Source organism: Bos javanicus, chromosome 15 (genome assembly GCF_032452875.1).
Source record: "Bos javanicus breed banteng chromosome 15, ARS-OSU_banteng_1.0, whole genome shotgun sequence".
NCBI lineage: Eukaryota > Metazoa > Chordata > Mammalia > Artiodactyla > Bovidae > Bos > Bos javanicus.
Genome location: NC_083882.1, coordinates 56,633,139 through 57,074,040, shown reverse-complemented (window position 1 = coordinate 57,074,040; position 440,902 = coordinate 56,633,139). Strand labels below are relative to the sequence as shown.

The 440,902-nt window shown below is 44.4% G+C and overlaps 5 protein-coding genes and 2 pseudogenes across 19 annotated transcripts; 3 read left to right on the top strand and 4 right to left on the bottom strand.

Annotated features, from left to right (window-relative positions):
- Positions 1–81,470: 81,470 nt before the first annotated feature.
- On the top strand, positions 81,471–217,853 carry LOC133226897 (glycerophosphodiester phosphodiesterase domain-containing protein 4-like). 7 transcript variants are annotated; one of them, XM_061380956.1, is made up of 19 exons: positions 81,475–81,578; positions 89,158–89,257; positions 93,683–93,826; positions 114,177–114,373; positions 116,869–116,972; positions 125,180–125,273; positions 128,108–128,167; positions 132,648–132,746; positions 132,817–132,910; positions 133,670–133,744; positions 134,541–134,686; positions 135,083–135,165; positions 155,540–155,696; positions 182,796–183,017; positions 185,431–185,585; positions 204,535–204,682; positions 209,349–209,431; positions 210,200–210,252; positions 217,129–217,853. In XM_061380956.1, the coding sequence occupies exons 4-19, from the start codon at positions 114,191–114,193 to the stop codon at positions 217,185–217,187; spliced, it is 1,815 nt and encodes a 604-aa protein (XP_061236940.1). In that variant the 5' UTR covers positions 81,475–81,578; positions 89,158–89,257; positions 93,683–93,826; positions 114,177–114,190; the 3' UTR covers positions 217,188–217,853. The 7 variants fall into 7 exon arrangements, with proteins under 7 accessions (XP_061236939.1, XP_061236943.1, XP_061236941.1 ...); XM_061380955.1 differs by lacking the exon at positions 89,158–89,257 and having other exon boundaries at positions 81,471–81,578; XM_061380959.1 differs by lacking the exons at positions 89,158–89,257; positions 114,177–114,373 and having other exon boundaries at positions 81,471–81,578.
- LOC133261393 (large ribosomal subunit protein uL15-like) lies at positions 163,055–163,844 on the top strand (annotated as a pseudogene).
- Positions 212,394–325,093, bottom strand: MYO7A (myosin VIIA). 3 transcript variants are annotated; one of them, XM_061380948.1, is made up of 49 exons: positions 322,955–325,093; positions 321,001–321,064; positions 306,783–306,896; positions 302,553–302,705; positions 292,278–292,462; positions 291,478–291,599; positions 291,250–291,392; positions 290,884–290,997; positions 289,351–289,504; positions 288,557–288,633; positions 287,884–288,003; positions 287,000–287,142; positions 285,825–286,035; positions 285,296–285,431; positions 281,229–281,335; positions 275,164–275,301; positions 272,677–272,835; positions 272,144–272,236; positions 270,010–270,104; positions 268,355–268,439; positions 267,588–267,806; positions 267,032–267,139; positions 261,431–261,640; positions 260,837–261,040; positions 260,411–260,587; positions 259,872–259,961; positions 258,386–258,513; positions 255,409–255,535; positions 254,095–254,214; positions 253,375–253,548; positions 251,999–252,226; positions 242,114–242,284; positions 239,602–239,719; positions 238,739–238,865; positions 237,416–237,678; positions 236,307–236,497; positions 235,496–235,620; positions 234,653–234,810; positions 233,545–233,698; positions 232,015–232,170; positions 231,399–231,504; positions 229,348–229,461; positions 228,200–228,287; positions 227,914–228,020; positions 227,058–227,243; positions 226,590–226,706; positions 225,469–225,552; positions 224,464–224,583; positions 212,394–219,756 (listed from the first exon to the last, which is right to left on the bottom strand). In XM_061380948.1, exons 2-49 carry the CDS (start codon positions 321,016–321,018, stop codon positions 219,667–219,669), a joined length of 6,627 nt encoding a protein of 2,208 aa, XP_061236932.1. In that variant the 5' UTR covers positions 321,019–321,064; positions 322,955–325,093; the 3' UTR covers positions 212,394–219,666. The 3 variants fall into 3 exon arrangements, with proteins under 3 accessions (XP_061236932.1, XP_061236933.1, XP_061236934.1); XM_061380949.1 differs by having other exon boundaries at positions 237,416–237,585; XM_061380950.1 differs by lacking the exons at positions 212,394–219,756; positions 224,464–224,583; positions 225,469–225,552; positions 226,590–226,706; positions 227,058–227,243 and having other exon boundaries at positions 227,920–228,020; positions 228,195–228,287; positions 237,416–237,585.
- An 80-nt stretch (positions 325,094–325,173) lies between these two features.
- On the bottom strand, positions 325,174–382,274 carry CAPN5 (calpain 5). 3 transcript variants are annotated; one of them, XM_061380953.1, is made up of 14 exons: positions 382,089–382,265; positions 379,977–380,152; positions 365,744–365,969; positions 357,863–357,994; positions 339,580–339,788; positions 336,306–336,498; positions 335,301–335,494; positions 334,550–334,627; positions 332,937–333,132; positions 332,156–332,278; positions 330,819–331,015; positions 329,595–329,710; positions 328,982–329,118; positions 325,174–327,718 (listed from the first exon to the last, which is right to left on the bottom strand). In XM_061380953.1, the coding sequence occupies exons 3-14, from the start codon at positions 365,906–365,908 to the stop codon at positions 327,536–327,538; spliced, it is 1,923 nt and encodes a 640-aa protein (XP_061236937.1). In that variant the 5' UTR covers positions 365,909–365,969; positions 379,977–380,152; positions 382,089–382,265; the 3' UTR covers positions 325,174–327,535. The 3 variants fall into 3 exon arrangements, with proteins under 3 accessions (XP_061236937.1, XP_061236935.1, XP_061236938.1); XM_061380951.1 differs by lacking the exon at positions 379,977–380,152 and having other exon boundaries at positions 382,089–382,274; XM_061380954.1 differs by lacking the exons at positions 357,863–357,994; positions 379,977–380,152 and having other exon boundaries at positions 382,089–382,257.
- Positions 348,385–354,079, bottom strand: OMP (olfactory marker protein). Its single transcript, XM_061380962.1, has one exon. The coding sequence runs from the start codon at positions 350,760–350,762 to the stop codon at positions 350,271–350,273; it is 492 nt and encodes a 163-aa protein (XP_061236946.1). The 5' UTR covers positions 350,763–354,079; the 3' UTR covers positions 348,385–350,270.
- Positions 382,275–395,883: 13,609 nt separating the features above from the next.
- On the bottom strand, positions 395,884–420,767 carry B3GNT6 (UDP-GlcNAc:betaGal beta-1,3-N-acetylglucosaminyltransferase 6). 5 transcript variants are annotated; one of them, XM_061380936.1, is made up of 2 exons: positions 420,684–420,767; positions 395,884–403,296 (listed from the first exon to the last, which is right to left on the bottom strand). In XM_061380936.1, exon 2 carries the CDS (start codon positions 402,841–402,843, stop codon positions 401,539–401,541), a length of 1,305 nt encoding a protein of 434 aa, XP_061236920.1. In that variant the 5' UTR covers positions 402,844–403,296; positions 420,684–420,767; the 3' UTR covers positions 395,884–401,538. The 5 variants fall into 5 exon arrangements, with proteins under 5 accessions (XP_061236920.1, XP_061236919.1, XP_061236922.1 ...); XM_061380935.1 differs by lacking the exon at positions 420,684–420,767 and adding an exon at positions 406,085–406,659 and having other exon boundaries at positions 395,884–402,678; XM_061380938.1 differs by lacking the exon at positions 420,684–420,767 and adding an exon at positions 406,085–406,134 and having other exon boundaries at positions 395,884–403,319.
- A 20-nt stretch (positions 420,768–420,787) lies between these two features.
- Positions 420,788–423,426, top strand: LOC133226892 (bcl-2-like protein 1; annotated as a pseudogene).
- The last annotated feature ends 17,476 nt before the right edge of the window (positions 423,427–440,902 follow it).

The following is a 440,902-nucleotide window of genomic DNA, read 5'->3' as shown; positions in this document are numbered from 1 at the left end:
GGTCTTGATTTGCATTTCTCTGATAACGAGTGATGTTGAGCATCTTTTCATGTGTTTGTTAGCCATCTGTATGTCTTCTTTGGAGAAATGTCTATTTAGTTCTTTGGCCTATTTTTTGATTGGGTCATTTATTTTTCTGGAGTTGAGCTGTAGGAGTTGCTTGTATATTTTTGAGATTAGTTGTTTGTCAGTTGCTTCATTTGCTATTATTTTCTCCCATTCTGAAGGCTGTCTTTTCACCTTGATGATAGTTTCCTTTGATGTGCAGAAGCTTTTAAGGTTAATTAGGTCCCATTTGTTTATTTTTGCTTTTATTTCCAATATTCTGGGAGGTGGGTCATAGAGGATCCTGCTGTGATGTATGTCAGAGAGTGTTTTGCCTATGTTCTCCTCTAGGAGTTTTATAGTTTCTGGTCTTACATTTAGATCTTTAATCCATTTTGAGTTTATTTTTGTGTATGGTGTTAGAAAGTGTTCTAGTTTCATTCTTTTACAAGTGGTTGACCAGTTTTCCCAGCACCACGTGTTAAAGAGATTGTCTTTAATCCATTGTATATTCTTGCCTCCTTTGTCAAAGATAAGGTGTCCATATGTGCGTGGATTTATCTCTGGGCTTTCTATTTTGTTCCATTGATCTATATTTCTGTCTTTGTGCCAGTACCATACTGTCTTGATAACTGTGGCTTTGTAGTAGAGCCTGAAGTCAGGTAGGTTGATTCCTCCAGTTCCATTCTTCTTTCTCAAGATCGCTTTGGCTATTCGAGGTTTTTTGTATTTCCATACAAATTGTGAAATTATTTGTTCTAGCTCTGTGAAGAATACTGTTGGTAGCTTGATAGGGATTGCATTGAATCTATAAATTGCTTTGGGTAGTATACTCATTTTCACTATATTGATTCTTCCAATCCATGAACATGGTATATTTCTCCATCTATTAGTGTCCTCTTTGATTTCTTTCATCAGTGTTTTATAGTTTTCTATATATAGGTCTTTAGTTTCTTTAGGTAGATATATTCCTAAGTATTTTATTCTTTCTGTTGCAATGGTGAATGGAATTGTTTCCTTAATTTCTCTTTCTGTTTTCTCATTATTAGTGTATAGGAATGCAAGGGATTTCTGTGTGTTGATTTTATATCCTGCAACATTACTATAGTCATTGATTAGTTCTAGTAATTTTCTGGTGGAGTCTTTAGGGTTTTCTATGTAGAGGATCATGTCATCTGCAAATAGTGAGAGTTTTACTTCTTCTTTTCCAATTTGGATTCCTTTTATTTCTTTTTCTGCTCTGATTGCTGTGGCCAAAACTTCCAAAACTATGTTGAATAGTAATGGTGAAAGTGGGCACCCTTGTCTTGTTCCTGACTTTAGAGGAAATGCTTTCAATTTTTCACCATTGAGGATAATGTTTGCTGTGGGTTTGTCATATATAGCTTTTATTATGTTGAGGTATGTTCCTTCTATTCCTGCTTTCTGGAGGGTTTTTATCATAAATGAGTGTTGAATTTTGTCAAAGGCTTTCTCTGCATCTATTGAGATAATCATATGGTTTTTATTTTTCAATTTGTTAATGTGTTGTATTACATTGATTGATTTGCGGATATTGAAGAATCCTTGCATCCCTGGGATAAAGCCCACTTGGTCATGGTGTATGATCTTTTTAATGTGTTGTTGGATTCTGATTGCTAGAATTTTGTTAAGGATTTTTGCATCTATGTTCATCAGTGATATTGGCCTGTAGTTTTCTTTTTTTGTGGGATCTTTGTCAGGTTTTGGTATTAGGGTGATGGTGGCCTCATAGAATGAGTTTGGAAGTTTACCTTCCTCTGCAATTTTCTGGAAGAGTTTGAGCCGGATAGGTGTTAGCTCTTCCTTAAATTTTTGGTAGAATTCAGCTGTGAAGCCATCTGGACCTGGGCTTTTGTTTGCTGGAAGATTTTTGATTACAGTTTCAATTTCCGTGCTTGTGATGGGTCTGTTAAGATTTTCTATTTCTTCCTGGTCCAGTTTTGGAAAGTTGTACTTTTCTAAGAATTTGTCCATTTCTTCCACGTTGTCCATTTTATTGGCATATAATTGTTGATAATAGTCTCTTATGATCCTTTGTATTTCTGTGTTGTCTGTTGTGATCTCTCCATTTTCATTTCTAATTTTATTGATTTGATTTTTCTCCCTTTGTTTCTTGATGAGTCTGGCTAATGGTTTGTCAATTTTATTTATCCTTTCAAAGAACCAGCTTTTGGTTTTGTTGATTTTTGCTATGGTCTCTTTTGTTTCTTTTGCATTTATTTCTGCTCTAATTTTTAAGATTTCTTTCCTTCTACTAACCCTGGGGTTCTTCATTTCTTCCTTTTCTAGTTGCTTTAGGTGTAGAGTTAGGTTATTTATTTGACTTTTTTCTTGTTTCTTGAGGTGTGCCTGTATTGCTACGAACTTTCCCCTTAGGACTGCTTTTACCGTGTCCCACAGGTTTTGGGTTGTTGTGTTTTCATTTTCATTTGTTTCTATGCAAATTTTGATTTCTTTTTTGATTTCTTCTGTGATCTGTTGGTTATTCAGCAGCGTGTTGTTCAGCCTCCATATGTTGGAATTTTTAATCATTTTTCTCCTGTAATTGAGATCTAATCTTACTGCATTATGGTCAGAAAAGATGCTTGGAATGATTTCTATTTTTTTTGAATTTACCAAGGCTAGCTTTATGGCCCAGGATGTGATCTATCCTGGAGAAAGTTCCATGTGTGCTTGAGAAAAAGGTGAAATTCATTGTTTTGGGATGAAATGTCCTATAGATATCAGTTAGGTCTAACTGGTCTATTGTATCATTTAAAGTTTGTGTTTCCTTGTTAATTTTGTTTAGTTGATCTATCCATAGGTGTGAGTGGGGTATTAAAGTCTCCCACTATTATTGTGTTATTGTTAATTTCTCCTTTCATACTTGTTAGCATTTGTCTTACATACTGCAGTGCTCCCGTGTTGGGTGCATATATATTTATAATTGTTATATCTTCTTCTTGGATTGATCCTTTGATCATTAGGTAGTGACCTTCTTGGTCTCTTTTCACAACCTTTGTTTTAAAGTCTATTTTATCTGATATGAGTATTGCTACTCCTGCTTTCTTTTGGTCCCTATTTGCATGGAAAATCTTTTTCCAGCCCTTCACTTTCAGTCTGTATGTGTCCCCTGTTTTGAGGTGGGTCTCTTGTAGACAACATATGTAGGGGTCTTGTTTTTGTATCCATTCAGCCAGTCTTTGTCTTTTGGTTGGGGCATTCAACCCATTTATGTTTAAGGTAATTACTGATAAGTATGATCCCGTTGCCATTTACTTTATTGTTTTGGGTTTGAACTTATACACCGTTTTTGTGTTTCCTGTCTAGAGAATATCCTTTAGTATTTGTTGGAGAGCTGGTTTGGTGGTGCAGAATTCTCTCAGCTTTTGCTTGTCTGAGAAGCTTTTGATTTCTCCTTCATACTTGAATGAAATCCTTGCTGGGTACAATAATCTGGGCTGTAGGTTATTTTCTTTCATCATTTTAAGTATGTCTTGCCATTCCCTCCTTGCTTGGAGAGTTTCTATTGAAAGATCAGCTGTTATCCTTATGGGAATTCCCTTGTGTGTTATTTGTTGTTTTTCCCTTGCTGCTTTTAATATTTGTTCTTTGTGTTTGATCTTTGTTAATTTGATTAATATGTGTCTTGGGGTGTTTCACCTTGGGTTTATCCTGTTTGGGACTCTCTGGGTTTCTTGGACTTGGGTGATTATTTCCTTCCCCATTTTAGGGAAGTTTTCAACTATTATCTCCTCAAGTATTTTCTCATGGTCTTTCTTTTTGTCTTCTTCTTCTGGAACCCCTATGATTCGAATGTTGTAGCGTTTAATATTGTCCTGGAGGTCTCTGAGATTGTTCTCATTTCTTTTAATTCATTTTTCTTTTATCCTCTCTGATTCATTTATTTCTACCATTCTATCTTCTAATTCACTAATCCTATCTTCTGCCTCTGTTATTCTACTATTTGTTGCCTCCAGAGTGTTTTTAATTTATTGCATTATTCATTATGTATTGACTCTTTTATTTCTTCTAGGTCCTTGTTAAACCTTTCTTGCATCTTCTCAATCCTTGTCTCCAGGCTATTTATCTGTGATTCCATTTTAATTTCAAGATTTTGGATCAATTTCACTATCATTATTCGGAATTCTTTATCAGGTAGATTCCCTATCTCTTCCTCTTTTGTTTGGTTTGGTGGGCATTTATCCTGTTCCTTTATCTGCTGGGTATTCCTCTGTCTCTTCATCTTGTTTAAATTGCTGATTTGGGGGTGTCCTTTCTATATTCTGGCAGTTTGTGGAGTTCTCTTTATTGTGGCTTTTCCTCGCTGTGTGTGGGTTTGTACAGGTGGCTTGTCAAGGTTTCCTGGTTAGGGAAGCTTATGTCAGTGTTCTGGTGGGTGGAGCTGTATTTCTTCTCTCTGGAGTGCAATGAAATGTCCAGTAATGAGTTATGAGATGTCTATGGTTTTGGGGTGACTTTGGGCAGCCTGTATCTTGAAGCTCAGGGCTGTGTTCCTTTGTTGCTGGAGAATTTGCTTGGTATGTCTTTCCCTGGAACTTGTTGGCCCTTGTGTGGTGCTTGGTTTCAGTGTTGGTATGGAGGCGTTTGATGAGCTCCTGTCAATTAATGTTCCTTGGAGTCAGAAGTTCCCTGGAGTCAGGGTTTGGACTTAAGTCTCCTGCTTCCAGTTATCGGTCTTATTTTTACAGTAGTTTCAAAACTTCTCCTTCTATACAGCACCATTGATAAAACATCTACGTGAAAGATGAAAAGTTTCTCTACTGTGAGGGTCACTCAGAGAGGTTCACAGCGTTTATATGGAGAAGAGAAGAGGGAGGAGGGAGTTAGAGGTGACCCAAATGAGATGAGGTGGAATCAATAGTGGAGAGAGTGGGGTAGCCAGTAGTCACTTCCTTATGTGCACTCCACAACTGGACCACTCAGAGATGTTCACGGAGTTATACAGAGAAGAGAAGAAGGAGGAAGAAGACAGAGGTGGCCAGAGGGATAAAAGGGGGGAATGAAAAGGAGGGAGACAGATCCAGCCAGTAGTCAGTTCCCTAAGTGTTCTCCACCATCTGGAACACACATAAACTCACAGAGTTGGGTAGAGTAGAGAGGGGTTAGGGAGGAGACACAGGCGACCTGGTGGAGAAAAAGGAGAGTCCAAAGGGAGAGAGAGCAGTCAAGCCAGTAATCTCGCTCCCTAGTGAAAAATGGGTCCTGAAGATTGGGTTCTTAAAGGTACAAAATTGGTAACAAATACATAAAAGCAAAAATTAAAAATCTAGAGTAGAGTTTGGAATTTCAAAAATACGATGTTAAAGAAAAGAAGAAGGAAAAGAAAGAGAGAAAAAATGAACAAAGAAAAACAAACAAGGTCGCGAAAATTATAAAGAAAATACAGGTACAAAATTGATAACTAATACCAAAAAGCAAAAATTAAAAATCTAGAGTAGAGTTTGGAATTTCAAAAATGCAATGTTAAAAAAAAGGAAGAAGAAACATAAAGAGAGAAAACAAACAAACAAAAACAATGTCGCAAAAATTATAAAGAGAATACAGGTACAAATTTGATGTCAAATACAAAAAAGCATAAATTAAAAATCTAGAGTAGAGTTTGGAATTTCAGATATACAATGTTATATAAAAGAAGAAGAGAATGAAACAGAAAAAAAAAAAAGTCACAGAAATTATAAAAAAAAAACTGTAGGTACAAAATTGATAACATATACCAAAAAGCTAAAATTAAAAAACTAGAGTAGAGTTTGGAATTTCAAAAATACAATGTTAAAGAAAAGAAGAAGAAAAAAAAAACAAGGTCAAAAATTATAAAATATATATATATGAAGTTTGCTGAAGAAGAAAAAAATAGGGTCTTTTTTTTTTTTTGCAAAGTAATAGGTTATAAAAGTGAAAATTAAAGGAACAATAGAGGACTTAAAAAAATTTTTTTTAATTGAAAGAAAGAAAGAATGATCGTAAAAATAGTAAAAATATATCTAGGACTTTCTCTGGTTTTGTTGTATTGTGGGTTCAGTTCATTTTTGGCTAGTTCCTTGGTCCGACTTATATTTCTCAAGATCTATAGGCCCCTTCCTATGTAGTCCGTAGTAACCACAGGGTTTTAATCTATTGCCCATAGCTTCCAAGGCGTTTCCCTCTGTTATAACTTCTTCTGTTTGCTGGTCTCTTCAGTGTCTGGCTTCCGCCCTGACACAAAGGGGACGGTGGGGGAAACTTTTTTTTTTTTTTTTTTTTTAGGCTCACTTGTTCAGTCGCGCTGTGGGGAGGGAGGGAGGGATGCTGCAAACAAATATCACTGGCGTGCGCTCGCAGTGCCTCAGCCACACTGGGTCTGCCCCCCCCCCCGCTCACGGCGCGTGTAGCCTCCCTGCCCACACTGCTCGGGCTCTAGGTTGTTCCACCGAGAACAATCCGAGGCCGGCCCTGGGCTGCATGCACCTCCCAGGTCCAAGCCGCTCAGGTTCAGGCACTCGGGTAGTCCTCAGAGGCGCAGACTCAGTTGGGCCTGCATTTTGTGCTCTTCCCAGGTCCGAGCAGCTCAGGTGATGAGGTGTTTGGCGAATGCCAATGCTGTGACTTATCGCCTCCCCGCCGCTCGGTTATCTGGGCGTAAAACCGGCGCACCTTCTCAGGCAGATGTTGACCGTCCAGACCCCCAAGAAGTTTTAGTTAGCAAAGAAGCCTGCATACAGTTTTACAGATAATGTCTCTCTGGGGCTGCGATTGCCCCCTTCCGGCTCTGGCTGCCTGTCACCGGAGGGGGAAGGTCTGCAGCCGGCTATCTGTGTTCAGTCCTTCCTTCCGTGAGCGGGCCTGGCGGTGTCTTAGGTTGGGGCTGGCTTTTCGCGTGGTAGATATCCCACAGTCTGGTTTGCTAGCCCAAATTATTTCGCTCAGATAGCGCTCAGGGTATTCAGGCCAGATTCTTACTCTAAGCGATGCAGCCGGCGCCGCGCCTCCCTGCCCAGCCCCCGCTTGCTAATGGCGTGTGTAGGCGTCTGCGCTGCTTCTCCGCTGGAGGAGTTACTGTAGGGCTCGCAATCTGCGAGTTTTACTTATTTTTTCTCCCTGTTATGTTGCCCTCTGTGCTTCCAAAGCTCGGCACAGATTCAGCAGTGAGAAGGTTTCCTGGTGTTTGGAAACTTCTCACTTTTTAAGACTCCCTTCCCAGGACGGAACTCCGTCCCTCCCTCTTTTGTCTCTATTTTTGTCTTTTATATTTTTTCCTACCTCCTTTCGAAGAATTGGGTTGCTTTTCTGGGTGCCTGATGTCCTCTGCTGGCATTCAGAAGTTGTTTTGTGGAATTTACTCGATGTTTAAATGCTCTTTTGATGAATTTGTGGGGGAGAAAGTGTTCTCCCCGTCCTACTCCTCCGCCATCTTGGCTCCTCCTCTCTAGCTGATGCTTTTAAATCAGTTAGATCAAATGGTGAGCAACAAGGATGAATGGATTTCAAAGCAATAATAATGGAGAATTTGAGCAAGGAATAAATATATAACTGTATGGATATGGTGACTGATTATCTTTGGATTCATGAAGACCACTTCACCAAAAGTAAATTTGCCTTGCAGGATATAAACTGACCAATCGTCTATGTCTTAAATCTCAATCAAGCCAGTAGTTGCTTTGCAAAGTTGCTGAGACTACTGTAACTTCCTGGGCCTACAGCAAATAAAATGACAAGAGGACTCCTATTAATTCTTAATTAGCCCTGTGAGCTCTTTCTGATAAAGTTTTTCCACATTTTTAAAATTAATTCCAATTTTGCCTATTGTAATATTAGTGGTTACAGACTGAATATAAGGTACCAGCAGAAAGATCCAATCTAAATAGGAAACTTAGATAAAATGTGCCTCAGAAATGGAATTATTCAGTGGCTTTAAGGTAAGAGAATTATTCAAACAGAGTATCTATTAAAGTGAGAAAGGGAAAGCAACAGATTTTATTAACCAGATTTGTTGTGTATCAAACAACTGCAAAATCCTAATGTTGATTCATTGCTCATGTGCCTGATTATGTAATACAGAAACACAGATTAATCTTGAGAAATAAGTGGATTCTTTTGAAGTAGTTGCAATTTAAAAAATCATCTAATGTTCATGAAGATTTCACTAAAGTGACTTATATTAAAGATGTCACAAGGAGAAATCTCCAAAAACAGAAAAGAATACTTTATATCCCAGATGAAATTCTTCATCTTTGTTTCCCATGTAACTAAGAATTAGTACATGACTGAAAACACATTAAGTCAAATGGTAGGGAAAAAAATATATGTTTTCTGTATTACATTGAGCATATTTTCTAATTAATTATTCAAATATCATAACAAAGAAATATACTTCAAAAGTCTTCACATGCTTTAATCATTTTAGATCTTTTTTTCTTTGAAATCAGTCAGAAGTCCCCCAGAACTAGCACTACAGGATTTTGTATGTAGATATTTACACTGTTAGGTGGAGTCTGATAATTCTCCAAATTGCAAGACTTACTGCACTAATTGGTCTTCCTAACAGGATTTTAAAAGCCTGTCCACTAAAATTTAGCAGCATCTATTTCACATATGAACTAATTATTAATAAACTGAGGAATGATGGCAAGTGCTAACATTTGAGTGCTTAAATGTAACGTTTTGTGATAAACAATTCAAATAAATTATCTTCCATAATCTCACAGCTATCACAAAAGGAGTGAGTATTTTTAATGATTATAGAAAGAAAAGAAAGGTTTACAGCTAGGCTAAAAAACATTGCCAATTTACTCAGGTAGTAATGAAGGTGCAGATATTGAACTAGGTCTCTGTGACCTGAACCTTGAACACTTAACACTACTAATGTTCAGTCTATATTTACTGCTCTAGATATTTTGTTGTTGTTGTTCAGTTGCTAAGTCATGTCTGACTTTGCAACCCCAAGGACTGTAGCATGCCAGGCTTCCCTGTCCACCATCTCCCACAGTTTGCTCAAATTCATATCCATCGAGTTAGTGATGCTATCTAACCATCTCATCCTCTGCTGCCCTCTTCTCCTTTTGCCTTCAATCTTTCCCAGCATCAGGGTTTTCTAATGAGCCGGCTCTTCAGATCAGGTGGCCAAAGTATTGGAGTTTTAGCTTCAGCATCAATTCCTTCCAATGAATATTCAGGGTTGATTTCCTTTGGAATTGACTGGTTTGATCTCCTTGCAGTCCAAGGGACTCTCAGGAGTCTTTTCCAACATGACAATTTCAAAGCATCAATTCTTTGGCTCTCAGCCTTCTTTCTCACATCCATACATGACTACTGGAAAAACTATAGCTTTGAGTATATGGACCTTTGTAGGCAAAGTGATGGCTCTGCTTTTTAATATGTTGTCTAGGTTTGTCATAGCTTTCCTCCCAGGGAGCAAACATCTTTTAATTTCATGGCTGCAGTCACTGTCCTCAGTAATTTTGGAGTCCAAGGAAAGAAAATATGTCACTGCTTCCACCTTTTCTCTCCTTTCATTTGTCACAGAGTGATGGGACTGGATGCTATGATCTTAGTTTCCTAAATGTTGCGAACTTTAAGCCAGTTTTTCACTCTCCTCTTTTACCCTTATGAAGAGGTTCTTTAGTTCCTTTTCGCTTTCTGCCATTACAGTGGTATCATCTGCATGTTGGAGATTGTTGATATTTCTCCTAGCAATCTTGATTTCAGCTTGTGATTCAAGCTAACCTGGCATTTTGCATGATGTATTCTGCATATAAGTTAAATAAATAGGGTGATAATATACAGCCTTGTCATACTCCTTTCCCTATTTTACTTTACATGTATAAGCCTAAAACCAACATTGTGAAGTTGATGCTTAAATCACCATCTCACAGGTGAGGAAACTGAAGCTAAATAATTTGCACAAGGTAACGTTTTTATTTAGAAACAGGATTTGTATTAACGTCTTTTATGATTTCTATGCACAATTCAGCAACAATTTGATTTGGTACTTAGTCCTCATAGCTTCAAAAAAGATCTTGTAAAGAACAAGAAAAAGAAATAAAATCAAGTTCTGATAGGAATGCTCAGGAACACGCAAGACAAAACATGGCTATTTCTAAGATGTTAAGTGAATCTACTGAACTTGGACTGTTTCTGAACTGGCCCATCAATGACCATATTTCAGAGGTACTCACGAGCAAAAGTGAACAAAATAATTTTCCTTTGGTTTATTTACTCTTTACTTCAGTTCTCAAAATTTCAAAGGTATTGAGTGAAAATGAAACAACATAACAGCACTGTTAACAGAAAACAAGCAAACCAAAAGAAAACCACAACAAACAAACAAAACCCACACAAACATATCAGAGTAATAAAAACCCATACTTCAGTAGAATTGAATATCTGAAGAGTAATGTAGTTGGCAGACAAACTTGAGTTTGAATCCTGGCTCTAGGACCAATTAACTACACAATTTATGGTATAGTCCTTTCACTTCAAATAACTACACTGTCTACTAAATGCAGAAAATTTTAACTCACAGCATTTTTATAAAAATCAAATGGGTTCAACCTATGCAAATCACTTAAGATACTGTCAGGCATATAGCAATTATTAAATTGCCAGCTTCTTTCTCTTTCATTCTGTGTATACACAGACATATTGCTTTGTTTAAATGAGGATTAACATTATTTTTCCTCCGATATCTCTTTGTGTTCTATTTGGCATGATTAATCCAACTCTGTTTTCAAATATCACATAAAATGAAAAGATACATTGAATATACTAAATATATATTGCACATACAGCAAGGATAAAATACTATTTCTTAAAAGATTTTTTCCATTATATATAAGAAAAAAATGTACATGTGAATATTGGATTGTGATATAAAGTAAATTCTTACTGTGGGTCACCATCAAAATCTTTGAAAAGCATAGCTTAGTACAGTTCTGAGGGCAAAGTGAGCTCCAGGTAAACATGTAGTAAAACATTTTCATCAGATAAACATTGTATTTGGTTAGTAAAAAAGGCCTCCTTTAAATATTCAAGACTTTTTTTCTCTTGTGTAAAACAAGTCAAAAGGCAGGCAATTCTGGGTTTAATCTAATGCTTCCTAATATCAACAGGAACCTCATCCATTGGTTGTTTTCATCCTTAAGGTTCCCTGCCTGTCCAAGATGAACATTGTAGCTTTAGCCACAACATCAATACCACACTTAACAGTAAAGAAAAGAGTAACAGAAACATTCTCTCTCCCTTCCAAAGAAAGAACGTTAAGTACCTCTGAGCGATTTGATTCCTATGTCATTCACCAGAACTTAACTGTATGGCTACAGAAGCTGAAAGGCAATGATTAGCTGACATAAATTATTCAGTTGAGTTCAGCTACTAAGGAAGATGGTAAAAGTGTATTTTAGAAGCCTCTTTCCCAGAAGAGGGGTCTGTGTTTCTTTTTCCCATTTTGTTTTGCCTCATAGCAAGAAGTCTTTTAACATTTGCATATGTCAGAATTAAGTATGAGAGGAAATCAATTTTAAGAAGAGAGATTTCAATTTTCCTTAAAGATGTTCAACTCCTAGTGGTCAATGTCGGCAAAAATCTAAGAAGGCCCCACACATTCACAAGGGCAATGTCCTTGTGTGTCCTAGGATGTCCAAGGATGTCCTACGGTGCCATAATAAATACATCAAATGCACAATCACAGAAAGTTGTCGTGAAAAATGGATTTCAAATGTAATTTAAGAAACGGAGAGACAGGAAGGAAGTAGGAGGGAGGGAGACAGACAGACAGAGGCAGATAGAAAGTGTCTTCAACCTCCCAGGGTGAACTGGTTTAAAAAATTGATTAAATTCCCTAGAATGGTTCATCTGTTCCCTGATGTTAAAATACATATATAAAGAAATTCCAAACTGTGTTTCTTAGAACACTAACTTCTTTAGATGTTAATACTGTTCTCATATGGTAGCTCTGCTGCTGCTGCTGCTGCTGCTGTCGCTTCAGTTGTGTCCGACTCTGTGCGACCCCATAGACAGCAGCCCTCCACGCTGCCCCGTCCCTGGGATTCTCCAGGCAAGAACACTGGAGTGGGTTGCCATTTCCTTCTCCAATGCATGAAAGTGAAAATTGAAAGTGAAGTCGCTCAGTCGTGTCCGACTCTAGTGACCCCATGGACTACAGCCTACCAGGCTTCTCCATCCATGGGATTTTCCAGGCAAAAGTACTGGAGTGGGGTGCCATTGCCTTCTCCGATGGTAGCTCTACCTTTAATTTTTTTAAGGAACCACCATATTGTTCTCCATAGTGGCTGTAACAATTTACATTCCCACCAACAGTGAAGGGATTCCCTTTTCTCCAGCATTTAATGCTTGTAGATTTTTTAATGATGGCCATTCTGACCAAGCTGAGGTGATACTTCATTGTAGTTTTGATCTGAATTTCTCTAACAATTAGTTATGTTGAGTATCTTTTATGTGACTCTTGGCCATGTCTTCTCTGAAGAAATGTCTATTTAGATCTTCTACCCATTTTTTATATGGAGCTTCAAGAGCTGTTGGTATATTTTGGAGATTAATCTCTTGTTGGCTGGTATAGTCACTATGTGGAACAGTATGGGGGTTCCTTAAAAAAAAAAAAAAAACTACCATAAAATCCAGCAATCCCACTCCTGGGCATATATCTGAAGGAAACCATAATTCAAAAAAAGATGTACACCCCAATGTTCACTGCAGCACTGTTTACAATAGCCAGGACCTGGAAGCAACCTACATGTCCATCAACAGAGGAATGGTTAAACAAGATGTGGTATTTATATATACAGTGGAATATTAGCCATAAAAAAGAACAAAATAATGCCATTTGTAGCAACACTGTAAAGTAACTATACTCCAATTTAAAAAAAATTTTACAAAGTTGTTCTTACCAATTTGAAAATAAGCACTTCAAGGATATATGAAAGACTGTTAAAATATTAAAATCTCTGATTTTTTTTCAGAAATAATCAGATTAACATTAATTCAGCATTTCTCTAATATATGTATATATGTATTTGAAAAGAGAGTCAGTCTTTTTCTTTTTGATTAACAGTTATTCCATACTGGAAAACAGTGTACCATAGAACACTGTGTAAGAAAAATTAAACTGAGCTGTCACCAATATCACCAATACTACAACTAATAGCTAATAGGAGAAAATCACACAACAAAATGTCATTTCACTATAATTGTTTTCAAAGTTCAGACTGGCTAACATTAATACAAATTACCATGGTAGCACCCAACTTTCATGGAAGGATCAAAACATAATTATTCCCTGGACCAGTCCATGAACTTTTCTTGTGGAAGAATTCAATGGGATAAAGATATCTGCATCTTTCCTATACACTTGTCAAGTACAAATATATAATGCCATCATCAATTCTTGTATTACATAGTCTTAAAGGGGATTTTATTCTCTCTCTCCTACCACATATTATTCGCCTTAATATTTTATGCTTCATGTTATTTTAAATTAGGTCATTTTTCCCAGGAGAATAAATCTTCCTTTCCTCTTTTTCCTCTAAAATTACACAAAAACTTGTTTGAACTTCAGAAAGAATTCAAGTCAAGGAGGAAGCTGATTTGGCATTTACTTCCCATGACCATCCCTTGTTATGCTTATGCTTTTTTTTTAATTCATTTATTTTTATTGAAGGATAATTGCTTTACAAAATTTTGCTGTTTTCTGTCAAACCTCTACATGAATCAGCCATAGGTATACATATATTCCCACCCTTTTGGAAAACCCTCCCATCTTCCTCTCCATCCCACCCCTCTAGATTGATACAAAGCCCCTGTTTGAGTTTCCTGAGCCATACAACAAATTCCCGTTGGCTATCTATTTTACATATGGTAAGGTAAGTTTTGTTCATAGTGATGCTTCCTAAGGCCCACTTGACTTCACATTCTAGGATGTCTGGCTCTAGGTAAGTGATCACACCATGGTGATTATCTTGGTCGTGAAGATCTTTTTTTACAGTTCTTCTGTGTATTCTTGCCATCTCTTCTTAATATCTTCTGCTTCTGTTAGGTCCATACCATTTCTGTCGTTTATCGAGCCCATCTTTGCATGAAATGTTCTCTTGGTATCTCTAATTTTCTTGAAGAGATCTCTAGTTTTTCGCATTCTGTTGTTTGCCTCTATTTCTTTGCATTGATCTCTGAGGAAGGCTTTCTTATCTCTTCTTGCTATTCTTTGGAACTCTGCATTCAGATGCTTATAGCTTTCCTTTTCTCCTTTGCTTTTCACTTCTCTTCTTTTCACAGCTATTTGTAAAGCCTCCTCAGACAGCCATTTTGCCTTCTTGCATTTCTTTTCCATGGGGATGGTCTTGATCCCTATCTCCTGTACAAAGCTAGTGGAGGTGACGGAATTCCGGTTGAGCTATTTCAAATCCTGAAAGATGATGCTGTGAAAGTGCTGCACTCAATATGCCAGCAAATTTGGAAAACTCAGCAGTGGCCACAGGACTGGAAAAGGTCAGTTTTCATTCCAATCCCAAAGAAAGGCAATGCCAAAGAATGCTCAAACTACTGCACAATTGCACTCATCTCACACACTGGTAAAGTAATGCTCAAAATTCTCCAAGCCAGGCTTCAGCAATACATGAACCGTGAACTTCCAGATGTTCAAGCTGCTTTTAGAAAAGGCAAGAGGAACAAGAGATCAAATTGCCAACATCCGCTGGATCATGGAAAAAGCAAGAGAGTTCCAGAAAAACATCTATTTCTGCTTTATTGACTATGCCAAAGCCTTTGACTGTGTGGATCACAATAAACTGTGGAAAATTCTGAAAGAGATGGGAATACCAGAGCACCTGACCTGCCTCTTGAGAAATTTGTATGCAGATCAGGAAGCAACAATTAGAACTGGACATGGAACAACAGACTGGTTCCAAATAGGAAAAGGAGTACGTCAAGGCTGTATCTTGTCACTCTGCTTATTTAACTTATATACAGGGTACATCATGAGAAACGCTGGGCTGAAAGAAACACAAGCTGGAATCAAGATTGCCAGAAATATCAGTAACCTCAGATATGCAGATGACACCACCCTTATGGGAGAAAGTAAAGAGGAACTAAAAAGCTTCTTTTTTTCTTAATTTTATTTTATTTTTAAACTTTACAATATTGTATTCGTTTTGCCAAATATCGAAATGAATCTGCCACAGGTATACATGTGTTCCCCATCCTGAACCTTCCTCCCTCCCCCCTCCCCATACCATCCCTCTGGGTCATCCCAGTGCACCAGCCCCAAGCATCCAGTATCGTGCATCAAACCTGGACTGGCGACTCATTTCATGCATGATAGTATATATGTTTCAATGCCATTCTCCCAAACCTTCCCACCCTCTCCCTCTCCCACATAGTCCATAAGACTCTTCTATACATCAGTGTCTCTTTTGCTGTCTCGTACACAGGGTTATTGTTACCATCTTTCTAAATTCCATATATATGCGTTAGTATACTGTATTGGTGTTTTTCTTTCTGGCTTGCTTCACTCTGTATAATAGGCTCCAGTTTCATCCATCTCATTAGAACTGATTCAAATGAATTCTTTTTAATGGCTGAGTAATTCTCCATTGTGTATATGTACCACAGCTTTCTTATCCATTCATCTGCAGATGGACATCTAGGTTGTTTCCATGTCCTGGCTATTATAAACAGTGCTGCGATGAGCATTGGGGTACACGTGTCTCTTTCCCTTCTGGTTTCCTCAGTGTGTATGCCCAGCAGTGGGATTGCTGGATCATAAGGCAGTTCTATTTCCAGTTTTTTAAGGAATCTCCACACTGTTCTCCATAGTGGCTGTACTAGTTTGCATTCCCACCAACAGTGTGAGAGGGTTCCCTTTTCTCCACACCCTCTCCAGCATTTATTGCTTGTAGACTTTTGGATCACAGCCATTCTGACTGGCATGAAATGGTACCTCATAGTGGTTTTGATTTGCATTTCTCTGATAATGAGTGATGTTGAGCATCTTTTCATGTGTTTGTTAGCCATCTATATGTCTTCTTTGGAGAAATGTCTATTTAGTTCTTTGGCCTATTTTTTGATTGGGTCATTTATTTTTCTGGAGTTGAGCTGTAGGAGTTGCTTGTATATTTTTGAGATTAGTTGTTTGTCGGTTGCTTCATTTGCTATTATTTTCTCCCATTCTGAAGGCTGTCTTTTCACCTTGCTAATAGTTTTCTTTGTTGTGCAGAAGCTTTTAAGTTTAATTAGGTCCCATTTGTTTATTTTTGCTTTTATTTCCAATATTCTGGGAGGTGGGTCATAGAGGATCCTGCTGTGATGTATGTCAGAGAGTGTTTTGCCTATGTTCTCCTCTAGGAGTTTTACAGTTTCTGGTCTTACATTTAGATCTTTAATCCATTTTGAGTTTATTTTTGTGTATGGTGTTAGAAAGTGTTCTAGTTTCATTCTTTTACAAGTGGTTGACCAGATTTCCCAGCACCACTTGTTAAAGAGATTGTCTTTTCTCCATTGTATATTCTTGCCTCCTTTGTCAAAGATAAGGTGTCCATATGTGCATGGATTTATCTCTGGGCTTTCTATTTTGTTCCATTGATCTATATTTCTGTCTTTGTGCCAGTACCATACTGTCTTGATGACTGTGGCTTTGTAGTAGAGCCTGAAGTCAGGTAGGTTGATTCCTCCAGTCCCATTCTTCTTTCTCAAGATCGCTTTGGCTATTCGAGGTTTTTTGTATTTCCATACAAATTGTGAAATTATTTGTTCTAGCTCTGTGAAGAATACCGTTGGTAGCTTGATAGGGATTGCATTGAATCTATAAATTGCTTTGGGTAGTATACTCATTTTCACTATATTGATTCTTCCAATCCATGAACATGGTATATTTCTCCATCTATTAGTGTCCTCTTTGATTTCTTTCATCAGTGTTTTATAGTTTTCTATATATAGGTCTTTAGTTTCTTTAAGTAGATACATTCCTAAGTATTTTATTCTTTCCGTTGCAATGGTGAATGGAATTGTTTCCTTAATTTCTCTTTCTGTTTTCTCATTATTAGTGTATAGGAATGCAAGGGATTTCTGTGTGTTGATTTTATATCCTGCAACATTACTATAGTCATTGATTAGTTCTAGTAATTTTCTGGTGGAGTCTTTAGGGTTTTCTATGTAGAGGATCATGTCATCTGCAAATAGTGAGAGTTTTACTTCTTCTTTTCCAATTTGGATTCCTTTTATTTCTTTTTCTGCTCTGATTGCTGTGGCCAAAACTTCCAAAACTATGTTGAATAGTAATGGTGAAAGTGGGCACCCTTGTCTTGTCCCTGACTTTAGAGGAAATGCTTTCAATTTTTCACCATTGAGGATAATGTTTGCTGTGGGTTTGTCATATATAGCTTTTATTATGTTGAGGTATGTTCCTTCTATTCCTGCTTTCTGGAGAGTTTTTATCATAAATGGATGTTGAATTTTGTCAAAGGCTTTCTCTGCATCTATTGAGATAATCATATGGTTTTTATTTTTCAATTTGTTAATGTGTTGTATTACATTGATTGATTTGCAGATATTGAAGAATCCTTGCATCCCTGGGATAAAGCCCACTTGGTCATGGTGTATGATCTCTTTAATGTGTTGTTGGATTCTGATTGCTAGAATTTTGTTAAGGATTTTTGCATCTATGTTCATCAGTGATATTGGCCTGTAGTTTTCAATAAATGCAAAAGAAACAAAAGAGACCAAAGCAAAAATCAACAAAGCCAAAAGCTGGTTCTTTGAAAGGATAAATAAAATTGACAAACCATTAGCCAGACTCATCAAGAAACAAAGGGAGAAAAATCAAATCAATAAAATTAGAAATGAAAATGGAGAGATCACAACAGACAACACAGAAATACAAAGGATCATAAGAGACTACTATCAACAATTATATGCCAATAAAATGGACAACGTGGAAGAAATGGACAAATTCTTAGAAAAGTACAACTTTCCAAAACTGGACCAGGAAGAAATAGAAAATCTTAACAGACCCATCACAAGCACGGAAATTGAAACTGTAATCAAAAATCTTCCAGCAAACAAAAGCCCAGGTCCAGGCGGCTTCACAGCTGAATTCTACCAAAAATTTAAGGAAGAGCTAACACACCTATCCTACTCAAACTCTTCCAGAAAATTGCAGAGGAAGGTAAACTTCCAAACTCATTCTATGAGGCCACCATCACCCTAATACCAAAACCTGACAAAGATGCCATAAAAAGCTTCTTGATGAAAGTAAAAGAGGAGAGCAAAAAAGTTGGCTTAAAGCTCAACATTCAGAAAACGAAGATCATGGCATCTGGTCCCATCACTTCATGGGAAATAGATTCGGAAACAGTGTCAGACTTTATTTTTTGGGGCTCCCAAATCACTGCAGATGGTGATTACAGCCAGGAAATTAAAAGATGCTTACTCCTTGGAAGGAAAGTTATGACCAACCTAGATAGCATATTCAAAAGCAGAGACATTACTTTGCCAACAAAGATTCGTCTAGTCAAGGCTATGTTTTTTCCAGTGGTCATGTATGGATGTGAGAGTTGGACTGTGAAGAAGGCTGAGTGCCGAAGAATTGATGCTTTTGAACTGTGGTGTTGGAGAAGACTCTTAAGAGTCCCTTGGACTGCAAGGAGATCCAACCAGTCCATTCTGAAGGAGATCAGCCCTGGGATTTCTTTGGAAGGAATGATGCTAAAGCTGAAACTCCAGTACTTTGGCCACCTCATGCGAAGAGTTGACTCATTGGAAAAGACTCTGATGCTGGGAGGGATCGGGGGCAGGAGGAGAAGGGGACAACAGAGGATGAGATGGCTGGATGGCATCACTGACTCGATGGATGTGAGTCTGAGTGAACTCTGGGAGTTGGTGATGAACAGGGAGGCCTGGCGTGCTGCAATTCATGGGGTCGCAAAGAGTCAGATACGACTGAGTGACTGAACTGAACTGAACTGATGCCATGGAAAAGAAGAAAAAAAAATCTTCATGTGCTGGGAATTTGACCATTCTCGGCACAGATAATTTTCATTTGGCAAGAGGCCTGAATGTTTACTGGCTTTTGCTTTCTATTCTCTGAAAAAAATAATTTTTCCCAGGAAAATATGAAGTTCCCATAGCTATCTGTGAAGAAGAATTTAGAAGACAAACCTTGTTTTAATTTAACTAGGCATTCTGTGTCCTTCAGCTATTATTGAATAAAATCACTATCCCCATGACTGTTTCTAAAGTTGTATATTTTATGCAAATTTATGTATGATGATATATGCTTATTTGAAAAAATAAAATGATTGCTTCTTATTTTTATGATGGCAGACTATTCTAAGCTTAACTCCTGCAATGTGTCTTGATGTCTATTAGTTATGTCCTTGTATCTATGAGCTGCAGTGTAGTGTTTTAACACACAAAAAAAGTCAAAGAGACTCTCAAAATTCTTATCTGGTGGCTAGAAACACAAGCACAGTTTAATTCTGATAGAACATCTATGAAGAAGTGGAAGTTCATAGGAACATGGGTGTTGTCTATTTCACTCTAGTAACTTCAGTGCTTACTTTTTCAATCAAGTACCTACTTCACTGATCCTTTTCTTGTGAAAACCATCCCAAAGCCTACTGTATCCACACTCTTCCCATACTCTCTTTTGCTATTGCTCTTGATTCATCTCGCTCAGACTTGGACTCACTTGCAGATCTGTCTCTTCAGCAGTCCACTTCCTTCTCCCTCTCATCACTATCTCTCACTCTGGACAAAACTCCCTGATTCATAGATCTGATTAATTTCAGATATCTGCTCAGGAACTCTGTGGGGTTGCTTATTTCCCACCAAATACTTGAAGGAGAGCAGAATTTGCTGGCCTAAAATATATCTCTTTGGCATAAAGATTTAGGCTGACTACTTTTAAGAAAGAGTGGACACAAGAGCAGCTCAGAAAATCTAGTAGAAGTTTGTAACCTTTTGTAATGTAAATAGACATTACTTTGATAAAAGCAATCACCTTACAAGAGTGTCTCCATTGGTATACCAGGAAAAAGACAACTAAATCTCCAGAGCCTGTCATCAATGGAGAAGAATTGGTCTGCATAACAAATGTACCTTTGTTTACTGGGCTTTGCCTGGAAACCTCCCTGCTGGTTCATCACCCACCCAAAACCTTTTGTCTTTACTTGGAAATGTATTTAAGGTAATGGTTTAGGGCATTTGGGGCAGTTACTCCATTTTCCTGAGTCTGTTCCATGCATACAGGAGGTACACGTTACTAAGCTTCTGCTTGCTTTCCTTCTGTAATCTGTCTTTTCTTATGGGAGTCGGTGGTTTTCAGCCAAGAATTTAGCAGCACAGAGAGAAAAATATATTTTTCTTTCACTACATAGTCATTTTTTATACTTCTGTTTAAAATCTTGAGGATGTAGCTCTAGTATTTCTTTCCACTGTTGTCTTCCACTCACCTACAGGGTCCTGCACTTACAGCCGTAGTTCCGATTCATCAAATTCTGATTCCAGCAAGTAAGTGGATTCTCTCTTCTTTGAACTCCACTACTATTTTCAGTTCCCTTTGGGCACCTATCTTGTTGCATCTTCTATCAATGATAAGTATTTTGCAACTAGTACCTACTTCATTGTTGTCCAGTCGCTCAGTCATATCCAACTCTTTGTGACCCCATGGACCGCAGCACGCCAGGCGTCCCTGTCCTTCACCATCTCCCAGAGCTTGCTCAAACACATGACCATTGAGTCGGTGATGCCAACCAACCATCTCGTCCTCTGTCGTCCCCTTCTCCTCCCACCTTCAATCTTTCCCAGTATCAGGGTCTTTTCTAATGAGTTGGCTCTTCATATCAGGTGGCCAAAGAATTGGAGCTTCAGCTTCAGCATCAGTACTTCCAATGAACATTCGGGTTGATTCCCTTTAGGATTGACTTTTTTGATCTTGCAGTCCAAGGAACTGCTACTACTACCTACTACTTCTGACATTTCTAAGGCTCTTAGCTTATCTCCCATCTATCCCTTTCCCATTGGAGAAGGAAATGGCAACCCACTCCAGTGTTCTTGCCTGGAGAATCCCAGGGACGGCAGAGCCTGGTGGGCTGCCATCTGTGGGGTCGCACAGAGTCAGACACAACTGCAGCGACTTAGCAGCAGCAGCAGCATCCCTTCCCCAGAAGAAAGTGGCAGTAGACAGACTGCTTTTTTGTGTGTGTGATGATTAAGGGAAATACTTTTAAAGGGTCTATTTTTTTTTCCTATTCAAAATGAACTACCATCCTGCTTCAGAATGAGGACTCTCTCAACGTGAGAATAAAAACAATTTTATCTAACTAGCTGAATTGTGAACCTGGAGATGGTGAAGATGCAGGAAACAGTCATGATGATGACTGTGAGGCTTAGATACCTCCAGGATATCGGGGCCTACATCCTAAGCCTGGACATGTAGTCTGGAATATTCATAGTGGGGAAAAATTTTCCCTGAAGTTTGTTAAAAGGTTGTAGGGAGCAGGAGGTACCCTGACCTTTAGAGGAATGTGACATGGATTCTGGCAGCAGTCATTCTGATACTTAATATTACATTGCTTTTTTCTGCATTTTAACATGTTAACCCATGTATGATGGCCAATTTTTATAAACTTACTTTACACCATAAGAGTGCTGGGGTTGTAGTCAGAGGCTGATTTACCAGAAAGCTAATGGAATAAAAGGTTTAAGGCCTCTTACTTACATGAGGCCTCTTCTGTGCTATACTGTGCTTAGTCACTCAGTCGTGTCTAACTCTTTGCAACCCCACAAAATGTAGCCCACCAGGTACCTCTTCCCATGGGATTTCCCAAGCAAGAACACTGGAGTGGGTTGCCATGCCCTCTTCCAAGGTATCTTCCTAACCCAGAGACTGAACCCACATCTCCTTTGGCCTCTTCATTGGCAAGCAGAGTCTTTACCACTGAGCCACCTGGGAAGCCCCCCACTTTATAATAATTCCCATCTCATCAGTGGCTTTAGGGTGACAATTAACATTTTTAGAATCTTATTCAAGGAAAGTTGAGTTGAGAAGGTACATTTAGTTTGGGATTAATAGAATATATATTCCAGTTAATCCTTTCCATGTAGATTAAGTTATAGTAGCAATCTGGGAATAGGAGTGGTGTCCAGTAATTCTCTGAATATTGACATTAGCTAATGAGTTTCTACTAAGATGATGCAGTTATTAATAGAGCTAAGTAATCACCAATCAGAGCAGGAGAAGGGCTGGGGTAAAAGTGAGACTGCAGGAGCTGTTTGTAGGCAAAGACACTGTGGCAAAAGGAAGCAGGAATTGGGAAGCAGATTCTCCTGAGAGTGTCTGTAATTTGGAGTGGCTGAAAAAGAGATACATTAATAAGAGGGCACAGAAAACTGGTTGGGCAATAATTTGTTACAGTGACAGGTAATTTCATACACTACAGGTCAAAATGGTCTCATGTTATGACACAAGAGTCATTCATTTTGGCAACATGTACTTTTCTTTGATGTCAGTTTCTGGCAGGTTGTGCATGCATGGCATATAGCTACAATAGATTTTTCAGCCTTTATAAGCTCTTTGGTGTGATAAATATTGCTAACTTTAGTGCCTTACTTTTTACTTTTACATTAATGTTTTCTCTGACTCTTCCATATTCTATAACCATAGATTTGGTTGTCAAATATCCAAAAGCATCTCTTGACTAGACAGAGATCTCATTCATATGTGCCCTCTTTTTCTCCAAGTTAACATTCAGAGCTGAACATAAACCTATACTTATAGACATTTCCTTTTTCAGTTCATATTCAAGTAGGGTAAATTGAAAATGACAAAGAAATGCACTTACAATAAACTATCTTTTATAGAGCTTGCTGTGGGATTAGAAGGCAACCTTCTCAAATATGTGACAAATTTTTAGGAATAACTATGGTATCAGAAACTGAGACTACTTATTCCAAAGTATTCACTCCCTTGTGCTATTTTATTTAAAGGAAAATATTTCTTCTTGACACAGACTGCCAAATCTCAGCCCAGTTCCATCCTGCCCTGTTTAGTTAAAGCAAATTCAATGCTTACTGGGCTAGGAGAGGGACATTAACTTCTATAATCTTTCTGCCCCAATACTCTACAACTTTACTGTAAGTGGCAGTAAAATTCAGCTGATTTTTTTTTTCTATTTTTGGTTTTCTGTGTTCTCTTGTTTGGAAATTTTTAATTCTACCCCTAAACATTTATAGCTGAGTTTTCCTTGCTCGTAACATCTCTTTCCCATGAAATTTAAGAAATTTCCTCTTTGTGGCAATCTTTTAAAAAAAAAAATCCAGTTGATGTTCAGCACTATCCTCTGTGATGATCATACAAACAATGGTTGATTGTATCAATCTTCAGAAGACTTCTCAAACCTAACTATAGATATATTTTAACTCATAAAACAGGGCATCAACTTCCTTTAATACTGAAGAAACAAACAGAAAAAGAACTCAGTTTTCTCAGATTCATAAAAATTTCAGGGATGAAAGTCACGTGAACATAATTTATGGAGGAGATTAGACTTAAATGTAATCACCTCCTAGGTATTAAACGGGAGCAACAAGTATCATTTTCTGGAACTCACTGATAATTTTTAGATTTTGGTATCAAGTTCATCAAGCTAAGCATTCTCATTATAAGAAATATCAGTCCAAATCATTAAAGTTAGCAAACATCAAGAGCACATCACAAAGGTAAAATTTAAGGAAATGTGTTGCTGATAATGAATTTCATAGCAAAAAAACACACAAAACCTTTCTGTTTATAGATGTTCTTCATCAGGTTACCAGGACCAAATCTGCATTTCTATACTTTGAGGTTTAATATTGGAAATTCTTCTGAAGGCCAATAAAAAATTTCTCTGATCATTCAACTCTCTTTTCTGGACCTTACTTTTATCATTGTATAAGGTTTAATTCCTAGAGTCCATCCCCTATTTGACATGTTCTCATTGGTCCTGCTTTTCTGACTGATAGACTTGCCCATACACTCCCTCTGGATGAGATCATGACCTATCTTTTCAAAACAACTGGTTGAACAAGGAGAAGAAAAAAATTTAAAGAAGGAGCCCATCCACAGATGGACTCATTGAGAAAAAGATCATCTGAGCAAACTAGATAACTCTTTTGCATTTTAGATTCAGGGCACAGAGACTGTGTCCATTGATCAAAAGATTTAAAACAAGTGACTTTAGTTATAAAGGAGCCAAGACCAGTCATGGTGAAACATTTTCAAGCTGCAGGATCAGATGAGAGTTCTCTAGAGAGAAAAAAAAAAAAAAAACTAAGAGAAGAAAACAGTTTCTGAGCCTGAAAGATGCATAACTGCTTTGCATTGCTGATGGCTTCTCAGTTCTCAAGTCTAACCCTATGTGACTTTCCGTATTTGAGTTCTGGAAAACTTATCTAGGTTCTTGAAATAAACACCTCTCTCTTTTATGAAAGTATTATTGTTCCCATAAGACAAAAGAAAAATTGCAGTTAAATAAAACCAAAAGTTTAAATTATATAGATGGAGATTAAAGCAGAAATGTGAAAATTCAGCACCTTCAGCGAAGATACTACTTTTAACATCCTATCTCATTCAGAGTTCAAAGACCAGAAAGTAATTATACTTATGCCAGTAATTATTAAGACAATGACACTTTTAAGTCTACAGTGATAATATTTTATTTTCTCACAAGATGGTGATTTTGTTCCAAAAAATAAAATAGCAGGATTTCCTAAAAGACTGATAGTTTACTAAGTATCAGGGTCTGCACAAGACATTTAAAGCAAACAGCCTCTCATCTTTCAGAATCTCTCAGTGCTGTTGGGAAAATAGACACATAAATGATAGACACATTAAGGATAATCATGAACAAATGGTATGGCACTAGTGATTGAGATATATACACACTAAATATGGGGAGAATATGGTATTCCATGCTTTACAATACATAAAGTTATGTTTTTCTCCAATTAGGAATAGCAGGATTTCAGGAGCACTTGCATTAATATGCTGAGTCAGGGAAAAAGCATGTTCTTCAACAATGTGTATCATGTTTAAAACCTACCGCAGTTCATATTTACACAATCAATCATCATAACTCCTCTGCAAACATGCTCAACTATCTTTTCTCCCTTTTAATTTTTTCATATTTCCCAGGAAAAACACAATCCAAGCCAAAATCTGCACCTTTGCAGATAAATGTAACTAAAAATTCTGATCTCACTCTAAATTTACGACTTCTGCTTTCAAGTGGGCCCATAACATTGTCCACGACATACTGTAACTCCCAGCCTTTCCTAATTCCAGTTCCTCCAGATGAGTATTTATATTTTTCCTCTTCTTTTCAAACTTAAAAATATTTTGCCAATCCTCTCTCAGTTTATGACCTTGGTTCTTACTTAGCTAAGAAAACCAAAGCAACTACAAAAGAACTATAATTGGAAAGACAATATTTGAAAACCATTTGTCTACTAGACTACAGATTTTAAAATAGAGATACTTTTATTCTCATGAGCTTTTTGTTGTTTTTATTTGAAAACTTTCTAAAATGTATAGAAAACTTGCAAGAACAGTAAAAATATTTTTTTTATATTTTTATTTCTTATATTTTCATGAACTATTTGCCCATAAGCTGAGAACATGATGCACCAACCAAATAATTTAGTATTTTAGAATTCTTGCATAAAGACAAACCACAGGAATCATGAAATTAACAGTAAGTTATTACCAATCTAATTCTCATACCCTCACATGTAAACTTTGTTCCCCAAATGTCCTTTAAAGCCCAGAAATAGCTTTCAGAATCATGCAATGCACTCAGTTATCATGTCTCGTTAGTGATTTTCAGAATGTAGCTGTTCCAGTCTTTCCTTAACTTTCGTGAACTTGATACTTTTCAAAGTAATGAGGTTCAAGGCAGCACACTTCAAAATATGCTCTTTGGCATATTGATTATTTTGAATTAAAGTTACTTAAGGAGAGATCTCCTGGAGGAGGGCATAGCAACCCACTCCAGTATTCTTGCCTGGAGAATCCTATGGACAGGGGAGCCTGCCAGGCTACAGTCCACAGGGTCGCAAACAGTTGGACACAACTGAAGCAACTCAGCATGTACCCATGCAAGAAAACACTGATGCAAGAATACTCTGACCCTCTTTTGTCCCCCTTGAAGCAGGAAATTAATCTCTCATGTGAAAGGAACCCTCTCTGTACCAGGAGGTAGCAAGACATCCTTACAACCACAGATACAGAATTTAGAGCCTACATAAACTTTGTTACTTCTTTACTAATTTATTACCTTTCAAATTCTATTTCTTGTCAATTCTTCAAAAATCTATTGCTTCTTTGTCTAAAAGGTATATCAGGTTCCTGCTTCAGTCACTTCTTTGATTTCCATATCTATGGGACATCTGTATGTATGATTTTTTTTTCTTCTCTTAATCTGTCTTGTATCAATTTAATTAATAGTCCAGACAAAAGAACACAAAAGGGGTGGGGAAAAATTCCCCTGCCTAACAAATGTTAGAGGCCAGTTGTCTTGTAGAACGGTCTTCAGTGGGGTTTATCTAACGTTTTCTTAAGAGCAGATTCAGGTTATACATCTTTGGATAGATACTGCAGAAGTTATACTATGCTTTTTTTCTTTTCTTTTTTGCAGCCTATCAGGGGCACAAGATTTCAATTTGTCCTATTACCAATAATGTTTGACCTCTTGACAAGGGTGATAACTGTTAGGCATCTCTTCTCCAAAATAATATATTCTGTGTATATATATATATGCAATCTTTATAATAGATTGGTATTTGTGGGGAGTTGCCTTGAAATTTTATAAACATACTGTTCTTTGCAAATCTTTCAATTTATTCTCATGTCTATTTTTATTATTTTAGAGCTTCTGGTTTCCCATTTTATTCAATGCATCATAATCCATTAGTCATGTTTATTTTTGTGCTTAAATTATCTGAGAACAAGCTGGCTACTGTGTTCTTTGAAATATTCTTTGAACATTTCCTTATTTTTTGAAATCAGCAGTGTCAGGCTCATATTCGGGTGGGGTTGCCCTATGCTTGCATTCAGTCACTTCTCCATCGATCCCAGATTTCTTGGAGATGAGAACAGCATATAGAAGTCAAAAGTTGTGAGGTAGATGCATATATATTCTGAGTTTCCATTAATGACTTCAAAATTAATTAATCATCATTCTTCTTTATTCCCTTTATCTCATACCTGTAACTCTATTCTCTGATACTAGCATCTAATACCTTTAATATATTTGTTTAACTAATATCCCCATATCCAACACACACCCTCTTTTCACCCTACTCTAGACTGGACACGCTATGTCTAGCATCAGCTACCATCCACCTGTGGAGAACTCTCCATCTTCTGCCCATGCTCCAACACCCATTGCCAAAACATTCCATAGCACAGAAGACTCTGTACCCACTCTGGGCTCCAGGCCCCTGCAAGGGCCTATCTGTTCCACCCCCATTTGGATCCCAGGCTCACCTCACATAGGTTCTATATCATAGATTGCAATGTCCCCCTCTTCTGCTGGGACTTCCCTTCCTCACTTCCCTTCCTCTTCAGTGTGAAGGCCTTCTTCATACCCCCACGGCACTGAACCCTGCTTTGTGGAGCCATGACTCTTTTCCATTTAGTAAAGAATACTTCCCTGCTAGGCCCTACCTAATGGCCTTAAGACTGGATTGCTGAGGAAGGGAAAGGCAGAGATAGAAATGGTTTTAAAAAGAGAGAAGAGAATGTGTAGAATAGAAGAGAAGGTAATTCTCATGATTTTAACACACTGAAATTGGTTTTCTGGATCATTTGTTTCATTGGCCCTTCTCTTTTTACCTTAGCTCAGATTGTCCTCCTTAAATGACTGTTATATAAAACTTAAGGACAAAAGTGAGGATGATATTTCTTAAGCAGAATTTTCAATTAAAATATTATTATAAAATTTAATGACTGGGCTATTGCCTAGAAAATCATTCTCAACTATGCACTTCCTTGATTCCTTGATTAATATTGCATGGGGTGAAAAGGAGCTACTTAGAAAAATTCTTAAGGAATAGTTAGCAAAACCTGATACTGTGATTTCTGTTTATTTCATTGTTAAAATGTGAAGCAGGTTATCCCATTCTTGTAGTTTTAATGTTCTTGCTTGCAATTCCCATGTTGCCTTTCAGTTCCTCTTTTTGTTATCCCTTATCTTCTAGACTTTTCTGAAACCATGTTTATTTTACTAATGGTTAGGGTGGCCCTGCTCACACTAAATGCTATCTGCTTCTTTATTCTAGAACAGTGCTCTCCAACTGAGATATAAGAATAGTCATATATACAATTTAATTTTTTTCTGGTAGCCACAATAAAAACATAAAAAGAAACAGGTAAAGTTGAATTAAAACTATATTTTACTTAACTCAATATACAAAGGTTATTATTTTAGCATGTTAACAATATTAAACTACTGAGATATTTTGCACTCCTTTTTTCATACTAAATCTTTGAGATCCACTACGTATTTTAACATACACAACATCTCAATTTGGATGCTGGATTTCCATGTGGAACATCTGGCTTATATTTAGAGTTCATAAAATTATCATTTGAAAAACCAGATTCATACTTCCAAATTGGTTAAAACACACTTAAAAGTCTCCCAATATATGAAGTAAGTATCCATTTATAAAATTATAACCAAACTAATTTAAAGAAAATTATAACCACTTTCTTGATTTTATAAGTGATCAACAGATACATGTGGACAGTCTCTACTATCTAAAATAGTGCAGACTTCATCATTTAGAAATAAGGAAGGACCCTGGGGGATGGGATGGGGAGGGACGTGGCAGGGGGGTTCAGGATGGGGAACACATGTACACCCATGGCTGATTCATGTCAATGTATGGCAAACCACTACAATATTGTAAAGTAATTAGCTTCCAAATAAAATAAATAATTTTTTTTAATTTTTTAAAGAAATAAGGAATGTCTGAGTTTCAACATGGTGTGGTGTTGATAAGAAAGCAAATATGAGTAACTTTGAAGAGATGCAATCCATCTGATTTGGAGGCAGAATAGATCTGGGGCTATGAGAATTTAAGAGGAAAGTCAAGAATACCTGGCATTACTCATATAATATAGTTTTGAACAGTGTTTCTCAAGCCATTGAGTGTGAAGAAATTTTCTTGGGGAGATACTTAAAAACATATATCAATTTTCCTGTTCTTTACTCCACTCTTTCAGAGATTCTAGCTTAGAAGTTCTACAGTGGGGCTTAGGAAACTGCATTTTGATTCTGTTTCAGATACTTCCACATGAAACTCTGAGAAATACTGCCCTCCAGAGTTTGACTGCATTAAAACCAGTTTTCAAACCAGTATTAAAAATATTTTCTATATACATGTGTTCCAGTGCACCAGCCCCAAGCATCCAGTATCGTGCATCAAACCTGGACTGGCGACTCATTTCATATACAATATTATACATATTTCAATGCCATTCTCCCAAATCATCCCACCCTCTCCCTCTCCCACAGAGTCCAAAAGACTGTTCTATACATCAGTGTCTCTTTTGCTGTCTCGTATACAGGGTTATTGTTACCATCTTTCTAAATTCCATATATAAGCGTTAGTATACTGTATTGGTGTTTTTCTTTCTGGCTTACTTCACTCTGTATAATAGGCTCCAGTTTCATCCACCTCATTAGAACTGATACAAAACCAATACAATATTGTAAAGTTAAATAAAATAAAATTTTAAAATATATATATTTTTTCCAGCATTGATTTGGTGATGCTGAGCCAGCATCAGCATTGCTTTATCATTTGCCTGTTTTATTAATGACGTATGTCTATGGGGTCGCACAGAGTCAGACACGACCGAAGCGACGTAGCAGCAGCGGCAGCGGCATACCTGCAATCATAATGCATAGTGTTTACAATCTTGCCAACAAGTGTATTTAAACAGAGAGTGTTATTAGATCATTAAAAACACAGCAAATGATGAACTGTCCAAGTGACTAGCTCAAAACAACGAAGTCTACTGCTATCCCTCCCTCAGGTTGTCAATGTTCAAATTGTGGCTATGCCTCTATATAAAAACATTTTTCTGTCCTACCATCATAGAAGATCAAGAAAAGCAGTGCTTTTAACACACTATTGAAAGATATTCATCTGTTAAGAAAAACACTGTTAGTGCTTTGGTCATCTATATGTGACGTTACTTTCTGCTTTATATTGTTTTGTTTTCTTTCCAAAGTTTATAAACATATATCTTGCAAAATTAGACTTAAACGTGTAAGATTTTTAAGTATTTACATTTGGTAATCTTGTATCACAGCTTTAAAATGCAATCCCAATTATTTAGAAAAATAGCAAGGCACTAAAGAAGGAAAAAAATACATAAAACTTTGTTTAGGTATTTCTGCATATAGTATCATTTTATTACAGTTCTGCCAATGTTTCTAGATTATAATTTAAAGGGAAGAAATTGAGTATATGAGAACAAAATAAGTAAAAAGTGTCATCTGTGTCATGACAGTCAATAATAGTAACTGAGAAATTCTCTGAGACCTTGAAGGTGTTAACAGGTAACTTAGTATCAGACAAATATTTGAGAGCATCAACAAAACATCTGATAACTATAATGTTCTGTCATGGGCTTCCTAGATAACCAACCCTTACCTGTCATTAAAATAAAGTGGTAGTATTAAGAATAAAGTGGTCCACTTTGAAAAAAGTCGAATAAGATGTGACAATGAACTTCTGTAGACTACAGTGTAATTGGACTAAAGATTCCATGATATCCTAATACATGAAAGCACTGCTCTAAGAGATGTGACACAGATTTACCAGGATCAAGAGATACACCTTTGCTCAACAGCTAGGCAGGAGAGACTGGTCCCAAATAGAACAAAATCACAAGCCCAGATGGGATGTTATGGCTAGGAATGTAAGCAAGTTCTTATGAAACTTTTCTAAAGGAAGTAGTAACTTTGTTTTCTGCATGTCAGAAAACTCACTTCTCCAACCTGACAATACCCATCAAAGACATACTTCAGGCCCCTTTCACCCTTTTATTTGTCAGTTTTGTCTAGGCAACTATTAGAGTTCACCTGTTGTCTGACACCCTGAAACAAAAGCAGAGACTTCTCAGTTTTCATTCCTTTTCATATACCTACAAGTTGATCTTCCCTGGTGGCTCAGCTGATAAAGAATCCACCTGCAATGCAGGAGACCTGGGTTCAATCCCTGGGTTGGAAAAATCCCCTGGAGAAGGGAACAGGCTACCCACTCCAGTATTCTGGTCTGGAGAATTCCATGGACTGTATAGTCTATGGGGTTGCAAAGAGTCAGACACGACTGAGTGACTTTCACTTTCACATGTTGATCTAGTCCTAGAAAGTCATTTTATCTAGATTAACATCAGACTACTGTTGATTTAAGAATAGAGAATATATTTTCTTCAGAGAGCTATCACAGAGTAAGTAGGAAATGGTGAAATCAACTTATTTTTGATGCCTAGGAATATTGAAGAATACATCCTCTAGGTATGAAAAAGGATTGATTAAATTTTTCTTGAAATTCATATAGCTGAAAATATGTATATAGGTGAATTCAAACTAGGTCCATTTAGAAATTAGTTATTGCACCCCTTTAGGTCACTGGAAAGGAAGAGATGGAACTTGTTTCAGAATCCTTGTGTAAATAATTTTGTTAATTAACTCTATCTTTAACAATGTGTCACCAAACTTATTATATTCTTGTTCCAAAATTAATAATTACGCATTAATACTGTTTGTTTACTATACCCACAAATCCCAGAGTTAAGAACCCATTTGGGTATTTTTATATATAAATACCAGGATAAGTCAACCCAGATTGACTTTTTCAGTCAAGATACTTTAGCCCAGCCTTGGCCAATCCATGTAAACTGCTTTCTGTAAAAATTCATCATAAACTACTAATGTGTGTCACTTGTTACACACAAATAAGTTTAACCTTACTTTGGCCACCTTATGCAAAGAGCTGACTCATTGGAAAAGACCCTGATGCTGAGAAAGATTGAAGGCAGGAGAAGGGGACAACAGAGGATGAAATGATTGGATGGCATTATTGACTCAATGGACATAAGTTTGAGCAAACTCTAGGAGATGGTGAAGAACAGAGAAGCCTGGCATGCTGCAGTCCATGGAGGTCACAAAGAGTTGGACACAACTGAGTGACTGAACAACAACAAAGTTTAGCCTTCAGGATACAAATATAGCACCCAGAGAGTCCATGCCTTTAAGAAATTCATAGTCCAGTGTGTACGTGTGTGGGGAAGAGGGGGAGAGAGGAGAGGATGGTCAAGCAACAGAAGAAATAGTAACTGTACATTGTGTTATGACACAAATGTTTATAATGAGGTATCACAGATTTGAGACTGGCTCATAGTGGTGGTTCAAATTGTGTGCAAATTATTTCCCAGAACTGAAAAGAGATTCCAGACAAAAGAAATAACAGTTACAAAACAGAAGTGCCAACTATTGCATGTTTTAGGAAATACACACTGTTCACCCTTTAAGAGTACAGAAGGTCATGCAGGATAATAGGGATGATTAAGAACAGGAAGCCAAAAGCAGAGAGTGTACTATTGAGAGCCATGAGCACCATGCTAAGTGAGCTGAATTTTATCCTTTGACGGTAAGACATGATTGAACGCTTTAAATATGGGAATATTAGCTTAAATCATATAGTTCAGCCAAATTATTTGTAATAACAGCTTAGAAAGTATGGTAACTGCTACCACAAAGGAACGGGCTTCAGTTCCACAATCTCTACCTCACTTTTTTTCTGTTTTTCATCTCTTAGTTCCATTTCCAGGGATAATAAAAATTCTCACCAAATTAGAAACAGAAGAAAACTTTCTCCACCTGCAAAAAAGCATCCAAGGAAAACTTGCAGCTAACAGTGTGTCTAATTGTGAAAGATCAAGTATTTTTCATCTAAGAGCTAGACTAAGGCAAGAATATCTTACCAGTTCTATTCAACATTGTACTAGATGCTACAGGAAAAGCAACAAAGTACGAAAAATAAAAGTTATACATATTAAAAAGGAAGGAATAAAAGTCCTTCTGTTCTCAGATGGCATGGTGTTTTATATAAAAAATCATATGGAATAAAAAATAAATAGCTTTTAGAACTAGCGAGTTTACCATGTTTAGTATATTTATAAAACAGTAAAACAAATAAAATAGACATAACATACCAGGAATTTAAAGATTCAATATTATCAAGATGAAAAGTTTTCTCAAGTTAATTCTAGATTTCACTCAACCTCATTCAAAATTCTCATAGTTTTTTTTTTAAATAGAAACTGATAATCAAATCATAAAATTTATTTGGAAATTCAAATGGTCTAGAATAGATTAAAGTGTTTTGAAAAAGAAAATAGATGGGCATCTTATACTACATAATTTCTGTGCCTAGTACATAGAAGGTGCACCATACATATTTTTAACTAAATAACAGGTTCCCCTACATGTAACGAAGTCTTACCATAATCAAATGTCACATTAACCTTTGGCAGGAAAAAATGAATTATGAAGATAGCAAATGATAATATCAGGTGAAGTAAAAAATAAAATAACTAACAGATCTTAAGTTCTATTGAGTTTGATGTGGACATACCATCAGGTGTCAGATGTCTTTGCCATTTGCAGATTAAAAGCAAATTTTCCCATAGTTGAAAATTTCAACTCATCACTATACCTTTTCACAGCTACTATCATGTTATTTCTCTTGTGAAGTGTTTAAAATGGCAGAAAATATAAGCACTTGAGCTATACAGTCATTAAAGATATTAAGACAAAAATAAATCATTCCATACTGAAACCTCTAAGCCTGAAAAATCTGTGACAGATAAAACAGTGAGTAACCTTAGGAGAAATTTATTGCTTTACATACTGAAAACTAAACCTAACTGCCTCATAAATAACTAAGAAAAATATGTAAGTGATAATCTGAGGCCTAAATTAAAGTTGTTAAACTGATGATTATGAAATATACAGGTGTCCATATGAGCTTAATTTTGAGAAACACAATTTCTCCACTTTTATTTTATTTAGCAAGATTTTCACTGTGCCTATCTGCTACAAGTCTGATAATTTCAGCCAGCAGATTATTGCATATAATTTTACTAATGATTTAGAAATTCTCCATGTAGCTAAAAAGATATACTTATTGCTGATCTCAGCCTACCAATGGTTCCCATGAGGCAAAGTGCTATGACTTCTAGAAGGGGTCAACAATAGGCTAAAAAGTACGTGTTCTTAAATTACCCAAGCGTGTGACCGCCATTCCAAATACTATATAAAACGTTTTCCTCATTCCATAAAATTCAACTTTACCCTTTAAATCGTTATTCCTACCCTTCCCCAAGCACTCACTATCATCATAGACTGCTTTTGCTAGTTCACATATACCTTATGAAAATTCCATTTCCCACTACTTTATGTGTATATGTGTGTGTGTCTCCATCTTCTTTCACTGTCTGTGATACTGCATATATCTCAAGTGTATTTCCTTTTTTACTGCTGGGTACTATTTCATTGTTTGAATACATCACAACTGTGTTTATCCATTTTTCTACAGTTGGAACTTGGGTTGTTCTCTGTTTTATTTTATTTGATATTATATATAATTCTTTTATGAAATCTTTATACAAGTGTTTTTGTGGACATAACTCAAATTTATTTCCTTGGGAAATATCCAGGAATAGAAATGTTAGACCATGGAGTTGATTCATGCTTAAATCTGTAAGAAATCACTATATAATTTTGAAACTTTAATAAACTAGATGTAGTATTTGCCCTCTCACTACCAAATTGTAAGAATGTGTATTGTTCCACATTCTTATAAACTTTTTGCATTTTTTATCTCTTTTATTTTGATTATTCTATTAGATGTAGTGTCTTATTTTGTGTGCATGTGTACATTGTGTTGGGAATGGAAATTTTTCTTTCCCAAGAGAAATTAAATCAACAACTTTTAGTATTTCATGTACTTGCACAATATGGAGAGCAGACGATACAATCACTTCAGGCAATATCTTGTCTTACCTAGAATTCTTATAGATTATGACTCAGATTAATCTCAAGTAGTTTTGACTAACTGAAACTTTTTTTAAAGTATTAAAAAAATACTGCAAATCCCTAATGTTTTATGTGCTTTATAATTTAGCATACTCAACTAGAACATATTCTAAAAGTGTGAAAATGTCTTTACCTTGTGCTTTTATAAAACTCAGATAGAACAACACATGCATATAAGATGTCAGCTCATACAATTTATTCATCTTCTATAACTGCTAATTAATTCGTATTCACTGATATCTGTCACAATCCTAAACAGTTCAAAGTGTTTGCTAAAAAAAAGTGAAGTGCTTCTTCTGAAAAATATCCTCACCACCTGGAAAGGATTTTTCCCCTATTTCAAGAAGCCTAAGAAAAGAGTTCTAACAATTCAATGTGTCCCTTTTAGCACAAAATAGATACCAAATAGATGCAGTTAAATATTATCTATCTTTTCCCTCTCCCTTTGCCTAATATCTGATAGAAATTTAATTTTCTGAAACAAACCAGTTATAAGCAAAATAAGAGAAGCTTGGCAAACAGATAAATGACAATAACAGCACAACAGCATCAACAAAAGCTAATGCAATCACCATATTAAGGAGCAAGTTAAAGCTACTTCCCTTAGAAAATATACAGACTAAAGAAAGAAGAGAGCACCTGAAAATTACATGTTTACAAGAGATCATCGGATGGTTGTGTGTATATTTATACACACAGTTAGTATATATTAAAATAATTTTACAGTAGAAGAAGAAAGAAGGTCAAGAATAAGAATGAGGGATAAAGTAACTCAATTTTAGAAACCTTTATAAGAAAAAAAGTTGATTTTAAAAAGGCATAAAGTACAAAACAAATACAATTTTGAGGGGAGGGAACAAAGAAACTGTACCAGACTATACTTAGTTTTACCATGGTTACCTTGGATTCGGCATATTTAATATCATACGTTTGATTCTCTAAATTCTCATCCTAATGCACAACTGACCATACCACTACATGTCTCAATCCCAGAAACATCATTGAGATATCATCCAACCTGGAGAACTCACTTATATTCGGACTCTCCTTGTCTAAGTAGCAGAATCACATCACCTTCTGTATGTCTTCTGCCATGTGATTACCAACGTCATTGCTTTAGGCCCTCTTCATCTTCCTCTTGTAACTATGTTTCTCACCTAGTTTCCCCATATTTCATTTTAACTTTCATATTGCAATCAGAATTTATTTATAAATAAAATCTAATTAAATCAGTCTTCTGTCCAATTCATTTGATTATACACCATCACATATAAGATAGTTAATAAGATAGTTTAAAATCACAGTTTATAATTCAAGGATCTTTATGAACTAGCTTCTACCAATTTCTTTCTATATAACCATATACATAATTATTTATACACAATAATTGGCAGTATTATTTCCTGCTGAACCTTCATTCATTCCCTAAGCTCTTGTTACACTGAGCCACTTTCACTTTACTTTCTTGTACCTCATTTGCTTTCATATATTGATGAATTTACTGAAACTCTTTTCAAATTACTTATGCACCTTCTTTCCCCATCTACTTCTTTATGTAGCTAGGCAGCTCATAGTCATCCTCAATACCTAGTTCAAGCGTAATCTCTGGGAAGTCTTTCTTTACTGGCTTTGGCCTCCTCTGTCTTCCTATATTCTCATACTACCTTTGAGCTATCTTATGCTGCCTACTTTGAAAGTCTAAATAAGACATTATTTACATTCATTAAAAAAAAAAAAAAACCTGTTTTAGCTGTATAGTTTAATAAGTTTGATATATTCTGCATTCTGGCTCAGTTCAGTTCAGTCGCTCAGTCATGTCCAACTCTTTGCAACTCCATGGACTGCAGCACACCAGGCCTCCCTGTCCATCACCAACTCTCAGAGTTTATCCACACTCATGTCCATTGAGTCAGTGATGACAGCCAATCATCTCATCCTGTGTCATCCCCTTCTCCTCCCGCCTTCAATCTTTCCCAGCATCAGGGTCTTTTCATATGAGTCAGTTCTTTGCATCAGGTGGCCAAAGTATTGGAGTTTCAGCTCCAACATCAGTCCTTTCAGTGACTATTCAGGACTAATTTCCTTTAGCATGGACTGGTTGGATCTCCTTGCAGTCCAAGGGACTCTAAAGAGTCTTCTCTAACACCATAGCTTTCTGCCATAATGGTGGTGAAATCTGCATATCTGAGGTTATTGATGTTTCTCCCGGCAATCTTGATTTTAGCTTGTGCTTCATCCAGGCCAGCGTTTCTCATGATGTACTCTGCATATAATTTAAATAAGCAAGGTGACAATATACAGCCTTGGCATACTCCTTTTCCTATTTGGAACCAGTCTGTTGTCCCATGTCCAGTAGACTTTATTCTTTAAAGTGGTTTTGGGTACACCCAAAAATTGAACAGAAAGTTCCCTGCTGCTGCTGCTGCTAAGTCGCTTCAGTCGTGTCCAACTCTGTGCGACCCCAGAGACAGCAGCCCACCAGGCTCCCCCGTCCCTGGGATTCTCCAGGGAAGAACACTGGAGTTGGTTGCCATTTTCTTTTCCAATGCATAAAAGTGAAAAGTGAAAGTGAAGTGGCTTAGTTGTGTCCGACTCCTAGCGACCCCATGGACTGCAGCCTACCAGGCTCCTCCATCCATGGGATTTTCCAGGCAAGAATACTGGAGTGGGTTGCCATTGCCCTCTCGGAGAAAGTTCCCAGATGGCCTTTAATTTCCCACACCCACATGCTGTTATTCACATCTTGCATTAGTGTGACACATTTGTTACAATTGATGTGCATTGTGTTTCCTACAGTTTTAATGAATATCATGTTATGTATCCACCATTAGAATACAGAATAGTTCTGCTCTCCTAAAAACCCATGTTCCACCTATTCATCCCTCTTTCCCTCCAAACCCTTGGCACTTAATTTTCCCCACTGGCTGTCACTTTCCATACAGTGTTGAATAGAGCTGATGAATGGACCTATTGTTTTATTTCTGATCTTAGGGCTAAAGCGTTCACCATTAAGCATGAAATTATATGTGATTTTGATGCTTGCCCTGAACAGATTTAGAAATTTCTCTCTGGTTCTAGTTTTATGAGAATTTTTTTGTTATGAATGGATATTGGAGTTCATTAAATGCTTTCAACATGTATTAAGATGATGTTTATTGATATGATCATATTTCTCTCCTTTATTATTTTAATGTGATCAGTTACACTGATGCATTTTTAAATTGGCAAACTGCTATTTTAGTTCTGCTAAGACTACAGCAGTCCTAATGTATTATTCTTTTTTATATTGCTGTGTTTTATTTTCTAAGTCTTTTGTTAAGCCTGTTTTTGTGTAAGTTAGTGGTGGATATCAGTATTTAGGTTTTTTTCCCCACCCTTGAAATATCTTAGTCTGGTTTGGGTACCATAATGCTTGCCCCATAAAATGAGTTTGGATATGTTCCCTCCTTGTTGTTTTTCTAAAAGATTTAATGAAGGATTGTTATTTTTTCTTCCTTAAATGTCTGATGGATTTGACTAATGATGCTTTCTAAAACCAGAATGTTCTTTGTGGAAAGGTTTTAAATTGCAAATATATTAAAGTGATATAGGGCTGTTAAGATTTATTATGTCCTCTAGGATGGAGGAGCCTGGTGGGCTGCTGTCTATGGGGTCGCACAGAGTCAGACACTACTGAAGCGACTTAGCAGCAGCAGCAGCAGCAGCAGCAAGTTTTAAATGTGTGCTTTCAAGGAATTTTTGTAATTCACATAAGATATCAAATTTATTTGCATATATTTATCTGATGTTATTAAGTTATGTAGCACTTGTGCTGATGACTCTTCTTTAATTCCTGTTATTTGGTAATTTTGTCTTCTCTCTTTTTACTTCTCTCTTTACTTTAATTTTACTTCTCTCTTTACTTTAATTAGTACAACCTGAGTGTTTTCTTTTTAATTTTGTAGATCATTTTAGAAAAAAATGCTTTCAGTTTTAATGATTTTTCTCTGTATTCATTTCTTATTTTAATGATCTTTCTCTCTTATTTATTTTTTTCTGTTTACCTTAGTCTTACTGTTTGTTTTCCTAACTTTTTCAGAGGTAGAAGTCTCAATCATTGATTTTAGACTTTTCCTTGTATTTGATATAAACATTTAAACCTATAAATATCTGTGTAAGAACTGTATTTATTATGAATGCAAATTTTGGTTCTTTTTTTCATTTTCATTTAGTTTATAATATTTTATAATTTTTCTTATGCTATCCTCCTTGACATGTGGGTTATTGAGAAGTGTATTATTTAATGCTTGTAGGGATTATTTCACACATAGGATCTGTTTTTTGTTTTTCCATACTGGAAAGTCAGTATAGCTCAAGGTATTTCATCATGCAGAAGACGTTTTTAAATGACTTTCCAATGTTTGGAGTATTTGCCATAATTCTTTTGTGTACTACCCCTACCCTTTAGAAAGGAGCCCTTTAGACAGGAGTCATCAGTTTCTCAGCCTTTCTTACATCTAGAACAAAAACCTAGGTTTACTAATCAGAGGCACCAGTGTATGACCTTGATTCAGAAGAAAGCTATATGAAGAAGCAGATGCATGAAGAAATTAGTTTTTTCTAGTGATGTTGGTGACATAAAGCATTAACATAAAGTGTTCGAGGTGGAGTGGCTAGGGTTTTGATGTTCATGATTCAGTTCCAGCAGTGTGGTTTTAGTGTTTTTTTAGATGGATGATCTCTGAATCTTTTAGTTTGCTCTTCCCTGCTCACTGAGATTTTGTAAGATTGTTTTTAGGTAAATTGCTTTTCCATTTGAACTAATTAAGGTGGCTTCTGTTACTTTGAAAAAGAATTATGACAGACAGAGAAGTGATTATTTTTCTAAATAATTTGCAGGTAAATCAGCTTTTAATCAGAAATATGTAACACTTTCCTGCACTTCAGGACAGACAAGAACAGTGTTTGAACACAGAGTGATTATTGAGTAAATATAAATGATTGATGTACATTCATGTTATTAAAATATATAGTTGTTCTTGAGCTTGTCTTTGAGTATGATAAATTGTCCTACTAAGAAATCACAATTTGTATTACATAAAATATTTTTGCTACAAGGTATTTTATCCTCCAGACCTCTTATATTTTATCTTTATTATGTTATATTACAAATATTTATGAAAATAGGCTGGAATGATATGAAAGTTTGTAGACTGTCTGTGACAATACATTTCAAATTGCTACCATAAAAATTTCTGTGAATAAATTCAATTTAGTGCCTAATTTGCCTATTACTAGTATTACTATAGGAAAGAAAGAACAAAAAACTTTCCCTGACTAATGATTCCAAAGTGTGTTCACCCTTTAGATCAACTCCGTGATGATGCATGTGAACTTGTCGGTGAGTCAAATAGTTTCCAGTTACAGACTCTTAAACTTTGATTTTCAGAATGGATATATTGAGGATTGGTTGACTTGACTATCTAAATCTGAAATTTCGGTACACTTATTCCATAGAATTGCTTTTTGGGGGGACTGCTAGTTGAGTAGGGCACTGCTGGGTATACAGCAGTAGGCACATGAGTGAAAACTGACTTGCACTGTATCTTCTGTTTGCTCCCTTACTTCTGTTTTACAACCCACTTGATATTGTTCTGTGCCCTAGAAGTGTGATCCTCATGAGCTCTGCAGTTTGGAATACTTTGGTTGGTAAATGCAAGGCACCGGGAGGAGATCAGTCCATGAAGGGAAGAGAGGTAGAGACAATTATCCACCAACTTCCTCCTTCCTGGTGTGTGGTTGACGGAGGATGAAGGCTGTTGAAGGCTGCAACTTCTGTCTGGTGGTTCCACAACTAGATTTTTCTCTTTGAAAACGGCTCCCTGTCTTTGTCCCTTCAGACTTAAAATCAGTACTGTTTTACACCCCGGTTAACTCCAGGGTGCTTACCAAGGTATCCTTGTTATTTTTCTTTAACTCTGCCCCCAAATTTTGTAAATGGTCTTGTCTTTGAATTTATTTAATCACCACTTTTGAGTGGAGGATCTGTTTTTATGCTGATACAGTAGTTAGACCAGGAATGATCCCAGGAATCAGGGCTTCCAAATGAGAATCTGGGAGTCGGTTTCTCATTTGCTTAATAACTACATGGATATCTTACTTCTGAGGAAAAAATAAGAAAATGGTAATCTATGCTTTTCAGTGAAAGCATAGTTGCTCAAATTATCATTGGTCATGGTATTGAAAGATGGAATATAGTCAGTATCAACTCCATCAGCATACAACCAATGCAGATCAAATCAGCCGCTCAGTCGTGTCCGACTCTTTGCGACCCCATGAATCACAGCACACCAGGCCTCCCTGTCCGTCACCAACTCCCAGAGTTCACTCAAACTCACATTCATCGAGTCAGTGATGCCATCCAGCCATCTCATCCTCTGTCGTCCCCTTTTCCTCCTGCCCCCGATCCCTCCCAGCATCAGAGTCTTTTCCAATGAGTCAGCTCTTCACATGAGGTGGCCAAAGTACTGGAGTTTCAGCTTTAGCATCATTCCTTCCAAAGAAATCCCAGGGCTGATCTCCTTCAGAATGGACTGGTTGGATCTCCTTGCAGTCCAAGGGACTCTCAAGAGTCTTCTCCAACACCATAGTTCAAAAGCATCAATTCTTTGGCGCTCAGCCTTCACAGTGCAACTCTCACATCCATACATGACCACAGGAAAAACCATAGACTTGACTAGACGAACCTTTGTTGGCAAAGTAATGTCTCTGCTTTTGAATATGCTATCTAGGTTGGTCATAACTTTCCTTCCAAGGAGTAAACATCTTAATAAATCATATTACTTAATGCTAGGTAGTCACTGTGTTGAAATTCTTTATAAATTTTATCAGTGTTTGTAAATGAAGTTCCATGGATAATGTAGCACATGTCAAAAACTTGGAGTTTCAGCTCACACCCAGTCCTGCCTCCTTCTGCCTCTCTCTACCATCATGTGACTGGTCTTACCCTGAGCTCCTCTACCTCTGCCCAGTGACTGCTGCCCCATGAGGGACCCCAGGTACTGGCACAGGAAGGGCTGAGGTTTGTGTACCACTGTGTCATGAAACAGGACCCTGGACACTACGAGAGTCTGCAAATGTACCACAAGTTTCCCCATGCCTGAGCAAATGTAATACTTAATAACAAATAAAAATTCCATGACAGTTGAGAGAGAGAGACATGGAAAAATGAAAAACTTTTTTCCAGATTTTTCATCAGAGGGTGCATTTTTATCTTGTTCTGCTCCCTACCAATTCTTGGGCTTCACAGATGGTGCTAGTGGTAAAGAACCCACCCACCAATGCAGGATATATAAGAGACGTGAGTTTGATCCCTGGGTCAGGAAGATCCCTTGGAGAAGGGATGACAACCCACTCCAGTATTCTTGCCTGGAAAATCTCATGGACAGAGTAGCCTGGCAGCCTACAGTCCATAGGGTTGCAAAGAGTCAGACATAACTGAAGCAATTTAGCATGAACAGCACATGAATACATGGGATGGTGGGGAAGATAGATTTTAAAACAGAAGAATAATTAGTTTGCCAATAAATGCAAATATTTCCTTTGGGAGGGAAAGACAAGAGAGGAATGTATGTGCAACATTCCAGCTCTTTGGAAGTCTGCTGGAAGGACTGTTTTCTGTGTCACAGTGTAGAGTATGGGAAAATATGGATGTATAAAATAGATCCATTGCCTTTAAGGCAGTGCCATTTCTCTTCTAAACTACAACAGCACCTTTTAACTCATACACTTACATCCATATTGTTGTCAAGATATAGTTCCAAATCTTAGACACTGGTCTGCAAAGTCATAGTTGCTTGGCACCTGTCCACCATCCCAACACCATCAAATTGCATAAGACACTGAACGTGTTCATGAAAATAATGAGATTTCTATCTGCATCTTATCTGAGCTAGAATTTTTCTTCTTTATGTCTTTCAGTGTTGTATAAAATTCTCCATCAAAGCCATTTATTTTTAATCAATCGAAAAAAAGTAAGAGAAGGAAAAAATGCATATACCAAAAGGAATGAGGTGAATTTTAGACATCATTTTCTATTCTTAACTTGTATTCTGAAATTTGGGGACTTAGCACTTTAATGTTTTAGTCGTGTCTTTTTACTTATTTTTAAATGAATATATTTTGACTGTCACATGTTAGTAGAAATTGTTATGATTCTAAAATAAATATTCCCTTTCTGGTAAATGGTTTAGAAGTTAAGAGCAGGAAAGTTTACCCAAACTGTTACTTAAAGTGTATATTAACCACATAAACCAAGCTTTCCACATTTAAACAGTTAAGAGATTCTTGGAAAATGTTTATCTTCCTTTATAGAAGCACCCCTTGTGTACGTATTGTAGAAAAAGTTGTGTGCATGAGGATATACAAAGAGACTTTCAGAGTTTATTCTACATTTAGTCAAATTAAACATGCTTTTTGAAGACTGAACCACGTAAGCATGGTCTCGCCGCAAAGAGAAAACATGGTAATAAAAATATAAAACTTACTCATCTGACTGTTCAATCTTTATAGATTCTAGGAATGTAAAAGCATCTGTTTAATGCAAGAGTTATTACCAACATATTTACTTAGTATGGCATTTTTACAATGTTCAAAGGCAAATTATAGATGAGTACGGCTGAAAATAACTTGAGATGAACTGGTCCAACCTAGACTACGTCCAACAACACAGGAAATGACTCTACAGGTGGACATCACCAGATGGTCAATACCATCATCAGATTAACTGTATTCCTTGCAGCTGAAGATGGAGCAGCTCTATACAGTCAGCAAATATAAGACCAGGAGCTGACTATGGTTCAGATCATAAACTCTTCATTGCAACATTCAGCCTTAAATTGAAGAAAGTAGGGAAAACCACTAGACCATTCAGGTATGATCTAAATCAAATCCCTTACATTATACAGTGGAAGTGAGAAATAGATTCATGGGATTAGATGAGATAGACAGAGTGCCTGAAGAACTATGAACAGAGGTTTGTGACATTGTACAGAAGGCAGTGAACAAAAACATCCCCAAGAAAAAGAACTGCAAAAAGGCAAAATGGGTGTCTGAGGAGGCCTTACAAACAGCTGACAAAAGAGAAGCAAAAGGCAAAAGAGAAAAGGAAAGATAAACGCATTTGAATGCAGAGTTCCAAAGAATAGGATAGAGAGATAAGAAAGCCTTCCTGAGTGAGCAATGCAAAAACATAGGGGAAAACAATAGAATGGGAAAGACTGGAGATCTCTTCAAGAAAATTAATGATACCAAGGAAACAGTGTATGCAAAGACAAGCAAAATAAAGGACAGAAACAGTATAGACCTAACAGAAGCAGAAGATATTAAGAAGAGGTGGCAAGAATATGCAGAAGAACTATACAAAAAATCCTCATAACTCAGATAACAATGATGGTGTGCTCTCTCACCTAGAGCCAGACATTCTTGAATGAGAAGTCAAGTGGGCCTTAGGAAGCATTACTGCGAACAAAGCTAGTGGAGGTTATGGAATTCCAGTTGAGCTATTTCAGATCCTAAAAGAGGATGCTGTTAAAGTGCGGCATTCAATATGCCAGCAAATTTGGCAGACTCACCGTGACCACAGGACTGGAAAAGGTCAGTTTTCATTCCAATCCTAAAGAAGGGCAATGCCAAAGACTGTTCAAACTACTGCACAATTGTACTCATCTTACATGCTACCAAAGTAATGCTTAAAGTTATGCAAGCAAGGCTTCAACAGTACATGAACCAAGAACTTCCAGATATTCAATCTGGATTAGAAAAGGCAGAGGAACCAGAGATCAAATTGCCAACATCCACTGGATCATAGAAAAAGCAAGAGAGTTCCAGAAAGACATCTACTTCTGCTTTATTGACTACCCCAAAGCCTTTGACTGTGTGGATCACAACAAACTGTGAAAGATTCTTCAAGAGATGGGAATACCAGACCACCTTATCTGCCTCCCGAGAAATTTGTATGCAGGTCAAGAAGCAATAGTTAGAACCGGACATGGGGAAAATGCACTGGTTCCAAATTGGGAAAGGAGTCCATCACGGCTGTATATTGTCACCCTGCTTATTTAACTTATATGCAGAGTACATCATGCGAAATGCCAGGCTGGATGAAACTCAAGGGGAATCAAGATTGCCGGGAGAAATATCAGTAACCTCAGAAATGCAGATGACACCACCCTTATGGCAGAAAGCGAAGAAGAACTAAAGAGCCTCTTCATGAAAGTGAAAGAGTGAAAAAGTTGGCTTAAAGCTCAACATTCAAAAAATGAAGATCATAGCATCTGGTCCCATCATTTCATGGTAAATAGATGGGAAACATCTATTTTCTTGGGCTCCAAAATCACTGCAGATGGTGACTTCAGCCAGAAGTTAAAAGGCGCTTGCTCCTTGGAAGAAAAGCTATGACCAACCTGAACAGCATATTAAAAGCAGAGACATTACTTTGCCAACAAAGGTCCATCTAGTCAAAGCTATGGTTTTCCAGTAGTCATGTATGGATGTGAGAGATGGACTATAAAGAAAGCTGAGCTTCGAAGAATTGACGCTTTTGAACTGTGGTATTGGAGAAGACTCTTGAGAGTCCCTTGAACTGCAAGGAGATCCAGCCAGTCAATTCTTAAGGAAATCAGTCCTAAATATTCATTGGAAAGCCTGATGATGAAGCTCCAATACTTTGGCCACCTGATGCAAAGAACTGATTCATTGGAAAGGACCTTAATGCTGGGAAAGATTGAGGAGGAGAAGGGGACAACATGGTTGGATGGCATCACCAACTCAATAGACCTGAGTTTGAGCAAGTTCCGAGAATTGGTGATGGACAGGGAAGCCTGGTGTGCTGCTGTCCTTGGGGTGGCAAAGATTCGGACACAACTGAGTAACTGAACTGAACTGAACCTAGACAATTTTGGAAAAATATCACAACTCTGATGGCCAAACACAATATATTTTCTTTTAATTTCCTGTCATTGGACATAGTTACGTATTCATTCATTTATTTGCCTAATTATTCCCTGCTTTCTATAGGCTAAATATTGTTAAGAGTCTATATCAATAAGGACAGCAGACACACTGTACTTGTGAAGTGTACATTCTACTATGAGTCAATCCATTAAAGATAAATATAATAACAAGTAAATTCCTTGGTATATTACAAGGTAATAGGAAAAATAAAAAGTAGAAGAGTAAGGATGATAATGGATGCCAATATTAATTTTTAATATTTTCTTATTTTCACATTCAGAAATGCATATAAATATTGTTTAACTGTTTACTTGATAAGGAGTTGCTTTAGTAGATAGAAAAATGTATTGCAACTTTTAAAGATCTTTCATTTATAGTTTAGAAATTATTCTTAACTGGTTTTTCAAGGAGAGGTTGGCTTGGCTAAATGATCTCAGATTTTCTTACAAGTCTTAAATTCCAGTTCATACAAGACCATAAGGTGGTAACCTCTCATTTATGCTGCTTCATGATTTGGGAACAAAAAGCAGGGCTGACTTTGTGTCACAATAAATATGCAATTTGTGAAAATGGTTCTGTGATCTGAGTTCAGTACTGAGTTTCCTTGTCTGTGTTGTTACCAAACATTTTCCATTGTTTGTTGCTCTGTATGTGTAGTTCTCTCTGCCTAGAGTGCTTTCCTTAGGTTACCCTAGTCTGGCTCCTTTTTACAAACAAGATTTCAAATCTAATGCAAATTTTTCAAAAAAGACCTTTCAACACACTGTTTAAATCATCTACTCCACTCCAGCAGTCTCCATCATATTAACTATTTTATTTTCTTTATGACACTAAAGTTAAATAATAATTTTTTTATTATTTATTGCCCTCCTTTTCCATAATTTGATCTCCCTGAGAGCCCATCTCCTGTCTTTCTCTTTCAGGGCTATAACAACAATCCCAGCAATGGGACAGTGGATACTAAGTGAAATATTTGTTGAATGAATTATGACCTTCCGTACTTGTCCATAGTTAAATCCAGAATGTGTAAAGAACATTTCTCTTTAGTATTTTTACTGTATTTAAATTATTAGTCCTACAGTAAATGTAGTAAACAAGTTTAACTCTTGGTTCATAATATAATACATTTTAGAAAGTCTAGTTTATTCTGGTAGTTAAAACAATGGATTCTGGGGCTCAAATTTTAAATCTGATCTTGGCAAATTTATCCAATCTTTCTATGATCTTCAGTTCAGTCGCTCAGTCATGTCAGACTCTGCAATCCCATGGACTGCAGCACACCAGGCTTCCCTGTCCATCACCAACTCCTGGAGTTTGCTCAAACTCACATCCATCAAGTCGGTGATGCCATCCAACCATCTCATCCTCTGTCTTCCCCTTCTCTTTCCACCTTCAATCTTTCCCAGCATCAGGGTCTTTTCCAATGAATCAGTTCTTTACATCAGGTGGCCAAAGTACTGGAGCTTCAGCATCAGGCTTTCCAATGAATATTCAGGACTGATTTCCTTTAGGAGGGACTACTTGGATCTCCTTGCAGTTCAAGGGACTCTCAAGAGTATTCTCCAACACCACAGTTCAAAAGCATCAATTCTTCGAAGCTCAGCTTTCTTTATAGTCCAACTCTCACATCCATACATGACTACTGGAAAAACCATAGCTTTGACTAGATGGACCTTTGTTGGCGAAGTAATGTCTCTGCTTTTTAATATGCTGTCTATGTTGGTCATAGCTTTTCTTCCAAGAAGCAAGCATCTTTAATTTCATGGCTGCAGTCACCACCTACAGTGATTTTGGAACCCCCCAAAATAAAGTCTGTCACTGATTCCATTTTTTCCCCATCTATTTGTCATGAAGTGATGGGACAGGATGCCATGATCTTAGGCCCATTAAATTTGTCTTTCTATGCCTCAGTATCCTCATCTATAAAATCAGGATAATAATAGTCATGAAAGAGTGACTTTGTAAGGACACAATTCCTAGAATAATACACATAATATAAAATATGCATTTGACAATTATTATTGTTTTTTTTCCAATGTGTTCAGTTCACTTCAGTCGCTCAGTTTTGTCTGATTCTTTACAACCCCATGAACCGCAGCACACCAGGCCTCCCTGTCCATCACCAACTCCCGCAGTCCACCCAAACCCATGTCCATTGAGTTGGTGATGCCATCCAATCATCTCATACTCTGTCGTCCCCTTCTCCTCCTGCCCTCAATCTTTCCCAGTGTCAGGGGCTTTTCAAATGAGTCAGCTCTTCGCATCAGGTGGCCAAAGTATTGGAGTTTCAGCTTCAACTTCAGTCCTTCCAATGAACACCCAGGACTGATCTCCTTTAGGATGGACTGGTTGGATCTCCTTGCAGTCCAAGGGACTCTCAAGAGTCTTCTCCAACACCGCAGTTCAAAAGCATCAATTCTTCAGTGCTCAGCTTTCTTTATAGTCCAACTGGGTGACTATATCAGAGAAGGCAATGGCACCCCACTCCAGTACTCTTGCCTGGAAAATCCCATGGATGGAGGAGCCTGGTAGGCTGCAGTCCATGGGGTCACTAAGAGTCAGACACGACTGAGTGACTTCACTTTCACTTTTCACTTTCATGCATTGGAGAAGGAAATGGCAACCCACTCCAGTGTTCTTGCCTGGAGAATCCCAGGGATGGTGGAGCCTGATGGGCTGCCATCTATGGGGTCGCACAGAGTTGGACATGACTGAAGCGACTTAGCAGCATCAGGAGCAGCAGGTGACTATATTGTCCAGCATTCTGGCTTTGCCTGTGCATATGAATAAAAAAGCACAAGAATACAGCAGATACTATGAGTCTGTTGCCAGAAACATAGGTGATAGCATTTTCAGCCAAGCCAGTTCTTCTCTTGATGAGGTATCTGTTTTCAGAAATCCATATAGGTTGTTGAATTGCAGAAGGCAATGTGTACAAAGATGGGCCATCTCAAAGTTGATGAGTATGTGACTTCTGAAATCTGTATTTGTTGCAGACTGTCCATAGCCTATGTCATGCCTTGTCTTCTGATATCCTCAGTCCTGTAATGTGTCTGTGGGAATATTTTCTCATTGAAATGATTCCTCAGAGATTCATTGCCAAGCATGAGACTAAGATACATTCTGTAAGTATACTTTTTCAGCTTTATTCTAGAGTTAACAAAAATGTTTTAGCCACTTGAGTAAATAGTTTGAGTCAAATCTGAGCACCCTTAAAGTATGATAATAACATCATAATTCTCCTGGCTTAGGCATTCTCTAAAGCTTATGTTAAACTGGTACTGCTTTGTGAAACAGATATTCTTCATCGCTTCTCAATGCCTGTGAAAGATTCTTCTGGCTTCAGATGTCTCCATCAAATCTTCTCATAAAACTGGAGGTCAGACTCAATGGCATCACCCAAAGAGAGAAGCCAGAAATAAACTGCCTCAAAAGACCAATATTTTTCTTTAGAACTGAGAAAACAAAATATTTCATGAGGGAGGAAATGGCCTTGGGAATCGTTATTTAAGATTTTCAAATTGCAACAATATGTGTAGAAACAATCACTTCCCATATCCTGTGTTAAATTTTCTAGTCTCTAAATTTAGGAGAAGACTCTTGAGAGTCCCTTGGACTGCAAGGAGATCCAACCAGCCCATCCTAAAGGAGATCAGTCCTGGGTGTTCATTGGAAGGACTAATGCTGAAGCTGAAACTCATATACTTTGGCCACCTCATGCGAGTTGACTCATTGGAACAGACCCTGATGCTGGGAGGGATTGAGGGCAGGAGGAGAAGGGGACAACAGAGGATGAGATGGCTGGATGGCATCACCGACTCGATGGACATGAGTTTGAGTGAACTCCGGGAGTTGGTGATGGACAGGGAGGCCTGGCATGCTGCGATTCACGGGATCACAAAGAGTCGGACACGACTGAGCGACTGAACTGAACTGAACTGAAATTTAGTGTGATGATCATTTCATGATGAGTGTAAGTCAAATCATTATGCTGTATACCTTAAACTTAAAAAACTGGAAAAAAAAAAAAAGAGAAAATGGACTTTGGTTAATATTAAGGTATCGGTATTGGCTTACTAATTGTGAAAATGTGCCACAGTAATATAAAATCTTAACATGAGAGGAAACTGGGTGAGGGAAATATTGGAACTTGTATTATCTTTGCAACTTTTTCATAAATCTAAAGCTATTCTAAAAAGTTTGTTTAAATACAAATAAATTTTAAAAAATAAAACATTTCTCTGAAATCTACAAACTGACAAGAGCTCTAGTTTCAACAGTGAGACAGTTTGTGTAGTGTAGGACTCAGAAAGAAAATATCCCCACCCCTTATGCCTGTATTCTGATACTGGTGATTTATTCTGGAATCTTAATCATTGCTATATGGAGAAGGAAATGGCAACCCACTCCAGTGTTATTGCCTGGAGAATCCCAGGGACGGGGGAGCCTGGTGGGCCGCCGTCTATGGGGTCGCACAGAGTGGGACACGACTGAAACGACTTAGCAGTAGCAGCAGCAATCATTGCTATGGACTTTTTTTGTCTGATTCTCTTTCCAAAAATAAACCTAACCAACCTAAACCATGTTTTCATTAACTACAGTTAACTTCTCTAGGTGATTTATCCATTTGTTATTAGACACATTTCTTACCTTGAAATAAAATGCTATTTTTGTAGATTAGATACCTCATAAGGCTCTTGAATCCAGAATGTATAAAGAACTCTTAAAACTTAATACTACAAAGATAAGCCAGTTAAAAATGGACAAAGAATCTAAATAGATATTTCTCCAAGAAGATATACAGATAGTTCATAAACAAATGAAAAGATGCTCAACATCATTGCTCGCTAGGGACATATGCATCAGTACCATGAGATAACACTTATACCACTAGGATGACTGAATTTCAAGTTTTTCAAATCTCAGTATTGCCACCTAAATAACACCTGAATTCATTCAGGTGACCTTTAACATCCTGTGTCATGTGTGCACAATTTAAATTCTCATTCCTGTGTTGTATATCCCCAGTCTTGGGTTTATCACCCTGTACCCCCCTGAAGTACTTGCTGTTTTTCCTACCAGCCCTGCTACTTGTAGTGCTGCAACACCTCCATTTTTAACAAGCCCCCAGGCAGTGGTATTGTAGATCATCTACGAAGAACTGTCACCTAGCTGAATTCTTACCTGTGAAATAGCTGTGAAAATGTTACCAAGTCCAAACTCATACTGCTCGCACAGAACAGGCCAATAAATCGAGAGACAAATATTTGTTGGGACAGAGAATCGTGACATTATTAAGAAAGCCCACAAGCCTAGAAGATGGTGGACTGCTATCCCAGAGAATCATCCTACGTGAGTTAGAATTCCAGCTTATTTTATATTAAAAGAGAATGGTTGGTTGTAAAGTTCTTGGTGTCAGAGTCCTTTGTTCCGGCAGAAGTCCATGTAGGTCAGGTCATGATGTTACTATAACCTCCAAGACAGATGTTATTCTCTCTTCTGCAACTTTTTCTCTCTGTATGAATGGGCAAGTAGTAAACCTTTAGGGTCATAACCTTTAATATGGGCTATTCTGTATATTTCAGACTATAGGAAACATTCTTAACTTGTAACAAAAGCAATAACATACAAAGGTTAAAGTAAAAGAAGGAGATCTAATAGGGAGATGTGTTCTTCCCTGTTATAAAGCTCCAGCTTCCCAGGTGGCCCAGTGGTAAAGAATCTGCCTACCAGTGCAGGAGATGCAAGAGAGGTGGGTTTGATCCCTGGGTCAGGAAGATTCCCTGGAGTAGAATATGGCAACCTCCCCCAGTATTCTTGCCTGGAAAATTCCATGGACAGAGGAGAACTGGTGGGCTACAGTCCATAGGGTCACAGGATCAGACACTACCGAGCAACTAACACTTTCACTTCTTTCACATACATATGTTCTTTTTTTTTTTTTTCCAACTGAGCATACATACTCACACACATTACAGAAACTCTTACTTGGAAAAATAGAATGCTTGTCTCTCCAGATGCTTCCAACCTGTAAGTTATTCTTTTGTTCCTGTCTCAGTGTTTCATTCTGCTTATAAAGAGAAGAAAAGGCACTGTTTTTCTTCATACAGTATCTACTCAAATTGTATATATCTTGCAAGTGTAGCATCCTTTATGCTTATCTGTTTGGTTTATAAAGAACAAGGGAATTGCAATAGTACTACCACTAATAAAAAAAATCTATATGGTAGCAGTGGAGCTGAAGTTGGAGTTAGTGGTTAAAACAACAGCTTACCTGTCTTTTGTTTTTGAAAATACAATATAGGGTGACTTCTTGGGATATGTAAGTTTACTCGAATAAACCATACCACACTTTTTTTGACAGGAAACTACAAAGAAGTTTAATGAGCATATAATGTCACATATTATTGATTCTGCAATCAGACTCTCATTGGGATTAAGAGATTGTTTGCTGTTACTTTGCTTTTTTGGAGTTTTAAAAACAGAAATCCTGGGTATCACTCTGCAGAGTTCTACACGGTACAGTTGATTGCAGTTTACTAATCTGGGCACTTAATAAACAACAAACATAAAACACCTCCTCAGGTTATCTATCAGCCAGTTTTGGGGAACTGTCTACAGTGTGGATCTCAGATCACTAGCTTCAAAATATCCCTGAAGTGTTTTCCTAAAGCTCTGTATCCTGTACTTGCTATATGAGAATCTCAAATGTGAAACCTAGGAATCTGTACAATAAACAGATTCTACTGTAGATGCATATGTATGTATAGGAGAACCAAATGTCTCTTTGACACATAGATTATTTTGAGCTGAAAACAATTAAAATCCAAAAGACCCATAAAAAAGTGTTGACCTTTCCTGTTAGCTTCCCAAAGAATTTAGATGGAGGGACTCTTACAGGAAAGGAATGATCACCATGCATAGCTATATTTTGAACTAGGTGTGGTTGACTAAGACCTGTGAAAGTGAAAGTCACTAAGTCGTGTCTGACTCTTTGTGACCCCATGGACTATTACAGTCCATGGGATTGTCACTGTTATAAAGCCCGTTTTGTGAACGGTTAGGAAATATGTTTGTTTGTTTTAATTATGAGTTCATAGTGACACTTGGAATTCTGATCCTAAACCACAAAGTCGTCTCCCTTTCCCGTTTCATACTTGCATTTCCCCTTTTTCCCATAAGGAAATCTGGTTCTCGAAAACTTTTAATACATTTGTACCATTTGCTTAATGTTACAGTATACAGTAGTTCAAGAGTCACTTTACCAGTACTATTACTACCAAAAAAAAAAAAAACCCTGCTATTAAAATTCAAAATTTCTTTTAGTTTCCCTTAAAATATGTCTCATTGATCCATATATAGTCAGTACTACATTCAAAAGTTACCTAACTTGTTTTCCTTCTTTCCTCTGTATGCATGCCAACATTTGTTATCTCTTCTTTTTTTGATGGTCATTCTAACATGCGTGTGGTGATAATATCTCATTGTGGTTTTAATTTGTATTTCTCTAATGGATTGGGGGCAGAAGGAGAAGGGGACGAGAGAGGATGAGATGGCTGGATGGCATCACTGATTTGATGGACATGAGTTTGAGTGAACTCCGGGAGTTGGTGATGGACAGGGAGGCCTGGCATGCTGCAGTTCACAGGGTTGCAGAGTCGGACACGACTGAGCGACTGAACTGAACTGAACTGAATGACTAGTGATGTTGAACATCTTCTCATGTACCTCTTGGTCATTAGTGTATCTTCTTTGAAAAAATGTTTATTCAGGTCTTTTGCCTATTTTTAAAAAATCATTTAATTTGAGGGTTCGATATTGAGTTGTGAGAGTTCTCCATGTATTTCCGGCAGTAATCCCTTATCAGACATACAGTGTTGGGGCTCAGGGAGAACTGCCCACAAATATAACCCAATAGCATATTGATTACTTGGAATTAAAGTTACTTAAAAAATGGCCAGTGCAAGAGGAATACTGTAAACCTCCTTTCTGGCTCCATGAAAGCAGGAAATAAATCTCTCAGGTGAAAGATGCACTCCCTGCATCTGGAGGTGAAAGGATGCCCTGATTGCCAGAGACAGGAAATTCAGGTGAGAGGCCTATTTATGCAAATCTTGTCACTTCTTTAACATACTGCCCCAAATCCAAACTCTTCAGATTCTTTACTAAGTGAGCCCTGCAAACCTAAGTTTTTAATGTCCTGTCAATTCCTCACAACTTATTGCTTGTCTAAAATAAAACTATAAAAGCTGCCTGCTTTGGCCATTTTTTTGGTCCTATTTCTACGAGACCTGCATGCACATAAATAAAATTTATTTCTTTTTCTCCTGATAATCTGTCTTGTGTCAGTTTTATTATTAGTGCAGCTGCAAGAACTCAAGAAAGGTAGAAGGGGGAATTTTCTCCTCCCTGGCAATGATTTGTAAATACTTTTTTTCCTCCTGTTCTATGGATTGTCTTTTCACTTTATTGATAGTTTCTTTCTCTGTGCAGAAGCTTTTTTAGTTTGATGTAGCCTCACTTTTAAAAAAATTTGTTGCTTGTGCTTTAGGTGTGATTTCCAAAAAAATTATTACCAAGACCCATGTAAGGAGATTTTTAATATTTTCTTGTAGGAGTTTCATGGTTTCAGGTCTTAGGTCTAAGTCTTTAATCCATTTTGAGTTAGTTTTTGTGAGTAATGTAAATTAGGGGTCAAGTTGTATTCTTTTACATGTGAATATCCAATTTTCCCAGCACAATTTATTGAAGAGACTATCTTTTCTCCATTGTGTATTCTCAGCTCCTTCAATGATTCTTGTTTCCTTTCTTTCTCACACAAAAGTTAGCATACCGTATAAACTATTTTGCAGTTTGCTTTTTCTATTCAGTAGTATATATTAGAAATCACCCCAAATCAGTTTCAGAGATTATCTTCATTCATTATGGTATCTGCATACAGAAACTGTCATTGTTTATGGATGTATCATAATTTATTTATTCAAATAGCATCCTATGTTTGTCAGGATCTCATTCCCAATATTTTGTTATCAAAAATAATGCTACAGTGAGAAAATCGATGCATGTATTTTTCATATTCCTAACAATGAAACTTCAGAGTAAATTCATAGAAGTAGGATTGCTGTGTGTGTATGTGTTCATGTGCTCCATTGCTCAGTCATTGTCTCTTTGCCACCCTGTGGACTGTAGCCCTCCAAGGTCCTCTGTCCATGGAATTTTCCAGGCAAGAACTAGTGAGTTGCCATTTCCGTTCTCCAGGGGATCTTCCTAACCTAGGGACTGTACTTGTGTCTCCTGCATTGGCAGATAGATTCTTTACCTCTGAGCCACTAGGGAAGTCCATTGGCATTACAATAATTATGTAAGAAACTGGACATCTTTTTATAAGGTTTACAGCCATTTTGCATATCTGTTTTATGGACTGTCAGTTATACTATACTCATTTTTAAAATCATGTTTCTGATATTTTTTCCTTAAGTGGTATTAGTTCATTTTGTACTAGGAAGATAATCTTGTCCTCACTGGTAGTTTTTGGAAATGTTTCCTGTTTTCATTTATCTTTTTACTTTACAATGTCTTTTCACTTTATAAATGTATTTTAATATAGTTGAATTTATTATGCACTTTTTTTTTTACTGATTTTGAATTTTCAAGCCATAATTGGAAAAGTTTGTTTTTCTCATCCTCAGATTATGATTAATCTATGTTTTTTTTCTATTATATACATGAATTCTTTTGGGGTTTTGTTTTGTTGTTTTTTGACCTCTAATCCCTTTTGACTTTACTCTTGCGTATTGTTTGAACTGTAAGTTCAGTTTTATTTTTTTTCCAAATTTGTATCTAGTTGCCCACAAGTTATTAATATGTCATTTTTCCTCAGTGATTTGAGATATTTTTATACCCTAGATTTTGCTCTGTACTTAAATATATTTCTGAACTTTCTCTTTTGTCCTACTGATTTATCTATTCATGCGTCAATAGCAAGAGGAGGTAGTATTTATCCATTAGTGACTATTGGTCTTGCAAGTAGTTTTGTTTATTTTTATCACTCAATTATTAAGATAGAGGCTGTTGGAAATTCTAGGAAATGACATTTATAGAAACAGTTTTTTCAGCTGAAATTAGTTAGTCTCAATCTTTTTAAATTACCATTTCTGTCTGTGCTATGTCAATTTTGAAGTTAGGAAAGACTTTTTGAAAGTCCGTTGTTTAATTTAGTTAACCTGAGTAACATGTAAGAAGGCGCATTTATTAATAAAAGCTTAAACGCCTACAGGCTAGTCTCTTTGAAGTTACTTTTATTTTCTTCTCCAGTAAGAATGCTATTATTTGTGTCTCCAGTGTTATTGACTTTGATTTATTCTTTGATACATGTAGCTCAAATGAATAATGAAAAACTTAGAGAATCTGCGTAAGAATGGTGTCAAATGGTGTTTCAAGAGTGAAAGAAATACAGTTTCATTCAAATGATCTTTTCACATACATCTTTATTAATCATCAGACCCAAACATTCTGTCAGAATAGATTGTTTTTGTTAAGTTTACATTAATTTACATTGCCCTAATAATTTTAAGAAAGTAGAACATCTAACATACTATATTATTATTTCTTATTGTCTTTAAATTTCTGTTATGGTATTCAAAATAGCAGTAATATTACTTTAGGGAAAACGTGATTCTGAAAACAGTTTACATTTGCTGAGTTCTCTGATATATTCTGTAATAGCAACTGTTTATCTGGCTTTTCCATACTGCACAGTGGTATGCTGACTGCAATGATTGGTCTTGATATTTTTTATGACAATGTCTGTATGGCTTCTTTCAATATAGAATTTTCTGAAGACAATGAAAAGGCTAATTACCAATCATTGAATTCATACTATTAAAATGAAAATTACATATTCTCCTAGGCTGTTGACTTAAAACAGAGGTTGTCAAAGCATGACCAATAAACCAAATCTGCCCATATGCCTTGTTTTCTAAATAAAGTTTTATTGAAACACAGCCATGTCATTTGTTTACTTACTGTCTGCACTGTGGTGGCAGAGGTGAATAGGTATGACAGAGGTCATATGACCCTCAAAACCTGAAATATTTACTATCAGGCCCTTCAGAAATAGTATTTGCTGATCCCTGATTTAGAAGATACCACATAAAACAAGTTGTAAAAAATACAAAGCAATATTTTATCATTTATCTATGCCACATATTATAGATTGAATATTTGTGCCCTCCCAAAATCTGTATGTTGAAATCCTACATCCCAAGGGTGATGATATTAGGAGGTGATTGTTGTTGTTTAGTTGCTAAGTCATGTCCAACTTTTGCGACCTCATGGACTATAGCCTGCCAGTCTCCTCTGTTCATAGGATTTCCCTGGCAAGAACACTGGAGTGGGTTTCCATTTCCATCTCCAGGGGATCTTCCTGACTCAGGTATTAAACCCAAATCTCCTGCTTTGGGAAGAGGTTCTTTACCACTGAGCCACCAGGGAAGCTTTAGTCCCCTTATAAAAGAGATCTGCAGAGCACCCTGCACTTTCCGCCATGAGAAGATACAAAAAGTGATCAGTTTGCATATCGGGAGAGGGCTTTCTCACCTTTGCTGGTTTCTCTCGGGGTCACAATGGATTGAATTTTGTTGGACAGTAGCTTGAGCTAATAAGTCCAAAGTAGTCTTACATCTGCTAACAGACAGGTCCTGACTTTTATCCGGGAGGCCTCAATCCTTCCCCATACCTGGCTCAGTGTTCCAAGGGAATAAAGGCAGAAACCATATGAAAGAGTACACTGAGTATCTGTCAGTTCCATTAGGGAGAAGTCAAGCTTCATTCATCATTATATTACTAGTTGGCATGGTTTTGTAGAACAGAACAAATAGGTAAATTTATGAACAACAAAGCAGAATTGAGAGGGAATAAGCTTAACCATGACCACTGTGATCTTTGAGGGCAAATCTCTGAGATGAGTTCACAACATTCCCTGCTATGTCCTGAGCTGCGTGGAGAAGATCTGTGCTAAGAACTGCTTATTTGCTTGTTCTGTCTTGTTAGATGTTGATTACCATTGACCATGACAGTGGATTAGACCAAATATGAAGAAAGGTGAAAATATAAGCCTCGTATAAGTGTGTATGCAATATCTTTATAAACATTCATTTAATTGCCTTTATAAACAATGAAATTTAAGGTTAACACTGGAGGCTGGCAATACTGAGAGTTCTTTTCTCGATGATGCATGTTCATGTTATGTTCATTTAAATGATTCTTCCTATACTCTCCAAATATCCACTTAACACTGGATAGATTTTAGCACAGAAAGATTGTTTACAAGGGACTTTTATGTAATCACTGAGCAAAACTAAGATTTAACAAAAGTCCCTCAATCTAAACTTCATATTTCCTATGTCACATTTAAAACTCATGCTTAAAATGTGACCTTTCTCACAAAGGTGAGAAAGTATTATTTAATTTTTAATCATGATACTATTTTTGCTTAATAAGGACATATTTAGTACTAAGCATTCATAGTATAGAAACTCCATAATTCCTTTACTTATTTTGTTCTCACAATAGCAATTATAGGTCAGTCTTAATATTCCATTGTTCAGACAAAGAAGCAAGTTAAACAAAGCGATGCACTTGCCCAGGGTAAGTGATAGAGCCAGAATTCAAATCCAGACCTGCCCTACCACAAAACCCATGCTGTGTACACTCCACTGTGCAGTTCTCTGTAATCATGTGTACTACCATTGTAATCATGTTTACTAAGCATTGTGTGTTATCCTAAATGAGGTGTTGATCTGGTAGGTGTTTTCACCTCTTTCTAAATACCATAGAATGACCAAGTGGCTAGTCAGAGGCCTGCGGGGGCCTTTGTGGTACCACTAGAAAAAGCAGACTTCTTCAGGCTGCTGAAACCTTTTGTCATTCTAATTCCACGGGTATTCTTTTGTCTGGCATTGTTCCCTGATCAACTTTATGTTATTGTAGAATGTAGCCCCACTAAAAGAGAAATGAGCTTTAGGTACAGATAAGCTTAGATCCCAGCACCAGCCTTTCTCAGTCGTGTTATTTAGGTAGACTGTTCTCTGAGCTTTGGAGTCTTCATTTGTAAAATAAAGATAATAATTGCACCTAACTTAACTTACTGAGTTCTGGTGAGAAATAAAGGAGCATTATGTGTGGAATTTTGTCACCGAAGGTTATTAATCATAGCCATTTTATTGCTTTACCCTAGACATCTTAGATAGTTATTTTATAATTTCTATTCTTTGCTAAATAACACTACTTTTTGTTCCCCTTGAGTCTTAACGGAATGGTTTGTACATGCCAGGAACTAAGCTGGTATCTGGATAGAGCAGTGGACAAGGGAGGAGGAAAAGAAAGGTGTAACAGGTAACTGGATATAGGAGAGGTTAAAAATATCTGAGGTTTCCCGTCTCAGTAACTGGGGGGAAATGAAAATCGTTAAAAGGAAAAAGGAAACCAGAAAAAGTAATGAATATACACAATGGAGTATTACTCAGCCATTAAAAAGAATACATTTGAATCAGTTCTAATGAGGTGGATGAAACTGGAGCCTATTATACAGAGTGAAGTAAGCCAGAAAGAAAAACACCAATACAGTATACTAACACATATATATGGAATTTAGAAAGATGGTAATAATAACCCTGTATACGAGACAGCAAAAGAGACACTGATGTATAGAACAGTCTTTTGGACTCTGTGGGAGAGGGAGAGGGTGGGATGATTTGGGAGAATGGCATTGAAACATGTATAATATCATATATGAAACAAGTCGCCAATCCAGGTTCGATGCACGATACTGGATGCTTGGGGCTGGTGCACTGGGACGACCCAGAGGGATGGTATGGGGAGGGAGGAGGGAGGAGGGTTCAGGATGGGGAACACGTGTATACCTGTGGCGGATTCATTTTGATATATGGCAAAACCAATACAATATTGTAAAGTTAAAAAAGAAAAATAAAAGAAAAAAAAACTATGTATCAGAAAATTTAAAAAAAAAAAAGAAAAAGTAATGAAATCAGAAATGGCATCCTGCTCCAGTATTCTTGCCTGAAAAATTCCATGGACAGGGAAGCCTCACGGTCTACTATCCATGGGATCACAAAGAGTTGGACATGACTGAGAGACTGAGCATGTGCGCACACGCGTGTACACACACACACACACTCTATCTAAGGCAGAGGATGTTAGTCATGTTTAGGCTGAAAGCATGATTCTGGATGGGAATTGTCCTCACTGCATTTGGAGCAATAAGAATATAAATTGTACAAGATATTTTAACTAAAACTTCAATTTTTGAATTTGTTAGATTGAGTGACAATTAAAATGCAGAGGTCACTCTATTAAAAAAAAAATTGAAAGGTCAGGCACAGACCCATGGGGCATGCTCTCATTTACAAGAATAAAAACAAAGACTAGGAGAAGTGGTGAGGTGATGTGTTAATAAACTAGATAGGAGGAGTCTTCTCACAATGTATATGTATTTTATTTATATTTTATTTGTCAATATTACCTCTCTGGATAGGCATAGACCCCTGGGGCATGCTCTCATTTACAGGTAGGAATCACAGGAATCTCTGCATACATTTGAGAGATATAAAACATGAGAGTAAGAAAGAATTTGCAAGAGCAGAATCTAAGAGAAGCCAGTCAGATGCTGCAGTGTGCTTCTTACTTGCTATATAACTTAGATCTCTGAACTCATTTATGCTTCTATAAAATGGGAATAGTATCACATCCTTTGAATGTGTGTGTTATGAGCCAGAGGGATGATATGAGGAGGGAGGTGGGAGGGGGGTTCAGGATTGGGAACACGTGTACACCCGTGGTGGATTCATGTTGATGTATGGCAAAACCAACACAATATTGTAAAGTAATTAGCCTCCAATTAAAATAAATTTTAAAAATAAATTAATTAATTAAAAGAATTAAAACACATAAAGAAATGGGCAGGCAGGTGTGGTAGGGAGAGTAAGAATACCGGCGCTGGAGGGTGCAATCAATGATTCTCAACTCTAAAAGCTGACAACCTCATCAACTCAGTTTCTGCTCTTTTTTTCTTTCAGTTCTATTGACATATAATTCACAAATAAAATGTAAGACATTTAAAGTGTGTTAATACATTGTGGTGCTTTGATATACTGAACACATACTTTGTCATCAAAGTTCCGTCTAGTCAAGGCTGTGGTTTTTCCAGTGGTCACATATGGATGTGAGAGTTGGACTATAAAGAAAGCTGAGCACCGAAGAATTGATGCTTTTGAACTGTGGTGTTGGAGAAGACTCTTGAGAGTCCCTTGGGCTGCAAGGAGATCCAACCAGTCCATCCTAAAGGAGATCAGTCCTGGTGTTCCTTGGAAGGACTGATGTTGAAGCTGAAACTCCAATATTTTGGCCACCTGATGCGAAGAGCTGACTTATTTGAAAAGACCCTGATGCTGGGAAAGATTGAGGGCAGGAGGAGAAGGGAACGACAGAGGATGAGATGGCTGGATGGCATCACCGACTCAATGGACATGAGTTTGAGTAAACTCCAGGAGCTGGTGATGGACAGGAAGGCCTGGCGTGCTGTGGTTCATGGGGTCGTAAAGAGTCGGACATGACTGAGCAACTGAACTGAACTGAACTGAATTGAACATTATGAGAAGACTCCTCCCATCTAGTTAATTAACTCATCTATCACCTCACCACTTCTTCTCGTTGTTCCTATTCGTCTTATTAATTTGATGATAACATTTAAGTTCTGGTTTATTAGCATATTTCATTCATACAGTACAATGCTATCAAATATAATACCATTTTATACATTATAGACTCAATCTTATTTATCTTACGATTTGTACCCTGAGAATTTGTACTGTTTCACCAGCCTCTCTCTATTTCCCATACCACCTGGGCCCTGAAAACCACTTTTCTACCCTCTATTTCTGTGACTTTGACTTTTTTAAAGATTCTACATGTAAGTGATTCAATGAAGCATTTTTCTTTCTCTAACTTATTTCATTTAGCATAATGCCCTCAAAGTCTATCCATGTTGTCACAAATGTCAGGATTTTCTTCTTTCTCATGGCTTATTAGTGTTTCATCATATATATATATATATATATTTTTTAACAACATGGAGGTTAGGAACACTGACCTTCCACATACCAAAAATCTGTGTATAACTTACAGTCAGCCCTGTGTGTCTGTGGTTCCTCTGGATCCAAGGTTCCACATTCATGGTTTAAACCAACCTATGATCCATAGTACTGCAGCATTTATTATTGAAAGCAATCTGTGTATAAGTGGGCCCTCTAAGTTGAAATGTTATTCAAGAGTCAGCTGCATATTTATATGTTCATCATCCCCTCCTCTTTAGCCACTCATTCATTAATGGACACTTAGTCTGTTTCCATATCTTGATTATCATGAATAATGGCCACAATGAACATGGGAGTATATCTCTTTTATACACTTTTAAAATTTCTTTTAAATATGCATATACCCAGAAGTAGGACTGCTGGATCATATGGTAGTTCTATTTTGAATATTTTTCACTTTTTGAATAACCTCTATAGTGTTTTGTATCGTTGCTCCACCAGTTTATATTCTCATGAAAAGTGCACAGAGTATTCCCTCTTCTCCGTATCTTTGCCAACACTTATCTCTCTATATATATATTTTTTCTTTTTGGTGACACCATTCTAACACATGTAAGGTGACATTCCATTATGGTTTTGATTTGCATATCCTGATAATTAGTAATGGTGTAGACTTTTCCATGTACCTATTAGCCATTTGCATGTCTTCTTGAAAAGATGTCTATTCAGTTCATTTTTTAACCAGATTTTTTTTTCCTTTTTGCCAGTGAGTCCTGTGAGTTCTTTAAATATTTTGGACATTAATCCCTTATATTTATGATTGCAAATATTTTCCTCATTCTTTAGGTTGTCTTTTCATTTTGTTGAAGGTTTTCTTTGCTATGATGAAGCTTTTTAGTTTAATGTAATCTCATTTACTTATTTGTGCTTTTTTGCCTTTGCTTTGGTATCAGATCTGAAACAGCATCACTAAGACTGATGTAAAGAAGCGTATTGTCTTTGTTTTCTTTTAGGAGTTTTATGATCTTAAGTCTAATGTTCAAACCTAATCCATTTTGAATTGATTTTTTTTTTATAGAGTAAGATTGGGATACACTTGCATTCTGTTGCATGTGGCTTTCCACTTTTCCCAACACCATTTATTGAAGGTAATATCCTTTACCAAAGTATAGTCTTGACCTTTTTTGTCATAAATTAGTCGACTATATATGCATGGGTTTATTGCTAGGCTATCTGATTTTAGAATTCTGATCATTTTGAAATTTTCCATGCATTTTTGCATGATTCTTCTTCCAGATAATTTGTGTCATTATTACTATTGAAAATTTTAATCATGATTCTCATATGGATATAAAATATACGTGTGTTAAAGTTTCATTTAATTCACTAGTTAAATTGTTTAAATTAATTGTTTCATTGATCTATGTGTCTGTTTTTATGCCAGTATTATACTGTTTGGGGCTTCCCTGATAGCTCAGTTTTTAAAGAATTCACCTGCAATGCAGGAGACCCCAGTTTGATTACTGGGTCAGGAAGATCCACTGGAGAAGGGATAGGCTACCCACTCCAGTATTCTTGGGCTTCCCTTATGGCTCAGCTGGTAAAGAATCTGCCTGCAATGCAGGACACCTGGATTCCATCCCTGGGTTTGGAAGATCCCCTGTAGAAGGGAAAGGCTATCCAATCCAGTATTCTGGCCTGGAGAATTCTATGGACTGTATAGCGGGGTCACGAAGAGTCAGACACAACTGAGCAACTTTCACTTTCACTATTATACTGTTTTGATTACTGTAGCTTTGTAATATAGTTTGAAAAAAGTAGTGTGATTCATTCAGTTTTATTTTTTTTCAGATTGGTTTGGCCATTTTCTTTTCTGGTTCTGTGCAACTTTTAGGATTGCTTTTACTATTTCTATGGAAAATGTAATTTTAATTTTGATATGTTTTAATTTTGCAATGAACCTATAGATTGCTTTGAGAAGTATGAACATCACTTCACTCACTCAGTCATGTCCGACTCTTTATGACCCCATGAATCACAGCACGCCAGGCCTCCCTGTCCATCACCAACTCCCAGAGTTCACTCAAACTCATATCCATTGAGTCGGTGATGCCATCCAGCCATCTCATCCTCTGTCATCCCCTTTTCCTCCTGCTCCCAATCCCTCCCAGCATCAGAGTCTTTTCCAATGAGTCAACTCTTCGCATCAGGTGGCCAAAGTACTGGAGTTTCAGCTTTAGCATCATTCCTTCCAAAGAACACCCAGAGCCAATCTCCCTTAGAATGGACTGGTTGGATCTCCTTGCAGTCCAAGGGTCTCTCAAGAGTCTTCTCCAACACCACAGTTCAAAAGCATCAATTCTTCGGTGCTCAGCTTTCTTCATAGTCCAACTCTCACATCCATATGTGACCACTGGAAAACCAAGTTTGGAAATGTTCCCTCCTCTTATATTTTTTAGAAGAGTTTGAGAATGGCTGGTATTAATTCTTTAAATATTTGGTAGAATTCACTGGTGAAGCCATATGGTACTGAATTTTTGTTTTTTGAGAAACTTCTGATTACTTACCAGTCTTTTTACTAATAATTGGTTTGTTCAGATTTTCAATTTCATCATGATTAAGTTTTGATGTTTATGTTTCTAAGAATCTATGTGTTTCTTCTAGGTTTTTCAATTAGTTACTGTACAATTGTCCATAGTAGATTTGTGTCTGGAAATGGAAATGCTGGAAAACAACTGGACAGCTTTTCTTAATATAATATTTTTCATTAATTCATTAATATATTTAAAGTTATTACTTGAGCAGTATATGATTGCAATAACTAAATGTTTTGTTTTATTAACACTTTTGAATTGTTTTGCTATCTTAATATTCAATATTATTCAATACTAGTGATAATAGTAGTAATAATAATTATTTTGGAATTCTGATTATTTTGAAATTTTCCATACATTTTTGAATGATTCTTCTTCTGGATAATTTTTGTCATTATTATCATTGAAAATTGTAATCATGACTCTCATATAGATATAAAATATACAAGTGTTAAAGATTATTCATTTATAATCAAATATGAAATCTTGAAATAAATTTAAAAGTAGATAAGAAACAGATGAAACTTTCTAGTATCTACAGGTTGATAATTAATTGCATTCCACAAGACACAGTTTGATTTCTAGCATTAAGAATTACTTACATTCTAGCTCATTATAAAACATATTTTGCCAACTTATTTTGATACTACAAATAGCATCAAGCACTTGTAAACTTGTCAAACCAGTCGATTCTAAAGGAAATCAACCCTGAATATAAACTAGAAGGACTGATGCTGAAGCTGAAACTCCAATATTTTGGCCACTTGATGCAAAGAACTGACTCATTGGAAAAGACCCTGATTCTGAGAAAGATTGAAGGCAAAAGGGAAAGGGGGTGGCAGAGGATGGAATGGTTAGATAGTATCACTGACTCAATGGACATGAGTCTGAGCAAACTGCAGGAGATAGTGAAGGACAGGGAAGTTGGCATGCTGCAGTCCATGGGGTCGCAAAGAGTCGGACATGACTTAGCGACTGAACCACAACAGCACCACCTGTAAACTTATGGTATAAGAGATGTATTGGATCTCCAGTGGGACAAACCACTAATTTAAGTAGAAACTGAGAAATCTGAAAGCTGGAAAACAAATCCATCTATCCTTTCTTTAACTGAAATGTGATGAACTGCTTAAAGCTTTTCACAAGGCAAGAGTAACCTGGAAATATCAGAAAAGAGCTCTATTTTCTCTCTACTCTCCGCTCTTGTTTATTTGTCCCCACTGAACTGGGAAGTGTTTATTACTGAGGTAAATTTAAATTGTTCACTAAGACTAAATGTTGAGGTACTAGGAAATCCAATTCAGTATTCTCCAAATGCCTAAAGCTATACTTATGGTCATCTCCAGAGAGGCATTTTTTAATATTAATTCAAACATGCACCAGAATCATGCTTTCAGAAAAAAAAATTCACAGATACATATACATATATATGTGTGTGTGTGTTTCTGTATCATGTGTGTGTGTGTGTAAACGCATGCATGCACACACTGTGCTAAGTAGCTTCAGTTGTCTGACTCTGTGTGACCCCATGGACTGTAGCCCACCAGGCTCCTCTGTCCATGGAATTCTCCAGGCAAGAATACTTAAATGGATTGCCATGCCTTTCTTCAGGGGATCTTGCCCATCCAGGGATTGAACCCATGACTCTTAAGTCTCCTGCACTGGCAGGCCAGTTCTTTACCACTAGCACCACTAGGGAAGACAAATATATTAATATTAACAAGACGCTTTGAAGACTAGCAAATTTTTCAACATACAATGGTAAAATGTGCTCCTGTAGGAGCAAAACACTTAAAGAAACTTACAGAATATTACACTCCATTTTCTTATCATACAAGTACTTAAAATATGCTTGTGTATCTTATGCATATCATATCATATGATATATTTTAAAAATATGATCAGCTACTGCTGCTGCTAAGTCGTTTCAGTCATGTCCAACTCTGTGTGACCCCATAGATGGCAGCCCATCAGTCTCCCCTGTCCCTGCGATTCTCCAGGCAAGAATACTGGAGTGGATTGCCATTTCTTTCTCCAGGGGATCTTCCTGACCCAGGGATTGAACATGGGTCTCCTGCATTTGCATTGCAGGAAGATTCTTCACTGTCTGAGCCATCAGGGAAGCCCTTTCATTAAGATTTCTTTATTCATCCAGCAATATATATCAAAGGCAGACATGGTACTATGAACTAAGGTTACACTATCAGGCAGAACAATCAATATCTTTACCCTCATCAGATTTATAATCTAATAGGTTACACATAAATAAGTAAAATATGGTATATTATTTTAATCAGTATTAAGCGCAAAGAACAAAAATATATAACAGGGATGGAAGATATTTCGTGAGGGAGTAGGGATTGTAAATTTAAAGTTGTTGCTCTACAAGGTTTCAAGAAAAATGTCTGGAAGGAAATGAAGGACAAAATCATGTTATTGTCTGTATCAAAGCATTTCCAGGCAGAGGGAAAAGCAAGCATGAACATGCTGAGGCAGGGGAATGCCTAGTGAGAGAAGAACTTCCGTTTGGGTAGATATGATAAGCCAAAGGGGAAAATCATAAATAAGATGGAAGAAAATAATGTTGACAAAGATACAATAGGAATTTTTGTTTTTACTCTGAGATGAGAAGCCTTAGGAGGTTCTGAACATAGAAGTAATATCATCTTATTTGTTCTAACTACCTTACTCTGATGGGTTGGGAATAGACTTAGGAGCAGGAATAGGTGCTGGAAGACAAAGAAAGAGACTTATATAATCATCACAGTGAGACCTGATTTACTTGGGAGAGGATGGGATACCATGTTCAGATTTTTTCCCATTGTATTAATTAGATTGATTGTTTTCTTCTTGCCGAGCTTTAAGAGTTCTTGGTACATTTGGATAATAGTCCTTTATCATATACAGTCCTCCCTCAGTATCCATGGGGAATTGGTTCCAGGAACACCTCAGGTACCAAAATCCATGCTGGCCATTCAAGTCTCACGTAAAGTGGCATCAGTTCAGTTCAGTTCGGTCACTTAGTCATGTCTGACTCTTTTTGACCCCATGAATCGCAGCACGCCAGGCTTTCCTGTACATCACCAACTCCTAGAGCTTACTCAAACTCATGTCCACTGAGTCAATGATGCCATCCAGCCATCTCAACCTCTGTCATCCCCCTCTTCTCCCACTTCAATCCTTCCCAGCATCAGGTCTTTTCAAATAAGTCAGTTCTTCGCAACAGGTAGCCAAAGTATTGGAGTTTCAGCTTCAGCATTAGTCCTTCCAATGAATATTCAGGACTGATTTCGTTTAGGATGGACTCGTTGGATCTCCCTGCAGCCCAAGGGACTCTCAAGAGTCTTCTCCAACACCACAGTTTGAAAGCATCAATTCTTTGGCACTCAGCTTTCTTTTCAGTCCAACTCTCACATCCATACATGACCACTGGAAAAACCATAGCCTTGACTAGATGGACCTTTGTTGGCAAATTAATGTCTCTACTTTTTAACATGCCATCTAGGTTGGTAATAACTTTTTTTCCAAGGAACAAGCGTCTTTTAATTTCATGGCTGCAGTCACCATCTGCAGTGATTTTGGAGCCCAGAAATATAAAGTCTATCACTGTTTCCACTGTTTCCCCATCTATTTGCCATGAAGTGATGGGACCAGATGCCATGATCTTCGTTTTCTGAATGTTGAGCTTTAAGCCAACTTTTTCACTCTCCACTTTCACTTTCATCAAGAGGCTCTTTAGTTCCTCTTCACTTTCTGCCATAAGGGTGGTGTCATCTGCATATCTGAGGTTATTGATATTTCTCCCGGCAATCTTGATTCCAGCTTGTGTTTCTTCCAGCCCAGCGTTTTTCATGATGTACTCTGCATATAAGTTAAATAAGCAGGGTGACAATATATAGCCTTGGCATACTCCTTTTCCTACTTGGAACCAGTCTGTTGTTCCATGTCCAGTTCTAACTGTTGCTTCCTGACCTGCATACAGATTTCTCAGAAGGCGGGACAGGTGGTCTGGTATTCCCATCTCTTGAAGAATTTTTCATAGTTTGTTGTGATCCACACAGTCAAAGGCTTTGGCATAGTCAATAAAGCAGAAGTAGATGTTTTTCTGGAACTGTCTTGCCTTTTCAATGATCTAGCAGATGTTGGCAATTTGATCTCTGGTTCCTCTGCCTTTTCTAAAACCAGCTTGAACATCTGAAAGTTCACAGTTCACATACTGTTGAAGCCTGGCTTGGAGAATTTTGAGCATTACTTTGCTAGCATGTGAGATGAGTGCAATTGTGTATAGTTTGAGCATTATTTGGCTTTGTCTTTCTTTGGGATTGGAATGAAAACTGACCTTTTCCAGTCCTGTGGCCACTGCTGAGTTTTCCAAATTTTCTGGCATATTGAGTGCAGCACTTTCACAGTGTCATCTTTTAAGACTTGAAGTAGCTCAACTGGAATTCCATCACCTCCACTAGCTTTTTTGGCAGTGATGTTTCCTAAGGCTCACTTGACTTCACATTCCAGGATGTTGGCTCTAGGTGAGTGATCACACTATCATGATTATCTGGGTTGTGAAGATATTTTTTGTACAGTTCTTCCATGTATTCTTGCCACCTCTTCTTAATATCTTCTGCTTCTTCTAGGTCAACAGCATTTCTGTCCTTTATTGTACCCATGAAAGTGAAAGGGGAGAGTGAAAAAGATGGCTTAAAACTCAACATTCAAAAAACAAAGATCATGGCATCTGGTCCCATCACTTCATGGCAAATAGATGGAGAAAAAATGGAAATGTGTGACAGACTTTATTTTCTTGGGTTCAAAAAAAAAAAAAAGGCAGAGATATCACTTTGCCAACAAAGGTCCAACTAGTCAAAGCTATGGTTTTTCCAGTAGTCATTTATGGATATGAGAGTTGGACTATAAAGAAAGCTGAGCCTGAAAGAATTGATGCTTTTGAACTGTGATGCTGGAGAAGACTATGAGAGTCCCTTGGACAGCAAGGACATCAAACCAGTCAATCCTAAAGGAAGTCAGCTCTGAATATTCATTTGAAGGACTGAAGCTGAAGCTCCAACACTTTGGCCACCTGATACAAAGAAATGACTCACTGGAAAAGACCCTGATGCTTTGAAAGATTGAAGGCAGGAGGAGAAGGGGATGCCCAAGGAGGAGAAGGTTGGATGGTATCACCTACTCAATGAACATGATTTTGAACAAGCTCCAGGAGATGGTGAAGGACAAGAAAGCCTGGCATGCTGCAGTCCATGGCATGCAAAAAGTCGGACACAACTGAGCAAATGAACAACAGTTCTTTGATGCTCTGTTACTTTTTTCTTCCATCCTTTTTCCCTCTGTGCTTCTTATATTTGGGAATATCTACGGGTCTTTCTTCAAATTTACTAATTCTTTCTTCTCCCAGGTTGAATCTTTCATTTAGCATCACAAGTGAGATTTTCATTTACCATGTTATGCTTCAACTCCAGTATATTCCTTGTTTTTTTTTAATAATAGAATCTATATTTGTTGATTCACTATTCACTCATGTGAGATGAGTGCAATTGTGTGCACTCACACCATTGTTATGCTTTAATTCTTTGAACATATATATATAATACCTGATTTGAAGCCTTTTAAATTAATTTTTATTGCAGTGTAGTTGCTTTACAATGTTGTATTATTTTCTACTGTACGGCATAATGAATCAACCATACATATTCATACGACCCCTTCTTTTGGACTTCCTTCCCATTCAGATCAACACAGTGCCTTAAGAAGAGTTCCCTGTATTGTATAATATATTCTTGATAGTTATCTATTTTATACATAATATCAATAGTGTATATGTGTCAATCCCAATCTCCCAACTTCTCCCACCACCCCCTTCACCCTTGGTATCCATATATTTGTTCTCTACATCTGTGTATCTATTTCTGCTTTGCAAATAAGTTCATCCATATCATTTTTCTAGATTCCACATATATTCATTAATATACAATATTTGTTTTTCAATTTCTGACCTTCGCTCTGTATGACACTCTAGGTCCATCCACTTCTCTACAAATGACCCATTTTCATTACTTTTTGTGGGTGAGTAATATTCCATTATGTGTGTGTATGTACCACATCGTCCATATCCATTCCTTTGTTGGGTTCCTTTGTTGATGGACATTTAGATTGCTTGCGTGTCCTGGAAGCAGCACTATCTAGAATATTTAGAGTAGTGCTGCTATGAATTTGGGGGTACATATCTTTTTGAATTATGCTTTTTTGGCGGTTTATGCCCTGTAGTGTGGTTGCTGGGTCACATGGTAGTTGTAGTTTTAGTTTTTTAAGGAACCTCGATACTGTTTTCCATAGTGACTGTATCAGTTTAAACTCATACCAGCAGTGCATGGGAGTCCCCTTGTCTCCACACCCTCTTCAGCATTTATTGTTTGTAGATTTTTTATGATGATGATTCTGACCAGTATGAGGTGATACCTCACTGTAGTTTTGATTTGCATTTCTCTAATGATTAGTGATGTTGAGCATCTTTTAATATGCTTGTTGGCTATCTGTATGTCTTCTTTGGAGAAATGTCTATTTAGGTCTTTCACCCATTTTTTTATTGGGTTGTTTATTTTCTTGATATTGAGCTGCTTGGGCTATTTTTTATATTTTGGACATTGATCCTTTGTCAGTCCTTTTGTGTGAAATTATTTTCTCCCATTCTGAGGGTTATCTTTCATCTTGTTTATGGTTTCCTTTGATATGCAAATGCACTTAATTAGGTACTTTATTTTTTTATATTTATTTCCATAACTCTACAAGGTGGGTCAAAAAATACGTTGCTGTTATTTATGTCAAAGCATTTTCTGCCTGTGTTTTCCTCTAACAATTTAGATGTCTGGAGTTATATTCAGGTCTTTAATTCATTTTGAGTTTATTGCTGTGAATGGGGTTAGAGAATGTTGTCATTTCATTATTCTACATGTGTGTGCATGTGTACCCAGTCATCTCTGACTGTTTGTAACGCTTTGGACTGTAGCCTGCCTACAGTCCATGGGATTTCCCAGGCAAGAATACTGGAGTGGGTTGCCATTTCTTTCTCTAGGGTATCTTCCCGACCCAGAGAATAAACCTGCGTCTCTTGTATCTCTTGCATTGCAGGAGGATTCTTTACCCACTGAACCATTGGGGAAGCCCTCCTTTTTTACATGTAACTGTCCAATTTCCCCAGCACCACTTATTGAAGAATCTATCTTTTATCCATAGCATATTCTTGTCTCCTTTTTCATACATTAGTTGACCATAGGTGTGTAAGTTTATCTCTGGACATCCTATCCATTCTAAATGTAATAGTTTGCATCTGCCAACACCAAATATCTTGAGGGATGCCACAGTGTTTTTCAGTCTGCCAAGGATATTAAATAGCTCTCTTTCCTGTACCATTATGCCTGTACCACTATTTTGGCACAGCTGATGCTAATATGGGAGGGAAAACTACCACATTTTACTTTGTATCTGCATCTAGCAACTCTTTCAGAGGCTCTTGACTCAGTGATGTTTTCCATGCTATTTTGTGTGAAATGGTTTTATCTGTGTAGCAACTTTTGACTCCCTAAGTTCCCTAGGCTGCTGTCCGCATCTTGTCCTTGTGTACAACATTGAGAGGTTTTCTAGGATGAGAGCCATATACTAGGTGAGAGCAGTCTGAGAAGTCAGGGAATGAACTGTGACAACTTTTAGAATAAGGCTATTCTTCAAGAAGCTGGCCTCTTTTTCCATCTTGAATAAGGAGCTAAAAAAATTAACATCTTCTGATGGCCTGAATCCTTAGATCAAAGAGAAGGATCTCCAAATCCGAGACTGTGTTAATTTTGGATGGGTTTGTTGGCCTGAGATGATAGTCTGTCAGTTGTGAGAGTACCCTGTTTTTACAGTGTATGGCCAAACTCTCTGCAAATGGAAATGTTTGCAGAGTGTTGGAAATGTTAGCTCTGTCCTGCTGTCTTTGTGGTTTTTGTCCTCCCACTATGGTCCAGGTCCCTAACCAGCACTCTGTCTTGTCATGTCAGCCCCATTAGCTATCTTGTCATACTCTGAGGTACCACTGCCTCTGCTGGATGAGTTTTATTTCCTTCAAAAAAGGAGATAAAAATATTAGAATTGGAGTATGCCTTTCTTTCTCCCTTTCCTTTCTTTTCTAATTTTAAATTTTGAAATAATTTCAAACTTAAGAAAACCTAATAAAAAATATATTATGACATATGTTTATTCTTCCAGATTCATTTGAGATTAAGTTGAAGATGAGGTGTCCTTTTACCACTATGTACTTCGATGTGTATTTATTCTTCTTTTCACTTTTACTTTAAATATTAAGAGAAATGGATGGGTCTCATGTTTGTATATTTGTTTGTATATTTTAAGGCATTGACTTAAGCAGTTATGGAGGCTGAGAAGTCCCATGATCTGCATCTACAAGTTGGAGACTTGAATGAATCCCAGTGGTGTAGTTTGAAGGCTAGACAGCCAAAGAGCTGGATTCTAGTTGAAGTCTGATGCCTGAGAACCAGGAGCAATGAGACCAGGAGAAGATCAATGTCCCAGGTGAATAGTCAAACAGCGAGCAGTCTTCCTCTACCTTTTTGGTTTTTTTAGGCTCTCCGTTAATTGGATGATGCCCACCCACGCCAAGGAGAACCATCTGCTTTATCCAGTCCATCAATTCAAATGCTGATCTCTTCTCGAAACACCCTCACAGATCTACACAGAAATAACATTTAACCAGATACTGAGCTTCCCAACTTGACTGAGGCCCAGTCAAGTTGACACAGTGTTAACCATCACACTCTCCATCCCCACCTCCAGGTGAGGAGCTAACTGTAGGAGAGCTAAGTGAGCTGCTATCTCCTATAATCTATTTGATTTTGGCTTTTAGATCAAGGGGTCAAGATTGATAAAGAACTGATGACTCTTAATGTTGGTTTATGAGAGGAAAGAAACAATTAAAAATGAACAGTAAAATCACAGAAGATCCTCCATGTTGTTCCTGAGAGGACAAGTACAGATTTCTTATGTGTAAGATAGAAGGAATGTTAGATCATGGTTTGGCCCACTGGTAGGTAGGCTTGATATTGACCCAAAGATTGTGTTTCCTCAGTTTGAGTGTGTGGTGGTAAATGGTTAGTCTGATGAGTGCCTAACTCCTAACTGATATACGATGAAATGGTGGAAGAGGCTATAAGCCACAATTCTGCCATGTCATGCAGGCTTTGGATCACAACCCTTGTCAAGCTAGCCATTCTGTGTTTTTCCAGCCTCTTCCTTTGTGAAGCAATATCCTCCCTTGTTGGCAGTCATATTAATACAAGAATCAGGGCCCCTCTCATTCCTGTATGTTGACTACAAATGGAATAAGCAACAGGGGACTTCCAAACCTGCTACTGATGTCTTCCAATAAATCCTATGCTAAAGGTCTGGTCATCTGGCTTTGTTTGCTCCATGTTATTCAGTTGTCTGAATGTGCTGACATTATTTATTAATTCTTCTCAATGAGCATTTGGGAGTTTTTGGCTGTTTGAGGCTATGACAAGGAATGCTGCTAAGAACAGTGCTTTATATTTAGTGCCCAAAAGCACATGTTTACCTAGGAGACATTCTAGTTGTGAATTATTGGATATTAGGGCAAATATATCTTCAGATTTCTAAAATAATTCCTAAGAGTTTTCCAAAGAAGTTGTACCAATTTAATCTGCCACCAATCTGGAAGTTCATATCCATTACTCAACCTTTCTCAAATTGCTCGGACCTTGCTAACATTCAGTACCATCAGACTATTTCATCATAACCAATCTGGTGTGTGTATTGTATTGTATTGTGCTTTTTCTCTTTTGTGAAGTGAGTTTTCAATCTTTTCTTCATTTTATCTATTGAATATTTTTGTTGGAATTCGTTGTAATCTAGATGGTTTTTTTCTTATTTTGTCCTGTAAAATCTATTTTGTGGCTTGTCTCTTTTAAGTGTTTTGAGAAAATTGTAGCTTTTTATATCATGTAGTGAAGAGTTGACTCATTGGAAAAGACTCTGATGCTGGGAGGGATTGGGGGCAGGAGGAGAAGGGGACGGCAGAGGATGACATGGCTGGATGGCATCACTGACTCGATGGACATGAGTCTGAGTGAACTCCGGGAGTTGGTGATGGACAGGGAGGCCTGGCGTGCTGCAATTCATGGGGTCATGAAGAGTTGGACACGACTGAGTGACTGAACTGAACTGAACTGAAGAGATATTTAAGAATACAAAGGAATACACCACATACTCTTTACATATGTGGTAAAGAGGAACAACTTACAAAACTAGAGTAACAGTATCATAACCAGAACATTGACATTGATATAGTGAAGATGCAGGACAATTCCATAACTACAAGGATTTCTCATATTGCCCTTTGCTAGTCATAACCACTTCTCTCGTGTCTCATCCCTCTTTATTTTACTTTCCTTCTTCCTGCTGCTCTTGGGTCTATTTTGCTCTTCTTTTCTAGATTCTTGGGAGCTATGTTATTGTTTTGAGACTTCCTCTTTACTAATTTATATATTTACTGCCATAAATTTCCCTCTCATCACAGCCTTAGGTATGTCCCATAAATTGTATGTGTTGTATTTTCACTTTCGTTGAGTTCAGTGTATTTTTATGATTTTCCTTGAGACTTGCTCTTTGACCCATAGATTGTTTTGAAGTGTGTGGTTTAGTTTTCAAAATTTTGAAGATTTTCATGTTATCTTTCTGTTATGATTACTATTTTGATTCCAGTGTATCATAGAACACATTATGTGTGATTTAACTCCTTTTATATTGTCAAGGTCTGTTTTAAGACTCAGAATATGGTCATACTTGCTTATGTTCTATAAGGATTTGAAATGAATGTATATACTGATGTTGTTTGGTGGAATGTTCTATACATATCAATTAGACCTATTGGTTGCTGTTGTTGAATTCCTATAAATATTTGCTGATTTTCAATCTAATTGTCCTATCAATTTTTGAGAGTTTAGTGTTGAAGACTTAAACTATTATGGATCCATCTATTTCACCTTTTAGTTCTATCAAGTTTTCATTCACATATTTTGTAATTCTGTTGTCTGTTGCACACAAATTTAGAATAGCTATGTCTTCTTTGTGGACTGGCCCTTTATCATTATATAATGTCCTTCTGTGTTTCTAGTAATTATCTTTGGTCTGAAGTATAATTTATCTGGTATGAATGTAGCCTCTTCTGCATTCCTTTGATTCATGTATAACCTTTCCATCCACTTACTTTCATCCTGACTATTAATAACTGTTGTTATTTTTAAAGTGTGTTTCTTTTAGACAGCCTATAGTTGGCTATTCCATACTTTATACCAGGGAGGTCATACAAAATCAGGTAAAGTGTCCTGATTTTTATTTATATTTATCTACTGGCCTTTTCCACAAATGATTTAAGAAAACCTCCAACAAGAACGTTTTCAAAATTAGGCCCAAGGAAAAGATGACACAGATATGTTGATCACAAGAGTTAAAATATTGTTATAATTTAGCTTTTAAACTTTGGAACTGAACTTCCTGGGAGTCAATATTGCTATAGTTGAGCTTAAATTTTGGAACTGAACTTCCTAGAAGTCAAAGTAACAACGTATTTCATGTATTTCTCATTGTCAGAAAAGAGACAGAGCATTTCAGTTACCAGTGATTCTGCTGCTGCTGCCAAGTCGCTTCAGTCATGTCTGACTCTGTGCGACCCCATGGACTGCAGCCTACCAGGCTTTTCTGTCCATGGGATTCTCCAGGCAAGAACACGGGAGTGGGTTGCCATTTCCTTCTCCAACCAGTGATTCTAGACCAGCACTGTCCAATAAACTTTCAGTACTAACTTTCTCTGCCTTCATTGTCAAGTATAATAACTGCTAGAGACACATGGCTGTTAAGCACTTCAAATGTGATTAGTAGCAGAGAAACTTGACTTTTATTTTTGTTAAATTTTTATTAATTAAAATTTAGTTAGCCATGGGTGGCTCACTGCTACTTAACTGAAGAATCCAGGTCTAGGGAAAAAAAGTTTCATAATGTAACTGAAGTCAAATGGACTGGGTTAATTTATATGAGTCACTTCAGGGGTATCCAACTCTTTGTGACCCCATGGACTGTATCCTTCCAGGCTCCGCTGTCTATGGGATTCTCCAGGCAACAATACTGGAGCAGGTTGCCATGCCCTCCTCCAGGAGATCTTCCTGACCCAGGGATTGAACCCATGCCTCTTATGTGTCCTGCATTGGCAAGCGGGTTCTTTACCGCTAGTGCCACCTGGGAAGCTACAGTTAATGAGTCAGAGGTATATGTGACTGTGAAGAAGCTACTTAATCTTTCTGAGTGTCAGTTTCTAGACCTGTGACATAAATACAATGATATCTAACTCTAAGACTCTGAGGAAATAAATAGCATGTGCGTTGTATTTAATCAAACCCTGACACACAGCAAACGCAGTCCAGTTTTATAATGCTTGGAATTACTTGGTTTATCAGATTTTATGCCACAAAACCTTTTACTCACACTAATATGGAAGTTATATAGAAGAATCAATAACTAGGAGTCAGAGTTATGCTTGAGCATCTTAGCCAATAACTGGTTTCTGTCCACAGAACCAAAGGCCGATCAACACTGAAAACAACCTAAAACCACTTCAGGCTGCTTGCGGATATTCTGTTCAAAAGCATGGGATTCTTTTTTTCTTGTCAAGTTGTTAAGAGTTTCAGCCCCAATATTACCAATGAGTAGCTCTTTCAAACTTGCTGTTCAGTATTTCTTCATTATGAGTGTATTAAGAGCAAAAATATTAATTTCAATGAGCTTTCATGAAGAGAATCATTACTTTTAATAAAAAAGGACAGTTGTTAAAATAGGAATACCATATGTTTTAGTGAAGATAATGTCCAGACTTTGGGCTTGATACACTGTTGTACAGTTGACTAGAGTCTGGCATCAAGCCCCAGCATACTGCCAAGAAAGGAAAATCAGAGGCTGTCACTCAGCTGGTGAGTCACTCACCAGCTATAGGTCTTGAATTTATCCCTTTTTTGTGTCAGTTTTATTATTTTGCAGATTTAGATAACTGGTACTTAAAACAGCTCCTGACTCAGCCTTCAGTCCAAGCAGTAACAAACAGAATTGCTCTAACAGTAATTAGAATGATACAAATAAAGTTTGGGATTGCTATTGCCTAGACTATAGGCTGCAGGTTAGAAATCTGAGTGTTTGTTTTAATATTACTTGCTTCTTACACTTTTCTGAGAAGCCTCTCCTGTCACACAAAGACTTAAGTGACAGTAGGCCGGCCTAGATGTTTAAGTAGCAAATGACTGGTGTGTGTGTATGTGTGTGTACATATGTTTGCAAAGTATATGAAACAGGCTTTATGGACTATGCTGCTGCTGCTGCTGCTGCTAAGTCACTTCAGTCGTGTCCGACTCTGTGCGACCCCATAGACGGCAGCCCACCAGGCTCCCCCGTTCCTGGGATTCTCTAGGCAAGAACACTGGAGTGGGTTGCCATTTCCTTCTCCAGTGCATAAAAGTGAAAAGTGAAAGTGAAGTCGCTCAGTCGTGTCTGACTCTTCACGACCCCATGGACTGCAGCCCACCAGGCTCCTCCATCCATGGGATTTTCCAGGCACTATAACAAACTGCAAACTCTCTTACGTTGTTTTCAGTAGAATTCTCCCCAAGATGATAGTGTAACAATGATCACTAGAAAGAAAAGTTTGTCTTGGGTCAGCTTGCTCCTTATGGAAACTATTTGACTAAGAGTTCCTACTCTACAGGAGGGTAGAGTTGTGAAAAAAAATGGCTGACATTCTTTGTTTGCAGGTTTGAAAGTGTCCTTAAAAAAATAACTCAGTTCTTCTAGCACAATCTTATATCAGTTCATCATACTTTTTATCTAAAATCATATGTGGCTTACTAGACTTTGAACAGTATTCATTACAAAACAGCCATTTAATTAGATGAATAACAAGTCTGAAACTGAGTCAGTTCTTTTGGGACAATAAAGCTGGGAGAAAATATTTCCCGGATATCAGTGGGAACTCGTGGTCTCTTATGCTATATCATGTCCCTGAGTCAAATTCTTTAACTATATTTTGTGGTCAGGTTTGAAGCCTTACACAGAGATTGAGTACTTATGTTCTTTGAAATAAAAATGTGATCATTAGACTTATTTGATAAACTCTTTGGTACCCTTTTTATATTCTGCTTTGCATGCTTTAATTTTGTCTTGCTTCTGCTTTAAAACTAAGAATGATAGTATCAGACCTATGTCTGCCCTAACATGGGACCAACCTCCAGAACTTGTTTCATTCTCTCTTGATAAGAGAAGAGGAAAAGGTGTCTAAAGAATAAGCCAGAATGAAGTTTTAGAAAATCTTCATATCAGAAAAGATTTCTTAATCCCTTGATTGCTACCTAATCTCAGTGGATACAATGATTTCAAGGGACATATAGGACAAGAGGAGGAAATAGTTAACTGAGTATGGTTCTGAGGAATAGGTGGTGATGATCAAAAATGATCAGCTTCCTGTGAGTCTTCACCAACAAGAGAGATTAACCAGGTGAAAGTTGGAGGTGGAAAGTGGGTCAGCCTGGCAGTAGGGACAGCATGAAGAAAGACACATAATGGTCTAGGAGAGCAGTACAAGGGGTTTACTTTTACTGGAGTTACCCAACTTTTGCTGAGTTGGGATGAAGGAGGGTAGAGGGAAGATGAAGCTGGGAAGAAAGGCAGGATCCAACTTAAGGAGCTAAAAATTTAACATTAGGGATGAATTTTCAGAGAAGGCAATGGCAACCCACTCCAGTATTCTTGCCTGGAAAATCCCATGGACGGAGGAGCCTGGTAGGCTGCAATCCATGGGGTCATAAAGAGTCGGACACTTACTGAGTGACTTCACTTTCACTTTTAACTTTCATGCATTGGAGAAGGAAATGGCAACCCACTCCAGTGTTCTTGCCTGGAGAATCCCAGGGAGGGGGGAGCCTGGTGGGCTGCCATCTATGGGGTCACACAGAGTCAGACACGAATGAAGCTACTTAGCAGCAGCAGCAGCAGCAGGGATGAATTTTAACTATGGTCAGGTATGCATTTTTTTTTTTTTGAATTTTTTTTTAAATTTTATTTTATTTTTAAACTTTACATAATTGTATTAGTTTTGCCAAACATCAAAATGAATCCACCACAGGTATACATGTAAATATCACTAGACAACTCTTGAAAGGCACATTTTGGAAAGGTATACTGGAAGTAGTGAGATCTTAACACTTAGCATAGTAGTACTAAGAAGTTGTTACCAGGGTGATGATTATGAGCCTGTTGTAGTTCAGTTGCTAAGTCATGTCCAACTCTTTGCAACCCCATAAACTGCAGCATGCCAGGCTTCCATGTTCTTCACTATCTCCTGAAGTTTACTCAAACTCATGTCCACTGAGTCAGAGACGCCATCCAACCACCTCATCCTCTGTTGCCCTCTTCTCCTGTTGTCCTCAATCTTTCCCAGCATCAGGGGTCTTTTCCAATGAGTCCACGTTTCACATAAGGTGGCCAAAGTTTTGGAGCTTCAGCATCAGTCCTTCCAATGAATATTCAGGACTCATATCCTTTAGGACTGACTGGTTTGATCTCCTTGCTGTCCAAGGGACTCTCAAGAATCTTCTCCAACACCACAGTTCAAAAGCATCAATTCTTCAGCACTTGGCCTTCTTTATAGTCCAGCTCTCACATCCATACATGACTACTGGAAAAACCATAGCTTTGACTAGACGGACCTTTGTTAGAAAAAATGATGTCTCTGCTTTTTAATATGCTGTCTAAGTTTGTCATACCTTTTCTTCCAAAGAGCAAGTGTCTTTTAATTTCATGGCTGCAATCACTGTCTGCAGTGATTTTTGGAGCCCAAATAATGGGCAATGCAATCAATAAGAGAATGTCTAGGAGAAATGAGTAGGAAGTATAATAATCAGAATTTGGTAGGTAACCATGGGAATGGAGTTGGAAAGGAAAAAGGAGGCATTAAAAATGAAATATTGGTTTCAAATCTTGTCATTTAGGGATTTGAAGACAGAGGCAATGGGTTGTATTTGACGGAAAGATCCTTCAGGTTATGGTTTATGGACTCTGAGGTGTCTACAGCAGGACATTCAGATGGATATGACCAGTAAACAGTTGGATATAAGTCTAAAAGTCAGAAATAAGGTGAGAGCTAGAGAAATGCCTGGAGGAATCAGAGATTAAACAAAGGTGTAAATTTTTGAAGCAGGTTAGTTGAGAAAAAAGAGTAAAACAGAAAGAGAATTAATAACAAACTGGGGTACAAAGTTAGTTAATGCCTGAACTAAATGACTGACAAGAACTGAGTTTATGTGTAAGTTATTTTTAGGAAGAGCAAGACAAAACAGTCCATACCTTAAAAGACATTTAAAGTATGGTGCTCTGAGCTAAGGTCAGGTGTTAGCCTTGTATTTCATCTCAGTCCCTGACTTGGTATCCGAGGCCACGCCCCTGGCCACGCCCACCCATACCTGCAGTCTTGGGCGCTTCATTCTGCCTGGCCGCCATCTTGAGAAACGTTGGCCTTCTCTAGTCTGTATTCCTGATTTAGGTTTCGAATTGCAGTCACTGTAAGTACAACTCTGTGCTTACCCCTTAGGCATCTCTAGAAAGATGAAGCTACATTAATACTCTCAATTTGGTAGGCACAACTTAGGCATTCTACCCTGTCAGCTCACTATGTCTAGTGAAGCTGGCGCTGCCATCATCCTTCCCTGCTCAAGGGACAGCGCTAAGAACAGAGGGCTTCCACTTAAGCCGGTCCCCAGGCGGGGTGGGGCAGGAAGGGCGGGATGGGGTGGGGTGGGTGTGGGGATGGGGGGGCACCAAGCCCCGCAGCCCCTGGGCAGGGCCACTGTTTCGGCTTATCTGTACGTCATGCAGGTGTGAATGGCATTTTTATTTCTCTTCTCGAGTCACTGTTCATCTTTGCCTTGTCAGATGTCTGAAAGTTGTTTCATGCATTTTGTCCAGTTTTCTTGTTTTTTTTTTTTTATGTCTGTAGGGTAAATTTTGTTTTACTTTCTCAGTCCTAATGGACACAGCCTGGATTTTGCTCGGACAACTGGGTGAACCGGGGTGCCCTTTACTAACATGGAACTGACCTCAAGAGAAATAGATTTTGAAGGGAAAGTCAAGGGTTCAGTTTTGGACATACTAAATTTTGAGATGCCTGTGAAAAATCCAGGTTGAGTTTGCAGTAGAGTTTTGGATGTATGGGTTTGGAAATAGGAGAGATCTAGAAGAGAAATCATATTTATTAGTGTTTCTCTAAATAGTACTGAATTTTCATGTGAATTTGGTTACCCTGGCTGATAGATGCAAGGTAAAGAATTGGTGGATATGTGGGAAATTATGATAGTAATGATTCTGGCTAGAATGTTTCATTCAGTATTCAAGTAGTTTACCTTCCTCTCAGTCACAGAACTTTTGTTCAGAATGTCTTTCTTTGGCCAGTATTTGAAATATTCATATTGCAATTCGTATTGCAGTTTCAATACCAACCAATTAAAACTTTTTCTCATATAATTGTAATTTGCCTTTGACCCATGGTTTTTTTTATGAGTATAGTGTATAGTTCAAATGTCAGATTTTTTAGTTATCTTTTTATGATTGATTTCTGGTTTGATCGAACTGTAGCCAGAGAATATACCCTCCAGATTTTGTTACTGAACCACAACTGTTTTTTCAAGGGGCTTTATGGTTCCATAAAGTCCACTTTAGTTCTTTAACGCTGTCTAGTCATATTTGAGTTTACGTATTTTCCAAATAGGATATTCCACTTAAAGCCATGGTCATATAGTCATTATTACTGTGTCCCATTATAAGGAGAACAGATTCTTAGTGAACTCATGCAAGTAGCTATATTTCCATGAAAATAAAAATACTGAGTTTCCAAATTGTGAAGGGATTGGGTAGAGAAGACATAAATGTTTCAATTTTACTTACAAAGTTATAACTTACCAGGTTACTATATGTTATAATTAGCTTAAGGGGAAAGCTTTCCCCATATATGGAAAACACAGATTAAAAGCCAGTAATATTTCAGATAAAAACTATAAAACGTATAACTATATTCATCAGTTCACTCTATCCAATGTACCTAATCTTTGATCTTATATTTTGTTAACAGTTTGAAGGAACCATCAGGGTTACATCAGTGTTTCCATTAGATTTCTGTAGTTATTCAGCTGAGCAGTGTGATCTGAATGTTTACAGAAACCTGTGGAAATGGCAACCCACTCCAGTGTTCTTGCCTGGAGAATCCCAGGGAGGGTGGAGCCTGGTGGGCTGCCTTCTATGGGGTCGCACAGAGTCGGACACGACTGAAGCACCTTAGCAGCAGCAGCAGCAGTACTAGTCAAAAGTCCTTTCTATGAATCTTAAAATGAAATTTTTTTTGCTTATGCATTAGAATGCAACAATAACTCTCTTTGAATAAATAACTCTCTTTTTCTCTTTGAAAAAGCTTAAAAAGCTTGGTTAAAGATCTGATGGGAATGCAGTTGACAAACTTGACAGACAGTGTGTCATACAGTGTTTAAAGATAATAGCTAGAATTATGACTGATAATACTATACTCAGACATATCCAAGTTTTAGAAATTTCACATGATTTCTAGGAAATTTATATTAATGACATTTATCCATACTGTACAACTTAAGATTTATCACCACTCATTTTATAATGCTTCCCATGTAGTCTGAAATATCAAATAATCCTAATTAGTTTAATATTTCTCTCTTTGATGCTTCAGCGGCCCTCTGAAGCATCCCAAAGTTAGCTCGAGACCCAAAAAACTTCAATTAGAATTTGACCCTTGGGATTTTGTCGGAAATCTTTGTCAAAAAGGCTTTAAAATGCCTGGTCAAATAGGGTACAAGATGACTGTAAAGCACCACTTATTCACTTAACCAAAGTACCATTAAAAGATTTCAAAGGCAAATAAAGTTATGACAGATCACTTAAAGGAGGTGAGGAATGTAAAATCTGTAATCAACAGTAGCTCAGTATTCCAAGAAAACTTGGTTCTCTTAACAGAGAGCACCAAAACTTCAGTCTTTCATCATCTTACTTTTAATAACAAAGTCCCTAGTTAGATCATTTACCTAATTAAAATCCAATCTAATCCTAACCATTTCTGACCACTTACAAAACTCTCCTCAGGGTTCCTTTCCCATAAACAACCTTCCACAATTTTCTGTGTACATATTGTTTAGTCGCTGAGTCATGTCCAACTCTTTTGTGACCCCATGGACTATATGCTGCCAGACTCCTCTGTCCAGGAGGTTTTCCAGGCAAGAACACTGGAGTGGGTTACCATTCCTGCTCCAGTGTATCCATATTAGGTTAACCTTCATTTTCTCTCCCATTTTAAAATAACCAGGATCAGGAAAAAATCACTTTGTTTTCCCTTAACAAAATGCATTTCCATTTTTTCATACTTTCTTGCACTGAAAACGCATATCTTTCCTGTATGCTAAAATATTTCCCTTATTATTTCTAGTAGTTTGAATTATGTGTATTTTATTATTTTTCCTTAGTTTTTTTTAAAGGCTGAGTAATATTCCATTAGAATCTGCCTGACAATACAAAAGATAAGGGTTTGACCCCTGAGTTTGGAAGATCCCCTGGAATAGGAAATGGCAACCCTCTCCAGTATTCTTGCATGGGAAATCCCAGAAAAGAGAAGCCTGGCAGGCTACAGTCCATGGGGTTACAAAAGAGTCATACACAACCTAGTGACTAAACAACAAATATTCCATTGTGTGTGTGCATCTTATATATCACATCTTCTTTTTCCACTCATTCAGTGATGGACATTTAGCCTGCTTACATGTCCTGGCTATTGTAAATAGTGCTGTAGTGAACACTGGGGGTCATGTATCTTCTCAAATTACAGTTTTCTCCAGATACATGCCCAGAAGTGGGATTGCTGAATCATATAATAATTCTATTTGTAGTTTTTTAAGGAACCTCAGTGCTGTTCTCCATTGTGGCTGTACCAATTTACATTTCCACTAACAACAGTGTGGGAGGGTTTCCTTTTCTCCACACCCACCACAACACTGATTGTAGATTTTTTGATTATGGCCATTCTGACCAGTATGAAACAGTATGAAAAGGCAAAAAGATAGGACACTGAAAGATGAACTCCCCAGGTCGGTAGGTGCCCAATATGCTACTGGAGATCAGAGGAGAAATAACTTCAGGAAGAATGAAGAGATGGAGCCAAAGCAAAACAACACCCAGGTGTGGATGTGACCAGTGATGGAAGTAAAGTCTGATGCTGTAAAGAGCAATATTGCATAGGAACCTGGAATCTTATGTCCTTAAATCAAGGCAAATTGAAAGTGGTCAAATGGGATGGCAAGGGTGAACACCGATATTTTAGGAATCAGCAAACTAAAATGGACTGGAATGGATGAATTTAACTCAGATAACCATTATATCTACTACGGTGGGCAAGAATCCATTAGAAGAAATGGAGTAGCCATAATAGTCAACAGAAGAGTCCGAAATGCAGTACTTAGCTGCAATCAAAATGACAGAAAGATCGCTGTTTGTTTCCAAGGCATACCATTCAGCATCACAGTAATTCAAATCTATGCCCTGACCAGTAATGCTGAAGAAGTTAATGTTGAATGGTTCTATGAAGACCTACAAGACCTTTGACTGGGTGGATCACAACAAACTTTGGAAAATTCTTAAAGAGATAGGAATACCAGACCACCTGACCTGCCTCCTGAGAAATCTGTATGCAGGTCAGGAAGCAACAGTTAGAACGGGACATGGAACAAAGACTGATTCCGTATTGGGAAAGGAGTACGTCAAGGCTTTATATTGTCACCCTGCTTATTTAACTTATATGCAGAGACATCATGCAAAACGCTGGGCTGGAGAAAGCACAAGCTGGAATCAAGGTTGCCGGGAGAAATATCAATAACCTCAGATATGCAGATGACACCACCTTTAGGGCAAAAAGTGAAGAACTAAAGAGCTTCTTGATGAAAGTTAAAAAGGAGAGTTTAAAAATTGGCTTAAAGCTCAACATTCAGAAAACTAAGATCATGGCATCTGGTTCCATCATTTGATGGCAAATAGATGGGAAAACAGTGGAAACAGTGACAGACTTTATTTTGCGGGGCTCCAAAATCACTGCAGATGGTGACTGCAGCCATGAAATTAAAAGACTCTTGCCCCTTGGAAGAAAAGCTATGACCAACCTAAATGGCATATTAAAAAACAGAGACATTACTTTGCCAACAAAGGTCAAAGCTATGGTTTTTCCAGTGGTCATGTATGGATGTGAGAGTTGGACTATAAAGGAAGCTGAGCACTGAAAGATTGATGCTTTTGAACTGTGGTGTTGGAGAAGACTCTTGAGAGTCCCTTGGACTGCAAGGAGATCCAACCAGTCCATCCTAAAGGAAATCAGTCCTGAATATTCATTGGAAGGACTGATGCTGAAGCTGAAGCTCCAATACTTTGACCACCTAATGCGAAAAACTGACTCATTGGAAAAGACCCTGATGCTGGGAAAGATTGAAGGCGGGAAGAGAAGGGGACGACAGAGGATGAGATGGTTGGATGGGATCACCGACTCAATGGACATGAGCTTGAATAAACTCCAGGAATTGGTGATGGTAAGGGAGGCTTGGCATGCTGCAGTCCAACGGGTTGGACACAATTTAGTGACTAAAACTAACAACCAGCTGAGATTTAGAAACACCATTTCACGTTTTCTTTTATTTTCATTTGAATATAAAGTAGTTCCAAATTCTCAGCCTCCAAATAGCCAATGTTTAACAAAGAAGACAATCAGATATTAGACAGACAAGACAACTAAGGCCAAAACATAAAACAATCTAAAACCAAAACCTCAGGACATTAACCCAGGTTTAGAAGAACTCTGCAAGTGTGACATTTTTATTGTCCCTGTTAATGTAGGCCTCTAGCCCATGATCCTACCAAGTTCCCACCATCTGGGCCTCTAACCCACCATCTGGAAAATTTAAGTACAGGTACTTTTTAATCAGGTTGTTGTTGTTCATTTGCTCAGTCATGCCCAACTCTTTGTGACCCCATGGACTGCAGCACACCAGGCTTCCCTGTCCTTCACTATCTCCCAGAATTTGCTCAAACTCATGTCCATTGAGTCAGTGATGCCATCCAACCATCTCATCCTCTGTTTCCCCCTTCTCCTCCTGCCCTCAATCTTTCCCAGGTTCAGGGTCTTTTCAAATGAGTCAGTTCTTTGCATGAGGTGGTCAAAGTATTGGAGCTTCAGCTTTAGCATCAAGTATCTTCCAGACCCAGAAATTGTTTCTTATCTGCCATGAAAAATAATATACCAAAGGTCAGCAGCATCATGCCAGGGGAAATCCAGGGAATGGTCCCTGGAACGAATGGACCAGACAGCTGCTTGGACTCATCCACAGGCTCATAATGCCTGCAAAGAATCAACAAACCATGGATAAAAAGTATGTCTGGCTCCCCAAATTTATTACCAAATCAGTTTCATTTGCTTGACATGCAATAAACCAAGCACAAATACACCAGGGTTTGTAGAGGAGAACAAATCTCAGCGCCAGAAATAAAACTCAGTTCCAGGTCCCTGAAGGTGAGGGATTTGAGATATTTATGGGATAAATAAGCAGGGTGGTCTTTATGCTCCAAATAAAAAAAGTTGTATAAATAGGGTGAGAAAAGGTAATTTGAGGTAGAGAAAAGGTGAGGCAATTGGTATTTTGTGCAGGTGTATCTGAGTGACATTCTTCTTCATAGATGCATGTTCAAAAAATGGAGATGCTTAGCATGATATGAGGGTGAAGTTTGTGGCCCTCTGTCATCAAAAAAATCATACATCAGATACTTGAGCAGGCTCAGGTTTTGGGTTAGTATCCCAACTAGTGTATGTTGGCTTCAACTGGACAAGAGCTGACCCCAGGTTCCTAAGCTATGTGAAGTTTGGAGGGTATCTATTTTGCAACAAATAAGGCAGACTCGCTCAGTGAAGCAGAGGGTGTTTTGAACAAGCTGTACGCTTATCTACTGATCTGTTTGTTGGTTTGGTCACTAAATTGTGTCCGACTCTTGTGACCCCATGGACTGTAGCCTGCCAGGATCCTCTGCCCATAGGATTCTCCAGGCAAGAATACTGGAGTGGGTTGCCATTTCCTTCTCCAGGGGATCATCCTGACCCAGGAATCGAACCTGAGTCTCCTTCATGGCAGGCAGATTCTTTACCGACTGAGCTATTAGGGAAGCCCATTCATAGCTTCCCTGGTAGTTCATCTGGTAGAGAATCGACCTGCAATGCAAAAGACCCCAGTTTGATTCCTGTTTTGGGAAGATCTGCTGGAGAAGGCTATCCACTCCAATGTTCTTGGGCTTCCCTGGTGGCTCAGCTGGTAAAGAATCCGCCTACAATACAGGAGACCTGGGTTCGATCCCTGGGTTGGGAAGATCCCTGGAGAAGGGAACAGCTACCCACCCCACTATTCCGGCCCTGAGAATTCCATGGACTGTATAGTCTATGAGGTCGCAAAGAGTCAGACACGACTGAGCGACTGATATGTTAGATGAGCTCAAAATTTTCTTATTCACCTGTTTCTGGTCATCCTATTGTGTATGGTTTCAGGATGGATTTTTTTTAACTTTATGGGGTACAGTTTCAGTTTCAATTCTTAGATATTTACTAAAACCAGTTGTGTGGCTCAATATATGATCAGTTTTGAAAACATGTTCCATTTCCATTAGAAGACAATGTTCATTCTGTGATTATTGAAGACAGTGTTCTATGTATGTTAATTTAGATTAGTTTGTTAATCAAGTTGTTAAAATCTTCTATCTACTTAGAGAACTTTTGTCTGCTTATTATATCCTTTATTGAGATAAATGTGCTAAATCTCCTGTCATGATTGTGAATTTGTCTGCTTCTCTTCTAAAGGCTGTGTGATTGGATGCCTATAAATGAAAATTTCTTTTCTAAAAAACCATTTTTCATGATTATGAGATATCCCTCTTTGTCTCTGCTAATGCTTTTTGCCTCAAGATTCTTTGATCTGCTGATAATATAGTGAAGTAGATTATGTCACATGGGCCCAATTCTCATTTTTCCTTTAATTCCATTCTTTGTGTTCATAGCTGTTGCCATGCAACTTTACAGTGGCCTCCTACTATGAGTTGACACACTCTGCTTTGACTCTGACATGAAGACATCCCTTGGAGCAGAGGGTTGAAATGGGTTTGTACCTTGGTCCTGCTCTCTTAGATAATTTCCATCACCATAAGAACATACTCACGCCAACCTAGTTGAGTGTCACATGGAGCAGAATTATCTGGTCATATTAACTGAGGCTGGTCTAGGTGAGCAGACTGAATAATTGATTAGCTCAGATGTTTGAGCAATAAATTATAATTGTATATGATTAAAGCTTTTGCCTTTGGTTGGACATGGCATTATCCTAGTAATGAAATACTGATACATATAAAATTTTGTGTTTTCCTATTCTTTTACTTACTATTTCAACAAACCAAGCTCTTCTAAAGCATATGTGGTTGAGTATTGTTCTTTTAATCTAGTTAGACAATTGTTTTATTTGGAGCATTTAGTTCATTTACATTAAAATGAATCAGTGATATATTTATATTTAAATCTGGCATTTACTATTTGCTTTGTTCTCCTGTTCCATGTTTATTTTCCTTCTTTTGATGTTAATATTTTTTAAATTCTATTTAGCTCCTTTGGTTTATTATATACTCCTTATTGAGGTTAATAGTATACACATTTAACTTATCCTAGTCTACCTTCAACTAATATTATACTACTTAACATGTAGTAAAGAACTGTGCAACAAACTGTACACTTTCATTTCTCTACTTCTGGCCTTTGAATTATCATTGTCATACATTTTGTTTTACTTCTATGATTGTGATGAGCTGCAGTATTCATGGTTATAATTTTTCCTTCAAATATTCAATTATCATCTAAAGTGATTTTATGAATAACATTCTTTCATACCTACACAAGGTATACTACAAGGCTGTTTATTGTCACCCTGTTTATTTAACTTATACACAGAGTACATCATGTGAAATGCTAGGCTGGATGAGTTACAAGCTGGAATCCAGATTGCCAGGAGATATAGCAACAACCTCAGATATGCAGATGATAACACTCTAATGGCAGAAAGTGAAGAGGAACTAAAGAACCTCTTGATGAGGGTGAAGGAACAGAGTGGAAAAGCCAGCATAAAACTCCATATTAAAAAAACTAAGACTATAGGATCCTGTCCCATCACTTCATGGCAAATAGAAGGGGAAAAGGTGGAAGTAGTGACAGATTTCCTCTTCTTGGGCTCTGAAATCACTGTGGATGGTGACTGCAGGCATGAAATTAGAAGATGATTGTTTCCTGGCAGGAAAGCTATGACAAACCTAGACAGTGTGTTAAAAAGCAAAGACATCGCTTTGCTGACAAAGGTCTTTATAGTCAAGGCTATGATCTTTCCAGTAGTCATGTACAGATGTGAGAGCTGCACAATAAAGAAGGCAGAGCACTGAAGAATTGATGCTTTCAAACAATGGTGCTGGAGAAGACTCTTAGAGTCCTTTGAAAGCAAGGAGATCAAAACAGTCAATCTTAAAGGAAATCAACCCTGAATACTCTTTGGAAGGACTGATGCTGAATCTCTAATACATTGGCCACTTGATGCGAACTGCTGACTCATTGGGAAAGATCCTGATGCTGGGGAAGATTGAAGGCAGAAGAAGAGGGGCAACAGAGGATGAGATATCTGGATGGCATCACCGATGCAATGGACATGAACTTGGGTAAACTCCAGGAGATGGTGAGGGACAGGGAAGCCTGTGTCCTGTGGTCCATAGGGTCACAAAGAGTCAGACACGACTTGGTGACTAAACAACAACACATATGTTTAATATTTCCAACGTGCCTCATTCCTTTTTTTTTGGTGTACATTCCCCTCTGGTACTTTTTTTCCTTCTTATTGACAGACCTTCTTTAGCATTTCTTATAGTAGATGTCACCTGTTGATTAATTCTCCAGTTTTTAATATCTGAAAAGATCTTGTATTTCACTTTTTGTAACTCTTTTGTAATTCTAATACTGAATTCTAGGGTAACACAGTTGTTTCTTTATTTCTTCAGTTCTTTGAAGAGGTTGCTCCACTATTTTTTTTGGCTTTTCATTATTTTTTCACCAGAAGTCATTCTTGTTCCATGAAGATCCAAAAATCATTCTTATCTTTATTCCTTTATGTGTAATTTGTCATTCTTCTCTGGCTGATTTTGTGATTTTCTCTTGATTATGATGTGTTTTGTAGTTTTATGTCTGTCTTTTCCTTGGGATTTTGTAATGCATTTGCCTATGGATTTATAGTTTTCATCAAATTTGGAGATCTTTCAACCACTAACTCTTCATATATTGTTTTTGTCTCTAAGTTTCTCCCTTCTCACTTTCAGTAACTCCAGTCACATTTATCTTAGAATGCTTCTAGTTGTTCTGCAGCTCATAGTTTCTCTATTCTTTTTTCTCAAATTTTCTAATTTTTTTTCTACAGTGTCTAATCTTTTAATCTTAGCAGTGTATTTGTCATCTCAGACATTATGTTTCATCTCTAGAAGTTCACTTTACATATTTTTAAAATATCTGCCATGTCTTCCCTTAAAATATTTGCTTTCCTCTATTGTCATGAACAAGTGGAATATAGTTGTAATGAAGCTTTAATATCCTTGCCTACTAAACCTGTCATCTGAAACTTTTCTGAGTAGTTGTTGACTTATTTATTTCCTATTTATGGATTGCATCTGCCTGGTAATTTTTGATTCGGGCTTCCCTGGTGGCCTAGTGGTAAAGAATCTGCCTGATGATGCAGGAGACACGGGTTCAATCCCTGGGTCAAGAAGATCCCCTGGAGGAGGGAATGGCAGCCCACTCCAGTATTCTTGCCTGGGAAATCCTGCGACAGTGAAGCCTGGCAGGCTATAATCCATGGGGTTGCAAAGAGAGAGAGATGATATAGCGACTAAACAGTAACAACAACAGAATTTTTGATTGGATGCTAAGCATTGTGAATTTTGCTTTGTTGCCTACTTTTCTTTTTTTTTAAATTTTATTTTATTTTTAAACTTTACAAATTGTATTAGTTTTGCCAAATATCAAAATGAATCCGCTACAGGTATGCATGTGTTCCCCATCCTGAACCCTCCTCCCTCCTCCCTCCCCATACCATCCCTAATAATATGTATTCTTGGTCTTTGTTCCATACCCCAGTAAAGTAACTTGAAAATATTAGGTTGGGGCAAAAGTAATTGAGGTTTTACATTGTTGAACTTTGCCATTTGATAATGAAATACATTCTTAATAAATGTAGTTATCTAAAACATTTTAGTGCACATTTCTTGCTCTGTTTTTTGCAAATGACTTATTACTTGCTATTTATTTTATGTTTATTTTAGACTATAGAAATAATGTAGACAAAAACCAATTTTGAGCAATTTTTTTATTCGAGTTCAAAATGGGTTGTAAAGCAGTGGAGACAACTCATAATATCAACCACACATTTGGCCCAGGAACTGCTAACGAATGTACTGTGCAGTGGTGGTTCAAGAAGTTTTGCAAAGGAGACAAGAGCCTTAAAGATGAGGAGTGTATTGGCTGGCTATTGAAAGTTGACAGTGACCAATTGAGAGCAATCACCAAAGCTGATCCTCTTAGAACTACACCAGAAATTGCTGAAGAAGTCAATGTTGACCATTCTACAGTCATTTGACATTTGAAACAAATTGGAAACGTGAAAAAGCTCTGTACGTGGGTGCCTCATGTGCTGACTGAAAATTTTTTTAAATCATGTTTTGAAGTGTCATCTTTCTCTTATTCTATACAACAATAGTGAATCACTTCTCAAATTGTGACATGTGATGAAAAGTGGGTTTTATGCAACGACCAGCTCAGTGGTTGGACAAAGAAACTCCAAAGCATTTGCCAAAGCCAAACTTGCACCCAAAGAAAGATCATGGTCATTGTTTGATGGTCTGCTGTCTGTCTGATCCACTACAGCTTTCTGAATCCCTGCAAACCATTACATCTGAGACATATGCTCAGCAAATCGATGAGATACACCAAAAACTGCAGTGCCTGCAGTCAGCAGTGGTCAACAGAATGGGCGCAATTCTCCACCACAACACCCAGCCACATGTCACACAACCAACACTTCAAAAGTTGAATGAATTAGGCTACAAAGTTTTGCCTCTTCCACCATATTCACCTGACCTTTTGCCAATTGACTACCACTTCTTCAAGCATCTTGACTACTTTTTGCAGGGAAAACACTTCCACAACCACCAGAGTGCAGAAAATGCTTTCCTAGCATTCATCAAATCCTGAAGCATGGATTTTTTACACTAAAGCAATAAACTTATTTCTCATTGGCAAAAATGTGTTGATTGTAATGGTTCCGATTTTGATTAATAAAGGTGTGTTTGAGCCTAGTTATAATGATTTAAAACTCACAGTCTGAAACTGCAATTACTTTTGTACCAACCTAATATTTCTGTTCTTTTGAGGCTCACCTTTAAGTTTGTTTGGCCAGACCATAGCAGCCTTTAATGTAGGCCTAACTTTTTTTTTTTTTTTTTTTTTTTGCAGTGCTGAGGAAATACCCTTCTAAGTCTGCTACTTAGTGCCACATGCAACAGTTTTTCTGCTTTGGTGGAAACTATTCCCAGCCTTTTATGAGCCCTGGGGATTGACTCACCACTTTATTTTGTGTGGTTCTCTCCCTACTCTCAGGTAAGTTCTTCTAAAGCAATTATTGATTCAGTTGGAGACATGAGAGACACAGGGGAACACTAATCTCCCTAAACTGCCATTTCATTCTGCTCAGTCTGGGATACTGCCAGGCTCTACTGTGTTTTCACACCCAGTGCTTTACCCTGAAAAAGTATATCCAGGTTTTAAATGAGAGATTCATAACATTCACTTCCTTTGTTTTCCTTCAGTCGAGGATTGCTACACTTCACTGCTTATTGTTATTTCACATCTTGCAGTTTTTTTAATCATTTAATCTGGGCGAATTACTGTAGGCCTTGTTGCTCATTTTGGCCAGACATGAAAATTTCAGACTTTGTGTTCTTTTTTTTTTTTTTTTTGGCTGCACTGGGTCTTCGTTGCTGCACATGGGCTTCTCTAGTTGCAGCGAGCAGGGGCTTCTCATTGCTGTGACTTTTCTTGTTGTGGAGCATAGGCTCTAGGGCATATAGGCTGAATCGTTGTGGTATACAGGCTCAGTTGCTCTGCAGCATGTGGAATTTTCCGGGACCAGGGATTGAGCCTGTGCCCCCTGCATTGGCAGTCAGATTCTTTTTCTTTATATATATATATATTAAGAAATACATATAAATAGGAAGTCAGTAAACACCTGGAATAACAGGCAAATTTGGCCTTGGAGTACAGAATGAAGCAGGGCAAAGGCTAATAGAGTTCTGCCAAGAGAACGCACTGGTCATAGCAAACAGCCTCTTCCAACAACACCAGATAAGACTCTATACAGGGACATCACCAGATGGTCGACACCGAAATCAGATTGATTATATTCTTTGCAGCCAAAGATGGAGAAGCTCTATACAGTCAGCAAAAACAAAACTGGGAGCTGACTGTGGCTCAGATCATGAACTCCTTATTGTCAAATTCAGACTGAAATTGAATAAAGTGGAGAAAACCACTATTCAGTTCAGTTCAGTTCAGTTGCTCAGTCGTCTCCGACTCTGTGACCCCATGAATCGCAGCACGCCAGGCCTCCGTATCCATCACCAACTCCCAGAGTCTACACAAACCCATGTCCATTGACTTGGTGATGCCATCCAGAAATCTTAACTTCTCCCAACCCCTTCTCCTCCTGCCCCCAATCCTTCCCAGCATCAGGGTCTTTTCCAATGACTCAGCTCTTCGCATGAGGTAGCCAAAGTATTGGAGTTTCAGCTTTAACATCAGACCTTCCAATGAACACCCAGGACTGATCTCCTTTAGGATGGACTAGTTGGATCTCCTTGCAGTCCAAGGGACTCTCAAGAGTCTTCTCCAACACCACAGTCCAAAAGCTTCAATTCTTTGGTGCTCAGCTTTCTTCACTGTCCAACTCTTACATCCATACATGACTACTGGACAAACCATAGCCTTGACAGGACGGACCTTTGTTGGCAAAGTAATGTCTCTGCTTTTCAATATTCTAGGTTAGTCTAGGTTAGTCATAACTTTCCTTCCAAGGAGTAAATGTCTTTTAATTTCATGGCAGTAATCACCATATACAGTGATTTTGGAGCCCCCAAAAATAAAGTCTGACACTGTTTCCACTGTTTCCCCATCTATTTGCCATGAAGTGATGGGACCAGATGCCATGATCTTAGTTTTCTGAATGTTGAGCTTTAAGCCAACTTTTTCACTCTCCTCTTTCACTTTCATAAAGAAGCTTTTTAGTTCCTCTTCACATTCTGCCATAAGGGTGGTGTCATCTGCATATCTGAGGTTATTGATATTTTTCCTGCATTCCAGCTTGTGCTTCTTCCAGCCCAGCGTTTTGCATGATGTACTCTGCATATAAGTTAAATAAGCAGGGTGACAATATACAGCCTTGATGTACTCCTTTTCCTATTTGGAACCAGTCAGTTGTTCCATGTCCAGTTCGAACTGTTGCTTCCTGACCTGCATACAGGTTTCTCAAGAGACAGGTCAGATGGTCTGGCAATCTCATCTCTTTCAGAATTTTCCACAGTTTATTGTGATCCACACAGTCAAAGGCTTTGGCATAGTCAATAAAGCAGAAATAGATGTTTTTCTGGAACTTTCTTGCTTTTATGATGATCCAGCAGATGTTGGCAATTCAGGTATGACCTAAATCAAATCCCTATGACTATACAGTGGAAGTGAGAAATAGATTTAAGGGACTAGATCTGATAGACAGAGTCCCTGATGAACTATGGATGGAGGTTCATGACATTGTACAGCAGACAGGGATCAAGACCATCCGCATGGAAAAGAAATGCAAAAAAGCAAAATGACTGTCTGAGGACTTACAAATAGCTGTGAAAAGAAGGGAAGCGAAAAGCAAAGGAGAAAAGGAAAGATATATCCATTTGAATGCAGAGTTCCAAAGAATAGCAAGGAGAGATAAGAAAACCTTCCTCAGCAATCAATGCAAAGAAATAGAGGAAAACAATAAAATGGGAAAGACTAGAGCTCTCTTCAAGAAAATTAGGTTCAGGATGAGGAACACGTGTACACCCGTGGCAGATGCATGTTGATGTATGGCAAAACCAATACAATATTGTAAAGTAAAAAAAATAATAATAATAAATAGGAAAATTAGAGCTACCAAAGGAACATTTCATGCAAAGATGGGCACAATAAAGGACAGAAATAGTATGGACCTAACAGAAGCAGAAGATATTAAGAAGAGGTGGCAAGAATACACAGAAGAACTGAACAAAAAAGATCTTCATGACCCAAATGATCACGATGGTGTGATCACTCACCTAGAGCCAGACATCCTGGAATGTGACGTCTAGTGGGCTTTAGGAAGCATCGGTTCAAACAAAGCTACTGAAGGTGATGGAATTCCACTTGAGCTATTTCAAATCCTGGAAAATGATGCTGTGAAAGTGCTGCACTCAATATGCCAGAAAATTTGGAAAACTCAGAAGTGGCCACAGAACTGGAAAAGGTCAGTTTTCATTCCATTCCCAAAGAAAGGCAATGCCAAAGAATGCTCAAACTACCACACAATTGCACTCACCTCACACGCTAGTAAAGTACTGCTTAAAATTCTCCAAGCCAGGCTTCAGCAACACATGAACTGTGAACTTCCAGATGTTCAAGCTGGTTTTAGAAAAGGCAGAGGAACTTTGCCAACTTCCGCTGGATCATCAAAAAAGCGAGAGTTCCAGAAAAACATCTATTTCTGCTTTATTGACTATGCCAAAGCCTTTGACTGTGTGGATCACAATAAACTGTGGAAAATTCTGGAAGAGATGGGAATACCAAACCACCTGACCTGCCTCTTGAGAAATCTGTATGCAGGTCAGGAAGCAACAGTTCGAACTGGACATGGAACAACCGACTGGTTCCAAATAGGAAAAGGAGTACGTCAAGGCTGTATATTGTCACCCTGCTTATTTAACTTATATGCAGAGTACATCATGAGAAACGCTGGGCTGGAGAAAGCACAAGCTGGAATCAAGATTGCCTGGGAAGATATCAATAACCTCAGATATGCAGATGACACCACCCTTATGGCAGAAAGTGAAGACGAACTGAAGAGCCTCTTGATGAAAGTGAAAGTGGAGAGTGAAAAAGTTGGCTTAAAGCTCAACATTCAGAAAACTAAGATCATGGCATCTGGTCCCATCACTTCATGGCAAATAGATGGGGAAACAGGGGAAACAGTGGAAACAGTGGCTGACTTCATTTTTCTGGTCTCCAAAATCATTGCATATGGTGATTGCAGCCATGAAATTAAAAGGTATTTACTCCTTGGAAGGACAGTTATGACCAACCTAGAAAGAATATTTAAAAGCAGAGACGTTACTTTGTCAACAAAGGTCCATCTAGTCAAGGGTATGGTTTTTCCAGTGGTCATGTATGGATGTGAGAGCTGGACTGTGAAGAAAGCTGAGTGCCGAAGAAATGAAGCTTTTGAACTGTGGTGTTGGAGAAGACTCTTTTTTTGTTTGTTTGTTTTACATTTAAATTTATTTATTTTAATTGGAGGCTAATTAGTTTACAATATTGTATTGGTTTTGCCATACATCTACATGAATCCACCACGGGTGTACACGTGCTCCCCATCCTCTCCCACCTCCCTCCCCATACCATCCCTGTGCCCCAGCCCCAAGCATCCTGTATCCTGCATCGAACCTGGACTGGTGATTTGTTTCTTATATGATATTATACATGTTTCAATGACATTCTCCCAAATCATCCCCCCCTACCCCCGCCCCCACAGAGTCCAAAAGACTGTTGTACACATCTGTGTCTCTTTTGGTGTCTCGCATACAGGGTTATCGTTACCATCTTTCTAAATTCCATATGTATGCGTTAATATACTGTATTGGTGTTTTTATTTCTAGCTTACTTCACTCTGTATAATAGGCTCCAGTTTCATCCACCTCATTAGAACTGATTCAATTGTATTCTTTTTAATGGCTGAGTAATACTCCATTGTGTATATGTACCACAGCTTTCTTATCCATTCATCTGCTGATGGACATCTAGGTTGCTTCCATGTCCTGGCTATTATAAACAGTGCTGTGATGAACATTGGGGTACACATGTCTCTTTCAATTCTTGTTTCCTCAGTGTGTATGCCCAGCAGTGGGATTGCTGGGTCATAAGGCAGTTCTATTTCCAGTTTTTTAAGGCATCTCCACACTGCTCTCCATAGTGGCTGTACTAGTTTGCATTCCCACCAACAGTGTAAGAGGGTTCCCTTTTCTCCACACCCTCTCCAGCATTTATTGCTTGTAGACTTTTGGATCGCAGCCATTCTGACTGGCATGAAATAGTACCTCACTGTGGTTTTGATTTGCATTTGGAGAAGACTCTTGAGAGTCCCTTGGACTGCAAGAAGATCCAACCAGTCCATCCTAAAGGAGATCAGGCCTGGGTGTTCATTGATAGGACTGATGCTGAAGCTGAAACTCCAATACTTTGGCCATCTGATACGAAGAGCTGACTCATTAGAAAAGACCCTGATGCTGGGAAAGATTGAGGACACGAGGAGAAGGAGATGACAGAGAATGAGATGGTTGGATGGCATCATCCACTCAATGGACATGGGTTTGGATGAACTCGTGGAGTTGATGATAGACAGGGAAGCCTGGGTGCTGCAGTTCATGGGTTACAAAGAGTTGGACATGACTGAGCAAGTAAAGTGAACTGACTGAATATGAAATAACAGTTTCTTAATATATATACATATATATATTATAGATGTATAGTTGACTTACAGTGTTTCAGGGTCACAGCAAGGTGATTCAGTTATGCACATATATTATTTTTGAAATTATTTTCCATTAAAAGTTATTAGAAGACATTTATAGTTCCTGTGATATACAGTAAACCTTTGGTATTTGTTGCCTATATTTTTTTAAAAATTAGAAATCTAGCATTCTATTCATACTATGTCCTACAAGTGGAATCAAAATGTCATAAATGGGGAGAACAGGATGGTGGAGGAGTAGGTTGGCATGGAGTACATCTCTCTCCATGGATACATCAGGAATACACCTTCAGACACAGAAGTGCATGCAGAACACCAGCTGAGAGTGGACAAGAGTACCTGACCAGTGAAAAAGGATATATAGAACCACGCAAAACTCAATAGGATGAAGGAACTAGTGGGGAAAACAGGAGTGTTAGTAGGACTGGACCTGCCCTTAGCAGGTGGGTGAACTGAAGCAGGAGTCTGATCCTCACATCAGGGCAATTGTCTAAGTCAGAGGAGAAACATTTAAGACTGAGAGTTAAACAGTTGATCTGTGGCAGCATAAATAGAATGAGAATCAGACAGTCCTTGCCGCAGCCATACATACCCCAGATGGGACCGCTGGTCCACTGGAAGGCACAGCGGCTGGGAGCTGGAGTTCAGGAATTGTGGAGCAATTGCAGGGCGAAGACTGCTGTTGACTGCTGAGCGACAGATTGAGGGGATGTGAGGGAGGAGATCCTGGTGGGAAATGCCAGTGGAGGAAATCCAGGCAGCCATGGAAGCAAGATGATACTGCTGAGTCACGCGTAAGGGGTTGGAACCATCACTATAGACTCTGTCTCCCCACATGCTAGCATCTGCAGCTGAAGAATAGAGAGGCTGGCCCATCAAACGCCTGAGGCACTGAACTGCAGAGTAGGACCCCAGCCAAGGGGGCCCCCTCTATGTGCCTGACGTGCCAAACATCAGAGAAGGGCCCCAGGCAAGGGAGCCTTCTAAGTGCCTGAATGGGAGGAGCTATGGAGAAAGACTGGCTGAGGAGGCCTTCTGATGGCCAGCCACAAGAGGCTCAGAAAAAGACTCCAATAAGGCTATTACTCCTGCGATGGAGGCAACCCGTATCCTGCACACTAGTCACCACCAGAGTACCCGCAAGCCAAGCAGCTGTGCCACCTTCATGCTCAACTTTCACTAGGGCAGAGCTGTCACAGGCAAAAAAAGTCTTACATCTATGCGTGCAGGGTTGCCTTCGTCATGTCCAACTCTGTGACCCTGTAGACCGTGGCCTGCCGGGCTTCTCTGTCAAGGAGGGGTTTCTCTAGGCAAGCAAACTGGAGCATAGTGGCTATTGGAAGGAATGGTTATCATTCCTTCTAGAGCACTATATTTCCTGCTGGCCTAGCCGCCACCTCCCCTGAGTACCTGGTGCTGCCAAAACCCCTGCAACCCAAGCAGCTGCTCCACCTCCACACCTGACCCTCATAGGGACAAACTCAAGCCTTCTAGGGCAGCTTCAGGAGCAAACCCCAGTGGATGACCCACATGCAGAGGTGGAAATAAAACCACAGTTGAAACCCAGGGGCAGTGTGGCTAAGGAAGAAGACCCAAACTTTCCCACCAGCTGTACAAGCTGCAGATTAAACCCACACGATCAACTAGGCAGACTTTGTGTCTATGGAATATATAAAAGGTCATTGAGAGCTCCCACAAAAGAAAATGCACTAGTTCTGATAACTGTGGACACTGGAGGCAAGAACACAGAGGAGCAGGACCAGATTAGAATCTGAGTTGCCCCCACAGCAGGTCCAAAGATCAGCACAGTATTAGAGGGCATCCTAGGGAGGTGAGGTGGACTATGACTCCCAACTAGGGAAAGGACTCTGACAGCTGCCGGGGTCCAGCCCCAGCTGATCCAGGGTATTCGAAGGAGAGACGGCATCAGCGACTATTTACATATTCATCAAAGATATAAAAAGTAATAGAATGAGGATAGCTCAATAGGAAAATTCAGTGGAGAAAAGAGGCTGAGTAGCTTGGTTTACGCGGAAAATCAATATAACCTGTGACACCAGGTTAGCTCTGACCACGGAGGCCGCAGGCGCCCTCTCAAATAGCGGAAGGTGCCCCACCTTAGACACCTTCTCTAGTGGGTCTTAGAAGCCCAGGCAAATAAATGGTCTCAGAGGACCTCTGCGCTCCAGATGGAGACTCAGCTGGAAATTGAGGAGAAGGATGACATGGGGAGACCAAGCTTTGGTGAGCAAGGCCCGTAGCTTTATTTTCAACAGGGGTTTTTATACCCTAAGTTACACATAGAGGATAATAGGGGATGCAAAGTCAGCAGTCTTTGATCCTTATCAAAAACCAAGGTTTCTTTCCTGCAAATTTATCGTATACAAATGGTTTAGGTGATTTACATCATCTTCTGGCCAGAAGGCCTATTAACATTTTATGACTCTTGACAAAGACTTATTTTCTCTAAGAGTAATTATTTTAAGGTTTGGCGCCATCTTCCGAAGGTGTTAGATAAAGTTGTATTCCTATAGGGCAGATGTGTAATGGGTTTACAACAAAGGAAAGAATTTATTACCTTAAGGGTCTAAAGTTGCTAACACCAAGGCCACTACTTATTTTTTCTACATACCAACTATATTAATTAATACACATTCAAGGATACAATACAGAAGATGTGGAAACTTGGCAGCAAGCATTGGCTCATCAATGAAATCTTTTACTAGTTTTATTCTGACAGTTTCTAACTCTGAGAGGCTCTAAGCTATTTGAATATCTTAAGCTTCCCATGCCTCTCGAGGCTGGGAGACTGTAAACAATCGTATGCATAGCTGTAGGAGTCTGGGTAAACTTGTCAGGCGAGTTAGAGAGCTATCTGAGGGGTTTGGATTTAAACACTCCTAATTGCCCAGGAACTTAATTAATTGGAGCTGTAAGTTAACTCTTTGACAGAAAAAGCGAGATGGTGGTGGGGGACAGCCCCCAGTAAAGTCAGAGGTGAGAGCACAAAGCAATAAAGTAGGCAGACTCTGGTTTTTGGGGGGGTAGATGCTCGAGAATATCCAGAGGGACTCCTGAGGCTTGATCCCACCTTTGCGTGTGCCGAGCCTCCTTCCTCATGACCTTTATCATGAGTGGAATGCCTCACCGGCTCCCGGCAGACAGCAGTGACTCAAGAAAAGCATTTATTATTATTATGGTTTGACATGTCCTGTAGATTCTTTTGGATATTTTTCTTTTTTTCCCACCTCTGTTGTAGTTGCAGAGAAGGGAATGGAAACCCACTCCAGTACTCTTGCCTGAAAAATCCCATGGACGGAGGAGTCTGGTGGGCTGCAGTCCATGGGGTCGAGAAGAGTCGGACACGACTGAGCGACTTCACTTTCACTTTTCACTTTCATGCATTGGAGAAGGAAATGGTAACCCACTCCAGTGTTCTTGCCTGGAGAATCCCAGGGACGGCTGAGCCTGGTGGGCTGCTGTCTATGAGGTCGCACAGAGTTGGACACGACTGAAGCAGCAGCAACAGCAGCAGCTGTTGTAGTTGTCGATTTCACTGGCACTATGAAATCCACCTAAGCTTTTGAGCTTTTTTTTTTTCCCTTTCTTTCTCAGTCACATTCTTTATTGTTGTTATAAACCTCTGCCTTTATGTTGGGCTTTTGCAGTTCTGTGGAATTTTTCTTTTTTCTTTTTTTTTAGTTTTAATTTTTTAAACCTATCATTATTTTTTCTACATTTATTCCTTTGTATGCTTTTCCTGCTGTTCTTTTCCCCTTGCAGTTAACCTTTAACATAGATAAATCTTCTTCATCTACCTCTATTTAACTTTTCATATCTATTCTTTCTTTCTTGCCTTTCCTCTCAATATATTTGTTAGTGTTTTTCATTGCCTTATCCCCCAATTGGCACCTTGCCTTAGTTTTGTTTTGCAGGTTGTGCTTAAGTTAGTTTTGTTCTGGCAGATATAATTTTTGGTTTCCTTTTTTAGCTGAGTCAATCTATTGTACTTTATTTTTGTTGGACTGTTTTGATTTTGCTTATGGGTGTATATGTATATGTGTATATTCAGTCACACTTTTTATTGTTCTTATAAACTTCTGCCTCTCTATTGGGCTTTTGCAGTTCTATGGAGTTTTTTCTTTCTTTTCCCTTTTTTCTTTCTTCTTCCGTGTTTTTGTTTTTGTTGTTTTTTCTTTTTTTTATCATTTTAATTTTCAATTTTTGAAAATCTATTATATTTTTTCTACATTTATTCCTTTGTTTGCCTTTCCTACTGTTCTTTTCCCCTTGCAGTTAATATTTAATGTATATAAATCTTCTTCAACTACCTCTGTTTAACTTTACATATCTATTCTTTCTTTCTTTCCTTTCCTCTCAACATATTTGTTAGTTTTCTTTTCATTGCTTTATTCCCAACTTGGCACCTTCCTTTAGTTTTGTTTTCCAGTTTGTGCTTTAGTTAGTTTTGTTAACTGGTAAATATAATTTTTATTTCCTTTGTTTGCTGGGACAATCTACTGTGCTTCATTTTTGTTGGACTGTTTTGACTTTGCTCATGGGTGTATATGTATCTGTGTATATTCCATTATTTTAATTATCATTTTCCTGAATTTGTAACTGCCATTTGTCTGGGGTTCATCCTTGGTCTCATTTGTATATTTCTTTTAATCTCACTTAATGCCATAACAAATCACTTGTCAAATCTTCATTCCTGACCGGAGATCAAGCCCTGAGCCTTTGAAGTGGGAGCACTGACTCCAAGACCCTAGACTACCAGAGAACTAACGCTAGGAAGAATCAAATAGTGAGAACTCACACAAAGGAAACCACTTGAATACAAGACCCAGCATCACCCAACCACCAGTCACATCCTGTGCAGGTCGCCACATCTAAACAACAAACAAAACAAAAATATAAACCCAATCATCAGCAGGCAGGAGTACCACCTCACTCAGCCTTGCCCATCAGAGGAAAGATAAATAAACAAACAAATAAACAAAGCTCAGCACAAATCTCAGCCTATACAAAGCTTGCAGAAACCACTGGACCAAACTTAGGAGGGCAGAAACCAAAAGAAAGAAAGAATTTAACCTTCAAAGAAAGAATTAAACTTTCCTTGAAGCCTGGGAAAAAGAGACCTCAAACACAATAAGTTAATAATAATGAAAAGGCAGAGAAATACTTCACAAATGAAGAAACAAACTAGAAACACAAGTCCAAATAAATGAAGAGGAAATAGGCAAGCTCTCTGAAAAAGAATTCAGATAATGATAGTAAAGAAGATCAAAAACCTTGAAAAAAAATGGAGAAAATGCAAAATCAGTCAAGAAAGACCTAGAAGAATTAAAGAATAAACATACAGAGACAAAAAACACGATTACTGAAATAAATACTCTAGAAGGAATAAATAGCAGAATATCTGAAGCAGAAGAACAAATCAGTGTGCTGGAAGATAAAATGGTGGAAATAACTTCTGCAGAGAATAATAAAGTAAAAAGAATGAAAAGAACTGACGATAGTCTCAGAGACCTCTGGGACAATATCAAACACACCAACATTCGAATTATAGGGGTCCAGAAGAAGAGAAAAAGAAAGGGTGTGATAAAATTTTTAAAGAGATTATAGTTGAAAATTTCTCCAACACAGAAAAGGAAATAGTCAATCAAGTCCAAGAGGCACAAAGAGTCCCATACAGGAGAAACCCAAGGAGAAACACGCCAAGACACATACTGATCAAACTGACAAAAGAAAGTGAAAGTGAAGTCACTCAGCCATGTCTGACTCTTTGCGACCCCATGGACTGTAGCCTACCAGGCTCCTCCATCCATGGGATTTTCCAGGCAAGAATACTGGAGTAGGTTGCCATTTCCTTCTCCAGGAGATCTTCCCAACCCAGGGATTGAACCCCGGTCTCCTGCATTGTAGGCAGATGCTTTACTGTCTGAGCCACCAGGGAAGCCAGTTAAACTGACAAAGATTAAACACAAAGGAAGAATATTAAAAGCAGCAAGGGAGAAGCAACAAGTAACATACAAGGAAAACTCCATATGCTTAACAGCTGATCTTTCAACAGAAACTCTGCAGGCCAGAACGAAGTAGCAGGATATATTTAAAGTACTGAAAGGGAAAAATCTACAACCAAGATTACAGTACCTGGCAAGGATCTCATTCAAAACTGATGGAGAAATAAAAGCTTTTCAGACAAGCAAAAGTTAAGAGAATTCAATACCACCAAACCACCTTTACAACAAATGTTAAAGAGACTTATATAATCAAGAAATACAAGAACAGGAAACAGATTTACAAAATCAACCCCCAAATAATTAAGAAAATAGCAGTAGGAACATATATATCAATAATTACTTTAAATGTAAATGGATTAAATGCTCCAACCAAAAGACACAGACTGGCTGAATGGATACAAAAACAAGACCCATATATATGCTGTCTAAAAGAAACCCATTTCAGACCTAAAGACACATGTAGACTCAGTGTTGGAGGATGGAAAAATTATTTCCACACAAATGGGAAGCAAAAGAAAGCTGGAATAGCAATCCTCATATCAGACAAAATAGACTTTTTTAAAAAATAAAGAAGATTACAAAAGATAAGGAAGGGCACTACATAATGATCAAGGGATCAATCCAAGAGGAATACATAATAATTGTAAATACCTATGCACATGGCACCCCACTCCAGTACTCTTGCCTGGAAAATTCCATGGATGGAGGAGCCTGGTAAGGCTGCAGTCCATGGGGTCGCTGAGGGTCAGACACGACTGAGCGACTTCACTTTCACTTTCCACTTTCATGCACTGGAGAAGGAAATGGCAACCCACTCCAGTGTTCTTGCCTGGAGAATCCCATGAACAGAGAAGCCTGGTAGGCTGCAGTCCATGGGGTCGCACAGAGTCGGACACGACTGAAGCGACTTAGCAGCAGCAGCAGCATGCACACAACATAGGAGCACCTCAATACATAAGGCAAACACTAACAGATATAAAAGGAGAAATTGACAGTAACACAATAGTAGGAGACTTTAACACCCCACTCACACCAATGGACAGATGATCAAAACAAAAAATTAATAAGGAAACACAAGTCTTAAATGATACATTAGATGAGGTGGATCTTAATGATATCTTCAAGATATTCCATCCAAATGCAGAAGAATACACCTTGTTCTCAAGTGCACGTGGAACATTCTCCAGGATAAACCACATTTTGGGTCACAAATCAACCTCAGTAAATTTAAGAAAATTAAAATCATATCAAGCATCTTCTCCAACCACTATGCTATGAAACTATATATCAATCACAAGAAAAAAATTGTAAGAAACACAAAAACATGGAGATTAAACAACACATTTCTAAATAACCAATGGGTTATTGAAGAAATCAAAAGGAAATCAAAAAATTTCTAGAAACAAATGACAATGAAAACACAACAACTCAAAACCTATGGGATGCAGCAAAAGCAGTTCTAATAAGGACATTTATAGCAATACAACCCTACCTCAAAAAAAAAAAAAAAAAAACAAGAAAAGCATTGACTAGACAACCTAACTTTACACCTAAAACAACTGGGAAAAAAAGAAGGAAAAAAAACAAAATTAGTAAAAGTAAAGAAATCATAAAGATCCAAGCAGAAATAAGTGAAAAAGAAATGAAAGAAACAATAGTAAATATTAATAAAACTAAAAGCTGTTTCTTTGAGAAGATAAAAAAAATTGACAAACCCTTAACCAGACTCATTAAGAAAAAAAGAATAATCAAATCAACAAAATTAGAAATGAAAAAGGAGAGGTTACAACAGACAATGCAGAAATACAAAGGAATATAAGAGACTATTATGAACAACTATATGGCAATAAAATGGATAACCTGGAAGAACTGGACAGATTCTTAGAAAAGTTCAGTCTTCCAAAACTGAACCAGGAAGAAATGGAAATTATGAAGAACCCAATCACAAGAACTGAAATTGAAGCTGTGATCAAAAATCTCCCAAAAAACAAAAGACCAGGACCAGATGGCTTCACAGGAGAATTCTATCAAACGTTTAGAAAAGAGTTAATGCCTATCCTTCTAAAACTCTTTGAAAAAGCTTCAGAGGAAGGAACACTTCTGAACTCATTCTACAAGGCCACCATCACCCTGATACCAAAACCAGACAAAGGCAACACACACACAAAAAAAGAAAACTACAGACCAATATCACTGATGAACACAGATGCAAAAATCCTCAACAAAATTTTAGCAAACAGAATTCAGCAACACATCAAAAAGCAAATACACCATGATCAAGTTGGGTTTATTCCAGGGATGCCAGGATTCTTCAATATATGCAAGTCAATCAATGTGATACACCATATTAACAAATTGAAACATAAAAACCACATGATAATCTCAATAGATGCAGAAAAGGCCTTTGACAAAATTCAGCACCCATTTATGATTAAAACTTTTCAAAAAATGGGCATGGAAAGAACCTACCTCAACATAGTAAAAGCCTCAACATATTATAAGCCTACAGCAAACATTATTCTCAATGGTGAAAAACTGAACGCATTCCCCTGAAGATCAGGAATAAGACAAGGGTTCACCTTGTCTTTCACCACTATTATTCAACATAGTTATGGAAGTCCTAGCTACAGCAGAGAAGAAAAAGAAATAAAAGGAATCCAGATGAAAAAGAAAAGAAAAGCTCTCACTCTTTGCAGATGACATGATACTTTACATAGAAAACCCTAAAGATAGTATCAGAAAATTAACTAGAGCTAATCAGTGAATTTGGCAAAGTTGCAGGATACAAAATCAATACACAGAAATCACTTGCATTTCTATATACTAACAGGAAAATTCAGAAAGAGAAATTAAGGAATCAATCCCATTCATCGTTGCAACAAAAAGAATTAAATATCTTGGAATAAACTTACCTAAGGAGACAAAAGTACTATACACAGAAAATTATAAGACACTGGTGAAAGAAATCAAAGACAACATAAACAGATGGAGAGATATTCCATGTTCCTGGGTAGGAATAATCAATATTGTGAAAATTACTATACTACCAAATGCAATCTACAGATTCAGTGCTATCCCTATCAAACTACCAATGGCATTTTTCACAGAACTAGAACAAAAAATTTCACAATTCATATGGAAACACAAAAGACCCCGAATAGCCAAAGTAGTCTTAAGAAAGAAGAGTGGAGCTGGAAGAATCATGCTTCCTGACTTCAGATTATACTACAAAGCTACAGTCACCAAGACAGTATGGTACTGGCACAAAAACAGAAACATAGACCAATGGAACAAGATAGAAAGCCCAGAAATAAACCCATGTACCTATGGGTATCTTATTTTTGACAAAAGAGGCAAGAATATACAATGGGGCAAAGACAGCCTCTTCAATAAATTGTGTGGGGAAACCGGACAACTACATGTAAAAGAATGAAATTAGAAACTTCCTAACACTGTACACAAAGAGAAACTCAAAATGGATTAAAGACCTAAATGTAAAACCAGAAACTATAAAACTCTTAGAGGAAAACATAGGCCGAACACTCGATTACATGAACCAAAGCAATATCCTCAATGACCCACCGCCTAGAGTAGCGGAAATAAAAACAAAAGTAAATAAGTGGGACCTGGTTAAACCAAAAGCTTTTGCACAGCAAAGGAAACTGTAAGCAAGGTGAAAAGACAGCCCTCATAATGGGAGAAAATAATAGCAAATGAACCAACTGACAAAGGATTAATTTCCAAAATATACAAGCAGCTCATACATCTCAATACCAGAGAAACAAACAACCCAATCAAAAAGTGGGAAAAATACCTAAACAGAAATTTCTCCAAATAAGACACAGATGGCTAACAAACACATGAAAAGATGCTCAACATCACTCATTATTAGAGAAATGCAATTCAAAACTACAATGAGATATCACCTCACACCAGTCAGAATGGCCATCATCAAAAAGTCTACAAACAATAAACGCTGGGGAAGGTGTGGAGAAAAGGGAACACTCTTGTACTGTTGGTGGGAATGTATATTGATACAGCCACCATGGAAGATGGTATGGAGATTCCTTTAAAAATCTATGATTAAAACCACCATATTACCCAGCAATCCCACTTCTAGGCATATACCCTGAGGAAACCAAAACAGAAAAAGACACATGTATCCCATTGTTCATTGCAACACTATTTGCAAAGCTAGAACATGGAAGTAACCTAGATGTCTATCGACAGATGAATGGATAAAGAAATTGTGGTACATATACACAATGTGTATGAGTAATATACATACTACTCAGCCATAAAAAGGAATGCATTTGAGTCAGTTCTAATGAGGTGGATGAACCTAGAACCTATTATACAGAGTGAATGTGTGGAGTAAGTCAGAAGAGAAAGATAAATATTGTATTCTAACATGTATATATGGAATATATAAAAATGATACTGATGAATTTATTTACAGGGCAGCAATATAGAAACAGACAGAGAATAGACTTATGGACATGGGGAGAGGGGAGGAGAGGGTAAGATGTATGAAAAGAGTAACATGAAAACTTACATTACCATATGTAAAAAGATAGTGAAAAGGAATTTGCTGCATGGCTCAGGAAACTCAAACGCAGGTTCTGTGTCAACCTAGAGGGGTAGAATGGGAAGGGAGATGGGAGAGAAGTTGGAAAGGGAGGGGACATATGTATACCTATGGCTGATTCATACTGAGGTTTGACAGAAAACAATGAAATTCTGTAAAGCAATTGTCCTTCAATAAAAAATAAAATTTAAAAAAAACTTTAAAAAGTCATAAATTCTTCAGCTAGACAAAAATTCGTAGATTTTCGAAAATACATAAGACATATTTAAATGCATATATACAAAAGGTTTTCCACTATGCTTGATAAAGGCTTGAGAAAGAACATTAAAAAAGACGAGATGGAGAAATTGGTAAACATAAACTAAATGAAATGGGAGCACTGGATATGAAATAGAAAAAGGCAAAACAAACTAGATAAAAGTAAAAGGTCATCATGTAATCCAGTTGTTTTTAAACATAACTGCTTATTAGAAAAATATCTGGAGCTCTGAAGGAAACAAAAAAAGCAGTCATGGGTATTTTTGTTTTTCAAAACTTAAGATAATTCTGATATGCATCTGGATTTTAAAAAGTGATTGCAGGTTTTTCTATTAAATCCTGCAATAGAGGATTTAGAGTTCTATTATTTAGAGATATAGAGTTCTATTATTTTTCTGTTGACCAATCATGATACAGTGTTATTGTTACTAAAAGTTACATAATCACAATAGTAAAAGATGTTTATCATTTTCCACAATCAATAGCCAGATGAAAAATAAAAGATAATTACAATTGCAATCCATAATAGGAGCACGACTAACTTAACAGTATAAAATAATTACATACAATTTAGGGGGTCAAGCAGAGTGATGTGGTTAGTGGAAGCGCATATATGCATGTGTTTTCATCCATCCAGCCAGTCTATATCTTTTGGTTGATGACTTTAATCCATTTACATTTCAGGCAATTATTGATACGTGGCAACCCACTCCAGTATTCTTGCCTGGAAAATCCCATGGACAGAGGAGACTGGGGGGCTACAGTCCATGGGATCACAAAGAGTTGGACACGATTGAGAAACTTCACTTTCACTTTCATGATCCTACTACCATTTTATTAATTGTTTTGAGTTTATTTTCCGTACGTCTTTTCCTGCTCTTGTGTTTCCTGCCTTGAGAAGTTCCTTTAGCATTTGTTGTAAAGCCAGTTTGATGGTGCTGAATTCTCTTAGCTTTTGCTTGTCTGGAAAGCTTTTGATTTCTCCATCAAATCTGAATGAGAGTCTTGCTGGGTAGAATATCCTTGGTTGTAGGTTCTTCCCTTTCATCACTTTAAATATATTGTCATTCCCTTCTGGCTTGTAGAGTTTCTGTTGAGAAATCAACTGATAGTCTGATGGGAGTTCCCTTGTATTTGTTATTTTTCCCTTGTTGCTTTTAATATTTTATCTCTGTCTTTAATTTTTGTCAGATTACTGTGTGTCTTGATGTATTGCTACTTGGGTTTATCCTGCCTAGGACTCTCTGTGCTTCCTGAACTTGGTTGACTATTTCTTTTCCCATGTTAGGGAAGTTTTTAGCTATTACCTCTTCGGATATTTTCTCAGGTCCTTTCTATCTCTCTCTCTCTCCTCCTTCTGGGACCCCTAGAATATGAATGTTTATGCATTTAATGTTATCCCAGAGGTCTCTTAGGCTGTCTTCATTTCTTTTCATTATTTTTTCTATATTCTGCTCTATGGCAATGATTTCCACCATTCTGTCATCCAGGTCATTTATCCATTTTTCTGCCTCAGTTATTCTACTATTGATTCCTATTCTAGTCTATTATTCATCTCTGTTTGTTTGTTCTTTAGTTTTTGTAGGTCTTTGGTAAACACATTTCTTGCATCTTCTCCATTATTTTTCCAAGATCCTGGATTATCTTCACTATCATAATTCTGGATTCTTTTTCTGGAAGCTTGCCTATTTCCACTTAATTTAGGGGTTTTGTCTTGCCCCTTCATCTGGAACATAACTTTCTGCTTTTTCATCATGATTAACTTTCTGTAATATGGTTTTTGTTTTAGCTGCTACAGGACTGCCCTTCTTGTTTCTTCTATCTACTCTCTGATGGATGAGACTAAGTCACTTGTGTAAGACTGATGGGAGGGACTGGCAATGGGAAAAACTGGGTCTTGCTCTGGTGGGCAGAGCCTTGCTCAGAAAAGCCGTAATCCAATTATCTGCTGAGGCTGGGGTTACACTCCCTCCCTGGTAGTTGTTTGTCCTGAGGAGACCTAGCCCTAGGATCTATGGGCTGTATGGTAGGGTTAATAGTGAACTCCAAGAGGGTTTACACTGAGGCGGACCTTCCCATCCTGCTGCTACTAGTGCCCCCATCCCTCTGGTGAGCTCTTGCCAACCCATGCCCCCACAGGAGGCTCTCCAACACTATTAGGTAGTTTTGGTTCAGTCTCCTATGGAAGATTTTGTTGTGCAATCCATGATTGGAGTCTCTGTTTCCCACAGTCCTGTGGTAGTCCTATAATTAAATCCCACTGACTTCAAGGCCAGATTCCCTAGGTATTCCCAGTCCCTTTGTTGGATCCCCAGGCTAGGAAGCCTGACATGGGGTTTGGAACCTTCACAACAATGAAGCTCTTTGGTATTATTGTTCTCCAGTTTATGGGTCACCCACCTGGCAGATATAGGATTTTATTTTATCATGATTGCACCCCTCCTACCACTTCACTGAAGCTTCTTCTTTGTCTTTGGACATGGGGTATCTTTTTTTTTTTGGTGGGTTCCAGCATCCTCCTGTCCATGGTTGTTCAACAGCTAGTTGCAATTTTGGAGCTTTCACAAGAGGATATGATTGCACATCTTTCTACTCAGCCATCTTAAATTGGAAGTCCAGACTTCGTGTTCTTAACTACAACATTAGATTGTCTTTCACAAAAAAAAAAAAAAAAAAAGCACAACAGAAAATTTCCAGTGGCAAAGACTATTGTCTGGGATCAAGTCTTTAAGAATTTTTGTCGTTTGATTTAATTTTTTCTTTTACTCCCCTAATTCCACACATTCTCTAGAAGTTCCTTTGTCTGAGAACTTTATTCTGTCACAGAGGTATGAGGAAATGCAGGAGTGACAGCTAGATATCTTTCAATATCTATTTTCCCTTTTTTACTAGTAAGAAAACCCCTGTTAGTAAAATGTCTCATACAGTTTCTTTAAATGTCCTTAAAATAAGGGGGAGCACCCTTCTTTGTTCCTTCTTCCTTCCTGATAGTTGGAATTTGGAGTGATAGATATAGCTTGAACATCCATTTTGTACCCTGAGAAGGAGCCATGCACTATAATGGAAGAACAAACTGGAAGATGTCTGGGTTCTAACAACATTGGGAAGTAGCATGCCACATAATTTATTTATACATTTTTAGGGGCAAATTTTTGTTGGTAAAAGCGAAAATAAACTTGTCTAATTTTAGCAACTGCTGTTCTGAATATTCCATCATTTTTGATTGAGGCTAACTCTTAAAAATGCCATATGTGAGGTGAGAATGGCAAGGGGAAGCCATTTGTATGTCTAACTCATTAGTCAAGAATTGTATTTTTTCATATACTTAACCCATGCCTCTAAATTCTCAAGCTACTTCACGAGCATACCACAGTTTTAAAAACACATTCATATCTATCATCTAATTTGATATTTTCAGCATCTATTAGTTGGCTAGGGCAGAGAATATGGTACCATTTTAGAGATAAGAAAATTAAACATTGAATAATGTAACATTTTCAATAAATACTAAGCTAATTCATGAGAAAGAGAGGGTGAAGCTCTACTCTTCTACACCAAATCCAGTGCATCTCCCTAGATTATAAACTTTTGAAAGATCTATCCATTGTTGGGGCTTCCCTGATAGCTCAGTTGGTAAAGAATCCTCCTGCAATGCAGGAGATCCTGGTTCTATTCCTGGGTCAGGAAGATCCCCTGGAGAAGGGATAGGCTCAGTTCAGTTCAGTTCAGTTCAGTCGCTCAGTCGTGTTCGACTCTTTGTGACCCCATGAATCGCAGCACGCCAGGCCTCCCTGTCCATCACCAACTCCCGGTGTTCACTCAAAATCACATCCATCAAATCAGTGATGCCATCCAGCCATCTCATCCTCTGTCGTCCCCTTCTCCTCCTGCCCCCAATCCCTCCCAGCATCAGAGTCTTTTCCAATGAGTCAGTTCTTCACATGAAGTGCCCAAAGTACTGGAGTTTCAGCTTTAGCATCATTCCTTCCAAAGAAATCCCACGGCTGATCTCCTTCAGAATGGACTGGTTGGATCTCCTTGCAGTCCAAGGGACTCTCAAGAGTCTTCTCCAACACCACAGTTCAAAAGCATGAATTCTTCGGTGCTCAGCTTTCTTCACAGTCCAACTCTCACCACTCCAGTATTCTTGGGCTTCCCTTGTGGCTCAGCTGTTAAAGAATCTGCCTGCAATGTGGGAGACTTTTCTGTAGAATTGTGGGGTAGGAGACATTTGAGGGAGCTTCTGGATCCTGACTATTTTATTTACCATTCCAGCAAAAGGGTGAAGCATGGATGACATTAACAGGACTGAGGTTGGGAATGAGGAGACAGGAAGAAGAGAAAATAATTCATGGATTAAACGCCACTTCAACTATGAATGCTATATGACTTTCCTTAATGGCTGCTACAGCTGCAAGTGGGAAGCCCAACAGAAGAAAAAACCCAGACGTCCACTCTGCTGCTGTTCTTTGGTACAGAGCGATGGGAAGGAGATGGGCCATATTTTCTTAGATTTGGGGGACGTGGGCCTTGAAATAAGTGCTATAATTGTGTGTGTGTCTGTGTGTGTCTGCCTATGCAGACAGTCATGCATCATGTGTAATGCGTCAAAAATAGCTATTTATAAGGTGAAAGGTGATCAGAATTGGATAGGTAAAGAAAAGAAGGTGGCAAAAGAAGTGATATCAGAGGAGGAGTCAAAGCGCTTAGAATAAAGTGTATTTTTGGTAGAGAAGAGGATATGGATGGAGAAGTGACGGGAAATGAAGTTAGAGACAGAGGCGGGACAGACTGTGGTTTTAAGAATTTTATTTCTGCCACGTAGGGAGATAAGAGTCCCTAAAGATTTTAAGACACCAAGGAGAACAGTAGTGTGTTCAGTAAAAAATGAACTTCCATTGTTGAATTTACACATATTAGGTGATAAATGGTAAGTGATCTGGTTGGAGAATATTTTAACCAGATTGTGTAGTAACTTTATGTCAAACTAAACTGAACTTTTTCCTGGAACAGTGTGGAGGCTTTTAACATTTTCAAATGAATGGCAACAGTGAAAATCAAAATAAGGAAATGGATTTATCCATCATTTATTGAATGTGTGCCATAGTGAATAAGACCACTAAGGCCTCTGGCTCTCCTGCGTGTCACAGGGATGAGTTAGGTAGTAAACAGTAATGAAGAAAGGTGGTTTCAGCTGGAGATAAGAGCTTTGAAGACAATGCATAGGAAAATGTGTTAGGTAGATGGAAACACGGTTAGAGAAGACTACTTTGAAACAATGTCACATAAGCAGTCTCAAGTGAAGACCTTGGGACCAGCCATGTATATGTCTGGGGGCAAAAATATCTCAGCCTGAGGAACCAGGAAATGCAAATCTCTTGAAATGGGAACAGATTTGGTCATGTTTTAGAAACAAACAAAAAAAAAACATCATGAATGGAGTTCAGTAATGACATTAGTTTGTAGAGTGGGACGAGGTCAGGAGTGGGCAAGGCTTAATCATGTAGGACCTTAGGGCCATGGCAGGCAGTTTGAATGATTATTCTGATATAGTAGGAAGTTCTGGGAGAGTTGTAAGCAGGGGAGTCTTTATCTGATACATGTTTTTAAAAGGTCACACAGGTTTTATGTAGAGAGTGCATATAAACCTGAAATCAAAACATGCTCTCTTCATCTTCCTACATGCTGGAAGCAGTGGTTAAGTGCCTTAATGCTCGTAGTGTCTCTCACCTTTTTGGGGTATTCTTTCTGTTTCCCATTTTATTTCTTACCCTTAGTCTTCACAATAGCCACATAATTTATATAAGGCAGAGACTCTATACATTTTTAATAGTTTGGATGCAGTATCCCAAGGAGGCAAAATTTCTCTTTCATATGGTACAGTAATGTTCCCAGGGCTTGACAACTCTGGCTTGGCTGAATTTGATACGGTTTCAGTTATTGGGGTAGTCTTCAAGAATCAGTTTGTTCACCTTCTCCATAAAAATACTCTCCATCTTGACTTTGAGCTCACATATCTGGATAGTGCCCCTGCCACCGCTTAGCTATGTGACCTTGAGTCAATTACCTTACCTCTCTGAGCTTTAGTTCTGCAAAATGAGGTTAACAATACCTAACTTATATGACTATATTGAGTAATAAAGCAAATGAAAATTGTGAAGTCCCTAACATTGTATTCATATAAAATGGATACTGAAAAAAAAAAAGGAGCTTGTTTATTCCCTAAATTCCTCCCTTCCCAAAAATGTGGGTAGATAAATGACTAAGTGAATTTGTGAATGAATATGTTACTCAACTAATGAACAAACATTTGATACTTGAAGAGATGGATAAATTCAACAGATGGTTGTTGAGACACTGTGATAAGATCAGATCAGATCAGTCGCTCAGTCGTGTCTGACTCTTTGCGACCCCATGAATCGCAGCACGCCAGGCCTCCCTGTCCATCACCAACTCCCGGAGTTCACCCAGACTCACGTCCATCGAGTCAGTGATGCCATCCAGCCATCTCATCCTCTGTCGTCCCCTTCTCCTCCTGCCCCCAATCCCTTCCAGCATCAGAGTCTTTTCCAATGAGTCAACTCTTCGCATGAGGTGGCCAAAGTACTGGAGTTTCAGCTTTAGCATCATTCCTTCCAAAGAAATCCCAGGGCTGATCTCCTTCAGAATGGACTGGTTGGATCTCCACATTGGTGATATATAGAAGGGTAACAGAAGTTCCTTTTACTCAAAAAAGAAACAGATAACATCAGATACAAATCTATACAAAAATGATTCCAGTTCAGGGTAATGTTATAAATAGGCTTTTACAAAATTCCATAGGGGTAAAAGAATACAGTGTTCTCTCCAGCCTGGGGAGTGTAATGCTGCAGTGTAACTATGTAGACCTCTGGGGAGTATAAGCAGATGTTGCTGAGATACAATGGATAAATGGAGCTAAATGAGACTTCCTTCTTTCTCTTCCCAGAGAGAGCGAATATTTTACCCCTGGCTGATTATGTCATTTTTCTTGTCTACAATTTTGCTGTTTACATGGGTGGAGACTTCAAATGAATACAATGGCTTTGACTGGTGAGTTTCACTTTTTTTAATTTTTCATTTGAGTAAGGCAATGGCAACCCACTCCAGTACTCTTGCCTGGAAAATCCCATGGACGGAAGAACCTGGTAGGCTGTAGTCCGTGGGGTCGCAAAGAGTCTGACACGACTGAGTGACTTCACTTTCACTTTTCACTTTCATGCATTGGAGAAGGAAATGGCAACCCACTCCAGTGTTCTTGCCTGAAAAATCCCAGGGATGGCAGAGCCTGGTGGGCTGCTGTCTATGGGGTCGCGCAGAGTCGGACACGACTGAAGCGGCTTAGCAGCAGCAAGGGTTCTTTGGTCTAATAGCCACATGGATGCTACTTCAGGCTGAAAAGATCTGGTGACATAAGAGGAAAAGTGGGGAAAAAATGGGTGTTCTACAGCTAGTGGATGGGAGGCACAACTCTGGGGAGGGGTATGGTTGCTCAGCACCCTCAGCTACTATACTTCCCTTCCACCTATGCTCCCTCTCACACTTAGACCAAATCTGCTCAGTGAGACACTTTCTCTGTGCTTCCCGTGCCCCCAGTCCTTCTATTCAGATGATTCCCTGATACCTTGGTCCTCAGCTTCTCTGTCTGGGTTACTGATACCTACACTGGTTGGTCTTCATGATCTCTGTCCATGAACCCTGATGTCTCTGCCTCACCTCCAGCCTCTGTTTCTTCCTTCTTTCTTTACTGGGCTTTCTAAGACTCTGGAGACAGAAACAGTGTCCCATCTCATCATCTTTTCTAGCCAGATTCCTGCTCTGAACTATTCCTAGCTCTTCCAGTTTCTCTGGCCTGACTGATATATGGTACCATTACTTGGTATTTGAGGGCAAAAGTGGTATCTTTTAGTATGAGGCTTTAAAAATGTAATACAGTTTACTTTTTTCTTTATATAAGTAAAATATGTTGTTTTAAATATTAAGAAATGCAGAAAAGTAGAAAATATTATCTTATTCTTCAGTGGCAATCACTTGGTGTACTTCTCAGTCTTTTTTCCTATGCTTATTTTTATATTATGCTTGTACCATATATGTAATTTTTCTTTTTTCCCCCATTTAAAATAGTTGTACACATTTTGACAAATTATTAAAACTCAATGAAAATCACTTTAAATGGTTTTAGAGTCTTTCATGACATGAAGATACTGTAGTGCACTTCCGTGCTCACTCGCTTCAGTTGTGTCCAACTCTAGGCGACCCCATGGACTATGGCCCACCAGGCTCCTCTGTCCATGGGATTCTCCAGGCAAGAATACTGAAGTCCCCTGGAGGAAGAAATTCTCCAGGGGAACTTCCCAACCCATGTCTCTTGCATCTCCTGCATTGCAGGCAGATTCTTTACCCACTGAGCCAACTGGTAAGGAGGTAGTGCACTTACTTATTTTTTATTGTTAAGCATTATTAGTTTTTCTAGAATATGAGTGTAGAGAAATCTTTGTGTTCTGACTTAGAGTCTTACAGGAGATTCCCACAAGTGGCATTATTCAGTCAAGAAGAATAAAACACTAGTAAAATTCATTATTCCTATTACTAAAGTATTTCTCAAAAGGTAGTAGTTTCCATTCAAAATAAAGGTTTTGGCTTTCTATTTTAAACTTCCATTGACAGCATTGACTATTCTAATTTTGAATCATTTTTATTAATTTATAGAAGAAATTTATTTTTATTTAATTTAATTATTTACCAGGTATTGAAACTGATTTCTTTAGTAATTTATTTTCTTTTTGGTTTTCTTCCTTTATCTTGTGGGATTTAGTTTTCTCATTTATATGCATTCTTTATTTATTCATCAATTCTAAAGTTCTCCACAATATTGGAAATAAGAAATGTTTCACTTCTTTATAAAATTTTACCTAGTTTTAGAGAACTTTATATTGAGATGTAGTTGAAACACAATATTACATTTCTTTTAGGTATATATTATAGCATAATGATTTGCTATTTCTATATATTGTGGAATGATCACTGCAGTAAGTCTGGTTAAAATTCTACATCACACATAGTTTCAATTTTTGTGTGTGATGAGAATTTTTAAGAAATATTCTCTTAACAACTTCCAAATATACAATACTGTATTATTAACTATAATCGCCATGCTATATGCATTTCATCCCCAGGACATGTTTATTCTATAACTAGAAGTTTACACCTTTTTATCCATTTTCACCCATTTGTCCACCTCTCACCTCTCTCTGATAATCACCAATTTGTTCTCTGTGTCTATGAGTTTGGTTGGTTGGTTTTCATTTTTCATGTATGAATGAAGTCATATGGTATTTATTTCTTTCTCTGACTGATTTTACTTAGCATAATGCTGTCAGGGTCCATCCTTATTGTCATAAATGGCATTTTTCATTTTTTATATAGTTGAATAATACTCTCCTGTATGTATATACCACATTTTTATTAAGTCATCAGTGGACACTAAGATTGTTTTCTTGTCTTGGCTATTGTAAATAGTAGACTTTTTTATAAGGGCCATTCTGGTTGGCATGAGGTGATACCTCATTGTAATTTTAACTTTCATTTCTCTAATAAATAGCAGTGTTGAACATCTTTTCATGTGCTTCTTGGCCATCTCTGTGTTTTCTTTGGAGAAATGTCTATTTAGGTCTTCTGCCCAATTTTTTATATTCCATTGCTTGTTTGCAGTTGAGATACATGAGTTGTTTGTATATTTTGGAGATTAATCCCTTGTCAATCACATAATTTACAAATATTTTCTCCCTTTCCGTGTGTTGTCTTTTCATTTTGTTAATAGTTTCCTTTGTTATGCAGATGCTTTTGAGTTTAAGTAGGTCCCATTTATTTATTTTTTCCCGTTACTCTAGGAGATGTATCAAAAAGGTATTGCTGCAATTTACGTGAAAGAGTGCGCTTCCTATGTTTTCCTCTAAGAATTTTATAATATCTATTCTTATGTTTGGGGCTTCCCTGGTGGCTCAGACGGTAAAGCGTCTGCCTGCAGTGCGGGAAACCTGGGTTCGATCCCTGGGTTGGGAAGATCCCCTGGAGAAGGAAATGGCAACCCACTCCAGTACTCTTGCCTGGAAAATTCCATGGACTGAGGAGCCTGGTGGGCTACAGTCCATGGGGTCACAAAGAGTCGGACACAACTGAGTGACTTAACTTTCACTTTCACTATTCTTACATTTAGAGTTTTAACCCATTGTTATTTTATTTTTGTGTATGATGTTAAAGAATGTTCTAATTTAATCCTTTTACAAGTAGCTGTCCAGTTTTCCCAGAACCATTTATCAAGGAGACTGTATTTTCTGCTTTGTGTATTCTTGCCTATTTCTTCATACATCAGTTGGTCATACGTGTTTTGAGTTTTGGGTTTCCCAGGTGGTAATAGTGGTAAAGAACTTGTCCGTCAATGCAGGAGACCTAAGAGACGTAGGTTCAGTCCCTGGATTGGGAAGATCCTGTGGAGAAGGACACAGCAACCCAATCCAGTATTCTTGCCTGGAGGATCCCATGGACAGAGGTACCTGGCTGTCTACAGTCTATAGGGTCACAAAAAGAGTCAGACATGACTTAGCACATGTGAGTTTACTTCTGTTTTTTCCATCCTGTTCTATTGATCTATATTTCTGTCTATGTGACAGTACCATACTTTGTGCCAGTACTATTTTGATTACTGTAACTTTGTGATACAGTATGAAGTCAGGGAGCCTGATTCCTCCAGCTCCATTTTTCTTTCCAATGTTTGGTTTGGTTACTCAGGGTCTTTTGTGTTTCCATACATGTTTTAATTTTTTGTTGTTGTTGTTCTAGTTCTGTGAAAAATGGCATTCGTGTTTTCATATGGACTGTATTGAATCTATAGATTGCCTTGGATGGTATACTCATTTTGACAATATTGATTCTGCCCATCCAAGAACATGGTACATCTTTCCATCTTCAATTTCTTTCATCAGTGACTTATGGTTTTCAGAGTTCAGGTCTTTTGCCTCCTTAGGTAGATTTATTTATTCTTACATATTTTATTCTTCTTGATGTGATGGTAAATGGATTTGTTTCTTAAATTTCTCTTTCTGATTTTTTGTTGTTAATGCATAGGAATGTAATAGAGTTAATTTTGTATCCTGAAACTGTACCAAATTCATTAATGATCTCTAGTAGCTTTGTGGTAGCATCTTTAGGATATTCTACTTATAGTATCTTGTCATATGCAGTAACAGTTTTACTTCTTCTTCAGGTTGAATTATTTCTTTATCTTCTCTGAATGCCATGGCTAAACTTTCAAAATTATGTTGACTAAAACTGGTGAGAGTGGACATTCTTGTCTTGTTCCTGATCTTAGAGGAAATGCTTTCACCTTTTCATTGTTGAATATGATGTTAACTGTGGGTTTGTCATACATAGCCTTTATTATATTGAGGTATATTCCACCTATGCCCACTTCCTGGAGAGTTTTTATCATATATAGCTACTGAATTTTTTTCAAAAGCTTTTCTGCATCTATTGAGATGATCTTATGGTTTTTTTTCTTTAACTTGTTGATGTGGTGTATCACACTGATTGATTTGTATATATTGAAGAATCCTTGCATCCCTGGGATAAATGCCACTTGATAATGATGTATGATCCTTTTAATCTGTTGTTGGTTTCAGTTTGATAGAATATTGTTGAGGATTTTTGCATCTATATTCATCACAGTTATTGACCTATAATTTTCTTTTCTGTGGTATCTTTGTCTGGTTTTTTTTTACCAGGGTGTTGGTGGCCTCATAGAATAAGTTTGGGAGTATTCTTGCTTCTGAAATTTCTTTGGAATAGTTTCATGAGGATAGATGTTAACTCTTCTCTAAACCTTTGATGGAATTTGCCCATGAAGCCATTTGGTCCTAGACTTTTTTTCTTGAAAGACCTTTGATCATACTTTCCATGTCAGTACATATGACTGGTCTGTTCATATTTTCTATCTCTTCCTGTTTCAGTCTTGGAAGGTTGTACCTTTCTAAGAATTTGTCCATTTCTTCCAAGTTGTCCATTTGGGGGACTTATAATTGCTCATAGTAGTCTCTTATGATCCTGTGTATTCCTGTGGTGTCTGTTGTAACCTCTTATTTTTCATTTCTAATGTGAATGATTTGAGTCCTCTCCCATTTTTCTTGATGAGTCTAGCCAAATGTTTATAATTTCGTTTATCTTTTCAAGGAACCAGCTTCTAGTTTCATTGATCTTTGCTATTGTTTTTTGTTGTTGTTGTTGTTTCTATTTCATTTATTTCTATTCTGTTCTTTATGATTTCTTTACTTTTACTAATTTCAGGTTTTCTTGCTCTTTAGTTATTTTTTGTACAAGGTTAGGTTGTTTATTTGTGATTTCTCTTGTTTCCTGAGGTAAGATTGTATTGATATACACTTTCCTGGTAGAATAGGTTTTGCTGCATCTCATAGGTTCCGGGTCATTATGTTTTCATTGTCATTTGTCTCTAGATTTTCTTTTTTTTTTTACTTCTTTAATTTCTTCAGTGCTCCATTGGTTGTTTAGTAGTATACTGTTTAGCCTCTAAGTGTTTTTGTTTTTTATACTTTTTTCATGTAGTTTACTTTTCATCTCATGGAGTTGTGCTTGGAAAGGATGCTTTATATGATTTCAGTTTTCTTAAGTTTACCAAGTCTTGCTTTGTGGCCCAGCATGTGGTCAGTCATGGAGAATGTTCCATGTGTATTTGAGAAGAATTTGTGTTCTGCTGCTTCTGGATGGAATGCTTTATAAATATCAGCTTCTCAGGTGGCACAGTGGTAAAGAATCTGCCTGCCAAAGCAAGAGACATAGGTTCAATCCCTGGGTAGGAAGATCCCCTGGAGTAGGAAATGGCAACTCACTCCAGTATTCTTGCCTGGAAAATTCCATGGACAGAGGAGCCTAGTGGATTGCAGTCCATGGGCTCACAAAGACTTGAATACAACAGCACACACTTTATAAATATCAACTAAGTGTATCTGGTCTAATATGTTACATAAGGCTTGTGTTTGCTTATTGATCATCTGTCTGGATGATCTGTCCATTGATATAACTGAGGTGTTAACATCCTCCACAATTATTGTGTTACCATCGATTTGCCCGTTTGTGGCCATTAATATTTGTCTTATATATTGGCATGCTCCTATGTTGGGTGCATATATAATTACAGTTGTTATAAGAGCTTCATCTTGGATTGATCCCTTGATCACTATGTAGTGTTCTTCTTTGTCCGTTGTAACAGTCTTTATGTTAAAATCTATTTTGCCTAATGTGAGTATTGCTACTCCAATTTTCTTTAGATTTCCATTTTCATGGAATATTTTTTCTATCCCCTCACTTTCAGTCTGAATGTGTTCCTAGATATGAAGCGGGTTTCTCATAGACAGCATGTATATGGGTCTTTTATGTATCCATTCAGCTAGTGTATGTCTTTTGATTGGAGCATTTAATACATTTATATTTAATTATTGATATGTATGCTTCTACTGCCATTTTCTTAATTGTTTTGGATTTGTTTTTCTAGGTCTTTTTTCTTTCCTTCCTCTTTTGTTCTATTTTCTTATGGTTTGATGACTAAGTTTATAGTGTTGTGTTTGGATTCCTTTTGTGTGTGTGTGTGTGTACACATGCACACATCTAGTTAGTTTTTGGTTGTGCTGTTTCCATGAGGTTTTGATACAGTTGTCTGTATATGTATAAGGTTGTCTAGTGGTGCTGAATTCTCTTAGCTTTTGCTTGACTATAAAACTTTTGATTTCTCCATCGATTCTGAATGAGAGCCTTGCTGTGTAGAGTATTCTTGTTTGTAGGTTCTTCCTTTTCATCACTTTGAATTTATTGTGCCATTCCCTTCTGGCCTGCAGAGTTTCTGCTGAGCAGTCAACTAGTAACATTCTGGGGATTCCCTTGTATGTAATTGGTTGCTTTTGCCTTGTTGTTTTTGATATTTTTTCTTTGTCTTTAATTTTTGTGAATTTGATTACTATGTGTCTTGTCATGCTTATCCTTGGGTTTATCCTGCCTGGGTTTCTGCATTTCCTGGACTTTAGTGACTGTTTCCTTTCCCATGTTAGGGAAGTTTTCAACTATTATCTCTTCAAATAATTTTTCAAGTCCTTTCTGTCTCCTCCTTCTGGGACCCCTATCATGTGAATGTTGATGCATTTAATGTTGTCTCAGAGGTCTCTTAGACTGTCTTCATTTCTTTTCATTCTTTTCTCTTCTGTTCCACAACAGTGATTTCCACCACTGTGTCTTCCAGATCACTTATCCATTCTTTTGCCTCACTTATTTTGCTATTGATTCTTTCTACTGTATTTTTCATTTCAGCTATTGTTCATCTATGTGTGTGTGTTCTTTTCTTCTTGGTCTTTATTAAACAGTTCTTACATCTTTTCAATCCTTGCCTCCATTCTTTTTCTGTATCCTGGATCACCTGCACTGTCAGTATTCTTAACTCTTTTAATCCTTGCCTCTCTCCACTTCACTTAGTTGTTTTTCTGGAGTTTTATCTTGTTCTTCATCTGGGACATAATCCTCTGCTGTCTCAATTTTTTCTTGTTGTTTTGTGATTGTGGTTTCTATTCCAAAGGCTGCAGAATTGTAGTTCTTCTTGTTTCTTCTGTCTGCCCCTCTGATGGGTGATGCTATCTAAGAGGCTTGTGCAATTATAACTTTGTTTAAGAAATCAATTTATTAGCAGTTTTGTCTCATAAACTACTTTAGACACAAAAGAGACCAGAGATGTTTTTAAAGGATCCAGAGCTCTTACACAGAATATAGACATTAATATAGTGGCTTGCTGTTATGTAAGAAAACATATATTTATATGGATAAAAAATCTGCCGAAATGGAAAGTATTAGCTATGTGAAAGCAGTGAACTTACAGATGACTTTTCCTCTTTTGACATTCCAGAATTTCCATATTTTTTTTACTGAGTACAAAGTTTTTGAGTATTCTAAATAGTATTCTAATTCTAATAGTATCTTAAATAGCTTTTAAAAGCCATGCAACTCATACAGAACCCTGTTAAAGTACATAATTGTCTGTAGAACAAAGTTAAAACTTCTCAAATAAATATCCCCAAAGGGTATCTATTCCCAAATTGCTTTTCTTTTCAGCCCCTGTTTTCTTATACCTCATCTAGTCCAGTCCTATCCCTTATCCTTGACACAGATGCTACTAATTTATGTATTTTAGGAATTGAAACATATTTTTGCAGGGTTGTTTTCCTAGGTGCAAGAATTTGGTTCTTTTGGTCCCTTGTCTTGCTGAGTGTCATTGGGATCCTGGCTGCCTACACAACAATGCTGGTGGTGAGTAATGTTTCCTATTTCTCCCACCCGCTTCTTGAGTAGCCTCATGAGGTGCTCTTATCTGTGGTATGGTTCCCAGTTGGTGCTGGGAGCCCTCAGATCACTCTTAGCATAGTTTGGGTTTACATCAGCCCCTTGAATATTAGGGAGGAGGGATAGATTGCAGGGGGAAAGGCTTGTGCTGTTAGAAGGTATGTCTTTCTTCTTTGACCCTTTGAAAAGGAGGCAGGACATCCTTTTTCTCTTCCTCTGTTTCATGGCTTACTTTCTGGTTCACTCAGTATTGTCATTTTAGATGCTCACACCTTCACATGGCAGTACTTTTACACATTTAACTATTCATTTCATAGCGCATCTCCTGAGAATCAGTCTTTCTGGGCCTTACAAATTATCTAGTGTGTTACACCTGGTATACTGTGCAAGTGCTAGTCCCCTAGTCCAGGTGCAAAGTACATTTATTTTAGCAAGTATCTTTACACAGTAGAGACCCTGCCTGTTTCCTGACATAGTAATATCTGTAGTGTGAGAAATTCACACCAGACATAGCAGCGTCATGTAGTATGAGAAACTGAGGGCAAGCAGTAGCGGAATCTGTAGAAGTGGAACATTTATGGGAGACTAACGTTTAGGTTACTGGAGTTTTTCGGTACCCACTTACACATTGGACATATATATATCTTTCTCTGATTTCATAATTTCTTGTCCCCACTGATTTCTTATCTGATACTAAAAAACCCAACTCCCAAATCAGTTGACATTTGCATTAACTTTTCTTTCAGCAAAATATATTGATTATTGTATGATCCATAAGTACTGAGGTTACAGAGATCAAAGACATGCAGTTTCTGTTTTTATTCAGGGCACTTCAAAGACAGAGGTATGAGAAATAAAGTTACAATAGTCCTTAATTCAATGAGTTTAGAATCTAGTAGGGAAGTAAGTCCTAGACAAAAATAACCAACACAGACAGAGCATTATAATTGTCATTAGAAGGCCTAAATAAAGTTCATCCTGGGTTCTGAGAAGGAAGAGGCAACTTTCAGTCAAGAGGATTAAGTGAAACTCCTTGGAGGAGGTGGCAGAGGAGTGGGATCTTGAAAGGATGTTGGATTTAGACACATGTTTATGGGAGTGCAGAAGAAAGTCCAGACCATGGCAACATCATGACAAAGTCAGTAAGACAGAGATATATGGAGTGTGACTAGATAAGAGAGAAGAATCAGTACTGTTAGCATGTAGGGGATAGTGAATAAAAATGGGGAATATGGTTAAAACAATAGACTTGTGCTAGATTTTGTAAGGCCTGAAAAGTAGACTAAGATACTTGATATAAATCAGATTCTAATTAAGATTATCATTTTGAAAGTCATTGTGTGAAGGGTGTCTGTAGATAGAAATTAGTTAGAAATTTTTCTATTTAATGAGAAAAATGCAGATGAATGATGTATTTTGGGCAAGCATCTGGCCATTGAATTATACTACTCTCATACATGATCAAAATAAAACCAAGATGGACTTCCACTGTCCAATAAGCCATGTGTTTTTCAGTAGGCTTCTCCTCTACCCTACCTGTTTTTGGATACAGTGGCAACAACAGAGGAGACCTAGATTCTATTTCTGCTTTAAGTTATTTTGTAACCTTGACCAAGTCACATAACTCTTCTAAGCCTCAATGTCTTGGTTCTAATGAGAATTATCATAATATTTAATGATATTTTATAGAGCTTGGTAATGTACAAATAAATGGCCTGGTGACTCAGTCAGTAAAGAATCAGCCTGCAATGCAGGAGGCCCAAATTTGATCCCTGGGTTAGAAACATCCCCTGGAGAAGTAAATGGCAACCCACTTCAGTATTCTTGCTTGGAACATCCCATGGATAGAGGATACTGGTGGCTATAGTCCATGGGGTCACAAGAGTTGTGTGCAACTTAACAACTAAACCACCACCAAAGTACAAATAAAATCATATCCATAAAATTATTTTGATAAAAAGGTGAGTGCCTTATGCATTCAAACTCTCCTTAATAACCTAAGAATTGGACGACTCCAGTTTTCAGTCTGTGTCTTCACACTGACTTGGTGATTACATAGATTCAAACCTAATTAAGGCTTGAATTAATTAGATCCAAACCTAATTAAGGTTTACTGACTAATACCAATGTTAACAGCAGTGGGTAACAGTTGTGACAATGGCACTAGTTCCTCAAAGAAGAGCTTAAAAAAAAAAAAACTATTTATTTATTTGGCTGTCTTTGGTTCTTGGTTGCATAGTTCAAGGTCTTTCACTGATGTGTATGAACTCTGTAGTTGTGGCTTATGGGCTAAGTTGCTCCTCTGCATGTGAGATCTTAGTTCCCCAGCCAGAGATCAAACCCTTGCATCACAAGGCAGATTCTTAACCACTGAGCCACAAATAAAGTCCCAAAAAAGAACTTTTAAATGACCCTTGGAAGGGCTGGCCCATGACCTCTGTTCTCTTACTAGTGTCTCTACCTAACACCAGGAATAAGCTCCATCACACGGAAAAGAATATTGGTAGAAACTCAGGAAGGATATAAATGTACTGATTGTTATAAAATCCCAGAGAAGATAATAAATTCTCTCTGGATTGCTGGTGAAAGTTACAGCTAGGAAGTAACATGTGAACTGTGTCTGATGGGTCCATGCATGGGAAGGGAGAGCTTTTTAGGCAGAGGAACAGCATGGCAAACTCTTAGATGATGAAAAGGGAAGGTGTAGCAAAGAGTGAATGTAATGCCAGACTGTGAAAGGAATTTTGAGTTCAATTTTGTGTAGCATCTTGGTTTTTTTCTCTTTCTTTGTTTCTTTTCAGGTACTTGGATTTTTGCTGTGTTGGGAAAAAAATGAACTATACCTGCACTGGTATCATAAGGTAGGACATCTGAATCTTCATAGGAGACCTGAGACAAGGACTGAATGTGCCTCTTGGCACTAAGTGTTAAATACAGAGCTTCCCTTTCTTTGTCTCCCTTAGAAACAAGAGACCTGCTTACACTGTTTCAACTGAAATCATTCAGTGTCTAACAGGTGGAACTGGCTTACTGACCAAGCTGAACCCAAATTTTATTTTTTCTCACTGCTGCTACTGCTACTACTAATTTGCTTCAGTCGTGTCCAACTCTGTGTGACCCCATAGACGGCAGCCCACCAGGCTCCCCCGTCCCTGGGATTCTCCAGGCAAGAAAACTGGAGTGGGTTGCCATTTCCTTCTCCATTTTTTTTTTCCTCACTACTCCATGTTAAACTCATTCTGTGATTCTGTTCTTCCCATTCCCATAAAATCCTGGGCAAACTCCATTATTTTCTCAGTCCTTCATAGTCACAGAACTTTCTTATTTCAGTCATTAAGAATTTTAGTTTATTGTAGTAGACTGAGCTTTCCTGATGGCTCAGTGGAAAAGAATTCTGCAATGCAGGAGACACAGGAGATGCAGGTTCAATTTCTAGGTCAAGAAGAGCCCCTGGAGGAGGGCATGGAAACCCACTCCAATATTCTTGCCTGAAGAATCCCCATGGACAGAAGAGCTTGCCAGACTACAGTCCATGGGGTCACAAAGAGTCAGACCCTGTTGTAACCTAAATGGGAAGGAAATCCCAAAAAGTGGGAATATGTGTATATATACAGCTGATTCCCTTTGCTGTACAATAGAAACTAACACAACATTGTAAAGCAACTATATTCTAATAAAATTTTTTAATAAATAAATTTAAAAATAAAATTTTACTAGTAGTAACAGAGGATCCATATCTGGTCAGAGGAAGCAGGTATCACTGACCCAACATATGAAGACATGCAGCTCATTTCCAACACTGCCTCCCTCATTTTGTTCTGCCATGGGCTTGAGCATCTCTAGCACAGCCCCTTGCTATTTATAGGCTTTCAGGTATGGCTTTGATACCATTCCTTGTATTTCCTCAAATCCAGAAACATGTCAAACTCTGAGTGGTCTCCTTAAATTTCCTTTTACTCAAAAGGAAAGGATGAACTGAAAATACAAATTTAAGAGTTAGAATGAATGGAAATCGAAATCACAAGATCATACAAAGAAACAGGAAATTGAAGAGTGAACATAATAGGCTTTACTGAGATCCTGTGAGTTTTGGAGTTGGGACACCATGAGCAGTTAGTCACTACCAAGAGAACCTATGGGTTAAACCATTCTAATTACTATTCCAGGCTTGTGTCTGTTACGGAAACCATGCTTACGTTGCCTCTGGCAGTGAGTGCTGCTACTTGGCCCCTTCCTAGCAGACTCTCATCATTGCCTTTGAACTCAGGGAGCCAGTTTCAATGGCAGCACTTCTCACCTTTATCCAGGCATAAAGGATGGCCACTACAGTGCTTTTCAAGGATGCTGACACTTTCCTCACCAATGAGCTTTTCAGTGTCCTCTGAGACCTCCCATAGAGCATGATATAGAGTGGCTTAGCTCATCATAGGTGATATTAACAGCATTCCAGTAACCTTTTCTCAATAAATCATTGGATTCTTTCTTCCATATTACACTAAGAAATTGCTGATGTCCCAATTTTATAAAGCATGGGCTACTATTGAGCTGAAATTCCAATACTCTAGCCACCTGATGTGAAAAGCTGACTCATTTGAAAAGACCCTGATGCTGGGAAAGATTGAGGGCAGGAGGAGAAGGGGACGATAGGGGATGAGATGGTTGAATGGCATCACCAACTCAACGGACATGAGTTTGGGTAAACTCTGGAAGTTGGTGATGGACAGGGAGGCCTGGTGTGCTGCAGTTCATTGGGTCACAAAGAGTTGGACACGACTGAGTGACTGAACTGAACTGAACTATTAAGCCAAGGTTTCAGATACACAAACAGAACCACTGAGATGCATAATACCTGGATGCTGATACATTGACTTTAGAATCTCTGGTAAGTGCACATATATCAATAAATTCAGCCTGGTTTAATATTACTTTATTTTCTCCTTGTCTAGCATCCTTAATATTACATTGTTTTTTCTTTGGCAAGCATCCTCAGAATCAATTCTGACACATATTCTACAGGATATATGTATATATATATATATATATATATATATATATATATATATATATATATATTTAACAAAGGATACATATATACAGGATATATACAGGATATATATTTAACAAAGCCATCATCTCTTCAGGTATTCTGTGATCTAATTCCAGTTACAAATGCATAGTCAATGAGAAGTAGTGGAGCTGGTTATTAGAGGAGTGGAAATACCCTTGGAAGATGACTAATTTGTGTGGACCTTTAAACCCTTGGCCTTAAGTCTCCTTGGCAAGGGAGTTTCTTTAGGGCTTGGAATTTCAGTGTGAAAAGAGTAAACCTGGAAGGAGAGGGTTAGCAATCAGGCCTATAGTGCATTCCCTTCTACTTAAATGTGCTCAGAGAATAATGAATGACCTCAATTAAAACTCTTTATTTAAAAAAATCTATATATAACTAATAACCCAACCTCCTAATAAACGTACTAAAGATATTTATTAACCAAAAGATAATGGAGAGTCCTTATCTATAGAAATTTCTAGGAGGATCTAAATTGGTATATCTAGGTTGCTTACAATAAATAAACTTACCTGGAATTTATAGATTTGTAAGATGGGAGGCATGGCTGGCTGAAGTTGTATAGTTAACAAAATATATTTTTTAAAAAATGATGCACCATAACCCAAAAGATTCCTTCTGTGAAGAAATGTTTCCACATACTTTACTCAAAACACACCTCACAGTTTGAGTCCCAGACCAGAATATATCATATTATAGGAAAGACCTTTTTATGAATAGCTACTTTTGACAGATCTCCAAGGGAAACTGTTTTATCTGTACCTTATAATTGCCTTAAATCATTAGTAAAGCTTGGTGTTGAATAAAATCACAGAATTACATGCGATTCAGGTGAGTCTCATTTGTCTATTAAAGTTTGTATTGTGATGCATTTGGTTTGCTAATAAGTTATTTAAGATTTTAATATCTGCATAGATCCATGTATAGAAGAGTTTGGACTGTCATTTTTGTTTCCTATAATGTCCTTGTTGAGTGTGAATATCAGTGGGTTTTTTTTTTTTTTTTGGCTTCAAGAAACAAGTTAGAGAAAATTCCCTCTTTATTCTTTGGAAGAGTTTTTTAAAGTTGAAATATTTCTTCCTTAAATATTTGAAAAATTAACCCTGAGGGCAGCAAGGCCTGGAGTTTCTTTTATAAGGTTTAATTACAGATTCAGTTACTTTCATAGATAAAGAATTATGGAGGAGTGGAAGCCAAGCACTGTCTAGAGGGCTACATACATATAGAAAACTATCTATCTGAAGGGAAGCAGTTAAAGTTATGTATTCTTGGTCTCAATGTTCATTTCCTATGACTAAATATAGTTTTCTGGCCAGCAGGTTTTTTTCATCTGTTCACCAAATATTTATAGAAAGTTTATTATGTGTCAGACATTCAAAAGACAATAAATATATAATCATGAACATTATCCCTGATTTCATGAAGCTTATAGTCTATTTGGGGAAACCATACATTGAACAAAATATTGTTTACCTGAGATTGTATTGAGTCGTATTTTTAAAAAGCGAATATTTGTAATGGCTACTGTTGAAACTGAATGAGACATGCTAAGCAATGTTGAGGGCCAAGCTGACATGGAGATAATAAATCAGTAAAGGAATCAGACCACATAGCTGTGTAGGTTTTTTTTTTTTTTTCTTTCTAACCATGGTGCACAAAAAAGACTTCACAGGGAAGAAGGTAGATTATTAGATCCATGGACTATTAAAGAATGGTTAGATTAAAATAGATGAGGAAATTAGGTCCCTGAAACTATGAGTACATGCATGGCAATCCACTCCAGTATTCTTGGCTGGAGAATCCCATGGATAGAGGAGACTGGCAGGCTACAGTCCATAGGGTTGCAAAGAGTCGGACATGACTGAAGTGACTTATCACACACTCATGCACATTTCCCATAGACAGTTCTGATCCGAGCTTAGTGTCTAGAAGTCAAAGTGAAAGTTGCTCAGTTATGTCCAACTCTTTGTGACCCCATGGACTATACAGTCCATGGAATTCTCCAGGCCAGAATACTGGAATGGGTAGCCTTTTCCCTTCTCCAGAGGATCTTCCAAACCCAGGGATCGAACCAAGGTGTCCTGCGTTACGGGCAGATTCTTTACCAGCTGAGCCACAAGGGAAGCCCAAGAAAAATGGATAGCCTATCCCTTCTCCAGCAGATCTTCCCAACCCAGGAATCGAACTGGGGTCTCCTTCATTGCAGGCAGATTATTTAACAACTGAGCTATCAGGGAAGCCCCAAAGAAGTCAAGATATTCTTTTTATTTCCCTAGATCATGGTTCTGATAGTGATTCTGCTTTGCTCATTTTTGATGTGGATTTTATTAACTTTTTGGAGAGAGAGATGGCTCACCATTGGGCTGTCACTGCAGGTAAGCACCATCCTTAGTTGTAGCCTTGTCTGTCCAGATGTGTTTAGCCTGACTTTTGGCTTTCTCTCAGGTCTTTGCTCCCTACATACACCTGAGCAGCATATCTGCGATGGTTTTGCTTTCCTGGCCTGTGGCCTTCTACTTGATCCATTTGGAAGGAGAAGGTATGTCCTAAGGGTGGAACTTTCCCCGATTCTTCCAGCTCTGACTTTAGCTAGTGTACTTTACTCAGCCAAACAAGGTTGGTAGACAGCTAGCACTGTAGCTTTTTGAAATTCATTTAGCTTGTTAGTCAGGCATGCTTCTTCTGGTCAAACTCACAACCCTACATGGCCCGTCATAGCATTTCTCTGATCAGACAGGCCCTCTTCTAAAAAAGGATTCTCCTTCTAGAAAAATAAGAATTTTCTCTCTGTTGTTACACATTGACTGGGAATAGATTGAAGTAGTTGTGGGGAGGGTAGAGGGAATTTTAGTTTTATTTGACCAGTGATGGTACAAGTCAGAGTTCTTTTAGTTTAAATTCAAATATTACTGTTTTCAACTCTAGAACCAAGTGCAGATATCCCCTGAACACATCTTAGTACTTCAAAACAGTCCCCAGTGAAATATCATGGAAACAAACAAGAGTCAAGAGCTGTATATGAAACTATTTTGGAAATGGAATTCTCTCTCAGCACCCTAACTGAGAAACCAGGAGGACCTTCTTCTATGTCTTTTTTTTACTGCTGGTTAAACAGGAAGTGCCTGCTTCCTGACTTGTGCAAGGATGCAGGAAAGAGAAAAACTCAATTGGTAGTGTTGTCATTGAGTGTACACATGTGTATGTGTATGTGACCAGTGGATTTTAGGAAATGTTTCTGGGGGCAAGAACTTACAGGGGACAATAATGACTCTTTTGTTTTTCATTTCCTGAATTTTAGCTAGAATGAGAAGATACCAGAATACTAGTGAAAGAAGAAGAAACAAGTGGTGTACTATGCTCACAAAGTTGAGAGGTTAGAGCTGGCAGATCTAGACTTGAAAGCAAGATAGGTGGTAATTTTTAAATGTACAAATGGGTAAAATCCTCCAAGGTCTAAAATAGTATGTGTTGGGGAATGGCCAGTGATAACAGGTATTATGGTCAGGCTGTGTGTGTGTGTGTGTGTGTGTGTGTGTGTGTATTTAAGAGATGAATGAGGAGAAAGAGAGAAGTGTCTACTGTTTACTGAGAACCTGTGATGAGTCAACCCTGTCATATTAATTACATGAGATAGATGTTAGTAGCAAAATAGTTCCATTTTTCAGAATGAGAAAAGTGAAGATCCGAAGAGGTTAAACAACATGTCTAAGGCACAAAATTAGAAAATAGTAGTCTCGCTTTGAACTTGGATTTCTTTAAACTAGTATCCCTTCTACTATCCCTCACTGCCTTCAGTACAGGGGCATTTTAGGCTGATCCTTAAGGGCTTGAGGACTTTCTCAGAACCAACCAAACTACTCCTCCTTCTGAGAAGTTATTCCTTAACATTTCCTCTCCTTCTACCTCCTATACAACTCATTCCCTTGTAAATTTGCATTTGCAATAATTTTGACTTAATAACACTTTTTATTTGAATAGTTCTTTACTTTCAAGTCACTGAAAGAATATGGGGATATGACAGAAACTGAGAGTAAATCAATGAGTCCATAGATTCAATGAACCCATGCATTAGGCATTTACTGACTGTTGTTTTGGGGATAGTTATTTGCTTGGGATGGTTCTTTACTCCTCTTTTCTTTTTTGTCACTTTCTCCTTCCAACTTTTTCAGTTCTGCAAGTGGTTGTTGGATTGCCCTTCCTCCTTATCCTTTTATGTCTCTATGTGGTGCCATTTGGGACTTACTCTCCCTGTGTTCAGGAGAAGGATAAATTAGCACCCAAGCCGAACTTCTTTGGTCATAGAGGTGCACCCATGGTAGGTCTGAGCATGATGGATGTGGGTGAGTACAGATGTGCATGGGTGTGGGTGAGACAATGGCACATCAGATCCAGGAGCCCCTGGAGAAGTAAAGAGTTTGGCTTGAGATGACAGAAATAAGGAGTTAAATGTAAAGGTTGGACTTGAACCCAGGTCACCTAATTCTCAGTCTTTTTTTTCTTTATTGTACCCAATGACATTGCCTCAGATGAACCAAGTCCCCAAATCAGGTTCGGTAGAGTAGAATATAGGCAGATTCTTTGAAAAAAGAGCCAAGGGAGCCAAACTCTCCTTCCTAAATTCTTGTCATTACTGGGTCCCCTCCCTACCGTACAAGGGATGTTGGCAGTAAAGACTGTGAGATTAAAGGCCTGATGTCCTTTTCTTACACAGCTGGGACCTGAGAATACCATAATGTCCTTTGAGAAAGCTGTTGAACAAGGGGCCCATGGACTGGAGAGTGATGTGCAAATAAGGTAGGAAAGAAGGGGCCAGGGTGGGAGGAGAAGAGACCAGTGCCATGGACGACTCCAGCCTGGCCCAGGCTGTAGAGAGGGCAAGCCCCTGGGAGTTTCTCCCATGTTCACATGGGACATCTTCCCATGACACACATACATGAACCACTTCTCCTTTACAAACCACACATCTGCAACCCCTACATGCTCATCACAGGCTCATAGATCACTCTGTGTAGTCTCCACACACAGCTCAAACTTGTAGCCCCTACAAGCATGCTTATAACTCATTCCCATGCCCCACCTTAGCAACCTATTTAATTAACATTCCCTGGGTACCTACTATATTCCTACTATATCCTTCTTTTGAGTGCTGGGGAGAGGCAAATGAGTGAAATATAGTCCTGCCTAAGAGCTGTTCCCAGCCAGTGAAGGAGATAGGGCATGTTTACAAACAAACACAGTACAGGACCATGTATGGTGAGGGCCGTCCAGAAAAGAGTAAGGCAAATGCAGTGGAGCCTCAGTGGAGGAGGCTGAGTCCCCCTCCTACTCTGTGGAAAATGATCTTTGTGCTCAGAACTGTATTTGTGTTGCACCTTGAAGGAAAAATAGTATTTTCCCAAACAGAGATGGGGAATCTGGGCAGAGGCAATAGCTTAGCCAAAGGCATCCCAATGAGAAATAACTAGTTTGTGGATCAGTACATGATAAAGCCAGGATTAGAACTAGATTTCCTGATCCCAGACTAGGGTTGACATTATCTAACAGTGGTGTTACTCAGCTGTTTCATGCAGGATATTTTAAGCAGAACTGAAACTGGATGTTCTTCTAGAGCTTCTGGGTTCATTGTGCAAGTGCCTAGAGGTCATGGCCTAATGTGGTCATGATGCTGAGCCAATGAGCTCCTGGCACATTGTCTTTCTCTCTTATCTTACTTGTGACTTCAACTTCGGTGTAGATGACCCTTCCAACCCTTCAGTTTCTCTGTGTCTTGATGTCTTCATTTCCCATTACCACTTCCTCCACATACCTCCACCATCCACATTGATGGTCATAATCTAGACTTCATCACTAATAAATATTGCTTATCAGTCATAGTCTAGCCAGAACAGGAATACCACAGCAGTAACTAGAACAGGAAAATCTAATATCAAGAATTACTAAGTAGTAAAATGGGGAAACAGTGGAAACAGTGAGAGACTTTATTTTGGGGAGCTCCAAAATCACTGCAGATGGTGATTGTAGCCATGAAATTAAAAGATGCTTACTCCTTAGGAAAGTTATGACCAACCTAGACAGCATATTAAAAAGCAGAGTAAGCCAGAAAGAAAAACACCAATACAGTATACTAACGCATACATATGGAATTTAGAAAGATGGTAACGATAACCCTGTATACAAGACAGCAAAAGAGACACTGATGTATAGAATAGTTTTTTGTACTCTGTGGGAGAGGGAGAGGGTGGGATGATTTGGGAGAATGGCATTGAAATATGTATAATATCATATATGAAACGAGTCGCCAGTCCAAATTCGATGCACGATACTGGATGCTTGGGGCTGGTGCACTGGGACGACCCAGAGGGATGGTATGGGGAGGGAGGAGGGAGGAGGGTTCAGGATGGGGAACACATGTATGCCTGTGGCGGATTCATTTCGATATATGGCAGAACCAATACAATATTGTAAAGTTTAAAAATAAAATAAAAATAAAGAAAGAAAAAAAAAAAAAGCAGAGACATTACTTTGTCAACAAAGGTCCATCTAGTCCAGGCTATGGTTTTTCCAGTGGTCATGTATGGATGTGAGAGTTGGACTGTGAAGAAAGCTGAGCACTGAAGACTTGATGCTTTTGAACTGTGGTGTTGGAGAAGACTCTTGAGGGTCCCTTGGACTGCAAGGGGATCCAACCAGTCCATCCTAAAGGAGATCAGTCCTGGGTGTTCATTGGAAGGTCTGATATTGAAGCTGAAACTCCAATACTTTGGCCACCTGATGCAAAGAACTGACTCATTTGAAAAGACCCTGATGCTGGGAAAGACTGAGGGCAGGAGAAGAAGGGGTCAACAGAGGATGAGATGGTTGGATGGCATCACCAACTCAATGGACATGAGTTTGGGTGGACTGAGGGAGTTGATGATGGACAGGGAGGCCTGGCATGCTGCGGTTCATGGGGTCGCAAAGAGTTGGACACGACTGAACAACTGAATTGAACTGAATTGAAAATGTTGTTAACTTCTAAAAGAGGAACACAAGACTGTGGAAATGCACAAACAGCAGCTACTAAAACTTCAGCACATTCCACCCTGTTCTTTCCAAGAATTAGAAATACGTAAAAGAAAAAAAAAGTTTAAAACTGGACAAAATTCACAAACCATCTGACAGAAGACTCTGAAAGGTGGAGATTTGGAGGTGGACTGGCTGGTTCATAATATTGAAGGAACTTCTTAGTAGGGAGCAAGTTTCCTGTTGGTTGTTTTGGTTTTTTCCTCATATACCCTGACATGAGCTCTGAAGAGACCTGCACCGAAACACCTATAGCTGCAGAGGGAAAAAAAAAAATCTGATTTTTCTAGCCAGAGAATTTGCAGTAGGATTGCCCAGAAGGTTATAAATGTTTTGACCATACCAGTCCTACTCAGGGGAACACCACACAAAAGCCACTCCCCTCCCTCTCACAGCTTGAGGCTGTGGCCCTGCAGGGTATAAGCAAACCCCTGTAACGATTTCTGCCCTGGTATAAGAAGTGGTACCCCTCTCCTTTCTCTGCCTACTTAAGAGTGAAGTACTGAGAGGAGTTTTCTAGAGAAAGTGACTTTTTTGTGCTAAATATATTTAACATAAAACTTTTCATTTTAACCATTTTTAAAGAAAATTTTGTTAGCGTATAGTTGATTTACAATATTGTGTTAATTTCAGGTGTACAGAAAAGTGAATCTGTTATATATATATATGTACTCTTTTTGTTGTCGTTTAGTTACTGTGTGGTGTCTGAATCTTTTGTGGCCCCATGGACTATAGACCAAGTACCTCTGTCCGTGGAATTTCCCAGGCAAGTACTGGAGTTGGTTGCCATTTCCTTCTCTAGGGTATCTTCCTGACCCAGGGATCAAACCTGCATCTCTTGCATTGCAGGCAGATTCTATACTGCTGAGCCACTGGGGAAGCCCAGTCTACTCTTCAGTGTACAGTTTAATGGCATTCAGTATATTCACCTTGTTTTACTACTATCACAACCATCCATGTCTAGAACTTCTTCATCTTCTCAAACTGAAGCTCCATACCTATTAAATAATAACATAATCCATATGGCATACAAAATCTGTTTTGATCAGCTGTTTGTGTTACTTGTAAGGCTTCCAGTCAATAGAAGACTATTAGTAGTTAAGATACTGGGAGTTAAAAGTTATGTATGAGTTTTGACTGTGCCCATAACACCCCATTGTTCAAGGGTCAACTGTAGTAAAAAAAAAAAAAAATACTATCTATGAAAAATGTTCAAATAACCAAAAGAAAGCCAAAATGAGAAAACAGGGGAACAAAGTTGGAGCAACCAAACATCAAACTAGTATCAAAGTGGCAGACTTAAATTATAACATACCAACAAATATAATAAATATAAGTACTCTAAATATACAAATTAAGACATATACTGGTAGCCTATATATATTAAAACATAATGCATTAAATACATATAGTACATAAACTATAAGCTGTGTACAATAAATTCACCTCAAATATAATGATATAGACAGGCTTTTCCCAAAACCTGGCTTAAAACTCAACATCCGAAAAACCAAGATCCTGGCATCTGTTCCCATATTTCATGGCAAATAGATGGGGAAAAAGTGGAAACAGTGACAGATTTTATTTTCATGGGCTCCTAAATCACTGCAGATGGTAATTGCAGCCACAAAATTAAAATTGCTTGCTCCTTGGAAGAAAAACTATCATAAAATAAGACAGCATCTTAAAAAGCAGAGACATCACTTTGCTAACAAAGGTCTGTATGGTCAAAGCTATGGTTTTTTCCAGTAGTCATGTATGGATGTGAGAGCTGGACCATAAAGAAGGCTGAGTGCCAAAGAACTGATGCTTTTGAACTGTGGTGCTGGAGAAGACTCTTAAGAGTCCCTTGGGTAGCTGGAAGATCAAACCAGTCAATCCTAAAGGAAGTCAGTCCTGAATGTTCATTGGAAGGACTGATGCTGAAGCTGAAGCTCTAATACCACCTGACCACCTGATGCAAAGAGCTGACTCATTGGAAAAGACCTGATGCTGGGAAAGATTGAGGGCATGAGGAGAAGGGGATGACAGAGGACAAGATGGTTGGATGACATCAACAACTCCCATGAGTTTGAGCAAACTCCGGGAGATAGTGAAGGACAGGGAAACTTGGCATGCTGCAGTCCATGGGGTTGCAAAGAGTCAGACACAACTTAGCAACTGAACAACAACAAATAGGTTAAACTCAAAGGATGGAAAAATATACAAATAAAAGATGGAGTAGTTATATTAATATTTGACAAAGTAAACTTCAGAGCAGAGCAAACCACAAGAAGCAGGGAACATTACATAATGATTAAAGTAAATTCATCAAGAGGACATAACAATTTTGAACGTGTGTGAACCCAAGAATAGAACTGCAATATACATGAAGCAAAAACTGACAAAACTAAAAGAAGAAATAGACAAACCTATAACTATAGTTGAGAACGATGACACCCTTCTCTTAGTAATTGATGTAAGACTAAACAGAAAACTATTAAATATGCAGAACAACAAGATGATGCTGGACTATGCCATCAGCCTACAGGATCAAAGTAACACTGATGGAACATTGAACGCAAGAACAGCAGAAGATATATTGTTTTCCAGTATCCACAAAACATATAATATAGACCATATCCTGGACCAAAAACAAAACAAAAACAAATTTAAAAGTACTGAAAACATACAGAATGAGTTCTCTGACCACAACAGAATCACACTAGAAATGAATCACAAAGTTAACAAGAAAATCTCCAAACACTTGGAAAGTAAACAAATTCACTTCTAGATAATTCATGATTTAAAGAGAACATCTCTTGTATTACACATGTGATTTACAAAAATTTCCTTCCATTTTAAGTTCTCTTTCATTTTCTTGATGCCATCTGATTTTGACAAAAATGCAAGGCAATTCACTGACCACTGCCTCACACCAAATATATAAAAATTAACTCAAAATGGATCAGTGACATAAATATGAGAGGTAAAAGCATAGAATTCTTAGAAGAAAACACAAGGGTAAATCATGACTCTGGATTTGGTGGTGAGTCTTTCTATATGACACTAAAAGCATGAGCAACAAAAGGAAAAAATAGGTGAATTGGACTTCCTCCAAATTAAAACCTTTTGCTCATCAAAGGGCATTACCAATAAAAACAAAAGACAGATTACACAATTAGAGAAAATATTTGCAAATCGTGCATCTGATAAGGATTTGTATTTTTAAATTTTTTAAAAATGTTTTGGATGGTTATATTCTATTTTATCCTATGACACTATTGCCACAAAATTGGCTTTACTATTTTGGCTTCAATAGGTATAAAAGAAAATGGATTACCATCTTCATTGCTATAATGTGTTAAGCATTAAGAGCAATGCCAAAGAATGTTCAACCTACCACACAGTTGCGCTCATTTCACATGCTAGCAAGGTTTCAGCAGTCCATGAATCAAGAACTTCCAGATCTACAAGCTGGGTTTCAGAGAGGCAGAGGAACCAGAGATCAAATTGTCAACATTGGGGCCCCCAAGATCAGTATCTAGTTTAATTGTTTCAGGTGGAAAGTATTCTTTGAGTTTCCATTTTTAAAGCATTTGGATTAAACAAAGAATAAAATACTGATGCCTACAGCAAAAAAAGAAAAAAAAATTGGCAAAGGACTTGAATGTATTTCTCTAGAAAATTTATGCAGTTGGCCAAAAGGCACATGGAAAGATATTCAACATCAGTAGTCACTGAAATTGAAAGTGAAATCGCTCAGTTGTGTCCTACTCTTTGCGACCCCATGGACTGTAGCCTACCAGGCTCCTCCCTCCATGGGATTCTCCAGGCAAGAATTCTGGAGTGGGTTGCCATTTCCTTCTCCAGGGGATCTCCCCTACCCAGGGATTGAACCCAGGTTTCCCGCATTGCAGGCAGACGCTTTAACCACTGAGCCACCAGAGAAGCCCCAAAGCCATTATCAGAAATCACTTCACACTATTATGACTATAGTTAAAAACATAGAAAATAACAAATGTTAGTATGGAAGTGGAGAAGTTGTAAACCATGTACATTGCTGGTGGAAGTCAAAGTGGTATAGTCACTATGGAAAACAGCTTCTAATTCCTTGAAATCCTTAACATGGAATTACTATATGAACTAGCAGTTATACTCCTAGGTGTGGGTATACATTTTTATATACAATGAAAAAGTAGAAACAGATACTCAGATAGATACTTAGATGCCAATGCTTATGGCAGCATTTTTCATAATAGCAAAAAGTTGGAAACAACCCAAGGATCCGTTAGCAAATGAATGAATAAATAAAACATGTGTGTGTGTGTGTGTGTGTGTGTGTGTGTGTACGTGTGTGTGATGGAATACTATTCAGCCATAAAAATTAATAAGGTTTCCAACAACAGGGATATTATAATACAGATGAACCTTGAAAACAATATGCTAAGGTGAAAGTAGCTAGAAATAAAAAAGTATAATCCTGTGTGTATGAAATATCTAGAATAGGCAAATTCCTAGAGATGGAAAGTAAATTAAAACTACCAGTATTAGGGGAAGGGAGGAATGGTGAGTTACTTAATGGTTACAGAGTTTCTGTTTGTGCTAATAGAAAGTTTTGGAAACAGATAGTGGTGACGTTCCTGTAACATTGTATATGCATGTAGTACCACTGAATTGAACACGAAAAATCGTTTTAATATGGCAACTTTTATGTTTTATATATTTTACCATAATGAATATAAGTGAAAAAAAAACTAAACAACAGAAGAAAAATAAATAGTACTAGAGAAATTGGACATCAGATACAATAAAAGTGACCCTCAACCTAAAGCTGGTGGTTTAGAGGAGAAAAAAGCACAAAAACTCAAAATTTACTAGGATTTAAATGCAAACTGTAGAATTATAAAATATTTAGAAAACCAAAGAGGGGGAGATCTCTGGGATTTAGGACTGGCAAAGTATTCTTAGACTTTATACCAAAAGCACCGTCCATGAAATGAAAAAAACTCATAAATGGGATCTCAAAGTAAAACACTTCTATTCTGTGAAACACTTCTATTCTATTCCTTGTGAGGAGAATAAAAAGAAAAGTATCAGATGAGAAGGCAGTATTTGTAAAATATGTATGTCACAGAAGACATATATCTAGAATATATAGGAAACTGTCCAACTCAACAGCACAAAAAATATTCTGAACAAATCCATTTAGAAAATGGACAAAATTAATAATCAGTCACTTTTCCTAAGAGAATACACAGATAGCTAATAGGCACATGAAAAAATATTCAACTTTAGCAGATATTAAAAAGATGAAAACTAAAACTAAAATCACTACTCACTGATCAGAATGGCTAAGTTTAACAAATAGTGATATCTTCTAATGATAGTAGATAAACCAGATCACTCACACATTACTGGAAGAAATGTAGAATGGTATAGCTGCTCTGATAAGTTTAGCACTTTCTTAAAATACCTAATACATACTTGCCATACAACCCAGAAATTACACTACTACTAATTTATTCCAGAGGGAGGGAAAATTTGATGTTAATACAAAAACCTTTACATTAATGTTCATAACAGTGTTGTTTATAATGGGCAACATCTGTACAACTCCATTTTCCTTCAAGAAGTTCAAGAGGTAAATGGTCAAATGTGGTGTGTCCATACTATGGAATACTATGCAGTCCCTGAGATTCTCCAGGCCAGAATATTGAAGTGAGTAGCTGTTCCCTTCTTCTAGGGATCTTCCCAACTCAGGGATCAAACCCAGGTCTCCCGCATTGCAGGTGGATTCTTTACCAACTGAGCCACCAAGGAAGCCCAAGAATACTGGAGTGGGTAGCCTATCCCTTCTCCAGCAGATCTTCCTGACCCAGGAATTGAACTGGGGTGTCCTGTCTTATAGGCAGATTCTTTACCAGATGAGCTTCCAGGGAAGCCCCAGTAGAATACTGCTCAGCAATAAAAAAGAAAAAAAAAATGGGCAAAGGACTTGAATGTATTTCTCTAGAAAATTTATGCAGTTGGCCAAAAGGCCACCTATACCTATTGATACATGCAGCAATTTGGATGGATGAGTCTCGTGGGAATTGTGCTGCATGAAAAAAGCCAGTCTCTAAAGGTTGCATACTGTATGCTGTCTTTCTTATATAACTTTCAAAATCATAAAATTAAATGATTGAAAATACATCAGTGATTGCCTGGGATGAACAGGGGGAAAGAACATGATGTCTGTGGCTATAAATGATAAAAGATTGTTCTCATATCTTTACAGCTTTGCATATTGACTCTGGTGGTTGTCACCTGAATCTGTCTATGTGGTAAAATGAGCACATACACATTTAAGTGCATGTAAAACTAATGAAATCTGAATAAGGTCAGTGATTTTATCAATGTCAGTTTCCTTGTAATATAGTACTATATACAAGATGTTACTGTTGGGGAAAACTCACAGTATTATTTCTTACAAACCCAAGTAAATCTACATATATCTCAAAATAGAAATTTTTAAACAGACAAGAATGCCATCAGTTTAAAAAAACAACAGACAATCCGATTCTAAAATTTACATGCAAAGACAGAGGAACTAGGATACCTACCCCAAAACTGACAAAGAATAAAGTTAGAGGACTCACGCTATGTGATTTCAAGACATACTGTCTAGCTACATTAATCTGAACAGTGTAGTAATGGAGGAGAATCAGACACGCAAATTAATTGAGCAGAATAGGGAATCCAGAAATAGATTCCAGTACATAAACCCATATGTTTATTTTTTACAAAGGCTCAAGATAAATGAAGTAAAGACAGTCTTTCTAATAAATGGAATTGGGACATATAAACTTCCATTATAGGGGTGGGAGTAGTAGAGAACCTCCTCCTTTAACTCGTATCTTGCTGGATTTATGTGAAAAAGTGTTCTGCCTATGTTTTCTCTATAAGTCTAACATTTTAAATATCGTTTTTTAGATATTTTGCAAAATAGTTAATGACCTTTTTAGTTAATTAAATACTTTACATGTTTTAAACTGGGGTTATGAATTTTAAATATTTTCTTTTTTTAGGTACTCCAGTAGTCTGATTTCAGTCTTTTCAAAATACTTAAGTAATTCATATAAGTCTAACAATTTAAATGAATTACTAGATAGACTTAAATGTTTTTATATCTTTCAAATCACTTTATAAATATAGTGAGATTTTAATTTATAATCATATTCTAGGTCAGTTGATCTATTTCACATTTTAAACTGGAGTTACAAAGGTAACCTAAGCCAAGATATAAATTTACCTGAAATACTAAATGCCCAACGATTTCTTAAGCACAGTACTAATAACAGGAATGTTTTAAATGTACGTAGATTAAACTCTTCATCTTTCCACTTTGAGACATATTTATTCACCTAGAAAACAAATGTTATCTGTGTTGGTTTCCCAAGTAAATATATTGTGGTGGCATTTTTTATTTAAATTTTTTTTAAATTTACAATATTGTATTGGTTTTGCCATCCAACATGAGTCCACCATGGGTGTACATGTGTTCCCCATCCTGAATCCCCCTCCCACCTCCCTCTCCATACCATCCCTCTGGGTCATCACAGTGCACCAGCCCCGAGCAACCTGTATCATGCATCAAATCTGGACTGGCGATTCGCCTCACATATGATATTATACAGGTTTCAATGCCTTTCTCCCAAATCACCCCACCCTCGCCCTCTCCCATAGAGTCCAAAAGACTGTTCTATACATCAGTGTCTCTTTTGCTGTCTCGTATACAGGGTTATTGTTACCATCTTTCTAAATTCCATATATATGCGTTAGTATACTGTATTGGCGTTTTTCTTTCTGGCTTACTTCACTCTGTATAATAGGCTCCAGTTTCATCCACCTCATTAGAACTGATTCAAATGTATTCTTTTTAATGGCAGAGTAATAACTCCATTGTGTATATGTACCACAGCTTTCTTATCCATTCATCTGCTGATGGGCATCTAGGTTGCTTCCATGTCCTGGCTATTGTAACAGTGCTGCGATGAACATTGGGGTACATGTATCTCTTTCGATTCTGGTTTCCTTAGGGTGTATGAACAGCAGTGGGATTGCTGGGTCATATGGCAGTTCTATTTCCAGTTTTTTAAGGCATCTCCACACTGTTCTCCATAGTGGCTGTACTAGTTTGCATTCCCACCAACAGTGTAAGAGGGTTCCCTTTTCTCCACACCCTCTCCAGCATTTATTGCTTGTAGACTTTTGGATCGCAGCCATTCTGACTGGCATGAAATGGTACCTCATTGTGGTTTTGATTTGCATTTCTCTGATAATGAGTGATGTTGAGCATCTTTTCATGTGTTTGTTAGCCATCTGTATGTCTTCTTTGGAGAAATGTCTATTTAGTTCTTTGGCCCATTTTTTGATTGGGTCATTTATTTTTCTGGAATTGAGCTGCAGGAGTTGCTTGTATATTTTTGAGATTAATTCTTTGTCAGTTGCATCATTTGCTATTATTTTCTCACATTCTGAAGGCTGTCTTTTCACCTTGCTTATAGTTTCTTTTGTTGTGCAGAAGCTTTTAATTTTAATTAGGTCCCATTTGTTTATTTTTGCTTTTATTTCCAATATTCTGGGAGGTGGGTCATAGAGGATCCTGCTGTGATGTATGTCAGAGAGTGTTTTGCCTATGTTCTCCTCTAGGAGTTTTACAGTTTCTGGTCTTACGTTTAGATCTTTAATCCATTTTGAGTTTATTTTTGTGTATGGTGTTAGGAAGTGTTCTAGTTTCATTCTTTTACAAGTGATTGACCAGTTTTCCCAGCATCACTTGCTAAAGAGATTGTCTTTAATCCATTGTATATTCTTGCCTCCTTTGTCAAAGATAAGGTGTCCATATGTGCATGGATTAATCTCTGGGCTTTCTATTTTGTTCCATTGATCTATATTTCTGTCTTTGTGCCAGTACCATACTGTCTTGATGACTGTGGCTTTGTAGTAGAGCCTGAAGTCAGGTAGGTTGATTCCTCCAGTTCCATTCTTCTTTCTCAAGATTGCTTTGGCTATTAGAGGTTTTTTGTATTTCCATGCAAATTGTGAAATTATTTGTTCTAACTCTGTGAAAAATACCATTGGTAGCTTGATAGGGATTGCATTTAATCTATAGATTGCTTTGGGTAATATACTCATTTTCACTATATTGATTCTTCTGATCCATGAACAGTATATTTCTCCATTTATTAGTGTCCTCTTTGATTTCTTTCACCTGTGTTTTATAGTTTTCTATATATAGGCCTTTAGTTTCTTTAGGTAGATATATTCCTAAGTATTCTTTTCATTGCAGTGGTGAATGGAATTGTTTCCTTAATTTCTCTTTCTATTTTCTCATTATTAGTGTGTAGGAATGCAAGGGATTTCTGTGTGTTGGTTTTATATCCTGCAACTTTACTATAGTCATTGATTAGCTCTAGTAATTTTCTGGTGGAGTCTTTAGGGTTTTCTATGTAGAGGATCATGTCATCTGCAAACAGTGAGAGTTTTACTTCTTCTTTTCCAGTTTGGATTCCTTTTATTTCTTTTTCTGCTCTGATTGCTGTGGCCAAAACTTCCAAAACTATGTTGAATAGTAGTGGTGGAAGTGAGCACCCTTGTCTTGTTCCTGACTTTAGGGGAAATGCTTTCAGTTTTTCACCATTGAGGATAATGTTTTCTGTGGGTTTGTCATATATAGCTTTTATTATGTTGAGGTATGTTCCTTCTATTCCTGCTTTCTGGAGGGTTTTTATCATAAATGGATGTTGAATTTTGTCAAAGGCTTTCTCTGCATCTATTGAGATGATCATATGGCTTTTATTTTTCAATTTGTTAATGTGGTGTATTACATTGATTGATTTGTGGATATTGAAGAATCCTTGAATCCCTGGGATAAAGCCCACTTGGTCATGGTGTATGATCTTTTTAATGTGTTGTTGGATTCTGATTGCTAGAATTTTGTTAAGGATTTTTGCATTTATGTTCATCAGTGATATTGGCCTGTAGTTTTTTTTTTCTTTTTTTTTTTTGTGGCATCTTTGTCAGGTTTTGGTATTAGGGTGATGGTGGCCTCATAGAATGAGTTTGGAAGTTTATCTTCCTCTGCAATTTTCTGGAAGAGTTTGAGTAGGATAGGTGTTAGCTCTTCTCTAAATTTTTGGTATAATTCAGCTGTGAAGCCATCAGGACCTGGGCTTTTGTTTGATGGAAGATTTCTGATTACAGTTTCAATTTCTGTGCTTGTGATGGGTCTGTTAAGATTTTCTATTTCTTCCTGGTTCAGTTTTGGAAAGTTGTACTTTTGTAAGAATTTGTCCATTTCTTCCAAGTTGTCCATTTTATTGGCATATAATTGCTGATAGTAGTCTCTTATGATCCTTTGTATTTCTGTGTTGTCTGTTGTGATCTCTCCATTTTCATTTCTAATTTTATTGATTTGATTTTTCTCCCTTTGTTTCTTGATGAGTCTGGCTAATGGTTTGTCAATTTTATTTATCCTCTCAAAGAACCAGCTTTTGGCTTTGTTGATTTTTGCTATGGTCTCTTTTGTTTCTTTTGCATTTATTTCTGCCCTAATTTTTAAGATTTCTTTCCTTCTACTAACCCTGGGGTTCTTCATTTCTTCCTTTTCTAGTTGCTTTAGGTGTAGAGTTAGGTTATTTATTTGACTTTTTTCTTGTTTCTTTAGATATGCCTGTGTTGCTATGAACTTTCCCCTTAGGACTGCTTTTAAAGTGTCCCACAGGTTTTGAGTTGTTATGTTTTCATTTTCATTAGTTTCTATGCATATTTTGATTTCTTCTGTGATTTGTTGGTTATTCAGCAGCGTGTTGTTCAGCCTCCATATGTTGGAATTTTTAATAGTTTTTCTTCTGTAATTGAGATCTAATCTTACTGCACTGTGGTCCGAAAAGATGCTTGGAATGATTTCAATTTTTTTTTTTAATTTATCAAGGCTAGATTTATGGCCCAGGATGTGATCTATCCTGGAGAAGGTTCCATGTGCGCTTGAGAAAAAGGTGAAATTGATTGTTTTGGGGTGAAATGTCCTATAGATAACAATTAAGTCTAACTGGTCTATTGTATCATTTAAAGTTTGTGTTTCCTTGTTATTTTCTGTTTAGTTGATGTATCCATAGGTGTGAATGGGGTATTAAAGTCTCCCACTATCGTCTTAACCATTTTTAAATGTATGGTTTAGTTGTAACATATATTATTTATCTGGAATTGAGCTGCTGGAGCTGCTTATATATTTTTGAGATTAATTCTTTGTCAGTTGTTTCATTTGGAATTTAGAAAGATGGTAACGATGACCTTATATGCAAGACAGCAAAAGAGACACAGATGTAAAGAACAGTCTTTTGGACTCTGTGGGAGAAGGCTAGGGTGGGATGATTTGAGAGAATAACATTGAAACATATATATTATCATATGTGAAACAGATCGCCAGTCCAGGTTTGATGCATAGGACAGGGTGCTCAGGGCTGGTGCACTGGGATGACCCTGAGGGGTGGGATGGAGAGGGAGGTTGGAAGGGGGTTCAGGATGGGGAACACATGTACACCTATGGCTGATTCATGTCAATGTATGACAAAAACCACTACAACATTGTAGAGTAATTAGCCTCCAATTAAAATAAATTAATTAGTTTTTAAAATTTTTTAACTTAAATAAAAATAAATAAAACATATATTATTTATAATATTGCCTAAACTTCAACTGTTTATCTCCAAAACTCTTTTTATCTAGTAAAACTGAAAGTCTGTACCCATTAAATGATACTTCCCAATGCCTCCTCCTCCTCAGCCCCAGACCCTGGCAATCCCATTCTGCTTTCTTCCTTTATGATTTTTACTACTTCATGTAAGTGGAATCATACAGTACTTTTTGTATGTTACTGGCTTATATCACTTAGCTTAACGTCTTGAAAGTTCATTCACGTTGTAGCATATTGCAGGATTTTCATCCTAAGAAGGATGAATGATATTCCTCTGTATGTATATACTACATTTGGCTTCTCCATTCATCAGTTGATGGACACTTGTTGCTTCCAATTTTAGCTATAGTGAATAATGTAGTCATAAACATGGGTACATACATACCTCATTGAGATACTGCTTTCAGTCTTTTGAGTGTATACCTAGAAGTGAGATGGCTGGGTCATATGGTAATTCTGTTGTTAATTTTTTGAGGAATTGCCATTACCCTTTTCCAAAGTGGCTGTACCACCTTGAATTCCCACCAACAGTATACAAGTGTTCCGGTTTCTCCACATTCTCACCAATAACAAACAAACCTTTTTGCTTTCTGCTTTTTTGATAGGAGCCATCTTAATCTTTGTGAGGTGGCATCTCATTATAATTTTGATTTGCATTTCCCCAGTGATTGGTAATGTTGAGCTTCTTTTCATATAATTATTAGCCAGTCAAATCTTCTTTAGACAGATTTGTAGTCAAGTCCTCTGCCCATTTTTGAATCAGGTTGTTTGTTTTTTTTTGTTGCTGAGATGTAGGAGTTCTCTTTATATTCTGGACATTAATCCCTTATCACAAATATTATTTGCAAATATTTTCTTGTAGTTTATTGGTTGCCTTTTTAGGTTGTAAGTAGTATATCTCGATGTATAAATTCTTGATTTTCATGAAGCCAATTTGTCTGATTTTTTTGTTTGTTTTTGCCTCTACCTTTGTCATCATAGAAAAAAAAATCATTGCCAAATCCAATGTCATGATTTTCCCCTATATTTTCATCTAAGTTTTTGTATATGGTATTAAGTAAAGGCCCAGTTTCATTCTTTTCATGTGAATGTCCAGTTTTCCCAGAACAATTTCGGAAAAGATGTCTTTTCCCTGTTGAATGGCCTTAGTTAGCACTCTTGTCAAAAATCATTTGACCATATGTGTGAGGCTTTGTTTCCGGCCTCTTTATTAATTTGTCTTTATGCCAGTACCACACTATTTTAATTACTGTTGCTTCATACTACTTTTTAAAATCAGGAAGTGTGAGTCCTCTACTTTTGTTCTTCTTTTTTAAGATTCTTCTGGCTGTTGGGGATTCCTTGTGATTCCTTATGAATTTTAGGTTGAATTTTTCTATTTCTTAAAAGAAATGTTATTGAGATTTTGTCAATAGATTGCACTGAATCTGTAAGATTGCTTTGGATAGTATTGACATCATAACAATGTGAAGTCTTCCAGTCTATAAACATGGGCTTATCTCCATTTATACATGTCTTCTAACCTTAATTTCAATAATGTTTTCTAGACTTCACTATATACATCTTTCACCTCCTTGTTTAATTCTTATGTACTTTATTCTTTTACTAAATGGATGCTAATGCAGTTGCTTTTCTAATTTCCTTTTCTGATTGTTCAAATCCTTGTTCTGATTGTTCAAATTTCCTTTTCTGATTGTTCAAATGTAGAAATGCAACTGACTTTTGTGTGTTGACTTTGTATCCTGCTGCTTCACTGAATTCATTCATTGGTTTTCTTTTGTATATGTGTAATCTTAGAATTTTCTGTACGTAAGATCATATCATCTAAAAACAGAAGTAATTTTATTTATTCCTTCTCAATCTGTATGCATTTTATTTCCCTAAGTTGCCTAATTCCTATGGCTAGAATTTCCAGAACTATTATGAACAGGGGTCCTCAAAGCAGACATCCTTGCCTAGTCCTAATCTTAGAGGAAAAGTTTTCAGTCTTTTACCACTGAATACAGTGTTCACTCTGGATTTTTCATATATGTCTTTATATTGGGGTAGTTTCCTTCTATTTTTTTTTCTTTTTAAAAATATTTATTTACTTGGCTGTATCTGAAAGAGGGAGTACCAGACCACCTGACATGCCTCTTGAGAAACCTATATGCGGGTCAGGAAGGAACAGTTCAAACTGGACACGGAACAACAGACTGGTTCCAGTAGGGAAAGGAGTACGTCAAGGCTGTATATTGTCACCCTGCTTATTTAACTTATATGCAGAGTACATCATGAGAAACACTGGGCTGGAAGAAGCACAAGCTGGAATCAAGATTGCCGGGAGAAATATCAGTCACCTCAGATATGCAGATGACACCACCCTTATGGCAGAAAGTGAAGAGGAACTAAAGAGCCTCTTGATGAAAGTGAAAGAGGAGAGTGAAAAAGTTGGCTTAAAGTTCAACATTCAGAAAACTAAGATCATGACATCTGGTACCATCACTTCATGGCAAATAGATGGGAAACAGTGGAAACAGTGGCTGACTTTATTTTTCTGGCTCCAAAATCACTACAGATGGTGATTGCAGCCATAAAATTAAAAGACACTTACTCCTTGGAAGGAAAGTTATGACCAACCTAGACAGCATATTAAAAAGCAGAGACATTATTTTGCCAACAAAGGTCCATCTAGTCAAGGCTATGGTTTTTCCAGTAGTCATGTACAGATGTGAAAGTTGGACTATAAAGAAAGCTGAGCACCAAAGAATTGATGCTTTTGAACTGTGGTGTTGGAGAAGACTCTTGAGAGTCCCTTGGACTGCAAGGAGATCCAACCAATCCATCCTAAAGATCAGTCCTGGGTGTTCTTTGGTAGGACTGATGTTGAAGCTGAAACTCCAGTACTTTGGCCACCTGATGCGAAGAGCTGACTCATTTGAAAAGACCCTGATGCTGGGAAAGATTGAGGGCAGGAGGAGAAGGGGACGACAGAGGATGAGATAGCTGGATGGCATCACCAACTCGATGGACGTGAGTTTGAGTGAACTCCGGGAGTTGGTGATGGACAAGGAGACCTGGCATGCTGTGGTTCATGGGGTCACAAAGAGTCCAACACGACTGAGCAACTGAACTGAACTGAACTGAACCAGGTCTTAATTGTGGCATGCAATATCTTTGATCTTCATTGCAGCATGCAGTATCCCCAGTTACCATGTCCCAGATACTTTGTTGCAGCATATGAACTCCCAATCACAGCATGCAGGATCTAGCTCCTGAACCCAGGATCAAAATCCAGCCCCCTGCATTGAGAACACAGAGTCCCAGCCACCAGACCACCAGTGAAGTCCCAGGAGTAGTTTCCTTCTATTTCTAGTCTGTTTAGTGTTTTTATCATTAAAGGGTGTAGAATTTTGTCATATGCTTTTTCTGCATCAATTGGGATGTTCATTTTTTCCCCTTTTTTCTATCAATGTGGTATATGATGTTGATGGATTTTGATATGTTGAACTATCCTTGCATGTCAGAATAAATTCCACTTGGTCATGGTCTATATTCCTACTATTATACTACTAAATTCTATTTGCTTGTATTTTGTTGAGGAGTTTTGGATCACTGTTCCTAAGGGATATTGATCTGTAATTTCCTTTTTTGTAGTGCTTGTCTAGCTTTGGTGTCTGGGTTACCTTATTAGACTCTTCACTTTTCTGCAATCTTTTTTTATTCTCTTCCTCAGACTCAATAACCCGTATTGTCCTATTTTCAAGGTCACTGATTCTTTCTTCTGCCTGGTTTAATTTGCCTTTAAATCCCTCTAGTCAATTTTTTTATTCACTTCTTCATTTTAGCTCCAAAATTTCTTTCTGCTCTCTTTTTAGGTTTTTTTAATCTCTTTATTAATATGTCCATTTTATTCATATATAGCTTTTTTAACTTTATCTACAACTTCCTTTAGTTCTTTGAGTATCTTTAATATTTAATGTATTTAGTATATCTTATATCAGCTCTTTTTCAGGGACAGTTTCTGTTGATTTATTTTTTGCCTTTGAATGGGCTGTACTTTCCTATTTTTTGTGTCTTACAATTTTGGAAGAATTGAAAACCTGACAGATTGTATTATAATAATTCTTAATGTGGGTATGTGTATGTGTACTCTTATATTTATCTTTCTTTGTATGCATTAATATTCTTGGATATATTGGTGCATAATTTTTATAAAGTTTTGGAGATTTTTTTAAAACTTTCATTTCCTCAGACTTTTTTTTCTGTTTTTCCTCTTCTCTTAGGATTCCAATCACACATATATATTTTGGATAAATTCTATTCCTACATCTGAAAATTCAGTGATCTTTACATCATCTATAATACCTAATCTGATAATAATTTCATCCAATGAAATTTTCATTTCAGTTATTATTCAATAGCAAAATTCAGTTATTGAATTTTCATTTCCATGAAACTTTTTCATTTCAGCTCTGGAATTTCCCTTTATTTTTTATTTCTTACAATTATGTCTTCATTATGTTCATATTTTCCTTTACATCTGTTTTATACATCACTTATATTTATATTTTGTATCATTTAACATCCTTATTTATTAATTTTACCATCTCTTTCCTTTCCAAGTTTGCCATTATTGGGTAATTTCTCCTGGTTATAGGTACATTTTTCTCCTTCCTTGCCTGTCATATAAATTTTGTTTACATGTTGGACTTTGTGATTTTACCATGCTGGGTAGTATATTTTCTTCTCCTTGAAAGAATTTTAGACTTTTTGTAGCATGCAGTTGATTGAAGATTCTTTGGAGGCTTGCTTTTTTTAATATAAATTTATTTATTTTAATCGGAGGCTAATTACTTTACAATATTGTAGTGGTTTTGCCATACATTGACATGCTTTAAAGTCTTTTTGTGGAAGTTCTAAAGTCATTCTAGTTTTAAATTATCCCCGTTTCAGAAGTATAGCTCTCTGTAGTCTCTAGAGAATGCCTGAGTTATTATTGAGATCTGTGCAGTCTCACTGGATGGAACTTGAATCATTCACACACCCAGTAGAAGCTGTCCAAACTGTCTTAGAATTTTCTGGTAATTTTTCTCAAAGTTGCTCTTAGCAGGCTTCAAAGAATTTTACTCCACAAGGGTATCCTTTGATATTTATTCATATATTGAAGGAAAATCTTTACATATTTCCCTAACAGTCTTCTTTTCAGCATAGCTCAATCTCCTGTGGAACTCTTATCCACAAAGTCTAGCTGTCTTGACCTCTCCTTCATCTAGTTTTTTTCTCATTTCAGCACAATTTCTGGGTCACTTTTGGTTTTTCTTAGTACCACAGTCCAGTATTCACTTGCAAGAAGAAAGCCTGTAGAATGGTAGAGGCTGTTTATTTGTTTACCTTTTCTCCAAAACCATCATGCTGTGCTTATTGTTGTCCATTGACTGAAAAAGTTATTTCCTTATTTTGTCCAGTTGTAAATTGTTTATGGGAAGGATGCTAAGTTTCAACCCTATTACTCTCTGATAGCTATTACAAAGTTCTCTTCTTAGGTATTTTAATAAGAAAATAACATAGAGTCTCATAAAAGTAGAGATTCTTCAAGGAAAACTTCAGAAAACAAAATTAGGATCTTTTCTAATGATACGACCTGATGTGAAGTGTCTAGGACAAGAAGTACTCACTCATGGCAGGTGCCTGGCTGGAAAATGGGTCAGAGAAACATAGGGAGATTGTCTGGGTGCCTACTTTCCATGACTCTGAAGACCACAGAGCATTGCCCCATCCTAACCCCATTCACTTTACTCTCAAGTCACTACTCTACCTATCTTTCTCTCCATTCTAAAAAGTTCATGGATAGAGAAGCTATTCTTTCATCATAAACATTATTATTACACACCATAAAATGCTGATCCCTAGGGCATTAAAATATTGACATCAACTATGAATTGCTGGTATCTTGGACTGCAAGGAAACCCAACAAGTCCATTCTAAAGGAGATCAGTCCTGGGTGTTCATTGGAAGGACTAATGCTAAAGCTGAAACTCCAATACTTTGGCCACCTCATGCAAAGAGTTGACTCATTTAAAAAGACCCTGATGCTGGGAGGGATTGGGGGCAGGAGGAGAAGGGGATGACGGAAGATGAGATGGCTGGATGGCATCACCGACTCAATGGACATGAGTTTGAGTAAACTCCAGGAGTCGGTGATGGACAGGGAGGCCTGGCATGCTGCGATTCATGGGGTCACAGAGTCCAACATGACTGGGCAACTGAACTGAACTGAACTGAACTTGCTGAGATTGGGTAGGAGTAAGACTTGTGACCTTGGTGGACTTTCTGAGAACCCTGTCTGCCAAGAGGATTGAATTCAATTTACTGACCCTTTCTCTTATTTTTCCCCTTTGCATGCAGCCTGGATGAGGTGCCTTTCCTCATGCACGATTATGACCTGAGAAGAACAACCAATATCTTGGAAGTCATGCCAAATGCCTCCGATGAACAGAGTAGCTTTTTTTATTGGGATTTCCTGTCAACTCTGAATGCAGGCAAATGGTTTGCAGATTCATGGGTAAGACACATTCCCCAGGTCAAAAAATCTGCATTTACTCCCTCTTGTATGGTCATATGCTGCTCCTGGAGATAAGTACACTGTGTACAGTGTAATTTTGATGCAAGTGTGAATGAGTCTACTCATTTTATGCAAAGGTATCATTTGAACTAAAATAAGATAATTACTAAGAGGAACCATGGGCATGGATGAATTGATGGTGGTTTGTTTCAGAGATTATAGTATACTGGAGCAAGAGGAGATATATTTCTGTGTGTCTGTGTGTGTGTATGAATGTGTAACAAAGAAGGGAAGCAGAGATAGGGAGGAGATGGGAGAAACAGATAGAATAATCAGGAAAATATGTTATGAGGAGACTATAGCATTGCTTAAATAACAAGTTTGAGAGTTTAGAATTATCCTAAATATTTTAAATAGGTAAAACAAAAGGTCAAATTTGCATGTGATAAAAGTCAAGCCTGCCTTCTCAAGAAAGTTAAAACCAAACTTACATTTTCTAGGTTATCATATGTCCAGAGGGAATGTACATGAATTCGGTTTTATCAATCAGATGTACTCATTTTGAGTCTTTGATTTTGACAACAAATATCTGAGCAGGGCATACAAATATCTGAGCAAGCATTCATATTGCTAGCACCTGTGGCAGCAGAGCTAAGATAGTTGGGGGCAGCTGTAGTAATAGCTCTCTTATCAGTTAATTGTGTAATTAGGAAAACAATTTTCAAATACTTTTGATTATGTACTAGGTGGAATGGAATTTTATTTATCTCTAATGTTAATCTAGAGGATCCATTTAATCTTTTTTCATGTTAAAATAGTGAGAAGTAAAGAGCTATGTGAGGGTAAATTTATCCACTTCAAATGTATTCTGTTAACTAGTGTTAATACAAGGAATAGCTAAAGATTGATTTGTAATGACTGTATCACCTCAGAATACTTATTACCGTATGAGTACATAAACTATAAGCACTATTTCCATATATGAAGGTAGTGGGATCAATCTGATAGCCCAAGTGTCTATATGTAGGCTCTGTACATGTCTCATCATACATGAATAAATAGATGCATAGAAACTAGAGATGCTTTATTAAAATACATTTATTGGTTTAGTTAGTCATAGGTGATGTTTTGCCTAATGTGTGTTCCAGATGAATAGGCTGTTATTGTATCTGTTGTGTAACATATGGCTGGTAAAAGTCTCCATGGTAAGTGGTGTGATTAGATATGTTATTGTAATAAATTTTGGTGGCTTCTTTTAGGATTAACAGTTTTTTCTTAGCATATTTAGATGATATGTTTGAAATGCTTTGTTTTGCTATTGCTTTAGCTACTGAGGAGTATCCTGAAGCCTCAGGTTCAAATATGGTTATCTAAGCAGCTTTGTTTTTAGGTTTGTTTGTGTTTTCTTTACTTGCATGATGTATGTTTACTGGTGGTCAATGTGGTGATAGCACATAATTTTAAATATTTGAATGTTTGGATAATTTTCCGAAGAAAAATTGGTTTTCTTTGTAAAAAGTACTCTGGGTTTCTCTTCATTTGGATAGGTATAATTATGGATTGATATGGTGGTGAGTTGATGATTATTTGTTAGTACATTTGTTTTTCTTGAGATTAAGTGTGAAAATTAAGTAGTTAATCTGATCAGTAATGAAATAAAAATAGATACAAAAATTCTGGGAGTTGTCTCTGGAAGCTTAAGCTGAGTTCCTGTTTATCCAGTAAAACCCCTTTGTGTGGAACATTTTTATATCCTTTTGTGAAAGTATAAATCTCAAAATTACAGAGATGTAATTCTCATGCATATAGACAGTAAGCAGAGTACAAGTTTTATTTAGCATATTCATGTGGGAACAAGCAGGATGACAAACCCCACTCAAAAGAAAAGTGAGAAACCAACATGCAAATACTCAGTGCAACAAAGAAATACTAAAATTGCATTGCTAAGTTGGATACAAATCTAGTGTATTGTTTTGGTTAATATACTCTGTGACAATAAAGTTTACTTTTAGAGTTCTCTTCAATATCAAAACTCATTTGCATCTCTACCACACAAAAATCTTTTCCTCTTTTATCAGTTTTCTAGAAGTCAACATCTAACTTTACATAGTCTGTCCCTAATTAATAATAAATAATTCAAAGAAAGATACATTCCCTTGAGAGATGACATTTAGGTGTGCCTGGTAAGAAAAAAAATGTGCTACCATAATACTGGAGGGTTCAACAAGCCTTGTTTCTGAGTTTTAAATAATTAATTCCCCTCTTGTGATCATGAATAAACTCTATGGACTATTTAGAGGCTGTTCTCATTGTGATTTGTGTTATTTGTCTTTATTGATTTACATCAGTGCAGTTAAAAGGGTTGATTACTACACATAAGGTTCCTTGTTGTATAATCAGCAAATCTAGAGTCAGATTGTGTTGTACAACTACTAAGGCTTTTAAATGAGGTTCTGTCTAGAGAGTATATAAGGAGTCTAGAACTTCACTTTTAATAGTCCCTGTCATTCCAGAGCTCTTTTTCTCACTACTACTTTAAAAGTTAGAAGTTCACTTGAACCAGGTTTCACATCTATAGCTACAAATATGTGCAAATTTCTCTTTCCTTTTCCTGCTAGTCATTGATCTTTCTTACCTGTAATGCTGAAACAATGTACAACATCTTGACTCAATGTACAAGAGCCATGCCTGACTCTTTGCAACCCCATGGACTATACAGTCCATGGAATTCTCCAGGCCAGAATACTGAAGTGAGTAGCCTTTCCCTTCTCCACAGGATCTTCCCAACCCAGGGATCAAATACAGGTCTCCTGCATTGCAGGCAGATTCTTTACCAGCTGAGCCACCAGGGAAGCCCCCGTGTACAACAGGGGACACCAGATAGTTTGCCTAGGAAGGCTCATAGGCATTGGTTCCAAATACTAATCATATATGTGTCCTTAGTGGGGACTGGTGACTTGTCATATTCGATTAAATGACATTTATTCTCAGATATGATCCTTCAGATATGACCTTTACAACACAATCAGTTTTTCCAGTTATATCCCAGTGTAAAGGGGCACATATTTTTATTCAGTTTATGCAAATAACTGCATTGCCCTGAAACACAGTGACTCAGTAAAGAGAATTTGTACCTAAATTCAGAGGAGTGGTGAGAATAAGTTATTAAATATTGGGTTGGCCAAACAGCTCCTTAAGCTGTTAAGTAAAAATGAAAGACGTTTTTTCATTTTCACCAAGGAGTTTATTAAACAACGTATTCACCATTTTGTTTCACTATCTTCTGCCATTTTTCTGGCAACTTGATAATTCTCTTTTCAAAACGTTTTATCTTTGTGAGCAAGGAACTGTTCCAGGTGCCTTGTACAATCTTTCGGGAAACTGAAATTTTTTCCACTAAGAGAATTTTGTAAAGACCAAAATCAACAGAAATCCAAAGATGCAATGTCTGATGAATATGGCAGTTGAATCAGAACTTTCCAACCAAACTATAACAGTTTTTGCCCGATCATCAAAGAAACATGCAGGCTTGCATTACCCTGATGGAAGATTATTTTCTGCTGACTAATTCTGGATACTTTTCATTGAATGCTGCTTTCAGTTGGTCTGAGAGCAATACTTGTTGGAATTAGTCATTTGGTCTTCCTGAATGAGCTCATAATAGAGGACTCCCTTCCAATCCCACCATATACACATCGTCACCTTCTGTGGATGAGGACCAGGCATGGCTGGTGGTGGTTCATTTTGCTTGCCCCACAATCATTTCTGTTCCACATTATTGTACAATATCCACTTTTCATCACCAATCACAATTTGTTTTAAAAATGAAATGTTTTCATTATGTTTAACTAGAGAATCGCATGCAGAAATACTTTCAAGGCCTTTTTCATTTAACTTACGTGGAACCCAAACATCAAAGCAATAAACATAACCAAGCTAGTACAAATGATCTTTAACACCTGACTTGGTTATTTTGAGTATGTCGACTATCTCCCTTGTAGTATAACTTTGATTGTTCTCAATTAATGTCTCGATTTGGTCACTATCAATTTCAACTGGTCTCCAGTCTGTTTAGAAATCTCCAGCACTGAACTTCACAAACTACTTTTGACATGTTCCATCAGTCACAGCACCGTCTCCATACACTGCACAAATCTTTTTTTGTATTTCAGTTGTGTTTTGCCTTTCTTGAAATAATAAAGCATAATATGCTGAAAATTTTGCTTTTTTATTCCATCTTCCATATTAAAATGGCTACACAATTGCTGTATGATTCAGGGAGCTCACATTCAGTGCTCTGTAACAACGTAGAGGGATAAAATGGGGTGAGAGTGGAAGGGAAGTTCAAGAGGGAAGGGACCTATGTATACCTATGACTGACTCATGTTGATATACAGCAGAAATTAACATAAAAAATATCATTATGAAGCATTAAAGATGAAATAAAATAGCTACCCAAAAATTCACCAATTTTGGTAAGTTTTTAAAAAGTTTTTAAATAGTCTAGCAATTTTTCTCATTTGAAAAGACCCTGATGCTGGAAAAGATTGAAGATTGAAGATGGGAGGAGAAGGAGACGACAGAGGATGAGATGGTTTGATGGTGTCACCAGCTCAATGGGCATGAGTTTGAGTAAGCTCTGGGAGTTGTAATGGACAGGGAAGCCTGGCATGCTGCAGTCCATGGGATCACAAAAAGTCAGACACAACTGAGTGACTGAACTGAACTGAACTGAACAACAGCTGTCACAATAGAATCTAACAAAATTGTTTCAAATGAAGTTAGACAGCCAAGTGCTTCTAGAACCATCTTATGGGAAAAAAATGAATGAACCTTTTGGCCAACCCAATATTTATGATGTTATGTATTGTTGATGTTTTAACCCTTTTATCATTACATCGTGACTTTCTTTGTCCCTGGTTACCATTTCACCCTAAAGTTTATTTTGTTGGGCATAAGTATAACTACATTTGCTTTCTTTTGATTATTATTTGCATGGAATATCATCTTCGGTCCCTTCATTTTGAGTCTGTGTGTATCTTTAGAACTGAAACAAGTATCCTGAAGACACCATACAGTTCAGTCTTATTTTTTAATCTATCCCACCACTCTGTGCCTTCTGATTGGTGAGTTCAGTCCATTTACATTTCAGATGATTGTTGATATATAAGAACTTACCACTGCAAATTTATCTTTTGTTTTCTAGTTGTTCCATATCGCCACTGTTTCTTTTTTCTTGTGTTTCTGTCTTACTTTGTAATTCAGTGATTTTCCGTGATTGCTTGCTGAGTTTTCCTCTTTATGTTTACTATCTGTGTTCTAGATTTTTGTTTTCTGAGTATCATGGGGTTTGCATAGGACATCTTTCTCATAGATTAAATAGTCTTTTTCCTGTTGATAGCAATTTTTCTTAATTCGCTGTCCTCTCTTTTTATATTTTCTCTGTAGAAATTATCTCTCTTTATTCTATGAGTTTGTTGCCACGTTGTAGTAGCTATAGTTTTTTACGAAGCTCCTTCCTTTAACCTTTATATGATCGCTTAATGTTTAACACTTTGTTCTAAACTAGAGTTACAGTTTCCTACATTACTGAGAGCTATGTATACTTTTATCTTTTCCTTGGAAGAACTCCTGTCAATATTTCTTGTGAGGCAGATCTAGTGCTGATGAACTCCTTAATCTTTGTTTGTCTGGGAGAGCCTGAATTTCTCCTATCTAAAGAATAACTTTGTTGGATAGAGTATTCTGGACAAGCAGTTTTTATCTTTCAGTACTTTCAATATGTCATTCCACTCCTTTCTGGCCTATAGAGTTTTGTTGGTAATCTAATGGGGATTCCTTTGGGCAATACTGAACTTCTCCCCCTAGTTTCTTTTTTTATCATGGACCCTGACACCTCCCTTATAATGTGTCTTGGAGAAGGTCATTTTGCATTGAGATAAGGTGATCTCTTAGCTTTATGGATTTGTATGTCCAGGTTTAGGAAGTTCCCAGCTATTACTTCTTTACATAAGTGCTCTGCCACCTTTTCCCTTCTCTTATTCTGGTATACCCATCATCTGTATTTTGGCTTTCTTAATGAATCTGATACTGTGTGTAGTGTTTCTTAACTATTTTAGAAATCTTAGCTCTCTCTCCTCTTCCACCTGAAGCATTGGTAGATTCCTTTCTTCCAGCTCATTTATTCTCTCTTCCATTTCTGTATTTCAAATGCTGTCTCATGCATTCTTCATCATATCTGTTGAGTTGTTAAGCTCCAAAATTTGGATTTGGTTTTCTTTAGAATTGAAAACTTCCCAAAATCTAAAACAAACAAACAAACAAAAACCCATACCTCTAAATAACTCATAGAAAAAAGGGGAGAAATCTCAGAGAAAATTGCATTGAATTTTACATTGAATAAAAATTTTTTAAAAATGGGCGGAGCTCCCCTGGTAATCCTGTGGCCAGTGCAGGGGACAAAGGTTTGATCCCTTTGTGGGTCCGAGGAGATCCCACATGCCACAGAGCAACTAAGTACATGTACCACAACTACTGAGCCCATGCCCCTAGAGCACATACTCAACAATGAGAAGCCACCACAGTGAGAAGCTTGCACACTGCAAAGAAGGGTAGCTCCCAATTATGTAGCTAGAGAAAGCCCACACACAATAATGAAGACTCAGCACAACAAAAAATGCATAAAGTTTTTTAAAAATTGGTGGAATGCAACTATGGCAGTGACTGGAGAAAAACTCCGGGATTATCTGCTTATGTTAGGAAAGAAACATTTGATTTTGTTACAAATAAAAAATGTAAGCTTCCTCTTTAATAAGCTAGAAAAAGAGCAAATTTAACTTGAGGTAAACAGAAGAGAAAAAAAAATAAAAAGCACAAATCAGTGAAATGGAAACAGAGAAATAGAAAACATCAATGAAACAAAAGTTTATTCTTTAGAGATCAACAAAATTGATAAACATCTAGTCAATTGACCAAGACAAAAAGAAAATCCACAAATTTCAAACATTAGGAATGAAAGAATGTTCATCAATTCAGACCCTCCAGTCATTAACAAAGGTAATAATGAAAGTGAATAGTGGAGCTCGTATTGGCTCATAAGAACTAAATAGATTTCAGAGCTTTCAGAACCAGTTGTTAATCCAGTTGTAAAATTAGGCATGGTTGTAGTATTTAAGTCCATGTGCATAAATCTGCCAATTTAGATGAAATGGAACAATTCTTTGTATCATGAAAATTCAATTAACAATCAAATTTTTAAAAAGAGAATTTGAGCCAAACTGAAGATTATAACCAGGAGACAGACTCTCAAAAGCTCTGAGAACTGTTCTAGTAGTTGACATTCAAGGCATAGTCATATAGGTTTTCAAGACAAAAGATCATACATCACAGTGACATGCTGACCTCTCTCGTCTAGGCCGACAACATGCCATCCAGACTAAGGAAGACCCAGAAACTTAGGGACCACGTGAGCCACAACCACAGCCACATGGGCAAACACCGAAAACACCTAGGAGGCTGAGGCAATGCGGGTAGCGTGCATCACCACAGGGTCAACTTGGACAGCTGTCACCCAGGGTACTCTGGGAAAGTTGGTATGAGGCATTACCACTAAAAGAGGAACCAGAGTTTCTGCCCAACTATCGACCTTGATAAATTGTGGACCTTAGTCAGTGAGCTGCTGCTGCTAAGTCACTTCAGTCGTGTCCAACTCTGTGTGACCCCATAGATGGCAGCCCCCCCAGGCTCCACCATCCCTGGGATTCTCCAGGCAAGAACACTGGAGTGGGGTGCCATCACCTTCTCCGAGTCAGTGAGCAGACCCAAGTAAATGCTGCCAAGAACAAGACTGGTGCTGCTCTTATTACTCATGTGGTGTGATCTATTTACTAGGAAGGGAAAGCTCCCAGAGCAGCCTGTCATCATGAAAGCCAAATTCTTCAGCAGAAGAGGTGAGATTAAGCATGTAGATGGGGCTTGTTTCCTGGTGGCTTAAAGCCACATGCTGGGAAATTAATTAAATATTAACAAGTGCTTTTCAAAAAAAAAAAAAAGACATGCTGACATTTTACATAACATTCACCAAAGATAAATAGACCAGATAAGCACATATAAAGTGAGCAGAAAGTCACCATGAACCCTTGCAGAGTTGAGAAAGAATGCTAATCTTTTAAGACATCACATTAGTAGCATCAGAAAAAAGTAAAAATTGATGTTTCCAGTAAAGCACTCATTCCCATCTTTGAGATCTTGTTGATGTTCAAGGCAGAAGCACATTGCACATTGAAGGGGTGGGGTAGGGGGAAGGAGGGCCAAAGGACAGAGAAAGAGCATTTTATCCTTAAATTTGTTTGTCCTGCCTTGAAATATAAATTTTATCTTTTGAAAAACTCAATAAGAAATACATAAAAAAACTAACATTGTAGTGTAAAAACTTTCAACAGAAAATTCCAGATGCAGGTGTGCTCACTGGTGAATTCTGCGGTTGTACAAGAAAAAAATTATACTGATTCCACAAATAATCTTCTAGAAAATCCAACAAGAGAGCATAATTCCCAGTGTAATTTGATCAGCCCAGTATTTCTCTGATAACAAACAAAGGCATTTTCATAAACCTCAGGACTGATATCCCTCATGAATATAGACTGAAATAACCTCAACAAAATCCAACAACGTGTAAAAAGAGCATATCTTAATTAAAGGAGTTTTATCATGAGAATACACGTTGGTGCTTACAGTTTAGAAATGAATGATTTTTTATCATGTTAACATACACGAAGAAAGTCATATAATCTCAATACATGCAGATCATTTGATATAATTCAGTTCCATTTTTCATTAAAAAAAACTCTTTGTAAACTAAAAAGTAAAGACTTTCTTAACTTGATAGAAGTAATCTCTGGTATACTTACAGCTGTCATTATACTAATGGTGAAAGACTGAATTAATTCATTTTCCACAAGACCTGGAAAAAGAAAGGATATCTTACCACTCAAGTCAACATTATATTGAGCCCGCACCAGTACAATAGAGAGGAAACAGGTATAGGTGTTGGAAAGGAAGAAATAAAACGATTTCTATTTGCAGAGGACCTGATGCTGGGAGGGATTGGGGACAGGAGGAAAAGGGGACGTCAGAGGCTGAGATGGCTGGATGGTATCACTGACTTGATGGATGTGATTTTGAGTGAACTCCGGGAGTTGGTGATGGACAGGGAGGCCTGGCGTGCTGCGATTCATGGGGTCGCAAAGAGTCGGACACGACTGAACTGACTGAACTAAACTGATCATATAAAATACCTGGGAATCTATAGCAACATCCTAGGACTGAGTTTAGTTTGAACACAGAATACAAGGTCAATATTTAAAGAAAAAACAAACCTCAAATACCGTAATCTAATCAGAGGTGACAATATACAGCTTTGACATACTCCTTTCCCAATTTTGAACCAGTGTGTTGTTCCATATCTGTTTCTAACTGTTGCTTCTTGACCTGAATACAGGTTTCTCAGGAGGCGGGTAAGGTGGTTTGCTATTCCCATCTCTTGAAGAGTATTCCACAGTTTGTTGTGATTCATACAGTCAAAGGCTTTAGTGTAGTCAGTGAAGCAGAGTTTCAGATGTTTTTCTGGAATTCCCTTGCTTTTTCTGTAACCCAACAGATGTTGATATTGGATCTCTGGTTTTCCTCTACCTTTTCTAAATCCAGTTTGAACATCTGAAATTTTTCAGTTCATGTATTGTTGAAGCCTAGCTTGGAGGATTTTGAGCATGATCTTGCTAGCATGTGAAATGAGTGCAATTGTGCAGTAGTTTGAACATTCTTTGGCATTGCCCTTGTTTGGGATTGGAATGAAGACTGACTTTTTCCAGTCCTGTAGCCACTACTGAGTTTTCAAAATTTGCTGGCATATTGAGTGCAGCACTTTAGCAACATCATCTTTTAGGATTTGAAGTAGCTCATCTGGAATTCCATCATCTCCACTAGCTTTGTTTGTTGTAATGCTTCATGTTCAGAGAACATGAAGCAGGATAATTATTAAAAATTCTATACCTAGGCATATTGCATTCAAATTGCAGAAAATCAAACACAAAAAATTCTCTAAAGAAGTCAGCCAGGAGGAAAAATATCCTTACCTATTGAAGAACAAAGATAAGAATTACATCAGACTTCCCATCAGTCTAGAAACCACGCATACAAGAAAAGAGTGGACTATTTATAATTGCAAAAACCATCAAAAGAAGTTCTTCAGAGAGAAGGAAAACAATATAGGTGAGAAACTCAAATCTCTGTAGAAAAAGAAAGAGCATCAGAAAAGGAATATGTAACTCCTAAATTAAATTTTTTATTTATTATAAAACTTCTAATAGAATATATAGTAGAAAATTGTGGTAACCTTGGATTACATAAAGAGCTCTTGGAACATCAAAAGCATCATCTTTAAAAGAAAACTGGATGGATAAATTAGACGTCATGAAAATGAAAAGCTTTTGCTCTGTGAAAGACATTGTTGATATTTTAAGACAAGGAAAAGAGTAAAAGTGATATAGAGCATAATATATCTAATTGTATTATCCTTGCTTGTAAGTGCTACAGTCAGGTTTGCATCATGAAAGAGACAACTTTTGATATTTTGTTGAGGAATAGCACATAATTTAGGATGTAAAAAACTTATTTTTATTTTTCTTAATTTAGTATCCTATGTTTGGAAGATAACATAAAAATGTTATGGTATATAGGTCATTTAATTTTGGAGAGTTAGGTATCTAAGAACAGAGAATAATTCTAGTTTTATTATCAACCATACTGATAAACACTTTTAAAATAAAAATAGCAGAACTTATGTTCCTCAAAAAGTGAAAAACATTTGTTTTTGTTATCTAAAAATAATAAAGGGCATGCCAAAGTTAGGGCATGCAATAACGAAGCATAAGTTATTTGAGGGAAATACGGGACCTTTGCTAAGTGGACAGATGACAACCCACAATGTAAGTAAAGGTTCAGTCCATATTTTAAGAAGAAGACCAAATAGTCAAAGATCCTTTTGGCATTTTAACAAAGATAAAATTGAATTATAGTCATACAATAAGGTAACATTTGTCACAGAAATTCAAAAGCCTTTTAACTATCTTTTTAAATGAGTTAAACTGAACTTTGTCCAAATTTTGATACATTTAATTGCTTCTTACCACACTCATTATTTGCAGATATTACAAACCAAAGCAAATATATCAACAGTTCTCCTCCCTCAAATCTTATATAATTTATTGTACACACTCACTTGTCTTTAATTATATTTTGTTTCACATTCCAAAACAACCAAATACTTTGAGCTCTTTCACTAAACACACTGTTTAGTTCAGTCGAATAGCCTTATTCTAGCATTATATGTATGTATAGTGGGAAATAATACACCCAAGGAAGGAATCCTAGCGTCAGGCCTGAATTTTAATCCTGCAGTTGTTCACTGTTGAGTGATTGGACGTGTCACTTACAGTTTACCTATTAGTTGAAACTCCAGTACTTTGGCCACCTCATGCAAAGAGTTGACTCATTGGAAAAGACTCTGATGCTGGGAGGGATTGGGGGCAGGAGGAGAAGGGGACGACAGAGGATGAGATGGCTGGATGGCATCACTGACTCGATGGATGTGAGTCTCAGTGAACTCTGGGAGTTGGTGATGGACAGGGAGGCCTGGCGTGCTGTGATTCATGGGGTCGCAAAGAGTTGGACACGACTGATCGACTGATCTGATCTGATCTGATTAGTTGAATAATTGTACTTGTCATCTTTTAAGCTTTAGTTTTCTCATTTTTAGTATATGCTGTGGTCAAATTAAATAGTGCATATGGTGTTGGTTTTTTTGTTGTTTTTTTTTTTTTTGCAAATTGCATCTTACTGATACCATAGTCCAACTCTAAGAAGAGCCTAAAATAATTTTCAGTGACCACTGTCATGAAACATATCATGTTTTATTTGTCTGTGTATCTTACCTCCCTTACTAAACTAACAATTTTGAAAATAGAATTTGTGTTTTAGGAGCACAAAGAGTATGCTTGCTGAATGAATGATTGTCTAGTATCCAGAGCTTAGTAAGCAAATCTTACACTCCTTTCTTCTTATCAATGTCATTGGAAATGTACAGTTAATGACATCGGTAAGTTAAATTTCCTGAAACACTGCATTCCTAGTAGCATCCACTGCCGCAAAACCGAGGCAATGCAAGTCCTTTTGATTACATTTAATAAACCCCTCCCTTATCAAGCCACAGTTCAGTTCAGTTCAGTCGCTCAGTCATGGCCGACTCTTTGCAGCCCCATGGACCACAGCATGCCAGGCCTCCCTGTCCATCACCAATTCCCAGATTCAAGCCACAGTTGGTCTTTAATCCAGTACAACTTGAAGTGTTGGCAGTGATGCTGGTTGGACAAAAATAAATCCAGGGCTTCACTATTTTCCATAAATACTCCGGCTAAGGAATTTAAACAGTTATAGTGTACACCTAAGGCTTGGGTTGTGTCTTTTATCACATCAGCCAAAGTGATAAGCACATTTTTTAAATCACTTCAGTTATTCAGTTCCTGGTGGTGGGATCCATATCCTTAGAGGGCTGTTTCCTAGGAAATATGCTATTCCTTCATATGCTTTATAAGCAGATGTTGTTTACTGAGAGTTTGGAGAGTCCTTCAGTTGGAGAGATCTAACTGGCCCAAGAACATCTAACCCTGCCATCGGTTACCATCAAAAAGCCTGATTTCTACATAGTTAAAGAACACAGGAGTTATATGAGTAAAATACTGTCAACTTTGATAAACTTTGATAAAGTATATTTTCTTTGAAAATTGTCATGACAGTCATTCAACTATTACACCACACGTTCATTTTTATCTTCTTCTAGGTCAGGGTTGTTTCTTTTCATTTAGGTACTACTTACTGGTGGCTCAGAGGTTAAAGCATCTGCCTGCAACGCAGGAGAGCTGGGTTCAATCCCTGGGTCGGGAAGATGCCCTGGAGAAGGAAATGGCAACCCACTCCAGTATTCTTGCCTGGAAAATCCCATGGACAGAGGAGCCTGGTGGGCTATACTCCACAGGGTAGCAAAGATTCGGACATGACTGAGCAACTTCACTTTCACTACAAAAATAATAGTTATTAATAAAATTTCAAGTTGTCTGCACTAGTAACATCTTGGAGGAACTTAGAGTGATGACTGTGTAGCAAAACTTAGAGTTGGGCAAATTATTATTTTTAGTAAGAGAAACATGATCGGCTAAATCAAAAGTGTATAACCTTAGGACTTCCCTGGTATTCCAGTGGTTAAGAATTCACCTGCCAATGAAGGGGGAAAGGGCTTGATCCCTGGTTTGGGAAGATTCCTCATTCTGCAGGGCAACTAAACCCATGTGCCACAACTACTGATCCACATGCTGTAACTGCTGAAGCCAGCATGCCCTAAAGCCCATGCTCTACAGATGAGGCCATCACAATGAGAAGCTTGTGCAGTGCAACTGGATAGCTCACACGCAGCCTAAATGAATAAATTCTTTAAAAGTGTATAACCTTAAATCAATACAAAGAAAATATGGCCAGAAAGATATGGAATGAAAGCATTCAAAGGAGAGTCTAGCATTTAACAAGAGAATCTTTTCCCATTGCTCTTTGAGAAAGGGTGTTCTACTTCATGCAGCTGTTTGCTCATGCCAGGGATCTAGGGTCAACTGTTGACTTGCTGTGGTTCTCTAGGCAACCTGAGTTTACAATCTCTAACGAGTGTGACTTTCCAATTGTTGTCAGATGGGGGTTGTAATTTTAGTTGGGAAATGTGCATCCAAGGATCAAGTCCTTCTACTTTAATAGCTCTGTTGGAGTTAAGAGTATTCAGTACGGTCCTCTCCAGTGATGTTCAACGGCAGTCTCTCTATGAGCTGTTCTCTGTACACTGGACTTCACTGCTGCGATGGTTGGCAAGCAAAAGCAACCTGTTCTGTTAATGATTCGACTGAGATATATTGCTTTACCCCTTATAATATTTACCTAAAAGAATTTTGGTAAATTTTAGTTGAAAAGTTTTGAAGCTAGAGTAGAGATATTTCCAAAATGTAGGCCTGCAAGTGGCTAATTGACAGAAGATAATCTAGGGTTCCATGAGATGGTGAAATACAGGGGAGACTGGCATGCTGCAGTCCATGGGGTCTCAAAGAGTTGGACACAACTTACCAACTGAACAGCAGTAACACCAAATCTAGGATTACCTGGTGGGAAAGAACACAAAGCCTAAGAGAAAAAAGAGTGGTCCTATAGGGTATGGATTGTCAAGAGTATCTGACAGTTTGGCTGATTTCAGTTTTTACATATCATGTATTCTTCCCACTTTTCTAGAGTATCTGTGTGTTTAAGGACAGGAAATTTTTTTAGTATGGAGCTAAAGCTGAAACTCCAGTACTTTGGCCACCTCATGCAAAGAGTTGACTCATTGGAAAGGACTCTGATGCTGGGAGGGATTGGGGGCAGGAGGAGAAGGGGATGACAGAGGATGAGATGGCTGGATGGCATCACTGACTCAATGGACATGAGTTTGCGTGAACTCCGGGAGTTGGTGATGGACAGGGAGGCCTGGCGTGCTGCAATTCATGGGGTTGCAAAGAGTTGGACATGACTGAGTGACTGAACTGAAGCTTTACCTAATTCAAAGTTAAACTTCCAATAAAATGTTTTCACCTATCACTGGCTCAGTTGGAATGGCTTAGGTACAGAACACAAACATGTAACAGTTTTTTAAGCCATTTTAAGTTTCAGTGAAATTATTTGGGACACTCCCAAAATAAACACACAATTACTAGTACAAATTCATAACACACAGAGGGAAGAAATTGTACAAAATCTATTTGGACATCCTCAAAGGATCCTTTGGGCAAGGTGCCTTTCATATCTGACTTTTATAGTTTTTTCTAGGATTGTGTTGGTTATAGATGAGGAAAGAACTGCTCATATCTTCTGATGACTTGGAAAGTTACCCCATAAATGTTCATTTAATACTGTAGTCAATTTGGACTTACCTGGTGGCCCAGTGGTAAGAATTCTCCTACCAATTCTGGGGACATGGGTTCAACCCCTGGTCTGGGAAGATTCTGTGGCAACTAAGCCATGCACCACAACTGCTGAAGCCCAGGTGCTCCAGAACCCATGCTCCACAACAGTGGAAGCCACTCAATTAGAAGTCTGTGCTCTGCAACCAGAGAGTAGCCCCCACTCGCTCCAGCTAGAGAAAGCTCATCCTCAAAGACCCAGCACAGTCAATATAGATATAGATATATAGATATATGTATGTATATATACATACATACAAAATACATACTGTAGTCAGTTTATCCCTACTGTGGTGAGTTATATCATGGAAGATTTGAAGAAATACCCATTTGAGTTTAATTGGTACTACCAGGTTGCCATCATAAATCTCAAAACCTAAGTAGTTCTAGTGTTTCGTTTCAGAACTGGGAGTCAAATGCTATACATCAATGTGATGGAATTTGTGAACTCCATAGACTGATCTGTCTTCTGTGAAAGAGGCCCTTGTCAAGGACTTTAGTCAGAGCATTCTTGTAGTTTGATGACCTGCAGAAACCTTTCCTCTAATGTCTCATCTTACTGGCTATGTGCCCAGTCACTCAGTCATGTCCGACTGTTTGTGACCCCATGGACTGGATGGAGCCTGCCAGGCTCCTCTGTCCATGGAATTCTCCAGGCAAGAATACTGGAGTGGATGGCCATTTCCTCCTCCAGGGGTTCTTCCCAACCCAGGGACTGAACGTGTGTCTCCTGCACTGTTGGGTGGATTCTTTACCAATTGAGCCACCTGGGAAGCCTCTTACAGGCTATGAGTAGATGATTAGTGTTGCCAAGACTCCATTTTTTCCCCTGAGGCAAAGATAAAAAGCCTTACTCCTAGATCAAGGAATAGGCATTAATAAACAATGAGTCTTTGATGTCTGTTAACTTGTTAATAGATTAGACCAAATTTAGACTTGACCTTCTGTTTTGTATACTTTTAAAGAGAAAGATTTATGGTTATCTGGAAGATCAAGAAGGTGAGCAAGTTCAGCAAAGATGAACGTTGAATAAATATTTTGAGATCACGTAAGGTCTTTTTGGTTTCTTTTTTTTGAGAATGGTTCCAGGATGTCTGATTAAGTCAAATCACATGGACACATTTCATAAATGCTTCCTTCTTTAATCTTAAAGAACCAGTTAATCTCAGAAATCATCTTTAGTGATTTAGTGGTTGACCCTTGATAATTTTGAAACATTTGCAATCTCCCATTGCATTTTATCTCTCCTTAGCCAATAGATCATGGCGTAGATCAGGAGCTGGCAAACTACACTCTGTTGTCCAGTTCAGTTCACTAGCTGTTCTGTACAGCCTGCAAACTAAAAATGGTTTTTGTATTTTTAAATCATTGGAAACAATCAAAAGAGTAATATTTCAAGATGTGTAAAACTCATATAAAAGCCAAGTTTTAGTTTTAGTTCAATCTATAAAGTTTTATTGGAACACAGCTATGCTTATTCACTTATGAACAGTTTACGGCTGTTTTTGCACTGTAATAGTTCAATAGTTGAGACAGAGCTGTGACTCACACAAAGTAAAAATAATATTTGTATCTGCTCCTTCACACATAAGTTTGCTGAACCCTGGATAATGAACTATTATTTTATAGAGTTAAGTTTATCCTTAGATGTTTTATTAATAAAATCATAGATTCAATCTTAAGAATTTCAAGGTGGGTTACTGCATAGCCTTAAGATCTTGGTTTAAGACTTAAGTAGAATGACTCTTCAGAAAACCTGAAACATAACTTTCCAGACAAATTGTTGATTTTGCCCTGGTCAGGGCAGGCAGTGTTGATGATCTTCACCAGATAAGACACAACGAAAGTAAATATAGAACCAGAAAGAGTACATTTGGGTTACACAAACTAGAAAATGAGATATAACTTTTTGGTTAAGAACTCACAGATAGTGAATGAATTTATATCCTCCACTGTCTCAGTTTTTGGGTTTAAAAAAAATCATAAAATAGATACATTTGCTTGGACTAATACAAGATATAGTTAAACATTGTTTTATTAAGTCTGTTGTTTAGTTAGATCTTCCTTAAATTCAGCATTAGGATTTTAGGCAAAATTTCAACCGAGTCAGTGTAAACTCTTATGGATTTTACTTTGATTATTCTAGATCTTTTCTCTTCAGGAATTCTCCTACCATGACCATTTATTTATTTATTGAATCAATATACTAATGTCTATAGCTACAATTTGATAATGTGCAGTCGAAATTGGAAAAGGAATACGTCAAGACTGTATATTGTCACCCTGCTTATTTAACTTATACACAGAGTACATCATGAGAAATGCCGGGCTGGAGGAAGCACAAGCTGAAATCAAAATTGCTGAGAGAAATATCAATAACCTCAGACATGCAGATGACACCACACTTATGGTAGAAAGTGAAGAAGAACTAGAGAGCCTCTTGATGAAAGTGAAAGAGGAGAGTGAAAAAGTTGGCTTAAAACTCAACATTCAGAAAACTAAGATCACGGCATCTGGTCCCATCACTTCATGGCAAATAGATGGGGAAACAGTGAAAACAGTGACAGACTTTATTTTGGGGGGCTCCAAAATCACTGCACATGGTGACTGCAGCCATAAAATTAAAAGACACTTGCTCCTTGGAAGAAAAGTTATGACCAACTTAGGCAGCATATTAAAAAGCAGAGACCTTACTTTGCCAACAAAAGTCCGTCTAGTCAAGGCTATGGTTTTTCCAGCGGTCATGTATGGATGTGAGAGTTGGACTGTGAAGAAAGCTGAGCGCAGAAGAATTGATGCTTTTGAACTGTGGTGTTGGAGAAGACTCTTTAGAGTCCCTTGGACTGCAGGAAGATCCAACCAGTCCATCCTAAAAGAAATCAGTCCTGAATATTCATTGGAAGGACTGATACTGAAGCTGAAACTCCAATACTTTGGCCACCTGATGCAAAAAACTAACTCACTTGAAAAGACCCTGATGCTGGGAAAGATTGAAGGTGGTAGGAGAAGGGAACAACAGAGGATGAGATGGTTGGATGATATCACCAACTCAATGGACATGCGTTTGAGTAAACTCCGGTAGTTGGTGATCGACAGGGAAGCCTGGCATGCTGCAGTTCATGGTGTCGCAAAGAGTCGAACACGACTGAGCGACTGAACTGAACTGACTGAGAGTAAGGAATGATCCAGAATTTGTGAAGTTTGAAGCTTATGTAATTTTTTTTTAAATGAAAATAAATAAATGGGCTTCCCTGATAGTTCAGTTGGTAAGAGTGCGCCTGCAATGCAGGAGACCCTGGTTCAATTCCTGCGTTGGGAAGATCCCCTGGAGAAGGGATAGGCTACCCACTCCAGTATTCTTGTGCTTCCCTTGTGGCTCAGCTAGTAAAGAATCTGCCTGCAATGCAGGAGACCTGGGTTTGATCCCTGGCTGGAGAAGTGAGAGACTACCTACTCCAGTATTCTGGCCCTGGAGAATTCCATGGGCTGTATAGTCCATAGGATCTCAAAGAGCAACTGAACTAACTAAACTGTAGAATTTTCTTCAGCTCCTGATACTAATTTGTCTGTGGTGCCTTTATTCTAGCTGTTCTTTTTCAAAAAAGATTCCTAACATAAAAATTTTAGGAAAGTGCTATAGAGAAGAAATGAGTGTTATATGACAATAGTCTCAAGATAACAGTTATAGGTTGGTAAATAGAAACGGACTTAATATTGTTAGAAATTCTCTCTGCATGAATAGTGTTAGTACTCTGAGCAACCTGGTTTACTTCCGTAGTGGGATTAATAGTAAAAGTAGTGGTACCTGTTATGGATAAGAAAATGATATTATTGTTCATTTATGTTTACAGCTGGTTCTCAGAATTATCTGTTGAGTGGTAATCTTTCCCTCTAAGTGGCATCACTAAGAAGATTTTACATAATTGTCCTTTTTTAAAACTGAAGATTTATTGACATAAAATATTATATTAGTTTCAAGTGGACAACATGGTGATTTGATATTTTTATATATTACATAATGATCACTACAATAAGTCTGCTTACATCTGTTACCATACAGAGTTATTATGATATTATTGACTATATTTCCTTTGCTGTACATTATATTTCTCTGACCTGTATATTTTATAACTGGAAGTTTGTACCTCGTTGTTGTTTAGTTGCCCAGTCATATCCGATTCTTTGTGACCCCCTGGACTACAGCATGCCAGGCCTCCTTGTCCCTCACCATCTCCTAAAGTTTGCCCAAGTTCATATCCATTACATCGGTGATGTCATCCAACCTTCTCATCCTCTGACGCCCTCTTCTCCTGCCCTCAGTCTTTCCCAGCATCAGGGACTTTTGTACCTCTTAATCTTCCCTATTTTAGCCATCACTCCTTCCCTTTAGCAGTCACTACTTCATTCTCTGTATCTATGATGTTCTGTTTTGTTATATTTGTTTTGTTTTGCTTTTTTAAAATTTATTTTTTTTATTGAAGGATAATTGCTTTACAAAATTTCGTTGTTTTCTGCCAAACCTCAAAATGAATCAGCCATAGGTATACATATATCCCCTCCCTTTTGAACCTCCCTCCTACCTCCCTCCCCATCCCACACCTCTAGGTTGATACAGAGCCCCTGTTTTAGTTTCCTGATCCATACAGCAAATTCCCATTCGCTATTTTACATATGGCAATGTAAGTTTCCATGTTACTCTTTCCATACATCTCACCCTCTCCTCCCCTCTCCCCCTGTCCATAAGTCTATTCTCTGTCTGTTTCTCCATTGCTGCCCTGTAAATAAATTCGTCAGTACCATTTGTCTACATTACATATATATGTGTTAGAATACAATATTTATCTTTCTCTTTCTGACTTACTTCACTCTGTGTAATAGGTTCTAGATTCATCCACCTCATTAGAAGTGACTCAAATGCATTCCTTTTTGTGGCTGAGTAATATTCCATTGTGTATATGTACCACAACTTCTTTACCCATTCATCTGTCGATGAACATCTAGGTTGCTTCCATGTTCTAGCTATTGTAAACAGTGCTGCAATGAACAATGGGATACATGTGTCTTTTTCCATTTTGGCTTCCTCAGGGTATATGCCTAGGGGTGGGATTGCTGGGTCATATGGTGGTTTTATTCCTAGTTTTTTAGGGAATCTCCATACCATCCTCCATAGCTGGTCCAGCCTCTGGCTATTCTCCAAAATTCCTTGCCCCAGCCATTTAAGAGATAACTACTCCGAATAACCTTGGAGAAGAACAGGCCCCCTTAAGACAGTAACTTTCCACATACATGCCTATATATACTTATTCTTCCTGGATAAGTGCAGCAACTCACTAATCTGACTGCTGCCCCTTCTCGCTTCATTAAAGGTGATTTGTTCTTGTAAAGTGCCAGTCTCGTTCTTTTTCTGAACCTCGCCTTCTCTAACTCCCTTACCTTACAGGGATCATTTCCCAGCATGATTGGATATGTGGCTTAGGGGCTTCTCGGGCTGGTTCTGACCTGGCAGTGGGCAGGGCTAGGTCCTGGAGCAGCTGGCTGGATAGCCTGGTCAGGGAGTTTCCTGGGGATGGTAATGGCTTAGAAGCCTGGTGGGCAGGCTATGCCCTGGAACCAATACATGAGAGGGAGGCATCCAAAATGGTGCTGTCCAGCACCAAAGCTTCTGCGGTAGAAGTAGATCCCAAATGCAGCTGCTGCCAGCATCAGTGTTCCCAGGGTGAGACCCAACTTCCTACCGCCTCTCCAGCGGCTCTGCCAAGATTGGCAAGTAAGTCTGACTAGGATCCTTTCAAATTATTGTCTTTGTGGTGAGTCTCAGAGCATGTGAGGTTTTTGTGGGCGCCCTGAAAGAGCAGAGTATCTATTTCCTTTAACCTCCCTGCTCTCTAGTATACAAACACTGCAGGCCTTCAAAGCCAGACATTCTGGAGGCTCTTTTCCCAGTACAGGACCCTTGAGCCAGACAGTCTTATGTGGGGCTCAGACTATTTGCTTCTTGGGGAAAATATTCTGCAATTATTATCCTTCCTTTTGTGAATTGCCTCCCTGAAGTATGGATCTTCACCCTACCGTGTCTCTAGCTTCCTTTTTTTTATATCTGGAGTTGTGAAAATATTTTCTATTAGTCTTCAGGTGGTTCTCAAAGATACTTGCTCTTTCAGTGGTTGTAATTTTGGTATGCCCTTGGGAGAAGGAGAGCTCAGGGCTTTTCTACCATGCCATTTTGGTCACAACCCTAATTGTCCTGTTTCTTAACCAATTGATACACTGGATCATCTAGCAGCCCTTCTACTTATAATTTCTCTAAGCCTAAGCATAGAGAACTGAAAACCTTTTAATACTGTTTTTTACTTGAGGAACAAGATGTTTTTGTGGAGAACTTAAGTTTGTTTTCATTCTATCTTGTTACTTACTGGAGATTTTTTAAAATACTAAGCTACAGGTTACAGATAGTCTAAACTGGCTTTGACTCATTCCAGCTTGGGACTTCCCTGGTGTCTCAGCAGTAAAGAACCCACCTGCAATAGAAGATATGGCAAAAGCCACAAGTTCAATTGCTGGGTCAGGAAGATCCCCCTGGAGAAAGAAATGGCAACCCACTCGAGTATTCTTGCCTGGAAAATCCCATGACAGCCCATGGAGTCTCAAAAGAGTCAGACAAAACTTGTTGGCTAAACAACAACAGCATTCCAGCTTATTTTAAATATTTTAAAAAATGAGCCTTCATTAACTTAAGCTATTACTTCTTTTTTTTAAGTTTTATTTTATTTTTAAACTTTACATAATTGTATTAGTTTTGCCAAATATCAAAATGAATCCACCTTCTTAAAACATACTCAGATCTAGTTTTAAGCTCTCCTGTTAATCTTGATGATTTTTACTACTTTAATTTTTTGTCCAAGTTATTCTTAAAAGGAAAGGCTTCATGAATGTCCTTGTATAGAGCATTTCCTAGTCCTTTTGCCATTTAGGGGCATTTTAGAAATTATGCATAAATGAATTATTTAAATCCTATCTTGATCTTTGCCCATCCAGTTTTTCCACAACAATTAAGTGAATCATTTGGTCTAGAACAGGTAGAGTCTAACAAAAATCTTGAATTCTGAAGCAGATTTCTCTTTTCATGATGATTAAGAAAACCCTTAATTATTAACTTCTGCTCATGTCTAAACTATAGTTTCATTCAACACTGATATTCTGCCTTGTGGATATTATGAAATATGATTCTTTCTTTCTTGAGAAAAAAGTGAGAAAGGGTAGCTTTCTTAGGGTATAGGGGAATAAGAAGAAATGCAAAGGGTGGAATTAGATTGAAGATAAATTTATGTCGAGAAAAAGATTGCTTTAGTCTTGAAAAAATGTGAGGTAGCTACTGCTTCCTTCTCCTGAGAAAGAACCTTCTATCATTGACTTCACCAACAAGTGATCTGAAATTGGAAAATGATGGTAAAAGTAGCTGTCTAGTAAGTTCAATATAGGCAATATATATATGGACTGGGCTTCCCTGATAGCTCAGTTGGTAAAAAATCCACCTGCAATGCAGGAGACCCTGGTTCGATTCCTGGGTCAGGAAGATCCACTGGAGAAGGGATAGGCTACCCACTCCAGTATTCTTGGGCTTCCCTTGTGGCTCAGCTGGTAAAGAATCCACTTGCAATGCAGGAGACCTGGGTTCGACCCCTGGGTTGGGAAGATCCCCTGGAGAAGGGAAAGGCTACCCACTCCAGTATTCCAGCCTGGAGTATTCCACAGACTATGTAGTTCATGGGGTCCCAAAGAGTCAGACTCGACTGAGTGACTTTCACTTTCACTTCACATATATGGACTGAGGTATAAGATGTAATGCTGTGTTTAAAAAAAAAAAATGGCATTTCCTGCTGTGAAAAAGTTATACTCAGTAGAAGCAGTAGAGTGAGGGAACTATTGTGAATTATGCAATATTCTGTGTACCAGACATGCTCCTAAACCCAGAAAATATCTTATCATATTTAATAATCAAAGTAATCATGAGAAATACACAGATCATTCCTCCCCTTTCCCATTTTATACTTTGGACAATAAAGATTTTGAGAATCTAAGTGGTTTTATCGAGGTTACAAACCAACAGCATATGAAGCCAGAATTTTAATATGACTTCAAAAGTATACAAGTAAGTATAGAGAACAGAATTAAAGAGGCATAAAAATGAAACATCTTGGGTGTTAACCACTTACTGAAATGGGAAACCACTTCAGTATTCTTGCCTTGAGAACCCCATGAACAGTAGGAAAAGGCAAAAAGATAGGATACTGAAAGATGAACTCCCCAGGTCAGTAGATGCCCAATATGCTCCTGGAGGAGAGTGGTAACTCCAGAAAGAATGTAACTCCAGAAAGGATGAAGAGACGGAGCCAAAGCGAAAACAACACCCAGTTTTTGATGTGGCTGGTGATGGAAGTCCAATGCTGTAAAGAACAATATTGCATAGGAACCTGGAATGTTAGGTCCATGAATCAAGGCAAATTGGAAGTGGTCAAACAGGAGATGGCAAGAGTGAACATTGACATTGTAGGAATCAGCGAACTAAGATGGACTGGAATGGGTGAATTTAACTCAGATGACCATTATATGTACTACTGTGGGCAAGAATCCCTTAGAAGAAATGGAGTAGCCCTCATAGTCAACAAGTGTCCAAAATACAGTACTTGGGTGCAATCTCAAAAATGACAGAATGATTTCTATTCGTTTCCAAGGCAAACCATTCAATATCACAGTACTCCAAGTCTGTGCCCCAACCAGTAATGCTGAAGAAGGCAAAGTTGAATGGTTCTATGAAGACCTACAAAACCTTCTAGAACTAATGCCCAAATAAGATGTCCTTTTCATCATAGGGGACTGGAATGCAAAAGTAGGAAGTCAAGAGATACCTGAAGTAACAGGCAAATTTGTCCTTTGAGTACAAAATGAAGCAGGACAAAGGCTAACAGAGTTTTGCCAAGAGAACACACTGGTCATAGCAAACACCCTCTTCCAACAACACAAGAGATGACTCTACATATGGACATTACCAGATGGTTAAAACCAAAATCAGATTGATTATATTCTTTGCAGTCAAAGATGGAGAAGCTCTATACAGTCAGCAAAAACAAGACCAGGAGTTGACTGTGGCTCAGATCATGAACTCCTTATTGCCAAATTCAGACTGAAATTGAAGAAAGTAGGGAAAAATCACTAGACCATTCAGGTATGACCTGAATAAAATCCCTTATGATTATACAGTGAAACTGACAAATAGATTCAAGGGGTTGGATCTGATAGACAGAGTGCCTCAAGAACTATGGATGGAGGTTTGTGACATTGTACAGGAGGCAGGGATCAAGACCATCCCCAAGAAAAAGAAATGCAAAAAGGCAAAATAGCTGTCTGAAGAAGTCTTATAAATGGCTGAGAAAAGAAGAGAAGCTAAAGGCAAAGCAGAAAAGAAAAGATATACCCATTTGAATGCAGAGTTCCAAAGAATAGCAAGGAGAGATAAGACAGCCTTCCTCAGTGATCAGTGCAAAGAAATAGAGGAAAACAATAGAATGGGAAAGACTAGAGATCTTGTCAAGAAAATTAGAGATACCAAGGGAACATTTCATGCAAAGATGGGCACAATAAAGGACAGAAATGGTAGGGACCTAACAGAAGCAGAAGATATTAAGAAGAGGTGGCAAGAATACACAGAAGAACTGTACAAGAAATATCTTCATGACCCAGATAATCACAATTGTGTGATCACTCACACTCACCAGAGCCAGACATCCTGGAATGTGAAGTCAAGTGGGCCTTAGGAAGCATCACTACGAACAAAGCTAGGGGAAATCATGGAATTCCTGCTGAGCTATTTCAAATCCTAAAAGGTGATGCTGTGAAAGTGCTGCACTCAATATGCCAGCAAATTTGGAAAATTCAGCATTGGCCATAGGACTGGAAAAGGTCAGTTTTCATTCCGATCCCAAAGAAAGGCAATGCCAAAGAATGTTCAAACTACCACACAATTGCACTCATCTCAAAAGGCTAGCAAAATAATGCTCAAAATTCTCCAAGCCAGGCTTCAGCAGTACATGAACCATGAACTTCCAGATGTTCAAGCTGGATTTAGAAAAGGCAGAGGAACCAGAGTTCAAATTTCTAACATCCATTGGATCATCAAGAAAGCAAGAGAGTTCCAGAAAAGCATCTACTTCTGCTTTATTGAGTATGCCAAAGCTTTTGACTGTGTGGCTCACAATAAACTGGAAAATTCTTCAAGAGATGGGAATACCAGACCACCTTACCTGCCTCCTGAGAAATCTGTATGCAGGTCAGGAAGCAACAGTTAGTACCAGACGTGGGGAAATGGACTCGTTCCAAATCAGGAAAGGAGTATGTCAAGGCTGTGTATTGTCACCCTGCTTATATAACTTATATGCAGAGTACATCATGAAAAATGCCACACTGGATGAAGCACAAGCTGAAATCAAGCTACCAGGAGAAATATCAATAACCTCAGATACACAGATTATACCACCCCTATGGCAGAAAGCAAAGAGCAGCTAAAGAGCCTCTTGTTGAAAGTGAAAGAGGAGAGTGAAAAAGTTGGCTTAAAATTCAACATTCAACAAAAGAAGATCATGGCATCCAGCCCCATCACTTCATGGCAAATAGATGGGGAACCAATGGAAACAGTGAGAGACTTTATTTTGGGGGGCTCCAAAATCACTCCAGATGGTGACTGCAGCCATAAAATTAAAAGATGCTTGCTCCTTGGAAGAAAAGTTATGACCAACCTAGACAGCATATTAAAAAGCAGAGACATTACTTTACCAACAAAGGTCCACCTAGTCAAGGCTATGATTTTTCCAATAGTCATGTATGGATGTGAGTATTGGACTATAAATAAAGCTGAGCACTGAAGAATTGTTGCTTTTGAATTGTGGTGTTGGAGAAGACTCTTGAGTCCCTTGGGCTGCAAGGAGATCCAACCAGTCTATCCTAAAGGAAATAAGTCCTGAATATTCATTGGAAGGACTGATGCTGAAGCTAAAACTCCAATACTTAGGCCACCTGATGAGAAGAACTGACTCATTGAAAAAGACCCTGATGCTGACCAAGATTGAAGGCAGGAGGAGAAGGGGACAACAGAGTATGAGATGGTTGAATGGCATCACTGACTCAATGGGTATGAGTTTGAGCAAGCTCCACAAGTTGGTGATGAACAGGGAAGCATGGTGTGCTGCAGTCCGTGGGGTCTCAAAGAGTTGGACACGACTGAGTGACTGAACTGAACTGAACTGAAAAATGAACCATTGGAGTTTAATGCCACCAAAGTCTCTTTAGTTCAGAATTATTTAAGGAAGTCTTCATGAAGAAGGTAGCATTTGAACTAAGCTTTGCAAATAGAAGAAAGGATTTTAACAGGTTAGTATGGCAAGAAAGATCCCTTGAAGGAGGAAGTGGCAACCCACTCCAATATTTTTGCCAGGAAAATCCAAAGGACAGAAGACCCTGGAGGACTGTGTTACAATCCATGGAGTTGCAAAGAGTCAGACACGACTAAACACATACACAGACAGCAAAGAAGGCAAGTAAGTGATAGAGCTGGGATTGAGTCCAATTCAGCTCAAAACCGAAGTCCTTTTTTTTACACTACACATAACTAGAACAGTGAGAGAAAATGTGGGAAACCAGTAAAACTAAAACTGAATTATATTACCTTGAGTTTAAAAAAAGGTTGAAAAGGAAGCTCAGGAGGAAAATAGGAAGGTCCTTCAGTTCAAATACAGCAGATTCTGTTACAGAATAAATCATTGAAAATACCATCACCACCTATGGAGATTACATTTCATTTCTCCTCTTGGCTACTCTTACCTCTGGACGAGTATTTCAGAAGATTTGGTGGGCTGAATAGTAGTGGACCAACACGAAGGTAGGGCTTGGTGTGGGGCTAAAAGCATGAGAATTGGAAAATACTTTTGATAGCAGCTAATGTTTTCTCTGATATACTTATTTTTAGATCAAACCATTTTTTGGTATGAAACCTCTATCAGAGGCTGATAGGGAAAGAGCGAGAAATCAGAAGATTCCAAAACTAAGTGAATTATTGGAAATTGCACGGAAGGCAAAAAAAATGGTGATATTTGATCTTTATACTCCTCCACGATCACATCCTTCCAGATCATCGTATATCCGCCTTGTAGTAAGCGTGATCCTTGACTCTAAGATTGAGCAACATCTGGTACGTCTATCTCAGTATTGATGGTAGAGGTTGGGAAGTGGGTAGCATAGCATTTGAACCTGAACTACCTTGTAATCTTCCCTGGAATGGTTCTACTCCCTGTAGAAAATGGAGTTGGCTGCTTATATAGCTACTGGGTTTGCCAGAAATTCCTTCAGTTTTTAAGTAAAAATAAAAGACACATTTTATTTTTACCAAGAGGTTTATTGAGCAACATATCCACTGTTTTGTTTCACTAAAAAAGAGCTAAAGGTACATGCTCAGTCGTGTCCGACTCTTCGCCACTCCATGGACTATGACCCGCTGGGTTCTTCTCTCCATGGAATTTTCCAGGCAAGAGTACTAGAGTGGGTTGCCATTTCCTACTCCAAGGGATCTTCCCAACCAAGAGATCAAACCTGTGTCTCTTGCATCTCCTGCATTGGCAGGTGGTTTCTTTACCACTGTGCCACCTGGGAGGCCTTATCTTTTGCCACTTTTCAAGCAACTTCATAATTTAATCTTCCAAAAATTTCTTATCTTTTGAGGCAGAACTGTTCCAGGTACCATTTACAGCATTCCAGGGAATAGAAATTTTTTCCATTAAGAGAATTTTGTAAATACCAAAATAAATGGAAATCCAAAGATGCAATGTCTGGTAATACAGCAGATGAATCAGAACTTCCCAGCTAAGCTGTAACAGTTTTTGCCTGGTCATCAAAGAAACATGAGATTTTGCATTATTCTGATGAAAGATTATTCATTTTCTTCTGACTAATTCTGGTTGCCTGTTGTTGAGTGCTGCTTTCAGTTGGTCTAATTGGGAGCAGTACTTGCAGAATTAATCATTTGGTTTTCTGGAAGGAGCTCATAATAGAGAACCCCCCTGCCCCCTCCCAATCCCACCAGACACATCATCACCTTCTTTGAATGCAGACTGGCCTTTGGTGTGCTTAGTGATAATTCATTTTGCTTGCCCCATGGTATCTTCAATTCCACATTATTGTACAGTATCCAGTTATCATCACCTGTCACAACATGTTTTAAAAACAGAACATTTTCATTATGTTTCAGTAGAAAATCGCTTGCAAAAATACCTTCAAGAAGGTTTTTTTTTTCCCTTAATTTATGTGGAACCCAAACATCAAAGCAATTAACATAACCAAGGTGGTGCAAATGATTTTCAACACTTGATTTGGATATTTTGAGTATGTTGGCTATTCCCATGTGGTATAACATTGATTGTTCTCAATTAATACCTCAATTTGATCGCTATCAGCTTCAACTGGTCTTTATGACCATGGAGCATCATCCAGCGAGAAATCTCCGGCATGAAACTTCACAAATCACTTTTGACATGTTCTATCAGTTACAGCACCTTCTCCATACACTGCACAAATCTTTTTTTTTTTTTTTTTTGCATTTCAGTTGTGTTTTTACTTTTCTTGAAAAAATAAAGCCTAATATGTCAAAAATGTGATTTTTTTCTTTCTTCTTCAACATTAAAATCCTCCAATTTTGATGTTTTTTTAATGCACACTAATATTTGAGCTGTCACAATACAATCTAATAAAATTGTCTCAAATGAAGTTAAAGACAAGTAAGTGCTGCTCAAGCCATCTTACAGGAAAAAAAAAGAAAAGAACAAAATTTTTGGTCAACCCAATATATGTGATAGTCTATGAATGAGCCAGTTAAATTTGTATCAGCAGGGAAAACATTGAGGCTGTTTGCTATTACAAATCAAATGTCACCACTGTGTTGAAAGGGAATGTGTGTAATACTATATGATGTGACTTGCACCATGATCAACATACATCTCTTAGAGAAAGGGCCTTAGAGAAAGGGAACGCTAAGACTTTCATTATCAGCTTTCATTTATGATATAGAAAGTTCTTATTTCAGCAGAAAACTTATTCATCATGTTTTCCAGAAAGCTCTGCATTTTGGCAGTCAGTCATTCCACATATCTTTAATTCTCAGAATATGGAAGAATGCCATGAATGAAACAAATATCTGTCATTTTGCAAATAGAGCTCTTTCCACAGATGAGTCATAATAGCATTTCCTGTTGACAGGAAATTACTCTTCTCAAAGATGATTTGTATCATCAGCCCAAGGAGATGTTTATGATTCCAACCCCTCCTCCACACCTACCACCTACTCATCCACTTTAGCTAGTGTAGTGATACAGTGAACCCTTGGCCCCACGATGTTAACTGGGAAAACTCAGCTCCAGAATAACCCTGGTGAAAGCCCCATTACAGTTCACTAGACCATATTAGGCCAGGTTGACTCTTTCATCAAGGACTAGAATCTCTGCTCCCTATAAACTGTTACTCATGCTGGAATGAGACTTCTCCCATTCTACATGAGGCTGTTTGTACCTAGACAGCTGATTATCCACTGAAAGAATTACTGTTTCTCCTTGCAGATTATTTGGTTACCAGGTTCTGAGAGGGATTACGTCAGGAGCAAAGCTCCTGGTTTTCAGCACATTGGCCGGTTATTCACCATCGAAAGACTTACAAAAGAAAAGATCACTAGAATAAACGTTGACTACAAGAACTTGTTCTACAATGGGTTGAAGTAAGTGTTTAACCACACCTCTCTTGGTGTGTGTTGCCTTTCTTGCACAAAATCTGCATCCCAGCCAAGCTACTGGGATTTCTCCTCCCATCTCAAGAATTTCTGTCTGTGGCTATCTTTGTGAAATTCCCTATTTTCTTCTTCTTACCTTTCCCTCCCTGTCTGCCAAAAAACATTTATTAAGGGTAGACTCTGTTCCTGGAACACAGTCTTTAGCCCCTACTCCTGTCCTCCAATCTCTCATCATTTAACCCACTTTTGTGTATTCTTGGTGTTTTTCTTTTTAAATAATGTAAGTGTTTGAAAAGTCAGAACTCAAAAAGTTGTTGATATCCCCTGCCATTACCAGAGAGATTCCAGTACCTTATAAATGGCTTTGTGATCCAGATATCAAGATCTCTTATAGTGTAAAAAAAATTATTAAACATCAAATTTATAAATATTATAATTAGAGATACATTTTCAGAATTAAAAGTACCTGGGAATAAAATAACTTTTTCAAATTTATTAATCACTGCTTACATTAATCCCTATACCATTCCTGTTAAAAGTGATTTTTTTCAGATAACTCTAAATGCTGCAAAAACAAAGTATCCTTGGAGATAGAGATGTAGCTCTAATTATGAGTATAGATGTAGATATAATTATAGATATATATCCAAAATCCCCCTTGGCCAATAAAAATTCCCCTAGTTACTTTTCTGTATTTCAAGCCTTGAACTACGCTGTTGTATTCACCTAGATACCAATAAAAGGTATTGCCGATTTATTACACTCCACTTGAATTAATATTATTCCACAGTATAAAGTACAGAATATTAAGTCCTTCAGTGCAGTTCAGTCGCTCAGTCGTGTCTGACTCTTTGCGACCCCATGAATCGCAGCACGCCAGGCCTCCCTGTCCATCACCAACGCCTGAGTTCACTCAAACTCATGTCCATCAAGTCGGTGATGCTATCCAGCCATCTCATCCTCTGTCATCCCCTTCTCCTCCTGCCCCCAATCCCTCCCAGCATCAGGGTCTTTTCCAATGAGTCAACTCTTCACATAAGGTGGCCAAAGTATTGGAGTTTCAGCTTCATCATCAGTCCTTCCAATGAACACCCAGGATTGATCTCCTTTAGGATGGACTGGTTGAATCTCCTTGCAGTCCAAGGGACTCTCAACAGTCTTCTCCAACACCACAGTTCAAAAGCATCAATTCTTTGGCGCTCAGCTTTCTTCACAGTCCAACTTTCACATCCATACATGACCACTGCAAAAACCATAGCCTTGACTAGACAGACCTTTGTTGGCAAAGTAATATCTCTGCTTTTCAATATGCTCTCTAGGTTGGTCATAACTTTCCTTCCAAGGAGTAAGCATCTTTTAATTTCATGGCTGCAATCACCATCTGCAGTAATTTTGGAGCCAAAAAAAAAATAGTCTGACACTGTTTCCACTGTTTCTCCATCTGTCTGCCATGAAGTGATGGGACCAGATGCCATGATCTTCGTTTTCTGAATGTTGAGCTTTAAGCCAACTTTTTCACTCTCCACTTTCACTTTCATCAAGAGGCTTTTTAGTTCCTCTTCACTTTCTGCCATAAGGGTGGTGTCATCTGCATATCTGAGGTTATTGATATTAAGTCCTTCCGTTCAGTTCAGTCGCTCAGTCGTGTCTGACTCTTTGCGACCCAATGAATCGCAGCACGCCAGGCCTCCCTGCCCATCACCAACTCCCAGAGTTCACTCAGATTCATGTCCATCGAGTCAGTGATGCCATCCAGCCATCTCATCCTCTGTCGTCCCCTTCTCCTCCTGCCCCCAATCCCTCCCAGCATCAGAGTCTTTTCCAATGAGTCAACTCTTCGCATGAGGTGGCCAAAGTACTGGAGTTTCAGCTTTAGCATCATTCCTTCCAAAGAAATCCCAGGGCTGACCTCCTTCAGAATGGGCTGGTTGGATCTCCTTGCAGTCCAAGGGACTTTCAAGAGTCTTCTCCAACACCACACTTCAAAAGCATCAATTCTTCGGCACTCAGCCTTCTTCACAGTCCAACTCTCACATCCATATATGACCACAGGAAAAACCATAGCTTTGACTAGATGGACCTTTGTTGGCAAAGTAATGTCTCTGCTTTTCAATATGCTATCTAGGTTGGTCATAACTTTCCTTCCAAGGAGTAAGCATCTTTTAATTTCATGGCTGCAGTCACCATCTGCAGTGATTTTGGAGCCCAGAAAAATAAAGTCTGACACTGTTTCCACTGTTTCCCCATCTGTTTCCCATGAAGTGATGGGACCAGATGCCATGATCTTCGTTTTCTGAATGTTGAGCTTTAAGCCAACTTTTTCACTCTCCACTTTCACTTTCATAATTCCATTTACTACCTTCTGCCATTTGTGCTATTGTTCTTATAAATGATATTTAATAATACTTTATTTTTAACCCCCAGAATATACTTTATTATATTTTTTAAATAGTCTAGAATATTTTTCAGATTGAACTTTTTATTTTGAGGTGGTTGCATGTTAACATGTAAGGAATAATAGGAAATAGTCCTGTACCTTACCCAGTTTACTCCAGTGGTAAAACTTGCAACATTTTGGTATGATATCAAGACCAAGATACTGAAATGGATGCAATCCACCAATCTTATTCAAATTTCCCCAACTTATATTCATTTTTGTGTGTTTTTCTGTATTAATATATATAGATCTATGTGCAGTTTTATCATATGTGTGTTTGTGGATTCAACATCACAACCAAGATATAGGCTTGTTTAGTCACCAGACGTATTCCTTTTGTTGCCCTCTGATAACCACATTCCCCTTCCTTGCATATCCAACTCACCTCAAACCCTAACTTCCTCAATGAATAATCTTTCCTGCACTTCTGAAATTTTGTCGTATTAAGAAAAATATATAGAAGAATCATAGAGTGTGCAACCTGTTGTGACTGGCTTTTTTCCACTCAGTGTAATTCCTTTTGAGATTCATAAAGACTGTTTCATGTGTCAGCAGCTGGTTCTTTTTCATTGCTGAATAGTATTCCATTGTATGAATGCACTAAACTTTAATTATTCACCAACTGAAGGATATCTGATTGTTTCATCAATTTATGAGCTATTTTTCATAAATGTGAATATTTGTGTATAGGTTTTCATGTGAACACAATTTTTTAACTAAGAGTTAATAGCTTATTCAGACTTTGCTCTCTTTATTTTTTATTTTTGGCTGTGCTGGGTCTTTCTTGCTGCACAGGCTTTTCTCTAGTTGCAGTGAGTGGGGGCCACTCTGTAGTTGCAGTGTGTGGGCTTCTCACTGAGGTGGCTCCTCTCATTGCAAAGCGTGGACTCGGGGCTGTGGGCTTCAGTGGTTGTGGCACACGGGCTCAGTGGTTGCAGCTCCCAGACTCTAGAGCACAAGCCCAAGAGTTGCAGCACACGAGCTTAGTTGCTCCATGGCATGTGGGATCTTCCCAGACCAGGCATCAGAGCCATGTTTTGGGTTTGCCAGGTAGATTCTTTACCTCTGAGCCACCAGGGAAGCCCTTCTCTCTCTTTAAAAACTTTTAATTATGTTAAAATACACTTAAAATTTACTTTTGTGATAATTTTTAAATATACAACTTTGTGACTTTAATATGCATTCATTACATAGTTCAGCAGTCACCACCATCACCTACTTAACATTTTTTATCCTGTAAACTCAAATTCTGTTCTCATTAAGCAATGAGTTCCCATCATACTCTGCCTCCAGCCTCTGGAAACCACCATTTTACTTTATATCTTTATGATTTTGATTCATATAAGTGAAATTATATAGTATTCATCTTTTTTTGATTGGTTTATTTCTTTTAAGATGAAGTCCTCAAGATTCATCCATGTTGAACTCATCCACTGAAGAATATATTACTTTTTAACTGAATAATAATTCATTGTGTGTAAATGCCACTATTTGCTTAGCCTTTTGTCAATAGATGGGCACTTGGGTTGCTTTCACATTTCAGTTATTGTGAATAAAGCTGCTGTGAAAATGGGGGTACAAGTATCTCTTCAAGACCCTGCTTTCATTTCTTTTGGGTATATACTAGGAAGTGGAATTGCTGAATTATATGGTAATTTTAATTTTAATTTTTTGAGACACCACCGTACTATTTTTTACAACTCTAAAAACAGAAGGACACAAATGCTCCAGTTCCTTCACATTAACACATCCTATTGATTCCTGGTTTTCTAATGTTGCCATAATGGGTTCGTATTAGTTCTTCTTGAAATGTTTGATGGAATTCACCAGCGAAGATATTGGATCCAGGGCTTTTCTTTGTTGGAAGAGTTTTAGTTAATAATTCAATCTCCTTATTGATTGTAGATCTATTCACATTTTCTAATTCCTCATGATAAGTTGTGGTAGGTTTGTTGCTTCTAGGAATTTTTCCATTTCACCTAGGCTACCTAATTTATTGGGATACAATTGCTCATATTGCTCATATCCTTTATAATCCTTTTAATTCTATAAATCCTGTAATAGTATGTTCACTTTCATTTCTGACTTCAGTAATTTGGGTCTTTTCTCTTTATCTTATTAGTTCAGTTCAGTTCAGTCGCTCAGTCATGTTGGACTCTTTGCAACCCATGAATCACAGCACGCCAGGCCTCCCTGTCCATCTCCAACTCCCGGAGTTCACTCAAACTCATGTCCATCGAGTCGGTGACGCCATCCAGCCATGTCATCCTCTGTCGTCCCCTTCTCCTCCTGCCCCCAAGCCCTCCCAGCATCAGGGTCTTTTCCAATGAGTCAACTTTTCGCATGAGGTGGCCAAAGTATTCGAGTTTCAGCTTCATCATCAGTCCTTCCAATGTACACCCAGGACTGATCTCCTTTAGGATGGACTGGTTGGATCTCCTTGCAGTCCAAGGGACTCTCAACAGTCTTCTCCAACACCACACTTCAAAAGCATCAATTCCTCAGCACTCAGCTTTCTTCACAGTCCAACTTTCACATCCATACATGACCACTGCAAAAACCATAGCCTCGACTAGACAGACCTTTGTTGGCAAAGTAATATCTCTGCTTTTAAATATGCTATCTAGGTTGATCATAACTTTCCTTCCAAGGAGTAAGCGTCTTTTAATTTCATGGCTGCAATCACCACCTGCAGTGATTTTGAAGCCCAAAAAAATAAAGTCTGACACTGTTTCCACTGTTTCTCCATCTGTTTCCCATGAAGTGATGGGACCAGATGCCATGATCTTCGTTTTCTGAATGTTGAGCTTTAAGCCAAGTTTTCACTCTCCTCTTTCACTTTCATCAAGAGGCTTTTGAGTTCCTCTTCACTTTCTGCCATAAGGGTAGTGTCATCTGCATATCTGAGGTTATTGATATTTCTCCGGGCAATCTTGATTCCAGCTTGTGCTTCTTCCAGCCCAGCGTTTCTCCTGATGTACTCTGCATATAAGTTAAATAAGCAGGGTGACAATATACAGCCTTGACATACTCCTTTTTCTATTTGGAACCAGTCTGCTGTTCCATGTCCAGTTCTAACTGTCAAAACTAGTGGAGGTGATGGAATTCCAGTTGAGCTATTTCAAATCCTGGAAAATGATGCTGTGAAAGTGCTGCACGTAATATGCCAGCAAATTTGGAAAACTCAGCAGTGGCCACAGGACTGGAAAAGGTCAGTTTTCATTCCAATCCCAAAGAAAGACAATGCCAAAGAATGCTCAAACTACTGCACAACTGCACTCATCTCACATGCTAGTAAAGTAATGCTCAAAATTCTGCAAGCCAGGCTTTAGCAGTACATGAACCGTGAACTTCCAGATGTTCAAGCTGGTTTTACAAAAGGCAGAGGAACCAGAGATCAAATTGCCAACATCCACTGGATCATCAAAAAAGCAAGAGAGTTCCAGAAAAACATCTATTTCTGCTTTATTGACTATGCCAAAGCCTTTGACTGTGTGGATCACAATAAACTGTGGAAAATTCTGAAAGAGATGGGAATACCAGACCACCTGACCTGCCTCTTGAGAAACCTGTATGCAGGTCAGGAAGCAACAGTTAGAACTGGACATGGAACAACAGACTGGTTAGTACCTCTAGCTAAAAATTTACTAATTTTGTTGATATTTTCAGAGAACTAACTTTTGGTTTCTTTGTTGGTTTTCTGTTCTGTTTTGTGTTTGCACTAATCTTTATTATTTTCTTCCTTTTACTATGTTGGGTCAATTTGTTCTTCTTTTTCTAGTTTCCTAAGTTGTAAAGATATGTTGTTGATATGAAATCTTTCTTGGTTTTGAAATTTTTCTTCCACTTTTATTCAAATATACATATAGCACTATAAGTTTAAGCTGTACAGCATAATGTTTTACTTACAAATATCATTAAATGATTATCACAAGAAGTTCAGTGAACATCCATCATCTCATATAGATGCATAACTGGAGAAATAGAAAGAAGTTTTTTTTACTTAATACCTTTCATATATAACATACAGCAGCATTAATTATATTTATCATATTGCACATTATATCCTTAATACTGTTTCTTTTTTTTAATTTTTTTAATTGAAGTATGATTTATTTACAATGTTGTGTTAGTTTCAGGTGTACAACAAATTGATTCATATATATATTTAATTTTTCCTATTCTTTTCCATTATAGTTTGTTCAGTTCAGTTCAGTTCAGTCACTCAGTTGTGTCCAACTCTTTGCGACCCCATGAATCGCAGCACGCCAGGCCTCCCTGTCCATCACCAACTCCCGGAGTTCACTCAAACTCATGTCCATTGAGTTGGTAATGCCATCCAGCCATCTCATCCTCTGTCGTCCCCTTCTCCTCCTGCCCCCAATCCCTCCCAGCATCAGAGTCTTTTCCAATGAGTCAACTCTTTGTATGAGGTGGCCACAGTACTGGAGTTTCAAATTATTAAATGTAGTTCCCTGTGCTATACAGAAGTTCCTTGTTTATTTTGTATTTGATATTGTTTATATTTTAATTTATACCTTAATTTATCCCTTGATTTAACTCTTAATTTATCCCTCCCTGTATTTCCCCTTAGGCAACTATAAGTTTGTTTTTTATGTCTGAGAATCTATTTCTGTTTTGTAAAAAAAATTATTTGTATCATTTTCTCAGATTCCATATAAGTGGTATGATATTTGTCTTTTGCCATCTGGCTTACTTCACATAATAGGTTCATCCATGTGCGGCAAATGGCATTATTTCATTCTTTTTATGGCTGAGTAATATTCCATTGTGTGTGTGCGCACATGCACACACGCACACCGTATCTTCTTTATCCTTTCATCTGTCAGTGGACGTATAGGTTGCCTCCATGTGTTGGCTATTGCTAATAGTGCTGTTCTGACCATTGGGGTACATGCATCTTTTGAATTAGACTTTTCTTTGTATATATACCCAAGTGGGATTGCTGGAGCATATGGTAACTATTTTTGTTTTTTAAGGAACCTCAATACTGTTCTCCCTAGCAGTTATACCAATTTACATTCCCACTGAGAGGGCAGAAGGGTTCCCTTTTCTCCATATCTTCTCCAGCATTTATTATTTGTGTATTTTTTTTAATGATGGCCATTCTGACTGGTATGAAATGATGCCTCATTGTATTTTCCATTTGCATTACTCTAATAATTAGTGATGTTGAGCATCTTTCATGTGCTTTTTGGCCACCGTTTCTTCTTTGGAGAAATATCTATTCAGATCTGATACCCATTTTTTCATTGAGTTGTTTGTTTTTTGCTATTGAGCTGCATGGGCTGTTTGTATATTTTGGAGTTTAACCCCTTGTCAGTCACTTCATTTGCAAATATTTTCACCCATTCTGTGGGTTGTCCTTTCATTTTGTTTATGGTTTCCTTTGCCGTGCAAAAGCTTTTAAGTTTTAATTAGGTCCCATTTGTTTTTATTTTCATTACTCCAGGAGATGGATCAAAAAAGATCTTATTATGATTTATATCACAGAGTGTTCTACCTATGTATTCCTTTAAGACTTTTATAATAGGTGGTCTTACATTTAGGTCTTTAATCCGTTTTGAGTTTATTTTTGTGTATGGTGTTAGAGACTGTTCTAATTTCATTCTTTTGCATATAGCTGTCTAGTTTTTGCAGCACCACTTTTTGAAGAGACTACCTTTTCTCCCTTGTATAGTCTTGCCTCCTTTGTTGTAGACTAATTGACCGTAAGTGTGTGGGTTTATTTTTGTTCTTTCTATCCCAGTCCCATTTATCTCCATGTCTATTTTTGTGCCAGCACTATACTGTTCTGTTTGCATAGCTTTTAAGTATAGCTTGAAGTCAGGGACTATAATTCCTCGAGCCCCTTTCTTCTTTCTCAAGGTTGTTTTAGTTATTTGGGGTCTTTTGTGTTTTCATACACATTATTGACCAGGGAATTTTTGCCAAAGCCAAAACCTATGGCTGGCAACTTGTTATGTAAGTAAATATTGATACATCTCCCGTCAATAACATTTGGGTAACAAAAAACTTAATACATCTCTAGTCAATAATTTGTTCACAATATTTCTTCTATTCCAAGAACACAGTTTACCTTTCCATCTATTTTGCATCATCTTTCATTTCTTTTATCAACATCTTACAGTTTTCAGAGTACAGGTCTTTTGCCTCCTTAGGTAGGTTAATTCCTAGGTATTTTATTGTTTTTGATGCAATGGCAAGTGGGGTTGTTTCCTTAATTTCTCTTTCTGATATTTTGTTGTTACAATATAGAAGTGCAATAGGTTTATACACATTAATTTTGCATTTTTCAACTTCACTGAATTCATTGATAGAGAGATAGGTACTTGTTAGTAATAACAACTTGATTCATATGAGTTTTCTCCTCAGTCATCTTAAATCATGCTTAGGAAGAATCTACCTATATGTTATGCAACAGCAAGGCATGCTGAGCAAGAGATGCCATTCTCGCCTTCTTGGATTTTTATCTTCTAAAGCAGATGCTCTAAATGCTTGAGAAGTCATGAACAAATAGGCAGAACTAGATGTTTGAACTTGAGCCTAAATATTATTTCTGAAGCAGAATTTTAAGACAGTCTATGGAGGCCACCCAGGAGAAGGCAATGGCACCCCACTCCAGTACTCTTGCCTGGAAAATCCCATGGACGGAGAAGCCTGGTAGGCTGCGGGTCGCTAAAAGTTGGACATGACTGAGCGACTTCACTTTCACTCTTTACCTTCATGCATTGGAGAAGGAAACAGCAATCCACTCCAGTGTTCTTGCTTGGAGAATCCCAGGGATGGGGGAGCCTGGTGGGCTACCATCTATGGGGTCGCATAGAGTCGGACACGACTGAAGCGACTCAGCAGCAGCAGTAGTTTTCTGGTAGTGTCTTTAGTATTTTCTATTTTATCATGTCATCTACGGAGTCAGTTTTACTTCTTCTTTTCCAATTTGAATTCATTTTATTTCTTTTCTTCTGTGATTTCTGTGGCTAGGACTTCCAAAACTATGTTGAATAAAAGTGATAAGTGTGGGCCTTCTTGTCTTGTTCCTGATCTGATTTTAGAGGAAGTGCTTTCAGCTTTTTAACTCTGAGTATGATCTTAGCTGTGAGTTTGTCATATATGTGGCCTTTATTATGCTGACTGTTCCCTGTTTGCCCACTTTCTGTAGAGTTTTTATCATAAATGGATATTTAAATTTATCAAAAGCTTTTTCCACATCTATTGAAATGATCATATGGGTTTTATTCTTCAGTTTGTTAATGTGGTATTTCACACTGATCAATCTGATAATACTGAAAACTTGTAGTCTTGGGATAGATCCCACTTGATCATGGTATATGAGCTTTTAAATATATTGTTGGATTTGGTTTCCTCATATTTTGTTGAGGATTTTTGCATCTATGTTCTTCTGTGACATTGATGATATTATTTGGAAGGAACACTTCTGAATTCATTGTGTGAGGCCACCGTCACTCTGATACCAAAAGCAGAGATATCACAAAAAAGAAAATTACAGGCCCACATTACTGATGAACATAGATGCAATAATCCTCTTATGTTTTAAATGTAAGAATTTATAGCTATGCATTTCCCCCTTAGCATCACCTTTGCTGCATCCCTTGAGTTTTTGTGTGTTCATTTTCATTCATCTCCATATATTTTTTTCATTTCCCTTGCAATTTCTTTCTTTATCCTTTAGTTACTTGAAAGTGTAATAATACTATCTTTTATACTTGCCCTTATATTTACTTTTATTGAGGATTTTTTGTCTCCCTTAGACTTAAGTCCCACAAATATGTGAATTTTCCAATTTTCCTTTTGTTAGACTTCTGACTTCATTGTGTTTGATTGGATATAATTTGTGACCTAACATATCTAAAGTGAGAGTCATCACACATGCACTTGAGAAGAATGTGTATGGGCTTATTGGATTGAGTGTTCTGTCTCTTAGATATAGTTTCTTGTGTTAAGTCCTCTGTTTCCTTATCTTCTGTCTAACTGTTCTATTTATCATTGAGAATGAGATATTAAAGTCTCCAACTGTTACTATACAGCTTCAGTTTAGTCAGTGTTTACTTTGTAAATTTTACTGGTCTATCATTAGGCACGTAAATGTTTATAATTAATATATCTTCTTGCTATGTTGAAACTTGTATTAATATATAATATCCTCCTTTGTCACATGTAAACTTTTTTTTACATAGTCCCTGTTTTATCTGCTATTAATATAGCCACCCATGCTCTTTTTAGTTACTATTTGCATAGAATAACTTTTCTGTCCTTTCACTTGCAATCTGTCTGTGCATTTGGATCTTAAATGAGTCTCTCGTGGACAGCATAAACATGGGTCATATGTTTTTATGCATTCTGACAATCTCTGATTGGAGAGTTTAATCTATTTACATTTTAAAAATTACTGAAAATGGGGAAGATTATTGTCATGTTGTTAACTGCTGTCATTTTTTTAATATTGTTTCTGTCATCTGTTTTTAATTTGTTATTTCTATATACCTTATCAGAGAAGGCAATGGCAACCCACTCCAGTACTCTTGCCTGGAAAATTCCATGGACGGAGGAGCCTGGTGGGCTGCAATCCATGGGCTCGCAAAGAGTCAGACATGACTGAGCGACTTCACTTTCACTTCTTTCATGCATTGGAGAAGGAAATGGCAACCCACCCCAGTGTTCTTGCCTGGAGAATCCCAGGGATGGCGGAGCCTGGTGGGCTGCCATCTATGGGGTCGCACAGTCAGACATTACTGAAGCGACTTAGCAGCAGCAGCAGCATATACTTTATAATTTTTCCTTTATTTTCTTCCTTACTGTTTTCTTTTGTGTTTAGTTGTTTTTTAGTGAACTGCTTAAATCCTTTTCTCATTTCTTTTTTTATATTTTTTTATACCTAATTATTTTGTGTTACCATGGGAATTACACTTACCATCCTAAAGTTATGACACTGTGGTTGAATTTATACAAGCTTAAATTCAGTAACATGCAATAACTCTTCTTTATGACTCCAATCCTTCCATTTTCACTTTTTGGTGTCAGAAAATTTCATTTTTATATACTGTATGTGTCAAACATAAACTAATAATTCCTCTAAATGGAAGTGTCTCAAATTATGTAGAAGACCACATGTGAAGTTGATAAAGTTATAAAATTATTAGCTTTTAGACTAATAATTCTGGTTTTTTCCTATAGATCTTTTGCTAAATTATGTATAAAATAAAAGACTATAATTACACACCATTGTTACAATAATACTATCTTTTATCGTTGCCCTTGTATTTACTTTCATTGAGATCCTTTTATCTCCCTTAGACTTTGCGCTACTGTCTCTTGACTTTATTTCACCTTGGAGTACTCTCTTGAGTTTTTCCTACAGGGCTGATCTAGTGCCCATGAACTCCTTCAGCTTTCGTTTACCTGCTGCTGCTGCTGCTGCTGCTGCTACTGCTAAGTCGCTTCAGTCGTGTCCGACTCTGTGCGACCCCATAGACAGCAGCCCACCAGGCTCCCCCATCCCTGGGATTCTCCAGGCAAGAACACTGGAGTGGGTTGCCATTTCCTTTTCCAATGCATAAAGTGAAAGTGAAATCGCTCGGTCATGTCCGACTCTTCGCGACCCCATGGACTGCAGCCCACCAGGCTCCTCTGTCCATGGGATTTTCCAGGCAAGAGTACTGGAGTGGGGTGCTGGGATATCTTAATTTCCTTCTGTGCCTGTGAATCTCCAACAAGACAAATGCTTCAAGATTCTTTCTTTGCCTTTGGCTTTTGGAACTTTGATTATATAGTGTGTCACAGGGAGGATCTCTTTGAGTTCATCTTACTTAGAGTTGATTGGATATTTATATTCATATCTTCCATCACCTTTGGGCAGGCTTCAGCCATTATTTCTTCAGATATTCTCTCTGCTCCTTTCTCTCTCCTTTTGGGACCTAAAAATGCATATATTGACTTGCTGAATGGTGTCCCACAGATATCTTAGGCTCTGTTCCATTTTCATCAATCTTTTTTTGCTTCTTTTCCACAGAATCATTAATATCTATTGATTCATCTTCTAGTTCACTAATTATTTCTTCTGTTTGGTCAAATCTGCCTTTGGATTTTAATATTCAGTTTTTCATTTCATTCATTATGATTTTCAGCTCTAGAGTTGGGAGTGGTATTTTCTAGGCTTTCTGTCTATTAATGTTTCTGTTTTCTTCATTTTTAAAAAAATTATATATCTTCTTTTAATTCTTTGAGTATCTTCAAGATGGTTTTTTAAAACTCTTCATCTAGTATATCTGAAATCAGCTCTTTTCCAGGGACAGTTCTTGTTGATTTATTTATTTTTCCTTTGAATGAAACCGTACTCTCTTGTTTCTTTGTACACTTTGTGATTTTTTTCTTAAAAACTGGACACTGAATGTAATAATCTGGTAACTCTTGAAATCAGAATCTCCTCCTTCTCCAGGGTTTTCTGGGTTTTGCTATCTGTTTGGGGTTTTTTTGTTTGTTTGTTTTGTTGTTGTTGTCTCTGTACCAAAACTTAAGGTCTTCTAGGTCTCTAATATGCCTTTCCCTGGCATATGTGATCACTTCATAATTTTCCCCATATATGTTGCATGTCTTAATCTTTAATGTCTGGCTCCAAAAAGGGGGGAAAGAGATAAATGAATGGTGGGGAAGAAAGAGCACTGAACCTTTAAATCCACTGGAAGTCATTTTAGTGGAAAGGGAAGATGTTTGCTTCAGTGAGGGGGGAGCCATGGTGAGGAAAGCAACAATAATACTGTATTCATTTTCTGTGCACGTCTGTAGCCAGAAGCAGCAGTCACTGATCAGAGCACAGCTCCCCAGTAATTGGAAGATGGTGACTGTTTTGCCCCCTGTGACTCTTATAAGCTGTGTGCAAGCTGCTCTAGAAATGTGGGCACAGCTGCCTGTCATGGAGCTGGGAGTCTGGAAATGGTAACTGCTACTGTCATAGTTGCTGAAACTGACCAATGTTAACTATAGCTTACCATCTAAAACGTCCCTGAAAGTTGTAAGACTACAATAGATGCCATAGTACCAAAATATTCATAGTTGCACTAGATTTTGCCAGTGTTATTGTCCAGGATGGGATCAGGTTCCTGGTGCTTCTTTTTCTGCCATCTTCCCTGAATTGCCTGCTGTGAATATATGTTGTTACTTCTATGAGGTTAATGGCTAAGAATGCAATTGCTGGAGTATGGTAGTTTTCAAAGTTTTCTAAGAAACTTTGTAAGTTTTATTTAGTTTTATAAGAAACTTCCAAACATTTTCAGAGGGCCTGTACTGTTTTATATCCCACCAGCAATGTATGATGACCCAGGGCTCTACATCCTTGCAGTTTATGGCATTGTCATTTTTTACTGTAGCCATTCTGATAGGTATGTAGTGATATCACACTGTGGTTTTAATTTTCATTCTCTGACACATAATGATACTGAAGATCTTATTATGTTCTTAGTTGCCTTGGTAAATAGATGGGGAAACAATGGAAACAGTGACAGACTATTTTCTTAGGTTCCAAAGTCACTGCAGATGGTGACAGCAGTCATGAAATTAAAAGACGCTTCTCTTTCTGCCATAAAGATGGTGTCATCTGCATATCTGAGGTTATTGATATTTCTCCCAGCAATCTTGATTCCAGCCTGTGCTTCACACAGTCCAGCATTTCGCATGATGCACTCTGCATATAAGTTAAATAAGCAGGGTGACAATATACAGCCTTGATGTACTCCTTTCCCAACTTGGAACCAGTGCATTGTTCCATGTCCAGTTCTTGCTGTTGCTTCTTGACCTGCATACAGACTTCTCAGGAGGCAGGTAAGGTGGTCTGATATTCCCATCTCTTAAAGAATTTTCCACAGTTTGTTGTGATCCACACAGTCAAAGGCTTTGGTATAGTCAATAAAGCAGAAATAGATGTTTTTCTGGAACTCCATTGCTTTTTCTGTGATCCAATGGATGTTGGCAATTTGATCTCTGGTTGTTCTGCCTTTTCTAAAACCAGCTTGAACATCTGTAAGTTCTCAGTTCACGTCCTGTTGAAGACTTGCTTGGAGAATTTTGAGCCTTACTTTGCTAGCATGTGAGATGAGTGCAATTGTGCAGTAGTTTGAAAGTCTAGATGAATAGATGAATGAGTCCTCTTCCCAATATGCCAGTATTGGCCCAGTGGGGAGTAAGTTTCTAATGCCTTAAGTTTGAGTAGAAGGATATATGCTCATCTTCTGCAAAAACTTCAAAATTGCAACTAACCACTGAACAACCATCAACAGGAGGATTTTGGATCCCACCAAAAAAAGATACCCCACATCAAAGGGCAAATGAGAAACCCCAACAAGATGGTTGGAGGGGCAAAATCATGTTTAGAATCAAACCGCATAGCCACCAGAGATGCTCAGAGGACTCAAGCAAAACCTTGTGTGTATCAGGACCCAGGGACCCCACAAGTGACAGAGCCAGACCTGCCTTTGAGTGTTTGAGTGTCTCCTGCAAAGGCATGGGTCAGCAGTGGCCTGCCACAGGGACAGGGGCTCTGGCTGCAGCAGACCTGGGAGACGTGGCATGTGGCATAAGTCCTCTTGGAGGAGGTCGCCATTAGCCCCACTGCAGAGCCACCAAGCAGACGGCCCATAAACCGGAGAACAATTATACCAAAGAAGTTCTCATACTGTTGCAAAAGTTCTAGAGCTCACAACAGATTTCCCAACCTGGGGATCCAACAAAGGTACTGAGAATTCCCAGGGAATTTGACTCTGAAGACCAGTGGGATTTGATTGCAGGACTCCCACAGGACTGGGGAAATGGATTCTTGGAGGGCACAAACAAAACCTTGTGCACACCAGGACCCAGGAGAAAGGACCCCACAAAAGACTGAGCCAGACTTGCCTATGAGTGTCCAGGAGTCTCCAGCAGAGGCGCGGGTTGACTGTGGCCTGCCACAGGCTCAGGGTCACTGAATACAACAGTCCTGGGAACCATGCATGCTGGCATAAGCCCTTTTGAAGGAGGTTGCCATTACCCCTACCATAGTTTGACCTCGGGCCAAACTACTGAGAGAGAACACAGCCCCACCCATCAATAGAAAATTGGATTAAAGATTTACTGAGCATGGCCCCTCCCTCAGCCAGTCCCTCCCATCAGGAAGATTCCACAAACCTCTTATCCTTATCCATCAGAGAGCAGACAGAATGAAAACCACCATGAAAACCACCACAGTTACAGAAAACTAACCAAACTGATCACATGGATCACAGCCTTGTCTAACTCAATGAAACTATGAGCCATGCCATCGTGTAGGGCCACCCAAGATGGAGAGGTCATGGTGGAGAGTTCTGACAAAACGTGGATAGATATAATCCTTTGTTGGATGTTCTGTTTGCAAATATTTTGTCCCAGTCTATTTCTGGTCTGTAGCATCTCCTTAAGAATCTTCCACAGAACAAAAGTTCTACATTTCTTATTAAGTCTAACATCATTTTCTCATTTATGTGTCATGCTTTTACTGTCAAGTCTAAGAGTTCTCTGTCTAGCCCATAGGTCTCAATTTTTCCTGAAAGCTTTGTAGTTTTACATTATGTATTTGTCTGTGATCCGTTTGAGTCCATTTTTATATGAAGTATGTGGTGTAGGTTGAGGTTTTCTGGGTTTTTTGCCTACGTATGCCTGTCCTATAGCTCTAGTACCATTTGTTGAAAAACTCTTATCCCATTGAATTGCTTTTACACCTTTGTCAAAAGTCATTTTGACATATTCTTATGGGTCTATTTCTGGGTTTAAAATTGTGTCCCACGGTTCCATATGTCTGTTCCTTCCCTAATACCACACTCTCTTGATTACTGTAGCTATATATAGTAAGGTTTAATAGTAAGTAGAGTGATGCTCTCTCACTTTATTCTTTTTCAATAAAGTTTTAGTTAATTTTGAGCTGTGCCTTTTGACATACGTTTTAGAGTCAGTCAAATTAATTGTATTAAAAAAAAAAAAAAAAAAAACCTTGGTGATATTTTGGTAGAAATTGCATTAACCTATAGATCAGTTTGAGGAGAATTTTGTGATGCTAAGTCTTCCAATTCATAAATACATGTCTCTTCACTTCTTAAATATTCTTTGATTACCTTCATCAATAGTTTGTAGTTTATGGCTTACAGATCCTATGTTTGTTTTGTTAATACCTGTGTATTTACATTTCTTTGGGGGTAATTGTTAATGGTACATTATGTTTCAGTTTATATAGGTTCATTATTAATATATAGAAATTGTGAATGGTCTTTGCTTGTTGATTTCAAAAAGTTTTAAAAGGTAGCTTTTTACTACTGTATCCTTATTTCTGTTTTTTGTCTTAATCTTTAAGTGATCTGTAGAATTATCTTAGAGACAATTCTAAGACATTAGAGTTGTCTTAGTTACCCAATATGGGTAAGTAATTGCAAGCACTCCTTTGAAAGTGGTAGTATTATTTTTATCTTACAGTTTTTACACTGAGCCTAAGAACTTGTGAAGCTAGTACAAGGCAAAGATAGATTCAAATGCAGACTTGCACAGAGCTGTTCCAATATGCTATGCCATTTCAAGGTTACAACAAAAAAATTTTCAAGGGATTTACCTGCTGTAGTTTGTGAGAGGTTTTCCAAAAAATGACAACTTGACTAGAATTACTAGATGTTCTTCTACTTTCTTTCTGACTCTTCAGTTCAGTTCAATTCAGTTGCTCAGTCGTGTCTGACTCTTTGCGACCTCATGAATTGCAGCACGCCAGGCCTCCCTGTCCATCACCAACTTCCAGAGTTTACCCAAACTCATGTCCATTGAGTTGGTGATGCCATCCAGCCATCTCATCCTCTGTTGTCCCCTTCTCCTCCTGCCCTCAATCTTTCCCAGCATCAGGGGCTTTTCAAATGAGTCAGCTCTTCACATCAGGTGGCCAAAGTATTGGAGTTTCAGCTTCAACATCAGTCCTACCAATGAATATTCAGGACTGATCTCCTTTAGGGTGGACTGGCTGGATCTCCTTGCCTCTTTAGACAGTGCACAAATACTTACTGGCATTTAGTGCACAGGGAAATTTGGGTTCCATTTCTCCTACTAAGTGCTTTTAAAAAGTCTTTATTTTTGAAGTGTAAATATTTACCAGATCAACATTCATTTCTTTATTTCTTCAGTTAACTACTTATGAAGCAAGTACTGGATATGCAGAGACAAGCAACACAAAGTGTTTGCTTTTAATTTGCTACAGTCAGGTGAAGAAGACTGATAGGAAAAAAGATAAATAGAGTAAAGTGTGGTAAGTGCTCTGATGGAAGTAAGCACATTTGCTACACAATAGTGTACTGCAGCTGGCACATAGCAGCTTATGGGAGAAAAATTGGAGGAATATTTACACCATGAATTGAAATTGACAAATTCTGACAGGGCTTTCCTTTTTCCTTCCTGTCTCCCTTCTTTCCCTCCTTTTTTGTCTTAGGGCATGTAGTTTACTAAAACACTACTATTACTGTTGACATAGAAAACAAGCTTATGGTTACCAAAGGAAAAGGGAGAGGGATAAATTAGAAGTTTGGGATTAAAATAAACACACTACTATAAATAAAATAGATAACCGACAAGGACCTAGAGTGTAGCACAGGAAACTAGTCAACATCTTACAATAATCTACAATGAAGAAGTTTCTAAAAAAGAATAGATATAGATTTAGATAGAGGTATATGGTTTTTCCTGTGGTCATGTATGGATGTGAGAGTTGGACTGTGAAGAAGGCTGAGCGCCAAAGAATTGATGCTTTTGAAGTGTGGTGTTGGAGAAGACTCTTGAGAGTCCCTTGGACTGCAAGGAGATCCAACCAGTCCATTCTGAAGGAGATCAGCCCTGGGATTTCTTTGGAAGGAATGATGCTAAAGCTGAAACTCCAGTACTTTGGCCACCTCATGCGAAGAATTGACTCATTGGAAAAGACTCTGATGCTGGGAGGGATTGGGGGCAGGAGGAGAAGAGGACAACAGAGGATGAGATGGTTGGATGGCATCACTGACTCAATGGACGTGAGTCTGAGTGAACTCTGGGAGTTGGTGATGGACGGGGAGGACTGGCGTGCTGCGATTCACGGGGTCACAAAGAGTCGGACACAACTGAGCGACTGAACTGAACTGAACTGTATATATGTATAATTGAATCGCTTTGCTATAAACCTGAAACTGACACATTGTAAATCAACTATATTTCAATAAAAATTTTAAAAATCAAAAAAGAATAAAATACTACTGTTGGTACAGGAGTAAAGGTATTAAGCCTAGAGCTTTATCCTCATTGCAACATGAGCTAATTCAGCATGTCATATCATAAGTTGTCACATGACCAGGTGTTTCCAGTGATTTAAGCAACAACCTTTCACGACATGGTGGCTGTTTCCCTTTTAGATGTGAGAGTGAGATTAAGTCTAAATCTCCTGTGGGTTCTTTTTCTTCCCAGAGAATATAAAGCAGCTAACATCACCATCAACGTATACCTCGTCAATGAACCTTGGCTCTTCTCACTGGCCTGGTGTTCCAGTATTCATTCAGTGACAACAGACAACATTCAGGTCCTGAAGGAGATCAATCACCCTTACTACTTCATGGTGAGCTGGTTGTCCAGATTGTTCTTCCAAGTCTGGTACAATAGGAGTCTCTGTCCCCCTCCCCACCCCTACCTAGCACACTGTGTGGTCTCTAGGTGAGCTACTTAAGAGCAGAGACTTATGTGACATTGAAGATGTGGCATTCCCGCTTCTCTCACCCAGCACCTTCTGTGATTTTTCAGGGAGAAATTATTATTAATGGTATAATAATCACTGTTTATTGAGTCCTCACCATGTGCCTTTCATGCATAATGTAATGCAGTGCTCTGGAGTTGAATTCAACCCACTAGGAGTATCACCATGGGGAATCTTAAACTTGAAGTTAAGATCCTTGACATTATCACATGAATGCAATATTCAGAATGAGGTCAGATTCCAGAGTTTTGTTACTGCAGCTCCACCTTCCTGAAGGTACAGTAACGACGACAGTGATACGAGGTGTGGGAAAGAAACCAAGAGAAAACTGTGTATCCTGAGTAAAAATGCTTTTGAAAAGGAGAGTGTGTATCCAGCTACTGCTATGGTTAGAGGCATGGGGGCCTGAACATCTGGGTTACACTTCCAGATAAATCCCATCACTTATTATCTATGAAGGGAGCCCCAGTTAACCAGTTAAATGATACAGAGCTAATTTTTCTTATCAGTGTAGAGGTAGAATGGGATGACTGAGTCAGACACAATAGCCTACAGCAGAAAACTGCTCTGTGACCTCAGTCTTTTCTTGTCCCCGAATAAGATCTCACTCAGATTCCATAGTTTCTCTATAGTTCACTCTTAGATAATTTTTAAAGTTCTTTTTAATCACCAGAAAGCCTCAATTCAACATCAAATGTCTTGTCCAGAGTAATAACCCAAACTCTAAACTGCCTTGAACATCAAAGTTTTAGTCAGAGAAACCTAAATGAGAAGCTTACATATCTTGGGTTGCTTTCTCCATACCTCCAGCCTCACTGGTCCTTGTTTCTGACTTGATCAGGGTCAGGAGCAGGTATGAGGTGATCAGGGCCATGGGCACAATCTCATAGGGCCAGTACTGCATTGAGGCCCTATGGTGGAATTGTCGAACTGCTTACTCCTTCTTCCTTGGTGCCTTGGGCAGCATTCTTCAGATTACCCTCAAGGAAACCTTGGATGACAGGTCCCTTGGCATAGGTGAAGCCTCTCTACTTGCCTGTCTCCGTAATATCCTCCGTCATGTATATATTATACATTTTTCTAGCATTTTTGCTTTTAAAATTGGTTAAACTTATTCAGTATATAAAATTCAATCATTCTGAAGTACATAAGTTGGAAATCAATATACCCCTCCATAATCCTATCCCTCTAAACCAGTAATGTCTGAAAGTTGTCCCTTTGGGTATATTAAATAAAACTTTATTAAGTAAAACTTTTCAATTTAATATTTAAATTGATAATAAATTCATGTGATTCAAAATTCAGAGAGTGTAAAGGATGTTAAGTCAAAAGCTTGTTTCTACACCTGGCCTGGGCTTTTTTAAAGGACTCAAGGTCAGTTTGCTCAGGAAGGTAAGGCCTGTATCCATGGGCCTGCCTAAGCAACCCACACCCTGAGTTAGAATATACTGACTCAGATCTTGGCCCAACCCCTTACTGTGTGAACTTGGAAATGTTAGTTAACTTGTCCAGGCTTCAGTTTGTTATTTGTAAACTGAGGATTAAAGGTACTACAGTAGAAGCAAATTTTATCCAATATAATCCTGTCTGCTTAGCAGTCTGTTAATTCAAAAATTTTAGATGAGGAATTGTGAAATAAATGATATGTGGTCTGTTAGCATTTTACTATGTTGGAAAAACCTATCTAATACTTAGTGGCTTAAAACTGACAAATATTTCACATTCATTATGATGGTTGAGTACTTTCTCTGGTCCCAGCCACTGTGGCCGGGCTAGGTGACCTAGGATGGCCTCACCCATATGTCTAGGATTCTACCGGGATGACTGAGGCCTCTCTTCACTTAGTCACTCATCCTCGATGACGCCAACTTGCTCACGTTCACCTGGTGGCACTGGGTTCTCAGCAATGAGAGGTCAAGCCCCGTGCATGTGCCTTTTCCAAGATCTCCCAAGTGTGATGTTTGCTAATGTTCCACTGGCCAAAGATGATCACATGGTCAAGTCCAGATCTAAGGTGGGGGCAGAGGAGAGACACTCTTTACTTCTTGATGGGGAGGAACAACAAAGTCATATTCCATACAGGCCTGCATTTGGTGAGAAATATTGTGGTCATTTTTATAAACAATCCACCACATACGTAACTCATACATTTAAAAATACTTATTCACCTTTCGACAAAGACTCAAGGTCTTTCCTTTGAGGGCATTTCAGCTGATTGAATTCTGTATTCCCTTGCTTATATATACTCCAAAATGAACCAAGTATAATTTCTAAGTTTTGTTTCCTTTGGTTGTTATTCAGACACTAAGTCATGTCCAATTCTTAAAGTCATTGGGAGAATGAGATATCCACCCAGATTTTCATAATAATCCCACAACCCCTCGTCTCTTACTGTTTCACTCATACCTAATTCATTTGCAGTTTGTGTGTGTGTGTGTGTGTGTGTGTGTGTGTGTGTGTTTTAGGGCTGTGCTGGGTCTTCATTGCTTTGCAAGGGCTTTCTCTAGTTGCAGCAAGCAAGGGCCACTCTTCGTTGCAATGAGAAAGAAGGCTTCTCGTTTCAGTGGCTTTTCTTGCTGTGGAGCCTAGCACCGAGGGCACACAAGCTCAGCAGCTGCAGCTCTCGGGCCCTAGAGTGTGTGGGCTTCAGTAGTTGTGGCGTGCGGGCTTGGTAATTATGGCTTGTGGGCTCTAAAGCACGCACTCGGTAGTTGTGGTGCATGGTCTTGAGTTGTTCTTCAGTATGTGAAATCTCCCCAGAGCAAGGATTGAATGCTTCCCCTGCATTGACGTGTGTGTGTGCTCAGTTCCCCAGTCGTGCGACCCTGTGAACTGTAGCCGGCCAGGCTCCTCTGTCCATGGCATTCTCCAGACAAGATTGCTGGAGCGGGTTGCCATTTCCTCCTCGAGAAGGTCTTCTCAACCCAGGGATTGAACCCACATCTTCTGCATCTCCTGCATTGGCAGGCGAATCCTTACTCACTGCACCACCAGGGAAATCCTGCAGTTTATTTTTTTAATAACCTTTCCTTTTATCATCAAGTATTTCTAAACATCGACTTAGTGTCCTTTGAAAATGCCATCTTTTTTTACTCAATTTTTACAGATCTGAGTAATATTTAATTATACTGCACAATCATAACAAGTACAGTTGTTATAAAGCCATATGGACAGTAAGAACAACTGATTCTTAGTGACTATACAGCACACCCAACGAGCATCCTAGAACAGGCCAAGGCATTGGTCAGGTTCCCATAGGCATTGCTGCTGCTGCTAAGTTGCTTCAGTCATGTCCAACTCTGTACAACCCCATAGATGGCAGCCCACCAGGCTCCTCTGTCCCTGGGATTCAGGCAAGTATTCAGGCAAGAATACTGGAGTGGGTTGCCATTTCCTTCTCCAATGTATGCATGCATGCTAAGTCGCTTCAGTCGTGTCCAACTCTGTGTGACCATATGGACAGCAGCCCACCAGGCTCCTCTGTCCACGGGATTCTCTAGGAAAGAATACTGGAGTGGGTTGCCATTTTCTTCTCCACCATAGGGCATTAGGAGCCTTAGATTAGTGGAACTTGGTTAAAAGCTTCTACTGTACCTGCCTATTAGATCTGTTCGAAGGATTGATGTGCAAATACCCTTAACATGCTTATAACACTTCCTTAGCTCCTATAAATGCTCATTAATGTTAGTTGTGCTCATCATTATCACAGTTATTTGTGTTATTGTTGTTAATATTATCATTACTAATCAGTCCAAGAAAAGACCTTGTGATTGGGTGGAAATGGCATAAGAAAGAAAAAATCATGTCAGACCCAGTACCATCAAGTAGTATTGGAGGTGAAATAATGAAAGTAGAAAGGGAAGACCAAACCAGGGAATGTAAAATCTCATGCAAGTGAAGCTAGAAGATGGAGCTTTGTGAAATGCGTGATTTATGCAAGGAGACTCAAGAAGTAGGCATGTTAGTCTTGGTTAAGAATTGTATTTGAGAATTGTTGAGACATGCTTCTTTGAAGTACAGTGATTTAGGGGAATGATTCCTAAATGCTGGTTCACAGACTGATTACTTGTTTCTGGAGGGCAGAAATTCTAATTCCTGAGTCTCTAATGAGGCCCAGGAACCTGTATTACTAAAATCTGATGCTCAGGTAGATTTAGATGCACAGCCAGGTTTGGAAAGCTGTGTCATGAGCACAGAGAGCACTGGAAGTCAAGAAACTTGGGCTTGTAGTCCTGGGTCCAGAATAGACTTGCTATGTGACATCTCTGGGACTCCCTCAGGCCTCAGTCAAGGGTCCAGGGAGATGAAGTGTGTGGAGTGTTTTAGCCCTTGTAGAGCCCTTGGCACACGTAAGAGGGGATTGTTAGGATAGCAGCAGGTACCCTCTGTGTTTGACACCAACTCGGGCAATCGTGGTTCCTCCCCCTGCTCTGCCCCTGCTCCATCCCTGGTTCAAGCAAGGGACTTGACCCACATGAGCTACAATCCCTTCCAGCTCCAAACTCCTATAACTGTGTTTTCTGTTTTGCAGACACCAGATTTCTATATGTTCATGTGGATTTTCTTGGATATTCTTTCTGCAGTTTTCATTGTTGCCATATTTTATTCTATTTGGTAAGCATTTATTTGTAATTTTAAATGATTTTTTTTCCAAAAATATAAATGGTTTTACAGAAATTTAAGAAAAAAACAGTTACATTCTTCCTGTAACCCCACGTGGCAAATCCTCAGGGAGACGGGGTTTTATCATCCTAACCTCCCATTTCTTCTCATGCTGGCTGCAGGTCCTCACACCCCTTCTTCCTCCTCAACACGAGATCATATTCTAAGAATTAGGGCTCTCACTAAAGCTTAATCAAAACCTGTTAATACAGATCCCCTGTGGATCAGTTGGGAGAGGAGAGGGGTTGAAGACTGCTCAGAACAAGTGCCTCCACCTTCCCCTCCTTCCACGAGAAGGGACATAGCAGGGTGCTGTGTGAAGGGCAAGCTCCCACTCCAGGAGCCTGGGTTTTAGTCCTGGCTTTTCCTTTGGTTGCTGGGTGACCGTGGGAAAATCACTGCCCCTTTCAAGACCATAGTCTTTTTATCTGTCAAAAAAAATGACATTTGAGAATTCTTGAGGGAAAATGCTACAAGATTATAAAGTTCAGGGTGGGGGAGGGGACATCTGGTAGAAGAATTTTAGCTAGAAGGGACCATGGTTCCTTAGACCTCATCATGCCCATCATTTCATTTGAGTTATCTTTTAAGGGGGGATGCTACAAACCCTCTGCCTAAGGTAGCATTTGACTGGGTAATGTTCTTTTCTATTCACTGCCTGTTATTATTATCACTTTGAAAGAGGTCTGTGAGGCTCATGAACACTCTGCTCCCTTCTAGGTTGAGAGAAAGCCAGAGTGAAAAAATCCTCCAAGGTATCACCAGTTACACAGGTAAAGTCAGAGGCCTAGCACCCTCCCATCTCTTCATCCCTATCCATTGCCTCCAGGAGGCAGGGCCTGCCTTTAATGTTCCTGACAAGAATTGAAGGAGTCTAAAAATCAGGGGGTGGGAACCAGTGAGAAGCTGGGAAAAATAGGCTGGGCACAGATACTAAGGGGCCCTTAACATCCAGATTCATTGTGGACTTTCTTCTCTTAAGCAGTGAGACTCCTTGGAAGATTTTTTAATGTGGTTATTTGCTCTCTTGTTCGTATATTCATTCATCACAATTATTATTGAGTACCCACTTTGTGTCAGGCTCTGTGAGAAAGACTGAAGTACCTGAAAACTCTCTGTGGAGGGCGGCTCAAGAGAACAGAGCTCTGGCCCACAGAGAACCAGTGAGGAAGCAGGCAAAGGTACAGCAGTTGACATCTTTGGTTCAGGCATCTAGGACCAGGACAGGGAAGCTGCCATGCTCATCCAGGCTGAATGTGCTTTTTGTGGCTCCAGTTGTGATTATGTTGGAAGTTAGAAGGAGAAAATTGCTGAGATCCTGGAATTCTGGACTAGAGTCTAGGCTCTGCATATAAACAATCAGGAAATGACAAATGAGTTTCAGCAAGGGAGCAATATGCTTAAACTTCTGGGTAAAAGGATAGAATAGCAGAATAATGTATTATTCAGCAAAATAACTCAGGACTGAGTGAGATAGGTCCAGTAAGGGAAGGGAAGCTAGAGTTTATTATTTAGGAGGTTGTGGAGATAGTCACATAGTGAGTTACTGGTTTGGAAGCCAATGCAATGTCAGAGAGAAAACCAGTTAGGAAGCAGTTCATAATACACTTTCCTCCCATAGCTCTTGAAGCCTTAAGTAAAGTTGGTACAGTCACAAAATCATGAATTAATTTAACTTCTTGTGGACAGTGGTAAAGATCTTGAGATGCTGTGTACCAGCTGGCAGTGTTCAACACATACATTACTTAGAGTTGCAGGAATGGGTCCATAGAGACGATTGAAAAATAAATTCAGAACTTTGAAGAGCAGTGGTCTTTCCTACTATAAAATTGAATGTTTTAACCAAAATGACTCAAATTTCTTAAGATATAGAGTGATCTCCAGTGACTCTGTTTTATGGATTTTAAAAAGATCACTCTGCTGGCTATTAAGACGACTGAAGGCTGTGTTCCAGCTGCCTTATGATTTTTAGTAGTTTATTAGTAAACTAGGGCTTCCAAAATGAAGTACCAAGGACTGGGTGCCTTAAACAACAGACGTTTATTTTTCTCACAGTTCTGAATTATGGTTTACCTTAGTGTATGTGAGTGTATTTATCTGCTTAAGGTTTGCTAAATTTCTTAGATCAGTAAGTAAATAAATGTTCTGTCTGTATTTTTTAAAATATTTTTCTCCCACTACTCTCTTTCTGGGATTCCTGGTACCATTTATTTTTATTTTTAACCTATTAAATTTTTTTTCTTTTGACTGCATTGGGTCATAGCCGTAGCACATGTGATCTTTAGCTTTGCCCTGCAAACTCTTAGTTGTGGCGTGTCAGATCTAGTTCCCTGCCCAGGGAGTGAACCTGGACCCCCTGCATTGGCAGTGGGGAGTCTTAGCCACTGGACCACCAGGGAAGTCCTTTATCCTATTTAATTTTTATGCTTCTTTTGGATATATTCTATTACTATATGGTTAGCTTTTAACTGCTGTGTAAAAAATTACCAGAAACCTAGCAGCTCAAAACAACACAAATCTATCATCCTACAGTTTATGTGGACTAGGAGTCCAGGCATTGTTTTGCTGGGTCCTCTGCATAAAGTCTCAACAGGATAACATCAAGATGTTGGCCTGGACTGTAATCTCATCTGAGACACAGAGTCCTCTTCCAAGTTCACTGGTCATTGGCAGAATTTAGTTCTTTAAAATTACAAATATAAAGCCATCCATGTTGTCTTAATCATTCTTGAAAGAGTTTTGCTCTAAGAGCCTAGAGACTACCTTCAGGTCCTAGTTCTAAGGCTTTCTCACAACATAGCATCTTACTTCTTCAAAGCCAGCAGGAGAATATCTATTGTAACAGGTGAATTGAGAAGAACAAAGGAAACAAAACAATACACAAAACAAATAGAAAACAAGTTGAAACATGTCATACATTCGACCATTTTGTTAATTACAGAAATACAAATGAACCAAATTCTCAAAACCAGGAGTAGCAAATGTCAGACTGGATAGAAGAAAGGAGGACCCAAACATATGCTGTCTAGAAACGAAATACTTAAAATATAAAAACACAAATGAAGTAAAACAAAAAGGATGGAAAATAATATGCCATGTAAAAATAAGCATAAGAAATAATATCTGAAAACTTCAAAACATGGAGCATTACTAGAAATAAAGATTTCATAATGATAAACAGTTGCTATATCAGGATGACACTGTAAATTATATACTTAAGAGCCAAGCCTCAAAACACATTAAAAAAGAAACTGAAAGAAGTCACACTCAGAGATTTTAAGATTCTTCTCCCATCACCTGAAAGAACGACGCACAAAAAATAAAATAAGAAAGGATATATGAATACTTTCAGAGAACCTGACAGAAAATATTATAATTTTTCTATTTTCTATCAGTTTTCTAATTGACAGAAAATATTACATTCAACAACTGCAGAATAACAACATTTTCAAATGTACATGGCATATTTGCCAAAATAGACCACACATCAAGCCATAAAACAAATCTAGAAGAGATTGCTGATTTACCTCATACATGGACACAGAGAATTAAGCAAAATGAGGGGACAGAGAAATACGTTCCAAACAAAAGAACAAGACCAAACCTCAGAAAAGGAACTAAATGAAATAGGGTTACGCAATCTACCTGCTAAAGAGTTAAAATTAATGGTCATAAATGTGATCACTGATCTTGGGGGGAAAGATGGAAGAACAATACAAACTTCAACAGAAAGATAGAAAGTATAAGAAAGTACCAACAGTAGTTATAACTGAACTGAAAAATACATTAGAAGGGTTCAAAAGCAGAATGGATGAGGTAGAAGAATGCATCTGTGAGCTGGAAGACAAAATAAATGTAACTCACCCAAACAGAGCAGAAAAATGAAAAAAGAATTTTAACGTGATGAGACATTTGAGACTGCATCAAGTGTAATAATATTCACATTATGGGGCTTCTAGAAGGAGAATAGACAGAGAAAGAGCCAGAAAAATTAAATGAAGAAAAAGTGGATGAACACTTTCCTAATATGGGGAAGAAAGCAGATATCCAGATCCAAGAAGCCCAGAAAGTTCCAAATAAGATGAACCCAAAAAGACACACACCAAGACATATTACAATTAAAATGGTAAGGGGAGGGGTGGGAGGGGAGACATAATTATGACTCCTCATAATTATGAGGGGAGACATAATTGTGTGGTTGTATGGTAGAAACCAATACAACATTGTAAAGCAGTTATTCTCCAATTAAAAATAAATTTTTTAAAAAAGGAAATAATACAAACATTCAACCATAGTACAGTATGAGTATACTCTTAGTTGATGAAATACAATGTATCCATTAAAAAATATTAAACTTCCACATTCATACTCATTATGAGTCTAAGGGTCAGGGTATAGAAATGTGTATGTATTGTATGTGTGTGTATATATGATTTTACTAAATAGTCTTTTTTAAAAAAGGTAAAGATAAAGAGAAATCCTAAAAGGAGGAAGCAAAAACCAGCTTGTTACACACAAGGGAAATCCCAAAAATCTATCAGCAAATATTTTAAGCAGAAAATATACAGGCCAGAAAGACAGGTATGATATATTCAAAGTCTTGAAAAGTAAAAAATATCCAACCAAGAATTATCTACCCAGCAAGAGTTGAAGAGGAGCGATCAAGAGTTTCCCAGATAAACAAAAGCTAGGCAAGTTTCATCACCACTATGCCAGTTCTGTAAGAAATGTTAAAGGGATTTCTTTAAGCTGAAAAGAAATAGCACTAATTGAAAGAGAACATGCAAAAGTACAAATCTCACTGGAAAATGTACATATATAATAAAGGTAATATATGGATCACTTATATGAAGATTAAAAAACAAAAGTAGTAAAAATTACTGAAATTACAGTAATTAGTTATGGGTGCCAAAAATAAAAATATGTTAACTGTGTCATCAGTAAATTTCAAAAGATCAAAATCCCACACTGTTCTGTGACTACAAAAGAAATTAAATTACAAATATCTAGATAATCCTAAATACTGAAAATTAATGTATTTCTTAATATTTCATTAATCAAGGGGTTAGTCTCAAGGGAAATTGGAAAATATTTTAAAAGGATAATGCATATACAACAGCAAAATTTGTGGGGTACAATTTAAAGTCTAACTTAGAGGGAAATTTGCAACTTTAAATGTTGGAAGGTAGATTGTTAAGGTAGACACTTAATCAATATTTAAACAATCTAAAAAAGTAAATTTTTCTCCAAGTGAAGGACATAATAAAAATAGGAGCAATGAAATAGAAAAGATAAAACAATAGAGAAATTTTTTAAATTTATTTTTAATCGGAGGATAATTGCTTTACAATATTGTGTTGGTTTCTGCCATACATCAACATGAATCAGCCGTAGGTATACATATGTCCTCTCCCTCTTGAACCTCCCTCCCACCCCATCCCACCCCTCTAGGCTGTCACAGTTTGAGCTCCCTGTATCACACAGAAAATTCCTACCAGGTGTCTGTTTAATACATGGTAATACATATGTTTACATGCTACTCTCCACTTGTCACACCACCCCCTTCCACCACTGTAACCACAAGTCTGCTTTCTATGTCTGAGTCTCCAAAACAAGAGAGAAATTTTTTTAAAGTGAAAAGCTAGTTCTTAGGAAAGATAAATAAAATTGATTGATTCTTAGTAAAATGAATGAGGGAGAAAATTTGATTGCCTGTATGGGTGAATGATTAATGAAAGAGGGACTATCTCCAAATCCTAAAAATATAAAGGAAAATTATAGACATTTTAAGCCATTAAATTTGACAATTTAAATGAAGTAAACAAATTCCTTGAAATGTACAACTTACCAGAACTGAGAGAAGTAAAAATAGAAATTTGTAATAACCCACTGTCTATCAGAATCAAATCTGTGTATGAAAAACATAGCACAAAGAAAAGTCCAGACCCAACAAGTTTCACTGGCCAATCAAATATTTAAAAATAATACCAATTTTATACTAACTCAGAAAAAGAAGGCAAAGGAACATTTCCTAGCTGATTCTTTGAGGCCAGCAATCTTACATAAAGGATATCTAACAAAGATAGTATAAGAACTAAATTTATAGATCAGTGTCTTTCATGAACTTAGACATAAAAATCCTGGACAAAACATTAAAAGATTGAATCCATCAATTTAAAAGAGGGTAAAACATCTGGAGCAAGTGAGAATTATACCAGCAGTACAAGATGAATATGTCATTTGAAAATTAATCAAATTAATCTACTATATTAACAAAAACATAACTGACAAAATTTAACAACTGTTTATGATCAAAGCTCTGAGTAAGCTAGGACTAGATGAAACTTCCTCAATCTAATGAGAGATATTTATTCAAAAACCTCCAGCCAATATCATTTTTAACAGTGAAACAGTATTTTCCCTCTAAGATCAGAAATAAGGCAAGGATATCTGCCATTTCTGTTTGGCATTGTTCTAGAGATCCTAGCCAGTTTAGTAAGATAAACAATAGGCATAAAGGAAGAAGTAAAACTCCTGATATGATTATTTACATTAAAAAATTCTATATTCCTCTAAACCTACTAGAACCAGAAACTTAGGCAATACCTCAGGACACAAGATCAGTATACAAAAAAATAACTGTATGTTGATACATTATCAGTTAAAAGTTGTAAACTTTAAAAATTGAAATAGCATCATTTAAAACAGCATAAAAACATAAATAGGAATTTTAGGAAGATACTGTAAGCTCTCGCAAAGAAGATAAATGATTGGTCACTGAAAACTACAAAAGTTTAGTGAGAAAAAGAAGACCCAGATAAATGGAGAAACATAACACATTCATGCATTTGAAAACCTAATATCATAGATACTGGATGTCATGGAATTGAATTATAAATTCAAGTGCAATAAAAGTCCTCTTTGCCTGTGAGGTTGACAAAAAAATGAAACTCATGCATGCACCTGTTTCTCAAGACTGAAATTACACTCAGGGCAAAAGTAACTGAATTCTGGGCTTGCTTTTTAGGATTTTCACTCTCTCCTAGATTTCAGTTCCACTGTTCCTCATTATATAGTAAATCCTTAAATAAATTTAAGATGTGTCCTTGGTTTTGTACATTATCCAGTTTTTAATTTGTCTTTCATAAGAGTCTGTTTCCTAGCTGCATTACTATAAAAAGTCTCCATTGTCTATTTTTTTCTATCATTGTTAGAAAAAAAGCTGTATTTTGAGCAATTACTGTATAACAGACACTCCTGAGCACTGTATATGGGGTGACAAGCAAGACAGAGTCTCTGTCCTTAAAAAGCTCCCATTTTAATGGAGAATGTCTTCGTTTTTCTGTTCAAACTGCTTTGGAAGGAGTGGTTATAAAATGCACAAACTTTAAGCACATATTGATCTCTGCCTTCTGACAGCTCCCATGGAGTTAGAACCTCAGACAATAGACTTAAACTCCAGCACCTTGATGAATAGAGGACCATAGCAAAGTCTTCCCAAAGCCTGGGTAGGGAGAGAAATAGGGGGAAAGAATCTGAAATGGTAAGAGAGGGGCTGACGTTTTAAAGATGACTAGGATTTTGCCATGTGACCAGCAAAGGTTGGAGAAGTGACTTTGGAGGAAACTATGTTGTTTTCTATCCCACAGAAACTCCAAGTGTAAGAAGTCTCCACAAAGAAGTTTTGAGAGTTGAAGAAACTCTCTAGATTTAACCAAAAGCAAAAGGGAACATCCAGGCTCTAAATCCATTATACCAGAGGCTCTCAAGGAAACCACTAAACCAACCATGCATCCCAAGGATGACGTTAGACAACCTGTGGCCACATAGCTGGTCTCTGAACCCATCCAAGCACCCATTTCAGGGGCCAACAGAGAGGCCACCCTCCAAACTGCAAACTGCATTGCCTACCATGAAGGCAAATGAACCAACAATTCCCTCCATGGAAGACCCTCCTCCTGAAACATAACCTGAACACCACCACCCCATTGACTCCTCCCAATAATCCTCTTTTACGATGGTTTCTACCACATCCAGAATGCTCTTCTCCTTTGGGCTGTCTTCAAAGAAGAATTAGCCACAACTTGCCGCCTCCTCCTTCTTCTTTCCTCTCTGGGCCCAGGGTGAACTGATGGTAGAGAGAGGTCAAGAAAGAAGTGCAGAAGAGCCAGGGAGGCTCTCAGGAAAACCATTTCTGGTCTCGCCTTCCATCTCCAAGTGATGAGCAAAGGGAAAACCATGTGATCCTGGAGGTGGAGCTGGTTGCTCTCCGGGTGAGAGAGGATTTGTCTCATCCTGACCCTTCATAATATTCCCCGCTAAAGGAGTGGCTGTGGTGAACATCAGCATGTAAATAAAGGCAACTTCTCAGGAACTCAGAAGGTAATTGATACACTCTTTGCACCCCTCTGTGGCCACTCAGACTGACAAAGACTAGGGGATGAATGCCAAAATGATGCCATCCAGAGAAGGAGGAGTAGTGTGGGGCATGAGTCAGGGGCAAAGATCTCACCCCACACACATATCCTGTCATACAGTGTGCCTGGGGTGCTTCCTCATAGCTGGTCACTGGCTGATTCCCCACTGGGGTGATGGGCATAACCCAGTGGCCTTTGGCCATCAAGGGAAACTAGATCTGAAATCCCAGTGTTAGAAACAGCAAGTCACATTCCACCCGTGTGACCATCACCTATTCATGCTCCTTCTCCAGGCCTCATGTTCCCATGTATACGGTGATGGGCAGGGGCAGACACCACAGTACGTTCCCTGTGGCTCTGGTTTATCCTGGGCTGACAGTGGAGTCCTGTAAACATCGGTGGGGGAGGGCTGCCTCGGACAGCCGCACTGTCATCCCAGAAAGCAGGGCTGTCTGGTTTGGGGCCTCCATTTCAACAACAGCCCCTCCACCTCCCACACAGGCATCTGGAGAGAAGAGCACTTTCTGTGGAGTGGTTTGTCACCTACATGCAGGTGACCCCAGACCCTTCAGTGTTTGAGGGCAAATGAGCTGGGCTGGCTAGGCTGAATATCAGGAGTCTAGAGGACAGATCACTAACATGCCAGTGGCAAGAGGATTCTCCCCCATCACTTCTCCAGGCTCTCATCCCAGCCACAGCCCAGAGGGATGCCCCACCCCTACATCACACCTTCCCTGTCTGAAGCTCTCACCCCTAGACCTGCCCAGGTCATGTCCAAACTTGATTGTTCCATCCTAGTCACAAAGTAATATTTTACAGAAACCCACTGGACGTAAGGATTAACCCAAGGCAGCATGGTTTCTGGGGTTCTTGGAGGTTTCTTAATGGACCAAGGAGACATTTCTGGCAGGATACAAGGGCCACTCTGGATCCACTGGCCCAGAAGCTGGTCCCCGCTCTGGATCTCCAGCCAACCATAATTAGGTCTTCACCTCCCAGGCTGACATCCGTCATTTCCCCTCAACCTACCCCAGGCCCAGCCTGTCCCTTGAAGCCCCTTTTAGCACACTATGGGCTCAGGCACCCCAACCCCCAAACCCAGACAGCTTTATCCTGCACACACAGACCACAGAGAGAGTTATATAGGCCACTACCCCACAGATCCCTGTTCCTGGCCCCACACACTGCCCCCTCCCACTTCCCCCAGCAAAGACACTACCAGACCAGAAGATAAAACACAGGCTTTATGCCTGAGATCATCAAGGGAGATTTACAGCAGCTCAGCACTCACACTGTAATATTTAGAAGCAGTCTGTCTCCCTCATCCCAGCTGAGGCTCCCGGACTTAGGGGTATTAAGCCAGTTCCTTAGGTTTCAGGATAATCTGGTTGTTCCCAGCATAGAGAACTAGATCGTCCTGTTGGTTACATTTCCGGGCCATGACCTCAAAAGAGGTCACATGGTAGGGCTAGTATGAGTTAAGAATGACATCTGAGGAGCACAGGCTTTTACAACTGGGATTGTCACAGCAAGCCAGGACTAGAACCAACCAGGTGCTTCAGGCTGGATGGAGGGAGTTCTACATCCCAGCAAGGTCACCTCACTGGAAGAAGGATCAGAGCCCACATTGGTGCAGTCAGTGGTGGCCAGCTGGTTCAGCCTCCCTGCCTGGATAGCCAAGGTCTTCCCCTGGATGCAGAGGTAGCTGATGGTCCTGAGCCAACTGCTTCCTTGAGAGTAGGCACAGGGCCAGAGCAACAGGGCCACTGTTCACTTGCCACTCCTGGAGCCCCGCTGTTTGCTCATGGCCGTAAGCATCTGGCTAATATAGGAAGTCAGGAGGTCATCCATCTTGTAGCCCTGGAAAGAGCAGCAAGAAGATAAAACAGAGCACCAAGTAGGACACAGCCACCCACTCTTACCCAGAACACAGCACCCAGGAAACTGCAGGGGACAGAAACCTGGACAAAGGCAAATCCTGCCCCACTCTGGGCTCAGCCACACAGCTGAAGGTATGGATTCATCCAGCCAGATATCTAGGGTTCTAAGTTATTGTGATCCCACATTAAGGTGCTAGTTTGTGGGTTGCTCAAATCCCTACTAAGAATAAACATTGGATAAGAGGTTGGAATGTCATACTTCATTGTTTGGATATGTGAAGAATGGTATTAGGACTAGGATTGAAAAGATTAGGGCTAGTACTTCTAGTTAACTGGGGATTGATGAGTTAGTTGTTCATAGGATATGCAAGTACAAAACACCACTCTGGTTAAATGTGTGGTGGTGTATTGAGAGGATTTACCAAGGTATAATTGTTGGGATCTCTTAATAAATCAGGTGAAAAAAGAACTAATACTATTGGAAAATAGGACTAATACCAATTCTAGAACTAGTAAAAAAGACACCTAGGATGTCTTTAATTATATAGTAGGAACAAAATGGGATTTTACCTATATCAGATGATTTCTGTGGGAGTATTAGCTCCTGTTTCATGAAACATTAGTAGATGGACAGCAGCTACTGCTGCAATGATAAATGGAAGAGTGACGTGGAAAGTGAAGAATTGTGTAAGAGTTGCTTTATCTACAGAAAAACCGCCTCAGATCCATTGAGCAAGGTTTATACTGACGTATGAGATTGCTGAGAGAAGGTTGGAAATAACTGTTGCCCCCCAAAATGGTATTTGTCCTCAGGGTAGTATAAAACCTATAAATGTTGTGGCTATAACTGTAAATAACAGGATAACTCCAATGTTTTCATGTTTCTAGAAAACTGTAGGATCCATTATAAAGATTGCATCCTATAGGGATAAATAGGCAGATAAAGAATACAGAAGCTCTGTTTGCATGTATGTATTGAACAATTCATCTGTAATTTACATCTCAGCAGATATGTGTAACTAAGGAGAAGGCGGTTATCGTCTGATATGTAGTGCATTGCTAGAAACAAAGCTGTTAAGATTTGTAAAACTAAACAAATACCTTTTAGGAACCAAAACTTCATCATGATGAAATGTTGGATGGAGCTGGAAGATCAGTGAAAGCATTGTTAATAATTTTTATTAATGGGCATAATTTTTCAGTGTTGGTCATTAGTGCTCTTGTAGCTGAATAATAATGAGTTTTCATGTCAATGGCCATGGTTAGATTCCATGTAAGAATAATGATAGCATACATTGTATTTTAAGTACTATTTTTGTAATTAGTTTTGTGGGAAGTTTTCTTCAAAACCTTCATGGTCGGTTTGAGTTGATTGTGGGTGGTAATGTTAGAATTGTGTTGAATTTTCATGGATTTTTGGGGGGATTAATAGTGTTTGGATTTACTTGTGGTTGTTGTTCAGTCACCAAGTCACATCCAGCTATTTGCAACCCTATGGACTGCAGCATGCCAGGCCTCCCTGTACCTCACCATCTCCTGGAGGTTGCCCAAATTCATGTCCATTGAATAACTGATGCCATCCAACCATCTCATCATCTGTTTCCCTCTTCTCCTGCCCTCAGTCTTTCCCAGAATCGGGGTCTTTTCCAGTCTCTCAGCTGCTTGAATACTTTTTATACGGACTTTTGCCAGCAAAGTGATGTCTTTGCTTTTTAATACACTGTCTAGGTTTGTCATAGCTTTGGATTTATTTAGGGGAGATGTTAGTGGTGTTCGGGAGTTCCTGGTGGCTCAGACAGTAAAGAATCCACCTGTAATGCAGGAGACCTGGGTTCGATCCCTGGGTTGGGAAGATCCCCTAGAGGGAGGGGCATGGCAACCAACTCCAGTATTCTTGCCCGGAGAATCCCCATGAACAGAAGAACCTGGCAGGCTACAGTCCATGGGGTTGCAAAGAGTCAGACACGACAGAGCAACTAAGCACAGCATTAGTGGTGTTTGGTTATACAACAGCTATGGCTTCTGAGCAGTATCCTGAAGTTTGGATCTCCAATAAGACTGTATTAGGAGCATTTTTTTCAGATTTAATAACAGAGTTTTCAGTGGTATTTTATGTTTTAAAAGATGAGGAAGTGGAGGTTGTGTTTTAAGTTTAATGGTTTGGGAGATTGGGTAATTCATGATGCAGGTGATTCTGAGTTTTTTTAGTGAAGAGGCTATGGGGACTGTAGCACTATATAGCTGTGGTACTTGATTAGTGATTATTACTGGTTGATCATTGCATATTGGTGTTGTGGTTATTACGGAAACTACTCGTGGTAATTAAATAGAATTATGTTTAGGAGGAGGGTGATGAGGAATGAGGAAATATACCTTGATTAGATCTTTTTGGTCTGATACTAATGTAGAGATATTTATCTGAATAAGGGAAGTAATTTTTGGTAAAATATTTTCTAATCAACAGGCTGATTTGTGGTTTGTTGATAGATTTAAGTAGGGTGATAAACAGTGTATAATAATACTTTCCCTCTTAGGGAAAATACCCTAAGGGTTTGGAAAGTCTGAATATATTTGAAGAGTAAACTTTAAATTCTGTGTGTTATTATTAATTTCAAGTGCTAAGGTAAAACCTAGAATGGTTATGGCAAGGGAAGTTGGTTTTAGGTAATAAGGTATAGTTATTTGAGGGATTGTTGTTGGGGGGGTATTGTTGAAAATAAATAATAAAAGCGTATGAGATAATGGATACTGTCACTCTTATTGGCTGATATTTGTTATGATTGGTATTAATATAATGTAACTCATGTGAAAGGAAAATTTATTACTTTTATTTGTAGTTGCACCAATTTTTTGGTTCCTAAGACCAATGGATAACTACTATCCTTTAAAAGTTTGAAAAAGTCATGTTACATGGTATTTTTACCATAAATGCATGCTAGTCATGCGAAGACGTTAGATCAAGAATCAGATATTGCTGACAGCAGTTCTTACATACTTTCTTGGTAAATAAGGCTAAATCTTCTGTCTCTAGATTCACAAACTAGTATTTTTTAAAACTATATTTACAGTACAAGGGGCCTAAAATGACTTGGGGATTTAGTGGTAGAAGTAGAGAGGTAAAATATGAAGTGTTAATGAGGGCATTTTCTTGTGTAGAAGATTGTAAGATGTTACTAATGTGATGTGTGTATTTGCCTTGTTATATTATGATTAGTATGTATATGGAGTATAAGGCAGGAATTACTGTATTAATTCCTATTAGAGTAATTGTAATAGTTGATCATGAGAAGGATGCTATTACTACAAATAGCCCTCCAATCAGACTAATGGCTGGGGTAGAGGTAAATTTATAAGACTAGCAACCTTAGGCCTCAGGCTAAGGTTATTGTTTGGCTGTGAATTTGTTCATAACGTGAATTTGTTAAGCGGAATCATATGGATGATGTGAAGCCATGGGCAATTATTAGAGTGGTAGCTCCTGTATAACTTCAAGGTGTTTGGATAAGAATAGCTACAATAACAAGTGCCAGGTGGCTGATGGAAGAATATGCGATGAGTGATTTTGATCTGTTTGATATAAGCAAATTGAACTGGTTATAGTTATAGGGATAATATGAGAAAAGGATATACTGTAAAATCTGTTAGTGGATTTAGTGTTGTTACAATTCATAATACGCCATGCTGCTGCTACTGCTAAGTCACTTCAGTCGTGTCCGACTCTGTGCGACCCCATAGACGGCAGCCCACCAGGCTCCCCTGTCCCTGGGATTCTCCAGGCAAGAACACTGGAGTGGGCTGCCATTTCCTTCTCCAATGCGTGAAAGTGGAAAGTGAAAGTGAAGTCGCTCAGTCGTGTCTGACTCTTAGCGACCTCATGGACTGCAGCCTACCAGGCTCCTGCGTCCATGGGATTTTCCAGGCAAGAGTACTGGAGTGGGGTGCCATCGCCTTCTCCAATAATATGCCATAACCGCCAAGTTTTAGTGATATGGCTGTAAGTACTACAGAACCTGCGATGGGGGCTTCTACACGTGCTTTGGGCAATCAAAGATGAAGGCCTTAGAGTGGTATTTTTACCATAAATGCATGCTAGTCATGTGAAGACTTTAGATCAAGAATCAGATATTGCTTGAGTTCAGTAGTGAAGTGTTAAGAAATTTAGGGAGCCTGTAACATTTTGGATATAGTGAGAGAGCTCCTACTAAGTGTATAGAATAAAACATAAAGGCCTGCATTAAGGTGTTCTGTTTGATTACCTCATCAGATGATGGTAAGTGTTAGGACTATTATTGCCTCAAATAGAATGTAGTGTACAATTAACTCTAAAGCAATAAATGCTATGATTATGGTCACTCCCACAGGTAGGGATTTCTGAAGGCTGTACCAGCTGAGCTCAGTCCAGGAGGCCTCATTGCTAACAGCTCTGCTGTTGACCTCAGTGGCCAAAGGTTCAATCTCTAAATATTAAAGGCACTGGGACATAGTTACTGAGTGGGCAGTCTGTTTCTCATCTCTAGATTAATAAGCCCATTCCCCAGACCTAATCTGACCTGACCTTAGCCCCAACCTGACCCTTGATCCTGACTGCAGACCAGACGGCACACTCCTCCTGTTTGTTGCAGGGACTGGGAGGATGAGGGAAGGCAGGGTTGGGGAGCACCCCAGGCCTGGAAGGAAGAGTTCTCACCAGTGACGTCTCACAGAGGAGTTTGCTCCCACGCACCAGGTTCCCAATGGTGATGTGGAAGTAGGTGTTGCCGCTGCTCCAGTTGGAGATCTTGGTGAAGGGGTGAGTGGTCAGGATGTCCTAGGGGAGCAGAGAGAATCTGGGGCTGCACATCTGGACCATCTGACCTCACTCCCCTCAGCTCCAGCCCACAGACACCACCCACACAAAGGACCTCGGGCCCTCAGACAAGGCAAGGAGCAAGAGGGTAGAGGCCAGCTGTGCCATGGAGCTGCTGTGGGAGGCAGGCCTTGGTTGGGACCAGCTAGTGGGACAACCAAGGAAGCCCAGGGGGTTGTCACATGTGTGGAGCTGGAATTGGAGATTTTAAGAGGATGAGGAAACTGAAACTGAATTCCCAGATGAGATGATCCAGTGGAGTTGAAGGAGGGAGACAGAAAGACACAGCCTTGCAGAACACAGTGTATGCACTGGGTAGAGAAGCAGCCCAGGGAAGTGCCTGAGAGGGAGACCAAGGGAGAGGCAAGGAAAGCCAGGTGAGTGGGCCCATGGATCCAAGAGGAAGGTGGTGGTCATTGCCCCCTTCGCCAGCAGCCCCAGTTGTGCTCTCCTGTGTCAGTGGTAGGACCTGCTCAGCCCACACATCTGAGCATCAATCACCCCAGCACAGCCTGCCACCTGACCAACTGTGGACAGAGAGCATTCTGGAGAGGGGAAGGGGTTGGTAGTGTCTGATGATACTGGAAGACCAAGCACTAAAGAGTTGAATGGATTTCATAGTGAGGACTTCATTAGTAACTCAGAGAGCACTTTTGATGGAGAGATGAGAGGTAAGGAAGTAGACACAGCAATCATGGACAGCCTCTCAGGACATGTGGCCAGGAGGGTAGATGAAGTGAGGATATTGGTAGCTGACAGAGTGTCTTAAAGTTTGGTTCTGGTGTCCTTTGTTAGAAGTACAGACAGAAAATCCCCCCTTACCTGCTCTTCCCTGTCACTGCTCACCTTGGTTCTGGGATCAATGAGGCTGACCCCATACTTATTGATGGCAATTAAGAGGATCTCAGGAAAGTTTGGCTCTGTAGTTTGCTAGTTTAAAAAAAAAAAAAAATCAGATGGGGAACCCAGAGCAGGAAATGTTTTGTACATTTGGGGAGAAATAAAGCTGCCCCCAGCTGGGCTTAAGTCTGCCTCTCCCCCCACAACCTCAAGTTTCTCCCTCTTCTGGATCCTCAGCTCTACCCTGAATCCTTTCATGGGTCCCCAGCAACTGGCAAGAGTTTCATCCCTTCTGTCCTCTTCTCTAGGAGTCCCTGAGGTCTCTCTCTCTCTCAGCTCTAAAGTCTCTCATCTTTAAAAGACCTCTCTGAACCCTATACTTGCCTCCAGATGCACTTGCCTACCTCTCTTTCTTGCACAGCCAAGCTGTGTCAAAGGGCCCCCGTCCCAGGTGTGTAGTGAGGCCACCACTCCTCTCCATTCTGACCTGTCCCCTCACGCCTCATGCCCATCCCCTCGTGCCAGTCTCTTCTCCATTCTCCTGCCTCTGGTCCCATCAACCCTGTTCAAAACCCTCCAGGGCTGGGCACCACCTTCAGGAGGAAACCTACCTGCCTCTCACCGCAGTCTGCTCGCCTCACACCTCATGCCCATCCACACTCATCCACTTACGTTTCCTGCCCATGCCTGAGCTCTCACACTTCTGGGTCTTTGCTCAGGCCAGACTGTCTGCCAGGAACATTGCCCCCAGGGTCTCCCTGGAAAGCTCAGGTGCTGCCTCTCCCAGGAAGCCTTCTCAGCCTTCACCATGTGGTTGGGCCTCCCAGGCTCTGCCACCTCCATGGGGGCTCCCCACTGCCAGCACAGATCATCCTCTGTTACTCTAACCTCTGTACACATCTGCCTCCCCTGCCAGGCGAGGTGCTGGCCCCTTAGTGTCCTAGGACTGATCCCAGGGCCCAGTACTTAGCTGAGACACCTAGCTGGGACAAAGCTGAGGGTCGTTTCCCCCTTTCAGTCCCAGGCAGGTGGCAGAGACCACTGTAGTCTCCCCAAGTCATGGGGAGGAGTCCTGGTAACATGTGGTTCCCCTCCCCATCTCTGAGAATCACCCACCCACAGCATACCTTCACCTCAAAGAAGGCTGAGCCAAAGGTGGGCCACTTGAAGATGAGCTTCAGGAAAGCCAGCTTGGCCTCCTCCTTGGACTTCCCCGCGTGCTTGTTGAAATAGGCGACGATGGACTGCAGAGGGAGGGTGGGTCAGAGTCCTCTCCCCTGCCAGTCCTGCCCCCTGCACTGTCAGCAGCTGCCATGGGCCATGGGGGGCCAGCAGTCTCCCACTAATACCAGTTAGTGAACTCTTGACAGCCCTTCCCTCCCCAAAGCAAGCAGGTCAAACAGTATCAAGGAAAATCGGGCCACCTTAGTAACCAGGACCAGACAAATTGCTGCAAAGTGACCAGCTGAATTTACAGGGGTCACAAGAGATACTTCCCTGGGCTACTGTCCAGCACCTGCCCCCCTGACCCTGGGGTGTCCAGAGACCCATTCGGAAGGGGGGGGCCTGTTCCCACTGTCTCCCTCTGTGCTCACCCGCTTCCAGTCGTCAGGCGAGACCTGCCGGATGAGGTCCTGGGGCACCAGCTCCCGGAGCAGCTTGGGGATACTGGGGAAGTAGGACTTGTCCTCCTCGAACTTGACCCTATAGATGAGCGCCCCCAGCTGCAGCACCTCTTCCCGCGTGCACTTGTGGTAGCCTCGGAGGTACTTGGGCAACTCCTGCCAGAGACAGAGAAGGTCACAGGCGTGGAGGCACCTGGGGGAAGCAGGCTTCTCCCCTTAAACACCTCCACCGTGAGGCTGGGTCCACCTGCTCCCCAAGGTGGGATGGCACAGGACAGGGAAACAGCCTTATGCCGCACAGAGGCAGCGCTTTACAATTTTAAATCAGAGCCAGGGGTGAATATCATCTCATTTACCCTCATAACAGTCCAGTGAGGCAAGCAGCTCCATTTCAAAGATGCAGACACTCAGAGGGACCAGCTGGGGCACCTGAGACTATTCCATAACTCTAGCCCCTCCACCAGGCCTGTCCTTCCTTGGGAAAAAGCCTCTCTGGCTGGCCGCCTCCCACTGTGTTCCCTTGAGACCCACAGGCTTCCTCAGCAGCACTAGCCCCTTCCCCACCTTTCAGACCCAGAACCACAGTCGCTGAAGATGAGCTGACCGAAAGCAAAGATGAAGCCTCGAACGCTGTGCACAGGCTTCTGGAAACTTAACAACCGTCTTATCCACTCTGTGAAGAGTAGGGGACTGAGGACGCCCTGAAGACACGCTGCAGAGCAGGAACTACCCACCCACCTTGGGGTCTACTCAGCAGGTCTCTGCTTTCATAGTCAGTACTCAAGGCGGCTGCACAAGCACAGCCCCGAGCTACTGGGCAGCTCACCTGGTAATAGTGGAAGATGGAGTCGGCCATGGGGTCCTTCCCCGGCACTGTGGTGGTCCACAGCTTCTTCATGAAGAACACTTGGTAGGTCAGCGAGGGCACGACTCCTGGGGCAGAGGGCAGGCGGTCACCCAGAAGATGCCAGCACAGAGGGCTGTCCAGCCCAGCACCAGCCCGGAGGAAGCCCCAGCCTGGGGCCCCACCCACTTGGACCTCAGGTATGGCACTCAGCCAGCACCTGCCAGCCCCAGACCTCAGACGATCCCAGGACTCAGCCTCACGTTACCATCCCTGACAGGCCGGGCTTTCTTTATCCAGTCCGTCAGATGTCGTACGAAGTCGAAGAAGAAGTCATTCTCAGGGACGCTGATGACCTAGGGACACGGTCGTTCTAGTCCACTCATTTTAATTTGAGCAATACTGAGTTCTCTGATTTTCCCATCCACGGCCTCCCCGACAACCCCTACTCCAGAAAGATTCCTGCTTGCAGCCAGGGTGGGTGTCTGTAGATCAGCCCCATCTTGCCCCAAGTTTGCCTGCTGAGTGTCTGGCCAGTGACAGTGACTCCACTCATTCAGCAAAGAGTCACTGATCACTGCCCTAGGACCCTGGGAAAAAAAGGCTGAGATGGCGGCCCAGTCCCTGCTTTGGACATTCTCTGGCATCCATTTCCTGAGCCACTCACAGACTCTTAAGTCCCTCCCGCCCAGGTCCAGGACCTCACCGGATCACTTCGGGTCACAGTGTCTGGTACAGGGTCAGACTAATAAGGAGACAGACATGAATTCACACAGAACTCTGGGTGAGCAACAAGGGGAAGCACCTGACCTGTGCAAGGGTCAGGGAAGCCCCAAGGGAAGGGCTTTAGAGCTGGACCTTTGTCCCCCCACATTTATGTCCATGGAAGTCAATGAGGGGTGGAGGCAGGGCCCTGTGCTTCAGAGCCACACCTACCTGGATCTGAGTCCCTGCTGTGTGATCTGGGATAAGTTACTTAACCTTTCTGAGCCCAGGGACATAGTCACCCTCTCTCTTCAAGGGCTTTTTCAGAGGTGAACTGAGAGCCTGGCAGCTGAGGGACCAGTCAAATCAAATCTGGAAAGTACATGTGTTGGGGGGCAGGGTGAGGAGCCTAGTGTGTCCAGAACCCAGAGTGCCATGTGGATCCCAAGAGAGCTGTAGCCAGGCTGTGCAATGGCTCAGAGGAGAGAGATATAGGGACAGCGGCTGCATGGAAGGGGCCACTGCAGGGATGTAAGGAGGAGGCAGAATCAGAGGCCGTGTGCAAGAGTGCCTCTTCCTCTCTTGCCCCATCCTTCCTTCTGTCTCTCTCCCCACCCCCACCGTCCCATAAGCTCCCAGAGGCCCAGCAAATTTCCCAGTAGACAGCCCAACAGCAGGTAGATTAGCAACCAATGACCACCCATGACCCACCTTATCTACAATTTTGACAAAGAGGCTGAATCCCTCGGAGGACTTGAGGAGCAGCCGGGCGGCGATATTCTGGCAGAAGTCCTTGGCCTTGGTGCTGGACTCCACCTCAAAGGCCTGGTGCAGGGAAGCACTTGCTGGGCTCCGGCAGGGCCTCTTGCACCTCTAATGGCTGGGCCTCAGAGAGAGCCCCTTCCCCATTCAAGACACCCTCCTTCTGAGGGGGCTTCCCCAGAGCTCAGCACAATGCTTAAGTATACAAACTGTTGCTGCTAAGTCACTCCAGTCGTGTCCGACTCTGTGCGACCCCAGAGACGGCAGCCTACCAGGCTCCCCCATCCCTGGGATTCTCCAGGCAAGAATGCTGGAGTGGGTTGCCATTTCCTTCTCCAATGCATGAAAGTGAAATGTGAAAGTGAAGTCACTTCAGTCGTGTCCGACTCTGTGCGACCCCAGAGACGGCAGCCTACCAGGCTTCTCCATCCATGGAATTTTCCAGGCAAGAGTATTGGAGTGGGGTGCCATTGCCTTCTCCAGTATACAAACTACTATGTATAAAATAAACAAGCTACAAGGATATACTGTACAACACAGGGAATATAGCCAATATTTTATAATAACTATAAATGGAATACAGCCTTGAAAAACTGTGATTCATGGGCTCCCCTGGTGGCTCAATGGTAAAGAATCTGCCTGCCAATGCAGAAGGCATGGGTTCAAACCCTGATCCAAGAAGATCCCACATGCCTCAGAGCAACAAAGCCTGTGAGCCACAACTAGTGAGGCTGTGCTCTAGAGCCCAGGAACCACAACTGCTGAAGGCTGCGTCCCAAGAGCCTGTGCTCCGCAACAAGAGAAGCCACCATAGTGAGAAGCCTCTGCGCGGCAACAAAGAGCAACCCCCGCTCGCCGCAGCTAGAGAAAAGTCTGCGCAGCAACGAAGACCAAGCACAGCCAAAAAAATAAATAAAATCATCTTTAAAATGGTGAATCACTGTGTTGTACAGCTGACACTCATAATATTGTACATGAACTATACTTCCATTAAAAATAAATTTTAAAAAAAAGTAAAAGCACCTCCTGTCTGGATCTTCCCAGATGGTGCCCTTCCCAACCCCCCAAGAAGTTTCAAGCCTTGGCCTCCAGGGTCCTGGGTGTGGCTGTACAAGCATGAGTGATGGCAGAGGCCAAGGAAGCGCAGAAGAGACAGGGCGGGTGGAATAAAAGAGACTGAAGAAGGGAGAAAACAAACTCCAGAAAGGTGAGGCGTCATGAGGGAGGAAGCTGCCCAGACGGGCTGAGAGGGATAGGTGAGTCCAGGGAAGTTTAGAAGAAGGAGGGCAGTTTGGGGGTCGGGGGGGATGTTCCATGTAACCTTCCACCAGGGACAGGAAAGGATTTTAGCAAGATTTTCTGTCCTTGTGTCTAGAATCCTAAAATAGTATTTCTGAGTCTCTAGTCTCTAAACAAGTTGTTAAGCTGCTTTTCAAACCAAAAGTTTCAATGTTGGTCTTGTTTATCTGAATGAGATGCTATGCTGGGATGGGGAAGGGAGAATAGATCAGAAGTCAGCCTGACCAAATGGGTGTGACAAGAAGACAAATAAGACCTCTGCCCAGGGGACCAAGGTAGAGGAGACTTAGGTCAAGTGAAAAGGAGGAAAGGGATCTGCAGGAGAGTGGACTTAGGACAACAGGGGAGGTCTGGAGCTGTGGAGCAGGCAGGCCTGTGCCCAGGAACAGAATGGGCATCGGGGAGGTGACATCAACACAGAGCTCAACTCGGAGGGAGAAAGCACGTTCCTGCAAGACAGAGACTCCTCCGAGAAAGGGAGGGATGACCTTGTCAAGGAAGCCGATCCAGTTAGTGGGAGGCTAGACCAGGAACCCAAGGGCTCCTGACCCAAGGAGTCTATGGCCCCAGCTCCACTGAGGGGCAGGACAATGGGGGCAAAGATGGGGGTGGTAGGGGAGAGGCATCAGGGCTGCCCCATGTCCCCAAGGGAGCCACATCCTTCAGGGGCACCCACAGACGAAGAAGCCAGAGTCCCTTACCTCGTCAGTGTCATCAGGAAAGTAGACCTTGTGGAAAATCTGGGTGGTTTTGTGCTGGATGGCTTCCACCTCCACCAAGTGTGGGGGGTACTTCCGGGACCCATTTCTGAAAACCAGGTGAAGAGGGGAGGGGCCAAGTCACGAAGTAGCCATGGGAAGCAGAGAACAGAGGGAACTTCGGAGTCAGGCAAACCCCAGTCCTAATCCCTGTCCACCACTTCCTACTAGGTGACAGTCACAAACTCAAGCCTTTTGTTCCTCATCTGTAAAACAAGATGATAATGGTACCCACCAATAGGGATGCGGAGGGGACCGAATGAAGCAAAGGACGCAAGTGAGCTTCACAGAGTATGCAGTGCAACCCCGGCATCTGCCTCCCCAACAGACTTGACAGAAAATAGCTTTCTGAGCAACCAGACTCTCAAGCTGTCCAGAATGGTACTAGGCACTGCAACCTTTGTCTACTGGGCAGCTGTGGGACCCCAAAGATGGGTCCCAACCACTGTCATGACCTCAGCATCGCCAAGGGACTTGTCTCCCTAGCCCATGTGGCCGGAAGCCCATCCCAGGGCCCACACTGTGCCCGCTGCCCCCCGTCCCTTGCAGACGGCCGTACCTCAGGGCTTTCTGGAGTCGCTGCAGGCAGTCGATGGCAAGTGGGCAGTGTTTGCGGGACTGCAGAAAGCGCTGCACGTGGGGCAGGAGGATGTTGCTGGGTGGGAAGAGCCCTGTGCACAGCCAGAGCAGCTCCCAGCCCCGCTCCTCACTGTACCTGCGGGAAGAGGCATGGTGTCCAGCAGGGCTCCTCACCAGGGCAGCACATGTCTGCCCTCACCCCGACCCTTCTCTGAGACCAACATAGACCCACCCACCCAACAGTCACATCCAAATATGCTACTCAAAGTGTGGTCAACCAACCTACCCCAGGCCACACACTTACTTGTCACTCGGAGGCAAAGTGCTTGTGCCAAAATGAAAATCACTATGTCACCAAGCACTCTGGGTTCAATTTTTTTTTTTTTTTAAGCAAGACTTTCCTATGAAGGAAGCAGTATGTGGTTTACTCTGGCAGGAGCTTTTTAACTCGCCTGTTACTTGAAGCAAGAGACACAGGTTCGATCCCTGGGTCAGGAAGATCCCCTGAAGGAGGAAAATGGCAACCCACTCCAGTATTCTTGCCTGGAGAATTCCATGGACAGAGGAGCCTGGCGGGCTATGGTTCAGGGGGTTGCAAAGTCAGACACGACTGAGCAACTGAGCACAATGAGCATGATTACTTGAGCAGCACTGTTAGACCAGCCCCAGAGCTCCCTCAGGCACTCCTCTGAGCTCCCTGGGCCTGGAAAGAGGGAAGCTTGGAGGGCTTCCAGAAGGAGGTGGCATCTGATCCAGGCTTGGAAGGATGAGGCAAATTCTAATATGCAGAGGATATGAAAGGTTTTCTTGGCTGTGGGCATGTACAAAAGTTTAGCTGTGTGAAAAGATCTGACATGTGGTCCAGTGGTGGATTTTTGTAAGAGATGTAGAGAGTGACAAGGCTAGGGAGGGAGTTGGAGGCCTGGGAATAAGGGGAGAGAGTGGGGCTTGTCTCTGGCTCTGAGATGAGCATGTGCGTGACTCCCCCTCCTGCCACAGTCTGGACCATCAGGGAGGAGGTGACACCCTCCGGGTCACCCCCAGCCCATGAGAATTTATGGCCAGAGCTTCTGACAGACAGCCTGCTCAGCCTGAGTGAGGGACGGGACAACTGCTCAGGAGATGCACCCACAGGCAGACAGTGGCATCTGGGTGGGAGACAGGTGTCCAGAGGAGGTGTCCAGGCAGGGGGCAGCGGGAAATGAGGAGGAGCTGGGGCTGTTCAACTTGGGGGAGGACAGACTCCGAGGGCACAGCCACCACCTTTGGTTCTTGACCCTCCTCCATGGACCTTGAGGGAGAGCCCCGAGGACACCTTCCTGCTCCAAATGAAGGAGGATGGCTCCCAGGCAGAGCTGCTGCTGCCTCGGCAGGGAGTGAGCTCCCCGTCTTACCTTCAGCGGTTAGCCCCAGGGGTGGGGGCCTGCCCCTCACCCTCCCACCACCCTCCCACCACCCTCCCACCACCCTCCCCTCACCCTCTCCTCACCCTCCCACCACCCCGGCAAACCTGATGTGGTTGTCAGTCAGCTGCTTCAGGATCTGCACATACACCTCGTCCTTGAGGGGCTCGGCCTTCAGGGCTCCCTCGAAGATCTGGTCGGTGAGCTCATTGACGGAGCGCATCCTCTTGGACGGGTAGTCACCCATGTACTTGAGCACAGGTGGGGAGCCGTCAAGGAAGGCCGTGGCCAATCAGGGAGCACTGGCCGGGAGGCAGGCGGCCACTCTCTCCAACAGGGTTTGCCCTCCCTAACCCTGTGGCCCTGGCCTCAGGCTGCTCACCCAGGAGATGGGCATAGTGTGCCAACACTGCCCTGCATGCCCGCTGCCCACCCTCTCTCCCCAGGTCCTCTGGCCACCCTGCTCCAGGCCCCAACCTCACAACAGGAATCCTTACAGCAACCAGAACCAACTTTCCAAATCCCAAATCCAACTGTACCACTCCCCGTGGCTGCAGAACACAGTCCCAGCTTCTTAACAGGCTTGGGGAACCTTTCATCCATCGGCCCAGGTCTTTGAATTCCCTTCTTGAACTCTACGCTCTAGCTGTGCTGAGTTAATCTGTGCCCTTGAAACAGCCAGGCTTTGTTTTGCCTCAGGGCCTTTATGCATGCTTCTCCCTCTGTCAGGAACAGTCTTCACCCATCTCCCCTTGGACGGGCCCAGGCGGGTCTCCAGCCTAGATGTCATTTCATCCAGGAAGCCCTCCCTATTCTCCAAGGCCAGGTCGGGCCACTGTGCTGTCGGGCCCTATCACAGCACTGACCCTGACCAGCATGCCTCCCCTCTCAAATCAATTACAGGCACCATGAGGCCAGAGTCTGCTCACCCCGTGTCTCCATGCCTGGCCCAGCACATGGCACAGTTTAAATCTGTCAACCAAATGACAGGGTGTGAGGAGACAGCGGACGGGGACAGCCCCCGGCACCCTGGTAAGGGAGTCACCCCGTCAGCATCCCTCCATGTCTGCCCAGGCCCCAGCAGGGCCCCTTGGAAGGAAGTAGGTGACGAACACCCTAGAGGCCCAGCCTGGTCCCACCCTCCCCTGGGGGACCCCTCCCTGTGGCCCCTGCCTGCCCTCCATGTCACCCCCCACCCTCTGTGGGTGCGGATATCAGTGAAGGCCATGCAGGCCTCCTGTGAGAGCTCCTCGCTGCCCAGGATCTTCTTGAGCAGGGCCTGCTTGAGCGGCTCCCGCGTGTGGCTCCACAGCCGGTCCTTGCCGCGGGCCTTGGACACCATGACGCGGCTCAGTGTGTGCTTGGGTGGGGGCCTGCAGAGCACAGACAGTTGGCACCGACGGCCAGGTTATAACTCCAGCCCCATCCCACCCCATGCAGGAGGCTGAGCATAGGGAACCGGCCCTGCGCTTCCCTGCTGTCCCCTGTGACCTGGGATGAGTCACCAGCTCTGCCCAGGCCTTACTTTCTCAGCTGACAAATAGAGACACTAACAAGGCTGGCTGGGCCCCGGCCAGCCCTGCCTACCTCCCCAGCCTGCTCACCCTGGCTCCTCTCTGCTCCCTCTGCTCAGGCCATGGCATGCATTGCCCATGGCATTCCTCCACCCAGCAGCCCAGACACCACTTGCCCCAGGAAGCCTCCTCTCCATCTCCACCCCTACCCAGCATCTCCATCACAACACCAGGCACACAGGACAACAGCTGCCTGGTTTCACGCCTGCCTCCCCACCAGGACTGTGAGTCCATGAGGCGAGAACAGGCTCACGTCCTGAGTGCCCAGGACTCCACCTAGGGCAGCATAGCCACAGGATCTCAAATGAAGGAAGGATAAGATGACACAACATGAGAAGGGTCACCTCGATAGACTGAAACTGCCCTCTGGCTCCCTCTGACCAGGCCCTTCTCACAGATGGGGGCACCACAATGTGACCCCACTACGCAGACCGGAGAGTAGCAGAAGCCTGTAGTTCCTCGCCTGTCTCCCTTTCCCCATCACCTGAAGTAGTCGTAGGAAAACTCCTCCAGTGTGTAGGGCTTGGTGCGCGCCTCGGGCTCTGCCGTTCGCAGCTGCAGGAGTCGGATAACATCCTGCCTCTGGTCGGGGGTCATGGTGACCAGGGCCTAGAGACCAAGAGACAGGAGCTGAAGTCAGCTCTCCAACTAGGGGCCCTGGATCAACATGGTAAAGCCCAGAGCCTTCTTGACTGGGGCTGGGGAAGACTGCCTTCTTGGGGGTGGGCCCTGGGCCTGTCTGACCCGGGAGCCCCTTTCCTTCTGGGGAATCTCTGACATTACCACTGCCTCCATCATGCTGGGCTTAAGACCCTCCCTCAGTGCCCTGTCTCAACGAGGTGGGGTCATCAGAAAGCCTGGACAAGGCAGGGGACACAGTGTGAGAAGTGGCTCAGGAAACATCTGGAAAGCTGGGTTCCGAGTCCTCAGTGTTGGCTGGGGGGATGGGAAGGGAGATTCCAGAGGAGCCAGGGCCTGCCTTCCCAGCTCTGACCTCACTGCCTTTTTAGACAGGGCAAGCCCCATCCCCGTCCTCCCATCCCCTAGGCCACTCTCCTCTGATCCCCCAGCCGGGGCAGGTCCTCATCTGAAGCAGTTTCTAGGCTCCTCTCCACCTGGGACCAGTTTAATAGTTGCCCCAACTTTTAAGTTTGTGGTCCCCTGGAACATCTTCATAGAAGCTGCACAGCATGAATCTACAGTAATCCCCCACTCTTATTTTATGATGTGGGAATAAGACAAGGAGGGGCCAGAGGAGCCTCCCATCCGTCTACCACCCCCAGCCAGCCACATACCACAATCTCCCTCGGTGGCATAGTGACAGTAGGCATGACATAAACGCAGTCAGTGGGGAAGTCCCCACGCTGCTTGGTCCTCTCGTTGATGCCGCTGGCCCAGCCCGAGTTCATCACCTGTTCGCCGGTGTCGTGGTCCAGGATGAGGAGGTCCCCCTTGGAGAAGCTGAGGAAGCCGGACTCCTCGCCCGCTGGAAGGCAGAGGTGGGCGGGGCCGCACAGGTGCCGGGGGAGGGGCAGAGAGGTCAGAGGTGGGTTGGAGCACCTTTATTTGGGTTGATGATCTATCACTGGAACTGAGGCCCTGTCCCTCTCAGGTCTGCTCAGGAGCCACCTTGCCACAACCCCCCACACAGACACAGTCGTTGGTCGAAAGCCTTCCATGGCTCCTCACTGTCCTAAAAGATATTCCTCGACAGGCTCACAAGGCCTATTGCTGGTGACTGTCTTTCTGACTTCCTCTGCCTCCACCTTCTTGCCCCTTCCACCTTCCCTCACCCATTTCAGCCAAACCGATCTATCTGCAGTTCCCAGCCTCCAACCTGTGCTCTCCAGCCTCGGCTCTGTGATCCTCTCTGCCCCAAACATTCTGCTCACACAAATGTCCTCCCTGAACCCCAGGCTGCATGGGGGCCACTCCCCCCAACCCAGGTTCCCATAGCCTCTGAGCTTCCCAGGTCACTGCTCTGTCACAGGGACTGTCACGGTCTGCTCCCACCCCTTCCCCACGACGGCAGGGCTGGGGTTCATCTCTTTCTCGAGCTCTGCCCAGGACCTCAAAGGCCTATGGACCAGGGATGCACGGTTTATAGTTGCTATTGCTGTCATCACTTGAAGATGGTATTTGGGGAACACTGAGGAGGAACCCCTGATCTCATGTGGAGAAGGTGGCAGTTGATAAGTATGTAGGATCAGGGGGAGGGAGGTTTCCCATGGGGCACAGATCAAAGGCACAGAGGTGAGCTGTTTGGTCCATTTGGCACAGCAGGTGTCTGGGGAAGGCAGAGTAACAGGCACTCGAGATTTTGAACATCAGGAGAAGGCCAGGGCATGCGATCTACCTAACACCCTGACCCAGGAACTGGCAGCTGGTGCCAGGAGCCACTCACCAGGGTTGGGGTTGTCCTGCAGGGCCACCACATACTTAGACCTCTTGCGGAGCCCCTCCAGGAAGGTGACCACTAGGTCACGGATGTCCTCAGCATTGCTGGAGGTGAAGGTGTACTCATCTCCCTTGATGGTGGCCAGCGTGAAGCTGGGGGCCGCCAACTTCGCTCCCCTGCATGACCAACACGGAGAACAGGGCCCCGTCGGGGTCAGTCCGGCACAGCCCAGGTCAGAGCAGCCCAGCGAGAGCAAGACACGGCACTCCCTGAAGGAGACCAAGGCCAGCCCAGTCAGGAGTGGCCTGACCAGAGAGAGGCCGGCCCAGCCAGGGTAACAAAGGGCCCTGGGAGCCAGAGCTCAGCCTGAGTCAGCTGCGGCTGGGCCAGAGTCATCCATGGTCTGGGGAGGCCTGCCTGGGGAGCTCACTTCCCTCTTGTTGTCTAATTCCTACTCACCCTTTAGGGCTCAGCCTATCTACCATTTCCTCCAGGAAGCCCTCCCACAGACCTCAGCACACTGGTCCCTACTTGAAAAATGGCTTATTTGATGTCCATCTCCCCTCTCAACTGCAGCTACAAGAGAACAAGGATTATCTTGGCACCACTGCATCCCAGGTGCTCGGTCAGAGCTGGACATGACCCAAGTCTGGCCCACATTGGACACAGCTCAGAGACACTCCTACAAGCCCCGGATGGGGGTGAGGCACTGCTGGGAAGAGTCCCTTGCAGGACCCACTCCCAACACTGCTCCCATATGCATCGCGCTTCTCTGTTTACAAAGACTCCCATCAACTGTGGCATTTTTTCCTCACCACTGTTACTCTGTTATTGCAGGAAAGTTAGGACCTCCATTTGAGAGATGAGGACATGGAGGCGAGTCCCACTCAGGCCCCTGGGTGTCAGGCCAGCTCTTTTTGCACATGTTTGACTGTCCCTGACTGTTCTAACCACTGTTCTCAGCACAACCAGGAATGTGCCATAAAGACCCACCCCCCACCCTATTGGGAGGAAGGTGCCGGGGGTCTGCAGGGCACAGCACATACTCTCAATCATGTGCGAGCAGGACAGGCCACTGTGTGTCTCTGCATCTTGGTCATGTCCTCTGTGAGGTAGGGGCTTCCCTCCAAGGCCCCCATGACCTGCAGGAAAGACCTCGGAGCCCTCTCCTCCCCGCTCTGTCTGACTGTGTCTCCATCTGCCTGCTTCACTTCAGAAAGTGTTGAATCAGGACCCTGCACTTGAGTCCCACCCCTGCCACTGGCCTTTGTGCGGCTCCGGACAAGTCCCCACCCTGCACTAAAGCGGGGTGTGAGGGGCTAGACTGACCTACTGCTGGACACGGCCATGATCTCGGGGAAGGACAGCTCCAGAAGCACCTGCTCCTGCTCATCCACAAAGTAGACACCTGTCCAGTTGACCGCCACAATGACATCGTTCTTGGGGAGGTTGGGGCCTGGGGCAGAGACAGGGGCACTGAGAGGGCGCCAGCCCAGGCCCAGGCCCAGCCCTTCCCAATCCTCGTAACCACCATGGAGATGGCCAGCGTGGGGTACACTGATGTCCATTTTACAGATGGGGGAACTGAGACTTAGAGAACACAACTTCCCCACAAGACAAAACCCCAGATGCAGTGGGAAGAGAGTGCTGGATTAAGGAACTGGGTTTGCACACTGTCCCTACCGCTGGTCTGTGCGACTTGGGACAAGGCCCTGAGAGCGGTGTGGTAGGATATGGAGGAGGTGGGTCACACTAACTGAGCCCCAAAGGTTCCCTCCAACCTGATATTTGGTGGTTCTGCAAAGCCAGCACCAGCACAGGGCCTGGTATGGAGCAGGTGCCTGATGCTGACGCCCAAGGATGACTAAGCAAATGGCCCATGTGGGTTTGTGACAGCTGCATCCACTCTCAACTTCATGGGGTCAGCCACCCTATTCTGTACACAGTAGGTGCTTTAATGACCACATTACTCAGTTGTTCCACCCAGTGTGTGGCTGAGCACCTACTAAGTGCCACAGAGCCCTACTGGACTGCAGAGAGGGAGGATCTGCTCAGCACACTGACCTGGGGACCAAGCAGCCATGCGAGCAGAAGGCTGGTTGACCGGGGAGTCTGGCCCAGGCCACTCTCCTCCCCTGGCTGTGAGCTGAAGCCCTCAAGGGAGGGACGGGAGGCAAGAGGGCTGGGGTTACCTGAGAACTTGTAGGCTTCATAAAACCTGGAGAAGAGCAAGGGCCACTTGAAGCGGGCATAGTTGACCACATCCTCTTTGACCTTCTGAGCATCAGTTCTCCTCTGGGCATAAATTCCCTGGAGGCGCACAGACAAGGACAGGGGAGAAAAGACATGGCACAAGCTCTGTCCCTGTCCCCAAAGCCAGAAGCGGGCCCTGGGCCACTATGTCCTTGTATGCACCCGGCCTCACCTCACCCCACCAGCCCACAGCATCCCCATCGCTCCATCTTCCTCCAATTCCACCAACAGCAGTGAGCCATTGAGACACAAGGGCAGTGGGCAGGAGAGGCGTTTGGGGAACAAGAACATGAGTGGCTAAGTGTGGGGGAGCGGTGCCAGGCATGACCAAGAAGAGGGAGTGGGAAATGGGTGGGCAGGAGCCAGGTCATACAGAACTGTGGGTGAGGCCACCCATCGCTGCAAGGCTGGGCATTTAGTGGAAACTGACAGGTGAACCTGAGAGTTAGGAAGACAGCAGTGTGGAGAATGATTGGAGCCTGATGGGGGCAAGCGGCTGGGGGACAATCCAACACTTCCACAAGAAATGAATGCACCAGTGTTTTATTGTCTGAAAATATCCTGCTGCATTTTAACAAGCACTTGGTGGGACTGAAGTAGGACTGAAGTGATCAGAATGAACCTATAGTTTTTATCACCTACAAATACAAGCATGGATAAAGACACATGTGTGCCAGCACCTAAGCGGTTGCATTTCCATGCACTAAGAGGGCCCGGAAGCAGTGCCATCCCAGGAGCTGTGACAGGACTTCCCTGGTGGTCCAGTGGTTAAGAAGCCACCTTGCAATACAGGGGATTTAGGTTCTATCCCTGGTCAGGAAACTAAGATCCCACATGCCGCTGAGCAGCTAAGCCTACAAGCCACGACTGCTGAGCCTGTGTGCTTTGGAGCCGGGGCACCACAACCAGAGAGTCCATGCGCTGCAAGGCAAGACCCACGTGACGTAACCAAGATCCCGTGTGCTGCAACTAGGACCGGATGCTACCAAATAAGGAAAAAAGAAATCCCAGGAGTTGTGAGTATTCAGGAATAAGGGGCTCAGTGTCGCAAGTCTAATCTCCAATAGCTCAGAAAAAATAACGGGTATGTGTGCTGAGAAAGTCACAGCAGCAGTGGGACAACGTTAACAAGTGGTGAATCTGGGTGAGGTGTATACTGTACACAGCAGGTCCAGTTTTTTTAACCCACAACTTTCTCATAAGCTTGAAATTATCTCAAAATAAAACATGGGTACCCCTCTGACCCTAATAATCACACTAATTCTCTATCCACCATACGAGGGGTCTGGCCCAGAGCTCTGGGCTGCACAGGCCAGGCACTACAGTCCAGCAGAGACCCAGTGAGCTCGGTCATGGGCTCCGGGAGGGCAGAGAGCACACCTGTTTTGCCCACAGCTGAGTCTCCAGGGTCTGCTGCGGTGCCCAACACACGGCAAGCACCCAAAATGAAAGGAATTCGTGAACAGCAGCACCCAACCCAGAACAGGCCACGTGTCACATGCACCTTGGTGGTGGCCACCGAGGACCCGGGGAAGGCAGAAGAGCCGAGGTGGGGACGGAGGCTGGAGCTGCTGGGAGACAGAATGGATGGGCTTCAGCAGGTGACCCGGAATGAGAGGTGAGGGAAAGGAGGTTGCAGGAGGGGGTGGGAAGGAGAACATGCATCTCTTCTGGGGGCACTGAGGACAGGGAGGTCCTCGGGGGTGAGCCAGGCCTAGAAGCAGAGAGGGTGCCAGGAGCGTTCGGGTACAGGTGGAGACTTGTGGGCAGCTCACCAGGGAAGGCAGAGCTCAGGGGGAGACACGCGGGGCTCCCGGGTTAGGAAAGAGGCCTCATGGGGAAGGGGATGAGACACACTGATCTTGGAGCCCTTGACACCTTGTGTGCAAAGATGATTCTGCTCTTATACAACCAGGGCCTGGAGATGGGGGTGGGGGGGTGGCCTATGGACCCCTCCAGCAGCCAGGGTCCTCCCACCCTACAAGGCCTCCCCTGCCCTACTTGGGGTGGGTCTGTTAGTTTAGAACAGAGCTACTCAGGGCTGGTTATGGACCTGGGGCCTCAAGTAAGAGGCAGAGGGAGGCCTGTACCTCGAATTCCCCAGGCAGGAAGTTGAGCCAGAGCGCCTCCAGGGAGAAAGGAGGTGTACCTCCTAGAAGCTTCTCTAATGTGCAACCACCCTCCTGACCTGCAGGGCTAGTAAGAGCACAGGACTGGATTTAATCCATCTGTGTCCCTGGCGTCCAGCCCAGACGGCACAAAACTCCAGTGAACCGATGTCCACAGTGGAGAAAGGCTGCTGGCAGCCAGGAAGTCAAGGTGCCATCCTGTCCCCCCATCCCATGGATAGACAGATGTCAGGTAAGAGCCGTGACCCCTTTGAGTTCTCAGGTCCCTACCCCTCATCCAGGTTACCATAAAGCCCTCCCTTCGAAACCCCAGCCCTCTGACCTTCTTGTGGGCCGCAATGGCCAGCTGGGCCCACTTCTCCAGCGTCCTCAGTGGCGTGATCTCGCGGTCAGGGATGTAGGTGGGAACGAGGTTCAGCAGGCGCTCCAGGATCATTTCGGAGCCATAGTCCACGAAGTACTGCTGGGAGGCCAGTTCAGCCAGGTCATCCTCCTAGGTAGGGGGAGAGCTCATCAAAACAAGCTCTGGGAAGCTGTTCCAGGCCACCAAGCCTCCTGTACTTTCAGACCCAGCCTTGGGGACTCTGTGCTCTGCCTAACTCACCAGGAGCTCCCATCTGCTTGGTGGAACCATGAGCAGCCCAAGGGCAGGGTCCCATGTGCCTGCTCCTGGGCCCCCACCTCAGCACCAGCACAGAGCTGGACTATGCCCAAGGGCACATGAGCTGACCCAGAGGGACCAGCCAGCCCATCAGTACTGGGTCAGCCACTACATTCTCAGCCTGGTGAGAAGGGCCTTCCCTGGAGAATAGGAGGCCTGGGTATGAGACTGTCAGAGGTGGGTGGATGTATCACCATGACTACCTCCATCACCACCGCGACACTACCTGGGGATAGTCAAGGTACTGAGCAACCACTGGGCTATACTGCAGAGGCTGCGGAGTGCCAGATGGGCACTAAGCATTTGCCCCTTTTCTGCCTAAGCCCGGTGCATGGCAGCCCCAGAGATGCCTGCCCGGGGCTCCCTTGGGCTCTGGAAGCAGGAGTGATAGAGAAAGACTCTTGGGCACCTTGAAGACAGTAGTTTTCCAACCAGCTTAAAGTATTTCAAAGTTTTAGCCACTGATATGGCTATACTAATATATTCTACTTGAATATCAGTTCACCAATACCAAAACCATTATTACCCCACCACCACCCTCACCACCATCATCATCACTACCCTTACCATCACCTGCACCATCACTACCTCCACCATTGCTGCCTCTGCTGCCAACACATCCCTTCATTTCCATCCTCATTCCTCCATCTAATCACCAGCAGAACCATAAATGTCATAAAACCATCAAAAACAAAGCACCCACGTCAGTCCTGTCCTCAGAGATAAAAGGATACATGTTTGCAAACTCTGCTCTAAATGAGTGGATCTCTTACTCCTTTAGAGAAGTTTCTAGAGTAATTCAGAACAATACAGCAAGATGCACAGAATAAGATGGTAGACTGAAAGGACCTGAGCTCACCTTCTCTCATGAAAACACCAAAACCACAACTAACGCTGGAAAATCATCAACAAAAAGGACTGGAACCTACCAGAAAAGATACTCTACTTCCAAAGACAAAGAAGAAGCCACAATGAGACAGTAGGAAGGGTGCATTCCCCATAAAATCAAATCCCATATATTCTGGGTGGGCAACCACAAACTGGAAAATAATTACATTGCAGAAGCTTTTCCACAGGAGTGAGAGTTCTGAGTCTCATATCAGGCTCCCCAGTGTGGGGGTCTGACGAAGGGAGGAAAAGCCCCCAGAGCATTTGGCTTTGAAGGCCACCTGGGCTTAACTGCAGGAATTTTACAGGACTGGGAGAAACAGAGACTCCAGTCTCAGAGGTGCAAACAAGGTTTCACATGCACTTGGACCCAGGGCAAAGCAGCAGCTCCATAGGAGCCTGCAGGTCTTGGAGGGTCTCCTGGAGAGGTAGGGGGGACAACTATGGCTCACTGTGAGGACAAGTACACTTGTGGGGGAGGGAATACCCAGAGTATTCTTTGGCATAGAGTTGTCCTGGAGGCCACAATTTTGACATCAAGATGTGGCCCCACTCAACAGCCAAAGGCGCCAATGCTGTGATGCACCAGGCCAAACAACCAAAAGGACAGGAACACAGCCCCATCACACAGCAGACAGCAGCTTAAAGTCTTCCTGAGCCCACAGCCATCTCTTAAATACACCCTTGACACAGCCTTGCCCACCAGAGGGACAAGATCCAGCTCTAGCCACCAGTGAGCAGGCACCAGTCCGTCACACCGGGAAGCCTGCACAAGCCTCTTAGACTACCCTGTCCACCAAAGGGCAGACACTAAAAGCAAGAGGAACTATAATCCTGCAGCCTGTGGGACTGCAAACATAGAAAGACAAATTGAGACAGCAGAAGAATATGTTCCAGATGAAGGAACAAGATAAAACGCAGAACAACTAAGTGAAGGGGAGACAGACAGCCTACCTGAAAAAGAATTCAGAGTAATGATGATAAAGATGATCAAAGATCTCAGAAAAAGAATGAAGGCATAGACTGAGAAGATAAAATAAATGTTTAACAAAGAGCTAGAAAATTTAAAGAAAATTAGAGATGAACAATAACCGAAATGAAAAATACACTAGGAGGAAAAATAGAATGAGGCAGAAGAAAGGATAAGTGAGCCAGGAGACATAAAGGTGAAAATCACTGCCATACCACAGGAAGAATAAAGAAAAAAAAAAATGAAATGAGTACAGTTTGAGAGACCTCTAAGAAAACATTAAACACACTAACATTCACATTATACAGGTCACAGAAGAAGAAGAGGGAGAGAAAGGGCTGAGAACATATTTGAAGAGATAACAGGTGGAAACTTCCCAAATACAGGAAAGGAAACAGCCACCCAAGTCCAGGAAGCAAAAAGTCCCATACAGGATAACTTCAGGGAAGAACATGCTGATACATATTAATATACTGACAAAAATTGAAGACAAAAAGAAAATATTAAAAGCAACAAGGGAAAAGCAGCATAGGAATATCCATAATGTTATCAGATGATTTTTCAGCAGAAACTCTGCAGGCCAGAAGGGAGTGACACAATATATTTAAAGTGATGAAATGGAAAAACCTACAAACAAGAATACCCAACAAGGCTCTCATTCAGATTCAATGGAGAAATCAAAAGCTTTACAGACAAGTAGAAGCTAGGAGAATTCAGCACCACCAGACTAACTTTGAAACAAATGCTAAAGAAACTTCTCTAGACAGAAAAGTCTACAACTAGAAACAAGAAAATAACGAATGGGAAAGCTCACTGGTAAAAGCAAACATGCAGTAAAGGCAGGAAATCATTTACACACAAAGATGATATCAAACTCAGCAATTGTGAGAAGAGGGTACAAATGCAGGATATTAGAAATGTATTTGAAATTAAGCGACCAGCAACTTAAAATAGTCTTGGATACATGTAGACTGCTATATTGAAACTTCATGGTAACCACAAGCCAAAAATCTACAATAGATACACACACAAAAAAGAAAAAGGAATCCAAACACAACACTAAATATAGTCATCAAATCACAAGAGGAGAGAACAAAAAAGGAAGAGAAGAAGCAAGAACTACAAAAACAATCCCAAAACAATTAACAAAATGGCAGTAAGAACATGCGTAAGTGAGTGCTAAGTCACTTCAGTTGTGTCTAACTCTTTGCGACACTATGGGCTGTAGCCTGCCAAGCTCCTCTGCCCATGGGATTCTTCAGGCAAGAATACTGAAATGGGTTGCCATGCTCTCCTCCAGGGGATCTTCCCAACCCAGAGACTGAACCAGTGTCTCTTACATCTCCTGCATTGTCAGACAGGTTCCTTACCACTATCGCCACCTGGGAAGCCCCAATAAGAGCATACATATTGGTAATTACCTTAAAGGAAAATGAATTAAATGCTGTAACCAAAAGACATACACTAGCTGAATGGATACAAAACCAAGACCCATGTATATTCTGTCTACAAGAAACCCACTTCAGATGTAGGGACATACACAGACTGAAAGTGAGGGGATGAAAAAACACATTCCATGTAAATAGACATCAAAAGAAAGCTGGAGTAGTAACACTCCTATTAGACAAAATAGGCTTTAAAATAAAGACTGTTATAAAGACAAAGGAGGACACTATATAATGACCAAGGAATCAATCCAAGAAGAAACTACTATAAATATATAATGGACCCAACATAGGGGCACCTCAATATATAAGGCAAATGCTTACAGCCATAAAAGAATGTATTGACAGTAACACAATAATAGTGGAGGACTTTAACACCCTGTTTACATCAATGGACAGATCATCCAGACAGGAAATCAATAAACAAACACAGGTCTTAAACGACACAGTAGACCAGGTGGACTTAACTGATATTTATAAAGCATTTCACCCAAAAGCAGCAAATGCACATTCTTTTCAAGTGTACACAGAACATTCTCCAGAGTAGATCACATGCTGGGCCATAAAGCTAGCCTTAATAAATAAAAAGTGAAATCACATCAAGCATCTTTTCTGACCATAAAGCTATGAAATTAGAAATCAGCAACAAGAAAAAAAATTGTACAGAAAACACAAACACATGGAGGATAAACAACCTGCTACTAAATAATCAATGGAGAAATCAAAGGGGAAATCAGAAAATTCCTAGAGACAAATGAAAACAAAAACATGATAATCCAAAACCTGTGAAATGCAGCAAAGCTGTTCTAAGAGGGAAGTTCATACAATACAATCTTATATCACACAAGAAGAAAAATCTCAAATAAACAATCTAACATTACACCAAAGCAACTAGAGAAAGAAGAACAAACAGAGCCCAAAGTTAGTAGAAGGAAGAAAATCATAAAGATTAGAGTAGAAATAAATGAAATAGAGACAAAGAAAATAATCCCAAAGATCAATGAAACTAAAAGCTGCTTCTTCAAAAAGATAAGACTGATAAACCTTTAGCCAGACTCATCAAGAAAAAAAGGGAGAGGGGGCAAATCAATAAAATTGGAAATAAAAAAGGAGAAATTACAATACCACAGAAATACAAAGGATTCTGATACTACTACAAGCAACTATATAACAATAAAATGGACAATCTAGAGGAAATGGACAAATTCTTAGAGATGTACAATCTTCCAGAACTGAACCTAGAAGAGATAGAAAATACAAACAGACCAATCACAAGTACTGACATTGAAACTGTGATTTAAAAACTTCAAACAAACAAAACATCCAGGACCAGATGCCTTCACAGACTAATTCTATCAAATATTTAGAGAAGGATTAACACCTATATTTCTGAAACTGTTTCAAAAAATTGCAGAAGAAACAACACTCCTAAACTCATTCTATTAGGCCACCATCACCCTGATACCAAAACCAGACAAAGATATCACCAAAAAAAAAAAGAAAATCACTGATGAACACAGACAGAAAAACCCTGAACAAAATACAAGCAAACCAAATCCAGCACTACAGTCAAAGGATCAGACACCATGATCAAGTGAGATTTATCCCAGGGATGCAAAAATTCTTCAGTATTGGCAAATCAATATGATCAACCTAATACATGCAGAAAACTGAAGAATAAAAACAATACGATCAACCTCATACAAGCAGGGAAAGCTTTTGACAGAATTCAACAACCATATGTGATAAAAATTCTCCAGAAAGTGGGCATGGAGAGAAACTAACTCAACATAACAAAGGCCATATATGACAAAACCACATCTAACATCCTTCACCATGGTGAAAAACTGAAGGTATTTCCTTTAAGACCAAAAACAAGAGAAGGATGTCCACTCTTGTCCCTTTTATTCAATGTAGTTTCGGAAGTTGTAGCCATGTCAATCAGAGAAGAAATAAAAGGAATAAAAGAAATCCAAATTGAAAAAGAAATAAAATAGTCGCTGTTTTCATATGGTATGATACTATACAGTAAGTCCCCTACATACGAACCTTCAGGTTGTGAACTTTCAAAGGTGTAAACATGTTGCATGTCCAGGCACATAAGTCAGTTCATGTATCTGGCATACATTGTCACATGTGTGCACCCTCTCCAAGTAGCCCGCTGTGCTTTTGTGTACTTTACTGCACAATACTGTATAGAGTACTGCTGCTGCTGCTAAGTCGCTTCAGTCGTGTCCAACTCTGCTCGACCCCATAGACAGCAGCCCACCAGGCTCCCCCGTCCCTGGGATTCTCCAGGCAAGAACACTGGAGTGGGTTGCCATTTCCTTCTCCAATGCATGAAAGTGAAAAGTGAAAGTGAAGTCGCTCAGTCGTGTCCAACCCTCAGCAACCCCATGGACTGCAGCCTACCAGGGTCCTCCGTCCATGGGATTTTCCAGGTAGGAGTACTGGAGTGGGGTGCCATCGCCTTCTCCAGTATAGAGTACACTAGTACATTATCTTTATTTCAAGCTAGATCTGCAAGAGGATGACTTCATTGAACTCCTTGCTATGTAACACAAGGAGTTTACTAATGAAGACCTGATGGAACTGGAGGCCCAGACACAGGACAAAGAGAGACAAGAGGAAGAAGTAACCAAACAGATTCACGACACAGGGAATGGCAAGATCTTCTGGATTTGAGGAGGCACTACCAGTTTTGAGGCACAGAACCTAAGCACAGAACAGTGCACGAAGCTTGCAGCTGCTGTTTAGAATGCCATCCAGGGCCACTGTGTCATGATGATGAGAAAAAAACAGCTTCTACCCAGACATCGCTGGATCATTTTTTCAAGAGGGTAGATAGAACTGAATCCAGCAAGGAGCCAGAACCTGTGCCGTCAGTGTCAGACGTAAGTGAGACTGCAGCTTGCCCTCCATCTCCTAGTGCTGGTGATCCTTCAGCTCTACCATCTCCTGCCTCCTCTCCCTCCTCCAGTCAATAACCTTCTTGCCTGTTTACTCAATTCCAGCCTCTCTATGCCAGGGGTTGTACTGTACTTTGAAGGTACTACATGCAAGATTAGAAATGTTTTATTTTGCTGTCTTTTATGGATTATTTGTGTGCAAAGTACTATAAGACTATTATAGTATAGTACTATATAGCTGATTATGTTAGTTGGATACCTAGGATAACTGTCAGACATAAAACAATTAGACTCATGGATGCACTCTCAGAAAAGAACTCGTTCAAATGTAGGGGACCTACTGTACATGGAAAATCCTAAAGATGCTACCAGAAAACTACTAGAGCTCATGAATGAACTTGGTAAATTTTCAGACTACAAAATTAATATGCAGAAATATCTTGCATTTCTATACACTAACAACAAAAATCAGAAAGAGAAATTAAGGAAACAATCCCATTTACCATCACATCAAAAACAATAAAATACCTAGGAATAGACCTATGTAAGAAGGCAAAAACCCTGTACTCTGAAAACTGTAAGATGTTGATGAAAGAAACTGAAGGTGACATAAACAGATGGAAAGATATACCATGTTCTTACATTAGAAGAGTCAATATTGTCAAAATGTCTGTACTGTCCAAGGCAATCTATGGATTCAGTGCAATCCCTCTCAAATTACCAATGGCGTTTTTCACAGAACTAAAATAAAAACCTTTAAAATCTGTAGAGAGACACAAAAGAACCCGAATAGCCAAAGCAATCTTGAGAAAAAAGAAAATGGAACTGGAGGAATCAGGCTGTCTGACTTCAGACTATTTACTACAAAGCTACAGTCAAACAGTATGGTACTGGCACACAAGTAGAAATATAGATCAATGGAACATAATAGAAAGTCCAGAAATAAGCCCAGGCACCTATGGTCAACTAATGTGTGACAAAGGAGGCAAAACTATACAATGGAGAAAAGACAGTCTCTTCAATAAATGGTGTTGGGAAAGCTGGACAGCTCCATGTAAAAGAATGAAATTAGAACATTCTCTAAGACCATACACAAATGTAAGCTCAAAATGGATTAAAGACCTAAATGTAAGACTGGATACTATAAAACTCTTGGAGGAAAAGATAGGCAGAACATTCTGTGACATAAATTGCAGCAATATCTTTTCCAATCCATCTCCTAGAGTAGTGAAAATAAAAACAAAAATAAACATGTAGGAAATTCAAATGCTTTTGCACAGCAAAGGAAATCACCAACAAAACAAACAGATAACAGAGAACGGGAGAAAATATTTGCAAACAATGCAACCAACAAGGAATTAATCTCCAATATGTACAAACAACTCACGAAACTCAGTAGCAAACAAACAACCTAATCAAAAAATGGGCAGACGATCTAAATAGACATTTCTCCAAAGACATACAGATGGTCAAAAAGCACATGAAAGATGGTAAATATCACTAATTATATCAGAGAAATGCAAACCAAAACTATAATGAAGTATCACCTCACACCCAATCAGAAAGGTCATATTCAAAAAGTCTACAAATAATAAATGCTGGCGAGGATATGGAGAAAAAGGAACCCTCCTACACTGCTGATGGGAACGTAAATTTGGCATAGCTATTGAACAACTAAGCAAACACACTATGGAAACAGTATGACAGGTCTTTTAAAAACTAAAAATAGAACTACCATGTGATCTAGCAATCTCACTCCTGGGCATATATCCAGAGAAAACCATACTTTGAAAAGATATATGTGCCCCAGTGTTCACTGCAGTGCTGTTTATAATAGCCAAGACATGGAAGCAACCTAAATGTCCACCAAAAGAGAAATGGATAAAAAATATGTCGTGAAAGTGAAAGTGTTAGTCGCTCAGTCATGTCTCACTCTCTACAACCCCATGGACTGTAGCCCGCCAGGCTCCTCTGTCCATGGAATTCTTCAGGCAAGAATACTGGAGTGGGTAGCCATTCCCTTTTCCAGGGGATCTTCCCAACCCAGGGATCGAACTCAGGTCTCCCACACTGCAGGCAGATTCTTTACCATCTGAGCCACCAGAGAAGCCCAAGAATATGACATGCATATATATACACAAAAGAATATTGTTGCTGTTTAGTTGCTAAGTTGTGTCCGACTCTTTTGCAACCCCATGGACTGTAGCCCACCAGGATCCTCTGTCCATGGGATTTCCCAAGCAAGAATACTGGAGTGGATTGCCATTTGTTTCTTCAGGGGATCTTCCCAAACCAGGGATTGAACACATGTCTCCTGCTCATCAGGTGGATTCTTTACCACTGAGCCATCTGGAAAGCCCCACAATAGAATATTACTCAACCATTAAAAAGAATGAAATAATGCCATTTGCAGCAACATGGATGAACCAAGAGATTATCATACTAAGTAAAATAAGTCAATGAAAGACAAATATCATATGATATCTCTTATATGTGGAATCTAAGAAAAATTATACAAATGAACTTATTTACAAAACAGAAAAAGAGACACTGACTTCAAAAACAAATTTCAGGTTACCAAAGAGGAAAAGAGTATGGGATAAATTTGGAGGTTGGGGTTAACATATATACACTACTACGTGTATTAATAAAATAGACAATCAATAAGGATCTACTATATAGCACAGGGAATTCTATCAATACTCTGTAATAAGCTATATGGGAAAAGAATCCAAAGAAGAATGAATATATGTTCACATATAACTAAATCACTTTGCTGTAAACCTGAATCTAACACAACATTGTAAATCAAATATACTCCAATATAAATAAATAAGTAAATAAAATGATTTGATAGAGATTTTTTAAAAAAAGAACAATACAGGAAGTTGTGAAGCACGTACTCTGCACCATGCAGTCACTGCAGCAGGGCAGGAACACCTCCCACAGGCAGAATTCAGGCTATTCTTCAAAGCCCTCGCTCCGTTGTGCCACGCTCAGTCACTTCAGTCACGTCTGACCCTGTGGACTGTAGTCTGCCAGGCTTCCCTGTCCATCACTATCTCCCAGAGCTTGCTCAAACTCATGTCCATTGAATCAGTGATGCCGTCCAACCATCTCATCCTCTGTCGTCCCCTTCTCCTCCTGCCTTCACTCTTTCCCAGCCTACGGGGTTGGTGTTAAATCTAAGAGGAGCCTAGATGACACCCCACCTCCATGTGGCTAACCTTCCCATTCACTGATGGTGAGTCAGGGATAGCAACACTCAGCCAAATTCAGCAAACAGGCAACTAAGAACCAAGCAAGCTCAGCCAGAAGATCAGCTCTCACTCACCTTCTCACACCTGTACTCCCCAAACTTGACCCCTCGCACCACCTGCTGGTAGATGAGGTTAGTGGCCACATTGTCTTCTGAGGGGTTGTGCCAGGGCGTGAAGACCTCCTTGCGGAAGAAGAGCCTCCACGGGGCATTGCGCTCCTGGGCACCCTGCTCCTTGGCGTACTGTTCACATTGGGAGATAGCGTCCATGACGTGGTCGCTGCCACTGCCCAGGGAGGACACCTGTGGGCACAGGGTTAGAGGTCACCCAGCTGAAGGGTGAGCAGGCAGGGGAGGACTGCAAGGAGCCATCAACTGCGCCAACTGTTCTGGTTCAGATGGAAAACCAAGGCTCAGGGCAAGGAGGGGTCTGCCCAGGTCACCCAGGAGGCAGACCAGCCGAGGGGAACCCCTGGATCCCACCATGGGCGCTGAGCTGGCACAGCAACCAAGGGATTCCTATTTCCTAATGGAAGTTTTTTGTGAAACTCTAACGGGCACATGGTCACTGAAGATGCAGAAGGTGTCTGTTGTTGAGAGAAATGGCATCAGAAAACATGCTGCTATCACTGGACCTGCTAGGATGGGGGTGGGGGCATCTCTGTGGCCTGTGGTGATCCTGGGTGTGCAGGCAAAAGTTCCCCACATCCAGACCCAGCTCAGCTGCTCTGGTAGCTCAGTGGTAAAGAATCCATCTGCCAGTGCAGGAAACACAAGAGATACAGGTTCGATCCCTGGGTCAGGAAGATCCCCTGGAGAAGGAAATGGCAGATTCCCCAGAAAAGAAGTGGGTTCCCCAGGCAACCCACTCTAATATTCTTGCCTTGGCAAATCCCATGGACAGAGGAGCCTGGTGGGTCACAGTCCACGGGGTCACACAGAGTCAGTCACGACTTAGCGACAAACCAACAACAACAAGGCCCGGCTCAGCAGCGAAGGCTCCAGGCCCACATGTGCCCCGGGAGGCACACACTGTAGGTCTAGGCGGTCCGAAACAAGTGCAAAGAAACTACCATTCCTGATAAGGAATCATAAGTCCATTTGCAAACAGGAAAACTGGATCTCAGAGCCAGTGGCTCTCTCTCCACCATGTTATTTCTCTGTCATCAGCAGAGGGTTAGATCCACCTGGGCACATATGCGTGCAGCGAGCCCTGGGCTCCAATCTCCATTGTATGGTTGGGTTTCTCTTTAGGTGCTTAGGATCCCTCCATGATCCTAAGGAGCTGGGGCAGGGCCAGGGTTCCCACTGGTTTACGGAGGAGGTAACTGAGGCCCTGGAAGGTCAGTAACCGTGCAAGGGCGCCCGAGCCGGTAGGTGGCCACACTGAGGTGGGAGCTGGTGGGCGGCCCTGGCGGTGCCGGGAGGAGGGGCTTCCGGGCTGGCCTCACCTTATCAAACAGGGCTATGTAGAGGGAGAACCCGAAGCGGTCCTTGAGCGAGATCTTGTCGGCCAGCGCATTGCAGAGCTCCTTGGCCGTGGTCGCCGAGTCCGTCAGCAGCGTCTTGGTGGTCCCGTCCATGAACGTCACGGGCAACATGATGGGCTTCTTGGACTTGGTGGCCTGAAAGTGACCCAAGAGGCTTCCTGGGAATCCTTTCACTTCAGAACATCTCACGCCCTCTGGGCTCCCAGCTCCTTCTGGAGATGGAGCCCTCAGACCTAAACGTCCCACAGCACATTGCCTGTCCCTGGTCACAGGTGCCCAGGGAGCCCTGCTGTGCTCCCCACCTGAGAGGACCTGCAAGGTCCCTGAGCTGGGGCACTAGGGCTGGCCGGGTGGTCAGGCTTTGCCAGGTGCCAGGGACGCCTGTCTTCCTGTCATGTAACCATCACAAGACCCTGTGAAGTGACATTTGCATTGCCATGCTGCAGATGAAGCCATTGAGACACAGAGGAACACCCCACCAAGTCACGTTGACTATAAAGCCAGCAGATGGAGTCATTGCCCACTGGGGGCTTTCCTGTTCCAGGGGCTTGAGACTCCAGAACTTGAGGGTGCGTGCTTGAAAGACCACAGAATCCCAAAGCAGGGAATATTTCTAGGGCACTGGAGTGTACGGTGACACAAGCGCACACACACACAAGCACACACGCCCGGGGGTCGCACCTGCAGCTCCAGCCAGCTGGGCGGCTGTGTCCGTGTCCCATTGACAAAGGTCCTCCTGAGTCGCTCCTCACAGTACGGGGCGTAGCCAGGGGGTCCCCCATGGATGAAGTTCCGCAGGTACTACGGACAGAGGACCAACTCAGGGGACCCCACTCCAGCCTCCCTCGGCCTCCCCACCTGTGACACAGGCTGATAGGCTGGGACCTGGGACCCTTTGCCAGAGTGCTTGCACCTAGACAGATATTTCCTTGAGCAACAAAATACAAAGAAACCAAAAGGAACTGAAAATAACTGCACAGGTGCAGTGGGAACAATTATGAACAATAAAATACAAAAAGGCCACAAACCAACTGCCATTTCTGAGCTGCTGGGAGCAGAGGCAGGGACTTTTCCACGAGCCCTGCACACAGCACCACCACCAAGGGGGTGGGCAGACAACCTCTGACCTGACCCACCAATCCGTCCCCACCCTCACCTCATTTAAGGAGCCAGGGAGCAAGCAGGGCACCCGTTTCTTGTTCTTACTCCCTTGTACCACAGCACCAGCCTCAGTAAAGCCTTGCCTGAATTTCATGTCTGGCCTCTTAACAACTTCTATTGACTAAAGGTTCATGGACCCAGGTGAGCAACACCTGGACCATCAGAGCAACTTTCCCAGGTCTCCTGCCTCTGGTTCCTCCACCCACAACCTGCTCCTGGGGACACCTCCACCCACGCCCTTCCTCAGCTTCCCAGGGCTCCCCACTGCCCTCTAGATCAAGCCCACATGCCTCACGCTGGCAAAAAGGCCGCCATGATCCAGGCCTTTCTAGTCTCAGCCATGCCTCCAGCCTCACCCCACACACCACCCCTGCCCTGCACCCAGCTTAACTGCTCCTCTTCCTCCAGGGTCCACCTCCCTGACCCCTCCACTCCTCATACTGCTGACCAGCTGGGCTGATCCAGCTGACAGCTGCTCTGCCTCTGTGTCCCCAGCACCCAGAGCCTGGCACCCAGGGTCACAAAAGAGCCTGAGATGAACTAAAGTTCTTCAGACCAGCATGTGAAAAGTCCAGGAGATACTGCTGTCAAACTCAGCGTCTGCATAAATCAAATGGGGCCAGGGGAGACAGAAGTGAAGTGGTGGGTGCCTAGGAGGAGGGCCAGGAAGATGGGCCCCGCAGAGGCTGGGAGGTCTGGGAGGAGATGACCTGGGCAGGACCTCACTGCCAAGCCCCTCTGCCCTCTGAGATGCTTCTCCGTGCTCTGCTCCTTGACACCAGAGACCAAGCCCAATTCCCCTTCCTGTCCCTGGAGGCCAAAAGCCTCCCCTACCTTAACAAACTTCTCAGAGGGGGCAAAGCAGCCCACGCAGAGAGACACGAGGATCCAGCCCCGGGCATAGCTGCTCTTGGAGGGGTTGTGAGTGAGCTGCTTGCTGATCTGGCAGTAGATCTCATCCCTAAGCAGAATGGGGTACAAGGAAGGAAGACAGACTGTCTCAGAGGGAAAGCCCACCCTCCATCCCAGCAGCAGGTGAGATGCCTACTCCCCCACTTGCCAGGGATGACCCAGGATGAGAGTGGTCAGAGTGGGACCAGGTGGGCAAGGCTGAGCCCAGGGCTCTGAGGAGGGTCTGGCTTTGGAGGAGATAGGCTCATCAGACGTGAAGCACGTTCATACCTAACTCCAATCCAGAGTCCAGGGCCCCCAATCCACAGGGTGGTGCACACCCTGCTCTGGGCACGGGACCATGGTCAGTAGTGACCACTCTAATGAGAAGCACAGGCTCCATCCCCCCCTCACCCCTCACCAAGCTGCGTGGCCTGGGCAGGTGAGTTCACCTCCAAGCCTGACCCACAGTCCCAGCAGCAGGTACAACTTCCACTAATGGAAACTGGCAGAGCAGGAAATGGGAAAAACATCTGGGGAGTTTCTCTGGGGGAGGAAATGAGTAGGGACTTTGATGCTCTCTTGATATGTTTCCGTATGTTTGAATATTTAAGTGGCCATGTATTACTTTTGATCCCTGGGTCAGGAAGATCCCCTGAAGGAGGAAATGGCAACCCACTCCAGTACTCTTGCCTGGAAAATTCCATGGGCAGAGGAGCCTGGCGGACTGGCAGTCCATGGGGGTCACAAAGAGTCGGACACGACTGAGCGAGTGAGCATGCACATATTACTTTTATAATCAGATAAAATCACTGAAGGTAGTTTTTTGTTTTGTGTTGTTTTCATTTTAAAGGGAAGTGATAGCACCCTGCTTATAAGATTGTTGTGAAGAAAAATGAGCCAAGGCTTATACAGGCCCTGGCACAATGCCCAGCACAGTAAACCCCCAAAGATGCCAGCCTAGCTGCAGCCTTAAGATGCTACCTGTCCATTCAGGGACAAAGGCTGGACCTACCATGGTGCAGTAACCACCAGGGGGCACTCACTGCTGTTCTTCTCTCTTAGAAGGGCAGGTTTCTAATTCAGTGGCTCCCCACTTTTGAGAGCTCACAGACCAATACAACTTCAAAATACATTCTGGAAGTTGCTAACTTACTAAGTTGAATAGCTTATAACTTAATTGTCATCAACTTATAATGACAAATAAGGACATTTAAAACACACCAAATACACAGCCCCTGCCCACTATCTATATCACAATCATTTTATAAAACAAAGGTAATTTTAATATCCAAAAAGTAGGAATGGCAAAATCTCAGAACAAAGAACCATGTTTTAAATAAATCAAACTTAGAAACATCCTTATTTCCCCCATCTTGTCACAGACCAGTAGCTGGAAGCCCTGACCCTGTTCACTTTCTAAGCAGGGATATGGAGGTCGAGAGAAGGGAGGGATTAGTCGTGGACCCTCAGGGAGTCAGCACCCAGGCTTCTGACTCAGTCCAGGGACCCTGGCACTGTGTTATTTAGAAGCATCACTTAAGGTCTGATGATGAGATTAATTATAAGGTAAATTCTTTTTTTTTTTTCTTTGTGGTTGTCATTTATTGGGTTTTTTTTTTAATTTTATTTTATTTTTAAACTTTACATAATTGTATTAGTTTTGCCAAATATCAAAATGAATCCGCCACAGGCACGCATGTGTTCCCCATCCTGAACCCCCCTCCCTCCTCCCTATGAGGTAAATTCTTAACCCTTAAACATACCTTGGGCAATTACCTTTTCTTCCCAGGGGCTGACAGCCCCAAGTGCTACATCTCTGGTGAGCAAGGTAGTAACTGGCCTCAAGGAGCAATGAAAGAGAGGCCAGTGACCCCTGGGCAAACCTCTTCCCTTCTCTGGACTTCCTGCCTCCTACTGGTAAAATGATACTTGACCTCCCCACCCCACCCCATCCTGCTGTTCTCCCAGCCAACACACATGAGTTCATTGTCTGCTCTCCTAACCAGACATCTTGTGCAGATGGAGTTCTCAGAGAAACCGTGTTTTCCCGCCACTGATGCAGCTGAGTTGATTCCTTAATTGCTCCTGAAAAGTCACAGACCAGCGCCTCCGCAACACCCCAGGGACCCAAGCAAAGGCCTCTCCTGGGCCTGAGGCATGTGCTGGATGCCTTCTGACCACAGTAACCCTGAGCACAGGCCTGGGCGGGGTGCACTGAAGGTGCCCGCAGGGATGGGTTATACATCAGATAATGCTAATAGCCAACAGCTACCGTCTAGTGAGTGGCCACTATGGAGGTCCTAGGTCACACTTTCCCTAGTTTTATCTGCCCCAAGCCTACAAGGTAGCTACTATTATTATTCCGTCTTAGCAGAGGAGGAAACTGAACCTTGCAAAGATAAAATCACTCTACCAAGGCCACACAACCAGCTACCAGCAGAGCTAAACCCAGGCCTGCTTGGCTTAATCAGTTACTAAATTGGACTGCAAGGAGATCCAACCAGTCCATCCTAAAGGAGATTAGTCCTGGCTGTTCATTGGAGGGACTGATGTTGAATCTGAAACTCCAATACTTTGGTCACCTGATGCAGAGAGCTGACTCATCTGAAAAGACCCTGATGCTGGGAAAGATTGAGGGCAGGAGAAGAAGGGGACGACAGAGGATGAGATGGTTGGATGGCATCACCGACACAATGGACATGGGTTTGGGTGGACTCCAGGAGTTGGTGATGGACAGGGAGACCTGGCGTGCTGTGGTTCATGAGGTCACAAAGAGTCGGACACGATTGAGTGACTGAACTGAACTGAAAGTGATGGAGCCACGATTCTGCCACCCAAAGCCTTGTGGGGCTGGAAGAGCAGGATGGCTCCCCCTGCCAGCTGCCCCCTCCCTGAGCCCCAGCCCTCAGGTGCTGACCGGAGTGCTGGCCGCAGGATGCCGTTGCCAATGATGAAGTGCAGCTTCTCCAGGTTGGAGGTGGGCCGGTCCTCCAGCATGCTGTTGCCCTGCACCGTGGACTCCCCATCATGCAGCCTCTTGGTCACCTGGGACACAGCAGAGGGCGGAGGCTCGAGCAGGGCTCTCCCGCTTGCCTGAGTCTGCCCACTCCCTGGGAAAACAGAACCCTGGGAGTGGCCAGAGCACTGGCTCCCCAGCACCATCACAGCCCCGCCCTATGCAGGACAGACACTGAGTCAATGCCTGGCCCACACAGCCAGGGGGCGCTGGCCTGGTGCCACCCCCTTCTGAGCATGGTTCCTCTGCAGTCTCCCTGACAGCGTTCCCTGCAAGGAGGTCCCCCCAGGCAGGGTAGGGGCTGCTCCTCTGACCCCCGATGGGATCCCTAGCTCTCTAAGATGGGCCGCACACCACTCCGACAGCCAGAGTCTACCCACGTTCCAAGCACCACCATCACCCATCATGAGCACCCTGGCCCCATGCGAACAGCCTCAGGCCTGGATTCTTTCAAATGGACTTCTCTCCTCAGGTTCCACACAGCCCATAGCGCCAGCCCCACCCTGTGCCCAGAGACACGGAGCAGGTGAGAGGGTGAGTGGTGGGAGCATGCCCCTGCAGACAGGAAGGGCTCCGGAGGGCCTCGTGTCCGCTGAGCACCCACAGTCAGCATCTCAAGCCACCATCCTAGGAACACACTAGCAGGCGTTTTTCTTCTCTGGGTGCCTTGGCTATCGAGCAGAGCTGGGATTCAAATCTGGGGCTACGAAGCTATCAACCAGACTGGAGCCTCAGATGGGGAACAAGAGGAAGACAAAAGCAAGGCAGGCCCAGGAAGTCCCGGAGCAGCAGCCTGAGCCTGTCTTGGGGAAGGCTTCCTGGAGGAGGTGACCCCAAAGCACAGAAGAGGAAGGCAGAATTTTAGGCAGAGGGACCAGTGTGCACAAAAACAGAGGCTTGAAGGAGCCAGTCCCTCTGTACCACAAATGCCTCCGTGTCTGTCGGCCCTCACAGCCTGGACAGTCCTGGAGCGAGGGGCCAGGACGGTGCTCAGAAAACACAAAACATAAATGAATGAATTCAAACAAACTAATAGTGTTAATGCCCCAAGGATACTCTTAACCCACAAAAATGTTTTCATCAGTTAAAAAGCCCCTGGATCAGAGGCAGTGAGTCCATGCCCTGGCAAGAACAGTCTTCCCTCCCACCATCTGGGGACGGCCTCTCCAGGCCTCCCCAGCTCCTATGGCCCCCTCTTCCAGGAAGCCCCCCTGACCGGCCCCAGACTGAGCACAGCGCCCTCTTCCTTGCACCCCGTCTGCCTGATCACACCTAACACCGTCCTGCCAGCCACCCCAGTCCCCTGAGGACGGGCAGGATCCATTCCTGTCCCTGTGGGTCCCAAGCCCAGTCTAGGCCACCAAGGCCATGCAGGGTCTGCTCCCACCTCCTCCGTCAGTTTGGACTTCTTTTTCAAGGTCAAGTGCACCAGCTTGTGCCTCACACTGCTCTTCTTCTGCCCATCGGGGAGCTGGGCCTGCAGGACAAACAAGGGTCAAGGTCAAGTGGCTGGGCCACAAATAATGACAAGAGCAGTTGACAATGTAGCTAGAATTAGCTCAAGCCCACACTAACATTTACAACGTATACCTTACCTTGCCCCTCCAACCCACCATCAGTCAAGTGGCAGATGGGAAAACAGACTCTGAGAAGTACAGTAACCCACAAACCACCCCCAACAAGTCCAAATGGAAACTGTCTCTGACTGCAAAGCCTATTTCAAAACCTGCCCCTGCCACATGGCCTCAACAGTGGTCAGCACTCTACAGCCTATACAACACTCACACATTCACCCTCAGGAGTAGACAGAGCAGGGCAAGGGTCAGGGGGTGAGGCAGAGGCAAATTTTTGTACGTCCTTCTGCTGAAACCTTATGGCTGGGGATGGCCTGGGTGGGACAGTGGCCACCGGGCACCTGGGACTCACCTCACCCTCGCCCTGCAGGGCCTGCAGCTCCCTCTTGTAGGTCTTCTTGCCCAGGGTCTCGTAAATCTTGGTCATCACGGGAATCTTCTCGCTGCCGTCACTCATGGCCGTGTGGTACCTGGGCTCTGGGAGGTCCCCCATGAACCGGAGGATGGTGATCCAGACTGCCAGGGCCGCCTGGGAGGCAGAGCCATGCCACTCAGAAAGCCCGAGCACAGGATGTTACCAAAGCCATCAAAATGACCCACAGAGAGGCTAGAGAACCGCAACCCACCCTCGACCGGAGGAGGACCACTGAGCTGAGTGCCGCTCGCTCTCCGGGCCTTGCCCTGTGACCCGCCCCAGGCTGGGCGCCGGGTGAAGTCAGCCCTGGTCCCTGCATACCAGGGCCCCTGCCCCTCTGCACCCATACTGCCCAGTCCTCACCAGCTGATCACCCTCATCATCGTGGTACAGCAGTGGCTGCTTGAGTGGCCGCCGGGTGTAGGTGTGCGTGGTCGTGCCCTGGAAGTAAGTGGCAGCGAACTTGGCGAATTTATACTCGGAGAGATCTTCCTCATCTTCGTCGGGCAGGGGCAGGGCTGCGTCCAGGTCCTCTTCTACCATCTCCCTCCGCCCGCGCTCCAGGTCCTGGAGGGAGGAGACGGGTTCCCTGCCATGGGGGCAGACCTGGGGCTGAGCTAGGGGCCCCTAGCCGGTCCCTGAGGGGCCAGCTCTTGCTCCAGGAGCATAGGGATCTGTCCACCCGGTTCACTCCCGAGACAGAGCCCAGCGCATGGTAGGTCCTCAACACACAAACGAAGAAAGGTTTGCGAATGGCCTTGGAGGGGGACAGTGGCTGGCCCAAGGTCACATTGCAGGCTGGTGGCTGGACAGGGCCTGGGACCGGCGGTCCCTGTTCCAGATCATCACTGCCGCCTTCCGCTCAGAGGGGACCAGGTGGACTTTAACACAAAGTGGCACAAGGGGAGGGAAGGCAACCACCTAGGGCCTGTCCCAGCTCCTTCCCCAGCCTGGTACCTCGAAGCCACTAGGTGCCTGGCCCTCCTGGCCTGGCAGGCCGCCCGAAGTCCCCAGGAAGCCAAACATCTTGTCCACCATGTCCGAGTGATTGATGGGCTCATGGCGGGCCCTCTCCATCTGCTCCAGGAGTTCCTTCTTCCTCCGAGCCTCCTCCTTCTCCTTCAGCTCCCGCTCTGCATCCTCGCGGGCCAGCTGGGCCAGGCGCTCCTGTGAGGCAGGGGTGATGCAGCGTCAGAGAGCAAGCCCCCTGTGGAGAGCCCACGGGAGTCCCTGCAGCAACCAGGCCTGAGTCCCAAACCCAAGAGGCCCTCCTGACGGCTGTGAAGGACTGAGCCTCCGGCCTCGCCACCCGGGGCCACACACACTAAGTTCTCACAGCCCGGTGAAGACAGATGCCACACCAAGTCCAGACAGAAATGCCACCTGCCCTCAGGGCTCAGCTGGGACCACCTCTTCCAGGAAGCCTACTCAGGCTTCCCCAGCCAAAAGGGACCACACCAACCCAGAAATCCCAGAGCCACTGGGCAGAGGCTGCAGACCAGTGGTGTACAATAGAAATATAATGCAATCCACCCTGGGTCACAAAGAGTCAGACACAACTTAGACTAAATGACAACATATACAGTGGCTACATTTAAAATAGTTCTTTTAAAAAATAGATCAATTTTAATAATGTACTTCATTTAACCCAATATTTCCAAAGTATTGAAACAGAGCAGAACTCTCTGATCCCTGCCCCGCTTCTACCATACCTTTCGCCTGTGGAAAACTTTAGTCAAAGAATAAGTTTAATCAGAGAAGTGAGAAATGCTGAAACAAAGGAAAACAGTCTAAGGAGATTAGTAACAACAGTGTCATCATTAAGCACAGTCAAGGAACTTTATCTCTTTCTCAAGGGCTATAGATAATATTCTGAGCCATATCCTGTGAGCTGTCTTATAGATACCAGAACACCAGGTGGAGAAGTTAACTACATGATAACCAGACTGTACCCTGGACGTGCACTGCCACAATTCTGAGAACTGGCCGCAAAGAAATGGGAGCAAGTGCACCCCAGAACTGAAGATTAACTGTACCTAAAACAACCCAGATGATGCTAGTCAGACCACTGATGACCAGTTGAAGATGACTGTTAGAGATGACTGTGCTGTTTCTGCATGTAACCTCCCCTCAACTCTGTCTATAAAAGCTCTCACCCCCTGCTTGTTCGGGGAAGGTGGGGTGGGAGCCGGCCTTTGGACAGATGTCTGCCACCCTCCCCTGCAGCTGCCAGCATCTGAAATAAAGCAAACCTTCCTTTCCACTAATCTGGCCTGCTTATTGGCTTTTGAGCGGTGAGCAGCCAGACCCCCCGACACATACCTTTCGGTAACAGTATTATCTCTGCATGTAATTAATATTTAAAATATCTCAGCTATTTTATAGTCCTTTTTTTTTTTTTTAACTAAGTCTTCAAAATCAAGCTTGTATTTGGGAATTCCCTGGCAGTGCAATGGTTAGGACTCATTGTTCTCACTGTTGAGGGTCTAAGTTCAATCCCTGGTCAGGGAACTATGACTCTGCAACTTTTTATCCAGAGTTATCTCCCAGCTGAGGGCCTGGACCCACAGCCTTCAGACCCAGCACAGAACAGGCACTTCATAGATCATAGCCTTGTCGTGGCAAAGGGGCTTGTGTAACTCAATGAAGCCATGAGCCACCCCAGACAGACAGGTCAAAGCAGAGAGTTCTGACAAAACATGATGGAGGACGGAATGGCAAACCACTCCAGTATACTAGCCATGAGAACCTCATGAACCGTATGAAAAAGCAAAAAGATATGACACCGAACAATAAGCCTCCCAGGTCAGAAGGTCCAATATGCTCCCGGGGAAGAACAGAGGACATCTACTAAAAGCTCCAGAAAGAGTGAAGCAGCTGGGCCATCGCAGAGATGATGCTCAGCCCTGGGTGTGTCTGGTGACGAAAGTAAAGGCCAATGCGGTAAAGAGCAATACTGCACAGGAACCTGGAATGTCACGTCCATAAATGCGTAAACTGGACATGGTCAAGCAAGAGATGGCAAGAGTAAACACTGACATCTTAGGAATCATTGAGCTCAAATGGATGGGGATGGACGAATTTAATTCAGATGACCATTGTATCTATACTGTGGGCAAGAATCCCATAGAAGAAATGGAGTAGCTTTCATAATTAACAAGAGTCCAAAACGCAGTCCTTGGGTGCAACCTTAAAAATGACAGAATTATCTCAGTTTGTTTCCAAGGCAAACCATTTGCCATCACAGTAATCTAAGTCTATACTCCAAACACCAATGCCAAAGAAGCTGAAGTTGATCAGTTCTATGAAGATCTAGAAGATCTCCTAGAACTAACACCAAGAAATGATGTCCTATTCATGATAGGTGATTGGAATGCAAAAGTAGAAGTCAAGAGATACTGTGATAACAGGCAAGTTTGGCCTTGGAGTACAAAATGAAGCAGGGCAAAGGCTAACAGAATTCTTCCAGGAGAATGCATTAGTCATAGCAAACACCCTTTTTCAACAATACAGGAGACGACTTTACACATGGATATCACCAAATATCAATGCCGAAATCAGACTGATTATATTCTTTGTAGCTGAAGATGGAGAAACTCTATACAGTCAGCAAAACAATACCTGGAGCTGACTGTGGCTCAGATCATCAGCTCCTCATAGCAAAATGAGGACCTTAACTTTCTTTCTTAAACTAAAGAAAGTGGGGAATACCACTAGGCCAGTCAGGTATGACAAATCAAATCCTCTGTGAATATACAGTGGAGGTGATGAATAGATTCAAGGGATTAGATCTAGTAAATACAGTGCTTAAAGAACTATGGACAGAGGTCTGTAATACTGTACAGGAGGCAATAAACAAAATCATTCCAAAGAAAAAGAAATGCAAGAAGGCAAAGTGGTTGTCTAAGGAGGCTTACAAATAGCTGAGGAAAGAAGAGAAACAAAAAGCAAGGGAGAAAGGGAAAGGTTCACCCAACTGAATGCAGAGCTCCAGAGACCAGCAAGGCGAGACAAGAAGGCCTTCTGCAATGAACAATGCAAAGAAACAGAGACAACAACAGAAAGGGTAAGACTAAAGATATCTCCAAGAACATTGGAAATATCAAAGGAAAATTTCATCCAAGATTGGCACAATAAAGGACAAAGATAGAGACCCAATAGAGACAGAAGAGATCAAGAAGAGGTGGAAAGAATACACAGAAGAACTGTACAGAAAAGATCTTAATGACCCAGATAACCACGATGGCATTGTCTCTCACTCAGAGCCAGATATTCTGGAACGTGAAGTCAAGTGGGCCTTAGGAAGCACTGCTGCCAATAAAGCTAGTGGAAGTGATGGATTCCAGCAGAGCTATTTAAAATCCTAAAAGATGATGCTGTTAAAATTGCTGCACTCAATATGCCAGCAAATTTGGAAAACTCAGCAGTGGCCACAGGACTAGAAAAGGTCAATCCTCATCCCAATTCCCAAGAAGGGCAGTACCAAATAATGTTCAAACCACCAGACAATTTCACTCATCTCCCACGCTGGTAAAGTTATGTTCAAAATCCTCCAAGCTAGGCTTCAGCATTACATGAACTGAGAATGTCCAGATGGTCAAGCTGGATTTAGAAAAGGCAGGGGAACCAGAGATCCAATTGCCAACATTTGCTGGATCATAGAGAAAGCAAGGGAATTCCAGATCATTGACTACACTAAAGCCGCTGACTGTGTGGATCCTAACAAACTGTGGAAAACTCTTGAAGAGATGGGAATACCAGACCGTCTTACCTGTCTCCTGAAAAACCTGTATACAGGTCAAGAAGCAAGAGTTAGAACCCTGCATCCCACCACTTCATGGGAAATAGATGGGGAAACAGTGGAAACAGTGTCAGACTTTATTTTTCTGGGCTCGAAAATCACTGCAGATGGTGACTGCAGCCATGAAATTAAAAGACGCTTACTCCTTGGAAGGAAAGTTATGACCAACCTAGATAGCATATTCAAAAGCAGAGACATTACTTTGCCAACAAAGGTTCGTCTAGTCAAGGCTATGGTTTTTCCTGTGGTCATGTATGGATGTGAGAGTTGGACTGTGAAGAAGGCTGAGTGCCAAAGAATTGATGCTTTTGAACTGTGGTGTTGGAGAAGACTCTTGAGAGTCCCTTGGACTGCAAGGAGATCCAACCAGTCCATTCTGAAGGAGATCAGCCCTGGGATTTCTTTGGAAGGAATGATGCTGAAGCTGAAACTCCACTACTTTGGCCACCTCATGCGAAGAGTTGACTCATTGGAAAAGACTCTGATGCTGGGAGGGATTGGGGGCAGAAGGAGAAGACGACAGAGGATGAGATGGCTGGATGGCATCACTGACTCAATGGACATGAGTCTCAGTGAACTCCGGGAGTTGGTGATGGACAGAGAGGCCTGGCGTGCTGCAATTCATGGGGTCGCAAAGAGTCGGACACGACTGAGCGACTGATCTGATCTGATAGGATAACTGACTGGTTCAGGATTGAGAAAGGAGTATGGCAAAGCTGTTTATTGTCACCCTGTTTATTTATACACAGAGTACATCATGCAAAATGCAAAGCTAGATGAGTTACAAGCTGGAATCAAGATTGCCAGGAGAAATATCAACAACTTCAGATATGTGGATGATACCATTCTAATGGCAGAAAGTGAAGAGGAACTAAAGAGCCTCTTGATGAGGGTGAAGGAAGAGAGTTAAAAAAGTTGGCTTAAAACTCAGTGTTAAAAAAACTAATTGCATGGCATCCGGTCCGATTACTTCATGGCAAGTAGACGGGGAAAAGGGGGAGACAGTGACAGATTTCCTCTTCTTGGGCTCTAAAATCACTGCAGATGGTGACTGCAGCTATGAAATTAGAAGACAACTGTTTCTTGGCAAGAAAGCTATGACAAACCTAGACAGTGTGTTAAAAAGCAAAGACATCACTTTTCCAACTAAGGTCCGTATAGTCAAGGCTATAGTCTTTTCAGTAGTCATGTACAGATGTGAGAGCTGGACAATAAAGAAGGCAGAGTGCCAACAAGTTGATGTGGTGCTGGAGAAGACTCTTCCTTGGACTGCAAGTTGATCACTCCAGTTAATCCTAAAGGAAATCAACCCTGAATATTCATAGGAAGGACTGATGCTAAAGCTAAAGCCCCAGTACTTTGGCCACCTGATAGAAACAGCTGATTCACTGAAAAAGACCCTGATGATGGGAAAGACTGAAGGCAGGAGAAAGAGGGCAACAGAGGATGAGATGGTTGGATGGCCTCATCAATTCAATGGACATGAACTTGGCCAAATTGCGAGAGATGGTAAGGGACAGGGAAGCCTGGAATGCTGCAGTCCATGGGATCATGAAGAGTCAGACACGACTTGGAGACTAAACAACAAAATTTCCCAGCTGAGGGCCCAGACCCACAACCTTCTCACCTGGCACAGAACAGGCACCCAGCGCACAGGTGAAGGAAGGTCACGTGGACAGAGGATGAACAGATGGTTTGGCTGAGAGCCACTGAACCAGTGAATGGAAGTGCAAGGAGCCGACTCGTCCCCAGCTCACCTGATGTTTGCGTTCGGCCTCCTCCTTGGCCTTCTTGGCACTCATCTCCTTCCGGAGCTTCTCCTCCTCTGCAAGCCGCATTTTCTCAGCCTCCAGGCGCCGCAGGTACTGGGGGAGGCGGGTGGCAGGATGGGCACCGTACCATGTGTGTGGCTGTCACAGTGCTCCCTGACAGCTTGACCCCACCCCACCCCCTTTGAGTTCCAGGACTGGGGATGACTTTGCCAAATAATTTAGCAGAGGGAAACTGAGGCATGCGAGAAACCCTCCAGGTCTCACAGCGGGTTGAGGGCACCTTTGATCCCAAAGCCGAAGCAGGTTCGCCTTGGCCTCCCAAAGACTCACAAGAGGGACTGGGCCCCCGCCCTACCCCTGACTGGAAGGAGGGAAATGAGGGTCCAGTCTTGTGCATCCTTCAGAGGGAGAGCCCTTCATCTCCCCGCCTCACCCCCTGCGATGGGCTCAGGCCACATGCGGGATGATTTGTCTGCCTGAGGTGCAGCGGCACCCCTTGGAGGACCTAGAGCCAGGGGTTCTTGTGGACTGGGCCCCTCACCTCGGCCCTGAGGCGCCGGTGCAGCCTGCGGGCGATCATGCCCCGGGCGTAGGCCTGCACGGTGATCACGGCCCAGAGGCGGTGGCGGAAGGCCTTGCGTACCAGGTAGGCCCGGCAGCGGGCCTGGAACCCGATGATGCGCCGGCGGGCCAGGCAGTACTGCTGGTGCAGCTTCCGGGAGCGGTGCAGGGCCTGCAGCCGCAGGAAGCCCAGCCGCATCTGCAAGGACAGCCACCAGCTCAGAACCACGGCCCTGATGCCAGACCAGCCGTGCCCATGGAGGTCACTGCCCTGGCTCCACTCGCCAACCCACGAGCCCTGAAGGCACAGCTGGTTCCATTCAGACCAAAGTTCCCCAGGGAGTGCGCTTGCCTTCCCCCAAAGTGGGTCTCCCCACCAGGGACACCATCCTCAGACCAGGAGCCGGCCTCCTTCCTGTTTGCCTCTCCAGCCCCAAGTCCAGGCTGCAGCCCAGTTCCTTCCCTATGGGTGTGTCTATGTGACACACCCATTCCTGGCCCCCTGTAAGGTGTTCAATAACCTGAGGCTCACAACCCACCAGGACATTCCAGAAGAAAAGCAGAAACATTGCTGACCAGCAGGGGAGAACCACAAGAAGCAGACTTGGACTTTGGGCTGGAAGAATGGTAGTGGCTGGCGGGGGCGGGAGGCCAGCTGCCCCGCAAACAGGTAAATCCTGTGCTATGACGATGGAACCAGGTTCAAAGACCTCGTGGATCACCAAGCAGCTCCCTCAGGAGGCTCACCAGCCCATAGTTCCTCCTGCAGTTGTGGCCCCGCCAGTGCCTCTGGATCAGTGTGGCAGCATTCTTCAGCTTCAGGAAGTTGGACCTGAAACAGCAGCATGATGCAGGAGGATGTCTATAGGGGTCTGGGTGGAGTTTGGAATCAGGAAAGTAGGGCTGAGTCCCAGCTTTGTGTCTCCTTGGCTCCACAACCTTAGGCAAAGGCCTATACCCTCTTTGTGCCTCAGTTTCCTCATCTGTAAAATGGACAGAATAATACCTGTCCTGCCTGCCTCACAGACTTGTCACATAAACTCAATAAGGTAGGCATTCAGGTTATTCATGAATAAATGTAGGACTTTCCCTGGTGGCTCACATGGTCTAAAATCTGCCTGCCATGTAGGAGACCCGGATTCAATCCCTGGATCAGGAAGACCCCTAGAAAAGGAAATGGCAACCCACTCCAGTATTCGTACCTGGAAAATCCCAAGGACAGAGGAGGCTGGTGGGCTACAGTCCATGGGGTCGCAAAGAGCTGGACATGACTTAGTGACTAAACAACAAGTAGTAAATAAGATAAAGATTAAACACTTGGAACACTGTGAAAGTGAAGTAACTCAGTCAAATCCGACTCTTTGTGACCCCCTGGACTGCAGCCTACCAGGCTTTTCCATCCATGGGATTTTCCAGGCAAGAATACTGGAGTGGGTTGCCATTTCCTTCTCCAGGAGATCTTCCCGACCCAGGGATTGAACCCGGGTCTCCCTCATTGTAGACAGATGCTTTACCATCTAAGCCACCAGGGAAGTCCTGGAACACTGTAAACATCACTTATTACTGATCGTTTAACTCCCTCATATTACATGTGAGGAAACTGAGACTCGATGTGGTTGGGGCTAGAGCCCTGGTCTTCTGACTGAGCACCATGCTGTTCCCCTGCACAGACTTGGCCACTGCTACAGGCTGACAGTCATCTTTGACCTCATGGAGGACAAGAGGTCACACATCAAACAGCAGGTGTCTCCTGAACATAGAAATAAGAGGAGTGAAGGATGGCTACCTCAACGTGGGTGAGTCCATGAGCCAGTGCCTGGATGCTCACAGAAACGAGGGCACAGCCATGGGAAAGGATGGACAAGTGGGTAGAAAAACAGGTGAATGAGTGGACCAAGGATGGCTGGACAAGTGGGTGGATGGGAAGAGAAGGGGAGCGGCCAGATGAACATAAAAAGGGGCAGGAAGTGTGGTTTTAGTGGAGCCTGAATCACAGAGTCAGCCCCACCCAACTGGGAGGTGACACAACTGTACACCCGCCCCTCACGTGGAATACGGGACACACTTTGTAATTTACATGTAATTTACACAGAATACGGGACACACTTTGTACCTTACAAATCTCATAGCACCCACGTGTGTCTCATGAGCCCACATGGGCAGGCATGTATTACTGGGCATGCGGAATATAGATGGGCCCGTGTGTCTTAGTGTTCATCCATGTTCATGTGACCCTGTGTGTGCCTTGCACATGTGTGCATGTCTCTGTGTATGCACATGGGTGTTTATTCCCAGTGTCCACACAGGAGGAACCACAGTGAGCCAAGCACATGCACACGTGTGCATGCATGCACACACACACACGTTGGCGGAGGCGGGGAAGAGCCCGTCCAGACACAAACCTGTCTTTGAAGCCCCGGATGACTTTCTGGAGGAGGATGACTCTGTCGGTGATGGCCTTGTCCCGCTCCACCTCCAGCAGCATGTCATGGTGGTCCTGAAGGGCAGAGCCTTCTGAGCAGAGCCCCCACCAACCCCTCCAGTCCCAGAGCAGAGGCTGCCCCAGGTGGGCCCCTCTTCCTTTACTTAGGGAGCTGGTCCCTAATGGCTTCCATACGTGCTATGGCGCCATGGGGCAGCCTCCCTCAAGTACAGACAAGGTACTGTCATGGCTGGTTCCCTGAGGCCTGGGTGGGACACATGCAGCAGGAGGGGCCCAACACGCACACACACTAACTCCATCCCAATGGCCATCTCTACCCTGAGACCTGGCTATTCTAGATGTTTCTGTCATATCAGCCACTGACCTGGGACAGGAGACCATCATTTCACTCCTGGATCTTAGAAATAGTCTCCTGACTGATACCATCTCAAGAAGGGATCTTACAGCAATACCCCATGCTTCCCAGGGTCAAGTCAGGTCTTCTTCCCTGGCACCTGGGCCCTCCACCATCAGGCCCTGCCCTCTTCTCCAACCCTCTCTCCTTCTCATCCCCAAGCCCCCAACCCTCACTCCGGTTGGACAAAACTCCATGGTTCATTCAGTACATGAATCAAATATCTCCAGGTGCCCACCCTGTGCTCGGTGCTGGGTGGGACTGCAGTGAACTAAGCAAACCTGGGCCCTGCCCCAGGGAGGCTGAGTCAGAAGGGGATTCAGACTCAGATAATCAGATAATCCATCGGATAATCACACCTATCAAGAAAATCCAGGTCACATCACTTGGGGACAGGGCCCAGCACCGACGGATGCTCAGCCAAGGCTTTCTGAATCAGTGAGTGAATGAATGAGAAGTAGGTTTGGGGTCTGGAAACCACTGCCTATTAAAAGAGCCCAGAGAGGTGAGGATGTGGAGGACGAGGACAGTCCTCAGACGTCTCTGGCACTAGATGTCATCATGCTATAAGCTTTCCCTCCCTTAATCCCTGAGTTGAGCATCAGGACTACAGGCTGGAAGTCCTGATCTCTGCTCCAGGGCAGTGCCTGACCTGGGGCACCTTGCTTCTACATGCTGCACCTCTGAAACGGGCACAATAATTCTACCTCATGGGCTCCTATGACGACTAAATGAGATGATGGACAAGAAGCGCCCACTCCCGCCGGGGTCTGGCGCACAGAACAGTGCTTTCCAAACAGCACTCGTGAGACGCAGAGGCAGGAAGCGAGGGTTCCGGGAGATGAAGACACTGGCCCAGGCCCCTCAGCCAGAGAGGCATCAGACTAGACTGCAGGACTCTCTCCAGCTGAGGGCTGGCTCCCCCTTCCCTCTCCCCGGCTGTCCTGGGCTGCCTGGGCCCCACCCTGTGCCAGAGGAAGGAGCTCTGACCCATCACCCGGGACAGCCGGAAATCTAGAACAGCAGAAATGGAAATGGGGAAGCCAGGGTTCACCCTGTCCCTGCTGTAGCTGTCCCACCTCCACCATCTCCATCAAGCTCTCCCGGCACAGCTTCCTGCTCCCAGCCCTGCCCCCTCCCAGCTGCCCAGCCCCCAGAGTCCTGCCCAGGCTGTGCTGGGAGCCAGAGAGCCCTAGATGCCAGTTCAGGGAGCATGGGGACAGGTCCAGGGACACTAGAGGGGGGTGGCACACAGCCAACCATAGCCCAGCATGAACCATGCCTGGCAGGAAAGCACAGGACCAAAGATACACTCAAGAGTACCCACCACAAGCACATCCCATTGTGCAGATGGGAAAATGAGACCCAAGAAAAGGCCAGTGACCTGCCCAAATTCCAGGGCAGACCACCAGAGGGTCGAGACTAAATCCAGGCCTCCCTGGTGAGGCCACCCCTGGCCTTCGCTTCCTCATGACCCCACCCCCAGGCTAGGGGTCAGAGAGGCCCTCAAATACCCACTGCCCCTCCACCACCCAGGAGGCCAGACCCCACACCTGCTCAGGGCTGGAGGAGCACAAAAGCCCAGCAATGACCCCATTCTGTGCTGCAACTCCTCTACAGGGACCCCAAGACCTGTTCCCCCCAACCCCAGGGAGTTCACAGCTCCCCCAAGGCAGACAGAGTCTGAGGCCATGCTCACCTTCAGAAAAATCTTGGTTTTGCCAATCTGCCAGTCATCATGGGTGCCCAGCACAGCCTCAGCCATGCGCTGACATGTCCCCCGAAGGTCATCCTGGGCGGGGGGCGAGGGGGAGTGGGGGGAGGGGTGCACAAGAGCTTGGGTGGTCCCACCAGTGAGACAGGCCACCTGATATCCCTCCGAAGGCTGGGGGACAGAGATCTTGCTCCAGCTCTGCCCCTGACTCTGTGTGGCTCCAGCTGGGCCCCGCCTTCTCTGACCCTCACTCGTCTCCTTAGCTCCGTCTGATGATTGTAAAACCCTCGCCTACAGCCAGAGCCCACTCAGCACATGCCTGAAGTCCACACCAGGCGAGCATGGCAATGGAAGCTCTCAGATGCACTCCACTGCCTGATCCCAATTTTCCCAGCCACACCTGAGGTGGCCAAGCTGATGTTGTGCCCAGCACAGTGTTCCAGTAAGAAAACTGGGACTTTTGCCCAGCCCAGGGCTGGAACCCTTCCTCCCACCACCTCTGCCCTCGGCCTGCGTACCTGCTTGTAGGCCGGCTTCACGCCAGGCAGCAACACTCGGTACCGCTCCACAAACTCCACGAAGCTGTAGCGGATGGGGTAGCCGGCTCGGCGGATGCGGATGGTCTCCATCATGCCCGAGTACCGCAGCTGGCGCACACACAGGTGCCGGTCGAACAGCTGTCGGGCAAGGAGCCAAGGGCATCAATGCTGAAGGCTCCCGCTGGGAGACCAGCCCTGCTCTGTGTTTTCCCGACCCCAGAGGTCCTGAGAGGCCAAGGTCACACAGCGCATGAGGAGCAAAGGCGGGACCAAACCCAGATCTGCAGTCCAAACCCACCAGGCAGCACAGAATGAGACCCTCACTCGGGATGAGCTGAGTACATTGAGAGCACAGAGGAGAGACAGCCTAATTGGGACATCTTGAGGGGCTTCGTGAAAGAGAAGATTAGCTTTGTTCTAACCCTGCTGACAAAGGTCCACGTAGTTAAAGCTATGGTTTTTCCAATAGTCATGTACAGGTGTGAGAGTTGAACCATAAAGAAGGTTGAGCACCAAAGAATTGATGCTTTTGAACTGTGGTACTGGATAACACTCTTGAGAGTCCCTTGGACAGCAAGGAGATCAAACCAGTCAGTCCAAAAGGAAATCAACCCTGAATATTCACTGGAAGGACTGGTGCTAAAGCTGAAGCTCCAATACTTTGGCCACCTGATGCAAAGAGCCAACTCACTGGAAAAGACCCTGATGTTGGGAAAGACTGAAGGCAGGAGGAGAAGGGGACAACAGAGGACAAGATGGTTGGATGATATCACTGACTCAAAGGACATGAATTTGAGCAATCTCCAGGAGATGATGAAAGACAGGGAAGCCTGGCGTGCTGCAGTCCAGGGTCACAAAGAGTCAGACACAGCTGAGCAGCTGTACAACAACCATGACAGGAAAGAGTGCTGGAGCAGCAAACGCGTGCAAAGGCACAGTCATTTCTGTGATGGCCGCTGGGTTGGTGGAGAGGCTGGGAAAGGCCTCTCCAGTCACATGGGGGGATGTGACCAGGTCAGATTTGAGTTCGAGACCCTGCAGTGGGGAGGGGAATGGGAGTGAGGGATTGGGAGGCAGGAGACTCAGAGAGGAGGTCTTGTAGCCAGGTCCAGGACAGAGATGCTGAGGTCTGGGCCCAAAGAAGTTTCGAGAGGCATCTGAGAGCAGGAGAAATGGTGCCCAACTGTAGGGCCCTGGACCTCTTACCTTAGAGGGCAGCTTGCTGGAGCCCTCTGATTCTCACACCCCTGCAGACCGGATCCTGAGCCCTAGAGGGACTGACCAGCCCACTCTGGGGAATGTTTCTAGGCAGGGGACAGGGGACAGGGCCAGCAGGCGGAAGGCTGACTTCCGCCACCTGTTTCCTCTCCGTACAGGCACTTTCCCTGGCCCAGCGCTGGCCTCCCGCCTTCCGTCCCTCCACAGACCCCAACTTCCCCTAGGCCTCCCCTCCTATCTCTGGGAAGTGTCTAATGGTAAACAACACCTCCCAGAGCTGTGGTAGGAGAGCGCTCCTAGCAAGGGGTAGTCCATCCAGGCTCCTGGCTCTGCGACCTCTAGTCCCCAACCTCCTCAAGCTTCCCATCCCACATCTCAAATGCGCGTTTAGTCGCTCAATCGTGTCCAACTCTTTGCAACCCCATGGACTGTAGCCCACCAGGCTCCTCAGTCCATGGGGATTCTCCAGGCAAGCATACTGGAGTGGGTTGCTATGCCCTCCTTCAGGGGATCTTCCCAACCCAGATCAAACCCAGGTCTCCCACATTGCAGGTGGATTCTTTACTGTCTGAGCCACCAGGGAAGCCCACCAAATCTCAAATGTGGGGCCATAAAGGTCCCTCCCTCACTGGCTGTTGAGAAAGTTGAATGAGCCTATGGAGAGACAATCTAATCGGTTCTGTTTTGGAAACACAGAAAAGGCTCAACAGATGTTATTCAGAAAAGTCAGAAATGAAAATATTCCTAACCAGTCAGAGGAATCCAGGAAGGCTTCCAGGAGGAGGTAATCATTGGCAGAAGCAAAGGAGAGGGGACTTTCAAAGTTGGAACCACAGCAAGAACCATTTACTGAGTTCCTTCCTAGGCGCCAGGCAATTTGCATGCATCATTGAACAGAATACTCCCAGGAGGTGGGGACAAGCAGTCCTATTTCCATCTGAGAGGTAACTGAGGTATGAGAGAAACAATTGATTCCTCTACAGTCACCCTGCGGGAAGGTGGTTGAGTCAGGATTTGAATCTGCGTTTAGCCCACTACTACAGAGTCCAGGCTGTTTTCAGGGAACTGGGCTGTCCCCAGTAAAGAGGAAGTTTGTTCTGTAAGCCCCTCCGGGGCCCTGCCATTCCCCTCAGGGGGCAAAGTCTCCCAGGGCCCAGTCCACCCTGCTCCCTTGGCCGGGCCCCTCCCATCCCTCAGGCTGTTCCCAGCTGTCTACCCCCACCCCCCATCCCTGCCAGGGCTGCTCACCAAGGGCTTCTTGAACTCATTGGGCTTGATGCAGCGCACGAAGAAGGGCTGGCAAGCACCCAGTGTCCGCATCAGCAGCTCCAGCGACCGCTTAAACTGGCTGCTGAGTGTGGGCGAGCGCTTCCTGGTCTCGGCGCCCTGGGGGGATGGACCACAGTGATGGGAGGGGCTGACCCTCGCCCCTCCGGCCCTCCAGAAGGGAAGCAGGAGAGGAGGTCAGCAGTCAGGGCCTGAGAGAGAGCCTCCCAAGGAAGCAGGCTGGCTGGACACGTAGGTTTTCCTATGACCACCTGGTCTGGGCTGGAACTTAGACCCCCTAAATACACCCCCGTCTGGGAAGCCTCCCTGATTCTGGGTCCAGGAGCACTGAACAGAGAGTAAGGCGCCCTGGGGTCCCACTTTTGGCACTGAATGACTCCGGGCAAGACACATGCAGCCCCTCTCTAGTCTCTGTCCTCTCTTTGCCGTATAAATGAGTGGCCAGATCTCTGGACAATGGGGTCACCTCTAGAGGCAGGTTAGACAGACCTAAATTCAAACCCTAGCGCACCACCTCTGAGCCCTGTGATTCTAGGCAGGTCACTAAGCAGCACTGGGCCTCAGTTTCCAAGATGGGATAGTGCCATGTACCTAGCTGAGCGGGCTGTGAGTCTGTCTCAGTCAACAGCCACCCAGCAAGGCAGGGGTGCTGCCCGCACCCTCTGCCCTGCCTGCTGGATTAACAGGTCAGCAGCAAGCAGGCGGGGCAGACACACATAAGCCTCCTAAGAAGGCGCACAGCTGGCCTTTGGCCGCCGTCCAGCACCAAGGCCAAAGGGCCCCGTGCTCCACTAGCCGCTATCTACAGGAAGTGGCTAGCGACCCCCTGCACCTCCTGCCCTGTTGGGGTCCCCCTCAGAACACTGTGAAATGACGTGGGGTCCTAGGGGAGAACCTGAGCAACAAACAGGCAGCGGACAAACAGCAGAACGTCTCGGACCCAGAAACTGGACGTAGAGACCAGATTCGATTCCAGAGCATTTTGACATTACTGTTTTCCTGGCAATTTCTTTTGGATGAGAATTTTTTAATAAGTAAATTTGATTGTGATTTTAAGGTTTTCTACTTTAAATTAGTTATTGTATCTGATATCCTGTAGCACCACTGGGGATGCAGATATCAATGTGTGAGGTGTGTTGGGTGAGGGAGAGGAACTTATCCCATGCTAGAGTGAGACCATACACCCTGGGACTGAAATGAAACTTGTCAAGAAGTAGCAAATCCTTGTTATTCTGAAATTTGCTGTGTTTTCCACTATAGTGTTATCTAGAATTAGGATGCTCCCAAGAGAAGCTGGAGACTATTTTGCACGGGGGTTGCGTGAATGTCAAGTCTGCGACCCACATCTGCCCTAGCACCTAACCCAGCAGCAGCAGCAGGTGACCCCCACAAGTGGGGGGGAAGCTGTCCAGGTTGGGCTGTGCCCAGCCGACATTAGAGGCCTTGCCACAGGCACATGTGTGTGCACAGGGAGTGCAAACACAACAGACACATAGCACACACAGTACATATACAGAGACACACAACACGCAAATGTGCACACATACACACACACCACACACACATACACACAGAGACAGTACATACAGACGCACACACACACCACAGATAAACACCACACACAGCACACCCACCACACCTACACAACACACAGACACATACACACACATACACAACACACAAAGCATGAGCACGTGTACAACACACACACAACACACACACACACAGGGCACATCCTTCTCTGGTTGTGATCAGCACACTGGAACCACTCCTTTCTGGCTTTCCCGCTGAGCTATGAGCCCCGAGAGGACAGGCGGGTTTGCCTTGCTTACTACCGTGCCCCAGGGCCTGACACAGCATCAGTCAACAGCCCTTTGCTGAACTGGAGTGGTGCTTAACTGGTTGCTCACACTCAAGGGTGCCTAGAAATTGTCCAGCTGCTCAGGCCACAGGTCTAGGGGCCATCCCCAGCCCCTCCTCTCTCATATCCAATATGCAGCAAATCTCCTTGACTTTACTGCCAAAATGGATCCAGAATCTGACCCTCTTAACCACTTCCTCCACCGTCAGCCTGGTCCAGGCTGCCTGCATGGCTCTCCTGCTGTTGCAATAACCTCCAAACTGGTCTCCCTGTTTCTGTCCCCCACACTGACCTCTACCCCGCTAGCAACACAGCAGCCTGAATGAGGCTGTTCAAACACCAATCCAGTCATGTGTCCCCTCTCCCAACTGACTCAAAACCCTCAATGGCTCCCCAGTTCACTCAGCATGAATACCAAGGTCCTTTGTAAGAGCCAGCACTGTCCCACAGGATCTGGTCCCAGTTACCCCAAGCCCCTCCACTACCTCACCCCCCGCCTTCCAGCCACTCCTGCCCCTGTGCTCTTCCTACGATGCACCAGGCAGGTTGGGGGCTTATAAAGCACCTTGGGGCTTTGCATTTGCTGTTCCTTATTCCCTCTCCCTGCACTGCTTTTCCTCCAGAACACAGGTGGTCGGCTTCCTCACCTCCTCACCAACCTCTCTGTAAGGCCTTTCCTAATCCCTCTTCACAACTGCAAAACCCCACCACTGGCTCACCTCCCTCCATTTTTCCCATCTCATATATCACCATCTGACTTATGATAATTCACTTATTTGCTTATTAACTACTCCCTTCTGCTAGAGGGTAAGTCCCATGACGACAGAGAATTTTTTCAGTTTTGTTCACTACTGTGTCCCCAGGACACAGGACAATATCTGGCATATGACGGGCACTCAATAGGTGTTTCTGATAGAAGGAAGGCCGTGGCCACCTGGTTTCTGATTTGGTTTTATTTCATTGAGGGGAAGGGTCATCTTTTCCAACATTTGTTGTTTTCTGGGATAATCTGCAGATATTTAGGGATGGGGTAAAAGCAGAAGTGAGAAATCCAGAGGTCTGTGTTAAAGGATTCCATGGAGGGGATGTGAGGGGCAGGCACCTGAATGTAATATGATTGGGGCTGAGAGGTCAGTGGCAGGAGATGCCTCCTGCATGAAGAGTGAACCAGCCTCCTGTGGACTCAGCTCCGCGGGGACATGTGCCTTGATTGGGGGTTAGGGGCTCCATGCCCTGGAAGAAGCACCATGCTTTTGGCTTACTGCTCCCCTCCAGCAGTAATGATTGGGGTGGGGCTTCCCAGGGCACCCCAAGAGGCAGACACAAGAGTCAAAAGGCAGAATTCAGGCACTGGGGACCTGCACAGGACATGGGTTTTATCACTGAAAGGATGTGGACCCCCACCCTAAGGAGAACACGGCAACCAGTATATTGTCATCCAGTAAAATTTGACTCAGCATCCACACTTCACCAAGCCAGTCTCCTTGTTCTTTTAACAGAGCTATCATTTTCCCAACAGAAACAAAGCATTTTCTTAAGACAACACTCTCACAGACAGCATGGTACAGTGAAAAGGAGCAGGGACTCGAAAGCCTTCACTTATCCATGACCTTGGCCAAGTCCCGGCCCTTCCCCGAGATAGAAAAGTGAAAGTGTCAGTCGCTCAGTCGTGTCCGACTCTTTGCAATCCCATAGACAGTAGCCTGCCAGGATCCTCTGTCCATGGGGTTTCCCAGGCAAGAATACTAGAGTGGGTTGCCATTTCCTCCTCCAGGGGATCTTCCTGACCCAGGGATCAAACCCACATCTCCCACGCTGGCAGACGGATTCTTTACCATCTGAGCCACCAAACCTGGATCAAATCCCTGCGTGTCACCAGCTGTGTGACCTCAAACAAGTACCTTGGCCTCTCTGTAAAGCGGGGACAATAGTAATCACTCATGAGGGAGTTACAGGGAATGAATGAGATGAGAAATTGTGTGTAGCTCACAGGCTGGCCCAGAAGAGCAAAAGTGATCGTTATCAAATTGATCCCTGCCATGTTCTAATCCTGTGCTCCAAAATCTCCCTTGGCGGTGGGCATTTCTGGACGCTGCACCCCCCACCGCTGCCCCAGTCTCATGCTGGAACCTCTCCATGGTTCCTCTGAAAGTAGGTTCCCAGAGTCCAGGAGAAGGAGACTCAGAACAGGAAACTTCACAGGGAGGTCCCCACAGCCTCCAGGGGCTTGGAAAGAGAAGTAGGAGGACAGGTGTGTTCAGTGGCCTTTGAAGACTGCCCAGGAATGCATGGGCTTGGCAGGGCAGCTGGGTCTACAAGAGGAAAGACTGGGGAGAGAACCCGGAGTCACTCCTGTCTCACTAACTCTGCGACCTGCAGTGTGTGGGCTTCGGGGTGGGGACTACCGATGCTGGAGCTTCAGGCACCTGCACCCTCGCTGGCATTGGCCCTATGCTCCTCCCATCAGCCAGCTGGGCACAGTGTTGGCCTGGAGCCAACCCTTGGCAGAGAACCTATATCTAGACATGACGTGCCACAGGCCCTGCTCTGCAGCTGTGGCTTTGTGAATCGTGCCAGCACTCTGCCAGGCACGAGACAGGAGAGGGATGCCAGACACACAGGAAGGAAGGGGGATTCAGCATTAAGACTGAAAGTGAAAGGATGTCAGGCCTAAGCAGAGAGGAAATTGAAGGTAGAGAAGAGGTCAGAGCTATGCTGCTGCTAAGGTCACCCCACATCTCTGGAGCCCAAAGCACCTCGGGAGTTACGCACACCCTGGAGCTGGTTGTCAGGACACACTAAGAATTCTGTCCAGGACCTACGGAGGACCGGGGTAGGGGGTGCTCAGATGCTGCGACTTGGAGTGACCCACACACCACCTCTGAGCTTCCGTCCCCATCTGCAAAATGCAGAAACCACCACGTGCCCCTCCTGCTTCACAAGGTTAACCAGAGGCTCTGACTGAGTCTCAGACGTAGAAACCCTTCACAGGGCCTGATGGGAAGAGCAGGCCTTGATACCTCCAGAGACCTAAGGGAGCAGAGAACTCGGTAGACAGGGTTTTGGGTCCCACCCCAGGCCCCGGTACACTGGGCAAGTCTCATCTCTTTCTCTAGGACTCAGTTTCCTCCTTTAAGAAACTGACATGCCTGCAGTCCACACAACTCAATAAACAAAGATCAAACCACTCCACAAACCACTCCACAAAAACACACACTCCACAAAAATAAATGAAAACCAAACAACAACAACAGCCCTTTCCCCAAGCCTCCGTGCCGTGGGGGCCAAGGACACAGCCCAGCCCCAAGGGCCGCTGAGGCCTCTCACGCCATCCTCCGTCCCCGACTGGGGTCTTTTACCTTTGCAGAAGCTGCTGAGTGGCGGAGAGTGCCCGATGAATAACCACAGAGAAACTACAACAGGAACCAGAGCGCACAGCGGCGGCGAGATGGGGTGGGGGGCAAGGAGAACGTGGTGGGTCAGAAAACAAGAGGGCAAAATCCACCAGGGAAAAGGGACAAACCTTGGGGCAGCGGGGCTTCTGGGGTGGGGGGCGGGGGGGCAACACAGGCAGCTGGACAGGCACAGAAAGGGCCATGGCTCTGCCCTCCGGTGAGCCCCTCCTGTACTCTCCAGGAGGCCATGGGACAGGAGGAAAATACAGAACAAAAAGGCATACAATCTAGCAGGTAGTCCACCAGACTACCATTCCAGGGACAAAGAAAACACCAAGGGTGGGAAATTCTCCATCCCCCGTGTGGGGTCCAGGGCTGGTGACAATAGGCTTTTGTGCCCGTTTCTCTCAGTACCCCCACACTCATCCACATCCTCAAGGCTGGACGTTCCCCCTTCACCCACACTCCATTAGTGGCTAGAGGGTTGGGGACAGGACCCCAAAACTGAGTCCTAATCAGGCTCTGCTCTGCAACATCTCATGTGATCCTTCTCTGGGCCTTACACCCCACCTGCACCCCCTAATTAGTACAAGAGGACCAGATAGGAGGATCTTGGAGGCCCCCCAGCCTCTCCTGGAACCCAGCAAAGCACTGCCCCCACTGTGTAGCCAGAGGAGCTCAGCTGAAGCCACTAGACAAGGGGATGCCTAGACACAGGCCTGGCTTCTGGGGGCCCTGCCTGCCCAGTGAAAGCCACACCCCCACGTTACCATGGCAACATCGGCCTGGAAGATCTGCTTGATGAACTTGTTCCTGGAGGAGTGCACCAGCTGGATGATGTCTCCATGCAGGGTGTCCCGGTTCTTCTCCAGGAAGCCTGGGCAGCACCACAGAGTGGTCACACATTGCAACTCCAGCAGCCTCCCCCCAACAAGACACCCCCTTCCCAAAGCCACCATGCCTCGTCCACAAAGACCCTCAAAATCCCCCTAGTTCAACCACATCCACTTTACAGTGGGGGACTCTGGGGCCGAGAGAGGACAGTGGCTTGCCCAAGGTCACAGAGAAAGCAAGGGGCAGAGCCAGAGCTAGAACTCAGTCTCCGCAGCCACACACTGCCCCTCTCTTCCAGGCCTGGACAAAGGGAAGGGCAGGATGTCTCAGTCCCCGGGAGGGAGTGGGGCTACCTTTCCCACTGAACCACCCCAATGCCTGAAATGCTAGCTTTAGTCTTCTGAACAAACATGAGATAGGCTGGGGCGTTGGACCCTATGCTGGGGCGTGGGATCCTTTACTGGAGTGCTTGCACTTGGACAAACCTCTCCCTGAGCAACAGAAACAAAGAAGCTATGAGACTAAAAATAACTGCAGCGCATGTACGGCTTGGACAGTTATGAGCAGTAAGATACAAAAAGGCTACAAACCAACTACCATTTCTGCTTCTGCTGGGAGCAAAAGCAGGACATTGCCTTGGAGCCCTGCACACAGCACCAAGAGTGTGAGCAGGCCACGCCAGCCACCCCTCCAGCCTGACCCACCTCACCAATCCGCCCCCACCCTCACTTCATTTAAGGAACCAGTCTCCCCCCACTCAGGGAGCCAGCAAGGGGACCTGTTTCTTGTTCGAGCTCCCTCACTCCCTCATGCTGCAGCACAAGCCTCAGTAAAGCCTTGCCTGAACTTCTTGCTTGGCTTTTATCAACTTCTATGGATTAAAGAGTCCAAGGACCCAGGTTGGTAACAAAGGTGTCAAAAACCTTCCTCAAGTGGGTCCCCTAGGAGAGAATGCAAGTTCGTCTGGTACCAGCCAACAGTAAAGGAACAAAAGTAAAAGTACCTTGATTTTGGATATTGCCCTCACAGCTGTAATGCTCACAACTTCCCCTGTATATGTGGGACAGGTGGAGATTATCTTCCCCAACCCAGACAAGGAAAGAAATCAGTGTTCAGAGAAGCTAAGCAAACTGTCTAACACCCACAGCAAACTGCGGGCAGAGTTAAGACCTGAGTCTAGGAGCCCAGGCACCAGTCCAGGGAGGCTCCCTGCACCACACAGACTCCAAAGAGGGCTGCCATTCCCAGGCCTGAGGATTTAGGAGCTGGTTGATGGGGTCCTTGATAGGGTGGGGCAGAAGACGGGGTGCCTGAGGAGGAGGAACTCTGCAGAGAAGCAGCACCCTTTCCCCCAGGACCCAGACTGCCCTGGCTGGTGGACAGACAGAGACCCAGTGTGGGGCTGCCCACCTGACATTTGGGGACGGGTGAGCTGCAGGAGGCACCCAGTACCGGAAGTGGGGCTCTGAAGCCAGGATGGAATTGTAGGGCCCTAATTACAGCATAAAGAAGGCTGAGCACCAAAGAATTGATGCTTTTGAATTATGGTGCTGGAGAAGACTCTTTAGAGTCCTCTGGACTGCAAGGAGATCAAACCAGTCAATTCTAGGGAAAATCAACCCTGTATATTCATTGAAAGGACTAATGCTGAAGCTCCAATACTTTGGCCACCTGATGCGAAGAGCAGACTCACTGGAAAAGACCTTGATGCTGGGAAAGATTGAAGGCAGGAGAAGGTGGTGGCAGAGGATGAGATGGTTAGATAGCATCACTGACTCAATAGACATGAATCCGAGCAAGTTCCAGGAGATAGTAGAGGACAGGGGAGGCTGGCGTGCTGCAGTCCATGGGGTCACAAGGAGTTGGACATGACTTAGTGACTGAACAACAACAAATTAAAGCTCTATGACAGACTCACTATGGAGCCCTAGAGAGTCCCCTTCTGGGCCTTATGTTCCTTATCTTTTGAATGAGCATGATGTACCCATGAACTCTTGCTTCTTTTTGGATCACCTAAATCACTCATGTTTTAAATAAAATGCTGAACTAAAACAGTGCTCTATGAAAAGAAAATGCCGACAGAATTGTTAAAAGTAGCTCAGAAATGATTAGTGACCTTAGGCAAGTCATTTCCCTCTCGGGGCCTCAGTTTCCAAATCCATAAAAGCAGATGAGTCTTCTATTCCCTCCAGATCTAATAATATTTTATAATTTTATAAGTGAGTAGAGTTCACTCAATTCTCATTTTCATATCCCCAGCAACAATATGAAGTATGAAGCCTGGTCAATGAATGTCAGTTGAACTGAACTGAAAACACCCTCTCTTACTCTAAACAACAGATCCATTTGTTTACCCAACAGTCCTTCAAACTTAACGTTGGATTCCTACTTTCTAACAGGAGGGTCAGATCTCACATCTGCTATTTTAAGGAAGGCTGACGGCCCTCTGATCCCATAACTGTTGCATGGCTCACTCTCTGCCTTCTGGACCAAATCAACAAGGAAGTGTGAAACCGGTGGCTCTTTGCTTGTTGAGAATTTCACTGACTTTGGCTGTGGGAGGGACCCTTCAGGACTGAGGGCAGTAGGGCAGACACATCCCACAGCTGATGCCCACTCAAGGTCAGCTCTTTGCACCAAGGTGGGAGGAGTGGAGTTGGCAAGGGCACTCTGTGGGCTTTTGACAGACTGTGTAAGAATTCCAAAGGGAAAAACTTAACTATGTTCTGACCTTCTTCCTCACTTTTAGCTTTAAAAGGAGCCCAATTATATCTCCCAGGAGAAAAGAAGATACAAGTCCTTCAAAGACCAAACTCGGTCTTGTTGCTCAAAGACTTTTGGTGGCTAACTGTGCTGGTTCTAGATCTGGCTTTGCACCCAATAGGCTGTGGGATCTACAAACAGTTAACTGCTCCTTCTGAGCCTCAGTTTCCCCTTATGTGCAAAAGAGTGTTGAGCCCATACAAAGAACTGAAACCAGGGCTAAAGAAGATACTGTACACGCATGTTCCCTTGGACTGCAAGGAGATCAACCCAGTCCATCCTAAAGGACATCAACCCTGAATATTCACTGGAAGGACTGATGTTGAAGCTGAATCACCAATACTTTGGCCACCTGACGCGAAGAGTCGACTCACTGGAAAAGACTCTGATGCAGGGGAAGATTGAAGGCAAAAGGAGAAGAGGACAGCAGAGGATGAGATGGTTGGATGGCATCACTGACTCAATGGATATGAATCTGAGCAAACTCTGGGAGATAGTGGAGGACGGTGAAGCCTGGCATGCTGTAGTCCATGGGGTCGCAAAGAGCTGGACACACCTTAGTGACTGAACAACAATGCCCATGTTCACAGCAGCGCTATCCATAGCAGCCAAAAGGTGGAAACAATCCAACTGTCCATCAACAGATGAATGGATAAATCAACTGTGCTGTGTGTGTGTGTGTGTGTGTGTGTGTGTGTGCAATAGAATATTATTGTCATAAAAAGGACAAAATTCTGACACATGCTACAACATGGATGAACCTTGAGGGTATTATGCTAAGTGAAATAAGCTAGACACAAAAGGATGAATACTGTATGTTTCGCTTATATGAGATACTTGAATAGTTAGATACATAGAGACAGAAAGTAGAGTAGAGGTTATCAGGGACTAGGGGGTGAGGGGAGGATGCAGAGTTACTGTTTTGTGCATACAGAGCCCCTATTTGGGGTGATGGATAGACTCTGGAGAGTGGTGACAGTTGTACAATATCATGAATGTAGTTAATGCTACTGAATTGTAAACCTAAAAATTGTTAAAATGGTTAATTTTATATTACATATATTTTACCAAAATTTTGTAAACTCTAAAAAAAAAAAAAGCACTGAACCCAATGTTTCCTAACATCCCTTCCCTCTTGTATTTCAGCACTCTGGTGTGTCTGTCCTGGGCTGGAGAAGGGGAAGGAAGGGAGGGAACACAGGCAAAGAGAGACAGCCAGCCCCAGGGGGCCCTCCTATACCTTGACTCTCATAGTAAACGATGCCTGCAAAGTGGTTGATCCCAAACTGGGTCTCGTAATTGTTCTTGGGGGGAATGTAGTTCGAGTTGAGCTTGTGCTGGGAGTTGAGCTTATGCAACATGGTGGTGTCCGTGCCCTGTGGGAACCGAGGAGCACTCATCAAGCTCTCCTTCTCCTCCCCGCCCCACTCTCCACCAGGCCCTATTGCCTCTCCTGCCCTCTGTCTTTTCACCCCCTTCTGTCTTTCCCAAGAGCCTCCCTCCCTTTATTTATATCCCAATACAGGAGCTCTCTGGGCCTCCATTTCCCCATCTGTGAAGTGGGTGAATTGGAATTACAAAACCTTGAAAGTACATCCCAGTATAGAAAATCTATTTCCCAAGATTAAAGTCAAGCAAGCATCCCCTCCCTGACTCCAAGACATATTCTGTTCCTGGAGAACCTATTCTGTGCCAGTGGCATACTTGAATCTTCATCGTATGGGGTGAAGGAGTCTCATCTGCCCTGCCCTGCCCTGCCCCAGGCCCACCTTGGGGAACTTGCTCTCCTCATCGATGAGGGAGATGATGTTCATGGGTTTGTTGGCGATCATGTCCAGGGCATCCTGGTTGTCTGTGAACTCAATGTGCAGCCAGTCAATGCTCTCCAGGTCATACTCCTCCTGCTCCAGCTTGAACACGTGCCGCACGAAGAACTGCTGCAGGTGCTCATTGGCAAAGTTGATGCAGAGCTGCTCAAAGCTGCAGGGAGGGAGCAGGGGACAGGGTGGCAGCAGGCGAGGGGGAGGGGTGTTCAGGCCCTGCCTTGCCACTCAGGGGTGACCCCAACCTGGTGTTCAGTGTGCCCCTGGGATTTTCAGTCTCCAAGGTGGAAACATATTGTGAGTCCAACCTCCTCCATGACAGAAGAGGGCATGGAGGCCCAGCGAGGACACAGCACTCACCCAAGGTCACTGAGTGAGACAGAGGAGAGTTAAGGATGGATGACCAGGCCCTGGGAGAGGTGTGGGCATCATACCCCTGGTAGAGCACTCAGGAGAGGAAGAGCCAAGGCACTGGGAAGGTGGGCCTCAAAGATTCAAAGCATCAGCAGATATGGGAAGGGGGCTCATAAGATCTGGCAAGCAGGGCCTTGAGGGTGACATCTCTGAGCCACCAACTCAGCATTCTCCCAGGTGACTGACACTTCTTGTGTTCTGGGTAGGTGGAGGGCTTTGAGACACCTGATCATTATAGAATTAAATTGACTTACCAGGGGTAACATAGCTAAAAAGTGGGGCAAGGCCAGCTGCCTCTAGCCCCAGCATCCTCCTGGGCCTGCTCCATCCATCTGCACCTCACATGGCCCCCAAGAGGGGTGGGACATCAAGCATGGCCAAGACCCCCATCTCAAACATTGCTCAGTCTCAGCCTCACTTGCTTTGAGGCATCTTGCAGCTTGGAAATGGAGCAATGGGCAGTGGGGAATAGAGTGTCACAATGGGGTAAGAGCCTCTGCCCCACCACCACACTGGCCTCAGCTGGCCCAGGGACTGGAGGGGATGGGGAGGAAGGGGAAGGGCCCCCAGGATGTCTGGAGTCACATTTTTCAACCGCCTGGAAGAGTGTGCTTGGGACCAGCTAAATGTAGCTTAAAGGCAGAGATGTGATCTGTAAGTCCATACTTTAGAACAAAATTCCCACAAGACACAGCCCCACATGGTACCTGTTCACTGCAAAGTTCTCGAACCCAAAAATGTCCAGGAGACCAATGGACCGGCGAGAGTTCTTCACTTCCTGGGAAGGGGGCTTATAAATGGCTGCATTGATCTTGTCCACGATCCACACGAAGAGCCGCCCATAGATGCCCTGAAGGGAGAGGCAGCTGCTTAAGTCACAGCTTCCCAGGGAGACCAGCCTGGGCCTCGGAGGCCTCACTCCAGCCCCTTCCTGCTGCAGGAAACCCCCCCATCTTTATTCCAGCTGTTCCCTCTGCCTGGAGCACCCTCTCCTGCCTGAATAACGTCTGCTTGTTTTTCAGAGCTCTACAGAGATATCAGCTCCACCAAGAAACCTCCCCTTCCCTCCCCTGGAAGTTTGGGCTCCCACCCCGCCAACTATCTCTGTCTCCCCTGCAACTCTGACTGTCTCCAGGGTCCCAGAGCCCAGCACAGGGCCTGGCATGCGGCAAGGGCTCAATGGACGACAAAATGGCAGGACTGGGGGGCCTCCCCACCTGGCCCATCCCCTCTGTGGGGTCTTCTTTAGTAGAGACCAGAGAGGGTATCCACAGGGCTGGGAATAGTACAGCAGACTGAATGGCCAGTGAATACGATTCAGCATGAAGCAGGCCAGGGGTGGAAGGCGTCAGGTCACCAGAACTATTCAGGCCCTTGAAGAACACGAGTCCCAGCCCCTTGTGGGATGGACGAATCGGGCTCAGGGGGAAGGCAGACTCTTGTCCAGGCCCCAGACAGCCAGTGGCTGGAGCTGGACCCAAGGGCAGAGCGGGGTCAAGGCTGACATCCCTCCAGCTCTGTGGGCTCCTCGGCTCCTGCCCATCAACTACCCAGCCTTTCGTGGGGCGAGGAGAGCAGGCGGCCACTCCACCTTGACGAAGGCATCTCGCACGTCCAGCGCCTGCTCCCTGCTGAGCGGAGTGGACACTGTCTCCCCTCGAGTGATGAGGGTGCGGCTGGTCAGGCAGTTCATCAGGTCTCGGGGGTTCACCTGGTAGGGCAACATCCAGGCGCTCACTCAGCCCCCTGCCAGCCCGCCCCTCCCTTGGCCATATCTAGAACCCCTCCCACTTTCCAGTCAGGCCTGGCCCAGCCTGCTCCCTCCACTGGGAAAACCCTTCCCCACAGCCCACAGCCCAGTCCTCCCCATTTGTCAAAACCACCCAAATGCCTCTCTCCTCCACAGCCCCTTCCCACCCCCAGGATGTCACCTGTCCCTCCAGGACTGGCTCCACTGGCTCAGACTCTGACTTTATTCATCCCAGTTTTCCAACTCAATGCAGAGGCTAGTATATATTTACTAGAAGACTGACTGACCCGCTCAGGGTCCCCAGACCCCCTCCCTCTCCAGGAGCAGCTGTACTAGGTTTCCACTCCTCCTCTGGGACCCGGTGCCAGCACAAATCCTGCACACAGCTGGTTGGTTCTCAGTGTTGAACTCCCAGGATTCTCCAAGCAGAGGGCCCCAGCTCCCTGCGCCAGAAGTCAAAACCGGTCCCTCTGAGAGAAAGAACAGCAGACGGGGACAGCAGACTCTCACTGACCTCCAGCAAGGACGCGGCTGTGGCCAGGGATGGCGAGAAGAGGACCTCGCAGGCATCCAGGTTTTCAAACGTGCGGTCTGTCAGCGGCACCAGGCACAGCGTCAGGCAAGGGAGGTGGGGGTGGGGGACAGCCTAGGGCAACGGGGTGGCTCTGCCCATGCTCAGGGGGACTGGCCTGTCTACAGAGGGCGCCAGCACCAGGATTAAATGCTTTTCTGGGCTAATAGCTGTCTGACGAATGTTGTCTCCATGAGCCATGGGCACCATGAGGGCAGGAAGCAGGAATGCCCAGCATCTAGCCCCCTGCCTGACATCCAAGTAAGCAAACCCTAGCAATCATCCCCCCCACCTCCCGTGACCCCTACTCCAGACGCCCAGAGTAAGCAGGGACTCCTGATACAGGCCTGGTGAATTTGCCTTGCTCTGGGCCTGACACCATCCGCCCTTCCCCAGATGTGCCCTACTCTGTCAGGCCTCAGGACCTTTGCACAGCTCTTGTTTCTGCTCAGTGCACCCGTTCCCCATGTCTCTGTCTTTCAAGACTCATTAGACTGTGAGCGCCTTAGATCTGGGATCATTCATTCATTCACTGAGCAAACTTTCCTAGGGCTCTTGCTCAGTCCAGGAACCACGCTGGACACCAGAGCAAGAGCAGAGTGGACCCGGCACCTGCCACGGCCTGGCACCACCCCCCAGCCCGGCACACTGTCAGTGCCCTGGGAGTGCTGGACGATAGAACACGTGTCCTTCGCTAGCCTTCCCTCCTCGCTAGAGGTGGCCGCTGGGCCCCTCACCCTCATACTGCAGGTTGCCCAAATGCAGGATGGCAGCTAGCAGCTTCGAGATCTCCCAGTTCTCCGTGTCCGTGAACATGAGCACCTTCATGGCTGAGCGGATGTTGGCATATTCCTGGCTGTCCTCGCGGCCCTCACAGGTTATGCAGTTACCCTGGTGGCAGGAAGTTGGAAAGCAGGGAGCAGGAGGGTGTCACAGAGACCATAGGTTACCCCCAGAGAGGCAGTGCCTGGGCTGGGCCAGCCTGGGTTTCTGGGCACTGACCTCACCTAGGACTCCTCCAGGAAATCTAGAAAGCTCCTGGCTGGGCTTCTCAAGAACACGTTCCTGCATCAGAGGAGCCTGGATGCCCCTTCTTCCCAAGAGTGAGAGGAGCCAGGTCACTGATGCCAGGCCTACCACTGCCACCCTGCCCTGCAGTCACAGCACCAAGGCCTTACCGTGCCCCTCTCCCCCTATGGACACACACTCTCAGGGACTTGAACCCCTCACCAGGTGCAGCCTGGGGTGGAAGGTGGGGTGGTGACTGTGGACAGGCAGGGTGTCAAGGGGTCTGCCCCACTGTGTGTGCCTATGAGACGTGTGTGTGTGTGTGTGTCCAAGTGTGCCAGCCAGCTAAAGGAAGTGTCCAGGAAGGCCTGTCACCTACAACACACACACGCCTTTGTTGTCCCATATCCCTCAAGTGCTGCAGCCCGTGTTTGTGTCCACGCGGCTGGCCAAGCTTGGGTCTAGACAACCAGGCATGGGCTCCTCCCAGGGCAGAGGAAGCCAGTGCCCCCCCAAGCCAGCCTGCTGTGTGCATGGCCCCTCAGTGGCACTGAGTGGCAGCAAAGGCCTCTGGCCCCCTTATCCTTGGTGGCCAGACCCCAGCAAGAGGCTGGCACCAGGGCCTGGCAACCAGCTAGCACCCAAGGCTGAAGCCACAGCAGCCTGTGCTCCACAATCCTGAGGGGGGCGGGGGGGGTACCCGGCAGAGGTCACAGCCTCCACGACCTCAAAAACTAAAGTACCACAGAACATGTGTGCAGGCAGGGCCGAGTGTGTAGACACGCAGGCACGCACGTGTCTGTGTCCCTGAGTCTGGGACACCTACACATTTAGGAATGTGTGTATCTGTGTTGGGCTTCCCAGCCGACACTAGTGGTAAAGGACCCGCTGCCAAGGTAAGACATATGAGAGACGCAGGTTCAATCCCTGGGCCAGGAAAATCCCCTAGAAGAGGGCATGCCAACCCACTCCAGTATTCTTACCTGGAGAATCCCATGGACAGAGGAGCCTGGTGGGCTACAGTCCATGGGGTCACAATGAGTCAGACACAACCGAAGCATTATTACTAGTATCTGTGGCAAGAATTCATCTAGATGGATGGGGGAGCAAGTGTGTGCCCACATGGGGAACACGCTTTATGGTAGGCTGGTGCCCATCAGAGGATGAAAAAGAGCCCACAGAGAAGTTCCCACCCACCAGGCCTGGAGCTGGGGAGGGGCTGGACAGGTGTCCCCCTCCCCGGGTGCCCACCTGGGCCTCACCATGGCCAAGTAGTTATAGTCTGTGGCCTGGCCCAGGCCCAGCTTCTTCTTCTGCTCCTCATTCATGCCCTCCAGCATGCAGTAGAACACGTGGTAATTCCTTTCATCCGGGGCCTGAAAACATGGGCACAAGGTGTTGGGGGATGGGAGGGTAGGACGGGCCATCGGGCCGCAGACAATCAGACTATAAGCAGTTCACTGTTTTAACAAGTGTCTTTCATGAAAAAGTGCCCATGGGTGGGTTTCCTGATGGGATCCCAGGACCTGAGGCAAGCAAGCAGGGACACAGGGACGAGCAAGGCTCTGCCAAGTGCACCCCACACTCCCCACCCCGAGTCAGGGCTCCTGTGCAGGGCTCAGGCCCACCTGGCGACAGACTCGTGACTTCTCCAGCAGGTACTGCTCGATCCTGGCGCCCTCGATGGCGCCCCGCTTGTTGAAGTGGATGTCGATGTACTTCCCGAAGCGGCTTGAGTTGTCATTGCGGATGGTCTTAGCATTCCCAAACGCTGCATGGGTCATGGGTCACGGTCAATGTCAACTTCCCCCCTGCCCCACAGCCACCCAGCTCCTCCCTGAGAGCCCCAGTCCTACCTTCCAAGATGGGAGTTGCTTCCAGCACCTGCTGTTCAATCCACGAGTGCTGCCCGCTGATGGCCGCCAGGAACTGCAGGATCAGCTTCGTGCTCTCTGTCTTCCCTGCCCCAGACTCCCCACTGCAGAGGAGACACAGGCAGAGGTGGGACCTGTTACAGCTGCTGTCCCACTCCAATCAGCTCCTCATCAGTAAAATGGGCTGAAACTAAGGACCTTTCGGGGCTTCCCTGGTAGTTCAGATGGTAAAGAATCTGCCTGCATTGCGGGAGACCTGGGTTCAATCCCTGGGTTGGGAAGATCCCCTGGAGGAGGGCATGGTGACCCACTCCAGTATTCTTGCCTGGAGAATTCCACAGATAGAGGAGCCTGGTGGGCTACAGTCCATGGAGTCACAAAGAGTCAGACATGACTAAGTGACAAACACTTCACTTTCAAGGACTTTTCAAACCTGGGGAAGGTAAAAGGAGCTTGGTTAACTTTCCTTCCCCTCCATCCATACTGCCATACCGCATGGCATTAACTTTGTCAATTCTCTGTCAATTAAGCATGTCAATGCTTTGTTCTTTTATCCTCTGCCCAAGAAAGAATAGGAGCCTGAGATTGCAACTGACCATAATTTAACAGGAGCCAGCAGTAAGGCTGGCATCAAAAGCTAACATGAGCTCTGGTGACATTAATAAAGATATAAGGCCTGGGAAAGGGGAGGTAATTCTCTATATTATGAGGCATTAGCAGGAGCATAGAGCAGGAGTTCTAGAGGCTGAGCCTGGAGCTCCATGCTGGTGCTGGGTGCCCACCTGATGATGCAGCACTGGTCACGGCTGTTGCGCTTCATATTGAAGTAGCAATTGTCAGCAATGGCAAAGATGTGGGGGGGCATCTCCCCAATCTTCTTGTTGGTATACTGGCGGATGTGTTCTGGCGAGTAGATAGAGAGCAGCTGGTAGGGGTTCACAGCCACCAAGATGGAGCCCGTGTAGGTCTGTGGGCAACAAGGAACAGAGAGCTCATCCCTTCCTATGTGGGGAAGCTCTGATTCTAGAAAGCTCTCAGGCTCTGCCCTACTCCATCCCTCTGGAAGGCAGAGCACTGGCTTTGGTGTTGGAATCCTACCTCCCTATGAGCTGGGTGGGGGGTCGGGGGGGTGTAGGCAGAGGGCTTCAGGTTAGCATTGGGGCAGCTCAGAGTAGGTGCTTAGAAACATTTGATGAAAGGAGGAAGCGGGGGGTGGGGGAGGGAAGGAGGGTCTCGAAGCCTCAATTTCCTTATCTTTATCTGTAAAATGGGTATAATATAACTGTCTATGAAGATTAAAGAAGATAGTGGACTTTAAAATTCATAGCACCCTGCAGGTAATCCTCAAAGGCTGACTCCCACCTTTGCCTGCAAACCTTGCACCTCAAACTATGGGAGTGACATTCACAAACTGGACCTTTCCAGAGTGGAGGCGATGTGTGGGTGAGAAGGGAATGGAATGAAGCCATCAAGAGCTAAAGGGGCTGGGTGGGCTCCTGTCTCTGCAGCACTGCCCCTGCACTCTGGGGAACAGAGCACCCCCAGCCACCCTAGGTGGTGTGGGCACAGGGGCCAGACACACCTCAGAGAGCCTTCCGGGGGTTTCCCTCCTCGAGCTCCTTGGTTAGTGCACCTGGGTGCCAAATTTCCTGCTGCGGACCCAGATCCTGCCACACAGGGGACAACGAGGCCTGGTCCTCCTGCCTCCAGGTCACAGTGAGGCCCTTGGGGTTACTTCTCCTCCACTCCCCACTGCTCCCCCCTCCAACTGTAAAAGGTCACGCACAGCCTATCATTGGTGATGGATCTATTGACATCTGAGCCCAGATGGGCTGAAGAAAGTTGTGAGTATGTAGGGAAGGGATCTGCCTCATCCATCCCCTCCCACCTGGGGCCGTGGGCATCACACCAGAGCCACAGCCACACCCTGGCAGCCTCAGCCCCTAGGCGGCCATGCAGGGTAAGCGCTGCTGCCAGCACCGCATACCAAGCCAGTGCCCACCCCATGGCCAGCTGTGCCGTGCAAAGCAGTCCTGGCCTGAGCGCTCCAAACCCAGGCTTCTGTCCTACCAGACACCGCCCTTCTGAGCCCCAGAGGACCCTCCTCTCCCCATCCTGGCTCTTCCTCTGAGTAGCCCATGCCAGAAGCAGCTGAGCCTCACCAGGCTGACCGCCTGACCGTGTGCCAGAGCCTGAGCAGCAGAGATGGGGCGGGATGGGGAAGGAGGCTGGAGGGGAGCTGCCAGGCCAAGTACATATGGAGAGCGGGAACCTGCTCTGTGCTACTCACCCGCCCTCCACAGTTAGTCTGAGGTTGGAAAGTAGGGACAAAAGAGAACTCGTCAGTGGGAATGGGGTGATAAGGATCTGCTCCACCAGCAACACCCAGCACAGCCCAGGTGAGTCTATTGGGCTGACTCCCCAGAGCAGGACCTGTCAACCTCTAGCCCCAGGGGGCCTCGGCCACTGTCCCCCACAGCTCAGTCCTGCCAAGCAGTGGGAATCAGCTAGATTATGGTCCCCAGGTGGGAGAGACAGCCACAAGAAACATCCCTGTGAATTTAAAAAGATGGTAACGATAACCCGGTATGCGAGACAGCAAAAGAGACACAAATGAATAGAGCAGTCTTTTAGATTCTGTGGGAGAGGGCAAGGGTGGGATGATTTGGGAGAATGGTGTTGAAATATGTATATCATATATGAAACAAATTGCCAGTCCAGGTTCAGTGCATGAGACAGGGCACTCGGGGCTGGTGCACTGGGATGACCCAAAGAGATGGGATGGGGAGGGAGGTGGGCGGGGGGGTTCAGGATGGGGAACACATGTACACCCGTGGCAGAGCAAAACCACTACAATATTGTTAAGTAATTAGCCTCCAATTAAAATAAATAAATTTATATTTTTAAAAATTTAACTTACAAAAAAAATCCCTGTGGCAAATCTCTACTTCTCTGAGTCTGTCTGTTCATCTGTAAAAGGGGTATGGTTAACACCCACCTCCCAAGGCTGCTGTAAAGACCAAAGGGCACAACCTTTGGACAGGTGCCTGGTGCAGAGCTGGCTGTCCACAAGCACCTTCCTTTCTTCTGAGTATTTCCTTAACGGCAGGCATGGCTCTCAACCACTTGGCCCTTGATTGCCATGTGGTCTGAGGCCGACTGTGTGCTGTCATTCAGGAACCCTTCCCTGAGGCACAAGGGAAAGCTGAAACCCACAGCTGACTGCCAGGGAGGGAGAGCCTGGGGCCAAGGGAACTCACCCCAGGCACATAAGATGGACAGGGTGCAGGCAGGCAGAGGGCTATCAGTGGGACTCAAGCACAGAGCTGTGAAAGGACAGGACATTTGGGAAGATGGCTAGGGAAAGGTCACCCTGACAGCCGGGGAGGATAAATAGCAGTTACAGAGGCTGGAGGCAGACGCGCTATTTCAAACCCAATGAACTGGTCAACGGGGGAGTCAAAGCCAGATCGAGGTGGCCCTGAGGAGAGGCTCGGTGACCAAGCACAGGGAGGGGCAGTGCCAGAGAGGACAAGGGTGCACTGAGACACCACGAGGAGCCTTCCCAGGGCTGGGCCTGTACCCTTTCTCCCCATCACCCTTCCATGGCCCTCTCTCCTCTGCCCACAGCCCAGAGGGCCCTCCCGAGCACTAGGCCCCTCAGCCCTCTGCCTCCTGGACATCCCCACTTGATGTCCACCAGCCTGCCCAGACCACAGCCCACTCTCCCCTCCAACCCTGCTCCTCCTCTGCCTCCCAGCTCGGCCATCAGTGCCACCACTGTCCTTCACCACCATCTTCACCAGGGCGGGATGCTGGGGGAGGCTCCCCCTCCTTCCTAACAACCCACTTCTCTCCATGGACATGGCCATGTTCCTGGCCAGGCACCTCCCTTTGGACTCCCAGCTTCCACCATGCCCTCTACAATCTGTCCACCACTGGGAATCTGGGTCAGCTCTTTGAAAATCTGACCGTGTCATCCCCCTGCTAAAAACCTTCAAGAGGTTCCCCGTGGCCTCAGGACAAAGTCCATATCCTTTCCCTGCCCACAAGACCCCTGAGCCCTGGCCCCTGACAGCCACAGCCCACAGACAGAGGCTATCTTCACATTAAACTCTCAGTTAAAAACATCACACTCCATCCCCTTCCCCCTCACCCAGCTCAGGACCGATCATTCCTTTCATCCAAGAGATAACCGCTTCCTCCGCAGGAAGCCGGCACCCTCCCATGTGACCCATCACAGCCTGCCTGGCTCCTTTCACTTGACCATCTGACTCCTCCATAATTCTGGTTCAAGGCCTCTGGCCCCAGCCTTGCTCTCCTCTCTACCTGGGGTCAGTACTATGCACAGTACATAGGACATGCTCAGCAAGTGTGTGGTGAGTGAATGAAGAGTGACTAAATTAATGGATGGAGAAGAAATTCACTGTTGTCCACAGGAAGCAGCAAGGAAGGGAGCTAAGGGGACAAGGGTTAGTTGCTCAGTCATGTCCGACTCTCTGCAACCCCATAGACAATAGCCTGCCAGGCTCCTCTGTCCACAGAATTCTCCAGGCAAGAATGCTGGAGTGGATTGCCATGCCCTTCTCCAGGGGATCTCCTGCATTGCAGGCAGATTCTTTACCACCTGAGCCACCAAGAAAGTCCATAACGGGAGACCCCTGTCAGCAATACTGTGGCAGCCCTGCCTATGCTGATAGGAAGGATGGCCGGGGGCTGTGGCTAGTGGAAAAGCACACAACAGTCTGGGCAGGAATGCTATCATATGTGTAGAAAAAATTTTAGCATAATTTAATATCACAGATATCATATATACATAGTCTTTCTCTTGGAGGATAGAAAAGAAGTTAGTAGCAGTGGTTGCGTCTGTGGCAGAAGGAATACTTTCCAATCTGTAGCGCCTGCACCCATTTCAAATTAAATAATGAAAAAGCCTCTTCCTTCAGAGAGAGGACTCACCTCAGCAGAGGAACAAGGACACACCCCCTGCTGGGCACAGGATTTGCAGCTCCCAGGCTATCCCTCCCTGTGCTGTCAGAAGGCCCCTGTGAGGTGTAGTTACGACGCTCCTTCTCAGATGGGAGAACTGAGCCTCCAAGAAGGGGAGGGACTTGCCAAGGTCACACAGCAGATAAGTGGGGAGTGGGATAATGGAGGGACCCTGGCACCAGAGCCCCAGCTCTCACCTCCCCACCTGGACTCCCCCAAATCCCAGGGATTCACCTGCAAGGCTGTGAGGCTGGTGGTAGGGGAGGCAGAAGAAGTGAGGGGCTTGGCCACTGCTGACAATGAGACTAAGGCCTCTCTCTGCACCTCAGCACGTGTCCACCCCCTTAGGCTCTGGGCACTGCTCTCTGAGCCCCTCTGGCCCTGTCTCTCCAAGGGTTCACGGTAAACAGAGGGTTAATGTCCACTCCCCAACACTGGCATTTTGTTAAGTCCCCAGTGATAAAGCCCACCCTGTGGGGCCATGGGCTGGGGTAGGGAAGAGATAAGGATTATTCCTGAGTCAAGGACATAGCACACAGGTCCCTGGGGGGCCCCAAGTTCCAGGTGAAGATCAAGGAGCCTCTCTTGGCTCAGAGACACACCCCAGGAGATATGGTAGGAATCCACCTCCTCCTCTGGGAAACCCCTGGGCCTGCTATCCCTGGGGCCTTCCGCTTAGCAGGCCATGGAGACCAAGATACACATACTATACCAATGTCACAGAGCTACCCAACCCACTGTACCAAAGGGGTGACAGAGACCAGAAATGGGTAGGGATTCTCCAAAGGCCACCTGCCAACACCTGGATCCAGGTCTCCCAGCTCCCAGACCAGAGCTCCAGTCCCTACTCAGCTTCAGCCCTGCCACCTGTTCCCTGAAAGACCCAGCAATGACCCCTGGCCTCTGGGACTGTTTGCTCTTTAGTCACTAAGTCATGTCCAACTCATTGCAACCCCATGGACTGTAGCCTACCAGGCTCCTCTGTCCATGGGATTTCCCATGCAAAAACACTGGAGTGGGTTGCCATTTCCTTCTCCAGGGGATCTTTCCAACCCAGGAATCAAACTTATATCTCCTGCATTGGAAGGTGGGTTCTTTACCACTGAGCCACCAGGGTAACCCACATAAGGGGTACTATGAGGATTAAATCAGGTAATTCATGTAAAATACTTATAACAGTGCCTAGCATAAGTTGAAGACTCAATAAACATTATTCATGGTAGTCTTCTAGAGATTAAAAATGCTGCCTTATCTGTGCGCTAAGTTGCTTCAGTTGTGTCTGACTCTTTGCAACCCTGTAGACTGTAGTCTGCCAAGCTCCCCTGTCCATGCGATTTTCCAGGCCAGAACACGGGAATGGGTTGCCATTTCCTCCTCCAGTGGATCTTCCCAACCCAGATATGGAACCCACATCTCTTAGGTCTCCTGCACTGGTGGTGGGTTCTTTATCACTAACACCACCTGGGTGCTAAAATTACACTAAAACAAAAAGATTCATTTCTGCCATATTACTCAGATATATACAGTAGAGATTAAGACAAAATTGCTCTAAACCTCACTCATCATATAGTATCAATGCTATAAGCAACCAACATCTCAATCTCACAAAAAAGTTTACTAACCCAATACTAAGTACTCGTCTGACTCAACAGAAGCACACTGTGTCTTTTGGTATATCTGATATATTCTGAGTATTTGATATAGTGATCAAATGCAGAATCATGAACATGTATATAACCCCTTCTTCAGAAGTTACTGATACTTGGTGGAACCAATGCTACCATAGTCTTAACTCACAATCCTACTGTAAATTACTCTACAAATTATCTCACACTTGAAATTAACAAATACTAACCATTCCCACTAACCATTCCTTTGGAAGGAAAGTTATGACCAACCTAGATAGCATATTCAAAAGCAGAGACATTGCTTTGCCAACAAAGGTCCATCTAGTCAAGGCTATGGTTTTTCCAGTGGTCATGTATGGATGTGAGAGTTGGACTGTGAAGAAGGCTGAGCGCCGAAGAATTGATGCTTTTGAAGTGTGGTGTTGGAGAAGACTCTTGAGAGTCCCTTGGACTGCAAGGAGATCCAACCAGTCCATTCTGAAGGAGATCAGCCCTGGGATTTCTTTGGAAGGAATGATGCTAAAGCTGAAACTCCAGTACTTTGGCCACCTCACGTGAAGAGCTGACTCATTGGGAAAGACTCTGATGCTGGGAGGGATTGGGGGCAGGAGGAGAAGGGGACGACAGAGGATGAGATGGCTGGATGGCATCGCTGACTCGATGGACGTGAGTCTGAGTGAACTCCGGGAGTTGGTGATGGACAGGGAGGCCTGGCGTGCTGCGATTCATGGGGTCGCAAAGAGTTGGACACGACTGAGCAACTGAACTGAACTGAACTGAACCATTCCCACTGCATCTTGGTCAAAGGGATTCCAGTTCACATTCTCAGGATATCGTGAAAGGACCTTAGACTTGAATGTTTGTCTCAGTGGTGTCTGCTCAAAATTTTCTCCTTCAGTTGAGAGGTTGCTAAGGGTCCTCTGAGGGCTCTGCCTCTCTTAGGGTGCCTGAGGCTAATTTACGGCCCTGGGGTGCTGTCCCTCAGGCTCCTAGAGGCAGACCAGCTGGAGTAGGCAAGCCCTGGGCAGACAGTCAGGGACAGAGCATCCTCCAGGCCCAAGGCTATGAGCGGCCGGGGTAATCTGAGGAAATCGCAGGTGCGTAGGGCTGTACCCAGGGTAACCTAAGCCATGAAGTAACCAGGGTTGCCATGGTTAGGGACAGGTACAGTTTCTGGGTGGGACAATAGCCCAGCTGCTTCTTCAAAGCCCTGGTCTAATCCTACTTCATCCATTCAGTCACAGAAGCATAGAGTCAGCAAGTCAAGGAAACCTCCTTGAGCCTTGCAGTTCTGGAGTGCAGGACCCTGCACCAACAGACACCCTGAATCTTAGGTCCACAGACTACGCAAGCTGGGGACCTTCCAGGTGCTGTGGCTGGATTTCTGACTGTGAGTCTCTGAATGGGAAACAGAGCTTAGACATCTCATGCGGGCTCCATCTCCATGCCCTCCCCACCCCCACTTCCTATCCCTCACCCTAAAATCAGTCAGAATGGTTACTAGCAAAACCTCTAATGAGCTAAATGGTGCAGACCGCAGGGTTTTCTGGAGAATCCATAAATCTCTGGAATTCTTTTATTTGATCCCATAGTCAACCTAAGTAAGGCCATAACATCCAGGCTGATTTCTCTCCTGACTGCCTGCTAATCACACACAGAAGAACATTAGTTGCTCAGTCATGTCCAACTCTCTGTGACCCCATGAACTGTAGCCCACCAGGTTCCCCTGTCTATGGAATTCTCCATGCAAGAACACTGGAGTGGGTTGCCATTCCCTTCTCCAGAGGATCTTCCCAACCCAGGGATCCAACCTGGGTCTCCTGCATTGCAGGCATATTCTTTACCATCTGAGCCACCAGAGAAGCCAGCTAATTAGTCTACTCTGAAAACTTAACAAACCAGATTCAGTGATCTGGGCAGTGAACAGAACTTCCTGAACTTTTGGGCAGTCCAGTGGTTAAGACTCTGCACTTCCAATGCAGGGAGTGAAGCTTCAACCCCCAGTGGAGGAATTAAGATCTCACATACTGTATGGCGCATCCAAAAAAAAAAAAAAAGATTTACTTATGCCAGACTGTCTAAAATTTTTTCCTCTCTTCTCCCTTTTGGATCCTGTTTTTGCCTTTGTTCTTTGAATCAACCAACCGACTCCCTCACATAAGAGAAACCAGTTTGCTGGCAAAATCACTAAACTGTGTGCAAAAGAACCAACTACAAGCCTCAGAGTTATCCTTAGACATGGTATGCAGGGTCCCTGGTGGAGACAGCCCCCACTCAGCTCCTTCCTGTGAAGTTCCCCTCGACAGGAGACTACATCAGGACACGAGCTCTGCAGCAGCCTCCCTGGGCATGCAGGGGGACAGGTTCCTGCTCACCTCCAGACCCAAGCATCACACTCCACCCAGGCCTGGGCGAGTGGCCATGGAGAGCCCCAGGTCTCTCCTGTGTCCACCTGCTATCCAAGGAGAGGAGGGGGCAGGGAACTGCCAAGAACTGGGGTGTTGACACCAGTGGTCCCGTGGGGTATCTCTGGCCTGGGCTCAAATCCTAGCCCCACCCCCCTGACAGGGTGATGCTGCTCATGTCTGGAGGTATCATCATGTCCTGCCCTCTGGATGAGGGAAGGAGTAAAAGGGGCTTTGTCAGTACTAAGGGGCTCCCTGAGAAAGCTGCTGCTACACAATCAACACATGTCCAGGGCCAGAACACAGCTTGAGAGCCCAGAGCTGCAGAAGGACCCAGAGTGGGGAGGGGGGCTCCCCAGAAGCTGAGGTGCCACAATGCCAGGGCTTCTGAGGGCCCTGAGAACTCCTTGCTGTGCTTCCTCAGGCTCCCTCAGACTCTCCCGGCCCTGTCTCCCATTCACGGTCCTGACAACTCACTTGCCTGGCACGGTCCTGCCTCAGGTCTTCTGATCATGCAATGCCCCTTCCTGAATGCCATCTCTCCTGGCATTCAGGAAGGGAACTGGGAGTGAGGCCTCACTTTCACAGACCCTGTGTGACCAGCTCTGCACTTATCACCCCACCCCCCCTGAGCATGACTGGCCTGGGGACCTGCCTCAGGGAGTTCCCTCCAGCTCTTTCTTTGTTGTACATCCATGGCTTCCTTTGCCCCTGAGCTGCTCAGGCCAGAGACATGCAGTGACCCCAGCACACAGCTCTACAACTCAGCCTTGTGAAGCCTCAGTTTCCCTTTCTGTAAAATGGGACTATGGGGCTAGATCAGCCATTCTCAGAGAAGGGTGAGATCCCTGAGGATCCCCAGGATCCTTTCAGGAAGTCCATAAAGCCTTGTCTTTTCCACCAGCATATCTGTGAGGCCAGATTTTCTTCATACACGTCAGCCAAAACAATATCACATCAGTATGGATGTGTGGCAGAAAATCAGGTTGTCTTCTATTGAGTTGGCCAAAAAATTCAGAAGCAAACAAACTTTTTGGCCCACCATAATATTAAGTCAGATACTAAAGATATTTGAATTTGAAAACCTGTAAAACAGTGCCACTCTTCTCATTAATTTTTTTATACTGACAAATGTATTTTCTTAAAAATATGCTATGTTATTCTGTAATGGATTTTTGTGGTCATTTTTTAATGAATTAATAATTTTAAATGTCCTGGTTATAATTTGTAATATGGTAAATATCAATAGATATGACATACATAAACAAAAGCTCTTTGAGGCTCTCAGTAATATTTAAGAACATAAGGGGTTCCTGAGGCCAAAAAGTGTGAGGATCTCTAGACTAATGGTCTTGATGGGACTATCGTGTCCTGATGGTATCTGAGCTTACCTCTTGGGATCAACTCAGTCCTGGCTGAGTGAGATGTTCTTTATTTGTCCTCATGAGTTTCAAGGTGAGAAAGTGTGGCATGTGTGTATGACAGGTTCTAGTATCAAGGTTTTGGGGTATCCAGGAGCATGTTTCATCCTCCATCCCCTTCCTGAGGATAGACTTCCAGCCCATCCTCTTCTTGACTTTGGAAGATCCATGGCAGGTCCTGATCCCACCGCAAACCCAGGGAAAACCACAGATCCCCCATCCCTGGGCAAAGCACCAAGCCTGTTGCCCTCCCCTGCCTGGTCTAGTCTCCCAGCAGTTTCAGCAGTCTCCCTACAGAGCCACAGGAACCTGTGGGAAAAACTTCCCGTTCTGCAATCACAGACCACACAAGAAAGTGTTAGTCGCTCAGTCGTGTCGGATCCTTTGTGACCCCATGGACTGTAGCCTGCCAGGCTCCTCTGTCCATGGGATTCCCCAGGCGAGAACACTGAAGGGGGTTGCCATCCAGAACAAAAGAGAAAATAAGCCACAGACAGAGCGGCTGTGGGCAAGGGCTGACTCCCTGATCCCAGCAGGCCAGCTGCGGAGGCGGGGTGGGGCGGGGTTACAAGTGGAAGGTGGGCGGGGCGGCTGGCTGGTGGGGCAAGACTCACGTAGATGAGATGGTCTCGGTATCTAATGAGCAGGTTGCGCAGGATGCCGGCTTCATTGAGGTCCCCCAAGCGGATCATGTCCTCCACGCCGTGGACCGAAGTGGGGTGCATGGGCTTGATGTGCGTGGCGTTCTGCGGGGAAATCCAGTGTTCCTGCGGAGATGCACAGTGGCTAACGTCAGCTCGTCCTCCTGGGACACAGGCTGCACTCTGCCAGGGAAGGGTCCCTGGAGGGACGGGAACCCCGGATATCTGCGACCCCATAAGGGCCTCGTCCTCTCCTGCGGCCAAACACAATCAGTTCTAACAGGTTGACTCCCACGAGTAAAAGTGATACCACCTACCCTTAACCTCCATGGAGCGCTCTTCCTCCTCTTAGGAAATTCTCTTTTGCAGACCTTAGAGGTGGGCACGGCAGGGACTTTGGCCCTACGTTGTGGCCGTCATAAAAGGGATTAGTCCCTCCAGTCAGTTTATAGGATGGAGTGAAAAGTGTAATAATTGGAGTTAGACTTGACCTCAAATCCAAACTCCAGTAAACAGTAGTACAAAAAGTTACTCGGATAGTGCAATACTACTGCACGATCTCCTGCTGCCATGGGGTGGCAGATGGTTGCACATCTGGGCAATTGCCTTGGCTTGTTCATAGAGCTTGCAAAGCCCTGGTTTCCTCTGACTGTTGGAATCCTCACCTCCCCATGGAGGTCTCCAGCACCCTCTACTCACAATCCTCACCTCTCAGAGAAATGGGAATCGCTCCTTTGCTCTGTAGTATGGCTATAACCTGAGTCAAACCTCCAAAGACCTCTGGGTCCCTCTCCCTATTCCCAAATACCAGAACCATAGGAGCCTGAGGACCAGGCAGGAGTCAGGGTTCCCATGGCTGGGTCAGGGCCTCCTCTAGGCACCCCCACACCCCGGGTCTCCCACTGCAAGGCAGTGGTCACATTGGGTTACCATTGTGTGAACACGGTTCTGGCCCTGACCCCTCAATTTTCCCCAAGTCTGGGCGGTTAGGTTCCATGTTTGCTATAGCCTGGTTCACAGTGCTTCAAACAGGGGCCAGGCACAAAGACAGGGCAGAGAATTCCTGATGAACAGATGGCTGACTTCTGACTACTAGGAACCAAATCTGAATTAAAAGCCAAGTCCTAGTCATGGAGAGAGCCCACAAGTCCCCTATTCCAGCTCCCTTACTTTACATGAGAAAACAGGATCAGAAGACCAAGGCCCTCAAAGAGCTCAAGGACAGGCTAGCCATTGCCAATGACTCCAGTTTCCCTGGCATTTCAAGGCACTTCCTGGGCCAGGGGCATTGCATTCCAGGTCAGGCCCTCACACAGCCCTGACGTGAATAGGCTGGATGGCGAGATCAGAGAACCCTCCTAGACTTTCCAATCCCGGGTGGAACATTCCTCTCTTCCATCCCATTTCTTGATAAAAGTTGATCCAATTGGAAAATTCCCTTTCCCTACTTGGTCCTAGGCCCTAGCATGGGCCAGAGGGGACACCTTGCCAGGCAGGCTGTCTGCCTTCCCCACTCGACCCCAGCCTGTTTCCATAATTCCTCCACAGGACACTTCAGCCCAGAGTTAAGAGGTAGCTCAGCCTCCGTAAGACCCGTAGCCCTGTGCATGTCAGTTTGCTTCCCTGAACCTCTACGACCTCATCTACGAAATGGGGATGAGAATAACAATCCCCTTTTCTTAGGGATGTTGGGAGGGTTAATAGATATGATAATGGTCAACTTTTGTTTCACTCCTGTCAGATCTAAAAAGCCCTAGTACCTGGTAACTGATCAACCAATCCTGGGTATTATCACTCTAATGCCTTCTAGTTTTTGTTGCAAAAGAGGTGTATATTCTCATTTGTTCCTCTTAACATTGCATCATGGAATTACTGGCCCTGTTTTACAGTGAGGCTGTACACTGGAGAGGTAGAGTGCTCTGCTCAGTTAAATGGCAGAGCTGAGCCTCTCCCCACTCCTTTCCTGCATGGAGAGTCACACAGCTGAGGTCAGCACCCCTCAGGTCAATGTCCACAGACAGCTACCACACAGACCAAAGTGTAACCAGGACAGAAACTGAGGCCTGGCCCTGAAGGTATACCAGGGAGAGACACAGAGGGCCTGGGGACACATTTGGGAAAGAGCTGACCTGGCAATGAATTCAGAGAGACAGGGACCATGTGCTCTGCAGAGGAGGGGAAGAAGGGGATGTCCAGCAATAAGAATGGCTTGGACAAAAGCAGAATATTAGCACTTCAGTGAAGATGGGAACCGTGGCCTCTCATTGATTCAGCACATCTTCATAGAGAAACTTCTCTAGGGAGAGCTTCATCGTGCTCCAGGGAACCAGATGTGACTCACCTGGCCTCAGGTTGGGGGAGTCTGTGGCAGACAGAGAAGTCAAAGATCATAGCTTGGAGGTGGAGCAGGGAGGGAATGGGAGTGGGAAAAGCTGGTGAAAGAAGAGGCCAGAAACCGCCACCCCTCCACCCGCCCGGGCCCAGCACCACCGAAGCAACGCAGGCCCCATCCTGTTCCCAGCCAGTCAGTCACATTCCTCCCCACTCTGCAGCCCCCATTCTCAGGGCCTCTGTGGGGGCGAGTGGGAGTGGATCTCTGGGATCTGGTGACACAGTTACGGGACACCATCTGACATGCAACATGACCCAGGTGAAACTCAAGCCTGCAGGCAGAGTCCCTGGGCCCCACCCTGGGGGTTCCAGGCTGGTTCCTGGACCTATCTGTGCTGCCAGCCAAACCCGGGCCCCCGTTCTGCACCTGCAACCTCACAGGGGCTTCCTAGAGAGCCCTGGAACTGGAGCCTGTGGGATGACACTGTGGCACTCTGCTTTTAAAGCCCAGGGGACAAAAGTGTGGTTAACAGAACCGGAGCTCCAAAGTCACCACTGAGATGTCAGGAGAGGAATCACACACACGGGGCTGGAGGCCCGGGATCCTGGCCCCTCACGCAGCATCCCTCACTAGCTCACTAGTGTGAGTGGCCCTGGGGTCCCTCCCTGGACTCCAGTTTCCCCTTGAGGTCACAGAGGCTGTCCTCCCTGCCCTTCACACACACTGTGAGGACTTAAAAACAGAACTTGGGTCAAAGGGCTTTGCAGACCCCAAAGCTGGTACCTCTGGAGGCTGCAGGGATAAATAATAGTGATGCCCCCACCTTTCCACAGCCAGTACTGGGCCTCTAGGATCCAGAGCCCACACCAACCCCCAGCAGAGCCTTCTTCTCCAAGTCACTGCACCCTTTCACTTCCATCAGACTTGGAGGCTAAGACGGGACTCTCTCTATGTCCCCAGCACCACCCAAAGCATTGGGTACAACCCAAATTATAGTGAACTGCATCTCCCTGGTCCCTCACATCTCTACCAAACCACAGCCTTATACTCCACACCACACTTACACATGCCCCTGCCACATACACATGTGTCATGCCCATGAACACACATCCAGAGTTCCCAGGCTTCCCCTCTTCCAGGCCACCCACCCATCTTCTCTAAGACTGGACCCTGACTTTAGACCTTTCCTTCCATCCCCAAGGCCCCATTCTCACTGCCTCTGAAATTTACACTTCCAGTGTCCCTTTCCTTCAGAGTCACAAGAGATAAAGGGCTCAACTGTTAGACTGATTCCTGGGCATCACTGGGGTGGACAGTGGATTCATCTGATGCTGTAACCCCACAGAACCAGACTGGCTGTTTTCAGAGCACCTCCCCATTTTCTGAGTCAATAACCCTGTGAGATAGTTGTCGTTATCTCCATTTTATAGAAAGGGAAACAGGTTCAGAAGGGAAAGAGATTTGGCCAAGGTTGCATAGCTTGGGCGTCAAGTGGGCAGGATGGGATTTGAATCCAGTCTCTCTGATCCCAAAGCATCCCTGAACCTAAGGAGCGCCCAGGCTAGTGCCACCTCCCTGCACCCACCATACACACTCGCACGTCCACACAGACACACATCTCTAATACCAGGCAGAATGGACCGAAGTACTTATGGAAATTAGAACAAGTATCGTGGGGCAAAAGCGAGGTTCCTTCTCACGGGGGCTGTCAGGAAAGCTCCATGGAGGAAGGGAGCTCTGAGAGGCAGAAGTGGGGCCCAGGAACTGTCTCCACCGCCCTGAGGCCGGTCCCTGCTAGGTACCTGTGTCAGATCACCACCAGTCTGTGCCCCTGTCCAGGCACAGGGGCGGGATGGTAACAGGCTACTCACATTGCCTTCATCGTCCACCACCTGGATCTGCCCAGAATCACAGAGCTTCACCACCGCTCCAATGGGCACATCAAACTCCTGTCCGGATCTCAGGTCCATCCAGACGTAGTCACCCTGTGGGTGAGAGAGTCCCAGGTGAGCAGAGAGGGGCATCAGGAACACCTTCCGAGCAGTGCTGTGCCCACCCTGACCACCAGCAGCTCTTGCGTCGACCACAGAAGAGGAAAGAGAACCAGCTCTCGTGGAAGCCTTGGTGCCTGGTCCTCGGTTGGGCACTTACACAGTGTCATGACTGTCCCCAGTTTACAGACGAATAAGCAGAGGCTCAGAGAGGGGAACAGCTGAGACCACACAGCTAAGCAGCTTCAAACCCAGGCCTGCCCAAAGCCCGGTTTTCCCCAAGGCTCTACATCACATACAGGGACAGTAGACTCACTGAGGTTTAGGCAGAAACACCGAAGCACCCAAACCACTTCCCCTCCGTCCTAAAGGAGTAGTTCCCCCAGACATTCAAACAGCCTCCATCACCTCCAAGGTCAACGCTCACAGTCACAGCTATGACCTCCCTGCAGTGACACTGCTGGGCCCCGTGACACACGTGGACATCGCTCTCAGCCACACTGTCTCCTGGCTTGTGGGGACAGCCCAACAGTGTCTCTTGGGGGTGGGCAGAGCGTCACATCTGTATCCCTTGCAGCATCCGGCACAGAGCCTGGCTCTCACTACATGCTCAGTGAGCATGCACGGAAGCCACATCTACAGCCCAGAGTCAGAGAATGGATTTAGAAGAACTACCTTTCAGCACTGGCATCAAACCCGCATGTACTGAGCACCTACTAGGTACAAGGCACCGATGGATCTAAATGCTGGGGATCAAGCAGTGAGCATGGAGTCCACATTCTAGTTGGGAGGAGCCAGAAAAAATACTGAGGAAGTACATTCGGGTTGGAAGGAGGCATAAAACAAGCACCTGAGCAAGTAATAGTCACTTGGGATAGCTGTAGTGTGGTGATGACAGTGATCCCAATGCTGGAGAATGACCAAGCCAGCCAAGCAGAGATCCAGTAGCTGGGGAAGCCACTCTGTGGAGGAAATCTCTGAACTGAGACCTGAAGGGCGAGAAGCAGACAGGCTAGGAAAGAGCAAGGGTAGAAATCTGGGCAGAGGAAATGACAAGGGCAAAGGCCCTCAGGCAGGAAGGAAGGACTGATGAAAGAGAGGCGGGCAAGAACCAGGACTCATAGACTCTTATTCACCTGGAGGTAAAAGCTGAATTTTATTCTAATCTTAAGAAGAGTGTTCTTTTTGGTGGTTCCCAAATTCCCTAGAGGGTAAAAGAACCTGGACATTCTAATGAAAACATCAAGCGGCAGTTAGAAACGTAACAGCTGCTAAAATTGATTCACAATGAAATGAGCCCATGGGAATGGCCCAGTGCAAATAGCTCTGGGCTATGAGACTGGGTTATTGATATTTCTCCCGGATAGTTCTCAAGAGAAGACTCTTGAGAGTCCCTTGGACTGCAAGGAGACCCAGCCAGTCCATTCTGAAGGAGATCAGTCCTGGGGTTTCTTTGGAAGGAATGATGCTAAAGCTGAAACTCCAGTACTTCGGCCACCTCATGCGAAGAGTTGACTCACTGGAAAAGACTCTGATGCTGGGAGGGATTGGGGGCAAGAGGAGAAGGGGACGACAGAGGATGAGATGGCTGGATGGCATCACTGACTCGATGAACGTGAGTCTGAGTGAACTCCGGGAGTTGGTGATGGACAGGGAGGCCTGGCGTGCTGCGATTCATGGGGTCACAAAGAGTCAGACACAACTGAGCAACTGATCTGATCTGATCTGATGAGACTGGGTTTGGGGACCTGCTTGGGACCTCAGACAAGTCCCTGACCTCTTTGAACCTCAGTTTCCACATGCCTCAGTGAGGGGTGGGCTTGTTGAGTACCAAAGCCAACTTGCCACTGTTTCAGCTTCGTGTTCCCATCAGAACCAACTACTTTTCAGCCCCAGCTGACACTATGAACTTCCCTTCGTGGGAGGTCAGCACATGTTAGAAACATGCTAGCTGCAAACCCAAGCTTTCTCCCAGAAAAACTAAGAAACTTTGGAGAGCCTTTGGGAGGAGAGGAGAACTCATGTGTTTGCTGAGTATCTACTGTTGCCCAGGCTGTATGGTTACTTCCCATAAACTGCCCTGTTTAATGCTCACGACTGCTTTAATCCCAAATCCAAGCTATGTTTCCTGCCACACTCCTTGCCCTCTCTAAGTGCTGACCCAGGACCACCGGACACACCCCTGCCCAGGCTATTCTGTTCCACATCCCCTCCTCCCCTCCCCATCTTTCCACTGAGTGGACATTTATCCAAGAGCAAACAGCAACTCTTCCCAACCCCTCCTCACTGCCCCACCTCTTTCCTCCTCCTCTCCACCCCCTGAAGAGTTAATTCAGTCATTTAGAGCACATTTGTGGAGAGCCTGCTGTTTCATTCCAGTTTCATTCCAGACTCTGGGGACAGAGCAGTGAAGGGAAAGCAGAGGGTCTAGTAAGGGGAGCCCCAGGTTGACGCTAGATGAGGGGGCACTCGGAGGATGTGGGCAGCGGGCACATAGGGTCCCATGAGCCATGGACGAAGTTGGACATTAAGTAGGACAAGAAGCTACTAGAAGATTTGAAGCAGGAGAGGGTGACACGATGCATTTACATTTTTAAAAACTTCATCCTGAGAAGAGAACCCAGGCATTCCTCCAGACTCCAGGCCCCTGGGCTTGCCCCTTACAGCCTGCACCAGGCTGGGTCATCACTGTGTGTGCCCACTCCTCGCTAGCCTGCAGCCCCCTGAGGGCAGGGCCTATCTGAGTCTTCCGTCTGTGATTCCCCAGAACCAAACATAGAGAAACTCTCTCAGTGAGAAAGAGAATCAGAATGTGAGAGTGTGTGTGTGTGAGCATGGGTGTGAGTGCGTAAAAGGGAGCACATGACAGAGTTCATGTGTGTGAGAGAGAAAGAGAGAGACTACCTGATTCCCGGAGGCTGGCAGTGGCACCAGGACATTGCTCTCTGCACACTAAATACCCCTGCAGCAGGCCAAGTAGTGACTGACATGCTTCCCTGGAATTAACCATCTCACTGAACCTCATCACAACACTTCGACAGAGGATTCCACCTCTACTTCATCTCCTCAAAGAGGTCAAGACCCATGCCCAAGGTCACACAGGTGTTTTGTGGTAGAACCAGGAATGAAGCCCAAGACTGGCAAACTCCAAATCCAGTCCGGTCTCTCAACACCCCCACCCTAGGGCCCCGCCCTGAGCCCAGTTCTGCAAAGAACAGGAAACACTAATAGGGTTCCTGCCTGGAGATGCTTAGTGGACTCAAAATGCAAACTGGAAGCTCCAGCTGGGGGCACCAAAGCAAACAGAAGTGACTTTAGAACCCTCCTAGCCAAGGACTGTCATCAGGAGGGCAATGACTTGATTTTCTCTTCTCTTGATCTGAACTTGAGGAAAGAAGCAAAAACGGCAGCTAAGAGGCTTCCAAGAGGACTCGGGGAGCTGAGAACCTCTGAGAAGACAGTTACCACTGTCCCATGGAAAGTACTTGGGGCATGAGAGTGCAGCTGGATTGCAAGGGTACCCATTTTACAGATGAGGAAACTGAGCCCAGAGAGAGAAAGTAATTTGGCCACCACCACTCATCACATCAGTTACTCATGAGACTGCAAACAACTGCAAGGCAGAGCCCTATCCCAAAACAAGGTGGGTCAGGAAATGCTGATGGGTGAAGGAAGGAGGGGAGGAGGGAAGATGTAAAAGAACACAACACTTTTTTGAGGGGCAGGAGGAGAGGATAGGAGCATTGGGCTCAGGTCTAGCCCCATTGGCTTCTCCCCACAACCGACTCCAGGCAGCCTGTGACTGCATCTGGCCCCATTCCTACAACCCTACCACCCCATTGTCAGGAGAACCCCACTGGGGAGCTTTCCCACAATCAAAAGTTCCATTTGTGAGACTCCTGCCCCTGTGTGGCTATGTAAACTGGAGAAAGTAACAGCTTCTCCACCATCGGATGAGCGGCTCCCAGCCCCCACACAGTGGCTTCCTAGATGGATTTGCCTAAATGTCCTCAAGGGCACTTCACAACCCTAGCCCACACCCACCACAAACCATGGTAAAGAGTTCTGGATCCAGGTCCCAGTTCTGTCACCAATGCTGTGTGACTTTGGCTAAGTCTTTCTGTCTCTCTGGGCCTTAGTGTTCCCCAGCCTTAAAATGGAAGGAGTCAGTGCTTGGAAAGATAAGAGACCCATGCAAAGAGGAGTTGTCCTTGATGTCCACTTGCCTTCCCCCTAGGCATGAACCCAGAATCAGATCAATACTGACTCCCCCACAAGGCCTTAGTCTCTTGGGCCTCCCTCCTCCCCTGGGGAAGGGTCTGAGGTTCAATCCCTGTTTGTGAAATGAAAACCAGTATGTTTTAGGACATATCCCCGCCTCTCCCCCCACTTAGGGGCTTCCCTGGTGGCTCAGCAGGTAAAGAATTCCCTAGTGCAATGCAGGAGACCGAGAAGAAGAGGGTTCGATCCCTGGATGGGGAAGATCCCCTGGAGAAGGGCATGGCAACCCACTCCAGTATCTTGCCTGAAGAATACCATGGACAGAGGAGCCTGGCGGGCTACAGTCCATGGAGTTGCACAGAATCAGACACGACTGAAGAGCCTGAGCACGCAGGCTGCTCTTCCCTGGGATTCTCCAGGCAAGAATACTGGAGTGGGTTGCCATTTCCTTCTCCAGTGCATGAAAGTGAAAAGTGAAAGTGAAGTCGCTGGGTCCTATCCGACTCTTCCGGACCCCATGGACTGTAGCCTACCAGGCTCCTCCCTCCAAGGGATTTCCCAGGCAAGAGTACTGGAGTGGGATGTGCCATTGCCTTCTCCAGAGCACGCAGGCATCCCCTCCTTTATCCTCATAATCACTCTGGGACACTGGTGGTCTTAGCCCTGTTTTCACAGGTGGGAAAGATGGTCCGACTGACTTGCCAGAGGGGTGGGTGAGTAAGGAAGTGTTCGGTTGCTAACCTTCAGGGAAGGAGGGGCCTCACAGGCCACGCTTTCCTTCTACCAGCTAGTAGGTGGAGGGCACCTGGAAGCGCTCCCTGCTCTGGACCAGGGCAAAGGCAGGGAATCCCCTCTGGGCACCTCCCGTTTTCCAGCTGCAGAAGCTCCCGGCTCAGAGCGGAAGAGAGCGGGCCAAGTGCACGCTGGGCACGGGAGGGTCGGAGGATCGGAGTCTGTATGCACCCTGGGGTTTTGCGACCCTGCGGCCCGCCCGGCTTCTAAAAGGCGCGTCCTCCCCGCACCGGCCCGGGGCTCACCGGCAGGACCGCGTATGTCTTCAGCGCCTGGTTCAGGCTGCGCACCAGCGCCCACTTGCCCTTGCCCGGCTGCTTGGCCCGCGCCTCTGCGACGTCGCCGGGGTCTGCGGCGTCCGCGGGGGCGCCGGGGTGGGCAGGAGGCTCCATGGCGCCGAGGGCCTGGTGGCGGCCGGCTGCAGTGGCAGCACGTCTCGGGCTCCCTAATTCACCTAATCCCATGCACACCGGGGAACCCTAAACCCAGCCATCTGCCGCGGGCCCATGGCAACGGCGGCTTAGGTGACGCCTGCGGGCGGGAACTGGGAGGGGGCCCCCCGGGTCGCTTTGCCCCCTCCCACCCTGGCTGGACCCCGACCACCTGACATCACTGGGGATTCCGGGCTGGCCTCACAGGGACCGCAGCCTGTGGCACCCAGGAACCGGGCTGCAGGGCTGGGCATAAAAGAGGCCCCTGGAACCTCACCTTGACTGCAGCTTTGAAGAAAATCAGTGTATTTTCTACAGAAAGAAACGTGGGGATGTTTTGGAATAGAACGCAATACACTTAGTGAATTTTTTAAGACTAAAGGCCAACGGCATCAAAGATCTTTCTGGTCCCATGACTGCCTCTGGGGAGTGAGGGTGGAAAGAAGTATTGAGGTTGGAGGGGGAGGGGGCTCTGTGGGGAAAGCCTGGAAGAGTCTGTCTCTGGTCCTCCCCCACCCTCCCAGGCCACCCAATGGGTGACCTCCAGCTCAAAGAGGAGGCACTAGGGCCTACAGGAGGGCAGCCCCTGGTCCCCAGGACAGCCAGACACCTCTAAGGGCTCAGACTCACCCAGCAGTGGGCATCAAGTCGGGCTCCTGTGTCCCGGCCACCACACAGGCTCCACTCCATGCTGGACTGCAAGCCACAGTGGGCACCGTCCACCCAGAAGGCATGGGATGCCCAGGCCCTGCAACTCTCCTCCTACACCTGCCTTCTCCGCTCTCCCTGCTTAGCTTTATCTTCCCCCTCTTTTCTCCTACGCACTCTTCAAGGTCTCATCTTTGGCCCTCAGCATTGTCTGGAATTCTGGAAGACCCAACCTTCTGCTCTAGACAAGCAAACCAGGGTGGGGAACAGGGGAATGGCAAGAAAAGAGATGGCGATGCCTCACACAGAACCCGGAGCTGCCCCTCCGGACCTGACCTTCCTTCTACCCCCATCTCTGTTCTAGCCTTGAAGACCCAGCACTCTGCCACCCAGCACATGGCTGACTGACTGCAGTGATTCCCAGCTACTTCCTGGGCCCCATCAGGGACACTGCTCTCAGGGGTCCTTCCCCGACTTAAGCCCAGAACAAGCACACATATCCCTCCCTGCCCACCCACTCAGGGGAGTTCATGGAAACAGGAACCAGACCCTAAGACACAAAGGGAGGGCTGGGGAATGGGCTTCTATCCTTCCATCTGTCCATTTAACCAACCTTCACAGGCTCAGACTAAGGCTTAGGGGATACCGTCCTCAGAGCTTCCAGCCTGGGGGATGGACAAGGGTGGTACCGCCAGACAAGGAACAGTTTAACCCTGGAGAGACAGGATAGCATGGCTGCCAAGAGGCTGGACTCTAGAACCAACGCCAGTTTAATGCTGGCACGGCCATTCAAATGCCGTGGGACCTTGGGCAAGGTCCTCAACCTTTCTGTGCCTTTGTTTTCTCATTGGTTCAATGACAGTTTAACAATACCTCAGGAGGTGCTGCGAGGATTAAACAGGTTGTGTGTAACTCAGGTCAGTGCCTGTTAGAGCAAACGCAGTATGAGTGCTGGTGATTACTAACTGAGCAAGTCATGTTGTTGTGCTGGTGTGATTTTTCAGGCAGACATGAGGGGGAAGAGTGTTCCCGAAGAGGGGACAGCAAAGCACAGAGAAGCAGAGGTAAGAAGGAAGAGATGGTAAAATAGGTCTGGTTGGTGGAGAGAGGCCCCCTGACAGAGAGCCAGTAGAGGACTGAGAGGCTGGCCCTCCCTGACCCAGACCCGCTGCTCGACCCCGGAGTACCCAGGCCGCTCCTGAGCTGGAGCCTGGGAGTGGGCCCTTTCCCTGCAAGTTGCACGCACCCCAGGCCTGGGAGGCAGGTCTCACGCTGCTGAGCCCTCTCTGGAGTCACACCAGGTTCCCTCCCAGAGCCAGGGTTCATGGCTCCCCGAGCCTTGTCTCCGGCTGTCTGGTCACACAGGACAGGGCCCCCCAGGAGGCGGAGTGCTCCACCAGGAGTGCTTCTCCTCCCTCTTCCCACCCTACCCCACGCAGCCACCAAGGCTGCACTTGGCCACGTGCCCCCTGGGCCCCACACTTCACTACCTTTTCTTTACTCCCTCTGCACCTCACACACCACAGTGCCACCTTCACCTCCACTATATCACCATATGGTCCAGTTCTGACCCCCCTCCCCCAATTTTAAATATGGGGAGATTTTGGTTCAGAAGGGGTAAAAGGGAACTAACCAAAGATGCATAGCAAGCTGGAACCAAAAAAAAACCCTTCCAGGAAATAATTATGCCAATTGTCATCAGTGAGTGATGTCAGCAAAGAGTAGAGAACTCTGCCAAGAACTCTTCAGAAACACCAAAACCCAGCAAAAATTGTCAGTCAACTTTACTAGAACTCTAGAAAATATGCACAAGTTGACAGTCACCATTGGAACACTTGAGGAAGAGAAAGGGGACTGAAACCCAGCAGGAGAACTGTGTGGTACTTCAACCCACTCATCCTTCTCCAGCCTCCACCTTGAGGATGGCAGCCTGTATCCTGCTAGGGGTTACTGGGGTCAGAGGGAACAGAACAGACCTTGATATCAAAGAATTATGGTGGTTTTAAACTATCTGGGGACTCCCTGAAGGAATAGTACTAAAAGCTTGTCCTTATTCCCCAAGTAGGAACACCCCCAGGGTGGAGAAGTAGCTGTGGAGGGCAGGGGTGGGGTAGGGGTCAAAAACATCCAAAGGAAAATGAACTATCCACTGCCTTCTGGGGGTGGAAAAAAAACCAATTGGAGCAAACAACAGCTCCAAAAAGAAAAGCTCAAAAAGCCCAGAAGAAAGACAGGAGAATGAGGTGCTTCAGAGAAAAGGGGCTTTGAAAAGCATATACCGGGGAGTCTAGAAGACCACGTACATACCCAGGATTGGACAAATGTTCAGAGAAAGCATGAGATGACCATAAGCTCTGACCTCAAGCTCCATGCAGACAGGGAATAAAGGCTAAGGCCGAGTTGTAAATGACCTGAGAGGGCATTAAAGTCACACCCAAACACACACATGCACAGCCCAGCTGTAAAGATCAAGATTTTCTAGTTTTGTTTGTTTTTGGTTTTTTTTGGCTGTAGATCGTTTAGAGACTTCAGTGACCACACACAATAGAGAATGTAGTCGCCATAAAAATAGTTCAGAAAAGTCATTAAACAAAAAAACAATTTACAAATAAACAGCAACAACAAAGCCTGAGGAGGCGGAGAATCTGACTTCCAGAATTATCACGTTGTAATAATCAAAATGTCCAGTTTTCAACAACAAAAAAATGAGAGTTGCAAAGAAATAATAAAATATGGCCCATTCACAGGAAAAAAAAAAAGTTGATAGAAAATTTCCCTGAGGAAGCCCAGACATTGGACTTAATAGACAAAGACTTTAATCAACAGTTTTAAATATGCACAAAGCACTGAAGGAAACCAGAACAACATCTTACCAAGTAGAGAATATCAGTAAAGAAACAGGAATTATAAAAAGGGACCAAGTAGAATTCTGGAGTTCAAAAATAACTAATGAAAAATTCAGTAGAGGTGTCATTAGCAGATTTGAAAAGGCAGAAAGAAAAACCAGCAAACCTGAAGATACTTGGAGATTATCCAGTCTGAGGAGCATAAAGATAAAAAAGGATTAAGAAAAATGAGAAGAGACTAAGAAACCTACAAGATACCATCAAGTGGATCAACATATGCACAGTGGGAATCCCAGAAGGATGGGAGAGAGAGGCAGAAAGAATATTTGAAGATATAATGACCCCAAACTTGATGAAAGATATAAAAATCTACACATCTATAAAGGTCAATAAATTCCAGGTAGTATAAACTCAAAAAAATCCTCACTGAGACACATTATAATCAAACTGTCAAAAGACAAGGGCAAAAAGAGCATCTTAAAAACGAGAGAGAAATGACTCATCATATACAAAGGATCTTCCATATGATTAGTTGCTAATTTCTCATCAGAAACCATGGATACCAGAAGGCAGTAGGATGATATACTTGAAGTACAAAAAGGAAAAAGAACATGTTTCAAACAAGAGTTCTGTGTGTGGCAAAAATATCCTTCGAAAGTGAAAGAGAAACTTGAACTTCCCTGGTGCTGCAGTGGATAAGAATACACCTGCCATTGCAGGGGACACAGGTCCAATCCCTGGTTCGGGAAGATTCCACATGCTGTGGAACAACTAAGCCCACGAGCCACAGTTACCGAGCCTGCACTCCAGAGCCTTAGAGACGTAACTACTGAGCCCATGTGCTACAACTCTGAAGCCCAAGAGCCTAGAACCTGTGCTCTGTAGCAAGAGAAGCCACCGCAGTGAGTTCAGGTACCACAACGAGGCGTAGCCCCCCACTGCCGCAACCAGAGAAAGCCCTCACACTGCAGTGAAGACCCAGCACAATCAAATCAAGTAAATAAATAAATAAATCATTTTTTAGAAAGTGAAAGAGAAACTAAGACATTCCCAGACAAACAAAACTTGAGGGAGTTTATAGCTAGTAAACCTACTCTATAAGAAATGCCGAAAGTAATCATTCAGGCCAAAATTAAATGGCACGAGACAGCAACTCAAGCCATACAAAGAAATAAAGGATCCAATAAAGTAACTACAAAGGTAAATATAAAAGCCTGCCTAATTGTTATTTTTGTTTTGTAACTCTGCTTTTTTCCGATGTGATTTAAAAAACAAATGCATAAAATAACAAATCTATGTTAATGGGCTCATAGCATATAAAGATGTAATTTCTGACAGTAACACTATAAAGAGAGAGGGCTGAAACTGTACAGAGTGTTTATATACCACTGAAGCTAAGTTGCTGTTAACCCCCACTAGCTTGTTATTAAATGTAAGGTGTTAATTGTAAACCCCAGTAGAAAAAATCTGTAAACTCCAGAGTAACAGCTAGAGAGAGAGGGAGAAATGAATGAGAAGGGAACCAAAACAGTAGAGCAGGGGAAAAAAATTAAACACAAAATAAGAGCTTGAGATTAGATATAGTAGATATGTACTATTATATATAAAATAGATAACCCAACAAGGACCTACTGTATAGCCCCCAGAATTGTATTCAATATTTTATAATAACTTATAAGGGAAAAGAATCTGAAAAAATATATGTGTATGTCTGTATCTATGTGTAACTGAAGCACTTTTCTGTGAACCTGAAACTAACACAATATTGTAAGTCAACTATACGTCAATAAAAAATAAAGAAATTTTTAAGTCATCATAGAGGAGCTGAGGGGGGGAAGATATGACATATAGAAAAATAGCAAAATGGCAGAAGTAACTCTAAATGGAAATGAATGTAACTCTCTAATTAAAAGGTAGCAGTTGGCATAATAGGCTAAAAGAAATAAAACATAATCCAATGATATGCTATCATATCTATAAGAGACTCACTTTCTATCCAAAGACAGAAATAGGTTGAAAGCGAAAGGATAGAAAAATATATCCAAGCAAAATAGTAACCAAAAAAGAGCTGGGGTGGCTATACTAATATCTGACAAGATGGACTTTAAATCAGAAACTGTTACAACAGACAAAGAAAAACATTATATTTTAATAAAAGACTTAATCCAACTGTTACCAACAGTCCACAAATTTATCTTCAAACTTCACTCTGATCTATGAATCTGGGCAAAGTACATCTAGTCCCTCCACTGGCCTCACCATCGAGCCAGAAATCATATCTTACTTAAGCAGAGCAGCCTTCCCCGAGGTCCTCAAAGAAGCAGGTTACATGTACCATGGACCTCTGGGTTCTCACGAGCACTAGCTAGCCTTGCAACCTGGGGCAATTCCCTCTCCCTGAGACCACAGTCTCCCAGCTGTATGTGAGGGGCTACCGCAACGCCTCAAAGCCTTCCCTAGCACCGCCACCCCCCACCCACCCCATATCACAGAAGCCTCCCCATCCCCAATATCCCTTCCACCCCACTCCACCCCCGCTTCCCCCAGGACTCCTGCTATCACAGTTCTGCTTACGGGGTGCCCTTGCTGCGTTTCAGGGCTGTCTCCGCTTTGGTCTGGAAACTCCTCCAGGACAGGGAGTAGTCAGTTTATCTCTGCATCCTTTGTGCCCAGACTGGTACAGAGAAGGGGCTGAGTGCCACTTTGCTGGGTGGGTGGGTGAGACTGTGGCTGGAGGAAGTATCTCCTGGCACACTAGGAACCTCTAGACACTCCCCACCCCACCCCACCCCCACCACCACTCCCAAAGCCATCAGCATCATGGATCTGCTCAGACTACCACAGGGTCCCTAGGAAGGAGCTCATGCTCAACAAATGTCCCTTCACCCAGCAGGGGAAGTCTGAGCTCCTCTCCTGAGCCCTGTGCCCGCTCCTTGCGCCACACCCTGTACCCTGCACAGCAGCCTCCCTTGCAAGGTCTCCTCTCCTTGCGTGCTGCCCCCCTCACCAGCATGGCTCCCTATCCTATCCAGACCTGCCCCAGCTCGTGTCTAAATTACTTTGTCTGGGCTTCAATTTCTTCACCTGCGGTATTGGCACAAAGATCCTTACCTCACTGCCTTATGACAATAAAATGAAATCAAGTATATAGAGTACCCAGCATATAGTAGGACGGATGTGGATGCTACTTAAAGGATTAGAATCCTTAGCAAATGAGTAAAATTTTTTCCTGAGTGAAGAGATTTGGATTCTTAACACATCTTTATGAAGATGTTTTCGGTGCCTGGTACTCATGGGGGCTCCACACAAAGGCTAGGATGGGACCCTCTACATATGGATCAAGAATCATCATATTCTCTGTGGTCTCCTCAAAGAACTTATACCAAATAAAGTGAAAGAGAGAAAAGAATGGAAAACCCTCATACACAGGAATGCTATTAATATGATTTTAGTAGTAGTAATTGTGGCAGTTTATCTTTTTTGAGCTGAGTCCATCACTGGGCAAGCATTGTCTAGTGTTATCATCTTTTGTCCTTAAATATCCCTTTGAGGCCTACCTGTCATTATGCCCTAGCCCTCCAAACCAAATTCATTCAGCACAGAGCTCCATCTTTGAGAGGGCTGGTACCAGGGCTGAGAGGCAGTGGGGGGCAGGATGAAGGCTGTCCCCCATTTCTGGGCTCACCAGGAGGCCCCAGTAAGGTAAGGGAAGAAGGTGGAGTGTGACCAGGCTCTAATGTGGGCAGGACAGGGAAGGGTCCCAAAGGCAGTGGTCACAGTGAGGCCTTAGAAGTCAGCCAGGAGATGGGAGACGAAGTGTTCAGAATGGGCAAGGGGCAGCAGGAGGAGGGAGGGGGACCTGGGAGGCAGATGAAAGAAGAAGCACTTTGATTGAACCCCTCCGGGCATTTCATTTTCTCAGCAGACAGGCTAGCAAAGGAGGTTTTTATCCTTGTTTTGACAGATAAGGAAACTGAGGCTCAGGAAGGCTGAAGGACGCACTCAAAGTCCACAATAGCAAAGCCCAAGACGAGCTCAAGGCTGTGTGGCTGGCTGGCTCCCCAGAGCTGGGACCTCATTCAGGACCAGAGAAGTAACAGGAATGTGCTTTCTGTGTGAGGGGTGGGCAGAGCCAGGTTCAGGTGAGGTGGGCCAGGGTTTGGGGGCAGGTTGGGAGAGGGTGGCCATCGAGGCAGAGATCTCCTGAGGGAAAACGCCCTTGGGGGCTATGGGTGACCCAAGCCTTTCCTCTGGAGTCTGCAAATGTCCCCATTCGCCCATCTCTGCCTGCAGCTCAGTTCCTGGCACCCAGCCAACACTCGGTGACAGTGACCTTCCCTTTTTTGGTGGTCTTGGCCATCTCTGACAGTCCTTTGAACGGACTCTCAGGCCCAGGGGCTCTAGAGGGGGTCTCCTCCAGTCCCAGGACAGAAGTCTGTCTCTCCCGATCCTACCTTCTCACACACAAATCCACATACTCACACTCAAACACGCAGCTGCCAGATGAGGCTGCCCACTGGTCCCAGATGGTCCTGGAGGACATGAGGCCACTGGTCAAGCCCCCAAGGGCACACCCCCACCAGCCCAGGGGCCTGGTGCCAGGCCAACCTGGCGCAGGGCCCACATTCCTGGCTCTGGAGACCAGGAGCTCATTAGAGCCTCGGGCTAATCACGGGGAAGGGCTGAAGGTCAGGGGCCATTGTGACCCTGGGAAAGAAGAGGGGCTGGAGGACTCAGCTAGGGGCAGCACCTCTGCTTCTTCCCCATATTACCCAGGGGCTGCAGCTCCAGCCATGTCACCCCGACTCACTGCTCCCCAGGCAGGCTCAAGGCCCTTCCAGGTCTGGCTTCAGTAGACTTGCCAACTCCCTCTTCTCTTTCCCCAAGAGTTTTCCTACATTTGGGCCTTTACTCATGCTATTCCACTGCCTGGAACACCCAGGGATTTGGAGATATATATAAATAAGTAATTTCTGACCAGCGGGGTGAGTGCAATGAGAAAGGGAGGTCCCAACAGACATCTCAGAGGGAGAAGTTCTAGACTGAGCCTGAGAGTCAGGAAAAGTTTCACACCTGGGTTTTGAAGCATAGATAGGAGTTTTATAGGGTTATTCCTGGCATAGAAAGATGAAGGCCAGTGGGGTGGGGGGAAGCACTCACCTGCTGAAGAATCACCATTGTCCTTGGTCAAATGCTCCTGCTGCCCGCCTGGCCAGACACGATTCTGCAGGGAAAGAGACCATAGCAAGCCTCTGAACAAGCCAGCCCTGGAAGCACTGGGCCTGCCTGGGGTCACCTGGGCTCTTCCCAAAGCCCAGCCCCTCCTGCCTCTGGGGAACCCTCTCTGGCTTCTCTCCCTCTGGCCACAGCCCAGCCTGTGTGACCTGAGCCTCTGCCACCGTCACCAGCTCCACTGCCCAGAGCAGCTGAGCTGTTCTCTCACTGCTGTTATTCAAAGGTTCCCAAAGGGCTCCTAAAATAGCAGCAAGTGCAGCCCCGTTCACCCAGACACATGGGCAAAGAGGCCCAGAGAGGGACCAAGACTTGCCAAAGGTCACACAGCAGGGCAGGGCAAATTCAGGACTAAGACTTGGTCTCTAACCACCCAGCTCAGGGCTGCCCCAGGAGTGCAGGGGACAGGGACAGGCTGGCCCAAGAGGAAGGTCAGGCTGAGCATGACCTGCTCATGACAGCCCCTGCCTTCAGGATGGTGACCCTAGTCTCTCTTCCATTTTGCGTTTAAGGCCCAGACTGTGCCTCTAATCTTGCCTCCCTGCTTTCTCCCTGCCCTACCCTTGCCCTTAGGCCATCCTCAGCACTCACTCTTGAAATATGCCAGCCCTTTTCATACCTCTTGTCCTTTGCATACTCTGGCCCCTCTGCCTGGAACTCAAATTCCTACCTAGGTTTCATGGCACCTCTTCCAGGAAGCCTTCCCTGACCATCCCCAGGCTGCCAAGAGCTCTGATGTTTCCTGTCTAGCCCTGACTATATGCATTTGCTGTCTGGTCAGGGTCTGTCCCACCCTGCTTCCAAAGTAGGGGAGTTGATCCAGGGCAGGGTGTGGGGCTCAGCTATTACCTCATACAGCCCAGGGCCAGATCCATGGCCAGCTCAGGAAGAACTTGTGGGGCTGAGCATGGTGATCATGTCAACCCCAGCCCATAGGCTCTGGCAGGAGGCCCCTCCGGTCCCCTACCTGCCTCCCAGGATGAGAGGATGAGCATCAATTTTTCATAAGGTCCATTCAGAGGCACCGGGGCATTTGATCCTCTGCCCATGACACTGCCTGATACCTGAGCCCTGACCCCTGCCCTGGGGCTCCAGGATACAGCAGGCACACTGTCTTTCTGGAGACTGCACTCGGCCCGGGTACTTGGCTGGGAAGAGAATTCAACAAGGACTGCCCAGCTGTGGTGCTGGGCCTTCATGGCTTTAAGCGGGTGGAAAGGGGTTGTTGAAAGGGAGTAGAATTTAAGGGCCAAATGTAAGGAAAAAGCTACAGAATAGACTTTTTTTCCCTAAAAATAAAAACTAATCCCTGTTCAAGTTAATTACTTTTTAATTGACAACAGGGAACAGAGAACTGATTGTACATGTCCACGGAGGAGCCAGAATACTGGAATGGGTTGCCATGCCCTCCTCCAGGGATCTTCCTGACCCAGGGATCAAACCCGCATCTCTTATGTCTCCTGTATTGGCAGGCGAGTTCTTTATAATTAGCACCCCCTGGGAAGCCCTTGGGAGAAGGCAATGGCACCCCACTCCAGTACTGTTGCCTGGTGGGGCTTCATCTCCCATTTCACAGATGGGAAATTTAAGGCACAGACTAAGTGACTTACCCAAGGAGAGAGAGAGAAAGAGATAGTGGCTGAGAGAGGCCTAAGGAGACAAAGAGTCAGGGGCAGAGGACTCTCTGCCACTCCTTTCCCCCACCCTCTGCATGTCATTCCCAGCCTCCCTTCCCGTCCCAGCTCTTGTCAGAGAGATGGCAGGGGGCCCAGACCGGGAGCAAGTAGGGGCAGTAGCTCCAGGGTGGCCCGAGCCCCTGACTCCCCCGAAATTTAGCAAACCTTTCTCCCAGTGCCCAGGAGAGTGAGCAGCCTGTCCTTACCTGGCTCCCAGCTGCCCGGCACCGCGCTGCAGCTGTCACCTGCAAGGAGGGCTCAGGAAGCTGGGGTGGGGGACCTGGGCCAGCCTGCAGAATGCACCCCCTCCTCTTCAGCCTCACTCTGGGCCTTGCTCTGGGGTCGCTCTGGGTTTTTCACAGCATGACTCTCTCTCTCAGTCTCTCCCGCCCAGGGCAGCTCTCTGGCCAGCACGGCTGCCCTCTCCTTCCCACTCCGGAGCCTTCCCCCAGGAGGCGGAGTCGGAGGGCCCTCAAAGGTCTGGGTGTCGTGACATCAGCCTGGGAGGCGGGCTGTGCCGCCCAGGGCCCTGGCAGGGAGGACCGGCCACCCCGCGGGGAGGCAGGGGCACCGAAGCCTTTCTCGGCTGTGTGGCTGACCTGCGTGGAGCCAGGCCCGGGGCCCCTCACGCCAACCTCAACTGCCTCCTATCCTTTGCAGTAATACCCACCACCTGCTCTCAGCACCTAGGCTCTCAGGAAACCTCGTTCTGATCCTGACTCTGTTACTGAATTGCTGGGTCTGGGCCCTTGCCTGCTCTCTGCTACACCTGGTTCCTTCTCTGCAAAATGGCCGTGAGAGCAAAGGACCAGCAAGCAGGGCGGGAGGTAGCGAGCCCTGCCTCCTGGCCCTTCCTCCCCGCCCCACACACACAGCCATTGCCTCAGGCCACTTCCCGAGGGCTCCCCTCAGAGGTGTCCCCTGAAGCTCATCACTTCACCACCAACCCACAGCTTGTTCTGCGGGGTTAAGTAAGGGACGGGGGTGCCTGTGGTCACTCAACATCCAGGAAACTTTGTCAAACCTGCTGACTGTGTGACTCAGGCAAATTGAAGTGGAAAATGTGATTTTACAGTAGGGGAGGAGAGTAAAAAAGGAAGAATAAATAGTGTTCGCTATTAGCGTCAGGGAAGACAGTGACGCCCAGGACTCCCCGCTGAGACCTGGCCCTTGCACTTAAGGGCCCTTAGCCTGCAACGACCCTGGCAGCCGCCCCAGACAAGCAGGCCTCTCCAGGGAGCTTTGGCCGGGGTGGAGGGAGGCGCTCTTTTGAATTCTCTGTAACTGGGATGTGCCTGAGGGAAGGGGCCACCTAGCTGCCACCCACAGGATGGTGTAGGGCACCTGGTGTGGAGGGGGGAACCAATGGCCCAATGGCGCCCCCTGGAGAGCAGGGATAAGCATCCAGCCTGTGCCTGGAGCACCTGGGTGACAGCACTGGAACTCAGCCTCTGCGGGGGCGGGGGTCCCCTCAACCTGACGATCTTGACCCCTGAAGACCCCTGGCTGCGGGAGTGTGTTTGACCAGGAGCCCATGATACGAGTTGCTCCCGGACCCCGTCCCTGCTGCTGGACTCCCACCCGTCGTCTGGGGAGGTTCCTCTTGGCACCTAGCACCCCCCATACCTAGCACCCCCTAATCATCTCTTGCCAAGCATCCAAGAGTGGGCGGGCAATGGTGTCAGCCTCACACCGATGGGAAAACTGAGCCCTGGAGAGGAGACGGTGTTCCAGGCAGAGTGCAGGGATGGAGGGAAGCAGTAAGGAAGGGGATGAGGGTCGGGCATGTGTTTCTCTCCAGCTGCTGTGTAGCTACACCTACTCAGCACCCACCTGGGGCCAGGCACTAAGCTAAGGTGGGCACCTCATTCATCATGTCCTTCTCTCCGTCTTAGGGGGAAATGTTGGTCTTAATTCAGTTATTTCTCTCTTGTTCCCCTCCCTCAACCCAGTCACAAAGTTCTGTCCATTCTATCTCCATAATGTACCCGGTTTCTCCTTCCAGCCCTGGCTTTCTGGCTTGAGCTGCTGGCATCTTCCCCCCAACAGGCTCCACTCTGGTCCACACCCCATCTGTGCCCCCACAAGCCCATCTCCTTTTTGGCCTCCTTCACGCAACTGCCCCCAGCAGGCTCTCACACCACCTCACCACTCATTCTGTGTCCCTCCCCAGTCTGGAGACTGCCCCACAGAAGGCACTGTGGCTGTCTCCCTGCACCCCCAGTGCCTGGGACAGACGTGAAGGTGAAGGGACAACTGAGTGATCCCTATGACAGCAACCCTGTTCCCGTGGGGAGCGAGGGAGAGCAGGGCCCAGCCTCAGCTGCGACTACCTCAGGCGACTCTCAGACCAGAGGACAGTCCCCCAGGCCCAGGAAACGTCCCCTTCACTGTCATTCCAGGGACAAAGACACAGGCAAGCCTCTCTGGAATCGTGGTAACATTTATTCTGAGAACAGAACAGGTCTCCACTCACCTGACCCCTGAGCTTGGCCCTGAGGGGTGAGTCAGGGTGGCACAGAGCAGGAGCCCCACCCATCTTCAAATGGGGACTTGAGGCCCGTGGGAGCTGCAGGGTGCACCAAGCAAGCAGAGCAGCTGCTCTCCCCACCCAACCTCCAGCCCCAGCCTGAAAGACCTCCATCTTCACATACCCAGGCCCCAGGACCTTCTGGGACCCAGATCATCACACAGCCAGGAGCCAGCCTGGCCCACCCAGAGGGGTGGGAAGCAAGGGCAGGACTGCTGAGCCAGTTTTGTTTGAGAAGGGGGCAGGGGACAGTGCCCAGCCCCCAGGCAGAAGCCCATGCAGATCACCCAGTTGGCCGTGGGTTCCCCCATAGCCCAGGTGCACGTGGCTGAACAAAGACCCACGTGTGGGCCCGAGGTTCCAGGCTGGCTTATCTGGCCCTCGGCTCTCCACCCAACTCTCGAGTCTTCCTTTCCAATAGACATTGAGAAGTGGTGATTACATGACCGTGTATAGTGCATACGCATACAGAGATATACAGAGAAAGGGTACTGTTTTGCCCTTATTCAGCACTTGTTAGGAAGAGTGCTGACAGATGAGAATTATTGGCCCCACTTTGCAGAAGGGGAAATCGAGGCACAGGAGGTTTAAGCAACTTGCTCCTGGTCATACACAAAGTCCTCACCCTAGGCTCAGGTTCAGGAAAAGAAATCCTCTTGTTCTCCTTGTCCTTCAGTTCCTGGCCCCTCCCATGTCCCAGGACCAGGACACAGGGGCAGAGTGGGCTGGAGTAAGGAGGCAAAGTCAAGGATCCAGCAGATCCAGCCAGGACACTGCACCGAAGAGCCAGATCTGGAGCCAAAAAGTCAGGTTTCCCTGAAGGAATTCCCAGCAAGGCCACAGGAATTCCCCATCTTGAATCAACTGGACTTTTTCATTTACATCACCTGGTCTGGAGCCCAAGAAGGACACAGAAGAGACCCAAAACTGGCCACAGCCCTAACACTCTAAGAACACAGCTGACGCCAGTTGGCAAAGCATCCCAGGACAAACCCGTCTTCTTCATCCACCTCCAGACCTCCTCTGAGACGGTATGACCTCGCTCACGTCCCTCCCCAAGCAGGTCAAAATAAAATCAGAGGATCACAGGAAGTGGAGTTTAAGAAGAAAAAAGGGTTCAGGCTTTCAGTTTTCCTTTAAAAACCCCTGGTTAAAATTGAGAGTTAAAACAGAAAAATATAAAACATTGAGGACTAAAAGGAGCATTTTGGTCCGGGCAGCAAGAGGGTTATGGCTCCTCAGCCGCGTTTTTGGGGGGAATGTTGGTGGAGGTGCCTCTGGTCAGGTAATGGATTTACCATCTCCTGCCAAGCGTGATGGGTGACCTGCAGGCTAGAGACCACCACCCCAGAGCCTCTGCTCCGAGGAAAAGCCCAGGTCTTGCAGCAGAGTGTGCCCTGGGAGCGAGTGCCTCCCATGGAGTCCCCACACCCCCCTCCACCTGCTGGCCCACTACACCAGACACACTCCTTTCCACATCAGGGCAGTGGGGGCAGGATGCCCTTCCTCGACACCACTGCCACCGCCTCTCCAGGGACCCCAAGCCAGAGGCTGGGAATGAAACGGAACCTAGGAGCAGGCGACCGCAGCCCCTCTGGGCATCTGCCTCTGAGAGGACCTGAGAGCAGAGGAGAGGCCCAGGATGGCGGCCTGGCTCCATCGGGGGTCTCACAGACATGTTTACTCATTTGGCAAATCTCCTCTGAATAAAAACGACAGGCAGGTGAGTGGGTAGGACTGCAGAACGGACAGATGTCACCTGCACACGTCTCTAATTCCAGCCTCAGCAGGAACCCAAGAGCCAAGCAGCCTTTCACGGTGGCTCGAAAACCAGATGAAGATGACAGAGACAGCAAGTCTGGGACACAGGGCAGGCCCTGGGGACACGTGGGACAAGGGTGGGCCTTGGGGATGTGGCAGTTCGTGTGTAAACAAGTGACATCTTGGCACTCTGTTGGCGGACAGCAGGGCCTTGGGAAAAGGTTTTCAGTGGACAGAGCCCCTTAGCCATGGTGGCAGTTGGGGTAGGGGGTGCTATTTTAAATCTCAGGCAAGAAGACTCCTCCATGAGAAGGGAATGCTTGGGGGTCCTTGGGACACTGAGGCCCAGAGCGGGGCAGAGACCTCCCAAGGTCACACAGCAGGTCAGTGCAAAGGTGGGAAAAGGACCCCGTGTCCTGCTCCCAGGCTAGTCCCTGGCCAGGGTGGGGACATGCAGAGGTGATGAGAGCTGCAGGTGCAGGTAGGTGGGTGGGCATCAGACGGCCGTGAGGGAGGCACTGCTGAGCACGCGCACAGCGACGGTGCCCGGCAGGTCACTGGGCTGCCGGCTGTTGCGGTCCCGGACGTGGAGGGTGTGCAGGGCCTGGAGGTCGTCCGCGTTGGCTTTCAGGTCCACCTGGCCCAGGAACTCATCTTTCAGGACTCGGTGGTTCCAGATCTGGAAAGAGACAGAGGATGGTGCAGGGTCATCGCTGAGGAGAGGAGCATGGGTCTGTGGGGCTGCGGCAACAGTGGCAGAGCCTTGAGTCTCCTTCCTGGGGCGCAAGATGGGCCAAGGAAAAGGAGCCCTGCACCGCCTCTGCCTCACCAGGGACCTTGGGCAAGGCTGTGCCCCTTCCAGAGCCTCTGGCTTCCTCCCATCCGTCAAAGCTCCCTTCCATGTCTAAAGTCTGTCACTATTAGCTCTGCTGTTGACCTTGGGTGACCTTGGACAAATGATACACCCCCTGCTCTGGTTTCCCCATCTTTATTATGAGGGTTGGATCAGTGGCCCCTACGGGTCCTTTCAACCCCAACATCTATGGGTCTGCGATCACATCCAGTGGGACCCAGTGCAGTAGCTTCCCCAGGGTCCCCAGGCATTTGTGTACAGATGGTTTCTCACCCAGAGAGATGCTGGCCTGGGTCTTGGGGACAGGGCTTCCTGTCAGTGAGCTCAGAATCATGGCCACCTTGGCCTGAGAGGGTAAGGAAGCACACATCCAGAACCCTGGCTTTCTTTTTTATTTTTTAACTTTATCATTTACTTATTTTTGGTTGTGCTGGCTCTTCACTGATGCACAAGCCCTTCTCTAGCTGCAGCGAGCAGGGACTACTCTCTAGTTATGCTGTGCAGGCTTCTCTTGTTGTGGAACATAGGCTCTAGGGTGCTCGGGTTTCAGCAAGTCTCAGCCCCCAGGCTCTAGAGCACAGGCTCAGCAGCTGTGGCACACGGGCTTAGTTGCTCCACGGCATGTGGGATCTTCCTGGACCAGGGATTGACCCTGTCTCCTCCACTGGCAAGGGATTCTTTACCACTGGACCACCAGGAAGCCCCAGGACCCTGGCTTTCTGATCCTCTGCTCTCAGGCAACAGCCACCCCTTCCACCTGCCACCTGGGGAATTTAAGGAACAACTCCCAAGGCTTTGGGGCAAGGTGGGCAGAGATGACCACCGTCTGTGGCTGGGAGACTGACCCTGCTGTGTCCCACAATCACTCCAGCTTATCCACCCCATTCACCCAGCCCACGGAGGGGACTCCGGGGCTCCAGGAAGGACACACGGGAGACTTCTCAAGGCCACACCAGGTCAGGCACAGAGCGGGAACAAGAACCCAGCGTTCCTGGGTCCCTGTGGTCCCTGCCACACTGAGCTCAGCCATTCTGAGCGGGGAAACATGAGGCCAGGAGCCCAGGAGGGACGCCAGACAGGACAGCTCACCTGCACAGTGATGGGCTGGCTCGGCTTCTTGCGGTAGAAGACACCTTTCACATCATACTCGGGTGTCGAAGTGCCCTTCTGCACGGCCGAGCGGACTTTGTCCCCCTCACACTTGATGATCACGTAAGAGTTAGCCCCTGTAAAAGGGAGTGGGCAATGGGGTGAGGGTAGGGAATGGGGCAGGGCCCGGATGAGACAGAACTCTGGATTCAGAAGCCTGGGCTCATGTTTTCAGGAGAAGGGAGACCAGAGCCTGGCCAACTCCCTAACTTCCAGAGATAAGAAGGGGTACACTGTTAATCTCTGGCCTCCTTTACCAAGGCTGTTCCCCTTCCTTCCCAGAGCACCAGGTTTCATACCTTAACACCTCCACGACCTGTAGAAAGGCCACTTCCTCTAGGAAGCCTTCCCTGAACCCTCCCTCCCAGCTGCCTGATCCTGCACCTGACTGCCCCGCACACTGGAGACTGCCCGTGGGCAGGTGGCAGAGCCTGCTCCACTCAGTGTGCCCAGCTTCATCCCAAGGATGGGCCCAAAGTGGATTTCAGGAGAGCTATCGAGGCTGTCTGTGGCTGGGGGACGGGGGATGGGGGCTTTCTGCAGGCAAGCTCACCTGTCGGGGAGTCTTTGAGACCTGCAGCCCCCAAGACGTGTACCTGGGTCACCTGCTGGGGATAGCCGCACAGGGAGCTCCAGCAGGTGCGGGGAGGCTCGTCCAGGCGCAGCTCCCTGGTGCGGGGCAGAGGAGAAGAGGTGGGAGGTGATGGAGAGGGGCCAGAAAGGCGGAAAGTCAGGGGATTCGAGGGCAAGGCAGGGGCAGGAGCAGTGCTGCGTCCACGCAATGCTGGACTCGGGCAAACAAACCCCTGTCAGCTTCCTGCGGCTGCATCCTGACCCCAGGGTGCCCCCTCCTCCCCCAGGGAAAAGCAGTGTGCTATGCGTTACAGAGTGTCAAGCACTCTGCTGGGAGGAGCAGGTATTGTTTCTAATCCTCACAAAGCCCTGAGAGCTAGGTAACTATTAGGCCCATTTTACACACTAGGAAGCATCAGACTCACTGGGCTTCCCTGGTAAATCAGATGGTAAAGAATCTGGCTGCAAATATAGGAGATTGGGATTCGATCCCTAGACTGGGAAGATCTCCTGGAGAAAGGAATGGCTACACACTCCAGTATTCTTGCCTGGAAAAATCCCATGGACAGAGAAGCCTGGCAGGCTACAGTCCATAGCGTCTCAAAGAGTCGGACACAACTGAGTGACTAACACTTACTTACTTAGGCTCACTGGGGAAAAGGGCTTGCCCACACAGCACAGACTGGCCGGACCGAGGTCCACTGATTCCACAAGCTGCCTCCCCAGTCTGGGATGTGGGACTCTGGGCTGCCTACCAGGTGGGAGGGCAGGGCGGGGACGCACAGGGATGCACCGAGGCAGGCTTGGGGGTGGCTTCAGGGTCTACCTAGTAGGACTCTACCACTAGCCGCATGACCTCAGAAAACTACCCCCAACCTCAATCCACAATTCTGATCTGTAAAATGGAAGCATCAGACCTCCCACCCAGCGTTCAGGAAGAGCAAACAGCATGAGTGAAAGCTTTTTTGTAAACTGTGAAGAGCTGTGCACACGTGAGCAGTTGTTCCTTCACGTGGATGAGAGAGGCTGGGACAGGGAGGAGAGAAGGGCAAAAGAGATGGGTGCTGATGTCAGCCCAGGGAGGCTGGAGGCCCAGGCTCCACGCCTTGGGACGACACTGAACATGTCTGGGCTGCATATGGTGGGTCAGCCTGGAGTGGCCCTGGGCCCGGCCAACCCTGGCCCCCGGCCGGCCCCCACGCACCGGCAGTTGGAGGGCACGTCAGTGAAGACTCGGAGCAGGAACTCGCCAGTGTGGCCTGGCTCGAAGGTGGTGGGGATGATGACGTAGCGGCCCTCGGGCTGCTCCGTGCGCAGGAAGACGCTGCGGGAGTTGATGTAGATGGAGCTGGCGGCCCTGTGCTGCAGGCTGTGCATGCGGTACTGGCGGTTCTCCTCCACCTGCCAGGGGCGGAAGCGCTGGGTCTCACAGAGCCCCCCTCTCATCCCACCCTGCATCTCTCAACTCTGCCCCCACTTGATGACCAGACTAGGCAAATCTACAGTCAGAAGTAGACCAGCCTCTGCCTAGGGCTGGGGGAGCGGTGGGGGGCCAGGTGGATGACATTGGGTAACGTCGACTAAAGGGCATGAGGTTTCTTTTGGAGGTGATGAAAGTGTCTTAAAGTTGAATGTGGTGATGGCCGTACAACTCTATGAGTGAATCACGTGGTCTGTGAATTATATCTCATGAAGCCGTTGGGGTGGGAGGCAGTGGCAATGGGAATCCCCCTGGTGACAATGTCCGTGGGGTTTCTGACATCATAACAGAACCAAGAAGCACTGTCTGTCCAGGTCACAGCATGTGTCCAGAAATGACATCACCGGCTAACAGGATATGCTAGACCATTTCATTCTTGGAATATGCACCATGCAGTCACATCAGCAAAGGTCATGCCACGTCAAAGTCACAATATTAGCACACAGTGAGTGTCCCAACACACTGACATGAACAAACTGTCATAATACGACCCAGCATACCAAAGGCCAGGGCCTCAGCTCAGGCCATGGCCTTAGCAGGTACACGTGGTTTCACTGGGTTCTTGGTGTCTGGCAGGCCCACACTGTCCCTCTATGCAGAATGTCATCATAACACAGGGCATCACAACATGTGGAACGTCTCGGGGCCCCGGGCCAGGGAGTGGCCGGTGGGAACCCCACCTGGCTCTGCCCAGGAAGCCTCCTCCCAGTGCCCAGCAAGGCCTCCGACTCAGTGGGACCAGAGCCCTGAGGGAGGGAGCAGCGTGGGGCCTCCCAGAGCCCAGCCCCGAACGCCAGCAATCCTCCCGTTTTCTGTCCAGACAGCCTGTGGTTCTGGGGCAGGAAGAAGTCAGGCTGCAAGTTCCCATGGGGCCAATGCAAGGCAGGCTGGGCGTCTGTGGAGACTGAAACAGGACCCATGTCACAGCATGCCCAGGGCATCAGCCAACGTGTCCAGGGTGACACGGTGAGGTCGGAGACCAAAATGTTCCAGAATGTTCTCTCCCAGGCCCAGGCAGCTCAGACTCTCCTCACCCAGAGCAGAGCCGCAGCTGGCCTCACCTTGTAGATGTCAAAGCCAATGGCTAGATTTTCACCCTTGCCGTCCCGGCGGGTGGACTGTTTTGGCCGCTGCTGGATGGAAATCAGCACTTCGTCTTCGGGCTTTTTGACATCAAAGATGTACTGTGGGTGGGGCAGAGAAAGAGGGACATGCAGTGAGACCATACCGAAGAAAATGGGCTAGCTGGCTCCGGAAGCTGTGTGTGCTTGGGCGAGTCACATCACCTCTCTGAGCCTCAGTCCCTCATCTGTGAGATGGGCTGACAATGCCCAACCCTGCACGTGGGGTGGGAGGACTTGGGGAGATGATGGATGCTCAGCTTTAAGACTTCACTGAGCAGCTGGTGCTCAATGAAGGCACACCAGGAGTGAGGACTAGGTGGGTTCCAGGGTCATGACCAAGGAGGCTGCAGAGGAGGAGTCCCTTTGGGGAGTCAGCCTGGCTGAGTTCCCCCGGAAGGAGCAGCACTGTGTGTGGAAACAAGGGATCTGAGCCTGAGCCCAGCCTCTAAATAAAATATCCCTATAGCTCTTGTCAGGACACTCATTAGTCCTCCAGGCCTGTTTCCTCGTCTTGACCAGGTGCAGGTGAAATCATGAGGCTGGGGGTGACAGGACCATGCAAACATGCCCATCCAACCCCACTGTACAAACAGATGTGCTGAGATCCACGGAGGAGCAGGGAGGTACCCAGGGTCACACAGGAGGCCATGGCAGGACTTTGGCGGGGGCCCCACAGCTGCTCGAGGGGCGGTGGGCAGGGGAACCCAGGGAGGCCCACCTGCGGGTTCTGGAAGAAGCTGTCCTTGTGGTTGATGCAGCCCCCGCTTCGGTTCTGCAGTGGGTCCTCGTGCCGCGTCCAGGCGCCACGCAGCCGGGCCTCCTCCCACGTCTTGTGGATGCTCAGGTAAGACGTGTTGATCAGACGGCACTTGATGATGTCCGTGAAGTAGCGGCACAAGTCCTCGAAGGTCATCCTGGGTGTGGCAAGGGGCTAAGTTGGCCGGTCCCCCTCCCCGCCAGCTACCCACTCGCCCCACACCCTCTGGACCATGGCCCACACAGCAAGCGCAGACATGGCTTCACAGGGACCCTTCACGTCTCTTGTGGCCTCAGTCTCCTGCTTTGTAAAATGGGCATCAGTCTAACAGCAGCTGCCTACTTCGCAGAGTTTGCACAGGAATTAAGCTACTCAATAAAAACATGTAGTACAACTTCTGGCAGAAAGGAGTTGGCAAAGGCTGGCTGTTACAATCATTACTAGTACGAATAACTGATATGTACAGCCCTCTACAGTTTCTAAAGCATATTTCCATCCATTATAGTCCACGGCTAGTGGTTTGAACCCCTTGCTAGGTGAGCTGCAGTGACCAGGATGCTGCCACCCCTCCAGGAGCCTGGGTGGGAGGAAGGGAAGGGCCCACCCTCCTTCAAGTGTGCACATACATGAGAATATGCACATACATGCATCAAGGGTGAAGATATTTAAGAAAGGCCTTACGAGAAATTCTTCCCATTCCTAATGAGGGTTTTCTACTGCTGTTTTAATTCAACTGGCCCCTGAGCCAGACTGGGCAAAGTGGATCTCGTCCACAGGAGCCCAGACCAGAGGGCCTAGGTGGGTCTCCTGCAGCGACTCCCCTGACACCTTCAGGAGGGGACCTCACTAGGGTGCCAAGATCATTGCCATGTACCTCTGGGTCTGCCTGGAGCCCTCATAGCATCTCCCACACACAGGGTACCCTGTACCCCTCAGTCTCCAAATAAAGTGTCCTGCTGAAGACAGACACTGAGCCTAGCATACAGCCAGGGCTAAATGTAGAATGAATGAATGCAACAGTGAATGAATGCACAAATCATGAATATGCTCTTTAAGCCAGGCTGCTATGATCTTCCCAGCCAACCTGCCTTGCCTCCCTGAACTCACTCTCCACAAACCCAAGCATGCTTTCTTGCCTCTGGGCTGGGTCTCCACAAGGCTCCTTTGCACCCTGAGTCTTAGCTCCTCTGTGAGGCCTCTCCTCTTCCTACCTGCTCTTGGCATCAGGCAGCCATGTGCCCTACGTCCTCTGGTCAATTGCCCACTAGTACCTGGTCTAGTAACCTGGTCTACTTGCTGAGGGCTCTGCCTGGGTACCAGAGCAGCACAGGGTCCCCTGAGGTGGGAGGTGGGAAACCATGGGGACAAAATGGTCCATTCTGCCCAGTTCACTTCACAGGGGCAGAAACAGGCCCAAAGAGATGCCGTGACTTGTCCAAGGTCACACGACAAGTTGACCATGAGGCATTGGCTAGAGCCCTGACTCCTGCCATCCTGCCCAGTGCTCCCTACCTGGCACACAGGAGGCTCCCCTCTCAGCCCTGGACACCTGCCCTGGGCAAGGGCACACTCACCAGAACTCGCCGTCATCCTGCACGGTCACACCCAACTTCTCCCGCTCACTCTTGCTCACCTTCTGCCACTCCTCTGAGCTGGGATGTGAGCACAGGGAGGCAAGAGGGGAGAGGATCAGAGGAGGAACCCCAGCAAAGCCACCCTGGCAAGGGACAGGAGGCATGAGGGATGGCTCAGCAACAGGCCTCCATCAGTGTGGGGATGGTCAGGGGCACAGGGCCATGCCCAGCCCCTCTCCAAGAAGCCTTCTCTGCCCACTCTTGCAGGTAACGGTGGGCTGCCAGGACCTGGGGGGTCTGGGAGCCAAGCTTCAGGCTCGGGGAGAAGGGGGAGCTGACTCTCAATGAAGGGAGCTCCTTCAGTGGGGGTCTGGGCTCCACTCCTCTCCTGGCCTCACCAGGGACATGAGCCAAGCACAGGGCAGTCGCTCCCATTCCCACTCCTGGTGGCCTCCCTTCCTGCTTTCCTCACTCTTGCACCGGAGGGGTCTCTACATCCCCTAAGGAATCAGCTCCTCCCTACCTCCAGACCTCCACCCACACTGAATCCACCCCACAACCCCCTCCAAAGACAGTCTTCTCCTAATGCCATCCTCCCCGCAAATCCTTCAAGGCCCCAGCCCTGGCGCCACCTCCTCCAGGAAGCCCGCCATGGCCTTGCCCAAGCCCCCGGCGCTCAGCCCTCCCACCTGGTGCCTGCCCTGTGCTTCCCCTTTCACCGCCCCACCCACTCCCTCTCCCCGGGCCTCACGTGTCGCTCCAGGGCCCGTTCCACTCCCGCTCGCCCCAGGGGTTGCGCAGGCGGATCATGTCCAGCTTCTCCGACTTGAAGAAGGCCAGAAGGCCATGGCCCAGGCGCACCTTGCGCACATCCGTGATGGCGTACGCGTGGCCCTTCACCAGGCCACACGCCAGCCGGGCCTCCATGTCTGCCGCTGTCACTGCCTGTGGGACACAGATGCTCAGAGGCGGGGCCTGTCGGGCTCCAGCGGGAGCAGGGGGCACACCGCCCCCTATAGGACGGGGCGGGAATGGCAGCCCCGACGACCTCCTTTCTCTGCGGTTAGGGACTGACCTGGCATTCACAGCCCTTTACAAAGCCTGGGACCTGCAGTGGGGTCAGCCCACAGCTGTGCTGGAGTCCACTAACACTGATGAAATTCTGCAACCTGGCTGCTAAAACAGTAGCTCGACATCAACCATGGTGGGAGTATTTACACCACAGAAGTCAGACAATCAGGGCTTTTTAATTTTCCAGATAATCGTTTTATCAAAACACCACTTGGTCAGCCAAACATGGGTTCAAATTCTGCTTGAATCCCCGCTTTCCCACCCAAAACATGAGCAGTCAGTGAAATAAGACGATCCTCTTGTAGCTCCTGGGCCTGTGCCAGCAGGCAGAAGGGGCTCCCTTCCCTCTTCCAGCCGCCTCATGGCTTGATTTTTCAAAGCTTGGCTGATGACTCTCGAATATACAGACACCCATCTCTCCAACAGGAGAGGGCCAGAATGGGGGTGCTGGTTGAACAGTGTGGGCAAGGCCTTAGGGCAGGGGGCCTAAGGCTTGTGCTGTCCAGCCCTGGGGAAAGGCTGCACCCTCTAACTGCTCCCCTCCTCCCAGGAGGCCGAGGGTCTGATTTATGAGCCAGCCTGGGTAGGGGATCTGCCTGGGAAGCCACAGTCACCCCCCACCCCAGTCAGGTCAATGAAGGGTTGTGGGGGTAGCCTCTGGGGCTTGTTGTCTCTGTGCACTCACCTTGATGGAGGCGCTGATGAGGCCTCCCCGGCTGTGCACTTTCAGCACACGCTCAAAGAGCTGGTTCCTCTTGGCCTCGTCGTTGGCAAAGTCACCCTCGGTCAAGTCGATGGGCTCAGAAACCCCACCTGTGAAGTCCACCAACGCGTCCGCCGTGTTGCCTCCATCCAGGGCCTGGTAACAGCCCGCCAGCCTGGAAGCAACGTGGAAAGAACCCCTAGCTCAGATTCCCCAGCCTTATAGGGGAGATTTCTGAGACTCAGAGAGGTCAAGAGAACCACTCAGGTCACACAGCAGGTCACACAACAGAGCCAATACCAAAACTCAGGTCTCCGGCTCCGAGGCCAACATCCATCCCATGAACCACACCATTTTGTCACTCAAATTCCCCTTTGCCTTCACAGCCTCATCTTCAAAACCTAGCTGTCTAGAAATCCAGCAATTCTTTTCCAAATTGTTAAAAGTTCATATGTCTTTTGACATATCATTTCTGGATGACTAACATTATTAACAATGTACAACTGGAAATCATCTAAATGTCTAACAACAGGGAATTGGTTTTAAAAGCTAATGCTGCATCTCAACTCTGGAACATTAAGCAGCCATTGAGCAAAACACTAAAGGAATTCTTACTGTGGGGAAAATGCTAGTGCTTTCTTGTAACATTTGAAAAAGCAATACAGTCGGATTCCAATTACAATAATTCATTTCAAAAAGATTAAGTATCTACTCCAGGTGGCAAAGTGGAAAGAATCTGTCTGCAAATGCAGGAGACATACGAGATGCAAGTTCTATCCCTGGAGTCAAGAAGATCTCCTGGAGTAGGAAATGGCAACCCACTCCGGTATCTTTGCCTGGAGAATGGACAGAGGAGCCCGGCAAGCTACTGTCCATGGGGTTGCAAAGAGTTGGGCACGACTGAGCAACTGAGCACAATACCACAGGGGCAACATGTCAGATGCTAGAGACACAGCTGTGGCTCCTTTAGGGTCAAGGTCTTCAAGGCAGAATACTAAATGTGAATGTGAGTAGCAAAATGGGATATATGGCAAAATGTCCTTTCATAAGCCCACAGAACACCAGCACAGGCTTTGCAAAGTAACCAACAAACAAAAGAGGCATCAAAGATGTTAGAAGAGCTGCCAGTGGTGGAGGAGGGTGTGGGGAGAGCAAAGGGAGGAAATGGAGACACACAGAGGGGGCGGGCCTTGAGGGGACACTGTCATGCTGTCCCGAGCAGAGGAGCTGCCGCACTTATTAATCCAGATGGCCCAGAACCGGGAAGGGGAGAGCAGTGGCCTAGGAGACCATGTAGGAATATGGGAGAGTTTTATCCTCTGCATGGCTTTCTGTATTTTCTGGATTTGCTGTAACAGATACGTATTCATTTTATAATTTAAAAAGTAAACAAACTTTAAAAAGAAAACAAGCAAGCATAAATCGTACAGCCCTCTGTGGAAAACAAGTTGGTGGTTACTCAAAAGTGTAAACACAGGGACCTTCCTGGTGGTCCAGTGGGTAAGACTCCATGCTCCCAATGCGGGTGGCATGGGTTCAACCCCTGGTCAGGGAACTAAGATCCTGCATGCTGCCTGGCACAACCAAAATTAATGAACAAATAAATAAAATACTCTACAAAAATTTTTTTTTATATATAAACACAGAACTACAATATGACTGGATTGGCCGAAAAGATCATTCAGGTTTTTCCATAACATCTTACAGAAAAACCCAAATGAGCTTTTTGGCCAACCCGATATATATTACACAGACCTGAAAGCGGACACTCGAACAGATATTTGCACACCAGTGTTCACAGCAACACTATTCATAAGACTAAGCATGTGGAGACAACGCAAGTGTCTATCAACAGATAAACAGATAAACAAAACGCAGCACACACATACGACAGAATACTGCTCAGCCATAAAGAGAAGCAGAGTTTAGCTATATGCGAAACATATATGCTAAACAGATGGACCCAGAAAAGATTATGCTAATTGAGATAAGGCAGACACAGGAGGACAAGTATTCCACTTACATGAGCTGCCTGGAATAGGAAAATTCATTGAGAAAAAAAGCAGAATGGAGGTTCCCAAGGTTGGGAGAAGGGATAAAAAGGGAGTTATTGTTTAGTGGGTAACAGAGTTTATGTGGAGGATGATGAAACACCATCACTGTCTATACTGGCTACAGACAGTGATGATGGGTACAAAGCATTGTGACTAACTGATGCCACTGAACTGTACATTTATACATGGTCAAAATGATAAATATTCTATTCTGGAAAATTTTTTAAAATAATAAAATCTTTTTAAAAAATAATAAAAATTTTATTAAAAAAAAAAAAAGAGCAAGCCTACCGAGTCACTGAGTGGGTCTCCCAGAATGGGAGGAGAGGAGCCTGCACCTAGGAAGCTGGTGACCAAGTGACCACCAGGGGGCGGGTTTGCTTTCTTAAGATTAAAAATGGAAGCTTCCTTAATGGGTTTGTTTTTGATGATGGATTTTTTGTTTTTTCCCTTTACATTTACACACACACACACACACACACACTGTCCCAGGAGAGGGACAAATGCGTCTGGAAAGAGGAACCAGGGAGAGGCTCCTACAGCGCCAGCAACTGGTCTCTGACCCTGCTGCCCATCCTGCCCCAGGCTGTACCTGTCCTGCAGGGCCTGGGCAGGTCACTCCACCCCAAAGCCTTCCACAGCTCAGCAAACCTTTGCTCAAGCCTGTGCTGGCAACACAGGGCCTGGCACAGAGCAGAAGGAGGAGTCAGCAAAGCTAGAATGGCTGGACAGTCTGGTAGACAGACCAATGGGTGGAGAGGGAGGCCCAGGGAGCAGGAAAGGCAGGGGTTTGGCCCACCCTCCTCGACCAGCCTGGCTTGGAGACAGCACAGCCCCAACAAGGCCTCCAAGGAGGGCTTGGCAACTTGGGTCTTTGGAAAAGAACCGTCGACCGAAATGGAGCTGCTGGCTCTGCTCCCCGCTACCTGCAGGACACCTGCCTGGGCCTCTGTCTTCCCAAGTAGAAGCAAGTAACTATATGAGGACCTAACACAAGGTACCCAGGGGCCCTTCAGTCCGGCCTCCACCGCACCTGGCGAAGGTTCAGCTGGCTGTGCTCTGGGTACTGGGCTCTGAACTTGCTATGTCTGCACCTGCCCCTCACTTCTGTGTGTGTGTGACTGCAGCGAGATGAAGACCTCCAAAGCCCAAGAACAGCACCACCCCAGCCTAGCCACCCACCCACCCCCACTGGCACCTACTTGGCGTAGGCCTTCTCCACCAGGGCACACCAGAACTCATTGCGGGAGCTAGAGTGGCAGTAGATGAGCTGGTTGTTGACTGTGGGCAGCCGGTCATCGATGACCACATCCACCCACTCCCCGAAGCGCCAGAAGTGGAAGTGGAAGATGCCTGCGTAGGCATTGGGCTTCTCGGGGTCCCACTCCTGCTCCTTCCAGTCTGGGATGACCTGGATCGGGAGAGAGGCAGGATGGGGACACAATGAGAGTCACAGCCAGCTTCCTGAGGAAGTGGGAATCAAATGGAAAGGAATACTGGGTTCACTCCCCATGGCGGCCATGAACCAATGCGAGTCCTTCTTATCTCCGGGCCTCTATGTCCCCACCCTTGCAGGGGCTGGAGGCTCCCTGAGGCCCTGTCATACTAGGATTCTATGAGCTTCCCCCTCCCTCCCATCTGCATCCTCCCCTCAGAAATATAGCAACATTCATCTCAGTCCTGCCTGGTCAGTGGTACCACCAGAAACTCCCTCCTTGCATCCTGCCTGAACCAAAAGCCAGCAGTCACACTGGCGTCCCCTCTTTCCCTTTCTTCATCCAATCTGAGCACCCACATTCTTTGAAAATCCGTCTCCTCCTCTCGATCCCTTGGCACCACCCTGGCCCAGTCCTCCATATCCTCACCCCAGGATAGGGGAACAGCATCAGTAGCCACACCCACCCCTACACTGCACAGCAGCAGAGAGAGCTGTCTGATCAGGTCACTTCCCTGGAAAATAAGGTCCAAACCTTTAATGTGCTCTGTTGCTACCCCCACCTCCCCAGGCTCATTTCTCGGCCCCCATCCACCCCAGTCCCCACCCGCTGTGCCCTGCTCCAGGCTTTGCTTAGAAACTCTGCACCTGCTCTTCCTCCAGCTGACTCTCGCTGGTCCTTTAGGGCCTACCCTCCTCCTCCAGGAAGCCCTCCTTGACTCTTCAGACTAGGCCAGCACAGCTGTCCATCCATCTCATGGCCCCTGGCACTTCTCCTCTGAGACACTTTCCCCAGTTATAATTACACAAGTGTGTGATGTGTTCGGCACTGATACTGTCACTGGAATGTCACCTTAGTCTGGCAGAGACACGTCAGTCTTGGTCACTGCTATCCACCCAGCACCTGGCCCAGAGAGGGTCCTTAATAAATGTGGTGAAGGGAAAGTCGCTCAGTCGTGTCGACTCTTTGCGACCCCATGGACTATACAGTCCATGGGATTCTCCAGGCCAGAATACTAGAGTGGGTAGCCTTTCCCTTCTCCAGGGGATCTTCCCAACCCAGGGATCCAACCCAGGTCTCCCACATTGCAGGTGGATTCTTTAGCAGCTAAGCCACAAGGAAGCCCAATAAACATGGTAACTGAATGTATAAGTCCAAAGGCATTCACTGGGACTCTTAATAAGGTTGACTATGTAGCATCTTGCTGCTGCTGCTGCTAAGTCGCTACAGTCGTGTCCGACTCTGTGCGACCCCATGGACTGCAGCGTACCAGGCTTCTCCGTCCATGGGATTCTCCAGGCAAAAACACTGGAGTGGGTTGCCATTTCCTTCTCCAATGCATGAAAGCGGAAAGTGAAAGTGAAGTCGCTCAGTCATGTCCTACTCTTAGCGACCCCATGGACTGCAGCCTACCAGGCTCCTCCATCAGTGGGATTTTCCAGGCAACAGTACTGGAGTGGGGTGCCATTGCCTTCTCCCATGTAGCATCTTAGAACTCCATAAATAATCCATGGAGTTTACCAAGTCTCTGACCACCATGGAGTACCTCAGTTTAATTCACACAACCACCCCATGAACAGATTACTATTATAACCATCCTTACTTTATAGACGAGAAAATTAAGGCTCAGAGAAGGCAAGCAACGTGTCCGGGGTCACATAACTAGAAAATATACACATTCTTTGGAGGCAGGCAGACCTGGGTTTGAAGCCAGGATTCAACTCAGGTCTGTCTGTTTCCAAATACTGAGTTCTGTATCAGTATGCACCACTCTGCACCCAGAGGCATGCTGGCACCAAGGACCCAGGTGATTCAGACATGGTCCCTGCCCTTGGCAGGCTCCCAGTCTGGAAGGAAAGGCAGGCATGCGGGCAAGTGCTGAGGCTGACACGGAGTACATGGTGGGCCATGGAGAAAAGACAGAGGTGGGCCCAACCCTGGAGGGCCAGCAGCAGCTTCTGAGCAGCTGTCCTGAGAGCTGACCCTCCTGAGCAGATGCAGATAAACAGAGGCAAGCTGGGGCAGCAGGAAGTGGAAGGCAGGGAAAACCCTCACCCTGCTGAGTCAAGGGCATCTGCTGGCCCTTCTGGACACAGGACCCAGAAGAGCCAAACCCCATCAAGACAATAAGAAGTTCCTTCTAGAAGAAAATCACTCCCAGGTATGGGAGCGGGCACGCAGGCATCTGGGCTGAGAAGCCCAAGATGTATCAGGAGGCTGTAAACCCCAAGACACAGACCAGCCTGAACACAGAGATGGAGGCCAAAATCTATTCCCAACACCCACCCTCATTAAGGATGCTTTTGTTTACACGCCTCTTACCATCAACAGGGATGTTGGCAAAGAGAAACACTCCCAGTGGGACACTAGAGACCAAGAAAATGAAAATGCTAAGCACAGTGAGAGGTGCCCCAGCCACCAATGGAGCCCTGCTAAGGGCCACAGTGCCCAGAACACTCGGGCTGTCTTCTGAGGGGGTGGGGCAGGAAGTTGCAGGCAGAGGCCACCCACAGGCACAGGCAGGATTCACACTCAGGGGCTTCGGAGCTTGACACAGCGTCTAGAACCCAGCAGGGACTCGAGATGAGCTGGTCCCTTTGCAGTCACTTCTGCGTCCCTTCTCAATGAAAACTCCCAGGCTGGCCTCTGTCCTGATCCCTGACACGCTTCCCAACACTTGATTTCAGGACAGAAAAGTGTATCATACATAGGGTCCATGCAGGAGCCATAAGCTGGGAACACTGGCCTGGCCACTGCACCCTCCTCCACTCCTCCCCACTCTGAAAGCTCTGGACTGCATGGGATGGGGTTGGAGGAGGTAGGAAGAGGAGCCCTCACAGGAGCTGAGAGGTACCACTGGGGCCACAAGAGAATCATTAGGCAAACCCAGGGCTTGACTCTGAACTCTCTGTGACTCAAGAGGCAGCTAATGAGGCTCCAGGGCCTGTGATGCAGAGTCAGGGATCCCGGTGGGCTTCAATTTCCTTTCCACATCACAGCCCTTGACCCCCAGGCCAGCCTTCTCACCCCTCAGCCCCTCCCTCTGCCAGCCACGGTACCAAGTGAGAGGAAGGTGAGCTGCCACGGGCATACAAACCAAACACCCTCTAGACCAGGGGTCCCTAGCTCCCTGACCATGGACCAGTGCCATGGCCTATTATGAACCGGGCCACACATCAGGAGTGGCAGGCCAGCGAGAGATGTGTCCGTCTGTATTGACAAGCCACTCATGAAGGCCTCCCTGATGGCTCAGAGGTAAAGAATCCACCCGCAGTGCAGGAGATGCGGGTTCGATCCCTGAGTGGAGAAGATCCCTGGAGGATGAAATGGCAACCTACTCCAGTATTCTTGCTTGGAAGAAAATTTCCATGGACAGAGCAGGCTGGTGGGCTGCAGTCCATGGGGTCGCAAAGTCAGACACGACTCAGTGATTAAGCACGGGAGCATCCACCGCTTACATTACCACTTGAGCTCCGTCTCCTGTCAGATCAGGGGCAGCATTAGATTCTCACAGGAGCGAGAACCCTGCTATAATGAACCTGAATCGCCCTGTAACCATCTCCCCTCCACCCCATCCATGGAACAATTGTCTTCCATGAAACAGATCCCTGGTGCCAAAAAGATTGGGGACCGCTGCTCTAGATCACATCTGGTCATGCAAAAAATCAAGGAGATAATCAAAATACTCAGGACCAATCTAAAGAAGCTCCTACTAGCCAGAGACGGGCCAAGCTGAGCAGCCATAAGGACAATGACTGTGATGAGTGAAAACACATCCAATATGTTCAAATTCATGAGATCGTGATGATACCAACACAAACAAATAATTAGTCACTAGTGGAGGGTGGCAAGGAATCAATTGATTTTTTTGAAACTGGAAAGTGAAGGGAGAAAAAAAATCCTGACTTTTCTATACAAACAGTGTTATAAAGTAACCACTATAAGCAACAGTGTTATAAAGATGAAGGGAGGCCTTTATCTGGTAATGAATCCCAGCTGAGAAAAGAGGAAGAAATTAAGAATATCACCCTCCTACTCTCTTGGAACCACTGGCAAATGACGGATTTAGGCAATCATGGCTTCTAACCTCCACTTAGGAATGTGGATGGTTTCCATGTCACAGAAGAGAAAGACAACCAGAGATGATGTCCCTCCTGAGAGACCTTCACTCATGAAGCAGTTGTGCCAAAAACATTGTGCCTGAACCTTATCATGCCCCCAGAGGTAAGTCCCACCTCACAGGAAATGCAGAGCACAAACATCAGTCAACACCCTGAAAACAGAGCCTGCAAAATCTAGATGGTTGGAAACCCCACAGGATAAGCGAGATTTCTTCAGCAAATAAATTGCAAGGGAAAAAACACGAAAAGATGAAGGAGAACCACCAGACTGAAGTAATGGACCTTTGTTTGGATTTGATTCAAACTGTAAAACATCCATGCAACCATTTATGACACAAATTGGAAATCAGAATATTTGCAGGATATTTGATGGTGGTAAGGAATTACTGTAAAATTATTTCAGCTATGTTACAGTATTATGATTATAGGGTTTTGCTTTGTTTCGAACAAGTCCTTATCTTTTAGAGATGCATCCAGAAATATTTACAGAGGAAATGATACGCTGCCTCAGAAAGAGAGGGTTGTGGTGGCTCAGATGGTAAAGAATCCGCCTGCAACGCGGGAGACCAGGGTTCAATCTCTGGGTCGGGAAGATTTCATGGAGCAGGGAATGGCAACTCACTCCAGTATTCTTGCCTGGAGAATTCCATGGACAGAGGAGCCTGACGGGCTACAGTCCATGGGGTCACAAAGAGTCAGACACAACTGAGCTACTAACACTCTAGGGGAGAGAGGGCTGCAGAGGAAACAAAGATCAACCATGAGTTAGCAATTGCTGAGACGGAGCGATGGACACAAGGGCTCACTAGGCTGTCTCCCCGCTCTAGAGTGTCTACAGCTGAAAAGCTCCATCGCCATGGACACCAGCTCCCTGGCCCAGCATTCAAAGCCCTGCAGGCAGCTCTCAGCTTCACCCCTGAACACTGCCTCCCTCAGGCCCCACAGGAATCTACACCCTGTAGATTCAGGACACCTCAGCTTGGAACAGGTGGCTCCCTCTACTGGCCACACACCAGACCCTGTCCCTCAGGGGCCAGCTGAGCAGCAGCTGGCAGGGGCCTCCCCCCACCTTCCCCTGGGCACCCTCAGGCAGCCCCTCCTCCAAGCTCCTTCCCACATGGCTAGGCCTAACTCCATAGCTGGCTGTCTTCCCAGGAGGAAAATCTGCAAGTGCTGGCCACAGAGAGGCCTTGGCCAGCTGGGGAGTTTGTACTCACTAGTGGTATGAAGGAAAAATGAAAATGGAGTTGGTTTTCCTAAGAACGCGCTCTAAAATGGGGCTGGGAGGCCACTGAGCAAGTGTGACTTCTGCATGCATCTGCCCACATGGAATCTGAACTTTGACCACTTCTTGTTTTAACGCAGCCATCCAGAACGTCTGCCCAGTGTTCCAGAAACTCAAGATATTTATTGGATCCTTTACCCTAAAACAACTCGTGACAGTCTAGCCCTTGAGAACAAATAGTTCCTTTAACAATCTTACGGCTTTTGCCTTTACAAGCCCCTGCCTTTCTCTTCCCTGGAACACTCTTTCAGTTCTGTCTAACTCTGTATCTCCCAAGGAGTCCTCATCTACCTACCCTCCTTCCAAGACTGTGAGCACTAAGATGCATCAACTGTGGAGGGCTGTGCACACATGAGGGGTCATCCCTGCTGATATGTGGGGTACATGATGTGTGCAACCTTGGGGTGACCTGGTCAACTTCCCTCCCAAGAGGAGAAAGGAAAACCTTGGCAACAGCCCACTGGGCGGATGGGAAAAACAAGGCCTGACAGGGCTGAGCTACCTCCTTGGGCTGATGAGGCAGTGAGGCAAGAGCTCAGTGGGATTGCAAACAACCTCACACATAGGTGGCCCTAGTGGTAAATAATCCTCCTGCCAATCCAAGAGACATAAGAGACATGGGTTCGACCCCTGGGTCGGAAAGATCCCCTGGAAGAGGGCACGGCAACCCACTCCAGGATTTTTGTCTGGAGAATCCCATGGATGGAGAAGCCTAACAGGGCTACAATCCATAGGATCGCAGAGAGTCAGAAACTACTGAAGCAACTCAGCATGCACACCCATTCAGCCACCCACTGCAGAATCACCCAGAAACTTCAAAGCCTCACTAATGGGTGTGCCCCAGTGCCCCTTGGTGCCCTGGCACCTGGACTCCTCCCCCTTTCCTTACTGGGGCTTTTCCTGAGGGACTCCCACCCAGACCCAAGTGGCAGGGTTCAAATCCTGCTGGACTCTGGGCCAGTGAGTGAATGCCCATGTGTGTGTACACAGAAGCATGCATGTGTATGTGAAAGTCAGTGTGTGCATCGGTGTGTTTCTGTGCAAGTGTGTGTGCATGCGTGTGCGTGTCTGCTTGTGTGACAGAGAGGGAACATCCCACAGATTTCTGCCTGAGACCCCAGCCACGGTAGGGCTGCGGGTCACGGGACTGCAGTGGGGTTTCCTGCATTCATTACCCAACTTGTGTGAGGTGAGCCACAGGCTTCTTCGGCTCCTCGAAACCAAAGAGTCCCTGGTTCTTCTGAGCATCTGAAGTTTCTCAGTTCTCAGCTTCTGATTTCAAGAGTCTCAAACTCCTGAGTTTCAGACACCATGACAAGAAGAGACCAGGAAGATGGGTAACCCCCACCCCTACCCCATGGGTCAGCACCCAGACAGCAGGGCACTGACACACCAGCAGGGGGCGCTGGGGATCCCTGTTCACAAGAGTGGCCCAGCCAGATGCTCAGAGACAGCCCGGGGCAGCCCCCTCCCGCAGGGCTCCCAGGCTAGACTGTGAGGGCTGGAGGTCCCCTCCACTGGGCCCTTCTGAGCCCCGTGACGTGAAGAGACTCCACTCCACCAAGACCACTCTCTCCAACCAGAGCAGGCCGGGACCCTGCCCGTGCCACCACCTCACTGTGCTGCCGCCAGAAGCACTGGCTGCTGCGCTGCCTCAGGCAATGCACGTCACCTCTCTGCAGCGTGCGCTCTTCCTCAGTAAATATGTTCCTCTCACTCTCTCAGAATCACTGTGAAAAGTGAGACCCCATGTCTACAGTGACCGAGAAAGTATTTACAATGAGCAGACCCAGAGAGGAAGCCCATGTGCCACTGAGGAAGCTCAGCACTTCGCTAACTCATTTCTTCTTCACGACGACCCTACACGGAAGGTACCATTATAAGCTCCCACGGAATGGCAGATGAGAAAACAGACTCAAAAAGGTCTCCTGGGGTCGCAGAGGTGGTGGCTGGTGGCAGGGCCAGGCAGAGCCCCTCACACCACCTTACCCTGGCTCAGCGGGAGGCACGAGCTCGGGAAAGGCCAGGTCTGCTGCTGGGGCTTTCTCACAGGTTCCATGGAAAGTGCATCCTCACTTCACATTCCCTGCCCTCCTCCCAGCCCAGTCTCGGGAGCAAAACCAGGCCTTTACTGCTGCTCTTGGAGAGCGGGAGGGTTGGTTTCTTCTCTCGGTCCCCGCCCCCCCACACACACCCCTCCCAGAAGCATCTTCAGGAGTGGACGGAGGCTGTGGCTGGACGTTGGGCTTGGGGAAGAGAATCAGGGCAGCAGCGGCTGCTCTGGGCAGGGCTCTGGGGTGGAGGAAGACAGGGCTGCGACACCTGACTGGGGGTTGTTCTGAAGCAAAACCTGAAGAGTGGCCTCTGAAGTGAGGCCTGACCTTGTCTCTGGGGAGAAACCAGCCTCGCCCGGGGCCTGAGCCCTCCGGTGAGATGGGGCATCGCCCCTGCCCATTCCAGGGGGCCAGTGTCATGGAGTCAAAGGTCCACAGATCCAGAGCTTGGTTCTCATATACACCCTCCCCGCTCCTGCACGTCCGCTGTGACTTTGGGCAGGCAGCTTCTTCCCCGGGCTTCTGGTGTCATTGTCCAAACACTTAGAGTGAGGCTCGGGCTCAGTTGGGGCACTAAGGCGACACAGTGACATGGGCCTTATCCGGTCAGCAGGGCAGGAAAACAAGAGCTTCACGGAAGCAGGCTGTTCCCTTTAGAAAGTCTGAGGCTGGGGGAGAGGCAAGGCCTGAGGACAGGCAGCAAATTAGTGACCGAGACCAGATGAAACCTGGGCACAGGCCTGACCCTACCTACCCCTAAGCCACTCTCCTGTCCCGTCTGCCCCCTGCCCAGCCACCCTTCAAGGGAGGGAGACTCAAGATGGAGCCTGACTTGGTGAGTTCCCCCCATCCCCTCTCAGTGCCCGCTGCCTCCCTGAGGCCTCACATGGAGGCTGGTCTGGGAACCACTGGAGAAAAAACTGTCAGGGGTGCTGGTTCCTAGCTGGGTGTCAGGGCACCTGGTTTCAAACTCCATCCTACATGTGATCTTGGGCCAGTCACCTGCCTGCTCGGGGACTCATCCCTGAAAGCGGCGGCGGGAGGAGAGGGCAGGAGTGTGGAGAGGGCCCAGGGAGGGGGTGGCTCCTGACAAGAGAACGCACACCACGAGGCGGGGCACACAGGCTTTATTGGGGAAGCGTAGTGGCCACGGCAGAGGCACTCATGCCTGAATGGTGCAGATGTGGTAGGGGGTGGGGGTACAAGCAGGCTGCACCAAGAGGGTCCCCAGAGCTGCAGGGAGAGGTCAAGCAAAGACAGAACGGCTGCGCCATCTGCCGGGGTCTGGCCTCCAGGCTCTCTCGGAGTCAGCAGAAAGTAAGCAGGAATCTTAGCATGTCCCGGAACAGACCCCTGAGCTTTGAGTTAGGATGGACCGTTGCTCACATCACAGTCAAACCTCTCAATGAAGAATCCTACTCCAGCTGCTTCCATTTGCCTGCCTCTGAAGTGGGGGGCCTGCCCTCCCAGCAGTGCCGATCACTGGGGTTGGCTCTCACCCTCCATCTCTCGCTGCCTGTTCCCAGGGCTCTCCAACCCCTCGACAGCTCTGCTTCTCGAGCAAACTGTCACAGGCACATCCCTAACAACAACAAAAAAAAGGCGGGGTGGGCCGGCCTGGAGGGCCGGGAAGCGTCTGAAGCGCCCTCGGCTGATGCCAGAACTCTGGGCCTGTGTAGTGTGAAGGGGAGTGAGGCTTGCGGTCTGGAACTGAATCTGCTGGCAACTGTGCCTCAGTTTCCCTCTCTGGTGAGTGGGTTGCCCCCAGCAACCTCTGAGGCCAGTGTTTCACCATCACACCACACTGCCACCCCCAGCCCATTTCTGACCATCAGCTGTCACAACTGCTCTCCCAGGCCATGTCCATCCCCACCCTTTGACTCCACCAAAGATGCCGCACCGAGACGACACACTCACCATCTCCCAACAGTCACCCAGGAAGAGCCTGACGTCCCAGCAGGCCCCAGAGATGCTACTGCCTCCAGCTCTAGGACTCTGGACCCCCTCTCTCCAGCTTCCCACTCTCCCCCAGGCAGAGGGATATCTGCTTACTATACTGCTCCCCACTTCACTGCATGAACCTCCGTCTCCCAGCTCAGAAGCACCCCGTCCCCAGTGTCACCCTGATCAAGCTCCTGCTAAAGGCCACCAGGCAACCAGCTGGGTGATTATATGATAGGTCATCTAAAGTCAGACTTGTTCACAGGGCAGGTACAGAATACATCCAAATGAACATAGCATGATCCCTCTTGAGGTACATGTGTACGTATGGACAGACAGACTTCCCCCTTCACTCCTCCCCTCCTGAAGTCATTCTCAGAAGAACGAGAGTTGGTCTGCACAGCCCCCAGCATGCCAGTCACTCCCCATGCCCAAATCAGCCCCCACAGCACCCTGGCCGGATGTGTTAAGAGTAAGGTGTCGTGGGACCACACAAGGTACCCAGAGAAGCGCCTTCCTGGGTTCTCGGGCTGGGTGTTCACCTCCAGACACGGGCTCCAGGGAAAGGCTTTGTGGCCATGAGGGCAGCAAATGCCTGTTTGCCAGACTCTCCAAGGAGGCTGCTCTGTCGTCTCTGCCTCCCTGTCTCTGGAGGAAGCCGGATGCCTGGTTCTTTAGATATGTCTCTCTCTGCCTGTTGCTGTCTGTATCCTGGTCTCTCTCTCAGTCTCTCCCTGCGACGGAGCAGAGAGAAGGCAATTTCCCATGGCCTCTCATCTTCCCACACTGGCCCCGACCAGGCCACCATGGTCTAGGGCAGAAGCAGCAGCAGCCAGTTCAGCTTCTAGACTACGAAGAGTTTGCATCTTCCTCCCCTGAGCGGGGAGCGTCAGCACCAGGGAAAGGAGAGGAGGAAGGACACAGGCTGAGCTCCGGCCAAGCCAAGTACAGGCCAGCAGCCAGAAGATAATGTCCCCAAACACACACCTGGGGTGGGGAGGGGGGCAGGGGACAGGCAAGTGGGCAAGGGGAGGGTGTGGCAACCAGCAGCTGCCATCAGAGCTGGTTAAAGACCACGGAAGCCTTGAGGTTGGCGGGCTCGAGGCCCTCGCTGAAGGTGATGAGGAAGTACATGACCTTGCGGATCTTGGCCAGGTCGGACAGGCGCTCCCCGAACTCCAGGGCGTCGGCCTCATTCCAGTCCATGGCCTCCGAGTCCTCCTTGCGCCAGAAGATAGCCGCGGGGTCGAGCAGCTGCCGCGTCATGAGGTTGGTGAGGTCGGGCGTCCAGTTCTGGGAGGTGCCCGTGATGGTGACCTTGCCCGGCTGGTCGAGCTCGACGTCCCAGCGCTCAAACTGCAGCCTGTGCTGCTGGATGAAGTCAATGCGGTACACGGACTCGGACGGCCGCAGCAGCTTCTCGCCATCCTGGCGCTTCTGCCCGCGCTGCGTCAGGCTCTCCATGCGCAGCCGCATCTGCTTGGTCAGGTCCCGGTCCAAGACTAACGGCATGCTGAGCTGAGAAGGCTTCGGCTCGTCCTCCGCCATGGCCCACTTGCTGCTAGCTGCTGCTGCCGCCTCCACCGTCTGCGAGCCGAGTGGACTTGGGGCTCACCGCAGAGGCAAGAGGCCACCAAAGAGGGGCCCCGCCTCCCTCACTGACCCTCCCCTTGCCCCGCCCCCTTTGCCACTGGCTCTTCCCTGCCCCACCCAGTCTTCAAAACGGGGTGCCTAGGAGGGAGGGATCCCCAATGCCATCTCCTCTGCTCGTCGCAGAAGTGGTAACGGAGGCACTGCAGGCTGGCAGGCAGGACAGCGGCAGGCTCCTCGGGGACCAACTGCTGATGTCAATTGCTGTGGCAACCGCCCTGGCTACCGCGGATGGGCAGGCAGCTGACTTGTTGTGAAGAGGGAGCATTGCTTACAGGCAGTAAGAGAGCCAGAGGTGGGGGGCAAGTGCTCACGGTGGGGAGAGGCTGAAGAACCCCTGTCAGGAGTTGAGGGGTGGGGAACAAGTACCAGAGGGGCCCACCAATTTGAGATTTGACAACCCATTCCAGTATCCTTGCCTGGAGAATTCCATGGACGGAGGAGCCTGATGGGCTACAGTCCGTGGGATCACAAAGAGGAGACACGATTGAGCGACTAACACTTCCACACTTTTCGCTTCACTAAGCCAAATCTCGGAGCCCTCCTTGACACAGCCTCACCTTTACCCCTCCACACCCAATTGCCAAGGCCTGTCGATTACCCTGAAAGCTCTCCTCCCCAGCCCAGGTGCCACCTCTCACCTAGATCCATGATCTCAAACCTTAGGGAGCATCACGGTCACCTGCAGAACTTAAAACACAGTTTGCTGGGCCCCACCCTAGAGTTTCAGATTTAATCTGTCTCTCGTGAGGCCTGAGAATCTGCATTTTGTCCCAGGTGATGCTGATGCTGCTAGTCCAGGAACTGTGTTCTGAGAATCACTGACCCAGTCTACAGCCATACCCCCTGAATGCACCCGATCTCATCTGATCTCGGAAGCTAAGCAGAGTTGGGCCTGGTTAGTACTTGGATGGGAGAATCACTGACCCAGATGATTCCTGCCTGCTGGCCCTGCCTCAGCCCTGTGCTGCATGGCAGCCGCATGCCCAGGAATCTCCTCTACTAAAATCCCACCACTTACTACACCTGTATCGAGCCTCAGTTTCCCCCAGAAGACTTAAGGTTGTGAGAAAGAAAGAAAGAATCTGAGAAATGTTTATATACTCAGTACTTGAGGGAGAACCAGGAGCTCCACTATTATATGTGGGCAAAGGGAAGAAATGGAGTATATGAGTGTAGTTGGGGGTGGGGTGACGGAAGAGGGAAGCTGCCATGACATGCCACAAACACACAGAGCGGACAGAAGCACAGGCCAAAGTATAATAACTGAAAACAATCAAGGGTCTAGTGGACCACGTGTGTTCAGTCGCTTTAGTTGTGTCTGACTCACTGAGACCCCAGAGACTGTAGCCCACCAGTCTCCTCTGTCCATGGGATTCTCCAAGCAAAAACACTGGACTGGGTTGCCGTGCCCTCTTCCAGGGGACCTTCCCGACCCAGGGATCGAGCCTAGGTCTCCTGAACCACAGGCAGATTCTTCACCACTGAGCCACCAGGGAGGCCCCTAGTGAGCCACAAGCATTTGGTTGTTTAGTCACTCAGTCGTGTCCAACTCTTTTCGACACCCCATGGACTGCAGCATGCCAGGCCTGCTTGTCCCTCACCATCTCCTGGAGCTTGCGCAAACTCATGCCCATTGAGTCAGTGACGCCATCCAACCATCTCATCCTGTCATCCCCTTCTCCTCCCGCCTTCAATCTTTCCCAGCATCAGGGTCTTTTCTAAAGAATCAGTTCTTCGCATCAGGTGGCCAAAGTATTGGACCTTCAGCCTCAGCATCAGTCCCTCCAATGAATATTCAGGATTGATTTCCTTTAGGATTGACTGGGTTCATCTCTTTAAGTCCAAGGGACTCTCAACAGTGTTTTTCAACACAACAGTTCAAAAGCATCAATTCTTCAGCACTCAGCCTTTTTTATGGTCCAACTTTCACATGGCTACTGGAGAAACCATAGCTTTGACTAGACGGATCTTTGTTGGCAAAGTAATGTCTCTGCTTTTTAATATGCTGTCTAGGTTGGTCATAGCTTTTTTCCCAAGGAGCAGCATCTTTTAATTTTATGGCTGCAGTCATGAAATCTGCAGTCACCATTTGCAGTGATTTTGGAGCCCAAGAAAATAAAATCTCTCACTGTTTCCATTGTTTCCCCATCTGCTTGCCATGAAGTGATGAGACTAGATGCCATGATCTTCGTTTTTTGAACACTGTGTTTTTAAACCAGCTTTTTCACTCCTCTTTCACTTTCATCAAGAGGCTCTTTAGTTCTTCTTCGCTTTCTGCCATAAGGGTAGTGTCATCTACATATCTGAGATTGTTGATATTTCTCTCAGCAATCTTGATTCCAGCTTGTGCTTCATCCAGCCTGGCATTTCTCATGATGTACTCTGCATATAAGTTAAATAAGCAGGGTGACAATATACAGCTTTGTCATATTCCTTTCCCAATTTTGAACCAGTCCATTGTTCCATGTCCGGTTCTAACTGTTGCTTCTTGACCTGCATACAGATTTCTCAGGAGTCAGGTAAGGTGGTCTGGTATTCCCATCTCTTGAAGAAGTTTCCACAGTTTGTTGTGATCCACACAGTCAAAAGCTTTAGCATAGTCTTGAAGCATAAATAGATGTTTTTCTGGAATTCTCTTGCTTTTTCTATGATCCAATGGATGTTAGTAATTTGATCTCTGATTCCTCTCCCTTTTCTAAATCCAGCTTGAACATCTGGAAGTTCTCGGTCCACATACTGTTGAAGCCTAGCTTGGCGAATTTTGAGCATTACTTTGCTAGCATGTGAAATGAATGTAACTCTGCAGTAATTTGAACATTCTTTGGCATTGCCCTTCTTTGGGACTGGAGTGAAAATTGACTTCTTCCAGTCCTGTGGTCACTGCTGAAGTTTCCAAATTTGCTGGCAAATTGGTACCTGTCCCTGGTACCCACAATGGTATAGGCAGAGTTGGTGCTCAGTTTCCACGTGGTGAATGAACTGCCATGAGGTTGCTCAGATAGCAGTGCAGGTGTGGGAGGGGAAACATTTTTAAATGGAACCAAAAGACTGCTCGGGCTTCCCAGGTGGCACTAGTGGTAAAGAACCTGCCTGCCAACGCAGGAGCTGCAAGAAACGCAGGTTCCATCTCTGGGTCAGGAAGATCCCCTGCAAGAGGGTATGGCAACCCACTCCAGTATGCTGCCTGGAGAATCCCATGGACAGATGAGCCTGTAGGGGTGTTGCTAGAGCAGACACGACTGAAGTGACTTAGCACAGCACAAAAGACTGTTCGGCCCTGCCACCAGGTGCCTCCCCCAGGCCCTGGCCCAGGATGCCTAGCTCCCACCACTCACTCTCAGACACCCAGGCACCCCACTGAGTTTCTCCTCCCGCTCTACTCCGGCCAGGGGAGCAGCTGACTCCTTCTGGGCCCAGGCACCCTACGGCTCACCACAGGGATCCAACCTGCCCCCGCACCCAAGCCAGGCTCCTGGGGAGGTGAACTCACCTGGCGTGGGCCAGGCCAGGCTAATGGCAAATGCCTCACCCCACTCTCACATCCTGACTTCTGGTCCACAAAACCTGGTCATCTGAAGTCCATTGCCCTGCCCTCAGGGAACACAGTCATGTTGTGGAGGCAATAATGCCCCCACTAAGGATCCCACGGGGTGGGGGATGCTGCTGTCAAGAAGTGTCCAGCAGAACAGAGAAACAGGTGGGAACCCAGAGGAGGGGCACTGGACGGGGTGGGCATTTAATGCATACCGGTTGCCACTAAATGCCATGGACTTACCCCCACTCCCACCCCATGAGTTCCTTTAACCCCACCACCACCCTGGGGACTGGAAAGATCAGGTTTACACAGAGGTCATGCACAGGAATGTGACCTGCCCCAGGTCACACAACTAGCAAGAAACCCAACCAAAATCAAACCCAGGTTTGGCTGGTTCAAATCCTGTGCCTGTTGGCCCCAGGCTCTGTCCAGTACTCGAGGTAAAGGGGTGGCTTCCTGGAAGAGGGGGCATGTGTGTCAAGGGCGTGATGTGCCTGCGTCTGAGGCTCAGCACCCCCAGAGTGTGAGGCAGGAGGGGGAGCAAGAGTGCACCCCACCCCAATTCATGAAGAAAACAGGGCGGGTCAGGGGAGGCCCTGCAGGGCAACAGGCCCAGCAAGTGAGGGGTGACAACAAACAGGGCCCAGTCAGCAGGGACAGGACGGGAGGCAAGAAACAGTAATGAGCTCCCCAGGGCCTCGTGCCTCCTGCCAGGGCCCAGGGGCTCTCACCACAGCAGCACCAGAAGGCAGAGCGCAATTAGTCCAGCGCAGCCCGCCCTACCCCAGCCTCCCAGGGACCCACACTCCTGGAGATTCCACCCCCGAAGCCTCCAGACCAGTCAGGTGAGTGCCCTGAAACACCCTGCAGGAAGAACCTGCAGCCCAGAGATAAACACAGGCCTGCCCGCGGTCACACAGTATCAATGACAGGCCTCTTGTCTGAGGGTCCAGGGCCCCCTTTTCCACTTACTAGGTGGGGAGCTTCACCAGGGGCCAGACCCAGAGCAGGCCCATAGCGAGCTGGGGCTTCTCTCTACAAATACCAGACGGCCCATTCCCCGGGAAGGACACAGAGGGCCAGGCTCTGGCCCCACTGAAAGCCCCCAGGAAGCCTGAGACAGCAAGGCCTGCTGTGGGGCTGCTTGCCAGTCATGAGGTCCAACAGTTTGGGGAAGGGCTGGGTTCTCAAAACTTTTTGAGCCCTCTCCGTGCCAGGGTCCTGCTGGGCTCAGAGAGAAGATATAAGTGAGACCAGCTCTGCCCCTGGGGAGCTCACCTCAAGAGGGGAGATCAAAGATAAACAGGCAATTACAGGACAGGGGGAAGGTGTGGGGCCAGCCCCACAGGTTCCCAAGCACCACCGCCAGCCCCAGACTGAGCCCTACCTGGCTTGGAAGCTGTGCACCTTGCTCTGGGTTCAGACCAGGGGGCTGGAGCCTGGAAGGGGAGGGGGAGGACAACCCTCCCCCCGGAGAACGGCACCGGCCCCCACCCTCTCTGGGCCATGAGGCTCTCCAAGGCCCTCCCAGCTCGGATGGCCCTTGACCACCCACGTCAACGGGTTCTCAGCAGCGGCCTCTGCCGAGAGCCCAAGGCAAAAAGCTCCCCATATCCCACAGGACCACTGGGGCCAGGTCCCAGGCATGCCCACTCAGGATGGCTGTGAGAGGTCACACCCCTGTTCAGAAGACGTGACAACAGGTCACCTATGGCAGTCCCAGCCTGGGGTGCCCTCTAGAGGCTGAGGGATGATTTGCGACAAGAACAAACACCTGCTCCTTGCACCCTGCTTGCACCCATGATGGGAATCTGAATTATCACAGCACTGGCTCCCGCAGGCACCACTCCCCCAGCAGCGCACTGTGCAAGGCCCTTTAAGGGCAGTGCCTCGCTCTACCCTCACAGCTGCCGAGAGGGAGCTGCTCTGATACCCTGGCTTTTTGGATGAGTAACCTGAGGCTAATTATAAAAAAGACGCTTACTCCTTGCAAGAAAAGTTATGACCAACCTAGACAGCATACTGAAAAGCAGAGACATTACTTTGCCAACAAAGGTCCGTCTAGTCAAGGCTGTGGTTTTTCCAGTGGTCATGTATGGATGTGAGAGTTGGACTATAAAGAAAGCTGAGCGCCAAAGAACTGATGCTTTTGAACTGTGGTGTTGGAGAAGACTCTTGAGAGTCCCTTGGACTGGAAGGAGATCCAACCAGTCCATCTGAAAGGAAATCTGTCCTGAATATTCCTCGGAAGGACTGATGCTGAAGCTGAAACTCCAGTACTTTGGCCACCTCATGCGAAGAGTTGACTCATTTGAAAAGACTCTGATGCTGGGAGTGATTGGGGGCAGGAGGAGAAGGGGACGACAAAGGATGAGATGGCTGGATGGCATCATTGACTCGATGGACGTGAGTCTGAGTGAACTCCAGGAGTTGGTGATGGACAGGGAGGCCTGGCGTGCTGCGATTCATGGGGTCACAAAGAGTCGGACACGACTGAGCGACTGAACTGAACTGAATTGAAGAAATGACGAGGCTGGGACTCCCACCTGAGCCCAGAAGACTCAGGTGTCCAGTGCTCTTAAGCCCTGCTCTACAGAAAAAGCAGGAAGGATAGGAATGAGAAAGGGCCAATGACCTGTATTTGCTGGTGTGGGAACCCAGGAGGCAGTCCCTGTCAATGACTGTTTAGCAATCGCAACTCCAGCTTCCCAGCCTCCCCACCTCCCCGGGAGGGAACTGTTGGATTTGAGCTGCATCGCCAAATGTATCCACAAGAGGGCGAAGTGTCAGGACCTCGAGCCCATTCTTTGCACCAGAAAACCCGATCATCCTCATCCAGAACACCGGCTGCTGGGAACCATGAATCACAACACGGGATTGTCTGCATCACTCCCGCTGAACAAGTGAGAAGAGTGAGGCCCCGAGAAGGACAAGAACTGGCCAAGGTACACAGCGTATCCTGACAGGGGTCTCCTGAGCCCCAGGTAGTGGTGGCTCCACACGGCATGATTCAGGCAGCTCCCACATTTCATAGGTGCCTATTGTGCCAAGTGGCTCCAGGGACACCGTGGGCCCCCCAAGAGTCACAAGGGAATGTGTCAGAATTGGGAGCTATAAGGGATGGTATGGGGAGGGAGGAGGGAGGAGGGTTCAGGATGGGGAACACATGTATACCTGTGGCGGATTCATTTTGATATTTGGCAAAACTAACACAATTTGTAAAGTTTAAAAATAAAATAAAATTTAAAAAAAAAGAAAGTTAAAAAAAAAAAAAAAGAATTGGGAGCCATAGATTCCCAGCACCCACCCCTGAGTGGCGGGGGAGGGGAAGGCAATTCTGAGGTTCAGCCAATATTGGGGAGCCCTGGCACAACCCACCCCCGCCCAGGCTGTCATCAAGTCTCACCTACTCATTCAGGCCCCACCTCCCCCAGCTGGTGGTGAGGGCCCCAGGCCTCACCTTTTGCCACAGTGACTCGCGGGAAGCGAGGGATGAGCAGGCCGCCACAAACCAGCAGTTGCCCACCTGGCCCTGGTGCAGGTCGTGGGAGCTGATGCCGTCCACAAAGAGGCGGGGGTCCTCGCAGATGTCCTACGGGGAAGCCGAGAGGAGACCTCACTGTCTGCGTGGGAGATCCACTGCCTGCCCTGGACAACTGGGGCCCTGTGTCAAGTCTCTCCAAACCCAGCTTCCCCTAGGGCCGCTCTGAAAGCCCTTCTCCCTTCCCCTGGCTCTGTTCCTCTGCCAGAGTCTGGATGATGAGCAAATGCTGTGGAAGGACTTCGGGGGGCTGGACCAGGGCCACCACCTCCCTCCTGCCCCCTGTGGTCTTCCCTGGCCAGCAAGGACTCAGTGTCCATCATCCGCCAGCACCAGCGGCCCCATGGGCCCATCCCTGCCAGCTTTCAGGGGCCCATGATCACCAGGAGGGGCAAGATACAGGGCAGAAAGACACCAAAATGACACATGATGAGTGCAAAGGGCGGGGAGAAGCGGGGAGACAGACGACCACGCCAGAACCCATGTGGGTGCATCCTCAGACTGCCTCATCTGACCTTCACCCCATCCAAGCAGTGTGGCCTTGGTTTTGTTTTCATTTTATTTCTTTTTTAATGCTTTTTTTTTAATTGTGGTAAAAGTCACACCATATAAAACATAGCATTTTAACAATATTTAACTGTATGGCTCAGTGGCATTAAGTACATTCACACTGCTGGGCAACTTTCACTATCATCCATCTCCGGATTTTTCACTTTCCTAAACTGAAGCTCTAGCCTCATTAAACATTTAACTCCCCATCCCCCCTCTCCATCCCACCACCTGGCCCCTGGGGCATCTACCAATGTACTTTCTGACTCTATGAATTTGACTCTTCTAGATATCTCATATAAATGTGGTATTGCTATTCCATTTTATTAATAAGGAATGGAGGTTCAGAGAAAGGCAGTGACTCTCAAGGGCACACAGCAAGCCGACACCAGGCAGAACTGAGCAGATACCCCCAGAGCTCCCAGAGTGCCTCCCCAGACCCCTCCTCCTCACCCATCTGCTTCTTCACTCTACAGCTCACTCTCCAAGTCGGGGAAGGGAGGTGAGACAATAGGGGGCTGGGAGGTAAACACTGAGGCATGCCTTCCTTCCTGCTGGCACCGTGATCTATCCTCACCATGCATGGTCCTGAGAGGTGGACACTGTGCTCATTTTACAGATGAGGAAACTGAGGCCCAGAGAGGTTGAACAACATGTTACAGCCACACAGCACAACCCTGCTTCCACTTCAGCGGCTGCTCTTAAACCAGTTCAGTGTCCACAGAGCTATTGAGGTCCTAGTGCAAGCAGCCAGCAGAGGGTAGCAGAGTCAGGAAGACAGACTTCAAATTCCTGCTGTGCAACTTTGGGCCAATGACTCAACCTCTCCATTGAGCCTCCGTTTCCTGCCCTGTGCAAAGGAGGCAGACTATTATACTTGCAGGGCTTTGTAAGGACTCCACAGGTCACAGAGGCAGGGGGAAAGTGAAAGTGAAAATGTTAGTCACTCAGTCATGTCCAACTCTTTGTGACCCCATGGACTGTAGCCCACCATGCTCCTCTGTCCATGAAATTCTCCAGGCAAGAATACTGGAGTGGGTTGAGGCAGGGGAACACGGGGCAAAGAGCTATCAGCTCAACTAAGGTGTTCAGGACTCCTGTTGCCACCTCTGCCTGGGAAAATCAAGAGTTTGGCAGGGCCGGACTGAGGGCATGAACACTCCAGATGGGATTTCAGGGTGACCAGGGCCAAGCTGCAAGGCAGCTCCCCCAGAGTACGGACCGTGGACTGCGGGATGCAACAGATCTGAGTAACACTGCTCCAGGTCATGGAAATCCATTGAGGCTGGAAACACAGAGAGCTCTCCAGAAGCCCTCCTTATCTTATCTCCCAGGACCGGCCCGCATGCTGAGCCTAGCCAGAGGAAGCCATGACTCAGCATCTGCCTCCCTGGGGTCAGCAGGACAAGTGTGGAGGGAGGCTTCATACCTGGAGGACCCAGTCATATCCCCACCATGGGAGAGACAGCTGCTGCCTGGCATCCCAGGAAGTGATCTCCAAGGCACCCCTCCCCCTTCTGGGCCCTGCCCAGAGACTGGACCACCCACTCCACAGACGAGGATGCCAAGGTCAGGCAGGGGGCGGTGACGTGCAGGGTCACGGGCCAAGTGGACAGATGAGACAGAGCCTAGCCCTTGGGACGGAGCTCTCCTCCTCACTAAGCCCCACCTCCGAGACAGCCTGTGGGCAGGTCCAGCCATCCCTGCCTGGCCCTCCTGCCCCAGAACAGGGCTCTGACCCCTGGGAGAGACTGAGCATGGGGGGTCAGGAGTCCTGGCTCCAGTCTCAGCCCTGCCCTGTGAGGGAGCACAGACCAGGGGCAAATCCTCCAGTCCGGGAGGGAGCAGAGAGGAGGAGATGGTCTAAGGTGTGTTCCCATTACCAGGAGAGGAGTGGGTCTGCCAGCTTAAGACAGAGAAACCACTAGAGGTTGGAGGCACCCGGGGCCACCCTGGGACACCCTGAACGGAACAATCAGAAACAGCCTGCAATGACCAGGCACCAGCTGTGTGCCTAGCTGTGCAGAACGATCCTGAGAGATAGGTATGGTTAACATTTCCAATTTACAGATGATGAAACCAAGGCACAGAGAGATTAAGTCATTTGTGAAAGGCCATGGAGGAACAGGTGAACTGGGACTCCAGTCCAGACAGTTAGCTCCGGAGCCTCCATCTGGACCAGGGCTTGTGAGTGACAAGGCCACTGTCCCTTCCCCATCCCCCTGCACCTGTCCTCAGCCCAGCGTGGGGGACTTGCCATATGGCAATAAGCCCAAGGGGTCAGGGGCAGCGCAGACCCTCACCCGTGTCACTATAGAGCCTGACTTCTCAAAACCCACGTCTGTCCTCCGACCTGTCCTGGGCCATCAGCTAGGGACAGAGCACAGAGCCAGTCAGAAAAGCCCCAGCCCACAGGCAGAGCCCTGAAGGAGAAGTCTGAGGGTAACCCTCCACACGAGCCCAGCGGTGACAGCAGGAACACGGGGAGAGATCAGAGGAGACTGCCTGGAGGTGGTGACGCCGGCAGAGCAAGCATGGAGCGGACTGAGGGCAGGGAGGCTCCAGAGGGGAAAGGAATGGAAACTCATAATTCCCCCCAAGATGGGATCTGGCCACAGCCTGGAGACAGATGCTGCTTCTGACAACATCAGCCACCTGTGCTCCCTCCCATCGCTGCCCACACTGAGGTTCACCTTGGGAGTCTCCCCACCAGCCTGCGAGCTCCAGGGCAGGGTCCAGGCCTGGCTCTGCCCACCGCCAGTGTCAGGGACTGGGCTTGGCAGGTTCTGGGCCAGGCCACCCCTAGGGCTGGGATGACCGCTCCTCTGTGGTCAATGGACCTCTGTCTGGGGCCCAGCCCCCTGCTTCTGTGGCCACCTCTCACCTCTCAGTCCCTCCCAGCCTATTAAACCACCTCCACAGGACACAGGTCACAGCCCATAACCACCTCCTCCCTGAACCTGAACTTCGGGTTTCCAGGCCTGGTGTAGAAAGAGGGGGGTCAGCAGGTCCAGGGCACCTTCAGCCCCTCTGCCCTCACCCCTTCTCATCGTCCATCCACCTTCACCCCAGTCATCTCCCTCCCGGAATCTAAGATCATAACCAGAATCAATTAGACAACCAGGAAACTGAGGTCCAGGAAGAAAGCGGGACCTCTGTCTGGGATGGAAAGCAAGGCAGGGGTTACAGCTTGTGCCCTGTCGCCTCTGCCACAGACTCGCCTCCCCAGCAATCCCCTCCTCAGAGGCCACCCCACATGCACCCAGGAGGGGCCGTTCCTAGGCAGGGCAGAGGCCCAGGTGGCTGGACTCGGCACAAACTGTTCATCTCACATCATAATGGAGACTACTACTCAGCACAGCCGGGAAGCAGGGTCTTCTCCAGGTGCTGGTGTGAGTCTGAGCCCCAGACACAGGGCTGGAGACCACCAGGCCACCGTGCGAGAACCTGGGAGGTTCCAAAACCGACATCTGTTTGTGGGACCTGGATTTGTCCCTTTCTTGATTCCAAAGGACCTGAGATTGGGGTCCTTATCTCTTATCCCCAGAGATTGGGGAAGGCAGAGCATGGGGGGACATGGCGGGGTCTACCCCACAGGGAGGAGAAGTGGCAGTACTAAGGCCTTGGGCTTGAGAAGAGGACGCACCCCTCCATCTACCCATCCCCTTGGGATTCCCTGAGTCACAGGCCTTCTCCTCCAGTGTCTCATCTCCTCTTATCTCCCCTATTAGGTCCCTGAGGGAGGCGCCCAGCAAATGTTTACTGAATGGTAAAGAACCAAGAAACATTGGAGCTGAGAGGAGGAGGAGGTGTGGGCTGGGGCAGGTGCCTTGGGTGGGACTGCAATGGACCAGAGAGCCCACAGGAGGTGGGGCTTCCGAGCAGGACTGACTCTGGGTCCCTAGCATCAGGCTCGCTGGAGCAGGTGGTCGAGGGAAGGAAGTTTGTCATCTGCCTCCGGTGTGTCTAATAGCACTAGCACCTCAAGACTCTCAACCTCCAGACGCCAGGGGAAGGAAGAACTCCTCCCCATTCACGGAGCAGGCAGCCGAGGCCCCAGGAGGAAAGTGACGCATTCAAGGTCACACCTCTGGCTCCACGGCCAGCTTCCTCATTCCATTTTGGGAGAAAGAGGAGGGAGGCTGGCAGACAGGGAGGCTGACTGAGGAGATCCCCCAAGAGCAGAAAGGCCACAATACCAGACTAAGGATACCAGACTCACATCAAGAGAAGGAGCTGGGGGCGGGACAGGAGTGCAAACGGCTTCCCCCGGGCCTTCCAGAAAGTTGGGTTTTTGCTCTATTTGTAAACAGTCAGGTCACAGGACCCAGGAAGTGGAACTCCATAGCAACGTGGCTGCTTTGGGCCAAAGTTCCATCTCACTGGCCCAGGGCCAAACAGCTGGGAGTTAATGGTCACCCCACTGGGCTGGCCCTGCCACACCTACCCGAGGCAAGGGCATGGCTTCCGGCCCTTGGGGGCTACCAACCCCGTGTCCTGTGTCCTGTCTGTGGAGCAGGGCTACGTACACACGCCCATCCCTCACACCCGGGTCCACACCATCTCACCCCCTCATTGCACACCACTCAGCGGTGCCTGGCCCTGAGCTGCCTTCCAAACCAGAACTGACCCCCCACAACTGCTCCTGGGCCCCACTCTGTCACCTCCTTCTCAATACCAACCGCCACACGCTGCCTGTCACCCGCCTCCGCATCCAGTCCTCGACAGGCAGGGCAGCTCTGTTCCTCCTCTTTGCATGTCTGTGGAGGACTGGGCACCACGCCCGGTGAGGAGGGCAGTGCAGGACAGTGTGCAAGGCAGGACTCCCGAACTGGCAGGCAGAGAGCCCAGAGAGGGCAGATGACTCCACCAGGGTCACACAGCAAGAGGTGGCTGAGCCCAGGCAGCCTGGCGTTTCCTCTTCTCACTGTATCAAGCCCAACCATCCCCAGCAGTGCTTCAGCAGCTTCCTTCCAGAGCCACAGGATCTAAAATGCCTGGGTGATGGCCAGAGGGCAGGAGAGGGCCAGGAGGTGGGCCACGAGGGAGTGGGGTGAGAGGAGGGCAGAGGGCTCCAGTGTCTCCCCTCCACCGAAAGCCTCACAAAGGCCTTTTGAGGCCGGCCTCCTTCCCCACCCACCCACCAAAGAGGAGGGAGGAGGCATGGGGGTTGGGGGTGCGCCAAGGACAGGAGTCCCAGGCCAGCCAGGAGGCGGCTGGGAGCTCAGAGAACCAAGGCAGTGCAACTCATGGTGTGGAAGTCCCTGGGTCACTAGGGAGGCTCTCTCTGGAACTGGGCAGGTGGGCCAGGGGAAGCAGGACTGCTGGGTCCCTGCCTGGCTCTGCTCCTGGCTCCCTGAGTGATCGAAGCATGTGCCCACCCTTCTTGGACTCAATTTCCCTACCTTATAAGTATCCTAGTCCAAGAAAACAGGATTTTCTGTCTTGGAAGGGACTTGAGAGCCTAGCCTATGAGAGGAACATTAAAAACTAAATTTCACTTTCCCCAAACGTCCAGGGGGCTGGAGGGAACTTCGTAAAGTGCAAATCTGCCCGTGAAAACGCTGTTGAGAATCTGGCCTGTGATTCCCGCTGCCTCAGAGCACAGCTGGCCTGGCTCAGCTCCACCAAGCCCAGGGCCCCGGACCTCCTCTCCCCTTACTCCCCCTCCCCGATGCTAGTCCCAGATACGCCTGAGGACTTCAAGCGCAGGTCTTTCTCACACCATACCCTCTCACCCTTCAGCTCTGCGATGCCTCCTGTGAGCACCTCTGAGTGCCGGACAGGGGGTCTCGCTGGCTCCAGGCACCCAGGTCCATCACTGTCTCCAGCACTGAGTCCCTCTGGTGTGAACAACTCTGTGTCACCACCACGGCTGCAGGCGCTGAAGGGAGGATGCTCGTGGTGCAGCACGGGAGGGGGACCTGGGGGTGGCCTTCAGCAGCCTCTCAGTCGTCACCCAGGCCCCTGGGGCACCCACTCTCACACTCAGGAATCATGGTTAAAGAGGATGAGATCATGCCATGAAGCCAGATACTTCTGTTCAACACATTCCAGCCTCAGCGACCCAGGCCAAGACAGAGGGAGCCGCCAGCCAGATGCTCCATAATTCACCGATTCCAACAGAAATGATGACAGCTGTCTTATGGGTGCCAGGCCCCATGCCAGACTTTCATGCATCATCTCTTTAAACGCTCACAACAACTCTATGCAGTACTTTTATTTTTTACTACCACTATTATTACTGATTAACCATCATAATAAAATGCTTTCCATGTACAGCAAATAACTATTTCAAAATCACTACAAAAATCACTGACAATAATCAGCAAAGTAAATTTCTTCTACTTGAATGTCACTCTAATCATACTAGAAAAACGTCACATCCACATCACCTCATTTGTATCCCCAAAACAACCCTGGGTGGCAGAACAGAGGGCCCCATCTCCCTCATAAGGAAGCTGAGGCCCAGGGAGGGGGTGAGGTCCTGGCTGGGCAGTGGTGGCTACAGAATTGGGGGCCATTCTCCTGGCTCCCTTAAATTAAAAGACACTTGCTCCTTGGACGGAAAGCTGTAACAAACCTAGACAGCGTACTAAAAAGCAGAGCCATCACTTTGCTGACAAAGGTCCTTATAGTCAAAGCTATGGTTTTTCCAGTAGTCAGGCCCAGATGTGAGAGTCAGACCATAAAGAAGGCTGAGCGCCAAAGAATCAATGCTTTCGAACTGTAGTGCTAGAGAAGACTCTTGAGAGTCCTTTGGACAGCAAGGCGATCAAACCAATCGATCCTAAAGGAAATCAACTCTGAATATTCATTAGAAGGACTGATGCTGAAGCTGAAGCTCTAATACTTTGGCCACCTGTTGCAAAAAGTCTACTCACTGGAAAAGATCCTGATGCTGGGAAAAACTGAAGGCAGGACGAGAGGAGGGCGACAGAGGATAAGACGGTTGGATGGCATCACTGACTCAATGGACATGAATTTGAGCAAACTAGCAGGTAGTGAAGGACAGGGCAGCCTGGCATGCTGCAGTCCATGGGGTTGCAAAGAGTTGGACACGACTGAGCAACTGAACAACTGGCTCCCTATGCAGATGCAATCTGACAGCAGGAAGGCCCTGCATCAGCCCCTCCACTTTCTCTGTCACCTAGGGCCTCGGAGTGAGCCCTCCCAGCCATCCACTGTCCCTTGCAGGCTAGGTGGGTCTAGGCCTGCCTGTCTCAGCTCCAGTTCAGACCAGACACTGACCTTGGGCCGCTTCCACCTAACGGTGGGCCCTGGGCTGCCCTTATAGTAGAGCGAGTCGTCGGTGGCGGGGAAGTTGGGGTCCTCAAAGAGCACCTTCCTGCGCAGACAGGCCCGTTTCAGGGCTGAGTAGTTCTGGTTCTCGTAGGGCTTCACGCAGGAGAACATGGTGAATGCTGCCCCGGGAGGCAAGGCCGAGACGAGGCAGCAGAGGGAAGCTCCCGGGCACCTGGAAGGGCAGAAGATCAGAAGATCGTCACTTCCTGAGAACTTGAGGCCCGCAGGACCCTGAAGGAGGTGGTCCCTCCCCACCACCCTGGAAAGCGGGCATCTTCATCCCCATTGTACGCGCCAGAATTGAGGCTCAGAGAAGGGGAGAGACCTGCCCGAGGTCACACAGCTGTTAGAAGCAAAGCAGGAAGAGGAATGACTGGCCTGACTCCACAGCCTGAATCTCCTTATTTGTGATGCTCAGCGGTGACGCCAGGCCCACGGGCCAACAGGGTGCAAACACAATGGCGATCAGGGCTGCCTGGACGCACCCATGTCCTCCCTTTCTTTGTTCCACCAGCCTTTCTAGACCTCCCGGGCAGAGTCAGACTAGCAGTGATCCAGCAGCCCCCTGGCTGGTGTCACACCCTCAGGAAGTGTTGTTAGTCGCTCAGTTGTGTGTGACTCTTTGCGACCCCATGAACTGTAGCCTGCCAGGATCCTCTGTCCAGGCAAGAACACTGGAGTAGGTTACCATTTCCTTCTCCAGGAGGTCTTCCTGACCTAGGGATCAAACACGGGTCTCCTGTATTGACAGGCAGATTCTTTATGTCTGTCACATGAGTGTATATTCCTCAGTTCTGTCTCATCACAACCAAGATCTGGAGTGACGGACATTAAAGCCCTCGGCATGTCACAGCTTTCGGGTCTTGGACAGACCGTGTCATAGCTCTCAGGTCTCGAATGGACCATGTTACAGCTCTTAGACAAATCAGTGTTACAGCTCCGTGTTACAGCTCTATTTTATTTAGATAATAACAGGAAAATCCATCCTCAAGGCGTGAGGGCATGTCGACCCAAAGACCGAAGAGAAGAGCGCCCCAGCGTGCTGGGTGGGGGGCGGCGGGGGGGAGCCCCAGCCCTTTGGCTCCTCTTTTTATTTGTTCCCCACCCCACCCCCCCAGCCACCCCGGGCCTGCCCTATGTAAATTGGGTTAGCCAGAGTGTTGTTTGTTCTACCTGAGGTCCGACCTTCCTTTTTTCACTGGCTTTTCTCTTCCTTATCTTTTAGCCACCGCCATTCTGGACTCCTTTTCCCTATTCTAACTACTTAACACGTCTAAGCCACCAGGGAAGCCCCCAGAGTCACGAGATCATCTCTGTCCTGTGTGGAAAACCCTCGGCCCTGGAGACCCCGCCAGCCGTCAATCAATCATGTAGCCTCCTCCCTCCAGGGCTCTGCCTTCTTAACCGCACTTCTGGAATCAAGGTTTCCAGTCCCGCAGGGAGCACTCTCCTTAATCCTGGTGACCTTACCTCCCCTGAGGACCCTCAACCTCACCTTGTGACCTTCCAATTCCAAAGCCAGCCTCTCCCACACAGCCTCCCAGACCCTGCAGCACCTCACACACCTGAACAGTCAGCCTCCTCTTCCTGGATTTTGAGGGTGATTTCCAGCACTGGTCCTGACCCATCTCCCTCTCTGACCTCCCTTCCCCCTAAATGAAAGTGTTAAGTCACTCAGTCACGTCTGACTCTTTGCAACCCCGTGGACTGTAGCCTGCCAGTCTCCTCTGTCCATGGAATTCTCCAGGCAAGAATACTGGAGTGTGTTGCCATGCCCTCCTCCAGGGGATCTTCCCGACCCAGGGATTGGACTTGGGTCTCCTGCATTGCAGGCAGATTCTTTACTGTCTGAGCCACTAAGGAAGCCCCCTCAGGTGGTCCTTTAAGGGCTACACCAAGCCCAGGGGTTTGCTCACCTCCCCTGGCTGATGACCCTGATATCCCTGTGTTCAGTTTAGACCCCTCACCTAGGCCCTCCCAGATGAGGACCAGTGGGTCCATTTTTACAAGGGCCAAATCCCACAGCAGAGTCTGGGCTTGAGTCCACGTGCGGCCCCGACACAGAGCCCGAAGCAGAGGGTGCTGCACCACAAGCATCCTCCCTTCAGCGCCCGCAGTCCAGCACCCTAACCTTGCAGCCGTATGCTGACCAAACCCAGGAGACACAGACTGGACTGACGTGGCCAGGAAAGGGCTCCGGGAGGGGAGGGAGCAGCAGCAAGTAAGTGCCCTGACAGATGCTGGGACAGCCAGGCACCTGACGGACAACCCCATCTCCGCCTGTGTAGCTCAGACCCCATCTGGCAGCTCCACGCCCCCCGGAACCTACTTACCATGGGCCTGCTCAGGGCAGCGCCATAAGCCCCACTCCCCAAAGACACAGGCCCCGACTTCCCAGCATAGCTGAGGGAAACCGAGGCAAGGCAGGCTGGCTTCTAGGGCAGACATGAGTTCGAGAGCACGACTGATGTGGGTATCACTCCCAGCTGTACCCTTCGCCCGCCGTGAGGCCTTGAACAAGTCACTCAGCCTCTCTGATTCCCCATTTTCTCACCTCCATATTAGGAACAATATTGCCTCAGTAACTGGAAGATGCCAGTATAACTGACCAAAGGCTGAGGAGACTGTTTAGCGGGCCAGAAAGAAGAGGAAGGAGAAGCAGACAAGCTCCCTCTCATTCTCAAGAGAGACCCTCGTGTCTCTGGCACCTGCCATGCGCAAACCACCTGGCTAGAGGTCTACATTTAGGATCCACTGGGTATGCCTTTCACTGTTGCCATCTTTCAGAAAAGAGAACTGAGGCTCAGTGCAGGGAGGCAACATGCCCAAGTTCCACGGCAGAGTCTGGACTTGAACCCATATCCTCTGACTTTGGAGCCTCCACCTTGGCCTGGTGACCCCAAAGTGCAGGAGAAAAGGGGGTGAATGCCAGGCCGGGCAGGGCTCACCCCACACACACCCTGCTTAGCCAGGCCCGCAGGAAGGGCAAGATGAGGGGATTCAATGGAGAGGAGAGACAGGAAAGGAAGGAGGTGAGACTGGGCAGTGAGGGCGGAACACAGGTGGACAGGGAGAGCAGGGCCGACGGTCCCTGCCTGCCGAGGGTCGAGGGCTGGCTCGTCCTGTCCTCTGGGCCCGCAGCCACTTCATCTTCTGCCCATACATCGTACTGGGCCCGCGTGTGCCACTGCTGTGTGACCTCAGGCCAACCCCTCACCCTCTCTGGCCATCCCTCTACCTTTCACCCACCCTCCCAGCGTCAGAGGCCTGAGGAAAGAGACGTGAGCCTGGAGAGCCAGCCCCTGGGCTCTGGCACACAGCCACCAGGAGCGCCATTAGCATCCCAGTTTCCGGTAGGACCAGCTCAGGAAACAATTTAAGCTTCAAGAATTAGATCAAAGGAGCTGAAAGCAGGAGGAGCCCAGAAATCAGCTCCAGCAATTCCCGTGTTCAGAGCCCAGAGAACCCAGGGAGGAGGAGCGAGCTGGCCGAGGTCACACAGCCCGGCCGGTGGAGAGTGAGGGTTCTGGCCGCCCTCCAGGCCTCGCAGCGGCCAACACGCTGGGAAGGTTTGCTCCTGAGGATAGAAGGGAGGCACAAGCCGAGAGGGGAAAGCTCAGCCGGGCCCAGGGCCAGGAGATCAGGGCCCAGGCCTGGCTGGGCGGAGGGTCTGACCCAGTTCAGCCATCTCTCCAGCCTCACGCCTGCCGCCAGGCTGACCCTGGCCTCCTTAGCCCAGCCTCTCTGGCCCTGGCCTCTGCACAGGCTGCACTTCCCCCACTGCCCTCCTGCACCCTTCACCTGCCCCAAGGTCACCTCCCAGTCCATCCACTGGGTCAACACCCCAAGCCTCTGAGCTTTGTTCCCTCCCTGTAGTTCCAGGCGTAACCACTGATGGCACAGATAAACCAGCCACCAAGAAAATGAGCTTCCAAACCCCAGCCTCTGCTTTCCGTGTCTGAGCCGGGGGCACGTCCTGTCTTCTGCAATATTACACTGTGTTGGAGGCACTAACAGGACAGCCCGAGCCTCCTAGCTGCCCCCTAGCCTGCCCACTTCCCTCTGCCCCTTCCCGTCTCCCAGAGCCCTGCCCCCTCAATTCTCCACCTGGAGCCTAAGTTCCCACAAGCTCCTCACAGACCACTCAGGGCCGTTGGACACACTGTTCCATCCACACGGGCACAGCTGGAGAGCTCCTGGTCGCCTGTCAAGACTTGGCCCAAGTGCCTCCCACCTGCCTGACACTGTCCCTCCTTCCACCTCCACAGTCCCGGGACCCCATGACAGCACCTGCTGTTTACCCCATCTGCACATGACTTATCTGCCTCCCAGTCTGCAGCCCTTCAGGACACAACCCACGTTCGGCTCCTCTCTGTGTCCCTAACGTCCAACCTTAGGGAGCAGGTTCAGTGAATTGGGGCTGAGTGCGCCAACACAGGTGATGCAGGAGGAATTCCTTCGCAGACGGGAAAAACAGATTCAAAGAGGGGCCAGGACTCCCAAGGGAGAGCAGCTTGCCATATCAGAGCCGCACCAGCTCTAGGTCTCCTGAAGGCCAGGGTTCACTAGATGGAGCCTCTATCTCTCTCTCCCCTCCTGCTCCTGACTGTCCGGGGAAGATATGGCTAAAGCCCTGGTGCCCTGGTTCCCCTAAGCTGTGAAAGCTGCACAAGCCATGTCGCCTCTCTGGTCTTCATGGCCCTTGTCTGGGAGGAAGAGATAACGCACCAAGGCCTCTGGGAGGATCAAATGAGATAGGGCCGCGTGAAACAGGAACGTCACTTTCTGACGGGTGCGTGCTGTGCCCCCAGGGTGTCAGCGCGGCTGTCTGCAGCTCTTCTACAACGTGCCTCCCCAGACAGGAAGGGCACAACAGTTCAAGGTTCCTGTCCCCACGGAACATCATGGTCTAGTGCAGTCCACAGACACAGGCAGCACAGAATATGTGTCATTTCAGAGGTTCCAGCAAGAGGGACACAAAGAGGCCTTCACAAGGCCTGGGCCCAGAAGTCAGCCGTGCTTCGGGAGAGAAAGGCCACTCCAGGCAGAGGGAACCGCTCAAGCGAAGTCTCAGAGGCAGAGACGCACCAGGCAACTCAGACACAGCCTGGCACAGTGGAGCCCTGTGGACGGAGACCAGGGGCGCGGACCTGGGTCAGAACAAGGGCACGGGACCCCCTGCCAGGGAGCTCAGAGAATGCAGTCTTCCAGTAGGTCATTTATCCGACAGCCACTCCTGAGTTTGAATCCCAGCTGCATGACTTAGCTCTGTGTATCCTTGGGTAAGTTGCTAACCCCTCTGAGCTGCTGCTGTCAGCCCTTCCTGGTTCCAGTCTCTAGGGTGGCATCTGCCCTACAGGAGCTGTCTAGCTTCACCTTGGAAACGGTGTGTACTACCTTCCGGGAGGGCTGGCCAGATCTGCTGTCCCTGGACCTGCTGGAGGTGGTGGGGACAGGCCAGCGGTACATGGGCAGAGTAAGGGCTCATCTTGCAGCAGGCCATACAGAGCCAGCTGGGGGTGGGGGACCCGATACCACTGAGCCTTCCCTGGACAGTTCAGCCACTGCAGCCAGGGAGAAAACAGGGGAGAGTTTTAGTCTCATTTTTTAAATGAGGACATCAAGGAGCATGTACAAAACCTGCAGCCCGTCGGCTGGACCCCAGGCCTCCAGCCTTTCCCCAGCATGCTCTGGCTTAGCACTGGGATCATTTTAGAGGGTGCTCGAAAATGCTTTGTGCTGTGCTTAGTCGCTCAATTGTGTCTGACTCTTTGAGACCCCATGGACTGCAGCCCACCAGGCTCCTCTATCCATGGGGATTCTCCAGGCAAGAATTCCCTGGAGTGGGTTGCCATTCCCTCCTCCAGGGGAATCTTCCCAACCCAGGTATCGAACCCAGTCTCCCGCATTGCAGGCACATTCTTTACCATGTGGCGATAACTTTCAGTGAGAAAGTTATTCCCTGCAAGGAGAACTCAGTTTGTCCAGCAAATCTTGATTCCCTCACAGCCCTTGCCCATTTACTTAACAAAAGAGGAGCCAGGCCCAGGCTCAAAGCAACAGCACCTGGCTAGAACTGAATGGATTTTTCTGTTGTTTTACTTTTTAAGATCTTTCCAGTTACCTTGTATTTATGGAGAGTAATACTGACTTTTCATACTGTTCATGCTTTTGAACTGTGGTATTGGAGAAGACTCTTGAGAGTCCCTTGAACTGCAAGGAGATCCAACCAGTCCATTCTAAAGGAGATCAGTCCTGGGTGTTCTTTGGAAGGACTGATGCTAAAGCTGAAACTCCAATACTTTGGCCACCTCATGCAAAGAGCTGACTCATTGGAAAAGACTGATGCTGGGAGGGATTGGGGGCAGGAGGAGAAGGGGACGACAGAGGATGAGATGGCTGGATGGCATCACCGACTCAATGGACATGAGTTTGAGTAAACTCCGGGAGTTAGTGATGGACAGGGAGGCCTGGCGTGCTGTGATTCATGGGATCGCATGAGTCGGACACGACTGACTGACTGAACTGAAATGAACTGAACTGAATACTGACTTTCCGTTTACAGTAAACACACGGTTTCCTTTGAAAAGTATCAAGGAAGAAGGAAGTTGATTTCAAGAATCTAAGTTCCCAGTGGTGTAGGTGGGAACCTCAGAATTACACCACGCCTGGAGACTGCATTCAAGAGCTGTGTGGCAGGAGAAAGAAAGTCACACTACCTCTCTGAGCCGTGGGGCTTCCTCTGAGAGGTGGGATAACAGAGCCAGCACTCGGGGGCCCCAGGCCATTTGGAAAAGAGCAAGCTGGAGGACCCACAGTCACGGTTAACAAGACCTTTCAAAAGCTCTAGTAACTGACACAGCGTGGGGCTGGCACAGGGTAGACAGACCAAGGGAACAGAAAGTTCCTCTGATTTTGACAAAAGGTGACATCACAGTGCCTTAGTGAAAGGATGATCTTTTCAGCTCATGGTGCTCAGTCGACTGGCTATCCTTGTGGGAAAAGCTTCGTTGTGACCCCAGCCTCACACCGTACACAAAAGCAATTTCACACAGGCTGCAAATCTGACTGAAAGGTAAAACAACAAAGCTTTTTGAAGAAAACATTAGAAAAGGCATATCCACACAGTAAACAGACAAAAAGGAAAGTGCTCAACTGCACTGATCATCAAGGAAATACAAATTAAAGGCACAGTGAGATGCCATTATACCCTGACCAGAACGGCTGCAGGAAGAGACACACATACGCTCTCTCCCCCAAGTCCAGCTCTTCCACATTGCTGGTGGGAGGATCAACTGGTAAAACCACTTTGCAAAACCGTTTGACCATATTAATTAAGGCTGAACAAATGCTTAATCACTCAGTAATTCTACTCATAAGTATACACTGAACAGAAACACATGCACATATTCACCAACAACAAAAAAAAGAAATACAAGAATGTTTAGCGCAGAAGTATTTCTTATAGCTGAAAATTAGAAACAACTCAAATGCCTATCATCAGAAGGAAGGATGAATGTGGTGCTTAATGGAATATTACACACAGTGAAAATGGGCAAATTATTAAGCAATGCTGTGATTCCACTGATGGAAAATTGGAAAGCAGCCCTAAGTCACCTTTGGTGAGTATAAGGCAGGATGGTGGCTGCCTTTAGGGGTAGTGACTGGAAGGGGCAAGAGAGGGCTTCTGGGACTCCAGTAACACTGCTCCTTGATCTGGGTGGTGGCCACGTGGAAGGGTCACAGAGCTGTATGTCTCTGATTTATGCATCGTTCTGTAGGTCAGTTGTGATTTAATAAAAGTCATAAACAGAAAAAGTTAGTGCAATATCCCAGGAAGAAGGGCTCGCTGAATCTAGTGACCCAGATCTCACCAGTTCTGGGTCCCTCGTAGCCCAGCCTGACAGACTGGACATTACATATGTGTAGGGTCCTGCCTGGCACCCAAGATGACCCAGGGGGTATGGAGCAGGGAAAGAGCCCAGGCTGGGTCAGAGTCCTGGCCTCTGGCCTTTTCACGCACAGGTGTGGGCCTCCTTCTCCGTCTCACAGGCCACTTGTGGCTTTGACCCTTGGAGCGCTCAACCCTAAGAGAGGACCCACAAGGTGGGGGTGGCAGGCCCACACCCCACTGGACACACAACTCCAAAGCTCCCTCTCTGAGAAGGGAGCACCAGCCAGCCAGGCACCATGCTCAGGAGCTGCTCTGGGCCCCGAGGCCAGGAACTGAGCTGAGGCAGGGCGGCAGTGGAGGTGCGGGAGGAGACCACAGGCGAGGCTGCTCGGGATCCCAGCCAGAGGTTCTGGAAGGGGATCAGGCTTCATCCCGAGCTGATGGAGCTGGGAAGGGTGCTGAGCAGGGGAGGGACTTGAGATCCACCTGCTGCCACACGGAGAAGGCACTGGGGAAGGACGAGACCAGGGCGGAAAAACCAGAAAGCAGGTCAGAGAGCTTGTGTGCTCATGTGTGAATGAGAGCAGACACGTTTCAGAGCTGGGTGGGAGGCAGACCCACCTGCCCCTGGGGACCAGCCTGTTGTGAGAGTGAAAGGGAGACCGCAAAAGGGCTCGCTGGGGGGGGGCGGGGACTCTCCTCTGGGCCCCCATCCCCACACCCCTCCGTGGGTGCCCATGCTGCAGCATGGCTCGGCAGAAGGGGAGTGATCCAGGGCCAGCTGAAGGAGCCAAGGATGCCTGATAGGCTAAGCGCACCCACCCTTCCTCAACCTCCCACCACATCCCACTCCACGACACAGAGCCCCGGCACCTTTGCCATATGACCAGAGAAGGGCCAAAGAGCTGCATCTTACAATTCCAGGAACAGTCAGTGAATGTTCTCATCTTCACTGGCATCCCTCTGGGCTGGTCCTGAGCTCACAGGAGAGGATCAGATCCCCCAGGCAGTCCAGTCCCCAGGAGGAGGGGCACAGGGGACAGAGGCAGAGCAAGACTAAGCAGGAAACACTGCGGTCAGGGCACCCAGAAGTCATGCAATAGGGGAGGGAAGGATGGTGGTGTCTCTGGGCTGGAAGGCTAGGCGGGGATGAGCAGGGGAGAGGGGCAGGATGCACTCCAGGTGGAGGGAGGGCAGAAGAGCCCCAGATAACAGCCAGAAGGTGGGGGGCGGGGTGAAAGCAGATCCTCGGAGTGGGGAAAGCTAGCAGGACCGGCTCTGCAGGACATGGGCCTTCACTGGGGAAGCCAAGGGGAGATACGGAGGGTCAGATGCTGAAGCAGTAATGCGAGCCAAGGAGGGCCTCTTGGGAGCCAGGGCGGGGAAGCCCAGAGGCCAGGGAGAGGGCCAGGAGCCCCAAACCCTGGTAACTGCCTGGCTCTTTGCATGGATTGGGTTTTATCAACTGTTCACGCCCATTTATCCAACAGCCATTCCTGTTTCCCTTCTGCCCCACAAGCCACCATCAACACATCCCTCCATCCCACTGTGGTTGAACTTGGCCTCCAGGATCGCCTCCCTCCCTTCACCATGGGCCGAGGAACAATGGCAGGGCAGCGGGGAGAGCACAGGAGGAGGGTGAGCTGGCTCCGGCAGCAGAGCCGGGGGGCCAGGTTCCATGAGTCACTCCAGCCAAGGCTAGCTGAGCAGGCGGCATCGGGGCTGGGAAATCCTGTCTTTCTTCTCCACTGCCCTCCCCTTATCGTGTCTTTGTCTAATCCAGTCTCCACCCAGCTGCAGTGATCTTTCTAATACATAAACCTGACCAAATGCCCTGTGCTAAGGGATGAGGGGGCCTGGAGGGCAGGGCCAGGCATGCTGGGGGCGCAGAGCCTCTCGCGCTGGTCCTGGGGACAGTGGTCCTGGGGGACAGTGGTCCTGGGGCACTGATGGCCTCTGCAGTGTATCTGGGGGGAAGGTCAGCCTCAGGGTCGGCTCGCTGGGTGGCTCTGGCTGAGCCCCTGGGCCTCTGACCCTGCGCGGTCCCACTGAGACCCGGGTGTTGTGCAGACGGGGCTGGGAAGCCTCGGCAAACAGGTGAGATCCAGCCGGATCTGCCGGGCGTGGGCAGGGCCCAGAGAAGCTGGAAACCTTCCCGGGCAGCAGGCGGGCCAAGGTTCAGCCTCCAGCAGGGCAACCAGCTGGTTTGGGCACTGAAAGTCACTGGGTCTGAAACCCAGGCCACCACATCCTGGTGAGAAGATGCTAGAGAGTGGGGGGGTGGGGGGAGGTGTGGGGCACGGGGCAGATGAGCACCTACGCTGCTGCCCTTCTCTCTTCTACTGGGGAGAGGGGGTCACAGGTGCTGCTCACTCCACACAAGGGTAGCAGCCTGACTATAACGAGACTTGATCAGGTCATTGAAGCTTCCTCAGCTCTCCAGCACTGTGTGACCTCAGGCCAGCCCTGCCCTCGCCGGCCGGCCGGCTCTCACTGTTGAATGGTGGAGAGCGGACGCTTCTTGCGTTTCTCCAATGAGCTATGTTGTCTGTCACCAGAGCAGCCTCTTTTCCTGCTTCCTGCACAGGCAGTCTCGGCCCCTAGCACCACCTGCCACCAAAGCTCAAGGCTGGAAACCTGGTGGGGATGGTGCCCATTTCTCAGACTGGGAAACGGCTCAATTCCTGGGTCAAGCTCCTGCACACCCTCAGAAATGAGCTCTACTCTTCTCATCACACAGATGAGCTCTGAGACGGAAGAGATGCATTCAGGACAGTCAGGGGCCCGTCTCACACCAGAGTTCTGCTTTGCCTGGCCAAGCACACCCTCCCTCAAGCAAAGACAGTGACCCACTGATCAGCCCCAGGGAGTCCCAGTTAGCTGCGTGCTCCCATTCAGCCTTCACACATCCACTCTGCTCTGGCCAAGGCGGCAGTGAGGAGTCAGACAGGGCCCAGTCCGGGAAGTCAGCCTGGTGGAGGACAGTGACCCCAGCACCGGGCGGAGAGAGCTCTCTAAGAGGACAGTGGTTCATTCGGATGGGGCTGGAAAGCTTCACGGAGGAGGCAGCATCAAAGCAGGAGTTCCAAGGGTGGGCTGTAATTTTTCCAGACAGAAGTGGAAGGTTTGGAGGAAGATGGAACCTTCTGGGAGGAGACAAACATTTAGGCAAGGCTGGAGGACAGGGCACAGGGGAAAGGAAGAAAGAAGGGGCTTGCAGGCCACACTGCCACAGCAGGGTCGTGGGGACCCTGAAAGACCAGCGAGGGTGCTGGGCTACTGGACAATTTACAAGACGGCTGGATGGAAAGGAGGCCAGGAGGCAGGCAGGGAGGCCAGGCTGCAGAAACGACCCCAGAGCATGGCCTTGGCTGGAGAGACCAAATGGAAACCCAATACTGGGGCGGGGTCCATAGCACACAGCCAGGCCATCTCCAGGAGGCTGGCTGCAAGTCCTTCCTTGGAGGCACCAGGAGGCTCCCCACCTCCCAGATGACAAACTCATCTCCTTCCGGGGTGAGCAACCTGTTGGCAGCACCTCTGGGCTCCACGTTCTGCTCTGCCCCATGTCACATTCTCACCCAAGGCAGCCTTGAACGCAATGCCAGCTCCTCCTCCTCCCTGTGCTCAAAGGGAAAATCAGAGCCTCAGAAAGTCCCGTCCGCACGCTCATCATCAGATGGGGAGACAGAGGCCCAGGAGGGGCATAACAGTTACCTTCCTTGAGCCTCAGGGCTCTCGCTCATCTGTAAAATGCAGTCTCCTGCTCTCTGGCCCAACCTGTCCCAACTCCGGCTCCCCTCATCCCTCTCTCCTGTAGGCAGGACTTAGCCCCAGTCAGCCTTGATGCACTCATCTGCAAAATGCGGCTCCCAGCCTGGCCCTCCCCAGTGATGGTGGGGATCAAGTGACCCTCACGACACTAGGGTTAGCGAATGAATGTCTGAGATGCAGTCCACCCTGGAAGGGGCTTCCCAGGGGGTGCCAGCGGTAAAGAACCTGCCTGCCGATGCAGCAGATGTAAGAGACGAAGGCTTGATCCCTGGGTCAGGAAGATCCCCTGGAGGAAGGCATGGCAACCCACTCCAGTGTTCCTGCCTGGAGAATCCCATGGACCGAGGAGCCTGGGGGGCTACAATCCATAGGGTCGCACAGAGTCAGACACGAGTGAAGCAACTTAACACACATGCAAGCATACTGGAAGGCTTAAGCTGATGGCATGTTAAGGATCCCGGGATGGGGTCTGGTCACTGGGGCAACCCCTGGGGACACACCAGCACACTGCCCCAGAGGTGCTGCAGCCCAGGCTCTGCCAGCCGAAGCCTCTAGGCTGAGGGTGACAGACGCTGAGGGTGACCCCCTGGGGGATCTCTGAGAATGGGACCTGCGATGACACTGCAGGTGGCTCCTGTGGTAGGGTGAATGACGGGTCCCCCAAATACAGACTCCATAGTCCCTGGAACCTGCAAATGTTACCTTATATGGCAAAAAAGATTTTGCAGATGTGATTAAAGAACTTGAGATGGAGAGATTATCCTGGATTATCTGGGGAGATCCTAAATGTAATCACAGGTGTCCTTAAGAAGAGGGCAGAGGGAGATGTGACTCCAAAAGAGGAAAAGGCAATGGGACTAGGGAAGTAGCGAGATGGGGTGACGGGGTCACGAGGAACACGGACAGCCACAAGGAACAGAGGCGGCCCTGGGGCCTCCAGAAGGAACTAGCCTGACTCCTTGACTTTAGCCCCTAAGATTCTTTTCAGACCTTTGACCTCCAAAACAGTAAGAGAATAAACCTGTGTTGTTTTAAGCCACTGTGTGGATGTGTGTGTCTCAGTCATGTCCGACTCCTTGCGACCCCATGCACTGTCAGCCACCAGGCTCCTCTGTCCATGGGGTTTTCCAGGCAACCCACTGGAGTGGGTTGCCACTTCCTACTCCACTGAAGCCACTAAACTTGTGTTAATTTATCACAGCAGCGACAGGCAATGAATACGATGAATACATCTCTTGTAGGTATGCAGCCTCATACCTCTCTCCTGGTGGAGGAACTGAGTGAGGATGAAGCTGTTACTCCTTGAACTGCTTCCAGGGAAAATAAAGTCACCCCAAACTTCAGTGTCTTAGTTACTATTGTTAGTAACAAACCAGTTGATTGCCCCCACCTCACCCTGTTGGCAGAAGTACCCAGCAGGGGGCTCTGAGGCTGGGGCTGGCTGATCAGGCCAGCAGACAGTCTGCCTTTTGTCCCCTGGGCTGCAAGGTCCTGAGGTCATCGGGGCACACCCTGACAGTGCTGGCCAGCTGGCTACCAATGTGGGCTTGGTCTGCTCTGGCCACCAGCCCCCTTGTCCCAGAACTGACCACAGCCACCACTGTGGCAAAAAACCACAGTCCACACCCACAAGCCACCATGCCTCAGCCAGCAGCACCCTCCCTCACACCCGCAGCCTCGGGAAAGCCAGAGCCCCTGGAAACACAGCCCTGAGCAATTAGAACCGGGAGCAGGAACTCAGGCCATTACAGGCAAGCGAATGCTCACATTGCGCAATTTCCTACATCCAAGCCTGAAGGCTGGCTTCCTAAAACATCCTGGATTAGAACCCCAAAGGGACTTGGCCCATTTTGCTGTTAGCGAGCAAGGAAAGGCAAGGCCTGAGGCCAAAGCAAGTGAGGCAATCCCAGGGCATCACCATCAACCCAGGGAGGAGGAGATGCTGCGGAGTGGGGGGCCCTGAAGATAAGGCCCGGGGGGGTCGGGGGGAGGCTACTGCCAGTCAAGGAATGTTTTGAGTAGAAAGGGAAGGCATGAAGGGGCAGGTCTCTGGAGGGGCTAGAGGAGTGGAGTGGGGGGGGTTTTAAAGGCACTAAGAACACTAGAGTACATGGGAGGGCAGAGAAAGGCCGGGTGAGGCGAGAAGACCAGCAGCAGACAGATCTCCTGCCTGCCTGGACCCGGAGAGCAAGCCCACCCACGGGAGTGGGTTGAGAGGGCCACAGTTTCCAACCACAGAAGCCAAGAGGGGCTTCCTCTTTCCTTTCACCCTTCTCCCAAAGTCGGCCCCTCCTTCCTCTGGGCTGTTGCTTCCCCAGGGAAGAAAGGACTAAGTGATGCGGTTAGTTATATGTTATTATAGTTATAGTTATTAGTTATAATGACGACTTAAACACCATGTACTTTGTAATGCACTTTTAGTGATACAAATTAACTTCATCATCAACCCCTGAATCCCTACGTTTAGGCAGCATTTATCACCATTTCACATATGAAGAAACTGAGACTCACAGGGGAAGTTTCCTGCCTCAAGGTCACGTGCAGAGCCAGTCTCGGCTGGGAGGAAGCTTGACACATGTCAAGCCTTGCAGGTAGGAGAGGTCATGGAGGCAGGTTTTGCAGTGCCCACTGGGGGCTCCAAGAGGGCCTCCCATTCAGGCACCAGGGCTCAGGGCTGTCCCGGGAGCCTGCAGGGAAATCAAGGGCAGAAGCAGCCAGAGACAGCACTGGTCTGGGACCAGTGTTCTGGACGTCACCCCCCCACACACACCCCCCAAAACCCACAGGCCTCTCACACCTCATCAACTTCCCCAAACCTGCTCCACCGCCAGTGGTGGCCCCAACTCAGAAAGGGCTCCCCCAGACACCCTTCCCCATGCTCCACCCCTCTCCCATGGGAAGCCCTATCAGATCCCTCCTTGGGTGCCAAGCCAAGTCTGGGTGGGGAGCTGGGAAGGGGAGAGGCAAGGGGAAAGAGAAGGGGGCTTCTCCTTGCTCTGGCCCTCTGCTCACTGGCCTCCAGAGCAACTCGCCCACCACAGAGCCACACATCTGATGATCTAATGCCCTTTTTTGTCGTTGCTCAGTCCCTAACTCTGGTCCGACTCTTTGGGACCCCATCCACTGCGGCACGCTGCGCTTCGCTGTCATTCTCGCCCCTACCCTTGGACCACATGCAGTTGCATGCTTCCAGGCCTTCACTCATCTATCCCCAGGCCTGCAGTGCCCTGCCCTTTCTTTTCTGCTGGGTGAACTTTTCATCCTTCAGCACCCAGTACAGATGTATCCTTCACAGTGAAACCTCGCCCAGCTCCTGGGCAGGGGCGAGGTTTGGGTGCATTGGGTGCATTGGTGTGCAACTCTGGGCAGGGGCTTCCGGGTTTGACCCATCCGCTTCATCAGTCAGAAGAGAGGTTCCTCAGGGTAATGACCCCGCCTAAGCACCTCGATGTCCTGGCTTCCAGCTCTGGCCTGAAGCAGCAACAGCTGGGTCCACCCTGCCCCGCCCTCAGCAGGGAAAGCAGCCAGGCCTCCCCACCCCCACCTGGGGAACTCCAGACCGAAGCAAAGGCCAGGCCCAAAGACCCTGGGTAGGAGGGTCTCAATCCTTGCAGCAGAACAATAGTTCCCTCAGGAGTCCTCACAGAAGTATGGGTAGACTGAGCCCCACTCTCAAACTCCCTCTCTTCCAGGAAGTCTGCCCAGATTTCTCCCTCCCCAGAATCCTAAAAATAATTGACCTCGCACTTCTCTCTAGCTGCTAGTGCAGGGAAAGGATTCTGATTTGAGAGCCAGGCCAACTCAGGTACAAAATTCTGGTTTAGCAGTCCTGAGAGCAAGAGTAGCCTCCACCCTCTGAGCCCCACTCTCCTCAACCCTGTGGGGTCTGGGTTGACTCTCACCACAGGAAATGAAACCTGGAGAGAACTTGGCACCTGTTAATCATCCGTCCTGCTTCACCTCTGAAACCCTGGTGGGTCTCCTCCGACTCCCAACTCTGAAGGAGGGAAGCATGATCCGAGAAGCGCAAGACCCATTCTCCCCCAGTTCTGCCTGTCTCCCCGGCCCCCTCACACATACACCCAAGCCCTGCAGCCCAGGGAAAAGGCCCCTATCCAACCTGACAAGAGGATCAGGAAGGGAACCGGCTTTGGCCTCGCCCCTTTTCCCAAGCGGCCAGGGACGGGGGATGGGGAAGCACCCCGGAGGGGTTGTAGAATTGAAAGGGTGGAGGTATGGGAAGAGATAGGAAAGGGAATCCTGAGGAAGAGGAGGGGAAGAGCCAGTCAAGCCCCGGGAGCTAACCCCCCAGCTGGTATGAACTAGGAAAACAGCTCCGGAACACCCAGGTGCAGTGGGAAGACGCCCCTCGTCGCGGATGGGGGTGGGGAGAGCCCCGGGGGCCGGGGCGGATCCCAGGCGGTCCTCGCCCCTCCACCCCGAGGCCTCAAAGCCAGCGCTCACCTCTTTCCTCCCCGGCGGCGGGGTGTGTACCCCCACACCCACCGATTCGTGATCACAGGGCACGCGCTGCCCCGCAATGCACCCGTACACACACACCCCCGAAACACACATGAACACCCGCGCGCTCGCACACGCCTCCCTCTGCGCAGCGTCTTCTACCTGCCGCGCCGCCGCGGGTCCAGCGGATTCGGGGATGCAGCGCTCGGCGCCGGCACCGGAACAGAGGCTGGACCTCCCCCCACTTAGTGGCCTCCGGCTCCGGCCCGCGGTCGGCTGGGGCTGGCCTGGGGCGGGGGCTCGAGCTAGGACTCCCTGGGCGGCCCGCCCCGCCCCGCGGCCTCCGCCCAGCTGGGGACGGGGGCGTGGTTTCCAGCGAGGCTGAAGGGACAGGATTGATGCGCATGCGAACTGGTGCCGAGCTCCGAGGCGACCCGGGCGTGAGGTGGCTGCGGAGTTCCCGCTGGAAAGTAGGAGAGGATCTGGGGGCCCGCGCGCCTCAGCCCAACCCCTGACCGCTTGATCGGGCCCGTGTTCTCCCGTCCCTTCCTCCCTACATCTCCAGGAGTCCCCCAGGGCCCAGCCGAGGCTGGCACTGAGCCAGGGGGCTGGGAAATGAAGGACACAAAGAGGCGAGCACCCATCTCCATGTCCGTGTTTGTGCGTGTGATAGTCACTCAGTCGTGTCCCACCTCTTTCGACCTCATGGACTGTAGCCGGCCAGGCTCCTCTGTCCATGTGATTCTCCAGCCAAGACTGCTGGATTGAGTTGCCATTTCCTCCTCCAGGGGATCTTCCAGACCCAGGTATCCAACCTGGGTCTCCTGCATTGCAGGCAGATTTTTTCCTGGTGGGAGCCACCAGGAAAGCCCCTTTTCATGTCCATGCTGCTGCTGCTGCTGCTGCGTCACTTCAGTCGTATCCGACTCTGTGCGACCCCATGGATGGAGCCTACCAGGCTCCTCCATCCATGGGATTTTCCAGGCAACAATACTGGAGTGGGGTGCCAATTCGGGATGGAGGAGCCAGACCCAGACCCCTGGAGGTGCAAAGAGGGCCCTTGTCAAATGGGGAAAGCTGGTTCCAGACCCACATCGAATATTTATTTACTTGTGCAATGATGGGAGGACAGAAGGAGGGGCATATTCCCCAAATAAGATAGAGAAGGTTTGTGAGTGACCAGTCCTGGCACACAGTAGGGGCTCTGGGATGGCAGGACAGACGTGCTTATTATGCTCATCGGAGGCCTAGGTCAGCCCACTTCGAAGATGAAGAAGTTCAGACCCACCATCTCTCCCTCCTGTGTTCCCCTGCACACTAAGTCGCTTCAGTAGTGTAGGACTCTATGCGACTCTATGGACTGTGGCCCGCCAGGCTCCTCTGTCCATGGGAGTCTCCAGGCAAGAATATTGGAATGGGTTGCCATTTCCTTCTCCAGGGGATCTCCCCGACCCAGGGATAAAACCTGCGTCTCTTACATCTACCTGCGTTGGCAAGTGGGCTCTTAACCACTAGCACCACCTGGAAGCCCAGTGTTCCCAGTCTTGGGTGATGTCATGTACTTAAGTCACTCTGACTAACCCAGCCTCTTCATGGCCTGTCCCAGGCCTCCCAGACATCCCCAACCCCCCACTCCCAGGTGTAGGTCCAGTCCTTTACAGAGCCTTGCAAATATGTAGCCATGACCCACCGCCCACAGAACAATGTTCCAAGGCTGTGCCCTTGCCTGACTGTCCCAGGCAAATCGCACTCCACTGCCCCTGCCCTGGGATGCAGCCCCCCCAGGCTCTCAGTGCTCTTCTCAGGGGTTCCCAGTGCTCCTCTCAAGGGCTCCCAGCTTCCCTGCACTCAGACCTTGTCTAATGGGGACCTGCACAGTCTGAAAGGCTCTTCCTTGCCTCTATACATGGCACATCTTGGTATCAGGCTTGGCCCTAATGTCATGTCTCCACCACAAAGCCCTACCCCCATCTTCAGCATCCCCACCTGGCCTCTTGTGTCTCTTCCAGGGCCCTAAACTCATGCTGCCTCTCTGGGGTTAGTGGTGGAGTGTGCAGGCAGGTGAGGCTGAGGCTTGTTCTAGGAAAGACAGTACTGCTTGGTGAAGCCAGGGAGTTCTGGGCTCGGGTCCTCACTCTGCCAGTTACTGGCTGTGTGATCCAAACAAGTCCACTATCCTTTCAGAGCCTCATTTTTCTGTCTGTAAAATGGGCTTCTAGCAGAAGTGAGTGATGATCACATATAGGTAAGCGGTATTGAGCAGCACTGCCTCTGGGCTGGGCAACTCCCACATGTTCATAAGTGAAGCTGGGGTCCTGGCTGAGAAAATGTGGCTGCTTCAGCCTTCACAAGGGTAGAGTTCACAGGATGCTTAGCCCTCCCTTATGTATTTCAGAGTGTTAGAGCCACAACACTCTGAAATACAAAGTTTCGTGGTGGTTGCAAGAATGTGTCCTGGACTCACCGCCTGGGTTCATGTCAGCTGTGTGACCTTGGGCAAGTGACCCACACTCTCTGTGACCTCGTCACCTCACCTATAAAATGATGATAGTAGCACCACCCCACGGGGTTGCTGTGGGGATTAAATGGACTGAGTCACATAAAGCACTAGAGTGGGCCCTGGCTGAGAGTTAGTGTTCAGCAGGGCTTAGCTACTATTTCCATCTAGCCCAAACCCCTCGTTTTGTGAAGACACTGGGTCCCCAGGAGCAGAGACATGTACACATGGCTACTCAGAAGCCCAGCCATCCTAGGATCTTAGAACTGGAAGGACCCACCCCAGAGCCCATCTCTGGCAGCTCCCACCTCCTCTAGCAGATGAGGAAAGAGACCTAGAGAGGGACAGTGACGTGTCCAGGGCACCCAGTCTGGTGGAGTGGGAGAGGCATTGGCATTGCTCTTGTTGGGGGTTGGGAGGGAGGTTTCCAGACAAGCCAGGAAGAGCCTGGTCCCCCAAAAAGAGGGGGGGGGGAAGGGGCAGGGCTCTGATGATGCTCTGGCTCCAGGTCCCTGCTGGTTGGTTGTTATAAACTGATTCACCAAGCGGTGCCATCACGGGGCCTGCGGTGTAGGCGCTTTTCCCATTTAATTCTCACAACCACCCTTGGCAGGAGCTCTCATTAGCCCCATTTTACAGATGACAGAACTGAGCCTCCAGGAGATGCCCCAGTCACACAATTAGGAAATGGCAGACCTGGGATCCTATACACCCTGTCTGACTCCACTCTTGTGCCCTTCCCCTCCTCCTCTCTCCCCTCGCCTCCTCTTCACCTCTGATGGCTCTTTGACTGACTGCCCCACCTCTGCTACATCCTCCTGTAAATGGGCACCTCATTCCCTCACAAGGCAGCCCTTTCCACTTACCTTGAGAGAGTGTCTGTCACCCAGAGCTGAGCCCGTTCCCTCCTCCTAGTTCTGCAGGACTTCATAGCCTCCTCCCCACCAGAGCCCTGGAGGGAAACTTTTGTACTGCAGGACAGCAGACCCCTATCTTCACTGCTCCTGTATGTAACAGAGTTTCCCAAGTGAAATTTTTCTTTTGTGTTAAAATTTATTTAGCTGTGCCGGGTCTTATCTGCAGCATGCTGGATCTTCGACCTTCATTGCAGCATGCGTGGTTTTTTAGTTGCGGTATGAGGGATCTAGTTCCCTGACCAGGGGTTGAACCCCGGCCACCCGCATTGGGAGGGTGAAATTTTAGCCACTGGACCACCAGGGAAGTCCCCCAAGTGAAATTCTTAAAAACAGTAATTTCTTTTAAAGATCCCATGGGCTTCCCTGATGGCTCAGACAGTAAAGAATCTGCCTGCAATGTGGGAGATCCAGGTTCGATCCCTGGGTCAGGAAGATCCCTTGGAGAAGGGAATTGCTAGCCACTCCATTATTCTTGACTGGAGAATTCCTTGGACAGAGGAGCCTGGCGGGCTACCGCCCATCGGGTTGCAAAGAGTTGGACACAACTGAACTAACGTTTTTACTTTCAAAGAAAACCTGCTGGCAAGGGGAGTGGCTCAATACGGAGCTTAATGTCTTGGGGTGGAGTACTCAAGTAACCTCATTAACCAGTTCCCCCACGGCCATCTAGCCAAGGGGATGGGATCTCAGGGAGAGGAGTGGAGCTGGACACACAGAACTTTTCAGGACACAGAAAACTAACAAACAGGAAAGGGGAGAGCCATGTTGAACTCGAGGGACGAGCAGACACCATGGAAAATAGGGATACGAAAGACAAACATGAACTCTGACTTGCTCTCAATTCCATGCTACTCTGAAACACTACTTATATTTTGTTAGTATCCTGGATATTATTAGGAGCCAGCCAAAACCAAGTGGGATTGATTCTAGGAATATGAAGTTGGTTTAACATTAGGAAATCCATTAATAGTATATGTTGGCTAGGACTGCCGTAACAAGCCACCACAAACTGGGCAGCTCAAACACAGAAATTTACTGTCTCACAGATCTGGAGGCTAGATGTCCAAGAGCAGTGTGTCATCAGGGCTGGGTCCTTCTGAGGGTTGTGAGGGAGGATCTGCCCTGCGCCTTTCTCCTTAGCTTCAGGTGGTTTGCCGGCAGTCTTTGACATTCCTTGGCTTATAACACAACACCATGATCTGCACCTTTGTGTTCACATGTGTTCTCCCTGTGTATCTATCTCGTGTCTAAAGTTCCCATTTATAAGGACACGGGTCATGTTGGATTTTTCAAGATCTTTCTGTGTTGTTGGGTGTTGTCATTATAGACATGACTGAACCGGCTAAGTCTGCTCCTGCCCCTAAAAAGGGCTCTAAAAAAGCTGTGACCAAGGCCCAGAAGAAGGACAGCAAGAAGCGCAAGCGCAGCCGCGAGGAGAGCTACTCTGTGTACGTGTACAAGGTGCTGAATCAAGTCCATCCGGACACCGGCATCTCGTCCAAGGCCATGGGAATCATGAAATCCTGCGTCAACGACGTTTTCGAGCGCATCGCTGGCGAGGCATTACAACAAGCACTTGACTATCACATCCAGGGAGATCCAGACTGCCGTGCGCTTGGTGCTACCTGGGGAGCTGGCCAAGCACGCCGTGTCCTAGGGCACTAAGGCTGTCACCAAGTATACCAGCTCCAAGTAAATATAATATGCCTAGCTGCTGTTAATGGAGAAGGCAATGGCACCCCACTCCAGTACTCTTGCCTGGAAAATCCCATGGACGGAGGGCCTGGTGGGCTGTAGTCCATGGGGTCACTAAGAGTCAACTTCACTTTCACTAATGACCTCATTTTAATTTGGTCACCTCTGAAAAGACCTTATTTCCAAATTTCATTATGAGGTGCTAGGAGTTAGACTTCAACTTCTTTTGGGGGTGGACACAATTCAACCCATAACAAGCATGCACTGTACTAATGAACCTAAGGGGAAAATCATGATTCTGGGGGGAGGGGGCATGCTCTGTAGTTGTGGCATGCAGGCTTAGTTGCCCCATGGCACGTGGGATCTTAACTCTCCAACCAGGGATCAAATCCATGCCCCCTGCAGTGGAAGCATGGAGTCTTAACCACTGGACCACCAGGGAAGTCCAATGATTTTTTCCTGTAGATGCCAAGACAGTCTTTAACAAAATTCAACACCAATTCATAATAACATCTCGCAGTGAAATAGGAAGTGAGGGATATGTTCTCAACATGATAAAAGGTAGCCCTAAAGCCTTAAATAAACATCTTATTTAACTAAGAAACACTGGAAGATCAGGAACAAGGCAAGAATAGACTGTCTACACCACTATTCTACATTGTACCAGAGATATTAGCTAATACAACTAGACAAAATAAATCAATTTAAGGCCTAAGACTGAGTAAAGAAGAAAAAAATATATATATTTGCAGATCATATAATGTTATACCTGAAAAAAAAAAACCCAGAGAACCAATGATAAAACTAATTCAAATAGTAAGAGACCTTGCTGAAATAGCAGGATACAAAATTAAAATACAAAATTCAATGGCTTTTATATATACAAACAATAAACAGAGGTCAGAAAGGTGGAGAAAAGCCTTTTCACAATTAAAAAAAAAATAAATGCTTAGGAACAAATTTAACGAGAAATGCATAAAAATACATGAGGAAAATTTTAAAACCTTCTTGAAAGACACTAAGAACAAACAGAAAGATATCTCCTATTCTTGGACAGGATAAGTCAACATTACAAAGATGTCAGTTCTCCCTAACTTAATTTATAAATTCAATACAATCCAAATAAAACTACCAGCAAGCTGTTTTATGAAGATATATGAGTTGAAAAGTCCATCTGGAAAGATAAACATAAAAGAAGAGGTAGGAAAACACTGGGAAAGAAAAACTGTGAGGAGGAAATAGCTTTAGCAGAGATTAAAAAAGAGAAAGCTTCTGTCATTAGAAATGGGTGGCACTGGTACATGAATAGACAAATTGCAATAGACAGAAATTTAGAAACAGACACAAACCCATCTTTACCCCAGTGACTCGAGAAGCCATCTTTGATACATTCTAAAAATGGACTTTGTTATAAATGGTACTGGGGACAGTTGGGTAGCCATTTGAAAAAAGATAAAATTAAATCCATATGTCACACCCAGCAAAAGAATAAATGACATGAATTAGGGCTCTAAGAGTAAAAACTAAAGCAACACAAAGACCAGAAGAAAACATGGGGGACTTCCTCTTTAGCTCTGATATTGGGTAAGGCTTTCTAACCATGATTCAAAACCCAGAGGATGTAAAGAAAAGATCAATAAATTTGACTATGTGAAAATTTATCCCTGGTGGCTCAGACAGTAAAGAATATGCCTGCAATGCAGGAGACCTGAGTTCAAGCGCTGGGTTGGGAAAATTCCCTGGAGAAGGGAATGGCTACCCACTCCAGTAGTCTTGCCTGGAGAATTCCATGGACAGAAGAGCCTGGTGGGCTACAGCCTATGGGGTCGCAAACAGTCAGACATGACTAAGCAACTAATACACACACGTGAAAATTTAAAAACTTTGCATGACGCATAAAGTCCACAGATAACTGACAAACTGAAAGAAAATAGTCTCAACATAATACCACAAAGGGCAAATATCCCTAATATATAAGTAACTCTTAAAAACTGAAAACAAAACTAAAAAATCCAGTAATAAAATAAGAGTAAAGGCATGAATAGACAGTTTACCAGAAAAGATATAAAAATGGTCCTCAAACATATGGGGAAAAAATGCTCAAGGACACAATTAGAGAAAGGCAACTGAAAATAACACTGAGATAGGTACCATTTGTCACCTATTCAGACTGGCAAAAAAAAAAAAAAAAATCCTATTCTGCTGTCCGGGTTGAAGGGAAACAGGTGCTGGAATACATTGCTGATGGGAATGCAAATTGGTGCAATTCTCTCCAGGAAAATTTGGCAATACCAAATGAAATTAAATACATGCGCACCCTTGAACCCAGCAACTCCACTTCTAGGAATTTATCCTGAAGCTAGACCTCCAACAATGTGAAAATGCATATGCAAAAGGTTTTTCATTGAAGCATTTCTTCTTAATTGCAAAATACTGGGAACAATATGGGCTTCCCAGGTGGCTCAGTGGTGAAGAATCTACCTGCCAATGCAGGAGACAAGGCTTGATCCCTGATCTGAGAAGATCCCACATACCAAGGAGCAACCAAGTCCCTGCACCACAACTAGAGCCCGGGAGCCACAACTACTGAGCCCACAAGCTGAAACTACTTAAGCCCATGCCCTACAGCCCATGCTCTGCAACAGGAGAAGCCACGGCAGTAAGAAGCCTCTGCCTCACAACTAGAGAGCAGCCCCTGCTCACCGCAACTAGAGAAAAGCCCACATAGCAACAAAGACCCAGCACAGCCAAAAATAAATAAATAACATTATTAAAAAATACTGCCAACAATGTACTCCTACGTGGAGAGTGGTTGGATAAACTATAACATATCTCGGAGAAGGCAATGGCACCCCACTCCAGCACTCTTGCCTGGAAAATCCCATGGGTGGAGGAGCCTGGTAGGCTGCAGTCCATGGGGTCGCTAAGAGTTGGACAAGGTTGGGCTACTTCACTTTCACTTTTCATTTTCATGCATTGGAGAAAGAAATGGCAACCCATTCCAGTACTCTTGCCTGGAGAATCCCAGGGATGGGGGAGCCTGGTTGGCTTCCATCTGTGGGATCACACAGAGTCGGACACGACTGAGCAACTTAGCAGCAGCAGCGTAGCATATCTAGACAAAGGAGCACTATGCAGTTGTTAAAAAAAAAAAGGGAAGAAAAGAAAATGAGCAAGATCTCTGGATTTGTATGGCATGAATTTCAGCAAGGACTACTAAGTGAAAAAAAGCAAAAGCCAAGATCATCTATACAGTATACTCCTCTTCATATAAGAGCCTGCTGAGGCTGCTGCTAAGTTGCTTCAGTCGTGTCCGATTCTGTGTAACCCCATAAACCGCACCCCACCAGGCTCCCCTGTCCCTGGGATTCTCCAGGCAAGAACACTGGAGTGGGTTGCCATTTCCTTCTCCAATGCATGAAAGTGAAAAGTGAAAGTGAAGTCACTCAGTCGTGTCCGACTCTTAGCGACCTCATGGACTGCAGCCTACCAGGCTCCTCCGTCCATGGGATTTTCCAGGCAAGAGTACTGGAGTGGATTGCCATTGCCTTCTCCGAAGGAAGAGCCTATAAGAACATACATAATTGTCTCTCTTGTGTGCAAAGGAAATGGGACAGGAACAGATGAGATAGTGATGTGATGGAAGCAGGCTAGAAGGTTGAGGGGATGGAAAGATACAGGAACAGGGCAGGGAGGGGAGTAAAGAGTGTCTGTCTTCTAACTGTATCTTTTAAAATGCCACTATTGAGATGATTTATATACCATAAAAAATCACCATCTTAAAGTATCACATTCAGTGGATTTTAGTTTATTCACGAAGTTGTGGTTAAGATTTGCGCTTCCACTGCAGGGGCCGCTGCATTCGACCCATGGTCGGGAAACTAAGATCCTACATGCAAAGTGACCAAAAAAGAAAAAAAGAAAGAAAAGAAATCCACTCATTTACTTTCTATCCCTATGGATTTGACTATCTAGACATTTCATATAAATAGAATCCAGCTTCTTTCACCTAGCGTACCATTTTCATGGTTTATTGACATGGTAGCATGAATCAGAATCCCATGGACGGAGGAGCCTGGTAGGCTGCAGTCCATGGGGTCGCTAAGAGTCGCACATGACTGAGCGACTTCACTTTCACTTTTCACTTTCATGCATTGGAGAAGGAAATGGCAACCCACTCCAGTGTTCTTGCTTGGAGAATCCCAGGGACGGGGAGCCTCGTGGGCTGCCGTCTATGGGGTCGCACAGAGTCGGACACGACTGAAGTGACTTAGCAGGAGCAGCATGAATCAGAACTTCATTTCTTTTCATGGCTGGATAATGTTCCTCTGTGTGTATTTACCACATTTTGCTTATCTATTCATCCTTTGATGGACATTTGGAATTTTTCCACCTTGGGCCTATTATGGATAATGCTGTTAGGAACATTCAACTGCAAGCTTTTGTGTGACACACGTTTTTAATTCTCTTGGGTAAACGCATAGGAATGGAATCACTGGGTCATGGAGTAAAGCCATGTGAAACCACCAGTTTTCCAAAGAGTTCAGCGCACACTCACGAGGCTCTCAATCCTTCCACACCGAGCCCTGAGAATTGCAGATCCTGGAGCTCGTCTTGGTGGGAATACACTGCCCGAGGCCTCAGCAAACGGACGGTGCTGAAGTGGATCTGGTGCCCAAAGCCCCTGCCAAGGAGGGGCAGCTGGATCCAGTGGCTCCTGGACTCTCCAGTGTCCTGCCCAGGCCAGTACTGGTGGGTGAGGTCGGGGAGTAACGACGTGTGGGTGTTTCCTGGACCATCTGGGACCCAGAGGAGGTGACACCTGCCCCTGGCCCTCCCTGGGGCAGAGTGTGGACTCCCGAAGTGGCTCTAGGCTCCCAGCTCAGCACTGAGGCTGGGAGGGGGAGGTGAGGAATAAGGGGGGGCTATTCTGCTGAACTGGGTGCCCAGAGGGTCCTGGTTGGGGCTTAAGAGACACTGAGGTCCACAGGGCAGCCAGGAAAAGGTGATTTCCCCTGAGGCAGCTGGGGACAGGCGCTCAATTGCTCAGGAAGTTTCCGGATTTCGTTGAAGGTTTTGGGTACTCTGGCACCTGGGAGGGCCCTGAGGGGTGAGAGGGAGCACGTGCCCCACTGTGGCAGGCCTCCTCGACGCCCATGTAAGCCAGGATTGGGTGGGAGGGGGTCTGTGTCAGGAGTCTCAGACCATGCAGGTAGCTGTCTCCCATCTCTGAGAGTTTGGGGGGCTCCCTTCTCCCCACTGTGCAGAGCCTGGCACTGCTCACACAGGGGTGGGGTGGGGTCCTTCAGAAGCTGTCAGCCGGGTCCTGCCCTGTGGCAGAGTCTCCAGCCCTCACGGGGCTGCTGTGGAGGGGGCAGGGGCGGGGTGGTGAGGTGTAGGGGAGCGTAGCTGACACCCAGTGTGGAACATTCTGAAGACACTCGGGGATTCCTGTCCTCTGCTGCATGCTGGGGAGCTGTGGGGTGAATGAGGGAGGGCCCCAGGCGGGTTGGTATGTGGCGTGAGGGGCCCTGCGTGCCCCCTAGACTCCCAGGACAACTCACTCTCCACGGGCAGTGCCCACAGAGCTTTTCCATGCTCGACCCCTCCATGCCCCGTCACCCCAAAGGGCCAGACCTGAGCCAGCCTTCCTGTCAGTCCTGACAAGCACGCCCCTCCCCTCCCACGGCCCCTGCCTGAGTGCACGCCCTGCCCATTCCATCTCCCAGAACCTCTGGACTCTCCCCACTTCTTCCTCTCTCCCAGACCCCTTACACATCACCTCCTCACTCCCCCCAGGACCCCTCCTGCCCCTCAGATCCCTTGTCCCACAGCCAAATGAACTTTCTAGAACACACATCCAATTTCTTACCTATAGCTCCAAACACTTGACACCAGGAGTAAAGGAAAAACAAACAAACAAACAAAATGACATTTTAAAAACTGACATCGTTTCTGAGTTCTTGGGAGTATGAGAACGAGCCTGGAAAGACGGCTCTTCTACTGGGAAAACAGGTCAGTGGGCCTGTTTGTTACTCCAAGGCCAGGCTGAGTCTGGCTGGAGGGCAGAAGAGCGTCATCATCACTACCGAACCATCCTGTAAATGACCCGGCCCAGGTTGGAGACAGGCCAGCTTTAAAAATTATCATAACGTTGATTCAAGGCTAAGAGATTGGTAGCCCCAAACCCCCCACCCTCACCCCACCGCGGCCCTCCCCCACGGCCCCTCCCCTCCACCCCCGCCACCCCCTCCTCGAGGCGGGGAAGAGGGAATGCCGCCTGGTGAGCAGCAGGCGGCCCCTTCAAAGCTCTGGGTTCTGCTCTCCTGGCTTCAGGCTCCGCGCAGAGCCCAGCCTTGAGGGCCGGAGTCCTCCTTCCCCTAAGGCAGCGAGGGGAGGGGCGCCCCTCAGGGCCCAGGGCAGACAAAGGGCACCTACCTTTCAGACCGCTGGGCGTTCCTGCCGCAGGACTGAACTATCTCTGAGCTGAGGCTGGGCCTGGAGCCCTCACTACCTCAGACCTGCGGTGCGATGCTGCAGCCACTGCTCCTTCCCAGTCCGCTTTCCTTTCCACTGGGGGTGGGAGCTGGGAGGGCTCTCGGGCTCCGACTCCTGCCTCCCCCCAATCATTGTTTGCTCTTTTCTTCCAGGTATGAGGGATGGGGCAGGTGTGGCATTGGGTGGGGAAAACTGAAGTGGGGCCTTTCCTTTGAGTTCAACCTTCACCTCCTGCTCCCAAGTGCAGCTGAGATGGGTAAGACTGAGGAGATTTTACACAAATGATGTTATAGCTGTGGCTGGGTGAGGCGACGGTGGTGCCGTTTGCCTCTTTAGGCAACTGCTTCAGCTCTGAGTTTGGTGGCTGTCCAGCATGGTGCCTGGGGCCGTAGTCAGGGCAGACTTGGTGACTTTGGGCAGGTCATTCATTTACCTGGGCCTCAGTCTCCACATCTGCCCAATAGGAATGATAATAATCCCTGTTCCCTGGACGGGGTGAAGGTACAAGGAATTCAGGGGCTTGGAGGTGCTTTGTAACATGCTATCTCTGTATGTTAATTAAGATGTTTAGGACTTACCTGGTGGATAAGAATCTGCCTGCTAATGCAGGGGACATGGGTTTGATCCCAGGTCTGGTAAGATTCCACATGGCAAATAGCAACTAGGCTCTTGTGCCCCAACTACTGAGCCCACATTCTGCAAGTACTGAAGCCTGGGCCTAGAGTCTGTGCTCGTAACAAAAGAAGCCATCACAACAAGAAACCCATGCAAAACAATGAAGAGTAGCTCTTGCTCGCTGCAACTAGAGAAAGCCCTCTCGCAGCAAAGAAGACCTAGTGCAACCAAAAGTAAATAAATAAACACTCAGTCAGTTCATTTCAGTCACTCAGTCGTATCTGACTCTTTGAGACCCCATGGACTGCAGCACACCAGGCTTCCCTCTCCATCACCAGCTCCCGGAGCTCGCTCAAACTCTTGTCCATCAAGTCAGTATCAGGTCAGTGATGCCATCCAACCATTTCATCCTCTTTTGTTCTCTTCTCTTCCTGCCTTCAATCTTTCCCAGCATCAGGGTCTTTTCAGATGAGTCAGTTCTTCCAATCAGGTGGCCAAAGTATTGGAGTTTCAGCTTCAGCATCAGTCCTTCCAATGAATATTCAAGACTGATTTTCTTTAGGATTGACTAATTTGATCTTCTTGCTGTCCAAGGGACTCTCAAGAGTCTTCTCCAACACCACAGTTTGAAAACATCAATTCTTCTACACTCAGCTTTCTTTATAGTCCAACTCTCACATCCTTACATGACTACTGCAAAAATCGTAGCTTGGATTAGATGGACCTTTGTTGGTAAAGTAATGTCTCTGCTTTTTAATATGCTGTCTAGGTTGGTCATAGCTTTTGTTCCCAGGAGCAAGCGTCTTTTAATTTCATGGCTGCAACCACCATCTGCAGTGATTTTTGAAGCTCAAGAAAATAAAGTCTGTCACTGTTTCCATTGTTCCCCTATCTATTTGCCATGAAGTGATGGGACCAGATGCCATGATTTTTTGAATCTTGAGTTTTAAGCCAGCTTTTTCACTTTCCTCTTTCGCCTTAATCAAGAAACTCTAATTCCTCTTCGCTTTCAGCCATAAGTGTGGTGTTATCTGCATATCTGAGGTTATTGATATTTCTCGGGGCAATCTTGATTCCAGCTTGTGTTTCATCCACCCGGGCATTTTGCATGATGTACTCTGCATATAAGTTAAATAAGCAGGGTGACAGTATACAGCCTTGACATATATATTTTAAAAATATCTTAACTGCATCACTTTTAGATTCAGTCCTAGGTGTATTTTTATTTCTACTATAAATGGTACTTTTACAAAATGACTTTTCCTGATTGCTTATTGGGGCATCCCTTGTGGCTCAGCTGGTAAAGAATCCGTCTGCAATGTGGGAGATCTGGGTTTGATCCCTGGGTTGGGAAGATCCCTTGGAGAAGGGAAAGGCTACGCACTCAGGTATTCTGGCCTGGAGATTCCATGGACAGTCCATGAGGTCGCAAAGAGCTGAACATGACTGAGTGACTTTCACTTTTACTTTTGTATTTTTATTTCTACTATAAATGGTACTTTTACAAAATGACTTCCCCTGATTGCTTGTTACTATATAGAAATTAAATTGATTTTGTACATTGATTTTGTACTGGAACAATTGCCACATTTTAAAATTAATCAATCAACTAGGATTTGTGTGTTCTGGTGGGTTTTCTAAAGTAGGCTGTTTCTCAATGAGGTGTACTGCCCCCTAGAGGGAGATTTGAAAATTTGTAAGGGATTTGTTGTGCCCAAGAATTTACACATAATAATACATATTATTTATTTTATTGACATTTTATATTACAATGAAAGAATTATATTCATTTTTTGAAAATACTATAAAAGAATTTAATTTCAGGATAGGGTGTACAGCATTAATTTTATGGGGAAATGGGATCTAATAGGGTTACAAACCTCTGAAATTTTGATAATTTTTTTTCAAGTCATTATCATTAAAAAAAAATTTTTTTTGCCCACTCCTCTGCAGTGAAAGGACAGAGGCCTAATCAGTGGACCGCCAGGGAATTACCTCATTATCATTTTAAGCCTTTACCTTACCTTGCTGTGCTCTCAAGCCTTGGACAGTTGAACAGTGGTGATGATGGGCACATGCAGTCTTTTCAGACTCAAAGGAAATGCTTCCATATTTCACTAAGATTTTCTTTAAATCACAAAAGGATGCTGAATTTTATCAAAAAATCCCCCCCACTCGCCCAACATCTGATTCATATTTATCTTGATGTGATGTACCACATTGACGGATATTTCTTTTTTATCCATATATTCTGATTCCTTTTCTAATGCTAGGCCCACCTCACATTTCTGGGATAAATCCGTCTAAGTACTATGTCATCCTTTTTACATATTGCCACATTGTGTACTAGCATTTCGTGTAGAATTTTGCATCTGTGTTTGTTAGTGAGGCAGGCGTATCATTTTCCTTACTCGTGGGGTTCTTGTCAGCTAGGCTAGCCTAGTGAAGGGAGGTGGGAGCGCGGACTCCTGGGGCCCAGAATTACCCGATCCAAGGACCAGCCGCCGCCACCGCGAGGAAATCGTGTGCAGGGCGCGCCCTCTGGCGGCTGCGGATCTCTAAAGAGCCCTATGAGGCAGGCAGGCTTTGTGGGGACGGGGTGATGAGGGCCAGGTGAGGGGAGGGAAATAGGTGACATCAAGAGGAACCAGGGCTGATTGTGTGCCCTGGGCCTTCACTGGGCCTGGTGTGTGAGCAGCTCAGCTTCCGAGAGGGGGTGACCAGGACCCGAAGTGACAAAGTAGTCCTATAAATGAGGCGTTCTGATCCTTCTGAGCTGTGAGGTCCCGGACTCTTAATCTCTTTATCCATGAAGTGGGGATAATCCACCTGACTGTCAGGGAAATGGGAGGAAGTTGTCAAAGCACAGAATTCAGACTTTTCCAAAGATGCAGAGATGTCCTCTCCTGGCCTCAGGATTCTTGTTTTGTGTGTGTGTGTGTGTGTTAAAGAGCCTCTTGATAAAAGTGAAAAAGGAGAGTGAAAAAGTTGGCTTAAAGCTCAACATTCAGAAAACTAAGATCATGGCATCCGGTCCCATCACTTCATGGCAAATAAATGGGGAAAAAGTAGAAACAGTGACAGACTTTATTTTGGGGGGAGGGGTCTCCAAAATCACTGCAGATGGTAGCTGCAGCCATGAAATTAAAAGACGCTTGCTCCTTGGAAGAAAAGTTATGACCAACCTAGACAGCATATTAAAAAGCAGAGACATTACTTTGTCAACAAGGGTCCATCTAATCAAGGCTATGGTTTTTCCAGTAGTCATGTATGGATGTGAGAGTTGGACTATAAAAAAAGCTAAGTGCTGAAGAATTGGTGCTTTTCAACCGTGGCGTTGGAGAAGACTCTTGACAGTCCCTTAGACTGCAAAGAGATCCAACCAGTCCATCCTAAAGGAGATCAGCCCTGGGTGTTCACTGGAAGGACTGATGTTGAAGCTGGAGCTCCAATACTTTGGCCACCTGATGCGAAGCGCTGACATTGGAAAAGACCCTGATGCTGGGAAAGACTGAAGGCAGGAGAAGAAGGGGACGACAGAAGATGAGATGGTTGGATGGCATCACCAACTCAATGGACATGGGTTTGGGTGGACTCCGAGAGTTGGTGATGGACAGGGAGGCCTGGCGTGCTGCGGTTCAAGGGGTTGCAAAGGGTTGGACACAACTGAACGACTGAACTGAACTGAACTGAAAGCACTTGATAAGTGGGAAGAGAATTCAGTGTTAATGATACTCAACTGACCAGAATGAGAGTTCATATTAGGGAGGTCTGTATTCCAGTACTCTTGCCTGGAAAATCCCATGGACAGAGGAGCCTGGTAGGCTGCAGTCCATGGGGTCGCTAAAAGTCGGACACGAATGAACAACTTCACTTTCACTTTTCACTTTCATGCACTGGAGAAGGAAACAGCAACCCACTCCAGTGTTCTTGCCTGGAGAATCCCAGGGACGGGGGAGCCTGGTGGGCTGCCATCTATGGGGTCACACAGAGTTGGATGCGACTTAGTAGCAGTGTGAAGGAAGCACATTTATTAACTTATTAATTTTTGTTCATTATTTCATTATTGTTCATTTTTTCAACAAATATTTATTGGACACCATGGTAAGTGACAACCTCAGCTATGCAGATGACACAACCTTTATGGCAGAAAATGAAGAAGAACTAAATAGCCTCTTGATGAAAGTAAAAGAGGAGAGTGAAAAAGTTGCCTTAAAACTCAACATTCAGAAAACTGAGATCATGGCATCTGGTCCCATCACTTCATGACAAATAAATGGGGAAACAGTAGAAACAGTGACAGACTTTATTTGGGGGGGGGGTCCTCCAAAATCACTGCAGATGGTGGCTGCAGCCATGAAATTAAAAGATGCTTGCTCCTTGGAAGAAAAGTTATTACCAATCTAGACAGCATATTAAAAAGCAGAGACATTACTTTACCAACAAAGGTCTGTCTAGTCAAAGCTATGGCTTCTCCAGTAGTCATGTATGGATGTGAGAGTTGGACTATAAAGACAGCTAAGTGCTGAAGAATTGATGCTTTTCAACTGTGGTGTTGGAGAAGACCCTTGAGAGTCCCTTGGACTGCAAGGAGATCCAACCAGTCCATCCTAAAGGAAATCAATCCTGAATATTCATTGGAAGGACTGATGCTGAAGCTGAAACTCCAATACTTTGGCCACCTGATTGGAAGAACTGACTCATCTGAAAAGATCCTGATGCTGGGAAAGACTGAAGGCAGGAGAAGAAGGGGACGACAGAGGATGAAATGGTTGGATGGCATCACCGACTCAATGGACATGAGTTTGAGTAAACTCTGGGAGTTGGTGATGGACAGGGAGGCCAGGCGTGCTGCAGTCCTTGGGGTCGCAAAGAGTCAGACACGACTGAGCGACTGAACTGACCGACTGACTGACTGATGGTTAAGTGAAATAATGTCCCCGCCAAAAAAAATGTCTAGGCCCTAATCCCTGAAACCTATGGATATGTTAGGTTACATGGAAAAAAAGGAATTAATGAAGGTTGCTGATTGGTGGACTTTAAGACAGAAAGATAATTTTGGATTATCCAGGCAGACCCTGTGTGATCACAAGAGTCTTTATAAATGAAAGGGAAGGCAGGAGTCAGAGGACATGGGTCCAAGGGAAGCAGAGGTCAGAGTGATGTGACTGCTGCCTCTGGAGATGGAAGGAAGCCCCAAACCAAGGAATGTGGGCAGTCTCTAGAAGTTAGAAGAGGCAGGGGAACAAATTCTGCCCTGGAACCTTCCAGAAGGAATGCAGGCCTGACACCTTGACTTTTAGCCCAACAAGACTCATTTTGGATTTCTGATATGTAGGACTATTAGATAATAACAATGTATGTGTCTTTAAGCCCTCAAATCCGTGGCAATTTACAGCCGCGATAGGAAACTAATACACTGTCCTGATGGATACAGTTCATACCATTGGGACAGATGGGCACCATCCATTCATTTTTCCACCCCTAAAGCATTTAGGAAGTACTTACTATGAGCCAGACTCTGCTCAGAAGCAAGGCCGGCAAGGGACAAGTGGCCATGGCTCCTGGGGATCCACGTCCAGGACTGCAGAAAGGCTGCTTGGACAGTGCCTCTTCCTCCTGCTCCTTCCACCTCCCAAGCCAAGAGTGAGCCGGCAGGATGCCAGGCCTCCCTCCATGGGTTATCACTGGACATGATTCAGACATGGTCCCTCCCTCTGGGAGCAACCAGTGTGGTAGAAACAGGAATCAGAGAGGACACACTATGTTACCAAGGTTGCCCTAACAAAGTGTCAACAAAATCCAGGAGGCTCAGAAAACATAAAAGTTTATTTTGTTCTTCTCAGCAGTTTGAGCTGAGTATTCCAGGTTAGTCCATAAGCACCCCTGCTCTCTGCAGTGAACTGGGAAGCCCTCTTGTTTCCCTGCCTTCCTCTAGGTCAGCGGTTCACACTAGAGGTGACTTTGCTCACCACAGTGAAAGTGAAAGTCGCTCAGCCATGTCCAATTCTTTGCAACTCCATGGACTGTAGCCTGTAAGGCTCCTCTGTCCATGGAAATCTCCAGGCCAGAATACTGGAGTGGGTAGCTGTTTCCTTCTCCAGGGGATCTCCCCATCCCAGGGATTGAACACAGACATTGCAGGCAGATTCTTTACCGTCTGAGCCACCAGAGAAGCCCCACTCACCAGGGTACATGTGGCAAACTTCAGAGATATTTTTGGTTGTTATAACTTGGGGTGTGATGCTGGCATCTAGTAGGCAGGGGACAGGGATATGACTAAATGTTCTCCAATGCACAGGACAGCCCTTTACGGCAAAGAACTCAAAACGGCAATTGTGCCAAGGTTGGGGAACCCAGGCATCTGCAAGGTTATAGGCTCATCCATGTGCCAGTCTGGGGGAAGGAGAAAGTGAGCAGAGGTGAGGCGGGGGTTCAGGAGGGGTCTTCTTCACAACTATGCACAGCCATGGAGACAGGCTGGTCACATGCCCACAACTCACTTCAAGGGAGTCTGGGAAGTATAGTCTAGGTGCGTGCCCAGGAGGAAGCGGGTAACAGAGTTTGGGGGACAGCTACCCCGCCCCTTGCAGCCTCCTCATCCATACAAGAGACCTGGACAGTGATGGCTGGTGGACATTTCCAGTAAAGGGATCAAAGCTTGCAAAGATGCAGGGCCAGGAGAGGGCCCGACCAAGTGACAAAGTACACGGTTATGCCAGAGGGAGTCCGCCGGTGGGGAAGACTGGCCCTCCTCCCGAAGGCAGGGAAGGCATCAGGCCAGGCTCCTGGCTTCTCATCCAGGCTTTCTTCCTTGCAGCTCAGTCCTTCTTGTCCATCTTACATAGTTGGGACCTCGACAGCACACATTTCTGCCTCATTCTCAAGCTGTTTTCTTGATTTTTGTACTTTGCCAATAACTGGCAGCTCCTGGAAGTCAGGACCACAGCCTGATCCTCAGAGTCTGGTTACTGACCCACGCCCACCCCCCACCCCTCCAATGGAGGTTCGGTTCACAACAGACTCTGGTTGCCCTTGTGTGTCTGCGAGTGACTTCAGCTGTGTTCGATTCTTTGCGACTGTATGGACCATGGCCCACCAGGCTCCTCTGTCCATGGGATTCTCCAGGCAAGAATACTGAAGTAGGTTGCCATGTCCTCCTCCAGGGGATCCTCCCGACCCAGGAATGGAATGGGGGTCTCTCCCAGGTCACTCCCTACTCACTGTCCTTCAGGCTTACTGATCAGACGCCCCATCCCCCAAACACAGCCCCTTGACATTGACCTTCCAAAGGCTTTCTCAATACTGTCTTCCCAGATTCCCCAGTCACTGCCTTTCCTAGTTTCCTCATGACTGACCCCCACGGCAGCCCCACACTGACCTCCCAGCCTCAAGAGACCCTGTGCCCCCGGTGACAGCTCAGCCCTGGGTTGTGCAGCGCCTTCCACATGAGCAGCATCTCATAGGGCGCAAAGCGGTGCACCAGCAGCAGCTCGCGGTACATGCAGGGGTCGAAGGAGGGCTGCCGGGCGCCGGGCAGCTGCACGCCGAAAGGCCGGATGCCCTCGTGGCCGCTGGGCTTCAGGCCGACGCGCTCCAGACACATGCCCATGTAGGCGTCGTCGATGGGGAAGAGCGGGGTGTGGCGGGCGGCCTGGCGCAGGGCCTGGGCTGTGTGGCGGGACAGGAGGAAGCCGCCGCCGCTGCAGTACACCGGGTAGACCGACCCGGGGAAGAGCTGCGGGGGCACGAAGTACTTGTTCCAGCTCTCGCGGATGGGCACGGAGCCGCTCATGAGCTGCCCGGTGAAAAGGTGGCGGTCGGGCGACTTTGCCTCCAGGAAGCGGAGCACGTTGGCGGTGTGCACGAAGACGTCGTCATCGCCGCTGAGAAGGAAGCGCGCGTGCGGGCAGCGGGCCTCCAGCCAGTCGAGCAGGTGCACTTGCTTGAGCGTGAGGTTGAGGAAGGTGTCAGTGAAGGCCCACTGCAGCACGTCGCCGTGCTCGCGCGCCTCCAGCGCGGCCAGCTCCGCCAGCTGCTCTGCGCGCTCTGCGTCCTCGGGTGCGGGGGTGCCCAGCAGGAAGAGGCGGCGCACCGGCCGCCCGCCGTAGCTGCGCTCCTGCCCCCACGTGCGGCGGATGAGCTCGCGCCGCTCGAAGTTGGCCGGCGCCGACTTCACGGCCAGCAGCAGGAAGGGCCCGCGGCTGCCCCTACACTTGGCCGGCGCGTCCCAGAGCAGCGGGAAGTGGCGGCAGTGGCGGTACCGCAGGAAGTCTTGGATGCGCGCAGGCAGCTTCTCGAAGTCGGCCGTGGCGTTTGCTGAGGCGTTGGCCACGCACGGAGGCCCTGGGCTGGATGGCGACGTGGCGGCAGGGGCCACGTGGGTCACCTGCAGGGACCCATCCGACCTCTGCTTCTGTTGAAACCTGGGGTCTCTGAGGAACCAGAGATGCAGGATCGAGAAACTCAAACCCGCTAGAAGGCAGGTCAGGATCTTGGGTTTCAGGAACTTGCGGCAGGGAAAAGCCATCTGTGGGGGGAACCGAGTCAAAGTGAGTCGTCTTTGAATCAGATGAATGACGCCCTTCCCGTCACGTCTCTCCCAGAACCAGCCCCTTCTCAACTTTGTTGTTAAGAAGGTAGAAAAGTGTACTGAAGCTTTTCCCATCTCCCACAGCCTAGAGTTTTCTGACATTCAAATCTGTGTATCTTTTTACCTCCTGACATCTACCTCTGGTTGTCACTCGTGTAGGCCGGGCAGACTCATCAAGTCGTCAAAGCCTTTGTCTTCCCCGGGAATCCACTTCAATCACTGGAGCCTTTCTGCTCACTTGCTGCAAGTAAATACCCTGAGTGCCTACCCCACCCTCAACTTACACCTACTTTCTACACCTTGTTGAAACTGCATCAGTCTCTCCAGGCCTGTTCCCTCCTCTCTACCTTGTTGAGCCCTGACCCCCTGTGATCTATTTCCCTCCTTGCCACCAGAGTCAAGGAGGCATGAGGTGACAGTCCTGGACTCAGACTCAGGTTAGAATTCAGTCATTACCACTTACCTGTATCATCTTGAACAAGTCATTTCAGATCTCTAGCGCTGAGTGTTCTCCTCTCTACCAGAGGGTTGGTAGCTCCTCCCTTGCAGGGTAGTCTAGAGCATTAAATGAGCATGAACTAGCCAGTCAGTGAATGGTACCTATTCTTTACCCTCTTCATCCTCCGGCCCCACCTCTTACTATTTCTACCTGCTGGTGTTATTTTCTTTTCCCCACACGTGCCAGGTCAGGCCCTCTCCTCTGTGTATCCAAATCCTCTGCCTTGCCTGAGTGAACCTCAAGTCCTGCCTTCATGGGACACCTCAGGACAAATCCCAGATCACAACAGCCTTACCTGTATTTGAAGTGAAGTGAAGTGAAGTGAAGTCGCTCAGTCGTGTCCGACTCTTTGCGACCCCATGGACTGTAGCCCACCAGGCTCCTCTCTCCAAGGGATTTTCCAGGCAAGAATACTGGAGTGGGTTGCCATTTCCTTCTCCAGGGGAGCTTCCCGATCCAGGGACCGAACCCGGGTCTCCGGCATTGTAGGCAGACGCTTTACCATCTGAGCTACCAGGGAAGCCCCATCAGGATGGTAATAAAAAAGAATGGAAAGGCAGGACAAATATAAATGACACTGCTGCTGCTGCTAAGTCGCTTCAGTCGTGTCCAACTCTGTGTGACCCCATAGACAGCAGCCCACCAAGCTCCCCCATCCCTGGGATTCTCCAAGCAAGAACACTGGAGTGGGTTGCCATTTCCTTCTCCAATGCATGCATGCATGCTAAGTTGCTTCAGTCATGTCCGACTATGTGTGACGCTATGGACAGCAGCCCACCAGGCTCCTCTGTCCACAGGATTCAAGGGTTCAGTAAATATTAGCTATTATGATTATCAGAGGTACCAATAAATATTGTTGAATGAATACTTTGCCCAGATAATGTGCTCAGTAAATATTTTCAGATTGAGTTGTTTGCACATAGTAGATATTACTGGATCAAACTGTAGTCTCATGCCAGGTTGTTACAGTCCATACACAACATCCAGCCCAAGATGGGCACAAAGCAGGTGTTCCATGAAATAGTGGCAGGAGTTAGGTACAGATAAAAGTGGGAGAACCTTGAAAAAACTGTAATCACTGACTCCCATGAGAAATACGAGATGCAGTTTCCTCTTAATGGATTCCTGCTTCAGTGTTTAATGCACTGAAAGAAGAGAAAATAAGCTATTTTATCATGAAAATATGCTCAGTGCCTAGTCCTGTGCTTGGCATATTTGGGGCATGCAATACATTTTGCCCCCAGTGAATGAAAGAGTAAAAGAATGAATGAGGACAGAATTTGGAGTCTGAATAACGTGGGCGTGAATCCCAGCTTTCATTAGCTGTGTGACTTTGTATAAATGTGTAAACCGTCTGGGTTTCAGTTTTCTCTTCTGAAAAACTGAAGAGTTAACATTCATCTCTCAGTAAAAGTTAGAGCAAGAAAATAATACTGTCAGTGCTAGAGTACCATACAAATGTGTTTTAGAAAATAATTAAAAAGCATTCTCTATCTCCTCTTCCTGTCCCCAACTGTTTCTAGGAGAATAGTCTCACATAGTAGACTATGAACAGTAATTCTTGTCTCACGTAACCTGTATTTGCTTTGGTCAAGTTGATTCAGGAACCTGGATCTCAGCCACTTTTTGATAGGAAACTAGGGGAAAGGTTGAGCCGGTTCCTGTTCCTAAGGGTGGCACTGGATTGCTGAGCTCTGTTCTTGCATGCTGACATTGTGAAGCTCTGGGGGTGTTCTCTGTGATTCTTTTTCCTGCATTCCTCCCGACTCCCCATCCACTTTTCTAGGCACCATGAAGTCCCCACACTTTAAGCTGTTATAGCCTCTGCCGGCCTTGATCCCTTGTCCTTCAAATACCACCTCCTGCAGGAAGCCTCCTGGTAAGTCCATCTCAACAGAACCTATATCACAGTTTTGTTGTTGTTGTTTTTTCGTTTTTAAATTTTCTGGCTGTGCCATGAGGCATGTGGGATCTTAGTTTCCCAACCAGGAATTGAACCTGCACCTCCTGCATTGGAAGTGCAGAGTCTTAACTACTGAACTGCCAGGGAAGTCCTATCAACGTTGATAGACACCACAGCTTCTGAGTAGCAGAGATGGTCAAAGAGGACAGACCTGCTACTTAGTTGAAATTTTTGAATCTCAGGTTCCTCATTTGGCGATCTTAGGCAAGTTATTTGTCACAGAAGATATATGAGATATAAATCGTCCCAGGGTATTATGAGTTGATGTAAGGTGCTTAGAACCATGCCTGGCATGCAGTGAGTACCCTAGGAATGTCAGCAGTTGGCTAACACAGGAATGTTGATGGGGCAAAGCAGGTCATCTTTTGTGAATTAGGTCCAGCCTTCTCATGCAGGACTGTATATAGCATTCCTTTGCGAGCCTCTTTCTGTTCTCCTTTCTCACTCCACTTATCACTCCACACGTTTAATTCTCTTCACTCCACCTGAGATTCTCTCCCTTATTTTCCCAGGAACAAGAAAAGTTTCTGTTGGTTTTTCCCTCTTCTGGCATTCTCTGCCTTACTTTCCTGGGAACAGGAAAAGTTCCTTTTGGTTTTTCTCTCTTCTGGTTTGATGCCAAGTGACAGATGGCTGGAACGTAGATTCCTCCAGCCCCCTACCCCAAGATATTCCTGAATATGGACCACAGATACGGCAGGTGAACACACCTTTTATTACTTTTGATCCCAGTGCCCAACATGGAGCCCTAACCCTGGGGCTTTGCCCTGGTTCCTGTTCCTTTGGTCCCCCTCTGGTTAGCACTCTAAGGAGAATGGGGCAGGGAGGGGGAGAAAATGCACCTCCTTGTTAATAGGAAAAAGTCCAAGTCCCCATCTTACCTTGAATGTCTGAGAGAGAAGAAATAGACAGGAGTCATCCCCAGACTTGGACCTACCATAAACCCTGTTTTTTTGTTCACAGTCTGAGGCCCCACCCCCCAGACTGTGTTTGTGAACCTGACCAATCCGTGCATCCCTCTTCCCTTGGATAAGGGGGGTAGAGGTTGGGGACATGCCTACAAGCTTCCTTCCAACAGTAATAGCTTGCTTACCCTTTATGATGAGGCTAAACGTCATTTCTTCTAGGGGTTTTCTTGACTCCCCCACACACCAGTTGCCTTGTACACTCCCATCAATACACTTGCCTGCAACACTTCAAAGCTGTATTATAATGAGCAGTTTTCCTGCTAGACTGAGAAGAATTCCAGGGCCTAGGACCTGTTCTGTTAATGTAGGATGTGCTTTAAAAATCTTTGTTGAGTAATTTGCATGTAAAATCAGAGAAGGCAATGGCATCGCACTCTAGTACTCCTGCCTGGAAAATCCCATGGATGGCGGAGCCTGGTGGGCTACAGTCCATGGGGTCGCTAAGAGTCAGACACGACTGAGCGACTTCACTTTCACTTTTCACTTTCATGCATTGGAGAAGAAATGGCAACCCACCCCAGTGTTCTTGCCTGGAGAATCCCAGGGACGGGGAGCCTGGTGGGCTGCCGTCTATGGGGTCGCACAGAGTCGGACACGACTGAAGCGACAGCAGCAGCAGAAGCATGTAAAATGTTCATCTAGGCATACCTTCTAGACACATTCATGGTATCTGAGGGTACTGAGCTTGGCACCATGAGTGGTTAGGAGGGAGGATGAATCAGATTTGGACCTCATCCTCAGAGCTCAGTGTATCTGGGGAGAGCTAGATAGTAAAATGACTATAAAGTGATATGATATGTAGAAAACACACTGGGGCACTTGGAGAAGGTTCTTGACTGGGAAACTTGACAGAGGTTACTTCACATTAGAACTGCATTGTATCTGTTTTTGTATCTACTGCTATGTAACAAATTATCCCAAGCATTAAACAAATGCTTAAAACAACCAGTATTTTTATTTCTCAAGATTCTGTGCATTGCCTGGGAGGTTCTTTTGTTGGTCCACCTGGGCTGTCTTTCACATGGCTCAGTTCAGCTAATGTGTAAGCTGGAAACTGGGGCACTGGGCCTTGCTCCCCTGCACTCTTTTGTCCTAGGCTTTGTCATGGCATGTTGGTCTCGGGGTTCCAAGATCATCACAGCGGAAGCTACAGGCCTCCTGAGGCCTGGGCATCAGAACTTGCTTCGTGTCATTTTCACCACATTCAATTGGTCAAAACAAGTCACAACACCAGCCCAGATGTAAGTTCCAAAAATGTGTGACCACATTTAACCTACCACGTGGGTTTTGGGGTGATAAGGAGTTTTTTCAGCAGATAAGGAGCAGTGGAGAGGGGGAGGGCAGTCTGGGCAGACGTACAGAGGTGGGGATAAACAGGACATGGCTGCGGAACATTCCAAGTTTAATGTGGTTGGCAGAGTAAATATTGGGAGCTGAGGATGCAAAGATAAATTAGAGATTCCTGAGACGGGGCATTGAACCTCAAGTTTTAACTTGATCCTTTGGAAGTTTTAACAAGTCCATACCTGTTTTCAAGAGTCCATTGTAGCAGCCCCTGTGTGGTATGGATGCCGGAGAGGGAAACAGTGGAGGAAGGGAACCCAGAGATGGGGTACAGTGACCCATGAGAGAGAGGTGAGGCCCAGGTCTGAACTGGGCAGGGATGTATCTTCATAGGTTGGTGACTTACTGGCCATCTAGGTTGGCCCAATGACTTAGTTTTAACTCATTTTCTTCAAGTTCCCTAAAAACTCATCTTTTCTCTCTAGCAGAAATGTCCTTTGAGAAGTTTGGAGATGAATTGAAGTGGGGAGAAAGTTAAATGAGGGTAAGTTTATTGGAATAAAGTAGACAGACTTTAGGATAGGCAGTGATGACCTTTCTAGGAAGGTTCTCCAGGGGCCAGGGAGGAACTTAATGACATATATGTACTGGGTGTGGTGGCAGAGTGGTTTCTGAGAGGGGTATTGTTCAGAGGTAGAATTAAAGCAATCTGAACTCCTTTTCAGCTCTCACCTTTACAATGGGTGGTTGTTTTCATCTAGGATAAAAGGTCTTGGTCCATTGCTTATTCTGCCACACCTAGTCTGAAAAACTGAGGTGGCATAAGGCAAAGGAACCTGTCCCCACCTCTAAGACAAACAGGTTCTCTGGGCCAGATGACCAGGAAGGGGAGGAAAGTTGGATAATCACTTGTTCCACGTTGAATTGGCCAGTGGGAGAGGGATCCAGAAGAGAAGTTGAGGTCTGTCCAGAAGCTTTAAGGTACCCCTGGCAGGCCTGGGTCAGGCACTCCTACAGGAATGATCCTATGAAGGAAATCCAATATAATTAAGATTCATACTACAGCATGGTACTAACCCTTAAGACAGTCCTACATTTTACAAATGTATAATCCAACATTTAGTTTTAAGTGACTTGGACACAATCAGACATCTTTTCGGTGGAGGACTGGGATCCTAAGCTAGTTTCTTAGACACCAACAAGGACATGAAATATGTAACAGCACTCCGTGGGAACTAATGCCAGTGGGCTCCAATATGGAGCCTGCTGCCTCAGTGCAGTGCTGCGTCAGTTACTTCACTCCACTCCCCAGGAAGGACCACATCGCCAGCCCTGCCAACAGCCACAGCTGAACCCAGCCCAGCTGCTGGCAACCAGAGACGCTTACCCTAGGCTTCCTTTTCAGGTGACTGATTATTCTCTTTGGTTGGAGGTGACTTTGTTTTTCAAAATTCCTCTTAACTAGTCCTTAAATAGTTTGGTTTTTAGGACTCAGTCAGAGACTCTCTTCCATGAGTAATCCACTCACATAGCTTCAAATACCATGTATAGTAGGATTCCCTGGTGGCACAGTGAATAAGAATCCACCTGACAGTGCAGGGGACATGGGTTCGATCCCTGGTTCAGGAAGATTCCACATGCTGCGGAGCAACTAAAGCCCGTGTGCCACAACTACTGAGCCTGCATACTGCAGCTACTGTAACTTGTATGCCTAGAGCCTGTGCTCTGCAAAAAAGAGTAGCCCTCGCGCACCGCAATTTGAGAAAGCCTACCCACAGCACTGAAGACCCAGAGCAACCAAAAAACAACAACAAAATGCCATGTGTGCTTTTGATTCTCAAATTTATGTCTTCATCCCAAATCTCTCAGCTGACCTCCAGATCCACATTTTTCACAATCCTTAAGTTCCTACATGTATGGATGTGAGAGTTGGACTGTGAAGAAAGCTGAGCGCCAAAGAATTGATGCTTTTGAACTGTGGTGTTGGAGAAAGAAGACTCTTGAGAGTGCCTTGGACTGCAAGGAGATCCAACCAGTCCATTCTGAAGGAGATCAGCCCTGGGATTTCTTTGGAAGGAATGATGCTAAAGCTGAAACTCCAGTACTTTGGCCACCTCATGCAAAGAGTTGACTCATTAGAAAAGACCCTGATGCTGGGAGGGATTGGGGGCAGGAAGAGAAGGGGACAACAGAGAATGAGATGGCTGGATGGCATCACCAACTCGATGGACGTGAGTCTGAGTGAACTCCAGGAGTTGGTGATGGACAGGGAGGCCTGGCGTGCTGCAAATTCATGGGGTCGCAAAGAGTTGGACACGACTGAGTGACTAAACTGACTGACTGACTGAAGCTCTCCAACAGGATATGCATTTCACATGGACTTCAAACTCAACACATCTGACACTTACTTGATGATAACTCCCCCTAAATCTGCTTCTTTCTGTATGACACAGATATATTGGATTTTTTTCTATCTCTAGCACCCCACCCACCATTATCTCTGACTCAGACTGCTACATTCTCTTTCTACCTGGTGTCCCTTCATCCACACTGGCTCCCTTTAGTCCATTCTCCACCCTTTCTTTGAGGAAGTCTTCCCTTCTCCAGTTTCCTAGGGCACACTCCCAGAGCTCCCTATACCCTTCCCCTGTGACACTCATCCCAAATATGACTGGCACGATTGTTTATTAGACACTAGATCATAAGTGTCATGGGCAGGGTGTCTGTTTTATTCACTGTACTCCCAGCACCTAACATGACACAGCTTTCCAAAGTTTGTTGACTCAAGAAACAAATCATCAGGGAATTCCCTGGTGGTCCAATGGTAAAGAATCTGCCTGCCAATGTAGGGGACATGGGTTTGATCCCTGGTCTGGGAAGATTCCACAGGCCACAGGGCACTAAGCGCATGCACCCTAGAGCCTGTGCCCTGCAATAAGAGAAGCCACTGCAGCTAGAAAGTAGCCACGATTCACCCCCACAACTATAGAAAGCCCACTTGCAGCAATGAAGAACCAGTGCAGCAAAAAAAAAAAAAAAAAAAAATCCACCATCCAGTGCAGGGAACCCTGGTTTGATCCCTGGTCAGGGAACCAAGATCCCACGTGCCTCGGGGGAACTAAGCTTGCACACAACTGGAGAGAAGCCCACATGCTGCAACTAAGACCCAACACAGCGAAAAATAAATATTAAAAAAATAATCTATAAAAAAAGAATCCTTTTTCTCTTTTTATGCTTTCTCCACATCTTCCTTTGAGAATCAAGCCTTATTTGGGGACTAGGTCACCCAACCAGTTAGGCTGGTTCTGACTTCTCTGTCATTCAGATAGATCCATTCTGTATCTTAGTCAAGGGTTGAAGCAAAAAAAAAAAAAAAAAAAAGTGGAAAAAATATCTCAAACATCCCAGAACTGAGCCCAGAGTAAGTGTAATAAGAATCCAGTAAATAAAATGACCATGCATCTGTGTAGGGGTTGTGTGTGGCCAGGTGGCTTTAGAAAAGCGTGTACTCTTGAGAGGTGGAATTGAAGCAATCTTAATTCCTTTTCCGTCATCCTTTTACAAAGTACAGTCCAAACTGTGTTCTGTCAGGTAAGGGTCCTGGTTCACCTCTGGCTAGCATCTGTCTGTTGATCCAGTGAAGGCTGCCCCTTCCTGACACACTAGATGGGGCTACCTGAAGAATACGCTATGGTCAGCAGCAATTGAAACTATCAATTCATGCATCCTTGGCTAGGAAAGCCTATTTTGAAAAGCTGTGATTTGGAAAACTAGGTGAGTTATAGGAAATTCTAATTTGTGTAATATCTTATAAGGTACTTTGGTCATTGCCAAAGATAGGACCCTAGACATATGTATGTCCCCCTACATTGTGTGAAGCTGGAAGGTTCATGCATTTACTCTGGAGCTCCTAAAGTTAAGAAAGCTGTGTATTTATGGATCATGAATGTTTAATTGAAAAGCAGGGACTTCCCTGGTGGTCCAGTGTTAGGAATCCACCTTGCAATGCAGGGGATATGGGTTTGGTCCCTGGTTGGGGAGCGATGATCCCACATGCCATGGGGCAACTAAGCCCCCATACCACAACTATTGAGCCCATGCTTCTCAACCGGAGAGCCCGTGTGCTGCAACAGAAGATCCCATGTGATGTGACAAAGATCCCATGTGCCACAACTAGAACTTGAAGAAGCCAAGTAAATAAATAAAAATAAATTCTTGAAAAAAAAGAAAAGAAAAACTATTAGCTTTTAAGCTTGTAAACTACCCAGACTTGGAGTAGAAATTTACTGCAGTACCATTTAAGACTAATGACAAAAGAAGTTCCAGCTTTGCTAAACTTCCTTCCATGAACAAGATTCTGCTGACCTATACAGCCCCTTTCACTCAGAAATTGGAAAAAAGTGTGTTGTGAGAGTGCAACCCTTCTAAGGCAATACAGTGACAAGCTGAACCCAGGCTTAGGCTGTACTAACCTCCTCCCCAACGGGGTACCATTGTGCAGTGCACAAACCATACAACTAAACGTGTGGGCCTGCTTTTATATAAATGTATAGATACATTAAACATAAACCAGGGATAAATATCACCAGAAGTCTTATTCAAAACTGTATCATTTAATACTTTCACCTATGTGTGCATGCCTGCTTAGTCACTCAGTTGTGTCCAACTCTTTGTGACCCCCATGGACTGTAGCCTGCCAGGTTCCTCTGTTCATGGGATTTCCCAGGCAAGAATACTGGAGTGGGTAGCCATTACCTTTTCCAAAGGATCTTCCCAAGCCGGGGATTGAACCCAGGTTTGCTGCATTGCATGCAGATTCTTTACCATCTGAGCCATCAGGGAAGCCCAACCAAGGTAATTAACAGTGAAATATAGCCTAGATTATAGCAGATTAGATAAAAAATATACATCTTCTCAAAAAATAACTGGCTTTGACAAATCAAATAGAAAAAGTGAGTAAGCAAGTCTGAGATCACTTGAAAATGGTTAGCTCCTCATATAGATTCACAACCTATGTTTATTAAATAATTGCTAGCAGAACAAATACCTGTACCAAGATGAAACTAGGAAAACCTATATTTGCTTGTAAAGTTTATCTAATGGTCACACTGATGAATGACTCTGAAATATCTGAAGTATGGAAATGCTTGATAGTAAACAGTGCCTTCAGTTCAGTTCAGTTCAGTTCATTCGCTCAGTCATGTCGGACTCTGTGACCCCATGAATTGCAGCACGCCAGGCCTCCCTGTCCATCACCAACTCCTGGAGTTTACCCAAACTTGTGTCCATCGAGTCATTGATGCCATCCAACCATCTCATCCTCTGTCGTCCCCTTCTCCTCCTGCCCCCAATCCCTCCCAGTGTCAGGGTCTTTTCCAGTGAGTCAGCTCTTCTCATCAGGTGGCCAAAGTACTGGAGTTTCAGCTTCAACATCAGTCCTTCAAATGAACACCCAGGACTGATCTCCTGTAGGATGGACTGGTTGGATCTCCTTGCAGTCCAAGGGACTCTCAAGAGTTTTCTCTAACACCATAGGTTAAAAGCATCAATTCTTCAGTGCTTAGCCTTCTTCACAGTCCAACTCTCACATCCATACATGCCCACTGGAAAAACCATAGCCTTGACTAGACGGACCTTTGTTGGCAAAGTAATGTCTCTGCTTTTTAATTTGCTGTCTAGGTTGGTCATAACTTTCCTTCCAAGGAGTAAGTGCCTTTTAATTTCATGGCTGCAATCACCATCTGCAGTGATTTTGGAGCCCCCCAAAATTAAGTCTGACACTGTTTCCACTGTTTCCCCACCTATTTGCCACGAAGTGATGGGACCAGATGCCATGATCTTAGTTTTCTGAATGTAGAGCTTTAAGCCAACTTTTTCACTCTCTTCTTTCACTTTCATCGAGAGGCTTTTTAGTTCCTCTTCACTTTCTGCCATAAGGGTGGTGTCATCTGCATATCTGAGGTTATTGATATTTCTCCCGGCAATCTTGATGCCAGCTTGTGCTTCTTCCAGCCCAGAGTTTCTTATGATGTACTCTGCATATAAGTTAAATAAGCAGGGTGACAATATACAGCCTCGACATACTCCTTTTCCTATTGGAACCAGTCTGTTGTTCCATGTCCAGTTCTAACAGTTTCTTCCTGACCTGCATATACGTTTCTCAAGAGGCAGGTCAGGTGGTCTGGTATTCCCATCTCTGTCAGAATTTTCCACAGTTTATTGTGATCTACACAGTCAAAGGCTTTGGCATAGTCAATAAAGCAGAAATAGATGTTTTTCTGGAATTCTCTTGTTTTTTCGATGATCCAGAGGATGTTGGCAATTTGATCTCTGGTTCCTCTGCCTTTTCTAAATCCAGCTTGAACATCTGGAAGTTCACGGTTCACATTTTGCTGAAGCCTGGCTTGGTGAATTTTGAGCATTACCTTACTAACGTGTGAGATGAGTGCAATTGTGTGGTAGTTTGAACATTCTTTGGCATTGCCTTTCTTTGGGGTTGGAATGAAAACGGACCTTTTCCAGTCCTGTGGCCACTGCTGAGTTTTCCAAATTTGATGGCATATTGAGTGCAGCACTTTCACAGCATAATCTTTCAGGATTTGAAATAGCTCAACTGGAATTCCATCACCTCCACTAGCTCTGTTCATAGTGATGCTTTCTAAAGCCCACTTGACTTCACATCCCAGGATGTCTGGCTCTAGGTGAGTGATCACACCATCGTGATTATCTGGGTTGTAAAGATCTTTTTTGTACAGTTCTTCTGTGTATTCTTGCCACCTCTTCTTAATATCTTCTGCTTCTTTTAGGTCCATACCATTTCTGTCCTTTATCGATCCCATCTTTGCATGAAATGTTCCTTTGGTATCTCTAATTTTCTTGAAGAGATCTCTAGTCTTTCCCACTCTGTTGTTTTCCTCTATTTCCTTGCATTGATCACTGAGGAAGGCTTTCTTATCTCTCCTTGCTATTCTTTGGAACTTTTATAATACATTAAATAGAATTTATTGATACTATTGCTTCTGCTGCTGCTAAGTCACTTCAGTCGTGTCCGACTCTGTATGATCCCTTAGACGGCCTCCTACCAGGCTCCTCTGTCCCTGGGATTCTCCAGGCAAGAACACTGGAGTGGGTTGCCATTTCCTTCTCCAATGCATGAAAGTGAAAAGTGAAAGTGAAGTCCCTCAGTTGTGTCCGACTCTTAGTGACCTCATGGACTGCAGCCTACCAGGCTCCTCCGTCCATAGGATTTTCCAGGCAAGAGTACTGGAGTGGAGTGAGGTTGGTGCAAAAGTAATTGAGGTTTTGCATTGTTCAACTTTGCCATTTGCTATTGGAATACATTCTTAAATAAACGTTATGTTATATGTCATTTTAATGTTCATTTCTTGCTTTTTTTTTTTGCTAATGACATTGCTGGGTATTTTATGTTTATTTTAGATTAGGAAAATGATAGACAAAAAGTAAATTCAAACAATTTTCTTATTCAAGTTCAAAATGGGTTGTAAACCAGCAGAGACAACTTGCAACACCAACAAGGCATTTGGCCCAGGAACTGCTCATGAACATACAGTACGGTGGTGGTTCAAGAAGTTTTGCAAAGGAGATGAGAACCTTGAAGATGAGGAATGAAGTGGCCGGCCATCGGAAGTTGATGACCAATTGAGGGCAGTCACTGAAGCTGATCCTTTTACAACTACATGAGAAGTTGCCCAAGAACTCAGTGTTAACCATTCTATGGTTGGTTGGCATTTGAAGCAAATTGGAAAGTTGAAAGAGCTGGGTGCCTCATGAGCCGACCGCACATCAAAAAAATCATTATTTTGAAGTGGCGTCTTCTCTTATTCTACCCAACAAATCGTTTCTCAATTGGATTGTGACATGTCACAAAAAGTGACTTTTACATGACAGCTGGTAATGACCAGCTCAGCGGTTGGACCGAGAAGAAGCTCTGAAGCACTTTCCAAAGCCAAACTTGCACCAAAAAAGGTCATGGTCACTATTTGATGGTCTCCTGCTGGTCTGATCCACTACAGCTTTCTGAATCCCGATGAAACCATTACATCTGAGAAGTATGCTCAGCAAATCAATAAGATGCACTGAAAACCACAATGCCTGCAGCTGGTACTGGTCAACAGAAAGGGCCCAATTCTCCATGACAATGCCTGACCACATATCGCACAACTAATGCTTCAGAAGTTAAACAAATTGGGCACAAGGTTGTGCCTCATCTGCCATATTCACTTGTGTCAAGGAACGTTTAATTTTAAGAAATCCTATATGTTGTTTTCTGTTTCTCAAGGGCTCTCTGTTCCTTATCAGTTCCTGGGAAACAGGAATGAGCAGAGCTGCACGCAGTTCTCAGGACTGAGGTCAAGAGGCAGAACGCATACATGGATTCCTTTCAGTAATCTTTTACTTTTCTGTAAAACTACTTAGTCATGTTCCTATTTCCAATACATGGGTTGTCTTCTGGCCCTGTGACGATTGTTATCCCCTAGTTACTGTTGTTATGGCCCCAATGACTATTGTTATTCCCTTAGTTACTGTTGTTATGCTTCTGTTTTCAGTGTATTATTACTTTATTTTTTGCCTAAAGCTTCCTTGTATTACAATATATAAGCACACACTGCCATGAATAAAGCACCCTTGTTCCACTAGAGACTTGGGTCCCCCGTGCCCTTCTTTTCTTTGGCTTCTTTTCGTCAACTCCTGTCCCCAGGTTCTGGTCTGTCAAGAAGACCATATCAAGTGGCACCCAAACAGGGACCTGGAGTATGCCCTTGGCAACCAGACGGAGTGACTGTGGACCTACTGAGGTCGGTAAGTGCGGGGTTATGGGACAAACGGCAGGAAAGCCCCACCACTTTTCTACTTTGCTTCATCATTTATTTAAGGTTCAAGGACTTTTGGTTTCACTTCAGCGATTAGAGGCTTGTCTCCAAACGGTAATTGAACATAATCCCTGGTTCCTTGATGAAAGCAACTTTGATTTAAAGATTTGGAACCAAGTTAGAAAGAATGTTAAATGAATCACAAGACGGGGAAAAAATATTCCAATAGATTTCTGGCCCTTATGGGCCCTCACTAAAGCCATGATTTTGCCATTTCAAGAAAATTCTAGCCCCCCCACCCCCCGATATTCAACAACAGGCAGAACACTTGTTACATGAATATAAATTAGATGATAAAACTTTACAAAAGGCCCTATTAAAACAACATAAAATATTTCAAAATTATCCCACCAGCCCTGTTCCAGCTGCCCCAAGTGCTCCTCCTCCTCTTACAATGGACGCCAAACCGAAAGTCCTCTCAACTCAAAGACAAAATGACTCTAACGATGACTCTTCTGAGGCTCTTTTTGACACTAAAGCTAACAATACTTTCCATAATGACAATGATAAGCCTTTAACACATACTCATATTTATGAGAAAACACTATCTACTCATTCCCCTTCATGACGAAGGCTTTCTAGATTACTAGACTGGGACATAAAAAACGAGTCCTTTCTAGCCTTCACCACATCACACCTGCCTTTAGCCAAACAAAACCTTGCCAGATATAAACTCCAAATAGTTGAGCCACCCGACCCTAATAAAGATGGTCCAGATTTTGACCCCAACATATGTATATGGGTAAACGCCAACCTTGTGTACCCCCCTGGAAAGCTAGAAGTCAGTGAAACCTAAAGATAGCTACACAAAAATATTTCAAGGACCTAATGAAGCCTATGCTGGTTTTTTAGCTAGATTCAAAGTTGATATTTCCTATAATGTTATCAGAGAAGAGGCCAAAATGCAGCTAGAAAAATTGCTTGCTTATAAAAATGCAAACCAAAAATGTTAAAGAGCTACTGCTCCAATTCATGAGATTGAGACTATTATTGATTATTTAAAGGCTTATCACAATTTAGGATCAGAAACTTAAAAAAATACAAATGTTAACTGAAACAATGGTTGCTACCTTTAAAAAGGGATATGAAAGATGTTTTACATATGGGGATAAAACTCATTGTAAAAGGGATTCTGCTAAAAAGCACACAGAAAAAATTAAAACTATTAAAAAACCTCCAAAAATTTGCCCTCATTGCCATAAGAGGATACACTGGGCCAGAGACTGTCGATCTAAATATGATATTATAGGAAAGCCTATTTTGGGAAACTCCAAGCTGGGGACTCCCCAGGTCCCCATCAACAAAAACCAGGGGCAAACTCCATCTTTTCCCTCAAACCCTCAACATCTGGCAATGCTACCGTCGATATACCAGCCCTAAATGATTTTCTCCTTTTTCCTTAAGTAGTCCCTTCTAAAACACCTATTGGACTTTTTTGGACCCCTACCCCCACAAACCTTCAGTCTTTTATTTGGCCAGTACTGTTCACCCTAGAGTAATTGATTCAAATTATAAGACAGAAATTCCAATTACGATGTCATCTCAGATATTATGGCAATTCAAAAAGGGAAACAAAATTGCTCAATTAATTCCTTTATCTTACATTTCTATTAACTCCTCTAATGATGTACAGACAGACGGATTTGACAATTCAGATCAAAAACAATCCTTATGGACATCAATAATATCTGAATATACCCAACCAAGTATAAATATCAAAATTAATGGCAAAAAATTTTGTGGTCTCCTTGATACTAGATCTGATATTACTACTATTTCCAAACATTTATGGCCCAAATCTTGGCCTATACAGAAAATTTCTTGCCAAATTGCAGGAGTTTCTCAAACCAAAATACAAGAGGTTTATCAAAATGTCCAAATATATCCATATGAGGGACCAAAAGGCAGCCTACAACATTACAACCCTACATGATAGATGCACCTCTTAATTTAATAAAAGGAGCTTTACTTATGCAATGACAAACTCAAATATGTATTCCACATCTTTCCTAGGGGCCACTGTACTGCTCACTTAACAAACAATGCAATTATTAAAATAACTTGAAAAGGTGACAAGCCTTTTTGGACAGAACAATGGCCCCTTACAAAAGAAAAACTAGAGGCTGCTAAAAAACTTATCAATACATATTTGAAATTAAAACATATTAAAGAATCTTGTTCTTGAAATTCTCCCATTTTTGTGAAAAAAAAAAAAAATCTGACAACTGGCATCTTTTAACAAACCTTCGAAAAGTTAATACATCTATAAAACCTACGGGTACATTGCAACTAAAAATTCCATCACCTACCATTATTCATCAAAACTGACATATTATTATTATAGATTTATAAGACTGCTTTTTTACTATACCTTTACACCCTCTAGACTGAGAAAGATTGGCCTTCTCTCTTCCTTTTCCTAATCATATTGGGCCTCATAAATGATATAAATAGGCTGTATTGCCTCAAAAAATGATAAATTCTCTCACCATGTGTCAATATTATGTAGCCAAAGCCTTTGAACCTGTGAGAAAACAATTTCTTGATTTTCTTGTTATTCATTATATAGATCATATATTGTCTTCGGCTCCATCTGTTTTCAGGATGGGGAACACATGTATATCTGTGGTGGATTCATTTTGATATTTGGCAAAACTAATACAATTATTTAAAGTTTAAAAATAAAATAAAATAAAATAAAAATAAAAATTCAACAAATGTTTGACATAGCTCAACAATGCTTAAAAGACTCTAGATTAATCATTGCCCCTGAAAAGATTCAAACCTCTAGACCTTACCATTACTTAAGATCTATTGTTAATAGACAACATATTACTCCCCAACTAACACAGATTCATGTTGATAAATTATCAACCTTGAATGATTTTCAAAAACTTTTAGACAATATAAACTGGATTAGACCCTCTTTAGGTATTGCTAGGAGAAGGCAATGGCAACCCACTCCAGTACTCTTGCATGGAAAATCCCACAGACAGAGGAACCTGGTAGGCTGCAGTCCATGGGGTCTCTAGGAGTCGGACACGACTGAGCGACTTCACTTTCACTTTTCACTTTCATGCATTGGAGAAGGCAATGACAACCCACTCCAGTGTTCTTGCCTGGAGAATCCCAGGGACGGAGGAGCCTGGTGGGCTGCCGTCTATGGGGTCGCACAGAGTCGGACACGACTGATGCGACTTAGCAGCAGCAGCAGGTATTGAAAATTATCAACTGACTAATCTATTTAATACTTTAAAAGGAGAGCCTGATTTAAATAGTCCTCATTCATTTTCACAAGAGACACACACACACAAAAACTCTGTTTAATACAAAATGAATTATACAAAAACAATTTCTTACTCATATTAGACTTGATTGCCTTTAGAGTTGTTTATACTCCCCTCTCTCCATTCTCCCACAAGACTTCTTGCCCAACAAGAACACCCAATAAAATGAATATATACCCATTTTAAAGAGACAGAGTCACTTCTGCCCTATCTTGATTTGATCGCTCTGATAATTATCAATAAAAAAACTAAGACTTTAATTGGCTCTGATCCTCACCAAATTATATTGCCTATTAATAAAGCTCAATTTGAAAATGCATTACAAACTTCTACCGATTTCCAAATAGACTTCTCAGACTATTTTAGAGAAATTTCATTTCATTATCCCTCTAATAAACTTTAAAATTTCTTCAAAAATACTGAATTTATTATCTCTCATATTGTTACATCACAACCTATACCTCAAGCTGATGTTTTCTATATAGACGGGACTAAAAACACCAAAGCCTCATTTTGTTCTCTCAAGAATATAAAGTCTTTTATACTAAATTTCATTCTGTTCAACAAAATGAATTATATGCTCTTATTCAGGTTATTCACCTACATCCTTACCCTATCAATATAATTTCTGACTCCTCATAGTCAGTTTTTGTATTAAAAAATATAAAAACTTCTACCATAAATTCTAATCAATCTATTATTCAACAACTTTTTCTTGAATTACAATCTATTATTAGGGACCACACTTCCCCCATTTCACACACTGAAACTACAAATAAAAAAATTTAAAAAGGAGGAATACACAGGAACAATTCTCTTTTCTCTATCCAGAGCAGACTTTACTAGATTCCAAACGCAAGATATTCTTTAATCCTATAACTATGGTTAATACAGCTTTATTTGTTTTAAATTTTTAAAAACTTACCACAAGGAGTTATCTTGACATAAGCAGAAAAACATTTCTAAGAACTGAAAGACACTTCTCTTCCTCTGCCCATTTAGTATCAAGATGGGCTAACTAAACATGGAAATCTAGGAAATTAATCTTACAGGGAAAGGGGTATGCTTGTATTTCTCCAGATAGATCCAATGAAATCAATTGGCTTCCTCTTCGAAAGATCCACCTCAGGAGAGCATCGGATGTTCAAAACAGAGAAAAAACAGCCAAATTCCTGGGAAGAAAAAAATCCCAATACAAGCCATGGCAACTCTAAAAATCTCCAAAAAACACTGCCTTCGCCGTCATTGACCTTTGATCTCCTTCCCTAAGGATAAACGAAAACCCTTACTAATCAAGCTAAAAATCTGGTTTCTCAACAGGGAATGCCTTGGAATCCAGAAAATATTTTTCTTGCTATGCTTGTTTTGCTTGCTTCACCCCCCACCCACCCCACTCAAGCTGAATTAATTATCATACTTATTGGACCTATATACATAACCCCCTTTTTACTACAGGTATTTTAGACAATAAACTGATAGAACCCATCCTTCTTATAAAAATGTCTCAGAGCAACCGAGAGCTGGTGGTTGACTTTCTCTCTTACAAGCTTTCCCAGAAAGGATACAGCTGCAGTCAATTTAATGATGTGGAAGAGAACAGAACTGAGGCCTCCTCAGAAGGGACAAGATCAGATATGGAAACCAACCCCAAATGCCATCAATGACAACCCACCTTGGCACCTGGCAGATAGCCCTGCAGTGAATGGAGCCACTGGCCACAGCAGAAGCTTGGACGCCCAGAAAGTGATCCCCATGACAACAGTAAAGCAAACCCTGAGGGAGACAGACAACCAGTTTGAACTGAGGTACCAACAGACATTCAGCGACCTGACGTCCCAGCTCCACATCACCACAGGGACAGCATATCAGAGCTTTGAACAGGTAATGTATGAACTCTTCTGGGCCGGGGTAAACTGGGGTCACATGGCCTTTTTTTCCTTCGGTGGGACACTGCATAGAAAGCATAGACAATTAGATGCAAATATTGGTGAGTCAAATCCCAACTTGGATGGCCACTTACCTAAATGACCACCTAGAGCCTTGGATCCAGGAGAATGGCAGCTGGGATTCTTTTGTGAAACTCTATGAAAACAATACAGCAACCAAGAGCTAAAAGGGCCAGGACCGTTCCAACCACTGGTCCCTGATGGGCATGACTTTGGCTGGTATAGCTCTGCTGGGCTCGCTTTTCAACTCATAGTAACTATTCCCTTCATTATAATCATTCATATTTTATACAAGCTTGTGTTCCTCTTCCTTTTGTTATAGCTATAGAGAACTTACAGTTTAATAAGACTCTACGTTTTGTGACTTGTATAGATTACAAAATGTGTACTTGTCTTAATTCCTCTGTTTCTTTGAAAAATGAATCCCTGGAAAGAGGGTCCCACGGCAGGACTTGCCTCTCGGCTACTCACTAAATCACTCCGGCAATCTAAATGATTCATTGGATGGTTAATTCTTGGCATTTTGGGATTAATAGCCATTTGCACTACTGCCGCTGTCGCAGGCATTGTTTTACAAACCTAAATTCAAACACAAAACTTTATTCAAAATTGGACCAAAGATGCTCATATTATATGGGCCACTCAGGCTCAGATGAGGCAATTCAAGATAAAATACAGGAACTAAAAACAGCCATCCAATGAGTCAGAGATTATTTAATAGATTTACAAAAACAAGTAATACTAAAATGTGATTGGCATTCTACACAATTTTGTATCACTCCTGTTCGGTTCAACTATAGTGCTTACAATTGAGAACAAATTAAATTTCACTTACAAGACATACATGATAATGCTTCCCTAATTGTACAATTATTGCAAAAGAAAATCTTTGAAAGCTTCTCTAAAAGTCTGCCCTCTTCCAATAATTTGGAAACTTTAGCTGAATAGCTTAGCTGATCAATTATCTAGGCTAGACCCTCAAAGATGGTTCCAAAGTATTACTCATAGTATTGGGTCTGATGCTGTAACATTGGTAATTGTCCTGGTAATTATATTTGTTATATATCGATGCCTTTCAACATAAATTGTTCACACTAAATAAACTCAATTGGTCAGGGCCTTTTTCACAAAAATAATAAAAAAGGGAGATTTTTCAGGGAACGTTTAATTTTAAGGAATCCTATATGCTGTTTTCTGTTTCTCAAAGGCCCTCTGATCCTTATCAGTTCCTGGAAAACAGGAATGAGCAGAGCTGCACGCAGTTCTCAGGACTGAGGTCATGAGGCAGAACGCATACATGGATTCCTTTCAGTAATCTTTTACTTTTCTGTAAAACTACTTCTCTTCTGGCCCTGTGATGACTGTTATTCCCCTAGTTACTCTTGTTTGGTCCTATGACTACTGTTATTCCCTTGGTTACTATTGTTATGCATCTGGTTTTGGTGTTTTTTACTTAATTTATTTTTTGCCTAAAGCTTCCTTGTATTACAATATATAAGCACACACTGCCATGAATAAAACACCCTTGTTCCACTAGAGACTTGGGTCCCCCGCGTCCTTCTTTTCTTTGCCTTCGTCAACTCCTGTCCCCAGGTTCTGGTCTGTCAAGAAGACCAGAACACTTGATCTCTCACCAACTGACTACCACTTATTCAAGCATCTCAATAACTTTTTGCAGGGAAATGTTCCTACAACCAGCAAGAGGCAGAAAATGCTTCCCGAGAGTTTGTCAAATCCTGAACCATGGATTTTTATGCTACAGGAATAAGCAAACATATTTCTCATCGGCAAAAATGTGTTGATTGTAATGGTTCCCATTTTGAGTAATAAAGATGTGTTTGAAGCTAGTTACAATGATTTAAAATTTATCGTGGTCCGAAACTGCAATTACGTTTGCACCAACCTAGTAGCTATTCCTTAAAATGATTCACTTATCAACTGATATTAACCAATTTAGCCCTAAAAGAGCCAAAAGAAACAAGTACTAACTGTGGAAAGGATTTTGATCTCCTTTTAAAAAAAGTGTACATGACCATGATAGTTTATTAGTTCCTCGACAATTACTACATGACACATTTTATATGGCATGAGGAAAAAAATGCTAAAATGATCTCCTCTCTAGAAGTCAACTCAGAAGCTGAATGCAAGTAGAATTTTTGAATTTTATAGTAGGTAATGGAATTTCCTCTATAATGAAAACAAAATCATGTAATTTTCTCCAAAGTCTTTGGCACTTTGCAGCAGGCTGTTGCCAGTCTAGCAAAACTGGTATGAAAAAATGCTTTTTTGTGTAAATATTTAAACACAAATCCTATGATTACATCCAACAAAGAAGAATAAAGTCTCAAATGTATAAAATATTTCACTCTGACAAATACACCCTGAAACCACCCTGTGGAGAAGTGCAGTGGGAAGGCTACCATCCTTCTGTATTTGCTCAAGGCCTAGATAAGTGGAATTCCAGTTGAGCTATTTCAAATCCTGAAAGATGATGCTGTGAAAGTGCTGCACTACATATGCCAGCAAATTTGGAAAACTCAGCAGTGGCCACAGGACTGGAAAAGGTCAGTTTTCATTCCAACCCCAAAGAAAGGCAATGCCAAAGAATGCTCAAATTACTGCACAATTGCACTCATCTCACATGCTGGTAAAGTAATGCTCAAAATTCTCCAAGCCAGGCTTCAGCAATATGTGAACCATGAACTTCTAGATGTTCAAGCTGGATTTAAAAAAGGCAGAGAAACCAGAGATCAAATTGCCAACATCTGCTGGATCATGGAAAAAGCAAGAGAGTTCAAGAAAAACATCTATTTCTACTTTACTGACTACGTCAAAGCCTTTGTCTGTGTGGATCACAATAAACTGTGGAAAATTCTGAAAGAGATGGGAATACCAGACTACCTGATCTGCCTCTTGAGAAATCTGTATGCAGGTCAGGAAGCAACAGTTAGAACTGGACATGGAACAACAGACTGGTTCCAAATAGGAAAAGGAGTATGTCAAAGCTGTATATTGTCACCCTGTTTATTTAACTTATATGCAGAGTACATCATGAGACACGCTGGGCTGGAGGAAGCACAAGCTGGAATCAAGATTGCTGGGAGAAATATCAATAACCTCAGAGATGCAGATGACACCACCCTTATGGCAGAAAGTGAAGAAGAACTGAAGAGCCTCTTGATGAAAGTGAAAGAGGAGAGTAAAAAGTTGGCTTAAAGCTCAACATTCAGAAAACAAAGATCATGGCATCTGGTCCCGTCACTTCATGAGAAATAGATGGGGAAACAGTGGAAACAGTGGCTGACTTTATTTTTCTGGGCTCCAAAATCACTGCAGATGGTGGCTGCAGCTATGAAATTAAAAGACGCTTACTCCTTGGAAGGAGAGTTATGACCAACCTAGATAGCATATTCAAAAGCAGAGACATTATTTTGTCAACAAAGGTCTGTCTAGTCAAGGCTATGGTTTTTCCAGTAGTCATGTATGGATGTGAGAGTTGGACTAGAAAGAAAGCTGATTGCAGAAGAATTGATGCTTTTGAACTGTAATTTTGGAGAAGACTGTTGAGAGTCCCTTGGACTGCAAGGAGATCCAACCAGTTCATCCTACAGGAGATCAGTCCTGGGTTTTCATTAGAAGGACTGATGTTGAAGCTGAAGCTCCAATACTTTGGCCACCTGATGCGAAGAGCTGACTCATTAGAAAAGACCCTGATGCTGGGAAAGAGTGAGGGCAGGATGAGAAGGGGATGACAGAGGATGAGATGGCTGGATGGCATCACTGACTCAATGGACATTAGTTTGGGTAAACTCCAGGAGTTGGTGATGGGCAGGGAGGCCTGGCGTGCTGCGGTTCAGGGGATCACAAAGAGTCAGACATGACTGAGCCACTGAACTGAACTGACTCCAGTACTGGTCTTCTGGGAATGGGATATAAACTATACCACCGTCAAAATGGGAAATAAGCTTAGTTTCCCTTTAGACACCCCGCTGGGTTGTCTTTTGACCCACTGGAAGAGATACCAACTGGAAGGACTAAAAAGGAAAAAACTTATCAAATACTGTACTCAATACTGGCCTATTACTCCCTGGGAGGAGAGGGAAAATGGCACCATTTGGGGTCACTTGGATTCAACACCATTTTGCAGCTCAGTCTGTATTGCAAACATGAGAATAAACACAAGGAGGTTCCCCATGTCCCGGCCTTTATGGCCCTCTACCAGAATTCTCAGGAGAAAATGTAAGCTTGAAGACCCTGATAAATGCTCTTACAAAGTCCTTTTGGCAAGGTCCGAAGGAGAAGATCCCCTTGACCTTCTCTTGACCCCCTCAACTTGGGCAGAGAGGACATGGGGAAAGGAAGTTCAGACAAGCCCAGAAGTCACAGAACCTAAAGGAAAGTCACTTAGAATTGCCTCAGCTCCACCTCCATATGTAGCTTCCCCCATGGAATTATGATCAGGAAGTAAGCTTTGTCCTCTACAGAAGGAAAGGTCACCCTCAGACGAAACCTGCCCCCTAAGAGAGGTACGAGATGGGGAGGGGAGAACTATGCATGTTCATGTTCACTTTTCTATACAAGACATTACCCAATGTAGGAAACAATTGGGTTCATATTGTGACAATCCCCAAAGGTTTAAGGTGAATTTGAGCATCTTAGCCTTAACTTCTCTCTCACCTGGAAGGATATAATGGTCATCCTCACCCGGTGTTGTAATAATGAGAAAAAAGCTAGAATCCTAAATCAGGCTAGAAAAGTGTCTGATGAGACAGGGGGTTGAGGTCAATCTGGCCCCCTGCAGAAGAGGCAGTCCCCTCTGCAGAGCCAAATTTGGATCCCAATACAAGGACAGGAAAGGAATTCTTAAGACACTTCACTACTTGCCTACTACAGGGAAGGACCTGGGGTGTCCAGAAGGTCATTAATTATAGTAAGATAAAAGAAGCTATACAGGGGGAAAATGAAAATCCAGCTTTTTTTGGGAAGACTCACAGAGGTCTTTAAAAACTTTATCCAGTCAGATCTAAAAAGTATGGAAGGAAGAGTTCTGTTGGCCTATTCCTTCATAACCCAGGCACTCCCAGATTTAAGGAGAAAATTGCAAAAACTAGGAAAAGGACCAGAGACCTCAAACTCTGATTTGGTGGAGGAGGCAAATAGGGTATTTTTGAATAGAGACCGGGAGGAGGAAATCAAAAGGGAGCAAAAGGAAGCCTGAAAGGCTAGGAGGATAGAGAGGCAGACCCAAGCCTTGGCCTGACAACAGGCTAAAATCTTGGCCTTGATTCATCCTACCACTATGCAACAGTCATGGGGAGAGCAATGAAGAAAAAACAATCTTAGAAATCCACTGCAGCTGAGATATACCCAGTGTGCCTACTGCAGAGAGGACGGGCATTGGAAAGGGGAGTGTCCATACTGCCCCAAGGGAAGGCGTATGAAGACCCCTACACCTGCTCCCTTTGTTAGTCCTGGGTGACTGGGACTGATGATGCCTAGCAGCTCAAGAAACCCCTGTGAATGGTGAGATCCAAATCACTTCTCTTGACCCTAGGGTGACTCTATAAATAGGAGGTAAGGATGTGAACTTTCTCTTGAACATGGGGGGCTGCCTTCTGTCCCCTTTCTGATTAGGACCTTTAGACTCCATGACTAAAATGGTGATGGGTAGATGGAAAACTCCAAAGCAAAAATTTTACTAAGCCCCTCCATTGTAAGGTGGGCAACTGACAAGGGACCCACCCCATCCTATACATCCCCGGTTGGCCCGCTTCCCTACTGGGGAGAGACCTTCTTTGCCGCCTCCAGATGAGAGTGACTTGGGGAAAGCTAGAAACTGATAGTTTCCTTTGTCTGGTATCTGAATATATGCAGTCAGACATAGAAAAGGAGGAGTCCTTTCCTTTCTTAGATGAGGTCATTCCCCAGGTGTGGGATGTCTCCAGCCCTGGTCTAGCCATAAATGTTCCACCAGTGAAGATTCTCCTGAGGCCAAATGCTCCCTATCCCTGGAAAAGACAATATCCCTTAAAACCAGAAGCTCTTGAGGGTCTTAGACCATTAGTTAACAAATACCTGAATACTGGAATTCTAATCACCTGTGAGTCTCCCTGCACCACTCCAATCTTGCCTGTTAAGAAACCAGATGGATCTCATCAATTCATCCAGGATCTAAGAGTTGTTAACAAAGCTGTGGTCCCCATCCACCTCATAGTCCTGAACCCGTACACCCTCCTATCCCAAGTCCCAGGAAATGCTAAGTATTTCTCAGTCTTAGATCTTAAGAATGCTTTTTTTTTTTTTTTTTTTGCATTCCTCTTCATCCCGAATCCCAAAAGCCCTTTGCCTTTGAGTGGTGGGGCCTAGGAACAAGGGGGGTCATACAACTTTGCTGGACTCGACTACCACAAGGGTTTAGGAACAGCCCTCCTATTTTGGGGACTTCCTTGGGGAGAGAACTAAGAGAATTAACCTTAACAAACAGTAATGTAATACAGTATGTAGATGACTTTCTCATAGCTAGCCCAGATTTTACCAGCTCTCAAATGGATACTATTAAAACTTTAAATTTCCTCTATGAAAAGGGTTATTGAGTATCCCTCAAAAAGCTCAGATTAGTTTAACACAAGTAAGATACCTTGGATGTATAATTACAGAAGAGGGGAAAAGAATGGTCAACCCCCAGAAGAAATCCCTCATCTTGAATACCCCATAACCCCAAACAAAAAAACAGCTTAGGGGATTTTTAGGAATGACTGGGTTTTGCCAGATCTGGATCCCTGGTCATGGGAATCTGGCCCGACCCCTATATAAAAAATTAAGAGGGAAAGAGGAAGAGCCACTTGACTGGGACGAGACCTGCAAGGTTGCCTTTAATGCCCTGAAAGAGTCTATCACATTGACCTAAACCCAGCTTTAGGCCTCCCGAACCTGGAAAAGCCTTTTGGGCTGTATGTCTCTGAAAGGTAGGAACTACTCTTGGGATGTTAGGGCAAATGATGGGGGCTGTATTTACAACCAGTGGCTCACCTCTCAAAACAACTAGACAAGGTGGCTAGAGGGTGGCCCACTTGCCTCCAGGCAGTAGTAGCCACAGCTGTCATGGTTAAAGAGGCATCTAAGCTGACCCTGGGTCAGCCCACCACAGTGTATATGCCTCACCAGGTGTAAGCAGTCTTAGGAACTAAAGGGGATAGATGGATGACAAGGGGAAGGATCCCTCAATACCAAGTCCTCCTCCTTGACACTACAGAAATAAAATTAAGGTTCTGTCAGACTTTAAATTCAGCCACCTTAATGCCAGATCCCCACGCTTCCCCCTTGATTACCAATGCATGCAAATCATAGACAATTTATACTGTTCTCGCCCTGAGCTGAGACACCTTTATCTGACCCAGAGGAAGAATGGTACACAGATGGCAGCAGTTTTGTGGAAAAAAGAGAGAAGAAGGCAGGATATGTTGTAGTGATCCTAGAAGAAACTAGAGAAAATGGGTTTCTTCCCCCAGGCACCTCAGCTCAGAAAGCTTAACTTTTTGCCCTGACAAGAGCTTTGGAATTAGGGGAAGGAAAGAGGATTAATGTGTATACAGACTCTAAGTATGCTTTCCTCATCTTGCATGCCCATGCAACAATCTGGAAGGAAAGAGGGATGCTCAGTACTCAAAACTCTATTAATAAACACAAAGAGCTCATTCTCAGGCTCCAGGAGGTGGTCAAACTTCCTGCTAAATTATGTCATCCACTGCAAGGGTCCCCAAAAGGGACAAGAAAAGGAGGCCCAGGTAAACAGGAAAGCTGATCAGGAGGCAAAATGAGCCACTAGGGAAGCTACCCGTCACTGCTATCTGCCCCTTTTCCCCGAGGAAACCCTGACTCCAAATTATACCCAAGAGGAACATTCCCAATATCCTGAGCGGGGCTGGGAGCTTTGGTCACATGGGTGGTTCCAGACTGATCAGGCCCAAATAACACTCCTTGACTCTCAGGTTTGGAAAATTACTAACTCCTTACATAAAAGTACCCATTTTGGAAGAGATAATCTGGAAACCTTGCTCAAGCCCATTCTCTACCACCCCCAGTTGGCTAAGGTTGTTTGGTATGTCACACAGAATTGTGATACCTGCCTAAGAAATAATCCAAAAACCAGACCCTTGCCACCCTCTCTAATTAAACTTGTCCAACATCGGGAATCATATCCAGGGGAGGACTGGCAGGTGGATTTTACATCCATGCCAAAGACCCTTGGGTCTTTGCTAGCCTTTGTTGACATGTGCACAGGATGGATTGAAGTATTCCCTACTAGGACACAGAGAGCTACCGAAGTCTATAAAGCTCTGCTGAAGGAGATAGTGCCTAGGTTTGGGCTGCCTCAATCACTTCAGAGAAACAATGGGCCCTCATTGATAGCCATGATATCCCAGAACCTGGCTGCAGGCTTCAGTTCAGTTCAGCTCAGTTCAGTCGCTCAGTCGTGTCCAACTCTTTGCGACCCCATGAATCACAGCACGCCAGGCCTCCCTGTCCATCACAAACTCCCGGAGTTCACTCAGACTCAAGTCCATCGAGTCAGTGATGCCATCCAGCCATCTCATCCTCTGGTATCCCCTTCTCCTCCTGCCCCCAATCCCTCCCAGCATCAGAGTCTTTTCCAATGAGTCAGCTCTTTGCATCAGGTGGCCAAAGTACTGGAGTTTCAGCTTTAGCATCATTCCCTCCAAAGAAATCCCAGGGCTGATCTCCTTCAGGTTGGACTGGTTGGATCTCCTTGCAGTCCAAGGGACTCTCAAGAGTCTTCTCCAACACCACAGTTCAAAAGCATCAATTCTTCAGCACTCAGCCTTCTTCACAGTCCAACTACGGAAAAACCATAGCCCTGACTAGACGGACCTTTGTTGGCAAAGAAATGTCTCTGCTTTTGAATATGCAGTCTAGGTTGGTCACAACTTTCCTTCCAAGGAGTAAACGTCTTTTAATTTCATGGCTGCAGTCACCATCTGCAGTGATTTTGGAGCCCCCAAAAATAAAGTCAGCCACTGTTTCCACTGTTTCCCCATCTATTTCCCATGAAGTTATGGGACCGGATGCCATGATCTTCGTTTTCTGAATGTTGAGCTTTAAGCCAACTTTTTCACTCTCCACTTTCACTTTAAGAGGCTTTTGAGTTCCTCTTCACTTTCTGCCATAAGGGTGGTGTCATCTGTATATCTGAGGTTATTTATATTTCTCCCAGCAATCTTGATTCCAGCTTGTGTTTCTTCCAGTCCAGTGTTTCTCATGATGTACTCTGCATATAAGTTAAATAAGCAGGGTGACAATATACAGCCTCGACGTACTCCTTTTCCTATTTGGAACTAGTTTATTGTTCCATGTCCAGTTTAACTGTTGCTTCCTGACCTGCATACACATTTCTCAAGAGGCAGATCAGGTGGTCTGGTATTCCCATCTCTTTCAGAATTTTCCACAGTTTACTGTGATCCACACAGTCAAAGGCTTTGGCATAGTCAATAAAGCAGAAATAAATGTTTTTCTGGAACTCTCTTGCTTTTTCAATGATCCAGCAGATGTTGGCAATTTGATCTCTGGTTCCTCTGCCTTTTCTAAAACCAGCTTGAACATCAGGAAGTTCACAGTTCATATATTGCTGAAGCCTGGCTTGGAGAATTTTGAGCATTACTTTACTAGCATGTGAGATGAGTGCAATTGTGCAGTAGTTTGAGCATTCTTTGGCATTGCCTTTCTTTGGGATTGGAATGAAAACTGATCTTTTCCAGTCCTGTGGCCACTGCTGAGTTTTCCAAATTTGATGGCATACTGAGTGCAGCATTTTCACAGCATCATCTTTCAGGATTTGAAGTAGCTCAACTGGAATTCCATCACCTCCACTAGCTCTGTTCATAGTGATGCTTTCTAAAGCCCACTTGACTTCACATCCCAAGATGTCTGGCTCTAGGTGAGTGATCACACCATCGTGATTATCTGGGTTGTGAAGATCTTTTTTGTACAGTTCTTCAGTGTATTCTTGCCACCTCTTCTTAATATCTTCTGCTTCTGTTAGGTCCATACCATTTCTGTCCTTTATCGATCCCATCTTTGCATGAAATGTTCCCTTGGTATCTCTAATTTTCTTGAAGAGATCTCTATCTTTCCCATTCTGTTCTTTTCCTTGATTTCTTTGCATTGATCACTGAGGAAGGCTTTCTTATTTCTTGCTATTCTTTGGAACTCTGCATTCAGATGTTTATATCTTTTCCTTTTCTCCTTTGCTTTTCGCTTCTCTTCTTTTCACAGATATTTGTAAAGCCCCCCCAGACAGCCATTTTGCTTTTTTGCATTTCTTTTCCATGGGGATGGTCTTCATCCCTGTCTCCTGTACAATGTCATGAACCTCATTCCATAGTTCATCAGGCACTCTATCTATCAGATCTAGGCCCTTAAATCTCTTTCTCACTTCCACTGTATAATCATAAGGGATTTGATTTAGGTCATATCTGAATGGTTTAGTGATTTCCCCTACTTTCTTCAATTTAAGTCTGAATTTGGTAATAAGGAGTTCATGATCTGAGCCACAGTCAGCTCCCGGTCTTGTTTTTGTTGACTGTATAGAGCTTCTCCATCTTTGGCTGCAAAGAACATAATCAATCTGATTTCGGAATCAAATATCACCTCCACTCTTCCTGGTGGCCTCAAGCCTCAGAGAAGGTGGAGAGGGCCAACCAAACTCTTAAAAGGGCTCTGGCCAAACTATGTCAAGAAACACTTAATAAATGGATCCATATGCTATCCATTGCTCTCATGAGGTTACAGGAAGCCCCCAAAAGACCACTATTATTAAGGCCTTATGAAATATGGATGTCCATTCTTAACTTCTGATTTTTTGATGAGGACATCAATGCACTCCTAAAACATATAATTGACCTGGGAAGGTTTCAACAAGAATCCTGATGATATGGAGAACAGATCCTCCCTAGACCACAGGAGGACTTGAAAAATCCCCAAGCAGAGCCAGGGGACCAAGTATTAGTAAAGACTTGGCAAGAGAAAGGGAGTCCAAGCTAGCTGTCTGAGAAATGGACAGGACCATATCAGGTTGTTCTAGTAACCTCAACTGCTGTAAAAGTAAAGGGTCCACAATTCTAGAATAAAACCCTATGGCTTACAGGAGGGGGACATGGGGATTGAGACTCTAAAACCAGAGGACAACTATTCCTGTGAACCTGTTGAAGACCTCAGACTCTTGTTCAGGTGGAGCCCCATCAAATTGTCCTCAGATAAGTAAATCATCCTATGATGTTCCTCCTCTTCCTGATCATGCCTTTCTGTACAGCTATTAGCATCCCTTAATGATGCTTATATGCTTGCAAACCACACTGCTTCTTGACTCAACCTAACCACCCCTTGCTGGATCTGCATTAGTGCACAAGTTGGGGATTATGTGCAACCTGTCCCAGGGTATCAGTGGCCCACCCTTCCAGCCCAGCTACATGCTATCACCTAATGCACCACATCAGGTCGTGGTTTGGCCTTTTGGGTAAAAGGGGAAGAAAACTTCATGCCTTGGTATCAGCAACAGATGTATATATTTACTCCCATGATAACATCTGCAATCCCAGCCAAGCCCTTATTTTCTCTCTTGACTAACAACCCCCAAGTGACCTTCCTTTATCTGTCTCAAAAGTGACTCCAGAACAGGGGTGTCTATGAGAAATCTAGACAACTCATGATGTGGGGTAACCTTCACTGTTAGAACTGATGAAGAAAATTGGGATCTAGAAATTGATCTAGGGTATTATGATTTAGCCCAGTCTGGGAACTAGAAGTTCTGGCAGAACTGACATGCTATACCTATCCCTGAGCATGAGGCTCTCCTCGAATGCTATTAACCAGTTTGGAAAATCCATGTCCTGTTCTGGATGACCAAAAAAACCATACCTGATCATCCTAGTTTCTAAATTGGACAAGCAACTCTGACCTCTGTTTTTCCGTTGTAGGGGTCCCCACCCGTGAAAACCTAACCCTATGGTGGGAAGCTGAACAAAATGCCCTCACTGCTGCTGGTTTTGCAGCAAGTGGGGTGATGATCTCCTCCCAGCTGCAAAGGACTGCCCCTGTTCCATTATACCATGTTCCACTTTTAAGGCAGATGGATATCCTGTTCCACTTTGGCAAACTCATTTTATTTGTTATCCCTGTCACCTTTTTTATCAGGAACTTGCTCCCTAGGGTATGTCATGCCCCACATAGATCTGGTCTGGAGTAACACCTCCTTGCCTTTACCAGTATCATCCCACCAGAGGATACGTCGTGTGGTAGTACTTACCCCCATTTCTCTGGCATTAGGACTGACTGCTAGTTTGACAGGCGCTGCACTGTGGGAACTTCTTTACATAAATTTCAGCAGCTTTTGACAGACATTGCTGTATCCATAGAAAAAACTGCGAGGACCCTCCAAATGTCTACAATCCCGGTTAGACTCCCTAGCTGCAATGGTCTTACAAAATGGTCAGGCCCTAGATTTACTGACTGCAGGGCAGGGGGCAGGGGTGGGACATGCCTTTCCCCATGATGAACAAGGAATGAAGGATGTAATAAAATCAAGAAACAGGATGCTGGCCCCAGATAGGTGAGCTACATATGAAAGAAATGACTTCAGTAATAAGCCCAGAAGCTTGCATCTTCCCATACACAGAAAAGCACTAAATTCCTTGGGATATAGGGTTTTCCTTCAGTTCAGTTCAGTCGCTCAGTCGTCTCTGACTCTTTACAACCCCATGCTGCATACCAGGCTTCCCTGTCCATCACCAACTCCTGGAGCTTGCCCAAACTCATGTCCATCGAGTCGGTGATGCCATCCAACCATTTCACCCTCTCTTGTCCCTTTCTCCTCGTGCCTTCAATCTTTCCCAGCATCAGGGTCTTTTCCAAGGAGTCAGTTCTTCACATCAGGTGGCCAAGGTACTAGAGCTTCAGCTTCAGAATCAGTCCTTCCAATGAATATTTTCAGGACTGATTTCCTTTAGGTTTGACTGGTTTGATCTCTTTTCAGTGCAAGGAACTCTCAAGAGTCTTCTTCAACACCATGGTTCAAAGCATCAATTCTTTGGCACTCAGCTTTCTTTATGGTCCAACTCTCACATCTATACATGACTACTGGAAAAACCATAGCTTTGACTAGATGGACCTTTTGTCAGTAATGTCTTAACTTTTTAATACACTGTCTAGGTTTGTAATAGCTTTTCTCCCAAAGAGCAAGAATCTTTTAATTTTATGGGTGCAGTCACCATCTGCAGTGATTTTGGAGCCCAAGAAAATATAAATAGAATAAAATATATAAAATCTCTCATTGTTTCCATTGTTTACCCATTTATTTGCCATGAAGTGATGGGACTAGATGCCATATCTTAGTTTTTTGAAGGTTGTTTTAAGCCAGTTTCTTCAGTCTCTTCTTTCACTTTCAAGAGGCTCTTTAGTTCTTCTTTGCTTTCTGCCATAAGGGTGGTATCATCTGCATTTCTGAGGTTACTGATATTTCTCCCTGCAATCTTGACTACAGCTTGTGCTTCATCCAGTCTGCCATTTCGCATGATGTATTCTGCATAAAAGCTAAATAAGTAGGGTGACAATATACAGCCTTGACGTACTATTTTCCTAATTTGGAACCAGCCCATTGTTCCATGTCCGGTTGCAACTGTTGCTTCTTGACTTGCATACAGATTTCTCAAGAGGCAGGTCAGGTGGTCTCGTATTTCCATCTCTTTAAGAATTTTCCACAGATTGTTGTGATCCATGCAGTCAAAGACTTTGACATAGTCAGTGAAGCAGATGTTCTTCTGGAATTCTCTCGCTTTTTCTATGGTCCAACGGATGTTGGCAATTTGATCTCTGGTTCCTCTGCCTTTTCTAAATCTAGCTTGGACATCAGAAGGTTCTCGGTTAATGTCCTGTTGAAGCCTGGCTTGGAGAATTTTGAGCATTACTTTGCTAGCGTGTGAGACGAGTGCAATTCTGCAGTAGTTTGAACATTCTTTGGCATTGCCCTTCTTTGGGATCGGAATGAAAACTGACCTTTTCCAGTCCTGTGACCACTGCTGAGTTTTCCAAATTTGCTGGCATATTGAGTACAGCACTTTCACAGCATCATCTTTCAGGATTTGGAATAGCTCAACTGGAATTCCGTCACCTCCACTAGCTTTGTTTGTAGTGATGCTTCCTAAGGCCCACTTGATTTCATACTCCAGGATGTCTGGCTCTAAGGTAGTGATCACACCATCATGGTTATCTGGGTCATTAAGATCTTTTTTGTATAGCTCTTCTGTGTATTCTTGCCACCTTTTCTTTATATCTTCTGCTTCTGTTTTCCCATACATAGAAAAGCACTAAATTCCTTGAGATATCTGGTTTTCCTTAATCAACAATAATCTTTCATGTTCAGACTACCTGCCCCCTGCTTTGTTGCAAACTTCTATATAACCTGACTCCTTCCCTTGCCTCCTCAGGGCAGTTTCTCTAATCGAGATGCTCTCTCCCAGGCTTGAAGTCCTGAACATTCCCACTGAATAAAACAACTCTCTGCTTTCAGGTTGCGACTATATTTCTTAAGTTCACACACACACACACACACACACACACACAGAGTTCCATAGTGTATAAATATAAAACTAGAGGTTGCAATTCCCTCTCTGTTAAAAGGACAAAGTTTCTTAGATTATCGGTCTGTATTTAATGAGACAATATAATTACTGTCACTTTGGTCACATGGTTAAGTAATTTTTCACAGTGACCTATTTAATTAACATTCAAACCTTTTAACAACTTCTTCAAATCAAATTCTAAATTAAGTCTTCTTGACCTCTGACTCAGGTTTCCCAGAGGGCCCCTGGAAACTCTTAAAAGGATTTGTTCTCTCAGCTTGTAAAATGAGAAGTATTAAACTAATTAGATTTATTTGATACATTAAATAAATGCTTTGCATGGCAAGCATTAGCAAATACATGATAATGCTTTCTAGATTATACTTTCCCTAGATTATAATTCTATGACTATGTATTATTAATATAAGTATTTTGGCAACTGTACAAAATTTCTAGAAATTTGTTAATGTCATAACTATCCATTTGTGTCCTATCATAACTCCACTTATCTTGAAATGTTCAATGTCACAGAGACAGCCAAATTTCCTTCTCAAATGCATTATAATGAACTTTCATCAGACCTTCAACCACAGCCATTTTAAACCTTTTGTCAGTCGCAGATACTGTTTTACTCTGATGCCTTCCTGAAAACATTGGTAATCAGCTACAGGACTCACTTTCAACAATACCTTCTCAGAAATCTGTGGGAAAAGACTGTAACAGGTACTCTGGCTTATATAACTTTATATACAGGGCTATATTACTTTAAGATCACACCAGTGTACTGAATAAAGATTTCCAGAACTAATGGAGAAGCTCACAGGTTCATGAAATTGCTAACAGAAATCAAGGAAGACCTGAATTTATCACATGGAACTAAATAGACTGATGAAGAATGATTCCTTCTATGACTTTTGCTTAGAATATTCCTGGTTCTTTAATGTTCTATCTTCTAGATTTAAGGAATCCCTTTTCTCTTGAGCTATCTAGAGTTTAAAGCAATTTAGTAGATTATATCTTTGTAAGCAGAAATAAAACATTTCTCTTTTCTCCCTGACTGAATCCGCAGAAATTTGGAGAAAATGCTTATTGAATACTTATTTTCATGGCAATATAGTTATTTGAATAAATTCAACAAGAATTTGTTCTCCTTGTAACAGGACACAATTGGAAACATTAATTATATTACCAAGGTTTTGACTGGAATGTCATATTTGAGGATGGTGTGCATAAATATGACTCGTTTTAAGGAACTAAGGTTGACTTTAAATAGCCAGTGCTTCTTGGAAGTGGCCCAGGACCTGGTTTACAGGAGGCTCAGCTTTACAGGTGAAAGAAGAAGGCCACTTCCTGGCAGGCCGTGGAAGCTTAGGACATTTGAGGTACCTGAAGAAGGAGGTACTCATCCACATGTGCAGGTAGCAAGAGAAGTCCAATAGCAAGTTCTTACCTTGGATTTCTAGTCTCAAGGCTTTCAAAAGTCCCAGCTTGGATTTCTAACCAAAGTTCAAAAGGTCTATGTCTTCAATTACCATTCCTTATGCACTTATATAAATAATCAGGCCAAGTTTGATGAGGCTAGACTCATCTTGTTAACAAAAACAGTCTTACCTTGATTATCTATGATAGAAATGGGGGGGATTATAGAAGTAAATCATGTATTTCTGTAATTGCTGACTTTCAACGCTCCTTGAAAGGAGCTCAGGGTGGAGAACAGAAATGAGGGACTCTGTGCTCTGGGAAAAACTGACAGAACAGGTCTTCAGATAGTTAGGTATTTTCATGAGCCAACTTTATGTGCCCAATTCTTGTATTTCCTCATATCTAGAAAAGCAGAAACATCCTTCGTGGTGACATCCGCTTCTTGTGAGTAGCAGAAACCTTGGCGGGGAGGGGGTGGGGGTGGGGAGTGCTTGGTTCCAAGTACTATCCCTTCACCAAAATCACACATATACTGACCTTACCCTCTATCTCTTTGGACTAGTTTCTCAGAGCTATCTAAAATGCTGTCTCCTAGGCTGAAGTCCTCATTTTGCCCCCGGTAAAATTTAACTCACAGTTCTTAAATCCTCTCCTGGGAGTTTCAGTGCCACATCTAAAACCACATCGTCACAGAACTAGCACATCTCCCACCTATTCTCCCAAGGGCCTATTTATCTTTCCCTAAGCATCATTTGTTTTCCTCTAAGTGCCCTTTTCTGCAGTCCCCTTCTCTTATTAAGATGGTAAGTTGCAAATTCTTCAAGACATAATTTACTCTGAACCCCAATTTACATATGTAAAATTTGCCATTTCTCTTGCTAATCAGGCCTTTGTCAGTTTATCGCACAGGCCACCACCAACTGAATCTAAGAGGGTAGAGGAGAGGCTTCCCCTCACTATTGGAGAAACCAAGTCCAGGGGTATGCTCTCATAAACCTCATCAATACTGGCAGCTTCTCCCTATCTAGTAACTACAATTAGACATAAAATAAAAGTTTCCTTATTCTTAAAGGGAATGCAGCTGTTTCAAAAATAGCATTGAAGTTTTCATTCAGATGGGTCTTGACTGCTCACTTCTAGCCCCCTCCACAATGGACTTCTAGCCAATTTTTAGTCATTACTTCCAAATATTTAGGGGCTTCCCTGGTGGCTCAGAGGTTAAAGCGTCTGCCTGCGAGTGGGAGACCTGGGTTCGATCCCTGAGTCGGGAAGATTCCCCAGGAGCAGGAAATGGCAACCCACTCCAGTATTCTTGCCTGGAGAATCCCATGGACGGAGGAGTGTGGTGGGCTACAGTCCACGGGGTCGAAAAGAGTCAGACACGACTGAGTGACTTCACTTCACTTCACTTCCAAATATTTACAGCATGATGAATGAGCTGTAATTTTAGACAACGAAAAATAAGACAAAGTGTGGAGCCCTATACCAAGGTGACAGCCGTGGAGCCCTGTACCAAGATCACGGAATAAAAATCTCTGGAACTGATCAAGCCCCATAGCAACTGTTGCCATGGGTGTCCAGATCTAAATCAGCCAGTTCCCTGACTTCATATTCCCTATAGCATCCTAACCAATCACCTAATGCCACCGTTCCAGTAGGAATTCTGTCTTAAGGTTATAAAAATTTGGCCACTAGCATGCAAAAGGGCCCTCTCTTGAGCTGGTCCACTGTTCTAACAGCATCTTGCACTCTAATAAACTTCATTCTCTTCTCATTCTGCCTCATGTCTGGAAATTCTTTTCCAACCCATGCGCATACCACGACACAAAGTGATCAAACATGGTACTGATATGAAGCGAGCTGCCCTGACAGCTCAGTTGGTAAAGAATCCACATGCAATGCAGAAGCCCCAGGTTCGATTCCTGGGTTGGGAAGACTGCCTGAAGAAGGGACAGGCTACCCACTCCAGTATTCTTGGGCTTAACCTTGTGGCTCAGCTGGTAAAGAATCCGCCTGCAATGCAGGAGACCTGGGTTCGATCCCTGGGTTGGGAAGATCCCCTGGAGAAGGGAAAGGTTACCCACTCTAGTATTCTGGCCTGCAGCATTCGTGGACTGTATAGTCTATGGGGTCGCAAAGAGTTGGACACAACTGAGCGATTTTCTCTTTCACTGATATGAAGCAACTGGAAGACAGACGTAGATCTGCAAATTGCTACTTAGTTGCAAATTCCATTTAGAACTGGTGCTTTTTGAAACATCAGTTTTACATAAATGCTTATCCAGTAGCACATCATAAACCACAGGGCTAGAATAATTTTTTCTCTCTCATGTAAATGTGGAATTGAGAGCTAAAACTGTTCAACTTAGCAACAAATGATTTTTTCAAGAGCAAAATAATACGCAACCCATAGGACTCATAAGAAAAACTTAAACTAAATTATTAGCCACCTCTCAAAGCAAAGGCATCACTTTGCTGACAAAGGTCCACATAGTTAAAGCTATGGTTTTTCCAGTAGTCATGTACAGATGTGAAAGCTGGACCACAAAGAAGACTGAGCACTGAAGAACTGATGCTTTTGAACTGTGGTGCAGAAGACTTGAGAGTCCCCTGGACTGTAAGGAGATCAAACCAGTCAATTCTAAAGGAAATCAACTCTAAATATTCATTGGAAGGACTGATGCTGAAGCTCCAATACTTTGGCCACCTCATGCAAAGAGGTGACTCACTGGAAGAGACCCTAATGCTGGGAAAGACTGAGGGTAGGAGAAGGGGTCGACAGAGGATGAGATAGTTGGATGGTATCACCAACTCAAAGGACATGAATCTGAGCAAACTCCAGGAGATAGTGAAGGACAGGGACTGCGTGCTGCAGTCCATGGGATTGCAAAGACTCAGGCATGGCTTAGCAGCTGAACAACAGTCACCTCTAGGGACCCTGACTAAATTCTGAATGTATTGTCATTAAAACAGCCCTTGTTTTTTTTCCAGGCATTTAAAGATTTTCATGTACCATATACCTGAAGTTCTTGGTCTCTTGATTTTCTTTGACTCACATCTCTTCCTTTCCTTGGTATATGAAAATCCCTCTCACTCTAAGAAAAGTCCAGTCATGGAAATTCTGTACTGAAATTAAGTCATAATACTTGATCTAATTCTAAACCAAATAGCACTATTTGGGTTTCTCATTTGGGGATTACTCAAAAACAAATGTTTCTCCTGTTCAAATTAATTCATATAGTAGCACAAGGCTGAAAGAGATCATTTCAGG

Coding starts and splice junctions, on each gene's coding strand:
- B3GNT6 (XM_061380935.1), bottom strand. CDS start 406,321: ATGACGTTTAGCCTCATCATAAAGGGTAAGCAAGCTATTACTGTTGGA. Junction 402,679..406,084: donor TTCTCTCTCAGACATTCAAG/GTAAGATGGGGA, acceptor TTCCCCCCACAG/ATGGCTTTTCCCTGCCGCAA.
- CAPN5 (XM_061380951.1), bottom strand. CDS start 365,908: ATGTTCTCCTGCGTGAAGCCCTACGAGAACCAGAACTACTCAGCCCTG. Junction 357,995..365,743: donor TTAGGTGGAAGCGGCCCAAG/GTCAGTGTCTGG, acceptor GCTTCCCCGTAG/GACATCTGCGAGGACCCCCG. Junction 335,495..336,305: donor TCATCAGCGCCTCCATCAAG/GTGAGTGCACAG, acceptor TGTGTCCCACAG/GCAGTGACAGCGGCAGACAT.
- LOC133226897 (XM_061380955.1), top strand. CDS start 114,191: ATGGATGACATTAACAGGACTGAGGTTGGGAATGAGGAGACAGGAAGA. Junction 128,168..132,647: donor ACCTGCACTGGTATCATAAG/GTAGGACATCTG, acceptor TTATTTCCCTAG/ATCATGGTTCTGATAGTGAT. Junction 132,747..132,816: donor CCATTGGGCTGTCACTGCAG/GTAAGCACCATC, acceptor GCTTTCTCTCAG/GTCTTTGCTCCCTACATACA.
- OMP (XM_061380962.1), bottom strand. CDS start 350,762: ATGGCGGAGGACGAGCCGAAGCCTTCTCAGCTCAGCATGCCGTTAGTC.
- MYO7A (XM_061380948.1), bottom strand. Junction 259,962..260,410: donor CCCTGCAGGGCGAGGGTGAG/GTGAGTCCCAGG, acceptor TTTGTCCTGCAG/GCCCAGCTCCCCGATGGGCA. Junction 228,021..228,199: donor AGCCCGGCCTGTCAGGGATG/GTAACGTGAGGC, acceptor CCTCTGCCCCAG/GAGTCGTGCCCTCGCTGACC.